This window comes from Oncorhynchus clarkii, chromosome 8 (genome assembly GCF_045791955.1).
Source record: "Oncorhynchus clarkii lewisi isolate Uvic-CL-2024 chromosome 8, UVic_Ocla_1.0, whole genome shotgun sequence".
In the NCBI taxonomy this organism is placed as follows: Eukaryota; Metazoa; Chordata; class Actinopteri; order Salmoniformes; family Salmonidae; genus Oncorhynchus; species Oncorhynchus clarkii.
The window spans coordinates 40,421,778-40,998,493 of NC_092154.1; the positions used below are offsets into that span (position 1 = coordinate 40,421,778).

General features: G+C 43.1%; 3 protein-coding genes across 8 annotated transcripts in view; 2 read left to right on the plus strand and 1 right to left on the minus strand.

Moving 5' to 3' along the window:
* Nucleotides 1-42,134: 42,134 nt before the first annotated feature.
* Nucleotides 42,135-367,204, plus strand: LOC139415384 (SAM and SH3 domain-containing protein 1-like). Of its 6 annotated transcripts, XM_071163498.1 has the most exons (21): nt 228,854-228,972; nt 259,347-259,403; nt 294,852-294,980; nt 312,897-312,947; nt 313,196-313,245; nt 321,570-321,604; nt 322,959-323,048; nt 323,230-323,342; nt 325,584-325,685; nt 337,176-337,311; nt 337,473-337,891; nt 340,325-340,399; nt 340,556-340,699; nt 341,637-341,769; nt 346,900-347,069; nt 347,172-347,381; nt 350,186-350,336; nt 350,552-350,680; nt 358,560-359,662; nt 364,004-364,135; nt 364,332-367,204. In XM_071163498.1, the coding sequence occupies exons 3-21, from the start codon at nt 294,936-294,938 to the stop codon at nt 364,590-364,592; spliced, it is 3,549 nt and encodes a 1,182-aa protein (XP_071019599.1). In that variant the 5' UTR covers nt 228,854-228,972; nt 259,347-259,403; nt 294,852-294,935; the 3' UTR covers nt 364,593-367,204. The 6 variants fall into 6 exon arrangements, with proteins under 6 accessions (XP_071019594.1, XP_071019595.1, XP_071019598.1 ...); XM_071163493.1 differs by lacking the exons at nt 228,854-228,972; nt 259,347-259,403 and adding an exon at nt 42,135-42,641; XM_071163497.1 differs by lacking the exon at nt 259,347-259,403 and having other exon boundaries at nt 228,744-228,972.
* Nucleotides 367,205-375,678: 8,474 nt separating this feature from the next.
* LOC139415386 (uronyl 2-sulfotransferase-like) lies at nt 375,679-541,484 on the plus strand. The gene is made up of 8 exons (XM_071163499.1): nt 375,679-376,108; nt 486,988-487,031; nt 511,746-511,901; nt 518,064-518,143; nt 518,452-518,605; nt 525,534-525,631; nt 525,846-526,003; nt 539,866-541,484. Exons 1-8 carry the CDS (start codon nt 375,883-375,885, stop codon nt 540,156-540,158), a joined length of 1,209 nt encoding a protein of 402 aa, XP_071019600.1. The 5' UTR covers nt 375,679-375,882; the 3' UTR covers nt 540,159-541,484.
* A 4,531-nt stretch (nt 541,485-546,015) lies between these two features.
* LOC139415388 (solute carrier family 22 member 16) overlaps nt 546,016-576,716 on the minus strand; it is a 53,573-nt gene continuing 22,872 nt past the window's right edge. Inside the window, exons 3-8 of the mRNA XM_071163500.1 lie at nt 574,499-574,616; nt 572,072-572,630; nt 561,793-561,920; nt 549,755-549,864; nt 549,514-549,613; nt 546,016-549,343 (exon numbers count right to left, since the gene is read on the minus strand). Of these exons, the coding sequence (XP_071019601.1) occupies nt 549,176-549,343; nt 549,514-549,613; nt 549,755-549,864; nt 561,793-561,920; nt 572,072-572,630; nt 574,499-574,616 (1,183 nt within the window). The 3' untranslated portion in view covers nt 546,016-549,175. The remainder of the gene's footprint in view (nt 549,344-549,513; nt 549,614-549,754; nt 549,865-561,792; nt 561,921-572,071; nt 572,631-574,498; nt 574,617-576,716) is intronic.

A 576,716-nucleotide genomic window follows, 5' to 3' on the forward strand; every position in this document is an offset into this window, starting at 1 on the left:
GATATTTTTTTTAAACATAACAACAACAAGGATTTAAGAAGCAAACTTTCAAACGAAAATAAACTTCTTGGCAGGGAAAAAAAATATTGGTTTTGACCCTCTTAGGTGTCATAACGAGCCATAAAATAATGCAACATGTCACAACATGTGTAAATATATGGGTCATAACAGTGGCATGACATGGTTATGACATGGGTATGACCATGTCATAATGTGTTATGACACTGGGTGTAAAGTAAAGTGTTACCATCATGTCTGTGTAAATTGTTCCTGAGTGTCGCTAAAATTGGTGAATCATATTAGGCTAATGTTGTGCAATCATTTGGGACATTTAGCCTATTTGAATCATTATGGAACTCAGACCATGTAGAAGGTTAAACCTGGAGCCTGGTACACGGTTCACAATGACTAGACCATTGTCAAACTGTTCCATGATAAGTGAGAATGAGGGTAGATTCATAGGACTATTTTTCAACCCCTATTGTACACTTTTTTTCCACCTTTTCCAATATTTCATGGATTTTCATAGACAACGTTTAGGATGAATCAAACCATTATATTTTTTATTCATCAATATATTTTGTGCTTTCTCCAAGCCTGTTTTTTTTAAAGAATTGTACATACCGCCGAGCGCCACCCGCCCGGGAAGGGAAACCACCCTCTGTCGGACTCGTGACAATACCTACTACTGAGAAGTGGGTAAAGAAAGGTGTGCGTAAGAAAAGCATGCTTTCATAAATCGGAATATAATTAACTAGAGACAGCATCCAAGATAAAAATGTATTTACTCCTACCTGATGCTTTTCATTAAGGTTTTCCCATTACGTTAATCGAACACCTTCATAGAAAGTATTTGGTAGAAGTAAATTAATGCACGACTAGAATAGGATTTTACACATACACTATATATACAAAAGTATTTGACCACCCTTTAAAATTAGTGCATACGGATACTTCAGCCACACCCATTGCTGACAAGTGTATAAAATCAACCACACAGCCATGCAATCTCCATAGACAAACATTGGCAGTAGAATGGCCTTACTGAAGAGCTCAGTGACTTTCAACGTGGCACCGTCATCGGATGAAACTTTTAGTTTGTCTAGTTTCTTCCCTGCTAGAGCTGCCTCAGTCAACTGTAAGTGTTGTTACTGTGAAGTGGAAAGTATAGGAGCAACAATGGCTCAGCCGTGAAGTGGTAGGCCACACAGGCTCATGGCACATGGAACTGCTGAGTGCTGAAGCACGGAACAATCGTCTGTCCTCGGTTGCAACACTCACTACCAAGTTCCAAACTGCCCCTAGAAGCAACGTCAGCACAAGAACTGTTTTTCGGGTTTGGGTTAGAACAATTAAATGTTTTATTTAACCTTTATTTAACTAGGCAAGTTTATTAAGAAGAAATTCTTATTTACAATGATGGCCTACCCCAGCCAAACCCTAACACGGACGACACAGGGCCAATTGTGCGCCGCCCTATAGGACTCCCAATCACGGCCGGTTGTGATACAGCCTGGAAATGAACCATTGTCTGTAGTGATGCCTCTAGCACTGAGATGAAGTGCTTTAGACCGCTGCGCCACTTGGGAGCTCCAAAAGACTACCCTTAGTTCCTTTGAAGGGAAATCTTAACACGACAGCACAAAATGACATTCTAGACGATTCTGTGCTTCCAACTTTGTGTTGACCGTTTGGGAAAGGTCCTTTCCTGTTTCAGCATGACACTGCCCCCGTGCACAAAGCGAGGTCCATACAAAAGTGGTTTGCCGAGATCGGTGTGGAAGAACTTGACTGGCCTGCTCAGAGCCCTGACCTCAACCCCATCGAACACCTTTGGGATGAATTGGAACGCCGACTGCAAGCCATGGCTAATCGCCCAACATCAGTGCCCGACCTCATTAATGCTCTTGTGGCTGAATGGAAGCAAGACCCCACAGCATCGTTCCAACATCTAGTGGAAAGCCTTCCCAGAAGAGTGGATCCATGTTAATGCCCATGATTTTGGAATGAGATGTTTGACGAGCAGGTGTCCACATACTTTTTGTTGTGTAGTGTATCTGAAATGACCGTGTTTACATGCAATTGATAATATGATCTTGAAAGCCATTCAAAAACAGTGTAGAACATGATCCAGGAAGTATTTCGTAAGACTTTCATATCATATAGAGCAGATGACCATTTTTTGCGTGCATGAGCACCGCTGACCACTCCGCCTGGATATAATTTGTTTAAGACTACCAAGAACACTTTGTGTAACAGTGATGTAGCCCACTGCAGTAAAAGGTTAATCCTCGGTTCATTTCAAACCTTTTGGAGTGTTCTGGTTCAGGGTTCTGACAAAGGCGTTTCTCTGTAGAAGAAATTAACACTTCTGCAGGACACAATGACTGGGCACAGCCAGAGAAGTTAAATTCATTCAGAGCATGAGAGAGAGCTTATAATGGAAAAGACAATGGGATGGAAACCAGTTTCAGTTTTTAATTTAAATGCTAAAATTCCCCCCCTGTATTTAGGTAAAATCTGTATTTTTTTAAAATCCTTTTTCTACCTAACTCTTAGTTTTCAAAATGATTCAACTGTATGCAACCCAGCAGTAGCTCTACATTGTTGTTGTTTTCTCAATAATTTGAGGCCTTTGTGATATCAATGTCTCAAAGTCAAACCTGTTGTCAATGCGAATGATCTCTGGCACACCAGCAACATTTCCTGATATCAGAAATATATATTTTTATGTATACTGAAGACCATTTCGATATTTTTTTATTCAACCTTTATTTAACTCGGTCAGTCAGTTAAGAACAAATTCGTACTTACAATGACAGCCTATCCCGGCAAACCCAGACAACGCTAGGCCAATTGTGCACTGCCCTGTGGGACTCCCAATCACAACCGGATGTCATACAGCTTAGAGTCAAACCAGGGAATGTAGTGATGCGTCTTGCACTGAGATGCAGTGCCTTAGACCTACTTGCTCCCACTTGGGAGCATATACAGTTGAAGTTGGAGTGGTTGGAGTTTTTCAACCACTCCACAAATTTCTTGTTAACAAACTATAGTTGGGCCTCCCGAGTGGCGCACCAGAGACTCTGGGTTTGCGCCCAGGCTCTGTCGTAACCCGCCGCGACCGGGAGGTCTGTGGGGCGACGCACAATTGACCAAGCGTCATCCGGGTTAGGGAGGGCTTTACCGGTAGGGATATCCTTTCCTCATCGCGCACCAGCGACTCCTGTGGCGGGCCGGGCGTAGTGTGCAATAACCAAGGTAGCCAGGTGCACGGTGTTTCCTCCGACACATTGGTGCGGCTGGCTTCCGGGTTGGATGCGCGCTGTGTTAAGAGGCAGTACGGCTTGGTTGGGTTGTGTATCGGAGGACGCATGACTTTCGACCTTCGTCTCTCCCGAGCCAGTATGGGAGTTGTAGCGATGAGACAAGATAGTAGCTACTAACAATTGGATACCCCGAAATTGGGGAGAAAAAGGGGGTAAAATAATAAAATAATAATAATAATAATAATAATAATAATAATAATAATAATAATAATAATAATAATAATAATAATAATAATAAAAAACTATAGTTTTGGCAAGTTGGTTAGGACATCTACTTTGTGTATGACACAAGTCATTTTTCTAACAATTGTTTATTTTATCACAATTCCAGTGGGTCAGAAGTTTACATACACTAAGTAGACTGTGCCTTTAAACAGCTTGGACGATTCCAGAAAATGTCATGGCTTTAAAAGCTTTTGATAGGCTAATTGACATAATTTGAGTTAATTTACGTATTTCAAGGCCTACCTTCAAACTCACAGCCTCTTTGCTTGACATAATGGGAAAATCAAAAGAATTCAGCCAAAAATTATAGACCTCCACAAGTCTGGTTGATCCTTGGGAGCAATTTCCAAACGCCTGAAGGTACCACGTTCATCTGTACAAACAATAGTATGCAAGTATAAACACCATGGGACCACGCAGCCATCATACCGCTCAGGAAGAAGACACGTTCTGTCTCCTAGAGTTGAAAACACTTTGGTGCGAAAGGTGCAAATCAATCCCACAAAACAGCAAAAGACCTTGTGAAGATGCTGGAACAGGTACAAAAGTATCTATATCCACAGTAAAATGAGTCCTATATCGACATAACCTGAAAGGCTGCTCAGCAAGGAAGAAGCCACTGCTCCAAAACCGCCATAAAAAGCCAGACTACGATTTGTAACTGCACATGGGGACAAAGATTGCACTTTTTTGGAGAAATGTCCTCTGGTCTGATGAAACGAAAATTGAACTGTTTGGCCATAATAACCATCATTATGTTTGGAGGAAAAAGGGTGAGGATTGCAAGCCGAAGAACACCATACTAACCATGAAGCACGGGGGTGGCAGCATCATGTTGTGGGGGTGCTTTGCTGCAGGAGGGACTGGTGCACTTCACAAAATAGATGGCATCGTGAGAGGGAAAATTAGGTGGATATATTGAAGCAACATCTCAAGACACCAGTCAGTTAAAGCTTGGTCGTAAATGGGTCGTAAATGGGTCTTCCAACTGGACAATGACCCCAAGCATACTTTCAAAGTTGTGGCAAAATGGCTTAAGAGACAAGGGATAAGGGACAACAAAGTCAAGGTATTGGAGTGGCCATCACAAAGCCCTGACCTCAATCCTATAGAAATTGTTGGCAGAACTGACAAAGCGTGTGTGAGCAAGGAGGCCTACAAACCTGACACAGTTACACCAGCTCTGTCAGGCGGAATGGGCCAAAATTCACCCAACTTATTGTGGGAGTCTTGTGGAAAGCTTCCCAAAACATTTGACCCAAGTTAACTACTTGGTTACAGGGGGGCAGTATTGAGTAGCTTGGATGAATAAGCAAAACAACTTAATGGCAATGCTACCAAATACTAGTTGAGTGTATGTAAACTTCTGACCTACTGGGAATGTGATGAAAGAAATACAAGCTGAAATAAATCATTCTCTCTGCTATTATTCTGACATTTCACACTTAAAATAAAGTGGTGATCCTAACTGACCTAAAACATGGAATATTTTCTAGGATTAAATGTCAGGGATTGTGAAAAACTGAGTTTAAATGTATTTGTATGTAAACGTCAACTGTATTTAAGTAGGCCTACCTTCAACTGGAGTTTCTAGAGTTGATTTTCACCAAGTAATGCTTTTTCTGGTCTAGTGGCTCATTCTTATGTCAAGTGAGTGTGATCCAAATACCCTGTGCTGCTTATTAGTACGAGCCTACCTTCTATCTGGTGCTGCTTTGGCCCTAACCCTGAGACACACTGAAGCAAAACCACCCTGTACTAACCACACCACTAGGGAGGAAGAGGTGTTCAGTGTTTACAGAAGTCATGAAGCTGTGTGCTCAGGAAAATAATGAGAAAGTTGCACAATGACTCAGTCGAAAATTGATTCTGAAATCAATAACTCACAGCAATCTTGTGCACAGTAGGCCTATGATGTAGCTCTCACAACACATGTAAGCTCATCATACCACAGCACTGAAATAGTCTATCCCTGTACAGTGTATTATTGGAAGTAGTGACTGTGTGTGACCAAACATATTGTTTATGTAGTCTTGACATTCTGCTTTAATGAGATGGGTTGCTGTATGTTTTTTTTGACGTTCCTTGTTGTCAACTTTGACCTTGATATTCCATATTATCCAGCCCTCCTATGGAGAACGTTATGGGATCCTCTTCATTAGATGGCCCCTTCAAAGCCTGAACAAGGCTACTGATTCCCTGTGAATGTTGTTGGTCATGGGACACCCTGCAAAGCAAACCTATCACATACACAGATAGAATGTTTGAATGGTTGAATCCCCCACTGTGTTCATCTATGAATAATGCATCAACGATGAGGCTTAATTTGGCTCTCCACCACACCATCTTGGTCATCAGTTGATCACGGTGGCTGACTGCATCTCTGGGGTAGCCATGTTACTGCATATACTTATTTGTGAATAATATATGATTATTTCAATGGTGGTGTATGGTAACTACTGTACCTACGCCAGTGATACTGTATTCGGTTTCCCCTACCTGGGTAATCCTTATCGGAGGCCCTGTGCAACAGGATAAATAGATTATGGAGATAGAGGGGGAATAGCTCCTCTCAGTCAATGTTATCCCCCCCCCCCATATGTCATTTCTGGAAAGAGTCAGACCCCCTCTGGTTTTGTCATGAACACAAACAATTTTACTTTGTGTCAGATTGCTATTCCTGTTAATGTCAAACCACTATTTTTCTTTCTCTAGGTAAGTGCAAACATCACTCCCCTCTCTCCCCATGTTAACCTGCTGTTGTGTGCCATTCTGACCACTGTGAGTGCCTGCTGCTGCTTTGGAGGTACAGTATTTTGTCAAGATCCAGATCTGTGATTTAACAAACATGTGGAATGGGCACCAGCAGCCTGTAATTTCCACTAATAAGGGACAACATGATAAGCTGTAGAATGGCCACAGTCACCAAGGAAATAACAGCCTTTTCAATTGTTATTACTGTTGACGGAGGCAGATCTACGGTTTTGAAAACCGCCCAGATAATGGGGTGTTTATTTTTTCTCATCCAAAATCATAGCGTTTTTTACAAACTGTTGGAAGGCCAAAACAGTATTGGTAGAGCTATTTTGACCTAAAATTGGACAGATATGTAATTTCTTACAGTAGGTTTGAAATCATTTGTAGAATGAGACTGTCAACAGCAACATTTATATTCATTTTTCATAAACCACATAATTCATTCCCTCAAGGTGCTTTCTGTTTCCAACCCTTCTTCCTTCAGTTTGAAGGTGTTGCCATTTAAGCAATAACCATATCTGCCCTTTCAGATGTGCAGCTAAGATCACAATTAAACCAGATGCGAACCGTATCATTTACATGTAAATTCGTTTTCACCAAGTTCAGTATCAAGATAACCCTCAACAGTGAATTCTGATGTATTTTGTCTGTTGATATAAGCCAGTGGTGCTAGGCTGCTAATATATCCTGGCTCTGCCCTGTGCTGCATTTCAATGGGGGTTTGGGAGTTTGTCATTCAATGTGGCTTTGGTGTGCCATTGTTGTGTCACTGTTCTATATTGGCATTGTTCTTAGCTAATCCACTTCTATGTGGCCTTCTGCTTCACCTTAGTGTAACCTATACTATGTCTCTTTTTTTGTGGACAAGTGTTTTTGTGGAAGTCCATGTCTATATCATTCTAAGGGGAAGCAGTTGGAAAGCTCCTCATATGTCTTCATCTTGGACGGCACAGCTGAGGACGTGTGTTTTGACAAGAGACGGTCCATCATTCGATTGAGTTTCCACTGACATTCAGAGAACCGGACACCAATGACATTCAGGCAAATGTTAGTGCATTTGTCAAAATGTGAACTTGGACGAAACGAAACCAGCGGGGGATGTATAATGCATACAAATGCTAAAGGAAATTGAGCCAGGGACAAATGCAGGATGGACTGTTTCCATAGGGCAGAGGAGGTGTGTACACGCACATGTACCTTGTAGGGTGCTGTTCATCCAGACTGAGACATGTTGGCCATACAGGGGAATTGAGATATCATCTGTTCTTGATCCCTGTAAGCATCCCAGTAAACTACGTGGCTGTGATCATAGCCTCTTAATTCTCAGTAATGTACACATGATTTGGTGTTTCAAAGAAAGTGTGTTGTATGCTAAACGAGGTCACACGAGGTTAGACAGCAAAATCAAACCAGATCAAACTGAAAGTACATTTGACATTGGTGCACAAACAGGTAAACTGCTTGACCAGGAAAGACTAGATGTAAATGTTATTTTTTGTGCTGTTTGAATTATAAAGGGACTGTCAGATAATATATAGCATGTTAACAGTAGGGGCAGAGTTTATTGTCCACTCTCTCCTCTAATCTGGCCCTCAGGAGGCAGGGGATTTGCTCCTGTGTGATTGTGCATATTTTACACACCTCCAAATTAAGTTGTAACACTCGTATGAAGCCACACAGATCAGCTGTAAATAACGGTTCCTCTTCAGGGAAGGGCCTTTGTGGACAGGTGACAGAGCTGATAGCGGCAGCTTGAATTAAATGGCCCTCTTTGTTCTCCTCGATTTGCTCACAAGCGGATTCTCCTTCTCTTGACTAGCTGTCCATGTGACAGCTTGAGATAGCACTGGAAAAAAGAAAGGAGAGGAGCTATTGTTAACATTTCAATGTTTCAATTCATTATACAGTTAACCTGTTCTTTCACTGCCGACATATGTACTTGGTTGCATTTAGCCTGAGATCTCTGTACAGTAAATGTCGTTTTGGAGACTTCAAAGCAGTGTTCTGGAGGCGACATGTCATACATAGGCTGTTGAAGTCGTTGACTGTGAAATGTCCGTCCCCACAATAGTACTGCAGTATCATTGGTATTAAAGGTGAAGATTCGAGATTCTAGGTCTTCCTACCTCTCTCCAGTACAGCCCAGCCCAGTGACTGATGTACTTCTAGGCCCTAGGGATCTAGTGCATCTTGACCAGACTTTCTGTGAAGCAGAGATGACACACTCTCTTGCCCACATTCTCCGGCCAACGGCTGACTCATCCGTCTTGCTGTACTCAGTCATGATGCCTATCAATTCTGCTGTGAGTGCCTCATTTTCTACTGGATCCATGCAATAATCAGTTAGTGATAGTTGTTTATATCACTGCAAATCTAGCCGTAAAAGACAAATAAATTCTTTATAAACATTTAGCTCAACATAGCCTTGTAAGAAACGGTGCAGATTTTTCTATCCTGTTTTCCTTAAGAACAGCCAGCCACAGCTGCAAAAGCCATTGAAGTAATCTCTTTAGATAAAAGACGCATTCTTGAAACAGACTAAGGCGATGTGGCGCTCAAGGCAGTATTTTGGAATGAAACCAATAGTTTTATATTTTTCTTTGACGAACAAACAACAACAAAGATAGGCAGAGAAGTATGAAATTGTCTCTTCGAAAACAGGGGAAATTACTTTTTTTAATGTGAAGTACATTGCCTTCTATGAGTGACCTCTTTTGTATACAGAAATTCATCATATTGGGGTTAAATTAAGTGAAAGATCATTACAAATGTCCAAAATATGGCTCATCCTCAAAGACAAATATTCTTCAATACTTATTCAAAGGGTTAGTTAGACAACAAAATGAACAGTGCCATCTGAATGAGATGCCAAACAGTAGAAACTCACTTGTCGTTCAAATCATAAGCCTTCAAATTTTTATGAATGGGACAGCCAGCAGCAAAGCGAATACGGTATTTATGCATTAAATCAGAATATTTGTATAATGTTGGATATGTCGCATTTAAAAAGCCTGATGATCCATCAGTCTGTTAACTGTTCCATTTCCCACTGATGTGTCTGTAATTGGTCAGAGGGTGCTGAATCTTTGTCTCTGATCGGTTAGGGTTCTGGATGTATGTCTGTGATTGGTTAGAGGGTACTGATATGTGTCTGTAATTGGTCAGAGGGTGCTGAATCTTTGTCTCTGATCGGTTAGGGTTCTGGATGTATGTCTGTGATTGGTTAGAGGGTACTGATATGTGTCTGTAATTGGTTAGAGGGTTATGGATGTGTGTCTGATTGATTATATGGTGCTGGGGAATAACAGAGAAGACAAGTGACTACAAGATCCTGGTTGCTGAGGGTGTGTGAAAGGTCCACCAGACTGTTCAAAACCATTTCTTTGCTTAATCATGAAGGATGTTTAAAGGAGCTTAGCTGAGCAGAACATTAGACACCAAAGTCATTAGACTCATACATTATCTATAAGCAAGAGGACTGGGGCTGAGAGCACGGAAGAAAGAGGTGCTCAAATACATTAGGTACTGTAGGAGATGAGGAGATCACACAACAAGCACAGCACTTACACAAATGACTGATGATGGGCTGAGAGAAATTGATGATAAAAATTATTGTGGGGGCTGTCTTGTTAGACTTCATTGCATCTTTTGACATTATTGATCATAGTCTGCTGCTGGGAAAAAACGTATGTATTATTGCTTTACACCCCCATGCTATAATGTGGACAAAGAGTTACTTGTCTAACAGAACACACAGGGTGTTCTTTATTGGAACCCTCACAAACATAATCCAGGTAGAATCAGGAAATGTTATTAGTCAAATGCGCAGAATACAACAGGTGTAGACGTTACTGTGAAATGCTTACTTACAAGCCCTTATCCAACAGTGCAGTTCAAGAAATAGAGTTAAGAAAAATATTTACTAAATAAAATAAAGTAAAAAATAAAAAGTAACACAGCAGAATTCCATAACAATATATACAGGGGGCACCGGTACCGAGTGAATGTGTGGGCCTACAGTTTAGTCGAGGTAATTTGTACATGTAGGTAGGGGAAAAGTGACAATGCATAGATAATAAACAGCGAGTAGCAGAAGCTTAAAAAAAAAAAGGTGGGGGGGTCAATGTAAATAGTCTGGGTGGCCATTTGATTAATTGTTCAACAGTCTTATCACTTGGGGGTAGAAGCTAGTAAGGAGCCTTTTGGACCTAGACTTGGCGGTCCGGTACCGCTTGTTGTGCAGTAGCAGAGAGAACAGTCTATGACTTGGGTGACTGGAGTCTTTCACAATTTTTTGGGCTTTCCTCTCACACCGCCTGGTATATAGATCCTGGATAGCAGGAAGCTTGCCCGCAGTGATGTATTGGGCCGTACGCACTACCCTCTGTAGGTCCTTACGGTCAGATACCGAGCAGTTGCCATACCAGGCGGTGATGCAACCAGTCAGGATGCTCTCGATGGTGCAGCTGTAGAACTTTCTGAGGATCTGGGGACCCATGGCAAATTGTTTCAGTCTCCTGATTGGAAAAGGTGTTGTCGTGCCCTCTTTACGACTGTCTTGGTGTGTTTGGACCATTATAGTTTGATGGTGATGTGGACGAATAAGGAACTTGAAACTCTCAACCCCCTCCACTTCAGCCCTGTCCTTTTCCTATAGTCCACAATCATCTCCTTTGTCTTTTTCACATTGAGGGAGAGGTTGTTGGCCCGGCACCACACTGACAGTTCACACTGACAGACCTCCTCCCTATAGGCTGTCTCATCATTGTCGGTGATCAGGCCTACCACTTTTGTGTCATCAGCAAACTTAATGATGGTGTACGATAGAGGTCGACCGATTAATCGGCATGGACGATTAATTAGGGCCGATTTCAAGTTTTCATAACAATCAGTAATCAGCATTTTTGAACACTGATTATGGCCGATTACATTGCAATCCATGAGGAGTCTGCATGGCAGGCTGACCACCTGTTACGCGAGTGCAGCAAGGATCCAAGGTAATTTGCTAATTAGCATTGACCTTATAAAAAACAATCAATAAAAAACAATCAATAAAAAACAATCAATCTTAACATAATCACTAATTAACTACACATAGTTGATGATATTACTAGTTTAACTAGCTTGTCCTGCGTTGAATATAATCAATGCAGAGCCTGTTTTCATCGAATCACAGCCTACTTCACCAAACTGGTGATGATTTAGCAAAAGTGCATTCGCGAAAAAAGCACTGTCTAACCATAAACATCAATGCCTTTCTTAAAATCATTATACAAGTATATATTTTTAAACCTGCATATTTAGTTCAAAGAAATGTATGTTAGCAGGCAATCTACTAAAATTGTGTCACTTCTCTTGCATTCCGTGCAAGCAGAGTCAGGGTATATGCAGCAGTTTGGGCCGCCTGGCTTGTTGCGAACTGTGTGAAGACCATTTCTTCCTTACAAAGACCGTAATTGATTTGCCAGAATTGTACATAATTCTGACATAACATTGAAGGTTGTGCAATGTAACAGCAATATTTAGACTCAGGGTTGCCACCCGTTCGATAAAATACAGAACGGTTCCATATTTCACTAAAAGAATAAACGTTTTGTTTTCGAAATGATAGTTTCCGGATTTGACCATATTAATGACCTAAGACTCGTATTTCTGTGTGTTTATTACAGTGCCTTGCGAAAGTACTCGGCCCCCTTGAACTTTGCGACCTTTTGCCACATTTCAGGCTTCAAACATAAAGATATAAAACTGTATTTTTTTGTGAAGAATCAACAAAATATGGATATTTCAAACTTTTTTAACAAATCAAAAACTGAAAAATTGGGCGTGCAAAATTATTCAGCCCCTTTACTTTCAGTGCAGCAAACTCTCTCCAGAAGTTCAGTGAGGATCTCTGAATGATCCAATGTTGACCTAAATGACTAATGATGATAAATACAATCCACCTGTGTGTAATCAAGTTTCCGTATAAATGCACCTGCACTGTGATAGTCTCAGAGGTCCGTTAAAAGCGCAGAGAGCATCTTGAAGAACAAGGAACACACCAGACAGGTCCGAGATACTGTTGTGAAGAAGTTTAAAGCCGGATTTGGATACAAAAATATTTCCCAAGCTTTAAACATCCCAAGGAGCACTGTGCAAGCGATAATGTTGAAATGGAAGGAGTATCAGACCACTGCAAATCTACCAAGACCTGACCGTCCCTCTAAACTTTCAGCTCATACAAGGAGAAGACTGATCAGAAATGCAGCCAAGAGGCCCATGATCACTCTGGATGAACTGCAGAGATCTACAGCTGAGGTGGGAGACTCTGTCCATAGGACAACAATCAGTCGTATATTGCACAAATCTGGCCTTTATGGAAGAGTGGCAAGAAGAAAGCCATTTCTTAAAGATATCCATAAAAAGTGACGTTTAAAGTTTGCCACAAGCCACCTGGGAGACACACCAAACATGTGGAAGAAGGTGCTCTGGTCAGATGAAACCAAAATTGAACTTTATGGCAACAATGCAAAACGTTATGTTTGGCGTAAAAGCAACACAGCTCATCACCCTGAACACACCATCCCCACTGTCAAACATGGTTGTGGCAGCATCATGGTTTGGGCCTGCTTTTCTTCAGCAGGGACAGGGAAGATGGTTAAAATTGATGGGAAGATGGATGGAGCCAAATACAGGACCATTCTGGAAGAAAACCTGATGGAGTCTGCAAAAGACCTGAGACTGGGACGGAGATTTGTCTTCCAACAAGACAATGATCCAAAACATAAAGCAAAATCTACAATGGAATGGTTCAAAAATAAACATATCCAGGTGTTAGAATGGCCAAGTCAAAGTCCAGACCTGAATCAAATCGAGAATCTGTGGAAAGAACTGAAAACTGCTGTTCACAAATGCTCTCCATCCAACCTCACTGAGCTCGAGCTGTTTTGCAAGGAGAAATGGGAAGAAATGTCAGTCTCTCGATGTGCAAAACTGATAGAGACATAACCCAAGCGACTTACAACTGTAATCGCAGAAAAAGGTGGCGCTACAAAGTATTAACTTAAGGGGGCTGAATAATTTAGCACGCCCAATTTTTCAGTTTTTGATTTGTTAAAAAAATTTGAAATATCCAATAAATGTCGTTCCACTTCATGATTGTGTCCCACTTGTTGTTGATTCTTCACAAAAAAATACAGTTTTATATCTTTATGTTTGAAGCCTGAAATGTGGCAAAAGGTCGCAAAGTTCAAGGGGGCCGAATACTTTCGCAAGGCACTGTATATTATAATTATGTATATGATTTGATATTTGATTTTAGTGCCTATAAGAACATCCAATAGTCAAAGGTATATGAAATACAAATGGTATAGAGAGAAATAGTCCTATAATTCCTATAATAACTACAACCTAAAACTTCATAACTGGGAATATTGAAGACTCATGTTAAAAGGAACCACCAGCTTTCATATGTTCTCATGTTCTGAGCAAGGAACTTAAACGTTAGGTTTTTTATATGGCACATATTGCACTTTTACTTTCTTCTCCAACACTGTGTTTTTGCATTATTTAAACCAAATTGAACATGTTTCATTATTTATTTGAGACTAAATTGATTGTATTTATGTATTATATTAAGTTAAAATAAAAGTGTTCATTCAGTATTGTTGTAATTGTCAGTATTTAAAAATATATATATAAAAATCTGCATCGGCTTTTTGTGTCCCTCCGATAATCGGTATTGGTATCGGCGTTGAAAAATCATAATCGGCCGACCTCTAGTGTAAGAGTTATGCTTGGCCACGCAATCGTGGGTGAACAGGGAGTACAGGAGGGGACTAAACACGCACCCCTGAGGGGAAATGGTGTTGAGGATCAGCGTGGCAGATGTGTTGATACCTACCATTACCAACTGGGGGTGGCACGTCAGGAAGTCCAGGATTCAGTTGCAAAGGGTGTTTAGTCTCAGGGTCCTTAGCTTAGTGATGAGTTTAATGGGCACTATGGTATTGAATGCTGAGCTGTAGTCAATGAACAGCATTCTCACAAAAGTGTTCATTTTGTCCATGTTGGAAAGGAAAGTATGGAGTGTGATTGAGATTAAGATTGTGTCACCTGTGGATCTGTTTGGGCGGTATGCGAATTGGAGTGGGTCTAGGGTTTCCAGGATGACGGTGTTGATGTGAGCCATGACCATCCTTTCAAAGCACTTCATGGCTACCGATGTGAGTGCTATGGGGCGGTAATCATTTAGGCAGGTTACCTCCGCATTCTTGGGCACAGGGACTATGATGGTCTGCTTGAAACATGTGTAGACACTTGCCAGTTGGTCCGTGCATGCTCTGAGTACACATCCTGGTAATCCAGAACAGCTGGTGCTCTCATGCATGTTTCAGTGTTGCTTGCCTTGAAGCGAGCATAAAAGGCATTTAGCTCGTCTGGTAGGCTCATGTCACTGGGCAGCTCGTAGCTGGGTTTCCCTTTGTAGTCTGTAATAGTTTGCATACCCTGCCACATCCGACGAACGTCAGAGCCGGTGTAGTAGAATTCAATCTTAGTCCTGTATTGATGCTTTGCCTGTTTGATGGTTCGTCTGAGGGCATAGAGGGATTTCTTATAAACGTCCAGATTAGTGGCAGCTCGGGAATGTATAATGTGGAAATTTAGCAAGTTCAGGTGACTAAACTGCTTGAAGTAACCCTGGATTGTGAACTGTCATGGTCAAAACATATTGATGCAAAAGTAGCTTAGATAGGGAGAAGTCTGTCCATAATAAAGCACTGCTCTGCCTTCTTAACAACACTATCAACAAGGCAAGTCCTTAAGGCCTTAGTTTTGTCACACCTAGACTACTGGTCAGTTGTGTGGTCAGGTGCCACAAAGAGGGACTTGGGAAAATTGCAGTTGGCTCAGAACCGGGCCGCACGGCTGGCCCTTAAAAGTACACGGAGAGCTAACATTAATGACATGCATGTCAATCTCTCATGGCTCAAAGTGGAAGAGAGATTGACTTCATCACTACTTATTTTTTGTAAGAGGTGTTGGCAAGCTGAATGTACCGAGCTGTCTGCATACCCCACAAGACATGCCACCAGAGGTCTCTTCAGAGTCCCCAAGTCCAGAACAGACTATGGGAGGCGCACAGTACTACATAGAGCCATGACTACATGGAACTCTATTCCACATCAGGTAAAAATACACCTTATGGAACAACAGGGACTGTGAAGAGACACACGCATACGCATACATTGTGATATTGTTGTATGGTGGTATTAAACATTTTGTGTTGTAGTTACTGTATGCAGTGGTGTAATAATGTTATACGATGTACTCTTTTATCTTTGGTTTTATATGTAATGTAAGTGCTTTAATATGTTTGGACCCCAGGAAGAGCAGCAGCAGCTAATGTGGATCCCTAATAAATACAACTACAAATACACACAGACATATGAGCCTATGTTATTAAGAGTTGGCGAGGAGCTGCATGTGTTACGAAGTGCTAAAACAGGAAGCAATCTATGAGAGTATAATTTATGTATCTGCCCATGATTAGAATACCACTTGGTAACCTATTCAAAGACACACTGGCTTGTGTTTGTGATATTTAATTTATTTCAGTTAATTATGTTAAATAAAAATCAAAGTCAAATCAAATCTTGAATTATTGGATTATTTTGCAAGGGAGAGTGGGGTAAATTGAGTCAAAGGGTTAGTTGAGCCATCAAATTCTTCTGGGAAACCATACATAAAATGTATAATGTGATCAAATATTTAGGAAGAGGTCATCATTTCAGGGAGGCAGTGAAGGAGGAAACCACATGGAAAAAGTGGAAGGAGTGTTGTATGTCATGGAAGCTCGTCTGGAGGTTTGTTAACACAGTGTCCAAAGAAAGGCCAGAAGTATACAGAATGGTGTCATTGCGTTAAGTAAAATGTATGTATTGGGTTATAGGTTTTATGATGCTTGTATCTACACTATTGGTCAAATGTTTTAGAATACCTACTCATTAAAAGATTTTTCTTAATTTTTACTATTTTCTACAATGTAGAATAATAGGGAAGACATCAAAACTATGAAATAACACATATGGAATCATGTACCTGGAATGCATTTCAATTAACAGGTGTGCCCTCTTAAAAGTTTGTTTGTGGAAATTCTTTCCTTCTTATATTGCATTTGAGCCAATCAGTTGTGTTGTGACAAGGTGGGGTATACAGAAGATAGCCATATTTGGTAAAAGACCAAGTCCATATTATGGCAAGAACAGCTCAAATAAGCAAAGAGAAATGACAATCCGTCATTACTTTAAGATATGAAGGTCAGTAAATTTGGAAAATGTCAAGAACTTTGAAAGTTTCTTCAAGTATAGTCGCAAAAACCATCAAGCGCAATGATGAAACTGGCTCTCATGAGGACCGCCACAGGAAAGGAAGATCCAGAGTTACTTCTGTTGCAGAGTATAAATTCATTAGAGTTACCAGCCTCTGAAACTGCAGTCCAAATAAATGCTTCAGAGTTCAATTAACAGACACATCTCAAAATCAATTGTTCAGAGGAGGCTGTGTGAATTAGGCCTTCATGGTCGAATTTCTGCAAAGAAACCACTACTAAAGGCCACCATTAAGAAGAAGAGACTTGCTTGGGCCAAGAAACACGAGCAATGGACATTCGATTTTTTAAAATGTGTCCTTTGGTCTGGAGACCAAATTGGAGATTGCTAGTTCCAACCTCCATGTCTTTGTGAGACGCAGTGGACGTGAACAGATGATCTCTGCATGTCTATTTCCCAACATAGAGTTTGGAGGTGGAGGTGTCATGGTGTGGGGGTGTATTGCTGGTGGCACTGTCTGTGATTTATTTAGAATTCAAGGCACACTTAACCAGCATGGCTACCACAGCATTCTGCAGCGATACGCCATCCCATCTGGTTTGGGCTTAGTGGGACTATCATTTGTTTTTCAACAGGACAATGACCCAACACACCTCCAGGCTGTGTAAGGGCTATTTTACCAAGAAGGAGAGTGATGGAGTGCTGCATCACATGACCTGGCCTCCACAATCACCCGAGCTCAACCAAATTGAGATGGTTTGATATGAATCGGACCGCAGAGTGAAGGAAAAGCAGCCAACAAGTGCTCAGCATATGTGGGAACTCATTCAAGACTGTTGGAAAAGCATTCCAGGTTAAGCTTGTTGAAGAATGTCAAGATTGTGCAATGCAGTCATCAAGGCAAAGGGTGGCTATTTGAAGAATCTCAAATATAACAAATATTTTGATTTGTTTTACACTTTTGTTGGTTACTACATGATTCCATATGTGTTATTTCATAGTTTTGATGTATTCACTATTATTCAACAATGTAGAAAATAGTAAAAATAAAGAAAAACCGTTGAATGAGTACGTGTGTCCAAACTTTTGACTGGTACTCTATACACTTGTAGGTGGGGATTAGGAGAAATTGACTGGTAACAGGAATCATCATAATAATAATAATAAAATAGTTAACAGTAATAGATGGATAAACATAAAAACAGGACTGAAAAGTGACTGGTGGCAGGAATATATAAATACTATGGTAATATACTAATGGTAATATATACAGTACTTGTAAACAGGAGTAATAGTGACCAGTAGCAGGAAAGAATAGATAGGTACTAATGGTAGTAATTAATCTAATCAATAATAATTTTAGCAGCAGCGTAGGTGTGAGGTGGAACAGCAGTTGTTAGCCAATTAAGTCTTATGGCCAGGGGATAGAAGCTGATTAGGATTCTGTTGGTCTGGGCCCCTGATACACCGGTACAGCCTGCCAGACGGGAGCATGGGTGCATGTCTCGGGTGGCTGGAGTCTTTGGCAATTTTTTTGGAGCTATCTCAGACACTGCCTAGCATGTAAGTCCTGGATGACTGGGAGCTCACCCTCTTTAGGGCCTTCCGGTCGAGGGCGGTGCAGTTGCCATACCAAATAGTGATAAAACCAGCCAGAATGCTCTCGATGGAGCAGCTGTAAAAGTTTCTAAGGATCTGAGGGTGTTGAGGGTCAGCGTAGCCGAGGTGTTGTTGCCTACTATTAGCACCTGGGGTTGTCCAGTCAGGAAGTCCATGACTCAGTTGCAGAGGGACGGTGTTCAGTCCCAGGGTCCCGAGCTTGATGATGAGCTTGAATGCTGTTCAGTGTTCACTCCATCCCCATGCAGATTTTTCATTAAATATCTACATAGGCGTACAGAGGCCCATTATCGGCAACCATTACTCCTGTGTTCCAATGGAACGTTGTGTTAGTTAATCCAAGTTTATCATTTTAAAAGGCTAATTGATCCTTAGAAAACCCTTTTGCAATTATGTTAGCACCACTGGAAACTGTTATGCAGATTAAAGAAGCAATACAACTGGCCTTCTTTAGACTAGTTTAGCATCTGGATCACCAACATTTGTGGGTTCAATTAGTCTCAAAATGGTCAGAAACAAAGAACTTTCTTCTGAAACTCATCAGTCTATTCTTGTTTTGAGAAATGAAGGCTATTCCATGCGAGAAATTGCCAAGAAACTGAAAATCTCTTACAGCGCTGTGTACTACTACAGCGCAAACCGGCTCTAACCAGAATAGAAAGAGGAGTGGGAGGCCCCGGTGCACAACTGAGCAAGAGGACAAGTACATTAGTGTCTAGTTTGAGAAACAGACGCCTCACAAGTCCTCAACTGGCAGCTTCATTAAATAGTACCCGCAAAACACCAGTCTCTTAGTCAACAGTGAAGAGGCGACTCTGGGAGTTCCTCTGTCCAGTGTCTGTGTTCTTTTGCCCACCTTAATATTTTGCTTTCATTGGCTAGTCTGAGATATGGCTTTTTCTTTGCAAAAAATTGCTTTTCTTTCAAAAACAAGGACATTTCTAAGTGACGCCAAACATTTGAACGGTAGTGTATATTGAACGCCACACATTGGCTGCTACTGTAGGCTGAATGATAGAACAGCTATTTCCATGTTAAAATGTTATGGGATGCATTTTCTCAATTGTTTTTAATGGTAGGCCACTCTGGTGGGCCTACATTATGATCGAATAGGCACAGTAGCCCACATGGCCAATGATAAAACTGTAAATTAAAGCGGGTACAGCCTCAGTTTTCACAGTAAACACGAGTTGGAAGTTGCACAGAATTTTCACAACGTTCAAGTTTGCGCTCAGCAGACCTGAAATTTGCTCAGTGCCGAAAATATCTTGAGGGAATATTTGCCAAATATACACTGGAGTTGCTTACCAAGATGACATTGAATGTTCCTGAGTGGCCTAATTACCGTTCTGACTTGAATCGTCTTGAAAATATATGGAAAGACTTAACAAAGGCAGACTAGCAGTGATCAACAACCAACTTGACAGAGTTTGAAGAATTTTGTACAATATTGTACAATCCAGGTGTGTAAAGCTCTTAGAGACTTACCCAGAAAGACTCACAGCTGTAATCTCTGACAAAGGCGATTCTAACATGTATTGACTAACATGAGATATTTCTGCGTTCAATTTTTTATAAATATGCAATCACTTGTAAAAACATATTTTCACGTTGTCTTATAAGGTATTTTGAATTCAGGCTATAACACAACAGAATGTGGAATAAGTCGAAGGGTATGAATACTTTCTGAAGGCACAGTAGATCAAGTCTTTTTTCACTGCCAGGTGTTTTCACTGAGAAGTCTTGCAGGAAACAAATGCTCCTGTGTTGTACTCTACCTCTGTGTGGGCCAGGAGAGGCGCTAATTGGCTCCCTTTACTCGGGAAAGGGATATGTTGGCTTCTTCAACACAGGGGCACGGATCCATGAGCTGTGTGGGAGAGTCTAGTCTACGGAGACCTTCTCATTGGGAGAGATAGAGGGGAAAAAGGAGAGAAAGGAAGAGAATGGTGGGGGTTGTTTCAATACAACGTGGGTGAACCCTGAGCTGAGGGACCATCAAGCATTCATCTCCGTATTCTCATTTCTCATTCATATAACAGTGGGGGCTTTTCTTCTCATATCGGTACAGCTTTTAAGTCCTCTCTTTTAATTAAAAAAAAAAAAAAAGTCCTCGCTTTTAATATATCTCTCTTTCTCTCTGTCTCACTCTCTTTCTCTCTCTCCCTGCCTACCTTCCATTCCTCCCCTCTACCATACATACAGTGCATTCGGAAAGTTTTTCCACATTTTGTTTACGTTACAGCCTTATTCTTAAATCGATTTTTTTATGTCTTCATCAATCTACAAACAATACCCCATAATGACAAAACAAAAACATTTTTTTGTTGTATTTTTGCAACAAAAAAATAGATTATTTACATAAGTATTCAGACCCTTGCTATGAGACTCGAAATTGAGCTCAGGTGCATCCTGTTTAAATTGATCTTGCTTGAGATGTTTCTACAACTTCATTGGAGTCCACATGAGGTAAATTCAATGGATTGGACATGATTTGGAAATGCACACAACTGTCTATATAAGGTCCCACAGTGCATGTCAGAGCAAAAACCAAGCCATGAGGTCAAAGACACAGATCTGGGGAAGGGTAGCAAAACATCTCTGCAGAAGAACACAGGGGCCTCCATCATTCTTAAATGGAAGAAGTTTGGAACCACCAAGACTCTTCCTAACTGAGCAATCGGGGGAGAAGGGCCTTGGCCAGGGAGGAGACCAAGAACCCGATGGTCACTCGGACAGAGCTCCAGAGTTCCTCTGTGGAGATGGGAGAACCTTCCAGAAGGACAACCATCTCTGCAGCACCAACAATCAAGCCTTTATGGTAGAATTGCCAGACGGATGCCACTCCTCAGTAAAAGGCACATGACAGCCCGCTTGGAGTTTGCCAAAAGAACTTAAAGGACTCTCAGACCATTAGAAACAAGATTTTGTGATCTGATGGAAAAAAACTGTTTTACTTTGTCGTTATGGGGTATTGTGTGTAGATTTATGAGGGAAATGTTTTTTTTAAATCCATTTCAGAATAAGGCTGTAGCGTAGCAACATTTGTAAAAAGTCAAGGGGTCTGAATACTTTCCCGAACGCACTGTATAATCAACTAATCTCTGATAGATTTGTCATTTTCCTGTTGTAGGGAAATGGTCCTTGCTTTGTTAGAATCCCTACACTGTTAGAAAAAAAGGTACTATCTGGAACCCAAATGGGTTCTTCGGCTGTCCCCATAGGAGAATCCTTCAAATAACTATTTTTGGTTCCAAGTAGAACCCTTTTGGGGTTGATATAGAACCCTTTCCACAGATGGTTCTACATGGACCCTGGTTCGATTCCAGGCTTTATCACAACCGGCCCTGATTGGGAGTCCCACAGGGCGGTGCACAATTGGCCCAGCATTGTTAGGGTTTGGCCGGGGTAGGCCTTCATTGTAAATAAAATGTGTTCTTAACTGACCAGTCTAGTTAAATAAAAAAAAGAATATAACTGTTATATCCATTCCATCTGTTATACTGTAACTGTCAGACAGTAGAGATTCATAGCTGTTCGCCTGAAAATCCATTTTACAGTCCATCATCTCTTATTATCTGGAATCTTGTGTTTTGTCAATAGATACTGTAGTTATGGATGTCTGATCGTTCATTATTACGATATGTATATCTTGAAAAACCTAGGGATTTCTTTCCCTCCAGGTCAGTAGTTGTATTGCGAAGAAACTCTTGTATGAGGCCCTTTGTCCACTAAGAGCTAAGAATTAATAAATCAAGCAAGTCAAGGGACACTGGTGTGGTTGGTTCTATATGCTCTGTAGTCTTCCAGTCCTCTGGAGGAGGTGGGGCTGTGCTTGTGAGGGAGTTTTTTTCATTCAGCAATGGCTAAATAAGGAATCCTGCCTCTTCACTCTTCACAAGGATGGTTCTCTAACAATGGTGGCCTATTTAACACAATCCATCCAGTCCCTACCTCATTCCCATTAATTTGGTGTTAAGCAAGTATTTAATGTTTGCAAGTAGATTTTTTTGTTGGAATTGTTTTCTCTCGCTGAAGAGGAGTGTTTTGTCTTCACTTTCCAGGCGAAATATTGGTCATTCTGGTATTGCTTCCGCTGTGTGATGTTTTTTTCTCTCTCTTCAATCATCTTGTCTTAATTATTAAGGAGAATGAAGTCCGTAGAAAGAGAGCTAATCTAAATACATTTGAATTTCTGTGCCATTGGGTCGCTCTGGGGATTGGTATAAAACATTCTCTGAAGCCACATGACAACACATTTTACATCAATAAGCCTGGAACACACACACACACACACACACACCACTAAGCAATTTGTTCACACTACAGGCATGATGTTTCCTTCGCGGTAGCAGGTCTTAACATTTTCCATATCAACATGCCTGAATTGACATAATGAGTTTCTAACGTAACAGTGTACAACACTGTACAATGGGTAGACAGGCAGGAAAATGGGCATCATACATTTGTTACAATAATTATAATTTATCTTGTCATTGTCCACTAAAATAAAATACCCCCTTTAGCCCCAAAGAAAAAATGTAAACGACAACACTGTGTACACCCAGCAAACCAAAATTGGTTAACATTTGTTAGGTTGCAACAAATGCTCTCATAAGACCAAAACTGTCCAGTTGTCCTGATGATTATACAATGTTTGTATAAAACATTCGCCTGCCATTGCAAGAACATTCCCAGAACACATTTAGTCTGTTATTTTAAAGGTTCCCAGAATGTTTCATTAGGTTTTGGGAAAAGTCTGGTGGGAACATTGTTGGTGTCACGTTTATTATAAGGATCGGACCAAGGCGCAGAGTGGTATGCGACAACATTCTTATTTTTTTTAAAGAATGAACACTAAACAAACAAACAAAATAACAAAACATGAAGCTATACAAACAAGTGCTGACATAGACAAGATCCCACAAACAACAACGGGAAATGGCTACCTAAATATGATCCCCAATCAGAGACAACGATAAACAGCTGTCTCTGATTGGGAACCATATCAGGCCAACATAGAATTACAAAAACCCTACAAAACCCTAGACATACAAAAACCCTAGACGATACGAAAACCCTAGACAATACAAAACTAGCGAACCCACCCTAGTCACACCCTGACCTAACCTAAATATAAAGAAAACAGAGATATCTCAGGTCAGTGCGTGACAGTTGGGACATCACAAAAAACTATGCTCCAAAAATACAATCTTCATATAATAATGTTACATTGCACATCAACACTAGCAGAACATTGCAGCAATGTGTTCTACTTCCATTATCGTTGAAGTATGTTTTTTTAGAACAATATGGGATCATGGCAGTTGTAAATGAGAACTTGTTCTCAACAGGCCTACGTAGTTAAATAAAGGTGAAATAAAAAAATACAAATCATGACCTTACTGAAAAAGTTCCACAGGACGGTTTTTGTTTGTTGTTATAGCTGTTAGTAGTAATATCTACCAAAATAGTAGTAATGGAATGTTGTTTTAGAACAACTTCGATTGCTCCCACATTTTGTTGCGGCAGTATGTTCTAAGAACACTACCAGAACATTATGTTATTAGATTTCCTGGCAACCTAAAAATGTAGTCATCAAAAACATTCTTTGAATATTTGTGGGACGTTATCATCCTAATATTGGCTCAAACCTGAACTATAGCCAAATTGTAATGTTAGCTAATGTTCTGGGAATGATCCCGGTTTGCTGGGATGTTTGTTGTTATCAATACCCATCATTGGTTGTTATGCCTATAGGATCTTAATTTGACCACCCTGTTGGCAGAATACATTTTCCTGCGCTGCAGGAAATGAAAACTTGTTGTGTATTCAAGGTTTAAAAATGCTTCTGAAGTTTGTAATTTAGACTTTAATTTGTCTGTCTTGATTGTTATTTATTTTTATTTGAACCTCTATTTAACTAGGCAAGTCAGTTAAGAACAAATTACTATTCACAATGACGTCCTAGGAACAGTGGATTAACTGCCTAGTTCAGGGGTCGTTCTGATTTTCACCTCGTCAGCTCAGGGATTCAATCTAGCAACCTTTCAGTTACTGGCCCAGCGCTCTAACCACTAGGCTACCTTTCGCCCCTAACGGAAAGTTTATCAAACCATACAAACATTTTAATTAATTATAATCCATATAGTAATTCACATTTCTTGTTGCTGCAGGATGATTTTTCTGCTGTGAGAAACTGGTCAAGTTAAGATCCTATACCTGTGTAGGTGTCTCGGATGACATCCCTATTAATGTTAGAGGAACGTTCCAGTAACGTTTTCTCAAAACCAATTCAATTGAATCCAGACATGACTGCTGAAGAATATTTAAGGAACGTTATTGGAACAATCATGTGATAATGTCACACTATAACTTTTTGAGAGAATTGTGGGAATATTCCCTGCTTGTTGTTTTGGATATTTTAATAATCTCCATCAACATTAGCAGAACGTTCACGTGATGTTTCCCAGAACAAGTTCTATTGCTCTCACATTTTGTTGCAGAAGTATATGCTAAAACCATTACTGGTACATTGTGTTATTACATTACTTGGAAACCTAATTGAAACATTTGGGGAATGATCTGTCGTGGTTGTAACATGTTTTGCAGAACATTTTTGTGAACAATTGTGGGACATTTCAAGGATATTACATCTTTTGAAAAATTCTGAAAAAAATGCTATCAAAACATTCTTTGGAATGTTCTCATCTTAATGTTAGATAGACCCCTAACAAGAAATGAATGGGAATCTTAGTTAATGTTCTCGGAATGTTCCCGGTTTGCTGAGCAGTTTCTACAGGAAGTTCAACTTGAAAGATGGCTAGAACTAGAGCCGATTCCTATTGTCATGACTTGCCCTTTTGGGTTAGGATCATAGGTGCCAGACCCCCCCCCCCCCCTCTCTCTCTCTCTCCACAGTTTTTTGACGGTCATAAATTCCTGGCAGAAACTTTCTCTTCATGGCCATGGAGTACTGAGGGAGAGAACATATGGGGAACAAAGACATTCTTCCTGCCAAAACTCCATCATTCAGAAGTGGGGAATGAAACAATATTTCTGTAATCCAAACAGTTGTAATGGTTTGTGAGTACTTAAAGAACAATTACATCAGATCAGGTGTGTTTTGGGATCTCATGGAGGACAGTATAACAACATAACTGTATCTCTGAATGTATATATTTCCCAGTTGTCAGGGGTCACACCCAAATGTTGGGGAACTTAAATGATTAAATATAAAACTTTGTGAGAAGATGTAATGTGATTTTAGCCTTCTAAACGAGATAACAGTTTTTCATATGAAGTCTTAACCAGTGACCACACCCACATGAGCACAGACATTACGACAAAAGGAGGGAACGCCCCTTTTTCCCCGAGTGCTTAAATAGGACTCATGACAAAATCTACATTAGGCCAGCGAGACTGACAGCGTGAACTGAAAGGTACGTAATGTCTAGAAACTCTGAAACTTTCTAGAGTGAAGAAGATGAAGGTTACACAGGAACATTCAGTCTGCAGCTGTCAAAGTACTTTTGTCTGGTAAATGCAACCAGGAAGCACCAGGTGGTACTTTGAAGGATCCATTCAAAAAAACATTCTCATATCAAATGGCCATTGGTACGTCTGATGTATCTATATTAACAGAGCTACAACTATGAAAGACTTTGATCTCTGGTGGATAAACCAGAGACTTTCTGTCGAATTACTCCCCAGACGGATCAAGTGTTTTCAACGGAGACAAAGCAAAGACATACACACATAAATATGTACATTGCAATTCTTTCGAATGAGCGGCCATTCATGTGCAAAGTATTGCATTTCCATAAGCATAGTTCTCAGCTGTATGTAGTGGGTCCATTCTGTCTTTCCCGCTCTTTATCTGTCCCCACCTCTCTCCATTGTCTACCAAGCCTGTTATAGTCCACTAGAGACTTTTCATTGCATTATGTAGTAATCAGTTTGTAAACTATTCTGTTTATGTGTTTATGTAATTCTGTGTGATTATTTAGTTAGTTTGTAAATAAATAATTAAGCCATTTTGAATATCGCTGATTCATCATTTATGCTAGGGTTCATGCAGATATCCAAGGATTTTGCGACATTCAGAATGAGACTGAAAGAAGGTAAATAATAATTAATGAATTGACTGTTACTGATGTAAGAGATATTTATATCTTTAGAGTTTAGGCGGGACATAGTAACTCGTTAAATAACTTTTTCCATGGTGCCCCAGATTACTACTTAATTAATTGTTACATGAGTAATTTAATTGCGTAATAATTTAACGTGGTATGTAATTGTTTTATAAAATAACAGTCAATCACATTAATGATAGTCAAGACATTACACTATTGATCCTTATAGTGTTGGGTTTCTCTCTCATCTCTCAGTGTGTCATTAGGCTGGCAGGGCAGGGCAAACAGGACAGTATACCTCCGGGTGCTATTATGTTTACGACTGCGAATAGATCACCAGGTGATGTACCAGTTGTCTGTCTTTCAATTGCTTTACTCCGATATCCCAGAGTCAGCGATTTCAAGATCCTCTCGTAGCACACATAAAACACTCACAAACACACACTCACAGCTCATCGGCCCCACCAGCCTGTGGCCCAACCCTTGTCCTCTGGATTATCCATCTGTCAATGATCTCAGGCAAAGGTGTGCATGGGTGAAGGTAAAAGGAATCCGCACACTGCTCTTGATAGTATCACTGATCTTTAATAAGCTTATATATCGGCCTCACGGCCTTCGTCAGAGCTTTTGTGAGTTAAAAAATGTTTTTCACCCTTATGTAGACCTAGCCCCACCCACATCCGTTCCATGCATTGAAAGGGGTTGGAGGCGAAGGAAAAACAAATAAGTAGTATATGCAGTTCATAAATATTTGAATAAAGTGTGTAAATGAGACGTATTAAACATGTGTATAAAACCACAATGTCTTCCGCATTTGACCCAACACATCTAAATCAGAGAGGTGCAGGGGGCTGACTTAATCAACGTCATCGGTACTCAGGGAGCAGTTGTTGTTGGGTGTTAACTGCATTGCTCCAGGGTAGAACAGCAGATTTTTCCACCTTGCCGGCTTAGGGATTCAAACCAGCAACCTTTTGATTACTGGCCCAACACTCTTAACTGCTAAGCTACCAGCTGCCCGTTTGTGTGTTGTGTGTGCCTGAGTGTGTGCCTGTGTGTTTGTGTACGTGGGTGCTTGCGCGTGCTTGCACGTGCATATGTGTCCGTGCATGTCTCTGTGTTGTATGCTTTTACTTGTATGCTACTACTGTACTACCTGATGTAGAGTGTGTTTATTTGTGCATGCTGTCCATAATTACTGTAGATATGAGTTGACAGTGATCGGACGTTGACAGGGTTGACTGTGAGTTGAGTGTGAGAATACACATATTCTCTGAATCTCTCAAAACCCCTTCTCCACTGCTGGAGACACAGGTCACAGGTAAGACTGATGCTATTACACAACTAACTGCCAGCTGCCACAACACAATCCCTGTCTGTCACTTCTTCCTCACTGGATGTCTGTTGCAAGATAAGTTTAAGACCTCAAAGCAATATGATTGTTTGACTCAGAGTTCAACTCTCTGATGCATTGAAGAAAAGAGTGCAATTAGATGGCAAAACTTGAGTGTAGGACATTTTCTCGACAGAGACAGGGCTGTTGTTCTCTGCTGCTGTGTGATAGTTAGGAGTGTGTCATTTAGCAATCACTGGGTAATTAGAACTTCTGTCTGAGTGAAGGTCCTGGTAAGATCACCACACAGCTCTCTGATTGGATAAGAGTACAGTTCAATAGAGTACAGGCTTAACGGAAGGAACAACAAAGACGGAATGCAATATTTATTTATTTCACCTTTATTTAACCAGGTAGGCAAGTTGAGAACAAGTTCTCATGTACAATTGCGACCTGTTCAAGATAAAGCAAAGCAGTTCGACACATACAGCAACACAGAGTTACACATGGAGTAAAACAAACATACAGTCAATAATACAGTAGAAAAATAAGTCTATATACAATGTGAGCAAGTGAGGTGAGATAAGGGAGATAAAGGCAAAAAAGGCCATGGTGGCAAAGTAAATACAATATAGCAAGTTAAAACACTGTAATGGTTGATTTGCAGTGGAAGAATGTGCAAAGTAGAGATAGAAATAATGGGGTGCGGGGAGCACGTGATGCCGCGGAGCTGAGCAGATGTTGACAAACTGAGCTCTTCAAAGTTATTCTATTTTTACCTAAATAACAACGTTGAAACAATATTCTAACATCGGCTGATAAATTGTCAAGTACTTACCTTCCCAAAGAGCCATGGACCTCCGACCGAGAGGCAAGAAGAATGACCAAAACGTTGTTGATTCCCAAGATAACGATAACGCTACAGCTAGCAAGATTAGCATTAGCCCTCATGACTCAGACGACAGTTCCAGACTGTTGCTCTCAGCAGTCTCTTGCGAGCCTGCCGACATGCTGGCTACTCTCCTCCGGGAAATTCAGGATGGTAACAGAGGTCTTTCTCTAAAAAATGTATAAGAAATCGGCTGAACTCCATTCTTCCATTGGCGACCTGAAATCCTCCATGAATGATCTCCTTTTGAGAACGACTGAGGCAGAGTTGCGCATTAGCACAGTTGAAGATACCATCGCTAGACATGACCAGGTCTTGATACAACTGCAAAAGGACAATGCCTACCTCAAAAACAAGGTAGATCAGATGGAGAACCAGAGTAGACGTAGTAATATCCGTGTGGTGGGATTGAAAGAGGACAGCGAAGGCCGTGACCCGGTCCGTTTCTTCACTCAATGGATCCCGGAGGTCCTAGGCATAATCAACTTCACCAAGCTGCTGGAAATCGAACGCGCCCACAGAACATCAGCGCCGAAACCCCGGCCAGATGAGCCCCCACGAGCCGTCCTGATCAGGATCCTCCGTTTCCAAGACAGAGAGAAGATACTGCAACTCGCAAGAGCCAAAGGGGACATCACCATCGATGGAAAGAGAGTCAGCCTTTTTCCAGATGTGAGCGCGGATCTCGCCAGACATCGCAAGCAGTTCAGACCTGCCGCCAAAGCACTGAATGAGAAGAACATCACCGGCTACCTCATCCACCCTGCGCGGATGAAAGTTCAGTACAAAGGCCGAAGCCATCTCTTCAACACACCGGGAGAAGTGCACACTTTTCTCAAAGAACTGAGCAACGTCTGAGCCAGGACGGTCTCTCTGGGGGATAAAATGCAGTTAGTTTGTTTTCTCTTTTCCGGATTGAACTGCTGGTATCTCCCGGTCACTATAATTGATTTGTACATTTTCAACTAACCGTATCTTTCCGGGGTGAGTTCTATTACATTTACAGGAGAGTATATTTTGGTTTAGTCCATATCCACTGGGCGAAGCAATAAGTGGGCTTAGGCCCACTGCTTTCCCCCTCATTTATGTTAATCTTTCGAAAAGACACTCAAGCATCCCTTACCGTGGGCAGTAAATATTCAGCCATAAATATCTATTCACAACTTTTGTTTTCAATTTAGAGAGCTCGCAGGTTTTAGTTTACGCCAAGGTTTAGCTAGTAAGAGCAAGATGGAAAGCGAGCAGCAACGTATCTCTGCAAGTGTACGCAGGTGACCAGCGAGCTGAGATAAGGGGGGACTTTACCTAAAGACTGGTCTTCCATGGAAGATCCTCAGAGAGAGAGAGATGTTTTTATTTTAAATAGAAACTTGATTTAACTAGGCAAGTCAGTTAAGAACAAATTATCTTTTACAATGACTGCCTACACAGGCCAAAACTTGGACGACGCTGGGCCAATTGTGTGATTCCCCAATCACCGCGAGTTGTGATACAGCCTGGATTTAAACCAGGGTGTCTGTAGTGATGCCTCTAGCACTGAGACACAGTGCCTTAGACCACTGCGCCACTCGGGAGCCCAGATGAGGTGATGGCAGGTAGCCCTCTGTGGGGCCGCTGGCATCTAAACTCCCCCGCTGGGGGAAAGGAGTTCCTATGATGGGCTACAATAATGCATGGAAGACAACTTTCTGATGTAGAATAGGAATGACTATGCCCACAGACGTTAGGAAACATGTTGTCTTGATTATTATACCATGAAAGACGCCCCTGTGTTATATGGCGTTCAATATATTCTTATATAACCCCAAAGGTCGATGTCCGCGCCCCAGCGGAAATCTAATTAACATAATAAAAAAATCCCCATAAAAATCTGTCAGTTTAAGCTAGAGATATCTGTTTTTGCATTGGATGTGCCTAAATGCTACGGCATTTGCCTATGTCACTCTTCCGCATCTGCAGTGAAAGGTAACAGATATGAGACATCCCAAAAATTGGTCTTTTCACAAATCGTCTCTAGCAATTATGACCCGTCTATTGAAAGAGGAGACTCTCACGAACACGATGGTGTTGTCCGTTTTGCTCTGTGATGAAAAGGATACTCTGTAGTCTGGGATCAGAGTTTTTAAATATGACTGGATAGCCGCCAGCACCGGGTCATTGGTAGCTGAGGCAAAACGGCCCCGGGTGGAGACGATGGAGGTAGCCGCAGGTTGGAGGAACTTCTTCCAGCCTAATCGGAAACAGCCATAGGCTTCAGTGGTGGTCGGTGCCATTTAAGATGAGGGAGGACAATTTTCTTTATGAGCATGGCCTTATTTCTATTACAGCAAATTGGATGACTGCCATTCATATTCCATTCACCCAGTTCAATGTAACATAAATAGGTTTAGTCTAATACATGATACTCAAATTTTCCCCATACTCATCATGAGCTTGCTACAACCTAGCTTATAAAATACATTTTACAATGTAGGTGTCATCGATTGGGTGCAGAGATGTAGCGGAATCAGGCGCAGGACACAGTTTTGAGCAACACAACTGAGTTTACTCACAGAAATTCAAGCAATATTCCAAATAGGAAAATGCATGCAAACTAACAGCTACAACAACCACTAAGGCACCAACAATCACGGACAGAACAGAAATGTATGCCAGAGGGTTAAATAAGGAACATGATATGGGAATTGAAACTAGGTGTGTGTAATACAGACAAAACAAAACGAAAATGAAACATGGATCGGTGGTGACTAGAAAGCTGGTGACGTCGATCGCCCAACACCACCCGAACAAGGAGAGGGACTGACTTCGGCGGGAGTCGTGACAGTACCCCCCCTTGAGGAGCAGTTCCAGCAGTGCGCCGACACCGGCCTTGGGGACGACCCGGAGGACGGGACGCAGGGCGATCCGGGTGGAGACGGTGAAACTCCTGTAGCAATGAAGGATCTAGGATGCCTCCACCGGTACCCAGCAGCTCTCCTCCGGGCCGTACCCCTCCCACTCCACGAGGTACTGAAGGCGAGGGGCCTTCAGTACTGACGCCTGACGCCTTGAGTCCATGATGGCTTTTTTGATGAATTTTTGATTGGAGGTCGGCACTCGCCTACGGTATACGCCGGGACCCCCTCGATGTCAAGAGGGGGCGGAGGAACCTCCCGCACCTCAGACTGCTGGAGCGGACTAGCCACCACCGGCCTGAGGAGAGACACATGGAACGAGGGGTTAATACGATAATCAGTTGAAACCTATAACAAACCTTGTTCAGTCTCCTCAGGATTTTAAATGGCCCCACAAACCACGGACCCAGCTTCCGGCAGGGTAGGTGAAGGGGCAGGTGAAGGGTCGAGAGCCCGATCAGAAACTATATCCTCAGGCACCCCGTAGTGCCTGAATACGTGGGTGAACAGGGCCTCCACAGTTTGTAGAGCCGTAGGGAGACCGGGCAAAGGAAGGAGACGGCAGGACTTAGAAAACCGATCCACAACGACCAGGATCGTGGTGTTACCCCGCGACAGTGGAAGATCTGTCACGAAATCCACCGACAGGTGTGACCACGGTCGTTGTGGAACGGGAAGGGGTTGTAATTTCCCTCTGGGCAGATGTCTAGGTGCCTTGCACTGTGCGCATACCGAACAGGAGGAAACATAAACCCTCACGTCCTTAACTAAAGTGGGCCACTAGTACTTCCCAGCAAGGCAGCGCACCGTCCGACCAATACCAGGATGACCAGAGGAGGTTGACGTGTGAGCCCTACAGATCAAACGATCGCGGACATCAAACGTAACGTACAGATGCCCAGCTGGACACTCAGGGGGAGTGGGCTCGGACTGTTGTAAGAACAGACATTTCTCCGCCTTAACGTATAGGTCATGTTCCAACAGTCGACCAAGCACCCTGCGCACAAGGGACACGTGCTCGGCGCGGGTAGTGGAGTATTTTAGAATGTCATCTATATACACCACTACACCCTGTCCATGCAGGTCCCTGAAAATATCATCCACAAAGGATTGGAAGACTGATGGAGCATTCATTAACCCATTCGGCATGACAAGGTACTCATAGTGCTCAGAAGTGGTACTAAATGACGTCTTCCACTCATCCCTCCCCCCGGATACGCACCAGGTTGTAAGTGCTCCTGAGGTCCAATTTTGTGAAGAAGCGAGCCCCGTGGAATGACTCTGTCATACTGGCGATGAGAGGTAGCGAGCGGGTAACTGTATTTTACCGTAATCTGATTTAAACCTTGATAGTCAATACACAGGCGTAAACCTCCATCTTTCTTCTTCACAAAAAATAAACTCGAGAAGACAGGAGAAGTGGAAGGCCGAATGTATCCCTGTTCCCAGAGATTCGGCGACGTATGTTTCCATAGCCGCCGTCTCCTCCTGTGACAGAGGATGCACATGACTCCTGGGAAGTGCAACGCCTACCAGGAGATTTAGCGCACAATCCCCCTGTCGATGGGGTGGTAATTGAGTCGCCCTCTTTTTACAGAAGGCGAGTGCCAAATCGGCATATTTGGGGGGAATGTGCATGGTGGAAACCTGGTTTGGACTTTCCACCGTAGTGGCTCCTAAGGAAACACCTACACACCTCCCTGAACACTGACAGGACCATCCCTTGAGAGCCTTCTGTTGCCACGAAATAATAGGATCATGAGAGGCCAACGAGGGAAGGCCCAACACAACAGGAAACGCAGGAGAGTCGATCAGGAAGAGACTAATTCTGAGTTGGAGGATTCTAGGTTGGAGGATGTCCTCCGGAAGTTGTCATAATTGCTATGTAAGTCCATGGAGGGGGATGAGAACCATGAGCCTCCTAGGTTTTGTGTTGAAGTCAATGTACCCAGAGGAGGATGGGGCTTATATGCCCCCTTTATTTATCCTGCGGTCCGGACTTGGTGTACAGGGAGAATACTGTAAGAACATTCCATGTTCTGATTTCTGCCGCTGTACATTTCAAAAGTTCTGAACAAATAGTTATATTGACTACGGTCATCCTAGCTCGCTCATTAATGTCTCTTATCCGCTCGTCCTCCCTCTTATGCCATAGTTCATGCATCTCAATTGTCAGTAGAAACCATTTTTTCTTAAGTCAGAAATATCTGTTATGTTTTTTTAAAGGCAGTAAATGAGGCTGAATGAACTGTTTTGCTGCCAGACTAGGCTCCGCTGATAGCCAGGTATAGCAGTGGTAAGGATTCACTCCCTGGTGCTGAAAAGAAAGCGCTGATGTTGGGACAGCTACATGTGGGCCCTAACAGTTTGTGGGCACCATTTGTCACCGTTATAGTGCAATTAATGTATTGTTTAGTGTTGTGTTTTGTTGTGTTGTGTAGTGGCTTTGCTGGCATGCATCTACAAATATTTTGGGGAGTTTGCCCCACCAATCACCACTGAATACATTCCAAGATTTACACTCATTGGTTGAGAGAGAGGAAGGTTAAACAGTAAGCATCAGGAATGTGAATTATTGTGCCTTGCTTATAGGCTATTATTTAAATAGGTGAATGGCATTCTTCACGTGGCTAATAGGAAAGAGGAGAAGAAACAATACTCTACGCTGATGATGATACGTTTGTATTCATTCCCACTATATCCGTGTAATAGGAAACAAAGTGAATTACGTTATGCTTACTGAATTAAATTAAACAAGCATCCCGAGCAGCCTTCCTGATTGAACTTGAGCTGCAGGGAAATTACAAACATTCCCAAATACGATGCCAAAATTTAAAATCGTTCTCTCTTTTGGTCTAATCACTTCCATTGTGATAGTGGAGGTGGAAACAAAGACAGGAAATTGGCTCCCGCAGGTTGTGACTCTGATGGATTCTGTCGGAATGATTGACAGCAGCTTATGGCCCCTTGTGCATAGGCATGTGGCTCACTGCATTAACCATACTCTGCCCTGAGGGTGGTGAGTGCTCTCTTACTCCTTTCTATGCACAGAATACATTTGACCTTTTATAAACACATTTCATGCAATTTTACTACACTTTATATAACTGGACACATGAACAGAATATTTTTTAATGCAACAAAAATGAATGGGTAGCCTACTCTACTGACACTGACAAAAAGATCAATAAAAGCAACACTGTCAAGTGGGGACAAATACAGTATGATTTCCATCTAACCGGGAGGAGGAAATTATTGTCCAAAAACAAACTTTCAAGTGGCACTGACCCAACAAAGATAAAGAGTAAATATGCACACTCAATGGCGATATGGCCGATGCTGTCCACTGGTGCCAATAAGACACGTTATACTGTTCACTTAATTATGTTGGGAATTTTGATAACTAAAAGACAGATTAGAGTCTTCTCTTTACAGCAATAGCCATTTGCTTTCCAAACTACCGTATGTTTTCCCACGATTGTATTTAGAAATATTGCGATAAGCCTGTCTGGTCCTCTACTTTTCATTGACAGTCAACTCGTTTTGCGGGCGTTTCCGACTGTAGGCAAAGCGATTCAAAACAATTGACAGCTTAATTTATCATAGAAGCTAATGATCGTCTGTGGCCAAGTCATGCTTTCTGGTTTAGTAGCCTATTTTGAATGATTGTATTTATTTCTGTATAGACAGGAGTAGGCTAATTAGGCTACATAATAATGGACATTTAATTCAGTTTACTGTAAAGGAAGCTTAGCTTTACTCCTAGCCTTATGGACGCGCCCTTCTGCCAGTTGGTCTCTGGGGATTAGAACCCACCCAGCTGTGTGTAATTAAAAGAGCACAAAGACAGATCAAGTCCTTTCCTCAACTCCCAGTTCCAGTTCAATGTGCTGGGAGGCTGATAGAGAATCCACTGGGTGCCTTGTCTGTCCATGACGCAGAATGGGAAAATATAATTTTGTTTTGATAGTTTATCTGAATGGAGGGTAGCTAGCTGTCTCAGGCCCTGCTGTTTTACCCTGTGTGTTCCTTTACCCGTAGGCTATTTTAATTATGCAGTCAGTGAAGGGTTATATATTTAGCAAACCTATTATTCAATTTTACTCTGAGGACTCTTAACCCCCAGCCAGACCTCTCAGCAAATTAATTAGCTCACATTTTTAGAATTGAGTGGCTGCAGACTATTTTAAGACATTTTTCAACCTTTATTAACCCACTCAAAAAGACAGCCAGAAGTTTGTCGAATTCCCAATGTGTTATCACCATGTTTTCAACAATCTATAAGCACAACCAGATTCCAATGGGAAAAAATGGTCATCTAAATTGGGAATGGGAATATAACTTCAGATATATTGTATTTACAGTATACAACAACTTAATGTGTTATCATTGTGCTTCATCTAATAGCACAACCAAATGACCTGGATTGCAGTTAAGATTACACTAAACGTACATATTGCAAGTGATCAATGCTGTTCAAGATATTGCGCAGATTATTACAGCAATTGTGAAGATCCCCACAGACCTGTGACCTTTGTATGCTATCTTGAACATGCACGCTTTCAATGATTGCTTTCAAAGTTATAGTAAACTAACCTCAAAATGTGGCCGTTGAGGTGTTACTCATTTTAAAGATGCACTATGCAGAAATCGCTCCGCCATTTCCTGGTTGGTACAAATTCTAAAAGTTCATCTTATTTCAGTTTATGTGACAAAACAAGCAAGTATAGTGTAGAGAATCATTGTACCATCTAAACTGCTGTGAAATATATTTTCCATAACCAAAATTGTTGTATTTTTAGCTGTTTGAAGCTGATGTACAAAACCTAAAGTAAAATATGCAAAAATGAATAGGAAGCATAGAAATAGCGCACATAGAACATTTCTACCACTTCTTAGACTTGCTTTCAATGAGAATGACAGATATATAACAAACATTTCTATGTGATTTGGTCGAGTCGCCCAAAAAAAGTTATACATTGCAGCTTTAAGGTTGAATAAATAGGTCTACTGTTACATTAGGTTGTAAGAAAACCTTAACTTAGTAAATATCCCAATGTTAGCAAAAGATTGTGGAATTGTGTTCGGTTGACAACGCATGATAGTTTCATCGGAGTCACTGGCTTAATCCTATTCTTGAACTTTTTTTGATTTAGTTGGAGACGTGAATCCAACATATCTTTTGTTCACTTTTCAATGGGCTATTTACTGTATTGCAAAAGCGATATTGAATTGTGTTTGGTTGTCAACAAATTCAAGTTTGTCTACAAATAAAAAATGTAAAAAATGTATTTCAACCAAGAATCAAAGTTAAAGAATAGGATCACTACCTCAAAACACAACCCTATGGATAGCTTTTCAGAATTCAGAGATAAATTGGTCAACGTGGAAAACTAAAAGCATAGTAATCAGAAATTACTTTGTAACAGGAAATACATTTATTTCCATGACAAAATTAAAAAGCAATTTCGGACATACCAATGTAGGTATTTTCAAATACATGGAACTTAAAAGTTACATATCACAAAATTGTAATTTGAAATCTTTTGGACATCGGAGCAACCTTGAGGGAATTTTCTTTGAGTCAGAAAGGGATGTTCATATGATAGGTAAGATATATAAAACCTTGCAGAGAACATATCCAACTGACAATCTCTTTGAAAAAAATATAAACTATTGGAACCAAGAAAAAAACAACTGATGTTGGCACAAGAGAATGTATGCTTAGTCCAGTATAAACTAAACTAAAATTCACAAATGCTACAGTACAACGGTAGAGTCATGTCCTAAGTGTAAAACTAACAATGACTGAATAACGTATGCTTTTTGGCAATTCTCCAAAAGTTATTGGTGGTGCTAGAAAGTTGGCTGTCAGAAGTATTGCAATTATTAAATCTGTCTGTCTTCATATTTAAAGACATGGTATAAGGAGAGCTCTCCAGTAGTTACTAAAACACTCAAAGGCCCTTTTCTCAAAAGTGAGTTTACTAGTGTATCAACTTTCAAAGCAGAATTACTTTCCCATTGTTCCTCAAAAATGCAGTGTATGATATAACATTTTGTAACTCTGAGTCTCTCTACCTTTTACCAATGGAAAAACCCCAATTTCAAATGTTGCTATATAAGACTGAACCCAGGTGGTGAGTCACAGAGATACCCAATGGGCTGGAAGATTCTCTTCTCATCGCTCATCTTGAAAGAAATGTATACTAAAAACCTGGAAATCAATTAAAGCGCCATCATTAACACAATGGAAAAATCGAACAATTTATGATTGAAATATTGAAGTAGCATGTGTCATGTGGCAAACAATAATGTAGGAACTAGGGATGGGGTTGTGAGCATGTGGGTGGGGACAGATGAGATGTAGCAGTTGTTTGTGTGCGTCTTTAAGTTGTTTGTATGTGTATGTTTGTATCTGGTGTGAGAAAAAAAATATATATATATATAAATAGAATATGATTTTTTTTTAAAGACAAAAGAAACGTTGCCACAGTGTGTAAATGACAAGTAGGAAACATGAAGGGAGGGGGAAGATGAGCAACAGCTACTTACAAAATCTATGTAGAGATTCCTGCACATGCACAGAAGCTTCGGGACCTTTAGACCTTTTGGGGGGAAACTATTTCCATTTCTCATTGAGATGCTACTGTGCATAAGCTTAGTAGAATATGCATGCTTTTTTAGAAGAGGACAGTCTTTTGGGGAACTCGTATCATATTAGCTGTGGACGATCATTTTTAACCAAACGTCAGTCCTGTATGTAGAAATGGAGCAGAGTCTAACCGAACTGAGGCAGCAATCACAGGCAATAATCAGCTCTGGGAGCCTCTACTCTGACCTGGGCAGCCCCTGGAGACGCTACCGTGGGAGCAATCATCGGCAATAATCAGTGATTTGATATCTTCTCCCACAAATGACAGCTTGGATACAGCAGGGAACCACAGAGCATAGCAGCATGCCGTGTGGCAGGGAATAAGGAAGACCTAATCCACATGCACCTGTGTGGGAGGAGGTTAAGGACGTCTCAGATGATAACACACCTCTCTTCTGACATCTCTCTCTAACACTCCACTATCCACTCCGAGTCAGATTGCCTTCTCCCAGCTCTGCCAGAGTAACGTCTATCCTTCACCTATATGGATGATAGAGACCCACTAGTGAAAACCAAGAGAACTGCCCAGCAACATGCACAACATGATTCATGGTCTTCTGGGTAGAGGTGATTCTTGGGGTTTCAAAGGGTTTCAGAGTGAGGTCATTCAGGGAATTCATGGAGGGTTTCACCAATGTATCGGTAGCCAAGGAGACCCCAATCCTCTCCACCCCTATCATCAAAATGAAAAGGCACAGACAGTACTATTAGCGTGGTAAAAGCCTGGACTCTGCTTGTCTCCAGTCCCAGGCAGCTCCTCTCCTCTACCCTCAGGCTGCGTCTAATAGATCTGGCTGCTGTTAACCTGTCTGACCCACTCTCTCTTCTGTCTCTCTTCATTATTACGACCCCCTCCTTAAATCACCATCCCCACCACCTCTCCACCACATCCATATTTACCAGGCCGTATGCTAATATGGGTCCCCTCATTCTGAGGTGGTTAGGTGAAGGTTAGATAAGCGTTTGCTGATGTGACAGAAGGTTTCTCTCCTCCAGGGCAATGGCAATACGCATCTGCAGTTCTGGAGGAATGTGGCGAATGCATAGAACATTCCTTTTACAGTAGCCTACTGTATATGGACTAGAAGACAATAATAGCAACACTGTTGTAGTGGTGTTATTTACTCAAATCATATCAGAGCTGTGATTCAATGTATGATTCTCTGTACCCTGATTTGAATATATTGTGCAGATATCAAGGAAACTAGTCGAGGCATCATGTAAAGATAGATAACCTGTCCTATGGAGCTCAGTTGGTAGAGCATGGTGCTTGTAACGCCAAGGTCATGGGTTCAAGTCCCAGAACCACCCGTATGTAAAGTGTATGCATACATGACTGTAAGTTGCTTTGGATAAAAGGGTCTGCTAAATGGTACTAACTATAAGTTTATTACAGAACTGAACATCCAAATTAATTATTTACAGTATAGATACAGAGCGATGAAGAGTGAGGCACTGTATGTATTGTGCAATAGCCCATGCAGTCTGCTCCTACATCCTTCCACTGTGCTCCACCTGGGTAGCTGGGTAGCGGTATGGAAACATGGTATTCCTGGCACTACCAGCATTGACAGCCCTGCGTCCTGTGTCCTGCGCTCTGAGTCCACCCAGCGTGGCATGCTCCATGTCCCGTGTCCCATCTGTCACCACGTGTCCTATAATCCTGTGTCTGTAACTGATCTAATGATACTCCAATGTCACTCAGCTCCTATGACAGAGGACTGAGGACAGGAAGGGGAAGAGTAAGTAAAGCAAAGCCCTGTGGATGAGTTGTAATCCTCGCTGTCAAGAAATAACAAGCTTTTTTAATTGGACATGATTGATATTTACTGTAGGTTGATGTAAAGGAGGGAGTCAGACATACAGTGAACACACCCAAACAAACTCTATTGTGTAAGCACAGATGTTCCTCCCTCTTCTTTACTAAGACTCCTTAAGCAGATGTCAATATTATTGAGTATCTTCGTACCAGCTCTTGGCCGTGTTCTGTGTTCTGTCTCCTGAAAATCCTGCTTCCATTACGACTCTCCCTAATATCCTCCCATGTATGTCTGGCATGTTTCTGACATTCCTCTCCAAGACGAGGTCCAAGACGCTCCAAGACGAGGAAATGCATCTCTTCTCCCCTGACTTGTGTGTTGCGTTTATACTACGCAAACTGCATGTCATAGAGCGAAGCACAGCTCAAATCACTCCCAGGCAGCAGCATAGTCGTGGTGATTGTATCAAACTAAACTCTAACAAGCTGTCAGCTCTGGTTTGATAAAGCATGCATCACTGCTGATGGGCTGGGCTGGCCTCCACATGGACAGACAGGTCTCAGTCATAACTTGTCAACCAGCTGTTTCCTCTCTCTCTCTCTCTCTCTCTATCCCTTTCTGTTTGGTTTTAGCAGTTTTTCCTTACGCACCAATATTGTGTCTCAGGTTGATGCTCTCCTGTGATGCAGCAAAGGCATGCAAATAGATAGGGAGGGAAGAGCATTGCACATTGGATTGGAGATATGGAGTCATGGAGAGAGTGGGGGAATGAGAGAAACACAGTCAGTAGTGTCATACTGGCAGTCGTCCATGTATGGGAAGGGTGTGTCTTCCTCTGTCTGTCTGCAGGGGGTAGTGGACTGATCCTATGGGCCAGGGTCAACAAAAAGGTAAAATAGGAGCAAACAGTCGATATGGCCCTAAAGTGTTTAATTCCCTGATTTGGTATGGAGAGAGAGAGAGGCAATGTAGTGGTCAGCATCTGAAAGCCTTTTGTGAGGCAGAAACCTGCTCTCTCTTTTTCTCCCTCCCTTGCAATAGCAACATGAAAACAAAGAGCATAAATAATTATGTAGTCACCATTTTCAATGTAATACCAGTAGCAGGTAATAATATAGAATACTGTGGGCCTATAACCAGTATTTCAGTACCTCAGCTGTTAGACAGGGAGTGCTAGTGCTTGATAAGAAACGAGACCATGGAAATACTGAATGAGAGAGAGAGAGAGAAAGAGAGAGAGAGAGAGAGATCAGACAGTAAGGGGAGAGACGTGAATCAAACTAGCAACGAGACTGCTCGTTTAAACTGTATGAAAGGCAGATGAAATGAGCTCCCGGGAGCATCTTTCTCTGCCTCTCGTGGTAAATTTAGGACTCCGTGTGGGGGGGATTCGTTGACGGTGACAGGTTGTAAAATAAGGAATTCCATCACTATTTTTAAAGTCACACGCGGATCTGGGGGCGTGGAAGGCTGAGCACACAGACCATTTGGCTCGTGGAACACCACATTGAAAGTGGTTTAGCCTATGTGGATTGTTGTACCCGCTCTAGCTGCTTGTAGTGCTCCAGCATACCCCAAACCATTTGGACACAACACGGTTCGTGCGGTCGTGCTCATTGGTACGGTATTACTTTGTTTTCAAATTATATTTTCTGTCAATTTCCCATCCGTGGAAAAGCCTACGGCAATACTTTCTAATCCGACTGTATGGAACAATTTTTTTTTTTTTTAAACAAATCATGTTCTCTGCCTAAAGCTATTGTTTATGGTGACCACTTGTGAGCCAGGCATGTCAATATGGACGAGTAACATCGATGGCGAAATGACACCGGGGATTTAATAGCTGTCACCGCAGCCACTGAAATCATATCCTGCAAATATTGGCAGGTGACAAATTCACCTGGATGCCAGCCTACTTCTTTTCACTGACCCTTTTCAACAGACGGGGTTATTCTATATAGCACAGGGACCGCACATCTTCCATGTTCCCTAAAGGAAATAATACGATTTTGAACTGCATACTGTTTATTGGGATTGAGTCATGGATTACAACATTTGCATTGTCCATTCTTCGCGTGTTCTCGATGCGTAGACCGCATTATTTGCGATCAGATTTTGTGATTTTCATTTGCATTTAACAATGAGATTTCAAATCCGTTTGGGAAAGTAGTTATAGGTGAAGTGTTCTGTTCTGCATTCTCTACATTACTTACAACACCCAAACATGACAAGCACCGGACCCATTATCGTGTTTGAGTGGCTGAAGACCCTCCAGCTCTCTATGTATGTGGAGTCCTTCGTAGATAACGGCTACGATGATCTGGAAGTTTGCAAACAAATTGGGGACCCCGACCTGGATGCTATCGGTGTATACATACCGCACCATCGGCAACGGATCCATGACGCGGTGCAAAGGCTGAAAGACGAGGATAAGGAAACTGCGGCTGGGCTGTATTTTACGCTTGAGCCGATGCCCCCCGCTTCTGAAATGTACACCAGGCATCTGGTGGACCAGTACGATTCCAAACTGCGGGCGTCCAAGTCTTGGACCGAATCGAACAGTGACCGGGTGGGGGGAAAAGGGGGCGCGTATCTGGGCGCACAGAGCAACCTGACGCTTGGCAAGCGGAGGGAGTTGGTGATTTACCCCAAATTGAAGCTGAAGATCATGATTAGAGATAAACTAATCAAAGATGGAGTCAACCTCGCCAGGCCGCCATACTCAAACAAGGTAAGATCACCATCAAGGCTACCTCTTTCTGGAAAGCTTTATAGCCAATGCATAACAACCCTATACCCAATCTCATGCCATGCAAAGGATCATCCATCAACCAAAGCATTTTGAATCAGAGCAAGATACTACTCATGAAATACATGTCGGGTTGGGTATCATATATATGGGCAGTTTCACTGTAACGGAATTGCGCAGAGACTCAGATTTTGTACTGGTGTGCCAAACAAAAACAAATTGTTCCTTCCAATGTTCCCTCATATTTTTTTCGGCACTAAGCAAATTTCAGGTCTGCTAAGAGCAAACTTGAACGTTGTGAAAATTATGTGCAACTTCAAGCGCGTTTACTGTGAACAGTGAGGCTGTACCTGCTTGAAATTACAGTTTTAACAGTGTCCATGTAGGCTACTGTGGCTACTTGATCATAATGTAGGCCTACCAGAGTGGCCTGCCATCAAAAACAATGGAGAAAATGCATCCCATAACATTTTAACATTGAAATAGCTGTTCTATCATTCAGCCTACAGTTGCACCTAATGTGTGGTGTTCAATGTAGGCCTACATTCCTTGAGACATTAACCTGTTTATTTACTTGTCCTTCAGACAAGGACTGACTGAAAATGTTGTTGTGTTGTTTGATGCAACATACCACTTTGCAAAATAAAATGTATTATTATTCCCATACCATTATTACAGAGAATCAGACAAATGAGGCTACCCTCTGCCTTGTGGCTACTTAGCTTATTCAAGTCTCTCAAAATGCAATACTGACCCTTAAAGACAAAAAAAAGCTCTTTATCTGACTTGCTTTTCAAAGATGTCAAGAAATGTACATGTTTTGTGCTCTTGTAGGAAGCAATCACTCCCTATTACTGACTACAAATTATCTATAACTGGGCTAATAAATCACTAACTAGCAAAGGATATGAACAAAATGTGCACACGTGGCTACAAGCATCTCTCTCTTTGTTCTCAAAATAAGCACATCTACTCACTAACGCTCATGTTGTAAACACAGTCCAGTTCAAAGTAAATGGCACAGATCCATATATGGCAATGGTCTATTTTCATATAGGCCTACTGCAGCTCTGATTGTTTATTTGGCACCAGTGCGTGTCAATGCAATAGAATCCTACTCCGATGCGTTCTGCCTACAACAAAATATATTGCATAGTTCGTTTTGTTTCAGTGCGTTGCATTGAAAGTGGTGAATATTGCTTTGATTCGATCACAATTGCCACAGTAAAGGGAATCATTGATAGTGTTAACAGGGAACATTCTAGAACAGTGGTCACCAACCTTTTCTGAGACAAGATCACTGAGTCAAAATGCAAGATGAGATCTACCGCTCAGATTTTTTTAACATGATAAAAAAAAACATATGCTTATGCCAAATGAACCAATTAAAACATGCAGTAAGCTATAGTCCCAATACATTGTCAATGCATATTGGCTTCGCTTGAATTGTCCTGCCAATGCATTGTAGTTCGGGACATTTTAAAAAATAAATCTAAATTTGAGGTAGACTATATGATCACACTCAGTGGCGTTCCTTCATTCAGACCAGGTGGGGCAGAGCCACCCCCCAAAAAATTCATGTTATTTTGGCATTAATACTTGTCACATATCAGTTTGCAAACAATGTAAAAACTCCAAAATGCAAATGTTTCAGCTTAACTCAGTGCTTTCTGTGGTGGTGGGCCAGCCAGTGGAAAATACAAAGCGTAGGGGTTGGTAATGTTCTTGCGCCGTGATTGGCTCAGTGTTCTGTCACTCATTGGGACACTTACGTCACAGCAGTGTCCCAATGTAGCGCTGAGGGAAAATAGGAAGAACGTGCATTTTATGGATTCTAAAAGTGTTGGATACAAAGTGTTGATGTTCATGTTTAAGTAAGAACTTAAACATGAACTTACTCATAAAAACAGCATGTCTGTATTCGTTGTTTTCGTTGACAGTCTCTCTCTAGTCATGGTTTTAAACATGTTGAAATATCATAGTATCTACTCTGCTGTAGCTTTCTTTTATGCCTGCTACGTTACTGCAGACACGGTCATCTGAGCCATCCGATTGGCCAGCAGTAGGCCCATAGTGCACATGATTTGTTCTCTGGGCCCGCCGGGAAGGCACAGTTTGTACCCTTCAGACATATGAAGGTAACAACAGCCTGAGACCAAAAAAATAAAAAATAGGAACATAAAGGCTTTACTGTTGGGTTTTTTCCAGAAATGTTTGGAGATCAACTAAGTCCCTGGGAGCTGTGCAGTAGTCTCGGCTGCTGTGCGTGCACGCAGCTTAGAGGGAACATTGGCTATGACATGACACCCTTGACTTAGGTCATTTTTTAAACTATCTTTTGGTTATTGAACTACAGTAAATGAAGTGGATTTACACCAGGTAACAGAATTGAGGCAGCATCATTTCTTTACGAGTCCCTGATCTGTACTACACAGAAATGCATACTTATGGAAGGAATGTCATTCTCTTCATGGTGATGTATCCTATAAAGCTACACAAAGGTAGAAATATGCAATATCCTACTTTGTATATTTGGGTATTATTCTACACACTGGCTATTATTTTAATGAGCTCAGCCACCAAACAAGACCAAATTTGGTTGGTCCAGAACCAATCATAGACCGCTATGTTTCACAGGTTTGGACATCAAAGTACAGCTCAGTACAGCACAGTAGAGTAGAGTTCAGTACAGTAGAGTAAAGTAGAGCATAGTTCAGGACACTACAGTAGAGTACAGTACAATACTGTACATCATAGCGTACTCAACTCTAGTGTGCTAGACTATACTCAACTGAACGTTCACTGTACTGTACTGTTCACTGTACGGTACTGTGCTCTCCAAACTTACAAAACACAGGCTTCCATTGGTCTATTGAAGCAATCATTGATCTATTTTTGGACCTAATCAAGGCCGGTCCAGACCGTACCAAAAAAACAATGTCTGTGGAAGTTGAGTTCAAGGCCCGGGCAGACTGACCAAATTTCAACGACTTTTCAACGTCCATGAACATCCGGTGTCATCAGTGCTCACTGGGTAAGGATGCTGGTTACAGTAAATGGAAAGAGAGGGGGCTCACGGTGTCACAAAGAGAGGTGACATTCACTGAAGAGAGAGAGAGAGAAGAGGGAGCTGCAGAGAAAGGGAGGGGTTTGTCCAGACTGTTTCCACATTTGCTTTGACCACCAGGCGAAAGAGAAAGAAGATCGTTATTAGGTGAACATAACAGTAGGCAGGTGGAAGGGAGAACTGTAGCAGGTGACCCAACTGTGGTTTATGACTACTATCATATCCCATTTGGTAACAGAATTTCGAGTTTGAATCGCTTAATAATTCATAAACCAAATAGATGTTAGTAAAAACACTGTAACTAATTGGTAGGTCTACTTTTAGTTGTTACTTCTGTGAATTTTCATTATCCTCTCCCCTCATGAGGGAGAGAAATTGGAAAATATGTTTGTTACACACTTCAAAACCAAATATAAGTGTTGATATTAGTTGGCAGGGGTCTTAACTTAAACATTATTGTGTTTTGATGTATTTCTAATACATTTGAAGACTTTTTGTGGTAGTTGTTTTTAAGAACCATTTCCATCTGTTTGAGCAGAAATCAAAGCTAATTTGCTTATTTCTAGTATTTAGGAAATAACATGTTGAAACATGTATATATGCCTTAATAAAAAAAATAGACTTATCTTTCATATGACACCAGGTTTGACATGCTCCTATGAATTTCACGTTGGTGCTCATGAGTCCTTTTACATGGAAATGCCCATATGCATCTCAGATTAAGTAGTTATTGATCAGAGGCTGAGCCATTACTGTATGCCAGGACTCAGGAGAGCCCTGTCTGGCCCTATTTTCCCCTGGGGTTGTGTGAGTTAGTGAGTGCTGCCTTGGTAATGGCTGGCTGCTGTGGATCAATGATCAGGAAGAGGAAGAGCCTTCATTCACTCTCTGATTTCCTGTATACACAGAGAGAGGGACAGACTTGTACATGGTTGATTGATTCACACTTACCTGTCTAGGGTTTCTCACCTAGACACAGTGTACACTCTCCAGCCCTTAGACCTCTTTGAGGAATTGGCGGATCAACCTGCGACTTGCCCATAATGGCCAAGGCCATTTGAGTTGATTAATATGTGTCGTCAATGATTAGCAGCACTTTTAAACCGAGGGTGTCCAGCTGCTGGTTTTCTGCTGGAACTCATGTGAGGAAGCAGATTGAGAGCGTCTTTATATCAGACCACTGGCTCTACAGCAGATGCTCAGCCTGCTGAGGGCTTACTCAATGAGTAAGCTTTTGTCAACATAGCGTGCATTTCATGTCGATAATTAGATATGAAATGTCAACCATTCCTGAAGAGATCAGTGTTTTACTCTAGAGCATTTCAGAGGATTATCCGATGCACATGTTATTTGGAGGTTTTCCATTTGAATTTATTTGGGATTTATCCGGGATCAAATTTCAATGAGTCTAGAGACGGTTCATTTAGGTGTTTTGTCAGCACTGCTTCTGCTTCGTTGTATTCCTACCATTATCCTTTTCTCATAAATGGGAATCCCACAGAGATTTGGGATTTTTTATGGGATTATGGGTTTACATCACGCTGAAACAAAGTGTTGGCTCCAGAGGGTTAAACTATCCCTCCCTTTGAAGGCTATATTTATTTAGAGTTAAAGCTTTGACATTGAAGCTTTGGAGTAGAATGAAAGGTTCAAGGAGTTTGTGTGCGTGTGTGCGCGCGTGTGTGTGTGTGTGTGTGTGTGTGTGTGTGTGTGTGTGTGTGTGTACAGTATTTGTGTGTGAAACCCTGCAGTAGAATGTGATCCAGACCAGTGCTTTTCTCCTCAGGATCGAGTTAAGTGTGAGGAGCCCTCAGTGATGGAACTGACCAGCTGGCCTCTGATTGGTCAGTGAAGGGTTCTCCTATCTCTGCCCTTGAGACGAGACGTCTACTCCACTGGAGATGGAGATGGTATTGGGGGGAAATAGAACAGAGCTACTGACAGTTGACAAGATAGCTGTCTCAACGAGGCTTACACAGTATATCAGCATAGATAAGCCAATATAGGTTGTGTAGAAGGTTCAGTATCTGGTGTTCAGCTGTTTACAATGTTTCCCTGTTTGTTTGTGTGCTAATGTATAGACACAGTACTTCCGCCAGCATAGCTCAGTGATGATCCTCTGAAGTGTCGTTGACTGCCACGTTCTTGTGAGGCTATAGGACCATAAGCCAACGCAAGTACTCTACTGGGAGACATAAATACCCATGATCCTTATCTAGACCACAGGGAGCCCTTGTCTAGGAGAGAGACACGGGTTATCATTGCTCCTGAATGTAAACACATCTCCTATGATTGCACTGTTCTAGATCTCTCATTGGGGAACAATACTAGCAGTAAAGATGGTGTTTGGCGTGTAATTGATGTGTGCAGTGCAGCCATATGACTTGCTAATAGCTACTTAGATAATACACTTATACTAGTCCTTTCGAATTCGTCTTTGCATTTTCCTAACTGAGAAGAGACTTTGACACCATGAACGACAAAAGCTTTTAAAAAAGAGGAAAACCAATAAACTGAAATTATATTTTCTTCCCTTACCGGTGCATGAGGTTAGGGAGGCCTACAATTAGAGGTTTGTTGCTTTTCTCTGGGAGAGCTGCAGCAGTAATCAGTGATTTGGAGCGCCATGGCTCGTCCCCTCGCTGTGTTGCGGTGACATTGTTGCCATTCCAGAGCACGGAGGCTGAGGAGACAGAAGGGGGGGGGGGGGGGGGTAGCACAGTCTCTGTATCCAGTCTATGCTATCTACAAGATGCTATATCTAACCATATTGAACCACATACCCTGTGTAATTCTGCCCCTAAAACACAAAGAGATTTGTGGTCAAGTCATGGCATTTCTGCAAATGAAAGTGGAGCTGTTGAATTAAGTTCAATGGAACAATTTGAACGATTGTTCTGTCTTCATGCGCCAAAAAGGGATGCAAAAACAGAAGCAGTCTACAGGATAGTGCTCTAGCCTATATTTCCTCTTAAACACATGAGGTGGAATGGATGGGAAGGATAGCTGGTTAAATGTTATGGCTTTACTATGCGGATTTGAGTCTCTCCCTTTTTAGCTACAGTAGCGTCCACAATTTGACAGTCAATGAATGTCCGTGTTGTAGGGTTTTAGATATAGCAGCCCCTGTCCTATCTTCCACCACAATAGTCTCGCTCCTCTATACGCCCTGTGTCTGTGTGGTTAGGAAGTGGAAGCAAAACACATGGAGATGCCCCCATTGTTTGGCTGCAGGCTGATGGAGCCACATCACTTCACTAGTGCTGTGTTTTGGATTTCCAATTTCCGCCCATTGAATACCACTGGAAGGCAAGTGTCCAGCATTGTCCTGGTAGGATGGTGATAAAACCATTGGGTGTCATGCAGTGAGGATGATTGTAAATAGATAACACATTGTTTTTGCTGCTCAAACAGAAACAGGGCTGGAATCAGTGAGTGGAAAGAGGATTGGGCTGCTGAACTGATCTTAGGTCAGTTTAATGGTTAACGGTTAGAATTTAAGAAGGGTAAGCTGTTCCTAGATCAGGGCAACTTTACACCATTTGTTCAAACCTGAGAGCAGTTGATTCAGCATGCAGGGAGTTCATGTGAGGCTTGTGGCTTAAATGCGCCTTGCCAATGTGAGATCGTCACCTTACATGCTTCACTCTCACCTCGCTTCCTTTCTTAGTTCTCTAACTATAATGAATATCCCAGCTTCCTCACCTTTCAGGAAATTAGCTTTCTGTTAGAGATGGCCTCTTGTTAGCCTAATGAGAACCTGACCACGGTCCACCTCAGTACCCCTGCATTGTGGCTATAGAAACCAAGTACTGCCAAGCCTTAGTGTGAAAAACCGGGCTTGTTTATAGGGGCTTAACTTCCAGAATGTTTCAGATATTAGTATGGTGGTCATACCAATGTGATACTAATGTGTTATTGTATAGTACTACCTAAAATAATAGACATTTCTATATTACAATTTTATAGCATACATCATCCATATCGTTCTTCCCCACTGAATATAGCCCCAGATAAACAACATCTCTTAACCATCTCTCTGCTTTCTCACAAAGACGAGACGTTAGGCTCAGTTTTTACATAATAAAGAGCTTTTTCATTATTGATACTGCAGGCAGCAGAGTAATTTGGTAAAGAATTTTAATTTAGCCTATATTTCTGCCAGCATTTTGTGTTCTCCATGTTGCACTGCACCGTACTGGCTGGCTTGCTGCCACGAGATGGGAAGAGGAGGCCCATCAGAACAAAACGGCTCTGGTGTTTGCCATGGTTTCGACTTTACCCTTTAAAGGTGTAATAAACAACTGGCTCATAAAAAGGAAGTCATAAAATGTCAAGGACGGCCCTTACGGTCTTGAGTCAGGGAGAGAAAGTAAATTAGTGAGGTGAAGTGCAGTCATTGTTTATGTAAAGGATAGAGGAGGGGGAAGGAGAGGATGTAGGGTCATAGAGGGATGGACCACACTCATTCCTTTCAGATAAAACACCCTCAAATTGTTTTACTCATAGTCTCCTTTAAACTACCACTTAAAGGCTGTTTAATATATCCCAGATCTGTTAGTGCTATCAGGCCAACTCCTACGGTCATTGTATTTTCATCTTCTATAGGAGTTTGTGATACAGCACAAACAGACTTGTTACCAGGCTTGGTACCATGTGTAATTAACACCAGCACTTGAGAACCTGAATAACATCTGGGTGTGTTGTGGCTCGGTCGCTAGCTAGCTCCCTGATCTTTGACCGCTAGTGGGTTTGACCTGCTTGTCAAACACTAGCTGAGCTGGGGTGATCCTGATCAGAGTTGACAAGAGGAAACAGACCGTACAGTAGTACAGCCCCTCTGGGTCTCAATATGGTTCTAGCTCCTGTACACTACCAGAATGTAACTACCATTTTGGCTAATGTGGCCTCAGGACTGTGAACTCAGTGCTGTACAGAATGTGAAGCTCTTCCCCAGCTGCCATAGGAACTGGTGAAATACTCAAAAAATCTGATATATATGCACCTTCAGTCTTGTCAATTCATTGACATTTTCTGGCAATTGAAGGAGTAGCCTGCTACGTATTTTCTCCTTTGAGAATGGTGTGTCTGATTGTTTTATCAGAGCACCACAGGACATTTTAATGGCTGGCTTTCTGTCCAGGCGGCCCACAGACAGACAGTGATGACCACCCTTCTCCAGAGAACAAGTGAAAATGTGGGAAAAGCAGTGTAACACTGTATGCAGCTGGCCTTCTCATTTCACTGGGATGTTCTCCCACTGTGCTCTTTTTTTCTCACATGATCGAGTGGCTTTTAAGCAGCTATTATCATACTTGAATACTTGGTAATGTGAAGTTGTGGACGTAAATAGACTGTTTGAAATACCCAGAAACACAGTGCAAAGGCATTAAATAATTGAGGTACAAAAATGCAATTGTTTCAAAATATATCACCGCATATTTGCTGTGAAGTTGAAGCCACAGTACACACTCTGCTGTCTAATTCCATACTGGCAAGATATACAGTGCCTTCGGAAAGTATTCAGACCCCTTTTTTCCTCATCAATCTACACACGATAACCCATAATGACAAAGTAAAAACTGTTTTTTAGACATTTTTGCTAATTTATTAAAACTATGAAACGGAAATATTACATTTACATAAGTATTCAGACCCTTTACTCAGTACGTTGTTGAAGCACCTTTGGCAGCGATTACATCACCGAGTCTTATTTGGAGTGATATTACAAGCTTGGCACACCTGTATTTGGGGAGTTTCTCCCATTCTCTGCAGATCCTCTCAAGCTCTATCAGGTTGGATGGGGAGCGTTGCTGCACAACTATTTTCACGTCTCTCCAGAGATGTTGGATCGGGTTCAAGTCCAGGCTCTGGCTGGGCCACTCAAGGACATTCAGAGAATTGTCCTGAAGCCACTCCTGTGTTGTCTTGGCTGTGTGCTTAGGGTCATTGTCCTGTTGGAAGGTGAACCTTACCCACAGTCTGAGGTCCTGAGCGCTCTGTAGCAGGTTTTCATCAAGGATCTCTCTTGTACGTTGCTCCGTTCATCTTTGACGCTTAAATACATCCACATAGCATGATGCTGCCACCACCGTGCTTCACCGTAGGGATGGTGCCAGGTTTCCTCCAGACGTGACGCTTGGCATTCATGCCAAAGAGTTCAATCTTGGTTTCATCAGACCAGAGAATCTTGTTTCTCATGGTCTGAGAGTCTTTAAGTGCCTTTTGGCAAACTCCAAGTGGGCTGTCATGTGCCTTTTTAATGAGGAGTGGCTTCCGTCTGACCACTCTACCATAAAGGCCTGATTGGTGGATTGCTGCAGAGATGGCTGTCCTTCTGGAAGGTTCTCCCATCTCCACAGAGGAACTCTAACGCTCTGTCAGAGTGATCATCAAGTTTTTCGTCACCTCTCTGACCAAGGTCCTTCTCCCCCGAATGCTCAGTTTGACCGGGCGGCCAGCTTAGTAAGAGTCTTTCTTGGTGGTTCCAAACTTCTTCCATTTATGAATGATGGAGGCCACTGTGTTCATGGGGACCTTCAATGCTGCATAAAGGTTTTGGTACCCTTCCCCAGATCTGTGCCCCGACACAATCCTGTCTCGGAGCTCTACGGACTTTCCAAATCATGTCCAATCAATTGAATGTACCACAGATGGAATCAAGGTGTTCACACATCTCAAGGATGATCAATGGAAACAGGATGCACCTGTCTCATAGCAAAGGGTCTGAATACTTATGTAAAGAAGGTTTTTCTAAAAACCTGTTTTCGCTTTGTCATTATGGGGTATTGTTTGTAGATTGCAAAAAAAAAAATACAAATTCATCCATTCTAGAGTAAGGCTGTAATGTAACAAAATGTGGTCAAGGGGGCTCAATACTTTCCGAAGGCACTGTAGGTCCATCACATGGCACATCCATATCACTTACAGAGATGGCAACACCTTTAAATAAAGTGGCCAGGCTATGTTGTTGCTGGCCACTGCAGTCTTTTCTTTTTCCACTGTGTTCTGCATAAGAGTTCCTGATGAGTCATGAATGACAGATACAGTGCCTTGCGAAAGTATTCGGCCCCCTTGAACTTTGCGACCTTTTGCCACATTTCAGGCTTCAAACATAAAGATATAAAACTGTATTTTTTTGTGAAGAATCAACAACAAGTGGGATTTATTGGATATTTCAAACTTTTTTAACAAATCAAAAACTGAAAAATTGGGCGTGCTAAATTATTCAGCCCCCTTAAATTAATACTTTGTAGCACCACCTTTTGCTGCGATTACAGCTGTAAGTCGCTTGGGGTATGTCTCTATCAGTTTTGCACATCGAGAGACTGAAATTTTTTCCCATTCCTCCTTGCAAAACAGTTCGAGCTCAGTGAGGTTGGATGGAGAGCATTTGTGAACAGCAGTTTTCAGTTCTTTCCACATATTCTCGATTGGATTCAGGTCTGGACTTTGACTTGGCCATTCTAACACCTGGATATGTTTATTTTTGAACCATTCCATTGTAGATTTTGCTTTATGTTTTGGATCATTGTCTTGTTGGAAGACAAATCTCCGTCCCAGTCTCAGGTCTTTTGCAGACTCCATCAGGTTTTCTTCCAGAATGGTCCTGTATTTGGCTCCATCCATCTTCCCATCAATTTTAACCATCTTCCCTGTCCCTGCTGAAGAAAAGCAGGCCCAAACCATGATGCTGCCACCACCATGTTTGACAGTGGGGATGGTGTGTTCAGCTGTGTTGCTTTTACGCCAAACATAACGTTTTGCATTGTTGCCAAAAAGTTAAATTTTGGTTTCATCTGACCAGAGCACCTTCTTCCACATGTTTGGTGTGTCTCCCAGGTGGCTTGTGGCAAACTTTAAACGACACTTTTTATGTGATCTTTAAGAAATGGCTTTCTTCTTGCCACTCTTCAATAAAGGCCAGATTTGTGCAATATACGACTGATTGTTGTCCTATGGACAGAGTCTCCCACCTCAGCTGTAGATCTCTGCAGTTCATCCAGAGTGATCATGGGCCTCTTGGCTGCATCTCTGATCAGTCTTCTCCTTGTATGAGCTGAAAGTTTAGAGGGACGGCCAGGTCTTGGTAGATTTGCAGTGGTCTGATACTCCTTCCATTTCAATATTATCGCTTGCACAGTGCTCCTTGGGATGTTTAAAGCTTGGGAAATCTTTTTGTATCCAAATCCGGCTTTAAACGTCTTCACAACAGTATCTCGGACCATCCTGGTGTGTTCCTTGTTCTTCATGATGCTCTCTGCGCTTTTAACGGACCTCTGAGACTATCACAGTGCAGGTGCATTTATACGGAGACTTGATTACACACAGGTGGATTGTATTTATCATCATTAGTCATTTAGGTCAACATTGGATCATTCAGAGATCCTCACTGAACTTCTGGAGAGAGTTTGCTGCACTGAAAGTAAAGGGGCTGAATAATTTTGCACGCCCAATTTTACAGTTTTTGATTTGTTAAAAAAGTTTGAAATATCCAATAAATGTCGTTCCACTTCATGATTGTGTCCCACTTGTTGTTGATTCTTCACAAAAAATACAGTTTTATATCTTTATGTTTGAAGCCTGAAATGTGGCAAAAGGTCGCAAAGTTCAAGGGGGCCGAATACTTTCGCAAGGCACTGTATATTATCAGATACGTTATCAGACCTATTCTGGTAATACTGGGATGGCTTCAGCAGCCTTTAGACTGGCTGTTTGCGTGAACATACTGCATCATGGTCTGTGATGAGAAAGCTATGTTCATGATCAATATCAGAGCAAGGATTCCCAAACTGTTTTGCTTCGTGGTGTCTTTTGAGTCGAGACCCACCATAAGGGTTGAGCGGTGAAAAAACTTAGACAGACCAAAGAATAAGTAAAAAATATAATCTTGGCAGCGGAGAGAAAAAGTTGTAGTTTGTAAGCTAATTTCATGCAATTCTACACATTTTGCAATGGAGCTTAAATAATATGTTGCAGTTTTAAAGCAACATTTTCTGCCATTCTATGAATTTTGCCATGGAGTTTAAATAAAATGTTTCAGTTTGACATGGCTAATGCTGTGTTCTTAAGCTTAAATATTATACCAAAATCAATTCCTAACTATCTCATGGTATCACAAATGAGTTGAAATTACATTCATCTGTACATTCACGCTAAAAATGTACTGTATTTATACACTCAGTACTGAATTTGTGAATTTCTTTATGCGTATTTACTCTTTCTACAGCGTCTGAATAAAATAGGCCTACGGTGAAAGGTCAGGAGGTCATGGAGCTGTTTAGATACAGTGTTATAATCCATGATTTCCATAACAGTGGTTATTGTGCTTTTTCAGGAAGCGGGTGGCAAATGCCTGAAAAGGGATTAACAGATTGGAATGACAGGCAGGATAATCCATGCATACCCTTCACTGTGAGGTGAAGGCTCTACTTTCCCCAGCTGTATCTATTAGAGCCTGGAGAGAGAGAGAGAGAGAGAGAGAGAGGCTTTGCTCACAGGCAGCCGTAAACATATATTTATAGTGACTCTGCTCCAGTGTCTAAACCAATAAATATTCAGCTAGGTTCATGGCCAGAGGTCGGATAGCAGTTCAGTTAACATTGCTGAATATGAATCATAAGTGGCCTTGATATATACAGTACTACAGCTTCGACATCATAAGGAATCAATCCCGTTCTGCAACGTGGATGGGAAAGCAAATGAAGCAATCATGAATCAAGTGCCCCTGAAGGATAGAGATTGACAAGAGAGCAGGCTCCAGCATCTGTCTGTGTCAGGAACCAGATTGCACACATCCCGATCGCCTGTCGCTCACAGTCGGGTTGATTACAGAGGAGATCGTTATACAAATCTATTCTGTTGCCAACGATTGTAGCTCACAGAAAATCACTTAGTGTACAATCAAAACACACAATCATTGTGGTTATCGTACATAGTCAGGGGACCTTGGCACGGCACAATTGTCCATGGAGGTAAAGATTACTTACCGTGCTTGTCTTGCTACATGTAGCCTGGGATTGTGCCATATTAGTGGCAGAGTGCAGGTTGAGATTATTGCATAATTCTGGCAAAGATGCATAATATTGCGCACCGTACTGAGTTGTAGCCTAGTATAATGTTGTAGCCTAGTATAATGTGTGATAATGTGTTCTTTCAGAAGGCCTATTCTTTGAAAATTGCAATATAGTTCTCAAATTGAGTCCAATCTTTAGGGTCAAATGTCTTAAGAGGTCAATCCTATATTAATAATGGTTTTCTATGAAGGTTAGTGGTGCGTGTGCTATACGCCTGTGTGCATGTTTTCACTGCATACTCATGAACTATTGCCCCATAGTCTTATCAAATTTGACAGAGCACATTCTCCAGCGTGTTTTCCCAGCCCTGGCCCCTGTCTCCCCAGTCCCAGCAGTCTCTGTGTCAAATGGATGGTGTGATCCGTTCCCTATGAAGACAGTGTTAAGCAGAGGGGGTGAGGGATGATGGTGCTCCATCCAGAGCACTGGCCCAGCCTTCAGCATCATACATCAGCAGCAGTAAAGCAACATGGACAGGATATGATGTTTGGAGGACCTTTCACGTGTCCCTGGAAGGATGCCATGGGTGTTCAGGTAGTTAGCACCACCAGCAGTCTGACTGACACGGTGACACTAATACCCTTCCCTCTTTAAGACACATCTAAGACAGCATGAGACATCTGAGTCATTTAATAGACTGATGAGAAGGCTAGGCTTAACCCGCATACCTACCAACTGCCCCGCAAAAAAAAAAAAAGTCATTTATTTTGACCTACTCAACGTCAGAATGGTTCCATGGGCCACAGGGTGAGAGTGAGTAATTGTGTGTGTGTGTGTGTGAGCGATAGTGAGAGAGGGAGAGGAATAGAGAGAGGGGACCATGATTAGCCTGTCCGAAGATAATATAAGGGCAGGGGTAAGGAAGGCAAGGAACGAGCACAAGCCATTGAATCCACACCCCTCTCCCACCCCTCCTCTCTCCTCTCGAGTCCATTTCCAATGCATCGGGGCAGGGCTGTGCTGTGCTGAGAGGCTTTGATCATGGGGACCACACAGGTGTTGATGTGCCTCTGTACCTGACTGAGTGGCTTTGTAGTGGCTGTGCCTGGCAGGAATTAACCAGTAATAAACCACACTGTGTCTGTCTGTGGCCGAGGGCATGTCCCTCAGGCTCTACATACCTGGCTGGGATCCAAACCTTCATTAGCCTAAACAACCAGTTAGTACATTCCTCTGACACGCTCACACACAGACATGAGTATATCGCGCACATTAAGTTTTTATATAAATATACCACAAGCATTTCATGTGTTTTGTGGTTCGCCACCTCTTATACTATAAGCATTTATCAAACATGTATGGGTTTGTCTAGAAGAGTAAATGCTGGTGTGTGTGTGTGTGTGTGTGTGTGTGTGTGTGTGTGTGTGTGTGTGTGTGTGTGTGTGTGTGTGTGTGTGTGTGTGTGTGTGTGTGTGTGTGTGTGTGTGTGTGTGTGTGTGTGTGTGTGTGTGTGTGTGTGTGTGTGTGTGTGTGTGTGTGTGTGTGTGTGTGTGTGTGTGTGTGTGTGTGTGTGTGTGTGTGTGTGTGTGTGTGTGTGTGTGTGTGTGCGTGCGTGCGTGCGCGTAGCACCCTGCACAGCGTGCTATGCCACAGAGCTGATGCTAATTATCGCAGGTGCATAACAGGTGGCAGTTTAAGGCATGCTGCGAAGACATTTTCCTCAGAGGCTCCCTGATAGTAATAGCCAATTAGGCTTGTATCAGAGCTGATAGATCCTATACCCTAGTTAATTGATGTAATATGCATCCCTTTTGATTAGCCTTTAAAAAAAAAACATATTTGTCAAATAGATTGTGCCATTGGGGATGGAGCAAGAGATGGAGAGCGTAGAATGCAGATGTATATGTTATGATGGTGAGCTCATCAGGCTTATGTTGTGGCTGTGATTGGAGAGTCTAGGGTTTAACCAATCAGGTGCTATCGTTAGCAGTGCCAGTGAGGGCATGCTCGGTATGAAACGTGAGCGTCCACTGGAGTAATTGTTTCTGTGTGCCCTCTCTAAATGTCACGGTTAATTGTTCAATTCATGAAGTAGACCTACAAATTGCTCACTACTGTGCTTTATGGGAAGGGGAGGCAGAAAAGGCTCAACTAAGTTTGCACGGTTTATTTAGTGGCCTGGAGCCAGGAAATCATATTTTAGTCTTTTAAATCCATGGAATCTTCTGTCCAAACGGCTGACCAACTGTTACTCTTTGGCAGTAGACAGGCCATTATTATGCTACGTCAATGCTAAATGGTTGACATGCTAGAGCAAAGTCCTTGAGTAACCCCAACAGCACACATTTTTGTTTTAGCCCCCGGACAAACGCACCTGATTCAACTCATTGAGTCCTTGATGAGTAGTTGACCATTTGAATCAAGTGTGATTGACCGGGGCTACAACAATAATGTGTACTGTAGGTACCGTAGGACTGGAGTTGGGCATCACTGTGTTAGAGGGTTGAAGGATTCTCATGTGGCTATTTGAGGTCACTGGGCGTTAATGGTGGAGATTGAGACGTGGACTGTGGAGTTTGGTGCCGTCTGATCTACCAGCATTGAACCACAAAACCACCATTTTGTGTCAGCAGATCTTTGTTGCAGGACAGTGCCAGACCAACCCCAGTGCCAAACCAACCCCTTGAGAGGAATTCTCTGAGGATTCATGTGGACGTGTGTAGAAGGCTCCTACTTTTCTTCTCCTCTGATTCCAAGGCTCTTTTCTGACATGCTGGTTTGGGCCTCCAGGGGTTGGCCCTGTCTGTCTCTGTACTCTCTCAGTTAAGGCCTTCCCACACTGTACGTCGGATTCAGTCTTTTATGATTATTACATGTCACACTGTGCAACGTGACCAAATTTAAATCTTGATACAACTCCTCAGCTCCTCTGTTTTGTTGACGTTGAGGGAGAAGTTATTTTCCTGGCACCACTCCGCCAGGGCCCTCATCTCCTCCCTGTAGGCTGTTTCGTCATTGTTGGTAATCAGGCCTACTACTGTTGTGTCGTCTGCAACTTGGTGATTGAGTTGGAGGCGTGGGTGAACAGGGAGTACAGGAAGGGGCTGAGCACACCCTTGTGCGGCCCCTCTGTTGAGGATCAGCGAAGTGGAGGTGTTGTTTCCTACCTTCACCACCTGGGGGCAGCCCGTCAGGAAGTCCAGGACAGGAAGTCAGGAAGTCCAGGACCCCTCATGGGGTGGGGTTCAGACCTAGGGCCCGAGCTTAATGATGAGCTTGGAGGGCACTATGGTGTTGAAGGCTGAGCTTTATTCAATGAACAGCATTCTTACGTAGGTATTCCTCTTGTCCAGATGGGATAGGGCAGTGTGCAGTGCAACGACGATTGCGTCGTCTGTGGATCTATTGGGGCGGTAAGCAAATTGAAGTGGGTCTAGGGTGTCAGGTAAGGTAGATGTGATATAATCGTTAAATAGCCTCTCAAAGCACTTTATGATGACAGAAGTGAGTGCTAGTCATTTAGTTCAGTTGTCTTTGCTTTCTTGGGTACAGGAACAATGGTGGACATCTTGAAGCAAGTGGGGACAGCAGACTGGGATAGGGAGAGATTGAATATGTTTGTAAACACTCCAGCCAGCTGGTCTGCGCATGCTCATTTATGTTATTTGTAACAAGACAGCCCATTACTGGCACCAAGTTTTCATTTTACGATGTGTCAATTCTAGTCGAATTTTCAATAAATAAATGCATGGCTTCATTGTTCCTAATCTGCCCACGACGTGACCATTTTGTCTGGGACGTCAAATCGTGGCATAAGATGGCTAAAACCGCCGCAGTGTAATTATTATTTGTTTTTTTGATGCAGGGGTTTTCAACAAAAAATGCCGCTTTTTTCCCATGTATCTTTTAGATTTGTTCCCCTTGACTGCTTTACAAGACTGGGACAGTTGAGAGAAACAGCTGAGTCTGTTGTTGTTGTTTGTTTGTGTTGAGGGCGGGGTCTGCTGCCAAAATGGATAAACTAATCATCTTTAGGTAACGTGTGGTGGTCAGTCTGGTCACAGCTTTGTGGTGACATCCAGGAAACTGATCTCTAATCCTGTAAATCACTGGTGAATATCCCTTCAAACAGATTAGACCTGATGTCATCCACCTCTGACACACACACACACACACAAACACTGAACAATGAGCTGGCTGGGAGAATGACAGCTCCATGGACGGACTTGTCAGGAATTCTCCCTTCACTCTGCTTCACCAAACAATTGACTGGATCCAGTTATACCTCATCACTCTGTGTAGACAGAAAGACAGACAGACAGTCCCAACACTTGTCAGACTGGCTGGCTATTTCACTGGAGGAGAATACATGCTCCTATCGTATCTTTGCCATGCATACCCCTGTTATATTTATGACAGTCTGTTTTAATGTGTCTGCCTCTTCAAGGTTGTGTTTGTGTGCCTTAAATGTGAACAATGTATTAAATTACATTGGCAATCAATATATGCTTTATAGCTCTAGACAATGAATAATGATTTGATGTGTATTATCTCATGGAAGACATTATGAAGCATAGATAGGATTGAGAGGGCATTTAAAAACAATATAATGTTGCCATGTGGCTACTCCCAAAAATATGGATGGCTTGAAGAACGAGTGTCGCCATTATATAGTTTCTACTGACAAAACAGAATGTTTCCTCACATTCGAACACCTTTTTATTTGAAAAGAGAGACAGGAATAAAAGCCTTTTATCGTGTCACTTTCTCAAAAACAGGGAACAGAACAATATTAAAAGCTTATCCGGTCCCTTTCTCTTTCATTGATGGGTTTAAATCACTCTATGCACTAATATATCGGGCCAATATGAAATGAAATGCCTCTCATTGGGCCTTTCCCTGCTGCACAGTGCTGTAAATATGATCCTTTGTCACACTGGGGAGGCTTAAGGAAGTATCCTCCCTCCTGTCCTGTACGGTAAAGTCACACTCAGACTCCGAGGCCGGATGAAAACGGTCTGTCACTCCCAGAACAATAGACTGTTAGGCTGCTCCTCCCAAATCCCCCACAGTTCCACTCTCGGTCCACTCCATTTATAGAACATTTGCATGCGAGAGAGGGGCCACAACCCCCCCCCTTACACCCCTAAACACCCAACCTGCCTCACGCCTCACGCCTCCCCACTCCACCCTCTCCCAGTGGCCAACGCCAAAGTCTACGGGCCAGCTCAGCACAGGGAACACCAGCTGGCGTCCGTACTGAGTCTGAGGAGGGCTATAAAAGAGAGAAAGGGAGGCAGGCAGAGAGCGTGGGAGAGAGAATCCAAGCAGACAGCTGTAACGGGCTGTGTTTGGGAAATACAGTATGATGTAGCTGGGAGCATGTTAAAGGGCTTGGGTGATTATGCATGAAGACAAGTTTCATTGTCATGCAGGAATCCCTGCTCAGCTTATGTCTATTATTATGCAAAGCATGCATTCCTATTATTTACTCTCTACTCCGAATGGAGATTCCACTTCTGGCTTTGTGTGAATGGGCTCTGTAGCAGGAGAGAGGAGCACATGACTGTAAACACATTGACGCTACTTCCTCCCTTGTCCTGCTTATCACTAGACTGTTTTGGCACACACACACACACACACACACACACACACACACACACACACACACACACACACACACACACACACACACACACACACACACACAAACAGGCATTAACATGGGCACAAACACACACATACTCTAACCAAACAACAAACAATACATTATACCACTTCCAATTGTTAAGGACGTTCCGACACCTTTCCTAAGATTGTTTATTCAAATCATTATTCAAAATGGAACTGCAGCCGTGTGTGTCACATGGCTTGTTCTCCAGTCATGCATGTATGATCATACATCTTGGCAAAACTACAATACAGAACAGCACACATGTGTAGCTGAAGGGCCCTCATTGTTGATTACCACAAGGCTGCTGCTGCCTCCAGTCCCAATCAGAGTATTGATGATCAACCCTCTTCACCAGGAAATATTTGCATCCCAAATGGCACCCTATCCGGTATGTAGTACACTACTTTTGACCAAAACGTTATGGGCCTTGGTCAAAAGTAGTGCACTGCATAGAGAAATAGGGCGGTGCCATTTGGACATATCCATTCTGTAGAGAGAGAGAGGGCTTTAGTTACCCACAGTAACACTCAACTTTGTGATTCCATTGTGAGTATGTTAGAATATGATTGTCCTCGTATTCTTATTCTAATCAACAGTTCCTGCTTTTTCATCCCTCACTCTTTCAGTCTCTAACACAGTGGTATTCACACTTTTCAGCGGGACCCATTTTTAGAATGTCTCGTGACCCCACCACTAATCTAATGGCACAACCTTCAATCAGTAAATTTGTATTTTTACACCAACAAATAACCTTAAATGCATTGTGTAAAGCATTTTTCCAATAAATACATTTATTCGATTGTATTTTTTCAAATCATCTTTCTTAATTTAAAAAAATATATTTTCCTGTACATTAATCCACATTTTTGTTCCTGAAATATAAATACAAAAACAATCATCATTTTGGCGACCCCAACTTTGAACACCACTGCTTTTATAACAGCTTTTGTTATCTCAAAATGTCCCCGTTTCCTCCTGGATACAGTGGAGCCCGGTGTTTTCAGTGAAGGCCCCTAAGTGTGTCAGTCTCACCATGTTCCATGTTGTGCCAGGTCTGAGGAGTCTGGAGTGGGCTTTAGGCTACATGATGCACATCAAATGCTAATGCTGCATGAGAACACAGGTGTGGAGCTTACCCCCACATTACCTTATGCAATCCACTTATAGTCCTCTGTATCCTGCTATAAGAGTGTCTTTCTGGAAGTTGGTCCTGGGCCACCCTTTTGCATAATACAGCTTTTCGTTCCAACTTTTTAAACTTTTCTGTCATATCAATTACCTGATCAACAAATCATACTGGATGTAAAACCTGCATACAAAATGGGGGACTCAGAAGGACTGACTTTTGACAACCTCTGTTCTACAGTTGTCTTTGTCTCTGTGTGTCCCTTTAAGGAAGTCAGTAGAGAAATGACTGTGCTTTAGTCAGTCTGTCATGGTTGATTAGGTTATTGGTCCAGATGCTGATTGGGAGACCACAGAGAAACCATGTGGGTTCCTGCTAGGGCTGGGTGTTAAACCGTATTTTTCTATAACCCGGTATTGATGCACTGACTAGTTTGGATTTTTACTTTACCTTACATACCGGTATTTCAGTGTTTGGTTTTTTAAATGGAATATAAATGGAATAACTGAGTGATGGGACTCGAAAAATGATGGCAATCGTCCGTTCTTACAGTTGAGAACTGCTAATTTGATAGCAAGAGTGTCGGGTGCACACATATGCCTGTGAGGCAGCATCACTGAGGTATAATAAGAACCGGAGACTGTGTCCAAGATGTCCGACCGTTGTTTTCAAGGTAATCTACTCCCGTTCGCGTACGCCGATTCATGGACCGTCTATACTGGTTTATACGGCTCAACATCACATGCACATAAGCACTCACTGCATGCAGGGAGCTGCGCGCAGGGAGCAGCATGAGCAACGACGACGTCATCACATCATCCAAAAACATGGCAGACATTGAATTTTTTATTTGATTTTATTTCACCTTTATTTAACCAGGTAGGCTAGTTGAGAACAAGTTCTCATTTGCAACTCCGACCTGGCCAAGATATAGCAAAGCAGTGTGACACAGACAACAACACAGACTTACACATGGAGTAAACAATAAACAAGCCAATAACACAATAAACAAGTCAATGACATATATATATATATATATACAGTGTGTGCAAAAGGCATGGGGAGGTAGGCAATAAATAGGCCACAGGAGCGAATAAATACAATTTAGCAGATTAACACTGGAGTGATAAATGAGCAGATGATGATGTGCAAGTAGAGATACTGGTGTGCAAAAGAGCAGAAAAGTAAATAAAATAAAAACAGTATGGGGATGAGGTCGGTAGATTGGGTGGGCAATTTACAGATGGACTATGTACAGCTGCAGCGATCGGTTAGCTGCTCAGATAGTTGATGTTTAAAGTTGGTGAGGGGAATAAAAGTTTCCAACTTCAGCAATTTTTGCTATACGTTCCAGTCACTGGCAGCAGAGAACTGGAAGGAAAGACAGCCAAATGAGGTGTTGGCTTTTGGGATGATCAGTGAGATACACCTGCTGGAACGTGTGCTACGGGTGAGTGTTGTTATCGTGACCAGTGAACTGAGATAAGGCGGAGCTTTTACCTAGCATATACTTATAGATTACCTTGAGTCAGTGGGTCTGGCGACGAATATGCAGCGAGGGCCAGCCGACTAGAGCATATAGGTCGCAGTGGTGGGTGGTATAAGGTGATTTGCTAACAAAACGGATGGCACTGTGATAGACTGCATCCAGTTTGCTGAGTAGAGTGTTAGAAGCTATTTTGTAGATGACATCGCCGAAGTCGAGGATCGGTAGGATAGTCAGTTTTACTAGGGTAATTCTGGCGGCGTGAGTGAAGGAGGCTTTGTTGCGAAATAGAAAGCCGATTCTAGATTTTATTTTGAATTTGAGATGTTTAATATGAGTCTGGAAGGAGAGTTTACAGTCTAGCCAGACACCTACAGTGGGGAGAACAAGTATTTGATACACTGCCGATTTTGCAGGTTTTGCATGTAGAGGTCTGTAATTTTTATCATAGGTACACTTCAACTGTGAGAGACCGAATCTAAAACAAAAATCCAGAAAATCACATTGTATGATTTTTAAGTAATCAATTTGCATTGATGTGTGTGTGTAGAGGGAATACATGGATGGGCTGGATTGTTTTTAGAGGATGGTGTCAGGATAGACTTTTGATAGGACAGCTGTAACATGTCACCCATGGTGCAAGGACAAACAGCAGCTGAGTTCCAAATCAGACCCCTAGCACCTTCTCCCTAGACACAAGTCTTATATCTACACATCGTATAATACAGGTGGACATCCCCACAGTATCACATAGACTTCTCACATATGGTTCTCATAGGAGAGGTTGGTTGAGGTTATTCCTTTGTGTAATGAAGACGTACGGCCATCTTGAATGAGAAGTGGACTTTTTGAGAGAGGTGCATGACTCGAAAAGTAGCTTCAGTTTATTGTCTTCCTGTTTTGAACACAGATCATCCCGTCTTCAATTTGATCAAATCAAATCAAATGTATTTATATAGCCCTTTATACATCAGCTGATATCTCAAAGTGCTGTACAGAAACCCAGCCTAAAACCCCAACCAGCAAGCAATGCAGGTGTTGAAGCACATTGGCTTGGAAAAACTCCCTAGAAAGGCCAAAACCTAGGAAGAAACCGTGAGAGGAACCAGGCTATGAGGGGTGGCCAATCCTCTTCTGGCTGTGCCGGGTGGAGATTATAATAATAACATGGCCAAGATGTTCAAATGTTCATAAATGACCAGCATGGTCAAATAATAATAATCACAGTAGTTGTCAAGGGTGCAGCAAGTCAGCACCTCAGGAGTAAATGTCAGTTGGCTTTTCATAGCCGATCATTAAAAGTATCTCTACTACTCCTGCTGTCTCTAGAGAGTTGAAAACAGCAGGTCTGGGACAGGTAGCATGTCCGGTGAACAGGTCAGGATTCCATAGCCGCAGGCAGAACAGTTGAAACTGGAGCAGCACCACGGCCAGGTGGACTGGGGACAGCAAGGAGTCATTATGCCAGGTAGTCCTGAGGCATGGTCCTAGGGCTCAGGTCCTCCGAAAGAGAGAATTAGAGAGAGCATACTTAAATTCACACAGGACACCGGATAAGACAGGAGAAGTACTCCAGATATAACAAACTGACCCCCCCGACACATAAACTACTGCAGCATAAATACTGGAGGCTGAGACAGGAGGGGTCAGGAGACACTGTGGCCCCATCCGATGATACCCCCGGACAGGGCCAAACAGGATGGATATAACCCCACCCACTTTGCCAAAGCACAGTCCCCACACCACTAGAGGGATATCTTCAATCACCAACTTACCATCCTGAGACAAGGCCGAGTATAGCCCACAAAGATCTTCGCCACGGCACAAACCAATGGGGGGCGCCAACCGAGATCAATTATTAATGTTTAAAAATAAAAAACTTTTGTGTTACAAAAGTAGTTTGAAATGTTTTGGCAAAGTTTTTGTTAACTTTTGAGATATTTTGTAGTGATGTTGGAAGCGTGTTTGTCTGGATCAAACGCGCCAAATAAATGGACATTTTGGATATATATCGACGTAATTAATCGAACAAAAGGACCATTTGTGATGTTTTTGGGACATATTGGAGTGCCAACAAAAGGTAAGGCATGATTTATATTTTATTTCTGCGTTTTGTGTCGCGCCTCAGGGTTGAAATATGCTACTCTCTCTTTGTTTACTGTTGTGCTATCATCAGATAATATTATCTTATGCTTTCGCCGAAAAGCCTTTTTGAAATCTGACATGTTGGCTGGATTCACAACGAGTGTAGCTTTAATTTGGTATCTTACATGTGTGATTTAATGAAAGTTAGATTTTTATAGTATTTTTTTTTTTCGTTTTCCCTGGCTATTGGCCAAGTGGGACTCTACCGTCCCGCCTATCCCAGTAAGGTTTTAACAAAAACACAGAGCAAACTAGAATGCTATTTGGCCCTAAAAAGAGAGTACACAGTGGCAGAATACCTGACCACTGTGACTGACCCAAACTTAAGGAAAGCTTTGACTATGTACAGACTCAGTGAGCATAGCTTTGCTGTTGAGAAAGGCCGCCGTAGGCAGACCTGGCTCTCAAGAGAAGACAGGCTATGTGCACACTGCCCACAAAATGAGGTGGAAACTGAGCTACACTTCCTAACCTCCTGCCAAATGTATGACCATAGAACATAGAGACACATATTTCCCTCAGATTATACAGATCCACAAAGAATTCGAAAACATAACCGATTTTGATAAACTCCCATATCTACTGAGTGAAATACCACAGTGTGCTATCACAGCAGCAAGATTTGTGACCTGTTGCCACAAGAAAAGGTCAACCAGTGAAGAACAAACACCATTGTAAATACAATCCATTTTTATGCTTATTTATTTTCCCTTTTGTACTTTAACCATTTGTACATCGTTACAACATTGTATGTATACATAATATGACATTTGTAATGTCTTTATTCTTTTGGAACTTCTGTGAATGTAATGTTTACTGTTCATTTTTATTGCTTAATTAACTTTGGGATATTTTCTACTTCATTTTCTTTGGCAATGTTAACATATGTTTCCCATGCCAATAAAGCTCCTTGAATTGAAATGAATTGAATTGAGAGAAAGACAGAGAGAGAGAGCATGAGAGTGAGAGAAAGAGAGAGAGAGAGGTCATAAAACGAGGCAGCTTTTGGCGACCGTAAAGCCTTTTTCCAATTTGGCTTCCTGAGAGGCGCCTAGTGTGCCTGATGACAATGACATTTGCTCTATTGCATTAGCTTCCCAGTTGAAAAGGAACATCTAACCCTGGGTTTTCTATTGATAGTCTCCCAGCCATCAATACTCTTCCCCTCTTCATCTCCCCACCCCTTTCAAAGCAGTTCCTTATGGGGTGTCGTCAGTCAAACCTTTTTTCCTGCTACCGACAGTGTGTTGTGACCATCATAGGTTGCCATGCACGGCAACGTCACTAACAGTTGTGGAGCATTTTTTGTCGGCGTATTGCATATGGCCGTCCGGACAAGAAGGCAGTGAATGACAGTTGGCACTAACACATAGGGAGGAGTAATCACAGTTACATGATGAATGGGATTTCGTCACTCACTGAGACCTGGCGTCTGTGACCATAGAGATCCTATTAAATCTAGTATTATGATTCCTAATTCTGTGTGTGTGACTGTGTGCAGTGACATGGTTGCCTCAGGCCTGGTCCTGGCTGGGCCATCCCTGCAAGTGTGAACTACACCAGCGTCCTGCCACTAATGGGCAGCAGGCTCTGTCTCAGACCTCTAAGATAGGGAAGAGGGCAATGGTTGGTAGAGACAGCAGGAGCTATACGCTCCAGCCTCACCCACTCACATGGGGAATGTAAAGACCTCGGAGGTATGCATTACTATAGTTGAGGACCCCAGTCATCCAATCCATCCTGGGGGCGATCTCAGGCATGCACCATAGGGGGATTGGAGTGGGGGGTCTCAGGCATAATGTTCCCAATGGAAATAACACTGACTGGGTCAATCCCTGCATGCCTGAGGCTCAGCTGCTAATGTGCTCCTAAGTGTGTGTCACTCTTGGTCAGAGGTCAGGTGGCTCTGTCATTAGAGCCCTGTGCTGTCAGAAGAGAGGAGGAGAAGATGGGGCGACAAATGTGGACACATCCAGGACAATAGTAGGCCACCAAAAGTGCTGTCGCACAAAGGTCAGGGTCCGACGGGCGCCCGGGTGGCAGGCCAGCCTGGAGGAGTGGGCCCACTCCAGGACCGCGGACGGCCAGTGTCGGGAACAAACATCTGGTTATCGGAGCCCCCCGGGTTTTGGCTGGGAACACTGTGCCTCACGGATCTGCTTTCCTATTCCCCAGCTGAGTGCTGTCACCAGGCATGAGGTGGGAAGGATGGTCTCGGGTTCCAGGGTAGTAGTCGTGAGTCAATAGTGGCAGGACAGTGCATCCGGCTTGACATTCTTGGATCCCGGCCGGTACGAGAGGGAGAAGTTGAACCGTGGGAATGGAGAGGGGCTGAGTGGGAATGTTCAGCTCGGACGCCTGGATAGTGTCCAAAAAACTATTGTCGGCCCCAGAGTCAATGAGAACCCTGAGAGATTTGGACTGGTCTCCACACTGCATTATAGCATGAAAAGGGGTGCGAGCAGAGGAAGCAGGAACGTTCTCCATATGGCCCACCAGAGTCCTTACTCCTACCGGTGAGCCTGACTTCTTTAGACAACACAAAATGACCAAGAGTCCCGCAATACAGACAACTCTTAGTGTTGATCCTGTATTGCCGTTCCGCTGGCGACATCCCAACTCTGCCTAGTGGCATAGGCTCAGGAAGCGGTGACTCGGCCGTCTTCAGCAGCCCTCGGGGCAGGTCGGGAAGCCTCGGGTCCTTTCGGGCATCGACACCGTCGGGAGCTTCCGGGTGGACTCGGAGGCAAGGCAGGATCCCTGGGCGTGCGAGCGAAATCAAATTTTCTCTCCCTCCGTCGTTCCCGTAGTCACCCAGCAATTCGGATGGTCAAAGTGATGATGGAATCGAGATCCGTAGGTAACTCCCGAGCAGCAAGCTCATCCTTGACCTCCCCCGAGACACTGTGCAGGAACATATCAAACAGTACTTCCTGGTTCCAAGCACTCTCCGCTGCCAACGTGCGGAAATAAACCGCATAGTCCGCCACACTGCAGGAGCCCTGACGAAGCTGGATTAGCCTTATAGATGCATCTAAATTGGTTTCGGTCAAAGCCAAAATATGATTATTATTTATGTTGACCAATTTAAAAACCTAATATATTTTGTTAGGAAGGCCACATACATTAAGCTGAGCTATATGCAACCTTGTCAAGTGGAGATCAATAGAGCATGTATTCATTATAGTTGAAGAAGTCATGATACACTTCAACACAAAAACTCAGATTTTAACATTGGATTGAAATAGCCAGGGAGTTACTCTAGTCCCGATACAGTTGCCCGTTGATGTAAAGTTTATCCATCACCATGGAGACTCGTTGATTCTTTCCTTAGATCATCAATCTGACATTGGCTGAATTCTAGACTGGCACATAATGCATTGATGTCCTCTCGTAATGTATCCAAGATATCAAGTTTGGCAAGCCTATCATTGATGGATTTCAACATCCATATCAGTAAACCTCTCCCCACTCTCCATCTCGCTTGGGGATGGTTTGGTGCCATCGTTGATAACGCTTCGCCAACTTGGCTTTGATTTTTTTTTTGGGATTGGGTTTGTTGTCCTAAACAGTGCTTGAATCCTCTGGAACCAGCGACATCTTTCTTTTAGCTCGTAAGTATCTCTCGTCAATTAATCGTTCAAGCTCTTCAATGGATTCTGAATCATCCAGCATGTTTTCAAGCAGAGTAAAACAAAAATGGCTTCCATTTGGCCACTCTTTCATAAAGGCCTGATTTGTGGAGTGCTACAGAGATTGTTGTCCTTCTGGAAGGTTCTCCCATCTCCACAGAGGATCTCTATAGCTCTGTCAGAGTGACCATCAGATTCTTGGTCACCTCCCTGACCAAGGCCCATCTCCCCCTATTGCTCAGTTTGGGCGGGCGGCCAGGTCTAGGAAGAGTCTTGGTGGTTTCAAACTTCTTCCATTTAAGAATGATGGAGGGCACTGTGTTCTTGGGGACCAATGCTCAATGGGATCAATGCTGCAGAAATGTTTTGGTACCCTTCCCCAGATCCGTGCCTCGACGCAATCCTGTCTCGGAGCTGTACGGACAATTCCTTTGACCTCATGTCTTGGTTTTTGCTCTGACATGCACTGTCAACTGTGGGACCTTATATAGACAGGTGTGTGCCTTTTCAAATCATGTCCAATCAATTGAATTTACCACAGGTGGACTCCAATCAAGTTGTAGAAACATCTCAAGGATGATCAATGTAAACATTATGCACCTGAGCTCCATGTGTAGTCTCATAGCAAAGGGTCTGAATACTTATGTAAGTACGTTTTTCGCTTTGTCATTATAGGGTATTGTGTGTAGATTGTTGATTTTCTTTATATACATTTTTGAATAAGGCCGTAACGTAACAAGGGGTCTGTATTTGTTTGGGAAGGGAGCAGGGCGCCTACACACAAAGCACTGGACAGTAAGGGAACACATTGAGTAGAATTTGAAATCTGCTGTTTGCAGAACAGACAGGAACATGTTTTCAAAGCCACTGTACTCATCAGAAAGTGACACTGTAACAAAATACTATGGACATAGATAAAACCAAGTGCAAATGCTATGCACAGGTAAATATTTGATATAAAGTACATGATGCATATGTTTATTTTGTCATGTATTCAGTTTGCTAATCTTCCGTATCTCTCTCTTTTCCTCTTTTCGGGGCTGACCCACCATGATGGACACGTGCTTTGCTAAATAAAAGGTAAGAGCCTTAAACATTCTGTTATGTTTTCTGGTTATCTGTCCTTTATTCCTGTTACGGTATGTACCATTTGGAAGTGTGACAGTCCTTACTGGAGTCTCTCCATGTCAATCACCTACCACTGTGGGCCACGGGGTGCACCAGTGTAACCAGCACACCGCACTCTGACCTAGATTTTTGGCAGGGGATGCCAGCTCTGATTCTACCAACCCTCCTTCTCCTCTACTCCGCATACAGTATGAACAACACCCATAGCCTTAGGGTGGATGAGTTGAGCTGGAGCTGCCGACTACAATATGGGTCATAGTGACACAGAGAGAGATTAACTAAAGCTAGCACCGACACGTACGTTTGGCAGGAACGTTGTCGTAAACCTTAACGTAACCTTTCCTGCTTGACCCGATTGCTTAGTGCATATCTAATGTCTGTCATCTTAATGTCCGGGATGGATTGATCCCTTAAATGATGCAATCTAGCAATGTCATTTACAGTGCGATCTTTGTGTTCTCTGCCAGCGATGCACATTCACCATCAATAATACACAGCTCTGTCTTTTGTCTCTGAGTTTAATTCAGCCATTCAGCCATCATATAAAGGATACCCTTTTTATTTTAATTATGGTAGAACAGAGCTGGGCACAGTTTATTATATATTATATCTTATATTATTTCTACTGGCAGAGGTAGGGGTCTCTCTCTCTCTCTCTCTCTCTCTCTCTCTCTCTCTCTCTCTCTCTCTCTCTCTCTCTCTCTCTCTCTCTCTCTCTCTCTCTCTCTCTCTCTCTCTCTCTCTCTCTCTCTCTCTCTCTCTCTCTCTCTCTCTCTCTTTCTATATATATATATATATATATATATATATATATATATATATATACACATACACACACACACAGTGGGGCAAAAAAGTATTTAGTCAGCCACCAATTGTGCAAGTTCTCCCACTTAAAAAGATGAGAGAGGCCTGTCATTTTTATCATAGGTACACTTCAACTATGACAGACAAAATTTGGGGAAAAAATCCAGAAAATCACATTGTAGAATTTATTTGCAAATTATGGTGGAAAATAAGTATTTGGTCAATAACAAAAGTTTATCTCATTACTTTGTTATATACCCTTTGTTGGCAATGACAGAGGTCAAACGTTTTCTGTAAGTCTTCACAAGGTTTTCACGCACTGTTGCTGGTATTTTGGCCCATTCCTCCATGCAGATCTCCTCTAGAGCAGTGATGTTTTGGGGCTGTTGCTGGGCAACACAGACTTTCAACTCCCTCCAAAGACTTTCTATAGGGTTGAGATCTGGAGACTGGCTAGGCCACTCCAGGACCTTGAAATGCTTCTTACGAAGCCACTCCTTCATTTCCCGGGCGGTGTGTGTCATGCTGAAAGACCCAGCCACGTTTCATCTTCAATGCCCTTGCTGATGGAAGGAGGGTTTCACTCAAAATATCACGATACATGGCCCCATTCATTCTTTCCTTTACACGGATCAGTCGTCCTGGTCCCTTTGCAGAAAAACAGCCCCAAAGCATGATGTTTCCACCCCCATGTTTCATAGTAGGTATGGCGTTCTTTGGATGCAACTCAGCATTCTTTGTCCTCCAAACACGACGAGTTGAGTTTTTACCAAAAAGTTATATTTTGGTTACATCTGACCATATGGCATTCTCCCAATCTTCTTCTGGATCATCCAAATGCTCTCTAGCAAACTTCAGACGGGCCTGGACATGTACTGGCTTAAGCAGGGGACACGCCTGGCACTGCAGGATTTGAGTCCCTGGTGGCGTAATGTGTTACTGATGGTAGGCTTTGTTACTTTGGTCCCAGCTCTCTGCAGGTCATTCACTAGGTCCCCCCGTGTGGTTCTGGGATTTTTGCTCACCGTCCTTGTGATCATTTTGACCCCACGGGGTGAGATCTTGCGCGGAGCCCCAGATCGAGGGAGATTATCAGTGGTCTTGTATGTCTTCAGTTTACCAATAATTGCTCCCACAGTTGATTTCTTCAAACCAAGCTGCTTACCTATTGCAGATTCAGTCTTCCCAGCCTGGTGCAGGTCTACAATTTTGTTTCTGGTGTCCTTTGACAGCTCTTTGGTCTTGGCCATAGTGGAGTTTGTAGTGTGACTGTTTGAGGTTGTGGACAGGTGTCTTTTATACTGATAACAAGTTAAAACAGGTGCCATTAAGAGGCTCCTCTGTCCTCCACTCGTTACCTGTATTAACCTTTTGTGACTAGGGGGCAGTATTTTAATTTTTGGAAAAATAACGTTCCCGTAGTAAATGGATATTTTGTCAGGACAAGATGCTAGAATATGCATATAATTGACAGCTTAGGATAGAAAACACTCTAAAAGCGTCCAATGCGTCCCTATTGAGCAGTGAATGGGCTATCAACCAGATTACTTTTTCTCCTTATTCCCCAAGTTGTCTACAGCATTGTGACGTAGTTTTACGCATTTATGTTGAAGAATACCCGTAAGCGGCTACATTGCGCAACTGGTCACCTGATGGCTCCCAGAGTGTTCTCGTGTAAAATACAGAGGTAGCCATTATTCCAATCGGTCCTACTGAAAAACTAATTGTCCCGGTGGATATATTATCGAATAGATATTTGAAAAACACCTTGAGGATTGATTATAAACAACGTTTGCCATGTTTCTGTCGATATTATGGAGCTAATTTGGAATATTTTTCGGCGTTTTCGTGACTGCAATTTCCGGGCGAATTCTCAGCCAAACGTGAAGAACAAATGGAGCTATTTCGCCTACAAAAATAATATTTTTGGAAAAAAGGAAAAGTCCGTTGCGTTATGCTAATTAGTGTCAGTCGATGATTCCGCTCCCTCATGCGGGATGGAGCCTCTTACAGCTCCCCCCCTACTTTGTGCAATTTCTGCCTAAAGACATACCCAAATCTAACAGCCTGTAGCTCTGGCACAGAATCAAGGATATGCATATTCTTGGTACCACTTGAAAGGAAACACTCTGAAGTTTGTGTACATGTGAATTGAATGTAGGAGAATATAACACAATAGATCTGGTTTAGATAAAACAATGAAAATAAAAATATTTTTTATTTATTTTTGTATCATCATCTTTAAAATGAACAAGATAAAACAAACATTCAGATAGGATGATGGGGACAATTTCAGTGAAAAATATAAGAGGGCAACAGTACTTGTGCAAAGTTTCAAAATGATAACTTCCAAAATGAGTGTGCTTACATGACATTTATCATGAAGTCACCCAGGTGTCCCACACAAGTAGCCCAAATGTACCCAAGTGGCCAAATTGGTGAAGGTATACATTTTGAAACAAATAACTATATACAAAATACCAAAATGGTATTCTAACACACCCCCCCCCAAAAAAAAAAATGGTGAAAAAAATAATTATTGATTAAATTATTAGTATATTTGGATAGAAAACACTCTGAAGTTTATAAAACTGTTTGAATGATGTCTGTGAGTATAACAGAACTCATATGGCAGGCAAAAACCTGAGAAAAAATCTAACCAGGATGTGGGAAATCTGAGGTTTGTAGGTTTTCAACTCATTGCCTATCAAAATACAGTGGGATATTGGTCATGTTGCACTTCCTAGGCTTCCACTAGATGTCAACAGTCTTTAGAACCTTGTTTGATGCTTCTACTGTGAGGTGGGGTGAATGAGAGGGGAATGAGTCAGAGGTCTGCCAGAGAGCCAGGAGCTGGCCACCCTCGTTCACGTGAGAGCGAGCTCTGTTCCATTGCATTTATACAGACAATGGAATTCTCCGGTTGGAACATTATTGAAGATTTATGTTAAAAACAGCCTAAAGATTGACATGACATTATTGACATGTTTCTATGGACTGTAACGGAACTTTTTGACTTTTGGTCTGCTCCTAGTTATCGCGCGTCATGAATTTGGATTTGTGAACTGAATGAGTTAACTAAAGGAGGTACTTGGACATAAATTATGGACATTATCTAACAAAACAATCATTTATTGTGGAACTGGGATTCCTGGGAGTGCATTCTGATGAAGATCATCAAAGGTAAGTGAATATTTATAATGCTATTTCTGACTTTGTTGACTACACAACATGGCAGATATCTGTTTGGGTTGTTTTGGTCTCTAAGCGCCGTACTCAGATTATAGCATGGTGTGCTTTTTCCGTAACGTTTTTTTGAAATCTGACACAGCGGTTGCATTAAGGAGAAGTGTATCTATAATTCCGTGCATAATAGTTGTGTCTTTTATCAATGTTTATTATGAGTATTTCTGTAAATTGATGTGGATCTCTGCAAAATCACTGGATGTTTTAGAACTACTGAATGTAACGCGCCAATGTAAACTGAGATTTTTTGATATAAATATGAACTTTATCGGACAAAACATACATGTATTGTGTAACATGAAGTCCTATGAGTGTCATCTGATGATGATCATCAAAGGTTAGTGATTAATTTTATCTCTATTTCCGCTTTTTGTGACTCCTCTCTTTGGCTGGAAAAATGGCTGTGTTTTTCTGTGACTTGGCTCTGACCTAACATAATTGTTTGGTTTGCTTTCGCTGTAAAGCCTTTTTGAATTCGGACACTGTGGTGGGATTAACAAGAAGTGTATCTTTATCATGGCTTCAGGTCATTGCTCTCCTTCACTTTTTATATAATGTCAAATATGTGACTAATAATTCTTAATTTAGGAGAAAACAGTACCAGGTCTGTGTGATTTTTTACAAAGAATGTATCCCTTTACCCTGAATTTGGCGGAATGCGTGTAGACAGTAGTGCCTTATGCTAACATGGCAGGCTATCTTCCCATTGCTATAGTATCATGCAGTAGGTACAAGTATCTTGTCAGTGTGGGCAGCAGAAGTTATCACTGTATTAAACCAATATGTTTTCTTTCTGGCACTTGCATGCACATTAATGCATGAAGCAGAAAATGATTCCATAAGTCTCGTGTTGTTTAAACTACAGTAGGATTTTAGCACCTAATATGACATCAGACACAGTAAAAGACTGAACTACTCAAATGGGAGTGGGTGTCTTAGAAAATGTTGGGCTACCATTAAATACAATCTTTCCGTTGTCCTGCTCTCAGACAGAGAGCACTATTCATCTGTGTTTTAGCGTCCCATATTTCTTAAGGCCCATCATCCTGGTTAGGCACTACTTTATGGGCTTGCTGACATTTGATCATGGCAGAAAGAGAGGGAGGGGGAGAGAGAGGAGGGAGGAGATACACAGAGGAAGAGCCCGAGAGAAAGAAAGAAAGAGAGAGTGAAAGTGAGAGTGAGGAAAGCGTGAGAGCGAGACAGAGAGAGAGGGGACGGAGAGAACGAAAGAGAATTATAGAGAGAGATGCCTGAACTGTCTCTGTTTTACCACTCCCTGGTTAAGAGGCTGCAGTTTTTTCTTTTGTGTTCTGACTGTGTTTAACCTGTTGCGACGACCAAACCCGGATCCGGGATTCTATTTATAGACCTAAGCTCATTACCATAACGCAACGTTAACTATTCATGAAAATCGCAAATGAAATGAAATAAATATGCTAGCTCTCAAGCTTAGCCTTTTGTTAACAACACTGTCATCTCAGATTTTCAAAATATGCTTTTCAACCATAGGAAAACAATCATTTGTGTAACAGTAGCTAGCTAGCGTAGCATTTAGCGTTAGCATTAGCGTTAGCATTAGCGTTAGCATTTAGCAGGCAACTATCACAAAAACAAGTAAAGCCTTCAAATAAAATAACTTACCTTTGAAGAACTTCTGATGTTTTCAATGAGGAGACTCTCAGTTAGATAGCAGATGCTCCGTTTTTCCAAAAAGATTCTTTGTGTATTAGAAATAGCTCCGTTTTGTACATCACATTTGGCTACCAAAAAAAAAAAAAAAAAACGAAAAAAAAAAACGAAAATTCAGCCCTCAAAACGCGAACTTTTTTCCAAATTAACTCCATAATATCGACTGAAACATGGCAAACGTGGTTTAGAATCAATCCTCAAGGTGTTTTTCCACATATCTCTTCAATGATATATCCTTCGTGGAAGCCTGGTTTCTCCTTGCTCTCAAATGGAAAAATAATTGCACCTGGCTTTACGCTCCAATTTCGACGCAGGGACACCAGGCGGACACTTGGAAAATGTAGTCTCTTATGGTCAATCTTCCAATGATATGCCTACAAATACGTCACAATGCTGCTAACACTTTGGGGGAACGACAGAAAGTGTAGGCTCATTCCTTGCGCAATCACAGCCATATAAGGAGACAATGGAAAACAGAGCTTCAGAAATTCTGCTCATTTCCTGGTTGATGCATCATCTTGGTTTCGCCTGTAGAATGAGTTCTGGGGCACTTACAGACAATATCTTTGCAGATTCTGAAACTTCAGAGTGTTTTCTTTCAAAAACTGTCATATGCATAGTCGAGCATCTTTTCGTGACAAAATATCGCGCTTAAAACGGGAACGTTTTTTATCCAAAAATGAAATAGCGCCCCTAGAGATCAAAGAGGTTAAGCACTTTTTGTCTGCCGTCTAGATATTGGGCTCTGGAGGCCTAGCCTACATATTGTTAATCAATTAAAGTAGACAAAATTCAGTCTTCAACCAGCAGCAGTACATATTGTGTTGGTACGGTAGATAGGTCACACATTTTCTAGAAGTGGTGGTGCTCTGTCAGTGTTAAAGAATAGGAACAGCTTCACTCCTGCTCTGACCAGAAACAACTTCAGCAGTTTGGCCCAACTCAAGGCCTTGTTCTGTATCACTAACCCCACACTCAACTGGCCAGGGGGAGCAATCTACACCAAAATAATAATGTTCTCCTTCTCTGCTGGCTTATCAAGGACATCTCTGGAGATAAACTGAAGAGAGAATGAGAAAGAGAAAGACAAAGGTGAGAGAGCGTGATCGAGAGAGAAAGGAAGAGAGAGATGGAGAGAGAAATAGAGTGAGAGAGAGACAGACAGGCTGAGAGAGAGGTGGGGGTGAAAGAGAGAGAGAGAGACGGAGGGTGAGAGAGATGGGGGAAGAGAGAGAGCGAGACGGAGGGTGAGAGAGATGGGGGGAAGAGAGAGAGAGAGACGGAGGGTGAGAGATGGGGGGAAGAGAGAGAGCGAGACGGAGGGTGAGAGAGATGGGGGAAAGAGAGAGAGCGAGACGGAGGGTGAGAGAGATGGGGGAAAGAGAGAGAGCGAGACAGAGGGTGAGAGAGAGCAGAAGCAGAATCACATGTTTTCTATTAGGCCCAGCTTCACTCTTCTTTATTTCCCTAACATGACATTTAAATGCCTCACTCTTGATACTCTGCATATCCTGTAATGAGATATGGTAGTTTAGTATTTGTTTTTCAGAGTTGTGTTTGCTTCGCTGGTGCTCAGCAGTATGCTCAGTCTAATCTCCCACAACCTCGCCCCCCCCCCTCTCTCTCTGTCATCTTTTTCACCTCCTGATGCAACATGACACTTCTAATCTCATTGGGCCTGGAGGGAATCCATCTTGCACAGCTGCAGGTCACTGTAAACAAGACTCAGACACTGATCACCACAAAACAGCCCAGCACACAGCAGCCCTATCAGGGACATGACATGACTATTTATGTTGTATCAGTCACAGAGGAATTCTGATGAGTGCAATCCCTTTCTAGCCTGGACATGTATGCCGAATCATGAAACAGAGCTGAATTCAGTCTGGATTTCCAGGCTAATACGTTTCCAATACGTGCTCTAATCTTTCTGGTTGTGCCGAGTAGAATTGGAAAGATACCGTGCAGCTGCAGTCTTGTTACAGTCGAGAAGAACTACTGAATATAAGATCAGCGTCAACTCACCATCAGTACGACCAAGAATATGTTTTTCGCGACGCGGACCCTGTGTTCTGCCTTACAAACAGGACAACGGAGTGGATCCTATGCAGCGACCCAAAAAAACGACTCCGAAAGAGAGGGAAACGAGGCGGTCTTCTGGTCAGACTCCGGAGACGGGCACAGCGCGCACCACTCCCTAGCATTCTTCTTGCCAATGTCCAGTCTCTTGACAACAAGGTTGATGAAATCCGAGCAAGGGTAGCATTCCAGAGGGACATCAGAGACTGTAACGTCCTTTGCTTCACTGAAACATGGCTCACTGGAGAGACTATCCGAAGCGGTGCAGCCAACGGGTTTCTCCACGCATCGCGCTGACAGAAACAAACATCTTTCTGGTAAGAAGAGGGGCGGAGGCGTATGCCTCATGGCCAACGTGACATGGTGTGATGAAAGAAACATACAGGAACTCAAATCCTTCTGTTCACCTGATTTAGAATTCCTCACAATCAAATGTAGACCGCATTATCTACCAAGAGAATTCTCTTCGATTATAATCACAGCCGTATATATCCCCCCCCAAGCAGACACATCGATGGCTCTGAACGAACTTTATTTAACTCTCTGCAAACTGGAAACGATTTATCCGGAGGCTGCATTCATTGTAGCTGGGGATTTTAACAAGGCTAATCTGAAAACAAGACTCCCCAAATTTTATCAGCATATCGATTGCGCAACCAGGGGAGGAAAGACCTTGGATCATTGTTACTCTAACTTCCGCGACGCATATAAGGCCCTGCCCCGCCCCCCTTTCGGAAAAGCTGACCACGACTCCATTTTGTTGATCCCTGCCTACAGACAGAAACTAAAACAAGAGGCTCCCACGCTGAGGTCTGTCCAACGCTGGTCCGACCAAGCTGACTCCACACTCCAAGACTGCTTCCATCACGTGGACTGGGAGATGTTTCGTATTGCGTCAGATAACAACATTGACGAATACGCTGATTCGGTGTGCGAGTTCATTAGAACGTGCGTTGAAGATGTCGTTCCCATAGCAACGATTAAAACATTCCCTAACCAGAAACCGTGGATTGATGGCAGCATTCGTGTGAAACTGAAAGCGCGAACCACTGCTTTTAATCAGGGCAAGGTGTCTGGTAACATGACCGAATACAAACAGTGCAGCTATTCCCTCCGCAAGGCTATCAAACAAGCTAAGCGCCAGTACAGAGACAAAGTAGAATCTCAATTCAACGGCTCAGACACAAGAGGCATGTGGCAGGGTCTACAGTCAATCACGGACTACAGGAAGAAATCCAGCCCAGTCACGGACCAGGATGTCTTGCTCCCAGGCAGACTAAATAACTTTTTTGCCCGCTTTGAGGACAATACAGTGCCACTGACACGGCCTGCAACAAAAACATGCGGTCTCTCCTTCACTGCAGCCGAGGTGAGTAAGACATTTAAACGTGTTAACCCTCGCAAGGCTGCAGGCCCAGACGGCATCCCCAGCCGCGCCCTCAGAGCATGCGCAGACCAGCTGGCCGGTGTGTTTACGGACATATTCAATCAATCCCTATACCAGTCTGCTGTTCCCACATGCTTCAAGAGGGCCACCATTGTTCCTGTTCCCAAGAAAGCTAAGGTAACTGAGCTAAACGACTACCGCCCCGTAGCACTCACATCCGTCATCATGAAGTGCTTTGAGAGACTAGTCAAGGACCATATCACCTCCACCCTACCTGACACCCTAGACCCACTCCAATTTGCTTACCGCCCAAATAGGTCCACAGACGATGCAATCTCAACCACACTGCACACTGCCCTAACCCATCTGGACAAGAGGAATACCTATGTGAGAATGCTGTTCATCGATTACAGCTCGGCATTCAACACCATAGTACCCTCCAAGCTCGTCATCAAGCTCGAGACCCTGGGTCTCGACCCCGCCCTGTGCAACTGGGTACTGGACTTCCTGACGGGCCGCCCCCAGGTGGTGAGGGTAGGCAACAACATCTCCTCCCCGCTGATCCTCAACACTGGGGCCCCACAAGGGTGCGTTCTGAGCCCTCTCCTGTACTCCTTGTTCACCCACGACTGCGTGGCCACGCACGCCTCCAACTCAATCATCAAGTTTGCGGACGACACAACAGTGGTAGGCTTGATTACCAACAACGACGAGACGGCCTACAGGGAGGAGGTGAGGGCCCTCGGAGTGTGGTGTCAGGAAAATAACCTCACACTCAACGTCAACAAAACTAAGGAGATGATTGTGGACTTCAGGAAACAGCAGAGGGAACACCCCCCTATCCACATCGATGGAACAGTAGTGGAGAGGGTAGCAAGTTTTAAGTTCCTCGGCATACACATCACAGACAAACTGAATTGGTCCACTCACACAGACAGCATCGTGAAGAAGGCGCAGCAGCGCCTCTTCAACCTCAGGAGGCTGAAGAAATTCGGCTTGTCACCAAAAGCACTCACAAACTTCTACAGATGCACAATCGAGAGCATCCTGGCGGGCTGTATCACCGCCTGGTATGGCAACTGCACGGCCCTCAACCGTAAGGCTCTCCAGAGGGTAGTGAGGTCTGCACAACGCATCACCGGGGGCAAACTACCTGCCCTCCAGGACACCTACACCACCCGATGTCACAGGAAGGCCATAAAGATCATCAAGGACATCAACCACCCGAGCCACTGCCTGCTCACCCCGCTATCATCCAGAAGGCGAGGTCAGTACAGGTGCATCAAAGCTGGGACCGAGAGACTGAAAAACAGCTTCTATCTCAAGGCCATCAGACTGTTAAACAGCCACCACTAACACTGAGTGGCTGCTGCCAACACACTGACACTGACTCAACTCCAGCCACTTTAATAATGGGAATTGATGGGAAATGATGTAAATATATCACTAGCCACTTTAAACAATGCTACCTTATATAATGTTACTTACCCTACATTATTCATCTCATATGCATACGTATATACTGTACTCTATATCATCGACCGTATCCTTATGTAATACATGTATCACTAGCCACTTTAAACTATGCCACTTTGTTTACATACTCATGTCATTTGTACATACTGTACTCGATACCATCTACTGTATCTTGCCTATGCTGCTCTGTACCATCACTCATTCATATATCCTTATGTACATATTCTTTATCCCCTTACACTGTGTACAAGACAGTAGTTTTGGAATTGTTAGTTAGATTACTTGTTATTACTGCATTGTCGGAACTAGAAGCACAAGCATTTCGCTACACTCACATTAACATCTGCTAACCATGTGTATGTGACAAATAAAATTTGATTTGATTTGTTGTAAGGCATTGCACACTTCAGTGTTGGTTGACAGTGGTGACCAGAGGTATGGTCTGTGTGGTAATAATGCAAATGCATGCAGAGAGCATCTGTTAGCAGCAGTCTCCATCCTGGAGTCTGACAACAGAAGAGTCAAACACACAGTGAGATCAGGAGAGGGCAGAGAGGACTGCACAGCTGTCTGACTCAACCTGTCCATCACAGAAAAAGAAAGGGAGGGAGGGAGGGACACAGAATAAATACATCTAGAATGCAACAGGGAGTTACTGATTGAAACAGCATTATCGCAGATATTCAGTATTCTCTGTAAATAATATGTTAGTAGTACTGTGCATGATGACCTGAAATATAATTTTATCTGTGGCTATTTCCTCTGTATACCCTCTAGGGCAGGTATTTCCAAACTGGGTAAGAGCAATGTCATCTGTGAGTTTTTTTTCTTACCTGAGTAGCCTTGTTTCACTGCCAAAAAAACAATTAAACCATCTAGTGTTCAGCGAAATAACAACCAAATGTCAAATACAGAATTTGGGGTGGCAGGTAGCCTAGTGGTTAGAGTATTGGCCCAGTAACTGAAAGGTTGCTAGATCAAATCCCTAAGCTGACAAGGTACAAATCTGTCGTTCTGCCCCTGAACAAGGCAGTTAACCCACTGTTCCTAGGCCATCATTGTAAATAAGAATTAGTTCTTAATTAAGTGACTTGCCTAGTTAAATAAAGGTTACATAAAAATATATATTTTTTTTTTAAATACAGGAAGCCAAGTAAAATAATGAACATCCAATCACATTAACCGTTAATCTCTCATGAGAAACCTTCACTCTTTCACAGACATTTAAAAAGAAACATGACAATTTGAAATATAAGCCACAGGAGACTTTTGAGCGATAATAAAGATGACTTTCGAGTAGTAAGACATGTATAAAAGCAACAGATACCATTAATAAGAAGGGGCTAGACACGTCTTATATATATGGTGAGCTACCGAGTGGCTAGGACAGGCAAGCCCCATACTAATGTGGAGGACTTAATTCTTCCTGGTGCCTCGGATATGGCTGCGACAATGCTGGGGGACAAGGACCAAAAAAAACTATACAGACAATGCCTTCATCAAACAACACTGTTTCTTGATGCATCAGTGACATGGCCGGAGATATTTTGAAACCATTACTGCTTCACATATAAACTAGTGAATTATATGCGTTACTGCTGGATGAGTCAACAGACGTGGCGGGCCTGGCACAGCTCCTGGTATATGTCCGTTACATTTATAGGGGGGTCAATTAAGGAAGACATCTTCTTCTGCAAACCACTGGAAACCAGGACAACATGAGAGGATATTTTTAAAGAACTGTACAGCTTTGTGACGTCAAATGGACTTTGGTGGTCGAGGTTAAAGTTTTCTTTAATGACCATCATTTTTACTTGTCTGACCGCTTGCGTGATGATGAGTTTCTCACATGACTGACCTATCTGGGAGATGTTTTTTCTCACCTGAATGATCTGAATCTAGGATTACAAGGTCTCTCCACAAATATATTCTATTTGCGGGACAATTAAGAAGTTGGAGCTCTTTTCTGTCTGCATTAACAAGGACAACACACAGGTCTTTCCATCATTGTATGATTTTTTGTGTGCAAATGAACTCAAGCTTACGGACAATGTCAAATGTGATATAGCGAAGCACCTGAGTGAGCTGAGTGCGCAATTACGCAGGTACTTTCCCGAAACGGACGACACAAACAACTGGATTCATTATTCCTTTCATGCCCTGCCTCCAGTCCACTTACCGATATCTGAACAAGAGAGCCTCATCGAAATTGGTTCTGTGAAAATTGAATTTAATCAGAAGCCACTGCCAGATTTCTGGATTGGGCTGCACTCGGAGTATCCTGCCTTGGCAAATCGCGCTGTTAAGACACTGATGCCCTTTGCAACCACGTACCAATATGAGAGTGGATTCTCAGCCCTCACTAGCATGAAAGCTAAATACAGGCACAGACTGTGTGGGAAATGATTTAGTACAACCCAACATTGCAGAGTATCCAATACAAACCAACATTGCAGAGTTATGTGCATCCATTCAAGCACACCCTTCTCATTATCCTGTAGTGAGTTATTCACAAATGTTGATGAATAAATAAGGTTTTATATGTAAGATGGCTAAATAAATAGCAAAATTATTGATTATGTGCCCAGGTCCTAAAAGAGCTCTTTGTCACTTTCCACTACCCGGGTTGTGACAAAAACTCACACTCATTCTTATGTTTAATAAATGTATTGCGTAGTGTGTGTGTGTGGCAGGCAAAAAACAGAGTGAGAGTGCGCTGACCCTGTTGCTAGAGGGGGTGCGCAGCTGGAGGTTGAATGTTTGAAGGGGTACGGGACTACACAAAGTTTGTGAACCGCTGCTCTAGGGAATGAGAACCAGAGTCAGAGAATGCACAGACACACACAGAGGACTCTGGGGATTGGGATGGGCGCTGTGCGTCTGTGCTTTCTCTGGATCCCAAATTCAATAGAGATGTGTCCTGTGGTCAAATTGAGTTGCTGTGGCCTGGTTTATGTATTTCTGACTGCCTGGGTCTATTAGGCTGCAGAGACCATTGTCTTGAACTGTCACAGGCTTCCTGTTGTGTGGGAAATGCTCCTTCTACTGGACCTGCTAAATACCACACACACAAACACATATTCATTCTGAATCTATTTACATCCAAGCTCCTCTGCAAAGGGACGTTATAATTCCTTGAGAAATTCGGTTGGTATTATCAAGTTGTTTTCTGCCCAGGAACCTCAGATGGAAATTGGCAATGTAGCTAAGTCTGTTACTGCTACAGTAGTACAGATGCCATGCACAGTCCCATATAAACCAATATATAACTTGAAGTTCCATATATCACGAAGTCCCTCATGTTGTGTTTATCTAGTCCTTGGGTTAGTAAATGTGATAAATACATGGCAGACTAGTGTATCAATCTAAATACCACACACTCTCCCAGCTGTAGAGTTCCTCCACATAAGCAGATAGGGCCCCCCCTCCCTTAAAACAGCACAAAAAAGGGGTTTTAATTATTGGTAATTGAAGATCCTGCTGGGCACAAATGAGACTTAATCTGACAGCATTGCCATTTGCTCTCTCTGGCTATACAAATGCCCTCCAGCACCGCCCGCCACCCTGTGACACACACACACACACACACACACACACACACACACACACACACACACACACACACACACACACGGTTCACGTCTGCCTCCTTCCTGCTCTCCCTAACACTTCCTGGTCCTAAAAAGCAGACAGACATCCCTAATCGGAAACTCAGAGTGGGGGTCTCTAAATGCCACTTTCATGTCTGCACAAGACACTACTAAAATGCTGGGGTTAATGACTAGTTTCGCTAAGTTGTTGATTGCCGAGCATCTAGACTGAAGGCTTTTAGAACTACGCTCTTAGCTAAGTAAGGTATAGTAGACCATGGTGGGGTTGTGGAGTAAATAATGTGAAATAATGTGAGCCATTCTATTTGTTCTCTTCAGTCATGATTGTTATGTCATAATGTCAGTGATTTTGAAAATCAGCATTTGCAATTGTCTTGGTTTGGTTTGCTCAAACCAATATGCATTACAATATTCGGCAAGGCAAAAATCTATATTCATAGGAGGATGTGGCAAGGTTTCAACAGGACCAGTTTCACACAGACCTAATGAAGAGTAGGAGACTGAACTCATGGGCTTTCCTTTTTTTTGTTAGCCATGTGATTGATATTGACGACACAGCTCCTATTTAAATGTAATGACATCCAACAACGGCACTAGAATACCATCATCATTATCAGGTTCATATGGGCAGTGCTTTCTACTGTCTCAGATCACTTCATTAGCCATTAACCCTCATCTCCTCTCCAGGAATAGCAGCTAGCAAATGTCCCCTTAGTGACAGCATTAGACATACACACATACACGTACTACCTAATAGGCATGTGATTTATATCACAGACAGTCTATTTCTGTCTGACCAGAGATCAGGATAGAGAGAGGCCATCATTTCAGTAGATTGCTAAACGCTGCGTCTGATATGGCAACTTATGGGCTCTGGTCAAAATTAGAGCACTATATAGGAAATAGGGTGCCATTTCAGACACAAATATAGTGATATATGGGCATCAGGACGTCGGGCAGATGCTGCAGAGTACAGAGGAAGGTCTTATCAGATCCACAGTGTTGGTGAATCAGCTTTTCCCATTAATACATGTCATTTCTTTCCTAGAGTGATGAGCCTACAGTGGTTCCTCCGTTAAAAGTTGTCACACTGCAGCACAGCTTGCGGTGTGCGGCGGAATGGTGTGGCATGTTGGAGTGCTATTTTACTGTCAGCCATTGTTGCCATTAATGCTAGTTCGACCACCAGAAGGCGTGTTTGAGAAGCTAAGTTATTGAATCAAATCAAATCAAATGTATTTATATGGCCCTTCTTACATCAGCTGATATCTCAAAGTGCTGCACAGAAACCCAGTCTAAAACCCCAAACAGCAAGCAATGCAGGTGTAGAAGCACGGTGGCTAGGAAAAACTCCCTAGAAAGGCCAAAACCTAGGAAGAAACCTAGAGAGGAACCAGGCTATGAGGGGTGGCCAGTCCTCTTCTGGCTGTCCCGGGTGGAGATTATAACAGAACATAGCCAAGATGTTCATAAATGACCAGCATGGTCAAATAATAATAATCACAGTAGTTATCGAGGGTGCAGCAAGTCAGCACCTCAGGAGTAAATGTCAGTTGGCTTTTCATAGCCGATCATTAAGAGTATCTCTACCGCTTCTGCGGTCTCTAGAGAGTTGAAAACAGCAGGTCTGGGACAGGTAGCATGTCCGGTGAACAGGTCAGGGTTCCATAGCCGCAGGCAGAACAGTTGAAACTGGAGCAGCAGCACGGCCAGGTGGACTGGGGACAGCAAGGAGTCATCATGCCAGGTAGTCCTGAGTCATGGTCCTAGGGCTCAGGTCCTCCGAGAGAGAGAAAGAAAGAGAGAATTAGAGAGAGCATGCTAACTGACTCTAGCCCCCCGACACATAAACTACTGCAGCATAAATACTGGAGGCTGAAACAGAAGGGGTCAGGAGGCACTGTGGCCCCATCCAATGATACCCCCGGACAGGGCCAAACAGGACGGATATAACCCCACACCCACTTTGCCAAAGCACAGCCCCCACACCACTAGAGGGATATCTTCAACCACCAACTTACCATCCTGAGACAAGGCCGAGTATAGCCCACAAAGATCTCCGCCACGGCACAACCTAAGGGGGGGCGCCAACCCAGACAGGAAGATCACCTCAGTGACTCAACCCACAAGTGACGCACCCCTCCTAGGGACAGCATGAAAGAGCACCAGTAAGCCAGTGACTCAGCCCCTGTAAAAGGGTTAGAGGCAGAGAATTCCAATGGAGAGAGGGGAACCGGCCAGGCAGAGACAGCAAGAGCGATTAGTTGCTCCAGAGCCTTTCCGTTCACCTTCACACTCCTGGGCCAGACTACACTCAATCATATGAAGACTCACTGAAGAGATGAGTCTTCAGTAAAGACTTAAAGGTTGAGATCGAGTCTGCGTTTCTCACATGGGTAGGCACACCATTCCATAAAAATGGAGCTCTATAGGAGAAACCCCTGCCTCCAGCTGTTTGCTTAGAAATTCTAGGGACAATTAGGAGGCCTGCGTCTTGTGACCGCAGCGTACGTGTAGGTACGGCAGGACCAAATCGGAAAGATAGGTAGGAGCAAGCCCATGTAATGCTTTGTAGGTTAGCAGTAAACCTTGAAATCAGCCCTTGCCTAAACAGGAAGCCAGTGTAGGGAGGCTAGCACTGGAGTAATATGATCACATTTTTTGGTTCTAATCAGGATCCTAGCATCCGTATTTAGCACTAACTGAAGTTTATTTAGTGCTTTATCCGGGTAGCCGGAAAGTGGAGCATTGCAGTAGTCTAACCTAGAAGTAACAAAAGCATGGATTCATTTTTCTGCATCATTTTTGGACAGAAATTTTCTGATTTTTGCAATGTTACGTAGATGGAAAAAAGCTGTCCTTGAAACAGTCTTGATATGTTCGTCAAAAGAGAGATCAGGGTCCAGAGTAACGCCGAGGTCCTTCACAGTTTTAATTGAGACGACTGTACAACCATCAAGATTAATTGTCAGATTCAACAGAAGATCTCTTTGTTTCTAGGGACCTAGAACAAGCATCTCCGTTTTGTCCAAGTTTAAAAGCAGAACATTTGCAGCCATCCACTTCCTTATGTATGAAACACAGGCTTCTAGCGAGGGCAATTTTGGGGCGTCACCATGTTTCATTGAAATGTTCAGCGGGAGCAATTTTGGGGCTTCATCATGTTTCATTGAAATGTACAATTCTTTCTTTGGACGCCTCTCCTTCCAGTTCTCTGCTGCCAATGACTGGAACAAACTACAAAAATCTCTGAAGCTGGAAACACTTATCTCCCTCACTAGCTTTAAGCACCAGCTGTCAGAGCAGCTCACAGATTACTGCACCTGTACATAGCCCACCTATAATTTAGCCCAAACAACTACCTCTTTCCCTACTGTATTTATTTTATTTTATTTATTTATTTTGCTCCTTTGCACCCCATTATTTTTATTTCTACTTTGCACATTCTTCCACTGCAAATCTACCATTCCAGTGTTTTACTTGCTATATTGTATTTACTTTTCCACCATGGCCTTTTTTTGCCTTTACCTCCCTTATCTCACCTCATTTGCTCACATCGTATATAGACTTGTTTCTACTGTATTATTGACTGTATGTTTGTTTTACTCCATGTGTCACTCTGTGTCGTTGTATGTGTCGAACTGCTCTGCTTTATCTTGGCCAGGTCGCAATTGTAAATGAGAACTTGTTCTCAACTTGCCTACCTGGTTAAATAAAGGTGAAATTAAAAATAAATTTAAAATTATTCAGTTATTTCAAATGAAATTGTAATACATGTTGTCACTCCCGTTCAACAACTCCAAAATTATTTTGCATGTGCTCCAAAGGGATAACTTGAAATAACATGATATAGTCTAACTAAATAATCAAAAGGAAAAATGTGATTATCGATTAGCCTAGTGGATATAAGTATTTTAGGCATATCATGTGAATTAGGCCTCATGTAAAATCATTGTCAAAGCGCAAGATATACTGTTGCATGACAAACAGGTGCTGTTAAATTCCATTGTAATCTATCTGCCAGTTTGGAACTGTGTAAACACTTTCTAATTGTAAACCCTTTAATACAGCATAGCAAAGTTTAAAACAGACGGATTTGTGAAATTGCTTCATTCAACAATTTGTGGTGGCATGAGGCTTGGGGATCACAGCTAATTGCGTTCAAACTATTATGAATGAATATTTTTGTAGGGGTTGATGCATTTTTCGTTAGGCCAAATCTGGTCTGTGATACTGAGTTAGAAATGTATAACTTTAGGGTACTTAAGCATCGAATATATTGCAGGTTTGCCCTATTTTGACCATTAGGCTACACTTTACAATAGGAATCAACTCTGACTGATCTATTGGTAGTCTAAACTGTGGCACAAATGGGGGAATTTTCACAACTAGCCGAGCTATTAGACGATCCTTTTATAAATTAATGGAGGTGTGAATGTTTCAGTCAGTCTGTCTCCTGTCGCACTAGAGTCCTGCATCAGGCAAAGGAAATCAGCTGGCTGATGTTTTTGAAGTTATTGTATTAGTATACGTATATGTATTTGTTGTCTAATATTAGAAGGCTATTTAAAGAGATTTTAGTTGACAATGTGCCGCATTGCATTAATTCTGTTCTTAATTCATGGCATGTTTTTTTTTGCCAAATGTTGAATAGACATGCAGAAAAATTAATTAATGCAAGAATATAGGAATAATAGCCTACTGTCTGTAGTAATACAAACAATTAGGCTAAATAAATGTGTACTATTTTGTTGGGTAACGGATCGGCTCTCAGAACTCATTAAGAGGCATCTTCTATCTTCAATATAATCATTCATTCAGAAGGTTAAAGGTCTACAGTAAATTAAATTAGATTACAAGGTTCATTTTCCATCAGGTTATAATAATCCATGCCTTCTGGGAATGTTATAAAGTCCCAAGGTTATGGGTGAAGTTAGAAATTTGGCTGTCAGAAGTATTACAATGGAAATGAACTTTTAATCCGCCTGTCTGCATATTTCAAGACATGATATATATTAATGTGCAATGAGATACCCTTTGGGTTGAACGATACTTTTCTCATCAATCATCATGAAAAAAACGTATACTTAAAACTGAAAATCAACCAATGCAATCCTTTAAATGTTTTATTGTCCAAATGTTGATAGTGCGTGTGGGCGACATAGTTGTCGTTTGTATGTGTTTGTCTTGTATTGTCTAAAAATATCAAATCAAATCGTACAAAAAATGTATAAGGAAAAATGAAAAGCTTGCAGCACGCATCTGATTATTAATTGATTATTAATTATTAAGGATTTATTGGATTTATTTCGTTTACATTCTTCATTGTAACCACAATGTTACAAATAATTGATCACACACAACATGAGGAGATTAACTTGGCCCAAAAAATATCTATCAGAAGAAATGTTTGTCCAAAGTCACGAATGAGTCACTCAGCTTTATGCTGACAAACAACGCTTTATGCTACGAAATAGCCTACAAGCTGAAACGAATATATTAAATTGCCTAAATAAAGTAGTACATTTCATAAATAAATGAAGTAGCTCAGGTCTTGAAAATATGGGCAAACTTTTTCCCCTCCCTATCCTCGCTGGACACTTTCATTCAGTTTCTCCTTCACATCAACAAATAAGGACTGTGTTTCAAAAACTCACTTCATATAGAGGGGCTATTACTCTTTCACACTGTGGTAAATAAAGACAGTTATTTAGAATGATTTATTTCTGTTTTTAGAGGGAGAGAAACCAAAAGGCCACAAGAGGCCACATTTTCGAAAATCGTCGGTCCACATATCAAGCGTAATTGCGCCATTGTATTTACCCAAGTTCTCTCTCAACGGCGGGACGACCCGCCAGCCTGATGCAGGCCTCTAGTGTCAGAGAAGAGAGATTCTTGGACTGAAACATTCACACCTCCATTCATTTATGAAAAGATAATCCATTTCTGCCTTAGACTACCGATAGATCAGTTTAGACACCGATAGATCAACTCCTCCTTGTGCTAGTGTGGTAAAGTGACAGAATGACGCAATTTACCACAGTCTGCCACCATCTACCACAAACAGTCACGACATAAGCTCTAAACTTTTAATAGAGGAACCACTGGATTAGAGTGACAGCTCCAACAGGCTGGCCCTAAACAGGGAGCATACAGATTTCCTGCCACTGAGCACTGAGCCACTGAGCACACAGCCTCAGTGAAATGTGTAATAATTCCAAGATAAAAATGTGTGCCCTAGGAGATGTCATCCATGTGGTCAATTCAGGCCAGCATTTTTCATGGATGAAAGTAAATATGAATATGGTTGTTATTTCTTTAATAAATAGTTTTATGATGGGAGTATCCATAAATATGTACTTTTATTGAAAAAGAGGAAACGGATGACTTTTTCTTTTCAAGCCTATTTGTGAGTTCCTATGTCATGTGGTAACAAGCATCTTAATTAGCATTGGGCGTGGTTGGGGATGTTTGTCACATTGATGTTGGGGTTGCTTGTCACAATCTGACAGCAATCCCCATTGTAGCAATGTATCCAGTAAGGTAAATTACATAGAAAAGACACCTATAAGATTTATTTTCCAGATGTTGAAAAGACATGTTTCACAAGTTCGGACAGCACAGTCCAGCACAGCACATTAGAGTCAGTAGAGTTTAATTTAGCAGAGAACAGTACAGTAGAGTACAGTATATTAGAGTACAGTGCAGTACAGTTGAGTTCAATATAGTGCAGTACAGTACAGCAAAGTAGAATACAGTTGAGTTTAATTCAGTAGATTACAGTACATTAGAGTGCTGTACAGTACAATTGAGTTTAATTCTGTAGAGTACAGTATACTGTACTTTACCCTACTGTACTGTACCCTACTGTTCTGAACTATACTCAATTTTACTACTTTACTGTACCCTACTGTGCTCTAGTGTACTGTACTGAGCTATGATCTGCTTTTTCTACTATACTGAAAACACTCTAGTTTTCTTTACTGTACTGTTCTCCTCTGTGCTCTACTGTATACTGTGCTGTCCAAACTTGTGAAACATAAACGTCTATGATTGGTTCAGATTTGGTCCTGTCCGGACCTGCTTGTCAAACCTGTGAGTCAGCGACTCCGACTGAGAGTCAGCCACACACACGCACACACACGCGCACACACACACACACACACACACACACACACACACACACACACACACACACACACACACACACACACCTGTGTTCTTATTTGAAAAAGCATGCCTTGTTTTCAACAAAACAATTAGTTAACACAAATGTATACAGCTTCACTTTTTTCACTTTTTCAAAATATTTAATTTCCATTCAAATATAGTTACAGTTTGTTTTATTAAGCAATGATGTGACGATTTGAGTGCGGAAAGAACTACAATGTCAAAGCAAATATTCAACTAAGTTTTTTGGAAGTACATAGAAATACTGTTCAATAAATAAAGGATTTGCAATAAATAAATTACTCTTTCTAAAACTTTGTAAATGTTGAAATTGTTGCTGGGAAAAAAATGGCAAACACTGTGACAACCAACCCCGTACTGTGTGACAACCCACCCCAGGGTGGGGCTCCCTGTCACAAGTGGACAGAGTGTGTTTAATGTCTTATATCTCCATGTTGGAACAAGATATGAGGATAAAAATGGTCTCCATTTCAATCCAAGACCTTGGTCTTTCTCTTAATATTGAAAATAGTATTGTAAGATATAATGGTGCTGAGAAAAACACTAGTAAAAAGTGTGACAATCAATCCTGATCTCCCCCACAATTGGCTCCTAGCCTCAGGAGCTGATGCTTTCACTTTGTGTTAGAATAGCTGTTTGGAACTGAACATTTTCAATCTGCTCCCTCTTTTGTCTCTTTGGAGTGTGAGAAAAAGATGGAAGGGAGGAGAGAAGAGAGGGCTGTTGATGAGTCATATTTTCCACTATCAGAGATTAGATCATGTGACCAGGTAAAGGTGGGCGGGCGGCACGTGTGCAGGAACACAGGTGGGAGCTGCAGGTGGGAGTCCCTCCCATCTCGGGGGCAACCACAGATGACAGACTGTTCTAACTGTGTGTGACGCAATACCACCAAGGACACACAGTAACCACCTGCCTGAGGTCCCCCGTGGTTTACAAGGTCACAGACTGACCTTCACCCAAACACCCATAACCCCACACTCTCTGTGCATGGAGCCCTGTGCCAAGCATTGCCAATGACACAGCCAACCGGTATTCGATAGCCAGTAATTGAGTATTGATTGCCATTAATCAGCTGAAGGAGAGGTTGCTGAGTGGCCCTGTGTGTGGCCCATAACTCTCAATTGGCAAGCACCAGGGAGCTCTCAGACATGATTCCCTGTCTGTGTAAGGAATGGGGTTTAAGTGAGTCCTCGCTGATTAGGCCAGGGGAGTCTATGTTCCTGTGATTTAGGTCTACTCAGGCCAGGCCCATGCGTCACTACTATGGGACTGGGCACAGTTGAGCAGACAAACACCATGGCCATGCCCTATTACCACACAAAGAGAAGGGTTTAGTGAATAGCGGTGGGCCCTGTCGAGTGAGTCACCCTGGCCGGTTGAATCAGTGAACCAGTGAACACCGTGTGTTCAGTGTTGGCTGTGCTGCAAGGGTTAACATGGCTGGGGTGAACTACTGGGGCGGGAGCTGTGGCACGGCTAGAAAGAGAGGCTTATTAAGACAGATAATAGAATATCTGCTTTGTAAATGTACTCAGTTCAGTTCTTCATAGACTGGTCAGAGAGTTCAGACTTTTTTGGCATTGCAAGCAGATAACATTGCAAGCGGACATAATGAGATTTGACGTTTCACCGACCTCCAGAATCTAGATGGATACAAACAGGGTAATGAAGAGAGAGAGAGGGAAGGCAGTGGGAATCCATGACACTTTAGCAGTCAGAGAGAGAGAGAAATGGCTTTGTCAACTCATTAATCAAGAAAATTCCTGCAACAAATTCATAGCCAACCATTAACTGCATTCAGTGAAATTGTAGTGATGACAAATTTGAGCAATTGAATGCAAACATGCGTTGTGAAAGTTGGCATGACCCATGGAAATAAGTGATTCCTGCCTGTACTCCTGCTCCGGGCTACTACTTTGTCTGTGGTCAGCCTGCTCTGCTAGGACTGTCTCCTTCATAATAATAGCAAGCTGTTATCAAAGAGCAACAATGCAATGTGAAAAGTCCTACTGTTTGTACAAAAATGCAAGAATAGTTGTTGGTCTTGCTGTGAAGTGTTTCTGCTTGCCTGGACATTCCTCAGGCTTCCCAGCCTCTTATTATTAGAGGTGTGTGTGTGTGTGCGTGTGTGTGTGTGTCTGTGTGTGGTAAATAAAACATGTGTAGCATGTGGGGGGGTGACCCCTCCTCCCAGGCATTATCTACAGTCTAGATAGAGCCACTGTCTTTCAGCTCCCATTATATGATGAGCATAGGTGTTTACTCACCTTGTTTATTTTGCGTGAGTGTTTACCCACCCTTTGCGGAAAAATACATTGAACGTTTAGGGAGCGTTAACTTTGCTTGCCTCATTTACCAATCTATTTTCTTTACCCCCTGCTGAATCAAAGTCAGGCCTTCTAGGAGAATACAGCTAGTCACGTGGTGTAGCTGCTAAGAAAGTCAGATGAAGAACTGTCCAGAAAATGTCCGTCTATTGCAACATGTTTCCTTTTGCCTGACTTCATGGTGTGAAATGCTATGGTAGTAAAGGATCCTACTAGTGACTGAGGCGACTCTCACAGTAAGAGAGATTAATCATACATTTGCATTGTCAAGTTCTCAGACACCGGGGAAAAGGGAAACCAATATCCTTTAATCCTGCCATCGCATTACGTTCAGTCCCATTGTCCTGAGGTATTTGGTCAGCAGCAGCACCTCTCTCTGCTCCACTCTGGCAGCGTCTGAAATGGCATCCTATTCCCTACACAGTGCACTTTTGACCAGAGGCGCCCCTGATGCAGCCATGGTCAATAGTTGTGCACTATACAAGGAACTACACAGTTCCTCAGTGCTAGGCACACACATCTGAAATTGGTACTTGTACCCATGTGCCAGGATAACCCCTGGTTTAAAAGGGATTCTTGAGCGTTCCATTTCTAATGGTAGCTCAAACACAGAGAACAGCATGAGAACAGGACTTTGGTCCAGGAGAGAGAACGTGCTCAGCTGTCTCAGACGCTACATTGGTTCCATAATCACCACATTCCAACCTAGTAGTAAATACAGTCATGTGATATGTGCTATTAGGGCACTGACACCACCCCATCGTTTAAGCCTCCACTGAACGTTCACACTGGAAGGTCTTTCTGACTGTGGGGGTCGTCAGAATGGAGCGGGCGTGTTAAATTTGCTTCAATGTAACTGTACTTTCCATTAATGTTGATTTTTAACCCCTACATTATGAAATATACTCCTGGTTCTTTATTCTGTATATTTTATTTGGATCCTCGTTAGTTTACGCCTTAGCGATCACTATTCTTCCTATTTACTAAACAATTTCAAATGTTAATTTTATTCTGCTGTTGTCACGGCCGTCGTAAGAAGTGGACCAAGGTTCAGCGTTGTTAGCGTACATTTTCCTTTTTTATTTAAAATGTCGCCAACAAAACAACAAACGAAAGAAAGACACAACCGTGCCGCTTACAGGGCTATAGTGCCACAAACAAAGTTAACCACCACACTGAAGGAGGGGAAAAAGGGCTACCTAAGTATGATTCCCAATCAGAGACAACGATAGACAGCTGTCCCTGATTGAGAACCATACCCTGGCCAAAACATAGAAATAAAGAAACATAGAAAACAAAACATAGAATGCCCACCCCACATCACACCCTGACCTAACCAAATAGAGAAATAAAACGGCTCTCTAAGGTCAGGGCGTGACAGCTGTTTTAACATTATTGAGCTATAAGGCATCTGTAGTGGACTGTGCAGTCATTGTGTCCCTGTTTATAGTAGCTTCATAAACATGTTTGCCACGACAGGGTGAAACTCAGTAACACACTAACTCAGTGAAATGATTAATGGATCTACCTACTGGTGAAGGTGTCCAGCACCTCCTTCTCCTCTTCTGCCTCCACCCTCGACTTACACACAGAGGACCATTGTCTAGCCTGGAGGCCTCACTTGAGGGGAAATGTTTGCTTAAAATAAATAAATAAAATTAAAATTAAAAATACTACAAGGTGTGAGGCAGTTGTACTTTTGAATGTCAATTATTTACTGTACAATAATGAACTGCAAACAGCCCATGGATAACATGCAAATATTTGTAATTTAAATAAAAATGCTTAGTATTTAACTGAAAAGGTCATGGTTAGTTTATCATTCACCAAGCAGCCCTGCAACTTAATGCTAACTAGCTAGATAGACAGAGAGAGACAGAGAGACAGAGAGAGACAGAAAGAGAGAGAAATCTTAATTTCCCAATTAGTTGTTGGTGTGAGGGAGTCAGACTCCAGGAGAACGTGTGATGAATCACTAAGCAGTCTGTAATTATTTCTAAATCAATATTGTGACAGGAAGGCTCTCTCCAAATCCCAGCCTGTTGGATTGGGGCAGAATGGTCCCTGTGGAGTGGTCGCCACACTAGAGCTCTGGTGTGGCGACCATGATTGATGAAAGACAGACAGACAGACAGACAGACAGACAGACAGACAGACAGACAGACAGACAGACAGACAGACAGACAGACAGACAGACAGACAGACAGACAGACAGACAGACAGACAGACAGACAGACAGACAGACAGACAGACAGACAGACAGACAGACAGACAGACAGACAGACAGACAGACAGACAGACAGACAGACAGACAGACAGGCCTCTCTGCCTTGCTAACATGGAGATGCCTACACTCATATGCACATTCACAGGCACACACACAACTGTTAACTAATCTGGCCAATCAATTAGTCCCAACCTCCCCCTATTTATTTAAGTCTTGTCCAGTAAGCAACTCTCACAGCATACTGGGGTAGATGGTGTCAGACCGAGATGTGTTCTCAGCCTCTGGCTCTGACACCACCCTCCTGAGCAGTGACTTTTATGACCTCTGGGTTGTGCTGTGGTCAGTTCGCCTTGTCTCATCTAGCGCTGTGGTTATCCGCTATGGAGCCACTTCCCCTCGCACGGGGGTGGGGGATGCAGACAGATGTTCAGCTGTGATGGTCAGGGGAGCCATCAGTGGTAGCGCGCTACGAGAGAAAAATATATTTTATATGAAATATGTCACACATAAATAAATAGATTTATGGGGTCCCTGCAGATATAACCATGTAGGCAAAGGTTCCTTTCTCTATTTGTTGGAGCAGCCTGTACACATATTTAAAATATACTCTGCTTTAATGTTTGAATACAAAATGTGCTATAAAAGACCTGCTGAACAAGTCCGATTTGTTAACTCAGAGAGAGATGGAGCGGAGGATTTAATGATTTCTCACTTCACAAGTTCCACCTGCCTTCGCTCTGTAATATCACACACAGGTTCATTTCACTGGCGAAATGAATCTCTCGCAAGTAGGAAATGTATCCCTTAGCATAATGCTACAGAAAAGCCCCCACTTGGTCTCTCTCGCTCGTTTTCTCACTTCCTCCTTACCTCCCATTCTCCGTCTTTCTCTTACTCTGTCCCCCTCTTTCTCCCTCTCTCTCTCTCTCTCTCTCTCTCTCTCTCTCTCTCACTCTCCCTTCCTCTCTCCATCCTCCGGGCGCTGCGAGCCACCTGCCCTGGCTTCAACCAGAGTGGAGAGACCATGGCCTCAGCCCAACACCCCCTGACAAACATCATCAAGCAATGTTGAGCACACATTTGTCCTCTTTGTCTTTTCTATATACAACTCTTATTTTGCATTTAATTACATTTTATTGAACGTAATATCTTGTGTTGTTCTTGTCTATTACTGTTCTGTACTTTTATGTGGACCCCAGGAAGAGTAGCTGCTGCGTTTGCAGTAGCTGGTGGGGATCCTAATAAACGAAACAAACAGCAGGACTGGTGGCTGCTCTGCCCCTCTGACATGACACTGTATTAAAGGAGACTTCATCGAAACCAGACATAAAGTGACTCAGATCAGCAACATAAAACTGTCGCCTAACTGTCACAACGGAGCCCGTTTGAAATGCTGCTGTAGAAGAACAGGGGAGTTCAAGAGCAAAAATTGTGGCATGCCATTTTTCACGCAACATTAGAGAAACCCGGATTTTCGAGGAATGTTATCAAATATGTCAATACAATGTAACATAGTCTGTTAGGTTGACTTGACTCTATGTGAATGTTCAGGATGAGACTATTGAAAAGTGTAGGCAATGTAAGAGAATACAAAAGGAACTACTTTCAGATGGTTTGCCTTGGCACTGTTTGAGGGATGAAACACCGTCTGAAACCTTGTCTTGACGTTGTGGGAAGGGTGAATCGCAGTCAGAAACGTTGTCTTGACGTTATTTGACTAATGAAACAGTCTGAAACCTTGTCTTGACGTTGTGGGAAGGGTGAATCGCAGTCAGAAACGTTGTCTTGACGTTATTTGACTAATGAAACAGTCTGAAACGTTGTCTTGACGTTGGGTGAGGGGTGAATCGCAGTCAGAAACGTTGTCTTGACGTTATTTGACTAATGAAACAGTCTGAAACCTTGTCTTGACGTTGGGTGAGGGGTGAATCGCAGTCAGAAACGTTGTCTTGACGTTATGTGAGCAATGAAACACAGTCAGAAATGTTGTCTTGACATTATGTGAGCAATGAAACACTGTCAGAAACGTTGTCTTGACGTTGTGTGAGTGTTCCTCCAGAAGAAGGATACCGTGTCTGTCTGTTTTATGGCAGGATTTAGGTTCCCTGCTTCAGAGGATTGGTTGATTGCTGCAGCGTCGGAGAACAGCTGCTACCAAGCCGAGCGTAAAAAACAAAACAAATTGAGCCTGGGGTTTACGTCTAAACAGCATGCGTACGTACGCGTGTTAAGATCTCCTTCCTTTCCGCAAATTGCATTGGATCAGGGAGAGAGAAATAACGATGCATGACTGTGTCTTCTTTAAATCACTCTTTTTAATAAGCAGGCCTGAGTTGCAAGATGCTCAGAGCTGAAGAGACTACAGTATTTATGTTTCATGAGGAAAGGTTTCAAACATTGGGATGTATCATCCCTGATAACTGTGGACCTCTGAACAAACCTGCTGCAAAGTTGATCCATTACAGTTAAGTGGATGGGGCAAAATTGTGACTTAATTCTAATCTGGGGGTCTGTGCATTAGATGAAGCTAATCCATTGAAGGGTCACGGCACAGTTTCTAAATAGCTGAGAGACTCCAGAGAGGGAGAGATGAGAGGGGGAGAGGGGGAGAAACGGAGTGTAGAAGCTAGCAGGAGAGGAAGCTTCAGATTAGCTGAGAGACGAGGGAGTGAGAGGGGGAGTTTAGACTGTCTGAATGCTGCAGGGAGACAGTAGGAAAGGGAGAAAAGGGGGAGAAGGTGAGAGAAGACACACACAGACAAACTAACATTCTCCAATCTGTAGTCTATCAGCAGTCTCCCATTGATTACAGCTTCAGTCAAAACCCCCTGTCTCCATCCCCATTCTCTCCTGTGCAGTATATGAATACCTAATAGCGTGTGGTCTGCTGTCTGTATAGATTGTGTATTCCAGTTGTGCCATGTCTGCTTCTTTGGTATGCAGAGCACAGAGCTCAGAGCTCAGGTAGTAATTCCTCTCTGAAGGGAAGAGATCTGCTGCTAGCGTATGTCTGTCTGTCTGACTGTCTCTGTCGGTCCGTCTGTTTGTCTGTGATGACAGAGAACGAGATGCCTGGACTGATTGAAATGTTCTGCTTTCTTTGTCTCTAGTAATTGCTCTCTCTCTCTCTCACTTCCTCTCTGTCTCTCTTTCTCTCTCTCTCTCTCTCTTTCTCTCTCTCTGTGTTCCTTCTCTCTTTCTCCTCTGTGGCACCTGTGAGATTGGGATGGAGGGTAACTGCGACTCATGCATTATGGTTATGTACATGCCATGTCGATGTTATGTAGATGTCAGTGACACCGCTGCAGCTCATGCATGCAGTGCTTCCTATTTGAGATTCCAGATGAGGTGCGATGTTCAGTATGACTGAGACTACTGCTGTGCCTCTGTGAACAGACCTAGCTTAATGTAAGAGTCACTTTGTCTGACACAATAAGAGCAAATACTGTACATTTGTTTTGCCCACAGCAGACGTAGTAAGTAGTATGCATAGTACTATTCCTTACATTGTGACATGTGCAAATGAACATTATTATACAATGAATATGCAATGTTGACATCTCCTTAGTACAGCAGATTGCTACCGGCCATGATACTGTGAATCAGTATGCTACTGCCATGGCTCTTTCTTGGGTCTGGAGATGTCCCAGAAGCTTTCCCTTCCAGCTCTGATTGGCGGATTGTTGCCTGGCTACCCAAACTCCTTGCTCCGGCCAAACGCTATGCCACAGATATTAGTTTCTTCGAGGCAATGAGTCTGGATCTGAGTACATCCCTGATTATTTCTAGAATGCAAACACATGCTTACCGTTCTGATTGGTTCCACAAACCAGTTGGTTGGGCCAGAGCCAGAACAGGGTTGGCTAAAGCAGCATTTTGAAAATTCGGCATTGGCCTTGATACTCTGATTGGTTAGAGATGATCCAGTCGCTGATGACTTTGTTTTGTACAACACCCCTCATTTTGCCTTCACCACAAACGACTTCGATGGTATGCAGTATGGCGCGAACCTAAAGCAGAGGAAGAATTCAGTTTGAGTTGTTAGGCAAGGCGGATTGAGGATCTCATCTCAGTTCAGCCAACGTTCCTCTATATCGTCTTTCTTCCCCCTGGCAGTGTGTTAGGGAGGTGATAGAAAGTTCATTTTAGGATTAGCCGCAGGGCCGGAGGCAGAGCTGCTTGCTAACAAAGAGAGAGTTATGAACGTGAATCCCAGTGAAACCAGCCAGGGAGAAACTGATGATCACTGTAACTGATTTACCACCCTGCTAATCAGCTGAGGAGACAAGGAAAGGCTGCTCTGTATCTCTGGGCATGTGAGGTGGACTGAGTCAGGGCTGCCTTCACTCTCAGATAGACACAAAGAAAGTGTGTGGGCATGTGTTCGCCTGTGTGTGTGCATGCTCGTGTGTGTGTGTTAGAGGTATGCCAAGTAGTCGGACAAAAAGAGTATCGTAACGGAAATGGGCAATTTTCTGGTTCCAATTATGATCAGAGTATTTTTTTTTTGTAGTTACCCGTGACTGGGAAAAACCCTGCATCTTTCTCATGTCAAGTGAGGTACTACGTGGTCTAAATAACTAAACTGGTTAGTTAGCCTGTCTGTAAAGAGAAAGGCGGGCTGTACGTTGATCCTGCTGCTCTGATTAGATAGAGTGAAGCTGTATTTCTCTGTCCACTCGCTTCATAATTTCACAGATCACTTTCACTTCTCTGTTTCGGTCTGATCATTTGTCTGCCCGCTGCAAGTTGAGGACATACAGGCACAGGTCATACACACACACACCACTCTGTGACTCTTAATCTTTAGCTTGTTTGGTATATAAACATGCCGGGAGGTATTTTGCCAACATCTGCTTAGGCATATTAAAACAATTATGTGTTTTCCTATCACGAGTATCATCCGATCCGACTATCAACTTTCAATTTACGGATACAATTACGACTATGAGTATGGCCAAGTCGGCACACGCCTACTGTGTATGCGTGCGTATGAATGCGTTTGTGTCCGACGTTGAGAAAGATGGCGAGAATTCTTTGCAAAGAACTATAGTTTGCCATTTAAACTGTGAATTCGACATCAATAAGAACAGGAAGAAAATACAACACATTTGGTGGGCCTAATCTTTTTTCTAACACCAGATTATGTCGCAGTGAGCGTGATCAATACAATGTCAACTAGAGGGGACACATTTGTACTATACAATGACATTAGTATGTTCATGAGGTGTGATATGCTTCATCTGGAGAACATGTGAGGGACTGATCACTGGTCTGGAGCTGAACTGATAGCACTACAAATCTCCATCCTACTCCCACTGGAGACCACATGATGGGTAGGTATTTGTATTTGTATTTATTATGGATCCCCATTAGCTTCTGCCAAGGCATGTGGCTGTACCTTTGTGTGTGTCTCTTCACAGTCCCCATTGTTCTGTTCTAGACTTGGGGATTGTGAAGAGACCTCTGGTGGCATGTCTTGTGGGGTATGCATTGGTGTCTGAGCTGTGTGCAAGTATTTTAAACAGACAGCTTGGTACATTCAACTTGTCAACAACAAAACAAGTATTGATGAAGTCAATCTCTGTTCCACTTTGAGCCATGAGAGATTGACATGCATGTAATTAATGTTAAGTCCTTCTTTGTGGCACCTGACCACACTACTGACCAGGAGCATAGGTGTGACAAAACTAGAGCCTGTAGGACCTGCCTTGTTGATAGTGCTGTTACGAAGGCAGCACATCGCTTTATTATGGACAGACTTCTCCCCATTTTAGCTACTGTTGTATCAATATGTTTTGACAATAACAGTTTACAATCCAGTGTTACTCCAAGCAGTTTAGTTACCTTAACTTGCTCAATGTCCACATGATTCATTACGAGATGTAGTTGAGGGTTTAGTGAATGATTTGTCCCAAACACAATGCTTTTAGTTTTGGAAATATTTAGGACTAGCTTATTCCTTGCTATCCATTCTGAAACTAACTGCAGCTCTTAGTTTAAGGGTTGCAGTCATTTCAGTTGCTGTAGTAGCTGACGTGTATAGTGTTGAAAGTAAGGGGCCTAAACATCTATGTTCGAGAGGCTTCCATGTGTTCTGTTAGACAAATAACTCTTTATCCACATTATAGCAGGGGGTGTGAAGCCATAACACATATGTTTTTCCAGCAGCAGACTATGATCTATAATGTCAAAAGCTGCACTGAAGTCTAACAAGACAGCCCTCACAATAATGTTATTGTCAATTTCTCTCAACCAATCATCAGTCATTTGTAGAAGTGCTGTGCTTGTTGTGTGCCCTTCCCTATAAGGGTGCTGAAAGTCTGTTGTCAATTTGTTTACTGTGAAATAGCATTGTATCTGGTCAAACACAATTTTTTCCAGAAGTTTACTAAGGATTGATAACAGGCTGATCAGTCGGCTATTTGAGCCAGCAAAGGGGGCTTTACTATTCTTGGGTTGCGGAATGACTTTAACTTCCCTCCAGTCCTGAGGGCACACACTTTCTAGTAGACTTAAATTTAAGATTTGGCAAATGGGAGTGTCAATATCGTCCGCTCTTAGATAAGGTAGACAGGTGTGTGTATGTGTGTGTGCGTGCGCTGGCTTGGCACCATGTGCTGGTGTAGTGACTATATCCCTCCTATCTCTCCAGCCAGGATCATTAGTAAGGTCATTAGTGGTAGATCAGTTCTGAGCTTTAGACTACAGCAGCATTACCATCCTGGTGTAGAAATAGGGAGAGAGGGATATAGCTCTGTGGGCAATATAGCCAAACTACAGGCTTTTCAAAGGTTTTCCTCCCCAAATCCTGACAGAAATAGTCATTATCCGTCACTTTTTTTGTGTGTGTGTTAGTGCTGTCTTTTTCTTATTGTGCATCTTAGCTGTCTTAACGCACCAGGATTACAGTAATGCTAAATTGACTACACTACACCAAACTACAGTAGGTCATCTACCAGATGGTCCAACCATCCACTAGTCTATCTATCTCTGTGTCTGGGGGACAGACACGGAGAGACAGACACACACACACAAACTCACAGACACAGGGAAAAAAATCCAGTTGTTTTTACTGTAATCTCCTGCCAAAGTTTCCATAAAAGTTACCTTTTTGCCCGTACCTTACAGGGAACTGTCTGCCAGTACACACATACACTGTATAAGGGGATGTACTCAGATCCAGACTCATTGCCTCGAAGAAACTAATATCTGTGGCATAGCGTTTGGCCGGAGCAAGGAGTTTGGGTAGCCAGGCAACAATCCACCAATCAGAGCTGGAACCTACAGTGTTTTCTTTCTCTCTGAGCATCTCAGTGAAAGTTGCCACTACTAGACTTATATACTGTTCTCTATGGCACTATAGAACTCGGCTCTTTTTCCATCCTTGTTTATGGTGTCAGATCCATCACTGTCTGGTAACACACCATGACCTCTGACCTTCCTCTCCTGAGTCGTAACCTTGTCCTGTCTGGTCACCACCTGGCTCAGAAGGGGGGGGGGGGCTCCATAGCACCAACAGCCATCTCTTAACCATGCCTGATGAAGATTAATGGCATGGCTAATGCTCATTATTATTATTGTTCTCAACGTAACAGCAGACTGATGTGGCTCTAGGCCAAGCCAGTGCCCTAGCCCCTGAATTCATGGGTGTAATTATTGTGGTATTTATTGCCCAGCAACAGTTTTGTTTCATCCATTTACCATCAGACTCCTACCAGTCAATCTCCTCCCAGTACATGGTCCACTGGTCTGTGTGTGTTCAGCTCCAGTACAGTGGTCAGAAGAAGCAGTCAGTCATCAGAGCCCCTCCCTCTGTTATCTTACCTAATAGCTTGTAGATGAGATGCAATGTACCCGATTTAAAGGGGTAGTGGTGGTGGTTGGGTGTTATTAGAGTAACAGGTAAGTCAGGGATGGAGGGTGTCTGCCGGCTGCCTGTCCCCATAGGAACATCTGCTTTGAGGCTGTGACAGATGCAGAAGCACCGAGGAGGAGGAGGAGGAGGAGGAGGAGGAGGATAATGTCCAAAGGTCCAAGTAGGGCTGTGGCGGTCATGAAATTTCATCAGCCGGTGATTGTCAAACAAATAACTGTCAGTCTCATGGTAATTGACCGTTAATTAACAAACACATTTAGCACCTCCTGGCTTCCACTGATGCAGACTTTTGGAACATCTACATTTTAAAAAGTCTAATTAATCCATGTAATATCGCCTACACCTTCACAATAAATCCATTATTTATTTTAGACAGGTCTAAATAAACTTGATATGCAGAAAATGTGGTCTATTTCAGAAGAACAGAATAGCATACTCTGATTTGTCCTTATGTTAGGTCCTGATCTGTCAATGCCAAATGGCTGTGGGCCACACACACACACACACACACACACAGACACACACAGACACACACACACACTCCGAGACAGACGTCTATACTTTACACCCCTGGCTGTGTCTCTAAGACTTCTGTCTGGCACACAAACACACATGCTCTCTAACCTATCAGACTGAAGCCATCATCCCTACTGTTAAATCTCAAAAAGTAAATTCCTGTCATCACGTATGAGATCCATCCAATTAGCTGCTAGTGCTGCTAGGTCTGATGGGTATTAGACTGTGGTTCTGTAATGACTGGCTCGATCTGCCTGGTAGATCTGTTCTGATTGGACAGTTTTAATCAAGGATGTGTAATAGGATTTTATTATCTGTGTAGGTTGTTTGTCAAATTGTGGATAGGCTTTCACTGTCAATCATGTACTTCCTCTACATTAGGCTATAACTTATTTTTTTTAACCTTTTTCCTCCCCAACGCAACCAAATTAGGACATCAGAAGAGTAAAGGACCTTTTGAAGTTTGTTTTTATCCTACTTTATGAAAGAAAGGGATGTACAATGCATTCGGAGAGTATTCAGACCCCTTGACTTTTTCCACATTTTGTTACGTTACAACCTTATTCTAAAATTGATTAAATATAATAATAATAATTCCTCATCAATCTACACACACTAAATCAAATCAAATCAAATCAAATGTATTTATATAGCCCTTCGTACATCAGCTGATATCTCAAAGTGCTGTACAGAAACCCAGCCTAAAACCCCAAACAGCAAGCAATGCAGGTGTAGAAGCACGGTGGCTAGGAAAAACTCCCTAGAAAGGCCAAAACCTAGGAAGAAACCTAGAGGAACCAGGCTATGTGGGGTGGCCAGTCCTCTTCTGGCTGTGCCGGGTGGAGATTATAACAGAACATGGCTAAGATGTTCAAATGTTCATAGATGACCAGCATGGTCGAATAATAATAAGGCAGAACAGTTGAAACTGGAGCAGCAGCACGGTCAGGTGGACTGGGGACAGCAAGGACTCATCATGTCAGGTAGTCCTGGGGCATGGTCCTAGGGCTCAGGTCCTCAGAGAGAGAGAAAGAAAGAGAGAAGGAGAGAATTAGAGAACGCACACTTAGATTCACACAGGACACCTCCAGATATAACAAACTGACCCTAGCCCCCCGACACATAAACTACTGCAGCATAAATGGAGGCTGAGACAGGAGGGGTCAGGAGACACTGTGGCCCCATCCGAGGACACCCCCGGACAGGGCCAAACAGGAAGGATATAACCCCACCCACTTTGCCAAAGCACAGCCCCCACACCACTAGAGGGATATCTTCAACCACCAACTTACCATCCTGAGACAAGGCAGAGTATAGCCCACAAAGATCTCCACCACGGCACAACTCAAGGGGGGGGCGCCAACCCAGACAGGATGACCACATCAGTGAATCAACCCACTCAGGTGACGCACCCCCTCCAGGGACGGCATGAGAGAGCCCCAGTAAGCCAGTGACTCAGCCCCTGTAATAGGGTTAGAGGCAAAGAATCCCAGTGGAAAGAGGGGAACCGGCCAGGCAGAGACAGCAAGGGTGGTTCGTTGCTCCAGAGCCTTTCCATTCACCTTCCCACTCCTGGGCCAGACTACACTCAATCATATGACCCACTGAAGAGATGAGTCTTCAGTAAAGACTTAAAGGTTGAGACCGAGTTTGCGTCTCTGACATGGGTAGGCAGACCGTTCCATAAAAATGGAGCTCTATAGGAGAAATCCCTGCCTCCAGCTGTTTGCTTAGAAATTCTAGGGACAATTAGGAGGCCTGCGTCTTGTGACCGTAGCGTACGTGTAGGTATGTACGGCAGGACCAAATCAGAGAGATAGGTAGGAGCAAGCCCATGTAATGCTTTGTAGGTTAGCAGTAAAACCTTGAAATCAGCCCTTGCTTTGACAGGAAGCCAGTGTAGAGAGGCTAGCACTGGAGTAATATGATCAAATTTTGGGGTTCTAGTCAGGATTCTAGCAGCCGTATTTAGCACTAACTGAAGTTTATTTAGTGCTTTATCCGGGTAGCCGGAAAGTAGAGCATTGCAGTAGTCTAACCTAGAAGTGACAAAAGCATGGATACATTTTTCTGCATCATTTTTGGATAGAAAGTTTCTGATAATGACAAAGCGAAAACAAGTTTTTTGATTTTTTTGCAAACGTAGAAAAATAATAAAAATAAAAATACCTTAATTGCATAAGTATTCAGACCCTTTGCTATGATACTCGAAATTGAGCTCAGGTGCGTCCTGTTTACATTGATCATCCTTGAGATGTTTCCGCAACTTGATTGGAGTCCACTGTGGTAAATTGATTGGACATGACCTGCTAAGGCAAACACCTGTCTATATAAGGTCCCACAGTTTGCAGTGCATGTTAGAGCAAAAAACCAAGCCGTTAGGTCGAAGGAATTGTCCGTAGAGCTCAGAGACAGGACTGTGTATAGTCACAGATCTGGGTAAGGGTACCCAACAATTTCTGCAGCATTGAAAAACACAGTGGCTTCCATCATTTTTAAATCAAAGAAGTTTGGAGCCACCAAGACTCTTCATAGTCTTTTGACACGTACCAACAAATGGGTGTGATCATTCCACAGTGGTCCCTGCAGCGTACGCTCCAACCGGTGTGATTAGAATGCTTATCGAGAACGTTCGGTTTTGATTGACGCAACAGCCAGTATTTGAACTAGCCACACTGTTCTTTTCACAGAAACACTTTTCAAAAAACCGTCCTTACAAAAAGTTATGTCCTGAATGTGACCAGTTTATTTTTGGATGCATTTTTCAGACATTCACAGAAGTAGCGACAGCTTAAACAATCATCCAAACCAGAAAATGTAGGCTACATTAGTCCTAGTGCTAACTGAGGAAAGATTGACATAACACAAGCAGTCAAACGTAGAGAACTCTCGGCTGACAGAAACCACAGTATGAATTAGCTCAACATTGATCTAAATAATTTAATTATACACTTTCTAGAAATCCGACGACGGGTAGTTTGTTCGCGCTGCCATGGTTGTTTTTTGGCGTCAACCAAAGATAATAAGAGAGACTAGATGAGTTTGGTCTGTGTGCAGTATGCATGTTGAAGGGGGTTAGTTGTCTATGATCATTCACTTCCCTTCATTCACTTCCTGAAATTTACTTGAAAGATAAGTGAACCATTCCTTCACCTCATTATAACATCTTTGAGCTGACAGACATTTACGTGACACCCAGAATGCATTGTATAATGTCAACCAACAGGCACCACACATAGCTGGAAAATAGCTTAACATTAGCTCATTATAATCAGTACAACAAAATACCCCAAAAGTATTTTACAAACAACATAGGTGTCCATTACAATCTACGCAATAATCAATGCATTATTTGTCACCAGTACTTGAAAACATGTGAATAAAACTGTAAATACATGATGCTCTATACATACAGTTGAAGTCGGAAGTTTACATAAACCTAAGCCAAATACAGTTAAACTCAGTTTTTCACAATCCCTGACATTTAATCCTAGTAAAAATTCCCTGTCTTAGGTCAGTTAGGATCACCACTTTATTTTAAGAATGTGAAATGAATGAATTGTATCACATTCCCAGTGAGTCAAAAGTTTACATACACTCAATTAGTATTTGGTAGCATTGCCTTTAAATTGTTTAACCTCTCTGGGATATGTGGGACGGTAGCGTCCCACCTCGCCAACAGCCAGTGAAAGTGCAGAGCACCAAATTCAAAACAACAAAAATCTCATAATTAAAATTCCTCAAGCATACAAGTATTTTGCACAATTTTAAAGATAAAATCCTCGTTAATCCAGCCACAGTGTCTGATTTCAAAAATGCTTTACAGCAAAAGCACCACAAACGATTATGTTCGGTCACCACCAACTCACAGAAAAACACAGCCATTTTTCAAGCCAACGAGAGGAGTCACAAAAAAGCAGAAATAGAGTTCAAATGAATCACTAACCTTTGATGATCTTCATCAGATGACACTCATAGGACTTCATGTTACACAATACATGTATGTTTTGTTCGATAAAGTGCATATTTATATCAAAAAAATCTAATTTTACATTGGTGCGCTACGTTCAGTAGTTCTAAAACATGCGGTGATTGTGCAGAGAGCCACATAAATTCACAGAAATACTCATCATAAATGTTGATGAAATGACAAGTGTTAGACATGGAATTAGAGATATACTTCCCCTTAATGCAACCGCTGTGTCAGATTTAAAAAAAACCTTATGATAAAAGCAAACCATACAATAATCTGAGTACAGCGTTCAGACAACAAAGCAGCCAAAAAGATATCCGCCATATTGTGTCGTCAACATTAGTCAGAAATAACATTGTAAATATTCACTTACCTTTGATGATCTTCATCCGAATGCACTCCCAGGAATCCCAGTTCCACAATAAATGTTTGATTTGTTCAATAATGTTTTATATATAATAATCATTTATGTCCAAATAGTTTCTTTTGTTAGCGCGTTTGGTAAACAAATCCAAATGCGCTTTCAGGTCCAGCCGAACGTCGGACGAAAAGTTCAAAAAGTTATATTACAGCCCATAGAAACTTGTCAAACTAAGTATAGAATCAATCTTTAGGATGTTTTTATCATAAATGTTCAATAATGTTCCAACCGGAGAATTAATATCTCTGTAGAAAAGCAATGGAACGAGAGCTAACTCTCTCGTGGCCGCGCCTCAGAGCCTGTGGCACTCTGCCAGACTCCTGGCTCAATCAGCTCTCATTCGCCCCCCACCTCACAGTAGAAGCCTGAAACAACGTTCTAAAGACTGTTGACATCTAGTGGAAGCCTTAGGAAGTGCAATATCACCCCATAGACACTGTATATTAGAAAGGCAATGAGTTCTGGTTTTCGCCTGCGATATGAGTTCTGTTATAATCACAGACATCATTCAAACAGTTTTAGAAACTTCAGTGTTTTCTATCCAATACTACTAATAATATGCATATATTAGCATCTGGGACAGAGTAGCAGGCAGTTTACTCTGGGCACCTTATTCATCCAAGCCACTCAATACTGCCCCCCTGTAACCAAGTAGTTAACTTGGGTCAAACGTTTCGGGTAGCCTTCCACAAGCTTCCCACAATAAGTTGAATGAATGTTGGCCCATTCTTCCTAACAGAGCTTGTGTAATTAAGTCAGATTTGTAGGCCTCCTTGCTTTCACAAGCTTTTTCAGTTCTGCCCACACATTTTCTATGGGATTGAGGTCAGGGCTTTATGGTGACCACTCTAATACCTTGACTTTGTTGTCCTTAAGCCATTTTGCCACAACTTTGGAAGTATGCTTGGAGTCATTGTCCATTTAGAAGACCCATTTACGACCAAGCTGATGTCTTGAGATGTTGCTTCAGTATATCCACGTAATTTTCCACCTCTCTGTCCTTTTGTTCACCCGACCTAGAATAACTCATAATCAAATGCTGACCGAAATATTTTTGGTTATAGTCACAGGCGTGTATATTCCCCCTCAAGCCGATTCCATGACGGCCCTCAAAGAACTACACTGGACTTCATTTAAAATGGAAAACACATATCCTGAGGCCACATTTATTGTAGCTGGGTATTTTTAACAAAGCAAATTTGAGGAAACACTACCCAAGTTCTACCAACACATTGAATGGAGTACTCGCACTGGTAAAACATTGGACCACAGCAACTCAACTTTTCAAAATGCCTTCAAGTCCTTCCCCCGCCCTCCCTTCGGCAAATTCAATCACGACTCCATTTTGCTCCTCCCTTCCTATAGACAGAAACTCAAACAGGAAGTACCCATGCTAAGGTCTAGTCAACGCCTGTCTGACCAAACAGAATCCATGCTTCAATATTGTTTCATGATGCGGACTGGGATATGTTCCGGGTAGCCTCTGAGAATAACATTGACGAATACACGAATACGGTGACTGAGTTCATCAGGATGTGTATAGGAGATGTTGTGACTATTAAAACCTACCCAAACCAGAGACCGTGGATAGATGGCAGCATTCGCGCAAAACTGAAAGCGGAAACCACAGCATTTAACCATGGCAAGGTACTCGGAATATGCTTGAAAACAAACAGTGTAGTTATTCCCTCCGTAAGGCAATCAAACAGGAAAAATGTCAGTACAGAGACAAAGTGGAGTCGCAATTCAACGGCTCAGACACGAGATGTATGTGGCAGGGTTTACAGACATTCACGGACTACAAAGGGAAAACCAGCCACGTCATGGACACCGACATCTAGTTTAAGGACAAGCTGTTTAGCTTAACCTTCTTCGCCTGCTTTGAGGATAACATAGTGCCGCTGACACGGCCCGCAACCAAGGACTGTGGGCTCTCCTTCTCCATGGCCGACATGAGTATGACAATTAAGCATGATAACCCTCGCAAGGCTGTCGGCCCAGACGGCATCCCTAGCCGTGTCCAGACCAGCTGGCTGGAGTGTTTACAGACATATTCAATCTCTCTCTATCCCAATCTGCTGTCCGTACTTGCTTCAAGATGGCCACCATTGCTTCTGTATCCAAGAAAGCAAAGGTAACTGAACTAAATGACTATCGACCCGTAGCACTCACTTCTGTCATGATGAAGTGCTTTGAGAGGCTAGTTAAGGATCATATCACCTTTACCTTACTTGACACTCTAGACCCACTTCAATTTGCTTACTGCCACAATAGATCCACAGATGATGCAATCACCATTGCACTGCAGACTACCCTATCCCATCTGGACAAGAGGAATACCTAAGAATGCTGTTCATTGACTATAGCTCAGCCTTCAACACCATAGTACCCTCCGAGCTCATCATTAAGCTTGGGGCCCTGGGTCTGAACCCTGACCTGTGCAACTGGATCCTGGACTTCCTGATAGGCTGCCCCCAGGTGGTGAGGGTAGGGAACACCTCCACTTCGCTGAACCTCAACACAGGGGCACCACAAGGGTATGTGCTCAGCCCCCTCCTGTACTCCTTGTTCACCCATGACTGTGTGGCCACACACGCCAACAACTCAATCATCAAGTTTGCAGACGACACAACAGTAGTAGGCCTGATTACCAACAATGACGAGACAGCCTACATGGAAGAGGTATGAGGGCCCTGGGAGAGTGGTGCCAAGAAAATAACCTTTCACTCAACGTCAACAAAACGAAGTAGCTGATCGTGAACTCCAGGAAACAGCAGAGGGAGCATGCTCCTATCCACATCGACGGGACCGCAGTGGAGAAGGTAGAAAGCTTCTAGTTCCTTGGTGTACACATCGCTGCCGATCTGAAATGGTCCACCCACGTTGCAATTGGAAGATGCATTTTATATATATTCTATAATGATAGGCTACTCTATAGGCTATTCATCAGTACAAACATTTAGTGAGGAAATGATTACATAATTTTAAAATAAAAATGAGCTCCCTCACCTAAGAATTTAGCACTACACCACTGGCCAATACCCAGCCATATCATAAAACTCAAGCTTAGAGCCTATTGCGTCTTTAAAACGATAAACTGTGCTACAATCTAAACTGGAATCTGTCTTTTGCGAACAACCTAGATATACTCCCATAAGGATGTGTGAGGCTTATCTGTAGTAGCTTTGGAGCGGCAGACAGACAGGCAGGCTTTCAGTAAGTAGTGCTTCTTATCACCCAGCACCTGTGCCCCTGGACTAGGCTTAATCTGTTATTTACAGAGGGGGAAATGAAGAAAAACTACACCAGCGCTCTACTCTAGGGATGGACAGGATATCATAGATAGACTTATCTCACATCTTATACTGCCAGGACAAGACTATAGAGCTGCGATGGAGAAGAGTTGGACACACAGCATAATTAATATTTGACTGTTAAGTTTTATGGGAGAAAGAGAGATGTAGTACCGTCTTGTTCTTCGTGCATCATCATCTTCACACAGTGAATAATCTTCAACTTTAATATTTCCTTTTAATATGCCCTTTACAATAAAGACCTAGAGGGTTCACCAAAACAACAAATTGTTGATCTTCTCATGTTACATCATATTGTTCGTCATACAAAAAGGTAATTGCATTAACCTATGTATTTTAAAGTGTTTTCATGCACCTTCCAACAGAAGCCCTCTCTATGTTGTTGTTCCTAGTTTACTGTCTCTCACCTCCCTACGGCCTGTCACATGACGACCAGAAATGTTATTACATGAGAGGTTACACATGTCATCTGTATGATTCAGACGTAGGAAATGGATGCCTCTCCTACGCATGCCTTTCCCCTCACATTTCTCAGTATTTGGTATTCAGACTTACCTTATTCAGTCGCATAATGCTCTCTGCAGGTGTGGCTGCCTTGCGCGCTCTGAATACATTTCATTCAACCACTGAAACCCCCCAACTTGCTGGTCAACAGATTTTATTGTGGAGTTTTCATTCAATAGGGTTTTCAGTACATTTATCTTAAGCCATCACTTTAAATACAGTGTACCTTTTAGTTAGAATTGTGTTGACAGACTCACTAGAATATATAGAGAGAATGGATTCGGAATGTTAGGGATCAATGAAATATAAACTAAACAAAAATACAAACGCAATTATGTAACAATTTCAACTATTTTACTGATTTAAAGTTCATATGAGGAAATCAGTCAATTAAAATAAGGTTAAATGAAATTTTAATAAAAAAACAAATGAGGCCCTGATCTATGGATTTCACATGACTGGGAATGCAGATATGCATCTGTTGGTCACATACCATTAAAAAAAGGTAGGAGTGTGGATCAGAAAACCAGTCCGTGTCTGGTGTGACCACCATTTGCCTCATGCAGCGTGACACATCTCCTTTGCATAGAGTTGTTCAGGCTGTTGATTGTGGCCTGTGGAATGTTGTCCCACTCCTCTTCAATGGCTGTGTGACGTTCCTGGATATTGGCGGGAACTGGAACAGGCTGGCATACACATTGATTCAGAGCATCCCAAACATGCTCAATGGGTTATATGGCTGGTGAGTATGCAGGCCATGATCCTTATGACATTGGGCCGTGCATTATCATGCTGAAACATTAGGTGATGGCGGCGGATGAATGTCACGACAATGGGCCTCAGGATCTCGTTACGGTATCTCTGTGCATTCAAATTGCCATCGATAAAATTCAATTGTGCTCGTTGTCTGTAGCTTATGCCTGCCCATACCATAACCCCACCGCCACCATGGGGCACTCTGTTCACAATGATGACATCAACAAACCACCTCTCCCACACAACGCCATACAGTTAAAACCGGGATTCATCCGTGAAGAGCACACTTCTCTAGTGTGCCAGTGGCTATCGAAGGAGAGCATTTGCCCACTTAAGTCGGTTACGCCGCCGAACTGCAGTCAGGTGGTCAAGACCCTGGTGAGGACAACGAGCACGCAGATGAGCTTCCCTGAGACAGTTTCTGACAGTTTGTGCAGAAATTCTTGTGGAAAGACACAGTTTCATCAGCTGTCCGGGTGGCTGGTCTCAGACAATCCTGCAAGTGATGATGCCGGTTACACGTGGTCTGCGGTTGTGAGGCTAGTTGGATGTATTGCCAAATTCTCTAAAATGACTTTGGAGGCAGTTTATGGTAGAGAAATGAACATTAAATTCTCTGGCAACAGCTCTGCTGGACATTCCTGCAGTCAGCATACCAATTGCACACTCAAAACTTGAAACATCTGTGGCATTGTGCTGTGTGACAAAACTACACATTTTAGAGTTGCCTTTTGTTGTCCCCAGCACAAAGTGCACCTGTGTAATTATCATGCTTTTTAATTAGCTTCTTGATAGGCCATACCTGTCAGGTGGACGGATTTTCTTGGCAACGGAGAAATCCTCACAAACATGGATATTTTTTGCACAACATTTGAGAGACATAAGCTTTTTGTGCATATGGAACATTTCAGGGATATTTTATTTCAGCTCATGAAACATGGGGACCAACACTAGTTTAGTTCAGTGTATATGCATATTTGTCTCCATTACAGCACCAATTGTGATTAAAAAATACTCTGATCTTGTAAATTATTTCGCTTTAGGAAAGTATTTATGATCATAAAAATCTGGATTGGAGAGCCTTTACGCACAAAAGAAAGAAAACGGTGGTTTGAGTCATTCAGAAAATTGCCACATTCAGTTTTTCAGCCCATGGTAATGTTGGAAGATTAGTGTACATAGAATTATAATAGGGGATAGTGTACAATAGAAGGCAATTCTATTGAACAAACTATGGAACTGTGTGATGACACTGCCAATTCTCATGCTTAAATTCAAGGTCAGAATACACTTAGAGAGAAAAGTGCATAAAAAGGGAATTACATTCCATTTACGCACGCTTAAGTCACCCCCCAAAATGAAGAAGAAAGCCAAAATTGCCCCCGAGATAAAATAAGCGTCTTGTGAAGGCTATGCATCATTGCGCGCTGTTGCATGCTACAGCCTTAGCCTTCCATCTCATGCATTAGGCCTGGGAAAACTGGTAATGTTTTTATCCTTTATACTATCCTACGCATTCACAATCACACTATGGTGCTCCTCTAACCGTGAACAGGGACAGAAAGGTATGAATACATAGAGACACATTGAATAACACATTCATAAATGACAAAAAAGACACACAAAAAGACATCTTAAGCAATCAGGTTTTGAAGTCCTTAGGATTTCGAAAAATAAATACGTTTGGACACATATTTAATCCCTTATTTTTGTTGGCACAAAATGACCTTCATTCTTCCTTTCATTTGTATAGGTTACATTCACCATTGTGTTTGTGGTCCTATTAGTTTGTAGGCCAAACCGTTCAGACGCTACAGATGTTTTAATGACAAGACCGATTTTTGGGATTACTCATGGTCTTCCACAGCAAATGCGGAAGGCTGACATAGGTGGATGTGGTGGATTGCCCATGCAGAAACCCCAGATATCTCTAGTTTTAACTGATGGATTTTGATGGGGAATATTGATTATTGATTGTTTTACTTACATTGGCGCAATTGCTCTTTAAACTACTACTAGTTTGATTCTTGTGCCTATCTATTGTCCCATTAACAATCACCCATATAAGCAAACATACAGTACCAGTCAAAAGTTTGGAATCGTGTAGTAACAAATCAAAATATGTTTAATCTTTTAGATTCTTTGCACACTCTTGGCATTCTCTCAACCAGCTTCCAGTCCCTCTGTAACACATTACCTTTTTCTGGAGAAGGATGGAGGGATGTAGGGATAAAGGGAGGGAGGATTGTGACATTTCTTTATGAAGTGTCGCAGTCCGCCTGAGGGGGTATTGTATGTAGCCTATTTATATGCGCAGGTAATGTTTTTTTATGGGTCAAAAAGTCAGAGGTCATGTTTAACAGTATGGCTGTTGATTGGCTACTGTATAAGACCTCCCAGGGAACATGTGTACTATAGGGTTGATCCTGCGTAGTGACAGTGACATACTGTATGGGTTGACTCAGCAGCCAAAGGTCTCAGTATGAGAATAAGCCATCATTAAAAGGATTGCTACACCTCATCCACTCAGTGTATAGATTCTATATTGATAGGTTTATAGGTTTGGCTATGAGGTCAGGTGCTGTTTATGGATGTTCAGTTACAATCACCAGGGTCTGTGTGTCTTTAGACAATTATTAATGTGTTTACTGCCCTGCAATAGGGTGGTTTTATGGCTTGTTATGCCTGTTTATTGTTACTTATGTGGGATAATGTCCTTGTTTAAACAGAGCTGCGGCTGGGATGTAGTATGAACAAGATGCCTATTGGGTTAGAGTAGAGGCCCAATTGAATCAAAAATGAGGTACCAGTGTCACGCCCTGGCCTTAGTTATCTTTGTTTTCTTTATTATTTTGGTTAGGTCAGGGTGTGACATGGGGGAATTATGTGTTTTGTCTGGTCTAGGGTTTTTTGTATGTTTATGGGGCTGTTTCATTTCTAGGTAGGTTGTAGGTCTATGGTTGCCTAGATTGGTTCTCAATTAGAGGCAGCTGTCTATCGTTGTCTCTGATTGGGAACCATATTTAGGCAGCCATATTCTGTGGGTACTTTGTGGGTACTTTGTGGGTGGTTGTCTTGTCTTTGTGTCTATGCACCTGATAGGACTGGGTTCACAGTTGTTGTTTTGTATTTTGTAAGTGTTCTCGTTTATCGTCTATATTAAACATGTTGAACACTAACCACGCTGAATTTTGGTCCTCCTCTCCTTCAACGGAAGAAAACCGTTACAACCAGGACTGCAGGAATAGTCAAAACCGCATTCTTCCTGAATAATACCTGTTTGTTTGAAGTCAACATTATTTTGGTTACACACTTTAAATGTTGCTTTGCTGAGTTGTTTGACTCCAAACGAGCTGCATTCTTTCAGCACAAAAAAAAGAGGATGTTTTGAGCTATCCCCTCGTCCCACCGGATGCAGAGTTTGATTAAGGGCCCTGTCCGTCCAATCCGTGGCTCGAACCCTGCAGTAAGAACATCACATACAGGCCCACAGAGACAATAGAGTGCTGATCTGCCGACCTCAGCACCCACAAAATACAGACTGAGACAGAGGACGAGCGGGGTTGATGTGGCCACAGCACTTTCACTGTGAAGAGAGATAAGATCAGGCACAATTCAAATGGCTGGTTTGTTATTGGCACCACCGGTCAGGTGTTTTTATTGTGGGGGCAGTATCTGGTCAGATTAGCTCCTCTCTTATCCAGACAGAGGTAGAAGTATTCAAGTCGGACTTGATCTCCTATGGTGTTTTCAATGGCTTATTAAGATTTAAGTATGAATTGAGTAGGCTAATCAATGAAAAGAAAGCAGTCTGATGGGATAGATGTAGATATACCATGATGGTGGTGGGCTAAGTGTGATTCACTGTGCATTGCTGCAGTGTGTTAGGGAATGTGTTTGTGTGCATGCGTGTTAGGCAGTGTGCGCACGTGTGTGTGTCGTCAGTGTGCATTCGCAGGGTGTGGGGGAGTCATTAATACCCATTTCAGTCCCACTCCAGTGCCTTCTCTGTGAGGAGGAGTAGCCACCATGATAAATCCAGGCTTATCAACCCTCAAAAAACATAAACCTCTCATCACCACATCCCACTGTCTCTGACAAGGGCTTTACAGAGGAGGATAAAGAGAGAGAGCGGGAGCCTGAGTAAACTCCTCACACAAATAATGTGTCGCTGGAGGGGAGAGGCTGTCAGATGCACTCTATCAGAGAGGCCAGGGAGAGGGAGACGAGGAGGTATAGGGATGGCGGAGGCCTCATACTCTGGTGTCCTCTAATTCCTCTGTTTGAACGCAAAGCTGTCATTTATCTGATTGCTGGCGCAACACTACAACAGGGAAGGGAGATTCCCAACGCTCTCAGGCTTGTCAGAGAGCAGAGCTGGAACATGAGCCTTTGCATTCGGGCAGCCACACACACACTCAGTCTCTATCACAAGCACAGGGTCAGATAGGCACACGCACCTCTCTTCCATATGATATAGCGGAGCAGGGCCGAGGGGTTAGGGCATTGGGTCGCAATTCGTGCACCTAATTCGCAAAGACAGGACAAACAGTCCAGCCAACCTCATGTGGTCTGAAAGGAGAGGATTACTCAAACCCAAATATATAGGCCTACATGTTGCCAGGGATGTTGTCTTCATAAACAACATTCAAACAAATGGTAGAGAGTAAGAATTCCACATTTCCATGATGTTATCACTGTGACCAGCACTCTGTCATCACCACTGTGCACTCTACTGGTTAAAGCTGTTGTCACTTTGATCATTGTCCTGTTACTCAATTCATTTGTATTTGCTTGAGATCAACTATTACTTTCTAAGACAGCTCATCACTCTCCTAACCCTCCCATCTATATCGAGTCAGTCCATCCATCGTGCCAGACCCTTAGCCCTGCCCCAGTCAGGCTGTATGGTGGTGACAGACCCCGTCAGAGAGCCCTGATCAGTGAGTAGATGGGGTGGTGGAGGGGGAGATGCTGAGGCAGCAGACGCCTAGAGGGCCAGATCAGTGGTCCTGCTGTCTCAGTCTCTCGTTAACCTCCCCTCCTCCCTCTACCCAAGCCACCATTCAGTCCCCGGACCTTTCCCTCCTCTACCTCGCCTCTGCTCTCCCCTCTCCTCCACCAGCTCATTGCCCTCCTAATCATGGCCTCACTCTAACTGCCCTGAAGGGAAGGCACATGAAGATGGAGGTATCAGCAGTTCCACTATAACATCAGCTGCATTGTATTTTGCTTACATCTTTCAATAATCTAAGTGGAAAATCAGGGTATAGTGAACAATAGTTTTTCCTCAGGATGAAACATAAGAACTTTTGGTGCACTGTAATATAGTGTGCACTTTAAGGGGGATGCTGGGATACATCCTGATACAGTCCTGAGGGCCTATTGGATGTTCTGAGGCTGTGAGGGGAATGGCTCTGGAGTGTTATTGACAGCAAATTGATTTTGAGCTTGCTCTTTTGTGAGATGATAGATGTGTTTTGGTGATGTTTAGTCTTGCCAACTCCCTTCCAGCTATGTGAGATCTCTTCAAGGCCATGAAGGCTCCTGAGACCTGTGTGTGGAGAAGTGGACCGGTGGTGGACAGAGGAAGAGTGTTAGAAGATGCCTTAGGAGATTACACTTCTGAACAAAACCAAAATAGAGTAGGCTCTGTGAATTTACCACATCAAAGTAACTAGTTTGAACAAGTTTCCATATGGCTCACCCACCCACATGATTGACTGTGATGGGTGTGACCACTGGAACAAACAGACTGAACAGACAACAACAGTGTGTGTGCGTGGATGGTGTTCTTTGGCCTCTCCAGCCTCCGGAGTCCATGTTCCTCTATGGCTAGTGGATAGTGTCTAGCATTAGCAAGCCTGGTTCTGTCAGAGAGCCCTATTAGCCCTGTCTTGATCTGAATGTCAAACTCCTCTTTTAGTATTTTTCTCTCCTCTGTCCTGCTCTCTCTGACCATCCCTGTCTGTGTCTCTGCTCTCTTAGCACATTTACATAACTCCTGAACCCTGCAGGGGTCTCACTCCCAGTCAGCCCAAGTTCCAGATTATTCTCACATTACTCTAAATGTACTGTATTAACCTCAGCATGGCATGGCCGCATGGCCACATGGGAACTGGAAAGCATCAGGGGATTATAATTCCCTGGACCTCTGCTCCACTCGCTCCGCTGGGCCAAGCCGCACGTTAGATGATTGGCTAAATCCAAGGACACAGTACTGGCGTGCTCTAGCTGCACTGCAGGACATGTAGGTCAGACAAAATAAATAGCTTTTTCTGCTTCCGGAGACCACTGCTCCGCTCGCACACTCACTGGCATGTCAACAAGCAGAATGAATGATGATGATCTCCAGCGTTCAAAATGTCTTCCCAGACAATGGCAGAGACCATGTTTATTCTCTGACAATTCTGCTACATACTGAATATGTTTGGGTTGTGCAATCTGTGCATGGACAGATGAACATGCATTTTAATGACACTGCTCCTCTATTCCTGGCTATTTGAGCAGTTGAGATGAGGAACTCTCTGGATGACAAAGTACCCCTGCTGTCTTTTAATGTTTCTAATGACCTTTCAGTGTGATTTATCTGAAGGCCAATTTCAACATTTTATGGACAACCAAGTTTTCTATTCTCTCTGAGATCTGGAGGCTGTCTGTGGTCTGTATGATCAGCAGCATAGAGCCAGTACATTAGGCCCAGTGTCATGGATGGACAGTGGTTGTAGGGCTAGGGCTGGGCACTGACGCTAGCAGCAGGAGCAGTCACACAGGCGACTGGCCTGACAGGGGAGAGACGCTGGCATGCGGACGAGGACGGGGGGACGAGAGGGGGATGAGGCGGTGGATTAATGAGGGGTCTCCGCCTAACTGATGGGACAACACAGGGAGAGGGCCATTTCAATTTCAGCCCCCCTCCCATACACACACAGAAAATACATTTTGACATTTAGGGGCTTTTATTTTAACAAACCTAAAGCAATGTTTTTTATTAATTTTTTATTTAACCTTTATTTAACTAGGCAAGTCAGTTAAGAACAAATTCTGATTTACAATGATGGCCTAGAACATTATGGGTACATTTTTGTGCTCGTGTTAGCGTTATAGGTCTGGGGCTGTGTCATAGATAGTTTTGCTATTTTCACTGCAGGAATTATGAGCTCAATAACTGGCGGTGGCGTGAAAGGTCTGGGTTTTGATAAATAAATAAATTATAGGTGTGATGCGTTTCATGGTTAAATACTGCATGCCATTGTCTCTGTAGGTTATTGACAGTCTTTGCGTTGTCATCAACGACAATTTGCCTGGATGCATGGAATATTATCTTCCTAGTCCATTGTGGATTGATCCAGTTTATTAAATGGCATATTCTACAGTAACAAGTAATAGCAACAGTAAAAAATCAAACATCCAGAGTTTGCTGAATATGTTTGGAGTTTTGTCAGTCAACATTATTGTAATTGGCTTCCTTTACGCATCGCACTAACCCCTCAAATAAAACAAATGTAATTGTATGTGTGAGGCACATTCTCAATAAGCAAGATACAGCCTAGGTCTACCGTTGATATGGTGTTATAGGACTGAATCATTCGAATATGTTTGGAGGAGCGAGTCATTGGTAACCAGACAAGAGGCACTTTTTGGAATAGGGATGGTTGCAAGACGAATGAAGTAGCCTATGCACTGCAGGTAGGCCTATGTGAATTGTGAATAATGCAAAAGCATGACAACAAAAGCCTGACGATGAGACCATTAAAAATATTTTATGGTTAGGCTAGGCTAATGCATGGCCACGATAATAAAGACACCAGACGCATTGCTGTTGAGCCAACTTTTGTTATAGTAGGTTAAAGGTAGCCTATATGGCCTGCTTTTGAATCAAACAAAATGGAAAACAAGCAATTGTTACAGGAAAATAACTAAAATTTTTCTAAATACGAGTGTCACATGATAATCTCATCTCTCGTTGATGGGCATGGAGGGGTTTTTATTAGAGGTTAATCGGCATGGTCGATTAATTAGGGCCGATTTCAAGTTTTCAAAGCAATCGTTAATCGGACTTTTTGGATGCCGATTATGGACGATTACATTACAATCCACGAGGAAGCTGCGTGCCAGGCTGTTACGTGAGTGCTGCGTCAAAAGGACCTTGTGGCTGCAAGGAGTCAAGTTGCTAGCTAGCAATAAACGTATCTTATAAAAAACAAACCAATCTTCACATAATCACTAGTTAACTACAATGCGGTGCCTGTTAATTTATCATCGAATCACTGCCTACTTTAACTTCGCCAAACGGGTGATGATTTAACAAAAGCATATTCGCGAGAAAAGCACAATCGTAAGTAACCATAAACATCAATGCCTTAATCAATACACAGAAGTATATTTTTTTAAACCTGCATATTTAGTTAAAATAAATTCATGATAGCAGGCAATATTAACTAGGGAAATTGTGTCACTTCTCTTGCGTTCAGTGCAGGGCAGAGTCAAATAACATTTTATTTGTCACATACACATGGTTAGCAGATGTTAATGCGATTGTAGCGAAATGCTTATGCTTCTAGTTCCGACCATGCAGTAATATCTAACAATTAATCTAACCTAACAATTTCACAACAACTACCTTATATACACAAGTGTAAAGGAATGAATAAGTATGTGTACATAAAAATATATGAATGAGTGATGGCCGAACGGCATAGGCAAGATGCAGTAGATGGTATAGAGTACAGCATATACATATATCATGAGGAGTAGAATTATGTGGATATATTAAGCAACATCTCAAGACGTCAGTCAGGAAGTTAAAGCTTGGTTGCAAATGGGTCTTCCAAATGGACAATGACTCCAAGCATACTTCCAAATTTGTGGCAAAATGGCTTAAGGACAACAAAGTCAAGGTATTGGAGTGGCCATCACAAAGCCCTGACCTCAATCCTATAGAAAATATGTGGACAGAAATGAAAAAGCGTGTGCGAGCAAGGAGGCCTACAAACCTGACTCAGTTACACCAGCTCTGTCAGGAGGAATCTGCCAAAATTCACCCAACTTATTGTGGGAAGTTTGTGGAACGCTACCCGTAACATTTGACCCAAGTTAAACAATGCTACCAAATACTAGTTGAGTGTATGTAAACTTCTGACCCACTGGGAATGTGATGAAAGAAATAAAAGCTCAAATAAATCATTCTCTCTACTATTATTCTGACATTTCACATTCTTAAAATAAAGTGTTGATCCTAATTGACCTAAAACAGGGAACTTTTACTAGGATTAAATGTCAGGAATTGTGAAAAACTGAGTTTACATGTATTTGGCTAAGGTGTATGTAAACTTCCGACTTCAACTGTGTATATATATATATATATATATATATATATATATATATATATATATATATATATATATATATATATATATATATATAAAAATTGGCCGATTAATCGGTATTGTTTTTTTTTGGTCCTCCAGTAATCTGTATCGGTATCGGCTTTGAAAAATCATAATCTGTCGACCACTAGTTTTTATGCACATCCAAAATAATAGGAGCTGGCTAATATAATACAAATAAGGGAGGAGAGGGGAGAAGATGCTTTAAAGAATCATAACAATAGCCTACATAGATTTTTTTTTTTTAAATAGATGTCTTCATTGAGAGTAGGTGAGGTTATTCTTGGTTTTTAATCAAATTAAACGAAAGGGTAAACATGTTAGCACTGTGCGTTATGGCTGGATAGGCTGTACTTCCACTGTCAAAATCCACTAATCGTGTTACCACTAAAACCAGATGTTTTAATGGTGGGGATGTTTTTCTTAAATATCCCCACCAGCCCTGCCTGAAATTGTCATTTGGCACACGTTTTTAAGGACGCACAGATATCGCCACCCCTCCCACCTCAGCGCAAGCGAGCTCAGATAAAACAGATAAGTAATCGATCCTGGCGTGAGGGTTTGAAAATAGAAAATTGCTGCCTTTAACAGGTCAAAATTGCAAACGAGCATGTGGCACCTGAAAATAATATTCCTTCCTGCAATTCTACACATTTTGCCATGATTTATGTTATGTTAACATGATATCTGAGTAAGAGTGACTAACACAATCTTTTGGGGCCCCCTGGAAGTCAGGGCCCCTTGGCACTTGGCCTGCTTGCCCGGTCGGTAATTTGTCCATGATTACAACAAGTTTAGATATCTGGCTAGACTAATTTACTAATCAAATGTTTGTTAGCTGACATGGGCTAATTGAGTGACTCTCAGTGACTGACATAACAATTGAAAAACTGCTTATGCACAACCAAATTTCTAAGTTGCACCTTACAGTATGCCAGCCCCTTCTCCATACTAGTCATCATCATGCAGAGAGAAAGAGAAAGAGGGAAACTTAGAGCTCTTCCTTTCCTTACCCCTGTCTCCTCTGTCACCGCTGTCTATTCAATGTATAGTCGTGGCCAAAAGTATTGGGAATGACACAAATACTGAAGTATAATTACAAGCATTTCATAAGTGTCGAAGGCTTTTATTGACAATTACATGAAGTTGATGCAAAGAGTCAATGTTTGCAGTGTTGACCCTTCTTTTTCAAGATATCTGCAATCCGCCCTGGCATGCTGTCAATTAACTTCTGGGCCACATCCTGACTGATGGCAGCCTATTTTTGCATAACCAATGCTTGGAGTTTGTCAGAATTTGTGGGTTTTTGTTTGTCCACCCACCTCTTGAGGATTGACCACAAATTCTCAATGGGATTAAGGTCTGGGGAGTTTCCTGGCCATGGACCCAAAATATCGATGTTTTGTTCCCCGAGCCACTTAGTTATCACTTTTGACTTATGGCAAGGTGCTCCATCATGCTGGAAAATGCACTGTTTGTCACCAAACTGTTCCTGGATGGTTGGGAGAAGTTGCTCTCGGAGGATGTGTTAGTACCATTCTTATTCATGGCTGTGTTCTTAGGCAAAATTGTGAGTGAGCCCACTCCCTTGGCTGAGAGGCAACCCCACACATGAATGGTCTCAGGATGCTTTACTGTTGGCATGACACAGGACTGATGGTAGCGCTCACCTTGTCTTCTCCGGACAAGCTTTTTTCCGGATGCCCCAAACAATCAGAAAGGGGATTCATCAGAGAAAATGACTTTACGCCAGTCCTCAGCAGTCCAATCCCTGTACCATTTGCAGAATATCAGTCTGTCCCTGGTGTTTTTCCTGGAGAGAAGTGGCTTCTTTTCTGCCCTTCTTGACACCAGGCCATCCTCCAAAAGTCATCGCCTCACTGTGCGTGCAGATGCACTCCTGAGCAAGCTCTGTACTGGTGGTGCCCCAATCCCGCAGCTGAATCAACTTTAGGAGACGGTCCTGGTGCTTGCTGGACTTTCTTGGACGCCCTGAAACTTTCTTCACTACAATTGAACCACTCTCCTTGAAGTTCTTGATGATCTGATAAATGGTTGATTTAGATGCAATCTTACTGGCAGCAATATCCCTGCCTGTGAAGCCCTTTTTGATCAAAGAAATGATGATGGCACGTGTTTCCTTGCAGGTAACCATGATTGCCTTAGGAAGAACACTCACACCTGTGTTAACGAGAGAATCACTGATATGATGTCAGCTGGTCCTTTTGTGGCAGGGCTGAAATGCAGTGGACATGTTTTTTGGGGATTCAGTTCATTTGCATGGCAAAGAGGGACTTTTCAATTAATTGCAATTCATCTGATCACTCTTCACAACATTCTGGAGTATATGTAAATTGTCATCATACAAACTGAGGCTGCAGACTTTGTGAAAATGTATATTTGTGTCTCAAAACTTTTGGCCACGACTGCAGTTAAAGGATCATCTCATGGCTTTTTTTTAGATGTTTCATGATTACACATGCCACATATTCTTATCTAAACTTTGCTTTTGTTTTGTTTAACTCTTAAGTGGCTGTGAGTTAGACAGGGGCCTTTTCACTGCTGTCGAAGTGAAGTGTACATAAGACACCAGGAACTTCCACTCCCCAATCAAGCACAGGGCTTTAAATCCTGCCTCCCCTCTGCCCTCGAAGCCCCCCAGCCGCCACAGGGCCTATTATAACCAGTTAGCTCTCCTCTCTCTCTTAGTCTTTCTGCCCCCCTGCTGCTTTCTATAGAGGACAGGAGAGAGGGATGAGATACGAGTGAGGATAGGAGAGGAGATGAGAGGGGGAGAAACATTAGAGTCCCATTTACTATTTATGGACCTACTCCCTGGGCTAATGGGAATGACATGTGTTTAAATGATTGAATTTCTAACTGTCTGTCTTTACTACACACTCGCATGGGGACTCGCTGTGTGTAGCATTTTTTCTATTGTTGTTTTTCATGTACGGTCATTTGGATGGGTTAGGTTAGCTCCAGTCATCCAAATGCTACTATTTAAATTAGAGGTTGACCGATTAATCGGAATGGCCGATTAACTAGGGCCGATTTCAAGTATTCATAACAATCATAACAATTTTTTTTTTTTTCTACACCTTTATTTTACTAGGCAAGTCAGTTAAGAACACATTCTTATTTCCAATGACTGCCTAGGAACAGTGGGTTAACTTCCTTGTTCAGGGGCAGAACGAGAGATTTTTACCATGTCAGCTTTGGGATCCAATCATGCAACCTTACAGTTAACTAGTCCAACGCTCGAACCACCTGCCTCTCATTGCACTCCACTAGGAGCCTGCCTGTTACGCGAATGCAGTAGAAGCCAAGGTAAGTTGCTAGCTAGCATTAAACTTATTTTATAAAAAACAATCAATCATAATCACTAGTTAACTACACATGGTTGATGATATTACAAGTTTATCTAGTGTGTCCTGCTTTGCATATAATCGATGCAACGCTGGGGGATGATTTAACAAAAGCGCATTTGTGAAAAAAGCACAATCGTTGCACGACTGTACCTAACCATAAACACCAATGCCTTTCTTAAAATCAATACACACGGGGGATGGTAGGGGACGCCATGTGTGACTGACGTGTTTTCCGTTTGCTCCCGTGGTATTCTTAAAGTTTATGTGAATTCTGCAGCAGAACCGTATTTATTTTCAAATATTAATTTGGTGATCCCTTTCCGTAAAAACCAAGACTACTTTGCTTCCGAATGTCAGCATGTCGACCAAACATAAGGCCAAGAGCATGACTTTGAGAAAACCCGGCCTACAAGACCCGCTCTCATCACCGCCCTCTCCTGAGTCTGAGGGCCCGGGGACGCACACTTTACCCGGGGGCGCGGCTTGGCCTGGCTGCGCTGAAATGAACATTCTCGAGGCCATCAAACTACTACGCTCTGAGATAGTTGAAATGAAAACACAGGTGGTTGCTACAATTGAGGCCAGAATACAGGAGGTTTCTGATACTTTAAAAGCAGATTTAACCATCCTGCGTAACGAGACTGTTCCGGCAATTACATTACTCAAAACAACAACTGCGTCACACACTACAACGATTACAGCACTGGAGGCCTCCGCTACTAATGTCTCCGATTTAACTACATCCCTGGAGACTGAAGTTAAACGCCTAGCTGCAGATTTGAAAAAGGTGAGGGAGAGCTGTGTGAGTTTAGAGGGATTCTCTCGCCGTAATAATCTGAGACTTGTATCAGTCCCAGAGTCCGCGGAAATGCATCGCGCCACGGATTTCGTTTCAGGGCTGCTGAAGGATGTTCTTGCCTTAGATGAAAAGCCCCTGATTGATCGAGCCCACCGGTCGCTGCGCCCAAAGCCCCGGGATGGGGAGAGGCCCCGTGACATAATTCTCCGAGTGCACTTTTTTCATGAGAAGATGGAGATCCTCCGAAGAGCCCGCAATACCACTCTGAGCTTTCAAGGACAGAGCTTTTCCATTTACCAGGACTACTCCCCCACTGTTTCCAGGCAGCGCGCAGCTTTCGGACAGGCCAAACGAGTACTTCGCGACCATCCAAGTGTGAAGTATGGACTGCGATTCCCGGCCCGTTTATGGATATCTCATGAGGGTAAAGACCACACATTTGAATCTCCGGATGAGGCTATGGCTCACATTTAACGTCACATCAAGAAGTCTTGAATATGCTCACAGTGTGGATTGTAAGTACCCCACTTGTGGTACAATTATGTTTAGATATAACAGGCTAGTCTTGTATAGTTGGTGAAACTATTCAGGCTTATTTGATGTGATCTAATGTTTTGATTATCTAGTGTGCGTGCCTTATCTCGCTCACCTATTTAGTTTGTTTACACATTGACTCAGCGACTCAAAATAGTTTTGGTTATTTGTTTACTGCATCCGTTTGCATTGACCCAGTAAACAGTAAATGTCTCCCGAGGCTACACGGTTTCTGGGGCCTCACTTTAATTTTAAAAGTTTTGAGCGTCATTTATGCCCAGCAAACGTTCAACGTTGCGCACACGTAGTTTTTTGGTATTGGTTGTAAGCTGTCTCAGCTTCAACTAGACTACTATTATAATTACTATTATTTTTGATTGTCTAACTACGATTTCCTTACTTCAAATTAGATTTTTGGCTGAGAGCCTTTATACATTTTATTTATTTTCTCTCTCAATGCCTGTTATAAGACGGGGAATACAATTATATACATCTACAAGTGGTGCTTTTGTCATTCCGTTTGCACACGGGATTCGCCTTTTTTTTTTTTTTGTTGTTGTTTTTTTTTGGAAAAAAATACATACAAATCTTTCTTTTTGCTGCTTGATCCACTAACAAAACGCGACTTTAAAGAGCGGGACTGTGGATTTAGGTTTAAGACCGCACTCTCACAGACATACTGTGCGAAGAGAACATGTTCTATTTAGGCTTGTACCTCATTTGGGGAGGTATTGTCTGGGATGGGGGGAGGGGGGGGGGGGGCAGGTTGAATTGTTCAGTTCTAATGTTGTCATTCTGTCTTTTTAGTTTTTTTTCTGTTTTTTTTTCTGTACTTTTTCCAAACATTTACCACCGTACATTATTACTCTGAGACAAGTTATTCTGGGGGTTTTGGGCGCTCATTGCTTTTCCATTCTATGCTCTAATGACAGGGTTGAATAACGGGAATGCCCAGAGGGGCCGAAATAATACGATCAAGTACATTTCTTGGAATACCAAAGGGGTTAACAACCCGGTGAAGCGTAAGAGGGTGTTGACACACTTAAAGGGTTTGAATGCAAATATTGCATTTCTACAAGAGACTCACTTGAGGACTGGTGAGCATTTTAGGATGCGTAAGGACTGGGTTGGTCAAGTGTTCCACTCAAACTTTCATAGTAAATCAAGAGGTGCTGCTATTCTGGTTGATAAAGCTACTCCCTTTGTAGCTTCTGAGGTTATTGCTGATCCTAAGGGACGATACGTCATAGTAACTGGTGAACTGTTTTCTACCCCTCTTGTTTTGGCTAGTGTTTATGCTCCCAATTGGGATGACACAAGTTTCATTTCTTCCTTTCTGTCTGCTATTCCCAATTTAGATTCTCATTTGTTGATTTTAGGGGGGGATTTCAACTGTAAAATGTCCCCAGTTCTGGACAAGTCCTCACAAACAAATACAGGCCCATCTAAATGTGCCCTACTTATTCAATCCTTTCTTCAGAAATATGCTATGTTTGAGGCCTGGCGTTTCCTACATCCTACAGATAGACAGTATTCCTTTTATTCTCATGTTCATCAAACATACTCCCGGATTGATTACTTATTTTTGGACAAAAAACTTCTCCCTAACCTTCGGCAGTGTACTTACGAGAGTATTGTTATCTCTGACCATTCACCATTAGTGCTTGAACTAGAGTTTCCCCAGCGACCTCCTAGGTGTTATCAATGGCGTCTCAACCCCATTTTACTCTCAGATAAGGAGTTTGTCAATTTCATTTCTTCTGAAATTGCCTTATTCCTAGAAACGAATTCAACACCAGGTATGTCCTGCTCTACCATATGGGAGTCTCTCAAAGCATACCTACGTGGCCAAATTATTTCTTATACAGCCAACCAAAACAGAGTTCGCTCCCAGCGACTTCGGGACCTGAGCGAGTCCATAGCCACATTGGATGAGAAGTATGCTACGGATCCTTCCTCTGATCTGCATAAAGAGCGCCAACTACTCCAATCTGAATTTGATGAGCTTTCTACCAGGCAAGCTGAACAGTTATTCTTGCGAGCTCGATACAAAGTCTATGAACAAGGCGACAAGGCCAGTAAACTCCTTGCACATCAGATCCGTAAATCTGAGGCCTCACGGCTAATCCCACAAATAAGGACCCCGTCTGGTGCCACCACAGTTATACATAAAGAGATCAATGATCAATTTAAACAATTTTACTCTGCACTATACACCTCTGAATCCCCTCAAGACCCTTTGCTGATTGACTCCTTCTTTAATGGCTTGAATATGCCTTCAATTGATACAGACTCCCATGACTGTCTAGAAGAAGAATTTACGCTTGAGGAGATTGCAACAGCAGTGTCCGTAATGAAAAGTGGTAAATCACAGAGTCCGGACGGTTTTCCAACTGAATTTTACAGGACGTTTTCTGGTCTGCTTTGCCCATTCTTGTCCCGACTATTTGCAGAGTGCCTCAATACTTCAAAGCTGCCGCCTAGTCTTTATCAGGCTTCAATTTCATTACTACTAAAGAAAAACAAAGACCCCCTGGATTGTGGATCCTATCGCCCAATCTCGCTTTTAAACTGTGATTACAAAATCCTAGCTAAGCTTTTAGCCATCCGTATGGAAGGCTCGCTACACCAAGTAATACACTCTGACCAGACTGGCTTTGTGAGAAATAGGCATTTATTTTTCAATATTAGGCGCCTTATGAATATACTGTACTCCCCAGCGTCGGGGGACCCGGAGGTGGTGGTCTCACTTGATGCCGAAAAAGCGTTTGACCGCGTTGAGTGGGATTACCTAACAGCTGCCCTTTATAGATTTGGCTTTGGCCCCAAATTCATTGCGTGGATAAAGATTCTTTATTTTTCCCCCATGGCTTCGGTACGGACTAATAACTTGTCCTCTGACTATTTTCCCTTGCACCGCGGATCCAGACAGGGTTGCCCACTCTCCCCCTTGTTGTTTGCTTTGGCAATCGAGCCTCTCGCCATTGCACTACGCTCTGATGATGCCATTCAAGGCATACCTCATTGCCACGTGCCCTATCTGTTCTTAAAAAGTTTGGATCAATCTCAGGGTACAAGCTGAATCTAGGCAAGAGTGAGCTTTTTCCGGTAAACAAGGCTGCTTTAAAGTGCTCTTTCACAAGTTCTCAGTTTAGGATAGTCCAGGATCAATTCACTTACTTGGGAGTAAAAGTGACAAGGAAATATTCAAATTTGTTTCAGGAAAACTTTGTTGCTCTAGCAGACAGATTGAAACAATCTTTTACTTTTTGGAATTCGCTACCCCTTTCTCTTATCGGAAGGATTAATGTCATTAAAATGAATGTGTTGCCCAAATTTTTATATTTATTTCAATGTTTACCCATTTTTATTCCAAAATCTTTTTTTATTTCACTGGATCAAACATTCATGCATTTTATTTGGGATGGCAAGGTACCACGGATTGGTAGAAAACATCTACAGAAGCCTAGGTCATTGGGGGGGTTTAGCTCTACCAAATTTTCAGACATACTACTGGGCTGCAAATTTTAGAGCCGTTCTGTACTGGCTGCAGACTGATCCTACTGGCCCTAGACCACTCTGGGTCCAGATGGAGTCTGAATCGTGTAAACCTGCAGCACTTTCCTCTGTGTTGTGCTCGTCTCTCCCAGTGTCCCTAGGCAAAAGGTGTCCCAACCCAATTGTAAAGCAGTCTCTTAAAATTTGGAATCAGTTCTGTTTAGCCTTTAGCCTCCGAGGCTTTTCTCTATCAGGCCCAATCAATCAGAATATTTTATTTCCTCCATCTTTGAATGATGGGGCTTTTGGCATTTGGCACTCACTAGGCCTTTCCTCGCTAGCCCAATTATTCTTTGATGGTACATTTGCCTCTTTTTCTCAGCTGCAGGAAAAGTTCAATCTCCCCCAATCCCACTTTTTCCGCTATCTCCAGACTAGAAACTTTGTCAGGGCTAACACACCTGGATTTCCCAATAGGCCTGCGAATACAGCTATAGAGAGCATCTTGGAGCTGAACAAGCTTCCTAGGGGCGCAATTTCAGATGTATATGCAATCATTCATGACTTACAGAACCCTTCTTTGGTGCCTTTAAAGACTCGATGGGAAAAGGATTTGGGGGAGGAACTTGGGGAAGACGTCTGGGAATCTGTACTGCACAGGGTGCACTCGTCCTCTTTTAGCACTAGACACAGCCTCATTCAATTCAAGGTGGTTCACCGTATCCACTGGTCGGGGGCCAAACTTGGAAGAATATTCTCTGATTTTGATCCTACCTGTGTCAGATGTAAGGTGGAACCAGCCACACTGTTGCATATGTTTTGGGGCTGTCATAAACTGTCAGGTTTCTGGGAATTAATATTTAAATGTTTCTCTGATATATATGACACTGTTATAGAGCCGTCTCCCCTTACAGCCCTTTTTGGAGTACTGCCCATGGGTACCCCCCTATCAAGAATCCAGTCGGACACTGTTGCTTATACAACTCTTTTAGCTAGACGGCTAATACTACAGAACTGGAAGATGGCAGCTCCCCCATCTTATAAATATTGGGTGAGGGATGTGTTGTGCTCTCTGAAACTAGAAAAAATTAAATTCAATTCACGTGGGAACCCCAAACTGTTTGATGAGGCTTGGGCTCCATTCCGGTCTTACTTTAAACAGTCCATCCTCTGATGGCATTCCAATTAATACTAAAATAAGTCTGTGACTTAAGGGTTGGAGTTTCTCTCTGTGTTTTTTGCTGGGGGGGGCATTAAGATCCATGTGCTTATTGATTGTGGTCCGCAGATGCCTTGTTCATCTTGCCCAGGCAGAGACTGAAGTGTGAGCTTGTTTTTCCCAGTTATTTTTACATTTTGTTCACGCCTACATGAATAATCATTTTTTATTTTAAAGCATTGTAACCTTTTTTTTTGTCCAGTGGATGGTCGGTCTGTGGCCATGACTCTCTGTGAGTGGTTGCATTTCTCCACCCTTATCCCTTGAACAATGGTGAGATGTTTTCCCTGTCCCTGTACTATAGATTGCCCCTTTAACCTCTGTAGCCTTCTGCCCGGTGTGTTTAACTTGTCTAAAGTATGGTATCTTTAAAGCTATTTTTTTTCTTTGTATTTTTTATTTTATTTTAATTATTTTTTCTAGTTGAGTATATTATTTATATTGCTTTGTCTTGTCTGTGTGTGTGTATGTTCAAAACTTAATAAACGGAGTTAAAAAAAAAAATAATAATCAATACACAGAAGTATATATTTTTAAACCTGCATATTTAGCTAAAAGAGATCCAGGTTAGCAGGCAATATTAACCAGGTGAAATTGTGTCACTTCTCTTGCGTTCATTGCACACAGAGTCAGGGTATATGCAACAGTTTGGGCAGCCTGGCTCATTGCAAACTAATTTGCCAGAACTTTACGTAATTATGACATAACATTGAATGATGCACAATGTAACAGGAATATTTAGACTTAGGGATGCCACCCGTTAGATAAAATACAGAACGGTTCCGTATTTCACTGAAATAATAAACGTTTTGTTTTCGAAATTATAGTTTCTGGATTTGACCATATTAATGACCAAAGGCTCATATTTCTGTGTGTTATTGTGTTATAATTAAGTCTATGATTTGATGTTTGATAGAGCAGTCTGACTGAGCGATGGTAGGCTCGTAAGCATTAATTCAAACAGCACTTTTGTGCGTTTTGCCAGCAGCTCAGCGCTGTTTATGACTTCAAGCCTATCAGCCTAATGGCTGGTGTAACCGATGTGAAATGGCTAGCTAGTTAGCTGGGTGTGCGCTAATAGCGTTTCAAATGTCACTCGCTCTGAGACTTGGAGTAGTTATTCCCCTTGCCCTGCAAGGGCCGCGGCTTTTGTGGAGCGATGGGTAACGCTGCTTCGAGTGTGGCTGTTGTCGATGTGTTCCTGGTTCGAGCACAGGAGGGGCGAGGAGAGTGATGGAAGCTATACTGTTATATTGGCAATACTAAAGTGCCTATATGAACATCCAAAAGTCAAAGGTTAATGAAATACAAATGGTATACAGGGAAATAGTCCTATAAATACTATATTAACTACAACCTAAAACCTCTGCAGGGCAGACCCCCTCATTCTCTCATTCAGTACAGTGATGAATACCTCACTGAGCAATGGAATTAATGCTTAACTAGTTAGTACCTACAGATGTAGGATCTTAATTTGAGCCAGTTTGCTACAGCAGGAAATGTGAATTATTATGTGGACTGTAATTAACATTTTTTGTAGGGGTTGATACATTTTTCATCAAGGCAAATCAAGTCTGGCATTTTAAAGTGTAAATGACTAACTTTAGAATCCTTTTAAACTTTCAATACGCTGCACGTTTGCATTTCCTGCTTGGCAGGAAAATAATCTGCAACAAAATCGTGATCAAATTAACATCCTACATCTGTATACATCCTCCATTTTATCTTACAAATTAGTTACACGGACTAATACTGTCCCCTAACTGTCATATTGCTAAGTTAAATGGTACATGCCTCTATGATGTTAGGGTGCTCCATACTTGTACCGATCCTCCGTCCTTGTCGACAAAGAGGAATGCACTACTACTGCTGCGGCTGCTGCACTTAACGATTAACCCCTTCTCTGCCAGCTGTACTGTAGTCCGACTTATTGTAACTGTGTGTAACAGATTATGCTGTAAAAGCCTGAGGCATCTCAATTGTGTGAACACCCTAGGTACACAAAAAGACTACTGCTCATTCTCTCTCCATCGCCACACCACCCATGTGGGTTCCCCAGTTAGAGCTGCATCAGCTCAGTGTTTCAACCATCCTCTTTCTCTCAATGACCTGTCATTCTCACCATCCTTTGTCTTTCTTTGTCTTCTTTTTTAGTAGTTTTTTTAGTCCTCTAAGAGGGTCCTATTGTAGGAGGGGCCCAGACAGGCTCAATAGGTGCAGGGAGGGATGAGGGCCACTATCAGTTACAGCTTAGCTGCCTCATAGCATCTATGATCTAGTCTCTACAGACGGACATTTATCACACACCATTGTGAGGGCCATAGTCAATATCTGAAGTAATAGTGCCTAATCACAATGCAATAGACATATATGTTTTATGCAGCACTGAACTTTTAGGCATCCCATATAATGCCTGCAGGTCTGCTTGCCTACAGTATGGCTATGTCTGGCATCCTATTCCCTATATGGCACCCTATTCCCTATGTAGTGCACATTACATTTGAGGACCAATAGTGCATTCTCTCAGAGGGATTTATTTTTCTCTCTCTCTCTCTCTCTCTCTCTCTCTCTCTCTCTCTCTCTCTCTCTCTCTCTCTCTCTCTCTCTCAGCTGATTAGAGTCTGGCCCCCTGATTAATGGGCCCTATTAAACTCTGTCTGGAGGACGACTGGGGAGGGGAGGAGGGAGGGGAAGGGAGGGTGGAGAGGGAGGGGAGGGGTGATGGATGGCCTGAGGAATGGTCCTTACCGCACGTCGTACAGCATTGGGAGATGTATTGATGTGTTATCGTGAAGGCTTCCACACCATTCAGCATTTACCACTAGAGAAGAGCAGAGGCAGGGGGATAAAGGACTGGGGACGATGGAAGATGTTAGATGGCTACACTCAGGGAATAAGGATGAGTGGGTGAATGTGTCAAGAAAGGGAAAGAAGAGAAGAGATGCTTCGTTTAGAGTAGAGAGTGAGACTGAAAATAGAGAAGGATCAGACGGGAATTACCAAGACAAAAAAAAGGACAGCATTTCAATTATCCTGAGCGAGGGAACAAGAGAGAGAAACACTTGAGAAAGAGAGAGAGAGATGAACAGTAAAAAGTGATCAGGTGTTGAGGGGTTTGGAATGAGGTGTGGAGGTTCAGTCAGTCATACCCCAGGTGTTATGGTGTTATCTCATAAATCGGTGTTAAAGCTCATTAGCGCATCATGTCCTAGTGTTAATTATTGATCAGCCCTGCTCTCTCTCTCTCTCTTCCTCTCCTCTAGTTCACTCTCTCTCTCTCTCTCAAAGACATCAGATTACAACACGCAACTGTTAAACAATGTTTTTTCACATCTCATGTGTCTCATGTAGTGCATTTAACCTCAACTACACACATCAGTACTTTATGCACTACATAGTGCACTACTCTGAAAGTGCTACTGCACTTAGTGAACATACAGTACAGTACTACTCCATTGAAATGGCATCATTTATCAGTAGGCTAATTGCTGTAGCTAAACATCAGGTTTTTAATCAAGAGCAGCTATTAAGCGGTGTCAGTAACTGCTCCACAGCCTGTGTTGGAGTGGGTGGATTAAGTAGAAATGGAAAGCTCAACTGAATGGAAAAGGGAAATTTCGCTCCCTTTGAACTTGTCCCATAGCCCATATTTCACCCAGCTAACAATAGTCACCATTTTCCAATGGCTGTGATTTGTGCGCTGCCCCCATGTACCTGTATCTTTGTGAATCCTTTTTGTAATTTAGTGAACGCATGATGCAATAGGCTGCAAAATGCTCATTTGATATTGAGTTTGATATGGCGATATTTTTTTGTTTGGCATTCTAGTTTCTGTGTCCTTACATTAGTGACAGAATATTACTTTCTGTACCTGTCAACCTTTGGTGGTCCATGGTGTGTGTGTGTGTGTGTGTGTGTGTGTGTGTGTGTGTGTGTGTGTGTGTGTGTGTGTGTGTGTGTGTGTGTGTGTGCAAATGGGTTGACCGTGGAAGGTCATTACCTCCCCATTCCTCATGTGATATCCAGAATACAGGATGGAGATAGATGGCTGCTATGGGAGGTCAGATAGCCCACTATACAGACTCTTTGTTCTCTGTCTTTGATTCCTCCATGTCTGAGTGTAAATGCTCTGATTATTATTACATTATGACATATTGTGGCCATTTAACACCACTAATATCAAATAGGATCGCGTGAACAGGCTCAAGGGCATTATTTCCCCATCTCCAGCTTATCCTTGTCATGTTTTATAGTACTATAGAACAAAGGCATATTCACACATGATTGATACACTACATCTTGGACAAACATGTAAAAGCTTTGATCTATAGTGTGGTTAGTGTGATGAATGAGACTTCCCACTGGGCCCGAACTGGTTGAATCAACGTTGTTTCCACGTCATTTCGACCAAAACTGTCATGTGATCAAATCATATCAAATCAAATTGTATTGGTCACATACAGATGTTATTGCGAGTGTAGCTAAATGCTTGTGTGCCTATCTCCAACAGTGCAGTAGTATCTAACATTGAGTCAACGTGGGAAACTGATTGGATTTGGAAAAAGTAATCAACATAAAGGGAATTTCATAAATCTTTAACCTAAATCCAATGATACGGTGACATGTTTTGTTGATTTCACATTGAATTCACGTTAATTGACAGCTCAACCAAATGTAGAACAAAACTAGACGTTGAACTGACGTCTGTGCCCAGTGGGTTGATTGGTATTTCTGTACTGAAACCTTTAGCACATATGTCTCTCAGAGCACAGGCAGAGACCACACAGAATATCCCTGAAGTGCCTAGTTCTGTGTGTCGAGGTGTAGCGTTGTGTGTTGTCGACTACTGCGATAGAGCAGGAAGGAAAACAAAGAAGCGGTGAGTGGGGATATAATTGAGTGTCCTGGTCATTGATTTTCTTGTCTCTCCTCTCTTCCAGGTAAGTGAATGTATGTTGCTGTTGGGCTTGGGACCTGGGAGGAAGCGGTGGCTTGGTAAGTGTGGAAGCACGGGCTCATTTTTCAACACAAGCAACTGGGTCCACCCCTCTCACTAGACATACTGACTAGCTAAGGGAAGGAAAGATTGTTTTCATTTTGCCTGGTCACACCTTTTAGCCCTGGTTTCCCACCTAGTATGTGTCTGACTGTGGGAGTGCACTATCCATCTATAGGAGGAAAGGTGACACAATTGAATACGCATAATTTACTGTCCTTTACACTTGAAGTCAATACAATATGCAGTTATTGGATAGTGTGTGTCAATGCTCACATCTCTGTCAGTTTGCCAATGATCTCCTACTAATGAAGGAGAAGATTACCCAATCAGCATGTTGGAGGGCATCCTAGGACTATGAGGTAACATTATTTATTCATTTAGCTTCTCAGTATGGTTAAACAAATCTGAAAGCTTTAACCAGGCTCAGTATGAGTATAGGACCACCAGCGCCCAGGATATTTGCATGGCAGAATTAACGCACAGTATATTTGCACAGTAGAATTCAGTGGCTACAGTTCATTCTTACATGTTCTATGTTTGAGCTGCTTTTGAAAGTGAAAGTCGAATTGAGAACATTCTTGGCATTGTTGAATTCGATTTTCATAATGGCAAACTAGGACTGATGGTTCGGTTAGCTAAAGTAGTAAGTCTGTTTGTCTGGTTACCACGGCAATGGCTGTCACTATCTACTATACTTGCTAGCTACTTCAGTGTATGTTGAACACGTTTCTCCCAGCAAGTGGACACATTTCTAGCGGGAAATGTGTTAAATTATAGCCACGGTACAAAAGGGTTATATAATCAACTCGGGGCTCTATGCGTTCTTTGAAAAATAATGCCACTCCATAGAAGGCCAGTTCCCCTCCGCTAGCGCATCGTGGAATACATCTTCCACGTGGTTCATTCTTTTCCATAGAATGCATAGCCACTCGCTGATGATCCTTTACATAATCCAAGATGACTCTTCTATGCAGAGTTGGCAGATGATGCAGCCCCATTGGTCATGGGCGTACTTCCAGAACACTGTGACGCCAGAGATGTTGATACTCTTCCATAGGAACAGCTGATTGTTCTAGGGCTCCATATGGTGACCCCATGCCCCAACCCTAGGCCCTGTGCTGCTGTAAAATGTGGAAGACGCGCGTGTGTGTAGCGGGGTGCTGAAGATGGCGGCGAGTGCAGACGAGATTTTAGATGGCTCCGAGTAGCCTTAACTTTTATCCCTCTCAAATGTACTTCAATGTAACGGAACTTGGCTTATAGTAAACACAATAGAGAACAACGCTTAGTTGACCGCTAATTTGATCTGAAACTTTGAGAAATGGGAGAAAAAAAGTGCGCGAAAGAGCAAAGGGAGGAGGATGCAGTTGCTAGCTGAGCACTCACACATTGGAGAAAAAACGCCACCTGACTCCTCGGGAGAAGAAGAAATAGAGGATTCTGGACATTCGGTTGATGCTGAAAATCCATGCAATAGTCCTGCATCCAAAAGACACAGAAATAATTGTCTTTGCGCGAACTACAGGTCATCATTGTCGATGCTGAAAATGATACGCGAAAACAAATAAAAAATAGTTGACCTCGAGACCTCTCTGAATCATGCAAACACTGCTACTTCTGAGAAATGCACTGCACAGGAAAAGACCATCGCAGATATGCAAGAGCGCTTATCGGAAGCAGAGCAATACCGGAGAAGGTGGGGGCTACGGCTTTACGGTGTCCCCGAGGACCAGGATGAGAATGTGATGCGCTTCTTAAGAGACATCTGTAACCGTGTGGCACCGGACTTCCCCAATGTCGCTCATTGTATTGGGAAGAAGCAAGATGCCATCGTAAGCCGCTCGATCATCATCCAGTTTGCTTTTCGCCCAGCGAGAGTTGCAGTTTGGAAGAAAGCAAAGGAAAGCTCCTTTCTGAAAGAGAGAACATTTAGATTCGGTGAGGACTTGACTGCAGCAGACAAGACAACAAAGGCAAAATTGTGGCGTCTTGTACAACAGGCCTGAAATCAAGGAAAGGGTGGATACTACAGAAGTCTTTTTCGCCGATGGAAAATAAATACGACCAGGGTGATTTGGTCTGTCAGTAGGTTTACAAGGGAGCTCCTTCACCACTGCACACTGAGCGTTCTAGTTTTGAATTATGTTGTTACTGTTTACAAGTTAAGACTTCTGTTAATACATATAGGAAGCAACTTTTTATAGAGACGGTAGAGTTCAGATTGCATAGGATTTTTCTTTCTATTCTGTAGATATGGACTTGAAGTTTATGTCAATCAATGCCAGGGGGATACGAAAACTGTTGAAGAGAAAACGTTTTTATTTTTTTGTAAGCAGCTCTTGTATTCGTTCAAGAAACATATTCATGCAAAGAGGACTATAATTATTGGAAAAATCAGTGAGCCAGTGAAATGTGTTTGGCCCACGTGACTAATCATTCAGCTGGGGTCACAATTTTAGCACACAGTTTTAATGGGACATTTTTGTTTACTCAAATGGACTCCAATAGTCATTGGCTAGTAGCGGTCATCAACCACATGGACAGATTATTTGTGTTGTGTAATGTATATGGATACTGTTCTAGTCCTCCAAATAACCTACTTCAAGGGGAAATGTAAGAAATTCTTAAAAGTCTTCTGATATCAATCCAGACAGATTATAGTTGGTGGAGATTTTAATATGGGTTATTTTAATGAGACTGATAGATTTCCCCATAGGCCTAACATTGGTGTGAACAAGTTGGTGAATTTCTGCAAGCCCTTAACCAACCGTGCAGTTTTATGAAAAAGAAGTGTTAAGAAAGTATATACTAAAATAAACTGAAAATAATACAAAAATAAGAAAATGTAAAAATAACAAATAATTAAGCAGCAACAATAAAATAACAGTAGCGAGGCTATATACAGTAGGTACCGGTACAGAGTCAATGTACGGGGGCAGAGGTTAGTCAAGGTAATTAAGGGAATATGTACATGTAGGTAGAGGTAAAGTGACTATGCATAGATAATAAACAGAGAGAAGCAGCAGCGTAATGGGGGTGGGGGGACAATGTGAATAGTAGCCATTTGATTAGCTTTTCACAAGTCTTATGGCTTGGGGTTAGAAGCTGTTAAGAAGCCTTTTGGACCTAGACTTGACGCTCCGGTACCACTTGACAAGCGGTAGCAGAGAGAACAGTCTATGGCTAGGGTGGCTGGAGTCTGGCGATTTTTAGGGCCTTCCTCTGACACCACCTGGTATATTGTTGTTTCATATTGTTCTGTATCATAATCAAAAGCTTTTCTGTCTCTCCAGGATAAAGAGCTGTTGCTTTGTTCTTTTGAAAGGACTTCTTTGATGAAAATAACTATTCTGTTCCAGTGTTATTCCAATGTAATGTCTAATTGCCATTTTGTGATAGTCACATCGCCCTCATATCCTGAAAAACAAACAATTAACCTTCATGTAAACTGATTTGCGTATTTTCATCTGGTCTATAGATTGAAAAGTAGATCATTCGTCATGGGATGGAATTCAATTAGCCTCCTTACCAATGTTTTTGTCACCCGCCTACTATATAAGGGTTTAGTAACATCCTTTTTCAAAGTGAGAATAATACGTTCACACCTCAACTTCTAAATAAAGACGATGCAAATTGAGTCTACAAGTGTTATTCACGTCACATTATCTGATTTACTTTATTGTGTTTTCTTGTCTAGAGGTTTTCATGCTTAAACAGAATTAAAAGTAAAATCTTTCTCTCAGAGAAAAGCTACAGGCCACCTAAAGTTTAGATCAATCTATGGCAGGGAGCTGTAATGTTCTGTTTCTCTTCTCCAAAACCTCCAGCAGAAATAGCACATCATAAACATGATCTTATCCTTGTAAAATACCTCAGTGTTGCACTGTTTTGGTTCACAAAAAAAGACTAAATCCAAGGTCTTAATCACTTGTCAGTGATTCACTCTCAGTAATCTAGTTTAACATAGCACACACACACACATACATACACACATACAGAGACGCACGCACGCAACACGCACGCACGCACGCACACACACACACACACACACACACATACCCAGATTATTCCTCCTCTCCCATTGGATTGGGAGTCGGTATAAGGCCAGTAAAAGGAACAGAAACGTTTTACTGAGAGGCCATGTGTCCTGAATTAGGCCTATAACGTGTCACTGACATTCAATCACAAACGCAGAACAAGACCTCTCAAACATGTTGTGTACTGTAGCAAATATCCTTACATGCTACTACACTCTTAGGAAAAAAAGTGCTATCTAGAACATAAAACGGTTATTCGACTGTTCACATAGGAGAAACCTTTGAAGAACACAGGTGGAACCCTGGGTTCTACCTGGAACCAAAAAGGGTTCTGCTATGGGGACAGCCGAAGAACCTTTAGGAAACCTTTTTTCTAAGATTGAACAATGATAACTTTATTTCACTCTATACGTCACTGCGGTGGTTATTTGCAGAGAGAGAGAGAGAGAGAGAGAGAGAGAGAGAGAGAGAGAGAGAGAGAGAGAGAGAGAGAGAGAGAGAGAGAGAGAGAGAGAGAGAGAGAGAGAGAGAGAGAGAGAGAGAGAGAGAGAGAGAGAGAGAGAGAGAGAGAGAGAGAGAGAGAGAGAGAGAGAGAGAGAGAGAGAGAGAGAGAGAGAGTCGTTTAATGGTCTAAATATTTGGAGCGTTTGAGAGCAGTGCTGATAGGGAAGGGAAAACCCAGTCAGTTGCTGAATGCATTCAACCAAAATGGTGTCATCTGCATTTAACCCGACCCCTCTGATTCAGAGAGGTGAGCTATCTTAATTGACGTAATGGGCACAGTTGTTATTGGGGGTTAACTGCCTTGCTCAAGGGCAGAATGGCAGATTTTTACTCCTTGTTGGTTCAGGGATTCAAAATAGCGACCTTTTGGTTACTGGCCCATCACGCTTAACCGCTAGGCTACCTACCTACTGTAAGCAGATTCCTACATAGCCCTCACCAACTTTGGGTTCCTGTGACTATTGTCCACAAACAAATAGATCCTCCTCTTTCAGTTCTATTTTCATCAAGTTTTTCATGGGTCCAAATGCTATGTTGAATGTCGAATTACTGAAGCAGGTTATTGGAAAGCGAAACGTAATCAGGCTTTATGAAAAGCTGCATGTATGTACAACAACAAATTCCTGAAATCCTGACCCTAGCCATGAGGAGTGTGTCTTTTAGCGTGGCCTGAGGTGCTGACATGATGACCCTGTAAGCCTCTTTAGTCTACCCTGCCTTCCCAAAATCCCTGATCAGTCACCGCTGTCTCTGGCTTTCTGGCAGGCAGATCCTCCACCCCATCCACCACTGCCACATAGACCAACTCTAAACCCCTCTTCTCCAAATGTCTGTCTATGTTTTAATATACTTACCATCCGATTGCAATAATGACAGATTCAAGAAATTCACAGGAGGTCAATCAAATCAAATCAAATTTTATTTGTCACATACACATGGTTAGCAGATGTTAATGCGAGTGTAGCGAAATGCTTGTGCTTCTAGTTCCGACAATGCAGTAATAACAAGTAATCTAACTAACAATTCCAAAACTACTGTCTTGTACACAGTGTAAGGGGATAAAGAATATGTACATAAGGATATATGAATGAGTGATGGTACAGAGCAGCATAGGCAAGATACAGTAGATGGTATCGAGTACAGTATGTACAAATGAGATGAGTATGTAAACAAAGTGGCATAGTTTAAAGTGGCTAGTGATACATGTATTACATAAGGATACGGTCGATGATATAGAGTACAGTATATACGTATGCATATGAGATGAATAATGTAGGGTAAGTAACATTATATAAGGTAGCATTGTTTAAAGTGGCTAGTGATATATTTACATCATTTCCCATCAATTCCCATTATTAAAGTGGCTGGAGTTGAGTCAGTGTCAGTGTGTTGGCAGCAGCCACTCAGTGTTAGTGGTGGCTGTTTAACAGTCTGATGGCCTTGAGATAGAAGCTGTTTTTCAGTCTCTCGGTCCCAGCTTTGATGCACCTGTACTGACCTCGCCTTCTGGATGATAGCGGGGTGAACAGGCAGTGGCTCGGGTGGTTGATGTCCTTGATGATCTTTATGGCCTTCCTGTGACATCGGGTGGTGTAGGTGTCCTGGAGGGCAGGTAGTTTGCCCCCGGTGATGCGTTGTGCAGACCTCACTACCCTCTGGAGAGCCTTACGGTTGAGGGCGGTGCAGTTGCCATACCAGGCGGTGATACAGCCCGCCAGGATGCTCTCGATTGTGCATTTGTAGAAGTTTGTGAGTGCTTTTGGTGACAAGCCGAATTTCTTCAGCCTCCTGAGGTTGAAGAGGCGCTGCTGCGCCTTCTTCACGATGCTGTCTGTGTGAGTGGACCAATTCAGTTTGTCTGTGATGTGTATGCCGAGGAACTTAAAACTTGCTACCCTCTCCACTACTGTTCCATCGATGTGGATAGGGGGGTGTTCCCTCTGCTGTTTCCTGAAGTCCACAATCATCTCCTTAGTTTTGTTGACGTTGAGTGTGAGGTTATTTTCCTGACACCACACTCCGAGGGCCCTCGCCTCCTCCCTGTAGGCCGTCTCGTCGTTGTTGGTAATCAAGCCTACCACTGTTGTGTCGTCCGCAAACTTGATGATTGAGTTGGAGGCGTGCGTGGCCACGCAGTCGTGGGTGAACAGGGAGTACAGGAGAGGGCTCAGAACGCACCCTTGTGGGGCCCCAGTGTTGAGGATCAGCGGGGAGGAGATGTTGTTGCCTACCCTCACCACCTGGGGGCGGCCCGTCAGGAAGTCCAGTACCCAGTTGCACAGGGCGGGGTCGAGACCCAGGGTCTCGAGCTTGATGACGAGCTTGGAGGGTACTATGGTGTTGAATGCCGAGCTGTAGTCGATGAACAGCATTCTCACATAGGTATTCCTCTTGTCCAGATGGGTTAGGGCAGTGTGCAGTGTGGTTGAGATTGCATCGTCTGTGGACCTATTTGGGCGGTAAGCAAATTGGAGTGGGTCTAGGGTGTCGGGTAGGGTGGAGGTGATATGGTCCTTGACTAGTCTCTCAAAGCACTTCATGATGACGGATGTGAGTGCTACGGGGCGGTAGTCGTTTAGCTCAGTTACCTTAGCTTTCTTGGGAACAGGAACAATGGTGGCCCTCTTGAAGCATGTGGGAACAGCAGACTGGTATAGGGATTGATTGAATATGTCCGTAAACACACCGGCCAGCTGGTCTGCGCATGCTCTGAGGGCGCGGCTGGGGATGCCGTCTGGGCCTGCAGCCTTGCGAGGGTTAACACGTTTAAATGTCTTACTCACCTCGGCTGCAGTGAAGGAGAGACCGCATGTTTTCGTTGCAGGCCGTGTCAGTGGCACTGTATTGTCCTCAAAGCGGGCAAAAAAGTTATTTAGTCTGCCTGGGAGCAAGACATCCTGGTCCGTGACTGGGCTGGATTTCTTCCTGTAGTCCGTGATTGACTGTAGACCCTGCCACATGCCTCTTGTGTCTGAGCCGTTGAATTGAGATTCTACTTTGTCTCTGTACTGGCGCTTAGCTTGTTTGATAGCCTTGCGGAGGGAATAGCTGCACTGTTTGTATTCGGTCATGTTACCAGACACCTTGCCCTGATTAAAAGCAGTGGTTCGCGCTTTCAGTTTCACACGAATGCTGCCATCAATCCACGGTTTCTGGTTAGGGAATGTTTTAATCGTTGCTATGGGAACGACATCTTCAACGCACGTTCTAATGAACTCGCACACCGAATCAGCGTATTCGTCAATGTTGTTATCTGACGCAATACGAAACATCTCCCAGTCCACGTGATGGAAGCAGTCTTGGAGTGTGGAGTCAGCTTGGTCGGACCAGCGTTGGACAGACCTCAGCGTGGAAGCCTCTTGTTTTAGTTTCTGTCTGTAGGCAGGGATCAACAAAATGGAGTCGTGGTCAGCTTTTCCGAAAGGGGGGCGGGGCAGGGCCTTATATGCGTCGCGGAAGTTAGAGTAACAATGATCCAAGGTCTTTCCACCCCTGGTTGCGCAATCGATATGCTGATAAAATTTAGGGAGTCTTGTTTTCAGATTAGCCTTGTTAAAATCCCCATCTACAATGAATGCAGCCTCCGGATAAATCGTTTCCAGTTTGCAGAGAGTTAAATAAAGTTCGTTCAGAGCCATCGATGTGTCTGCTTGGGGGGGGATATATACGGCTGTGATTATAATCGAAGATAATTCTCTTGGTAGATAATGCGGTCTACATTTGATTGTGAGGAATTCTAAATCAGGTGAACAGAAGGATTTGAGTTCCTGTATGTTTCTTTCATCACACCATGTCACGTTGGCCATGAGGCATACGCCCCCGCCCCTCTTCTTACCAGAATGATGTTTGTTTCTGTCAGCGCGATGCGTGGAGAAACCCGTTGGCTGCACCGCTTCGGATAGAGTCTCTCCAGTGAGCCATGTTTCAGTGAAGCAAAGGACGTTACAGTATCTGATGTTCCTTTTGGAATGCTACCCTTGCTCGGATTTCATCAACCTTGTTGTCAAGAGACTGGACATTGGCAAGAAGAATGCTAGGGAGTGGTGCACGGTGTGCCCGTCTCCGGAGTCTGACCAGAAGACCGCCTCGTTTCCCTCTCTTTCGGAGTCGTTTTTTTGGGTCGCTGCATAGGATCCACTCCGTTGTCCTGTTTGTAAGGCAGAACACAGGGTCCGCGTCGCGAAAAACATATTCTTGGTCGTACTGATGGTGAGTTGACGCTGATCTTATATTCAGTAGTTCTTCTCGACTGTATGTAATGAAACCTAAGATGACCTGGGGTACTAATGTAAGAAATAACACGTAAAAAAACAAAAAACTGCATAGTTTCCTAGGAACGCGAAGCGAGGCGGCCATCTCTGTCGGCGCCGGAAATTCATCTCTGTCGGCGCCGGAAATTATTTCTGAAGACGGCGGTGTGCTTTCAACGCATCGGAGAGGTGCTTTACATTCTAATGAGTGTGCTGGTATTAAGAGCGAATCACACAGGAAATGACAGGTAGAGTAAGAAGAAAAAACACCAGAGGGGACTTGAATGGAAAATATGATTGAGAGAGAGAGAGAGAGAGAGAGAGAGAGATAAATAAATTAACTTAAACATATAGCATACAGTGTACAGTACTGGGGTAGGTGTGAAAGGGAGACATGCGTACAGTACGAGCTTGACAGGGTCGATCTGTGTGAAACAGACATCAAAGGACCCCATGATGTACCATGAAAAAGAGGTGATGAGAGAGAAGGGGAGCTAGAAAGAGAAAACGGTATAGTGTGAGAGAGAGATGGAGAGAGAGAAGAGGCATGATGAGAGAGATGAGCTGGAAAGGGTGGGGGTGAGAGAGAGAGAGATGCTGAGTAGCTAGGCCCTGGTTCCTGGAGCAGTAGGTAATGTAATGTTACCGTGGCAATCTGGTTGCCGGAGAGACCCCTGAGCTCCTCAGGCTTTGATGTGAGAGATTGTGGTTGTCCGAAGTCTTTCTATCACCCTATCACAGCAGATGTGCCTCAACTAGCTCCACCTTCTGTCCTCCTAATCACAGGGAATATTTATTAGCTCTCATTACACAGACATTATCCATGAGGTGTGATATCTCTACTGGATGCTTCATCTGGAGAACATGTGGGGGACTGATCACTGGTCTGGAGCTGAACTGATAGCACTACAAATCTCCATCCTACTCCCACTGGAGACCACATGATGGGTAGGTAGACAAGTGTTTGTGTGTGTGTGTGTGTGTGTGTGTGTGTGTGCGTGTGTGCGTGCGTGCGTGCGTGCGCGCAAGCTTTTTTTTCTGTGGCTGTGTTCCGGTCTCTGTCTTGATCTGTGTGTGTCTGTTGCCAACATGTTATTTTCTGGCTATTTGTTGTTGACACAGCTGCATTGGGTTTGCCTCTGGAGCACAGAACACTGTGTGTGCAGTGTTGGGTAAAAGTGGGGCACGAGTAGAAGCTCCTGAGAGACAGACAGAGGCAGAGAGACATAGCAATCATCGGCTGTGTGATTAGTCCTGTTTTCCCCATCATGGTTTGGCACCATGGTTTGGTCTTAATGGTAAAGTAGTAGGTAGCGCTGCTGTGTGGTTGACTTGGCACCACAGCAGCTCTGTGTAGAACCACAGTCATTCATTAATTCAGTGTACCACGGTGTGTTAGCCATGTTGTAACACACAGATGTGTCCAGCAGGTGAGTTGTTCTTCTCTGTTCATAAACTCCGTGCCACCCGGCCTCTTAACTGCTCTACCTCCTAAAAAATACTGAGGCCAAACACCATTTATGACAGAGCCGGTTGATAGGAATACTGGTATACACTGGGCGAAAAGGGTCCATATCCGGGGATATTTTTATATGGCACGTTTTGATATTCTAGAGCGGTGGTTCACAAACTTTTCATAGTCCCGTACCCCTTCAAACATTCAACCTCCAGCTGCGTACCCCCTCTAGCACCAGGGTCAGCGCACTCAGAATTGTTTTGTTGTTGCCATCATTGTAAGCCTGCCACACACACACTATACAACACATTTATTAAACATAAGAATGAGTGTGAGATTTGGACACAGCCTGGCTCGTGGCAAGTGACAAAGAGCTCTTATAGGACCAGGGCACAAATAATACTAAAATAATAATCAAAAATGTTGCTCTTTATTTTGCCATTTTACATATAAAACCTTATTTGTTCATCAAACATTGTGAATAATTCACCACAGGTTAATGAGAAGGGCGTGCTTGAAAGGATACACATAACTCTGCAATGTTGGGTTTTATTGGAGAGAGTCTCAGTCTTAAATCCTTTTCCACATACAGTCTGTGCCTGTACTTAGTTTTCATGCTAGTGAGAGCCGAGAATCCACTTTCACATAGGTACAGTACATACAGTAAGTATTCAGACCCTTTACTCAGTACTTTATTGAAGCCCCCTTGGCAGAGATTACAGCCTTAGTCTTCTTGGGTATGACGCTAAAAGCTTGGCACACGTGTATTTGGGGAGTTTCTGCCATTCTTCTCTACAGATCCTCTCAAGTTCTGTCAGGTTGGATGGGGAGCGTTGCTGCACAGCTATTTTCAGGATTCTCCAGAGATGTTCGATCAGGCACAAGTCCAGGCTCTGTCTGGGCCACTCAAGGTCATTCAGAGACTTGTCCCCAAGCCACTGCTGCGTTGTCTTGGCTGTGTGCTAATGGTTGTTGTCCTGTTGGAAGGTGTACCTTCACCCCAGTCTGAGGTCCTGAGTGCTCAGGAGCAGGTTTTCATCATGGATCTCTCTGTACTTTGCTCCGTTCATCCTTCACTCAATCCTGACTAATCTCACAGTCCTTGCGCTGAAAAACATCCCCACAGCATGATGCTGCCACCACCATGCTTCACTGTAGGGATGGTGCCAGGTTTCCTCCAGACGCTTGACATTCAGGGCAAATTGTTAAATCGTGGTTTCATCAGATCACAGAATCTTGTTTCTCATGGTCTGAGAGTCCTTTAGGTGCCTTTTGGCAAACTGAGTGGCTTCCGTCTGGCCACTCTACCATAAAGGCCTGATTGGTGGAGTGCTGCAGAGATGGTTGTCCTTGTGGAAGGTCCTCCCATCTACACAGAGGAACTCTGGAGCTCTGTCAGAGTGACCATCGGGTTCTTGGTCACCTCCCTGATCAATACCCATGTCCTCCGATAGCTCAGTTTGGCCGGAGGTCCAGCTCTAGAAGGAGTCTTGTTGATTACAAACGTATTCCATTTAAGTATGATAGAGGCCACTGTGTTCTTAGGGACCGTCAATGCTGCAGAAATGTTTTGGTACCCTTCCCCAGAGCTGTGCCTCGCCACAATCCTGTCTCTGAGCTCTAAGATCAATTCCTTCGACCTCATGGCTTGGTTTTTGCTCTGACATTCACTGTCAACTGTGGGACCTTATATAGACAGGTGTGTGCCTTTCCAGATCATGTCCAATCAATTTAATTTACCACATTGGACTCCAATCAAGTTGTAGAAACATCTCACAGATGACCAATTCGAAACATGATGCACCTGAGCTCAATTTTGAGTCTCATAGCAAAGGGTTTGTATACTTCTGTAAATAAGGTATTTCCGTTTTAAATGTTTTTATAAATTTGCCTACATTTCAAAAAAACTGTTTCCGCTTTGTCATTACGGGATATTGTGTGTAGATTCATGAGGGAAGAAATTCATTTAATTGACTTTAGAATGAGGCGGTAAGGTAACAAAATGTGGTAAAAGGGAAGGGGTCTGACTGTAACTACCAATTAGATATCACTACAAGGGGTAATAAAAAACATGAATATGAATGAATGAAGCAGGTAGAGTAGCTAGTTACCTTGCGGTATAGTTATGCGAAATATCAGTATTTTCTTGCAATAGCGACACAATTTTGATTCATGATCTATGCATTGACAGTTTGGAGTGGATCACAAACCAACACTACCACCACGTTGGGTCTGTGAGGGACCTCCACCGGCACCACTGACGACCCTTTCTGTATCCATCGTCCATAACAAACAGGGCAGGAAGGGGGTATTGAGGGTGTGCAACTTTTATTTTCTGTAAAAAATAAAAAATAATGTTTTAGCAAAGATTGCCCTACGTTTGCAACTTTACAGAGAACATGTGTTGTGATTGGAGCTCTGGATTTGCTATTCTGCATTTCAACAGATATAACAGAGATGTGCTTTGGATTAAATATGACAATGTTTGCCTTTCCATGCCTTGTAGCCTTCTACTGAATATGATGCAAATGTATGCTAAGTTATGTCACTTTCATGTGAAGCACAATGATCATGAGCGGCAGGGTAGCCTAGTGGTTAGAGGGTTGGACTAGTAACCGGAAAGTTGCTGACAAGGTACTAATCTGTGGTTCTGCCCCTGAACAGGCAGTTAATCCACTGTTCCTAGGCCATCATTGAAAATAAGAATTTGTTCTTAACTGACTTGCCTGGCAAAATATTTTTTTTCTCAGATTTAGCCTGTTTTCAATCAGACATATGACGGAGAATATTACATAAGGATATCTATTGAAATGATGGTCTATATTTTTTTAATATTCCTCCGCAAATGATCAGGTATGATACATTTCTGAAAGTATGTGAATTCGTTCATGCCTAGGTATAAAGTCTTAGATATGTCAGCATGTTCACACATGCCCTTTCCGAAGTTAAAATATTATATAAATAGAATATTAGGAGATTTCTGAGGTCTGGATTGGATACATGAAGAAACTGTCCCATCATGGAGAATATCTTACCTCCATATATGGAAATAAGGACATGCATATCTGGAGCATGTCTACTCCTTATATCTAAGGAGTGTCAGATATCATGATATATATATATATATATATATATATATATATATATATATATATATATATATATATATATATATATATATATATATATATATATATATATATATATATATATATATACAGTGGGAATTTATTTGCAAATTAACACACTGTTGCTGGTATTTTGGCCCATTCCTCCATGCAGATCTCCTCTAGAGCACTGATGTTTTGGGGCTGTTGCTGGGCAACACAGACTTTCAACTCCCTCCAAAGATTTTCTATGGGGTAGAGATCTGGAGACTGGCTAGGCCACTCCAGGACCTTGAAATGCTTCTTACGAAGCCACTCCTTCGTTGCCCGGGCGGTGTGTTTGGGATCATTGTCATGCTGAAAGACTCAGCCACGTTTCATCTTCAATGCCCTTGCTGATGGAAGGAGGTTTTCACTCAAAATCTCACGAAACATAGCCCCATTCATTCTTTCCTTTACACGGATCAGTCGTCCTGGTCCCTTTGCAGAAAAACAGCCCCAAAGCATGATGTTTCCTCCCCCATTCTTCACAGTAGGTATGGTGTTCTTTGGATGCAACTCAGCATTCTTTGTCCTCCAAACACGACGAGTTGAGTTTTTACCAAAAAGTTCTATTTTGGTTTCATCTGACCATATGACATTCTCCCAATCTTCTTCTGGATCATCCAAATGCTCTCTAGCAAACTTCAGACGGGCCTGGACATGTACAGGCTTAAGCAGGGGGACACGTCTGGCACTGCAGGATTTGAGTCCCTGGCGGCGTAGTGTGTTACTGATGGTAGGCTTTGTTACTTTGGTCCCAGCTCTCTGCAGGTCATTCACTAGGTCCCCCCGTGTGGTTCTGGGATTTTTGCTCACCGTTCTTGTGATCATTTTGACCCCACGGGGTGAGATCTTGCGTGGAGCCCCAGATCGAGGGAGATTATCAGTGGTCTTGTATGTCTTCCATTTCCTAATAATTGCTCCCACAGTTGATTTCTTCAAACCAAGCTGCTTACCTATTGCAGATTCAGTCTTCCCAGCCTGGTGCAGGTCTACAATTTTGTTTCTGGTGTCCTTTGACAGCTCTTTGGTCTTGGCCATAGTGGAGTTTGGAGTGTGACTGTTTGAGGTTGTGGACAGGTGTCTTTTATACTGTTAACAAGTTCAAACAGGTGCCGTTAATACAGGTAACGAGTGGAGGATAGAGGAGCCTCTTAAAGAAGAAGTTACAGGTCTGTGAGAGCCAGAAATCTTGCTTGTTTGTAGGTGACCAAATACTTATTTTCCACCATAATTTGCAAATAAATTCATTACAAATCCTACAGTGTGATTTTCTAGATTTCCCTGATATTGACCCTTTTCACCTAGTCATATAAATGTTTTTAGTAGTTGGCGTATGAATGAATGTGGAATCAAGTATCTCAAGTAAGCAAGCCAAGCTGTCCTTAGTGGCTTCACAGAACTGCATTACCTTAGTTGACCTTTTCCTTTCATATCTGTCAAGCTGTCTAAAATCAAATGTTTTTCAACTAGCATAGTGAAATGTAAATATTAACACCCAGAAGATCTTACGCCCCTTTTTTTCAGATGGCGGATGGATGGAGAGGTTTTTGTAATGCGATTGAAATCCTGTGTGATAAACACACTTTGTTATGGTAATCAGGGCGTACGGTGGATGACAGCCCATTGGCTCTGCCACAGCGCCATCCTGCCATCTGCCATCCTCCTCAGGATCCAGTGCTTTTGTTATCTCCGCTTGGCAGCTGGAGATGGAGCTCTGAAGAAATGGAGGGAGGCGTACTGTAGGCACAGGCCCCCAAACAGATTCCATAGTCTGAATAGAAAGAGAAATGTGTTTGTCTGGTTTTTAAAGCTGCAGAATTTCCTGTGGAGAAATGTGATGTGTTATTAGTGCTTTTTGGGCAACTGTAGGCAGGGGATCCAACTATGTGAATGCTATTTATGGACTTATCCTGGATTTTGTGGGTTTAATCTTGTATTTTAACTGTTTATTGTGCCTTGTGTGGAGTGTTGTGTAATGGTTTATGTATAGATGCCTGGTTCCATGCAATGTCAGGGTTAATCTGTAGGGGAATTGGCTGTTTTATCACTGCCTCCTTTCATTTGTCAAATGGAGGTGTCTATAATGTAACAAAGTAACTCCTGTCCTGTGTGTGTTTATCTACTTATTCTTCACAACTAATGACAATATCACCTCTGTGCAGCTGCTACACTGCTGTATTCAAGGACGCTGGGTTGACTTACAATCTAGGGTAGACTACTGGCTACACAACGATTAAAAAGGATGTACGTACCTTGTATGTGCTCTGTGTTAGCCCCCACCAATGTGGCTTTGAGCTGCAGGCCCCTTCTCTTCGTCGTTCAGCTGGCCTAAACGTTCCACTTTTCATTATCTTCCTCTTCCCACCTCTCCGGAGAGGTAGCTGTGTGTTTCTGTCTGTCTGTGTGTGCGTGTGTGTGTGTGCGCGCGCGCGAGCATGTGTCTCCGTCCTGACACAGTGGGAGTCCAGCCACAGCTGTGCTAATCACTTCTAGAAAAACAGTATCCCTGGCAATCACCACAGAGCTGTGATGGATAGGCTGAATGATTGGAAAGAAGTGGCAGAGGGACCCGGCTGCTATCCAACCCAGTCTGATAGCTGCTGTTGAACCCCTTCCTACATGCTGTAGTCGACCAGTCCCTGTAGAACCACACTTAGTTCACTGTGGTCTGTCTCTGTCTGCTCCTTCCATCCATTCACCACTGATAGGTCCTTAGGATAGACCCAGGATCGGGATCCTTTACATTCGGTAGTTGCTTTCATGAATGTTTCGGCTAGCTTTCCCCTCACCAAGCATTCAAAATCAATGAAAATCACAGTTGGACTTCAGTAAGAAGGGCCGATTATTTGTTGAAGCATCAGACTTGCTCACAGTTTTAAAACCTGTATTCTCAAGTCTGGATGACCAATATTGAGTGATGCACGAACTTAGTGGACCTATCTGCGGCTGCTATGTCCTTAGCATAGACATGTGTAATGTATGTCTTTTTAGCTAAGTTGTCCCTGCATATTGGTGTTCGGGAAGTGTTCAGACCCTCCAAACTATAGAATAGAAGGATTGATAGTCATCGGAAATGCTTCCATGAGAAGAAAAAAAACCCACATCACTATAAACTCTTAATGCACATAACGAGGCCTTTCATGCCGACCATGCCGTTCTTAACTTCTGTTAACATAATCCCAGTATCCCAGGCAGAATCGTCCAGTTGGGACAGCAGTTGAAAGTTGCTCTTTGTCAGAAAGGTCCAGCAATTGGCTTTTGTGCTCTATACCTCAAGGCGTACGAAAGGGTCAACTCATAGGTGTTGCAGTTTGATCATAAAGAATCCGTCATTTTTCCCTCAATATATTTCAGACGGTACCTTTTCGTCCCCTTGATGTTGAGCTACTATACTGCATGTCCGTTTCTTTTTAAGACCCCCTACTTAGCCGTCGGTGAATAAACAAAGAGACAGTTAGTGACAGCGCTGCCAAACTCTCCCAGGGTATTTCACTCAAATCTGATTCCATTTTCTGTCATCTCCCAGGAGTGAAGACTGGGCAGTGAATACGAATGAGGTTACCTTTTCTTGGCAGCCGGAATTTTGTTTGATTAGCTCGCTCTAGCATAAAACATTCTAATGAAATGATAACACTTGACACAGCCTCCGGTTAGTTCCTCTTTTGCTCAACGGAAAATCTTACCCTTTTATGTTGAAGTAGTTTTCATTTTTGCCCAGAAACCAAAACACAGAATTCTAAATATAACCTAATAGTATACAGATTGAATTGAAAAGTACACACACTAAATATACTGTATACACTATATCAAATAAAGATTAAAGCCGAATGTTAAATCCCTCAAAAGTTGAGCTCCGTTGATGGAAGCATCCCCAGGGGGAAGCAGAGGAATCGATAGGCATCATTGATACTGGCTGCTTTGATGTCATGTTTCTCCCAGCTCGATCCCCTGTCCCTCAGATACCTGCTGGCTGTCCCCAGCGTCCAGACCTGTCTCTCTCTATCTTTGTGATTGTCACTCACTCTCTGTCTGTCTCTGTTTCTGAGAAATATAGTGAATAGTGAGTGGCCATGTCTAGTGAATGTGGGATTCAAATCAAACCAAACTTTATTTGTCACATACGCCGAATACAACAAGTGTAGACCTTACAGTGAAATGCTTACTTACAAGCCCTTAACCAACAATGCAGTTCAAGAAGAGTTAGGAAAATATTTTCCAAGTAGACTAAAGTAAAAAATAATAATAAAAAGTAACACAATAAGAACAACAATAACGAGGCTACATACAAGTACTGAGTCAGTGTACAGAGGTACAGGTTAGTTGAGGTATTTGTACATGTAGGTAGGGGTGAAGTGACTATGCATAGATAATAAACAGCGAGTAGCAGCAGTGTACAAAAGGTGGGGGTCAATGGTAATTGTTTGGCTTTGGGGTAGAAGCTGTTGGGGAGCCTTTTAGTCCTAGACTTGGCGCTCTGGTACCGCTTGCCGTGCGGTAGCAGAGAAAACAGTCTACAACTTGGGTGACTGAAGTCTCTGACAATTTTATGGGCTTTCCTCTGACACCGCCTACTATATAGGTCCTGGATGGCTTGGCCCCAGTGATGTACTGAGCCGTTCGCACTACCCTGTTTAGCGCCTTACAGTCAGATGCCAAGCAGTTGCCATACCAGGCGGTGATGCAGCCGGTCAGGATGCTCTCGATGGTGCAGCTGCAGAACCTTTTGAGGATTTGGGGACCCATACCAAATATTTTTCTCCCGAGAGGGAAAAGGTTTTGTCGTGCCCTCTTCTTGACTGTCTTGGTATGTCTGTGTGTTGTTGTTGCCTACTCTTACCACCTGGAGGCGGACAGTCAGGAAGTCCAGGATCCAGTTGCAGAGGGAGGTGTTTAGTCCCAGAGTCCTTAGATTAGTGATGAGCTTCGTGCGCACTATGGTGTTGAACGCTGAGCTGTAGTCAACACATAGGTGTTTTGTTTTGTCCAGGTGAGAAAGGGCAGTGCGATTGAGATTGCATCATCTGTGGATCTGTTGGGGCGGAATGCGAATTGGAGTGGGTTATGACCAGCATTTCAAAGCACTTCATGGCTACCGATGTGAGTGCCATGGGGCGGTAATCATTTAGGCAGGTTACCTTCGCTCCCTTGGGCACAGGGACTATGGTGGTCTGCTTGAAACATGTAGGTATTACAGACTCGGTCACGGAGAGGTTGAAAATGTCAATGCTGACACTTGACAGTTGGTCCGCGCATGCTTTGAGTACACTTCCTGGTAATCCATCTGGCCCAGTGGCTTTGTGAATGTTGACCTGTTAAAAGATTTTGCTCACATTGGCTACCGTGAGCATTATCACACACTCATCCAGAACAGCTGGTGCTCTCGTGCATGCTTCAGTGTTGCTTGCCTTGAAGTGAGCATAAAAGGCATTTAGCTCGTCTGGTAGGCTCACGTCACTGGGCAGCTCGCGTCTGTGTTTCCCTTTGTAGTCTGTAATAGTTTTCAAGCCCTGCCACATCCGACAGGCTTCAGAGCCGGTGTATTAGGATTCAATCTTAATCCTGTATTGACGCTTAGCTTGTTTGATGGTTTGTCTGAGGGCATAGCGGGATTTCTTATAAGAGTTCGGATTAGTCTCCAGCTCCTTGATAGCGGCAACTCTAGCCTTTAACTCGATGCTGATGTTGCATGTAATCCATGGCTTCTGGTTGGGATATGTATGTACAGTCACTGTAGGGACGATGTCGCCAATGCACTTATTGATGAAGCCGATGACTGTGGTGGTGTACTCCTCAATGCCATTGGATGAATCCCGGGACATATTTCTGTCTGTGCTAGCAAAACAGTCCTGTAGTGTAGCATTCGCGTCATCTGACCACTTCCGTATTGAGCGAGTCACTGGTACTTCCTGCTTAGTTTTTGCAGGAACCAGGAGGATAGAATTATGATCAGATTTGCCAAATGGATGGCGGGGGACAGCTTTGTATGCATCTCTGTGTGTAGAGTAAAGGTGGTCTATAATTTTTTTCTCCTGGTTGCACATGTTACATGCTGGTAAAAAGTTGGTAAAACTGATTTAAATTTGCAATGCATTAAAGTCCCCGGGCACTAGGAGCGCCGCTTCAGGATGAGCATTTTCTTCTATGCTTATGGCCTTATAGTGTTGGTTGAATGCGGTCTTAGTGCCAGCTTCGTCTGTGGTGGTAAATACACAGCTACGAATAATAGAGATGAGAAATCTCTTGGTAGATATTGTGGTCTACAGCTTATCATAAGGTATTCTACCTCAGGCGAGCAATACCTCAAGACTTATTTAATATTAGACATTGCGCATCAGCTGTTATTGGCAAATAAACACACACCCCCAACAGAGGAAGCGTCTCTGTTCTGCCGGTACATGGAAAATCCCGCTAGCTCTATATTGTCCGTATCGTCGTTCAGCCACATCTCGGTGAAACATAAGATATTACAGTTTTTAATGTCCAGTTGGTAGGATAATCTTAATTGTAGGTAATCAATTTAATTTTCCAATGATTGCACGTTAGCAAGAAGAACGGATGGCATTGGGAGTTTACTAGCTCACCTACGGATTCTCAGAATGCTGCCTAATCTGCGGCCCCTTTTCCTGCATCTGTTCTTCACGCAAAAGGCGTGGATCTGGGCCTTTTCCAGTGAAAGCAGTATATCCTTCTCATTCTTCCAGTCCGCGGTGAGAAATCGCTGTTCTGATGTCCAGAAGTTATTTTCTTGTAATGAGAGACGGTAGCAGCAACATTATGTACACAATAAGTTAAAAAAAAATAAGTTACACAAAACGGAAAAAAAACGAACAAAATAGCTAACAAAATAGCACGATTGGTTGGGAGAATGTAAAACGTCAGTCGTGTTCTACGGCGCCATCTTAAATTCAGTTACTTTATCACTGTATTACCTTTGTTTGTATCAACGTGGTCTCTTCTCATTAGGAGAGGAGTAATATAGTAGGTGTGTGAGAAGATATAGGGGTTTGTAACCTGCATCGATTGGGTAGGGGACAAAAGGTGGAGTGCGACATATTGATACACACAACAAGAACTTGATATTCTTTGTGGTTCCACCCAGTAATGTGTCCCAGATGTGCTGCAAAGAGTCTTGGGAGAGAGAGTTTTACCAGTGAGATCATCCTCGTGGTCCAGACATGCACGGGCATCCTTCTGCCTCTGGGAGCCTCTGACTGCTGACTGTGACACTCTATAATTATGTGGTTCTTTTCAGAACTACTTTGAGACATTTGTAGCAGAAGAGAGATTCAATTTACTGAGGTGTGGAAATCGGTAGACTTTTCCAACCAAATATCCTGATAGCCATCACTGTTGGCCAGGAGAGGCGAAACAAGCCACAATGAGACAATTTATGTAATCTATGGTCAATTTTCTTGGAAGCGAGGGAGTTTTTTTTCAGAAACCATTATTTCCCCCTATCACTATGTGCTGACAGAGCAGTTATCAGAGCCGACCAATAATGTGAGTCGCTTCCCTTTCCACCGGAGGACACAGGACTACAGGCAGCCGTGTGAAATCCATTCACGGCACAACAAAATACCGCTAATGGAAAATTAATGATTTTGATTGTGTTTCACTTTACGGGTAGAACATTATAAGCATCCCGCCAACATAGTAAAGACATACCAGCCGGTGGGGACACTGATGTACAGAAGGTGGCCTGCTCTAAGGAGACAGACGTAAGTCTTTCTCATACCAATATTTTACACAGTACTTCAGATCAATAGTTTTGCTTCATCTGAAAATATCAGTTAGCAGTGGGTCAGGTTGAACCAATGGCTCAAAGTTATGAAGTAGTAGGCCTATCATTGGACTTTTCCACAGTGCAGTTTCCCAAGAGGAAGTCCTTATAGGGTATCAGCTACGAACAAATGCTGAGCCAGCATGCAGAGACAGTACAGGTAGAAAGTAGTGAGTGCATCAAACTATACTCTGTTAGCTTCTGCTGTTCGTTGCATTCTCTCTGGCTGTCTGCTGACCGTGAATCTCTCATTAGAGAAAGATCTGTGGAGGGCTGTCAGTCTGCCCTGGCTACCAAGGGAAGATGTTGAACCCCTTTGAAAAGGATTGGTCTACAAACTTACAGTATACTTTTATCCCCTGGGATGGTGTGTGCGTGTCTGGGTGATTGTGGGTGAATGTGTGTGTGATTTATGTGTTAGTGAGTGTGTGTTAAGGGGATCTAGTATCTATAGAAAATAACAAGTGTGTGTATTTCTCCTAAACTGCTGGACTGGAGTATTGTGGTCACACTGAGTATTGTGATCACCCTGAGTATTGTGAGCACACTGAGATAGCCTATCAGTCTACATGTACCTCTCTGAATGATACTAAACATGGAAACAGACTTTACATTCATATACATGACTCAATCCATTCTGCAACAGATAGATAAATGACCAGTGAGCACAGTAGACTTTTAGAGCCCTGAGGCTCCCAATAAGAGGCCATAGCTCTGTATATACACAGCTGATCCCCTGGTTTGACCTATCACATACATATTTATTCTACTCTTGTCTGCTTACAGAAATATTGATCCACCCAAAGATCATTGGAGCGAAAAGACAGAAGGGGAGAAAGGGAGTGAGAGAGAGGGGGAGAGTGAGAGAAAGGGAAAGAAAGAAGAATACACACTCTATAAATTAAAAAAGTATGTGGACACCCCTCCAAATTAGTGGATTTGGCTATTTCAGCCACACACGTTGCTGACAGGTGTATAAAATCGAGCACACAGCCACGCAATCTCCATACACAAAAATTGGCAGTAGAATGGCCTTACTGAAGAGCACAGTGACTTTCATCGTGGCGTCGTCATAGGATGCCACCTTTCCAACAAGTAATTTTGTCAAATTTCTGCCCTGCTGCAGTAGAGCTCCCCCGGTTTGGGGAAGGCCCTTTCCTGTTTCAGCATGGCAATCCCCCCCGTGCACAAAGCGAGGTCCATCCAGAAATAGTTTGTCAAGATGTGGAAGAACTTGACTGGCCTGCACAGAGCCCTGACCTCAACCCCATCGAACACCTTTTAGATGAATTTGAACAGTGACTGCGAGCCAGGCCTAGTCACCCAACATCAGTGCCCGACCTCAGTAATGCTAGCTGAATGGAAGCAAGTCTTCCCAGACGAGTGGAGGCTGTTATAGCAGCAAAGGAGGGACCATCTCCATATTAATGCCCATGATTTCGGAATGAGATGTTCGACGAGCAGATGTCCACATACTTTTGGCCATGTCATGTGTGAAAGAGAGAAACTTTTAGCCCAGTCAGTCAGTCAATCAGTCAGTCAGTCACAACACCCAGCTCATTCAAAACATACAGTTTGAGCGGTACAACAATAATACTGAACGCTGCCACTTCCATCCACAGCATGGGCCCCATTAGGCTATATCTGGTGCTCACACAGGATCTGGACTGGCAATCACCACAGAGTTGTGATGGATAGGCTGATTGATTGGAAAGAAGTGACAGAGGGACCAGGCTGCTATCCAACCCAGTCTGATAGCTGAAACCTCTTACTTTTCCACACCTTAACCTAACCCAAACAAATTCATGTCTTGAGAGAGACATCCACACTGGACACAGGCTGCTCTTCTCTAAGCTTCTCTTTAAGCTCTGCAGTCTTAGTCTAAATGCATAAGCTCTCTCATAGTTCAGCTGCAATGTTATGCTATTTGTCAACAATAAAAACAAATGTATATTGTGGATTTTATTCACCCTGCGCAGCATGCTGTCGCTCAGTTAGGTCGACATTGGAGGACGTTTTCAGTTTTTCAGGTACAGTCGAACTAAGGACTCCATTGTTTGATGTCTTGTGCCCTGCAAACCTATCCATCTAGCAGGGACAAAAGTCCAGGACCTAGATACTCTACCGGCCCAAAGTTGTAGAACACCTACTCATTCAAGAGTTTTTATTTATTTGTACTATTTTCTACATTGTAGAATAATAGTGAAGACATCAAAACGATGAAATAACACACATGCTGGGTCATTGTCCTGTTGAAAAACAAATGATAGTCCCACTAAGCCCAAACCAGATGGGATGGCGTATCACTGCAGAATGCTGTAGTTGCCATGCTGGTTAATTATGCCTTGAATTCTCAATAAATCACAGACAGTATCACCAGCGACCACACCATAACACCTCTTCCATACTTTACGGTGGGAAATACACATGAGGAGATCATCCGTTCACCCACACCGCGTCTCACAAAGACACGGCGGTTGGAACCATAAAATAACAAATTTGGACTCATCAGACCAAAGGATACATTTCCACCGGTCTAATGTCCATTGCTCATGTTTCTTGGCCCAAGAGGGTCTATTTTTCTTCATGGTGTCCTTTAGTTTCTTTGCAGCAATTCGACCATGAAGGCCTGATTCACGCAGCAGTTCATGTGGACCAAACTCTAGTTCGTTTTTCATTGCTTGAACACAGTTTTCAAAACTCTACACACTTATCCCATGACTTTAACCACAACCTTCACAACACTGTGGATTTACAGCACTTTGTTCAAATGCTAACACACTGCTGTCAAAACTGTGAACCACACATTCAAAACGGAATAGATTTCAGCCTTGTGCCTTTCAAACACTGCTGATTGCAATTTCAGCTGAAAGGCTAAGCAGGTGTCTTGTTTTAGACTTGTTGGTGAACACACACATATTACAGTATATATAGGTAGAGCTCAGAAAGACTCATTTTGGAAATGGAACAAGGAAGATGGGTTCGTGGAGGGAGAAGGGTGGCAGGGAGAGGGCGGATGCGTGGAGGAAGACAAAGAAGACAAAGAGCTGTTATTTCAGATGAAATAAGGGCTACACTTATAGACCATGTCGTGAACCATGGTCTCTCATTGAGAGAGGCAGGGTTGAGGGTGCAACCCAATCTGCAAAGATCCACAGTGGCATCTGTAATGCAAATTTTCCATCGTGCAAACAGATGAGAGTTACATCCTTACAGTAAATGAAAACATTACAGGAATCTATTTTGTATTGCAATTATAGAATATTTACACAGATATATATTACAGTAAGTTTGAATGTAAAATATATTTTTACAACAGGACCCAAAGGCTGCCCCCAACAGGGGGAAGAGGAAAAATATTTTCAGATGCGCAGGAAAATGCTATTGTTGACATGGTTGTTGTCAACAATGCAATAAAACTGCGGGAGATTCAAGATAGAGTGCTGGCTGATAATGATATATTTGAAAATGCTAATTCTGTCAGCACAACAACTATTGCTCGAGTCCTAAAGAAACACCAAGTTACAATGAAACAGTTATCCACTGTACCGTTCGAGAGAAACAGTGAACGGGTAAAAGAGCAAAGATACCAATATGTACACAGCTATACAAAATATTTACAGTAAAAAGAAACACTAGCATTTCTACAGTAAAACTGTGCACTTACTGTTTTTCAGAGAGTAATGGAGGTGGAAGCACTGGAAAGACCACATTCATTTGTATTTATCGATGAAGCTGGATTTAACCTTGCCAAAACACAGTGCAGAGGAAGGAATGTTATAGGTCAAAGGGCCACTGTGGAGGTTCCAGGCCTAAGGGGGGGAAATATCACCATGTGTGCTGCAATGGCCAATGATGGTTTGCTTCTCAACACACCACTCATTGGCCCATACAACACAGAAAGGCTTATAGCTTTCCTAGAACAGCTCTATGCTCAGCTAGTGCCAGCAGAACAGGGGGAGCCAGTAAGAAACCCCCAAGTTTTTGTCATAGTTTGCGATAACGTTGCTTTTCACCACTCTGCAGCTGTCACAGATTGGTTTGCAGCACATCACAGATTTATGGTTTTGTACCTGCCTGCATATTCACCCTTCCTCAACCCAATAGAGGAGTTTTTCTCTGCCTGTAGGTGGAAAGTGTTTGGTCACCACCCACATGACCAAATGTCTCTTTTGGAAGCCATGCGTGCCGGATGTGAGGACACGAGTCCAGAGGACTGCCAGGGATGGATAAGGCCCTCCAGAAGGTTCTTCCCCAGGTGCATGGCAAGAGAAAACATTAGATGTGATGTTGAAGAAAACCTGAGGCCTGATGCTAGAGAGAGGCAGGATTAGCCCCTCAATTATTTGTTCAAATTACAGTATGTACTTTTAGTTTCTACCTTTCTTTTCTCATTACTGTAATTTCCGTAAATTACTACAGACTATTGAAGCAAACTGCTAATTTTCATTTACTTTAAAGAATTGTTATGTTCTAAAAATTTTAATAAATCATGTGAAAGAATGTCACTCTTTTCTTTGAAGAAAATATTACTTTGAATGAAGTCACTGAAATTGTTCAAACTGTAAAGATGAAAAGTTTGTATTTTCTGTATTGGTGTTTGATGCTAGTGTTTTTACTCTCAGTGTGTTCTGAGTGACAGTGTGTGTTATCTCAGTGAGGGTTGTGCCTAGTGTTTGGCTGCACTGAGTGTGTTTTGAGCCATGTGTTAAGAGTTGTGTTGCTTGGAATGAGTTTTGCAGGTGATGTGAACTGTTTAGCTCAGGTGACTGTTGGTAGTGCAGACTGTAGTTAGAGTTTTGCACATGTGACTCCAGTTGTGCCCACAGTTGTTTAGCAATTGAAAAAAACTGTATTCTACAATGTAGAAAATATTAAACATAAAGAAACACCCTTGAATGAGTAGGTGTTCTAAAACATTTTACCGGTTGTGTATGTAACTCTTAGACCTCCAATCTCTCACCTCTACTAAACAGTAGCAGTGCCAGAAGCTGCATAGTGCTTGCACAATGAGAGCTGTGTGTGTGTGTGTGTGTGTGTGTGTGTGTGTGTGTGTGTGTGTGTGTGTGTGTGTGTGTGTGTGTGTGTGTGTGTGTGTGTGTGTGTGTGTGTGTGTGTGTGTGTGTGTGTGTGTGTGTGTGTGACTGAGCTGTGTGCTGTCTGTGGACTCTGGGGGCTCTGCTTTAACAAACCTAACACATTGGTAAGTCTAAGAGCTGGCTGGTTTGGGAGTGTGTAAAATATTTGAGTTATTTCCACAATTATCGGCGCTGCTGCTGGCGTTGGCATGAAAAGGCTGGGTTTTGATGAATAATCAAGTTATGGGTGTGTCGAGGCTTGGCCCCTCACTGGCCACGTGCTCCGTGGCTAAATATGTGGTTGCTTCAAGTTGTGTATTTACAGTCTTTTATGCATGGCCTTGGAATCAATTCCAATTCCAATGTTTGTCCAGTATCGTTTGTTCAACAGCTTCTAGAAACAAAATAACAAGATGTAGACCTATCCCATCTTTGCTAAATATGTTAACTTGAACCTGCTTGCAGTCCACATTGTTTCTAAGCAATTGCATAGCTTCAATGTGGAAAAAATTTACATAGCATTCACATTGATATAGGGGCCTACTGTAAAATGCATTATGGCTGAGCATGAACATGCCACACTTAGTCAATAAGCAATATTAAATACATTATTGATAAGGCCTAAGAAGCGAATCATTCAAATCAAATTCTAAACTAAATGAAACAACAACTTGTGTTAAATAGGCTATGTCGAAATACAGTTACAGGCGCCATAATTGCTTCCATGGGCATATACAGTAATATTAAAACAACGCAGACTCTGGAGAGTTATTACGCACATCCAAACTTTTCACAGTAGCTGGACAAAGATTAAAGTGAACAGGAGAATGTCCACTCATCTTTCTACTCAGCCCAAAATATAATGTTTTGTATTATCTTATTGGAACCATTTTTACAGATCGCGTTCACACTTCTCTAGAAGTTGCCTTGAATGTGCACCATGGACGTACTCACCATGAAACCAGGACAGTGAATCATTCTAATAAGTTCGCTTGTTTTTTGTTTAATTTTATTCAAACCAATCAGTTTTTTTTAACAACAACGTAAAATGTAATGATGTCATAAAATCGTCAGCATAAAAAGCACAGACTTGCATTGCTGTTGAACCAGACTTCGTTATAATAGGCCTAGGGTAGGGGTAGCCTATGTAGGGCTTGGGTTTAAAAAACATGAAAAGGAAAAAAAAAACAATTGTTACAGGAAAATAACTTCTAAATTCCAGGTTTGCCAGTTCTCATCTCTCATTTCATGACGGACATGGACACAGCCTAGATCATGGAGGGGGTTTCACGTACAGTTGAAGTCGGAAGTTGACATACACCTAGGTCGGAGTCATTAGATCTCCACAAGTCTGGTTCATCCTTGGGAGCAATTTCCAAACGCCTGTAGGTACCATGTTCATCGGTACAAACAATAGTACGCAAGTTTAAACACCATGGAACCACACATCTGTTATACCGCTCAGGAAGGAGATGCGTTCTGTCTCCTAAAGATGAACGTACTTTGGTGAGAAAAGTGCAAATCAATCCCAGAACAGCAAAGGACCTTGTGAAGATGCTGGAGGAAACAGGTACAAAAAAATCTATATCCGCAGTATAACGAGTCCTATATCGACATAACCTGAAAGACCGCTCAGCAAGGAGTAAGCCACTGCTCCAAAACCGCCGTAAAAAAGCCAGACTATGGTTTGCAACTGCACATAGGGACAAAGATTGTTCTTTTTGGAGAAATGTCCTCTGGTCTGATGAAACAAAAATAGAACTGTTTGGCCATAATGACCATCGTTATGTTAGGAGTAAAAGTCTCTCCTGTGAGTTTCGATTCTTTAGAGGAATGCAAGCACATACAGGCTGGCTTCACATGGCACCTGCAAGCAGCAATTTTGTATCGCTGCATGACTAAACCAGGCAGGGTCTGTACCACTGGAGCCCAGACACAGTGACAGCCAGTCAGAGCCATGCCTGAGACATGAGCTCTCAGCAGTGTCTCACTCGCCTGGTCCCAGATCTGTTTGTGCTGTCTTACTAACTCCTGTGGCCATTGTCATGCATGTTAGCACAAACAGATATGGGACGAGGGCAGGCTCGTGTCTCTAGTTTCTCCTCAATGGCAACAACAACCACTTCGCTTCCAAGTTCCAGGCCAAGTCTGCAATGAGCAAATTGCAGTGGTCTGATGGGCTTTTTTTATTTCTATGGAAGGAACAGCTCTTTTCCTTGCTTGTTCTGACTGCTTCTTCAACAACACAATCATCTTAATTGAAGTTGATGAAATTCTTTGTTGGAGCTCAGCAGGAGTCTGAGGCCTTATACTGTAGCTAGAGGGGGGGGGGGGGGAATCAGGCCAAGCTCTCTGACGTTGGCTTAACATTCTGATTCAGACTCTCTTCTGTACAGCTTCTTCAACTTTGTGAACTTTTATTTGAACAATTATTGCCCACGTCAGAACCAGACAGTTTTATTTAGTGACAATTTATATCAGGGGATAATAATGGGATGTCTGTTCTCCTTTGTTGTTTTGTCTTTTTGATTTGAACCTCGCCCTGAGTTGCTATTCAGTCGGACGTCCTTTTCAGGTTGAGTTTGAAACCTTTAGGAAAATGTGAAATCACGCATTAGGTTTTTAATGAGTTTAGCAGCCATCCATGGCGCGTGCACCAGTCTTAATCCAGCAGACCTGCTCTCTGATTCCGTACACTCCTGATACAAGGCCTTCTACAGTATATCGGGAGAAAGCACCACCAGTATTAATGAATTCTCACTCTTAATTTGAGCCAGCTTTCTACAGCAGGAAAATGATCCTGCAGCAACAGAAAACGTTAATTGTTACGTGGATTTGTAATCAATGGACATTTATGTAGGATTTTATCAGGGAAAATCAAGTCTGAAATTTCAAGGTGGATACTACAAACTTCAGAAGCCTTTTTAAAACCTCACTACAAGTGTTACATTTCCTACATTGCAGGAAAGTCATCCTGCAACGGGGTGATCGAATTAAGATCCTACATCTGTACGCACAATAGGCTACATGTAAAGTGGAATACTTTAATTTTCCCCATCCTCTAAGCTTCTCCCACTCAATTGGAAATAGTTTTGTGTGTCTCTATGGCTCGGCAGCCATAGCTGTGTCTCTATCTTTATAGGCCATTTTAACCAACTGTAAAACTGTCTTCTCATAGATCTCAATACACCTTGCACTGCAGCCTTGATAAACTGCCATTTGCCACGAGGGACAACCTTGTCCTTGTATCTCAACCACTTACTGCCACGGACACATTGTTATAGGAGCACAGATGTTAGCAGACACTTCTGGAGTGGGGGGGGGGGGACGATGGATGAAACATAATAAAATGAAAATACTTTTCCCCGCCGCCACGGCCACCGTGGCTGCCGCTGCCTGGATGGAGAATTAGGAGAATAACATTACAATGTTAGCTCCAGGTAAGGGAATAGATTTATGTCTAGGGATGCCTGAGTGAATACTACAGCAGGAGAGGTTACATTCCGTCTGACCTCTCTCTTCATACATGTTGCATCTGAATGAGACAAGGCATTAAGAAACATGCATTGTTACAACCCATTGAGAAAGAAATACATTTGCAAGTGGGGTGAAGTGTGGGACCTATACAGTGCCAGGCTTACCAACTGGAATTTATATTCCCTCTTTAAGTTAAATAAATATTCATAGGAAAGCATCCTCTATCATTTGAAATACATGGATAGCCTCTAACATATGAATCTGCTGTTAGGATTCAGAGCAATGAATAAAACTAGCGGTAATCAGGCATTTGAAATGTCCAGCACTCCCTCATTCCATGTCCGTAGGTAAGTGCAGCTGGGGTAGGGGAGCTAGTGGAGGCAGATGGTGCTGTCACCTGTAATGCACGTCCACTGATAGATGGCCACCTGGGCCAATTTAGCCCCACAAAGCTATTGTAACTGCTGTGTTGTGTTGTATTTACGACACATCAAATCAGAGAGGCACACAAACTGGATAATGTTCAGCTCTCGGTTAACTAGGCGTGTTCTCCACCTCCAGTACAACTTTGGCCCTGCTAATCCTACACCCTTAACCTGAAATGTTTATTCTATCCCCATGGGACAACGTTTGACGAAATCGGTCCTCGGGACCCCTAGGTGTGCACGTTTTGGTTTTTGCCCAAAGCTTGATGATTAGTTTGATGATTAGCTTGACGATTAGTTGGTTATTTGAATCAGCTGTGTAGTGCTAGGGCAGAAACCAAAACGTGCCCTCCTAGGGGTCGTGAGGACTACGTTTGGGAAACCCTGCCGTAGGATAACCCTTTTAGTAGCCCTTTTTGGTCCAGGTATAATCACCATTTTGGTTCCTGGTAGAAATAACCCTTTTGGGTTCTATTAAGAACCCTTTCTACAGAGGAATCTACATGGAACCCAAAAAGGTTCTGCGGGAAACCAAAAAGGGTTATACCTGGAACCAAAAAGGGTTTTCCTACGGGTACAGCCGAAAGAAGCGCTTTTGGAACCCTTTTTTCTAAAAGTGTATTTGTGTTAATGGTATCATATTGGGAGTAAAATCAACCTCAAAATATTCAATTTGTGTTATTGGTTTTAGATCAAGATAGTCCACTCATCAGAAACAGGCCTGTCCATGAGATGACAGAAAGAGACATTTATAGGTTACTAATCTGAGTTCCAAAGCACCATGATCTTCATACAAAAATGTTTCAGACGCACCAGATCTCGAAGGAAACTTTGGGATCTGTATTCCTATTAAATGAAGTACTAACCATGGGACATGATGTGGTGCTTATCCTTTTCCATTCTTTGTGGGCACATACACATTAAACCAGGCAACATTTTCGGTAATCTGCGGTCCGGAGTCGCGACCACACTTAGGGAGAGAGAAAATATTCCCTCGTACTGTAGCAGCGCTCCTGGAAAAATACACTTTTCTTATAAAGATCCAGCCAAGCCCAGACATCATTAGATATGTCAGAGCACGCATAGGACCTAAACACCACTTTAAATACTTGTAGAAGCTCTTTCTAAATTAGGAGGCGGGGGGGGGGGGGGACTCTGCAAATTATAGGATAATAGTTTTCTCTCATTAATGTGATATGCAGAGAGATTCTCCTCTGACATGTGCTTGGTTTGTTCTGCTTCGCTGAAATGCCAGACATTTTATAGACCGTTGGCAGCTGAAGAAATCTAATAAAATGCTTTAGTCCCCTACAATTAGCTTTAGATGTTATTTCCCACTGTAGGGAAAAGTGTTGGTTTGCTAGGAATATACTGCTGGCATGATTGGAAGCGACTGGAATATACAATTCCATCTCAAGACAAGATGGCTTATGTTTTGCATGTACAGTACTGTTCTTTACTCTGACAGATAGCTGTTTTCTCCACATCGGTTGTTGATTAGAACATATTTTATGTTATTTTATGTTATTTTATGTTATATTTTATATAACATATCTATTTTTATGTTGAAGAGAGATTAATGAAATGTTGTACTGCATGCTATTCTGTTAAAAGACATAAGTGCCGAGCATGTTACCCAGATCATTATTTGATTCCGCAACTGTGTGAGTATGTGTGTGGGTACATGCGTGAGTGTGTGTGAACCCGAACAAAATCTTAATCTCTCATGCGGTGTTCTGTGATGACTACAGTACCAGTCAAAAGTGTGGACAAACCTACTCATTCAAGGGTTTCAAATTCTTAATTACAATGATGGCCTAGGAACAGTGGGTTAACTGCCTTGTTCAGGGGCAGAACGACAGATTTTTACCTTGTCAGCTCGGGGATTCGATCTTGCAACCTTTCAGCTAGTCCAACGCTATAACCACTTGGCTACCTACCTTCCCTACCTTGTCCCAACACAACTGATTGGCTCAAACGCATTAAGAAGGAAAGAAATTCCACAAATTAACTTTTAACAAACACCTGTTAATTGAAATGCATTCCATGTGAAGAGTGTGCAAAGCTGTCATCAAGGCAAAAAAAAAACGGTTTTGGTTACTTCATGATTCAATATGTGTTATTTCATAGTTTGACGTCTTCACTATTATTCCACAATGTAGAAAATACAAAAAAATAAGGAAAACCCTTGAATGAGTATGTGTGTCCACACCTTTGACTAGTATTTATTGAGGAGTAGGCTCCTACGTCACAGGTTTCTTTCCCAGTAGAAGTGCTCCCTCTGCCTCTGGAGTGTCCTGCACCTCTAAGAACTTGGCAGAGAGAATTGCAATTTGCCACCCGTTATCTCCATCTTTCACCCTGGCCCATAGAGAACACAGTAGGCCTGGGTTGTAGACCTCATCACTGTCCTCTCATTCCCCTCCAAGCCCCCCAGGGCAGCTAGGGCCTCCCTCTCTGTGGGGAGATGGAGCATATTATCTCCTTCACCTTATCTCCCCCATTACCTCCCTCTCCCCAACCAGTTGTTTGACCACCGAGATCTCTTCTTTGGAAGACTCATGCTATCCTATGTCTCTATTATCACAGGTGTAAGTCTGACACTAGCTCTAGCGTATTGCAGTAGCTTTTGTTTGCTCTAGCAGACAGCTGGGTGGCTTGTGTTTGTGTTGCAGTATGCGTCCGTGTGGAGTGAAGTGAATGGACCCCAGCACTGTGTTGAAATCTAGGTTAGGAGAGTTGCATCACATTGGATGTTCTTCTTGTTGTGCCTGTAATGGATCCTTCCATTACTGGCTGTGTATCTTTGCTCTCACCGGGTTGTTCCTTTGTTCTGCTAAGTTTGAATCACGTCTAGAGAGGCTTCATTCTGTTTTGCCTCACAAAACAACCTGTTTTCAAAGACCGACTCATCTCCCTGGAATGTGTATCTTGGTGATTACAACAACTATTGCCGTAATTACTTCACAGGCTAAGTCAATGTTCCAGAGAAAACTCCTTCAGGAGAAAAATGAAGAGAATGACGCTCCTGGGAGTGGCAGAGAGGCTGGATGCGGAGAGTGGAGAGGAATGCAGGATTCATCCTCAGAATACCTCTGGAATGTGGCCCGTTGGTCACGATCCAGTTTAGGACCAAAACCGTATTGCCTGTAAAAAAAAAAAAAAAACATGTTTGTCCCTGCAGTGTTTGATATGATGAATCTGTTTATGGACATGATGATACCCAGCCTTTTATGTTCCTACAATTGATACTGTGTGACACTGTGTGTAACCTATATGGGAAGCACTGGTGCATCAGCCTCATGGTCTTATGGGCCTGTGTTCTTAAACAACTAATAAAGACATCCTACATGTACAATGTAATTACCCTATAGACTGTGCTCTAATGCTATAAATATATATGTGGGAGAAGATGATAGGGTGGTGTTGGGAAATAAATGCATTTGCTTTGATTAGGATATTCAGTGTATACGAGGTTTCCTATAAAATAGTCAATTCCAGTGAGGTGATTCTGTACATTAGCAACCAAGTCTCATGCACCAGTTAACACGCTGGTGTAACATGTGCTAATAAAATAACCAGATAACCCAATACTATGCCAGGGACAACAGGCTACGAATCGCACAACACTCATTAACATGTACAAAACGGTCCCCCAAGTATTCAATCTTGAAGCACAATATTTCTAACCGTTATAAAATATTATTTTGTGTTTGGAACATTTTATTTGTATTTATTTTTAATGCTTTATAATCATGCATTCTCTTTGCACAGCATTTTGGTATGTTTTACCGCCCTCTTTAGGATCTACCCCAAAAGTGTTTTAGTCAGAACGTTGAACTAAAATAAAAAATGTTCTCCAGACAATCCCCCCCCCCCCCCCCCCCCCCCCCCCCCTGATGATTAAGATGTAGACTAAATATGAATCAAGAACGCCACGATTTGTGTATGAATTTACATATCAGAATGAATACTTCAAACAGCTGGATGATTTACATGTGTTTTTCGAGTGAGGTACAGAATAGTTCATGTGCAGCACCATGTTATCTGCAGATGAAAAAAGGGAACAGAAGTAGAAGAAATGTCCCGTTGAACATGAGTTTGGATGATCCTCTTATTGTTGTATGACGACGGGTTCTTTGTTGTGTGCGTGCCTGCGGTAGCTGTGGTTAGGCTTTGGGAAAGCGTTGATATGCTTTGAGCAGAGGGGTTTTTAGCTTAGCGAAGACTGTAGGTGTAGAGAAGGAGCTTTGTTAAATGTGAATGTTATATGGGTCTGTGTGTTGGTGCTGGACCACATTCGTTATTTCTACGAACCTCACTCAGAATGCACACTTTGAACTCTGAAAGGGAGAGTCAAACTGGCAGAGAAATTGCTCTGATTACATTCTAGAGAGAGAGGGAGAAAGTACGAATTCCATCCCTTCTAGACAAATTCCCGGACAAAAGGTTTCACTGTAATAGTGAAGGAATAAACTTGCCGGTATATTTTACCTCTCAGCTTCACTATCAAATAAAAAAAATTCAAGCAGACAACCTAAGAAAATTAATAACAATAACAAATGGTTTGATGAAGAATGCAAAATCCTAAGAAAGAAATTGAAAGACATATCCAACCAAAAACGTAGATGCCCAGAAAACCTGAGCCTACGCATTCACTAAAACAATATAGAAATACACTGCGGAAAAAGAAGGGACAGCACGTCAGAAATCGTCTCAGTGTAATTGAAGAATCCATAGACTCTAACCACTTCTGGGAAAATTGGATGACACTAAACAAAGAACAACACAAAGAGTTATCTATCCAAAACGGAGATGTATGGATAAACCACTTCTCCAATCTTTTTGGCTCTATAACAAAGAACAAACAGCAAAAACATATACATGATCAAATGCAAATCTTAGAATCAACTATTAAAGACTACCAGAACCCACTGCATTATCCAATTACATTGAATGAACTACAAGACAAAATACAAACTATCCAACCAAAAAGGCCTGTTGGAAGATGGTATACTAAATTAAATGAGAAAATATACAGACCACAAATTCCAATGGGCTATACCCCAATAATTACCGGAAGATATGCGTCAACAGCGACCTTGGGAAAATTCTCTGCATTATCATTAACACTTGCAGACTCGTGCACAGACTCGTACTCAGCTAAAACAATGTACTTAGCAAATGTCAAATTGGCTTTTATATATATATATATATATATATATATAAATTGGCCAGGGCACTAGATCAGTCTGCAGCACGCAGGCTCACCCTGCTAGAATCTGTTATAGAACCCATTCCTTTTGATGGCCATCTATACCATCAAAAGGAACACTAAATTCTACAAATCTGGAAAAAAATACTTGAATCAGTTATATAACCCATTGCTCTTTATGGTTGTGAGGTCTGGGGTCCACTCACCAACCAATAATTCACTAAAAGGGACAAACACCAAATTGAGACTGCATGCAGAATTCTGCAAAAAATATCCTCTGTGTACAATGTAAAACACCAAATAATGTGCAGAGCAGAATTAGGCCGCTACCCGCTAATTATCAAAATCCTTAAAAGAGCCATTCAATTCTACAACCACCAAAGGAATCGATTTCTAAACCTTCCATAACAAAGCCATCACCTACAGAGAGATGAACCTGGAGAAGACCTGCCTCTCAAGAGAAGACAGGCCATGTGCACACTGCCCAAAAAAATCAATGGAAACTGAGCTGCACTTCCTAACCTCCTGCCAAATGAATGACTATATTATTTCCCTCAGATCATACACACCCACAAAGAATTCGCAGCAAATCCAGTTTTGATAAACTCCCATATATTTTGGGTGAAATACCACAGTGTGCCATCACAGCAGCAAGATGTGTGACCTGTTGCCACAAGAAAAAGGCAACCAGTGAAGAACAAAGACCATTGTAAATGCAACCTATCTTTATGTGTATTTATTTTCCATTTTGTACTTTAACTATTTGCACATCATTACAACACTGTATATAGACATAATACGACACTTGGAAGGTCTATTATTTTGGAACTTTTGTGAGTGTAATGTTTACTGGACATTTTTATTGTTTATTTCACTTTTGTTTATTATCTATTTCACTTTTATTTTCTTCGGCAATGTTAACATATGTTTCCCATGCCAATAAAGCCCTTTAAATTGAATTGAGAGAGGCGCTGCTTCACAGCAGGAGGCTGTTTTGGCTCTTTCTTTTTGGAGCGCAGTCTCTTCGTCTGTCTTCCATCGTCACCCCTCATTCAGTTAGATAGCGGCACCCCTTGGTCCGACAATGCACTGGTGTCCTGCTGGGTCTGACACAGGGCCTCGGTAATAACCATGGAGCTGTGTGTAAACATGCAATAGCCAATCACAATATGCCCAGGCCCTAAGGTGGTAGACTGATGTCACCGCCAGTAATATCAGCTCTTATTAAATATACTTGAGCTTTATTGGCACAGCTGTTACTCTCTTTCTCTCTCTCTCTCTCTGACTAAAAAAATGAGTGCCCCCCCCTGATATCACTCGACTGCTTCAACCACATGTAGGAACATAAAAGGCTGAGGATCATAATGTCCATAAACAGATGAATCGCATCAAAGACATCCATGGTCATATACAGTAACATAAAAATCATTTATTTTTTAAATAGTTCTAATCCCAAGCAATTTAATATCAGTGTTGAACAACAGCATAGTCCTATAGCACAGGTAACACCTATTCATTAGACACAATTGAGTCGGTCCAATGCCACAAACACAACATTGATTATTCTGTTCTAGGGCTGGCCCTAGACTTTCGAGGGCCCTAAGCAACATTTCGAAATTGCCTCTTGTGTATTCTACTATTCTAACTATCAACAGCGAGTTGAGACCTAGTAAGTTGAGTCCCCCACCCCCAAAAAAAATGTGGGGTCGGTGCCCCCTGGAGGCCGCGGGGCTCTAAGCAGTCGCTTATGTCACTTTTATTTTTGGGGTCGGCTCTGTGTGTGTGTGTTTTCTTTTTTGGGGGGAGGGGATTGTGCGTGGCAGCACCACCATTCAACTGTAAATGTCTTTGTGTAGTTATCCTTCAATTGGAAAGGAACTTTGTTGATTTCTGTATTAACTGAGTGGATGACACATTTTAAACACAGCCAGACAGCATCTTAATGATCGCCCTCACAAACACCCACTTAGTACACTAATATATTTGATGTACAGTGCATCTAAAGTGCAATCTGAAGAACAAAGGAGTATTGAACTACCACAGATGCCTACCACATATGTGCCACCTTTGTCATAGTTTTGGATCGTGCTAAAACCATGGATGAGATCAAGACTCGAAAGGTACTGCAAGGAGAAATGTTTGGTCGAATATCTACTGTTTCACCAAAACAACTCCTCACTCACTATCTTTCAATTCCGTCGCTGTTGTTCCTCATTTGTGTGTTAAATCAAGTTAGACTGAAGGGAACCTGAGGCTGTTGTGTCTGCGTGCGTTCTCAGAATAGGAGTTGTCTCCAAGCTTAAACATGGAACATGGGATGCTTGAACAGACTCCCTGAAGTCTCCGCTACACCTCATACTCTACCTAAACCCACTATCTGAAAGATTGATGAATCCCTTCCCAAATCTAATTAAATATGTATTTATTTTTGCGTCAAATTGTCATCTGAAGGTGTTATTACTATGCCTTCAAGGTTTTGATCTGATGTGATTGTTCACAGTGTGATATTATAACAGATTGTGACAGAATGTTGTCATTCTCACGCGAGTTCAGAGTAGGCTGACTAACTGGTACTCCCTGCGGCGGTAAGTAGGTATCATTGATAATCTCTTTGGAAGTGTGACTGAAGTGTTTCCAGTGTGTGTGTGTGTGTGTGTGTGTGTGTGTGTGTGTGTGTGTGTGTGTGTGTGTGTGTGTGTGTGTGTGTGTGTGTGTGTGTGTGTGTGTGTGTGTGTGTGTGTGTGTGTGTGTGTGTGCGTGTGTGTGTGCGTGTGTGTGTGTGTGTGTGTGTGATTGAGTGAGTCAGGCAGTGACCGCAGGCGTGTAGCACGAAGAGGCTGTCTGTCTCAGTCTGTGTCAGCTGTCTAATATGTTATCATTAGACCTCCTCAGCTGCCAAGTTGAGATGCTTTGTCTCTGATTCATCAACATACTCCGGTGTCTTTGGAAAAACACGATCCTCTTAGAAGAAAAGGTGCTATCTAGAACCATTCGGCGGTCCCCATAGTAGAACCATTTGATGAACCCTTTTTGGTTTCAGGTAGAATCCTTTTTGGGTTCTAAAGATACCTTCCCACAGAGGGTTCTACATGGAACCCAAAAGGGTTCTACCTGAAAGCGAAAGGGGTTGTCCCATGGGGACAAACCTTTCTTCTAAGAGTGTAGCCTTCTACACTCATCTATAGTTCTAAGATAATTGGCTTGAGACTATATTAAATCAACTCATACTTGAGATGTCTGTTGCTGCAGTAGTCACTTGACATTCAATATCAACAGGGATGATCTTAGCGATATGTCTCTCGAGCAATGTCTGGGAACGTTCAACTGAACTTGATTTCGTGTGCAGCTGTGCACGCTTCAGATTCAAACTTAGAACTGTCTGTAGTGCAAGTCTAATGAACGTTTTTTGCTGAGGATAGTTTAAAAATAGTTTGTTTTTTCCACACGATGGCAGATGAGAACTCTTCTGATCAAAGCCGTGTTGATAGAGGCTGATGCCTTGGTAGGATCCCTAAACACAACCAGTGTGTGTGAACGTGCATCTGTGCTCCGATGTTTGTGTGTGTGCGTGCGCGCGTGTGTGTGCGTTCTTGCATGTGTATGTATGTGTATGTACAGCCAGCGCAGTGTGTTTGTCAGCCTAATGTAAGGTGGCTGGGCAGCAGCTCTCTGTGAAGATAGTGTCTGACAGCTAGGGCCTGATATTTGGGACTGCGTCTGCTCTTTGATGTGTCTACAGACGGAACATGATGGTCCCTGTCTTCCCTCAGAGCATCTCATCCCACAACTCTTTATCACACAGCCCCATGCAGGGAATACAGCTCTGCATGTTCTTCATTATTTTTTAGACCAGGCAGTAGGACAAAGAGATAGATAGTTTGACTGATTGGTTTGTTCTCTGGACTTAGGATTTGGAACTGTAGAGTCGGGCTAATTTTGTGTGATTGTTTTTGTGAGGTGCTTTCGTACGGTTAGTCATATGAAACCTTCACGAGTCCCTTCTGATCAGTCAATACACTTGAAAACAGAGATGTAACCTCAAGACAAGTGTTATATCTGTAGGTCGTTGAGGGCATTTTCCCTTCCAAACCAAATGGAGCGGGGGACAATGTAGAGAACTTGAATGAAGCACAGAGCAGGGAGGATGCGATTAAAAACTTAATAGGATGACACACATGGCAAACGTTCCTTTTCATTCACTCTGATTAACACACACATACTCTCTCTCTCTCTCTCTCTCCCCCACACACACACACACACACACACACACACACACACACACACACACACACATACACATCTCTGTGTGTGTATTGTTTCAGCACAGGGTGTACTCTGACATTTAGGCTAAAGGTTGTGAATATATTTGAATTAGATGTTAGATGTGTAAATCATCTTAAACACAATGAATAATAGCTCAATGTAATAAATGTCAGTTTATGCACTGCTTGGAGGTGGTATGTCCAGCCTAGAAAGATTGATAGCTACAATGTGTGAATATCAGCATGAGGCTGATGCATGTTTCAGTGTAGTGTGGCAGCACCAGTGGCAATGGATAGAGACTCATTGGTTAGAAGTGTTTTTTCCAACTGTGAATAAAACCAAAATGGCGGGCAACAGTTCAAAGAATGATTAAGAGGGATATAGTTATTTTCCGTATTTCATTCCTTTCTGAAAGTACAGTAATATGTCTCCCTGATGTGTGTAGTACTGAGGTGTGAAGGTCACGCTGGCTGTTCCATCTCCTTCCCTCTGTTCCATCTCCTTCCCTCTGCTCCCCCCCCCCCCCCACCACCACCACCACCCTCCTGGCAGCCCTGCCCACTCCATCACTGCCACAGGGCTCAGGCTGGCACTGCCCTCACCCCCTCTATCCTCTCTCTTTCTCTCCCTCTCCCTCTCCCTCTCTCTCTCTCTCCATCTCCCTGTCAGCGCTGCCATATGTTCACCGATGTCTCTGTCACACCCAGGGGTCAGAGTTGAAAGATACCCAGCAGTGTCTCTGTGGCAGAGTGCCTCCACCCCTTCCCCTTCCCTTCAGGGGCTTGGGCTGGGCAGAGCTGGGACACATTTCCTCCTGGTGTTCTGTGGTTTTTGGTTTGTGGGGAATATCAGAGGCAGTGGAAACACAGTTTCACAGTAGCAAGATAATTCCATAACTCCTGCCCTCTCTATCAGACTCACAGGGCACAGAGAGAGAGATATATACCTTTTTTTCCCCCATTCCCTTTCTTTAATCAACCAGGGGATTTGCTCCTGTGTGATTGTGCATATTTTACCCTTCTCGACATGAAGCCACACAGATCAACTGTAAATAACGGTTCCTCTTCAGGGAAGGGCCTTTGTGGACAGATGACAGAGCTGATAGTGGCAGCTTGAATTAAATGTCTGCTTTTTCTTCATAATCTTCACTCTGCCTCTTGACTGGCTGTGCAATATGATGAGATAGTACTGCATGGGAAAAAACAGAGAGACACTGAATGAGGAATACCACCACATTTTCACTTGGTGACAATCAATTTTGTGGTTGTAGGGAGGGAGGGATATCTGGGGATGGAGCTTCCCACTGAACTGACCTTCCTTCTTGGTTCCTGACTGGAACCTGTGGAAAAGGAGACCAGCAGCACGGGACCTCACGACATAGTACTACTACAGTAATACACTATCACTGCTATAACCTGTGGAGAAGGAGACCAAAATACCTCAGAGCACAGCAGGCCTGTTACTGTACAGTCTAGTGGGTCACCAGGCTACAGAATGGAACACACAGTCTGCGCCACACAATTGAACCCACCCAACCACTCTGCCGTATCATGTCAATGTTTCAAACAGACATGGAGATGAATAATGCGTGAGTGCATGGAGATACACCACTCCCTTGTCGTTGGGTGGGTTTGGCTGATCTCATGGATTTCCTGCTCTCCTTAATATAAGTTTGTTCTCCCACAGTGTATGAGTATTTTATTTTTACTGCCAGGTTAGAGGTTATGCTAGTGACATTAGGCCCATGGTATTATGGTAAGTGGCGAAAGTCAGATGTGGAAGTGTAAATGGTTAGTGGATATGGAGTAAGGGGATGTATAGACGAGAGCTAGAGGAGAGAGGCTCATATAGTATTGGGCTCACCCCTCTTCCTCATTCTCCTCCCTAGCCCAGCCTAGCTCATCCCATAGTCTCAACAGCCCAACAGAGCTGTCAACAGTGGTACACATGTGGCCCTTAAATACACCAACTGCTACAATGGTATGGACAAGCACAACTTATGAGCTGTTTGGGGATTTTAATCAGTACACCCGTTGTCAAGGAGAGAGTTTGGATTCGCCAAGAAAAAGTTCCCTGTTAAATATGGATGTTGTTCGGCATCACAGTTTGTTTCTCCTCCCTTCTTCAGCAGTCAAGCCAGACACAGCTGTAAACGCCGTTGAAGAAATCCCCTCAGATACAGTAGAAGGCTTGAACTTGAAACTCAGTTGGCTGCGTTGCGCTCAGGGCAGCGTTTCAGCTCTGGATCCAGACCAATACATCCAACAATACAGAAACAGAACACGTTTTTGTGAAATTGATATATATTCATATCATATCATACCTATAGGGAAATTGAAATCCACGACGATTGCTGCCAATCGAGACTTTGCAGGCTGGCTTTTGGAAGAAGGCCTATTTTTCCACATAAAGGGGTTATCCTTATGAAGAATGTCCATAGCATATTGAAATTGGCTGGTCTTCAAAGAGGATGTTTCCACTTCTCTGCAGGCTTTGTTAGCAGAGCAGCCTTTGAAATGATTTCCGACTGCACAGACAGGCAGCCCAGCACATCTATTTACAGATGTGCACTAAATCAAAACCCCTCACAGCAGTGACATTGGGACCCGTGCTGAATTTATGCAGGGAAAAAACGGTCTAAATAGGAATCCCACTCCACACAAGAGGCCTGCAACAGCAAAGTAGCAGTGAGTTCATGCATTTAAATAGTGATATTATTATAATGACGGATGGATGGTGTGCTTTACACAGGGTGTTCTCTGGCTCCCTGTTGTATCGGGGGCATGGGGGTAAAGTCCTTTTGGGGGCGTGGGGTTAAAGTCGAAATATAGCTCAGTGGCTGGGCTGAAAGGTCTGAGGACCCTCGTTGGATAAATATTTGAAATAGTTGACCCAGCACTTGATCCTGTATGTTAATGCTGCTGAATTTGTTCTCTGTTATCTGGTTGCAAGGGCCTCCATGGCCCCCATACAAGAGGAGGATTTATAGGAGCCTCCATACGATGACGACACCAGAATGGCCCCTTCTGTTTCCCTCATCTTTTATTTTCTCCTCTGTAGCTGTGAGAGAGATCTGTTGTGGAGTTGTACACGTAGACAGAGAGTGTGTGTCATACGTAGTGTGTGTGTGTCAGACTGAGTGGCCATCCATGTTTAATTTCCTCCAAAATGCCCACTTTGTCAACAGAGGTCCCTCTCAGATTCCTACAAGGCATTTTAGTAGGCCAGTCCAAGGTAAAGTATTTAACAGTCTTGTTCTCTCTCTGACCTATTTCTCAGATCAACGGACTGCTGTCCAACCAACCAATGTGTTAATAGCTTACAGTGATAAACAGAACACAAATTAACACTAGAACCGCCTGGCCTTTCAGCCTATACAGCAAGTACCCACTAGAGAAGATTGCCAGGCGTCCCTTTAGCATCAACCCGCAAGGTGCAGCAAAACATAAGCACCAACGCAAGATAAATAGTGCAGAAACTGTTTGGCTTGGTTGGGTTGTGTTTCGGAGGACGCATGGCTTTCGACCTTCGCGTCTCCGATTCCGAACGGGAGTAGATTGCACCTAAATCAACCATTTATCGGCTCATCAAGAACTTCAAGGAGAGCGGTCCAAATGTTGTGATCCCATAGGTTTTAAGAATTCTTTGAAATAAATAAGTATTCAGACCCTTTGCTATGAGACTCGAAATTAACCTCAAATGTTCCCATTGATCATCCTTGAGTTGTTTCTACAACTTGATTGGAGTCCAACTGTGGTAAATTCAATTGATTGGACATGATTTGGAAAGGCACACACCTGTCTATATAAGGTCCCACAGGGTACCAAAAGATGTATGCAGCATTGAATGTCCCCAAGAACACAGTGGCCTCCATCATTTTTAAATTGAAGAAGTGTGAAACCACCAAGACTCTTCCTAGCGCTGGCCTCCTGGCCAAACTGAGCAATCGGGGAGAAGGGCCTTGGTCAGAGAAGTGACCAAGAACCTGATGGTCACTCTGACAGAGCTATAGAGTTCCTCTGTGGAGATGGGAGAACCTTCCAGAAGGACAACCATCTATGCAGCAATCCACCAATCAAGCCTTTATGGTAGAGTGGCCAGACGGAAGCCACACCTCAGTAAAATACACATGACAGCCATCTTAGAGTTTGCCAAAAGGCATCTAAAGACTCTCAGACCATGAGTAACAAGATTCTGTGGTCTGATGAAACCAAGATTCATCTGGCCTGAATGCCAAGTGTCACATCTGGAGGAAACCTGGCATTATTCCTACGGTGAAGCATGGTGGTAGCAGCATCATGCTGTGGGGATGTTTAGTCAGGATTGAGGAAAAGATGAACGGAGCAAATTACAGAGAGATCCATGATGAAACCTGCTCCATAGCGCTCAGGACCTCCGAGTGTGGTGAAGGTACACCTTCCAACAGGACAATGACACTAAACACACAGCCAAGACAAGGCAGGAGTGGCTTCGGGAAAAGTCTGAGAATGTCATTGAGTGGTCCAGCCAGAGCCGGGACTTGAACCCGATCGAACATCTCTGGAGAGACCTGAAAATAGTTGTGCAGCAACGCTCCCCATTCAACCATACAGAGCTCCCCAAATTCCAAAGTGCCAAGTAGAGGTCGACCGATTATGATTTTTCAATGGCGGTACCGATACCGATTATTGCAGGACCAACAAAAAAGCAGATACCGATTAATCACACCATTTTTATTTATTTATTTGTTATAATGACAATTACAACAATACTGAATTAATACTTTTATTTTAACTTAATATAATACATCAATAAAATCAATTTAGCCTTAAATAAATAATGAAACATGTTCATTTTGGTTTAAATCATGCAAAAAGACAGTGTTAGAGAAGAAAGTAAAAGTGCAATATGCGCCATGTAAAAATGCTAATGTTTAAGTTCCTTGCTCAGAACATATGAAAGCTGGTGTTTCCTTTTAACATGAGTCTTCAATATTCCCAGGTAAGAAGTTTTAGGTTGTTGTTATTATAGGAATTATAGGACTATTTCTCTCTATGCAATTTGTATTTCATATACCTTTGACTATTGGATGTTCTTAAAGGCACTATAGTATTTCCAGTGTAACAGTATAGCTTCCGTCTCTCTCCTTGAACCTACCTGGGCTCGAACCAGGAACACATCGACAACAGCCACCCTCGAAGCATCGTTACCCATCGGTCCACAAAAGCCGCGGCCCTTGCAGAGCAAGGGGAACAGCTACTTCAAGGTCTCAGAGCAAGTGACTTCACCGATTGAAACGCTATTAGCGCGCACCCCGCTATCTAGCTAGCCATTTCACATCGGTTACACCAGCCTAATCTCGGGAGTTGATAGGCTTGAATTCATAAACAGCTCAATGCTTGAGGCACGAAACTGCTGTTTGAATGAATGCTTACGAGACTGCTGCTGCCTACCACCGCTCAGTCAGACTGCTCTAACAAATATCAAAACATAGACTTAATTATAACATAATAACACACAGAAATACAAGCCTTAGGTCATTAATATGGTAAAATCCGTAAACTATAATTTAGAAAACAAAACATTTATTATTTCAGTGAAATACGGAACCGTTCTGTATTTTATCTAACGGGTGGCATCCCTAAGTCTAAATATTGCTGTTACATTAGGTACAATTCTGGCAAATTAATTACGGTCTTTGTTAGGAATAAATGGTCTTCACACAGTTCGCAACGAGCCAGGCGGCCCAAACTGCTGCATATACCCTGACTCTGCTTGCACGGAATGCAGGAGAAGTGACACAATTTCCCTAGTTAAAAAATATTCATGTTAGCAGGCAATATTAACTAAATATGCAGGTTTAAAAATATATACTTGTGTATTGATTTTAAAGCAAGACGTTGATGTTTATGGTTAGGTACACATTGGTGCAACGACAGTGTTTTTTTCGCGAATGCGCTTGTTAAGTCATCACCCGTTTGGCGAAGTAGGCTGTGATTTGATGAGAAATTAATAGGCACCGCAATGATTATATGTAACGCAGGACAAGCTAGATAAACTAGTAATATCATCAACCATGTGTAGTTAGCTAGTGATTTATGTTAAGATTGATTGTTTTTTATATGATACGTTTAATGCTAGCTAGCAACTTACCTTGGCTTCTTGCTGCACTCACGTAACAGGTAGCCAGCCTGCCATGCAGTCTCCTCGTGGAGTGCAATGTAATCGGCCACAATCGTTGTCTATAAATGCAGATTACCGATTGTTCTGAAAACTTGAAATCGGCCCTAATTAATCGGCCATTCCGATTAATCGGTCGACCTCTAGTGCCAAGCTTGTTGTGTCAGAAGACTCAAGGATGTAATTGCTGCGAAAGGTATTTCAACAAAATACTTATGTTATTGTCAGTTTTTTTTTATTTTTTTCCAGTTTTTTTGTAATATACATTTGCAAAAATGTTTTTGCTTTGTCATCATGCGGTATTGTGTGTAGATTGATGAGAAAAAATATATATAATACATTTTAGAATAAGTCTGTAACCTAAGAAAAGTCAAGGTGTCTGAATGCTTTCCCGAAGTCAGAGCATCTGCTCAAGTGTAATTTGTTTAGCTAGAGTCAAGGTTGTGTTTTGTATGATTCTGCAAAGTCCATGAAAAAAAACGTACCTATATCCTATTTTCGTTTCCCTTACAATAGAAACATGACAGTGTAATCCATTTGATCAACTTTATTCTTAGAGTCGATTAGTAATAGAGTTATAGTATATATATATACAATTTCCAGCCTTTCATAATAAAGTAATTTATCATCATTAAACTATTGTTCTAAATTCAATCACGCTCTTCACCCTCATCATTCAGATCAATCAAATTCAATCACCCTCTTCACCCTCATCATTCAGATCAATCAAATGCAATCACCCTCTTCACCCTCATCATTCAGATCAATCAAATTCAATCACCCCCTTCACCTTCCTCATCATTCAGATCAATCAAATTCAATCACCCTCTTCACCTTCCTCATCATTCAGATCAATCAAATTCAATCACCCTCTTCACCCTCATCATTCAGATCAATCAAATTCAATCACCCTCTTCATCCTCATCATTCAGATCAATCAAATTCAATCACCCTCTTCACCCTCATCATTCAGATCAATCAAATTCAATCACCCTCTTCACCCTCATCATTCAGATCAATCAAATTCAATCACCCTCTTCACCTTCCTCATCATTCAGATCAATCAAATTCAATCACCCCCTTCACCTTCCTCATCATTCAGTTCATTGAAGTCACATGCACCGTTATCAGTTTCTATCTAGTTTCTATCGAACATTCATCCACTGATGACAGAATAGCATATTTTAATTTGAAGTTTATTATGTTACTAGTTTTTACTTAGTAGCGAGAGCAATGCTGCCGTGGGAGTGGTCATGTGTTGAGTGCATGGACAGCACTGATATTCTTGGAAAAAGAGTTATTTGACAAAGGTAAGTGTCATTGAAACGGCAGAATATGGTATTTCTGATACTATATAGAAATCAACATGTTTTACCTGCAGTGCGACTCTGAAGAAGGATTTGATAAAGTGATGCTGCTTTTCCTGCATCGGTAGATTACAAGATGTGCCCATCTCTTCATGTACACTTTGACAATTGATAGGCCTAATATTGTCGCTCATCGGAGTATTGTCAATTTAATTGTCTGGAGGATCATTCATTTTGTGTGAAGTTTGGATGGGCCGGCTGTGCAGGCTGACTGGCATCGTTTGTTTCCCGCTCATCAACTTGGATAGACCAAGGATATGTTTGGGATTATTCTAAAAGCCTACTGCAACACATAGCATGTTTTTGTTCGCCTTACAATACAGTTGATTAGTAATACAGTTACAGTAAGTAAAACAGTCCTGTAACAGCTTGTTTCTTCAAAGTAAAACATAAAAGAGAATGGTATCAAATCAAATCAAAGTTTATTTGTCACGGGCGCCGAATACAACATGTGTAGAACCTTACAGTGAAATGCTTACTTACAGGCTCTAACCAATAGTGCAAAAAAAGGTGTTAGGTGAACAATAGGTAGGTAAAGAAGTAAAACAACAGTAAAAAGGCAGGCTATATACAGTAGCGAGGCTATAAAAGTAGCGAGGCTACATACAGACACCGGTTAGTCAGGCTGATTGAGGTAGTATGCACATGTAGATATGGTTAAAGTGACTATGCATATATAATAAACAGAGAGTAGGAGCAGCGTAAAAAGAGGGGTTGGGAGGGGCACACGATGCAAATAGTCAACCCGCAACATGAGCGCCATTATACTATTTTTGTTCTACATTAAATCAACCTCTTCACCCTCATCATTCAGTTAGGCCTAATTTGAATTCGATTGTGAAGTAACTTGCACAATTATCGCCCATTCCATCCATATGTCACTCATTCAGTGTGCTAGCATTGTTTGCTTTGCCTGATAGAGTCAAGGATATGTTTCACATAATTCTAAAGGCCTTTTCATTTCATTTCCCTTACAATACATTATATTAGTAATGGAGTTAAAGTAAATCAAACAGTCCCATAACAGCTTATTTTTTTCCGAAGTAACACATTAAACCACCGAGGCACGCGGTCAAATGATCTGCTGCTGATAAATAGGCATAACACAAACTCATCATTACGCTGTTGCCTTTCTAAATTAAATCAACCTCTTCACCCTGTTTATCATTCAGTTAGGCCTAATTGAAATGTAATTGTGAAGTAAGGCGCACAATTATTGCCTATTCATCCATTTGTCATTCATTCAGCGAGTAGAGAGAGACACATTTAGCGCCTGGCTGGGCACCAACGTCCTAGGGCACATTGTCTTGGCGGGTTAAATTGGGATTAGGTGTAGTAAAAAGGGCTCTAAATACTTTTCTGTTTGTGATTTCCAAATTCTGTCCAATGAGTAGTGTAAAATACAAGCATTTAGGAAAAGTCAGGGAAGGAGCAGGACATTTTTTTGGCCAATTTTTTTATTTATTTCCATAATCAAATGTCAGTGACCGTTGGCCAATGGCGGGTTCTCGTGTTAAAAATATGAAATGCGAACAATATCCTGGTTGATTTCAGATGTACAGTACACATGGTGACATTTTTGGTCACATGTTTGTTTATAGTCACACATTTACAGCACAACTGATCTCTTGGACACACACACACACACACTGCTCTTCTTTAATTGGCTTATTGACACGCCTTACATCGGAGTAATTACTGTAATTAACTTAAATAAATGAGCAATCACAGGAAGCATTAGCTGGTTATACTCTGAAGTGAGCATCAGGGATCAGTCCAAACACTGCCTTCATTGTGCACTTGAATGATAATGATTTCATGATTTGATAATTGTCTTAATGGGAATGTGAGTTGGTAAATGATTACAAAGATGGTCAATTCAGTGCCATTCGTATTGAATACATTACCTAACCGTTTTCTCTCTCTCTCTCTCTCTCTCTCTCTCTCTCTCTCTCTCTGCATTGTCCATGGATCCTGCCTGTGTGTATTCTCCCTTTCCTCCATCCTGCCATCCTCAGGTAAGAGCCTTCAATCGACTTCTATTTTCTTTCCTCGCCATCTTTGTTGACCTGGTTGGGTTCGGTACCATTGTGAGTTATCTATCTGTCTGGTATCTGCTTAAACACACACTCCTGTTAATAAAGACATTGATATGAATCAATAAGACAGATTGAGAAAGAGAGGAGGAATGAAAGAGGGAGTCAAGACAGTGAGAGACCTGCAGATGTTCTAAAAGAAGCTGTGCGAAAACAAGGTCACCAAGACCTCATCTCTGCCCTGAGTAGCTCTTGAGAGACGGGACGGGACGGGGGGGGGGGGGAAGAGGTGCGAGGACTAGATTACACATGAGAATGGCATTGGGTAATTGAGATATCAATCAAGAAGGTTATTTCTGGGTAATTGCGGTGCCATTCAGTGTGGCTCTATTGAATGTGGAGAAAGGCTGGATAGCCCTCCGAAGCAGCTATTCATACCTCGACAATAGACCATGTATTCAGCCCCTCTCCATGCCTTATCTCTAAGGCCCAAATATTTTGTATGGTAAATGCTGCTTCCTATCTGTGACATACAGCAACGCAGTTATGCTTGTTTTTTTTTATGTTAGTCAAGATTTATGATTATGGACTGAATCAGTGTACATGAATGTAGTGACTCAAATGTACATGTATGCTATGACAATAATATGGGTTGAATATTAGTGTAATAAATGCTAAATGCTGGTTCTTATTCATGTATTAGAATAATGTTGTGTTTTTAGGTTCATTAATATAACTCACTGAGCTTCAGTCTGTTTAGTTGTGTCTTGCATTGTATTAAGGGTAACGCAGAGCATCATTCACATTCAATCCCACATGAAATGACAGCAATAACACAGACCAATTCCCAGCTAAAACAGGCACGCACAACAACACGCGCACTGCCTCTCTCCCAAGGCAGATGATTTTTGCATGAGCATAATGATTTCACTTTTAATCTTCCATTTTCTGCTCAAGTGAATTCTCTTTAGCTTTGCAACGCTGCATGGATGAGGAAGGGAACAGGTTTAAATTGCAATGGTGAGGATGCGGCTGATATCGTCCTATAGGAAAAGTGCTGGATCAGTGACCTCAGCTCACGTCTGTAGTTCTGATGAACACATACCCATCTCTCCCGTTGTTCATATACCCAATAAATGAGAGAAATTCTAAAGGAGAGAAAGATGGCAATAGCATTTATAGCGACATTAGATACAGGAGCATTTGCTTGTCCGTGCACTGTGATGTCCATGCACTGTGCATGGAAACATATGAAATTAAACATAACCCTCTTTGTCACAATGTACGCATCCTCTGCGGGGTTTGTACATAAAATTGGCCTGTGACGTGACTACCGCTTTTGGACGTTAACAAGGCGACACTCCATCTTAACTCCTCCTCCACATTTACTGGATTGGTTCAGCAGTGTTCTTCCCCTCATCAGGACCAGAAAGTAACACCTGCTTACGTTAGGGTAAAATGCACGTGGCTGTATGAAAGGTGACCAGAGAGCAGAGCAGACAGACTCGTAGCCTGGTTATATAGTCTGATTTATCTAAGCCAAAGAATGTCCGGTAGCACTAATTATGATCGACCTTAGATTACTCCATAGCATACGCTTTATGTTAGTGACCCCTGGGTCTACTCTCTGGGTTGTGAGACAAAGCTTTGTCTTTATACCTACTACTCAGTCTCGGGCTAGAAGGATAAGCCTTGTGTACTTTAGCTCGGCTGAAATACACTGCTAAAAAATTTCTTATTAAATACTTTTTTCTTTACATAGTTGAATGTGCTGACAACATAATCACACAAAAATGATCAATGGAAATCAAATTTATCAACCCATGGAGGTCTGGATTTGGAGTCACTCAAAATTAAAGTGGAAAACCACACTACAGGCTGATCCAACCTTGATGTAATGTCCTTAAAACAAGTCAAAATGAGGCTCAGTAGTGTCCACGTTCCTGTATGACCTCACTACAACGCCTGGGCATGCTCCTGATGAGGACACTGTTGTGCAACGTGGCGTTGGTGGATGGAGCGAGACATGATGTCCCAGATGTGCTCAATTGGATTCAGGTCTGGGGAACGGGCGGGCCAATCCATAGCATCAATGCCTTCCTCTTGCAGGAACTGCTGACACACTCCAGCCACGTGAGGTCTAGCATTGTCTTGCATTATGAGGAACCCAGGGCCAACCGCATCAGTATATGGTCTCACAAGGGGTCTGAGGATCTCATCTCGGTACCTAATGGCAGCCAGGCTACCTCTGGCGAGCACATGGAGGGCTGTGCGGCCCCCCAAAGAAATGCCACCCCACACCATGACTGACCCACCGCCAAACCGGTCATGCTGGAGGATGTTGCAGGCAGCAGAACGTTCTCCACAGCGTCTCCAGACTGTCACGTCTGTCACGTGCTCGGTGTGAACCTGCGTTCATCTGTGAAGAACACAGGGCGCCAGTGGCGAATTTGCCAATCTTGGTGTTCTCTGGCAAATGCCAAACGTTCTGCATGGTGTTGGGCTGTAAGCACAACCCCCACCTGTGGACGTCGGGCCCTCATACCACCCTCATGGAGTCTGTTTCTGACCGTTTGAGCAGACACATGCACATTTGTGGCCTGCTGGAGCTCATTTTTCAGGGCTCTGGCAGTGCTCCTCCTGCTCCTCCTTGCACAAAGGCGGAGGTAGCGGTCCTGCTGCTGGGTTGTTGCCCTCCTACGGCCTCCTCCACGTCTCCTGCCTATAATTTCCACCTGTTGTCTATTCCATTTGCACAACAGCATGTGAAATTTATTGTCAATCAGTGTTGCTTACTAAGTGGACAGTTTGATTTCACAGAAGTGTGATTGACTTGGAGTTACATTGTGTTGTTTAAGTGTTCCCTTTATTTTTTTGAGCAGTGTACTATCCACTGAACGGTCTTCATTCCAGAGCTTTGATACAGAGGTATCAGCCGTCATTTATTCTACTAGCCTCTGACAGCAGAGGGTTGTTACCCTAGCTAGCGCCAGCCCTCGGGGAGGTGCCATGACATTACATGACTTGTCTGGAAGGGCATGGCTGTCAGATTTATGGAAGGTGGGATAAAATTATATATTTTTAAATATGAGCCATGGGCGAAGACAGGCTTTCCTCATCCCTCACCCTTCCACTCATCCCACCTCCTCCCCTTTTCTCCCTCCCCCTCCTCCTCTGTGTCTCCTCTAGTCAGTTCCCTGTCTGTCTGCAGAGTTTAGTTATACCAGACGACGGCATTGACATTTCACATTTCCATCCCAGGCCTCATACAGACATGGGCCTTCAATATCAATGGAACTGTCTGTGTGGCCTAACTGACACTTACCACTCAACTGTGACTGACTGACTAAGTGAATAACATATCAACCAACCAATAATTTGCTACCACCCAAGACAATTATTGCCATTATTCAGCCAGTCATCAGCTAGGGTTGGGTATAAATCATTGGTCAGCCAGCCATGAAGCCAACATGATCGACACATTAGGAGGCTATGCAGTGACTGGTGATAGGGAGATGTGTTAGGATGTATGAGCATGTCATCGTCAGGGCAGAGATGATTCCAAATTGACATGACAAATGATTACAGCATGGTACCATAGCATGAGCATCAGTCTGATCTCTTTATTACTGCTTATACTGGTGGTATCTGGTGTGTGCACTTGCGATGAAGTGTGTGCACTTGCCTGTGTGTGTGTGTGTGTGTGTGTGTGTGTGTGTGTGTGTGTGTGTGTGTGTGTGTGTGTGTGTGTGTGTGTGTGTGTGCGTGCGTGCGTGCGTGCGGGCGTGATTGCATGCGTGCGTGCATGCGTGCGTGTGTGTGTGTATGTGTGTGCATGCATGTGTGTGTCTGCGTGCCTATATATGTGACTGTGCGTGTGTGTGTGTGTGTGTGTCTGTGTGCCTATAAATGTGTGTGTGTGTGTTTGCGTGTGTATGTCTGTGTGCCTATATATGCGTATGTGTGTGTGTGTATGTGTCTACATTTAAACTCAGTTTTTCACAATTCCTGAAATTTAATCCCATTAAAAATTCCCTGTTTTAGGTCAGTAGGATCACCACTTTATTTTAAGAAAGTGAAAAGTCAGAATATTTGTAGAGAGCAGCATTCATTTCATATTTTATTTATTTCATCACATTAGTATTTGGTAGCATTTAGTATTTGGTAGCATTTGCCTATACATTGTTTAACTTGGGTCAAACGTTTCAGGTAGCCCTTTCACAAGCTTCCCACAATAAGTTGGGTGAATTTTGGCCCATTCCTACTGACACAGCTGGTGTAACTGAGTCAGGTTTGTAGGCCTCCTTGCTCACACACGCTTTTTCAGTTCTGCCCACAAATGTTCTTTGGGATTGAGGTCAGGGCTTTGTGATGGCCACTCCAACACCTTGACTTTGTTGTCCTTAAGCCATTTTGACACAACTTTGGAAGTATGCTTGGGGTCATTGTCCATTTGGAAGACCCATTTGAGACCAAGCTTTCGCTTCCTGACTGATGTCTTGAGATGTTGCTTCAATATATACACATAATTGTCCTCCTCATGATGCCATCTATTTTGTGAAGTGCACAAATCCCTCCTGTAGCAAAGCACCGCCACAACATGATGCTGCCACCCCTGTGCTATATGGTTGGGATGGTGTTCTTCGGCTTGCAAGCCTCCTCCTTTTTCCTCCAAACATAACGACGGTCATTATGGCCAAACAGTTCTATTTTTGTTTCATCAGACCAGAGGACATTTCTCCAAAAGTATGATCTTTGTCCCCATGTGCAGTTGCAACCCGTAGTCTGGCTTTTCTATGGCGGTTTTGGAGCAGTGGCTTCTTCCTTGCTGAGTGACCTTTCAGGTTATGTCGATATAGGACTCGTTTTTACTGGGGATATAGATACTTTTGCACCTGTTTCCCCCAGCATCTTCACAAGGTCCTTTGCTGTTGTTCTGTGATTGATTTGCACTTTTTGCACCAAAGTACGTTCATCTCTAGGAGACAGAACGCATCTCCTTCCTGAGCGGTATGATGGCTGCGTGGTCCCATGGTGTTTGTACTTGCGTACTATTGTTTGTACAGATGAACATGGTACCTTCAGGCATTTGGAATTTGCTCCCTAGGATGAACCAGACTTGTGGAGGTCAACAATTTTTTTTCTGAGGTCTTGGCTGATTTCTTTTGATTTTCCCATGATGTCAAGCAAAGAGGCACTGAGTTTGAAGGTAGGCCTTGAAATACATCCACAGGTACACCTCCATTTGTGGAGTGGTTGAAAAATGAGTTGTAATGACTCCAACCTAAGTGTATGTAAACTTCTGACTTCAACTGTGTGTGTGTGTGTGTGTGTGTGTGTGTGTGTGTGTGTGTGTGTGTGTGTGTGTGTGTGTGTGTGTGTGTGTGTGTGTGTGTGTGTGTGTGTGCGTGCGTGCGTTCTGAGCCAGCATCAGTAATTATGAGTTATGTTGTTGTCAGTACTGTAAGCAGCTGCTCTTGCTGGTTCCATCAGTAGCCTCCCTCTGTGGTCCCTCAGAGCCAAGGCAGAGCTAGCTACAGTATAGGACAGCTCATTAGGACTGGAGGCCTACTGGACCACCATGCAGCACCTGGGAGGGAGAACACTGGCTCTATTGCTGGTTTATACATGGATTAGGAATGGTTCTATCTACTCTCCTACTGTTTTTACTCTTCATTATCTTCTTACTCTCCTGGGAACCCTGACACACAGGCAGAGTGTGTGTCGGTGGCGGTTGGGAGGTGTCAAGAGACTAACTAGCTTTATTAAAATTCATTTGCAGCTTTGAGTAGACTTTCTGTATGTGCCCACACATACTGGCAAGATATATGTGATCGTATACAAATGTAAGAAAGGTTTGAAATGATTATGTTTTAGTCAAATGTTATATCTTTTTGGGCTTCTTGCGGACACATTTTCTGTCTACAAAGTATTTGTAATTACGCTCTGGCCACCTGGCCATCAGCTCTAGAATTTTCTAAACCAACCCGCGGCTGAATCTAGTTGATGATCCCTGTTCTACAGTATATGGTGAAAGAGAAGATGATGGCAACACATGCACACCTACAAACTACACACGTAGTGATCATCATCCCAGCTGTAGTCCGGATCAATACTGCGTGACAGCATGGCTGATGTGTCACTATCGCTCCACTGGGATTCATTACAGCCCAGACACATACAATCAGCCAGTTTGCTACTGTTTTGGCACACACGCATACACACACGCACACAAACACGCACACGCACACAAACACACGCACACAAACATACGCACACGCACACAAACACACGCACACACACACACACACACACACACAAACACACACATACACGCCTACACACACATGCATACACACACACACACACATGCACGCATACACACTTATTGCATACACACACACAAATACGTGCAAACACGCACATACATTGTACGCACGCACACACTGCCAAAGTAGTTTGTTTGTTATTGTAATTCCACCTTTGGGATGTTTTAGAATTCGGCTGGCTATTTTAGATGACAAAATATACATTCAATACGCTCCCTTTCAAGTTCTCAAAGGTGAACCATGCTTGAAAGCGGGAAATACATATTGCATGTTATGTTGTCCTTTATTGTTGTTGCTTAGATAAGGTGTTTTCCCTCGTACGCTGCAGACAGAAATCATATCATTCCTCTTTTCATACATGTCTGTATCTGTCATCCACATCCAGCTCCTCACGTTCTCTCATCCCCATTAATGAACTCTAAACGAGGTCATAATATTTACAGTCATAATGAGTTTCTATTCTTGAATAATTCAAAGCAGTTGCTGGGTCTCTTTTTGGAAATTCAAAATGGGAATTAGGTCTCTGTCCAATCCACCATTCCTCAAGTGAACAGCATGTCTTTTAGTATGTTCATGCCGTCAACCCTAGGTTTTTCCTCCATTGATGTTAGGGGAATCATCTTCATCTCTTTTTGCAGCTTTTCTAGATGACTAATTGATTAAGCTTTTGAATTCTCTCATCTCTGTGATTTACATGAGCAGCTGAGTTCAGACAGGCGGCCAAAGGCCATTGAAAAGGAAACGATGATGTGTCCTCTGAGAACACGGTTTGTTTCTCCATTGCCAATCAAGCAGATACTCATCATCTCATGTATTGCAACAGAGCCTTTCGTTTTCAGTTTCAACATCTGAAAGACGACAAGAGGACCCCTGTAGGCCACTCTGAGTGTTTAGAATGGATTTAGCCGATCTCTCCAAGGGTTAGTTAGCACCGTTTGCTCGGCTCTCACAGTCCAACACATCCAGCCATTATTCCACAGATGTTCTCCCATGACTGCACAGATCACGTCCTCTTTCCCAACAGTACCAGGGGTAGGAAGGGAGGGGGAGAGACGGCCAGAGAAGCCCCATGGAGGAGAGGACAGGAGAGGGGGGAATCCATCTGTTTTTGATATATTATATTGGGTGGGGTTTTGATGCTTTATGCTTGCTCGTCTGGTTTGAGGATGATAAAATATGTCATTCAGGAATACAAAGGACATTGCGTGGATTTCGACCAAGTGTGTAAGTGTCTGCTTACCTGTGTGCCCATATTGGAATGCTATAGATAACTAAGGTTTGATATTGGCTCCTCCTAAGTTGTTTTACACACAAGGATTTTTGTTTGAATGATTCTTTATACTATTTTTATTTTTGATCTATAGGGGCCTTTTCTCCAACAAAGAAAACGATAGGTATAGACACAGACACTCACACATCGCCATGGCAACCAGCCTAGAGCGTAAAGACAGAGTGAATTGAAGAGAGATGTGTCTCTGTTTGATCCCTCCACACTGGAGTGTGGATGGCAGTGCTGTGCTAGGCTTAGGCTGGACTGTATCTCCTAGTGTCTGGTCTGGACACACATCTAGGATCAGTGGGGATCAGCAGTGTGAGAGCAAAGAGTGGTAACCTTGCACATGCTTTTGGGTGTGACACATATTGACAGATCACAGATCAGTGGGGAGCTACAAAGTACTAACCTGAACAATTACAGTACAGAGCCCTTCAGGCCTGCAGTGACCCATGTCCTAGACAACACTTAAAAACCTCTAACACTTATTTGTCAATAGCTGTGTGTGCACGTGTGTGCGTTTGTGTCTCCTTGAATTGTGTCTCAGAGCACCAGTCTGCCCAGACGACATTCGTATCCTTGGGTAACCTGCTCCAGTTGCATCTATGCTCCACTGGAGACTAGCCCTCCAACTGAAACTGTGGCACAAATAGAGAATTAAAAGAAAAAGCATGGTTGCCTCCTCTACTACATGTTCATGTCATGAAATGAACTGTAAATGAACTGTGAATATTATGTCTTAAATAGATGGGAATATGGTGGTAATATGCAGTGTGGGAGGTAGTAGCATTGTAATTGCCTGTTGTGTTCTATGGTGACTTCCATATGGGGTCAATTTCACGCCATATGTATTGAATTCAAAAGAAAATAAATTGTAAACATGAAAAATAAAGTTGAGAATGGAAACACTATATTTTCGAGGACGGGTGAAATAATGGATGTTGAAATCAAAAACCCCAAAATTGAAAGCAAAATGTATAGAATTGTAAACAAAAATAAGACATAAAGAAAAATAATAATAATAATAATTTTAAAGCTAGAGCAAAACTCAATGACAAACTATTAAAACAAATGCAAAAAAGCGTTTTCGGTTCAACTTTCCCAGCAACCAAACCTATTGAATAGATTTTGCCGACGCTCTTTCCTGTATGTACTACCTTTTGGTTACGCTACTCGTATCTTTGCTTTCGATGTCTGTTTCTTTGCTTTCACTGCCAGTCTTTTCGACTGCGAGTTTTTTTGGCATTATTTTTCCGTGGAGGGCGGGGTTTAGAGGGAGGCATAGACAATGAGTCTCCGTTGGTCCGCTAGTTTTGGAGTGACTGTTCGTCTTAACCCAATCAAGGAACATGATAGACAGGCTTTTTCCCCACTATTGCCTACTTAAGTAGACGGTCTGACATCACCTCGTTTTAGGGTTTTAGCTAACGTACTTCAAAATTGTCAGTCACGGCTCAATAATGTACAGATATTGGAAGCATGTCTATCTAATACGTTTAATGACAAACCATTTCACTACTTAGGTAATGTTATATAAATATTCATACACATAGCTCATATAAACAAAGACATTCCGTCGTAAGAACACATACACCCAGCCAGAAGACTGACCCCCTCTTCCTTATATAAACACACATCTCATCTCCCTCTAACTGGCCGGTCCCAAGAGCAAAGAACTTTTGCTGTGCACCAATGGGGCCCGCTCTGGCTAGAGCAAGGCCCGCCTCCAACCCTCCGACCAGTCAAGAAGACCGAAACGACAAGACTCCACCTACTTTATTCTATGTATAAAAATGTATGTAACCATTGTATAGGTCTCTTTTTCACCTGGCTCCTTGCCGAGTCATGTGAACTAGGTCCGTGCACGTAAAACTGCGGGACAAGATATCTCTGACTCATTAAAACTGTCTTTTGTTACAACTGAAATCCACTCTGTCCAGCGTCCGTGATTTGGTCTCAACTCTCCAGTATTTGAACACTAACAGAATTGGTAGCAGAGTTTGGTTGTTCTTGAATTCGATCTATTATAAGTTAGTGTGAGAGGACGAGACTGATCACGGCTAAAAAATCAGACGGAAGAGTGACTTCCCCAGCCATTCATCTTGCCTCAGGAAATCTGATCGGAGCGCTCTATATAAAGGTGAGCAGAGCCCGTTATATCGAAATCTGCATATTGTATTATAGCCTAAACCAAATTTTGATCAGAAAGTACTGGGCGTGAGTATGAATCGGTGCCCAAATTTTTTTACATAAGAACCTAAGACATTGATTAAAGATATCTTGTTTTGTAAAAAAATATATATATATATTCTTATTAATGGGCCTATACTCAGTTATTTTAATAGGAATGTGTGAATTGTGATTGACCAATGTGTTAAATTCCTCCAGGGACCCTATTTGTTCTGAAATCTGCATAGAAAACTGTCCTAATTATATATGTATTGGGTTGTGTATAGAGGTGACGTTAAATAGTGGCTGTGTTTTAACACGTAATGGACACAATTATGGATGTTGGAAATTCAATGAGAATTTCATACGAATGAATGAATTATAGATGAACCGAATCTGCAAGTAAGGTCTTGTGGAGGTGTGGTTATAGATGAACCGAATCTGCAAGTAAGGTCTTGTGGAGGTGTGGTTATAGTTTAATGATAGATGAACCGAATCTGCAAGTAAAAATTTCCTATTTTGATACGTTCTGTACTATCGAATAAGGTCTTGTGGAGGTGTGGTTATAGTTGAATGATAGATGAACCGGATCTGCAAGTAAAATCTCCTGTTGATACATATAACATCGAATAGGTCTTGTGGAGGTGTGGTTGGATTGAATGAATCTGCATGAAAAATGCCCTATTAAAAAAGCTGTGTATTATTTAATAGGTTTTGTAAGAGGTGTAGTCGAGTAGATACAGGATATGTAAGTTTGGCCTTCCACTAGACAGAGATCGGGAATGATGTGGCTATTGCACATCAAACAATAAACATAAGATGAACCAGAGTTGACATTCCATGATTTGGAGATGGGGGAAATTAAATTGAAAGAAACGTTTGTCGCGGAGTAGGTTGGGATACGTAACTGGGCTATTAGGCACACGTGCTGAAAGACAAAGCCACCTTAGTATCGAATGGCCGTGCAACTTTGACAGCAGCCGGGCTGGAATACTGATTTTCGTTTTTTTTCATTCCTGTTGATATTGCCTAAAGTTTAAAATTATTCTGACAATTGCTATAGAATCGCTGGAATTTACTGATATAAGTTCATAAAGGAACTTACTGAATTGTTTCTAGAAAGTATTTAAATAAGCCGCCGAGCTTAGTACAGACTTTGTTTTACAGACGCTAAAAGCTACACACTGATTTTGGGGTTTTTCTATTCTATCCATATTTCCTAAATATATAGAATTATTCTGACAATTGCTATAGAATCGCTCGAATTTACTGATATAAGTTCATAAAGGAATTTACTGAATTGTTTACAGAAAGTATTTAAATAATTCACTGAACAACTCTTAGTTGTCTAGAAATTCTATCTATATTTCCTAAAGAGCTAGAATTACTCTGAAAATTGTTATAGAACCGCATATATTCACTGATATATTGTTCCAAAAGGAAATCGCAGAATCATTTATAGAAAATACCTAAACGAATCGCTGAACAAATTCAAATAAAATACCGGTGAAATACACACGTGGCGGGCGTCACATACTGATAACCCCCTTTGTCTCGACCAGGGACAGGCTAAGCATACAACGATAGAAATAAACACCACATAGTAAGGATTGAATATACCTAAATAACGCATTATACACATTATCAGACGAACTAGATAAAATGTCTGCAGCTACCACGCCCAAACTAAAATTCAATGATTATTTAGATCAGAGTATGATTGATAGAGCGGGAGGTAAAAAACAGTATGGGAAAGTGGAGAAAGTGTGGAAAGGATTACGGATAAGATGGACACAAGCAGGTTATTTTAGCGGAGGACCACCTACAGGGGGGTAACTCCAAGATATGCAGACAGAATTAGAGGACGCAGTAGAGCATGCAAAAGCGAGTGAGGCGGAGAGAAACAACATACACAGGTTCAAAAAAGTAGGTACGAGAGAGAGCAGAGGGGGAGCTCAAGATAGGTACATGGGCCATACAGGAGAGTAGGAGGGTGCTGCCCAAAAACACACCAGACATGATGGGCGTGGCTATTGTGGCGTCGGGGGATGTTAAAGCTCCGCCTGAGAACTTGCCCACGGCTCCCCCTGTGGCCGTTTCTCCCTCACTATATCCACAATTGACAATGGAGGCAGTTCAGCCCCCGCCATACTCAAAGGGACAAAATCACCGGAGCCCGTCACACAACCCATTCCTGCCCAGGGCACCTCCCACAATACAGGCTCCAGTTCTGAGAATAGACCAAGGGGAGTTAAAAGGGGAAATTACCCTGGGGATAACGGCTGGCCATATGGTATGTGAACAGTTCGAAACTGGGATTCCAGGAGCAGGAGACCTCCCCCAGGAACGGAGGCCGCAATGCTCCTCTGTGAACTCTCTCACCTCTGAAACCAGAGGACACTTACAAACAAGATTAGATTCAAACCACTTCTATCAGACGGATAGGGAGGACTGTCATCAGAACATGGATATCGAAAACGAAGAAGAAATTGACATGGTGCTCACCCCAGCTCCGATGGGAGCTCCAAACGTGACTAAGATGCAGGAGCTGCTGAAATCATCAATAGCTCGAGCTAAGGAACTCAGGGAGCTAATAGCTAACCAAGATAACAACAGAGAGGGAGCCTACCGTGTGGAAGGCATAATGAGAGGAACAGTAACCAAAGTTACCGAATCAATGGGGTCCGAAACACTCCGTCGGTCCTCCAGAATTGCTGATAGAAGAGAGCGAGAGCAGGAGATGGCAGGACAGTACCCCCTGCGACCGACACCAGGTGATGCACACACTGTGGAGTACCAGCCCTGGAAAATGACTGATTTAACAACACTGATGGGACAGATGCCTAGCCTACATGGAGGAGCTTCAGCGTGGCTACTTCAACTGCAGACACTTACGTCAGGCCTGCAACTCTGCCTAGGAGACATGAAAGCACTTCTAGCAAGAGCCACCGACCACGGAACCATGGAGGCCCTCATGACAGCAGCTGACCTTGGATGGCGGGCCCCAACACTGCCCATAGACCACTTCCGTACCAGATTATGGGAAGTTCTACGGAGAGCATACCCTACAGAAAGAAACCATGCCACCTTATCCTCCTTTACAATCAACCCAGGTGAGCAACCTGCAGCATACCTGGACAGGGCTAAGACCACATGGAGATCGGTCCACGAAGAACCATTCGATCACACTGATACCACACTCAGCATGTGGAAGGAAATGGTGGTCAACGGGTGTCCTGGAGATGTTAAAACCAAACTCAGAGGAACGGTAGGGTTGATTGCACTTCCTCTGACCCAATTCAATACGCATGTGCACCACCATGTGACCCAGCACAACAAGGAAAGAGGGGGTGCTGAGAGCCAGGTGCAGTCCCTCCAGGTACAACTCCTGAAACTCCAATTGAAGGAAGCACAACAAGGAGAAAAACCTAAGAAACAGATGGTGGCGGAAGAAACGAAGGAGCCGGGAACCAAAACAGACATCTCCCAAATCGTGGCACAGACTGTCTCTCAGATGATCCAACAGCAGGCAGCCCCACCACCCCAATACCCTCCCCCACAGCAGTATATCCTGCAACAACAACACCCAGTATGGGCTCGACGGGGTCCCTACACTGGACAACACAGAGGGGGAAACTACCAGTGTTTTAACTGCGGAATTACCGGTCATTTTGCCAGAGATTGCATGAAACCACTCTCCCCGCAGCAACAGCAATGGAGAGCAAGAGGAAGTGGGGGAAACCCACCTCTGCAACATCAGCAACCAGGACCCACACCCATGCATCAGCAACAGCCAGCATACAACCACCCAGAATCTAGCCACATGCAGCAGGAGCAGCAAGATTACAACCAACCCTCCCACTTCAACACCTGATCACCCAGTAAGAATGATGAGGATGCCACTCCTGCCGATGACCACACTGTCTGAAGCCCAAGAAGTGTACTGGCTAAAATGCCTACCCACAGGGCCTGCCACCCCTCACATCCAGTTTAAGTTCAACCAACTGAAAGCTCAAATCTACACTCTGCACCCATATAAGACTCCCCAAGCTGAGATCCATTGCACACTCAATGCAACAGAAACTGATGACTGCCTCTACACTGCAGACTGGGACGAAGACATGATGCACCTGACCCCACCTATCAGGTGTTGTACCATTGGGTGTGGCCCAGAGGGGGGCAGCACCGGTCATCCTACGATCAAGGAACCTCCATGCACCCCTGGCCTGGACGGCTGAAGCATCAACAGCCATAGCATTCCTGAAAACAGATCTATCAGCGGCAGCAGCTCTGACTGCACCTGACTACAAGAACAAGTTCCATTTGGATGTTTCTGAAAGGGAAGGATTCACCTCATCCGTCCTATTCCAGAAACAAGAGGGGGAGAGAAGGGTCTTGATGTACTACTCTTCAAACTTGACCACATTGAGGTAGGACAGTCAACATGCTCCAGATACGTTGCTGCAGTAGCAAAAGCTATTGAAAAAACAGCTCACCTCGTGATGGCACCCTTCAATCAGCCATCATCCCTCAACCAGCATCGGCCAAATTAGCTGAAATCATCGGATTGACGCAGGTCCTCATCAGAGGAAAAGGAAAGACTGGATATCTATACAGACTCAGCCCATGCCCATGAAGCAGGCCACACTGATGGACCCAGAACTTTTATGAGAAACACATGGCCCCACACACGAAGGCAAACTAAAGACCCTCCAAAAAGGCCTCGCACATCTGGTGGCACCCTCACATAAAAAATATGACTGACTTATTTTATGACGATTATTTATTTTGTGACGAATGCAATGGTTGTGACAGACACAACCCAAAGAAACCATATCAAACACCAATGGGCTCATACGTAATACCTAATGCATGTTTTCAGGATATTAGGATAGACTACACCGACATGGGCCCCGAAAATTTATCTAAAGGCAAACTCTATCTCCTAGTCATAGTAGATAGGTTCTCCAAATGGGTAGAGGCAATACTAACAAAAGGGGAGGATGCTAGGTCAGTCTTTTAAGTGGCTACAAACCAAACTAATACCCAGGTATGGCATCCCAAGACAAATCAAATTTGACAAATGGCTCACATTTAACAAACACCTGAGACAGGTGGAAGAAAGATTTGGCATAACCCACAGATTTGGATCTGTGTACAGGCCCCAATCCCAAAATCTGGTGGAACGTCAAACCAAAAGCAAAAGCTAAGATAGCTAAAGTATGTGCCTCATGGGATAATGACTGGTAGAGTCATGCATGGTCCACCAAGGGAGGGAGGTCATATGCCCGCCCTTGATGTACAACAAATTGTAATGTCTAATTATGTGAAAAAACTGACGGTTCTCTCTGCAGCACTCTCTACCCAGGTTCACAAGGTCCAGGAGGGGGAGCTGCCGGGGGACACGCCACTACTGAAGGTAAAGGTTGGTGACGGGGTGAGGGTTACAGTCCACAAGAGAAAGTGGCTGGAACCCAGGTGGACTGGACCGTACGAAGTGAAGGAGGTTACTTCACACTCAGTCCAGGTCAAAGGTAAATCAGGCACACCTTGACACCGCCTTACACATTGCACCCCAGCCCCAATTCCTTCTAGAACACTGACTAAAGTCAGAGCTGATTTGAGCGGCCTAAATTCGATTCCAAATGAAGACACTCCTTCCTCAGGTGATGCGGCATCAAACTCCGCCTCCCCTGAGAAGGGAACCTCGCCCAGTTAGAGGGAAATTTCTCCCTCTCTGGGTGAGGCTGGGGATATCTGGTCCCTTATTTGTGATATTCATACTGATATTTGGAGTAACCCTAGGACTCTCACATGGTTAATTGAACAACTATTTCACCCTGCCACATCACATACACCAACCCCTACACATGTCCCTAACTCCTTTCCTGATATCACTCCCTCCAATCACTCCCGTCCCAAACGTAGCACTACACCTACAGACCCACCATGCAAATCAGACAAGGTTAGGAGCACCACCTTATGTATACCCACGATTGCAACCGCCACCTTTCTGCTATAGTTTTCACGTCTAATAGACGTGAAGAGGGGGATTTGTTATATAAATATTCATACACATAGCTCATATAAACAAAGACATTCCGTCGTAAGAACACATACACCCAGCCAGAAGACTGACCCCCTCTTCCTTATATAAACACACATCTCATCTCCCTCTAACTGGCCGGTCCCAAGAGCAAAGAACTTTTGCTGTGCACCAATGGGGCCCGCTCTGGCTAGAGCAAGGCCCGCCTCCAACCCTCCGACCAGTCAAGAAGACCGAAACGACAAGACTCCACCTACTTTATTCTATGTATAAAAATGTATGTAACCATTGTATAGGTCTCTTTTTCACCTGGCTCCTTGCCGAGTCATGTGAACTAGGTCCGTGCACGTAAAACTGCGGGACAAGATATCTCTGACTCATTAAAACTGTCTTTTGTTACAACTGAAATCCACTCTGTCCAGCGTCCGTGATTTGGTCTCAACTCTCCAGTATTTGAACACTAACAGTAAACATATGAATTACCTGTTGCACAATGTTCTGCGCAGGTGTTGGTAACTGGTTTGCCATACACCTGCGCTGAACATTGTGCAACAGGTAATTCATATTGTTATGAACCCGCGCTTATAAACCCAGGGTCGTGACAATACTCCCTCCTTTCAAAGAGCGCGTCCTTGCGCTAGCTTGCGACTCAACGTCTTATAGGAACGCGCTCACCGGCCAAGCACATGCGATCCGATCCCACGACTGACACCAATTTAATGAAACAGGCAGGGAGCAAAATCATGCTCAAGCGGCAGAGACGATTTCCGCACTTAAGTAGTTATATGGTTTGTCATTAAATGTATTAGGTAGACATGCTTCTAATATCCAGTGAAAGCAAAGAAACAGACATCGAAAGCAAAGATACTAGTAGCGTAACCAAAAGGTAGTACATACAGGAAAGAGCGTCGGCAAAATGTATTCAATAGGATTGGTTGCTGGGAAAGTTGAACCCGAAAACTATTTTTGCATTAGTTAAAAAAATTGTTTTTTTATAGTTTGTCATAGAGTTTTGCTCTTGCTTTAAAATTATTTGCTTATAAGTTTTGGGGTTTTGCTTTTGATGTCTTATTTTTGTTTACAATTCTAGACATTTTGCTTTCAATTGTTTGGTTTATGATTTCAACATCCATTATTTCACCCATCCTCGAAAATATAGTGTTTACATTCTCAACTTAATTTTTCATGTTACGGTTGATTTTATTTTGAATTCAATACATATAGCGTGAAATTGACCCCATACTTCCATGCCTATCAGGTGAGGTGTTTAAGACAGCAGGTGAATGTTCCTGTTCTGTTTCAATAAATTGTGCATAAACAGATTAACACATCAAACTGTAATCCCTCCGAGGATACTGACAGTGTAACTAAAGCTGCTCTCTCATAGTAGCCTGGGCATCTTTCTCTCTCCCGCTCTCTCTCTGTGTGTCTCGTTCTCTCACATCACCCCCCCCCCTCCTCTTTCTCTCTCTCCTATTCATTGTAATATAAATCTAATCTGTAGAGCAGACTATTAACTGGCTCTGCATTCTGTCTACAAAATTGTGTGTGTGTGTGTGTGTGTCTGTACATGTGTGTGTGTGGAGGAGAGACGCCCGTGAGGGAAGAGCTTCTTTGAGCATGATTGCACAGCAGGACTCAGTCCCAATGGAGAAAGGCATAGCACAGCGGGGAAACACACACGTACACACACACACAAAGACAGTACACAGTGCTTAGTTTGCCCACTCATGTAGCCAAGAGCAGTGTCTCAGTGAGAGTATTCTCCGAGTTCGATTCCCAAACCCTCCCAGTATGCAGAACCAATCCAAATGGTTTCCCATTGGCATTCAATTGTTTTAGCCCACCCTTTCACCTATGGAGTGGAGGAGAGCTTTTCTATCAGAATTCCTGGCGATGTTTTCTGATACATGCCCGCCAATTTTGTATCTTCTACTTTTAATTAAGAAGGAGAATGAGGTCTTTATTAATTTCTGGGCCACTGGGTTGATGGGGGGGCTCGTATAATACATGCACATTCACCCAGAGCCACCAGATGATCCATTTCTCCTCAATTAGCCCTGAAACCTTTTGAAAGCCTGAAAACCTCGGGAAACGGCACCTGTGAAATATGAGGGTTGTCACCATAATAGTATTGTTACGTTTCTGCCTGACATGTCAGTCTGTGGAAAGGCTTTTTCAGAGTGAATAGGGCCGGCTGCATTGCGCCAGGAATGGGAGCGATGGAGGTGGCAGAGGGCTATATGTGTGAAAGGCCTTCAGCATGTCTGTATGTCAGCTCATAGGCTCAGATGTTAAAGGAGGCCCCCAGGGTCCCATCTAGCTCTGCGACCGGCCCATCAATCACCTCTCAGAGCCAAGGGGACACGCCGCCCGAGCCAACTGAGCAGCGAGACGCTCCCCCCCCCCTCTCTCTCACGGCATTCCAGGTGGGTGTTTCCCAAGCTCTCCGACACATGGCGTTCTGGGCGTTCCGACTCCCACTCCCTGCCGGTCTCGAACCCGGACCCCGGCTGCTCCCTCTGGATTATCCCTCCATCTGTAATTAAATCCAGCCAAGGGGAACTGCTCTTCTGCTTCAGACTGGAGTTAAGAGATGGGATAGCATCACACAGACACACACACACACATCCATATTTCATCAGAACTGACTTCTGATGGACCTGTCACCCTGCTGTCACTGGTCTCACACTTACTATAGATGAGGGTGTGTGTGTTTCTGTGTGGAAGGGTTGCGTGTGTATGTGTCTGTATACTATCAGCTTGCGGGACTATTAGCTTGCGTGTGTGTTGTTGTATGAGTATGTGATTCTGTGTGTGGTAGCCAAGGTGTGTGTGGGTGTGTCTTCAAATCATGAAATATATATATTTGTGAGCTTCCTCACGCTAAGGCCATGCTACCACTCACCCTCAGCACGCTTTACTGCATGTTATAAATCTCACATCTCTTCACCATCCTCTCTCTCACTGCATCTCAGAGATGACCATTTAGATTCCTGTGTTTTGTGAGCCTAAACCCTGCCAGGGCTGTGTCTGTGAGTCCTCTCTGGCTGGAATTGGACAGGATTGGAGCCTGTCGCCATAATGGGGTCTGTGACCTGACGTGGCTATCATAGCAGCAGAGAGAGATATGTGTGTGTGTGTGAATTTTGTTCTGTGATTTTTCAAACATACTCTGCCACACTCCCTCAAGGGCAGCGCTCAGCCTCCAGTAATGTATAGGGGTTTGGTTATCAGCATATACAGTGCATTCGGAAAGTATTCAGACCCCTTCAATTTTTCCACATTTTGTTACGTTACAGTCTTATTCTAAAACGGATTAAATTTAAAAAAATCCTCATCAATCTACACATACTAACTACCCCATACTGACGAATCGAAAACAGCTTTTTTGAAATTATTGCAAATGTTTAAAATAATACAACATTACCTTATTTGCATACCCTTTGCAATGAGGCTCAAAATTGAACTCTTAGAAGCTTCTAATAGGCTAATTGACATCATTTGAGTTAATTGGAGGTGTACCTGTGGATGTATTTCAAGGCCTACCTTCAAACCCACTGCCTCTTTGCTTGACATAATGGGAAGCTCCAAATAAATCAGCCAAGACCTCAGAAAAAAAATTGTAGACCTCCACAAGTCTGGTTGATCCTTGGGAGCAAACACCTGGAGGCACCACGTTCATCTGTACAAACAATAGTACTCAAGTATAAACACCATGGGACCACACAGCCATCATACCGCTCAGGAAGGAGACGCGTTCTGTCTCCTAGAGATGAACGTACTTTGGTGCAAAAAGTGCAAATCAATACCAGAACAACAGCAGAGGACCTTGTGAAGATCAAATCAAATCAAATCAAATCAAATTTTATTTGTCACATACACATGGTTAGCAGATGTTAATGCGAGTGTAGCGAAATGCTTGTGCTTCTAGTTCCGACAATGCAGTAATAACAAGTAATCTAACTAACAATTCCAAAACTACTGTCTTGTACACAGTGTAAGGGGATAAAGAATATGTACATAAGGATATATGAATGAGTGATGGTACAGAGCAGCATAGGCAAGATACAGTAGATGGTATCGGGTACAGTATGTACAAATGAGATGAGTATGTAAACAAAGTGGCATAGTATAGTATAAAGTGGCTAGTGATACATGTATTACATAAGGATACCGTCGATGATATAGAGTACAGTATATACGTATGCGTATGAGATGAATAATGTAGGGTAAGTAACATTTATATAAGGTAGCATTGTTTAAAGTGGCTAGTGATATATTTACATCATTTCCCATCAATTCCCATTATTAAAGTGGCTGGAGTTGAGTCAGTGTCAGTGTGTTGGCAGCAGCCACTCAGTGTTAGTGGTGGCTGTTTAACAGTCTGATGGCCTTGAGATAGAAGCTGTTTTTCAGTCTCTCGGTCCCAGCTTTGATGCACCTGTACTGACCTCGCCTTCTGGATGATAGCGGGGTGAACAGGCAGTGGCTCGGGTGGTTGTTGTCCTTGATGATCTTTATGGCCTTCCTGTGACATCGGGTGGTGTAGGTGTCCTGGAGGGGAGGTAGTTTGCCCCCGGTGATGCGTTGTGCAGACTTCACTACCCTCTGGAGAGCCTTATGGTTGTGGGTGGAGCAGTTGCCGTACCAGGCGGTGATACAGCCCGACAGGATGCTCTCGATTGTGCATCTGTAGAAGTTTGTGAGTGCTTTTGGTGACAAGCCAAATTTCTTCAGCCTCCTGAGGTTGAAGAGGCGCTGCTGCGCCTTCTTCACGATGCTGTCTGTGTGAGTGGACCAATTCAGTTTGTCTGTGATGTGTATGCCGAGGAACTTAAAACTTGCTACCCTCTCCACTACTGTTCCATCGATGTGGATAGGGGGGTGTTCCCTCTGCTGTTTCCTGAAGTCCACAATCATCTCCTTAGTTTTGTTGACGTTGAGTGTGAGGTTGTTTTCCTGACACCACACTCCGAGGGCCCTCACCTCCTCCCTGTAGGCCGTCTCATCGTTGTTGGTAATCAAGCCTACCACTGTTGTGTCGTCCGCAAACTTGATGATTGAGTTGGAGGCGTGCGTGGCCACGCAGTCGTGGGTGAACAGGGAGTACAGGAGAGGGCTCAGAACGCAACCTTGTGGGGCCCCAGTGTTGAGGATCAGCGGGGAGGAGATGTTGTTGCCTACCCTCACCACCTGGGGGCGGCCCGTCAGGAAGTCCAGTACCCAGTTGCACAGGGCGGGGTCGAGACCCAGGGTCTCGAGCTTGATGACGAGCTTGGAGGGTACTATGGTGTTGAATGCCGAGCTGTAGTCGATGAACAGCATTCTCACATAGGTATTCCTCTTGTCCAGATGGGTTAGGGCAGTGTGCAGTGTGGTTGAGATTGCATCGTCTGTGGACCTATTTGGGCGGTAAGCAAATTGGAGTGGGTCTAGGGTGTCAGGTAGGGTGGAGGTGATATGGTCCTTGACTAGTCTCTCAAAGCACTTCATGATGACGGATGTGAGTGCTACGGGGCGGTAGTCATTTAGCTCAGTTACCTTAGCTTTCTTGGGAACAGGAACAATGGTGGCCCTCTTGAAGCATGTGGGAACAGCAGACTGGTATAGGGATTGATTGAATATGTCCGTAAACACACCGGCCAGCTGGTCTGCGCATGCTCTGAGGGCGCGGCTGGGGATGCCATCTGGGCCTGCAGCCTTGCGAGGGTTAACACGTTTAAATGTCTTACTCACCTCGGCTGCAGTGAAGGAGAGACCGCATGTTTTCGTTGCAGGCCGTGTCAGTGGCACTGTATTGTCCTCAAAGCGGGCAAAAAAGTTATTTAGTCTGCCTGGGAGCAAGACATCCTGGTCCATGACTGGGCTGGGTTTCTTCCTGTAGTCCGTGATTGACTGTAGACCCTGCCACATGCCTCTTGTGTCTGAGCCGTTGAATTGAGATTCTACTTTGTCTCTGTACTGGCGCTTAGCTTGTTTGATAGCCTTGCGGAGGGAATAGCTGCACTGTTTGTATTCGGTCATGTTACCAGACACCTTGCCCTGATTAAAAGCAGTGGTTCGCGCTTTCAGTTTCACACGAATGCTGCCATCAATCCACGGTTTCTGGTTAGGGAATGTTTTAATCGTTGCTATGGGAACGACATCTTCAACGCACGTTCTAATGAACTCGCACACCGAATCAGCGTATTCGTCAATGTTGTTATCTGACGCAATACGAAACATCTCCCAGTCCACGTGATGGAAGCAGTCTTGGAGTGTGGAGTCAGCTTGGTCGGACCAGCGTTGGACAGACCTCAGCGTGGGAGCCTCTTGTTTTAGTTTCTGTCTGTAGGCAGGGATCAACAAAATGGAGTCGTGGTCAGCTTTTCCGAAAGGGGGGCGGGGCAGGGCCTTATATGCGTCGCGGAAGTTAGAGTAACAATGGTCCAAGGTCTTTCCTCCCCTGGTTGCGCAATCGATATGCTGATAAAATTTGGGGAGTCTTGTTTTCAGATTAGCCTTGTTAAAATCCCCAGCTACAATGAATGCAGCCTCCGGATAAATTGTTTCCAGTTTGCAGAGAGTTAAATAAAGTTCGTTCAGAGCCATCGATGTGTCTGCTTGGGGGGGGATATATACGGCTGTGATGCTGGAGGAAACAGGTACAAAAGTATCAATATCCACAGTAAAACGAGTCCTATATCGACATAACTTGAAAGGCCACTCAGCAGCGAAGAAGCCACTGCTTCAAAACTGCCATAAAAAAGCCAGACTACGGTTTGCAACTGCACATGGGGACAAATATCATATTGTTTTGAGAAATGTCCTCTGGTCTGATGAAACAAAAATATAACTGTTTGGCCATAATGACCATCGTTATGTTTGGAGGAAAAAGGAGAACGCTCGCAAGCCGAAGAACACCATCCCAACCGTGAAGCACAGGGGTGGCAGCATTATGTTGTGGATGTGCTTTCCTGCAGGAGGGTCTGGTGCACTTCACAAAATAGATGGCATGATGAGGAAGGGAAATTATGTGGATATATTGAGGCAACATCTCAAGACATCAGTCAGGAAGTTAAAGCTTGGTCTCAAATGGGTCTTCCAAATGGACAATGACCCCATGCATACTTCCAAAGTTGTGGCAAAATGGCTCAAGGACAACAAAATCAAGGTATTGGAGTGGCCATCACAAAGCCCTGACCTCAATCCTAAATAATAAATAATAATACATGTTCCGTATTGACTGACCTTCATGTTTTAAAGTGATGATGGACTGTCTTTTCTCTTTGCTTATATGAGCTGTTGTTGCCGTAATATGGGCTTGGTCGTTTACCAAATAGGGCTAGCTTCTGTATACCACCCCTACCTTTTCACAACACAACTGATCGGCTCAAACGCATTAAAAAGGAAAGAAATTCCACAAATTAACTTTTAACAAGGCACACCTGTTAATTGAAATGTCATGAAGCTGGTTGAGAGAATGCCAAGAGTGTGCAAAGCTGTCATCAAGGCAAAGGGTGGCTACTTTGAAGAATCTCAAATATAACATATATTTTGATTTGTTTAACACTTTTTTGGTTACTACATGATTCCATATGTGTTATTTCATAGTTTTGATGTCTTCACGATTATTCTACAATGTAGAAAAAAAAATTAAATAAAGAAAAAACATTGAATGAATAGATCTGACCAAACTTTTGGCAGGTTCTGTAATACACTGTATTTTCCCCTAACCCCCTGGTTAGCTGGGTATTTCTGTGTGGTACAGTTATGGAGATTACATCTTTAAATTATACAGCTAGCAATATTTCCTTGTTATGTTAAAGAGAAAATACACTCAAAAACTATATTTGGTATTTTTTTCATTAGTCCAGTGTTAATAAAGTCCCAACATGTTTTGCATGTCAGCAGTCAAGTTTTCAAGATATTGGACGTTCAAGAAGCAACGTGTCGCTTGCTACATCATCTTGATGATATATTTTGCAAAGTGGACTAATGACGAAAATACCTAATACATAAATCACAGTGAAAAGACAGTTATGACGCAGTATGACACTCCAAGTTTGTATACAACCTATCCATCAATTAGTTGCCAGTGTAGCCTTCAATAGAAGACTAGTCATAGTAAATGTTTCTAACATATAGCAGACAATAGTTGATGCTGAGTTGATGTTAATAGTAAGTATTGAGCCAGTAAAATCCAGTAGTAAGACATTGGTATGCGGTTATGATAGCAGGATAGGGAAAACTAGGATAGTGAAAAAACACTTGATGCTTTCTTGAGTTCCTGGTAGTTTCTCCCCAGTCATCATGTCACAGTCTGTTGACAGAGAACATGGTAGTCACAGCAGCAGCAGAAACACACACACACACACCGTTTGTCTCCATGGCCCACTGCAGTTCCAACCACGGTTCTCTCCTCTCCGGCCTCAAGGCTAGGGGAATAGTGGGTTTATGCAAAACGCACAACCCACTGTGAACTGTGATGAGCTCTTCTTATTCAATACGGCCCCTTTTCCCTTGGATGGTAAATATCCTACTCACTGTGTGTGGATGCCTTGGGGCAGGGGGACTAGTTCAAATAGGTTACTGTATAGAGCAGACGCAGGGATGAAGGTGTGCATGCTGTTTGCTCTGTCAGTGTTCTGCGGTATGTGAACTGAATTTCACCTCAGCAATGTGTCCGCTCAGACTCTCTCTCCAGTTATGGAGTCTTAGAACTGAAGTAAGTGTGGATATACCTGAAGTACTGTCGGTGGGCCCAGGATAATCAGATTTGGGATGAAAGTGTAGAAAGACTGAGGACGTGAGAATTGGATTTCCGATCGCACTTTATTCAGCTGATGCAAATACACAACAAATAATATTAAACCAGCTTACATTGCCCTCCACCAGCCCGAGAGATAGACAGAGAGACAGAGAGGGAGAGGGGTATAAGGGCTTGAATCTGCAGATTTTTACTGAAGGCAGCACCAAAATAAGGCACAGAAACGTATTCCTGGACAACCGTAGAATTGAGGCATCTCTTCCTCCTACCTCATGGACAGACAGGGCACCCAGTGGATTCTCTATCAGCCTCCCAGCACATTGAACTGGGAGTTGAGGAAAGGACTTGATCTGTCTTTGTGCTCTTTTAATTACACACAGCTGGGTGGGTTCTAATCCCCAGAGACCAACTGGTAATTCACACACGTCAGGTTCACAGCACTAGTCTCGCCTGCCTGGCAGCTCAATATTACCCTACCTAAACAGCCCTGAGAGAGACAGGGGGAGGCTGAAGGGAGGAGAGAAGAGAGAGAGAGAAAAATAGAGAAGCGAGAGAGAGAGACGTCTCACCTCCCTCAGGGCTGCGTAGGGTTAATGCAGGGAGTGCATGCCTACGCACAGGAGGCCAGAGGCTGCTGTCAATCATTCATCAACAGCGTTGCTCACTGTATTTTATATCAATCCAGAGAGAAGGCGGAGGAGAATCAGGAAGTGCCACACAGTGGCTGGTCTGATCCCCCTTTCTGGCTCTAACTCTATAGTGCGTCCCATGGGTGTGGCTAGGATGTACAGCTAGGGCTCAGAGTTGATCCTGGCCAGGCCACAAACTCCCGACCCTACTGATCGGATTTGAATATTACTACCTTTATGGTTTCCCCAGAAGAGTGAGGTCGGATAACAGTACACAGTCCATGTCTCATGACTTGAGTTGGTTGCAGAAGAGTGTAGCTCTCTCACAGTCAGCTGATTTAGGTTCATTGATGATAAGCAGTGTGAACATGCTGAATGATTAGTCTCTCTTGCCAACTGAGTGATGAGGTATTGCCTTACCTACTACTGCTGGACAATGTACCATGTACAGTATCAGAAAGAAAACAAAGTGTCACAGCTTCAAAGGTCTGTCTCTCACTAGTGCAATAGTTAAGTATGTGGTTTTGTCTGGTCCTGGCGCCTGGGGACGATGTGTCTGCGTGTGGCTGGGACCCAGTCGGCCTGTCAGTACTGCTGACGCCATGCAGCCAGCCTCTCACTAATAGGATTTGGATATTGCCCAGTCATGCACACACTCAAGCACAGACACACATGCTTGCTCTGTTCTTGAGAAGGGAATGTTTCAGCTGGTACAGTTACTGTTACAATCCAGGGAATTCTGTCTGTCTGTCTGTCTGTCTGTCTGTCTGTCTGTCTGTCTGTCTGTCTGTCTGTCTGTCTGTCTGTCTGTCTGTCTATCTATCTATCTATCTATCTATCTATCTATCTATCTATCTATCTATCTATCTATCTATCTATCTATCTATCTATCTATCTATCTATCTATCTATCTATCTATCTATCTATCTATCTATCTATCTATCTATCTATCTATCTCCCTCTTTATCTTCCTCTTTCCCTCTGTCCCTTTTTCCCTCTCTGTCTCCCTCTTTCCCTCTTTCCCTCTCTATCTTCCTCTTTATCTTCCTCTTTCCCTCTCTATCCTCTCGCTCTCTCTCCCTCTTTATCTTCCTCTTTCCCTCTCTATCCTCTCTCGCTCTCTCTCCCTCTTTATCTCTCTCTCTCTCGCTCTCGCTCTCTCTCTCCCTCAACACCTCTCCCTCTCCACCTCTCTCTCCCCCCCTGCTCTCTCTCTGTCTCTCTGTCCCCATCTTTCTCTTTGTCTCTCACTTCAATTCAATTCAAAGGGCTTTATTGGCATGGGAAACATATGTTTACATTGCCAAAGCAAGTTGGAACTATTTCTAGCAGAGAGACTTACCTCAGATGGGTATTTCAGTGCAATCTCTTGGTTTAGTGTGAAATGGCAATGTCAAGGTGAACTAGTCTAAATGTGTGCTTTCCCTCCTCAATACGTGCTACTGTCCTTCTCCACACTAAATGAATAGAGCCTCGGAGGGCTCCAGAAGGGCTGGCCAGACGATCCCTGAGAAATGGAGCTGAGTCTGACAGAACAGAGGCAGTAACCACAGGCAATCATCCACTCTGGGAGCCACCACTCTCGCCACATGCAGATACATCGCTCCCAGGCACCAGCACCAGCCAAAACCAGTTTTCTACTGAACATTACTGACTGGGGTTGTGTGTATCAGAAAACATGGATACCCACCACACTGCACTCTGACTCTACACTGTGCTTTGAGTCCACCCAGCACTGTGGCATGCACCAGGTCATCCTTTGTCCCGTCTGTCACTGCGTGTCCCTGTTTCTGTAACCGTTCTAATGTCAAGTCCCGCCTCTGTGACAGAGGTCTGAGGTCAGGGAGAGGAGGGTAACTATATGTAAGGCCTCTTATTTGAATCCACATAGAAGGATCGTCCAATGATGCCCACAGGGAAAGACTTAGGCCTATACAGTGACGGGGTCAGACACTCGAACCCCAACAAGCACCATCATGTGTCAGCACTGATATCTCTGGTGCTGAGTATGTGTTCAGTAAAACACGTGGGCGTTTTCAGGACATTTCTCTGTGTTTAAATCGGGAGGATCCTGCATGTCTGGGCCAGGCAGCGTAGACAAGAGCTCTGTCCAGACTGACACACAACAGCGTGTTGCAGAGATTCGTTTCCCTCTCTAAGTAAGCCTGCCGGACTGAGCCTCACCAGTGATGTTCTCACACACCATGTTTGTCGAGGCAGCCATGACATAAGGAGGGAGAGTCTTGCAGCAGTACTGGGGAGCGTATGTCGGCCATGTATTGTAGAAGCTCTATTGGAGCTCATTGAAGCCACGGGGATCTTCCTCACCTTATCCCAAAAAAACAAACGCTTTAGGCTTATATTTTCTCCTTTTTGAATTACTGTGGTATTGCATTTATTGGCGAAGCATGCTTATTCATTTCCCAAATAGCTTTTCTTTGACGGAGTTTCTCTGTGTGGTTTTGAACTATCTCACAATGTAAACCAAATGCATATGAAAAACCCTGTTGACATGTAAATATATACTGTGCATCTTTAGGTTGCTCTGTGGTTTTGGATGTCCGTTTTTCTCTGTGGTATGTGTTCTCCCTGTCACAATGATTACAATCCCTCCCAGGCACAGTCATTAGTCCTATAGGACTTTGTGTGTGTAGGAAATCAGTGCTCTGCTGCCATCTAGTGCTGGCCTGCATCGGCCCTTAGTGGGATGACCTCACCTGAGTGTGTATGGGTGTCGTGTTTGTGTGTGTGCGCGTGTGTGTCATATGTGTCGTGTGCATGTGCATGTGCGTGTGATGTAGCTCATTACTGAGAGTCAATAGTAGTGAAGGAGGTCAACGAGCGGGCTCTAATTCTTCTCCAATTCCCTTGTGCTCTGCCACCTGTCACAAGTTTGAATATAAATTGCTTTAAATATGATGTTTCTGGTAAATTCATGAACGCGTTTGATTTTTTTTTGTCATGGTCGAGCTGTCAAGATATCCTTTGATGCTCTGAATAATTTGGCAGGTGTGTGTCTGTGTATGTCTGTATCTTTGTGTCTGTGTGTGTCCTCGCTTCCATTTGTCCAAGCATGCATGGGCTCCCGAGTGGCGCAGCGATCTAAGGCACTGCATCTCAGTGTAAGAGCTGTCACTATAGTACCTGGTATCACATCCAGCCGTGATTGGGACTTCCATAAGGCGTTGCGCAATTTGCCCAGTGTTGTCTGGGTTTGGCTGGGGAAGGCTGTCATTGTAAATAAATATTTGTTCTTAACTAACTTGCCTAGTTAAATCAAGGATTACTTTATTTGCATGGGATGTGTGTTTCTCTTCCATCAGCCCTCAGTCCCTCCCATCCTCAAAGCCTCAATGCACACCACGGTCTCTCTCGCTCTCTCCCTCCATCTCACACTCTCTATATACAGTGCCTTGCGAATGTATTCGGCCCCCTTGAACTTTGCGACCTTTTGCCACATTTCAGGCTTCAAACATAAAGATATAAAACTGTATTTTTGTGAAGAATCAACAACAAGTGGGACACAATCATGAAGTGGAACGACATTTATTGGATATTTCAAACTTTTTTAACAAATCAAAAACTGAAAAATTGGGCGTGCAAAATTATTCAGCCCCCTTAAGTTAATACTTTGTAGCGCCACCTTTTGCTGCGATTACAGCTGTAAGTCGCTTGGGGTATGTCTCTATCAGTTTTGCACATTGAGAGACTGAAATTTTTTCCCATTCCTCCTTGCAAAACAGCTCGAGCTCAGTGAGGTTGGATGGAGAGCATTTGTGAACAGCAGTTTTCAGTTCTTTCCACAGATTCTCGATTGGATTCAGGTCTGGACTTTGACTTGGCCATTCTAACACCTGGATATGTTTATTTTTGAACCATTCCATTGTAGATTTAGCTTTATGTTTTGGATCATTGTCTTGTTGGAAGACAAATCTCCGTCCCAGTCTCAGGTCTTTTGCAGACTCCATCAGGTTTTCTTCCAGAATGGTTCTGTATTTGGCTCCATCCATCTTCCCATCAATTTTAACCATCTTCACTGTCCCTGCTGAAGAAAAGCATGCCCAAACCATGATTCTGCCACCACCATGTTTGACAGTGGGGATGGTGTGTTCAGGGTGATGAGCTGTGTTGCTTTTACGCCAAACATAACGTTTTGCATTGTTGCCAAAAAGTTCAATTTTGGTTTCATCTGACCAGAGCACCTTCTTCCACATGTTTGGTGTGTCTCCCAGGTGGCTTGTGGCAAACTTTAAACAACACTTTTTATGGATATCTTTAAGAAATGACTTTCTTCTTGCCACTCTTCCATAAAGGCCAGATTTGTGCAATATAAGACTGATTGTTGTCCTATGGACAGAGTCTCCCACCTCAGCTGTAGATCTCTGCAGTTCATCCAGCGTGATCATGGGCCTCTTGGCTGCATCTCTGATCAGTCTTCTCCTTGTATGAGCTGAAAGTTTAGAGGGACGGCCAGGTCTTGGTAGATTTGCAGTGGTCTGATACTCCTTCCATTTCAATATTATCGCTTGCACAGTGCTCCTTGGGATGTTTAAAGCTTGGGAAATCTTTTTATATCCAAATCCGGCTTTAAACTTCTTCACAACAGTATCTCGGACCTGCCTGGTGTGTTCCTTGTTCTTCATGATGCTCTCTGCGCTTTTAACGGACCTCTGAGACTATCACAGTGCAGGTGCATTTATACGGAGACTTGATTACACACAGGTGGATTGTATTTATCATCATTAGTCATTTAGGTCAACATTAGATCATTCAGAGATCCTCACTGAACTTCTGGAGAGAGTTTGCTGCACTGAAAGTAAAGGGGCTGAATAATTTTGCACGCCCAATTTTTCAGTTTTTGATTTGTTAAAAAAGTTTGAAATATCCAATAAATGTCGTTCCACTTCATGATTGTGTCCCACTTGTTGTTGATTCTTCACAAAAAAATACAGTTTTATATCTTTATGTTTGAAGCCTGAAATGTGGCAAAAGTTCGCAAAGTTCAAGGGGGCCGAATACTTTCGCAAGGCACTGTATATATCTCTCACTCTCTCTCTTTATATATATATATATATCACTCCCTCTCTATATATATATATATATATCCCTCCATCTCACTCTCTCTCTTTCTCTCTCTATATATATATCCCTCCATCTCACTCTATATATATATATCTCACTATCTCTCTCTCTCTCTCTCTCTCTCTCTATATATATATATATATATATATCTCTATATATACATTTATATATTTATATATCCCTCCATCTCACTCTCTCTCTATATATATATATATATATATATATACTGTATATCCCTCCATTTCACTCTCCCACTCACCTCCATCTCATTCTCTCTATATATATATATATATCCCTCCATCTCACTCTCTCTATATATATATATCCCTCCATCTCACTCTCTCTATATATATATACAGTGGGGCAAAAAAGTATTTAGTCAGCCACCAATTGTGCAAGATGAGAGAGGCCTGTAATTTTCATCATAGGTACACTTCAACTATGACAGACAAAATGAGAAAAAAAAATCCAGAAAATCACATTATAGGATTTTTAATGAATTTATTTGCAAATTATGGCGGAAAATAAGTATTTGGTCACATACAAACAAGCATGATTTCTGGCTCTCACAGACCTGTAACTTCTTCTTTAAGAGGCTCCTCTGTCCTCCACTTGTTACCTGTATTAATGGCACCTGTTTGAACTTGTTATCAGTATAAAAGACTGTCCACAACCTCAAACAGTCACACTCCAAACTCCACTATGGCCAAGACCAAAGAGCTGTCAAAGGACACCAGAAACAAAATTGTAGACCTGCACCAGGCTGGGAAGACTGAATCTGCAATAAGCAAGCAGCTTGGTTTGAAGAAATCAACTGTGGGAGCAATTAATAGGAAATGGAAGACATACAATATCACTGATAATCTCTCTCGATCTGGGGCTCCACGCAAGATTCCACCCCGTGGGGTCAAAATGATCACAAGAACGGTGAGCAAAAATCCCAGAACCACACAGGGGGACCTAGTGAATGACCTGCAGAGAGCTGGGACCAAAGTAACAAAGCCTACCATCAGTAACACACTACGCCGCCAGGGACTCAAATCCTGCAGTGCCAGACGTGTCCCCCTGCTTAAGCCAGTACATGTCCAGGCCCGTCTAAAGTTTGCTAGAGAGCATTTGGATGATCCAGAAGAAGATTGGGAGAATGTCATATGGTCAGATCAAACCAAATTATAACTTTTTGGTAAAAACTCAACTTGTCGTGTTTGGAGGACAAAGAATGCTGAGTTGCATCCAAAGAACACCATACCTACGATGAAGCATGGGTGTGGAAACATCATGCTTTGGGGCTGTTTTTCCGCAACAGTGGAATATATATATACAGTATATATATATATCCCTCCATCTCACTCTTTCTATATATATATATATATATATATATATCCCTCCATCTCACTCTCTCTCTCTCTCGCTCTCTCTCTATCTGTGAAATCAAACTGTCCACTTAGGAAGCAACACTGATTGACAATAAATTTCACATGCTGTTGTGCAAATGGAATAGACAACAAGTGGAAATTATAGGCAATTAGCAAGACACCCCCAATAAAGGAGTGGTTCTGCAGGTGGTGACCACAGACCACTTCTCAGTTCCTATGCTTCCTGGCTGATGTTTTGGTCACTTTTGAATGCTTTCACTCTAGTGGTAGCATGAGACGGAGTCTACAACCCACACAAGTGGCTCAGGTAGTGCAGCTCATCCAGGATGGCACATCAATGCGAGCTGTGGCAAGAAGGTTTGCTATGTCTGTCAGCGTAGTGTCCAGAGCATGGAGGCGCTACCAGGAGACAGGACAGTACATCAGGAGACGTGGAGGAGGCCGTAGGAGGGCAACAACCCTGCAGCAGGACTGCTACCTCCGCCTTTGTGCAAGGAGTAGCAGGAGGAGCACTGCCAGAGCACTGCAAAATGACCTCCAGCAAGCCACAAATGTGCATGTGTCTGCTCAAACGGTCAGAAACAGACTCCATGAGGGTGGTGTGAGGGCCCGACGTCCACAGGTGGGGGTTGTGCTTACAGCCCAACACCGTGCAGGACGTTTTTCATTTGCCAGAGAACACCAAGATTGGCAAATTCGGCACTGGCGCCCTGTGCTCTTCACAGATGAAAGCAGGTTCACACTGAGCGCATGTGACAGACGTGACAGTCTGGAGACGCCGTGGAGAACGTTCTGCTGCCTGCAACATCCTCCAGCATGACCGGTTTGGCAGAGGGTCAGTTATGGTGTGGGGTGGCATTTCTTTGGGGGGCCGCACAGCCCTCCATGTGCTCGCCAGAGGTAGCCTGACTGCCATCAGGTACCGAGATGAGATCCTCAGACCCCTTGTGAGACCATATGCTGGTGCGGTTGGTCCTGGGTTCCTCCTAATGCAAGACAATGCTAGACCTCATGTGGCTGGAGTGTGTCAGCAGTTCCTGCAAGAGGAAGGCATTGATGCTATGGACTGGCCCGCCCGTTCCCCAGACCTGAATCAAATTGAGCACATCTGGGACATCATGTCTCGCTCCATCCACCAACACCACGTTGCACCACAGACTGTCCAGGAGTTGGCGGATGCTTTAGTCCATGTTTGGGAGGAGATCCCTCAGGAGACCATCCGTCACCTCATCAGGAGCATGCCCAGGCGTTGTAGGGAGTTCATACAGGCACGTGGAGGCCACACACACTACTGAGCCTCATTTTGACTTGTTTTAAGGACATTACATCAAAGTTGGATCAGCCTGTAGTGTGGTTTTCCACTTTAATTTTGATTGTGACTCCAAATCCAGACCTCCATGGGTTGATCATTTTTGTGTGATTTTGTTGTCAGCACATTCAACTATGTAAAGAAAAAAGTATTTAATAAGAATATTTCATTCATTCAGATCTTGGATGTGTTATTTTAGTGTTTATTTTTTTGAGCAGTGTATATATATCCCTCCATCTCACTCTCTCTTTCTATATATATCCCTCCATCTTACTCTCTCTCTATATATACATATATCACTCTCTCTCTATATATATATATCCCTCCATCTCACTCTCTCTCTCTATATATATATATATATCTTACTCTCTCTATATATATATATCTTACTCTCTCTGCTCATTTCCCAGTCCTAGTTAACAGGTGGCGGAGGGAGCCCTGTTTCTGTCTCACCTTGTCTGTGTGTGTGTGCGTTGGTCAGACTCAAGTGGTAATGATCAGTATTCAGTACCAGTCTCTGGTCATTGTCCAGTCTGGACAGCATGTTGGCCCTATAGACCCCGGAAGGATCTTCCAACCAGCAACCACTGCATGCCTGACTCCCTGTCTGCTAGCTGGGTTGCAGTGTCCTAATGTGAAATGCCTATTCACTCAATGAGGGTAATGAAACACACACTAAAACACACACACACACGAACACACACACACACACACACACACACACACTCCTTTGTCCGTTGCGGTCTCTCCATAGATGGATAGAGAGAGGTTAGTTTATGAAACATGTACTTGTGTTCAAATCAAATCAAATGTATTTATAAAGCCCGTCTTACATCAGCTGATGTCACAAAGTGCTGTACAGAAACCCAGCCTTAAACACCAAACAGCAAGCAATGCAGGTGTAGAAGCACGGTGGCTAGGAAACTCCCTAGAAAGGCCAGAACTTAGGAAGAAACCTAGAGAGGATCCAGGCTCTGAGGGGTGGCCAGTCTTCTTCTGGCTGTGCCGGGTGGAGATTATAAACCTAGAGAGGATCCAGGCTATGAGGGGTGGCCAGTCCTCCTCTGGCTGTTCCGGGTGGAGATTATATCAGAACATAGCCAAGATGTTGAAATGTTGTTTGTTTTTATTTGTCTGCACTGGCTGATTGTTCGTCTCAGGATGAACGTCTGGTTCTCTGTGCTAAAAATAATCAAGTGTCATTTTACAATCTGTTGAATGGCTGGATGGAGTGAGTACCTGATGAGTTTGTGACACAGTAGTGTCTATAGCAGCCTCTGGGCAAAGCAAATTCTAAAATTCCACTATTACTGAGGAGAGAGATATGCCGCTAGGTGTCTTTTCACAGTCCCCAGGTCCAGAACAAATTCAAGGTAATGTACAGTATTATACAGAGCAATGATTGCATAGAACTCCCTTCCATTTCATATAGCGGAAGTGAGCAGCAAGCCTGGTTTAAAAAAAGTAAAACAACACGTGACCTACTTTTTGTGTGTATGTACTGACATGTATGTGTAACTGATAGATGCACACACACACACACACACACACACACACACACACACACACACACACACACACACACTACATGTTAATGTTTAGAAATGTCTGTCAATTGTAAAGTCTCTTATCTATTATCTCTTTTTCGTTATGTGTCGGACCCCAGTAAGACTAGCTATCACCATTGGCGTCGGCTAATGGGGATCCTGATAAAAATGTAAAAGAGACAGCGATGATAGAGGATGAAGGACTTTTGGAGGATTGATCCTTTTACCTAATAGTGGATCTGGAATTTGACTTAGAGAATCATATTTCTTTCATGGATTACGCTGTCTCTCTTTATGCAAAAGTATGCTGCCTGGCAGAGAGAGTGTTGTCTCGCAATCTGGCACCAAAATGAAAGGCGATTTTACATGTACACTGTATTTCCCAGCGCTCCAGTAATTTGGGGCTCATTTAAAACAGGCAGGGCGTGAACAGCTTGGAACTACATGCTCTAAATGCCTCAGAGCAGTCAGTTATGGTAGCCAATGTTCCCTCGAAGCTGCACAGCTCCTTCAGGACTGCCATGCAGAAATATCAGCCCACAGAGAGATTGAACTTCACTCAACTTTCTAGATTAGTGGTCACAAACCGGTCGATCGGGATCACTTTGTATTCAGCACTTTTACAAGCCTTAGAATGGCCTTTTTCCTATTTCAACTCAGCGCGACGAGAAGCACTGCAGCAGTAATGAATGAGTAGGAAGGTGTACCTATCGGCTTTGCGTTATTATTAGCGGCTTGGGTCTTTTTTTTAATATTAAGGAATATTTTACTTTCTCTGTTCATAGGAGTGACAACATGAATTTCTGCATGAGGCAGAAATAATGCGGTGCGACTCAAGTTTCGCCACCATCTGGAAGACGGTGTCCCTTTTTGGTCAGTGTCAGTGGAGGAAAAAGGAGAGCTGAGGGCTGTTGAGAGATGGACCCTCAGTCTGCTGCTCTCTCCCTCCGCTGAGACTGACCATCAGATGGAGGCACCATCAGCCCAGTAAAATAAAAATAAAAAGCTAAATAGTTAAATGTATCCTCACTCAGCTGTGATTCACAAGTAATACAACAGCGTGATCTACATAAAATTTTGAAATATATATATTTTTAAATGGCCTGAACAACAATGCATTGGCAGGGCAATTCAAGCAAAGCCAATGTGGGGTGATAATGTATTAGGCCTATAGCTTACTGCACAAACATCATTGCTACAGTACTGTTTTTAATTATACTTTTTTTAAAGTCATGTTAAAAAAAACAATATGAGCTGTAAATCTCAGCTTGCATTTTGACTCAAAGTGATCTTGACTCAGAAAAGGTTGGTGACCACTGTTCTAGAGTTTTCCCTGTTAACACTATCAACGTTTCCCTTTACTGTGACAAAATTGATCGAATCAATGCAATAGTAGCTACTGTCAATGCAACGTACCGAAACATCATGAACAATGCAAGAGATTTTGTTTTATGCAGAACGCATCGGAGTAGGAATCTATTGCATTGACATGCACGACTCAGCCCGTACTCTACACAGACCGGTGCTGCATAAACTATCAGAGCTGCAATAGGCCAATATGCAAATAGACAGTTGCCATAGATGGATCTGTGCCATTTACTTTGAACTGGACTGTGTTTACATACAGCATGACGGGTCGAGTGTAGCTGCGCTTGTTGTGAGATCAAAGCGAGAGCTGCATGTAGCCACATGTGCACATTTTGTTCATATCCTTTGCTAGTTAGTGAGTTATAGATTATAGATCATTTGTAGTCAGCATTAGGGGAGTGATTGCTTCCTACAAGTGCACAAAACATATATATTTCTAGACATCTTTGAAAAGCGAGTCAGGTAAATAGCTTTTTTTTTTAGACAGGCTTGAATAAGCTAAGTAGCTAAAAGGCAGAGGGTAGCCTCATTTGTCTGATTATCTGGAATAATAATGCATTTTATTTTGTAAAGTGGTTTCTTGCATCAAACAACACAATATTATCAGTCACTTCCCTGTCTGACTAACAAGTGGATGAACAGGTTAATGTCAAGCCCTGCATGTTTATTTCAAAAGTCTCATGGAATGCAGGCCTAAATGAAACACAACACATTGTCTGCTACTGTAGGCTGAATGATAGAACAGCTATTTCCATGTTAAAATGTTATGGGATGCATGTTCTCCATTGTTTTTGATGGTAGTCCACTCTGGTATGCCTACATTATGATCAAATAGCCACAGTAGCCTACATGGTCACTGTTAAAAGTGGAACTTAAAGTGAGCACAGCCTAAGTGTTCACAGTAAACACATGCTGGATATGAAACAGAATTTTCACAATTTTGAAGTTTGCACTCAGCAGACCTGAAATGTGCTCAGTGCCAAAATGTTTATTGAGGGAACTTTGGTTGTAGCTACAGTCAATGTTTTCTCTCTGCTATACATGGGCATTTCAGTGCTTTGCCCTGTCAACATATTAATTCATCCATGTCTCTAACCTCTGACCTATTTATTCAAGCCAGCAGACCAAGTCTAGCAAGAGTATTTATCTGGTGCGTCTCTGTTCTTTTGAAGTCTCAGGCTAATTTTTTGAATCATCACAGGAAGCTTTTAAAATAGCAGCGGGTTATAGTGAAATGTTTTTATGTGTCTGGCTGTGTGGGGATCATCCAAGTCCAGACTGTGTATAATTATTTTGTTCAGGAGTCAGTGTGTTTGACCTTGCGTCCATCTGAATTTATATCCTTTTCCTGGATTAGAATATGAATGATAGAGTCTGGATACACAGGCTTTCATTATGTATGGTAAAGGTTTGTGTGAATTGGTTTGTGTGACAACCCATGCTATGATTATTCCTAATTCATGTGAGGGGGTGGTTGGGTGCAGTGGTGGAAAAAGTACCCAATTGTCATACTTGAGTAAAAGTAAAGATACCTTAATAGAAAATTCCTTAAATCAAAGTGAAAGTCACCCAGTAAAATACTACTTGAGTAAAAGTCTAAAAGTATTTGGTTTTAAATATACTTAAGTATCAAAAGTAAATGTATTTGCTAAAATATACTTTGCTTAATATTCTATTAAGCAAACCAGACAGCACAATTTTCTTGTTTCAATTATTTACGGATAGCCAGGGTCACACTCCAACACTCAGACATCATTTAAAAACAAAGCATTTGCGTTTAGTGAGTCCGCCAGATCAGAGGCAGTAGGGATGACCAGGGATGTTCTCTTGATAAGTGTGCAAATTGGACCGTTTTCTAACCTGCTAAGCATTCAAAATGTACTTTTGGGTGTCAGGGAAAATGTATGGAGTAAAAAGTACTGAATTTTCTTTAGGAATGTAGGAAAGTAAAAGTAAAAGTTGTAAAAAAATATATAAATAGTAAAGTACAGATACTGTACCCCCAAAAAGTACTTACGTAGTAATTTGAAGTATTTTTGCTTAAGTACTTTACACCACTGGACCTTTACATACACACAGGGTATGCTGTTTTCCAACCACTTAAATGTGTTACCCACAGTCGTGCATTTGTGAGTTGCTTTTTTAAATGTTTGCCATTAGACAGCTTATTGACTGTGTGTAAATGTTGTTTAAAGCTGGTCTAGCTGGTCTAATCAGGATGCAGCATAGTTGGGTCATTACCATTCAAAACATTGCATTCTAAAATGAATCACACGCACGCCAGGTACGCACGCCTTTGGTGTTTAGGCTTAGTTTAGGCTTTAACTGTCCCATATCACTGCAACAGTTCTAGTCTCCACAACCATACAATTAGGAATTAGAATACTAATTGAATTAGACATTTGATAGGATCTCTACAGTATGTCCACAAGTGTGCAATATGACATCACTGCTGTATATGACATTACTGCTCTATATGACACCACTGCTGAATATGACATTACTGCTGTATATGATATTACTCCTGTATATGACATTACTGCTATGTATGACATTACTGCTGAATATAACATCACTGCTGTATATGACATTACTGCTGTATATGACTTTACTGCTGTATATGACATTACTGCTGTATATGACATCACTGCTGTATATGACATCACTGATGCATATGAAATTACTGATGGAAATGACATCACTGCTGTATATGAAATTACTGATTAATATGACATTACTGATGTATATGACATTACTGCTGATTTTGACATCACTGCTGTATATGACATTACTGCTACAGTGCCTTGCGAAAGTATTCGGCCCCCTTGAACTTTGCAACCTTTTGCCACATTTCAGGCTTCAAACATAAAGATATAACACTGTATTTTTTTGTGAAGAATCAACAACAAGTGGGACACAATCATGAAGTGGAACGACATTTATTGGATATTTCAAACTTTTTTAACAAATCAAAAACTGAAAAATTGGGCGTGCAAAATTATTCAGCCCCCTTAAGTTAATACTTTGTAGCGCCACCTTTTGCTGCGATTACAGCTGTAAGTCGCTTGGGGTATGTCTCTATCAGTTTTGCACATCGAGAGACTGACATTTTTTTCCCATTCCTCCTTGCAAAACAGCTCGAGCTCAGTGAGGTTGGATGGAGAGCATTTGTGAACAGCAGTTTTCAGTTCTTTCCACAGATTCTCGATTGGATTCAGGTCTGGACTTTGACTTGGCCATTCTAACACCTGGATATGTTTATTTTTTAACCATTCCATTGTAGATTTAGCTTTATGTTTTGGATCATTGTCTTGTTGGAAGACAAATCTCCGTCCCAGTCTCAGGTCTTTTGCAGACTCCATCAGGTTTTCTTCCAGAATGGTCCTGTATTTGGCTCCATCCATCTTCCCATCAATTTTAACCATCTTCCCTGTCCCTGCTGAAGAAAAGCAGGCCCAAACCATGATGCTGCCACCACCATGTTTGACAGTGGGGATGGTGTGTTCAGGGTGATGCGCTGTGTTGCTTTTACACCAAACATAACGTTTTGAATTGTTGCCAAAAAGTTCCATTTTGGTTTCATCTGACCAGAGCACCTTCTTCCACATGTTTGGTGTGTCTCCCAGGTGGCTTGTGGCAAACTTTAAATGACACTTTTTATGGATATCTTTAAGAAATGGCTTTCTTCTTGCCACTCTTCCATAAAGGCCAGATTTGTGCAATATACGACTGATTGTTGTCCTATGGACAGAGTCTCCCACCTCAGCTGTAGATCTCTGCAGTTCATCCAGAGTGATCATGGGCCTCTTGGCTGCATCTCTGATCAGTCTTCTCCTTGTATGAGCTGAAAGTTTAGAGGGACGGCCAGGTCTTGGTAGATTTGCAGTGGTCTGATACTCCTTCCATTTCAATATCATCGCTTGCACAGTGCTCCTTTGGATGTTTAAAGCTTGGGAAATATTTTTGTATCCAAATCCGGCTTTAAACTTCTTCACAACAGTATCTCGGACCTGCCTGGTGTGTTCCTTGTTCTTCATGATGCTCTCTACGCTTTTAACGGACCTCTGAGACTATCACAGTGCAGGTGCATTTATACGGAGACTTGATTACACACAGGTGGATTGTATTTATCATCATTAGTCATTTAGGTCAACATTGGATCATTCAGAGATCCTCACTGTACTTCTGGAGAGAGTTTGCTGCACTGAAAGTAAAGGGGCTGAATAATTTTGCACGCCCAATTTTTCAGTTTTTGATTTGTTAAAAAACTTTGAAATATCCAATAAATGTCGTTCCACTTCATGATTGTGTCCCACTTGTTGTTGATTCTTCACAAAAAAATACAGTTTTATATCTTTATGTTTGAAGCCTGAAATGTGGCAAAAGGTCGCAAAGTTCAAGGGGGCCGAATACTTTCGCAAGGCACTGTATATATGACATCACTGCTGTATATGAAATAACTGATGTATATGACATTACTGCTGATTTTGACATCACTGCTGTATATGACATTACTGCTATATATGGCATTACTGCTATATATGACATCACTGCTGTATATGAAATGACTGATGTATATGACATTACTGCTGTATATGAAATTACTGCTGTATATGACATCACTTCTGCAGTTCTTGTCTCCACAACCATAGAAATCAAAAGATTTTCATCATATTTCCATGCCCACAACTGTCCCATGTGACCTCACTGCTGTGGTGGATTGTGGGTGCTTATGCCTGTCAGCAAGTCTGTTTGACTCTGTAAGCCCCATCCCTCCCTTGGGGTTCATGAGAAGAACAGGGAGGGCTTGTTGGTCATCTTCCCACTCCCTGTCTTTCGCTCATTTCCTCCCTCCCACGGCTCTAGGGTGTTGTCAGGCCCTCTATCGTTGCAAAGCAGAATGATGTTTTATTTTTTCTTCTCCTCCCGATTTAACGTTGAAAAACCCCAACCTCACTGAGTGACTCATTTAAATAATAGTTGCTTTTCAGCTGAATCAAGATACTTTTTCCCTCTCTTCTCCCCCTCTTCTTCTTCCGTTCACTGTATGAAGGCCATTTTTAAATGAGGGCCTTTCTCAGAGGAGAGAGGGAGTAAGGGAGAGAGAAAGCAAGAGGAGAGTAAGAAGGAGGGAAAGAGAGGGAACTTGAGAGAGAGAGAGTTGAAGAGTTGGAAGAAAGAATTTGAAGAGCCCTGTAATTTGGTCTTGATCTTCACGACCATGACAGACAAATGACTCAATATGAGTTTGCGGCAGGCACGCAGGCAGCCCGTCAGCTCCTAGCACACAGCAGCCAGCTGGGCTGGTCGTGGGGGCTGGCCCGGGATCAGTTTTGAGTTTTTAGGTGGGGCTCCTCTTTCTATGTTACAACAGGAATACGCCAGTCATTCTTACCAAACCGGTCCCACTCTGGGCTTGCAGCTGTGAGAGAAAGAGGGAGGAAGAGCGAGAAAGAGAGAGCGCGAGAGCGACAGAGCGAGGTGGGGAGATATACAGTGTGGGTAAAGACACAGAGAAAGGGAGCCCCCTCCCACCCCTTGAGTAGATCAGATCTGTGCTTCATGACTGGACCTCTGTTACTCTGCTGCTCTGTTCTGCTGCTCCGCCAAGCCATGCATTGTCCCCTAGCCTACTGCACTCTACTTGTTGCTCCCGCTCTGAGAGAGGCGAACACGGCAAGCAGTGCAGTTACGGACCATTTCCTCTGAAACACTTGGACTGTCCGTGGCTCTACTATCGCGGTGAGTACTTGTACCCTGTTTGTGAGGTTCCTTCATTTCATTTCTCAAGGAAGATTTTCTCTGTTCTTTTATTTATTTGTATTTGTCAACGATTTCAATGTTTTGGAAGAGTTGTGAACCAAGTGAAAGAGAAGTCACCAGAGTTGACTCGTCTTGAAACAGACTTAGAAATTGTAGCTTTAGACAGGGGTTTCATGGAGAGTGTAACCGATTTCAGAGTGGGTTGGCTTGGGAGAGCTGGTGTGTTAACTGAAACTCTGTGAGGCATGCCTCTGCATTCTGACTGGCTGATGCTGCTGAGTCACGATGCTAGCTGATCCTCACTGCACGGCCTCATGCTGGGTGCGTGTGTGCCTCCTGGTGCTTGCCTGTCTGTGTGTGAATGTGTGTGTGTGTGTTTGTGTTTGTGTTTATATGTGTTTGTGTTTTGCTCCACTAGCCACAATTAGCCCTTTGCTCCTTGGTGCTCCAGTACATGACAGTGTGAGCGGTGCCTCAGATCTCTTCTCTGGAGCCAAACAGGCAGAGAGAGGGATGAAGAGAGAGAGAGAGGGATGAATGAATCAGGCTTTATTACTATTTATCGTCGGCCTCTCAAGCCTCTATTGATTTCCTTTTCCTGGGCCATTGACCGAGAACAAAAGCCTCACACCAAGCCAAATAAAGAACCCTGCTAAATCTCAATGCATTCAGCCTCACGGCTGTTTATTGATCTCTTCTTCCCCCGGACAAGCACACACACAGACAACACAGAAACAAGCACGCACTTACACGGCCAGTCCTTGTTCAGTGTGTGTTTAGAGGCGAGGGGCTTTGACAAAGATCTATGTTGCTGAGGGAGTGTAGAGCTCTATCTTTTATTTCCCTCTCTCCCTCTCTTCCTGTCCGGGCCTCTGGGGTCAACATCTGGAGCAGCAGCCAGCTAACAAGAAACAAGGGAACAGAGGGAGTGAGGAGAATGAGTGATAGAGGAGGGGAAGGAGGTATGGAGCCAAGGGCCTCCCAGGGCACCTCCCTTAGAAGGCCTGCTGTTTTGTTTTGTATTGTTCATGCTTGGACTTTCTTAGGACATGGATGAAGCTATCTGCGGGCGGGGGGTGGTCAGTTGAGTTTCTATAGCTCAAGGCCAAAAATGTACAGAAAAAAGTTGACTAAAATCATTCCTGGCGGCTGCCATCCTGCACATCTTTCTCTCACTTTAAGAAAGCAGAGAGTAGAGACAGTGCCAGACAGTTTGCTTTGCCAGTCGGACGTTTATTGCTTTGAATTTGATGTCGGCATTGTTCTATGCACCGGTTACTTCCACGTTGATGTCGGCATCCAATAGGCTCTTCCCCTAAAGTAAATTGAATAAAATGTGCCAAAATCTGCTATATAATTACTTGTGCCTATACACAAATCCATACAATTGTTGTGGATATTCTTACACAGGGACACTCGAAGTCAATCTCAATGTGAATAATTGTTTATTGTCAACGCACTGGAGAGGTTCCAACCAACTCAATGCACCATAGTACACATGTCAATCAGGCGCTCTGCTTGGGGCAGTCCCGGCAGTTCTCTTATATATGGCTATACACAGACATCATATAATTGCATGATTTAGCAGAGTTCATTCATCATTAACGTTTTGTTTCATTCATGTGACCTTGAAACTGAGATATCTTTCGTTCTCAAAACAAGGTCTGGGCGTACTGCCAAATTACAGATACTGATAGTGAGGATTGGTTCAGTCAGTCACTTGCATGAACACAGAAATTGGCTTATAGAACAGCACATGAATAGAACACAGAGATGAGTTATAAGAAAAGCACTAACATTAAAATTCCCACCACACGGTCATTCATAATAGTACACCAGGGAGCACGATTTGGCCACAGAAGATCATTAGCTTCTTTGAAAAAATGAACTCTGGATTGTTTTAAGCATGAAATGTAGGGCAGCGCACACGGCAAGTAGCCTACCAAATAGCTGATTGTTGAGTTGAAAAGCAGTTAGGCCATGTGTACTGAACAAAAATATAAATACAACAAGCAACAATTTCAAAGATTTTGCTGAGTTACAGTTCATTTAAGGAAATCAGTCAATGGAAAACTAAACTCATTAGTCCCTAATCTACGGATTTCACCACATGACTGGGCAAGGGTGCAGCCATGGCCCACCCATTTGGCAACCAGGCCCACCCACTGCGGAGCCAGAATGAATTTTTCCCCACAAATGGGCTTTATTGCAGACAGACATTTGTGCGTATTGAACATTTCTGGGCTTTTTTTTCAGCTCATGAAACGTGGTACGAACACTTTATATGTTGCATTTACATTTTTGTTGAGTATATTACATTGAGTTCATTTCAACACAATTTTTTCACGTGAGGAGAATAACATGTTTTCACCCCACATGTGAAAATCTCACTTTCACTTGTGAAATTCCAAGTTCGCGTGTGAAAATCTAACTCTCACGAGGGACCGCATTAAAACACTCAAACGTGAAAATCGAATGTGCAGTTTTGCTACTTTTATATGTGAAAATCTAACTAACATGTGGATTTGCAAGTTTTACACGTGGGCCTGAAATAGTGTCATCCTCACATTTGAAAAGGTGATGTTATTAACATGTTGCATCAGCAATGTGGAATTGAAAACTCTGTATTTCCATTCTGTAAAAAGGTAACTTAGCCTACCTGAGTATAATAATTCAAGTGCGTTATAAATAATAATGTCTTATTTCTGAGTCATCCATTGCCGTCCTCCACGGTGTTGCATTGATATACATGTGTACTTAGCACTACCACTAGGGAGAGGCATTCGGAGTGTTCCTGCTGCAGGCCAGCGCCTCACTTCTTCGTACGTTTGTCCGTGATCGTTGGAAGAAGGCCAGTGAAAAGAACAGAGAAGCTAGCTCTCCTTGTCTCCTCTGTTTACTGCTTTGTACGCATGGTTACATTTTCAAAATCTAGAAATAACATGTTTAACTAAACTGTGTTGAAGTTCTGGTAATTGTGATGTATAATATAATTGTTTTGACTGAGTGAAAAGCAAGGGATATTTTCCCATTTAGTACATTAGCGTAGCCAACTTTTGTATGCAAGTTAATGAGAACAAGATGGTGTTTCAGGTTGTTTTTTATTATAAATGTTGGTGCTCTGAAATTGTTTTCTTTCTACAAATGAGGGTTTATATGTGTGTTTCCATGTGTACATATGAACCACGCTAATGATATGTATTTTCAAAGTTTACTTTTGCTGAAATTTGTATCTAATGGTCGCATGTTAATTGCTAACATGGCCAAAACTATGTGGACACCCGGTCAAATTAGTGGATTTGGCTATTTCAGTCACAACAGCTGCTGACAGATGTATAAAATTGAGCACACAGCCATGCAATCGCCATAGACAAACATTGACAGTAGAATGGCCGTACTGAAGAGCTCAGTGACTTTCAACATGGCACGTCATTGGATGCCACCTTTCCAACAAGTCAGTTCGTCAAATTTCTGCCCTGCTAGAGCTGCCCCGGTCAACTGTAAGTGCTGTTATTGTGAAGGGGAAACGTCTAGGAACAACAACGGCTCAGCAGTAAGGTGCTAGGCCACACAAGCTCACAGAAAGGGACCACCAAATGCTGAAGCGCGTAGCGCGTAAAAATTGTCTGTCCTCGGTTGCAACACTCACTACCGAGTTCCAAACTGCCTCTGGAAGCAACGTCAGCACAAGATCTGTTCGTCGGGAGCTACATGAAAATGGGTTTCCATGGTCGAGCAGCCCCACACAAGCCTAAGATCACCATACGCAATGCCAAGCGTAGGCTGTAGTGTTGTAAAGCTTGCCGCCATTGGACTATGGAGCAGGAAACACGTTGTCTGGAGTGATGAGTCACACTTCACCATCTGGCAGTCCAACAGATGAATCTGGGTTTGGCGGATGCCAAGAGAATACTACAGTACCTTCCCCAATGCATAGTGTGAACTGTAAAGTTTGGTGGAGGAGGAATAAGGGTCTGGGACTGTTTTTCATGGTTCTGGCTAGGCCCTTTAGTTCCAGTGAAGGGAAATCTTAACGCTACAGCATACAATGACATTCTAGATGGTAATATGCTTTCAACTTTGTGGCAACAGTTTGGGGAAGGCCCTTCTCTGTTTCAGCATGACAATACGCCCATGCACAAAGCGAGGTCAATACAGAAATGTTTTGTCGAGAACTTGACTGGCCTGCACAAAGCCCTGACCTCAACTCCATGGGAGAATTGTAACGCCGACTGCGAGCCAGACCTAATCCTACAACATCTGTGCACGACCTCAGTAATGCTCTTGTGCCTGAATGGAAGCAAATCCCTGTGGCAATGTTACAACATCTAGTGGAAAGCCTTTGCAGAAGAGTGGAGGCTGTTATAGCAGCAAAGGGGGGGACCAACTACATATTAATGCCCATGATTTTGGAATGAGATTTTCAAAGAGCAGGTGTCCACATACTTTTGGTCATTTAGAGTATGTCAAGTGTTCATAACAGAGGAGATGTTTTTGTTTCTGTTTCCGTGGTTATGCCAGTCTGACCGTACAGCTCCACTTTTGGCCATGTAGTGTACTTTTCTACAAAGAGATAGTTTTGAATTAGGGCTCTGTCAGAGTTAATCAATTAACTCGAGTTAACTATTTGCAATTTTAAGTGCACAATAATGTGTTGTTGTTATGATGAATTGCATTGTTTGAAAGCGTTCACTAGATACATCCAACATGCATAATCTTTACAGAGAGAAATGTATAATACATATACTACACATTGGAAGAGAAACCCAGTGTCGGCGTGCTTGGTCTAATGGTCAGGACATTAGTTTCTCCCATGGGAGACCTGGGTTGTATAATCGCACTGGTTACAAAAGAAAGCACACGTGAAAGTTTCAATATCACATGTGAAATGTCGGGAAACCAAATCTGAGTCGTGAAAAATCCATGTAAGACATCAAACGTGTCTGAAAACCCAGTCTGACTTGTGAAAATGTAATGTGTTTTTGTCACGTGAAAAATGAACATGCTAAACGTCACACGTGTCTGAAAACCACATCTGACTCGTGAAAAATGTATACAAATTCCGCATTGTTCACACGTGTGTTCATAAGTGTTTTTTTACGTCACTTTTCCCCCCAAAAAAATGTTTTTCAAACAGAATGGAATCTATTAATGAATAGATAGGGATTCCAGTGTAGAGCCTGGGTGCTGTATTCAAAGCTTCGTCTCTCTAATACTGTGCTCTGTGCCAGGCAGCCCAGCTCTGTTTAACCAGTGGTATAAAGTACTTAATTAATACTTAAGTCATTTTTTGGGGGTATCTGTACTTTACTTTCCTATTTATATTTTTGACAACTTTTACTTTTACTTCACTACATTCCTAAAGAAAAGTATGTACTTTTTACTCCAAACATTTTCCCTGACACCCAAAAGTACTCGATACATTTTGAATGCTTAGCAGGACATAAAAAGTGTCAAATTCACACACTTATCAAGTGAACATCCCTGGTTATGCCTACTGCCTCTGATCTGGCGGACTCACTTAACACATGTGCTTCGTTTGTAAATTATATCTGAGTGTTGGAGTGTTCCCTGGCTATCCATGAATAAAAAATATATAAATAAATAAAATGGCTATATAATGGCTTAGACTTTTACTTTTGATACTTAAGAATATATTAAACAAAATCTTTTAGACTTTTACTCAAGTAGTATTTTACTGGGTGACTTTCAGTTTTACTTGTAATTTTCTATTAAGATATCTTAACTTTTACTAAAGTATGACAATTGGGTACTTTTTCCACCACTGTGTATAACTATATACCCGCTGGTCTGTGCCAGGCCAGGGCACATCCCCACCGCACCACACTACCAACAGGGGGGGGATGGATGACATCACCAGCTGTCACGTTTGGCGTGTCCTGCCTGGACATCCAGATTTACAGAGGAAGTGAGAAAACCTTCATGACATCTGCTGCAGCCTTACTGCTCCACAACACCACTAATCATGTCACTACACATCTGATCCCCCGGTCCTGTCTGTGGAGGAGGATGAGAGGGAGGAAGGGGCGGGAGGGGTTGAGACACTGAACACCATCCCTCATTACCTTGACACCCACACTGCGGTTGTCTAATAATGTATCTAACAGGGCGTTGGGCCACCAAGAGCCGCCAGAACAGCTTCAATGTGCCTTGGCATTAGATTCTGCAAGTGTCTGGAACTCTATTGGAAGGATGCGACACCATTCTTCCATGAGAAATGTCATAATTTGGTGTTTTGTTGATGGTGGTGGAAAACAATGTCTCAGGTGCCGCTCCAGAATGTCCCATAACTGTTAAATTGGGTAGAGGTCTGGTGACTGAGACACACACACACACACACTCAGACATACACACGCCTTTTACACCTCCTATGCTCCTTAGATATCTTTCAAAGTAACTGAGATCTCTTCTTCTAGCCATGGAAGCCAAAATAATGGGCAACTGTGTATTTTTATACATGACCCTAAGCATGATGGGATGTTAATTAATTAACTCATCTGTTTTCAATATACTGTATCCCTCATTTACTCAAGTGTTTCTTTTATTTTGGCAATTAACTTTACATACCGCTTCTTCTCTCGATCGTTCTGCTTCCGCTTTGAGAGAGATATTGAAATTGAATTGATATCTCACACTCCCTCTCTCTCTCTTTCTCTCTTTGAAGTGCAGCTGGTGGACCTCTCGCTCAGCCCAATGTGTGTGTGTGTGTGTGTGTGTGTGTGTGTGTGTGTGTGTGTGTGTGTGTGTGTGTGTTTGTGTTTGTGTATATGTGTAGTGCTTTGAGGTCAATATTTTTCTCAGGCACAGTTTTAGGCAGATGTGAAGTCAGAATGTAGATTGTGCTGTCATATGGAATAACATTTTCCTGCAATTCTCTGATGCTGTTTTTGCTGATCTCAACTCAGTTTTTCTCTTGGTTTACCATGTCAACTCTTATATGCAGGTCTAACTGTTACTAGGTCAGTGTGGCTCTCAAGTATTGGAACATTTCTGTGTCTGTTACTGAGATGTGTGTCAGTGTTTTAGTATGACTCTTCAGTACTCTAACTACTGCTCTGAGGTCAGTATGACTGTCATTGTCATGTATAGAGGTTGTTTAGGTCAGCAGTCACTCTGTCCATAGCGACACCCTGGCATTATACAGTATAATGTCATGGATGAAGTTACTGATCTAAGGTCAGTTCTCTATTAATTGGTTAAGGATTTGGGGAGGGTAAGCTGGTAAGCAGTTCTTCAGGGTAACTTCTACCCAGATCATTGTTCCTCTTGGCCACTGCAAGAAGTGGCAGCGAGCAGATTGCAGTGTGTTGGTGTAGAGTTAGCTTGATTGCCAGTCTGTTTCTAGTCTCTTGCCAACTTCTTATGGAATTGTCATGCCATGTTTGGCCTGACAAGGCTGTTGTACAGTGTCTCTGGGGAATAAGGCTCTCTTTTGTTGTTGCTAGGGCAATAAAAGCTATTCAGTAATGAGCTCAGACCCAAAAATCCCATAATGACAGCTATGGAACTGGCAACACTGTGCCATGGCCACGGCAATGGTTAGAACACAAAACACAACCCGATAGAGAACACACATGTAGCTTTCAGTTTCTTTCTTTTCTCCCCAATTGCATGGTGTCCAATTGGTAGTTACAGTCTTGTCTCACCGCTGCAACTCGGGAGAGGCTAAGGTCGAGAGCCATGCGTCCTCCAAAACACAGCCCAACCAAGCCACACTGCTTCTTGACACAATGCCGGCTCAACCCAGAAGCCAACCACACCAATGTGTCAGAGGAAACACTGTACACCTGAAGACCGTGTCAGCGTGCATGCGCCCGGCTCCTCACAGGAGTCGCTAGAGTGCGATGGGACAAGGACATCCCGGCCGGCCAAACCCTCCCCTCCCCTACATGCATATGGCCAACTTTATACTAGTATTGTAAACATAAATACAGTCCACATCATTTAATTTTCAATATTAAATGCTACATCTCTCAAGGGCATTTTTCGAAAATAAAGCCATATTTAGTGCATCTATAAACGTTACTGACAATATACAAAAAGGATGAGTGAGTGATCATAAACCTATGGCAAACGTTTGTTTTTCCAATAGAAAACCCTTTATTCTCCTTAGGAGAGCAAAGGAACAGACAGGACTCCATCCATTCTCCTCTCTATCCATCCCTTCTTATTACAGGCCAGACACGTTTTCAGCACGGTGTCTAAAACCTGTGCTGATGTTTTTATCTCTGACCTGTGTTTTTTCCCTTGGCTCTCTTATCTGAGCACACACCACCTCACACATACACACAGACACACACCTCTGAGCAGTCAGACATCCATCACTGTCATACCGTTATTGTGCACATGCTTCAAGACAGATTACTGGAGAACCAGCAGACATGTGCGCAAACACACACACACACTCACACTCTTTCTTTTTGTGTCTTAACAAACGTTCCACAGGTGCATGTTTGTAATGTCTCTCGTCGGAAGGCATGGACCAAAGTGCAGCGTGGTAGGTGTTCATGATAATTTATTCCTCAAAAACACTCGAACAAAATAACAAAGACAAAAACCGAAATAGTTCTGTCAGGTGCAGTACCCCCCCCCCCCCCCCCCCCACCCAAAGTGTGGACTCCGGCCGCAAAACCTGACTCTAAAGGGGAGGGTCAGGGTTGGCATCTCTTACGGCGGCGGCTCCTGTGCTGTAGACCCCCCTCCGCTCGCAGATCCCTCCGCTTTGGTGGCGGCCCTGATGCATGGACCTTCACTGGAGGAACCGGGCCGCAGATCATCGCCAGAGGAACCAGACCACCGATCATCGCCGGAGGCTCCGGACTGGGAACCGTCGCTGCAGGCTCTGGACTGGGGACCGTCGCTGCAGGCTCCGGACTGGGGAACATCGTTGCAGGCTCCGGACTGGGGACCGTCGCTGGAGGCTCCGTGCCATGTATGGTCACTGGAGGCTTCGTGCCATGGATCGTCACTGGAGGCTTCTTGCCATGGATCATCACTGGAGGCTTTGTGCCATGGATCATCACTAGAGGCTTCGTGCCATGAATCATCACTGGAGGCTTCGTGCCATGGATCATCACTGGAGACTTCATGCCATGGATCATCACTGGAGGCTTTGTACGTGGAGCCGCAACAGGTCTCACCAGACTGAGGAGACGTACTGGAAGCCTGGTACGTGGAGCTGCCACAACGCATCCTGGCTGGATACCCACTTTAGCTCGGTGAGTGTGGAGAGCTGGAACAGGACGCACTGGGCTATGACGGCGCACTGGAGGCATAGTGCGTAGAGCCAGCGCAGGACACACTGGACCGTGGAGGCGCACCGGAGGACTGGAGAGCAGAGCTGGCATAACTCGTCCTGGCTGGATACCCCCCTTAGCCCAGCAACTGCAGGTAGCTGGATCAGGCCGCACTGGGCTTTGCTGGCGAACCCGGGACACCGTGCGTAGAGCTGGCACAGGATAACCTGGGCAGAAGAGACCAGGAACGCTGAGCTGGCACAATCCGTCCTGGCTGAAGGCCCACTCTAGCATGGCCACTGCAGGGAGCTGTGGATGCGCACTGAAGGCATGGTGCGCAGAACCGGATAGCATGGCTCACCACTGTAAGCACAAGGAGTTGGCTCAGGTCTGAACCCTGACTCGGCCACTCTCCCCGTGTGCTCCCCCCAAAAAAATATTGCCTCTCGTGCTTGCCTCGTTGCCGTGACTCCTGGTGTCGTCGCCGTTCATCCCTTGCTGTTTCCGCCTGTTCCATGGCAGGGTCTTGTCCCCTGCCATAACCTCCTCCTATGTCCATGAGGTCCTCCAAATCAAATCAAAATCAAATCAAATTTATTTATATAGCCCTTCGTACATCAGCTGATATCTCAAAGTGCTGTACAGAAACCCAGCCTAAAACCCCAAACAGCAAGCAATGCAGGTGTAGAAGCACGGTGGCTAGGAAAAACTCCCTAGAAAGGCCAAAACCTAGGAAGAAACCTAGAGAGGAACCAGGCTATGTGGGGTGGCCAGTCCTCTTCTGGCTGTGCCGGGTAGAGATTATAACAAAACATGGTCAAAATGTTAAAATGTTCATAAATGACCAGCATGGTCAAATAATAATAAGGCAGAACAGTTGAAACTGGAGCAGCAGCACAGTCAGGTGGACTGGGGACAGCAAGGAGTCATCATGTCAGGTATTCCTGGGGCATGGTCCTAGGGCGAGTCCTCCGAGAGAGAGAAAGAAAGAGAGAATTAGAGAGAGCATATGTGGGATGGCCAGTCCTCTTCTGGCTGTGCCGGGTGGAGATTATAACAGAACATGGCCAAGATGTTCAAATGTTCATAAATGACCAGCATGGTCAAATAATATTAAGGCAGAACAGTTGAAACTGGAGCAGCAGCACAGCCAGGTGGACTGGGGACAGCAAGGAGTCATCATGTCAGGTAGTCCTGGGGCATGGTCCTAGGGCTCAGGTCCTCCGAGAGAGAGAAAGAGAGAAGGAGAGAATTAGAGAACGCACACCTAGATTCACACAGGACACCGAATAGGACAGGAGAAGTACTCCAGATATAACAAACTGACCCTAGCCCCCCGACACATAAACTACTACTGCAGCATAAATACTGGAGGCTGAGACAGGAGGGGTCAGGAGACACTGTGGCCCATTCCGAGGACACCCCCGGACAGGGCCAAACAGGAAGGATATAACCCCACCCACTTTGTCAAAGCACAGCCCCCACACCACTAGAGGGATATCTTCAACCACCAACTTACCATCCTGAGACAGGGCTGAGTATAGCCCACAAAGACCTCCGCCACGGCACAACCCAAGGGGGGGGGGGGCAACCCATACAGGATGACCACATCAGTGACTCAACCCACTCAGGTGACGCACCCCCTCCAGGGACGGCATGAGAGAGCCCCAGTAAGCCAGTGACTCAGCCCCTGTAATGGGGTTAGAGGCAGAGAATCCCAGTGGAAAGAGGGGAACCGGCCAGGCAGAGACAGCAAGGGCGGTTCGTTGCTCCAGAGCCTTTCCGTTCACCCTCCCACTCCTGGGCCAGACTACACTCAATCATATGACCCACTGAAGAGATGAGTCTTCAGTAAAGACTTAAAGGTTGAGACCGAGTTTGCGTCTCTGACATGGGTAGGCAGACCGTTCCAGAAAAATGGAGCTCTATAGGAGAAAGCCCTGCCTCCAGCTGTTTGCTTAGAAATTCTAGGGACAATTAGGAGGCCTGCGTCTTGTGACCGTAGCGTACGTGTAGGTATGTACGGCAGGACCAAATCAGAGAGATAGGTAGGAGCAAGCCCATGTAATGCTTTGTAGGTTAGCAGTAAAACCTTGAAATCAGCCCTTGCTTTGACAGGAAGCCAGTGTAGAGAGGCTAGCACTGGAGTAATATGATCAAATGTTTTGGTTCTAGTCAGGATTCTAGCAGCCGTATTTAGCACTAACTGAAGTTTATTTAGTGCTTTATCCGGGTAGCCGGAAAGTAGAGCATTGCAGTAGTCTAACCTAGAAGTGACAAAAGCATGGATTAATTTTTCTGCATCATTTTTGGACAGAAAGTTTCTCCACTCACTCTTCTCCCGGGCCCAGGATCCCTGCTCCTCCTGGCCACGCTGCTTGGTCCTTTGGTGGTGAGTATTTCTGTAGCGTCTCTCGTCGGAAGGTATGGACGAAAGCGCAGTGTGGTAACTGTCATGATAATTTATTCCTCAAAAACACTCAAACAAAATAACAAAGAGAGAGAAAAAAAACTGTTCTGTCAGGTGCAGACACTAAACAGAAACTAACTACCCACAAACACAGACGGGAAAAAGGCTGCCTAAGTATGATTCCCAATCAAAGACAACGATAGACAGCTGCCGCTGATTGGGAACCACACTCGGCCAAAAACAAAGAAATAGAAAACATAGAAATAACGAAACTAGAATGCCCACCCTAGTTACACCATGGCCTAACCAAAATAGAGAATAAAAGCATCTCTATGGCCAGGGCGTGACAATGTTCATTAATTGTTTATGGTTCATGGAAAACCGTGTTTAAACCCTTTACAATGAAGACCTGTGTAGTTCTTTTCATTTTTACAAATAATCTTTGAAAGACAGGGTCCTGAAAAAGGGACGTTTCTTTTTTTGCTGAGTTTCTATATAAAATAGCAAACATTTTTACAAACATGTTTTTGCTTTGTCATTATGGGGTATTGTGTGTAGATTTATGAGAGAAAAAAACAATTTCATACATTTTAGATTAAGGCTGTAACCTAACAAAACGTGGAAAAAGTCAAGGAGTCTGAATACTTTCCAAAGGCACTGTACATGCTCTTTTGTGAAAGATGCAGTAGAGTTGATATGAAGTAGAATAGGGAATTGCCCAATATGTAACAGAGCAGCAGGCCGAAAATCATTTCCCTCTAGTTTATTTTGGATTGTGCAAGCATACTACAATTTAATTGGCTTCCATGATTTCTTTGTTATTGTAAATGTGTCTGCAGTAACAACCCATCCTGTCTGCGTCCGGCCTGCGTGTGCCTTTGTTAGGACTATCACGTTGCCGCAACATCTTCCTTCACACTCTACCCAGTCATAGAGATTTAATGGTCAGATTTAATTCTCATTTCACAATTTAAACACCCATTACACTGCTTATACAAACCAAACCCATCCTGACTAGACCAATCAGTCTGTTTTCCTGTAGAACATTTTCCATCATTTATTTCACCCTTCGTTCCGATCAGGGATGAAAGTGAGTAGGAAATGGCTGTAGTGGGTGCCCTGTGCGCATGTTTTTGTGTGTGGTACCTGTGGCTCTTCATTTTGATAACAGCTCTGAAACTTTTTTTTTTTGTTTTTTGCTGGATGCATGCGGCTTGTGTGGAGGTTGATATTAAATGCTCATTTACATCTAGTTATATCCATTTCAGAGGGCAGATAGGCCTACAGTAGAAAGCTGCGGTGGAATTCATCTGTGTTATTCTAGCAGGTCAGATATCACACGTCATATTGAGATGAGACAATTAGCTATGTTACCTGGGCAGCAGCAATAATACTCACAGATTAAATGATAATGGCGACGACAGATTGTACTGGTGTGTGTACACACGCTTTTCCTGTTTGTATCAGCGATGATGTCATGCAGGGATATACGACTGGTGTGAGTGAGGGGGGGGTGGTGACCTCAGCACCAGGGGGGTATCGGGAGGCGGGTATCAGCGAGAGCCAGCTCCCAGTATCAGGACATTCTGGCAATCAGTATATGATCTGGGGCTCCCTATCTGGGCTAAAGCTCTGGAGCTGAATCTCACCACCTTCATGGTGATCACAAATCTCCAACACAGCATGAAAAAAACCTTTCGATTTGACGGAAGGTCAGGCACAAAGCAGGAGCGCTTTGATTTTAAGTGGGGTGCAGTATTTATTTAGGCAGCCTAACTATTCTCAAGCGGACAGCATTCTCCCTGTAAACATTGACAATTTAAGTGTTCAATGATGTATGATTTGGTATACAGGTTTTATAGAGTTTACAGTGAATTTATGGTTTGAAAATGAAGGGATACTATCTCTACTGGCAGATGGGTGTCGCTATTGTCCTGGGCTGTCCTGTGCTGTCCTGTGCTGGTCAGCACAGAAACAGACACAGACACAAGGTTTGACACTAGAGACTACTAGCTGTGTCCGTCCATCTTAGAGAGCAGGGGTGAGAAGGATGATGTTAGAGGGGGGGTTGAGAAGGCGGGTGTTAGAGAGGGGGGGTGAGAAGGCTGATTTTAGAGAAAGTGGGGGTTGAGAAGGCTGATGTTAGAGAGAGTGGGGGTTGAGAAGGCTGATTTTAGTGGGGGTTGAGAAGGCTGATTTTAGAGAGGGGGGTGAGAAGGCTGATGTTAGAGAGGGGTTTTAAAAGGTGGATCTTAGAGAGAGAGGGGTTGAGAAGGCTGATCTTAGAGATAGGGGGGTTGAGAAGGCTGATCTTAGAGATAGGGGGGTTGAGAAGGCTGATCTTAGAGATAGGGGGGTTGAGAAGGCTGATCTTAGAGAGAGGGGGGTTGATAAGTCTGTTGTTAGAGGGTGGGAGTTGAGAAGGCTGTTGTTAGAGAGAGTGGGTTGAGAAGGCTCTTGTTATAGAGGGGGGGTTGAGAAAGCTTATGTTAGAGAGAGCATGGGTTGAGAAGGCTGATGTTAGAGAGAGTATGGGTTGAGAAGGCTGATGTTAGAGAGAGGGGGGTCGAGAAAGCTGATGTTATAAAAGGGGGGTTGAGAAGGTTGATGAAATAGAGAGGGGGGTTGAGAAGGCTGATGTTAGAGGGGGGTGAGAAGGCTGTTGCTATAGGGGGGTGGTTGAGAAGGCTGATGTTAGAGAGAGAGGGGGTTGAGAAGGCTGATGTTAGAGAGAGGGGGGTTGAGAAGGCTGATGTTAGAGAGTGGGTTGAGAAGGCTGTTGTTATAAAAGGGGGGGGGGGGTGTTGAAAAGGCTGATGTTAGAGAGAGGGGCTGTTGAGAAGGCTGTTGTTAGAGAGGGGGGCATTGAGAAAGCTGATGTTAGAGAGAGGGAGTGTTAAGAAGGCTGATGTTAGAGAGTGGGTTGAGAAGGCTGTTGTTATAAAAGGGGGGGGGGGGTGTTGAAAAGGCTGATGTCAGAGAGAGAGGGGGTTGAGAAGGCTGATGTTAGAGAGAGGGGGTTGAGAAGGCTGATGTTTGAGAGCGGGTGGGTTGAGGAGGCTGTTGTTAGGGGGTGTGGGATTGAGGAGGCTGGTGTTAGAGATGGGGGGTTTAGAAAGCTGATGTTAGAGGGAGGGGGTTGAGATGGATAATTTTAGAGAGAGGGGGTTGAGAATGCTGATGCCAGAGAGAAGGGAGTTTGAGAAGGCGGATGTTAGAGAGAGGGGGTGGCTAAGGAGGCTGATGTTAGAGAGAGGATGGGTTGAGAAGGCTGATGGTAGAGAGAGAGGGTTGAGAAGGCTGATGTTAGAGAGAAGTGGGTCTGAGAAGGCTGATGTTAGAGAGAGGGGGTTGAGAAGGCTGATTTTAGAGAGGGGGGTGAGAAGGCTAATGATAGAAAGGGGGTTTAAAAGGTGGATCTTAGAGAGAGGGGGGTTGAGAAGGCTGATCTTAGAGATAGGGGGGTTGAGAAGGCTGATCTTAGAGAGAGGGGGTTGATAAGGCTGTTGTTAGAGGGTGGGGGTTGAGAAGGCTGTTGTTATAGAGGGGCGGGGTTGAAAAGGCTGATGTTAGAGAGAGTGGGGGTTGAGAAGGCTGTTGATATAGAGGGGGGGTTGAGAAGGCTGTTGTTATTGAGAGGGGGTTGAGGAGGCTTATTTTAGATAGGGGGGGTTGAGAATGCTGTTGTTAGAGAGGGGCGGTTGAGAAGGCTCTTGTTATAGAGGGGGGGTTGAGAAAGCTGATGTTAGAGAGAGTATGGGTTGAGAAGGCTGATGTTAGAGAGAGAGGGGGTTGAGAAATCTGTTGTTGGAGGGGGAGGTTGAGAAGGCTGTTGTTAGAGAGGAAGGTTGAGGTAGCTGATGTTAGAGAGAGGGGGAGTTGAAAAGGCTGATTTTAGAGAGAGTGGGTTGAGAAGGCTGATGTTCGAGAGAGGGGCTGTTGAGAAAGCTCTTGTTATAGAGGGGGGGTTGAGAAAGCTGATGTTAGAGAGAGTATGGGTTGAGAAGGCTGATGTTAGAGAGAGAGGGGGTTGAAAAGGCTGATGTTAGAGAGAGTGGGGGTTGAGAATGCTGTTGTTAGAGAGGGGCGGTTGAGAAGGCTCTTGTTATAGAGGGGGGGTTGAGAAAGCTGATGTTAGAGAGAGTATGGGTTGAGAAGGCTGATGTTAGAGAGAGAGGGGGTTGAAAAGGCTGATGTTAGAGAGAGGGGGGGTTGAGAAGGCTGATGTTAGAGAGAGGTGTGGTTGAGAAGCCTGATGTAAGAGAAAGGGGGGTTGAGAAGGCTGATGTTCAAGAGAGGGGGGGTTGAGAAGGCTGATGTTAGCGAGAGGGGGTTGAGAAGGCTGATGTTAGATAGAAGGGGGTCTGAGAAGGCTGATGTTAGAGAGAGGGGGGTCGAGAAAGCTGATGTTATAAAAGGGGGGTGAGAAGGCTGGTGATATAGAGATGGGGGGTTGAGAAGGTTGATGTTAGAGGGGGGTGAGAAGGCTGTTGTTATAGGGGGGTGGTTGAGAAGGCTGATGTTAGAGAGATAGGGGGTTGAGAAGGCTGTTGTTATAAAAGGGGGGTGTTGAAAAGGCTGATGTCAGAGAGAGGTGTGGTTGAGAAGGCTGATGTTAGAGAGAGAGGGGGTTGAAAAGGCTGATGTTAGAGAGAGGGGGGGTTGAGAAGGCTGATGTTAGCGAGAGGGGGTTGAGAAGGCTGATGTTAGAGAGAAGGGGGTCTGAGAAGGCTGATGTTAGAGAGAGGGGGGTCGAGAAAGCTGATGTTATAAAAGGGGGGTGAGAAGGCTGGTGATATAGAGAGGGGGGGTTGAGAAGGTTGATGTTAGAGGGGGGTGAGAAGGCTGTTGTTATAGGGGGGTGGTTGAGAAGGCTGATGTTAGAGAGAGGGGGTTGAGAAGGCTGATGTTAGAGAGAGGGGGTTGAGAAGGCTGATGTCAGAGAGAGGGGGTTGAGAAGGCTGATGTTAGAGAGATAGGGGGTTGAGAAGGCTGATGTTAGAGAGAGTGGGGGTTGAGAAGGCTGTTGATATAGAGGGGGGTTGAGAAGGCTGTTGTTATTGAGAGGGGGTTGAGGAGGCTGATTTTAGATAGGGGGGGTTGAGAATGCTGTTGTTAGAGAGGGCGGTTGAGAAGGCTCTTGTTATAGAGGGGGGGTTGAGAAAGCTGATGTTAGAGAGAGTATGGGTTGAGAAGGCTGATGTTAGAGAGAGAGGGGGTTGAGAAATCTGTTGTTGGAGGGGGAGGTTGAGAAGGCTGTTGTTAGAGAGGAAGGTTGAGGTAGCTGATGTTAGAGAGAGGGGGAGTTGAAAAGGCTGATTTTAGAGAGAGTGGGTTGAGAAGGCTGATGTTCGAGAGAGGGGCTGTTGAGAAAGCTCTTGTTATAGAGGGGGGGTTGAGAAAGCTGATGTTAGAGAGAGTATGGGTTGAGAAGGCTGATGTTAGAGAGAGAGGGGGTTGAAAAGGCTGATGTTAGAGAGAGTGGGGGTTGAGAATGCTGTTGTTAGAGAGGGGCGGTTGAGAAGGCTCTTGTTATAGAGGGGGGGGTTGAGAAAGCTGATGTTAGAGAGAGTATGGGTTGAGAAGGCTGATGTTAGAGAGAGAGGGGGTTGAAAAGGCTGATGTTATAGAGAGGGGGGGTTGAGAAGGCTGATGTTAGAGAGAGGTGTGGTTGAGAAGCCTGATGTTAGAGAAAGGGGGGTTGAGAAGGCTGATGTTCAAGAGAGGGGGGGTTGAGAAGGCTGATGTTAGCGAGAGGGGGTTGAGAAGGCTGATGTTAGATAGAAGGGGGTCTGAGAAGGCTGATGTTAGAGAGAGGGGGGTCGAGAAAGCTGATGTTATAAAAGGGGGGTGAGAAGGCTGGTGATATAGAGATGGGGGGTTGAGAAGGTTGATGTTAGAGGGGGGTGAGAAGGCTGTTGTTATAGGGGGGTGGTTGAGAAGGCTGATGTTAGAGAGATAGGGGGTTGAGAAGGCTGTTGTTATAAAAGGGGGGTGTTGAAAAGGCTGATGTCAGAGAGAGGTGTGGTTGAGAAGGCTGATGTTAGAGAGAGAGGGGGTTGAAAAGGCTGATGTTAGAGAGAGGGGGGGTTGAGAAGGCTGATGTTCAAGAGAGGGGGGGTTGAGAAGGCTGATGTTAGCGAGAGGGGGTTGAGAAGGCTGATGTTAGATAGAAGGGGGTCTGAGAAGGCTGATGTTAGAGAGAGGGGGGTCGAGAAAGCTGATGTTATAAAAGGGGGGTGAGAAGGCTGGTGATATAGAGATGGGGGGTTGAGAAGGTTGATGTTAGAGGGGGGTGAGAAGGCTGTTGTTATAGGGGGGTGGTTGAGAAGGCTGATGTTAGAGAGATAGGGGGTTGAGAAGGCTGTTGTTATAAAAGGGGGGTGTTGAAAAGGCTGATGTCAGAGAGAGGTGTGGTTGAGAAGGCTGATGTTAGAGAGAGAGGGGGTTGAAAAGGCTGATGTTAGAGAGAGGGGGGGTTGAGAAGGCTGATGTTAGCGAGAGGGGGTTGAGAAGGCTGATGTTAGAGAGAAGGGGGTCTGAGAAGGCTGATGTTAGAGAGAGGGGGGTCGAGAAAGCTGATGTTATAAAAGGGGGGTGAGAAGGCTGGTGATAGAGAGGGGGGGTTGAGAAGGTTGATGTTAGAGGGGGGTGAGAAGGCTGTTGTTATAGGGGGGTGGTTGAGAAGGCTGATGTTAGAGAGAGGGGGTTGAGAAGGCTGATGTTAGAGAGAGGGGGTTGAGAAGGCTGATGTCAGAGAGAGGGGGTTGAGAAGGCTGATGTTAGAGAGATAGGGGGTTGAGAAGGCTGATGTTAGAGAGATAGGGGGTTGAGAAGGCTGATGTTAGAGAGAGGGGGGGTTGAGAAAGCTGATGTTAGAGAGAGGGGGGTTGCGAAGGCTGTTGTTATAAAAGGGGGGTGTTGAAAAGGCTGATGTCAGAGAGAGAGGGGGTTGAGAAGGCTGATGTTAGAGGGGGGTGAGAAGGCTGTTGTTATAGGGGGTGGTTGAGAAGGTTGATGTTAGAGAGAGGGGGTTGAGAACGCTGATGTCAGAGAGAGGGGGGGTTGAGAAGGCTGATGTTAGAGATAGTGGGGGTTGAGAATGTTGTTGTTATAGGGGGGTGGTTGAGAAGGCTGATGTCAGCGAGAGAGGGGGTTGAGAAGGCTGATGTTTGAGAGCGGGTGGGTTGAGGAGGCTGTTGTTAGGGGGGGTGGGATTGAGGAGGCTGGTGTTAGAGAGGGGTGGTTTAGAAAGCTGATGTTAGAGGGGGGGTTGAGATGGATGATTTTAGAGAGAGGGGGTTGAGAATGCTGATGCTAGAGAGAAGGGAGTTTGAGAAGGCTGATGTTAGAGAGAGGGGGTGGCTAAGGAGGCTGATGTTAGAGAGAGGATGGGTTGAGAAGGCTGATGGTAGAGAGAGGGGTTTGAGAAGGCTGATGTTAGAGAGAAGTGGGTCTGAGAAGGCTGATGTTAGAGAGAGGGGGTTGAGAAGACTGATGTTAGAGAGAGGGGGTGGTTGAGAAGGCTGATGTTAGAGAGAGGTGGTTGAGAAGACTGATGTTAGAGAGAGGGGGTGGTTGATAAGGCTGATGTTAGGAGAGAGGGGGTTGAGAAGCTGATGGTTAAGAGAAGGGGGTTTGAGAAGGCTAGTGTTAGAGAGAGGGTGGGAGTTGAGAAGGCTATAGTTACGGTGCCAGGGCCCTGCTCTGCCCTGGCGTGTGACCACAGCTCCTCTCATTTGGTCCATACCGCCTCCATGGAGCTCTGCTCTGCCAGGGAGCAGGGTACAGCCAGCCTACCCTCAGCCATAAGCCCCAGCCACAGACAGCTGTGCTGCTAACTTTTTAAACATTAATGGAGAGAACACATCATTTTTTATAGCAGGAATGTTATCCTTGAACATGTTGAACTGCAGAATGTGTGTGGGTGTGTATATATGTGGGGCTCAAGGGGCCACAATTAATCATTCACCAAATTATAATTATTTTATAGATTCTTTAGTGAACGTCTCATTTGGGCTGTGGTGGTTAATGGCCATTGTAAAACTATCAGTCTCTAAATACATAAAAGCGCTGAAGTATTAAGTGTGTGTGTGTGTGTGTGTGTGTGCGTGCGTGCGTGTGTGTGAATGACTGACCCTCAAACCTATATATCCATAATCTGAACATCAGTACTCTGCTTCTCTCCTGTTCTCCATTCCACTCCATACTTGTGTGACTGGTTCTTGTACTTCCTATCCCCAGCCCCAGAGTGTGCTGTTGCTCCAGCACGGCCCCTTCCCACCCCATCCTACCCTCTACTGATTTATGATCCTCCATCCATGAAAGCTCCTCTTGTACTCCACACGCACACCTCCCCTCCCTCCCTCTCTTCCTCCCTCTCTTTCTCCCTCTTTCCGTTTTGCCCAGGCCTCAGAGAGCAGCACTAACACATGATGCCGTCAAATGTTCTCTCTCCCTATGGCTGTTAGTGAGCCATGTGTTTAAAAGAAGAGCGGGGTAACTTTACTGATAAATGTCTACATATCATGCAGACGTATTACTACAATATAAACAGTACGCAGTTGAGCAATCCCTGTCATCAGTCTTAGATACAGTAAACCATGAGACCGGTGAGTCAGGTTAGTCCTCCCACTAGTGGTTTACCCCATTGACTTAGAATAACAAACTCCAGCCTCAAGCTTTTTACTGGAAGATCGACACAATATTTCCCCCCCAAGCTGTTGGTCAGATGGTTGTTGCGTAAACTACTGAAGTGAGGAGATTGGACCTGCCCCAAATGGGTTGTCACAGTCTTCTTCAGAAGAGCTTCAGCTGAACAGGAAATGAGGAATGGTGGAGTGGGTAAGGAGAGCGAGAACAGTGTTCTGGCTTTAGACGTGGGGGCTGGGGGACGCTCTTTCTCTCTTTCACTCTCTCTCTCTCTCTCTCTTTCTCTCTCTATCCCTCTCTCTTCCATACCATTCAATCTGCCATAAAGATCTGGGTGCTTCTGGGCTGCGCTGGAACCTGGATGGATTTATGCTCGGCTTCATTGGTCTGAGACGATTTGATTGCCAGTTAAGAGAGGCTGGTTTGTGCAGTTGTACTGCAAGCCGCATCACTGGGCATTGATATTCAGATCAGGCATCGTGCGCAGGCAGAAAGTCGGGGATAAGTGCAAGCGTAGTCTGGCCCATTTACGAAAATACAAACTCGTATTTATATTCTTTGTTTTTATATACGATTCATCAGATTGTGCCACGTAACATTGTATTTTATCAGGTCAAGTGACATTAGAATGATCTGTTGAGATGAAGATTTTTTTCCACCCATGATAAAGATACGCTGTATATTCAAAGGTATGTGGACACCCTTGACAGGTGTATAAAATCGAGCACACAGCCGTGCAATTTTCATAGACAAGCATTGGCAGTAGAATGGCCTTACTGAAGAGCTCAGTGACTTTCAACAGGGCATCGTCAAAGAACAAGTTCCAACAAGTTCCAACAAGTCAGTTCGTCAGATTTCTGCCTTGCTAGAGCTGCCCCGGTCAACTGTAAGTGCTGTTATTGTGAAATGGCTAGGAGCAACAACGGCTCCGCAGCGAAGTGGTAGACCACACAAGAAAACAGAACGGGATCGCCGATTGCTGAAGCATGTAGCGCATAAAAATTGTATGTCCTCAGTTGCAACACTCACTACCGAGTTCCAAACTGCCTCTGGAAGCAACGGCAGCACCAAGCGCAATGCCAAGTGTCTGCTGGAGTGGTGTAAAGCTCGTTGCCATTGAACTCTGGAGCAGTGGAAACACGTTCTCTGGAGTGATGAATCACGCTTCACCATCTGGCAGTCCAACGGATAAATCTGGGTTTGGCGGATGCCAGGAGAACGCTACCTGCCCCAATGCATAATGCCAAGTGTAAAGTTTGGTGGATGAGGAATAGTGATTTGGACTAGGCCCCTTATTTCCAGTGAAGATTAATCTTAACTCTACAGCTAACAGTGACATTCTAGACGATTATGCGCTTCCAACTTTGTGTGAACAGTTTGTGGAAGGACTTTTCCTGTTTCAGCATGACAATAGCCCCGTGCACAAAGCGAGGTCCATACAGAAATGGTTTGTCAAGATCGGAGTGGAAGAACTTAACTGACCTGCATAGAGTCCTGACCTCAACCCCATCTAGCACCCCTGGGATGAATTGGAACGCCGAGAGTGGAGGCTGTTATAGCAGCAAAGGGGTGACCAACTCCACATTAATGCCCATGATTTTAGAATGAGACGTTCAACGAGTAGGTGTCCACATACTTTTGGTCATTTAGAGTATGTCAAGTGTTCATAACGGAGGAGATGTTATTGTTTCTGTTTCCGTGGTTACGCCAGTCCGACCGTACAGCTCCACATCCCCCATCAGCCTTTGGGCTCAGTGCCAGAGAGGGGGCCTCCCATCCAACCTAAACACACACAAACACACTCCACATTTCCTCTATCCCTGAATCTCTCTCCTCCTTCAATTCCAAGCTGTGAGCACTCCAAATACAGACACTGGCCCTGCTCCTAACATCCCTCTCTAATCTCCTTATCTCCTATCCATAGAGATAACACAAGTGTTTCTTGGAAACAGCTGCTTCTATAGCTCCTACAGACTTGACTATTTGGCTGCATACTTTTCTAAGGCTTATGTCTCAGCTCCTCATCTCAGGCTCAACGATATTGGAAAGGATGAGGCAGATTGAGACCATGGTCCAGCAAGGTCAAGTCCCTCTCAGTCTAGTCACTAGAGTCTACTGTGTCAATGGTATGCCCCTAAGTTCAATACCTCATATACAGTAGTAAAGTACAAAACATACTGTACCATCTCAAAATGAAAGACTGGAGAGATGGAGAGAGTAGAAAGAGAGGGACAGTGGAAAAGGGGAGGGGAGTTAAAGTGGAGTGTGGGAGGGAAACGGGAAGAGAGAGAGAGGGATGTTGTATGTAGTTGGGACAGATTCCAGCTGATCCTAGACTCCTCTGTGTGTGTGTGTGTGTGTGTGTGTGTGTGTGTGTGTGTGTGTGTGTGTGTGTGTGTGTGTGTGTGTGTGTTTTGCCAAAGGCCAACACAGAACCCCCCCAGGGATTCCTCCCTCATACACAATCCCTCACTTTACAGAACTTCTCCCAACCTCTCATTCATTCCTCCTTTACATCCCTCTAGCCGTTCATCTCAGCCTCCCTCTCTCCCTGTATTTGGCAGGCAGTCACCTTGATGTGACACACAGGAGGGGACAGGTGGAGACAGGGTTTCTTGCCTGGTTGCCTGGTTCATATGTTTTCAAGCCCCCAGAAAATATCAAAAATACAAAACAAATAGACATCAACATCAAATCAAATTGAATTGCTAAAGAGCATCAATGAATAACATTTAATTAATTTGATATTCACTCAATCAAGTACACAGTATATTGGACTGAGAATCTGATGGACTGAGAATTTGGCCCTAGTCATTATCGCAGGGCTCCAGAGAACCAAAGGGTTATAGGGGGGCAGCTGCCCGGCTGTAAGGGGGAGAGGAGGCTCCTTACCTGGGTCTTGGTCGGCCATAGCCCCTGGTCCTGTGGTCTCCTCTCTCGTTAATCCCAAAACACTAATCACAACTGACCGCGCTGCTTTGCTTGCCTCCTTAACAAAATTAACCTAGTCAGTGAGTGCAGGCATGTGTTTGCTGCAGTGTTTGTTGAGCCAAAAACACTGGGCTGGTGAAAGGGGCAGGTGCTGAGGTAGAGAGAGCAAAAGAGACAAGAGGAAATACAGGCAGAGGGAGAGAGATATTTGTAGACCGTAGCAGGGTTGAGCTGAGAGCTGAAAGCTGTGTTTTAATTGGGCTGCTGTGATCCTTACATGCTGATCACACCGATCGCGTCACGTGCACGAGCGTTGCAAAATAAAAGTACACGTACATGTTATTCAATCATTGCACCCACACTGATCGGCACGTTAACGGTTCTACTTGGTTCTATTTGTGATGCTTGACATGCTGCAAGTCCCGCCTCTCCCATCTCCTCATTGGGTTTTAGGAGCATATACCCATGTGGGTGATTGAAAGATGAACTGAGGTCCACACTTCAGTCCAGTTGGTAATGCACCTTAAAGTTGGTTTCCAAGCGCCATATAAAGTCCAGAGAAGAAGAAGAATCCTGAAGGAGGAGTGATTACTAGAATCAAACTCGGTTTCTGTGGATTATAATCTGTGGATTATTGTCGGAGTAGAGGACCATGTGCATTTCAGGTAAAATAACAACCTAATGTTTATATCCCAGGACAAATTAGCTAGCAACAGCAAGCTAACTAGATACATTTCCATAAATGTTTAATGCTTTTCGACCTCAAATTAATATAGTTGGTTCAGAGTTCGTTTTGATATTTCAACCTGTGTGTCCTGATCGCGTCTGGTGTGGTTGGACAAAATCAAAATCAGACAAGGCCCATAATGAGCCCTGTTCAGTCAGGGGCAACCATTGTCATGGGAGATTCTAAGCATCATGGCATTGCCACAGTGACCTTTGCCCTCACCCACTCCCACTCGTCATAGGCTCTGATTGAGCCAATTAGAGGAGAAGAGATGTATCATGACCGAGGCAGACTTAACCATTGTGACATGGAACTGTTGATCATCGGAGCAAGAGTGCAAATAACCAAGCACTCTCTATAACCTTGGAGATAGGTAGATAGACCACACTGTTTGATATGACTGACAAAGGACTTTGCTCAAACACAGACAGACTGGCAGACTCCCAGCCTGGCCTAAGTCTTATTTGTCTCCATGCAAAACTGTAAACGTCATTATGGACTATTACCACAGTATTTTCTTTTGTTTCTAGTTAGTTTTTCTGCTGAGATACTGCCTGCCACTGCTGGGCTCAGATTGTGACTCTGTAAGCAGGGTCCATTGGTCTTGTGATGGGGAGAAAATCCTGTGAAAGTGGTGAAAGCAATCAGTGGTGGTTCAGCTGAGTGTGCACAATGTTTGTGTGTTGTGTGGTCGAGTTTGGGTTTTCGTGCAGACAGACACTTAGATGGAGACGCCTCCTTTCCTCCTCCTCTGGCACGGCATGTGTGAGTCTGTCACTAGGACGGGTACTGCACACACACACACACACACACACACACACACACACGCACACACACACACACACACACACACACACACACACACACACACAGAGAAACACACTAACTATAGAACCAGAGTGTTTCTCTGTTTGTATGGAAGGACGAGAGATGGAGAGCTCGAAGCATTTGGTTGGCTAGGCGTGATCGCAGGGGCGGGGTCTTCTTGTCAGCGCTGTGAGAATGAGATACAGTGCATTTGGAAAGTGTTCGAACCCCTTGACTTTTTCCACATTTTGTTATTTTACAGCCTTATTCTAAAATTGATGACATTTTTTTAAATCAATCTACACACAATACACACAAAGTTTTTAGAAACTTTTGAAAATGTATTAAAAATGAAAAACAGAAATAACTTATTTACATAAGTATTCAGACCCTTTGCTATGAGCTCAGGTGCATCCTGTTAACCATTGATCATTCCTTAAGATGTTTCTGCAACTATGTTGGAGTCCACCTGTGGTAAATTAAATTCATTGGACATGATTTGGAAAGGTACACGCCTGTCTATATAAGGTCCTACAGTTGACAGTGCATGTCAGAGCAAAAACCAAGTCATGAGGTCGAATGAATTTTCTGTAGAGCTCGGAGACAGGATTATGTCGAGGCACAGATCTGGCGAAGAGTACCAAAACATGTCTGCACCAAGACTCTTCTTAGAGCTGGACGCCTGACCAAATTGAACAATCTGTGAAAAGGGCCTTGGTAAGGGAGGTCTCCAAGAATCCGATGGTCACTCTGACATTGCTCCAGGGTTCCTCTGTGGAGATGGGAGAACCTTCCAGAAGGACAACCATCTCTGCAGCACTCCACCAATCAGGCCTTTATAGTAGAGTGGCCAGACGGAAGCCACTCCTGATTGCCAAGTGCCACGTCTGGAGGAAACCTGGCACATCCCGACGGTGTGAAGCGTGGTGGTGGCAGCATCATGCTGTGTGGATATTTTTCAGCAGCAGGGACTGGGAGACTAGTCACAGTCGAGGGAAAATTTAAAACAGAGCAAAGTACAGAGAGATCCTTGATGAAAACTCCAGAACTTGCTCAGGACCTCACACTTGGGCAAAGGTTCCCCTTCCATCAGGACAACAAGCCTAAGCACACAGCATAGACAACGCAGGAGTGTCCTTGAGTGGCCCAGCCAGAGCCGGACTTGAACCCGTCTGAACATCTCTGGAGAGATCTGAAAATAGCTGTGCAGCAACGCTCCCCATTCAACCTGACAGAGCTTGAGAGGATCTGCAGAGAAGAATGGGAGAAACTCCTCAAGTACAGGTGTGCCGAGCTTGTAGTGTCATACTCAAGAAGACGTGTCTGTAAATGTGGTATTTCAGTTTAAATTTTTTATAAATTTGGAAAAAATTCTAAAAACCTATTTTTGCTTTGTCATTATGGGGTATTGTGTATAGATTGATGAGGAGAAAAAAAACGATTGAATTAATTTTAGAATAAGGCTGTAATATAACAAAATATGGAAAAAGTCAAGGGGGCTGAATACTTTCCGAATGCACTGTGTAACCAAACATTAACCATGTTGGCAGTCTGTTGCTGCTGCTGTTTCTAGGAGAATACATCTACATAGGACCTGTCACACACAGGCAGACTGGAACAGTAAACGTTTATGAGTGCTGGTGATTGTGTGAAACCCATTTCATATAGAGTAAAATTCTTAACAATGATTTGTAATGCTATTTATTGACAGAATTGCTGTGTGTGTGTGTGTGTGTGTGTGTGTGTGTGTGTGTGTGTGTGTGTGTGTGTGTGTGTGTGTGTGTGTGTGTGTGTGTGTGTGTGTGTGTGTGTGTGTGTGTGTGTGTGTGTGTGTGTGTGTGTGTGTGTGTGTACTTTCTTGCATTTGCTTGCTTGCATACGTGCATCTACACACAGTGTGTGTGTCTGTAAAGCTCTAGAGATGAGCGTACAGGACATCCCTTCCCAGTCTGTCTAAGCCCAGGCCTATCGGCTCCTCACCACAGTCATTGTTTCCAGGTTGCATTCCACTTTAGTCTTGCTCTCTCCACTTCACATGGGAACACAAGTCAGTCAGCCTGTCAAAGTTTCCTCTGGGAAGGATTAGAGAGTGCACAGGCCCTGAGAGATAGAGGCTCTGGTATAGGTAAAACTTGGAGTTTCTCTTCACCCAAGACACCTGAAATGAAATATTATAAACTAATGAACAATAGTACTTTTATACAGACATTTGACTGAGCTGTTGACTTACAGGATGAATTGCTTTAAAATTAAAATGATACTGTGTGATTTACAATAAAGAACATTTTTAAGTTTCCCTTTCAGTGAGAGCTATCCTGGAAAGTGTTGTGTAGGCTAGTCATCAGGAGACCAGGTGAGAGTAGTTGCTAGGGTGACACAGACCAGAGAAAGACCTATAAAAAAAAGATTTACCATGCCCCACTGGCTTCTGTCTGGCCAACCCCCCTAACTGTACGGTACAGCAACCCATTAAAGCACACAGGATAAACACACACGTACACATACACACACACACACACAGACATACAGACACACACATACACACGTGTATGTTTGAGAATTGTGAGTCCCGTAAAACAGGCCCAGGTACAGTAAAACTCACCTTGGATGAAACTGCAGGCGATAATTATACACATTAATGTAGTGGTATGTGGCACACATTACCATTAACCCTAGGAGGTAACCTGCCTTTATCCAAACAGAGGATCTTGGTTGAGGTACATACAGCAGGATACAGTACAGGTATGTGCAGGGAGGAGATAGGGATAGAGCTGTAGTTTGTGCCCGGTGGCATATAAAGGGCCAACAGCAGGGGGTGCTACTTAGCCCTGCTACCCTAATGAGAGAGGAAAGGCATAAAGAGAGGAAGAAGGTCAGACAGACAGGAGGGGACTTGGGAGGGAGACATTACTTGATGTCCCAATAGGAAACAAACAGATAACACATGTTTTGGCTCAAATGCTACCAACATTTTTGTCATTTTGAGATGACAAAAACACACTTCCTTTCTCTCCTAGTCAATACCATAGGCTTCACATAGTATGTTTCTCTAACCTCAGTTAGAGCAGTCTGTGGTATAAGTCAGTATGGGTCATGTGCAGTGTAGTGTGTTGTAGAACAGGTCAGTGAGTAGAGTGCCAGTCTTCCCTGGGGTAATGCCACCACCACCGTGGACACCTGCTCTATGGTGCTTTGTGTCACTGCTGCTGGCTGACTCTGACTAGAGCCTCTGTCACAGACAGCTCTGGTTTCATAGCGCTAAACTCTGATCAACTCTGTGGGGGAAAGGGGAATACCTAGTCAGTTGTCCAACAGAATCAGAGAGGTGCGAGGGATGCCTTAATCGACATCCACGTCTTCGGCGCCCAGGGAACAGTGGGTTAACTGCCTTGTTCAGGGGCAGAACGACATATTTTTTACCTTGTCAGCTTTGGAATTTGATCCATCAACCTTTCAGTTACTGGCACAAACGCTCTAACCACGAGGCTACCTGCAGCCCCAAAAGAGTGTTTGTGTGTGTGTGTGTGTGTGTGTTTGTGTGTGTGTGTGTGTGTGTGTGCACGCGCACGTGTGCGTGCATGCATATGTGTGCATAATATAATGCATACGTGTGTGCGTGCATACGTCTACAAATGTGTGCATGAGAGAGAGGTGATTGATGTACACAGTGTAGTCTGTACTGGCTTGAGGAACCAGAGTATTCTGGTTCACACAGGTCTACGGTGGAAAGACTAACTGGTCATTCTAATTAACAATTGCACGCTGGGCCTTAACTGTCTGTCCCATACCCCCTGGTTGTGCCTGGCACTGCTAAAGTCATGCCAACGCAGCTGCCAACTTCCTCACTTGCCCAGACACTGTGTGATCCACTCTCAGCAATGTGCATGTGGGTTCTCCTCTCTCTCACGCTCTTGCTCTTTTTCTCTCTCTTTCTCTAACTATCCCCCTCTCTCTCAAACACAAACACAGCCTTCGTAAGGCCTTTTCACACAGTGCAGTCTGTACATTTGGGAGCTCGCTTTAGTCTGAAACATAATCTCCCCCGTCGGTCTCACCTTATAAAACAGACTGGAATCCCAGCATTTCCAGTAACATATACAGTGGGGGGAACAGGTATTTGATACACTGCTGATTTTGAAGGTTTTCCTACTTACAAAGCATGTAGAGGTCTGTAATTTTTTATCATAGGTACACTTCAACTGTGAAAGAATCCAGAAAATCACATTGTATGGTTTTTAAGTAATTAATTAGCATTTTATTGCATGAAATAAGTATTTGATACATCAGAAAAGTATAACTTAGTATTTGGTACAGAAACCTTTGTTTGCAATTACAGAGATCATACGTTTCCTGTAGTTCTTGACCAGGTTTGCATACACTGCAGCAGGGATTTTGGCCCACTCCTCCATACAGACCTTCTCCAGATCCTTCAGGTTTCGGGTCTGTCGCTGGGCAATACGGACTTTCAGCTCCCTCCAAAGATTTTCTATTGGGTTCAGGTCTGGAGACTGGCTAGGCCACTCCAGGACCTTGAGATACTTCTTACGGAGCCACTCCTTAGTTGCCCTGGCTGTGTGTTTTGGGTCGTTGTCATGCTGGAAGACCCAGCCATGACCCATCTTCAATGCTCTTACTGAGGGAAGGAGGTTGTTGGCCAAGATCTCACGATACATGGCCCCATCCATCCTCCCCTCAATACTGTGCAGTCGTTCTGTCCCCTTTGCAGAAAAGCATTCCCAAAGAATGATGTTTCCACCGCCATGCTTCACGGTTGGGATGGTGTTCTTGGAGTTGTAATCATCCTTCTTGTTCCTCCAAACACGGCGAGTGGAGTTTAGACCAAAAAGCTCTATTTTTGTCTCATCAGACCACATGACCTTCTCCCATTCCTCCTCTGTATTATCCAGATGGTAATTGGCAAACTTCAGACGGGCCTGGACATGCGCTGGCTTGAGCAGGGGGACCTTGCGTGCGCTGCAGGATTTTAATCCATGACGGCGTAGTGTGTTACTAATGGTTTTCTTTGAGACTGTGGTCCCAGCTCTCTTCAGGTCATTGACCAGGTCCTGCCGTGTAGTTCTGGGCTGATCCCTCACCTTCCTTATGATCATTGATGCCCCACGAGGTGAGATCTTGCATGGAGCCCCAGACCGAGGGTGATTGACCGTCATCTTGAACTTCTTCCATTTTCTAATAATTGCACCAGCAGTTGTTGCCTTCTCACCAAGCTGCTTGCCTATTGTCCTGTAGCCCATTCCAGCCTTGTGCAGGTCTACAATTGTATCCCTGATGTCCTTACACCCTCTCTGGTCTTGGCCACTGTGGAGAGGTTGGAGTCTGTTTGATTGAGTATGTGGACAGGTGTCTTTTATACAGGTAACGAGTTCAAACAGTTGCAGTTAATACAGGTAATGAGTGGGGAACAGGAGGGCTTCTTAAAGAACTAACAGGTCTGTGAGAGCTGGAATTCTTACTGGTTGGTTGGTGATCAAATACTTATGTCATGCAATAAAATGCTCATGAATTACTTAAAAATCATACAATGTGATTTTCTGGATTTTTGTTTTAGATTCCGTCCCTCACAGTTGAAGTGTACCTGTATAAATTACAGACCTCTACATGCTTTGTAAGTAGGAAAACCTGCAAAATTGGCAGTGTATCAAATACTTGTTCTCCCCACTGTATATATATATATATATATATATATATATATATGTGTATATATATATATATATATATATATATATATATATATATATATATATACACACACATAACACATGACACTGGGGACTCAAATTGCATGGAGAATCTGGGAGGCTTAGCAGAAATATGATTTGGTTCTGTATTACTGGTTTAGAAGAGACAAAACGTGAATGGCTTGAAATCCCCCTTACGTCCGTGATTGCATGGATGACTAATTGTGATATGCAAGTCAGAAGTGTATGTTGGAGCATGGATTTATGCTCATGCACACTCTCTCCTACACACACATTCGATCATAGTGCAGACAAAGGATACACAACGTAAAGCTTCTCTCCTCAGTTAACAATAGTACCAGTTTTCAACAGTCTGAGCAAAGAATGCAATTGGGTTATCATCCAAAAATGTCTCTATCCAACTGTAGCATTCTGAAACCATTTTAGTGTGTGTAAGTTATCATATTGCATTCCTATCCAGATTTGAGCAGCTCTAACCGACCATCTATAACCATTCCCTGTTCAGATGATGTATGTTGACATACCATATGCTGTGTGCGGTGTTTAGTGTTTTCATACTGATCGCTGTTTGTTGTGCCGCTTATCACACATTTTTTCTCTCTCTCTCTATCTCTCTCAATTACAATTACAATTTAAGAGGCTTTATTGGCATGGGAAACATATGTTTACGTTGCCAAAGCAAGTGAAATAGATAATAAACAAAAGTGAAATAAACAATAAAAATGAACCGTAAACATTAGACTCCAAAAGAATAAAGACATTTCAAATGTCATATTATGTCTACAGTATATACAGGGTGTCACGTGTGCTCCCTCTCCGGACTCTAGGTCACCAGGCTGCTCATTATGGCCCACTCCTGTCACCATCGGACTCACCTGGACTCCATCACTTCCCTGATTACCTTCCCTATATACGTCTCTCCCTTTGGTTCCTTCCCCAGGCGTTATTGTTTCTGTTTCATGTCTGTGCGTTGTTCGAGGTTCTTGTTTTGTTTTAAGTTCCGTTTATTAACTGGCTTCCCGACTCTCCTTTACACAGGGGAAATAAATTAACATAAATATAGGTTGTATTTACAATGGTGTTTGTTCTTCACTGGTTGGCCTTTTCTTGTGGCAACAGGTCACAAATCTTGCTGCTGTGATTGCACACTGTGGTATTTCACCCAGTAGATATGTCACGTTCTGACCTTAGTTCCTTTGTTTTTGTCTTTGTTTTAGTATGGTCAGGGCGTGAGTTGGGGTGGGCAGTCTATGTTTGTTTTTCTATGTTGGTTTTTGTGTTCGGCCTAGTATGGTTCTCAATCAGAGGTAGGGATCGTTAGTTGTCTCTGATTGAGAATCATACTTAGGTAACCTGGGTTTCACTTTTGGTTTGTGGGTGTTTGTTTCCGTGTGAGTGTTTGGGCCACACGGTACTGTTTCGGTTTTGTAAATTCACGTTGTAATTTATTGTTTAGTGTTCTGAGTTTTAATTAAACATCATCGTGAACACTTACCACGCTGCGCTTTGGTCCTCCTCTCTTTCTCCCGACGACATCCGTTACAATATGGGAGTTTATCAAAATTAGATTTGTTTTTGAATTCTTTGTGGGTCTGTGTAATCTGAGGGAAATACTATTGTCATACATTTGGCAGGAGGTTAGGAAGGGCAGCTCAGTTTCCACCTCATTTTGTGGACAGTGTGCACATAGTCTGTCCTATCTTGAGAACCAGGTCTGCCTTCAGTGGCCTTTCTCAATAGCAAGGCTATGCTCACTGAGTCTGTACCTAGTCAAAGATTTCCTTCATTTTGGGCCAGTCACAGTGGTCAGGTATTCTGCCACTGTGTACTCTCTGTTTAGGGCCAAATAGCATTCTAGTTTGCTCTGCTTTTTTGTAAATTCTTTCCAATGTTTTCTCATGATTTGGTTGGATATAATTGTGTTGCTGTCCTGGGGCTCTGTGGCGTCTGTTTGTGTTTGTGAACAGAGCCCCAGGACATGCTTGCTTAGGGGGCTCTTTGCCAGGTTTATTTCTCTGTAGGTGATGGCTTTGTTATGGAAGGTTTGAGAATCGCTTTCTTTTAGGTCATTGTAGAATTGAATGGCTCTTTTCTGGATTTTTATAATTAGCAGGTAGCGGCCTAATTCTGCTCTGCATGGATTATTTTGTGTTTTACGTTTTTTAATTTTTTTTGCAGAATTCTGCCTGCAGAGTCTCAATTTGGTGTTTGTCCCATTTAGTGAATTCTTGGTTGGTGAGTGGACCCCAGACCTCACAACCATAAAGGGCAGTGGGTTATATAACTGATTCAAGTATTTTTTGCTAGATCCTAATTGGTATGTTGAATTTTACGTTCCTTTTGATAGCATAGATGACCCTTCTTGCCTTGTCTCTCAGATCGTTCACAGCTTTGATGAAGTTACCTGTGGCGCTGATGTTTAGGCCGAGGTATGTATAGTTTTTTGTGTGCTCTATGGCAACAGTGTCTTGATGGAATTTGTATTCGTAGTCCTGTCAACTGGACCATATTAATTTCCGGAGAACCCCGAGTTGATTATCCCTTTTATACCATGGTTATAATTGAACATATTTGCCGCTAAAAATGTGTTCATTTGCAGGTAAAAATGTGTTCAACATCCACTGAAGTAGCTAGCAAGTTCACTAGATAGCTACAGTAGTTGCCTTATGTACCAAACAAACAAACTTGCTAGTTTAACTAAACAAACCATCAGTCGAAGCTTGCTATTATGAAAATCGAATTCAACAATGCCAAAAATGTTTTCAATTCGACTTTTGCTTTCAAAAGCAGCTCAAACGTAGAACATGTAAGAATGAACTGTAGCCATTGAAATCTACCGTGCTGATATACTGTGCGTTACAGGAAAATAAAGTACGCTCTAGAATGCCCTTCAAGACGATCAGAAACTAGTATTTGTGGTATAATGACAGAGAACCCAACCTGGACTCATAGTAACATAGTAAACATAAATCCGGGACACTCCGATCCGTATGATATGTTACTTTTAGTATGGTATGTATTCATTTGTGGATATCCATCATCCATTTCATATGATATGTTACAAATGACAATTTATATGATATGCTACGAATTGCAATTTGTACAATATGTTACAAATTTGCAAAAAAGGTATGATATGTTACAAATTCCAATTTGTTGTAGCTAACGTTAGCTAAGTGGCTAACGCTAACATTAGCTAGAATTGGGGTCAGAGATTAGGGGTAACAGATTAAGGTTAGAGTTAAGGTTAGGAGTTATCAAATCAAATCAAATCAAATTTTATTTGTCACATACACATGGTTAGCAGATGTTAATGTGAGTGTAGCGAAATGCTTGTGCTTCTAGTTCCGACAATGCAGTAATAACCAACAAGTAATCTAGCTAACAATTCCAAAACTACTACCTTGTAGACACAAGTGTAAGGGGATAAAGAATATGTACATAAAGATATATGAATGAGTGATGGTACAGAGCGGCATGGGCAAGATACAGTAGATGGTATTGAGTGCAGTATATACATATGAGATGAGTATGTAAACAAAGTGGCATAGTTAAAGTGGCTAGTGATACATGTATTACATAAAGATGCAGTAGATGATATAGAGTACAGTATATACATATGCGATGAATAATGTAGGGTATGTAAACATTATATTAGGTAGCATTGTTTAAAGTGGCTAGTGATATATTTTACATCATTTCCCATCAATTCCCATTATTAAAGTGGCTGGAGTTGAGTCAGTGTGTTGGCAGCAGCCACTCAATGTTAGTGGTGGCTGTTTAACAGTCTGATGGCCTTGAGATAGAAGCTGTTTTTCAGTCTCTCGGTCCCAGCTTTGATGCACCTGTACTGACCTCGCCTTCTGGATGATAGCGGGGTGAACAGGCAGTGGCTCGGGTGGTTGTTGTCCTTGATGATCTTTATGGCCTTCCTGTGACATCGGGTGGTGTAGGTGTCCTGGAGGGGAGGTAGTTTGCCCCCGGTGATGCGTTGTGCAGACTTCACTACCCTCTGGAGAGCCTTATGGTTGTGGGCGGAGCAGTTGCCGTACCAGGCGGTGATACAGCCCGACAGGATGCTCTCGATTGTGCATCTGTAGAAGTTTGTGAGTGCTTTTGGTGACAAGCCAAATTTCTTCAGCCTCCTGAGGTTGAAGAGGCGCTGCTGCGCCTTCTTCGCGATGTTGTCTGTGTGGGTGGACCAATTCAGTTTGTCTGTGATGTGTACGCCGAGGAACTTAAAACTTACTACCCTCTCCACTACTGTTCCATCGATGCGGATAGGGGGTGTTCCCTCTGCTGTTTCCTGAAGTCCACAATCATCTCCTTAGTTTTGTTGACGTTGAGCGTGAGGTTATTTTCCTGACACCACACTCCGAGGGCCCTCACCTCCTCCCTGTAGGCCGTCTCGTCGTTGTTGGTAATCAAGCCTACCACTGTTGTGTCGTCCGCAAACTTGATGATTGAGTTGGAGGCGTGCGTGGCCACGCAGTCGTGGGTGAACAGGGAGTACAGGAGAGGGCTCAGAACGCACCCTTGTGGGGCCCCAGTGTTGAGGATCAGCGTGGTGGAGATGTTGTTGCCTACCCTCACCACCTGGGGGCGGCCTGTCAGGAAGTTCAGTACCCAGTTGCACAGGGCGGGGTCGAGGGTCAGGGTCTCGAGCTTGATGACGAGCTTGGAGGGCACTATGGTGTTAAATGTCGAGCTGTAGTCGATGAACAGCATTCTCACATAGGTATTCCTCTTGTCCAGATGGGTTAGGGCAGTGTGCAGTGTGGTTGAGATTGCATCGTCTGTGGACCTATTTGGGCGGTAAGCAAATTGGAGTGGGTCTAGGGTGTCAGGTAGGGTGGAGGTGATATGGTCCTTGACTAGTCTCTCAAAGCACTTCATGATGACGGAAGTGAGTGCTACGGGGCGGTAGTCGTTTAGCTCAGTTACCTTAGCTTTCTTGGGAACAGGAACAATGGTGGCCCTCTTGAAGCATGTGGGAACAACAGACTGGGATAGGGATTGATTGAATATGTCCGTAAACACACCAGCCAGCTGGTCTGCGCATGCTCTGAGGGCGTGGCTGGGGATGCCGTCTGGGCCTGCAGCCTTGCGAGGGTTGACACGTTTAAATGTTTTCCTCACGTCGGCTGCAGTGAAGGAGAGTCCGCATGTTTTAGTTGCGGGCCGTGTCAGTGGCACTGTATTGTCCTCAAAGCGGGCAAAAAAGTTATTTAGTCTGCCTGGGAGCAAGACATCCTGGTCCGTGACGGGGCCGGTTCTCTTTTTGTAATTCGTGATTGACTGTAGACCCTGCCACATACCTCTTGTGTCTGAGCCGTTGAATTGAGATTCTACTTTGTCTCTATACTGACGCTTAGCTTGTTTGATTGCCTTGCGGAGGGAATAGTTACACTGTTTGTATTCGGTCATGTTTCCGGTCACCTTGCCCTGATTAAAAGCAGTGGTTTGCGCTTTCAGTTTCACACGAATGCTGCCATCAATCCACGGTTTCTGGTTTGGGAATGTTTTAATCGTTGCTATGGGAACGACATCTTCAACACACATTCTAATGAACTCGCTCACCGAATCAGCGTATTCGTCAATGTTGTTGTCTGACGCAATACGAAACATATCCCAGTCCACGTGATGGAAGCAGTTTTGGAGTGTGGAGTCAGATTGGTCGGACCAGCGTTGAACAGACCTCAGCACGGGAGCTTCTTGTTTTAGTTTCTGTCTGTAGGCAGGGATCAACAAAATGCAGTTGTGGTCAGCATTTCCGAAATGAGGGCGGGGCAGGGCCTTATTTGCGTCGCGGAAGTTAGAATAGCAGTGATCCAAGGTTTTTCCAGCCCTGGTTGTGCAATCGATATGCTGATAAAATTTAGGGAGCCTTGTTTTCAGATTAGCCTTGTTAAAATCCCCAGCTACAATGAATGCAGCCTCCGGATAAATGGATTCCAGTTTGCACAGAGTCAAATAAAGTTCGTTCAGAGCCATCGATGTGTCTGCTTGGGTGGGAATATATACGACTGTGATTATAATCGAAGAGAATTCCCTTGGTAGATAATGCGGTCGACATTTGATTGTGAGGAATTCTAAATCAGGTGAACAGAAGGACTTGAGTACCTGTATGTTGTTATGATCACACCACGTCACGTTAACCATGAAGCATACGCCCCCGCCCCTCTTCTTACCAGAAAGATGTTTGTTTCTGTCTGTGCGATGCGTGGAGAAACCAGCTGGCTGCACCGACTCCGAAAGCATCTCTCCAGTGAGCCATGTTTCCGTGAAGCAAAGAACGTTACAGTCTCTGATGTCCCTCTGGAATGCTACCCTTGCTCGGATTTCATCAACCTTGTTGTCAAGAGACTGGACATTGGCGAGAAGAATGCTAGGGAGTGGTGCACGATGTGCCCGTCTCCGGAGTCTGACCAGAAGACCGCTCCGTTTCCCCCTTTTACGAAGTCGTTTTTTTGGGTCGCCGGCTGGGATCCATTCCGTTGTCCTGGGTGAAAGGCAGAACACAGGATCCGCTTCGCGAAAGTCATATTCTTGGTCGTACTGATGGTGAGTTGACGCTGCTCTTATGTTCAGTAGTTCTTCTCGACTTTATGTAATGAAACCCACGATGACCTGGGGTACCAATGTAAGAAATAACACGTAAAAAAACAAAAAACTGCATAGTTTCCTAGGAACGCGAAGCGAGGCGGCCATCTCTGTCGGCGCCGGAAGTAGTGAGGTTAGGTTAAAGGCTTAAGGGAATGGTTAGTTAACATGCTAAGTAATTGCAAAGTAGCTAAAAAGTAGTAAGTAGTTGAAAGGTTGCTGAAATATTAAAGTTGTCTGTGATGAGATTCAAACACACAACCTTAAGGTTGCTAGAAATTTGTTTTCATACACCAACCCCTCTACCCCAACCACCACCCTAATTTTGTTTTGTCTTAAGAAACCTTCTGTCTAATGTAACCATACCAAACGTAACATACCATTCTAATATGATTCAGACGGGTTGGGTTATATGCTGAAGACACATTTCAGTTGAATGCATTCAGTTTTGCAACCTACTAAGTATCCCCCTTCCCTTTCCCTTTAAAATTGAGTGTCCCGTATTTACATTTAATAGGTCACATATGTATGAGACCAGGCTGGAGAACCATGGTCCCCAATTATCATGTGAAAGAATTAGGAAATGAGAAACACAGGGCTTAATTAGAATAGCTACAACACAGGGATGACTGGGAGAAAGACTGCCCTTAAAATACAAATCAAATGTATATTTTGATTTATCTAACCAGGAAACCAGAGACATATGAAGAAATATTATTTTAACAAACTTACTTTTTGTTGCATATCACCCTGGTGCCACATTGATTGTCTTTGCAATGAAACATAAAAAGTAATGAAATTAAAATATATATTTTCACTTAACACATTTTAAATATACTATGCCACAGATATTTTGTTGTTACACGGTAGTAGTTCCCATAGCATAGAAGTACATAACTAGTAGCAGTCCCTATATGGTACTACCATGGTACTACCATTTCTCTCTGTGGTCCTAGCATCCTGTGGTGCAGTAATAAAACAGAGGTCTTCCTGTGTGTCTGGTTGGGTCTGTCCCTCCACCAGATTGTTTATCTGTCCTGCCCGACAGGGTCATGACCCCTGGGGGCTATTTTCAGGCCAGGGGCCACTGACCGCCATGGGTCACTTTCACTAACTGGGGAGGTCCAGCACTCCTCTGCCTCACTTTATCTTCCTCCACTCCCTCTTTGTCCTCTTATGTACCATATCTCCTCTCTGCTCCCCCTTAGGACTGTTGTCTTTATCACAGAGCTGATGACTAGAGGAGTGACATAGATGATATGTTATTATACGTTGCCTAAAAGACCCATACATGTTAGTGAGAGGGTTGGTTGTGAGTTGTGTGTGGATGTGGGTCTTCATGTCATGTGTAATATCTGTAAGTCTGTCAGGGCCACGGGGCTCTAATGTTATCCAGGGACACACTTCTCTTCCCTGCTCCTCTTCATCCTCACTCTGAAGTGGGGCAGACTACGAGCTAGGCTTGTCTTTTATGTACCCAAATCCATACCCACTCATGCAATCAGAGCCGGCCCTAGCCTTTTGGGCGCCCAAACCAAAATGTTGTTGGTCTCCCCCTCTGTTTTAAAGTGAATTTCCTGCAATTCTACTAATTTTGCCAACATGTTGCAAGTTTGCTACAATTCTACACATTTGCTGTTTTTAATATATCAGAGTGAGAGTAACAAACAAAATCAATGGGGGCCCACCGGTCGGTAATTCAACCTTGATTACTACAAGTGTATATAGCTGTCCGCTAGACTAATTTACCAATCTACAAAATGTTTGCTACATGGGCTAATTGAGTGCCCGTCAGTGACTGAGAAACAGCTGATGCACACAACCAAATTTCGAAATTGCACCTTGTGTATTCTACTATTCTAACCCTCAACTAAAGTTGACAGTTGCCTATCCCTGCTGGATACATTCAATGGAGATCGGCCTTGGTGAAGGAAGCAGTAAGTGCAGTATTGACTGCCTCAACAGAGGGTTTTATCTGGCAACATGACACCTACTATCTGGAGGTGATGGAAAAGGAACGAGATTACACAGCCAGGTACACACACACACGCGCGCGCACGCACTTTTATGCATTAACAGAGGCTGTGTTTAATGTGTGCTCTGAGTCAACAGACTGTCTCTTTTCCCCTCATTAGCAAGCTGACCCCTCTGTTAGAGCCATTACAGGTGGGGCACAGTGAGGGGCGTATCCTGTGACCTGTCCTAACCTATCCTGTAGTGGGGGAAGGGTAGGATGGAACAAGGAAGTGAGAGGGGTTGCCAGTAGGGACACAACGCCTCAGCAGTTGAAGGCTGGTGGTGGTGCTTCTAGAGACATAATCATGGTTCCTCCAACATTACCTGATGTTGTAGGAAAATAATGTGAGGGAAATAAGCACACACGTCACGTGCACATATGCATGTGCACACACACATACTCACCATCCCAAACCCTCCCACTCCCACCATTTCAGAGCCCCCTCCGGCAGGCTGGCCCAGGGCCAGTGCCCAGCCCCGGGGGGGTGGGGGGGGGGGGGGGGGTGTAAGGGCTGGGTCAGTGGTGAATGACCCTGAGGGGAGGTCGAACAAAGCTGAGGTTGTGCAGCCTGTGTTTTATGTGTTTAGACTGTTAGCAGGACACTGTTGAGAAGCTGCTGCTAGTCACAGGCCTGTGGAAGACATTCTCCGTCCATAGCCTAGCCTCTGTGTTTTGTGCAGATTAGGCCAATTAGTGTGTGTGGTGGAGAGAACAGGGGAATGGAGGAGCGACCGTCACCTACAGGAATATAACACACCGCCCCTGTAATCCTCAAAGAGCCTCTGATCACGTTTCACGACATAAAGTTTGGAGTTAAGTAGCCCAGGGGCAGATCGAATGTGTCATTGTCCATTCCACATTATGGAGAAGTTAGTGTTTGACACAATGGTAGGCCAGGGTTTTAGGTTGTATTGTCCTCTCTCTCTCTCTCTCTCTCTCTCTCTCTCTCTCTCTCTCTCTCTCTCTCTCTCTCTATTCTGGAATCTGTCACAAGACCAGGCAGCTGTTGCTGTTCACCAGACACGCTGCTCTCTCAGAGACGCGTGCTTCTGGCAGCACAGAGACACACTGAGACACAGTCAAGACTTATTCAGTGAGCCTGGCTACAGTAGTTGCCCGGTAAGAGCAACACAAACACCTAATCATCCATTCAACACAATGTAGAATCCAGAGATGTATGCCAGGTGCAAAATTATTGTAGAATTGAGAATTGTATGCAGCATAATTTGGTTTTATTTATAACTCTATGACGTCTGGTAGTTTTTACCCATAGGGATAACTACTGTAAATAAGTGGATAAACGTTCTACAGATTTTCTTGTCATCGTTACACTAATTACACTAACCTATATGAAGCAGTGGACCAATTCAGTGTCCTTGTGGTTAAAGCATTCGCCCTGAGATTGGAAGGTTGTGAGTTGGTCGAGTCATACCAAAGACTGTAAAAATGGGACCTGATGCATCTCCACTTGGCAATCAGCGTTAAGGAGGTAAGGCCTGGCGATAGACTAGCGTCTTTTCCAGTTGGTGTACGTGTACATCAAGCTGCCTCATGCTACAAAACGGGAGATAGGCTCCTACCCTGTAAGCCGTTCCGGCTCGCACAAGTGTTTTATAATGACATGTAGTTACATAAATATTATAATGTAGTGGACAGGTTTGTAGTTTTTCCACTGTTACTGCTGTGGTACAGTGGGACCCATACATTATACACATATTCAGAAATTCAATGTGTAGTCTATTCCATTTTATATACTTTTTTCTGGGCTCTGTGAAGTTTTCCTTATTTGCTAATAGGGCATGGTGTACATCACCCGTCCTAAAAATATTTAGTTTTGATAAAATTGTGTGGAGAATGGTTGAAAAGCAACACGACAAGCGCTCAGTAGCCTAATAAAGGGTTTATAAACTGAGTGTACAAAAAATTAGGAACACCTTCCTAAAATTGAGTTGCACCCCCTTTTGCATCCAGAACAGGCTAAATTCATCGTGCATGGACTCTGCAAGGTGGCTTGTGGATCTGCATACCGGTATCCATATTTCCTGAAAATGAACACATTTTGTCTTTGTGCAGAGATAATATTATGTCATTTTATAACTAATTGAATGCAATATTACAAATTTTCTCCGCAGGCAGAGAGAAAAGAAATGCCGTTTTATTTTCTTGCAATTCTACTCATTTTTCCATAGGGTGGAGGCAAATGTTTGCTCTTTTTAAAATGATAACTGTTGATTAATGGGCCCCAATTCGACCATTCGCTACACATTTACATATCTAAAAATGTTTTGCTGCCAGTTCTAATTAAGTGACTGCTGATGTACAAACACATTTCGAACATTGCACCTCGGTAGTTTTTAGTTGTGTATTTTTGTTAAAATTACTCTGCGGGCCTAATTTGGCCCGTCCTTGGTCTATGTGGTGGAAAAGAGCAGGTGTTCCTAATGTTTTGTACACTCCAGTAGTGTACGTCCATCTGGCAACGTCCCACCACCTTTACTGGCTTTGAGAAGTTTGCGAAATATACTACATCGATTGAAGATTTCCTTTGGTTAGAGCAGAGGAGACTGACACCAGAGGACTTTTCTGTTGTCGAAGTGTTTTTGCTGGGAGGAGTGAGCTGCTACAGCAGTCGGGTGAACTAGAGCGAACTGTTGCTGGAGATCACTGTTGGAGGAGGGAGCGTGGATAATTACGGACAAGGAAAAAGGTCTTCGGGCGTTTTCTCTTACTTTGCTGTTAAATGGAAATATTTCTCTAAATTCGCGATTGAGTTTTTTTATTCGTTTTGACTTCGTTCTCTCCGGACATAGTGGAAGAAGATAACTAGGTGGATATTTTCAGTGCAAGGGCACGGTGCTGCGGGGAGCTCAACCAAGTGAACTTTTCATATGGAATCCATGCAATTGGAACCAGGCTTCTGCTGTGTTGACTGAGCTGTATAAGTGTTATTGCAATATGTAGTGCATGTATTCGCGTAAAGGGCACATATTCAACTTGCCCCGGAGTTTTAGGGCACTTGTTTCACTTCACAAGCAGGTCTGAGGGTATTTGGAGAGCGTTCAAACCTGCAGTCATTTTTTCTCCCAAGGAATGAATACTGAATGAGACAGGGACAAGGCTGAGACAGGGACAACTTTCTCAAGCAGAGGTGTCTGTCACCCACCACGGGTCGCCACCGTTTTTGTAGCCAACCAATTGTGTATGGTCACGGATTAAATGTGCGCTAAAGGCAATACTTCATAACCATAGACATTATGGAGGGCCAAGGCGACCAGGCAGCCGCTTTCGTAGAACCCGAGGCGGGCGGCGCGGTGTCTGACAGTTTTTCCAAACTCTGGACAGACGTGATGGGGATGCTGGTAAGTTTGGGGGCAGTTTGGTTTGGGGGAGGGGAGACAGGAAGGTAACAACCAACTGATAAAAGCTTTTCAACTGTGGTCCTCAAAGGGGGACAGTCTTTGCTCATTCAGTGGTTGATGCTAGTAGGGTTAAATCACGTCCCAAAACAACAACGCAAGGGAAGCAGTTATATTTCTCAAAGCGCCAAGCTCAACGTTTACTTTCCATCCTCCATGCCCAACGTGTGGGTTTCGGATTCGGGCATTTCCCTTCTTCAACCTGTTCACGGGGAGCTCTTCTGTATTTGAGGTGATCGGATTTGAATGAAACTTGGAATCCTATGAAAATGGTATGTTGCTCTTGAGGTGAAAAAGTAACTGTTTGTGTGCTATCATTCAATTCCGCTTGAGCTGCGAAGATGTCCGTGGTTACACCTTTGCAGATCAAGATTCGTTACAATTCGTTGATTTAACTGCGCTGTCGCATTGTTACACCATTGTAACAGTTCCCTTATAAAAAAATATTGCTGTTTTGAAACTGCAGTAAAAGTGCAGTAACTGCAGTGGACTGTAGTATTTTGGACGCAATATTTGCAGCATACAGCAGTTATACTGCACCCTAATTAAGCAATAAGGCCAGAGGAGAAGTGGATGTGTGGTATATGGCCAATATATGAAGGCGCAACGCGGAGCCTGGACACATCCCTTAGCAGTGGTATATTGGCCATGTATCACAAACCCCCGAGGAGCCTTATTGCTATTATAAGCTGGTTACCAATGTAATTAGAGCAGTAAAAGTAAATGTTTTGTCATACCCGTGGTATACGGTCTCATATACCACGGCTTTTAGCCAATCCGAATGGGCTCAAACCACCCAGTTTATAACTGCAGTTGTACTGCACTCTAACTGCAGTCTTTTTTCGTAAGAGTTCATTAAGTTTTAGATGAGTTGAGCACGGCTGTGAAATAATCATAATGCCCGAAACACTTGTTGCTGTGCTACTGTAATGGGAATGTTACTTTGGGAAGGTTATGATGAGAAACATTGTTGCAAATTGCATTTCTCAAATCAGATTGTCACATTTCAGGACTGAAAATATTTAATTGTAAGTTTCTCTTGTTAGTCCGTTATCAGTGCGGACCTTCAAGCGCGTTGGAATAATAATTGGCACTGTTTTGACTACAATATCACTTTGATGTCTAGCAATCGTAGTCCACATAGGCCTATACCAATCCACATCTACCTAAAGTGCATGGCAAATCCTGCAATTAAGATATGGAAAAGGTCACGCTCATCTACATAGTCACCTTTCCCTCATGTTTTTTGTTAGGGGCCAGGGTGACACAGCCATCTTGACGTGTGTTGGTCATTGGATCTGATTGATCAGTAGAGCAAATGTGTTTTGATCTTTTCCCAGTGTGAATGGTGTGTCGTTTGAAAATCAACGTGTTAATTTGGTATTGTTAATTTGGTCTCGTCTGGCTCAGTATATGTGAATGGAGTGTGAAAGGGCCTAGCACTGAAGATAGAGACAGAGGTGTGTGTGTGTTTCTTTGTGTGGGGTGTGTGTAATTGATGAAAGTGTCTTCTGGCCTCTGACTCGGGGTGGGAGACCTGGGACTCCAGCCAGGCGATTTTACCAGATGTAGTACTTTGGAGGCAAATGTCTAGCAGTGCTCTTTGATGTCTTTCTCCTGCCTGCAGATGGAACACACACACACACACACACACAGAGAAACACTAGTGTGACACCTCCTCCATAGGTGACTGCAAGCCACAGCCGTTCACACATCCTCCCTTAGAATACCTGAGACTGGGGCATGTGGTCTTTTAATGGATGTTTTAGCACCAATAATGTCATTATGATTAGGGCTGCACGATATATCGGTGAACATATCGGAATCGGCCAATATTAGCTAAAAATGCCAACATCGGTATCGGCCGATGTCTTATGCCTGATGTGCAAAACCGATGTCAAAGCTACCGTGCATACCTATATGACGCCACGTAAAATGTTGCGCTACACGTGCAACACAGCATTCCTAACCTAGCCCACAATGTCTGCTGTGTGGATCGAGCAGTCAACAAGTCGAGCAGTCATTTGAAAGAGTAACAACATTTCAGTGAGACCAAAGGCGAAATCCATTAAAGCCAAGATAATGGAATTCATTGCCCTTGACAATCAACGGTTCTCGGTCGTGGGTGATGTTGGCTTTTGCCGACTGGTCGAGCACCGGTTAACACTACCAAGTGCGCTATTTTTCCGATGTTGCCCTACCGGAGTTACACGGTAGTTGAGTCACTGCTATTAGCTTCACGACATACATACTATGGAACTCTGTGTGGGTCTTTGCATGTCAAAAAAGATACAGTTGCACTGTCAAAGCTGTGCAAAAAAGTCAGCAAACGAGCAAACACCGGCCACGAACGATGTGTTTACAATACCGCGTTGGTAATAAAGCATCATTTGTTCGACTGCAACTTCTGGTGTAGCTAGCTTTAGCTTGGTACCTAGCTAGCACCAATACAACCAGCCTGAAAACAATGACCAGTAAAAACTGCAGTCATTTTCATTATTCTTAGAAATGATTGAGGGAATCCTTGTGAGTAAGTATTAGCTAGGTTGCCACTTGTTGTTCGCCTATTGAAATTGAACTTCAGTTCATGAAAATAAATATCTAGCCAGCAACTTAACCCTGTTGCCCAAAGCTAACGTTGTAAGCAGCTAGCTAGCTTCATCTGACTAATGAGGCTCGACCGTACCGGGCTATGTGTTGTGAAGCTAGCCGCAATAAGGATTAGGCACAATAGTGGAATTTGCGGTTTGCCTTCAAAATAAAAGTATGTCATTGACAGTGATGCAAATGAATACAAATAGTAGAATTATGCAATACTTTTATTTTGAAGGCTAACCGCAAAGTCCACTATTGTGGCTAATCCTTATTGTGGCTAGCTTCACATAGATGGGTCTGACCACCATTAATCAAATAAGAACTGTCTTATAAATGAGGGTTATTTTAGATGATGACACCTAGCTATATAGTTAGCTAGCTAACTATTGCTACTGAAACAGATTATGTCGTTTTGCTATGTTGTTGGGGAAGAACATTGTTTTGTTATGTGACGTGCAGTCATGTTCAAGTCCTGATTGGTCAACAAGCTTATTTGACACGTCAAATAGTGTTAAATAGAATATTTTTTGACACGCAAAGATCCAAACGGTGCTCCAGAGAAATCCTGTTTGAGAATGAGACTACTGAACAAATGAACAACGAAACAGCACAAAAGTAAGTGAAAGAAATAGGTTTTGATTATGTTTTACAGGTAATGGGGACATACGTAATTGCCAACCAAATAACTTTTTGGTCAGTGTGGGGTGTGTGTGTGTGTGTGTAACCTCCATTTAACTAGACAAGACAGTTAAGAACAAATTCTTATTTACAATGACGGCCTACCCCCCCCAAACCCGGACGACGCTGGGCCAATTGCGCGGCGCTCTATGGGACTCCCAATCATGGACTGTAGTGACGCCTCTTGCACTGAGATGCAGTGCCTTAGACCGCTGCGTCCATGTGTGTGTGTTAACTATTTAACTGTAGTAGAATGCTTAAAAGGCCGCTAAAATGTTTAATATCGATTATCGGTATCGGGTTGTTGTTTTTGTTGGCAAGGAAAGTTTCGGATATCGGTATCGGCCAAAAATGTCATATCGGTGCATCTCTAATTATGATGTCACAGAACAGAGACACATCTGATTGATGTTTTTCACACTGGTCACTATTAGGGCTGTGACGGTCATTGAATTTTGGATGACTGTAGTTGGCCAGTCAATAACCGTTAGAATATAAAAAATATATATGCAGTACCAGTCAAAAGTTTGGACACACCTACTCATTCAAGGTTTTTTCTTTATTTTTTTACTATTTTCTACATTGTAGAATAATAGTGAAGACATCAAAACTATGAAAAAACACATATGGAATTTAGTAACCAAAAAAGTGTTAAACACGTGTTACTTCAACTCTGTGAAGCATTTATTTGGGCTGCATTCTGAGGTGCAGTTAACTCTAATGAACTTATCCTCTGCAGTAGAGGTAACTCTGGGACTTCCTTTTCTGTGGCGGTCCTCATGAGAGCTAGTTTCATCATAGCGCTTGATGGTTTTTGCAACTGCACTTGAAGAAACTTTCAAAGTTCTTGACATTTTGCGGATAGACTGACCTTCATGTTTGAAAGTAATGATGGACTGTCGTTTCTCTTTTCTTATTTAAGCTGTTCTTGCCAATATATGGACTTGGTATTTTACCAAATTGGTCTATCTTCTGCATACCACGCCTACCTTGTCACAACACAACTGATTGGCTCAAACGCATTAAGAAGGAAAGAAATTCCACAAATGTACTTTTAACAAGGCACACCTGTTACTTGAAATGCGTTCCAGGTGATTACCTTATGAAGCTGGTTGAGAGAATGCCAAGAGTGTGCAAAGCTGTCATCAAGGCAAAGGGTGGCTACTTTGAATATACACTGCTCAAAAAAATAAAGGGAACACTTAAACAACATAATGTAACTCCAAGTCATCACACTTCTGTGAAATCAAACTGTACACTTAAGAAGCAACACTGATTGACAATAAATTTCACATGCTGTTGTGCAAATGGAATAGACAACAGGTGGAAATTATAGGCAATTAGCAAGACACCCCCAATAAAGGAGTGGCTCTGCAGGTGGTGACCACAGACCACTTCTCAGTTCCTATGCTTCCTGGCTGCTGTTTTTGTCACTTTTGAATGCTGGCGGTGACAGGCCAGTACAGGAGACAGGCCAGTACATCAGGAGACGTGGAGGAGGCCGTAGGAGGGCAACAACCCAGCAGCAGAACCGCTACCTCCACCTTTGTGCAAGGAGGAGCAGGAGGAGCACTGCCAGAGCCCTGCAAAATTACCTCCAGCAGGCCACAAATGTGCATGTGTCTGCTCAAACGGTCATGACTCCATGAGGGTGGTATGAGGGCCCGACGTCCACAGGTAGGGGTTGTGCTTACAGCCCAACACCGTGCAGGATGTTTGGCATTTGCCAGAGAACACCAAGATTGCCAAATTCACCACTGGCGCCCTGTGCTCTTCACAGATGGAAGCAGGTTCACACTGAGCACATGTGACAGACGTGACAGATTCTGGAGACGCCGTGGAAAACATTCTGCTGCCTGCAACATCCTCCAGCATGACCGGTTTGGCGGTGGGTCAGTCATGGTGTGGGGTGGCATTTCTTTGGGGCCGCACAGCCCTCCATGAGCTCACCAGAGGTAGCCTGACTGCCATTAGGTACCGAGATGAGATCCTCAGACAACTTGTGAGACTATATGCTGGTGCGGTTGGCCCTGGGTTCCTCCTAATGCAAGACAATGCTAGACCTCATGTGGCTGGAGTGTGTCAGCAGTTCCTGCAAGAGGAAGGCATTGATGCTATGGACTGGCCCGCCCGTTCCCCAGACCTGAATCCAATTGAGCACATCTTGGACATCATGTCTCGCTCCATCCACCAACGCCACGTTGCATCACAGACTGTCCAGGAGTTGGCGGATGCTTTAGTCCAGGTCTGGGAGGAGATCCCTCAGGATCAGGAGCATGCCCAGGCGTTGTAGGGAGGTCATGCAGGCACGTGGAGGCCACACACACTACTGAGCCTCATTTGGACTTGTTTTAAGGACATTACATCATAGTTGGATCAGCCTGTAGTGTGGTTTTCCACATAAATTTTAAGTGTGACTCCAAATCCAGACCTCCATGGGTTGATAAATTTGATTTCCATTGATAATTTTTGTGTGATTTTGTTGTCGGCACATTCAACTATTTAAAGAAAAAAGAATTTAATAAGAATATTTCATTCATTCAGATCTAGGATGTGTTATTTTAGTGTTCCCTTTATTTTTTTGAGCAGTGTATATTTTTGTTGATTTCAAAATAAATGTAACTTTTATTTAACTAGGCAAGTCAACCTTTATGGTTACTGGCCCAACACCCTAACCACTAGGCTACCTGCCAAGCAGTGCAGACACACTGCACTGACACACTGCATTGATTTTGGTTGTGGCATTTTTTGGGGCCGGTTTTGTTTGATTGCTTTGGCATCTTTCAACACTCCTCATTATCACCTATATACATGCAACCACTCAATTACACTACTGATGACTGAATACACACACCATTGTTAATTGTATCTAGGTTACCTCAGTTAATAAATATATTTTTGTTATTCCTTATCTCCACGTTATCTCCATGTTTGTTACGGGATTTGAGCCGGTTCGTGACAGACTTCTAAGACGGAAACTCTGTCATCTTTCTAGAGCTCCGACTTTCCGACCTAAAGGTCACTGACGTCATGACTTGACCTAGTTTTTTTCACCGAGTTCCCAGTTGTCTTGAAAGCAGCATGACCCATCAGATGAAGGTACTGTCAGTCTAGGAAAACATAAAAGCAAATTATTTGCAAATGAGTTCAGTTTATGCTCAGCTGTTCTTCGCAAGTGCTACACCAACTGATCTATTTTGTTATCAAAACTCAACTTTTTAAATATAATTTGGTCTGAGAATAACAATATTGGCAGGCCAGACAATATGCTGTGATAATGTATTAGGCTTACTGCACAAACCTCATTCCTACAGAACTGTTTTTATTAGGTTAATGTAACCTTTTATAAGTCATGCTTAAAAATATATATCTCGGCTTTCCCTTAGACTGCGAAAGTGATCTTGATTCAGAAAAGGTTGGTGACCAATGCTCTAGAAAAACAGGCTGTAACTGACTGGAAACACGTCATCTGAAATCTAGAAAAACAGGCTGTAACTGACTGGAAACACGCCATCTGAAATCTGTGGTGTTTCACTCAGTTTTTCTCTGAAAGTTATTACAGGGCCAACAATATATTCAATCCCCAATCTTTACGAAACATGTACAGTTCAATGGGCCTCAACACAATTGATTCCCCCATCATTTTGGCAGCAAAATGGCCATGCTATATTTAGTTTGTTTTTAGTATGTAAGGCTTTTCTATGGCCTTTGTCTCTGGGGCCCTACATAAGAATGCCCTTTTGAGTTAGCTGGTGCCTGGGCCTATTAAAACATCTGCTGTTACAGATTAGTATGTACAGCAGCTGGTTGGAGTTGACACAATGTAAAGTATGTAAAGTATGCACCCCCCCCTGATATTAATCTAATCTAGCTAATTTGGTCATATAACATGTCCACCACTGCAGTTTATTTGTCACTCTGTGCAGTTTTAACTGCAATAGAGAGGCTCGGATACAGTAGGCTAATGACCAGGAAGTGAATTGAATTGAATAAATAAATTACATTATAATTGATCCTAAACCTATCAATGACTGCGTAATGAAATAAGAATTTGTTCTTAACGGACTTGCCTAGTTAAATAAAGGTTAAATATATATTTTTTTAAAATGACAAGGTGATTCATTCATCAAAGTTAACTAAAGCTCAGAGGGATATGGTCCTGTGTGTCATGCTGCCTTTGGTGTTATTGCCTGGAGCCCCTCTGGCTGAGGTTAAACCACTTTTAGGAACGTTTTTCATGAGAATACCTCAGTGAGCCAGTCATTTGTTTGTGGTTGCAACCGGGTACACACAGCCCTAATTCAATTAACAGTCTGGGGCTGTTATGGGGTATATAGCTTTTGCATTATGGGTACATTGGCAATACTGCTGCTTTGAACAGGGTTAGTGGTCTGGAACCGATCCAATTGGGTCTCCTCAAATCGGATCTTAAAATGTTTTGTATGATGGGTGTTGTAAGTCTTGTGTAGCTTTCCAAAATAGTGTAAAAGGCCATGTATAAAATTTCCACAATGTGACTCTGTATGGACGCAGGTGTGTATGTAACGGCTCTCGTGGGTTGAAGAAGGAGACCAAGGTGAAGCGTGGTGGGCGTTCATGATTTTTAATTAACTGAACACCGCAACAAAATAACAAAGTAGAAAAAACAAAAGTGCACAGTTCTGTCAGGCAACAAAACAGCTAAACAGAAAATAACTCGCCACAAAACCAAAACGGAAAATACCAACTTATATATGATCCCCAATCAGAGACAACGTTAGACAGCTGCCTCTGATTGGGAACCACACATGGCAAAAAACAACAAAGAAATAGAAAACATAGAAACAGAAAACCTAGAATGCCCACCCTAATCACACCCTGACCTAACCAAACATAGAGAAATAAAAGTCTCTCTAAGGTCAGGGCGTAACAGTGTATGGGTGGATATGTGGAAGTACCACTTCTCAACAGCACATCGTACACAATTTAGTACACCTTTAATACCTCCCACTGCAAATGGTGTCTGAGTTCATACCATGTTGTTTTAGCTGGCATAGCAGTTAGTTCAAACAGTGATTTTGCTGTATTCTGCGTCAGCCTCTAATTTGATCACATATCTGGACAGCTGACAGTCCTCCCAGGCAGCCAGTCTCAAAGAGCTCTTTCATCCCAATCTGCATGGATGTTTGACTCAAAGTTAAGCATCAAGAACACATTTTATTAGTTGAGAAAGGAGTATCTGTTAGGAGTGTAAAGTTGTTCAGATCTCAATACAGTATGAGTGTGTTTTGTCTCCATCTCAAGGGCTAGTTCACACTTCACATATGCTGAATGCCCTTTTCCTGTTACTCATTCTTTGATGTGTTTTATTAGAGTGAGCCCCTTCAGCCCACATCTATTTTAGAACTCTCGACTGTATCTGTATCAACATATGGTCAACTTAACAGAAACCTCCATTTGTTCAAAGAGCTTTTCCTCCTCCCATGTTGCATTGTGTAGGCTGCGTCAGCCTCAGCCCCCCCCCCCGTCTGTCGTAGCCCAGCCTAGTATAGCCACATCCAACCTAGGTTAGCCACATTTGAGCCTAGAATGGCCAGATCAGCTCAGATCTACCCCTCCCAGTCCAGGCTCTTATTGTTGGCGTCAGGGGCCAGGCAGTGCTGGCAGATTTTTCTCTCAGAGCTGTGGGAGGATATCCTCAGGAAACAACTCTGGAGAGGGTGGGGCTCGCCTCCCCTTGGCCCCTGTCTTTCCTCCAGCCTGGACTGGGCTGCTGGTTGAGGTGTAGGGGTTAGTGATGTGCGGGTTGACTCATAACTTCAGTCCCTGCAGTTATATCTGCGGGGTGGGTGGGTTTAGAGTCATCAAATATTGTGTGGATGAAGGGCGGGTGGGTGGCGGGCAGATTGAATAAAGAGAAAACAATACCTTAAAAATCCATAAATGTATACATTTTGTGCAATTTAAATCTATAGGCTACATTGATGTGTTTCTTTCATTATCTTAAGCTATCTGGCATTAGTGCATCAGCCTGAGCTTCAAGGCCTAACTGTCCTAACTGTACAGTGGCTTGCGAAAGTATTCACCAACCATAGCATTTTTCCTATTTTGTTGCCTTGTGACCTGGAATTAAAATGGATTTGTGGGGGGATTTGAATAATTTGATTTACACAACATGCCTACCACTTTGAAGATGCAAAATCTTTTTTTTATTGTGAAACAAACAAGAAATAAGACAAACAAACTGAAAACTTGAGCGTGCATAACTATTCACCCCCCCCCACCCCCCCCAAAGTCAATACTTTTGCAGCAGTTACAGCTGCAAGTCTCTTGGGGTATGTCTCTATAAGCTTGGCACATCTAGCCACTGGGAATTTTGCCCATTCTTTATTAAGGCAAAACTGCTCCAGCTTGGATGGGTTCCGCTGGTGTACATTAATTTTTAAGTCATACAACAAATTCTCAATTGGATTGAGGTCTGGGCTTTGACTAGGCCATTCCAAGACATGTAAATGTTTCCCCTTAAACCACTCGAGTGTTGCTTTAGCAGTATGCTTAGGGTCATTGTCCTGCTGGAAGGTGAACCTCCGTCCCAGGCTCAAATCTCTGGAAAAAACTGAAACAGGTTTCCCTCAAGAATTTCCCTGTATTTAGCTCCATCTGTCATTCCTTCAATTCCGACCAGTTTCCCAGTCCCTGCTGGTGAAAAACATCTCCACAGCATGATGTTCTCGGGGTAATGAGAGGTGTTGGGTTTGCGCTAGACATAGTGTTTTCCTTGATGGCAGAAAAGCTAAATTTTAGTCTCATCTGACCAGAGTACCTTATTCCATATGTTTGGGGAGTCTCCCACATGCCTTTTGGCGAACACCAAATATTTTTGCTTATTACTTTCTTTAAGCAATGGCTTTTTTTCTGGCCACTCTTCCGTAAAGCCCAGCTCTGTGGAGTGTATGGCATAAAGTGGTCCTATGGACAGATACTCCAATCTCCGCTGTGGAGCTTTGCAGCTCCTTCAGAGTTATCTTTGGTCTCTTTGCTGCCTCTCTGATTAATGCTCTCCTTGCCTGGTCCGTGAGTTTTGGTGGGCTCTCTTGGCAGGTTTGTTGTGATAGCATATTCTTTCCATTTTATAATAATGGATTTAATGGTGCTCCGTTAGATGTTCAAAGTTTTGGATATTTTTTTATAACCCAACCCTGATCAGTACTAATATAACCCAACCCCCTCCACAACTTTGTCCCTGACCTGTTTGGAGAGCTCCTTGGTCTTTATAGTGCCGCTTGCTTGGTGGTGCCACTTAGTGGTGTTGCAGACTCTGGGGGCTTTCAGAACAGGTGTATATATACTGAGGTCATGTGACAGATCATGTGACACAGATTGCACACAGGTGGACTTTATTTAACTGATTATGTGACCTCTGAGGGTAATTGGTTGCACCAGATCTTATTTAAGGGCTTCATAGCAAAGGGGGTGAATACATATGCACACACCACTTTTCCGTTTTTTTTTATTATAATTTTTTGAAACAAGTAATTTTTTTCATTTCACTTCACCAATTTGGACTATTTTATGTATGTCCATTACATAAAATCTAAGTAAAAATAATGTAATGCAACAAAATAGGAACAAACGCAAAGGGGGAGTGAATACTTTTGCAAGGCACTGTACGTGCACCAAATGGTTTTGGGATTGGACTGAAAAGGTTCATGTCGATCCACAGAAGCAAAAAGGCCAATGTCGGAGTTTGATTCAGTACGAGAAAATCGGATAAATGGAGAATTTAGAATGAAGAGAAGAGAGGGCCAGAATAGTAATGGTTGGGAAAGATTTGGTGAAGGGGTAAAATAGAATGATAGCAGTGCTGCCAGATTTGTTATGTGTGATGTTTGTGAGGTGATATACAAATTTGTCACAAGACGGGGACTTCAAACAGGCCTATGGCACTTCAAGGGAACTGTAGCCTACTGTTCAGATGGGTTAAATGGAAACAGAAATCTGGACTCTGACTGTAGGTCTATAACCTCTCACATAGCCTTACTATTAACTCATGTAGAATTTCTTGCACTAAAATTATGCAACAAATGTAGGCAAAATTTTGCCTTGGGAACAGGAGTGGAGAGATGATTGGTTTTTTTCAGCATGTTGGGTCGATTTCACAGCTTTCTATTTTCTTACAACCAGTCAAACCGATGTCACTTGGAAATGTTGCACAAACAATCTTTCCCATTTTTTTGTTGTTAAGTTATTGCATTTTGTCCCTTGGTCCCAAAACGTATTTTCTCCACGAAAGAATCAGAGATCACGGGGAACTTTACCGATGTTAACTAGATTGAAGCATCCATTCTATCCATTTTTGGCATTATTCTGGTGAGCAAGAGTTTATTTAGTCTTCTAGGGTAACATACGTATAATGACAGAAAAAAAGCTGAATGTATCTAATTATAGGCAAGTTGAATAACAAATAGCCTACCAAAATGTTGGGAATTATAAGCAGAAACTTATCTAAGTCAGGCAAAAAAAATCCTGCATGACCTGTCAAAAAATATTTCTGCCACATAAAAATATTTTCTTGAACATATAGTCTGGCGGTTATAGATGGTTTACTAGCAATTGCAGGTGGGTGCCAGTGAACAAACAGTTGACCCGCGCACTACTAGTAGGGGTGTATGGGTGGGACAGGTGCATTAGCACGGGCGGAGGCCATTGTCCCCCTCTACTAAAGCCTGGAGGGAGGAGTGGAGCGAGAGATCGTTTACCCTCCATTGTAGGGAGAAGTTGTGTGGGCACCGCCAGCCTGGCCAGTCTCTTGGGGCTGGGGTTGGGGACGGTGTGTTCCACGAGGAGGAAACGGGAGCCAGTTGCTAATTCACTCACTCCCATTTGAAATGAATCATGAAAAGGATTCAAGTGAGTGAGAGGGTTTCTTTAACCTCCGCCCTATAGTGTTCTGAACAGGTAACAAATGTAACTGATGGTACCATTGTCGTTCTATCGTTACGTCAGATACGCAATGGCCATTTTCATTTGTCACTATGCGCTCCCCTACAGCAGTGGTTCCCAACTCCAGTCCTTGAGTACCCACAACAGCACACATTTTTTGTTGTAGCCCCAGAAATATAAACACCTGATTCAACTCATTGAGGGCTTGATGATTAGTTGACAAGTTGAATCAGGTGTGCTTGTCCAGGGCTACAATACAAATGTGTACTGTCGGGTGTACTCAACGACTGGAGTTGGGAACCACTGTCCTAGAAGATGTCTATCTAGTCTCAAGGCTAGTCCTGACACTGACAAAAGTGTTGTCCACAGCGCGAACAGAACAACATACAACCAGTATGACAAACAGTGCTGTCAGGAATGTGTTCCTAAAGCTAGGATCCGAACAAAGACTTTATCTGAAGTTAATGGTTTAGAGACCTCTGGAACCTTCTGCTGCCATGACAAATAACAAACACTTTATCTGAAGTTAATGGTTTAGAGACATCTGGAACCTTCTGCTGCCATGACAAATAACAAACACTTTAGCTGAAGTTAATGGTTTAGAGACCTCTGGAACCTTCTGCTGCCATGACAAATAACAAACACTTTATCTGAAGTTAATGGTTTAGAGACCTCTGGAACCTTCTGCTGCCATGACAAATAACAAACACTTTAGCTGAAGTTAATGGTTTAGAGACATCTGGAACCTTCTGCTGCCATGACAAATAACAAACACTTTATCTGAAGTTAATGGTTTAGAGACATCTGGAACCTTCTGCTGCCATGACAAATAACAAACACTTTATCTGAAGTTAATGGTTTAGAGACCTCTGGAACGTTCTGCTGCCATGACAAATAACAAACACTTTATCGGAAGTTAATGGTTTAGAGACATCTGGAACCTTCTGCTGCCATGACAAATAACAAACACTTTATCGGAAGTTAATGGTTTAGAGACCTCTGGAACCTTCTGCTGCCATGACAAATAACAAACACTTTATCTGAAGTTAATGGTTTAGAGACATCTGGAACCTTCTGCTGCCATGACAAATAACAAACACTTTATCTGAAGTTAATGGTTTAGAGACCTCTGGAACCTTCTGCTGCCATGACAAATAACAAACACTTTATCTGAAGTTAATGGTTTAGAGACCTCTGGAACCTTCTGCTGCCATGACAAATAACAAACACTTTAGCTGAAGTTAATGGTTTAGAGACATCTGGAACCTTCTGCTGCCATGACAAATAACAAACACTTTATCTGAAGTTAATGGTTTAGAGACATCTGGAACCTTCTGCTGCCATGACAAATAACAAACACTTTATCTGAAGTTAATGGTTTAGAGACCTCTGGAACGTTCTGCTGCCATGACAAATAACAAACACTTTATCGGAAGTTAATGGTTTAGAGACCTCTGGAACCTTCTGCTGCCATGACAAATAACAAACACTTTATCTGAAGTTAATGGTTTAGAGACCTCTGGAACCTTCTGCTGCCATGACAAATAACAAACACTTTAGCTGAAGTTAATGGTTTAGAGACATCTGGAACCTTCTGCTGCCATGACAAATAACAAACACTTTATCTGAAGTTAATGGTTTAGAGACCTCTGGAACCTTCTGCTGCCATGACAAATAACAAACACTTTAGCTGAAGTTAATGGTTTAGAGACCTCTGGAACCTTCTGCTGCCATGACAAATAACAAACACTTTATCGGAAGTTAATGGTTTAGAGACCTCTGGAACGTTCTGCTGCCATGACAAATAACAAACACTTTATCGGAAGTTAATGGTTTAGAGACCTCTGGAACCTTCTGCTGCCATGACAAATAACAAACACTTTATCTGAAGTTAATGGTTTAGAGACATCTGGAACCTTCTGCTGCCATGACAAATAACAAACACTTTATCGGAAGTTAATGGTTTAGAGACCTCTGGAACCTTCTGCTGCCATGACAAATAACAAACACTTTATCTGAAGTTAATGGTTTAGAGACCTCTGGAACCTTCTGCTGCCATGACAAATAACAAACACTTTATCTGAAGTTAATGGTTTAGAGACCTCTGGAACCTTCTGCTGCCATGACAAATAACAAACACTTTATCTGAAGTTAATGGTTTACAGACATCTGGAACCTTCTGCTGCCATGACAAATAACAAGCACTGCTTTGAGAGAAGGACAGAGAGATAACTCTAAAGTAAGAGATTAGTACTGTAGCTAATTTGGCAGTTCGTTTAGCATGCAAGAGGACCAAAGAGGTCAGTCAGCAAACTGAGTTTAGCCCTGCATGCTGGTTATGGAATTCTTCAATAACTTTGACAGAAATGGCTTGGTGTGCTATTTACAACGGGGGTTATTTCAGCTGTGGAGTACACATTATTGCTGCTTTTGTTGGGGGGGTTTCTCAAAAAATGCTGGCTTGCTGGCTCATGAGGTATTTGTCCTCATAGACTAATAACATTGACTGCTCAGGGAAATCAGGACCTTGAATGCATCCAGGAGAGGGGTTGAATAGCAACACCCAAATTTCCTTCCAAAGAACAGGCCTTATCAGTAAAGGGTTGCAGCTCTGGCACAATGAGAGCCTCGAGTAAATGTTTCATCACGGTGGTTTAGGTTGGATTGAAGGGCACCGATTGAGATACTGAGTTATGAAAAAATGAAAACAAACATACTCAGCAAAAAAAGAAACGTCCCTTTTTCAGGACCCTGTCGTTCAAAGATAATTCGTAAAAATCTAAAGAATTTCACAGATCTTCATTGTAAAGGGTTTAAACACCATTTCCCATGCTTGTTCAATGAACCATAAACAATAAATGAACATGCACCTTTGGAACGGTCGGTAAGACACTAACAGCTTACAGACGGTAGGCAATTCATGTCACAGTTATGAAAACTTATGACACTAAAGAGGCCTTTCTACTGACTCTGGAAAACATCAAAAGAAAGATGCCCAGGGGGACCCTGAACGTGCCTTAGGCATGCTGCAAAGAGGCATGAGGACTGCAGATGTGGCCAGGGCAATAAATTGCAATGTCCGTACTGTGAGACGCCTAAGACAGCGCTACAGGGAGACAGGATGGACAGCCGATCGTCCTCGCAGTGGCAGACCACGTGTAACAACACCTGGATCGGTACATCCGAGCATCACACCTGCGGGACAGGTACAGGATGGCCCTAACAACTGCCTGAGTTACACGAGGAACGCACAATCCCTACATCAGTACTCAGACTGTCCGCAATAGGCTGAGAGAGGCTGAACTGAGTGCTTGTAGGCCTGTTGTAAGGCAGGTCCTCACCAGACATCACCAGCAACAACGTCGCCTATGGGCACAAACCCAAAATGGCTCTTCACTGACATGTCACAGTTTTGTCTCACCCAGCGGTGATGGTCGGACTTGCGTTTATCGTCGAAGGAATGAGCGATACACTGAGGCCTGTACTCTGGAGCGGGATTGATTTGGAGGTGGAACATCATGGTCTGTGGTGGTGTGTCACAGCATCATCGGACTGAGCTTGTTGTCATTGCAGGCAATCTCAACGCTGTGTGTTACAGGGAAGACATCCGCCTCCCTCATGTGGTACCCTTCCTGCAGGCTCATCCTGACATGATCCTCCAACATGACAATGCCACCAGCCATACTGCTCGTTCTGTGTGTGATTTCCTGCAAGACAGGAATGTCAGTGTTCTGCCATGGCTAGCGAAGAGCCCGGATCTCAATCCCATTGAGCATGTCTGGGACCTGTTGGATCGGAGGGTGAGGGCTAGGGCCATTCCCCCCAGAAATGTCTGGGAACTTGCAGGTGTCTTGGTGGAAGAGTGTGGTATCATCTCACAGCAAGAACTGGCACATCTGGTGCAGTCCATGAGGAGGAGATGCACTGCAGTACTTAGTGCAGCTGGTGGCCACACCAGATACTGACTGTTACTTTTGATTTTGACCCCCCCCCCCACCCTTTGTTCATTGACACGTTATTCCATTTCTGCTAGTCACATATCTGTGGAACTTGTTCAGTTTATGTCTCAGTTGTTGAATCTTGTTATGTTCATACAAATATTTTCACATGTTAAGTTTGCTGAAAATAAACGCAGTTGACAGTGAGAGGACATTTCTTTTTTTTGTCGTTTTTGAGTTTATATTCTGTTCTTTTGGTTGCATTTGAGCAGATTTTTTTTATCTGTGCATACATAGTCAATTGGCTGTTAAGTTGCAGAGTGAAGTTGATGAGTACTTTCGATGTGTGCGTGAGTGTAATTGGCGTTTGGCTCAGAGTGGATGATTACATGGCCACGTGGCTGCCTACAGCTGCCTGATTCAGAAAGTGTTTCTTGGTCACCAAGGGCATGCTTTTGTGACAGATGAGGCATTTGGAGTGTATGCTATGCCTGTGATCTGTAGAGAGCTGCCATCCACTACTACTGCTCAGCAGTGACCCTTGGATGCCTCTCCAGATCCCATGAATAATACTGTTGCAGCACCACCCACCACCTTCCCAGGGTGGTCACATTGAGAATGACAGGAATGCTATGGCTAATTAATTTGATGAGTAGGGGTCAGAAGGTCCCAATGTCACATCCATCCCCAACATCTCATCATCTCCTCACCCATGCACTCACATGGCCTGGGACGGGATATAGCCTAAGCGTGTATGTTACCCACCAATAGGCCTAGATTTCCTCAGAACACTCTGTCCTATACATCTCTCTGTTAAGGGGAAAAGGTGGCATATTCTAATGTGGAATCCTTGTCTGAAACCTCTCTCCCTGTGGCTGTTAGTGAGCCATGTGTTTAAAAGAAGAGCGGGGTAACTTTACTGATAAATGTCTACATATCATGCAGACGTATTACTACAATATAAACAGTACGCAGTTGAGCAATCCCTGTCATCAGTCTTAGATACAGTAAACCATGAGACTGGTGAGTCAGGTTAGTCCTCCCACTAGTGGTTTACCCCATTGACTTAGAATAACAAACTCCAGCCTCAAGTTTTTTACTGGAAGAGCGACACAATATTTCCTCCCAAGCTGTTGGTCAGATGGTTGTTGCGTAAACTACTGAAGTGAGGAGATTGGACCTGCCCCAAATGGGTTGTCACAGTCTTCTTCTGAAGAGGTTCAGCTGAACAGGACATTTGGGAATGGTTGGTAAGGAGAGTGAGAACAGTGTTCTGGCTTGAAACGTGGGGCCTGAGGAACTCTCTCTCTCTCGCTCTCTCTGTAATTGTCTGGGTTAATGGTCTGGGTGTTGTCTTTAATAGCCTGTTCTTACTGTTAGCATGACTATTGAACTTGACTCAAGACAGGGTGGTGCACTCTTGTATGCACGAGTGGGAGCCATTATAAAAGCAAAAACATTTGGTTTGGTCTACTGCATTATGGCTTCTGTTCAACTCCATCAACCGTCATTGTTGTCATTCCTTCCATTTTCTCTGAATTCAATACACACACATTGACAGAATTTTACAGACCCAGTTTTGTTGTTGGTCAGATAACACTGAGAGAAAAATGCCTTCTCCAAAGGCTCTGTGTTAGAAAAAGGCCGTCTTGATTTTCTCAGCTTCCAGATGTTTCATCCCCTCCAATCCCCCACCATCGACAGTCAATACCCCACAAATCACCCCCTGTCCACTGGCCCCATACCCCCCCCCCCCCCCCCCCCCCCCAGGACCCTCCTCACACTGCCATATCAATTATTCTTATCACATTTCCTCACACACACACACACACACATACACACACACACACACACACACACACATAAACTTCCATTGTTATAAACGCATGGTTGTATTTATTGTTATCTCGTCAAATCATGCCATTGAGCGTGATGTGGATATTGATCCATACTGCTCTCAGCTGCATGATGGGCTGTATGAGCTCATGTCCCAGAGGAATCCCAGCTGTGCTAAAACACACTGGCCTCCCTCAGAGGAACACTGCAGTAAGGAAAGACCTAGCACACTGTAACAACACTTTAACATGGCCAGTGTGTTTAGTAGGCCCAGAAAGGTCATGAACTTTTACTGATGATCTGGGTGAGTTGTAATCAGGTGTTCTACATGAACAGACACAGTGAATGCAACTGTATTGGCTGGGTCTGTCTGTCTCGGTCTCCCTCGTGGACATGGTAGGCTTAACTCTGGATCGATTGTGGCATGTTTGTGGTGATTAGGCAGTACTGTAGCTAGTCTCTAATAAGAGTGTGAGGAATGTGAGGGAAAGCATGTGCCTGCCCGGGGCCCGGCGAGGGAGGGAGGGCTCCATAGGGAATATCAGCCATCTCTAACCATATGTCACAGCCTGGACGTAGCTGGAGGTTCTAAGGAATATATTCTAGTCAGGGAGGCAGAGTGAGGAGAGAAAAATAGAGCAGAACAATCTGGCCTTTTGACTCAGGGCGTCTGTCTGCGACTCATTTAAATACACTGTTGTTAATGCATTACCGATGGGCGATGGTTAAAATTCACTTCCGGTTTGTGTTTTTCCACAGTGTGGCTCAGACTCGTTTGTTTTTAATCGTCTATTGTTTTCAATAGCCCTCTCAGAAGAAGCCCCTCTCTGCATCCCTCAGGGTGTGTGTGTGCCTGCCCGTTGTGTGTGTGGCACACTGCCTCCACAGTACCCCATTCATACCAGGCTGGCATGGAGATACTGGGTCCCGTTCAGACGACCATAGAGAGACAGACAGAGAGACTGTTCACTCCTCACAGAGTGACTCCATACATGCTGACCACTCACCAAACCAGGCACTGACTAGATCAACATGGATGAATATTGAACGATTGGCCATCACTGCTATGGCTGAGATGTCTATCATGTCAACAGAGGATAGAGTTATGGACTCATAATTAACTATGAGGGCTGGGTGATATGACCTAAAAAGCATATCAACATTTTTTCAAACTAATGGGCGATTTGTGATATACCAGTGCCTTCAGAAAGTATTCATACCCCTTGACAAATTCCACATTTTACAGCCTGAGTTTATAATGGATTAAATATTTTTCATCACCCATCTACACACCATACCCCATAATGACAAAGTGAAAACGTGTTTTTAGAAATGTTTGCAAATTTGTCGAAAATTAAATACAGAAATGTCTAATTTACATAAGCATTCACATCCCTTGCTATGACACCACAAATTGAGCTCAGGTGCATCAAATTTCCTTTGATCGTCCTTTAGATGTCACTACAACTTGATTGGAGTCCACTTGTAGCCAATTCAATTGTTTGGACATGATTTAGAAAGAAAGACACATGTCTATATAATGACCAAACTGAGCAACCAGGCAAGAAGGACCTTGGTCAGGCTGTTGACCAAGAACCCAATGACCACTCTGACTGAACTTCATACAGTAGTTTCTTGGCTGTGATGGGAGAACGTACCAGAAGGACAACAGTCTCTACATCACTTCACCAATCTGGGCTTTATGGGAGAGTGGCCAGACAGAAGCCACTCCAGAGAAAAAGACACATGACAGAACGCCTGGAGTTTTCACAAAGGCACGTGAAAGACTCTGAGAGCACAAGGCAACATATTCTGTGGTCTGATGAGACAAAAATGAAACTCTTTGGCCTGAATGAAAAGCGCAATGTCTGGACAAAACCAGGCACAGCTCATTACCCATCTAATAGCATCCCTACTGTGAAGCATGGTGGTGGCAGCATCATGATATGGGATGATTTTCAGTGGCGGGGACTGGGAGACTGGTAAAGATAGAGGGAACAGTGAATGGAGCCAAATACAGGCAAATCTTTGATGAGAACCTGCTTCAGAGTGCAAACAACCTTAGACATACACATACATTTCAATTCATCAAATTCATTCAATATATTACCCAGCCCTACTAAGTAGTTATGAGTCCAAACGCTTCTGAGAGAGGCTGTACAAGACCAATGAGTTAGTTGATTCTCTCCCTCTTGTTTCCTGGTAAAGAAATACACTAGGCACCAGCAGGTTCTGCATCTTTATTGTTATTTTACAGTTCCTTGAAGGCTCATCTCCAACAAGGCCGTTGGGGCTTGTGTATTCTGTTGAATAAGGTCTTTCTTGTTTATGTATGAGGAACCACACCACACTTCCACACAAAGACAGGAACCCAGCAGAGAGCTGAAAGCCCCCTGTCCGGAAGAGGGTGTTTGGGTATGGGGTTTAAAGGGCATGTTAGGTCTGTATGTTAGCATACCAAACCCAGGAAACACTTATGGTTGGCCGTATCTATTATTTGGACTTTCAATCTGAATGAATGCCTAAAATACACATAGCGAAGACTTTAGTGAGGTGTATTTTTAAACTGGGAGTTGTATTTAATGTGTCTAAACTAGAGGTCGACCGATTAATCGGAATGGCCGATTAATTAGGGCCGATTTTAAGTTTTCATAACAATCGGAAATCTGTATTTTTGGACACCAATTTGGCTGATTTTTTTATATATTATTATTTTTTTTTTACACCTTTATTTAATCTTTATTTAACTAGGCAAGTCAGTTAAGAACACATTCTTATTTTCAATGATGGCCTAGGAACGGTGGGTTAACTGCCTCGTTCAGGGGCAGAACGACAGATTTTTACCTTGTCAGCTCAGGGATTCAATCTTGCAACCTTACAGTTAACTAGTCCAACGCTCTAACCACCTGATTACATTGCACTCCACGAGGAGCCTGCCTGTTATGCGAATGCAGTAAGCCAAGGTAAGTTGCTAGCTAGCATTAAACTTATCTTATAAAAACAATCAATCAATCAATCATAATCACTAGTTAACTACACTGCGTTGCATATAATCGATGCGGTGGGTATCGTCGCTCCAATGTGTACCTAACCATAAACATGAATGCCTTTCTTAAAATCAATACACAGAAGTCAGGCAATATTAACCAGGTGAAATTGTGTCACTTCTCTTGCGTTCATTGCACGCAGAGTCAGTGTATATACAACAGTTTGGGCCGCCTAATTTGCCAGAACTTTACGCAATTATGACATAACATTGAAGGTTGTGCAATGAAACAGAAGTATTTAGACTTATGGATGCCACCCGTTAGATAAAATACAGAACGATTCCGTATTTCACTGAAAGATTAAACGTCTTGTTTTCGAGATGATCGTTTCCGGATTCGACCATATTAATGACCTAAGGCTCGTATTTCTGTGTGTTATTATGTCATAACTAAGTCTATGATTTGATAGAGAGGTCTCACTGCGCGGTGGTAGGCAGCAGCAGGCTCGTAAGCATTCATTCAAACAGCACTATCGTGCATTTTGCCAGCAGCTCTTCGTTGTGCTTCAAGCATTGCGCTGTTTATGACTTCAAGCCTATCAACTCCCGAGATTAGACTGGTGTAACCGATGAGAAATGGCTAGCTAGTTAGCGCTAATAGCGTTTCAAACGTCACTCGCTCTGAGACTGGAGTAGTTGTTCCCCTTGCTCTGCATGGGTAACGCTGCTTCAAGGGTGGCTGTTGCCGATGTGTTCCTGGTTCGAGCTCAGGTAGGAGAGAGGAGAGGGACGGAAGCTATACTGTTACACTGACAATACTAAAGTGCCTATAAGAACATCCAATAGTCAAAGGTTAATGAAATACAAATGGTATAGAGAGAAATAGTCCTATAATTCCTATAATAACTACAACCTAAAACTTCTTACCTGGGAATATTGACGACTCATGCTAAAAGGAACCACCAACTTTCATATGTTCTCATATTCTGAGCAAGGAACTGAAACGTTAGCTTTCTTACATGGCACATATTGCACTTTTACTTTCTTCTCCAACACTTTGTTTTTGCAAATTGAACATGTTTCATTATTTATTTGAGGCTAAATTGATTTTATTTATGTATTATATTAAGTTAAAATAAGTGTTAATTCAGTATTGTTGTAATTGTCATTATTACAAATACATTTAAAAAATTGTCCGATTAATCAGCATCTACTTTTTTTGGTCCTCCAATAATCGGTATCGGTATCGGCATTGAAATATCATAACCGGTCGACCTCTAGGGTAAACAGATGTGTATGAAAGGCAGGGTTGTGCTGCACTCCCTCTCCAGACACAGTGGGTGGCTGCCACCTCTCGGGTGTGTGTGTGTGTGTGTGTGTGTGTGTGTGTGTGTGTGTGTGTGTGTGTGTGTGTGTGTGTGTGTGTGTGTGTGTGTGTGGTGGAGCTGGAGGCCTTAGGCTTAATGGACCGTGGAGGCTATGGGCTAGTAGAGAAACACACTGGCATGTACACACAGCACACATACGCCACATGCACATCACGCCGGCCTCTAACAGAGAAACAAACAAACGGAAACACACTGACCCAGACACTCTTCATCTCTATAGGAATTTGTTTCAAGGTCTTTGTCTTCCACAAATCATACTGATTTACTTTCCTTCTCCTTTCCTTTCTCCTTCCTATTCTCCTACGCAACAGGTCATAGCTAGTATAGCCCACATAGCTAATTGGTAAATGTGCTGGAAGCTCTAACCTGATCCATCTCTAACAGACTTGCCCTCCCTCAGTAGCACCACTGCGTTAGCTAATAATCTCACCCTAGAGTGGCAGCCAGAGGAAGAAGTGGCGTGCGAGTAATTCGATTTGTGTTCTCTTTCAACACCGCCCGCCACACTGCACCGCCGTGCCCGGCCATGCTAGCTGAACTAATTACAAGCGTATGTGACAGGGGTTTTATTAAGCTGTGCTTCACCCAGAGTGAGAGACAGATGGGGAGCTGAGGTTGTTAGTCAGTCCCCTTTCCCTCGCCCGGACTACTGTACTGTGGAGGTGGAAGCATTGGGGGGAGGGTGGAGCTTACTGAAGGGATTGGCTCAGCTTGAGTCTTATACACTGTATACAGTAGTGAAACCAATGTTATTCATCCAGACAAAGGCTTTGGTGCCATTTTGGGCCCTCAAATTGAGTAATCAGTGTGAATCTGCAAGTGTCTCCCCAACTTACAATTTCTTTCTTCCATTCCAGTGCAAACATATGGCCTTCTTTTATTCTCTCCCTCTGAATCCTATGTTTTCTTACTCTTGTCTGTCCTTCTGAATGACTAACCACTCTCTCTCTTTGTGTGTATGTGTGTGTTGTGTAGGATGGTTCTCTGGGGAACATTGATGACCTGGCCCAGGAGTACTCAGAGTACTACAACACCTCATTCAGTGACGTAAGCGACCGCATGGAGGAGCTGCGCAAGAGACGTGTGTCCCAGGACCTCGACATGGTACGTCCCCACGAACACACTCATCAGATCACGTCACATACTAAGTACCCACAAACACCGATCATACTGTTACATACTGTTACATGCCCTACAAGCTCAAGTCCACAAACCCTACTGGAATACAAGAGAACTGAGTTCCCACCAACCATAATTTACTACTGCAGTAGAGTATACCTGAGTCCCATCAAAACAGGAAACCCACCATATAGACCTGCAGCAACTAGGCTAGGCTTACACAGTCTAGAAATGAGAAGTGAGAGCCAAGATTCTGAGGAAATGTTTCATTTTCTCAGATCTCCTTTTATAATTCATAATATCCTCAAACACCCCATTCTTGGATCGGCTTGGTATCTTTACAGTGTGATTGTCCAGTGTGCTGCCAACAGCCTGGAAGTCAGTCAGGAAGTAGGGGGAGTTTAGTTTGGAAAGTGAGCAAGTGTTTTGTGTTTGTGACTCTTTTCTAAAGCAGTTAGTTTGCCCTCCCGCCTCCCCAGTGCCTGAAAGCGCTTAGTTGTGTTCTAGGGGTTCACGTTCACAGGGATGTAGGGTAGTGGGGCATGGCACTCCTGCGTTGCCTCGTTACTGATGGAGGTATTGAAGAATGCAGTTGGTTCTGGCAGCGAACACCGCTCTGCCCCTGTGCTGCTCGGAGCACCCCTGGGGGTCTATACTCCACACACACACACACACGCAACACTCAGAGAGAGAGAGCGAGGGGGGGGTTGTGTTCATACACTAGCTTTATAAATGTGCTATGATGACACTATTCAAAGTGATTTGTATCTGTTTAGACCTCTTGAAAACAGATGGCATCATTTCAGTTATAAAGTTTAATTTCCAGAACCAATAGCAGGAAACTGGGTACATCTAGCCTAGACTGACCTCAGTACAGTCTACTCATCCTGAACCTAAAAGGAGGGGGCCGACTTAAACATATCAATCATTTTTCACGTGCATCGTAAACAAGAGGTGTAGACTAACAGTGAAATATTTTCTTACGGGCCCTTGCCAAAAATGCAGAGGGATAGGAAATAGAGAAATCATTTTTACAAGTAATAATCAATACACAATGAGTAACGATAACTTGGCTATATACATGGGATACCAGTACCGAGTCGATGTGCAGGGGTACCAGATAGTTGAGGTAGATATGTACATATAACTAGGAATAAAGTGACTAGGCACCAGGATAGATAATAAAAAGTAGCCAGTCAAACATATTTGTGCAAAAAGGGCCAATGCAGATTGACCATGTAGCTATTTGGTTAAGTATTGAACTAACTATTTAGCAGTCTTATGGGTTGGGAGTAGAAGCTTTTCAGGGTCATGTTGGTTCCAGACTTGGTTCATTGATACCGCTTGCTGTGCTCTAGCAGAGAGAACATTCTGACTTGGGTAGCTGGAGACACAGGTATAGAGGTCCTAGATGGCAGTGAGCTCGGCCCAAGTGATGTACTGGACTGTACACACTACCCCCTGTAGAGCCTTGCGGTCGGACGCCAAGCAGTTCCCAAACCAAGCGGTGATGTAGCCAGTCAAGATGCTCTCAATGGTGCAGCTGTCTAACTTTTTGAGGACCTGAGGGCCCATGCCAAATCATTTCAGACTCCTGAGGGGGGAGGGGTTGTCGTGCCCTCTACACAACTGTTTTGGTGTTTGTGAGTGTCAGAAGGGTGAAAGGAGAAAAGTATTTGAGTGTCATCCGCATAGCAACGGTAGGAGAGACCATGCGAGAATATGATGGAGCTGAGTGACTTGGTGTATAGAGAGAAGAGGAGAAGGCCTAGAACGGAGTCCTGGGGGACACCATTAGTGACATTACATGGTGCAGACACCCAGCCCTGAGAGGGTGGAGAGGAGGATCTGATGGTTCACGTTGTTGAAGGCAGCAGATAAATCAAGGAAGATGAGAACAGAGAAGAGAGAGTCAGCTTTGGCAGTGTGGAGAGCGTCCGTGACACAGAGAAGAGCGGTCTCGGTTGAGTGACCCGTCTTGAAGCCTGACCGGTTAGGGTCAAGATCGTTCTGAGAGAGATAACGAGAGAGTTGATCAGAGACAGCATGTCCAAGTGTTTTGGAAAGAAAGAAGAGATACAGGTCTAGTTTTAGTTTTTGACGTCAGATGAGTCGAGTGTTGGTTTCTTGAGGAAGGGGGAGCGACTCCGACCATTTTGAAGTCAGAGGGGATGCAGCCAGTGGTCAGGGATGAGTTGATGAGGGAAGTGAGGAATGGGAGAAGCTCTCCAGAGATGGTCTGGAAAAGGGAGGAGGGAATGAGGTAGAGTGGGCAGGTTGGCAGGTGGCCAGACCTCACTAGTTGCAAGATTTAATCTGGAGAGCGAGAGGGGAGAAAGAGGTCAAGGCGTAGGGTAGTTCTAATGAAGCAGGTGGCTGATATGGTGAACCCGGAACATATTCCAGTTTGTGCTAGCGAAACAGTCCTGTGGCTTACCATCCGCTTCATCGGAACACTTCCGTATTGAGCGTGTCACTGGTACTTCCTGTTTGAGCTTTTGCTTGTAATTAGGAATAAGGAGGATAGTGTTATGATCAGATATTCTAAATGAAGGACGAGGGAGAGCTTTGTATTAGAGGTCAATCGATTATGATTTATCAATGCCAATAGCGATTATTGGAGGACCAAAAAAAGCCGATGCTGATTAATCGGACGATTTTTATATATATATTTGTAATAATGACAATTATAAAAATACTGAATGAGCACTTTTTTTTAACTAATACATCAATAAAATCTATATAGTCTTAAATACATAATAAAATATGTTCAATTTGGTTTAAATAATGCAAAAACAAAGTGTTGGAGAAGATAGTAAAAGTGCAATATTTGCCAGAAAAAGAAAAAGTAAAAAAGCTAACGTTGAAGTTCCTTCCTCAGAACATGAGAACATATGAAAGCTGGTGGTTCCTTTTAACAGGAGTCTTTAATATTCCCAGGTAAGAAGTTTTAGGTTGTAGTTATTATAGGAATTATAGGACTATTTCTCTCTATACCATTTGTATTTCATATACCTGACTATTGGATGTTCTTATAGGCACTATAGTATTGCCAGCCTAATCTCGGGAGTTGATAGGCTTGAAGTCATAAACAGCACACCAAAAGAGCTGCTGGCAAACACAGGAAAGTGCTGGCAAATTAATTACGGTTTTTGTTAGGAAGAAATGGTCTTCACACAGTTCGCAACGAGCCAGGTGGCCGAAACTGCTGCACATACCCTGACTCTGCTTGCACAGAACGCAAGAGAAGTGACACAATTTCCCTAATTAAAAGAAATTCATGTTAGCAGGCAATATTAACTAAATATGCAGGTTTAAAAATATATACTTGTGTATTGATTTTAAAGAAAGGCATTGATGTTTATGGTTAGGTACACATTGGTGCAACGACAGTGCTTTTTTCGTGAATGCGCTTGTTAAATCCTCACCCGTTTGGGGAAGTAGGCTGTGATCAATGATAAATTAACAGGCACCACATCGATTATATGCAACGCAGGACAAGCTAGATAAACTAGTAATACCATCAACCATGTGTAGTTAGCTAGTGATTATGTTAAGATTGATTGTTTTTTATAAGATAAGTTTAATGCTAGCTAGCAACTTACCTTGGCTTCTTGCTGCACTCGTGTAACAGGTAGCCAGCCTGCCATGCAGTCTCCTCGTGGAGTGCAATGTAACTGGCCATAATCGGTGTCCAAAAATGCAGATTACCGATTGTTATGAAAACTTGAAATCAGCCCTAATTAATCGACCATTCCGATTAATTGGTTGACCTCTAATTTGTATGCATTTCTGCTTGTGGGGTAAAGGGTGATCTAGAGTTTTTTTCTCCTCTAGTTTTCTCCTCCTATGCTGGTCGAAATGAGGTAAAACGGATTTCAGTTTCCTTGAATGAAAATCACCAACCACTAGGAGCGTCTACATCGAGATGAGCATTTTTTATTTTTGCTTGTGTCCCCACACAACTCGTTAAATGCGGTGTTAGTGCCAGCATCGGTTTGTGGTGGTACATAGACAGCTACTGATGAAAACTCTCTTCGTAAATAGTATTTAGTAAGCTATAGTGTGCAGCTTATGACAAGGTATTCTAACTTCCTTAATATTACAGATCGCACACCAGCTGTTGTTGACAAAGAGACCCCCCCCCCCCCCCACACACACACCTTACCCGACACTGCCATACAGTCTTGACAATGCATAGAAAAACCAGCTAGATGTATATTATCCATGTCCTTGTTGCCCAGTAACGACTCAGAGAAACAGGATTTTACAGTTCTTCAGGTCCCATTGAGAGGATAGTCTAGAACGGAGCTGGTCCAGTGTGTTCCCCAGTGATTGTACGTTCACCAATAGAACAGAGGGTAGAAGCAGATGATTTATTCACCAACATAGTTTCGTCAGGGTGCCCGCAAATCAGCCTCTCTTACGCCGTCTTTTCCGAGTCTCAGGGAATAGGGTCTGGTCCGAGGTGAGCAAGGATGTCCATACTGCCGACTCATTCAAATATAAATCTTCATTAAAACCGAGGTTAGTGAGCGCTACCCAGAAGCTATTTTTGGGTCATAGGAAACGATGGCAGAAACATTATGTACAAACGCTGAAGAACACACGCACATCCAGGTACTTTCCTCAAGTGCTGGAATTGAAGGCGAACTCATGGACAACAGAAAGGAAAACGCTGCACACCGCTGCTCATGCTCCTAGGTGATTTTTATTTCACGTTTTGACCCTTAGGTCTTAGTCAGGCATCCATATCCCAGGTGGGGGTGGAAGGTCCTATATACAGTGTATTTATATATATATATATATATATATATATATATATATATATAGTTCTCAGTGACATTACTTCCTGCAGTTGGAGAGAAGTGTAGAGAGGATATCTGAAAGGGAGAGCTAGAAGAGGAGGAAAAGGAGAAGGAGGAGGATGTGAGAGCCTGCAGCTGTCTGTCCCCCCTACACAACTTGGCAAGAAAGAGGAAAGGAAAGAGAGGAGGAGGAACAGAGAGAACATAGGAGATATGGGCTCTACAGGCTATATAAATGACTATATAATTAGCTACATTATAGCTATAGAGATTAGAAAACAAAAAAATCCAGTACTCAGAATTATACTGTTATTTCTCTTCGTTTTATTCCTGTAACCAGGGGTGGGAAAAGTACCCAATTGTCATATTTGAGTAAAAGTAAAGATACCTAAATAGAAAATGACTCAAGTAAAAGTGAAAGTCACCCAGTAAAATACTACTTGAGTAAAAGTCTTAAAGTTTTTGGTTTAAAATATACAGTGGCTTGCGAAAGTATTTTGATACAAACAATAAATAAGACAAAAAAAATGGAAAACTTGAGCGTGCAGAACTATTCACCCCCCAAAGTCAATACTTTGTAGATCCACCTTTTGCAGAAATTACAGCTGCAAGTCTCTTGGGGTTTTTCTCTACAAGGCAAAACTGCTCCAGCTCCTTCAAGTTGGATGGGTTCCGCTGGTGTACAGCAATCTTTAAGTCATACCACAGATTCTCAATTGGATTGAGGTCCAAGACATTTAAATGTTTCCCCATAAACCACTCGAGTGTTGCTTTAGCAGTATGCGTAGGGTCATTGTCCTGCTGGAAGGTGAACTTCCGTCCCAGTCTCAAATCTCTGGAAGACTGAAACAGGTGCTTCAACAAAGTACTGAGTAAAGGGTCTGAATACTTATGTAAATGTTATATTTCAGTTTTTTAAATTTTTATAAATGTGCACACAACAGTTTTTGTTTTGTCATTATGGGGTATTGTGTGTAGATTGATGAGGGAAAAAACAATCTAATAAATGTAAAAATAGGGCTGTAATGTAATATGTTGTGGAAAAAGTCAAGGGGTCGGAATACTTTCCAAATGTACAAATGTGTTTTGAGGCATGTCTTACCTTGCTGCAATGTAGCGTAGCCAAAATCAGACCATATTCATGGAGGCAATTATTATTATTATTCAAAAAATTATTTTACCTCTTTTCTCCCCAATTTTCATGTTATGCAATTGGTAGTTACAGTCTTGTCTCATCGCTGCAACTCCCGTACGGACTCGGGAGAGGCGAAGGTCCAGAGCCGAAACACGACACAACCAAGCCAAACTGCTTCTTGACACAATGCCGGCTTAACCCGGACGCCAGTCGCACCAACGTGTCGGAGGAAACACCGTACACCTGGCAACCGTGTCAGCGTGCTTGCGCCTGGCCCACCACGGGAGTCGCTAGAGCGCGATGGGCGCCGTGCAATGCGTCTCCCTTTCGCGGTCGGCTGCGACAGAGCCTGGACTTACACCAGGACCTCTAGTGGCACAGCTAGCACTGCAATGCTGTGCCTTAGACGACTGCGCCACTCAGGAGGCCCCCGGGAAACAATTATTTCATATCAACTTTATTTTATTGTCCAGTAGCCAAAGGCACAATCCTAGTCATATTATTAAAATATCCCTGTTGTTGCATCTCCCTTCTTTCTAAATTTCTAACGGATATTTTCATCGCTGTCACAGGAAACCGTTTTAAGGTTTCACAGAAAACCATTTTAAGATAAATGTTCTGATCTGTTGCTTCAGACGCATTGCTTTAAAAAAAGATATATATGTAACCTAGACCTACTAGTTGTATGAATTTGGCATCTATTGTCCCACAACTGTCCCTGAGTCTGTTTGGAATAGCTATTTCTTTCTCGACAAGCTGACCAATAGAATAGGTCAACTTTTCTACTATGGGGGATAGTAGATTGACATAGGAGCGTGATTTTGCTGTTCATTACTTATCCTGTTTGCTGGGGAAAAGCAAATGTGGACAGTTCTTCTAGCATCTTCAAACTGCGCAAATTGTTGCATCCTCGACTTGCATGTTCTGTTTTTTTTACCACCATCTCAATGTTGTCTCTGTCATTCTGAGCACTGTGGGTGGACGCTCTAAGAAGGCTACGCACCCACTGCATATGGTACACTTCTCAAATGTCTGTTCAATTAAAATGCTGCAGGTCAAAAGTCCGGTGCCACATTTTCCTAATGGAAAACCTGGTGTGTGTGTGTTTTGTGTATGCATGTGTGTATTTACAAGTGTGTGAGAAGATGAGTGAAGCGGGTCACGTATTGGGAAGGTTGGGAAGGTTCCATCCTGGGTTGGGACAGGACTGGGCACTGGGGGCCCGGGGCAGCCTGGAGTTGGTCAGGGAAGTGTTGTGAGCATCTCTTAAAGGGAAAGCTGGAAGAGGAGGGAAAGGAGAAGAAGGAGGATAAGAGAGCCTGCAGCTGTCTGTCCCCCCTGCACAACTTGGCAAGAAAGAGGAAAGGAAAAAGGGGGAGGAACAGAGAGAACATAGAAGATATGGTGTTAGAACTAGGCTTGGGAGGTATACCGTACATACCGTTTACTGGGGTATTTAGAAAAAGCCACTGGATGATTTTTCAATACAAGTCAAAACTATTTTTTTTTTAACGTTTTTCAATCGGTTTGAATATTTGCAGCGGCCTTTTAAGTTAACACTTACAGTCAACGTGTGCAATACGTTAGGAGATAAAGCAGGTTGCTTCCTTCATTTCACCGGTCACATTTTACATGATGAAGCTCACGTAGTTCCCCAGAACAGTTGAGCCAGTCACGTGTTCGTTTGTCAATAGCACAACGGGCTGAAGCTGTAGCTGGTGAGTCCATATCTACGGGTGAGTCTCTGATGTGCGGCGCACATCAGGTGATGACTTCAAATTGTATGCTATTCTCTACTACATTTTTGCCATCAGATATCTTATAATGGCTTTCTGCCAGAAGTCAAGTAGCTCTGGGTGACTTATCTGTACAGTTGCCATTTTCCCCCCCTGTGCTTCCTACTAGCGTTTTCTTCTCCTCTGTTCGTCTCCTGTCCGCTCTGTGTACACCTGCTGCTCTTTCTCCAGAAAAGCACGCATCACAACTTTGCTCATTTACAACAATTTATCTTGTTTACTTTTGCGTGTAAATGTACCCACTCACCAAAAATGACATTCGGTAGCTACTGGCTATGCTTGTATAACTTTATGAGCTGGATTTGCCTGTCTTTGCAATTAGTTTGTTCGTTTTCGCTTGTTAGCATTTAGCTAACATGGTCTATATGATTCCGCTATTAGTTTGGGTTAATTGTTAGCAGTGTTGGTAATAGAGGCCAAATGGGCTTTTCTTGCGTTTTTAGCACCCACTTGTGTGCTATACAGGTAATATTGTAAATCCTGGGATGAGAGAAGGACGGATAGTATGACAATGTGAACATCTGGATACAATGCCTCCCGAGTGGGGCAGTGGCCTAAGGTACTGCATTGTGGTGTGTGAAGCGTCAGTACAGACCCGGGTTTGATCCCAGGCTGTGTCGCAGCCGGCCATAACCGGAAGACCCATGAGGAAGACCCGGCCGGGATGTCCTTGTCCCACTGCGCTCTAGCGACTCCTTGCGGCAGGCCAGGCGCACGCATGCTGATTTGCCCCCAGTCTTGAAACAGAAGCACATAGCAAACATTCTACAGTCAGTATTGAGTGTTTTCAGGACAGTTTTCTTGCCAGCTGCCGTTGCTCCACTCTCTCCCTAGCTGGTGTTATGTGTCTAGACTGGACCTTCACAGACGGTCTCAATGTCCTTGGCACAATAGCTATTGAAAACTGGAACGAGGGAAGGAGAAGGGGCAGAGAGAGAGAGAGAACAGAGAGAACAGAGAGAACAGAGTAGTGTGTGAGAGAGAACAGAGTAGTGTGTGAGTGAGAGAGAGAGAGAGAGACGGAGCAAAAATATTAAGAAATAAAGAGAGCGTGAGAGAGAGAGGGAGAAGGGGTAGAAGGGGTAGAGCTAAAGAGGGAGACAGGGCAGTGGAAGATAGAGAGAAAGGACTATTGTGTCATATAAAGTGTGGCTGCCAGCCAGCCCTATCTAGGATCTCCCCGAGGAGCAATAGGAGTGAGTTAGATAAGGTCATTATGTTAAAATGGCGGATACGGACATTAAATGGGCTGGCATTTAGACGTCCACGCTGGGACATGGCCTTTCAGGGAGGGGTTGTCTGTCACAGCTGAAGGGTACGAGCATGGTGGTTCTCAGAGGACTTCCACCCCGCTGCTTCTCTCCTGGCCTTTTCTCTCTACTGGCACTCATTGGGATCTCTCCTCTTTCTTTGCTTCTTCTTCTTCTTATGTTGCATCCTCTCCCTTCTTCACCCTCCTGCTGCAACACACAAAGATCCTCCCTGTCCGGTCTGGACTAGCCTCTGGTCACTGTAGCTGTAACGTTCCCTGAACCTAACAGTCTGACTAGAAAAGTAAGTTGAGGTCAAGCAAACATGACAGTGGACATTGGAAGACTGTTTCTCTGTAGTGAGAAAGGCCATAGGGCAATGTTCTTTAATTCTGGTCCTGGAGACCCACAAGGCATGCATGCTTTTGTTCCAGCCCAGTACCAACACACCTGACCAGATTCGACTAATCAATGTCTTTAATGTACCGTGGGTCTTCATGACCAGGATTAAGGACCACTTCCCTAGGTGAGTCTGAGAAGTTTTTGGACCACTGCAGGCTGTAGTGGTCTGTAGACTACTGATTGAGACCACAGAGCTGAAGTTGCCCCTGGAAAAACCCTTTGGAATCCGCTTATGGCTGTGGTTAAGTATTTGTCGTTAGAGCAAAACCATAGCCGCTTCGTGTTTCTCTTTTTGTTCCCTTCAACTCACTTTCTGTTAGCCTCATAATGAGTTCACCATGTCTCAATATCACATACTTGATAAAGATCCAGTTTGCTTTATTTTTTCTCTCTCCCTCACTTCTCCTCCAGACGTCTTGCAACAAAATCAAACTTTTCGGGGGGGGGGGAGTGTTGCACAAACCAAACAAAACGGCTAGTTAATTTGATTTGTGAAACACTTACCCCAACCCCAGGGGCTTGTCCTGTGCCCTGATGACAGCAGTGGGATCTTGGCTGTGTTTCATAAGTGGGGCTCTTGAACACAGCCCCATAAGCTCTTGATGCAGGCTCTCTCTGTGATGACTATCAGTGTACCCTCTTCCTGTCTGACCGTTGCTCGGCTAGTCCCCCGTCTTCATGTTAGCTTTATGAGCAGCCAGAACACAATAGGTTAAGCAAACACCCCTCTTGGAGAATGAGGGCTATGGATTAACTCCATCACACACAGTCGCCTAGCTGCCTTAGAGACCCACTGACTGTGCGTCTTTCTCTTCCTGCTTGATTCAAATTGAGTGGTTTGGCCAAGAACAGTTAAGCTCCACTGGTGATTCTAATAGGTGCCATTCTAACAAGAGTGAGCATTAAACAGTGGTATCTTCTTGTTGTCATTATATAGAAAAGCCACTTTGTCGAAGGCTTTGAAACCTAGTTCTGTCCCAGTCTGACTCTTGTCTCTCTATTGTCCTGTCTGTTGCCCGGATGTGGCAGGGCTTGAAAACTAGTACGAACTACAAAGGGAAACCAAGCCACGAGCTGCCCAGTGACGCGAGCCTACCAGACGAGCTAAATGCCTTTTATGCTGTCTTCGATCCAAGCAACACAGCACCAGCTGTTCTGGGCGACTTGACCTTTAAAGAGGTCAACATTCACAAAGCCGTAGGGCCAGATGGATTACCAGGATGTGTACTCAAAGCATGCGTGGACCAAATGGCAAGTGTCTTCACTGACATTTTCAACCTCTCCCTGACCGAGTCTGTAATACCTACATTTTTCAAGCAGACCACTATAGTCCCTGTGCCCAAGGAAGCGAAAGTAGCCTGCCTAATTGATTACCACCCCGTAGCACTCACGTCGATAGCCATGAAGTGCTTTTAAAGGCTGGCCATGGCTCACATCAACACCATTATCCCAGAAACCCTAGACCCACTCCAATTTGCATACTGCCCCAACAGATCCACAGAGGACACAATCACACTCCACACTGCCCTTTCCCACCGGGACAAAAGGAACACCTATGTGAGAATTCTGTTAATTGACAACACCATAGTGCCCACAAAGCTCATTACTAAGCTAAGGACCCTGGGACTAAACACCTCCCTCTGCAACTGGATCCTGGACTTCCTGACGGGCCGCCTCCAGGTGGTAAGGGCAGGCAACAACATGTCCGCTACGCCGATCCTCAGTACTTGTTTCCCTTCAGGGGTGTGTGCTTAGTCCCCTCCTGTACTCCCTGTTCATCCACGACTGCATGGCCAGGCACGACTCCAACACCATCATTAAGTTTGCTGACGACACAACAGTGGTAGGTCTGATCATCACCACAGTGTGGTGCCAGGACAACAAACCCCCCCCCCCCCCCCTCAATGTGAGCAAGACAAAAGAGCTGATCGTGGACTACAGGAAAAGGCGGGCCAAACAGACCCCTATTAACAACGACGGGGCTGTAGGGAAACTGGTCGAGAGTTTCAAGTTTCTTGGTGTCCACATCACCAACAAACTATCATGGTCCAAACACACCAAGACAGTCGTGAAGAGGGCACGACAACACCTTTTACCCCTCGGGAGACTGAAAAGATTTGGCACGGTCCTCAGATCCTCAAAAAGTTCTATAGCTGCACCATCGAGAGTACTGGTTGCATCACCGCCTAGTGTGGTAATTGCGCGACATATGACCTTAAGGCGCTATAGAGGGTAGTATGTACGGCCCAAAACATCACTGGGGCCATGCTTCCTGCCACCCAGGCTCTATATACTAGGAAGTGTCAGAAGAAAGCCCCAAAAATTTTCAGAAACTCCAGTCACCCAAGTCATAGGCTGTTTTCTCTGCTACCGCATGGCAAACGGTACCGGAGCGCCAAGTCTATGACTAAAAGGCTCCTTAGCAGCTTCTACCCCCAAGCCATAAGACTGCTGAACAATTAATCAAATGGCTACCGGATTATTTACATTGACCCCCCCTCCCCTCCATTTGTACACTGCTGCTACTCACTGTTTATTATCTATGCATCGTCACTCTACCCCCACCTACATGTACAAATTACCTTAACTAACCTGTACCCCACACTCTGACTCAGTACCGTTACCCCCTGTATATAAACCTCATTATTGTTATTCTTATTGTGTTACTTTTTTATTATTTTTTACTTTAGTTTATTTGGTAAATATTTTCTTAACTCTTTATTTAATGGCATTGTAAGTTAGCTTTTCACGGTAAGGTCTACACATGTTGTATTCGGCGCACGTGACAGATAAAGTTTGATTTGATTTGATTCTCAGTACATCAACTCTAGCCCTGTAATCAGTGTTGGATGTGTGTGTCTATGGTATCATCTTAGATCCACTTAGTGCTGGATGGCCGCAGAGGTATTTTATGCTGACGTATCCACAGAAAGACACCGTGGAAAGGGTTGGTCGATACTGGAGATAGGAACCTTGTAGGGCAGGGGTGGGCAAACGTTTTTGACTCCAGGGCCACATCAGGATTTCAAAAATGTTTTGGGACCGATTTGTTTGTCTAAATAAATTAGCGGGCCAGAAAAAGGGCAGTTATTTGAAAGCGTATAGGACCATTATAATTTGTATATACTTTCGATCTGGTTTTGGACGTTCAAGAGTGGCCTGGAGTGTTTTTAACCCAAAGTAACCTGGGTGAAAAGAATGGGCGAAGAGAACTCGGCTCATTCCTCTAAAAGTGGGTCAACAATGTTATGACAATGTTAGGAGATGACCTGACTGGGTTTGTTCTCGCTTTCCTACTTTCTAAAAGTTCTTTATTACGTAAGCCTATTATCTTTCAGGCACAATAAGCACCCGGCGGGAAAGTCAACGCGTCAATGTTTTGTACGTCGTTTGAACAAAAAAAAGGGGTTGGCATTGTCGCTGCACTATCATATCAGGAGAGCTTTGTCTGTAGATGTTTGGTGTGGCTGTATTGTTTCACTCACCCTTGGCTTAGCTGCTCAGCAGCTGGGATATTTATAGACTGATAGTGTGTATTTGTATGAACTTTATTAGTGAATGCTGGTTTACGACGCTGGCTGGTCATTTCTAGTAACCATTTTTTTCTCTCTGAGAATACCAACATAGTGACAATACACACACACAAATACACACTTAAGCCAAAGGGAAGCTTAAGGGAAGCGGATAGAGGCTCACAATGGTCATAATATAGTCTGTGTGTTTGAGGTTGTGGACCGTTTTCCTGTAGATGGACTGTGGCATGCTGCGGTTCAGCATGCTTGCCATAGACCTGTATTTCCTTTGTGTGCGTGTCTTTCCGCACTATCTGCAATTGAGTGTCCGTGTGTGTGTGTCCATGACCACACAACCATGTGTTTATCAGTGATGTTTTCAGGATCAACTGGTTAAGCCGGCCTGTCTATCCCCAGTCTTATTAACCAACGGTCTCTCTCGGTTGGTGCTGGTGCCAGGCTCCCCAGCTGGCCCCGGTGCTCCCACGTCTTCCTCCAGGAAATGCCACGTTTCTCACCTGGTCTGACCTGGGCCTCCTGGTCTGGACCTCTTGGTCTAACTACCCACATAGCAGGCATCAATGTTCTTCCAAAGCAGGCTGTGGTGGCTCCTACATATGGTCTGCCGTGTACTGGGGCTTTTCATAGTTAGTTTGCATGCTCTCGTTTGTATGGACGTATGCTCTTGTGTCTCATTCTCACCACTTCCCTTTGAGAAGTGTCTTTTTTTTGCGCTGTCTTTGAAGGCTGCTGGCCATGGTTTAGAAGTGTGTGTGTTCCAGGTTTAGTCTTGTCAGATAATCAGGCTTCTGTTTTCAGGGTAGACATCATGATCCTCATTAGCTACAGTCCCCTGTGCTCTCTCTCTCTCTCTCTCTCTTTCTTTATCTCTCTCTCTTGCTCCCTCTCTCTCCCCTCTCTTTCTCTTTTATTCAATACAGTCACGTATAAACAATCAGGGACACACACAGCTGATGCTGACAGTTATCAGAGGTTCAAATAAAGGAGAATTCTCCCCCTCCGGGAGTGTGTGTAAGTGAGATCTACACGTCAGAGTCCACAATTCATCTTGCTAACTCCATCCTGTCGCTTCACAATAAAACACATTTGAAACACAAACTTCGGAGTCCAACACAAACACACAGGCACAGTTCTATTTGTTTGATATCCTTTCTCTGAAACATAGCACGTCAACTTCTCTGGCTCTTATTCCCCGCTGAACCCTCGATATTCTTGCTACTCAAAATCTATGTCACCGCTCCACTATTTGACATGCACAAGGCAGGAAAACAGTTGTTGGCTTATGTGCCTTTTCTAGGAGTTTGTTTCGCATTTCTGGAGCGGCTGGAATTAACGCCACAGCTCATTGTTGAAAGTGAGAGGGGATGTGGGTTTGTTTGTTTGTTTTTGATTGAATCCCCCTCCCTCCTTCTCTCTCTCCCTCCTTCTCTCTCTCTCTCTCCCTGTCTGTGCCTGCATCTTGGAGAAGGAGGAGTAGGAACTGAGGGTTGCTTTGTGCTCCTGTCTCTGTGGGGCTCTATCTGTTTTTTTGGAGGAGAGCTGGAAGCGGAGGTCGGCGGGCACATGTTTGCGTGTGTTTATTTGTGTGTTTGTGCTAATGCGTGTGTGTGTGTGCGTGCCAGGCTGGCGCTGAGATGATGCAGAGCTATACGTCTGTGTAGTCAGCGGGCACAGTGCCCATACACCAATGCGGCTGAGACGGGCATATCACCTGACACCCGTCACAGTGGAGTGGGCATCAAAGACAATCAGATAGCAAGAAAATACCAAACCCTGCCGAGTGTGTGTCTGAGTCTGTGACGACAGACGGCCAGGTTCTGCTTGCCTCGCAGATATATTCCTCTCTATTCAAAGCGACTCATCTCAAACAGCACAGGCACTGTATGAATAGGACTGTGTAGTACCACAGGAACAAAATAGAGTTTTATGTCCTTGGCTTGGTGCTCCCTGCTCCCTGGTTTATGTGAATCCCCTTATTCTCTTGGATGAACATTCTGTTCACTCTGTTGACCAGCTCTTACCAACTCCTTGATTTACAGAGGGAGAAACTTCTGGACACCTACCACAACTTCCCTGAAGCGCAATACCAGAGAGGCTAGGGGACAGACAGAAACTCTACTAGAAGAAAGCCAGGCTGGCTGGCCCCTGGTGTAACCATAGTGATATACAGTAAGTGTAGGGTCCGAAGGCTAAGCCGTTTACTCTCGTAGCACTTCAGTTGTACTTACACTGCCCTCGGGCTAGGAAGGTTTATAGCTGGCTTATATCACCTCTGAATAACTTTCTCTAAAAAGCACACTCACTTTACACGGAGTGTACAAAACATTAGGAATACCTTCCTAATATTGAGTTGCAACCATTCTTGCCCGCAGAACAGCCTCAATTAATCTGGGCATGGACTCTACAAGATGTCAAAAGCGTTCCACAGGGATGTTGGCCCATATTGACTGCAATGCTTCCCACAGTTGTGTCAAGTTGGCTGGATGTCCTTTGGGCGGTGGACCATTCTTGATATACATGGGAAACTGTTGAGCGTGAAAAACCCAGCAGCATTGCAGTTCTTCACACACTCAAACTGGTGCGCCTGGCGCCTGGCACCAATCGTTTGTCTTGCTCATTCATGAATGGCACACATACACAATCCATGTCTCAATTGTCTCAAGGCTTTAAAAAGCCTTATTTAAACTGTCTCCCCCCCTTTCATCTACACTGATTGAAGTGGATTTAACAGGTGGCATCAATAAGGGATCATAGCTTCCACCTGGATTCATCCGGTCAAGTCGAATGTTTTGTACACTCAATGTAAATGTATTTAGGAAATAAGGGAAAGTACTGACAGGGACAAAAAGAAAGACAGTTCTCTCTGTCACACTTCCTCCAATTGTAATCTCTCCATGTGTTTTCAGCAGAGGAAAAGGACATTGAGAAACAGCCAATCCTCCCGATGTAATTTCCTCCTCCCGGATGACTTCTGGGAAATGATGTAGTCCTGGGACCGATCTAGGAACAGTTTCACTCATCCCCTGTCCAAGGCCTGTGTGGTGTTACGACTGACCAGGAAGCTTACGCAGAATACCCCTCTATTTCCTGTCAGTCTGTCAGAAAGTCCAGGACCCAGTTGAACAGTGAAGAGTTCAGACCCAGGGACCTGAGTTTAGTGATGAGCTTGGAGCTTGGGTTCTATGGTGTTGAATGCTGAGCTGTAGTCGATTAACAGCATTCTTAGATCATTTAGGGCTGTGTACAGTGCAATGGCGATTGCGTCAACTGTAGATCTGTTCAGGCAGTTTGCAAATTGTAGTGGGTCTAGGTTGTCAGGTAAGGTGGAGGTGATATGGTCCTTACCTGGCCTCTCAAAGCACTTTATGATGGCAGAAGTGAGTGCTACAGGGCGATAGTCATCTAGTTCAGTTACCTTTGCTTTCTTGGGTACCGGAACAATGGTGGACCTCTTGGGGACAACAAATGGGGACAACAAACTGGAATATGGAGAGATTGAATATGTCCGTAAACACTCCAGCCAGCTGGTTTGCACATGCTCGGAGGAAGCGGCTTGTGATGCCGTGCCATGCATTGTTTGCTCATGCAGCCCAACTGTAATGCGGCATTCCTCTGCAGAGGGGACTGAAGGGTCACTGTTGTGATTCCAAGAACTGTAATATAAAAGGTATTCATCTGAAAAAGTCACCAAAGCTACAGAACACTGAGTCTGTAATAAGCAGAAAAATGACTCGCTACAGGTTACAAGCAGACAGCATTCAGCTCTACTCCAAGCTTCTTAGAAACCACTGCTGGGAAATTCCCAACTTCCAAGTGTTTCATCTTTGTTTGATTAGAAATTATAAGGAGTCCTGGTAATAGTGTTCTATTTAAGAAAAATAAAAACTAAGAAGCCCTCAGCTTCTGATGTCTGGGTTGTACTGTTTGTGTATATCACATTTATGTATAAATCCCTTCTTACATCGGCTGATGTAAGAAGTGACAAAGTGCTGTACAGAAACCCAGTCTTGCACAGTGATCTCTCTCTCTCTCTCTCTCTCTATCTCTCTCTCTCTCTCTCTCTCTCTCTCTCCCTCGCTTTCTCGCTCTGGATAGGACTTAACAACAACAGATGCTGTAGCCAACACACACACCCACACGCTCACATACACACAAACGCAGCAGAGCAGCTCACAACATTTATGGGTCCAGAGAGGTGACACAGATCTGTCTGGGTCCCCCCCCCCCCCACTGTTTTCACTGAACTTTGGAATGGGCCATTGATCCATCTTCATGCTCACACTCCTCTCTCTCCCGTGCGTCTCAATAACTAGAATTAGTTTCAATCTCACCCTTTCTCCCGTTGCTACGGCGACGCATAAGGCTGAATGCTTTAGTCCGTGATGGCCATACATACGCCTCTGAATACACCTTCAAAGACGGGTTCATGAACTCGAGGTGTTCCCTGAGTGACGTACGTCATCACGTATCGTACGAGGGTGGAGTTAGGGTGTTGTTATACAGTATGTCGCCATTCTGCTGTTTGTAGTCCGGTCAGTAATTCCAGTCGCCTGTTGTGTATTTGGATAGGTAGGATTCCTATAGCACCTCACTCGAACAACTCTAGTCATGTTCTGGACCTCGACTCGAGTCTGGCAGGTTTATGCGGCTTTGTTTTCACGTGCCAATAATAGCGCGTGCATGGGATGGGCCGGTGCATGTATGCAGGTGTGGCGATATACATGTAAACACTGCTCGTGTTCTCTCCTCCTTTCTCTCTCTCTCTCCCCTGTCGGGGCGGAGTCTGCGTGAGTTCAATCTCACAGTCGACGCCTGTGACTGTGGTTGCACCCTCCTGGATGTGATACGGCATTTTCTTTTCTCTACGTGAGCGACAGAACGTTCATATGGTTTTATTTGTTACGCCGCCCTGTCCCTTCACTGGACAATAATGATAACCTTGCACTAACTTATCTCTTCGTTTGCTTTCTCTTACAGGAGAACGTTGACACAAGCTCCACCTCCCCGCAGCTTCGCTCAGAGATCCAAGTAAGCCCAGAATCCTCTTGCCTTGGGTCACACCACATTTATACGCGTATCGTGACATCGGCATCACATGATATATATTTATAGCCTAGTATGTGAGTTAGCTAGCTTACGTCGGAGTTACATGCTTTGTTACATCAATGTTATTTAATCCATATTGATTAAGACCTTGGATTATGGTTGTCTTGAGTGGTACATCTATGTTACATGGCTGAGTACCATGCTAAGTGCAGTACCTCCTCTGTCCACAGGAGTCCCTTGGCTTCAGCAGTGAGGTGTCCACTCCAGAGACAGAGAGAAAGTAAGGCTACAGGTCAAGCCCACTTCCCTTTACATGTGTGACGGGTAATGTGCAATGCAGTGAATCTGCGTTAGACTGTCAACACACGCATGCACACACACATGTACAGTCGGGCAAAAAAGTATTTAGTCAGCCACCAATTGTGCAAGTTCTCCCACTTAAAAAGATGAGAGAAAGTGTATATAACAAAGTATTGAGATACACTTTTGTTATTGACCAAATACTTATTTTCCACCATAATTTGCAAATAAATTCATTAAAAATCCTACAATGTGATTTTCTGGATTTTTTTTCCCTCATTTTGTCAGTCATAGTTGAAGTGTACCTATGATGAAAATTACAGGCCTCTCTCATCTTTTTAAGTGGGAGAACTTGCACAATTGGTGGCTGACTAAATACTTTTTTGCCCCACTGTATGTGGGTCATGAATCGTGTTTATCCTTGCAGCATGTCCAGAGCTATGGTGTGAGGGGATAAGCGTCTCCAGATAGCAGCTCGTGACAACATCTGACTGTACACCCGCTGAGGGCCAGAGACCTTGCCCATGGGGACTGACTGGGCTCTTAGACAGGAGTTATGCAAAGGAGTTAGGGACAGTGGAGGAGACATTACAGTCAGCCTATGGCCCAGTCACTGCCCTGTGTCTCTTGTGACTGACACATAACCAAAAAAAACACACACTTTCTCCATGGTTTGAGTCACGCAGAGTGACTCAAGTCTAACTCCCTCCTCTCTGTCACGGCCTCCTTTGGCTGAAGGAAGGCCAGCCCAGCTCGGCCTCGCTTTTCCTCAGTCCTCAGGCCCCATTCTATGGCCCTCCAGGCTTCCTTCCTCCCATTGTGTCAGCTGGAGGGTAGGGAGACAGGGGGAGAGATAAGGGGAGATGGGCCGATTACAACAGGCCAGCGAGTAGGACGGGATGGGGGTATGGGTGGGGTACTGTTCATAGGTTCCTGTCCCCCTCCCCCTGAATTCCTTGAGTATGTGTGCGTGTGTTACTCACTGGGACCTGCCACCTCCCAGGTCTTCATGAGCCAGTCATCAAACACTCAACCAAGTCCTGTGTTGTTCATCACTATGACAGTTGTATTTCCTGTGACAGTCCTTAAAAGACGTCTCTCTGTCCCAGGGACCAGTGACGTAACAGCATTGTTTGCGTTGGGGGGGGGGGGGGGGGGAGTGATTTAGTCGTGAAGGTGGGACAGAGGAATGGCTATAGGGACTGTGAGGGAAGTTCAGTTGAGAGTCCCCACTCCCCATACAGTCCTATGGTAAAATTCAATGGAGTTGGTCTGTTCACGTGACGCCCACGCGCAACCGGGGAACCACATACCAGACGTAGTATGTCTGCTCCCATCTCCCTGTGTGTTGTACTGTAGGAATTTAAGCTGGGACTGGGACTGATAGGAACCAGATGAATGACATTCTCTCCAGAGGGAGGGAGGGAGGCCCCTTGGTGTATATTTTCCCTCTCTCCTCTTAGGTTCTCACCCCCCACCATATTCTCTCTACCCTAAAGCCCCTCTTTGGAGCTCATTTTACCCTAGAGCTTTCTACCTAACCCCTTCCCCTTTCCCTCGCCATACCCCCTAAAAGCTTCATCATTGAAAGGGAATCTTGGTTTCCTCCCTGGCATGTTCTTCCCCCCCACCCCTACCCATTTCAAGTATCAGTGACCCCTTGCTTGCCATTTCCTCTCAGAGGAAAAAGTATCACCCTGTCTCCCCTCTATCCTACCCATTGACTTGTGCTATTGCTGACAGCTAGACAGATAGACAGATAGACAGCTATTGCTGACAGCTAGACAGATAGACAGGACTTTCTCCTCGCTCCCTCCATTGCTTTCCCCAACCTGGACTAGACTTAACATAGTAAACGGGAGACTCAAATTAGTATGATATGTTACGTTTGGTATGGTATGTATTCATTTGTGGATGTCCATCATATATTTTGTGATATGTTACGAATTACAATTTGTATGATAAGTTGTGAATTACAATCTGCATGATACTTACTGTATGTTACGAATTTGCATTCTTACAATATCTTATGATTTGCAATACATATGCTATTTTACGAATGACTATTTCTTGCGGCTAACATTAGCTAGGCTAGGGGTTAAGGTTAGGGTTAATGTTAAGAATCAGGTTAAAGGGTTACGTTTAGGGGAATGGTTAGCTAACATGCTAAGCAGTTGTTAAAGTAGCTAAACTGTAATAAGTAGATGCAAAGTTGCTAATTAGCTCAAATGCTAAATTAGTCCATGATGAGATTCGAAGGCAAACCTTGGGCTGCTATAGACGTTCACGTTATCCACCCCGACCAACCACCCTACTTTTGTTTTTACCTTAAGTTGTCTTATGAAACCATATCAAACGTAACATATAGTAAATTGAGTATCCCCGATTTTTGTTTACTATGTTACGTTACGTTACGTCTATGAGACCAGGCTGTTTTCTCCCTCGCTTTAAAGTATTCCTGTCCTGCTCTGGTCCCATCATCACCGTCTCCCTCGGGACAATGGCCCACAGGAGATTACCCAGACTTCCTCTGGGCATATCACCCTGCCTGCCTGTTTCAACTCTACATTGGCAGGAAGTCGGCACAACTCCCACAATGCACGGCATGAGTCTCAGAGTGAGGTGATGACATAGGGTGCTCAGGACACAAACGAACGCCAACGTTTTGAGGGACCAAATAGAGAACTTCCCCTTTGGATTGATTGATCGCCACACAATGTTGGCTGTGGAGAGAGACAGGCTTATTGTTAGGAAAGGGCAGCAAAGGTTACAAGTTTTTGATGGACATCCAGGGATAATGCTTGGTTGGCCAGCAGAGCGGTCAATTACTTTGATATGGTTTCAAAGGGCCAGAGTGGAAGTACACTGAACAAAAATATTAACTCAACATGGAAAGTGTTGGTATCATGTTTCATGAGCTGAAATAGAAGATCCCATGAATGTTCCATATGCACAAAAAGCATCACTGTTAGTGAGCATTTCTCCTTTGCCAAGATAATCCATCCACCTGACAGGTGTGGCACATTTTAGAAGCTGATTAAACAGCAGGATCATTACACAGGTGCACCTTGTGTTGGGGACAATAAAAGACCACTCTAAAATGTGCAATTTTGTCACACAACATAATGCCACAGATGTCTCAAGTTTTAATGGTGGACATTCCTGACAGTGGGAATGTGCACTAGAGCTGTTGCCAGAGAATTGAATGTTAATTTCTCGACCATAAGCCGCCTCCACTATTGTTTTAGAAAATTTGGCAGTACATCCAACCGGCCTCACAGCCGCAGAAAACGTGTACCAACGCCAGCCCAGGATCTCCCCATCCGTCTCCTTCACCTGCGGGATCGTCTGAGACCAGCCACCTGGACAGCTGATGAAACTGTGGGTGTCAAATGAACAATTTCTGCACAAACTGTCAGAAACCGTCTCAGGGAAGCTCATCCACGTGCTCGTTGTCCTCACCAGGCACTTGACCTGACTGAAGTTCGGCGTCGTAACCGACTTCAGTGGGAAAATGCTCACCTTCGATGGCCACTGGCATGCTGGAGAAGTGTGCTTTTCATGGGATGAATCCCAATTTCAGCTGTGCCGGGCAGATGGCAGACAGTGTGTACGGCGTCGTGTGGGCAAGTGGTTTGCTAATGTCAACGTTGAACAGTGTCCCCTGGAGGCAGTGGGTTTATGGAATGGGCAGGCATAAGCTACAGACAATGAACACAATTGCGTTTTATCAATAGCAATTTGAATGCACAGAGATTACGTGACGAGATCCTGAGGCCCATTGTCGTGCCGTTCATCCCCCACCATCACCTCATGACGCAAGGATCTGTTCACAATTCCTGGAAGCTGAACATTTTCCAGTTTTCCCATGGCCTGCATACTCACCAGACATGTCACCCAATTGAGCATGTTTGGGATGCTCTGGATCGACATGTACGACAGCGTGTTCCAGTTCCCGCCACAATATCCAGCAACTTCGCACAGCCATTGAAGACGAGTGGAACAACATTCAATAGGCTACAATCAACAGCCTGATCAACTCTATGCGAAGGAGATGTATCGCGCTGCATGAGGCAAATGGTGGTCACACCAGATACGGACGGGTTTTCTGATCCACACCCCTAAATCTGTGACCACAGATGCATACTGTGTCTGTATTCCCAGTCATGTGACATACATAATGCATTTATTTCAATTGACTGATTTCCTTATATGAACTGTAACACTGTAAAATCTTTGACATTTGAAATGTATATTTTGGTTCAGTGTAGTTTGCTCTTTAGGTGAGTGCTGTACCTTTGTTGGAGGGTTTAAAGGTGTCCTCCCTTCTCTTTAAGATCAAGAGATTATTTCTTTAAGATCAGCGATTTGCATGCAAGACTATCCCATACAATGTGAATGTCTTGTTTGGGCAACTGTGCAATGTTTGAGCATGTGTTATCAGCATAATCTATCACACGAGGCGCAATGTTGTGCCCCGCATGGAACTTGAACATACTGTTTGTCAGAGAACACGGCACTTTGACAACTAGTGTGCGTGCATGCTGTGTGTCCTGTCATATGACTGTCCTGCAGCGCTCTCATAGAGGATATCCCTGTGACCTCTGACCTTTACCTCTAGAGGGGTCACCCTACCGGTCTTCTTGTGGGTTGTGTCTCCACTTCTTTAGGGTTAGCTGTTCTCATTGTCCCTCCCTGATCACTGGAAACCCCTCGCACACACACACACACACACACACACACACACACACACACACACACACACACACACAGACACACACACACACACACACACACAGCCGGATGCCAGGGGCTCTGTGGTCTAGCTATGTCTTTTTTCCACAGGATGAGGGCAGCTGTTGACAGTTCAATATATAATACACAAGCCAAATCATGTCACATGACACAGGGAGTTCTATAATTATTTGGTCATCTTTTCTCTTAGAGAGCTGCTGGGTCGCACCATCCAGTCTCTCGTTGACATTCTCGGGTCAGTGATTTACCGCACTGTTGGCTCATCGTAGGGACTCCCGTTGTTAAAGTGGACACCATGCTGTGTTTGTGCTTGCGTGCATGCATATTTCTCCCTGGCTGCCGTACTCCTCTCAGAGGGTTGTTTGTGTGTTTGTGGACATAGAGAAGCTTAGTACTGGCATAGCACTGTACAATTTGTCCTCATTTAATCTCCACATAGAACTCTGAAAATATCAACTAAAATTCCAGCTTTCAGTCCTAGTAATCTCAGTCTAATTTCCCCAGGCTATTTCCTCACTGCAGTGGTGAGGCATAGGACCAATGTTCCCTCTAAGCTGCGCACGGGCACTGGCACACATCTCTCCGGGACTGCTGTGCAGAAGAAATATCAGCCTGCGCAGAGAAGCACGAGATTGAACTTCACTCAATAGTTTTCCCCTTTAGTTAACACTATTAATGTTTCCCTTTACTGTGGGATTTGTGATCGAGTCAACGCAATACTGGGCACTTTCAATGCTACACACCGAAACAAAAAGAATTAGGCAAGACTTAGTATGCAAAACGAAATATGCAGAACGCATCGGAGTAGGATTCTACACAGACCGGTGAGGCATAACCAATCAGAACTGCAGTAGGCCTATATGCAAATAGACCATTGCCAAATACGGATCTTTGCCATTCACTTTGAACTGGACTGTGTTTACAGCATGAGCAGACGTGAGCCAATGCGCCTGTTGTGAGATCAAAGTGAGAGCTGCATGTAGCCACGTGGGCACATTTGTTCATATCAATAAGTTGTATTCAGCAATGGGGGAGTGATTGATTCCTACAAGATCACAGAATTTATACATTTCTCGACATCTTTGAAAAGCAGGTCAGTTAAAGAGATTTTATTTTGTCCTAATGGGTCAGTATTGTATTTTGAGAGACTTGAATAAGCTAATCAGCCAATAGGCAGAGGGTAGCCTCATTTGTCTGATTCTCTGTAATAATGGTATGGGAATGACAATGCATTTTATTTTGTAAAGTGGTTTCTTGCATCAAACAACACAATATTCTCAGTCACTTCCCTGTCTGACTAACAAGTGGATGAACAGGTTAATGTCAAGCCCTGCATGTTTATTTCAAAAGTCTCATGGAATGTAGGCCTAAATGAAACCCCACACATTGTCTGCTACTGTAGGCTGAATGATAGAAAAGCTATTTCCATGTTAAAAATGTTATGGGATCCATGTTCTCCATTGTTTTTGATGGTAGTCCACTCTGGTATGCCTACATTATGATCAAATAGCCACAGTAGCCTACATGGTCACTGTTAAAAGTGGAACTTAAAGTGAGCACAGCCTAAGTGTTCACAGTAAACGCATGCTGGAAGTTGCACAGAATTTTTCGCTCAGCCGACCTGAAATGTGCTCAGTGCCACATTTTCTGGTGGAGAGAACATTGCATGGGATACACACCCAGCACAGTGCAGGAAGGTTACACCAGATTCAAGGCGATATTCAACATTTGTTCATCAAAAGGGGCCCATCTCGCTCTCCCAGAAGCCGGGCTTGTGCGTAAAACCCCCGAATTCAGACAAACAAAAGGAGTGATGGGTCCACACAGGAAGATGTCCACATAAAGCTCACTTCATGCTCTTATTAATTTCACTGCATCGGGGATAGCGTACACATTCCTTTCGTTTTTTGCAGTCTTCTTCAGTGTCTAGGTAGAGGTCTCTACCTAGGTCTCTACCTCTCTGCACGCATCAGCGAGTGTGTTTGTGTGTGTGTATGTGTTCGTGCGTGCGTGCGTGCATGCGCTTGATGTGTTTAACAGGTGCCTGTTTATCGATAATTGGAAGAAGATAACATGAATTCATCAAGTGCAGCGTCTGGATGCTCCTCATTAGTCACATCAGACCAACAAATATTTTTACCATCCTCCACTATTTTAGTCCCAGCTGTTGGAACTTTGGCTTTAGTGGATATCGCCACTATATTGTGATCACTGCATCCAATGGGTACAGCTTCAGAACAAAGTGCTACAGCGTTAGTAAAAATGTGAATCGATACATGTGGATGATCTTGTTCCTGTAGTGTTTGTAAACACCCTAGTAGTTGAGTTAATAACCTGAACCAGATTACAGACACTGGTTACAGTGAGAAGCGTCAGGAGGGGTATGTGTGGGCCCGATGAAGACAGACGTAACCTCTACTACTGGACAAGCTCTTGTCGTTGACTCCCCCCTGCATGATTCATGTCTCTAACCAACTCAGACAGAGCAGGGAGAACTGACAGATAACCTACTCTCACAGACTGCGTCAGCAACTCTTTGACTTGCCAGTGTGACACCAATTCTTTCTTGATCGCTTGTGTACCAGTGAAACAAATGTATCTGGTCACATTGGTTTTTGGTTCACAATTATTTCGGATTTAGTTTATTATCAAGATTTATTCAAAAAGTATCATTCTGAGGCACCTTACCCCTATACATATCTATCTCTATCGATCCATATCTACCTCTATCGATCCCTGCACATTGTAAATGTGGTACTGGAACTGACCCTGTATACAGTGTGCTTAGTTACTTTATCGTGTTCTTCTTATGTCTTATTGTTATGTCTCGTGTGCAGTGACTATCGAGTTGTCAAAAATTGAGACTCTCTCGTTCTTACTCCTCCTCATTCCAGTAACTTTCCACGCTGTCTTCTTCACTCTCTTCCCACCTCTCTCTCTCTCTTTCTCTCAGTCTCTCTCTCTCTCTCTCTCTCTCTCTCTCTCCCTCTCTCTCCCTCTCCCTCTCGTGACTATCCAGAGGAGGGAAGTGGAAACACAAACAGGCTTAGTCTGCCCAATTGTTTTCTCTCTCTGTCTGCTCTTCTCCTTCTCTCTTCCCTTCTTCATTCACTCTTTTCTCATCTTCCTGTCATCCATTTCCTCCTACTCCTCTCATCCACTCCTCTCCTTTTAACCCCACTCCTCTGTTCCTCTCATCGCCTCGCTCCCCACTCATTCCCATCTATTCAACGCCTCCCCTCTGTGGATATCTCGGCCCTGTGCTCCTCAGGTGCCAGCCTGTGTGTGTGTGTGTCTATAGAGCCCCACCACTGTCCTCTAGTGGTGAAGACACAGAGCAGCAGCCAGAGTAAAAACCTCAGCAGCATCACGTCAACACAGCGGCATATGTTCTTTTTTAGAGGGACGGGGGAAGGCCGGGATTGACTGGAAGTCCCCAGTGCTAGAGAAGTGATGGTGTGTGATGCTAAGAGGAGAGGAGGGTCTATCTGCCAGACGTTAACTCTCTCTCTTCTCTTCTCTTCTCTCTGTCTGCTCTGTTCTTTCCAGGATGTCTCTGCAGAAGTCCAGCTCTGAAGACGGAGGTTAGTAGCAGTTAAACTTTTACAAAAAAATACTCCTGTTTTCTCTTACTGTTTCCAGCTTCCTAGCAGGGTTGGAGTCTATTATATTTCAGTGAGTGAATAAATAAACTAAAATTGTATTTATACTTTGACCATACCCCGTTATGTTCTGATGTGATATTTCAATCATTATAGATTGGCTCTAACCCTGCAAGCTACATCAGTTATTTGCCATTATGTGTGTGAATTGAAACTGCCTTCATGTGTGTGTTGGCATTTTCTCAGGGGCTAACCCTCAGCCTTGTGAGAGGGAGAGGGGGGAGGGAACCAATTAGTGTGAGAGAGAGGGAGAACAGAGTAGTGAGAGAGAGAGAACAGAGTAGTGTGCGAGAGAGAACAGAGTAGTGAGAGAGAGAACAGAGTAGTGAGAGAGAGAGAACAGTGTAGTGAGAGAGAGAGAGAGAGAGAGAGAGAGAGAGAGAGAGAGAGAGAGAGAGAGAGAGAGAGAGAGAGAGAGAGAGAGAGAGAGAGAGAGAGAGAGAACAGAGAAGTAAGAGATAGATAGAACAGAGTAGTGTGTGAGAGAGAACAGAGTAGTGAGAGAGGGAGAGTGAGAGAGAACAAAGTAGTGTGAGAGAGAGTAAGAGAGAACAGAGTCGTGAGAGAGAGAGAGAGAACAGAGTAGTGAGAGCGAGAGAGAATAGAGTAGTGAGAGAGAGAGAACAGCGTAGTGAGAGAGAGAGAACCGAGTAGTGAGAGAGAGAGAGAGAGAGAGAGAGAGAGAGAGAGAACAGAGTAGTGAGAGAGAGAGAACAGAGTAGTGAGAGAGAGAGAACAGAGTAGTGAGAGAGAGAGAGAGAGAGAACAGAGTAGTGAGAGCGAGAGAAAAAGGGGTGGGAATCAAAGAACCAGGGAGAGAATAACAGTGGGGTTAAACACTCATGAGATATTGTCATGCTGACCTTCAGCTTGTTGTGGCTGTAGTTTTTTTATTCCAGCTAGACAGACAGGGCTGCGTGTGATCTTAAGACTTTAGGGAGAAACAGCTCTCCTCAGCCCTTACATACAAATGTCACCTGGCGGAGCCGTCAGCTGCCCGCTTTCTGAGCCTATCCCCAGACAGGTGACTCAGGGGATAGAGAAGTCATGCACACACGTGTAGACACACACACACACTCCTTTACACGGTTTATAATGATGGGAAAATGGTATGTCCCATTGTGTTTGTCTTTATCGGAGAATCATTCAAAAACATTGAGCTTATTTTCCATTACCCGGCAACACTGGGTCCGTCTTAAGGAAGTGTGTGTGCCTTTTGAGTGTGTGTTCTAGCGTTGTCTGACTGAAGCTCTCTCGCTCTCCCTGTTCCTCGTAGGCAAATGGGACAATAAGAAGAAGAACAAGTCCTTCTGGCAGAACTTTCGCAAGACATCACAGAAGGGAGTCATGCGGCAGACTTCGAAAGGTACGGCAGGATTACTCTTTTTGGTACAGCGTGTTATTTTCCTAGAAATTACACAGTGAAATTTTAATAGCAAACTCATTATCTAATAATGACTAATTTTGTCCCGTTTTGAATGTGTTTCCATACTACTTTATGTCATGCCCCAGCTGTTTTAGTGACCCCTCATTCTCTGACCGTCTAGGAGAGGACATAGGCTACGTGGCCAGTGAGATCACCATGAGTGACGAAGAGCGCATCCAGCTGATGATGATGGTGAAGGAGAAGATGATCACTGTTGAAGAGGCTTTAGCTCGGGTAGGAACCCCCTCATCCACCCTCTTCTCTGTACCCCTTACACCCATTCCCCACTCTCCTCTCCAGGCTCCTCCTGGCGCAGACAGGCAGGGCCTGGAGGGGACCTCCACCCCACCCACCGCCTGACCCCAGCCCCAGCTCCTCCACTGCAACGTGGTCTCGACCGGCTCCAAGCCTACCAACTCGCCCGCCTCATCCCGCAAGCTCCATATCCAGCTCTCACTAAAATGACTTACTCTTATTAACTATTCACCGAGCTTTCATTATAACCCTGCACGGCTCTTTATCTTTGACAAAACACGCCCACGCCACCCCAATCCCCTGTCCAAGAAGGGTGCCTGGGGGTCACTCGCAGTGTTTATGTGTGGTCCTGTTCACTCTGTTGGGGGTAGCTGGACATGTTAGCTCTGTAGCCCTGTAGTCCTGTAGAACTAGGTCTCTCTTCAAGGCAGACGTTGATTTTCCTCCACCTCTTCCTGTATCGCTGGTGTATCATTGGGTGCTGGCCTGACCTCCACCCTCCTCCACTGCGGTTGACACTTAAACAAACCAATCCGGTTCTGGAATCGATGAACAGCCTCCGTGGTTAGGGATGGGCACGATTATTTTGAATATTTAGAGTTTTCCCGAATGGACGTTAGTATTCGATTAATTGCAAAAGTATTCGTTTTAGAAAGAAAAAAATACAGGCCTATTAATTAAAAGGCTTTGTCTAAAATCAAATGTAATTATCTGTAACATTGCTACGTATAAGGACGGACAGACCATGACATTAGACCGTTTTAGTTCCCACCGTAGAAAAGTAATATGGGTAACCTACACACTTTTCACAAGTTTAGCTTGTTATTGTCGGTCAATCAAAGCAGCACTACTGTCAGAGGCTCCTCCATCGTGTAGCAAGTGACGCGTGAGATTTCGAATCAATTCCAAATGGAATTGCAATTAGGGAATTAAGTTGGCTAAATGAGAAGGAGTAGGCTACAATGTTCAACCAACAGGTAGGCGGTTTAATATGAATGGAGTTGTTGTAGAGAAGGATGGGGAGCGCAGCCTTAATTAGCCTTGCTATGCAAGCTAGCTGGCTAACTAACTTAGCTGACTGCTGTATCTAGCTAGCTTCTTTACATCGATGTAATGCAGTCAAGATAGACACTACCAGATGAGATGATACTGTTGTAGATAACCTGTCGGAGCCACAAGTTTGTCTCGTTGGTTTGGCTACTTTCTCTCTCCCTCCGTGTCAGACCTGACCGGCCCCTGCTCCTCTCACGCCCCTGCCCCTGCTCCTCTCACACCCCTCCCCCTGCTCCTCTCACGCCCCTCCCCCTGCTCCTCTCACGCCCCTCCCCCTGCTCCTCTCACGCCCCTCCCCCTGCTCCTCTCACGCCCCTCCCCCTGCTCCTCTCACGCCCCTCCCCCTGCTCCTCTCACGCCCCTCCCCTGCTCCTCTCACGCCTCTCCCCCTGCTCCTCTCACTCCCCTCCCCCTGCTCCTCTCACTCCCCTCACCCTGCTCCTCTCACTCCCCTCCCCCTGCTCCTCTCACTTCCCTCACCCTGCTCCTCTCACTCCCCTCACCCTGCTCCTCTCACTCCCCTCCCCTGCTCCTCTCACGCCCCCCCTGCTCCTCTCACGCCCCTCCCCCTGTGCTCCTCTCACGCCCCTCCCCCTGCTCCTCTCACGCCCCTCCTCCTGCTCCTCTCACGCCCCTCCCCCTGCACCTCTCACGCCCCTCCCCTCTCACGCCCCTCCCCCTGCACCTCTCACGCCCCTCCCCCTGCTCCTCTCACGCCTCTCCCCCTGCTCCTCTCACGCCCCTCCCCCGCCCTTCTGTTCTGAAACAACAAGCAGTGCGCTGCCTCTCCTGAATCGTTAGAGCAAGTCCCCATTGACGTTGAAAAAAATATATATGAGTTTTCTTTAAAACACATGTATTTCGCCTATCCAGAGTTCCAAAAATGTTTTTAGGATATTATTCGGATAGTGAAATCATTTCAAATGCCCATCCCTGCTCTGTGGACAGTTGTTTAGTCTTGTGACCGTGTATGTTTGTGGAGACGGACTTGTGGCCTTTGTGTGCGTGTGTGTGTGAGCGTGAGCGTGAGCGTGTGTGTGTGTGTGTCATCCTACGTTTGTGTATTGGTGTTCGTTTGTGTGTGTGTGGAGGGGTAGCTGTTTCTATAGTGAGAGTGGGCCATCGTCCCCTGCCCTCCCTTCTCGCTAAACTCTTCTTCTCCTATAGCTGAAGGAGTATGAGAGCCACAGCAGACAGTCCAGCAGTACTGACACTGCAGAGTGGACTGACGGATCCAGTCCCAATCTAAACCAGTCCTCTAACTGCAACGTAAGTACCTCTCTGAACTCTGACCTTTTGACCGACCTTTCACCTCTCACCCCCGTGACCCTCAGGATCAAAGCCCCACAAAGGAGCAGCCATCTTTGTGTGCTTGTCACCTAGGAGTATTTGTGTGTGTGAGAATGCGTGTATAAGATCATTGGCAGTCACGTCCCTTCTCTAACTAACCTAGATATTATGACATAACCCCAGACATACCGCATCCCGCTTGTGTTGACACCCCATTCGGTGTGTACACTGTAAAAGGGTTGCCGTAAATTTGACAGTAACTTACAGGCAGCTAAATGGCAACTAAAATTCTGTATTTCATATTACCGTACACCTACTGTAATATAAATACGGTATCAATGCATGTACCTTATAATGCCATACAGTACAATACAGTAAAATTTACTGTATTATACTGTAAAAAAAAAAAAAAAAAAAAAAAAAAAAAAGTTAATGCTACTGTAATCAAATGAATGAAATCCGTTGAGGGGAGGGGTTTATATTTCAGTGTGTCCCTGTAATTACAAGGGATTGGTCAAGCAGGTCGGCTGCGTGGCGAAGTTACAGTATATTAATGAATGATTTGTGTTTTATATCACTTGCACTTCCAAAGGCTTCCAAACAGTGACTACAGGGCAAAGCAGAACGAAAGGACATGGCAAAATGCTGAACCGTTTAAGGTTTTAAGACTTTCTGCCTCTTCAGTCTGTCCCTTATACACATCGATGGTGCACTATAACCGCATAAGCCTTAAGTTGGTACAGCATTCTCACTCACGGGTGAAACACATATAGGCAAACTTCAGAATGTGTTAATGAGACAGAGACAATTCCATGCACCCACTAGTGGTCAAAAGGTTTATGGCATTCCAAAGATACGGCACGGTACTGTATTCTGTGGGGTGGAATTACAGCACCATTTGAAATGCAGCAATTATTTCCCAGCTCACAACGTTTTCCCACAATGCACCATAATTTGCAGCACGCTGCAGTAAAACATTTCAGAGTATTTTACTGTTGATGATACCCCAAATGACTGTATGAATGACAGTTTTCCGTTACAGTGTAGTGAAGACAGTAAGCCTGTATGACTGGGATCAGGCAGTCAGTGTGGCCTTTACGGTGTGGATTAGTGTGTGACTCAAAGTGCCAAGGCACCTGTCACACTCAAGCCAGCCAATGTTACTTAGATCGGGGCAGGCGTCATCAGAGGTCACCCACATTGGACAGGGCTTGGCTGAATACTGTTTGCAGGGTGATTACTGATTACGTTACTCCACAATGACTGGTTTTAGTTGTGTTAAATCTCTCCTGTGTAAAATCCCCTGAGCTTCCCACCCCTACCCTCCCCTTGCTCTTTTATCCGGCAGCAGACTATATGGTATGCCCGCCCATGCATAAAAAAAATGTATCTAAAAAAAACCTTGTATTTAATTAGGCAAGTCAGTTAAGTACAAATTCTTATTTACAATGACAGCCCACACCGGCCAAACCCGGACGACACTGGGACAGTAATGCACCGCCCTATGGGACTCCCGGTCACGGCCGGTTGTGATACAGCCTGGATTTGAACCAGTGTGTCTGTAGTGATGCCTCTAGCACTGAGATGCAGTGCCTTAGACCCCTGCACCACTCGGGAGCCCGAACCTGCCTCCCTCCCTCCTGGGTCATAGTAATCATGTAAGGTGTGATCAGGATAGGATCAGTGTCCTGGTTGTCAGGGGCCCACAGGGCATGCTCATACCCAGGCTGAGGCACTCTTTCCGGGTTAGGAGAGGTGGCCATGTGTGGGGTCCCTGTTTGGGCTAGACGGATGTATTGTCACTCACAAGGATGGAACGGCGCTGCCTTCTACTGTGGAGAATAATGCATGTGTTGTATATTGGCTTCCGCACTGAAGAGCAAATAGTGAGCTGACTTGGGCCATGAGGTTTGCATCATCAGCATAATGCATGTCATAGTAAGCTTTACTGTAGTCCTAAAGATGAACTCTGAACAGAGAACTGATTTCCATCCAACCCCGGCCCTCATTTCATAGTGAACCTTTCCAGAAGTTCACACTGTGACTTTTCCCCCTTCTTTAATTGTAAGTCAGTGCTGGAAGTAAATGTAAATGTGTCCAGCTGTGGTCAGTAAAGGCCAGGCCCTGGACCTCTCAGTCCTTTTGAAGTGTCCCTCCAAGCCATGGGATTTAGTTTGTCCTTAGTGACAGGTCAGAGAACACGGCCTCACCCGTAGGATACTGCTTGTTTTTGGAGTGGATCCTCAAGGCGGATGTGAGGGGTTGGTTTGGATGGAGACTAGTTGTACTCACTGATGATCGTTCAAATCCAATGCTTCTTTCTTGCTGGGCCAAGTCAAGCTCTGTTTTCCTCTTGGGTTTAGCCTCGCGGCCCACTAGATTGGTGGCTCTGTGTCTGTGTGTGTGTGTGTGTGTGTGTGGGGGGGGGGGGGGGAGACATCACAGGGGATAGACACATTGGCTGGCAGGCTAAATGGAGGACTGTGTGTGTACACATTGGGCTTTCAGATGTACTGGAGATCAATAGCTCTGAAGCAGAACCGGGTCCAGATGGGACCTTTTGCCTCACAAGCACCCCCACACACACGAACCAAGACACACATATGTTTTTGTACTTCTATCCTCGTGGGGATCCAACATTATTTAAAAATCAAATTTTCCTTAACTCTTACCATAACCCTAACCTTTACCCAAACCTTAAACCTAACTTCTAACCCTAAACCTTACCCTAACCCTAATTCTAACCCTAACCCTGAACCTAACCCCTAAGCTTAAAACAGCCTTTGTGCTCATGGGGATGTGGGAAATGTCTCCACGAGGGAGAATTTTTCTTGTTTTACTATCCTTGTAGGGACTTTTGGGGATTTCAGGTCCCCACAAGGATAGAAGAACCGACCCAGTCTCTCTCTCTCTCACACACACACACACACACACACACACACACACACACACACACACACACACACACACACACACACAGAGACAGAGACAGAGACAGAAACACACTCACAGAGCCACGTCTTCCTGTGAAGATGGTCATGGATACACATCACAAAAGCACCATCTGGATACCCAAATATTTATATGCACATATGTGTTGCCGTGGAAACCCAGCTGCTAACAGCTGGAGCTCAACATTCCCTTCCTTCTGAATGATCAGCAGTCTTAACATCTGCCCTCGACTGCCTAGAATTGTTTGCCCTCTCGCATGCTATCGCGTGTATGCTACATTTCCCTTTCCATATTAATTAGCCAATTGCGTCCTTCCGCTCTGAAGACGTCTGTTCTAGCATGGTGCACCCACAGCCTTGACACCAAGCTGCCTTCAGTCCTGCTCTGGGCTCTGTGGATATTCTAGACAAGACCCTGTCATGCTTTCAAACAGCTTTCACACGCAAGTAAAGTAAATGAGAAAGTCCTGTTGTAAAGGACTTGTGCAGAGAGCCGCCTCCAAGCCTGGTCTGTGGTACAGTGGGGCTCTGCCTGGCATTTGATGTGGCGCTGCAGGCAGGGCCCTAGCAAGCTGTTAATCCTCTCCATGCTCTCGGCTGCCACAGGCCTGCTTCCTGTCCCATTGGACTGATGGATGGGGTGTCCGGTAGACGGAGGGAGAGAGGATGGGAGGATGACTGAAGGTGTATTGTTCGGGGGAACACTTGGCCTGTCTTCAGGGCCGTTAGCACGCATCGCCGGAGGGAGGGAGGAAGAGAGGAAGTGATGGATGGAGGACAAAGAGCTCTCACTCCCCTCAGGCCCCGAAACACAGCAGCAGTAGGAGGAGGGAGACTCTGCTTGATTAAGTACCAGTTTAAAATGGACCCGTTGAGGAAATATCTTTCCCCTCTTGGGCCTGAGGGTGTGTGTCAGGGGCAATGTCCCCCGCTTAAAAATGTAATTATGTCATCCCCCAGCTTCCAAATGGTTAATGGGTGTGTGTGTCGGTGGGGAGCTCTGTGGTCGCTCTGTCCAAAGATCCGTCCTCCTCTTAGCCTGGTCTCTCTCTCTACGTCTCTCTCATCTCCTCGGTCTGGCCAATAGAGATGTGGGGGCCAAGGCAGGGTCAGAGGGGCTCAAACGCTGTGATTGTTCTCCTCTCTCCACCAGGCACAACGCGCCTTTTCTCTGCTGCTACTCACTTCCGTCACTTTCATTCGGCAGAGCTGCCTTCGACCAAAAGGCTGCAGATACTTTGTGAGAGTGTATGCGTCAATGCTGTGTGTTGTGTGACTGTGCGTGCCTCACTCTGGATATGCTGTGTGCCTGTGTGTTGTGTGACTGTGCGTGCAGCGTGACTAACCTGGGAGTAGCTAGGACAGGTTCAGCCTCATGCATCGTGATGCCTGCTTCTTTATGCTGACCTGGGAATGGGATGAGCACGAGTCTGCTGTCCTAAATGCCTAAAGCTGTGAGTAACAAGTCACACTCAACTGCTTAGCATGCTTCATTCAATGTCAGTGTTTTTTCTGAGGTAGGGAACCGCTTGTGTGTTTACAGACACAGTGAGATTCCGTCTAGGTTTGCATCCATTTGTAAGGGTTTTACTAGGTTTGCATCCATTTGCAAGGGTTTTACTGGCTATTCTAAATCTAGTTTTGCTTGTAATATGCACCATGCATGCTCGACCGCACAATGATATTTGCAGCAAGACCCAAAGCCGTTAATGACTGTGTGTGTGTGTGTGTGTGTGTGTGTGTGTGTGTGTGTGTGTGTGTGTGTGTGTGTGTGTGTGTGTGTGTGTGTGTGTGTGTGTGTGTGTGTGTGTGTGTGTGTGTGTGTGTGTGTGTGTGTGTGTGAGGGGTCATGACTGTGTGGCATTGTTCCACTGCGGGGTTGCTAACTGCAGCAGCTTTTCACCACTGATTGATTTCCAGATGTTGGTGTCCCTCACGGCTGCATCTCGGGACTATGTCATTGTCACCTCCTCCTCTTCCCCCAGGCTGTTATGTATTGGCAAGGGGACAGAAGTGTATTTCTTTGTCTTCTTTTCTCTCCTATTGCATTCCTCTTAATGGCCCTGATTTACAGTACAAGAGATTATGCTTATGAAAACAGCACAACAGAATGCATTTAATTTAAATGTGTTAATTGAGCACTCATTGAAGCAAAGCTTTCTCTCCTGTATATAAAAGCCATACTGCCTCGCCTTCACCCCCGGCTGTCCCCCGGGACTGTCTTGCACATGAGTGGCTCACTCTGCAAAAGCAACACACATACACACGATGCACACAACACCAACACCCACAGGATTAATGAACCACTCTGCATAATAATATACACCATTAAGCAGGTTTATTGTCATGAATCTTGCCCTGGATGCAGCTCTGCAGAGGGGTCACTAGCGGGCACAGCCACAAAGTCATAAAATGAGATTTTAGACCTAACCCTTACCCTAACATGAACCCTACCCTTAACCACACTGCTAACAATAATGCTTACCCCTGACCTTAAATGATGACCCAAAAGGACATGTTTGTTTTCATTAATTCTTGCGTACAATATAGCCAATTTTGACTGCAGCTGGCCCAGCTAGCGGAAACCGCTCAGTTCGGCCCCAGGGCAAGATTCCTGACAATTAACATCAACCTGCCTCCAGTAATGTCCCTTATGTACAGTACCTCAGTAATAAGCATTAGTCAGGTCTGGTTCCAGACTGTAGCGGGCTGGCTCACTCTTCTCTGTCTCTGTCTCTCTCCTGTCTCCTCTCATGCACACGCGCGCACACAGACCTGTTATTATACAGCACGGTCTCTGAAAACCTTACTCTGTAATGTTTTCTGTAGCGGTGGAAACTAGCAGAATAGAATTCCAGACAGATGTGTGTGGTTAGTGAAGAGGGAGGACAGTGGGGTTAAGAGGAGCAGGGATGAGGAGGGGGGGGGGGGGGGGGGGGGGGGGGGGGAGTCATTCTGCGGTTTAGAAGCTGGGAGGTTGTCAAAAAAACGAAGGGGGAGGGTTCAACCCTGGCCTCATGGTCTGATTCTGCTGTTGACAGAGGAATGGAGTATGGAGCATGCACCACTGAGACTAGCGGTGGAAAGAGGGGGCTGGGGGGACACCAGAGGGATTTATGGGTAACGCGCAGGTCACAGAGCTCCTATGTCATTCTGACTGAGAATTCCGAACTGGCTGGAGTAGTCCAAGGGAATGTGGAGGCCAGAGGTCCTTGTGTCACCAAGGGTGCCTTTAGAAAGTATTCACACCCATTGACTTTGTCATTGTTTGGATGTGTTACCACGTGAGATTAAAATAGATAGTCTTTTTTCGGTCAACGATCTACCCAAAATACCAAATAAATAAATAAATGAAAACTAAAACTGGGATTCATGTTAAGTATTCAGCCCCTTGAGTCAATACTTGTTAGAATCACCTTTGGTATCGATTACAGCTTTGAGTTTTTCAAGGTAAGTTTCTAAGAGCTTTCCACACCTGGATTGTACAGTATTTGCACATTATCATTAAAAACAATCTTCAAGCTCTGTCAAGTTGGTTGTTGATTATTGCTAGACATCCATTCTCAAGTCTTGCCATATATTTTCAAGCCGATTTAAGTCAAAATCGCGAAACTTGTGTGTAGAAAAAATCTAAATTGTATCCTTTTCAAATTCAGGCTGGAAAATGGAAAAAGCCAAGGGGTGTGAATACTTTCTGAAGGCCTTGTAGGTGCCAGTATGCCCTCATGGCACAGAGCCATCCGTTTTGTCACCAAATCCCCATATACTACCCACCACTGCGACCTGTATGCTCTCGTTGGCTGGCCCTCGCTTCATATCCGTCACCAAACCCACTGGCTCCAGGTCATCTATAAGTCATTGCTAGGTAAAGCCACGCCTTATCTCAACTCACTGGTCACCATAGCAACACCCACCCATAGCACGCGCTCCAACAGGTATATTTCACTGGTCACTCCCAAAGCCAATTCCTCCTTCGGCCGCCTTTCCTTCCAGTTCTCTGCTGCCAATGACTGGAAATTACTGCAAAAATCACTGAAGCTGGAGACTCATATCTCCCTCACTAGTTTTAAGCACCAGCTGTCAGAGCAGCTCACAGATCACTGCACCTGTACATAGCCCATCCGTAAATAGCCCATCCAACTACCTCATCACCATATTGTTATTTGTTTTATTTATTTTGCTCATTTGCACTCCAGTACCGCTACTTGCACACTCATCTTCTGCACATCTATCACGCCAGTGTTTAATTTGCCATACTGTAATAATTTCACCACTATGCTCTATTTATTGCCTCACCCCCCTTATCCTACCTCATTTGCACACACTGTATATAGATTTGTTTCTATTGTATTATTGACTGTATGTTTGTTTTACTCCATGTGTAACTCTGTGTTGTTATATGTGTCAAACTGCTTTGCTTTATCTTGGCCTGGTCGCAGTTGTAAATGAGAACTTGTTCTCAACTTGCCTACCTGGTTAAATAAAGGTGAAATAAAATTTAAAAATAAATAAATAAAGTGTTAGGTGTTAAAGACATCCCTCCCTCAGCTGTTATCCTCAGGCCTGATGCATGTGTATCAGTAACACCAGTGGTTGAACCAAGCAGCTCTCATCTTGTTAGGTTACAGATGTAATACAATTCTAGTGTTTCCCATGTATTTTTTTATTGAACCTTTATTTAACTAGGCAATTCAGTTAAGAACAAATTCTTATGTACAATGGCAGTCTAGGAACACTAGATTTTTACCTTGTCAGATCGGGGGTTAGATCTTGCAACTTTTTGGTTACTGGCCCAACACTCTAACCACTAGGCTACCTGCCACCCCACATGGGTAGGCTGGAGAAGCTAAGGGGAGTTGAAAGCCTCTCCTCCAGGCCTACAGTACACAGCCCAGTCGGACTTGCCTTAGTACTAACTCAAGCACTCTAACACACTGGGTGTGTGTGCATTTGTTGCCTGCGGTTCAATCAGCGCTGTTTTGTTTTTGTTTATTTATTTTCGTCAATTTTTTATTTAAAAAAAATATACACAATTACATAGATTTTTTTTGTACTTTTTACCTTTTTTTCTCCCCAATTTCATGGTATCCAATTGGTGACTTCCTTGTTCCCTCTGTTTATGCTTTGCTGTAGAGATTTGTAATACCGTCGTGACGTCCAACTGAATTACAGTACCATCCTCGCTCCAAAGTCCACACACACACATACAGACCAGTGTTTCCCCTATATTAATTTAGCAGTGGCGGGCCGCCGCTGCTAAATTGAGTCCGCCGCTCCCAAAAATATAATGTGAAAAAAATAGTTTTTGTTATATCATTTTCGGTATGGTAAAACATTTTCAGTGTAAACTTAAATGACTAAAACCAGATAAAACTATGTAGAAAAGATAATGGAGCTATATACACTACCGTTCAAAAGCATCTTTTGTCCATTAAAATAACATCAAATTGATCCGAAATACAGTGTAGACATTGTTAATGTTGTAAATTGTATTGTAGCTGGAAACTAATGTAGCTGGAAACGGCAGATTTTTCATGGAATATCAAATCAAATCAAATTTTATTTGTCACATACACATGGTTAGCAGATGTTAATGCAAGTGTAGCGAAATGCTTGTGCTTCTAGTTCCGACCATGCAGTAATATCCAACAAGTAATCTAACAAATTCACAACAACTACCTTATACACACAAGTGTAAAGGAATGAATAAGAATATGTACATAACAATATATATAGATGAGCGATGGCTGAATGGCATAGGCAAGATGCAGTAGATGGTATAGAGTACAGTATAAACATATGAGATGAGGTGAGTAATGTAGGGTATGTAAACATTATATAAAGTGGCATTGTTTAAAGTGACTAGTGATACATTTATTACGTTACATGTTTTATTATTAAAGTGGCTAGAGATTTGAGTCAGTATGTTGGCAGAAGCCACTCAATGTTAGTGATGGCTGCTTAACAATCCGATGGCCTTGAGATAGAAGCTGTTTTTCAGTCTCTCGGTCCCAGCTTTGATGCACCTGTACTGACCTCGCCTTCTGGATGATAGCGGGGTGAACAGGCAGTGGCTTCGGGGGTTGTTGACCTTGATGATTTTTTTGGCCTTCCTGTGACATCGGTGGTGTAGGTGTCCTGGCGAGCAGGTAGTTTGCTCCCGGTGATGCGTTGTGCAGACCTCACTACCCTCTGGAGAGCCTTACGGTTGTGGGCGGAGCAGTTGCTGTACCAGGCGGTGATACAGCCCGACAGGATGCTCTCAATTGTGCACCTGTAAAAGTTTGTGAGTGTTTTTGGTGACAAGCCAAATTTCTTCAGCCTCCTGAGGTTGAAGAGGCGCTGATGCGCCTTCTTCACCACGCTGTCTGTGTGGGTGGACCAATTCAGTTTGTCCGTTATGTGTATGCCGAGGAACTTAAAACTTTCCACCTTATCCACTACTCTCCCGTCGATGTCGATAGGGGGGTGCTCTCTCTGCTGGCCTTCTTTAGACTAGTTGAGTATCTGGAGCATCAACATTTGTGGGTTTGATTACAGGCTCAAAATGGCGAGAAACAAAGGACTTTCTTCTAAAACTCATCAGTATATTCTTGTTCTGAGAAATGAAGGCTATTCCATGGTAGAAATTGCCAAGAAACTGAAGATCTCATACAACGCTGTGTACTACTCCCTTCACAGAACAGCGCAAACTGTCTCTAACCAGAATAGAAAGAGGAGTGGGAGGCCCCAGTGCACAACTGAGCAAGAGGACAAGTACATTAGAGTGTCTAGTTTGCGAAACAGACGCCTCACAAGTCCTCAACTGGCAGCTTCATTGAACAGTACCTGCAAAACACCAGTCTCAATGTCAACAGTGAAGAGGAAACTCCAGGATGCTGGACTTCTAGGCAGAGTTTCTCTGTCCAGTGTCTGTGTTCTTTTGCCCATCTTAATCTTTTCTTTTTATTTGCCAGTCATTTTTGGCATTTTTTTTGCTACTCTGCCTAGAAGGCAGGAGTTGCCTCTTCAATGTTGAAAAATGTGATTTTCTTTCAAAAACAAAGACATTTCTAAGTGACCCCAAACTTTTGAACAGTAGTGTATATATATTTTTTACCCCAATTTCATGGTATCCAATTGGTAGTTGCAATCTTGTTTCATCGCTGCAACTCCCGTACAGACTCTGGAGAGGCAAAGGTCAAGAGCCATGCATCCTCTGAAACACAACTGCTTCTTGACACAATGCCTGCTCAACCCGGCTTAACCTGTTGGACGAAACACCGTACACCTGGTGACCGTGTAAGTCTGCAATGCCCACCACAGGAGTTGCTAGAATGCGATGGGACAAGGACATCCCTGCTGGCCAAACCCTCCCATAACCCAGATGACGCTGGGCCAATTGTTCACCGCCCCATGGGTGGTGGACAAAAAACAGGATCTCTAGTGGCACAGCTTTAACTGTGAGGCAGTGCCTTCAGACCACTTTGCCACTCGGGAGGCCCTAGCTATATCTTTTTTAATAAGGTCATCTTTGCGAACTAACAACCACGATAATAAAATGAAATTGGGCCCCCATTGATTTTGTTATTATATTTGAGTCACTCAGATGGAATAAGAACACTGCATGAGCCATGGCTAAATGTGTACAACTGCAGGAAATGTGCTTTAAATCAGCATATCTTCTGTCAGCCCCATTGGAAAACATGTAAAAATTCAGGAAATTTACTTCAATACCACTTTTTTCTCTCTCTCTCTCTCTCTCTCTCAGGCCCATGACAAAATGTGTAGAATTGCAGGAAACTAGCTTCAAAACTGTGCAAATGTATCTCTGCCCAAATGTGGTCTGTGGGGCCAAGAGGACGGCCTCTAAAATGACCACACCATTGGCCTCGCCAACTACCAAGCCACTGCTGAAATAAATCCTTTGGGGGAAACACGGTACGCACATAAACATTCCCTCACAATGGAGCTCTGTGTGCCTCAGCACAATGCTGTGGATCACTCCATTTAGTGGCTATTGGGTAGTAAACAGCTCGAGGCTCATTCCAACAGGCAGCACACAGACTAGAGTCTGATGCAGAGACGCACCACAAATGCCAAGTTCACTGAATATCTGTGGTGAATATCTGTGGCATCTCCGCATTGCCCTCTCCCGTTCAGTGTTTTTCTTGTTTTGGCCTCATTAATGTGACCGGAATATGTTTTTCTTATGAGTGTCTTACATAATGTTCTACAATGCAATATAAATGCCCTCCAACCCCCCAACCCTCCCTCCATGCTCTCATATCACTAACTATGTCCACCCTAAAACACGCACCGTAACTGTCACCAACCCCCGACACCTGTGTGTTTTCATGGTGTGGTCAGTCTCCCCAAGACGTAAGTGAATGACCTGCAGTACGATGTTGTTTCATAAAGGTTTTGATATGGGTCACTGTGTTATGCCTATGTTTATGAGGGTACCTGTACACTACAGACAGACAGTCTCTCTCCTGTGTCTCGGAACCCCATGTGACGTCCCCTCTCTCCCTCTCAGTCTCGGGAGCAGTCTGATGATGAGCAGTCAGAGGACTCTGTGAAGTTCAAACGGCTCCACAAGCTGGTCAACTCTACCCGCCGTGTCAGGAAGAAACTCATCAAGGTGGAAGAGGGGAAGAGACCAACCCCCGAAGGTACAGCACATGTCCGTACTAACCCAAACAGTGTTCTGTATACTGTGTATTTAGAATGACGTTACACTGTTACTATGTGAATGGGTTACTACTGGTTTTGCTCTATTGGACATTGCTCTCTCTAATGGATAATTGGTTTGATGTTTTTCTCCTCCCTGCAGATTCTTTGAGACTGGAGGTGTCTTCGACCTGTGAGGACAACACAGCCCTGTACACAGGGGTCCTGAAGAAGTCCAGCCTGCCCCAGGATGCCTCCCTGTCCTCCCTGACCCAGGACCAGCTCTCTCTGGACGGGGACACAGACAGCCTGACCACCTCCCCTTCCTCCAGCAGCCTGGACACCACCTGGTCCGGACACAAGCTGGTCAAGACCTTTTCTAAGTCCAGCAGCACCCACGGCCTCATCCGACCCCCCAGGAAAGTCCCTGCTGGGTCTGGGCGTCTGGGAGCCGTCGGGGTGGAAGATAGTGGTTCCTCCTTCTCGGAGCTGGACGGCTGTGGAGCCGAGGAAGAAGAGAAGGTGTCGTGCTCCATGACGGAGGGCGAGATGAGGAAAGCCATGACCTCTCTCTCCCACGGGGTAAGTAACGACACAATCTATGGCTTCTACGGCCTCACCCGGCCACGCCCCAAACCACACCCCCAGCCCCGCCTCATTGTTGCCCTTGACAACGTCTCCCAGAGTAGCCCCAAACCCACCCGTCACCATGCCAACTGGCTCAGGAAGCCCGACCCCAATTACGCCTACTCCACCAAACACCTGCTCTACCAGCGCTCCCGGAACTATGCCAAACCACCTGGGGCTCCCCCCTCCTGTTCCTCCCCCTCGCCTCCTGCCCGCTGTGACCTGGCCAAGGCTAAGAGTGGTACGCTGGGTGGAGGGGGGTGTGGGGGCTGGGTGTTTCCCCCTCGCAGGCTCCGCGGCCGGGCGGCAGTGAGCGAGCTGAACATCACATACGTGGTAGAGCGCAGCCTCTACGGCCACCTCAACTGGGCCCAGCTGGTCCGACCTGTCACCCTCAGCCGCGCAGAGCACCGCTGCCTATTGGAGGAGGACAGGGAGGCGGACAGGAAGTGGGCGGCCAGCGTTGACCGCTGCACCAAGCGCGTGCTCTTACGCATCCAGCAGAAGTCTGTGAGTTCTACCGTACAGTGGGGCAGGGATGGGCTACAAGCCACCCCCACCTGGCCAGGGGGACCAAGGCTAGCTTCAAGGCTGCACAATAACCCTCAGGTTTAGATACAGACACAGGGCTGATAATGTTCCTGTCTTTTCTACTTTAATCCACATGGAGCTTGAATATTTAGAAAGGCTAGTTTAACAGACCTCCATAGAGAACCAGAACATTCCACAACCTTTAGATATGAAAGCCCTTGAAATAAAAGTTCATTTTCATGTGATAAGAAATAGTAATAGGATGTGCCTGTTCTGACTCAGGATGTGGGTACCAGTGTAACAGTAGAGGTAACATTTCGAAATGTCACCCAGCCCAAACCCTAGAGGGAGTCTCCTGAGTCAGAGTGGAACAGGCAGACACAGCTTTGATAGGTCACTGCTCAGGAGCTGACAGACACGCACACACATTCTCTTTCCTCTCTTCTTTTTTAACTTTCTCCCCTCCCTTGTTTCTCTTCCTTTATATCTCTGTACTCAGTGGAAGGGGAACAAAGTATCTCTTTTCCAGCTCAGTGAGAAATAAAAGGAGAAAGAGAAATCTGGGACAGTGACAGTGGCCATAAGCCCCGCTAAATGATCAGGGGTGGCAAGGCCAAGCACGCCTCCACACATCATTGAGAGAGATGGTATGATAAGGTGTAGTCAGTGTGTGAAAGTTCAATCACAAGTCAATAACAAAACGAGCGTGAACGTTTCTGTGTTGATGGTAGGAATCCTACTGAAAGAGTACTCAGACCGACACAGGGAAGCTAAACAGAGATATTCTGCAGCCTTGAAGAAGCCCGATTCCTTGCCTGTTTACTTGTCAGTCATTGGACGTGGTTCTTCATCCATAGATGCATGGCCATTCCATTCAATATATCCAACAACATCACTCCATCTCCAGTCTTCTTTTTTTGGACGCCGTCTCAGTCGCTCCTCTTCACAAAACTATGGATTCCTGTGAAGTCCAGAGAGTGGAACTGCGGACATGGACACGATAGAAAGCAATGGTCTCAAAGCTAATTCAATGATAAGATGGCCAATCTCTTTCTTCAACAGTAACTCCCTGCTACCCTCATGACTGGTCCTATTGAGAAACTCTCCCTATCGAATGGAGAGATATGATAGACAGGCAAACCCCCCTACATATCCCTCAGTCGGATACACCATACTCTCTGTGAGAACTTACTTCCCTCAACCTCCCCTCTCTACAACCTAATCCAGTGTAAAAGTATTCATAGCTCTCTATACAATGTGTGTGTTTCCAGAGACTTAATCCGGTAGCCGTACTTTCGTAATTAAACACAAGGGTAAGGTTGAGTCGGGCCATAGTATATGTGCTCTATATGACATTCATAAAGCACCGTGTGATAATTCAGCGTGGCCACATCTATCCAAATGATTGCATTTAATTTCACTCTATGCTTGCTCCCCATGGCTTTAGGTTTAAAGTAACATACCCTTGCAGAATAACAGTGACTCCAAAATCCCCATGTGGATGATCTAACACAGATGGCCACCCAATTAACTAACATATATAATAAAGATAAATGTATAGGAGTTTCACGTCTGTTGCCTGTCCCATATGAGGTCATACCATGACATACGTATCTAGATGGCTGGAAATGCTCACTCTGCCAGACCATATATAACATACAGCCATGAATCAACCTGCTGCCATTGTGACTCCGCCAAGCATGAATCATTTTGATTTGACTCTTACTGGGCACGAATGGGAGTTGATGTCATTTGAATAGATTCTAATTGATTCTAACTCCCCCTCGCTCCACACTCGCTCTAATTATTTACTCCCCTCTCTCTCTCTCTCTCTCTCTCTCTCTCTCTCTCTCACAGAGGACGTGTAGTTTCGGAGGGTTTGACCTGTCCAACCGGTCACTCCATGTGGTCAGTGCAGGCTCGGAGCCCAATGTAAGTGCTAACAGATTACTGATGACTCAGGGCTGAGGGGGCGCAATGCTTAGAGAAGGGAACTCAAACACTGAATGAACTATTTTGTTATTTCTCTCTCCTCTTTTTTGTTCTGTCTCTGTGTTTTCGCTCTCCCTTCCTCCCTCTATCTCTCAGAGTAAGTATCCAGAGGCTGTATACCGGGAGGTAGTCAAGTCTCCCACGACGTCTCGTATCTCTCTGGGGAAGAAGGTCAAGTCTGTAAAAGAAACCATGAGGAAACGGATGTCCAAGAAGTACAGTAGCTCACTGTCTGAACAGGTACACCCACACACACTAAGATCCCACATTTCATAGTTGAATAAAGAGTCTTGATCCGAGATCCTGTTATTCATAAGCATTCTGGGCTTTACATATGTGTGTGGGTGGACGTGTTTGTGTTGGTTACAAACTAAATAGCCAGCTCTCTCACACACAAACAGACACACACACAGACACAGCTGTGACTATCTTGGAGCTGTCCACATTCTGGTCTCAGCTCTCTCAGGCCCAGGACAGGTCTCGGGGTGTAGGGTGGGGTGTGTATGGAAGTGGCTGAGCTCATCCAGTGAGGCAAGCCTCCCGCATGCCAGGCCAGTGCTCTGAGACAAGGGGCCTTTGGCTCTGGGGCTGTGTGTGTGTGTGCATGTGTATGTGTGTGTGGCTCATTCATATCATATGAGCATTCACATTCAAACGATTGACAACTACAGTATTGGTTTTGGCCTGGTATCTAGGCTGTCAGAGGGTACAGTACTGTCAAAGCCTAGGGAGTGCCACAACCTTAAGACCGCGCACTGCAAACCAGCTCCCTCAGAGATGAATAGCAGAGATAGTCGGAACATCCATGCAGTGACCCAGAAAAAGGTCAAATTAGTTATGAATATGTTGCTTGGAAAGAGAAGGCAGGAGACTAAATGACCTCCAACTTCACTCAAAAGATTATTTTACATGCCACGCTGCCACCTGGTGGCTGTGATGAATTACCCTTCAGTATAGCTGCTGTCATGTGTATGATACTGTGATCGTTACTTATCACTGATACTGGCATCTGTGTCTCTGTCTCTATATCTCTCCATCTCTTTCTCAATCTTTCCCTCTCCCCACTCCTCTTCGCTTCTACCTTTCTGCCCCAACCTCCCCATTCCATACCTCTCCTACCCCCTGCCTTCATCTGTACCCTTCCTCCCCCTCTCTTCCCCTTCCTTCCTCCCTCCAGTCGAGCCCAGATGGGGCACCCAGCTCCCCCCAGTCCCCCCAGCCAGAGACAGATTCCCTGGAGAAACCCAAACTGAAGGCTGGAGGATCAGTGGAGAGCCTCCGGAGCTCCCTCAGCGGACAGAGCTCCATGAGTAAGCAGTGTGTGTGTGTGTGTGTGTGTGTGTGTGTGCACGTGCGTGAGTTAAAAAGACTCTAAGTGCACAAACCTCGACACAATGGGGCACTGTCATCACATCTCCCGGGCAACATTCACTACATCTTCTATCTACACAGATAATCCTGAAGTGATTTAATCCATAAATACCCCTTATCAAGCCTGCCATGTCAATACATGACATCATCATTGTTATGAGCTCGTCTCCTATCATTCCAGCTCTCTCACGGTCTCACCCATCCCCATTGGAGGGTTTAGAGATGCCATGTGAGATCATCTGGTCCTATCTGGTGAGAGTTTCTTCTCTCGTAGTGACTGATCATGATCTGAGCATGGCATGTGCTCAGACAGAGCACCAGCAACTCTTCTATCTGTCTCTCATGTGTTGATGTTAGAGTTAGACTGAGGCCTGTGAAGGCTGGGTTGATGTTTGTTAAACATATATCCATAGCAGTCAAAAGTTTAGACACACCTACTTATTCAAGTTTTTTTTCTTTATTTTTACTGTTTTCTACATTGTAGAGTAATAGTGAAGACATCAACACTATGAAATAACACATATGGAATCATGTAGTAAACAAAAAAGTGTTAAACAAATCCAAATATAATGTATATTTTAGATTCTTCAAAATAGCCACCCTTTGCCTTGTTGACAGCTTGGCACACTCTTGGCATTCTCTCAACCAGCTTCATGTGGTAGTCACCTGGAATTTCAATTAACAGGTGTGCCTTCTTAAAAGTGAATTTGTGGAATTTCTTTCCTTAATGCGTTTGAGACAATCAGTTGAGTTGTGAAAAGGTGGTGGTGGGATACAGAAGATAGCCCTATTTGGTAAAAGACCAAGTCCATATTATGGCAAGAACAGCTCAAATAAGCAAAGAGAAATGACAGTCCATCATTACTTTAAGACATGAAGGTCAGTCAATCCTCAAAATGTCAAGAACTTTGAACGTTCTTCAAGTGCAGTTGCAATAACCATCAAGCGCTATGATGAAACTGGCTTTCATGAGGACCGCCACAGGAAAAGAAGACCCGGAGTTAACTCTGCTGCAGAGGATAATTTCATTAGAGTTACCAGCCTCAGAAATTGCAGCCCAAATAAATGCTTCACAGAGTTCAAGTAACAGGCACATCTCAACATCAACTGTTCAGAGGAGACTGTGTGAATCAGGACTTCCTGGCCGAATTGCTGCAAAGAAACCACTACTAAAGGACACCAATAAGAAGAAGAGACTTGCTTGGGCCAAGAAACACGAACAATGGTTATTAGACCAGTGGAAATCTGTATTTTGGTCTGATGAGTCTAAATTTGAGATTTTTTGTTCCAACAGCCATGTCTTTGTGAGACGCAGTGTAGGTGAACGGATGATCTCCGCATGTGTGGTTCCCACCCTGAAGCATGGAGGAGAAGGTGTGCTGGTGTGGGGGTGCTTTGCTGGTGACACTGTCAGTGATTTACAGTTGAAGTCGGAAGTTTACTTACACATAGGTTGGAGTCATTAAAACTCGTTTTTCAACCACTCCACAAATGTATTGTATCACAATTCCAGTGGGTCAGAAGTTTACATACATTAACTAAGTTGACTGTGCCTTTAAACAGCTTGGAATATTCCACAAAATGATGTCATGGCTTTAGAAGCTTCTGACATAATTTGAGTCAATTGGAGGTGTACCTGTGGCTGTATTTCAAGGCCTACCTTCAAACTCAGTGCCTCCTTGCTTTACGTCATGGGAAAATCAAAAGAAATCAGCCAAGACCTCAGAAAAAAAATTGTAGACCTCCACAATTCTGCTCCATCCTTGGGAGCAATTTCCAAACGGCTGAAGGTACCACGTTCATCTGTACAAACAGTAGTACGCAAGTATAAACACCATGGGACCACGCAGCCGTCATACCGCTCAGGAAGGAGACCCGTCTGGCTCCTAGAGATGAACGTACTTTGGTGCGAAAGATGTAAATCAATCCCAGAACAACAGCAAAGGACCTTGTGAAGATGCTGGAGGAAACGGGTACAAAACTATCTATATACACAGTAAAATGAGTCCTATATCAACATAACCCGAAAGACACTCAGCAAGGAAGAAGCCACTGCTCCAAAACTGCCATAGAAAGCCAGACTACGGTTTGCAACTGCACATGGGACAAATATCGTACTTTTTGCAGAAATATCCTCTGGTCTGATGAAACAAAAATATAACTGTTTGGCCATAATGACCATCATTATGCTAGGAGGAAAAAGGGAAAGGCTTGCATGCCAAAGAACATCATCCCAACTGTGAACACAGGGGTGGCAGCATCATGTTGCGAGGGTGCTTTGCTGCAGGAGGGACTGGTGCACTTCATAAAATAGATGGCATCACGAGGGAGGAAAATGATGTGGATATATTGAAGCAATATCTCAAGACATCAGTCAGGAAGTTAAAGCCTGGTCGCAAATGGGTCTTCCAAATGGACAATGACCCCAAGCATACTTCCAAAGTTGGGGCAAAATGGTTTAAGGACAACAAAGTCAAGGTATTGGAGTGGCCATCACAAAGCCCTGACCTAAATCCCATAGAAAATATGTGGGCAGAACTGAAAAAGCGTTTTCGAGCAAGGAGGCCTACAATCCTGACTCAGTTACACCAGCTGTCAGGAGGAATGGGCCAAAATTCACCCAAATTATTGTGGGAAGCTTGTGGAAGGCTACCCAAAACGTTTGACCCAAGTTAAACAATTTAAAGGCAATGCTACCAAATACTAATTGAGTGTATGTCAACTTCTAACCCACTGGGAATGTGATGAAAGAAATAAAAGCTGAAATAAATCATTCTTTCTACTATTATTCTGACATTTCACATTCTTAAAATAAAGTGGTGATCCTAACTGACCTAAGACAGGGAATGTTTACCAGGATTAAATGTCAGGAATTGTGAAAAACAGAGTTTAAATGTATTTTGCTAAGGTGTATGTAAACTTCCGACTTCAACTGTGTTTAGAATTCAAGGCACACTTAACCAGCATGGCTACCACAGCATTCTGAGGCTATACGCCATCCCATCTGGTTTGCGCTTTTAATTATTTATTTTTTTTACCTTTATTTAACCAGGTAAACCAGTTGAGAACAATTTCTCAATTACATCTGCTACCTGTCCAAGATAAAGCAAAGCAATGCTACAAAAACAACAAGACGGAGTTACACATAAACAAACGTACAGTCAATAACACAATAGAAAAGAAAAATAGAATAATCTATGTACAGTGTGTGCAAATGTAGAAGAGTAGGGAGGTAAGGCAATAAATAGGCCATAGAGGTGAAATAATTACAATGTAGCATTAATACTGGAGTGATAGATGTGCAGATTATGATGTGCAAGTAGAGATACTGGGGTGCAAAAGAGCAAGAGGGTAAGTCATAATATGGGGATGAGGAAGTTGGGTGTGCTGTTTACAGATTGGCTGTGTACAGTGATCAGTATGCTGCTCTAACAGCTGATGCTTAACGTTAGAGAGGGAGATATAAGACTCCAGCTTCAGCGATTTTTGCAATTCCTTCAAGTCATTGGCAGCAGAGAACTGGAAGGAAAGGAAGGAAGGAAAGGCGGCCAAATTAAGTGTTGGCTTTGGGGATGACCAGTGCAATATACCTACTGGAGTGCGTGTTATGGTGGGTGTTGCTATGGTGACCAGTGAGCTTAGATGAGGCAGCGCTTTACCTAGCAAAGACTTATAGATGACCTGGAGCCAGTGGGTATGGTGACAGAAATGTAGTGAGGGCCAGCCAACAAGAGCATACAGGCCGCAGTGTTGGGGAGTATATGGGGCTTTGGTGACAAAACGGATGGCACTGTGATAGACTACATCCAGTTTGCTGAGTAGAGTGTCGGCTATTTTGTAAATGACATCGCCGAAGTCAAGGATAGTCAGCTTTACGACTGTAAAACCTATATGAAATACATACAAAGAAAAAAAGTGTATATACTAGGGATGGGACAAGACAATCAAAACAGACATCTCACTGCTACGCCATCTTGGAATCTTGGATAGCTTAGCGGGGCTATCCTTTGTTTTTCAACAGGACAATGACCCAAAACACACCTCCAGGTTGTTTAAGGGATATTTGACCAAGAAGGAGAGTGATGGAGTGCTGCATCTGATGACCTGGCCTCCACAATCACCCTACCTCAACCCAATGGAGATGGTTTGGGATGAGTTGGACCGTAGAGTGAAGGAAAAGCAGCCAACAAATGCTCAGCATATGTTGAAACTACATCAAGACTGTTGTAAAAGCATTCCTTGTGAAGCTGGTTGAGAGAATGCCAAGAGTATGCAAAGCTTCAACAAGGCACATAGTGGCTACTTTGAAGAATCTAAAATATATTTTGACACTTTTTTATATTTGTTTTAAAACTTTTTTGGTTACTACATGATTCCATATGTGTTGTTTCATAGTGTTGATGTCTTCACCATTATTCCTCAATGTAGAAAATAGTAAAAATAAAGAAAAACCCTTGAATGACTAGGTGTGTCCAAACTTTTGACTGGAACTGTATATATGTTTTATTGTCACATAAACCAGATAGGTGCAGTGAAATTTGTTGTACGGCGCCCCTAGAGCAAATTAGGGTTAAGTGCCTTATTCAAGGACATCGATATATTTTTCACCAGCGATCTTTTGGTTACTGTCCCAACTCTCTAACCGCTAGGCTACCTGCCACCCTCTTGTAAGTTTGATAGTGAGAGAGAGTCTGTCCCTTGTTGAATGGTATTGGCCTGGGCCCATAGGGTCAGAGGGTCTACAACACATGCTAGTGATTAGATAGGAAGGCCTTGCTCTCTGGTTCCCACACTTACCATCACAAGTCAGATACACACAAAGATGTCTATGGGGAGACAGCATCACGCTATATACACACTGGTTTCGAGTGATGAGTTTTGTCTGTTAATTTTCAATTATAAAGCTGTTATTAATCAGTATTCACACACTCACTCAGGCTTTGTACGAATCGAAGTACATTTTATCCAATAAATAGAAGCTTAGTTAGTTGCAATACACTCAAATCACATGAGTACTGAATCGCTCTACAGTATTTGGAGGACATGATATGTATATCTGTGTGTTCCAGGTGGTCAGACGGTCAGCACCACAGACTCGTCAGCCAGTAACAGAGAGAGTGTCAAGTCTGAGGATGGAGATGACGAGGAGCCTCCCTACAGAGGGCCCTTCTGTGGCAGAGCACGAGTACACACTGACTTCACCCCTAGCCCCTACGATTCAGATTCCCTCAAACTAAAGGTAAGTCACACACACACACAGTCTTACATGCAAAATGATTTGTCTAGATTGTGTGTGGCTTTAGATTTGTACTAAAGATATCCTGTATATGTTGTGTTCCAGAGAGGGGATGTGATTGACATCATCAGTAAGCCCCCCATGGGGACATGGATGGGTCTGCTCAACAACAAGGTGGGCACCTTTAAGTTCATCTATGTGGACGTGCTGAGTAAGGAGGAGGAGAAGCCCAAGAGACCCGTCAGAAGGAAGAGGAAGGGCAGACCTCCCAAACCCACCTCTGTAGAGGAGCTGCTCGAACGCATCAACCTCAAGGTATGCACACTGGACACACACATCTTTGCACATGCCAAGCGAGCACACACACTCTCAACTCTCCCTCGCACACACACAACTCCACACACATCTCACACACCAATGCTAGGAATTTCTGGACAAGGTAACAGTAGTCCTACAACTTCCCTCCGTCAGTCCCGTTCATATCCCAGCCATCTAGAAACCAGCCAGCCTAGCTCAGCCTCCTCGGGGAGAGAGCACTGTAGGTGAGCTGTTTCTGGGTAAGCCCAGCCTGATGGAGCGCTGACATAACAGATTACAGACCAGACTATGTCCAAGGGCTCTCTACTCAAGGACATAAGTAACATGATGGTACATTATCATTGCCTGGGCAGAGCGAAGCTATATTACAGGCTTCGAGACCTCCCATACGTGCTACTATTCTACTATACAGTACATGTGCATCAAGGTACGCATACATACGTAGTTGTGACTTAGGGAGAGGGAGAGCAGACTTAACAAACGTTCCCCTAACCCCGCCATTAAATGTAAAGACATTATACTGTGACTGTGTTCCACCTTGTTCTGGGTCTTTTTCAAGTCAATCTCAGGATAAATTATTGTTTTTTTTGTCAAGGATTTATTTGAAAGAAGTACTAGGGCTTATTCTGGGTTTCTCAGTCCAGATCTGGTTAGCATTAGGGAGTTCAGTTAGGATATTACCTCCATAGGTTCTACATAAGATAGACCTCATTGTTCTCAGGGCGTTCCTAAAAACACAATGACAAAGTGGAGTTTGCTTCGAAGCAGCCACCTACTCCATCTCTTTCTACTCTCTATCTTTTGAATCTTACATCTCGATTGTAGGGGTATCTCGGAGCAAACGTGTTTTGGCCCCCCAAAATATATTAGGTCACATACATGACTAAGATCATATGAGAAGGTTCTTGTGGATGTGTAGAGTAGTGGTATTTGGTTTGGTCTCATCCTTATTTCTACTTCTCCTAGCAGAAATAGAGCTAAACTTCACTGTTATGCTAAGGATAGAAGTCTCCATGGTTGCAGTGGTGACATGCAGTCTGTGTGTATTGTGCCCTTTAGATGCGTGGGCTGGACAAAACTTTAGACTGAACCAGTTTCCACGAACTCCGTGTTGAAAGTGGAAACCAATTATGACGGGTTGACATGTTAATGTTAGCTGTGCCTATTCCGAAACAAACAGAGGGTGTACTGTGATATTTTGAGACTCTGATTCCTGGTGTCCTCCCACTAAGAGATAGCACCACAGGGTGTAATGGCTAGCGTTGTGTTCTTGTTAAATTGTGTGCGTGTTCTCCTTGTCGCCTGTGGTGGAAAGGTGTGGTAGATCATCTCCTTCACCTCATCACTCAATGTTCCACCCTTCCCAACTCTTCCCTCATTGATACATTTTTTAGCTCATAGCTTGTTTTTGCAAGAGGAAAAATGCCCTTTGTGTCTTTAACTATTGGTCCTAGGCCAGTTTAGCTGATTAACTTATTATTGTAATTTTTGTTTAACCAGGTAGGCTAGTTGAGAGCAAGTTCTCATTCACAACTGCGACCTGGCCAAGATAAAGCAAAGCAGTTTGACACATACAACAACACAGAGTTTCACATGGAATAAACAAAATATACAGTCAATAATACAGTGGAAAAAAATGAAAACAAAAAGTCAGTATACAGTGTGTGCAAATGAGGTAAGTTAAGGCAATAAATAGGCCATGGTGGTGAAGTAATTACAATATAGCAATTAAACACTGGAATGGTAGATGTGCAGAAGATGAATGTGCAAGTAAATCAAATCAAATGTATTTATATAGCCCTTCATACATCAGCTGATATGTCAAAGTGCTGTACAGAAACCCAGCCTAAAACCCCAAACAGCAAGCAATGCAGGTGTAGAAGCACGGTGGCTAGGAAACACTCCCTAGAAAGGCCAAAACCTAGGAAGAAACCTAGAGAGGAACCAGGCTATGTGGGGTGGCCAGTCCTCTTCTGGCTGTGCCGGGTGGAGATTATAACAGAACATGGCCAAGATGTTCAAATGTTCATAAATGACCAGCATGGTCAAATAATAATAATCACAGGCAGAACAGTTGAAGCAGCAGCACGGCCAGGTGGACTGGGGACAGCAAGGAGTCATCATGTCAGGTAGTCCTGAGGCATGGTCCTAGGGCTCAGGTCCTCCGAGAGAGAGAAAGAAAGAGAGAAGGGAGAATTAGAGAGAGCATACTTAAATTCACACAGGACAACAGATAGGACAGGAGAAGTACTCCAGATATAACAAACTGACCCTAGCCCCCCGACACATAAACTACTGCAGCATAAATACTGGAGGCTGAGACAGGAGGGGTAAGGAGACACTGTGGCCCCATCCGAGGACACCCAGGAAAGAACAGGAAGGATATAACCCCACCCACTTTGCCAAAGCACAGCCCCCACACCACTAGAGGGATATCTTCAACCACCAACTTACCATCCTGAGACAAGGCCACGGCACAACCCAAGGGGGGGCGCCAACCCAGACAGTAGTAGAGCTACTGGGGTGCAAAGGAGCAAGATAAATAAATAAATACAGTATGGGGATGAGGTAGTTGGGTGGGCTATTTACAGATGGGCTATGTACAGGTGCAGTGATCTGCGAGCTGCTCTGACAGCTGGTGCTTAAAGCTAGTGAGGGAGATATGAGTCTCCAGCTTCAGTGATTTTTGCAGTTCATTCCCGTCATTGGCAGCAGAGAACTGGAAGGAAAGGCGGCCAGTCACGCTCACACATGTTGTAGGAAGATCTGATCTGCAATCTGTTCTCTCTTCTCTTCTCCAGGAGCACATGCCTACCTTCTTATTTAACGGCTATGAGGACTTGGACACCTTCAAGCTGTTGGAGGAGGAGGATCTAGATGAGCTCAACATCAGAGACCCTCAACACAGAGCTGTGTTGCTCACCGCCGTGGAGCTACTGCAGGAGTATGACAGTGAGTTCACACACACACAACCTCACGTGTGCACACACACACACACACACAACCTCACGTGTGCACACACACACAACCTCACGTGTGCACACACACACACACACACACACACACACACACACACACACACACACACACACACACACACACACTACATAATTCTGGATGTTTCTGGATGTCTCACTATATTGTCTCTGTGTTGTGTGTGTCTATAGGCAGCAGTGAACCGGAGCGTAGCGGCCTGTCAGGCTCTCAGGAGAAGCTGCTGTCAGAGGGCCACGGCCTGGTGGGCGACTCGCCACGTGACTCTGGCTGCTATGAAAGCAATGAGAACCTGGAGAATGGTAATGAGTAGCCTAGCCTCTCGCTACAGTGACTGTGATTCCTCCTCCACTCTGGGCAAACTCCTCTTCCTCCTCCTCTGCCATGCTTCAGCATTCTAACCTGAACCGCCCGTCATCGCACTCCATTGGACCAAGGCCAGCCAATCAAACCTCTCCGCTCTCTGTCCCGTTATGTCTGTCTCCTAGCGCCACCCACACCCCCACCCCACTTACCTCCGCCCCGCCTAGCTGCGTAGTGTCATAGTAAGGGGAGAGATGCACCCCCCCCCCTCCTCTCTTTCTTTCTCTCTCTTTTTCACTTTGTCACGCCACTCTTTCCACTGCCCTCTCCATCTTCAGGTTCTCTCTGCCTTCTCTGCAGAAGCCCTATCCTAAGGGACAAGGACCTAACCCCCAAGCCCAGATTGCTAGTTTACCCTACAATGGGGCCCTATGCATAAAGAGAACAACACCCCACATCTCAAATGCACAGAACTGTTCTGTCCAATTTGAGCCTCGTGCCCATGTTGGTCTAATCTCACAATGGACAGCGAACCCCTCCTTCTCCTCTTACTCCTCCTCTTTCGCCTCAGGAGGTTGAGTGGTTGCTGGGAGACCAAACCAATCATGACGCCACGAGGGAGTATTTCTTTTGAGAGGTATTACTGTAGAAACTGAGACCTTGTTAACTAACTAACCTTGTAAAGTCACTGCCCAATTATTTGCTGTGTTTTGGCTCTGTATCCATTCTCCCAATCCCAGCTCATTCTCTCTTCTCCGTGCCATTTCAAGTCACTTGAAAACATTTCTGTAACTTTATCTTGTGCTTTGTTTCATAGTGACAATGTAGCACAAAGATCGTACGTGCCTAAACAACCCCCAAAAAATATTAGATGGAAATATTTTTTAATGATAGTGGATATATAAAAAAGCAGATACATTATTATCTGATTATGGAAGTGTATTTCAGATTTATATTTGTGAGAACATTTTGTGTATAGTTAAGACTACTCAAACTCCCCTTTAAAAAGACTGTGTGCACACTCCATCGCAGTGCTTGAGGCGTCACTACAGCCCCAGATTTGATCTTTGTTTGATCCAGCCGACCGTGACTGAGAAACCCATGAGGCGGCGCACATTTGGCCCAGCGTTGTCAGGGTTAGGGGAGGGTTTGGCCTGCCGGGATTTCCTTGTCCCGTCGCGCTCTAGCGACTTCTTGTGGCGGGCCGGGCACCTGCAAGCTGGCTTGTCAACCACCAGTGTCAAGAAGCAGTGCGGCTTGGCAGGGTCGTGTTTCAGAGGATGCATGGCTCTCGGGCTTCGCCTCTCCCGAGTCCGTACGGGAGTTGCAGCGTCAGGACAAGACTGTAACTACCAATTGGATGTCACGAAATTGGGAAGAATAAAAGTAAAAAAAATCAAATATGACTGTGCTTTGCTTTCCCACTACTGTTGAGTTCTGTGTTTTAGCTTCAATCATAGGTTAAATAATTGATGTCCCACTGGGCACAGACTTCATTTCTACATGTAGTTTGAAATGTTCTACATGTAAAGTGAATTCAACGCGAAATCAACAAAAAATGTCACCATGTCATTGGATGTAGGTTAAGAGTTAGGTAAAAAAAAAACTCCCTCACGTTGATTACTTTTTGCAAATCCAATCAGTTTTCCACATTCATTCAAGTCATTACATTGAATTTCTTTGTTGAAATAATTTGGAAACAACTTTGATTCAACCAGTTTTTGCCCAGTGGGTTCTCTCTCTATGATTGCTCTCTGTTCTGTTCTATGTGTGTGTGTGTCGTAACGGATCTGAAAGATGTGCAATCTGCCACAGTAGAGATTTGAGTTGTGGAATAAACCACTTCTGTGATGGAAGTTACTCCGACCTGCTTGCTTTATTTCATGTCTCTTCCTTCTTTCTTTGTGTCTCACATTTCTCCATCTCAGTCGTTAACACTCGCCATTTGCTGCATAACATCCAGTGTACATTCTGCATTTTAATAAATGTATTTTACTTTGTCTCTATACGGTCACCCTGCCAAACCAATCTGCACTATTCTGCTTCATACATTCTCTACTACAGCCATAACTCTCAACCATCCTCCTACGTACAGTACCAGTCAAGTGTTTGGACACACTTACTCATTTCAGGGTTTTTCTTTATTTTTACTGTTTTCTGCATTGTAGAACAAGAGTGAAGACATCAAAACTATGAAATAACACATATGGAATCATGCAGTAACCAAAAAAAAGTGTTAAACAAATCAAAATATATTTTATATTTGAGATTCTTCAAAGCAACAACCCTTTGCCTTGTTGACAGCTTTGCACCCTCTTGGCATTCTCTCAACCAGCTTCATGAGGTAGTCACCTGGAATGTATTTCAATTAACAAGTGTGCCTTGTTAAAAGTTCATTTGTGGAATTTCTTTCCTTCTTAATGTGTTTGAGCAAATCAGTTGTGTTGTGAAAAGGTAGGGGGGCCCTATTTGGTAAAATACTAAGTCCATATTATGGCAAGAACAGCTCAAATAAGCAAAGAGAAACGACAGTCCATCATTACTTTAAGACATGACCATAACATTGTGGCAATAACAAGGAAATTCAAAGTGCCAAAAGTTGGACCTAAAGGAATTTCACACAAAATGTTTTGTTGAAGATGTAAAAAATCTGTTGGTCTGAAACAGGGGTGGGTGGGCAATTCCAGTCCTTGAAGGGCCTGATTGGTGTCACAGTTTTGCGCCAGCCAACACACCTGCCTCCAATATTCACATAATCATTTACAGTGCCTTGCGAAAGTATTCGGCCCCCTTGAACTTTGCAACCTTTTGCCACATTTCAGGCTTCAAACATAAAGATAGAAAACTGTATTTTTTTGTGAAGAATCAACAACAAGTGGGACACAATCATGAAGTGGAACGACATTTATTGGATATTTCAAACTTTTTTAACAAATCAAAAACGGAAAAATTGGGCGTGCAAAATGATTCAGCCCCCTTAAGTTAATACTATGTAGCGCCACCTTTTGCTGCGATTACAGCTGTAAGTCGCTTGGGGTATGTCTCTATCAGTTTTGCACATCGAGAGACTGAAATTTTTTCCCATTCCTCCTTGCAAAACAGCTCGAGCTCAGTGAGGTTGGATGGAGAGCATTTGTGAACAGCAGTTTTCAGTTCTTTCCACAGATTCTCGATTGGATTCAGGTCTGGACTTTGACTTGGCCATTCTAACACCTGGATATGTTTATTTTTGAACCATTCCATTGTAGATTTTGCTTTATGTTTTGGATCATTGTCTTGTTGGAAGACAAATCTCCGTCCCAGTCTCAGGTCTTTTGCAGACTCCATCAGGTTTTCTTCCAGAATGGTCCTGTATTTGGCTCCATCCATCTTCCCATCAATTTTAACCATCTTCCCTGTACCTGCTGAAGAAAAGCAGGCCCAAACCATGATGCTGCCACCACCATGTTTGACAGTGGGGATGGTGTGTTCAGAGTGATGAGCTGTGTTGCTTTTACGCCAAACATAACGTTTTGCCACTCTTCCATAAAAGCCAGATTTGTGCAATATACGACTGATTGTTGTCCTATGGACAGAGTCTCCCACCTCAGCTGTAGATCTCTGCAGTTCATCCAGAGTGATCATGGGCCTCTTGGCTGCATCTCTGATCAGTCTACTCCTTGTATGAGCTGAAAGTTTAGAGGGACGGCCAGGTCTTGGTAGATTTGCAGTGGTCTGATACTCCTTCCATTTCAATATTATCGCTTGCACAGTGCTCCTTGGGATGTTTAAAGCTTGGGAAATCTTTTTGTATCCAAATCCGGCTTTAAACTTCTTCACAACAGTATCTAGGACCTGCCTGGTGTGTTCCTTGTTCTTCATGATGCTCTCTGCGCTTTTAACGGACCTCTGAGACTATCACAGTGCAGGTGCATTTATACGGAGACTTGATTACACACAGGTGGATTGTATTTATCATCATTAGTCATTTAGGTCAACATTGGATCATTCAGAGATCCTCACTGAACTTCTGGAGAGAGTTTGCTGAACTGAAAGTAAAGGGGCTGAATAATTATGCACGCCCAATTTTTCAGTTTTTGATTTGTTAAAAAAGTTTGAAATATCCAATAAATGTCGTTCCACTTCATGATTGTGTCCCACTTGTTGTTGATTCTTCACAAAAAAATACAGTTTTATATCTTTATGTTTGAAGCCTGAAATGTGGCAAAAGGTCGCAAAGTTCAAGGGGGCCGAATACTTTCGCAAGGCACTGTATAACCATATCATTTATAACCTTTCTATATTGCCAATCATTTCAAGTGGACAAACTCAGAAGAGAAATGACAACCTTTATTTAACTAGGCAAGTCAGTTAAGAACAAATTCTTATTTACAATGACGGCCAAACCCAGACAATACTGGGCCAATTGTGCGCCGCCCTATGCTACTCCCATACAGCCTGGATTTGAACCAGGGTGTCTGTAGTGACGCCTTAGGTACTGCGATGCAGTGCCTTAGAAGGCTGCGCCACTCAGGAGCCCAAGTTTGGGAGATGTGAAAAAACTATATCCATCAATAATGATAAGCCACCAGGAAAAGACAACCTTGATGGGTAACTATTGAGAATGGTAGCAGACTGTATTGCCACCCCTATTTGGTATATCTTTAACCAAAGCCTAAAGGAGTTTGTGTGTCCACAGGCATGGAAGGAAGCAATTCCACTGCATAAAAATAGTAAAGTATCCTTTGCTGGCTCTAACAGCCACCCAATCAGTTTTCTGCCAGTTCTGAGTAAACTGATGGAGATAATTATGTTTGACCAAATACAATGCTATTTTTCAGAGAACACGACTTTCAACATGTGTATAGAAAAGGGCACTCAACTTGTACTGCACTTACTCAGATGACTGATGATAGTTGGAGCTGTATTGTTAGATTTCAGTGCAGCATTTGATGTTATTGATTATAAATTGTTATTGAAGAAATTCACTTGATATGGCTTTTCATCACCTGCCATCACATGGTTGGGGAGTTATTTCTCCAATAGAACTCATAATTTAACTAGGCAAGTCAGTTAAGAACAAATTTACAATGACAGCCTACCGGGGAACAGTGGGTTAACTGACTTGTTCAGGGGCAGAACGACAGATGTTTTACCTTGTCAGCTCGGGGACTCAATCCAGCAACCTTTCGGTTACTATCCCAATGCTCTAACCACTAGGCTACCTGCAACCCTGTTCTTCAATGGAAGCTTCTCTAACATCAGATATGTACAGTGTGGTGTCCCTCAGGGCAGTTGCCTTGGGCCGTTACCCTTCTCTATTTTTTTACACAAAGCTAGAATGATAATGTATGCGGATGATTCCACACCAGAGGAAGCTGGTGAGGGGAGGACGGCTCATGATAATGAATGGAATGGTGTGAATGGAATGGTATCAAACACATAGAAAACTAGGTGTTTGATGTGTTTGAGACCATTCAGTTTATTCCCCATTTTAAGTACCACCAACAACCACGGTTCCATACTCTACATGTCAGCACTCAAAGCCAGTGAGCTCACTGAAATTCTAAATAAGGTGTTACAGTCAGTATCAGAATAGGTGATTAATAACACACTGGTATTAAATACACCTAAAACTAACAGCATTGTATCTCTAAGACCTAAACCTCAACTGGAGTTGTGCATAAAGGGTGTGGCCATTGAGCAAGTTGAGGAAATTAAACTCATAGGTATAACATTGGATGGTCAATTATCATGGTCACGTCATATTGACAAAGTTGTTGTGAAGCTGGAGAGGGGTATGTCTGTTATAAAAAATGCACTGTGTGTCTGACACAAAAAACAACTACTAGTTGTTCAGGCTCTGGTCTTGTCCCATCTTAATTAGTGACCGGTAATATGATCAAGTGCAACAATCATTCTATCTATTGCATTGTACATTGCTGTACATTCTGCTTATAGCACTTGGGCAAGATTCACGATTATGAACATAGATACACACTGAGTATACAAAACATTAGGAACACCTGCTCTTTCCATGACAAAGACTGACCAAGTGAATTTAGGTGAAAGCTATGATCCCTTAATGATGTCACTTTTAAATCCACTTCAATCAGTGCAGATGAAAGGGAGGAGACTGGTTGATAAGGATTTTTAAGCCTTGAGACAATTGAGACATGGATTGTGTATATGTACCATTTAGATGGTGAATGGGCAAGACAAAAGATGTAAGTGCCTTTGAACGGGGTATGGTTGTAGGTGCCAGGTGCACAAGTTTGAGTGTGTCAAGAACTACAACGCTGTTGGGGTTTTTCATGCTCAACCGTTTCCCGTGTGTGTTGACAACCCAAAGGACATCCAGCCAACTTAACAGAACTGTGGGAAGCATTGGAGTCAACATGGGCCAGCACCCCTGTGGAATGATTTTGGCATGTTGTAGAGTCCATGCCCCTACGAATTAAGGCTTTTCTGAGGGCAAAAGGGGGTGTTCCTAATGTTTGGTACACTCAGTGTATGTTGTGTTGGACATGGTCTTCAGAGCATAACTGTGATTCACTTTGCATCCTCATCAATCAGTCAATCAATCAATCAAATGTATTTTATAAATCCTTTTTGCATCACAAAGTACTTATACAGATACCCCAAAGAGCAAGCAAGCAATGCAAATGTAGAAGCACAGTTGCTAGGAAAACTCTCAAGAAAGGCAGGAACCTAGGAAGAAACCTAGGAAGGAACCAGGCTCGGTGGGGTGGCCAGTCCTGTTCTGGCTATGCCGGGTGGAGATTTTAAGAGTGCATGGCCATTAAGGCCAGATCATTCTTAAAGATTAATCATTCTTCACAACTGATGTACCACCATCACAAAGAATCAGCAACATTTAGATTGATTACTGAGTGTCTGTTTTTTAAGAAAAGTTGTGTGTATTGGAGTGTTTGAGCATTCATTTATTTTGAAAAGCAGACATCTGACTCTGGGGTCAATACTTTTGTCTTATGCCCTGATAGGAAATCCAAAATATCTTTATTAAACAAATGATTGGAAGCTAGCCTGGGATGGTGGTTAGCTGGGCCAGATATCAAACATCTTTTGGAGGGAAAATTGGCAATAACAAGCACATTGAAACAGCACATCAACTTTAAAAACATCAGACTGACTTCAATCTGCACAAATCTTTCGCTGCTCTCCAAATGAACAGAGATACAGATTAATGATCTGTGTGTGATATGTTTGATAAAAATGTGTGTGTCATGCAATATTATATGAGACTTGAAATATGTCATTTAGTGCTATTTTAGACACGTCTTCATGTTGCTCTAATAAGCCATGAATGGCAGGTTGGCCCTTAGCCTTCTGTTACTGTAATGTGTTTTCTGAGATGCACTATACTGATGTCCTGCATCTGAAATTGTATTGCGAGTGCAGCGTTGCATTTATAAGGCTATCGTCACAAAAAAAAAAATGCATTTTTGTGTTGTCATGCACGTTACTCTGGCTAGTTGAACATTACACAGGCAAGTTGTGTACTGACAGATAACACAACGTCACTGTGTCCAGCTATGCTCTTAAATCAGATCAACCTTTTGATCTAAGGCCATAAATAGTGGGAGAGAGACTGAACCACTTCAGTGTCACTGCTGTAAAGCTCTGTGTGAACAGGCTGTTTCAGATTCACATGTCCTCTTCACATTCCAAACTGATAGTGATGATCAAAACGCAATGCAAACAGCACAGCACCCATAGTGATATTAAATCCATTATCCAATACATACAGTGAAGCTCAGTATCAGGTTTCAGTTAGTGCTCTGTCGCTATCTGTTTTAAGTCAAAGTCTCGAGATCTGTTTATGCAACCTGTCCCAGCTCCAGATTGAAGAGGGATATGTTGTTCACTGTGTTTCAGGCAAGAGCAGAAATACATCTCGCTCCAACCGCTCCTCTGTGGGCCTCCAGTCCCCAGACTACCCCACCCTGCCCATGACCCAGTCCACTGAGGCCCTGCAGCAGAGCAAGATGGAGCGCACAGTCAACTTCACCAAGCACTTCTTCCTCAAGCCCACCTTGAGGGGCTTGAGCATGCTGGGGCTGAGGAAGGGCCCCCGCCGGACCCCCATGCCAGCCAGTCTCAGCTGTGAGGACCTGGACGGGCCACTGGAGGCCACCAGCCCCCAGGCCTGGAAGAGATCCCACTCCCTGGGGGACCTCCACTGGGAACAGGCCTTCCACCAGAAGAAGGACCACAGCCTGGAACCCAAGCCCGCTAATGGTGGCTCCAAGTTGGGCACCACCAGCCCAGTGAAGGGCCTCCAGGCTCATGGAGATAGGGGTTCACCACCGGCTCAGAATGGGGGGATTGCTGTGAGCCCTAAAGGACGTTCTGACCTCCCCCCTGTGCCCTCCCAGCTGCCCCTCAGACCACCCTGTTCCATTGCCTTGCTTCCCCAGCCCCAGAAAAGCCTGCCCAACCTGATCTCCAGCCCTCCCGAAACCCAGCTGGGGGAGAGAAGCATCTGGACTCACCCCAAAAAGCCCCCGGTGCCCCCTCCTGTCCCAATCAAGAAGTCCAAGGAGTGCCTAGCCAATGGGATGTGCCACCCCTCTCTTGTCCTCTCCTCCCCAACTCATTCCTATTCCTCCACCAACTCTCATCCCCCCAGCCCTGTCATCAGCAGCCCCAGTTCCATGGCTCCAGCCCTCCCCAGTAAGGTCTCTAGTACCCATATCTCCCCCTCTCCAACCAGCCCTACTCCAGCCTTCCCTGCCTCCACCACGACCCCCTCTCTAGAACCAGAGGAACCAGGCACACCCCCGGCCGTGCCCCCTCCTTGGCTGTCTGACCTGCCCGAGTCGGCCTGCCCTCAGGCTCAGATCCAGGGGGGTAGTGGCAAGATGACGGTGGCCAGGAAGGTGTCCCATGTTAAGATGGCCGTCGATCTCCACACCGTGCTTGAGCAGAGACTGGAGGCCGAGGGCATTGACCTCACAGAGGAACCCTACTCAGACAAGGTCAGTTACCCCCACAACCTGCTACTATTGTTGTGTACCTGCTGTTACTGTGTAGAATACACACACATACCCATCCACCACATCCTAAATCTCACTCCCACAAGTCCAGTTTGTCACAGCTGGGGGTTATACAGCTCACACATGGATGTGAACATGCTTCATTTTATGTTCATTATAGTATATTTTGTTCTCTAGAGTGCATCAAATAACTCTGTGACAATTTCAAAATATGTATTTTGGACGGTGTCCGTATTGATCGTGTCCCTGCTTACAAATATCTGGGCATGAGATATTTGTCAATCAGAAGAGAGAAAAATCTGAGTTATCTGTTGGGGCATCTTGATAGATGAAAAGCTGTCTTTTAAAAAGCATACTGAGGACTTAGTTAAGAAGCTGTGTGCTTCTTAAAAAAAATTGCTTATTCTATAGAGATAGATCATGTCTCTCGCTAAATAGTAGAAAGCAGATTATTCCGTTGACGTTCCTATCAGTCCTAGACTATGGCGAACACAGCTGCCACTTCATTAAGGCCGTTAGATGCAGTTTATCATAGCACACTGCACTATATTTTGGGTAGCAGTTTTAGTAGTCATCACTGCATCCTTCTACCAGGAAGTTGGTTGGCCCTCTTTGATGTCATGTACGTTAATACATTGCTATATTTATAAGTGTATAAAGCCCTTTTACAAATAGTCCCGCTGTGCATAACATGATTACTCAACTTTAGACTTGTGAGTTACCACACCCAGTCTCAAGGATGGCTAACTCTGGAAAATTCCCTTTGTCTCTACTAAGTTAGGCAAATCAGCTTTTAGTTTTCTTGCACCTTAGATTTGATGTTTTGGTGCTTCTAGGGAAATTCATAAAGCTGAATGAGGACGTCATTGTTGATGAATGTGTTTGTGTTTTACGACCGGGTTTTTCTTCCTGCTTGCATCTTGTACCTATATTTTGATGTGTGTATATTCTGTCGTTTATGTAATTCAGGGCTCATCTGTAGAAGAGACGTTGTTCTCAGTATGACTCCCTGATAATTTTTTTTTTAACTAGGCAAGTCAGTTAAGAACAAATTCTTATTTACAATGAAGGCCTAGGAACAGTGGCTTAACTGCCTTGTTCATGGGCAGAACAACAGATTCTTACCTTGTCAGCTCAGGGATTCGATCTAGCACCCTAAATAAATAAAATGTATATAATCTTACACCCGTACAAATGAACCAAAACACTTTAGTAAACGGTCCAGATTGGGCCACAAGTGATGAGGACTTGCCGACTCATTCTGTGTGTGAAAGTACATTATGTCTGTATAGGAGTCCAGTAAACGAGGTCAATAAATGCATTATTGGAAGCGTTATATTGTGTTTTGGTCTCCTGGCTGTCAAGGCCTTTGACTAGGCTACTGGACTCATACATAACCAGCCTGGAGAGGGAGAGAGAGAGAGAGAGAGAGAAGGAGAGCTAGACTAACAGCTAGACTATGAGAGGGGAAAATAGTGATAGTGATACAGTCTGTTAAGTTTAAGGGGCTGAAACTCAGTGAAGGCAAGTGGGTTGAGATTATAAAACAAACATCCCGAGTTGAACACACACACAAACACACATACATCATGTCAGAGCCCGAGTTGAACACACACACACACACACATACATCATGTCAGAGCCCGAGTTGAACACACACACACACACACACCATGCCATGCCAGAGCCCGAGTTGAACACACACACACACATACACCATGCCAGAACCCGAGTTGAGCACACACACACACACATTACACCATGCCAGAGCCCGAGTTGAACACACACACACACACACAAACACACACACACACCATGCCAGAGCCCGAGTAGAAGACACACACACACAAACACACCATGCCAGAGCCAGAGTAGATCATACCCACCCACACACGCACAAACACACATACACCATGCCAGAGCCCGAGTTGAACACACACACACACAAACACACATACACCATGCCAGAGCCCAAGTTGAACACACACACACACGATGCCAGAGACCAGCTCTTTAACATGGTGCTCCATCTCTGCCAGGTTAACCACAGACAGGCTCTGAGGCTGTGCTGGGGTAGAGGTGAGAAATACACTACATGACCAAAAGTATGTGGACACCTGCTCGTCGAACAGGCCTGGCTCGCATTCGGCAAATGTTTTCAATCCGGAAAATGTCAAGAACTTTGACATTTTCTTCAAGTGCAGTCGCAAAAACCATCAAGCGATGTGATGATACTTGCTCTCATGAGGACCACCACAGGAAAGGAAGAACCAGAGTTACCTCTTCTGCAGAGTATAAATTCATTAGAGTTAGAAGCCTCAGATTGCAGCGCAAATAAATGCTTAACAGTTAAAGTAACAGACTAATCTCAACATGAACTGTTCAAAGGAGACTGCATGAATCAGGCCTTCATGGTCGAATTGCTGCAAAGAAGCCACTACTAAAGGACACCAATAATAAGAAGAGACTTGCTTGGTCCAAGAAACACGAGCAATGGACATTAGACCGGTGGAAATCTGTCCGTTGGTCTGATGAGTCCATATTTGAGATTTGTGTTTCCGTGTCTTTGTGAGATGCAGAGTAGGTGAACGGGTGATCTCCGCATGTGTGGTTCCCACCGTGAAGCATGGAGGAGGAGGTGTGATGGTGTGGGGGTACTTTGCTGGTGACACCATCTGTGATTTATTTAGAATTCAAGGCACACTTAACCAGCCTTGTTACCACAGCATTCTGTAGCTATACGCCATACCATCTGGTTTGCGCTTAGTGGGACTCTCACTTGTTTTTCAACAGGACATTGACCCAACACACCACCAGGCTGTGTAAGGGCTATTTGTCCAAGAAGGAGAGTGATGGAGTGCTGCATCAGGTGACCTGGCCTCCACAATCACCATACCTCAACCCAATGGAGATGGTTTGGGATGAGTTGGACTGCAGAGTAAAGGAAAAGCAGCCAATAAGGTCTCAGCATATGTGGGAACTCCTTCAAGACTGTTGGAAAAGCATACCAGGTGAAGCTGGTTGAGAGAATATCAAGAGTGTGCAAAGCTGTCATCAATGCAAAGGGTGGCTACTTCGAATAATTGTTAAGGTTCCTACAGTATATTAATTATATTTGTGTTTTGTCATAGTTTTGATGTCTTCACTATTATTCTACAATGTAGAAAATAGTTTTAAAAAATAAAGAAAACCCCTTGAATGAGTAGGTGTGTCCAAACTTTTGACTGGTACTGTACTTTTGTATGTGTGGTGTATCTCAGAAGGACGCACAACACAGCACTGCAAGCACTTCTTGTTTACCTGCATCTCTCTATTCCTTTACTCTGAGTGGCCTCCGATCCAGTTTGGCTGGGTTGTCCTGGACTGGCTGGAGACTGACGATGACTCCAGGGGTCTGGAGTGTTTTGAGAAAGTGAGAGAGAGATGTTTTCAAACATTTTCCCCACATAATTCCCTTGGGTTCTCTCTTCATGCATAGCAATCAACCTTTGGCTAGTCTAATCTACTTATGACATGTTATGGGATCACCCGCATCATTTGTGTTTCTCTGTCTCTCTCTCTCTTTTGAGACGGTTTTAATAAAACGGTACCCTCCCTCAGCAGTCTATCCTTTAAATATGAGCCGATAGGCTTGTCAGTTCGACTCATTATTTCACATTACTCGTCTGCTTCCTTCTCTCTTAAACAGACAGAAACCGGGCCTCACCAGACTCATAATGTTCAAATTAGCAAATAAAGTGAGAGAGCTAGCTCCTACTTCAGCCCTAGTCTCTGAGCTGTTCTAAAAACATGTGGTTCTTATAGAGGTTTCGATTGACAAACACAGTGACTGTAGCCAATAAATGTGCAGAGGGTTTTGGTCTCACTGCATCTTGTGTTTTGGTCTATGAACTCATGGTCTTGACAGAGGCTAACAGATGTTTTTATTGAAAAAGAGAGAGAGAACAAAGTCACTATGGTTTATGATTGACTTGTCTTTTCTAGGCCTATAGTTTGAGGGAGGGATTCCAGTTTCTTTCAAAAATGAATTTGACGTTTCCTTGTGTAGCAACTAAGATTTACTCCAGACTTACTCCAGGTCATGGTTACTTAGGGTTTTCATGGTTTGGGGTTTTAGTAGAAAAATGTGAGTTGTGCTCCCAAGTAGAGGGTATCTCTTTCTCCATCAGTATGGTAGCAAAGAAACCAGATCTCCCAATGTGCATGAGTTCCCACGCCAATATGTTTCAAGTGCGCTTGCATGTGTGCACGTTTGTGTGTCACTCTTCTCACTCATCCCCAGTTTCTCTACATCTGTTTGTCTCCATTCCTCCCTCCATCCAGCATGGTCGGTGTGGTATCCCCCAGCCCCTGGTGCAGCGCTACAGCGAAGACCTGGAGCAGCCAGTGAAAGATGTTGCCCCCGCCATAGACCAGGTCCGCCTCAAGCTGCTCCGCAAGCAGCACCGCATGGCTGTGAGTACTGTACTGCACCACTACCTGTCTGTCTGCTAGCCTTTATGGGACAGATTCAATAAGCGTTTAGCTACATGGTCACCAGGGCAAAGTTGGAGCCTGTTATTTTCCGATGACACATTTAAGGTGTCATTGCTATGTTTTATGTGTTATTATTTACACAAAATTCCTGAATGTTTTCACCGGTATTCCCCAGATCCCGTTTGGAGGTTTAACAGAGATGTGCAGGAAGCCTCTCTCCCCGGGTCACTTGAGCACCGTCTCTAATTGGTTGGTGTCCATCGGCCTACCCATGTACACCACGTACCTGGAAGCAGCAGGATATGACACGTTGGGGCACGTGTCATCTCTCACGGAGAGCGGAGTGTGGGAGGCGGGGGTGAGGGACGAGAGACACGCCCGTAGACTGGTCAGCGAGGCCCGTTTGGTCAGCGCACACAGAGATGCACAGTCATAACTGTGACAGTGGAACCAATGCAAGTGAAACTCGGAAAGTTGAACGGCTATGTCATGGCTGACATAGTTGAGACTGAAACACAGTTGCAAATAAATGCAGAACTGAATAACTGTGCAAGTGACCACAGCACAGCTTTCAACATTTATTGAGGCTTTTGACTGGACTGCGGATGGCTCGCTGTTGCAGCCCAGCCCACACCTGAAACTTAAGAGCAGAAAAGCTGTTCTTATTCCCCCATGTCTTTATCAATCTATATCTGTCTTGTTTACGGTGAAATTGTTCCCGACTGCCGAGAACAGTTATCAGATGCCTTTAAATCTCTCTCTCTCTCTCTCTCTCTCTCTCTCTCCCTCCCTCCCTCCCTCCCTCCCTCCCTCCCCAGTCTTATAACTCAAGACTGAGAAGTACTGCCTTGAAGGAAAAATAGCACAGTCTCTCTTTTTTTTTGTACATTTTTTAGGTTTGACTTTATATAAAGGTATTAAAGACTCTTTATTAGTGTTTTCCCTGTGTTTAATAAGTGCTTAATTTTCTGCTCTTGTGTGAGACAAAAGCACAGGAGAGTAATAAGAATATGTAGCTTGGCCAAAGCAATTTCTTTTAAATCAAACCAAATCAAACTCTATTTGTCACATGCGCCGAATACAACAAGTGTATATTTTAACGTGGAATGCTTACTTAAACAGTGCAGTTCAAGAAGAGTTAAGAAAATATTTACCAAGTAGACTCAAATAAAAAGTAATAATAAAAAGTAACACAATAAGAATAACAATAATGAGGCTATGTACAGGGGGCACCGGTATTTCAATGTACATTTTTACTTTTGTTGTTAATCCCATTGCCAAATGCTATAGCAAGACTGGACAATGGGTTTTCTTGCAGTTAATCAACTAAAACATTACACAAAACATGAAATAGGCAAACAATGCTGTTGTATTGGGATTTCAAATCCTAATTTTCTATCATGCTATAGTGTTTTTGTAATATACTGTACCATATATTCTAATTTCAAGGTGTTTTTACAGTATGTGTGTTCAATAGTATTTGTTTGTCTGCTTTGTGGAATGTCAATGTCTGAAATGTCTTCAGACCATCTCAGTTAATGTAAGTAGACAGTCAGACAGATATCGATATGATTATATTGCAGATTTCAAAACATATCTTAATTGCATTTAATCCTCCAATATGTAGGTCCTTACAGTAAGGCTGTCTACACAGTACCGCTCTAATCATCTTTTCCTTTGCAGACTCCATATGTCTAAATGAGCTCATTTTAAGTTGCCTTACCATTATGTAAAGAAAACAGTTAGATAAATATATATTCATGTACTCAGCATTATAAATAGGCATTTCAACCCCCATCCACATTCCCTTTGACTAAGGCTTGTTTTTTTCACAGCCTCACCAGGCCTATATGTTTTGAATGTGCAAAGGCTTGTAACGACGGTGATTGTTAGTTGCACACACACACACACACACATACACACATACACACGATTAGCTGCCTGCAGATGTATGGGATCAAAGTACACACATTAGCAGCCACATAGCTCAACTGGTGGTTTCCTTGTTAAGCACAGATGTTAATCCACAGGAAGTCTGATTTAAACATAGTGTCCCCATATTCAACAGCCGGCCACAGCACCACTCAGTACTACAGTCTTAGAGAGAGACACAGTCAGGGAGGACAGATGAGATTGGGAGATGGTCACCTCACCTCTGTAGGGACGTACTGAATCCCCATTCACTGAAACAGCAGGCCAGACCTGTGAGTCCCAGCTTGGTCCAAGCTTGGTGTGAGTGGATCCACCCACGTAATGTCATTCTACTTGTGTGAGGTACTTCATATTGCAAACAATTATCCCTAGCTCTCGGGTTTCAAGATAAAAGTTTGACAGAGTGGTGTAACATCGGGGAGGCTTTTGCAGTGGACACTCGAAAGAAGTTTGATGCCTTTTCTCTTCAATCATAGTGGTGCTCCAGGTTAGTAGTGGTAGGGGGAGTTTTTCAAGAAACAAAAATACCTAACATTGAAGATTTTTTTGTAAAGAAAAAATATTGTCACTGTAAAATGCACTTTAGAAAGTAAATTAGAAAATTCACGCAAAATTTTCTTTAAGTCCATAAGCGGACATTTCTTTTCAGGTAAGGTAAAGGGTTTGAATGGGTTATACTGGGATTTAGTTATCTTAGTATTGAGTTCCCAATGCCAAGTCAATGTACAAATGTAATTAATAATCATTCATGAATTAACCTGTTCCAATGACTTAACTTCCAATTTGTTTTTGCAATCGTACAAAAAAACAGAATTACATAAATGAAATGATTAACAAGAGTTGCACATTCTGTATATGTTATTTGGTATTTAAATAACTTATTTTGGGGCTTTTCATATCAACTGTAATTATTAGCTGTACTATACACATAGCAATACCTTCCTGCATATTGCTTTAGCTAGTGAAAAGCTACAGTGTGTAATGTAAAGTATAAGTGTACAAATGATTTTCTTTGGTTTCAACTATCTAATGATTGTCTATAAAGATTTGCTTGTGTATTGAAATGATGTCTATAACTATGTAATTCTGAAATATAATAAAAACCATTTCTTGCCACCCTGTGTTTGTATACACTCACAGGAATGACACAGTGCCCGTCTCTCCGGATAACCCATAGAATAGTATGAGATTCTAGATCTGTGTTTGTACTTGTAGAAATATAATGAGATTCTAGATCTGTGTTTATACCCATAGAAATAGAATGAGATTCTAGATCTGTGTTTATACCCATAGAAATGGAATGAGATTCTAGATGTGTTTATACATATAGAAATATAATGAGATTCTAGATCTGTGTTTATACCCATAGAAATAGAACAATATTCTAGATCTGTGTTTATACCCATAGAAATAGAATGAGATTCTAGATCTGTGATTATACCTATAGAAATATAATGAGATTCTAGATCTGTGATTATACCCATAGAAATAGAATGTGATTCTAGATTTGTGTTTATACCTATAGAAATAGAATGAGATTCTAGATCTGTGTTTATACCCATAGAAATAGAACGATATTCTAGATCTGTGATTATACCCATAGAAATAGAATGAGATTCTAGATCTGTGATTATACCCATAGAAATATAATGTGATTCTAGATCTGTGTTTATACCCATGGCTTTGGTTAGAATGTTTCACATAGAGACCATGACTACAATACAGCTGCTATCACTAAAAGTGAGTTAGAGGACCATTATACAGTATGTGTCTAAGTCTGTCACGAGACTGTAGCTGTTACACAATTTGCCATACAGCTGATCATTTTTTGTGTGCAATTTTATAACTAATTTCATGCAATTCTACTTGTTTTGCCATGGGGCGGAGAGAAAAATGTGCAGTTGTACAGTTCATTTCCTGCAATTCTACACATTTTGACATGACTTATGCCATGTTAATATGATATCTGAGTGAGAATGACAAACTAAATCAATGCAGGCCCCCTGGAGCTCAGGGCCCCTGGGCAAGTGCTCCTTGTGCCCGATCGGTAATTCGACCATGATTACTACAAGTTTGGACAGCTGGGTAGACTAATATACCATCACTGCAAATTCCAGTTTACCTTCAATATTTTTGCACATGACATATTATAATATAAAATTCATGACATTATCATACACATATCCCAACATTGCAATACATTGGCTCTTCAATAACTCACACATTTGTGTAAGCCTCATTAAAGTTTAAAAAGTGTCAGTGTACAGCCTTACCATGAGCTAACAATACAACATAGCAGATTAACCGGAATGACATTTACTTTCACGGGTGGCCTAAGCCACGCCTCCAGCCTCCTGGGTACTCACGGACATTGTAACAATAATCTACACCACCATGGGGAACAAAGGGCACATATATACAAATACAATCCGTGGGAATAGGGGCCAGGTGTGCGCAATGAAAGTTCCAGAGGGATCCGTGACATTTATTTTATTTCACAGTTTATTTCCACTTCTCTCCAGGAAAAACATCAGCGACAGACTGATATTCTGCTACTGAGGACTGGGGTAAAGTAATTTTCTCTGATGAATCCCCTTTCCGATTGTTTGGGGCATCTGGAAAAAAGTTTGTCCGGAGAAGACAAGGTGAGCACTACCATCAGTCCTGTGTCAAGCCAACAGTAAAGCATCCTGAGACCATTCATGTGTGGGGTTGCCTCTCAGCCAAGGGAGTGGGCTCACTCACAATTTTGCCTAAGAACACAGCCATGAATAAAGAATGGTACCAAAACATCCTCGGAGAGCAACTTCTCCCAACCATCCAGGAACAGTTTGGTGACGAACAATGCCTTTTCCAGCATGATGGAGCACCTTGCCATGAGGCAAAAGTGATAACTAAGTGGCTCGGGGAACAAAACATCGATATTTTGGGTCCATGGCCAGGAATCTCCCCAGACCTTAATCCCATTGAGAACTTGTGGTCAATCCTCAAGAGGCGGGTGGACAAACAAAAAAAAACACAAATTCTGACAAAATACAAGCATTGAATATGCAAGAATTGGCTGCCCAGCAGTTTATTGACAGCATGCCAGTATTCCATAGTAACATCTGACAAAAATATCTAAAGACACTGAAGCAGCAAACTTTGTGGAAATTAATATTTGTGTCGTTCTCAAAACCTTTGGCCATGACTGTACTACTATAACATTCAACAATAGTACGTCAAATCAAATTTTATTTGTCACATACACATGATTAGCAGATGTTAATACGAGTGTAGTGAAATGTTTGTGCTTCTAGTTCTGACAATGCAGTAATATCCAACGAGTAATTTAACCTAACAATTTCACATCAATTACCTTATACACACATTGTAAAGGAATGAATAGGAATATGTACATAAAAAAATATATGAATGAGTGATGGTATAGAACGGCATAGGCAAGATGCAGTGGATGGTATAGAGTACAGTATATACATATGAGATGAGTAATGTAGGGTATGTAAACATTATATGAAGTGGCTAGTGATACATTTATTACAGCAATTTTTCCAGTGGCTGTAGTGGAGTCGGTATGTTGGCAGCAGCCACTCAATGTTAGTGATGGACTGTTTAACAGTCTGATGGCCTTGAGATAGAAGCTGTTTTTCAGTCTCTTGGTCCCTGCTTTGATGCACCTGTACTGACCTCGCCTTCTGGATGATAGCGGGGTGAACAGGCAGTGGCTCGGATGGATGTTGTCCTTGATGATTTTTTTGGCCTTCCTGTTAGATCAGGTGGTGTCCTGGAAGGCAGGTAGTTTGCCCCCCGGTGAGGCGTTGTGCAGACCTCACTACCCTCTGGAGTTGCCGTACCAGGCGGTGATGCAGCCCGACAGGATTCTCTCAATTGTACATCTGTAAAAGTTTTTGAGTGTTTTTGGTGACAAGCCAAATTTCTTAAGCCTCCTGAGGTTGAAGAGGCGCTGCTGAACCTTCTTCACCACGCTGTCTGTGTGGTTGGACCATTTCAGTTTGTCCGTGATGTGTACGCCGAGGAACTTAAAACTTTCTACCCTCTCCACTACTGTGAGTCCTGGTGGCTACTGTCTCAGCGTACTGTCTCAATCTGGGTCCAGCAGGAGTTGTTGTATCTGGTCACGTGATCAAGAGAAAGCTGTGGTCAGTTAGAGGGAGAGATGCTGTGGCTATATCTTCCTCCTGTCGCCTTACTGCAGGCCTGAGGGGGTAGAGGGAGTAGCGTTTCCCAAACTACGGGTCACGACCCCATGTGGGGTCACTTAATTTGAAAATGGGGTCGCGAGAAAAACTGTGAAATAAAATAAATGTCACGGATCCCTCTGGAACTTTCATTGCGTACACCTGGCCCCTATTCCCACGGATTGTATTTGTATATATGTGCCCTTTGTTCACCATGGTGGTGTCGATTATTGTTACAATGTCCGTTGGTGCGCGTGAGTACCTGTGCTGTGTGTTTTGGGCTTTCATGCCCTTGTGGATTGCGCAGATGATTACGGGTCTCGTCCCATGTGTTAATCATTGTGCGCAACTGTATTTATGAGGTACTCCTCGCTCTTTTGTTTGGGTTTCAACCCTGTGTTTTGTGTACGTGTTTGTTTGGTATTTATCCCCGTGCCTTTACACGGCACGCCGTAATTTGGGCTGAATCAAAAAATCCTGCGCCTGTCTCCCGAATCTCTTCATACCAGCATGACAATAAACTAAATTGTGTTTGGTTCATAGAACTGGGGTTACACCAGTAACCTCTGGTAGCTGCTAGATGTGGTTGTAATGAACACCTGTTTATGTTGTCTTCCTACAAATGTTTCTCTATCTTTTAAACCGTTTAAGCTACGAAATATTATGACCACATCACTGAAATATAAGACTCTGTTTCCCTCTACAATGGCCACAAGCCGCGCAGGACTCATTAGTAAAGAATGGACATCACCAGGCACTAAATCAGACTGGCTTCAATGATTGTTATTTTCTACACAGAAGATCATAAAAAACGAAAGCCTGATTATCTTCTGAACTTCCCAATACTTTTCTGATGCATTTCAGTCACTTCTAACCATACTTCGTTCAGAATTAAATACTGTCAAAAGTACTTTCAGAATGATTTGTAATACACTGAAATAGCTCCAATGAAAAAGTAAACATTGCCTGTTGATTACATAACTTATTTTACATGGTGTGGTCGCAGACGTTTTCTTATTTCAAAATGGGGTCAAATTAAGTTTGGGAACCACTGGAGTAGAGATACTGGACACACACACCTACTGTACAATTAAGTGGGATGGGTGAAGTTTGGAGTTCCACTCACTCTCTAGTCCTTTTGACTAAGTGGACTTGCATCCCCTCAGGTAATTTGCATGTAGGCCTAATAAGCACCTTGCACTCCTTTATTTACTGTACCTTACCACCTGACTATCCACGACTGAGCATGTCTGAGGTAGGCCTATCAGTCACCATCTGCAGGATACCTGGACTGCACCAAAATGTAGGCAAATAAATGTGCCCATTTGGGGATATGATAGTATTTTTGATTGGCTTAACACACCACAACTAATAAGCTGTGGAGCTTCTCAAAGTAATGTTTTCACCTCAAACAGCAAGCCAACAAAGTCTGTTTTTTACATCCATTTGGGAATGACAATGGTTCCTCAATGCATCTGGAAAATCTTTCCAACTCCCTTTCGATAACCACTCAGTGTGAAAGTGAAAAATGTCTTGCTCTGATCCAGCAGAAACACCATAAAATAGGCCTACCTGATTACTTCTTATCCATTGTGCAAATAGCCTACATCTGTGTTTGCTGAGCTCGCTGGTGCCGAAACTCTGAGGGCCCATAATGTTATACTGTAGGCCTGGTGCGTGGTGCCGGCACTGGTGGTACTGGGCCAAGTGCAGGGCGAGTGCGGGGAGGAGGAACAGGGAGTACTGGGCTCTGGACACGCACAGGAAGCCTGGTGCAGGGGGCAGCCACCGGAGGGCTGGTGCGTGGAGATGTCACCGGATAGACCTGCCCGAGAAGGCGTACTGGAGATCTGGAGCATCGAGCCTGCCCAACCTTACCTGGTTGAATGCTCCCTGTAGCCCGCCCAGTGCGTAAAGGTGGAATAGCCCGCACTGGGCTGTGCAGGCAAACCGGGGACACCATGCGTAAGGCTAGTGCCATGTATGCCGGCCCAAGGAGACGCATTGGAGACCAGATGCGTAGAGCCGGCTTCATGGCACCTGGCTCGATGCTCAACCTAGCCCGGCCGATACGAGGAGCTGGAATGTACCGCACCGAGCTAAGCACGCGTACTGGGGACACTGTGCGCTCCACCGCATAACACGGTGCCTGACCAGTAGACGCCCTCTCACTCCGGTACGCACGGGAAGCTGGCGCAGGACTCCTACCTGCCTTGGCCACACTCCCCGTGTGCCACTCCCCGTGTGCCCCCTCCACATTTTTGGGGGGGCTGCCTCTCGGGCTTCCTTGCCAGCCGTGTTCCCTCATATCGCCGGCTCCTCTCTCCGTATGCCTCTGCTCTCCTAGCTGCCTCCACCTGTTCCCATGGGAGGCGATCCTTTCCCGCCAGGATCTCCTCCCATGTGTAGCAACCCTTGCCGTCCAAAACGTCCTTCCATGTCCATTCCTCCCTATTTCGCTGCTCCTGCTGCCGCTGCCTGTTACCACGCTGCTTGGTCCGTTGGTGGTGGGTGATTCTGTCACGGCTGTCGTCTGGAGATAGAGAGGAGGACCAAGATGCGGCGTGGTAAGTTTTCGTCATTTTAATGGAAAAACGGAACACTACAAAACAACAAAGTGACAACCGTGAAGCTAATGAATAATCGTGCTGACACAAACACTACACATAGACATAGATAATCACCCACAAAGTAGCCACAGAATATGGCTGCCTAAATATGGTTTCCAATTAGAGACAACGATAGACAGCTGCCTCTAATTGAGAACCAATCTAGGCAACCATAGACATTCAATTGACCTAGAAAGGAAACAGCCCCATAAACATACAAAACCCCTAGACAAGACAAAAAACACGTCACCCATGTCACACCCTGACCTACCCAAAATAACAAGGAAAACAAAGAATACTAAGGTCAGGGTGTGACACTTATTTAATCAAACAGTGGTTTCAAAGCATCAGACAAGCTCAATGAATATAGTTGGTTTTATGAAAACACATAGGGTGTGTCTATATGAAAAAATACACTATTAAAATTTAGACCAATCGGTTGACCAATCTTTTTTTTAGTCGGGGACAGCCCTAAACTAATTGCTAGTGACTTTTGAGAAAATGATACAGACAAATCTTAACCTACAAATGGGCACATTTACTAGGCTAAGGGGGGTCTTGCAGAGGGACACTTACTCTGGTACAGTCCAATCTGTCTTTGGTCCATGGCCATTCATACTGTACTGAATACCAGTGTGACAGTTAATGTCAATATATTCAATCAAACAACCAATTTGTACTCTTTCTCTGCTACTGTATGATGAACTCCCTAGTATTTTTCTCACTTCCTCTGTCAGATTGTTACTGCTGATGATCTACATATTGCATGGTTTGAAACTTAACGTAATATTTTTAAAATATAATACTATACTGTAATAATAACCACCAACATACACAGTAAAATCTTCTTTTTTTTTAAAGGTCAAACTGAAATTAATATCTCCACAATTACCAAAAACAAAATATCATCATGGTTGCCTCTCTCCTGCATTTGAATCCACATGCAATACACCCTCTAGACTTAAGCTGCAATCATTCCATCAGAGATAATGAAATGATAACTCAGATTGATTCACACTATGACAGAACATCAGTCTATGAACTCCATGAGCTTGAAGAGGCACTATCTTTCCTGTTGGTTTGTGGCCTCTCTCTCTCCTCCTGCTCGGCCTGTCTGTCTGTCTGTTTGTCTGTGAGTATCATCATGGCTACCTCTCTCCTGCATTAAGTTAAGGCTGCAATATGTAACTTTTTGGATGACCCAACCAAATTCATATAGAAATTTGAGTGATAGATCTGTCATTCTCATTGAAAGCAAGTCTAAGAAGCGGTAATTCTGTTCTGTGTGCTATTTCTATACTTCCCGTTCTTAAGTTTAGTGTTTGTGTCTTTTACTTTCGGTTTTGTGCACCAGCTTCAAACAGCAGAAAATACAACATTTCTGGTTATTGAAAATATATTTCACAGCGGTTTAGATGGTACAATGATTGTACAATGATTATTGTTTTGTTAATTAAACTGAAATTAGGCGAACTATTGAAAGTTTAGCTATCAGGAAATGATGGAGCGATTTCTGCGTATTGCATACATGCAATGCACACTTTGGACTTAAGATGTTATCCTTTCAGCAAAGAGCATATACAGTATGATCATTCAGATTGATTCACACTATGACATATCATCAGTCTATGGGCTTGGAGAGGCAATTCTCACTTTGAAATTTGACGTTTGAGAAACATGAATGTCTAATTTTGACGTGAGAATGTGAGAGCTTGTTGATCTTAGCTTTTGGTTTGTGCCCTCTCTCCCTCCCTCTCTCTCTCTCTCTCTCTCTATGTCTGTTCATTGGCTGTCACTCTGCTGCCATGATCATGATAGCACCAAACAAAGTCTCAACACATATAACTCACCTTCATGACCCATAATCACTGTGATGAAGTTGAAAAGCACTCAAACATCTAAGCTGAAAGCACTCAAATTTGCAAGCTAGTTTGCCATTGGCGGTATGCGGCAGTTGCCAAGGACCTTAAGTGAAAAGTCAGTTACACTCCTGTGAAAAAAACTCTTATGTCCTATTTTTTTCTCTTCTTGACTGGTGGCACATCCATTGCTAACTTGCTGACCCTATGATGGAGACAAGGACAGGTAATGTGCAATTCATTCTATAGCTAGCCAGTATTCTTGCCCTCAAAACATTCACCATAAGTTTTCCACACAACCAGAACTACCCAGAATTAACTAGTTAAATAAAACCTGACACAGCTAAAAATGATACAACTGTAAATGTAACCCTAACTAGCTACTAGCCAGGAGAAAGCGTATAGTTGCTCACATTTGTTCTAACACGTCAACGTATATTCACATGCATATACTTTTTACTTAAACATGCTTTGCTGTTGCCAAAAACAACTTTACCCAGAGTAATGAGTGAGTAATGATGGTGATGCTGCACACTGTGCTTTTTCTCTCACTCCCACTGTGCTTTTTCTCTCACTCCCCCACTGCTTCTAACAACACAGAGTGAGAACGAAGCAGTCAATAGCGTTCTGGTGAAGTTGCTTTTTATTGGGGGGTGGGGGCTGATTCTAACGTTGGGGGGACATGGGCATGGGGACATGTCCCCCCAGCTCCTTCACCCTTGCTGTAAAATGAAAGCGGGTCATAACAGAATGAGAACACACCGAATGTGATCTGTTGCTGTACACACAGTGACGCTGTTTTGCACCTAAACTCACTGCAAATAAACCTTATGTGCTGAACATTTTTTCCACGTTCAGTAATCTGACACCGCTGCTGGCCAGAAAAGTCTCAGCCGAAGGATGGACTCGCAACTTTCCTTTGCAGTAATAGTCCGGCGAGAACAGACGAGAGGGACCGAACCGGAGGCGAAAACCGTGCGCGAAAAAAAAATAACCCGTGGTGGCACCGGGTGCCTGAAGTTTCTGAATTAGGTGTCCGTTTGAAATGATATCAAAGCAAGAAGTTTCACGTTGCACAGGTGGATGGGTGACTACCAGCCTCGGCGGCGCTTTGTGAGGAGGAGATTATGAAGAATTTCAGCAACAGTCCCCTTCACAACAACCAGACTACAAACCACGTTAGAGATCGGAAAAACAAAAAAATCGGCTTTCTCTCAGCGGTTCCGTTGCGTGTTCCCCTGAGAGGTTATGGTTTCTGTATGGCTACTCTTTTTCTCTTCTGTTTTGGGTCTCTGTTTTACCAGTTGAATGGAGGACCCCCCGAAATTCTGCTGGACATCCGACAGTATCTCGGTAAGAATTTACGCAGTTTCCATTTGGTTTCGAATCACTCTTCTGGTGGTGCTGAGGTTATTGAGTAGCCTAGTGTTTTGCAACGTTACCAACGTGTACAAGTATACCATTCCAGTCGTTTCGGCTCTTTAGCAGGCTACACCACTCTTTGAGGACGTGTTACAGCAAGTTTACTGTTGCATACATACTGTTAGCACTCCTCACCTCTGGCTATGCATAATCTTTTAATTTAAAACAATATATATTAGCCCGATTCGAGGCCAATGGGTCCACTTAGATTAATGACCCAGAGACAGAGGAAATGTAAATGTGTTTGTTGTCGTTCATTTCTAATTTTAAATTCGTGAGATAGTTTCTTAGTATAAAGCCGATTGCATTATGCCTGAGCGACAATGTCACATTGATTCCAATTGGTGAATGAAGAAACACCTAATTTGTGGGCGCACACAAAGTATTGTAATTTGTAGCTAATGGCAATGATTCTTTGGTTGAGCAGTTGAGGGACATGTTATGGTAACCTAACCCAGTAAAGATGAATAAATACTGTGTTACCTTGGTGTTTCTGTAAACGGTCTGATGCGCACTCTGGCATGTCACGTAGCAGTTCTGAAGTGACGCTTTGGCGAGTGACAAAACGGAGACAGGAAGAACCAGATGAAGCGCTGTAATTCACATGCAACTTCTCGAAACCCGTCAATCAGTCACTCGTGATCTGCTTCGGATTTATCATTAGTATTCAACCATCGTTCATTTCTTTCCAATGAAATTCGGCGTCAAAAGACCAGGGTGAAACGTTTTGAAATCCTGTATGTAGGCTACCCATAGTCCGTGTGTGTTGGGCTCAGTGTTAGATGAATGTTCAGATTCTCATGGTCAAATTTGAGGCATATTTATTCAATTTTTTCTACATTTACATTTGAGTAATTTAGCAGATGCTATTATCCAGCATATTTAGTGAATTCATCTTAAGATAGCTAGGTGAGACAACCACATATCTCAGTCATAGTGAGAACATTTATCCTCAATAATGTACCTATCAGCAAAGTAAGTGCTGGGGGGTTGCTGTGGGAATATTTAAGATACACTTGGTAGGGTTTCAGATGTTTTCAGAAGATGGACAGGGACACTGCGGCCCTACCTTCAGGGGGAAGCTGGTTCCACCATTGAGGTGCCAGGTCAGAGAAGGCCTTTGACCGGGATGTGCGGGAGCTGCCTTCTCGTATTGGTGGGAGGGCAAGAGACCAGAGGTAACAGAACAGAGTACTTGGGTTGGTATGTATTTTTTTTTAGCACAGCCTGAAGGTAGGGAGGGGAAGTTCCTCTTGCTGTTTTGTAGGCAAGTGCCATGGTTTTGTAGTGGATGCGAGTTTTGACTGGAAGCCAGTGGAGTGTGCGTAGGAGCAGGGTGACATGGGTGAACTTGGGAAGACGGAACACCAGGTGGGCTGCAGCGTTCTGGATAAATTGCAGGGGTTCAATAGCACAAGCGGGGAGCCCAGCCGACAACGAGTTGCAGTAGTCCAGACGGGAGATAGTTGCAGTTGTCCAGACAAGAGCCTGGATTAGGACCTGCTCCGCTTCCTGTGTTAGGTAGGGTCGTACTCTACGGATGTTGTAGAGCATGAACCTGCAGGATCGAGTCACTGCTTTGATGTTTGCAGAGAACAACAGGGTGTTGTCCAGAGTTAAGCCAAGGTTCTTTACACTCAGGGAGGGGGACACGTTGGAATTGTCAACTGTGATGGAGTGGGAAGGCCTTCCCCGGGAGGAATAGCAGCTCCGTTTGTCGAGGTTGAGCCGAGATCCAAGCTGAGAGATCTGCCAGGGACGCAGAGATGCGTGTTGCCACCTGAGTTTCAGAAGGGGGAAGGAGAAAATGTGTTGAGTGTCATCCGCATAGCAATGATAGGAGAGACCATGTGTGGCTATGACAGCACCGAGTCACTTGATGTATGAGAAGAGGAGAGGGCCTTGAACCAAGCCCAGGGGGACACCAGTAGTGAGAGTATGTGGACACATATCCTTTCCACGTCACCTGGTACAACCACCCTGCCAGGTAGGATACAATCCAAGAGTGTGCAGAGCCCGAGACACCCAGCCCTGAGATGGTGGAGATCTGATGGTTCACGGTGTCGAAGGCAGCGGATAGATCTCGGAAATAAATAGTACCAGATAGGGGTTCTTTGGATTGTAACCGTAGCAGAACCCTTTTTGGTGCCATAGGCTATAGAACACTTTTTTGAAGGTTAAACAAAGAACCATGCTGATAAGGTTCTAAATGGAACCTGTATGGTGCTATAAATAACCTTTCCATAAGGTTCTATAAAGAACCATAATGTTTTTCTTCCATATAGCACAAAAAAAGGTTTAGCTATGGTTTCAACCATTTTTGGGGCTATATAGAACCATTTTTTATGATTCTTCATGGAACCTTTATGGAGAATGGTTCTATACAGGGTTTTCTATTCTGGTCAGCCATATTATATTGTTCAAATTCCATAGGTGTTATTGTGTTCATTGACAAGTTGAATCAAGTGAGCTAACTCTGGAACAGCTTGGGGTCCCAGATGAGAGAATTGAGAACCACTGACTGATTTAGTCAACTGTTCTCAATTGTCACGAGGCCATACGCAAGACTTTCACAAGACACAGTATAGTCATACAGTATATAATGGCATAACACAACACATTAGATAAGCTGGAATGAAACTCTCACTCAAGGTTGCACAAAAAGAGCTGTGTGCAAACCACGCCATAAAATATTCTAATGAGCCACCTGTCCTAGATTTGAATGATCACTAAAAGAACAAAGAACCGTTTTGTGAACTGCAAATAACCATTGAAGAACTCATAGGGTTCTTTGAGTCATTATGGTTCCACATAAAATACATCACCCTTCCAAATGAACCCTCATTTTTTGTGTGTGTACAACACCAGCTTCAAGTCCTGAGGGGACTTCATATCAGCAGGTCACACACAGCACAGTTGTGTGTATGTGTGTGTGTGTGTGTGTGTGTGTGTGTGTGTGCTGCATTCATATGTGTATGGATTTGTTCTGTACTACACTTGTGTTCTGTTCTATTGGTTTGGATGAACTGATACACATCTGGAACAGAACCAGAGTCACTCACCACACAGGCACTAATCCCTCTGGGTCAGATTGATTTTCCTTCACACGCACAAACACACTGACTTCAACACACTCAAAAACAGATGGCCACACGAAAACAGTTATACAAGGACAGTCTTCCCTTGCATCCCGATAATCTCCAGACACACAAAAGTGTGGAAATGAAAGGTAACCTAGCTAGAAAGATGAATGAAGTCATGGTCCAGAGCATTTTCCTACTGAAGAGAGCCCAGGCATCTGTGTAGTCAGTCCTATCTCTGGGCCTGTCAAACAATGGGCTACTATAAGGGGCTTCCAGGGGTTGGGGGAACATTATGTAATGGTTACATAACTACACCGCTGATGCATTGGGGTAATGATTAATCACTTACTGGGGAATCTGGGAATCTATCATTTGTTCTAGGTCATTTCCATGTAAAAGGACCCATGAGCACCAACATGTGAAGTTCATAAGAGAATGTCAAATGAAAGCTAAGCTATATTTTTGAGAAATTAAGGCATATATAACTATTTCAACCATTTTCCATTCAACAAATTTGGAATAAGCAAATGCTTTGATTTCTTGTCAAAACAGATGAAAAAGAGGTCTTGGAAGACTTTTTCTTGTAGATGTTTTCTAAGAAATACATCTTCATGTTGAAGTAAAAGACCCCTGCCAACTGATATCAACACATACATATCATTTAGGATAATTTTTTCTTCCTTCTGTAAGTTTAATACACATTTCCTTGTGCCTTGAAACCCACATATCTTTAAGATATTGTCCATTTTTTTTCTCTATTGGGGGAGGATAATGAAAGTAAAGGTATATCTATCAATTTAGTTAGTGTTTTTACTGATATCAATTTTGTTCATAAATTATTAAGTGATTAAATCACAAAATTCTGTTGCCAAATCAGTAACAGAATTTCCAAAAACAATCGGTAACAACATTTCTTAAATTGAATTGAATTGGCTACAATGGAAATCATAGTAGTCACAAACCACAGTTGGGTCGAGTAGTGTACAGTACATTAAATAAAGTAGAGTATAGTTCAGTACAGTACACAGTAGACCACACTTTAGTTCAGTACACTATAATGTACTGTACTGTGCTGTACTTTGATGTCCAAACTTGTGAAACATATACATCTATGAGTGGTTCAGATTTGGTCCGTTCCCAACCAACCAAATTTGGTCTTGTTTGGTGGCTGAGCTCATTAAAATAATAGCCAGTGTGTAGAAAAATACCCAAATCTGCAAAGGAGGATATTGCATATTTATGCCTTTGTGTACCTATTTACATTCATATCCGTAATTATGTATTTCTGCGTAGTACAGATCAGGGACCCATGATGAAATTCCGTTACCGCAATTCTGTCATTGGGTGTAAATCCAATTCACTTATTGTAAATCAATAACTAAAAGACATGGAATTGCCATCTACATATATTACACTTTGGGGGGAGCAAGAGCAGAGACATGTGGAGAAAGTGCTTCCACAAGTAGATTGTTCATGGAGCACTTTTGGCTGTTGCTGTAAGAGCTTCTTCTAGTGTTCTTTAAGGTCACTCAACACAAGGGATGGCAGCATCTCAAAGTCTCAGTTTGCCATTTTGTCTTGCTCTCTGTCCCTTTTTTTGTCTCCTTCTCCCTCATTTTCTTTCCTCTTCTCTCCTATTACTTCTCTCTCTCACTCTCTCTCTCCTGCTCCCTCTTTCTCACCCCTCCCTCCTCCCCTCCCTCCCCCTGTGGGTTTGTGACAGATGTGATTAACTGAGCCAGGTGAGGGGAGGGAAAATAATAAAGCTGGAATAAATGGTAGAAATGGGAATTCTGTGGGAATAATGCATTATTGTGTGTTTGTCCCTCAGTGTCATGGAGTGATTTGTCTTCCAGTGCAGACCAGCAGGCTTTAATGGGAGTCGGGCGATCCGGCTGATTTATTTACCTTCAGCTGCCCGTGTTACTTTTGGCTGCGCTGTGCCGAGGAGTGTGTGAGAATTCCTGGCGGGGTCCTGAGTGTGTGTGTGTGTTTGGTATGTTTGTGTGTGTTTCTCTTTGAGTCATACCGAGGTAGGATTGTGTGTGTGTTTGAGAGTGAGCTAGTGTGTGTGTGTGTATGTATGTGTGTGTGGGGGTGCGTGACTCGCTCACTCACTTAGAGGTACTGTAGGAGGAACAGGCCCTGTTTTGTTTGGGCCAGTGGGGAGGTTGGTGTTTGAGGTTGTGACTCTATTTATCGCCGTGGTAACCTACCTCCACTCCTCTCCATTCTCTCTCATTAACACACACACACACACACACACAAACTGACCGGGCCCCAAAATCTCTCTCTAATTCAATTATTTCTGTGGAACGTGCCAAGCAGCCACCACAGATCTGCCATTCAAAGGTGTGTGCGTGCGTGTATGTCGGGGGTCATTTGGAGCAGAAAATGAGGTGCTATTTAGATTGAGATGTCATTTTTATGGAAGATAGTTTGGGCAATTTGCTGAAGTACTGTACAGTTCACTCAGTGGAAGAGAAATGTCAAACAATGTGGGTTCTGAAAGTGAAGCATCAGAGGAATCAGAAGCCTCGTATCTGGGCCAGTGTTTGAAAGTAAGAGCAAGTGTTTAAACATTCGGCTACTCTCCATCCATCCACCACTCATATATCACACAAGTGCATATTAACTGACCTTTAATCATACTGTATCATACTGTCAAATCATAGTGTAAAAAAAAGAAGTAACATGTAAACTTATAGTCAAATCAAATGTTATTTGTCACATGCGCCAAATACAACAGGTGTATATTTTAACGTGGAATGCTTACTTAAACAGTGCAGTTCAAGAAGAGTTACAAGCCCTTAACCAACAATGCAGTTTTAAGGGGGAAAAAATTAATAAAAGTAACAAATAATTAAAGAGCAGCAGTAAAATAACAATAGCGAGGCTATATAGTCTCACTATAGGTCAGACGGTGTTGGTGTGTGTGAGAATGGTGCGCGTGCAAGCGTGCATGTGCGTGTCTGAGTGTATTACTGTGTGAGTGCGTCTGTTTGCGTGTGTGTTTGTGTGCGCTTGCCTAGGGCTTGTGCGTGCATACATGTCTGAATGTATTTCCCAGAGTGGCGTCTCATTGATATGTTAGTTAGGAATTGTGCACCAATATTGCATTTTAAAAGCCTGTTATATTAAATGAAGGACCCTTTAATATAGACCACATGAAGAATTGAATAAATTAAATTAATGAATCAAGATTTGATAAAGTGCCAAATTTCAGCATTTTGACATGTCCCTCTGTGCACCCTCTATCAAATCAAATGTATTTATAAAGCCCTTCTTACATCAGCTCATCAAAGTGTTGTACAGAAACCCAGCCTAAAACCCCAAACAGCAAGCAATGCAGGTGTAGAAGCACGGTGGCTAGGAAAAACTCCCTAGGAAGAAACCTAGAGAGGAACCAGGCTAAGAGGGGTGGCCAGTCCTCTTCTGCCTGTGCTGGGTGGAGATTATAACAGAACTTGGCCAAGATGTTCAAATGTTCATAGATGACCAGCAGGGTCAAATAATAATAATCAAAGTGGTTGTCGAGGGTGCAACAGGAGTAAATGTCAGGTGGCTTTTCATAGCCGATCATTCAGAGTATCTCTACCCCTCCTGCTGTCTCTAGAGAGTTGAAAATAGCAGGTCTGGGACAGCTAGCACGTCCGGTGAACAGGTCAGGGTTCCATAGCCGCAGGTTCTCATTTGCAGCAACGACCTGGGGAATAGTTACAGGGGAGAGGAGGGGGATTAATGAGCCAATTGTAAACTGTAAACATAATACAAAACAAGAAACAATAACAGCACACAGACATGAAACAGAAACAATAATGCCTGGGGAAGGAACCAAAGGGAGAGACATATAGGGAAGGTAATCAGGGAGGTGATGGATTCCAGGTGAGTCTGATAAGCTTATTCCTCTCATTTTGAGCACAAATTTGTTTACATCCCTGTTAGTGAACATTTCTCATTTGCCAAAACAGTCCATCCACCTGACAGGTATGGAATACCAAAATGCTGATTAAACAGCATGATTATTACACAGGTGCACCTTGTGCTGGGGACAATAAAAGGCCACTCTAAAATATGCAGTTTTGTCACACAACACATTAACTGTAACTCAGTAAAATCGTTGAAATTGTTGCATGTTGCGTTTATATATTTTTTCTGTGTAATATTGTGAAACTATTCTGTTAACAAATACAGTGCCTTCGGAAAGTATGCAGACCCCTTGACTTTGTCCACATTTTTATGTTACAGCTTTATGCTGAGATTTTATTTAATCAATTTTAGAAATCTACAATCTATACCCCATAATGACAAAGCGAAAACAGGTTTTCTGAAGTTTTGCAAATATAAAACATACAGAAATACCTTATTTACATTAGTATTCAGACCCTTTGCTGTTAGACTTGAAATTGAGGTCAGGTGTATCTTGTTTCCATTGATCATCCTTGAGATGTTTCTACAACTTGTTTGGAGTCCACCTGGGGCAAAGCTTTGAAGGACACCAAGAACACAGTGGCCTCCATCATTCTTAAATGGAAGAAGTTTGGAACCACGAAGACTCTTCCTAGAGCTGGCCGCCCGGCCAAACTGAGCAATCGGGGGAGAAAGGCCTAGGTCAGGAGGGTGACCAAGAACCCGATGGTCACTCTGACAGAGCTCTAGAGTTCCTCTGTGGAGATGGGAGAACTTTCCAGAATGACAGTCAGGCCTTTATGGTAGAGTGGCCAAACGGAAGCCTCTCTTCAGTAAATGGCACATGCCAGCCTTTTTATTCATATGTTGATGATGTAAAGAATATTTGCTGGTCTGTGGTGAGGAGCAAGCAGACGCTGCACTGGACACATTTATGAAACGACTTATTCCAGTTACTAATAAACACGCACCCATTAAGAAAATGACTGTAAAAACTGTTAAATCCCCTTGGATTGATGATGAATTGAAAAATAGTATGTTTGAGAGGGATGAGGCAAAAGGTATGGCAATTAAGTCTGGCAGCCCAACTGATTGGCAAACATACTGCAAATTAAAAAATCCTGTGACTAAACTAAAAAACTGTACTATGAAACAAAGATAAATTATTATAAAAAGCTTTGGGACATCTTAAATGAAATTCTGTAAATTCCTTCATTTATTGAATCAGATGGCTCATTCATCAAAGCCCACTGATATGGCAAACTACTTTAATAACTTTTTCATTGGCAAGATAAGCAAAATTAGGGATGACATGCCATCAACAAACGCTGACACTACACATCCAAGTATATCGGACCAAATAATGAAAGACAAGAATTGTACTTTTGAATTCTGTAAAGTTAGTGTCTATCAACAATGACAAGCCACCAGGGTCTGACAATCCTAGATGGAAAATGACTGAGGATAATAGCAGATGATATTGCCACTCCTATTTGCCACAACTTCAATTTAAGCCTACTAGAGAGCGGGTTCCCTCAGGCCTGAAGGGAAGCTAAAGTCATTCCGCTACCCAAGAATAGTAAAGCCCCCTTTATTGGCTGAAATAGTTGACCAATCAGTCTCTGTTTACCAACCCTTAGTAAACTTCTGGAAAAAAATTAGATACAATACTATTTTACAGTAAACAAATTGACAACAGAATTTCAGCATGCTTATAGGGAAGGGCACTCAACAAGCACAGCACTTACACAAATGACTGATGATTGGTTGAGAGATTGATGAAAAAACGATTGTGGGGGCTGTCTTGTTAGACTTCAGTGCAGCTTTTGACATTATTGATCATAGTCTGCTGCTGGAAAAACATATGTGTTATGGCTGTACACCCCCTGCTATAATGTGGATAAAGAGTTCCTTGTCTAACAGAACACAGAGGGTGTTCTTTAATGGAAGCCTATCAAATATAATCCAGTTAGAATAAGGAATTCCCCAGGGTAGCTGTTTAGGCCCCTTGCTTTTTAATTTTTTTACTAACAACATGCCACTGACTTTGAGTAAAGCCAGAGTTTCTATGTATCCGGATGACTCAACACTATACATGTCAGGCTACTACAGCGACTGAAATGACTGCAACACTCAACAAAGAGCTGCAGTTAGTTTCAGAGTGGGTGGCAAGGAATAAGTTAGCCCTAAATATTTCTGAAACTTAAAGCATTGCATTTGGAACAAAACACTCACTAAACCCTAAACCTCAACTAAATATTGTAAAAAATAATGTGGATATTGAGCAAGTTGAGATGAGTAACACTAGATTGTAAACTGTCATGGTCAAAACATATTGATGCAGTAGTAGCTAAGATGGGGAGAAGTCTGTCTATAATAAAGCGATGCTCTGCCTTCTTAACAACATTATTAACAAGGCAGGTCCTACAGGCCCTAGTTTTGTCACACCTTGACTGCTGTTCAGTCGTGTGGTCAGATGCCACAAAAAAGGACTTAAGAAAATTGCAGTTGGCTCAGAACAGTCTGGCCCTTGGATGTATACAGGGAGCTAATATTAATAATATGCATGTCAATCTCACCTGGCTGAAAGTGGAGGAGAGATTGACTTCATCACTACTTTTATTTATGAGAGGTATTGGCATGTTGAATGCATCGAGCTGTCTGTCTAAACTACTGGCACACAGCTTGGACACCAACGCATACCCCACAAGACATGCCACAAGAGGTCTCTTCATAGTTCCCTTTTCACAGTCCACAGGTCAGAAATTTACATACACTCAATTAGTATTTGGTAGCATTGCCTTTAAATTGTTTAACTTGGGTCAAACATTTCGGGTAGCCTTCCACAAGCCTCCCACAATAAGTTGGGTGCATTTTGGCCCATTCCTCCTGACTGATGTCTTGTGATGTTGCTTCAATATATCGACATACTTTTCCATCCTCATGAGGCCATCTATTTTGTGAAGTGCACCAGTCCCTCTTGCAGCAAAGCACCCCCACAACATGATGCTGCCACCTCCGTGCTTCACGGGTGGGATGGTGTTCTTCGGCTTGCAAGCCATCCCTTTTTCCTCCGAATATAATGATAATCATTATGGCCAAACAGTTACATTTTTGTTTCATCAGACCAGAGGACATTTCTCCAAAAATAACGATCTTTGTCCTCATGTGCAGTCGCAAACCGTAGTCTGTCCTTTTTATGGCGGTTTTGGAGCAGTGGCTTCTTCCCTGCTGAGCGGCCTTTCAGGTTATGTCGATAAAGGCCTCTTTTTACTGTGTATAGATACTTTTGTACCCGTTTCCTCCAGCACTCTCACAACGTCCTTTGCTGTTGTTCTGCAATGGATTTGCACTTTTCGCACCAAAAGTTTAAAGTCACAGTCAACTTAGTGTATGTAACCTTCTGACCCACTGGAATTTGGATACAGTGAATTAGAAGTGAAATAATCTGTCTGTAAACAATTGTTGGAAAAATGACTTGTGTCATGCACAAAGTAGATGTCCTAACCGACTTGCCAAAACTATAGTTTATTAACAATACATTTGTGGAGTGGTTGAAAAATGAGTTTTAATGACTCCAACTTAAGTGTATGTAAACTGACTTCAACTGTATATTTTTGACATTGAACATCTAATAGTCAAATCATAGTGTAAAAGCAGGTGATCGATCTGGTTCTACACTCTTTGGCAATTTTTTTTTTTTTTGTGGTGGAAAACTTAGAGGATCGAGCATAACACTTCAACCCTGTTACCCATAGATAGACAGGCTAGAAATGTTTCAACAAAATTGTGAGGCTTGCATCCAATTGCCACTCCATGTTGCAAACAGCATTGCTTCTATTCCCCCTGTCACAAGGGGATTTATGGCTGATTTGGGGTGCATTCATAAATTCACTCTAGAGTGTCAGAGTATGCTCAGAGTGTGCTCTGGACGTTCGTAAATTCAGAAGGTTGTCAGATTGTCAATTCGTAATTCAGAGAGTTTCACTCTCGGAGCGTTCAGAGCTCACGCTTCACGCTCTTGTATTTGGTATTTTATTAGGATCCCCATTAGCTGTTGTGAAAGCAGTAACTACACTTCCTGGGGTCCACACAAAACATGAAATATGACATAATATTATGACATTACATTAATAGACAAGAACAGCTCAAGGACAGAACTACATCAATTTAGAAAAGGCACACGTGGCCTACATATCAATACATACACACAAACTATCTAGGTCAAATAGGGGAGAGGCTTTGTTTTTTAATTTTTTAAATAAAACTTTTTTTAATAATGACCAAAGGCTTGTATTTCTGTGTGTTTATTATAATTAAGTATATGATTTGATAGAGCATTCGGACTTAGGGGGGGTAGGTAGCAGCAGACTCGTAAGCATTAATTCTAACAGCAGCTCTTAGCAATGCTGAGATGACTTCAATGATTATCAACTCCCGAGATTAGGCTGGCAAAACTAAAGTGTCTATAAGAACATCCAATAGTCAAAGGTATATGAAATACAAATGGTATAGAGAGAAATAGTCCTATAATTCCTATAATAACTACAACCTAAAACGTCTTAACTGGGACTATAAGACTCATGTTAAAAGCAACCACCAGCTTTCATATGTTCTCATGTTCTGAGCAAGGAACTTAAATATCAGCTTTTTTACATGGCCATATTGCACTTTAACTTTCTTCTCCAACACTGTCTTTTTGCATTATTTAAACCAAATCTAACATGTTTCATTATTTATTTGAGACTAAATTGATTTTATTTATGTATTATATTAAGTTCAAATAAAAGTGTTCATTGTTCATTCAGTATTGTTGTAATTGTAATTTATTAAAAATATATATTAAAAAAAATGCCCAATTAATTGTCATTTATTACAAATATATATATATATAAAATCGTCCGATTAATCGGTATCTGCTTTTTTTTGTTCCTCCAATAATCGGTATCGGCGTTGAAAAATCATAAATCGGTCGGCCTCTATTTCGAGACCATTACGAAATAGCCTAGCTCGACCCCCACCCCCTTCTATACTCCACCCATGGAGAAACATCCAGAATGAAAAGGTTTAAATTGTCATCAAAACGGGCATCAGTGACTTGGCTATGATGAATGCTTTGACATGAGCCAAGTGTTTGATGACAGGCCTAGGCTTTGTGGCATTCTATGGAGAGGATACAGCAGCTCAACATGTTGTGGGCATTTCATGGCCATAAACAGAGGAATGTGGAGCATTTAAACACCAGCCAAAGTCAACAAACCAAACTTCCCAAATAGGTTCAGTTAGTTCTTCACAAGGGCTTTGGGAAGCAGAGTGATCATTAATATGATAATGGGATTTATCTAAAAGACAAAATAACTTGTTTATGTAAAATAGTCAATACATTGAATGTTCAAAGATCATGTCAACAAGCAGGCTTTTCTAGAAAGCCAGTCAAAGCCTTTCAGTAAAGCAGCAGACCCCTGGCTGTTTCCCAAAGGCTATGACTGATGATGGCACAGCCAGCCAGGTCCCACCCTTTAACCGCAGGCCTGTTGTCACCCACCCTCTAATCCACTACCACTGCCATTAAAGCCACCACAACCAGCCGTCGTCAGTGCCCTGGCAACCCTAGACAACAGCACACAGTCTGGGGGCAAAACTCTACCCAGTACCCACACCTCCATATGGGCCTCAACACAGACTGTCTACAAAGAGTTAGTATTAAGAAAATAAGAAAAAAAACATACTATAAAACAGGCTACATATTTGATGATTTTGCAGACAAGTGAAACCCACCTAATTTTTTACTTCATAAAACATTTGTTTTATATACTGCTGTTCAGTTCTTTCCAGAATGAAGGAGGTCCAAAGCCTAAATGATGTGGTAAAAAGACTTGAGGGTGCTGTAGGGGAGTTTTCAAATTGCAACACTCTCAATAAATCAGCATTTTCTTGGGGTTAATGCTGATTGTTGACTTGGACAAAATATTTGCCTGCTTCTTCATGTGTTGAGGAAGCAGAGTTTTTTCTGGTGGCCTGTTTTGGACAGTTGGAAAGGGTTGTGCTGAGAGTTTTCAATCTGGCAGTCGTGAAATACCACACCTAATACTCTCATCACCCCAAAGAAAACTTTGCCGGCATTCCTTGGCTGAAGAGAGCCACTCTAAACCCGAAGAGTCGAGCTCTCCTTTTCAACTATGGGGAATACACTGCTGAAATGACTTCACATTTTCTAACTTTCAACAATTATGGTAATGTATGTATTCATTCACTGTCAAGTTTGAAAACAGTAGGTTATTTAGAAGAGGCTATGGCTAGGCTATTTAGTCCGTCACACAATTCCACACAGAGTTTTATGAGTTCTGTCCGTCATCGTTCATCAAAACTTAAACAGCAATAACAGTTAACAGCCTGAAGCTTTCCCTTCCTAACACTGAAAGGATAATGCAGTAATGGATCATAATGACCCAGTGTGTTATTACAGCGTTATTACAATGTTATTGCATTGGTCCATGCCATACCCAGCAAGAGCATTAGTAATCTCCAGAGAACTAGTAACATTAGTAACCTCCATTATTCATTGGGTGTTCTAATTATGCCAATTATTGAATCATGAGGTTGAGTCTCAGCTCCACATGCAGCATAAAACAATGCACTCTGATGATTATGAACAAGGAAAGCAGGCATATACAGCAGTACACAGAAGAAAAACTGAACTTTCTGCAGTCACAGTGAGCTCAGGCTCCTGGTGAAAGAAGTGAAAGATCACCATTGTGAACCATTGAATCACTGTCATAGTCACTCCAGATGTACGTTATCATTGTCTTCGCTTCTCTTCCTCGTAAAAATTGCCCTTAAGCACAGACCTAGGATCAGCTTACACTCCTCAAACCCCTCTAACCTGCCTTAACAATTTTGTGAGAAAAAAACTAAAAACAGACAACAACAAAAAATCCATCCTACTCCGTTATTAAGCAGATAAAGTAGTGACGCAGGTCTTCTATGCCAAAAGACTCCATCATTGAAACCAGATCCTAGTCACTGTTTTGCCTAGGGTTGGGTTTTCGAGACAAAGGCTCCCTTGCAAAAGAGTCCTTGATCTCAGTGGGACTCCCTGTTAAAGTAAAGGTAAAATATTGCACATACACTTGGGGTGTGTCTCAACAGTTTAGACACACAGCTTGGCTTCGTTTATTCTGCCAGGTTAATAAATAAGAAAGAAAGAAAGAAAGAAAGAAAGAAAGAAAGAAAGAAAGAAAGAAAGAAAGAAAGAAAGAAAGAAAGAAAGAAAGAAAGAAAGAAAGAAAGAAAGAAAGAAAGAAAGGTACAAGAAGCAAAATATTGACACACAATATTAAGTTAAGTCAGTCTAATATGTAATGCCATTGTCAATATGTAATGCCATTCCTCTGGACTGTACACAAGAGGAGCCAAATCCCTATTCTACAGGTCAGGATAAGGTTGCTAAGGCTGCTGCTGAAACACAAGAATAAATGGCCGATGCCAAAAGGCACTGCCTCCTGGAGCTCCGTCGGGCCTCTTGAAAATTGGATTTTCCATCAATCTCATTACTTGGCAATCCTCACACAGAATCCAAACTGGTCGACAACTGGCAACCCTACTGGGCATCCCGGGGTCCTGAATGACAACTGAACCGATCAATGACCAGGCCAATCCATTTCTACAGAAACCTAAAACCTGTGACACCTAGGTCTGGTCCAATGGGATGGCACCCTGTAGTTAACCTGTTGGATCTCTGGGGGCGCTATTTCATTTTTGGATAAAAAACGTTCCCGTTTTAAGCGCGATATTTTGTCACGAAAAGATGCTCGACTATGCATATTCTTGACCGTTTTGGAAAGAAAACACTCTGAAGTTTCAGAATCTGCAAAGATTTTGTCTGTAAGTACCCCAGAACTCATTCTACAGGCGAAACCAAGATGATGCATCACCCAGGAATTAGCAGAATTTCTGAAGCTCTGTTTTCCATTGTCTCCTTATATGGCTGTGATTGCGCAAGGAATGAGCCTACACTTTCTGTCGTTCGCCCAAGGTCTTAGCAGCATTGTGACGTATTTGTAGGCATATCATTGGAAGATTGACCATAAGAGACTACATTTTCCAAGTGTCCGCCTGGTGTCCTGCGTCGAATTCGGTGCGCAATTGCCAGCTGCTTCCACTTTACCATTTGATTCAGGGGAGAAAGCATGTGTCCAAGAACGATGTATCAATGAAGAGATATGTGAAAAACACCTTGATGATTGATTCTAAACAGCGTTTGCCATGTTTTCAGTCGATATTATGGAGTTAATTTGGAAAAAAGTTCGCGTTTTGAGGACTGAATTTTCGGGTTTTTTTTGGTAGCCAAATGTGATGTATAAAACGGAGCTATTTCTAATACACAAAGAATCTTTTTGGAAAAACTGAGCATCTGCTATCCAACTGAGAGTATCCTCATTGAAAACATCAGAAGTTCTTCAAAGGTAAATGATTTTATTTGAAGGCTTTTATGTTTTTGTTGAAATGTTGCGTGCTGGATGCTAACGCTAATGCTAACGCTAAATCCTTTGTTTGCTAGCTACTGTTACACAAATTATTGTTTTCCTATGGTTGAGAAGCATATTTTGAAAATCTGAGATGACAGTTTTGTTTACAAAAGGCTAAGCTTGCGAGATGGCATATTTATTTCATTTCATTTGCGATTTTCATGAATAGTTAACGTTGCGTTATGGTAATGAGCTTGAGTCTGTATTCCTGATACCGGATCCGGTATGGGGAGTTCCAAGAGGTTAAAGAGGCTCCAACACATAAATCTGTCAGTATGGGGGAATCAAATATGAATGAGTATAATCAGCATGTTGTTTTTAATATCCTTAGACATGAAGTGTGGAATGGGCCTGCTGGTGTGTGGAGTAGTGGAACGGAGAAGGCCAAGTCAGTGCCAAAAATCACACTTACGTGACCGGCTGGCTCAACAAGGCTTTGCTTGTGTCTATCCACTGCAGCGTTTTCCAAACTAGGGGTCCTGATTTGAAAATGGGGTCGCGAGAGAAACTCTGAAATAAATAAATTGAGCTTGGTTCATAGACCTCCGGTAGTCGCTAGATGCGATTGTATATACAGAGCAGTTTCTGTTGTCTTCCTACAAATGTGTCTTCCTACAAATGTGTCTCTATCATTTGAATGGTTTAAGCTACAAAATATTAGGACCCCATCACTGAAAGATAAGACTCTTGTTTCCCTCTACAATGGCCACAAGCCGCATAGGACTCATCAGAAAAGAGTGGACAAGACCAGGCACTAAATCAGACTGGCTTTCAATAATGATGTTCAATGATGATCATAAAGAATGATTGCCTGATTTTTATTTTATCTTTATTTAATTAGGCAAGTCAGTTAAGAACAAATTCTTATTTTCAATGACGGCCTAGGAACAGTGGATTAACTGCCTTGTTCAGGGGCAGAACGACAGATTTGTACCTTGTCAGCTGGGGGGTTTGAACTTGCAACCTTCCGGTTACTAGTCCAACGCTCTACCCTGCCAACCTGATGTTCTTCCAAACTTCCCAATAACATTCTGATGCATTTCAATTACTTCAAACAATACTGTCTTCAGATCAAAATAATGTCAAAAGTACTGTCAGACTGATTTGTAATAGACTGTCATAGCCCCAATAAAAAAGTTAACATTGGCAGTTAACTACAGTGCCTTGCAAAAATATTCATCCCCTTGGTGTTATTCATATTTTGTTGCATTACAACCTGCAATTTAAATGGATTTTATTTGGATTAACTTTGTAGGGATAGGGGGCAACATTTTCACTTTGGATGAATTGCGTGCCCATAGTGAACCGCCTGTCCTAGATGCTAATATATGCATATTATTATTACTATTGGATAGAAAACACTCTGAAGTTTCTAAAACTGTTTGAATTATGTCTGTGAGTATAACAGAACTCATATGGCAGGCAGACTTCCAAACAGGAAGTGGAAATTCTGGGGCTGGTTGATTTTCAACTCATCGCCTATTCACATCCCAGTAAGATATGGATCTGTTCGCACTTCCTACGCCTTCCACTAGATGTCAACAGTCAGTAGAACGTGGAATGAAGCCTCTAGTGTGATGTGGGGCCGGATGACAGCTATATGAGTCAGTGGTCTGTCAGAATGCCAGTTCCTGGTCAGGCGCATTTCTCATGATATCGCCATGCGTTCCATTACTCTGTAGACAAAAACGAATGCTCCGGTTGGAACATTATTGGATATATATGATAACAACATCCTAAAGATTGATTCTCTACTTAATTTGACCAGTTTATTCGACCTGGAATATAACTTTTTGAAGTTTTCGTCTGAGTTCGCCTGGACTGGCGCCAGCATTTGGACATGTGAACTAAATGTGCTAGCAAAAGTAGCTAATTGGACACTAGTAATGGACATTATCGAGCAAAACAACGATTTATTGCGGAACTAGGATTCCTGGCACTGCATTCTGATGAAAGATCATCAAAGGTATGGGAATATTTATGATGTAATGTCGTATTTCTGTTGACTCCAACATGGCGGAGAAATGTTGTGTACTTTTGAGCGCCATCTCAGATTATTGCATGGTATGCTTTTTCCGTAAAGTTTAAAAAAAATCTGACACAGCAGTTGCAAGTGTATCTTTAATCATATGTAAAACATGTATCTTTCATCAAAGTTTATATGTTATATGACGTGGCTCTGTAATTACTCCGGATATTTTGGAGGCATTTCTGAACGTGGCGCCAATGTAAACCGAGATTTGTGGCAATAAATATGCACATTATCGACCAAAACATAAATGTATTGTGTAACATGATGTCCTATGAGTGTCATCTGATGAAGATTATCAAAGGTTAGTGATTCATTTTATCTCTATTTCTGCTTTTGTGAGTATCTTTGGCTGGGAAAAATGGCTGTGTTTTTTTGGATTTGGAGGTGATCTAACGTAAATATATTGTTACGGATACCATTATCCTGTGTGTGTGTATCCTGTGTGTGTTTATTTTCTCTCTGTCTCCCCTCACAGGTGAACATCATCACTCCCCAATCAGTCAACAATCAATCATCAATCAGAAGACACACCTCCTCCTGTTTCCTACCCTATCACAGTTCCTTCCCCATGGTTTAAAAACCCCCATCATTTGTTTGCTCTACAGCTCAATCTCTTTGTAAATGCCATGTTTGTAGATCTCTGTTCTTCATAGATTTCAGTAGCTCAATCTCTTAATAAATGCCATGTATGTAGATCTCTGTGTTTCACTCTCTCGTTGTGTCTTAAACCTCTCTTTTGTTTGAGCACCTCCAAATCACTTTGTCATCTCTTGTGAGTATTGTTTTTGCTTATGGTGTTTGCTGGTGGGAAAAGGGGAAACCAAGACAAGTCGCCCATGGGCATACACTACCCGTAGGTAAACTTTGTTAAAAACACTAGTTAGAACTGGGCGGACCACCCACTGTATTTTTGGTTAGTTAGTTAGCTGTTGTTAAAGTAGGCTAGTCTAGCTTAGGGGTGTTTTTGCATATTTGTTTCTTTCCTTGGGTCCAGCTCAGCCCCTTTTCCTGCTCCCCCCCATTACCGTGTGTTTATCAAATAAAACTTGAGTTTGACGGTAGTTTTCAGTTGTCCTGGTTATTACGTTCACACTTTTACTTTGTCACAATTATATTTTACATGAGTTATGTTACGGGTCTCATTACCATCCCCCCTAGACTGTCGGGCCAAAAGGGATTCGTAACATAAGTGGGGGCTCATCCGGGATACGTCTTTACTGACACCCATGCCGCTCATGTAGATTGTTGATAGTGGTATAGTTCAGTGTTGAGCGTCATAGCTGAAGTAGCATTAGTGTTTGCTATTTTCGTTGGCTCTTGTGAAGTAGTGTAAGATGGCTACTTTTGATTTGAAGTCCTTTTTGGATAACCCTTCGTGGGAGGTTTTTGACAAATGTCGTAGAGTTGATTTAGTGACCTTGGCTGACCATTATTCAGTATCGATTCCACAGAATGTAGTTAAGTCGGAGGTTAAAAAGCTGGTGTTAAATGTATTGTTGGAAGAGCAGGTGCTTGTGTTACCGCTGCCTGAGTCTACTAACCCTGTAGGGGATGTTGCTGCTCCTGTAAGCCCATTGGTGTCTGATAATAAGGGGCGAGGCTAAAACACCAGCCACATTGTCCCATTTTGATCCACTCTCCCCACTGTCAAACGGTGATGCCAGGAGGGATGTCCGTATAGTACAGTTACAACTAGAGGTGGAAGAGAGAGCCCAAATTAGGCGAGAGACTCTCCAGTTGGAGATGTGTAAAATTGAGGCAGAAAAAGAACGAGAACGAGAACAGAGGCAGATGACGTTTAAAATGCGCCAGATGGAACTGGAGGCAGAGACAGCGAGGCTAGCCTTCGTTCCTGCTGTCACTGTTAGTGAGTCGTCCTCACCAGCTGTGTCCTCAAACACGTTTGACATTAGTAGGCAGATTGCCTTAGTACCTTTGTTCAGAGAGTCGGAGGTTGACTCCTATTTTTGTGTATTTGAGCGTATAGCCGTAGCATTGAAGTGACCTGAAGAGGTATGGTGCCTATTACTTCAGTGTAAATTAACTGGTAAAGCCCAAGAGGTTTTGTCAGCGCTACCTCTGGAGGACAGTTTGAATTATGAAGTGGTCAAAGCTACTGTTCTTCGTGCCTATGAGCTTGTGCCTGAGGCATACCGACAGAGATTTAGGTCTCATAGAAAGTCTTCTAGTAAGACTTATGTGGAATTTGCTAGAGACAAGGGAAATCTGTTTGATAAATGGCATGCTGCTAGTAAGGTAACTGATTTCAACTCTCTCCGGGAGTTAATCTTGTTGGAAGAGTTTAAAAATTGCTTACCCGAACGCATTGTAGTTTACCTAAACGAACAGAAAGTATCCTCCCTGGCAGAAGCGTCTGTGTTGGCAGACGAGTTTGTGTTGACGCACAAGAGTGTGTTTTCGGCTCAAACTGAGAGTAGAACCACTGAGTTTCCTACCTTTAGCCCTAGTCGACCAGCAGTAGTATATCAAGCACGCCAGAAGACTGAGCGTTCCTGTTTCTATTGTCATAAAGTGGGACATATGATTAATGATTGCTTCCTGCTTAAACGCAAACAAGGGATGCCTCTTGGTGCCAAGCCACCAACAGGTGTTGCTCTAATTCGTACGGTTGTGAGGTCTGCAACAAAACAGGTGCCTCAGGGTAACTGCAGTTTGAAAGTCTCAGTCCCCGACCGCAGTTATGAACCATTCATTTCCGAGGGGTTTGTGTCCCTAACGAATGACGAAGCGTCTCAGCGTCCGGTTAAAATCCTTAGAGATACTGGTGCGGCGCAGTCGTTTATATTGTCTGATGTGTTGCCCTTATCTGACGATACATACTGTGGTTCCAGTGTGTTAGTGCACGTTCCTAATTGTAGTGCATACCTTGATGACCTAGTGATTTATTCGTCTGAGTGGTCAGATCATGTTGACTCGCTAAGGGTAGTATGTGAACGGTTGGCAGCTGCTTCTCTAACCCTGAACTTAGCAAAGTGCGAGTTTGGGAAGGCTACTGTTACCTATCTCGGTAAAGAGTTTGGCCATGGACAGGTGCGCCCTGTTGATGCCAAGGTCTTGGCTATAACTGCATTCCCTGCACCTACCACTAGACGAGAGCTACGCCGCTTTTTAGGGATGGTTGGCTACTACCGTAGCTTCTGTAAAAATTTCTCTGCGGTAGTTGCTCCATTGACCGATTTGCTTAGTCCGGCTAGACAATTTGTGTGGTCCCCTGAATGTAAGAGCGCTTTTGAATCTGCGAAAGCACTCTTATGTAGTACCCCTGTACTTGCTGCTCCGGATTTTGAACAACCGTTCAAGCTTGAGGTAGATGCTAGTGCCAGAGGTGCTGGTGCTGTTCTACTGCAGCAGGACCAGAGTGGAGTAGATCATCCTGTTTGTTATTTTTCCCGTAAATTTAATAAATGTCAAACTATGCGACAATAGAACAAGAAGCTCTTGCTTTGTTGTTGGCTCTGCAATACTTTGAAGTATACATTGGTTCCAGTGCCCTACCAGTGATTGTGTATACTGACCATAACCCCTTAGTTTTTCTCCACCGAATGTACAACCAGAACCAGCGCCTTATGCGTTGGGCGCTGATTGTACAAAATTATAATTTGGAGATCCGCCACAAAAAGGGTTCAGATAATGTGTTGGCAGATGCTTTGTCTCGTGTGTAAATGATGATTTTTGTATGTTTTGCAAGGTTGACTTTGTTGTTATTGTGAGTATTCATTGGAATACTGTGATCGCAATCCCCCCTAGGGTTGCTCTTTTAAGGGTGGGAGTGTTACGGATACCATTATCCTGTGTGTGTGTATCCTGTGTGTTTCTTTTCTCTCTGTCTCCCCTCACAGGTGAACATCATCACTCCCCAATCAGTCAACAATCAATCATCAATCAGAAGACACACCTCCTCCTGTTTCCTACCCTATCACAGTTCCTTCCCCATGGCTTAAAAACCCCCATCATTTGTTTGCTCTACAGCTCAATCTCTTTGTAAATGCCATGTTTGTAGATCTCTGTTCTTCATAGATTTCAGTAGCTCAATCTCTTAGTAAATGCCATGAATGTAGATCTCTGTGTTTCACTCTCTCGTTGTGTCTTAAACCTCTCTTTTGTTTGAGCACCTCCAAATCACTTTGTCATCTCCTGTGAGTATTGTTTTTGCTTATGGTGTTTGCTGGTGGGAAAAGGGGAAACCAAGACAAGTCGCCCATGGGCATACACTACCCGTAGGTAAACTTTGTTAAAAACACTAGTTAGAACTGGGCGGACCACCCACTGTATTTTTGGTTAGTTAGTTAGCTGTTGTTAAAGTAGGCTAGTCTAGCTTAGGGGTGTTTTTGCATATTTGTTTCTTTCCTTGGGTCCAGCTCAGCCCCTTTTCCTGCTCCCCCCCATTACCGTGTGTTTATCAAATAAACCTTTAGTTTGACGGTAGTTTTCAGTTGTCCTGGTTATTACGTTCACACTTTTACTTTGTCACAATTATAATTTACATGAGTTATGTTACGGGTCTCATTACCATCCCCCCTAGACTGTCGGGCCAAAAGGGATTCGTAACATATATGTTGTGTTTTCGGTGTAAAACATTTTATAAAATTGGACACGATGGGTAGATTAACAAGATGTTTATCTTTCATTTGCTGTATTGGACTTGTTAATGTGTGAAAGTTAAAATATTTTTGAATTTCCCGCGCTGCCTTTTCAGCAGAATGTTGGGGGGGGTCCTAGACAGGTTAAATTAATGGACATACAAAAAATAGTCCAAATTGATGAAGTGAAATCAAAAAATAACTTGTTTAAAAAATAAAATAAAAATGTAAACGTAAAAGTGGTGCATATGTATTCACCCACTTTGCTATGAAGTCACTAAATAAGATCTAGTGCAACCAATTACCTTCAGAGGTCACATAATTAGTTAAATAAAGTACACCTGTGTGCAATCTAAGTGTTACATGATCTGTCACATGACCTCAGTTTTTATATACACCTGTTCTGAAAGACCCCAGAGTCTGCAACACTACTAAGCAAGGGGCACCATCAAGCAAGCAGAAACATGAAGACCAAGGAGCTCTCCAAACAGGTCAGGGACAAAGTTGTGGAAAAGTACAGATCAGGGTTGGCTTATAAAAAAACATCAGAAACTGTGAACATCCCACAGAGCACCATTAAATGCATTATTAAAAAATGGAAAGAATATGGCACCACAACAAACCTGCCAAGAGAGGGCCACCCACCAAAACTCATCGACCAGGCAAGGAGGGCATTAATCAGAGGCAACAAAGAGACCAAAGATAACCCTGAAGGAGCTGCAAAGCTCCACAGAGGAGATTGGAGTATCTGTCCATAGGACCACTTTAAGCTGTACACTCCACAGAGCTGGGCTTTACGGAAGAGTGGCCAGAAAAAAAGCCATTGCTTATAGAAAGAAACAAGCAAACACATTTGGTGTTTGCCAAAAGGCATGTGGGAGACTGCACCAACATATGGAAGAAAGTACTCAGTTCAGATGAGACTAAAATGTAGCTTATTGGCAATCAAGGAAAACGCTATGTCTTGCGCAAACCTAACACTTTCTCATCACCCCGAGAACACCATCCCCACAGTGAAGCATGGTGGTGGCAGCATCATGCTGGGGGATGTTTTTCATCGGCAGGGACTGGGAAACGGTCAGAATTGAAGAAATGATGGATGGCTAAGGGAAATTCTTGAGAGAAACCAGAGATTTGAGACTGGGACGGAGGTTCACCTTCCAGCAGGACAATGACCCTAAGCATACTGCTAAAGCAACACTCCAGTGGTTTAAGGGGAAACATGTAAATATCTTGGAATAGTCAAAGCGAAGACCTCAATCCAATCAATCCAAGTGAAGACCATACCACCAGAAGAACCCATCCAATTTGAAGGAGCTGGAGCAGTTTTGCATTGTAAATGGGCAAAAATCCCATTGGCTAGATGCGCCAAGCTTATATAGACATACCTCAAGAGACTTATAGCTGTAATTGCTGCAAAAGGTGGCTGGTTATGCACGCTCAAGTTTTGATTTTTTTTGTGTTATTTCTTGTTTGTTTCACAAGAAAAATTATTTTGCGTCTTCAAAGTAGTAGGCATGTTGTGTAAATCAAATGATACAAACCCCCCAAAAACTCTATTTTAATTCCAGGTTGTAAGGCAACAAAATAGGAAAAATACCAAGGGGGATGAATACTTTTGCAAGCCACTGTCTTTTACACGGTGGGGTCACATTTTTCCATATCAAAATCGGGCCACGGGCCAAAATTAGTTCGAGAACTCCTGGTCTACTGTGTGCTTGTGTATGTAGCTGTCCCTGACAGTGAGAATGTGTCTGTGCCCCCATTGCTGAGAGTGGGCATGTAACGATTGTGCTAATGTGTGTGAGTGCGTATATGTGTGTTGGTCAAGCTTATTGTCAACGTCAGAATCAGTTGGGTGTAGCCTACAACATACAAAATGTGTAAGTGTGTGTGCGTTCAAAACAGATTACGTCAGTCTAATCAGCAAACGGTCATGTGTGTGTGTGTGTGTTGATACTCAGCCCTGTGTGACGGTCATGCGGGGTCTACTCTAGTGTGTCATGTTTTTATTAACTGTGTTCAATTAGACGTGTTCGTGTGTTAGTGTGTGTCCTCGGTCACAGTGGGAATCCTCACACACTCTTCTTCTTACTCTTTTTTTCTCTCCCTTCTTTCTCTTTTTACTGGTGTTCCCGTCACAGTTGAGTGGCATTGCTGCTATTTTACTGGGTGTTTATCCTAAATGGTTGGCAGCCAAACTAAAGACTACTGATTTGACATGAAATTGACTAAGTGAGAGAGAGCAAAAGTAGGCAATTTGGATAAAGAGTGAGTGAATTCCAAACCAAAATGTTCTCATTCTCCTCGGCCATTGCTGACTTGTTCTAGTGGCTCGGAGAGGCCTGGGTCAGGAAGAAGGAGAAAGAGACCCCTCTGTATGTTCCTATAAACAACAGTCTATTTAATCACGAACATCGCCTATACAGTACGTCTGGACCATACTGAACAGGAGGTGTTAGGGTGTGTGTGTTTGTGTGTGTGTATATATATATATATATGTGTGTGTGTGTGTGTATTGGGTTAAGAGCACTGCTCAGAGACAGCTTGTGAGACTGAGACAGTGTAAGCTCACCCAACTCTTATGATTAAGGCATTTCAAAATATAACATACACACCCTCCGCTGGCCTCTGGGGTAGGGTCCACACACACACACACACACACACACACACACTCGGGTCAAAGTGTAACTTGGTCAAAAAAAGCTTTTGCTTTCACCTAATTTTAACATTCTGTCATGAATATCACATGTTCAACTTCGTAAAAATACAATTCCCATCTCAAGATGTTAACTTAAAAAAATACTAGAGTAACTGCCTATAAAGTGCCAAATAAAGTAACAGGGTTGAACATTTCATCTTAATTGTTTGTTCGTGATTTCGGAGCACTCTGGTTTGAGAGTGCCAGAGCACAGAATAGTTGAGGAACTTACAAATGCCCTAAACTCGGTTGTTATGACAGGTGTAAGTAATTGTTACCAGTAATTGTTGCCAGTAACACAGTTAAAGTTACTTGATTACCTGCTAGGGTGAGAAAAATTTTCAGAAAGAGGTGTTCTCTCATTTGTGACTCAAAGTAGCTAGCAAGCTGGGGGCACTCAACATGTACTGCACTGACACAAATGACTGATGATTGGTTGAAATAAATTGATAATAAGAAGATTGTGGGAGCTATACTGTTAGATTTCAGTGCAGCCTTTGACATTATTGACCATAAACCTGTTATCTATATAATATAACTCAAAAGGTTTTCTTTAATGGAAGATTATCTAATGTCAAACATGTAAAGTCTGCTGTACTGCAGGGAAGCTCTCTAGGCCCTCTACTCTTTTCTATTTTTACCAATGACCTGCCACTGGCATTAAAAAAAACATATGTGTTCATGTATGCTGATGATTCAAACATATACATATCAGCAACCACAGATAAGGAAGTCACTGAAATCCTTAACAAAGAGTTGCAGTCTGTTTTGGAATGGATGGCCAGTGAAAAAACTAATAGCATTGTATTTGGTACAAATCCTTCCCTAAATTCTACAACTCAGCTAAATCTGGTAATAAACGGTGTGGCTATTGAAAGTTGAGGAGTTGAGGAGACTACATTTTGTGGTGTTACGTTAACTTCACTAGGGTACGGGGCACTATTTTCACTTCCGGATTAAATGCGTGCCCAAAGTAAACTGCCTGCTACTCAAGCCCAGAAGCTAGGATATGCATATAATTGGTAGATTTGGAAGGAAAACACTCTAAAATAATGTCTGTGAGTATAACATAACTTATTTGGCACTCGAAACCCCGAGGACAAACAATCCAGGTTATTATTTTTAGTTCACTGTGTTTTCAATTGATTTTCTATGGGAACCTAGATTTCTGTGGCACTTGGTTGAAGTTCCTATTGCTTCCACTATATGTCAACAGTCTTTAGAAATTGGTTGATGTTTTTCTTTAGAGAAATTAAGAAGTATGGCTATTCAGAACGAGGGTCCAGCCTAGCGTACTCCTTTGTTTGGGGCACGTGACCTGAGGCTCGCTCCACTTTAATTTTATCAGCTATTGAACACGGTATAGTCCGTCTTAAATTGTATAGATTATTTAAGTTTTAAAATACCTAAAGATGGATTAGGAAAGTTGTTTGAAATGTTTTGACCAAGATTACAGGTAATTTATTAGATAAATGGAATTCATATTGGGCGAATTGGAACCGTTTTTTACTGAATTAAACATGCCAAATAAATTGACATTTTGGAGATATAACAACGGAATTTATCGAACAAAAGGACCATTTGTGATGTTTATGAGACATTTTGGAGTGCCAACAGAAGATCTTCAAAGGTAAGGCATGAATTATATAGTTATTTCTGAGTTTTGTTTCGCGCCTTGCGGGTTGAATTATGATTGTCATGTGTTTGTTTGATGGGGTGCTGTCCTCAGATAATAGCGTGGTTTTCTTTCGCCGTAAAGCCTTTTCGAAATCTGACATGGTGACTGGATTAACAAGAAGTCAAGCTTTAATTTGGTGTATTGCACTTGTGATTGTATGAAAATGTAAAAAAACATTTAAAAAAAACATTGAATTTCGTGCTCTGCAATTTCACAGGATTTTGTCGAAACGTTCCACTAGCGGAACCCCCAGCCGTAACGGGATAACCTCTTGGTGTTAGGGGGCAGTATTTTCATTTTTGAAAAAAAAAACGTTCCTGTTTTAAACGGGATATTTTGTCAGGAAAAGATGCTAGAATATGCATTTAATTGATGGCTTTGGATAGAAAACACTCTAATGTTTCCAAAACTGTAAAGATATTGTCTGTGAGTATAACAGAACTGATGTTGCAGGCGAATGCCTGAGAAAAATCCAATCCGGAAGTGCCCCAGGTTTTGAAAGCGCTGCGTTCCAATGACTCCCCATTCAGCTGTGAATGTACCATCAACGAGCTTACGCTTTCTACGTATTCCCCAAGGTGTCTACAGCATTGTGACGTAGTTTTACGCATTTCTGTTGAAGAATAGCCATAGGCGGCCACATTGCGTAAGTGGTCACATGGTGGCTCCGAGAGAGATTCTCGCGTAAAATACAGAGGTAGCCATTATTCCAATCGGTCCTAGTGAAAAACGAATTGTCCCAACGGATATATTATCGAATAGATATTAGAAAAACACCTTGAGGATGGATTCTAAACAACGTTTGCCATGTTTCTGTCGATATTATGGAGCTAATTTGGAATATTATTCGGCATTGTGGTGACCGCAATTTCGGGCGATTTCTCAGCCAAACGTGAAGAACAAACGGAGCTATTTCGCCTACAAAAATAATATTTTGCGAAAAAATGAACTTTGGCTGTCTACCTGGGAGTCTCGTGAGTGAAAACATCCGAAGTTCATTAAAGGTAAACGATTTAATTTGATTGCTTTTCTGATTTCCGTGACAAGGTTGCCTGCTGCTAGCAAGGCATAATGCTATGCTAGGCTATGATAAACTTACACACATGCTTGTCTAGCGTTGGCTGTAAAGCATATTTTGAAAATCTGAGATGACAGGGTGATTAACAAAAGGCTAAGCTGTGTTCCAATATATTTCACTTGTGATTTTCATGAATATGAATATTTTCTAGGAAGATTTATGTCTGTTGCGTTATGCTAATTAGTGTCAGATGATGACAACGGTCCCGTTCACTGGTTTTAATATGGTCAAATCTGGAAACTATCATTTCGAAAACAAAACGTTTTTTCTGTCAGTGAAATACGGAACTGATCCGTATTTTATCGAATGGGTGGCAAACCGAAGTCTAAATATTAAGTCATTGTTTTACAAGTCACAAGTAAGTCTCAAGTCTTAGCACCTAAGTCCCAAGTCAAGACAGGCAAGTCTGAGTCAAGTCTCAAGTCAAGACAGTCAAGTCTCAAGTCCTAAACTTTGAGTTTCGAGTCCTAAACAAGTCATAATGTGCTCTTCACCAAATGTAATACCATTTCATATTTTTAACAAGAGTAATAGTATATTACATTTACGCAAATCATGAATGCTCTAAAAATATCTATATATATTTATTACTTTCCAAATAAACTTTATATTTCCATGGAAATACATTGGTAGCCATGAGAAAGACACCCCCCCAATAGTGATCGACTACCAAGGATCGCTATGGGGAGCAATCGGGCGATGTAGGCTTGTACACAATCGCCCAACCTTACACACACACACAAACACACACACACACACTCTCTCTGTGTGGTTACAGTAGGCTAACGTATGTCAATGGTTTTAGGAACAGCAGTAACATCAGGCAGGATTTTGGCTACCAACTGCCTAGCCAGTTGTAGCTCAATCTTGGGTGCAATGATCACGTTCCCGCTCTGACTGACTGTGTGGAGGCTCATTTATTTAACGTTGCCTTAGCCAACATGATACACCAGTAAAGTAATAAAATATATAGCTGTCGGCTATATTAGCCATGACTTACCGTTCTTTGTGCAGCTTAAAATGTCGAACAAATTTGGAAATTGTTGCGCCTCCGTCTATAATTTTCTTCCCGCATGTTTTGCAAGTTGCAATCCGTTTTTTGTTGATACAGCGTCGTCTTTATATCCAAAAATAATACATTTGGGTATCATCTTTCCAAGGGCTCCATCTGAATTCACCTGCCGACGTTCCTCTGCACTGCCTGACACAACTTTTTCTCAGCTGGCACAATTTGATTGGCTGCTGTCCGATTCAAACTGTAATCCGTTTAAATGAAGAGTTGATGTGCTGCACACTTTTTTAATAGCATCATTTTTAATATTTGGGCTTGGGGAGTGTGTCAAGTCAGGTCAGAGTCGTAAGGCTCAAGTCCAAGTCAAGTCATGAGTCATTGGTGTTAAAGTCAAAGTCGAGTTGCAAGTCATCATATTTGTGACTAGAGTCTGATTCGAGTCCAGGTCATGTGACTCGAGTCCACACCTCTGAATATTACTGTTACATTGCACAACCTTCAATATTATGTCATAATTATATACAATTCTGGCAAATTAATTTGTTAGGAATAAATGGCCTTTCAACGAGCCAGGCGGCCCAAACTGCTGCATATACCCTGACTCTGCTTGCACTGAACGCAAGCGACACAATTTCCCTAGTTAATATTGCCTGCTAACATTCATTTCTTTTAACTACATATATGCAGGTTTAAAAAATATACTTGTGTATGGATGTTTATGGTTAGGTACATTATTGCAACGATTGTGCCTTTTTAACGAATGTGCTTTTGTTAAATCAAGTTGAAGTAGGCTGTGATTTGACGATAAATTAACAGGCACCACATTGATTATATGCAATGCAGAACAAGCTAGTTAATCTAGTAATAACATCAAACGTGTAGTTACCTAGTGATTATGTGAAGATTGATTGTTTTTTATAAGATAAGTTTAATGCTAGCTAGCAAGTTACCTTGGCTCCTTGCAGCAACACGGTCCTTTTGATTCTGCACTCACGTAAACAGGTGGTCAGCCTGCCACGCAGTCTCCTCGTGGATTACAATGTAGTCGGCCATAATCGGCGTCCAAAAAGGTTAATTACGGATTGTTATGAAAAATTGAAATCGTCCCTAATTGATCGGCCATGCCGATTAATCGGTCGACCTCTAGTCTCTAGTCCTCAGAAGCATTGGTAACTTAAAATTGCAATATGTAACTTTTTGGGAGACCTGACAACATGTATATAGAAATGTGAGTTATTGGTCTGTCATTCTCATCGAAAGCAAGTCTAAGATGTGGTAGATCTGTTCTATGGGCGCTATTTCTATGCTTATCATTCTTAAGTTTCGTTTTTGTGTCTTTTATTTTTGGTTTTTGTACACCAGCTTCAAAACAGCTGAAAATACAATATTTGGGGTTATGGAAAATATATTTTACAGTGGTTTAGATGGTACAATGATTCTCCACACTATATTTGCTTGTTTTGTCTGAAATTAGGTTAACTATTAGAATTTTAGCAACCAGGAAATGGCGGAGCGATTTCTGCATCGTGCGTCTTTAATAAGTGATTGGTAGTTAATAAATGTTGTGTTAAGTGAGAACATCACCGCTGTACCTTGTTATAGGTTCTCTGCCTATCTTTTTGCCATGGCACGGTAACCACAAGCCTGTCTGCTACACTAATTTAATGCCCATGAAAAAAATATAGAGGTCTAAAATAGCAACCTTAAATATACAGTAGGGCAGATAGAATAACGATGCCCAGCCCATGTTGTTAAACCGCTAGTTGCTAGTTTGGGGAAATGTAACACTGGGCACTTTTAAGTTTTATTTAGCTTACCCAATCCCCTCTCTGGTTCTCTTTGTGAGAGGAGAGCCAACCAAGTTGTTTTCCAGTATTCTATGGACATCAGCTGGGAGACTTGTCTTGTCCAAATATTTATATTCATTCATTTGTCACAGAGGTTTTTTGTGAATGAAGAAAACTGAAATGATACTGTTGCCTACATAGTATGGCCAGTTCTGAGGAATGTGGTAATACCCTAACATGTGTGAAATCTTATTTGTGCTTGACATCAAGGCTTTATCATTACATTGCCAGTTGTCGTGACTTTGAAAGCATTGAGGGTATTTTAAAGAAAGTCTTTAAGGCTTCTCTCCTCTGTTGGTGTTCCAAGTGTTTGAAGATGAAACTCAGGACCATTGCGCATTTGGTGTGTGTGTGTGTATGCGCTTGTGCCCCTTCAGGAATAATCACTCCCTAATGAAGCGTGACTGCTGAGATTAAGGAAATGTTTTTACATGAACTCAGGAATGTTAAGAAAATTGAAAAAGTCTGGACAGTTTACCATTTCCCCATCCCCCCCTCTCTCTAAAGTAATACACTGCTCTACTGAAACAGCCACCTGTTCGCCAGTTCAGATGGACTTGACCATTCCATTTCCCCATCCCTCTCTCTCTCTAAAGTAATACACTGCTCTACTGAAACAGCCACCTGTTCACCAGTTCAGATGGACTTGACCATTCCATTTCCCCATCCCTCTCTCTCTCTAAAGTAATACACTGCTCTACTGAAACAGCCACCTGTTCAGATGGACTTGACCATTCCATTTCCCCATCCCCCTCTCTCTCTAAAGTAATACACTGCTCTACTGAAACAGCCACCTGTTCACCAGTTCAGATGGACTTCACCATTCCATTTACCCATCCCTCTCTCTCTCTAAAGTAATACACTGCTCTACTGAAACAGCCACCTGTTCACCAGTTCAGATGGACTTGGCTATTCTTTTCAGGCTCTGTGTTATTCTGTGTAAATGGTGTACAGGTATTACTTGGTTGCAGGCTACACTAGTATCATTGTCTCTGTAGATGCTCAAGCTCAGCATTTCAGTGTGTTGTAGCGTTCTAGCTCAAAGGGTGCTTGCTGAGCTTCTGGTTGCTAAGGTTCTGGTTGTATTCTGTGTTACAGCAGCAGACCCGTTTTGTGGCCACTGGCTTTGCCCTGTGTTTAGTCTGAGTGATGTTCACTGTGTGTGTACGTGTACCAATGGAGTGACGCTTGGTGGTGTGGAGGCGACTGCTTGTCCACTTGCTTTTCTCTCTCTCTTTCTGTCTCTCACTCGCACACTCTCTTTCTTTCTCTCTGTACTGTCTTACCACTGTGTGATGAACATGCCCCTCTTGCTCCACTGGGCTGTTGGTATGACACCTTCTCTAGGCTGCTAGCAGACAAATACACCAGGTTCTCACTCTCTGTTCTTTCCGTTTCCCTGCAGACCTTACCCAGTCTCTATTGTCAAATCAAGCAATGACATTTGATATAACATGATTTTTAATGACTACATCTCTAAACAGTTCTGCGTTACTGTCCAAACACACACACTATGACCCAGCCCACCTTATTTATCCTACGGCAGAGGAGATTTTTATTTAAAAAATGAAACACTGCAAGGTTTTTTTGTTGTAGAGTAGCTCAAGTCAGACTGCTGCCTGCCAGCCTAAATAACGAGGAATGTAGAGACACAACTGCCCTTTAGTTAAATCAAATCAAATCATCAAATCAAAATCAAATCAAATTTTATTTGTCACATACACATGGTTAGCAGATGTTAATGTGAGTGTAGCGAAATGCTTGTGCTTCTAGTTCCGACAATGCAGTAATAACCAACAAGTAATCTAACTAACAATTCCAAAACTACTGTCTTATACACAGTGTAAGGGGATAAAGAATATGTACATAAGGATATATGAATAAGTGATGGTACAGAGCAGCATAGGCAGGATACAGTAGATGGTATCGAGTACAGTATATACATGAGGTGAGTATGTAAACAAAGTGGCATAGTTAAAGTGGCTAGTGATACATGTATTACATAAGGATGCAGTCGATGATATAGAGTACAGTATATACGTATGCATATGAGATGAATAATGTAGGGTAAGTAACATTATATAAGGTAGCATTGTTTAAAGTGGCTAGTGATATATTTACATCATTTCCCATCAATTCCCATTATTAAAGTGGCTGGAGTTGAGTCAGTGTCAGTGTCAGTGTGTTGGCAGCAGCCACTCAATGTTAGTGGTGGCTGTTTAACAGTCTGATGGCCTTGAGATAGAAGCTGTTTTTCAGTCTCTCGGTCCCAGCTTTGATGCACCTGTACTGACCTCGCCTTCTGGATGATAGCGGGGTGAACAGGCAGTGGCTCGGGTGGTTGATGTCCTTGATGATCTTTATGGCCTTCCTGTAACATCGGGTGGTGTAGGTGTCCTGGAGGGGAGGTAGTTTGCCCCCGGTGATGCGTTGTGCAGACCTCACTACCCTCTGGAGAGCCTTACGGTTGTGGGCGGAGCAGTTGCCGTACCAGGCGGTGATACAGCCCGCCAGGATGCTCTCGATTGTGCATCTGTAGAAGTTTGTGAGTGCTTTTGGTGACAAACCGAATTTCTTCAGCCTCCTGAGATTGAAGAGGCGCTGCTGCGCCTTCTTCACGATGCTGTCTGTGTGAGTGGACCAATTCAGTTTGTCTGTGATGTGTATGCCAAGGAACTTAAAACTTGCTACCCTCTCCACTACTGTTCCATCAATGTGGATAGGGGGGTGTTCCCTCTGCTGTTTCCTGAAGTCCACAATCATCTCCTTAGTTTTGTTGACGTTGAGTGTGAGGTTATTTTCCTGACACCACACTCCGAGGGCCCTCACCTCCTCCCTGTAGGCCGTCTCGTCGTTGTTGGTAATCAAGCCTACCACTGTTGTGTCGTCCGCAAACTTGATGATTGAGTTGGAGGCGTGCGTGGCCACGCAGTCGTGGGTGAACAGGGAGTACAGGAGAGGGCTCAGAACGCACCCTTGTGGGGCCCCAGTGTTGAGGATCAGCGGGGTGGAGATGTTGTTGCCTACCCTCACCACCTGGGGGCGGCCCGTCAGGAAGTCCAGTACCCAGTTGCACAGGGCGGGGTCGAGACCCAGGGTCTCGAGCTTGATGACGAGCTTGGAGGGTACTGTGGTGTTGAATGCCGAGCTGTAGTCGATGAACAGCATTCTCACATAGGTATTCCTCTTTTCCAGATGGGTTAGGGCAGTGTGCAGTGTGGTTGAGATTGCATCGTCTGTGGACCTATTTGGGCGGTAAGCAAATTGGAGTGGGTCTAGGGTGTCGGGTAGGGTGGAGGTGATATGGTCCTTGACTAGTCTCTCAAAGCACATGATGACGGAAGTGAGTGCTACGGGGCGGTAGTCGTTTAGCTCAGTTACCTTAGCTTTCTTGGGAACAGGAACAATGGTGGCCCTCTTGAAGCATGTGGGAACAGCAGACTGGTATAGGGATTGATTGAATATGTCCGTAAACACACCGGCCAGCTGGTCTGCGCATGCTCTGAGGGCGCGGCTGGGGATGCCGTCTGGGCCTGCAGCCTTGCGAGGGTTAACACGTTTAAATGTCTTACTCACCTCGGCTGCAGTGAAGGAGAGTCCGCATGTTTTCGTTGCAGGCCGTGTCAGTGGCACTGTATTGTCCTCAAAGCGGGCAAAAAAAGTTATTTAGTCTGCCTGGGAGCAGGACATCCTGGTCCGTGACTGGGCTGGATTTCTTCTTGTAGTCCGTGATTGACTGTAGACCCTGCCACATGCCTCTTGTGTCTGAGCCGTTGAATTGAGATTCTACTTTGTCTCTGTACTGACGCTTAGCTTGTTTGATAGCCTTGCGGAGGGAATAGCTGCACTGTTTGTATTCGGTCATGTTACCAGTCACCTTGCCCTGATTAAAAGCAGTGGTTCGCGCTTTCAGTTTCACGCGAATGCTGCCATCAATCCACGGTTTCTGGTTAGGGAATGTTTTAATCGTTGCTATGGGAACGACATCTTCAACGCACGTTCTAATGAACTCGCACACCGAATCAGCGTATTCATCAATATTCTTATCTGACGTAATACGAAACATGTCCCAGTCCACGTGATGGAAGCAGTCTTGGAGTGTGGAGTCAGCTTGGTCGGACCAACGTTGGACAGACCTCAGCGTTGGAGCCTCTTGTTTTAGTTTCTGTCTGTAGGCAGGGATCAACAAAATGGAGTCGTGGTCAGCTTTTCCGAAAGGAGGGCGGGGCAGGGCCTTATATGCGTCGCGGAAGATAGAGTAACAATGATCCAAGGTTTTTCCACCCCTGGTTGCGCAATCGAAATGCTAATAAAATTTTGGGAGTCTTGTTTTCAGATTAGCCTTAAAATCCACAGCAACAATGAATGCAGCCTCCGGATAAATGGATTCCAGTTTGCAAAGAGTCAAATAAAGTTCGTTCAGAGCCATCGATGTGTCTGCTTGGGGGGGATATATACGGCTGTGATTATAATCGAAGAGAATTCTCTTGGTAGATAATGCGGTCTACATTTGATTTTGAGGAATTCTAAATCAGGTGAACAGAAGGATTTGAGTTCCTGTATGTTTCTTTCATCACACCATGTCTCGTTAGTCATAAGGCATACGCCCCCGCCCCTCTTCTTACCAGAAAGATGTTTGTTTCTGTCGGCGCGATGCGTGGAGAAACCCGCTGGCTGCACCGCCCCCGATAGCGTCTCTCCAGTGAGCCATGTTTCCGTGAAGCAAAGAACGTTACAGTCTCTGATGTCCCTCTGGAATGCTACCCTTGCTCGGATTTCATCAACCTTGTTGTCAAGAGACTGGACATTGGCGAGAAGGATGCTAGGGAGTGGTGTACGATGTGCCCGTCTCCGGAGTCTGACCAGAAGACCGCCTCGTTTCCCTCTTTTTCGGAGTCGTTTTTTTGGGTCGCTGCATGGGATCCATTCCGTTGTCCTGGGTGAAAGGCAGAACACAGGATCCGCGTCGCGAAAAACATATTCTTGGTCGTACTGATGGTGAGTTGACGCTGATCTTATATTCAGTAGTTCTTCTCAACTGTATGTAATGAAACCTAAGATGACCTGGGGTACTAATGTAAGAAATAACACGTAAAAAAACAAAACACTGCATAGTTTCCTAGGAACGCGAAGCGAGGCGGCCATCTCTGTCGGCGCCGGAAGTAGCCACTTTAATTCTGCCTGTCAATCATGTAAAAAACTTGATTATTTTACGTCTGTCACCTCAACTCTGATCTTCATATGAGGAGACTAAATAAAATTGAGGCTTACCACCATAGTAACACAAATGCTACGTTGACATACTGTTGCGAACTAATGATCAAACTGCCTTGCCGTAGTGTAGCAGAATTGTAACCAATTACTACGGAAAAACAATTTAAATTACAGTAGCAGATTGACAGTAACTGCGGTAGGTTCTCAGGAGGGGGAAAACTCTGAGGTAGTTCTGTTGAAATGTGGTCCTTCTCTGTGGAAAGCAAACTTCATCATCCGAAACTCTCACCTCAGTCTGAAAATGTGCTCACGGCACAGGTGAGGTTGTTAACACTGGCGCACAAATCAAGTCAAGTCAAATTGTATTTGTCACATGCACCGAATGCAACGGGTGTAGACCTTACTTCGAAATGCTTACTTACAAGCCCTTAACCAACAATGCAGTTTTAAGAAATATACGTTTTAAGTTTTTTAAAAAAATGGATAAGTAAAAAATTATAAATAAAAGTAACAAATAATTAAAGAGCAGCAGTAAAATAACAATAGCGAGGCGATATACAGAGGGTACCGGTACAGAGTCAATGTGCGGGGGCACCGGTTAGTTGAGGTAATTGAGGTAATATACAGGGCAATTCCACGATAATAGAATGATACAGAGACTCAGATTGTTCTATGTAAATGTATGCCAAACAAAAATCATTGATTATAAAAGTTAAACTATACAACTCCATGCACTACTACTTTTAACAATTTCCCCATAACATTTTACAAAAATACATTTCGCATCATGTGTTTCTGATCTGTACTATACAGAAATGCATAATTCTGAATCTCATTCTCTTTGTGGTGGTGTATCCTGAATCCTGAATCCTGAAGGTACTCAAAGGTAGACAAATGGTACATCCTCCTTTTGCATTTTTGGGTATTATTCTACACACTGTCTATTATTCTAATAAGCTACGCCCCCAGACAAGGCCAAATGTGGTTAGTCCGGACCAAATCTGTACCAATCATATACAACTATATTTCACAACTTTGGACAGCACAGTACAGCACCATAGAGTACAATAGAGTATAGTTCAGTACAGTAAATTATACTGCACTCTATTCTAGCATGCTCAACTGTACTGCTCGCTTCAAGGCAAGCAACACTGAAGTGTGCATGAGAGCACCAGCTGTTCCAGACGACTGTGTAATCACGCTCTCCGTATCCGATGTGAGCAAGAACTATAAACAGGTGGTTCACATTCACAATGCCGCAGGGCCAGACGGGTTACCAGAACGTGTACTCCGAGCATACGAGGACCAACAGGCAAGTGTCTTCACTGACATTATCAACCTCTCCCTTACTGAGTCTGTAATACCTACATTTTTCAATCAGACCACCATAGTCCCTGTGCCCAAAAAAGCAAATGTAACCTGCCTAAATGACTACCACCCCGTAGCACTCACGTCAGTGACTCACATCAACAACATCATCCCGGAAACCCTAGACCCACTCCAATTCGCATACCACCCCAACAGATCTACAGATGTCTCAATCTCAATCACACTCCACACTGCCCTTTCCCACCTGCACGAAAGGAACACCTATGTGAGAATGCTGTTCATTAACTATAGCTCAGCGTTAGTGCCCACAAAGCTCATTACTAAGCTAAGGACCTTGGGACTAAACACCTCCCACTGCAACAGAATCCTGGACTTCCTGTCGGGCCACCCCTAGGTGGTAAGGATCGGCAACAACACACCTGCCACGCTGATCTTCAACAACAGGATCCCTCAGGGGTGTGTGCCTAGTCCCCTCCTGTAGTCCCTGTTCACCTCAACTGCATGGCCAAGCACGACTCCAATACCATCATTAAGTTTGCTGACGACACAAGTACTGATCACTGACAACAATGAGACAGCCTATAGGGGGAGGTCAGAGACCTGGCAGTGTGGGGCCAGGAAAACCACTTTCCCCTCAATGTGAGCAAGACAAAGGAGCTGATCGTGGACTACAGGAAAAGGAAGGCCGAACAGGCCCCCATTAACATTGACGGGGCTGTAGTGGAGTGGATCGAGAGTTTCAAGAACAAACTATCATGGTCCAAACACCAAGACAGTCGTAAAGAGGACACGACAACAATGGGTCCACAGATCATCAAAAAGTTATATAGCTGCACCATCAAGAGCATCCTGATCGGTTGCATCACATCCTGGTATGGCAACTGCTCGGCACCCGACCATAAGGCGCTACAGAGGGTAGTGCGTAAGTCCTATTAAGTCACTGGGGCTAAGCTTCCTACCATCCAGGACCTCTATACTAGGCTGTGTCAGAGGAAGACTGTACATTGACTCGGTACCCCCTCATTATTCTTATTTTACTGTTGCTTTTTATATATTTTTTACTTTAGTTTATTTAGTAAATATTTTCTTAACCAACAATGCAGTTCAATAAATAAAGATAAGGGCTTGTAAGTAAGCATTTCACGGTAAGGTCTACCTACACCTGTTGTATTCGACATGTGACAAATATAATTTTATTTGATTTTTCTACTGTACAGTACTTACTTGGGCTGCAAATTACTCATGAAATGTATGAGCTCTATCCCTATATGGCTGACCGGGCCAGGGTGCAAACAGTAATCAAATGCTAGCATGCCAACCACTGGAGGAGGAGGACAGTGAGAGCAGCAGAATGATGGAATTTGGCACACAATTGCAGTAGGAGATCCTTCCTCAGCTGAGATGCTTAAGGTATTAAAATATTGATACATTCATGATCCATTCGCAACACTCATTGGAGAAAAATGTTAGGGGGAGGGACCTTGTACAGTTGAAGTCGGACGATTACATACCCTTAGGTTGGAGTCTTTAAAACTCGTTTTTCAACCACTCCACAAATTTCTTGTTAACAAACTATAGTTTTGGCAAATCGGTTAGGACATCTACTTCATGCATGACAAGTAATTTTTCCAACAATTGTTTACAGACAGACTATTTCACTTATAATTCACTGTATCACAATTCCAGTGGGTCATACGTTTACATACACTAAGAGACTGTGCCTTTAAACAGCTTGGAAAATTCCAGAAAATGATGTCATGGCTTTAGAAGCTTCTGATTGGCTAATTTACATAATTTGAATCAATTGGAGGTGTACCTGTGGATGTATTTCAAGGCCTACCTTCAAACTCAGTGCCTCTTTGCTTGACATCATGGGAAAATCAAAAGAAATCAGGCAAGACCTCAGCAAGCAAAAAAATTGTAGACCTCCACAAGTCTGGTTCATCCTTGGGAGCAATTTCCAAACACCTGAAGGTACCACGTTCATCTGTACAAACAATGTTACGCAAGTATAAACACCATTGGACCACAGCCATCATACCGCTCAGGAAGGAGCGGTGTGTGTGTGTGTGTGTGTGTGTGTGTGTGTGTGTGTGTGTGTGTGTGTGTGTATATGTATATTATATGTATATTAAATGTATGTATATGTTTTTTATATAAAAAAAATATACAAAATATACCCATCCACCACACACCTTTTCGTTTTTTACATACACATTTTGCATAAACATTTGACATACAGTGGGGCAAAAAAGTATTTAGTCAGCCACCAATTGTGCAAGTTCTCCCACTTAAAAATATGAGAGAGGCCTGTAATTTTCATCATCGGTACACTTCAACTATGACAGACACAATTAGAAAAGAAAATCCAGAAAATCACATTGTAGGATTTTTAATAAATGTATTTGCAAATTATGGTGGAAAATAAGTATTTGGTCAATAACAAAAGTTTATCTCAATACTTTGTTATATACCCTTTGTTGGCAATGACAAGAGGTCAAAAGTCTTCACAAGGTATTCACACACTGTTGCTGGTATTTTGGCCCATTCCTCCATGCAGATCTCCTCTAGAGCAGTGATGTTTTGGGGCTGTTGCTGGGCAACACAGACTTTCAACTACCTCCAAAGATTTTCTATGGGGTTGAGATCTGGAGACTGGCTAGGCCACTAGCCATGCTGAAACTAGTCACTAGTCATGCTGAAAGACAGCCAGGTTTTATCTTCAATGCCCTTGCTGATGGAAGGAGGTTTTCACTCAAAATCTCACGATACATGGCCCCATTCATTCTTTCCTTTACACGGATCAGTCGTCCTGATCCCTTTGCAGAAAAACAGCCCCAAAGCACGATGTTTCCACCCCCATGCTTCACAGTAGGTATGGTGTTCTTTGGATGCAACTCAGCATTCTTTGTCCTCCAAACACGAAAAGTTGAGTTTTTACCAAAAAGTTATATTTTGGTTTCATCTGACCATATGACATTCTCCCAATCTTCTTCTGGATCATCCAAATGCTCTCTAGCAAACTTCAGACGGGACTGGACAAGTACTGGCTTAAGCAGGGGGACACGTCTGGCACTGCAGGATTTGAGTCCTGGCGGCGTAGTGTGTTACTGATGGTAGGATTTGTTACTTTGGTCACAGCTCTCTGCAGGTCATTCACTAGGTCCCCCCGTGTGGTTCTGGGATTTTTGCTCACCGGTTCTTTTATATGGCCTGGGTATCCTGGAAGGATATTGAATTCATCCTGTCAGTAGAGGATGCCTGTTTTTTTTATGCCTCCCTCACCATCTTAAATAAGCATGCCCCATTCAAGAAATTTAGATCCAGGAACAGATATAGCCCTTGGTTCTCTCCAGACCTGCCTGCCCTTAACCAACACAAAAACATCCTATGGTGTTCTGCATTCGCATCAAACAGCCCCCGTGATATGCAACTTTTCAGGGAAGTTAGAAACCAATAGGCAGTTAGAAAAGCCAAGGCTAGCTTTTTCAAGCAGAAATTTGCTTCCTGCAACACAAACTCAAAAAAGTTCTGGGACACTGTAAAGTCCATGGAGAATAAGAACACCTCCTCCCAGCTGCCCACTGCACTGAGGATAGGAAACTCTGTCACCACCGATAAATCCCCTATAATCTACGGCTGGCCATGCTTTCCACCTGGCTACCCCTACCCCGGTCAACAGCACTGCACCCCCCACAGCAACTCGCCCAAGCCTTCCCCATTTCTCTTTCTCCCGAATCCAGTCAGCTGATGTTCTGAAAGAGCTGCAAAATCTGGACCCCTACAAATCAGCCGGTCTAGACAACCTTTCTTTCTAAAATGATCTGCCTAAATTGTTGCAACCCCTATTACTAGCCTGTTCAACCTCTCTTTTGTGTTGTCTGAGATTCCCAAAGATTGGAAAGCAGCTGCGGTCATCCCCCTCTTCAAAGGGGGGGGACCCTCTTGACCCAAACTGCTAAAGACCTATAGCTAGCCTACCCTGCCTTTCTAAGGTCTTCGAAAACCAAGTCAACAAACAGATTACCGACCATTTTGAATCCCACCGCACCTTCTCCACTATGCAATCTGGTTTCAGAGCTGGTCATGGGTGCACCTCAGCCACGCTCAAGGTCCTAAACGATATCTTAACCGCCATTGATAAGAAACAATACTGTGCAGCCGTATTCATTGACCTGGTCAAGGCATTCGACTCTGTCAATCACCACATCCGCATCGGCAGACTCGATAGCCTTGGTTTCTCAAATGATTGCCTCGCTAGGTTCACCAACTACTTCTCTGTTAGAGTTCAGTGTGTCAAATCGGAGGGCCTGTTGTCCGGGCCTCTGGCAGTCTCTATGGGGGTGCCACAGGGTTCAATTCTTGGGCTGACTCTCTTCTCTGTATACATCAATGATGTCGCTCTTGCTGCTGTTGAGTCTCTGATCCACCCCTACACAGACGACACCATTCGGTATACTTATGGCCCTTCTTTGGACACTGTGTTATCAACCCTCCCGACGAGCTTCAATGCCATACAACTCTCCTTCCATGGCCTCCAACTGCTCTTAAATACAAGTAAAACAAAATGCATGCTCTTCAACCAATCGCTGCCTGTACCTGCCCGCCCGTCCAGCATCCCTACTCTGGACAGTTCTGACTTAGAATATGTGGACAACTACAAATACCTAGGTGTCTGGTTAGGCTGTAAACTCTCCTTCCGGTCTTACATCAAACATCTACAATCCAAAGTTAAATCTAGAATTGGCTTCCTATTTCACAACAAAGCATCCTTCACTTATGCTGCCAAACATACCCTCGTAAAACTGACCAGCCTACCGATCCTCGACTTCAGCGATGTCATTTACAAAATAGCCTCCAATACCCTACTCATTAAATTGGATGCAGTCTATCACAGTGCCATCCGTTTTGTCACCAAAGCCCCATATACTACCCACCACTGTGACCTGTACGCTCTCGTTGGCTGGCCCTCGCTTCATACTCGTCTCCAAACCCACTGGCTCCAGGTCATCTACAAGACCTTGCTCGGTAAAGTCCCCCCTTATCTCAGCTCGCTGGTCACCATAGCAGCACCCACCTGTAGCACGTGCCACAGCAGGTATATCTCTCTGGTCACCCCCAAAACCAATTCTTCCTTTGGCCGCCTCTCCTTCCAGTTCTATCAATGACTGGAACGAACTACAAAAATCTCTGAAACTGGAAACACTTATCTCCCTCACTAGCTTTAAGCACCAGCTGTCAGAGCAGCTCACATATTACTGCACCTGTACATAGCCCATCTATAATTTAGCCCAAACAACTACCTCTTCCCCTACTGTATTTATTTATTTATTTATTTTGCTCCTTTGCTCCTTTGCTCCATTATTTCTACTTTGCACTTTCTTCCACTGCAAATCTACCATTCCAGTGTTTTACTTGCTATATTGTATTTACTTCGCCACCATGGCCTTTTTTTTGCCTTTACCTCCCTTATCTCACCTCATTTGCTCACATTGTATAAAGACTTATTTTTCTACTGTATTATTGACTGTATGTTTGTTTTACTCTGTGTTGTATGTGTCGAACTGCTTTGCTTTATCTTCGCCAGGTCGCAATTGTAAATGAGAACTTGTTCTCAACTAGCCTACCTGGTTAAATAAAGGTGAAATAAAAATAAAGAAATAAATATAAAGAAATCACATAACAATAATACCAAACACAACATTACCAAACATAAACTCTTTAATCCTAACCCTCAGTCACTCTCAGCCCTTCCCACCTATCACCATAGACCACCATTGTTTGGTTTCCATGTGCCATATATTCTTCAATTGTGCTGTGATGTTTTACCATTATTTTGAACTTTTCTAATCGTATAGTATCCACAGATTGTGAGCTAAAGATGATGAATCAGGAGCAGGAGAGCAAGGAATTCCCAGTGGCAAAATAGTTTAACGAGCAGTCCAAAACACAATACAACATGGGACTGAAACACAGCCAAACGAGGCTGCCACACACACAGGGACATAAAGCGCTACACACAGAGGAGAAACCTCTACCCCTAAACTCAATACCTAAAGGGCACAACTGCCGTGAGAAAAGAAACCCTGTGGTGCAGACATGCTCCCCTAAATAACGTCACCACAGACAAACAATCCCGCACAAAGACTAGCAGGCAGCAGAGGTAAATATACCCACTGAAAATCAACTAAATCAGACACCGGTGTAAACAATACAGACCGACACAAATGAAAAGGAAAAACGGATCGGTGGCAGCTAGTAGGCCGGCGACGACGACCGCCGAGCACCACCCGAACAGGGAGAGGAGCCACCTTCGGTGGATGTCGTGACAAAACCTTTACTATGAGTATTATTATATTGTTTATTGACTGACTATGACTTTCCAAGTCACCCAACACTGCTATTTGTAAGGTTCATTTTAAGTGCATGTTGTGATATTTTTTTAACCATTCCTGAAGCTCTGACCAGAAATAAGCTACATAGTGGCAATACCAGAATAAATTATCTATGGATTATGTCTCTTCGCAGATAAATCTACAGAGCTGAGATTGTTGTATACACTACTGCTCAAAAGTTTGGGGTCACTTAGAAATGTCCTTGTTTTTGAAAGAAAAGCAAAACAAAATGTATTTAAAAAACATCATATTTATCAGAAATACAGTGTAGACATTGTTAATGTTGTAAATGACTATTGTAGCTTGAAACGGCTGATTTAAAAAAAAAAATGAATATGTACATACAGTGCCTTGCGAAAGTATTCGGCCCCCTTGAACTTTGCGACCTTTTGCCACATTTCAGGCTTCAAACATAAAGATATAAAACTGTATTTTTTTGTGAAGAATCAACAACAAGTGAGACACAATCATGAAGTGGAACGACATTTATTGGATATTTCAAACTTTTTTAACAAATCAAAAACTGAAAAATTGGGCATGCAAAATTATTCAGCCCCTTTACTTTCAGTGCAGCAAACTCTCTCCAGAAGTTCAGTGAGGATCTCTGAATGATCCAATGTTGACCTAAATGACTAATGATGATAAATACAATCCACCTGTGTGTAATCAAGTCTCCGTATAAATGCACCTGCGCTGTGATAGTCTCAGAGGTCCGTTAAAAGCGCAGAGAGCATCATGAAGAACAAGGAACACACCAGGCAGGTCCGAGATACTGTTGTGAATAAGTTTAAAGCCGGATTTGGATACAAAAAGATTTCCCAAGCTTTAAACATCCCAAGGAGCACTGTGCAAGCGATAATATTGAAATGGAAGGAGTATCAGACCACTGCAAATCTACCAAGACCTGGCCGTCCCTCTAAACTTTCAGCTCATACAAGGAGAAGACTGATCAGAGATGCAGCCAAGAGGCCCATGATCACTCTGGATGAACTGCAGAGATCTACAGCTGAGGTGGGAGACTCTGTCCATAGGACAACAATCAGTCGTATATTGCACAAATCTGGCCTTTATGGAAGAGTGGCAAGAAGAAAGCCATTTCTTAAAGATATTCATAAAAAGTGTTGTTTAAAGTTTGCCACAAGCCACCACAAGGCACACCAAACATGTGGAAGAAGGTGCTCTGGTCAGATGAAACCAAAATTGAACTTTTTGGCAACAATGCAAGACGTTATGTTTGGCATAAAAGCAACACAGCTCATCACCCTGAACACAACATCCCCACTGTCAAACATGGTGGTGGCAGCATCATGGTTTGGGCCTGCTTTTCTTCAGCAGGGACAGGGAAGATGGTTAAAATTGATGGGAAGATGGATGGAGCCAAATACAGGACCATTCTGGAAGAAAACCTGATGGAGTCTGCAAAAGACCTGAGACTGGGACGTAGATTTGTCTTCCAACAAGACAATGATCCAAAACATAAAGCAAAATCTACAATGGAATGGTTCAAAAATAAACATATCCAGGTGTTAGAATGGCCAAGTCAAAGTCCAGACCTGAATCTAATCGAGAATCTGTGGAAAGAACTGAAAACTGCTGTTCACAAATGCTCTCCATCCAACCACACTGAGCTCGAGCTGTTTTGCAAGGAGGAATGGGAAAAAAATTCAGTCTCTCGATGTGAAAAACTGATAGAGACATACCCCAAGCGACTTACAGCTGTAATCGCAGCAAAAGGTGGCGCTACAAAGTATTAACTTAAGGGGGCTGAATAATTTTGCACGGCCAATTTTTCAGTTTTTGATTTGTTAAAAAAGTTTGAAATATCCAATAAATGTCGTTCCACTTCATGATTGTGTCCCACTTGTTGTTGATTCTTCACAAAAAAATACAGTTTTAAGTTCAAGGGGGCCGAATACTTTCGCAAGGCACTGTAGGTGTACAGAGGTCCATTATCAAAAACCATCACTCTTGTGTTCCAATGGCACGTTGTGTTAGCTAATCCAAGATCATCATTTTAGAAGGCTAATTGATCATTTGAAAATAATTTTGCAATTATGTTAGGACAGCTGAAAACTGTTGTTCTGATTAAAGAAGCAATAAAACTGTCCTTCTTTAGACTAGTTGAGTATCTTGAGCATCAGCATTTGTGGGTTTGATTACAGGCTCAAAATGGCCAGAAACAAAGGTCTTTCTTCTGAAACTCGTCAGTCTATTCTTGTTGAATGAAATTAAGGCTATTCCATGCGAGAAATTGCCAAGAAAAAGAAGATCTCGTACAACGCTGTGTACTACTCCCGTCACAAAACAGAGCAAACTGACTCTAACCAGAATAGAGGAGTGGGAGGCCCTGGTGCTCAACTGAGCAAGAGGACAAGTACATTAGAGTGTCTAGTTTGAGAATCGGATGCCTCACAAGTCCTCAACTGGCAGCTTTATTAAATAGTACCCGCAAAACACCAGTCTCGACGTCAACAGTGAAGTAGCGACTCCGGGATGCTGGCCTTCTAGGCAGAGTTTCCCCTGTCCAATGTCTGTGGTCTTTTGCCCATTTTTAATATTTTATTTATATTGTCCAGTCTGATATTGCTGTTTCTTTGTTACTCTGCCTAGAAGGCCATGAAATATATGCGTCTGTACCATGAAATATTTTTTGCTCACACTGAGTCATCTGGAGTAGGCAGCACCATTAGTAAGTGAACAGATTTTTGGTTCCAACCGCCGTGTCTTTGTGAGACGCAGAGTAGGTGAACGGATGATCTCCGCATGTGTGGTTCCCACCATGAAGCATATATTTTGATTTCTTTAACACTTTTTTGGTTATTACATGGTTTCATATGTGTTATTTCATAGTGCTGATGTCTTCACTATTTTTCTACAATGTAGAAAAACACTGGAATGAGTAGGTGTGTCCAAACTTTTGACCAGTACTGCATATTTGAGGAAAGAATCACCTTGTACTTGCTTGTATATAAAATAGGCTGCATCATTTACACATTGAACTGGTGTGATGTGATCACATTGGCAGGTGGTAAAAAGGCATTAAAGGGGAAAACTCTGTTCTCCCCGCGCCCAATGTTTATTTTTACAATAAAATCTATTAGGCCAATGTTAGAATGCCCAATGTTAAGAATGTTTCCAATCAAATATATGTGTTACGCTTTCCTGTCAGTCTAATGTGCATAAACATTGTGATTTGATAACAGCTGTTATGGTTATCGAATCACGGTCAAATCCTCTGTTCTCCTCAAGCTCATTGATGATAGAATTTCTCTTTGGAAAATGACAGGAGTGGCTAGTGGAATGTAATAGCTGAACAGAGGCTGCAACCAGGCTAGATCCAATTCTCTGACATGTTTTGGGTCGGATCGTCCACCTCGGATTAGGTAGTAGACAATTTAGTTGCAGTCCTTCTGTCATAAATTATGGGGCAATTCTGTTACCGATTTGTTAACAGAATGACGCGTTTTAATCACTTAATAAATCATAAACACTATAGGTAATTGATAGGTCTACCTTTACTTGTTACTTCTAAGAACTTTAATTATCCTTCCTCTTCATTAAAAAATAACATTTTAAAATATCTTAAAGAAATGTGGGTCTTTGGTAACAGAATGACAAGACACTTGACAATATTTCATAAAAGGCAAATAATTTCTCCTCCCGGGTGGCGCAGTGGTTAAGGGCGCTGTACTGCAGCGCCAGCTGTGCCATCAGAGTCCTGGGTTCGCGCCCAGGCTCTGTCGTAACCGGCCGCGACCGGGAGGTCCGTGGGGCGACGCACAATTGGCCTAGCGTCGCCCGGGTTAGGGAGGGCTTGGTCGGTAGGGGTGTCCTTGTCTCATCGCGCACCAGCTGGGCGCAGTGGCGGGCTGGGCGCAGTGTACGCTAGCCAAGGTGGCCAGGTGCACAGTGTTTCCTCCGGCGCATTGGTGCGGCTGGCTTCCGGGTTGGATGTGCGCTGTGTTAAAGAAGCAGCGGCTTGGTTGGTTGTGTATCGGAGGACGCATGACTTTCAACCTTCGTCTCTCCCGAGCCCGTACGGGAGTTGTAGCGATGAGACAAGATAGTAGCTACTACAACAATTGGATACTACGAAATTGGGGAGAAAAAGGGTTTCAAAAAAAAAAATAAAAAAAAAATAAAAAAGGCAAATCATTTCTGCAGAACTAAATATAAATGTTGATATTAGTTGGCAGCGGTCTTTTCTTCAACATGATTGTGTTTTGATATACTGTATTTCTAATACCTTTTCTAATACCTTCTAATACCTTTTACCTTTTCTATGTACCCCTTTTCTATCCGTTCGACCAGAGATCAAAGCCTTTGCTTATTTCACATTTTTAACATTTTTATTTATTTACATATGCCTTTATTTCTTAAAAATAGCTTTAATTTGACACCATATTTTATTTGCTCCTATGAACCTCACATGTTAGTGCTCATGGAGCTTTTTATATGGAAATGCGCCCCACACACATACATGAGCACACACAAACACACACACACACACACACACACACACACTGAAAATGTACACACATAAAGCATACAGCGCACACACACACGCATACATATTATCACCTGGGTCTGGAAATGTGCTGCTATCCTCTTAAGACTCAGCTGGTCTCTCATTTCAGGTGGGTGATGTCATTTACTTAAAGCCTGGCCTCCTTTGACAGACAGAGAGACTTGCCTCCTCCAATCATCTCTCAATAAGAGCTCAAAACATAGAACTGCCAATTTAACGTTACAATACAATTAACGAATTTACCTTCTAAGTATTATCCACTCTGTTCACTAACCTCTGAACAAAAGAACCACAGAATCCCAGTTTAAACCTCCTTCCATAGTGTGGTACATCCAAGCCCTCGTTTTATGCTGAATAAAGCCACTTTTTTATCCAGATGTTTTAACAAGACATCTTGAGTGCTGCAGAACTTTAGTCCAAAGTTAACAACACTTCCTCTAAAGACACACAAACTCCCCTACTTCCAAGAAGCCATACTCTATGATTGTAAGACAAGAGGGTCATGTCCCTAACCTCACCCAATTGGTCCAGAGAGACCAGTGGTGAGAGAAAGTGGGCGCTGTCTGTCTCTGACCTGTAGACCTAAAGCCCCTCCCTCTTCAGTCAGAAATGCTGAACGTAGAAGTGGCTCTTAACCACAGATCTAAGATCAGCTTAGCCTACTCCCTATAATATCCATAACTACTATGAAGACAATTCTGAACCTGTGTCAGTGTTTGAGGACAACTCATACCCTACTCTGTCAGAAACATCCCACTGCAATTGCATTAGCTAAGATTACATTGAATGTAGGAATGTAAGCTGATTTTCAGTTGAATTGGGCCAACTTCCCACCATAGATGCATAATGAGAGGTCAAAGGTAATCTCAGAGCTCAGTATAAACTCTGGGTGAAGTGAACTGGTTGACTCTACCACTCTGAAGAAGTAGACATATTTTCCTCCTGTCAATACTGATCTGTAACACTCAAGCATGTACCCACACACACACTCGTGCGCGCACACACACACACACACACACACAATCCACCACTATTGCCGCGACCCCTGAAAAGACATCAAGATTTCTCTGGCCTGGTTTACTGGCCCTGATCCAGGTTGTGTAGCGTTTCCACTGGCCTGGTCCAGAACCACTACAGTCAGTCCACATCAGTACACAACAGTCCTTCATGCGTGGGCTGGATCAGGGACAAGCACTGGCTCTGTCTGGTGCCAGCTGGACAGCTCTCCCCTGTAAATACATTTATCACTCGAGAGCAAATTGTACAAATTCTTCACGCAAATTCTCACCCCTTGATTTGGTCAAGCCTAAGTAGTGTCTATTGTCTCTCACTGTTTCTTACCGTGTCTCTATTTAGTTCTCTGTCTCAATTTTTCTATATATCTTTCCTCCTCAGTGAACCTCTCTCTCTTCCACTCTTTTTATCTCTTTCTCTTGTTTCCTCTGTCGGCAGTGTGTGTTAATCTCTTCCTTGTGAAGTATTTCCTGGACAAGACAGTGCAGTAGCCTCTGGAGCAGATGTGACGTCTGTACAGGACTCTGGTCCCACACCAGTCACCCAGAGTACACTGACCACGCTGGCATTTGTTACTCACTCACTCACTCACTCACTCACTCACTCACTCACTCACCCATCCACCCAATCACATGCACCTATTCAACAGCACAGCATTCCATTTCACTTACGTACACTATAATTTGTACAGTGAAGGTCATTGTCAGTCACGCAGAGACACAGGCACACACACACACACACACACACACACACACTGGTTGACTTGGCTGTGTTTACGGCCAGCTGGAGAGCAGCGACTGTCTCTAATCACTACATGCAGTTAGTTCCATTACACGCCCATCCAGAGGATTACAGAACCATTGCCTGGAACTGCTGCACTGAATCCTTAGCATCCTTTCGCTCTCTCTCTCTCTCTGTGCGTGTGCGCGTGCGTGCGTGCTTGCATATGTAGGGTTTCATAACTGAACGAGTATGTGTAGTTTTTATTTGATTTGTGTGTCTATTCGATGTGTAAGGAATCTTGGCTAGACCTCACGCCCCACATCCCACACTAACCTGTGGCTGCATAGGCTTGCTAATTACAGTACGAGCTGACTATGAGTTCTCATCATTTGTCAAAATGACAGTATGAAGCAGTTATGAGCTGTTAGTTTTATGATGGTCTGTCTGTGTGAATGGTGGAGGTCTTATCAACTGGAGGAAGGAAGGAGAACATGTTAAAGCTTTGAATGTGTATATCCACTATAAGGGACTACACTCTGGGAAGTAGAAACAAACACAACATTGCTGAGGGATGACTCCTCTCCTAAACAACAGAGATCTAGGCCGGGATTCCATTAAGCAACGGGTTATAGGCTTTTAAAGGCAATATCGAATTGAGCCGACATATGCAGCGTTTACTGTGAATGGGATCTCCTTGAAAGATAGTTGTCTTTAAAAGACTCAATGATTATAACCCGCGATTGGATGGAATCCCAACCCTACTCCATGTTGGTGCTACTGCTCTGCCTGGGAGAGACCAACCACAGTTCATTGTTGTTACATATGATACCAGACACCAAATGGACAGTAGGAGGTGATTAGAGAGAGAGCTCACTGTGTAGATACAGTTTTTAATCATTCTCTACTTTATTTAGTCCATAGAGACAGAGAGTGAGAATTGACTGGAATAAAGCTGTACTATAGTACTGTGTGTATTGTACAAATAGCCTCCTGAAACGTGGACAGTAAAAAAGCATTGTAGTATGTATAGAACTGTAGCAATACAACACTAGTGCCGGTCTGTAATTTGCAGCTCGAGGCTGGCTCTGTTGTAATTAGAGGTCGACCGATTATGATTTTTCAGCGCCGATACCGATTATTGGAGGACCAAAAAAGCCAATACCGATGTAATCGGTCAATTTTTTTATTTATTTATTTGTGATAATGACAATTACAACAATACTGAATTAACAATTATTTTAACTTAATATAATACATCAATAAAATCAATTTAGCCTCAAATAAATAATGAAACATGTTCAATTTGGTGTAAATAATGCAAAAACATAGTGTTGGAGAAGAAAGTAAAAGTGCAATATGTGCCATGTAAGAAAGCTAACGTTTAAGTTCCTTGCTCAGACCATGAGAACATATGAAAGCTGGTGGTTCCTTTTAACATGAGTCTTCAATATTCCCAGGTAAGGAGTTTTAGGTTGTAGTTATTATAGGAATTATAGGACTATTTCCCTCTATGCCATTTGTATTTCATTAACCTTTGACTATTGGATGTTCTTATAGGAACTTTAGTAATGCCAGCGTCACAGTATAGCTTCCGTTCCTCTCCTCACTCCTCCCTGGGCTCGAACCAGGAACACAACGACAACAGCCACCCTCGAAGCCGCGTTACCCATGCAGAGCAAGGGAAACAACCACAGGCTCAGAGTGAGTGACGTTTGAAACGCTATTAGCGCGCGCTAACTAGCTAGCATTTTCACTTTGTTTACACCAGCCTCATCTGTTGATAGGCTTGAAGTCATAAACAGCGCAATGCTTGATGCACAATGAAGAGTTGCTGGCAAAACGCACGAAAGTGCTGTTTGAATGACTGTTTATGAGCCTGCTTCTGCCTACCACCACTCAGTCATATACTTAGATACTTGTATGCTTGTATGCTCAGTCAGATTATATGCAACGCAGGACACGCTAAATAATATCTAGTCAACCATGTGTAGTTAACTAGTGATTATGATTGATTGTTTTTTATAAGATAAGTCTAGCTAGCAACTTACCTTGGCTTACTGCATTCGCGTAACAGGCAGTCAGTCTCCTTGTGGAGTGCAACGAGAGAGAGGCAGGTCATTATTGAGTTGGACTAGTTAACTGTGAGTTTACAAGATTGGATCCCCCAAGCTGACAAAGTGAAAATCTGTCGTTCTGCCCCTGAACGAGGCAGTTAACCCACCATTCCTAGGCCGTCATTGAAAATAAGAATGTGTTCTTAACTGACTTGCCTAGTTAAATAAAGATTAAATAAAGTTGTAAAAAAATATATTAAAAAAAATAGGCAAAATCGGTGTCTAAAAATACAGATTTCCGATTGTTATGAAAACTTGAAATCAGCCCTAATTAATCGGCCATTCCGATTAATCGGTCGACCTCTAGTTGTAATGAGGTGTTTCAGTAAGATTGAAGCTAACCACTGCTAGCTCAGCTAGTTCCAGCTAGGCCAACAGAGCTGAATTCGAGAGAGGATTGTTATTCAAGTCCACATTGAGCTGAAGCCAGCACTCACAAACATAGTGTTTAGCATAGTATGCACACAGTGTGCACAAACACACACACTTACACATAGACAAACATGCAAACATACACACACACACACACACACAACACAGCCATTGTGAGAGGGCGTGTGTTGCTGCCGGTCTATTTATATGTGTAAAAGATCCCAGTCTGCTAAATTAAGGGGTTGGAAGAGCAGGAAAAACGTGTGTGTGGGTTCCTCTTCCCAAGCAATTCCTGACATTCCCGGCTGCAATGCTCCGTGCATTCAGAAAGCCATAAGGCATTCACCCCGAAATGGTGACGTGGGTGTGTCTGTGTGTGTTTGTTGGGGGTTTGTGTGAGAGAGAGAGGGGGAGATGATCCCCTGTCCCCAAAAACAGGCGGCAATCCATCAGAGGCCTGTCATATTCCACTCATGAATATGAATCTGCATGTCACCAACTGCATTATGTTGGTTCTTAGATCTTAGGATTGTTTACCCTCTCCACTTCAAATTTCCTCTCTTCTCCTTATCCTCTCTATCTTTCTTTCTTTCTCTTTCCCTCTCCTCCCTCTCTATTCTCTCTTGCTCTCTCTCTCTCTCGCCCCACATTCTCTCTTTCCTCCTCCTCCCTCACCTGCTCTCTTTTCCTTCTCCTCCCTCTGTATTGTCTATCACTCTCATTATCTCTCTCTTTTCAGTTTTTGATTCATTCAATCACCCTCCCTCTCTCCTCTCACTAACACTGTAATTAAGCAGATCAGCGAGTTTGACCTCCCTCTAACAGTAGAGTGGACAAACAGATTCCTGCCTTTGTATTTTAAGACAAGACTAAAAGCATTTCACCCAGCCTGAAGGCCAGACAGCCTCATGGATGCCTCACTAACACACACGGCACACTGTTTACAGAGTAGCACAGGCTGTCCGCAAATGACCGTAGCCCATTGGCCACAAACCTTTGCTGTTGACTTTCAATGAGTACAGTTGACCGTGAATGAGGGCCTTTGAACGTTGATGAAAACCGTTGATCCTGAAAGAATGTTGTTGACCGTAGTTGACCGTGAATGACCACAATTGACCTCATCAACCACTATAATTGATAGTAAATGAATGGTTTTGACCGTGATCATGGCGATATCATATTAACAGTGTAGACTGAAGCGAAAGCCATTGCCATATTTCCATAAGGGAGTTAAGGGTTAGGCATAGGGAGTTTTCCTCACTCTGACCACTGTGGCACCTCCTATTAGCATGAATAAACAGTGGTGGCATGTGTGCGCTGTGTGTTTGTTAGTACCCTGTGTGTGTGTGTGTGTGTGTGTGTGTGTGTGTGTGTGTGTGTGTGTGTGTGTGTGTGTGTCAGTGGAGGCTGCTGAGGGGAGGATGGCTAATAATAATGGCTGCAACGAAACAAATGGAATGGCATCAAACACATAGAAACCATGTGTTTGATACCATTCCACTGATTCCACTCCAGCCATTACTACGAGTCCGTCCTCCCCAATTAAGGTGCCATCAACCTCCTGTGATCTGTTTGTACTGTATCAGTGTGTGTAAGGCTCGTGGTGGTGAGAGCCCATAGTGGGGGGTTGTCAGACTACTCTTAAGCCCCATTCGCACGGGACTATATTACTAGAGAACGTTGGTATGTATTTTTTACCGCAGAATGTCTGTTATTCCAGAGGAAGATTTGGATGGGATTGTTTTTTTACAGACTGCCCCCTGTAATTCTTTTTATTTTCAACAAATTGACAGGCATTTTAACAAGTCTGGGCGATAACAGGCTACACTGACAACTCGAGCTTGGTTCCCAAGTATCGAAACCATTTTTGGAATAGCGTCGCCATAATAGTTGAATTGAGGAAGTGTGATCATAATCATTAGGATATTTTAGCGAGCCGCAGTAGTAAAATACGTCCCAAACTCGCACAACACGTATCAACAAAGCATTCACTGTGAAGGTTAATAGAGGGCTTGCAGATGACCTGGAACGCCTCCTGGCGGCCATGTTGGAAGACCACCGCATTCGTTCTTTTGAACACAACAGCCGTGGCTACCCCAAACTGCATGATAACAGTACCTAAAACTAGTTGATTCATCACCACGGTCATTTTCTGTGGAGTATTTGGCTACTCTTAACAAAGCAGGAAAGACAACGGGGGGGAGATGTTTACAGATTCCCCGCAATCATGGAACACCGTTGGTGACACCAATGAGATAAGAACTGTGAGAAAAGCGAAGAAACCTGTCTGCACGTCAAGACGAGACAGCTGTCAGTCCAGGGTTTACTAGGCTCATTTCATCACTGGTAAGTCAAGTGGGATCATTTTCGAGTTTAGTTTCGCTGTTATGCTAACCAGGTGTTAACAACAACACTAAGTTACTGTGGATCAAATTAGCTAGCTCGATATCTTGGGGTCTATTAGCATGTGTCGTGTGAGTTTCAAGTTTTGGGGAAGCTATTTTTTTTCTCCATAAAAATGCCCCTATATAACAAAGGTTTGCATGCCTCTGTCGTCGCATTTGCCTACTACATAAGCCTACTATTCCTAATGTGATGAGTAGATTGGACAGTGGTAATTTCGGCTATTAATGAGCACGTAGAGGTATAGGCTATATCGGAGACTTTGTATCCCTTGTGGCCCTTTCTACTACACTTTATTTGACTGAAGACATTAGCAGAGTCTTTTGTAATAGGATGGTAGGCTAGGCCTACTCAACTAACACTGACAACAGATCAGTAAGAACAACCTCTTCTTGAAAGTATCCGTATAATCTAATCGGAAAAGGGGTCATAAAAGAGATCCAGATTTGGTCAAATTAACATTAAAAAATATATATTGTCGCATTTTAGCTAACCCAAACTTTTTTCTTAACCTAATTATCCTAACCTGCTGGAGTAAATTCTCCTAATCCACTATGAAATGTCAAATATGTTAATTTTACACAATCTGGAACCGTTCTAGCCATGACCATAAAAAGGGGAGACGCAAATTGTATAATATGACGTCCAAATAGCCTGGAGGACATTATTGTCCCAACAAACTCCAGTGGTTATCATATATATATACATACATACATACATACATACATACATACATACAGTGGCAAGAAAAAGTATGTGAAACCTTTAGAAATACCTGGATTTCTGCATTAATTGGTTATAAATTTTGATCTGATCTTCATCTAGGTCACAACAATAGACAAACACAGTCTGCTAAAACTAATAACACACAAACAATTATAAGTTTTCATGTCTTTATTGAACACAGCGTGTAAACATTCACAGTGCAGGGTGGGAAAAGTATGTGAATCCTTGGATTTAATAACTGGTCGACCCTACTTTGGCAGCAATAACCTCAACCAAACATTTTCTGTAGTTGCGGATCAGACCTGCACAATGGTCAGAAGGAATTGTGGACCATTCCTCTTTACAAATCTGTTTCAGTTCAGCAATATTCTTGGGATGTCTGGTGTGAACTGCTCTCTTGAGGTCATGCCACAGCATCTCAAACGGCTTGAGGTCAGGACTCCAGAAGGCGTATTTTGTTCTGTTGAAGCCATTTGTTGTTGATTTACTTATGTGTTTTGTGTCGATGTCCTGTTGCATCACGCAACATCTGTTGAGCTTCACTTGGCAGACAGATAGCCTAACATTCTCCTGCAAAATGTCTTGATATACTTGGGAATTCATTTTTCCGTCGATGATAGCAAGCTGTCCAGGCTCTGAGGCAGCAAAGCAGCCCCAAACTATGATGCTCCCTCCACCATACTTTACAGTTGGGATGAGGTTTTGATATCCACAGAATATTGGAACTGGTGCACTTTTGCAAACTTCAGTCATGCAGCAATGTTCTTTTTGGACAGCAGTGGCTTATTCTGTGATGTCCTCCCATGAACACCATTCTTGTTTAGTGTTTTACGTATTGTAGACTTGTCAACAGAGATGTTAGCATGTTCCATAGATTTCTGTAAGTCTTTAGCTGACACTCTAGGATTCTTCTTAACCTCATTGAGCATTCTGCTCTGTGCTCTTGCAGTCATCTATGCAGGACGACCACTCCTAGGGAGAGCAGCAACAGTGCTGAACTTTCTCCATTTATAGACAATTTGTCTTACCATGGACTTTTGAACATCAAGGCTTTTAGACATACTTTTGTAACCCTTTCCAGCTTTATGCAAGTCAACAGTTCTTCATCTTAGGTCTTCTGAGATCTCTTTTGTTCGAGGCATCAGGCAATGCTTCTTGTGAATAGTAAACTCAAATTTGGTGTGTTTTTTATATGGCAAGGCAGCTCTAACCAACATCTCCAAGATAGATAGCTAGCTAACTAGCTAATATGATGTTAGCAAGCTGGTGATATTTAATTCACTCAGCTAGCTAGTGTATACAGTGTGTAAGGTTAGATAACTTCGGTAGCGAACATTACGTTAGCAGCTCATTTGAGTTTCTGTAGCAAGCTAACTAATAACACATAATTAAAATAAAAAAAATAAAAATGTATTTACTTACTTGAATATGTTATCCCATTGCCTCAGACTTCTGGGTCATTAGAAAAAATAAATAATGGGCAATCTTCCCAAAGTTTCCGGTGTTAGCAGAAGATATCCAGCCGTGTTGACTAATTGGAGGCATCCAACAGACTGACTCTGGTCTTCCAACATGGCGGTTGGCAGTGTCTCAGTCTTGTGTCAGATACATTTGTTTACGGTCTTGACTCGGTCTCGGACAGTTTGAACTTGTAATTTATTCCCGAGACCAGTTGAGTAAAATACCAATAATTATCAGGGCAAATATATAGACTCCTTTCTTGAAACATGAATTGCTTAACAGCCTTTTTTTAAACCTTTATTTAACTAGGCAAGTCCAACGCTCTAACCACTAGGCTACCCTGCCATCCCCATTATATACACTACCGTTCAAAAGTTTGGTCACTTAGAAATGTATTTGGTTTTTTAAAAGAAAAGCTCATTGTTTTGTCCATTAAAATGACATCAAATTGATCAGGAATTCAGTGTAGACATGGTTAATGTTGTAAATGACTATTGTAGCTGGAAACGGCAGATTTTTTTATGGAATATCTGGCCACATAGGTGTACAGAGGCCCATTATCAGCAACCATCAGTCCTGTGTTCCAATGGCACGTTGTGTTAGCTAATCCAAGTTTATAATTTTAAAAGGCTACATGATCATTAGAAAACCCTTTTTGCAATTATGTTTGCACAGCTGAAAAACTGTTGTTCTGTGTACTACTCCCTTCACAAAAGAGCGCAAACTGGCTGTAACCAGAATAGAAAGAGGAGTGAGAGGCCCCGGTGCACAACTGAGCAAAAGGACAAGTACATTAGAGTGTCTAGTTTGAGAAACAGATGCCTCGCAAGTCCTCAATTGGCAGCTTCATTAAATAGTACCCGCAAAACACCAATCTCAAAGTCAACAGTGAAGAGGCGACTCCGGGATGCTGGCCTTCTAGGCAGAGTTCTTCTGTCCGGTTTCCATGGTCTTTTGCCCATCTTAGTCTTTTATTTTTATTGGCCAGTCTGAGATATGTTTTTTTTCTTTGCAACTCTGCCAAGAGTCTGCCTGGAAGGCCAGCATCCTGAAGTCGCTTCTTCACTGTTGACGTTTTGAGGCGCCAGCAAAGAAAAATTCTGATTGGATATTTTTTTCCTCTACATTGTTAACCCTTTCCTTTCCAACAAAACCTGAAGTGATTCAATCAGGACATCGTTGAAAATATTATTATTATTATTATTATTTATTTTTTTGATATTAATATAATAATTATTTTATAAATCCATAGCCCTTCTCTGCATCGCAGTGCTTGAGGCATCACTACAGACCCGGGTTCGATCCCAGGCTGTGTCGCAGCCGGCCGTGCCCGGATACCCATGAGGCATAGCACAATTGGCCCAGCGTCGTCCGGGTTAGGGGAGGATTTGGCCGGCCGGGATGTCCTTGTCCCATCACGCTCTAGCAACTCCTTGTGGGGGGCCAGGCGCATGCACGCTGACACGGTCGCCAGGTGTACGGTGTTTCCTCCGACACATTGGTGCGGCTGGCTTCCGAGTTAAGCGAGCAGTGTATCAAGGAGCAGTGTGGCTTGGCAGGGTCATGTTTTGGAGGACACATGGCTCTCGACCTTCACCTCTCCCAAGTCCATACGGCAGTTGCAGCGATGGGACAAGACTGTAACTACTGTATCAATTTGATATCATGGAAGTAAATAAATTAAAGAAGGCCCATTGTTCCCCACTCTCTTTGGGTTAGTAATAGAGAGGCTCTACTAATTCGTAGAGTGGCTTGATTTTGCCTTAGCATGTTTTTTTTTTTTACTATTCTGAATGTCTAAAGAATCCACATGTTGTTCTGAAATATGAACACAGAAATACTGGACATTTTCAAATCTTATTATGGTGGGGATTTGACAAAATTACAATCCAGGTCTTGGTCTTGACTCGGACTCGATTTGTTCCAGTCTTGGACTTGAATCAGTCTCCCTTTAGGTGGTCTCGAACACAACACTGGCACCAGGTGCGGTTGCTAGGTGATTTGTGACGCAACTGCAAGGCCCTTCATATATAGGCTACGCAGCACTTTATTACATTTTTTAAATGAGTTATTGTTTTCTTGCTCAAACTGTGAGCAACACCTCCAAACACAGGGATGATTAGCACAGGACTAGTATTATCAGAGGACTTTGGAGTTTGCCAAAAAGCTGTTGGTTATTCTGTCTGAAATTGTTACTTTCCTGCCATGTAAAAATTACTGACATGGCAGATTTGGACGGGACTAACATGACAGATGTGGTGTTTTGTGCTCGTGCACATAATTACATTTCACGACCTACCCCAGTAAAACTAATCAAATCCTAATAGGGCTTTAGTAAAGAGAGCCAGTGTGTTTCCCTAATGCCAGTCTTCTCTAAAGAGTGTTTTATAACCCTGGCCCGAAAGGACGGAGAGAGACAGATTCAGCATCCCTTTCCCTCTCCCTCCTTCTATCCATTATCCCTCACCCCTTCTAGCCCTCCCTCTCTCCATCCCTCATTCCCTTCCTCCTTCGCTCTGTCCCAGCTGACAGAGAAGGGGAATAAATAAGCTTGGCAGTACAGTACAGGCTCCAAGCCCTACTGAGCTGGTACTGTAAGGATCCCCTGTTGTGTGGAGAGCTATGGCTAATGATTCATAATCGCTGGGTTTTCACCCTTATTTTAGAACTTGTTTGTGTGTGTGTCTCTGTGTGTGTGTGTGTGTGTGTGTGTGACTGTGTGCGTCTGTGTTAGGGCTGTGGCGGTCATAGAATTTTGGATGACGGTAATTGTTCAGCCAAATGACCAAAGTCTCCATAATAACCGACCGAATAGCAAAAAAATATATAGTATATATACAGTGCCTTGCGAAAGTATTCGGCCCCCTTGAACTTTGCAACCTTTTGCCACATTTCAGGCTTCAAACATAAAGATATAAAACTGTATTTTTTTGTGAAGAATCAACAACAAGTGGGACACAATCATGAAGTGGAACGACATTTATTGGATATTTCAAACTTTTTTAACAAATCAAAAACTGAAAAATTGGGCGTGCAAAATTATTCAGTCCCCTTAAGTTAATACTTTGTAGCGCCACCTTTTGCTGCGATTACAGCTGTAAGTCGCTTGGGGTATGTCTCTATCAGTTTTGCACATCGAGACACTGAAATGTTTTCCCATTCCTCCTTGCAAAACAGCTCGAGCTCAGTGAGGTTGGATGGAGAGCATTTGTGAACAGCAGTTTTCAGTTCTTTCCACAGATTCTCGATTGGATTCAGGTCTGGACTTTGACTTGGCCATTCTAACACCTGGATATGTTTATTTTTGAACCATTCCATTGTAGATTTTGCTTTATGTTTTGGATCATTGTCTTGTTGGAAGACAAATCTCCGTCCCAGTCTCAGGTCTTTTGCAGACTCCACCAGGTTTTCTTCCAGAATGGTCCTGTATTTGGCTCCATCCATCTTCCCATCAATTTGAACCATCTTCCCTGTCCCTGCTGAAGAAAAGCAGGCCCAAACCATGATGCTGCCACCACCATGTTTGACAGTGGGGATGGTGTGTTTAGGGTGATGAGCTGTGTTGCTTTTACGCCAAACATAACGTTTTGCATTGTTGCCAAAAAGTTCAATTTTGGTTTCATCTGACCAGAGCACTTTCTTCCACATGTTTGGTGTGTCTCCCAGGTGGCTTGTGGCAAACTTTAAACTACACTTTTTATGGATATCTTTAAGAAATGGCTTTCTTCTTGCCACTCTTCCATAAAGGCCAGATTTGTGCAATATACGACTGATTGTTGTCCTATGGACAGAGTCTCCCACCTCAGCTGTAGATCTCTGCAGTTCATCCAGAGTGATCATGGGCCTCTTGGCTGCATCTCATCAGTCTTCTCCTTGTATGTAGGAAATCTTTTTGTATCCAAATCCGGCTTTAAACTTCTTCACAACAGTATGTCGGACCTGCCTGGTGTGTTCCTTGTTCTTCATGATGCTCTCTGCGCTTTTGACGGACTTCTGAGACTATCACAGTGCAGGTGCATTTATACGGAGACTTGATTACACACAGGTGGATTGTATTTATCATCATTAGTCATTTAGGTCAACATTGGATCATTCAGAGATCCTCACTGAACTTCTGGAGAGAGTTTGCTGCACTGAAAGTAAAGGGGCTGAATAATTTTGCACGCCCAATTTTTCAGTTTTTGATTTGTTAAAAAAGTTTGAAATATCCAATAAATGTCGTTCCACTTCATGATTGTGTCCCACTTGTTGTTGATTCTTCACAAAAAAATACAGTTTTATATCTTTATGTTTGAAGCCTGAAATGTGGCAAAAGGTCGCAAAGTTCAAGGGGGCAGAATACTTTCGCAAGTGTACTGTATATGCACACACACTATATATATACAAAAGTATGTGGGCACCCCTTCAAATTAGTGGATATGGGCTATTTCAGCCACACCTGTTGCTGACGTGTATAAAATCGAGCACACAATCATCCAATCTCCATAGACAAACATTGAATGACCTTACTGAAAAGCTCAGTGACTTTCAAACTGATATCGTCATAGGATGCCACCTTTCCAACGAGTCAGTTTGTCAAATTTCTTCCCTTCTAGATCTGCCCCGGTCAACTGTAAGTGCTGTTATTGTGAAGTGGAAACGTCCAGGAGCAACAGCGGCTCAGTCACGAAGTGGTAGGCCACACAAGCTCACAGAATGGGACCACCAAATGCTGAAGCACGTAGAGGATAAAAAATTGTCTGTCCCCGGTTGCAACACTCACTACCAAGTTCCAAACCGCCTCTGGAAGCAACATCAGCAAAATAAATGTTTGCCGGGAGCTTCATGAAATGGGTTTCCATGGCAGAGCAGCCGCACACAAGCCTAAGATCACCATGCGCAATGCCAAGCGTCAGCTGGGGAGGTGTAATGGTGGGCACCATTGGACTAAGGAGCAGTGGATGCTTCTCAAAGATGCCCTCTTGTGGCAAACTTTAAACTACACTTTTTATGGATATCTTTAAGAAATGGCTTTCTTCTTGCCACTCTTCCATAAAGGCCAGATTTGTGCAATATACGACTGATTGTTGTCCTATGGACAGAGTCTCCCACCTCAGCTGTAGATCTCTGCAGTTCATCCAGAGTGATCATGGGCCTCTTGGCTGCATCTCATCAGTCTTCTCCTTGTATGTAGGAAATCTTTTTGTATCCAAATCCGGCTTTAAACTTCTTCACAACAGTATGTCGGACCTGCCTGGTGTGTTCCTTGTTCTTCATGATGCTCTCTGCGCTTTTGACGGACTTCTGAGACTATCACAGTGCAGGTGCATTTATACGGAGACTTGATTACACACAGGTGGATTGTATTTATCATCATTAGTCATTTAGGTCAACATTGGATCATTCAGAGATCCTCACTGAACTTCTGGAGAGAGTTTGCTGCACTGAAAGTAAAGGGGCTGAATAATTTTGCACGCCCAATTTTTCAGTTTTTGATTTGTTAAAAAAGTTTGAAATATCCAATAAATGTCGTTCCACTTCATGATTGTGTCCCACTTGTTGTTGATTCTTCACAAAAAAATACAGTTTTATATCTTTATGTTTGAAGCCTGAAATGTGGCAAAAGGTCGCAAAGTTCAAGGGGGCAGAATACTTTCGCAAGTGTACTGTATATGCACACACACTATATATATACAAAAGTATGTGGGCACCCCTTCAAATTAGTGGATATGGGCTATTTCAGCCACACCTGTTGCTGACGTGTATAAAATCGAGCACACAATCATCCAATCTCCATAGACAAACATTGAATGACCTTACTGAAAAGCTCAGTGACTTTCAAACTGATATCGTCATAGGATGCCACCTTTCCAACGAGTCAGTTTGTCAAATTTCTTCCCTTCTAGATCTGCCCCGGTCAACTGTAAGTGCTGTTATTGTGAAGTGGAAACGTCCAGGAGCAACAGCGGCTCAGTCACGAAGTGGTAGGCCACACAAGCTCACAGAATGGGACCACCAAATGCTGAAGCACGTAGAGGATAAAAAATTGTCTGTCCCCGGTTGCAACACTCACTACCAAGTTCCAAACCGCCTCTGGAAGCAACATCAGCAAAATAAATGTTTGCCGGGAGCTTCATGAAATGGGTTTCCATGGCAGAGCAGCCGCACACAAGCCTAAGATCACCATGCGCAATGCCAAGCGTCAGCTGGGGAGGTGTAATGGTGGGCACCATTGGACTAAGGAGCAGTGGATGCTTCTCAAAGATGCCCTCTGGTGGTCAAACTAGCAATAACAGAAAAAAATGGCTGACAAATAGATAACGTGCCACAGAATGCTGCAGCAGCCCGCAAGGTGACCCAACTTTTATAGGACGAACCACATTAAGTGTATATTTCTTTCAGGTGGTAGAAGGTAGTCAAATGAGTTAAATCAAGTCAAATGGTATTTGTCACATGCGCAGAATACAACAGAATAAAACAGACCTTACAGTGAAATGCTTACTTAAAAGCCCCTAACCAACAATGCAGTTTTAACCTGTTGCTACGACCAAACCCGGATCCGGGATTCTATTTATAGACCTAAGCTCATTACCATAACGCAACGTTAACTATTCATGAAAATCGCAAATGAAATGAAATAAATATGCTATCTCTCAAGCTTAGTCTTTTGTTAACAACACTGTCATCTCAGATTTTCAAAATATGCTTTTCAACCATAGGAAAACAATCATTTGTGTAACAATAGCTAGCTAGCGTAGCATTTAGCGTTAGCATTAGCGTTAGCATTTAGCAGGCAACTATCACAAAAACAAGTAAAGCCTTTGAAGAACTTCTGATGTTTTCAATGAGGAGACTCTCAGTTAGATAGCAGATGCTCAGTTTTTCCAAAAAGATTATTTGTGTATTAGAAATAGCTCCGTTTTGTACATCACATTTGGCTACAAAAAAAAAAAAAAAAAAAAAAAAAAACGAAAATTCAGCCCTCAAAACGCGAACTTTTTTCCAAATTAACTCCATAATATCGACTGAAACATGGCAAACGTGGTTTAGAATCAATCCTCAAGGTGTTTTTCCACATATCTCTTCGATGATATATCGTTCGTGGAAGCCTGGTTTCTCCTTGCTCTCAAATGGAAAAATAATTGCACCTGGCTTTGCGCTCCAATTTCGACGCAGGGACACCAGGCGGACACTTGGAAAATGTAGTCTCTTATGATCAATCTTCCAATGATATGCCTACAAATACGTCACACTTCTGCAAACACCTTGGGGAAACGACAGAAAGTGTAGGCTCATTCCTTGCGCAATCACAGCCATATAAGGAGACAATGGAAAACAGAGCTTCAGAGATTCTGCTCATTTCCTGGTTGACGTATCATCTTGGTTTCGCCTGTAGAATGAGTTCTGGGGCACTTACAGACAATATCTTTGCAGATTCTGAAACTTCAGAGTGTTTTCTTTCCAAAGCGGTCAATAATATGCATAGTCGAGCATCTTTTCGTGACAAAATATTGCGCTTAAAACGGGAACGTTTTTTATCCAAAAATGAAATAGCGCCCCTAGAGATCCAAGAGGTTAAGAAAATACAAAAAAAAGTTAAGAGATAAGAACAACAAATAATTAAAGATGCAAATAGTCTGGGTAGCCATTTTATTAGCTGTTCAGGAGTCTTATGGCTTGGGGGTAGAAGCTGTTTTAGAAGCTTCTTGGACCTAGACTTGGCCCTCCGGTACCGTTTTCCGTGGGGTAGCAGAGAGAACAGTCTATGACTAGGGTGGCTGGAGTCTTTGACAATTTTTAGGGCCTTCCTCTGACACCGCCTGGTATAGAGGTCCTGGATGGCAGGAAGCTTGGCCCCGGTGATGTACTGGGCCGTTCGCACTACCCTCTGTAGTGCCTTGCGGTCGGAGGCTGAGCAGTTGCCAAATCACTATCAAATCACAGTTATGCCAAGATAGCAAGAACCAGGGTCTGGAATGTGTTTCATAAGACACTCATTCTACAACACCTTGCTAAGAAAGTAGCTTGGAACTTAGTTGCCCCGTGTTCTTCAGTCAGTTCAGCTGTCCTACAACACAATATTATAACTGGCTAGTTTTGTTTTGTTTTGTCTCTCCTTATGTCCGCTGTTATATCTTTTCCAGGGGACAAATCCCAGAACCACTAATATCCCTACAGGCGTAGGCTAAATGTAGACATTGCACAAACTTCTCCCAGCTTGAATGTAGATACATTTAGCAACAAAATATCGATGTGTGTGTTCATGTTGCAAAGACAAAACATTTTCTGCTGTACATATCATATTGATGTGCTTATAAAGACAGTATGCCTAGACTTACCTAGCAAAAACTACACTGAACAAAAATATAAACACAATATGTAACAATTTCAAAGATTTTTCTGAGTTACAGTTCTTATAAGGAAATCAGTCAATTGAAATAAATTCATTAGGCTGTAATAGATGGATTTCACATGACTGGGAATACAGATTTGCATCTGTTGGTCACAGATACCTTAAAAAAAGGTAGGGGTGTGGATGAGAAAACCAGTCAGTATCTGGTGTGACTACCATTTGCCTCATGCAGCATCTCCATTGCATAGAGTTGATCAGGCTGTTGATTGTGGCCTGTGGAATGTTGTCCCTCTCCTCTTCAAAGGCTTTGTGATGTTGCTGGATATTAGCAGGAACTGGAACAAACTCTCGTACACGTCGATCCAGAGCATTCCAACAGGATTAGTGGGTGACATGTCTGGTGAGTATGCAGGCCATGGAAAAATAGGGGCATTTTCATCTTCCAGGAACAATTGTTTTCGTTGTCTGTAGCTTATGCCTGCCCATACCATAACCCCACCATACCCCCACTAATCCCAACATTGACAAACCGCTCACCCACACAACGCCGTATATCTGCCCGGTACTGTTGAAACCGGGATTAATCCATGAAGAGCACACTTTTCCAGCGTGCCAGTGGTAAACGAAAGTGAGACAGGTCAAGACCCTGGTGAGGACAATGAACACAAAGATGAGCTTCCCTGAGACGGTTTCAGTCTGGGTGGATGGTCTCAGATGATCCCTCAGGTGAAGAAGCCGGATATGTAGGTCCTCGGCTGGCATGGTTACACATGGTCTGCGGTTATGAGGCCGGTTGGATGTATTGTCAAATTCTCTAAAATGGCTTAAATCAAATGATCTTTCAACAGCTCTGGTGGACATTCCTGCAGTCAACATGGCAATTGCATGCTTCCTTAAAGCTTGAGACATCTGTGGCATTCTGTTGTGTGACAAAACTGCACGTGTGTCTTTTTATTCTCCCCAGAACAAGATGCACCTGTGTAATGATCATACTGTTTAATCAGCTTCCTGATATGCCACACCTGCCAGGTGGCCGGATTATCTTGGAAATGGAGAAATGCTCAAAATTGAGATAAATAAGCTTTTTGTGTATGGAAAATTTAATGTCAGCTCATGAAACGTGGGACATTACATGTTGCGTTTTAAATTTTGTTCAGTATAAGCTGTGTGTAGAGTACAACTTCAACTGTTTAACCAGAACAAGAATGGCATTCTATTTGTTTATCTGGCCAAATCTAAGGATTTGGCTGTCTAACCACACATTGACATGCACAGCTCTCTGGGTAAAATTCAGTGGGTGATGAAGTCGCTTCCATATACTGTATATAGTATTACAGGTTATGAACAGGTTCAGTCAGGTGTCCGGAGGGGTGAAGTGCATGACACTCCATACTGGATATGAAATAGTTTTCCTCAACCCATGTTGTCCTGCAGAGAGAGTTCAATAACTACAGGAGGATGCAGGATGGCACTCTTTTTATACCACTCTGTAGGCTACTGACCAATTCAAAGCTTCCTCCAGAAGTTAGAGCAGCATGAGAAGAGTGCAAATTGCTGAACTTATGTAGATATTCTAAACAAAGTGTTTGTAACTTTCAAGTACAACAGTTCCATGCAGAATACACCTTACTTCACATAATACTGTAGAAGTAATGTGCATGTATTACACTTATAAGGGCACAAGGCGAGACCCAGATGCAAGACACACCTCGCTCCAGAGGAGGTAAGCGGGGTTCTCGGGGAGGTACAGAATGGCACACATGCTTGAGGTCAGGGCAGGCAGGCGGGAATGGAGGACTAGTAGGAGAGAATAGAAAAGCAGGGGCATGGGAAAAAACACGCTGGTTGACTTGAACATACAAGACGAACTGACACAGAGAGACAGGAAACACAGGGATAAATACACCAGGGAAATAAGCGACACCTGGAAGGGGTGGAGACAATCACAAGTGATACAGATCAGGGTGGGACAGCACTTGTCTTTCATCTTCTATTGTCATTCACAGCCGGTAGAGATACAGTACCTATCAGCATTTTGTAGAGCGCTGCTGGGGCTACCTTGCCAAACATGTCAGTCATCATAGCTTCCTGTATGGTGTCCCGTATAAGACAGGAGTTCCCTGACATGTTTGAAGAATACACAGGGTCCCCCACCCCCTATTGATAGTACCATTCAATAACAACAAAAGATTATCAAAAGTAATAATGTGTCTTATATAATTTGAATGCTGAGTTCCAAGGTCTCTCCCAATTCAGATAACCGTATAAACCTGTCTTTCAGTCAGAGGACTCTATGACAAAAGCATCTCTTCTGAAAAACAAGTAAGGGTAGGGTGAAATTACTAAACCGTTGTGATGTACTGTCTTATTAGTAATCACCTGTCTTATTAGTAATCGTCTTTTTTATTGTGTTACTTTTTGTATTCATTTTTTACTTTAGTTTATTTAGTAAATATTTTCTTAACTAAATTTTCTTCAAATTGAATTGTTTGTTAAGGGCTTGTAAAGCATTTCACGGTAAGGTCTACTACACCTGTTGCATTCGGCGTATGTGACAAATACAATTTTATTTTATTTGACAACATGTCCACATGTCAAGGGGTGGACCACACCATGTTTCCGCTGGGCAATTGGGCATCATTGGCAAAAAATTGCCACGTAAGTAACCCAACCCTCAGGAATATTTCTGACCTACTCTTAATTAATGACATATATCCTTTTGTCCTTTCATTTTGCAAATCTATGCTATTTACACTTTCTATTCAATCCTGCCACTAGAATAGATGTTTCTGAAGAATATCAATGCCACATAGGCTGTTTTCAAAAGGATAGGTTTTTTTTTTTTACGGGTGGTTGCTCTTTAACCTTACACCATATGAGAGGAAATGTATGTTTCCATAGTAAAGCTTCTCATCACATTCTTCTTTTATCATCAGTGATAAAAAAAACTCCTTTCCTTCAGCTTCTACACATGACTATAGACAGATGTTGAAAGCTTGGATTCTGTTCTCTTATAATAACTGGAGCCCCACTGGGCACACACTGGTCGAATCAACGTCGTTTCCGCATCATTTCAATGAAATTACGTTGAATCAACATGGATAGACGTTGAATTGACGTCTGTGCACAGTGTGGTGTCTCAACTTGATTCTACTCACCCTGTCTCTAGGTCCTGTACCTGTCATTACCTCCCGAATTTGCAGTTTTTTTTCTTCTCAAACTGGTTTCGTATTGCAGTACTCATAAGCAGATTTCTTTCTCAGCCTGTTACAAAGTGATTGCCATAGAAGTGGTCCCTCAAAAGCCCTATTCCCACTGTGAGATATGAAGGTGAGTCTGACGAGCAGGGTGGCTAAAGAGAATTCAACTTTCCAACTCACATTACATCCTTGCCTTACCTTTCGTTGGGACTAGCAAATGTGACATTTTTGGCCGGTAGCTCAAATTGACAGTAAATATCACAGTAGCCACTAGCCAGTAAGCACAAACTGTGAATATTCTAGAATCCACATAAAGAAAAGATGTGCATTTCCCAACTGTGGTGTGTATCCACTAAATGGAATTGTTGTGTGATGATGTGGTGCACACAAAATGTACTTTTTCGCTTACGTTTTCATGTACCGAATAAAAATCAAAAGTTGAATGTGTTTCCATTGCATTTTCAACTCGACTGATAATTCTGTCACAAAATTGGTTGCGATCAAATAGCAAATGTGCCCACTCTGGTCTTGGCACGTGTGATCTAGCCAACAGCTGGCAGATACAGTGTGGGTAGGCTATTCCACATGATGACATTATTAACGAGCAAGATTTTTTGTTGTTGTCAAATGGCAGTCAAGCATCGGTCATCATGTCACCAGAATTAGACCCTCGGTATTATCAGTGGTGTAAAGTACTTAAGGAAAAAGACTTAAGTCGTTTTTTGGGGGTATCTGTACTCTACTTTACTTTTTTATATTTTTGACAACTTTTACTTTTACTCCACTACATTCCTAAAGAAAATAATGTACTTTTTACTCAATACATTTTCCCTGACTCCCAAAAGTACTCATTACATTATGAATGCTTAGCAGGACAGGAAAATTGTCTAATTCACACACTTATCAAGAGAACATCCCTACTGCCTCTGATCTGGTGGACTCACTAAACACAAATGCTTCCTTTTGTAAATTATGTCTGAGTGTTGAACTGTGAACCTGGCTATCCGTAAATAAAAAGAACAAGAGAATTGTGTTGTCTGGTTTGCTTAATATAAGACATTTTAAATGATTTCTACTTTTACTTTTGATACTTAAGCACATTTAAAACCAAATACTTTTAGACTTTTACTCAAGTATTATTTTACTGGGTGACTTTTCATTTTACTTGAGTCATGTTTTTTAATGACGGTGTCTTTACTTTTACTCAAGTATGAAAATTGGGTACTTTTTCCACCACTGGGTATTATTGGAAGGAGCATTTCATTATTTTATCTGTAGTCTAATAAACTGCATGATTTCCCGAGTCGTAGTGGGAGGACCACACACCATATCCTCGCGTAACTCCACGCGTACTTTGATATGATGGTTATTATAGCAATATTTGTGCATAAAGGTGTTTCCGCCTCCATTTCTCGCATTATACATTTTACTGACACAAAAAACACGTCGAACGAACAAATGATCTGTCAGCATTTATAAAATTGTAGTAAAACGTCCTTCCTATTTCCATCACAGTTTTCGTGGTGTTTTTTTATTTTATTTAAATTGTAAAGATATGACTTTACACTCATAACAACTATGGATGGAAACGTGGTTAGTGACAAACTTTTCTTCTAAAACATATTACACTATTGAATAATGAAACGATTCTCAAGAATGTACTGTATGTACAGACAATTAAAGGGCATCTGTAGGCTACACTCATTACATTTTAGATTCAAGACGGCGTGTCTTCATGAAGTAACGTTAGCCTATCAAAAATGTACGATTATCCCTCTCACACGAATATTGAAGTACAGTAGGCCTACCTTACAACATTACAACAAACCATGCTTCATTTCTATCAATTTCATGCTAAGCATTACGTGTGGTAAAAGCAAATTACGCTTGAAAATTTGGGTATGGGTGAATTAACCGCGACAAACTGTTTGGTATGAAAGCCCATACCCGCCACCACATTTTAAAATAAAATGCCTCAGGATTTGTCAACGTGAACAATTAGTCTGTGCTTCAGTCTAATCAACTGTAGCCAACGTATAACAACGACAGCTGCAGGTGTCCTATAGAAAAGCCTATGCGCTCTCACACCATCTGGACGTGGCCAAGGGGAAACGTAACGTCATGTTTTTATAGCCTAAGGTATGTATTTATAGCCTAAAATAGGCCCATTTTATTTGTGTTCTGAGAACATGTGAATTTGATTCAATTCGGTTTATAATCACACTACAGGTGGCTAGACTACCTAGGCCTTTTGAATTCAAAATGATTGACTGGAATTAATCAACACAATAGTAATGACATACTGTATGAGTATCTTTCTTTTTTTTCTTTTTTTTTTACAGATGCAAAGGCCTACGCTATGCAACCCTGCATACATTGCGCTCAGCCCCGTTAGTTATTTTGTTCGTAACTGTCCAGTCGCAGTTGTTGTCTCGTTGTCTTTGTAAAGGGTTTTATTATTTTCATCATCCCTAGGGCCAGGAGTTTTTCCAGAATTATTTTTCTAACCATATGATCTGATGAGAAAAAGAATATGGTTCCATCATAGCACATATCATAACCCATATAACCCCCTTTTTTTTAAACAGCTGATTTATTACTATGTCATATGCTTCAACTAGTGTCCGGAGTTGGTTAGGTTAGCCTACTACCAGATCTGGAAAAAATCTGGGCCCCAGGAAAACATTTCTTGTGGTGCCACCTCTGAAATCACCACACAATGTTACAAATGGAAAAAAACATCTCCTATTTCTATAATCTACATTCTACATGTTTTTGGTGGTGGGAATGGGCTTCCATCATTTTAAGTGGAATTTAACAGAATTGAACAGGCTGTTACTGCAATTTAAGGCAAAAACTCACTAAAACAAGTCTAAAATATTAGGGAAATCAAAAACATTGCTCGGCTCAACAAGACAATTCTGTTTGCACTGCCCTGCTTTAAGGGGGGCAACTGTCGGGCAAGTGTCGTGCTCTAATTCCAGAGGTAGCGGTCGAGACATGACAAGTATGCAAGTTTACATATGAGTAATATGTGAGGCCAACAGTATTTTTACAAAAAGTGTAGTAAGTGTGAAGAGGCTCATAGTGACATCATTTCCTGTGTGTGTGTGTGCTGTGGTACAGTTGTGCAAGCTAGGGATGTCTGCTGGTTGCTGTGGAGATAAGAGGGCATCGTGGGCCAGAAGGGGCTCCCGAGTGGCGCAGCCATCCAAGGCACTGCATCTCAGGGCTAGAGGTGTCACTACAGACCCTGGTTTGATTCCAGGCTGTATCACAACTGGCCATGATCAGGAATCCCATAGGGAGGCGCACAATTGGCCCAGCGCCGCCCGGGTTAGGGTTTGGCCGGTGTAGGCCATCATTGTAAATAATAATTTGTTATTAACTGACTTGTCTAGTTAAATAAAGGTTAAATTACCCCCTCTCATTCTATGGCAGGCTCTGTGAACTGGGTTCATCACACACACACACACACACACACACACACACACACACACACACACACACACACACACACACACACACACACACACACACACACACAGACTACAGCCCATGCTAGTGAATGGATCTGAATGTACTCCTTCTCCTTGTGGTATGCCCTCCTCTGACTGGATGGAAATGTTCACGCCGTGTGTGTGTGTGTGTGTGTGTGTGCAGCGTCATCTCTCCAAAAGGTTTCTACAGTATGATGGATGATGTGAAAATGCTCTGTCTGTTGTCACAGAAAACTCTGTAGTTGGGGTAACTGCCTGTAACATGTCTATTGTCTCTGACAGATATACAGTACATATGTTTTATTATACTAGTTCTATACATCCCTTGCGTTCAGTACCCCACCACATAATCTGCTTTCTTCATTGCGTCAGTAAGCTCATTGTGAGGCAATGAGGTGTTGAGGAGCTCAACAGATGTGGCTAGTACGCCCAGGCTAGGCAAGGCTATACTAGGCTAAGCTAGCACAGATCCCCTGACACCAGTGAATACGGCTAGGAGAGTGAAGCCAAGCTAGATAATCTATACCTACAGATAGCGAACCAGTTCAATAGATAAACAATCATTCAAGAGCGATCATCCCTTGTTGACATGAAATACATTCTACACCTACACATTGTATTCATTCTAGAAATTAATTGTGAAGGGGTCATTCTACATAGATTCTCATCGGTTATCCCACAAATAACCCCATGTCCAGGCTGAGGAGCCTCATATTCAACTAATTAGACAATCAATTTTTCTAGACCTACACATGACTAGAAAGCTATAATTTAGCATCCCATAGAGATGATCAATGACTTCGCACATTTGTGAAGAGTTTGTGCACACGCATATTACATGTGTATTACATATATTACATGTGTTTCCACTTGATATTTTATAGTAGAATACACCAAAGTTGTCTTCTTTATTGTGAGCAGCAAAAAAAAAAGACACAAAAACATGTGCTGCACATACTTTATTTGGAACCATGGTGTATGTGTTTGTGCGTGTGTGTGTGTGTGTGTGCATACGTTTTTAAGGGGGCAGCAGTCATCATATGAAGTCTCAGGAGGCTTTGTGATGTCATAGGGTTGGGTACCTGGTGGTCTACTTCAATGTGCACATCCTGTGGCTTCCGGTATGGGGCACTGTAAGGAACCATACCTCCCTAAAAAAAAAAAAGCAGTGACCACCAAATGTGGGAGTGCCTTATGGTACAATCCGGGTTTAACATGGCACTGACCGTCTGTCCAGACCAGAGCGATGGTAACCCTGACAGCTGCTTCCGTAAGACCACTATTTATGTAAGACATGATGCATGCTGGGTAGCCAAGTCTCTGCTCTGCCTAGATCCACTGTGTAATTAGGAAGAGGTTTGGGGTTTCTGACTCAAACAACACGCTCACACCCACGTACGCTACGCACATGCATGCACACATGTACACACACACGCACGCACACACAACATGTTGGCATCATCATTTCATCTAGGATTAGGACAGCAATGTGGTTTCAATGGAGGACATTACTGGAAGTTGAGGGGTCTGATTGTGAGCTTACTCATGACAGTTTTATGGTAATAAGAAGGAATAGTACCTTGGGAGAAGTATGGGGGGTGCACAAAAACGGTAGTTTACAGTAAAGTGGAGTATCATAACTGATGAATAGATACTATAGATGAGATGGCATCAGAATGACACCTCACTATGTCAGAGAGTACCACAAACTCAAAGACGATAATAATTGTCTCATTCATGCATGGGCCCAGGAGATAGCTATAGCACTCTCCAAATGCCTAGTCACACGTTGAGTATCTCCCTCACTCTTTGTCTTGTGTATTTGATCTTTCATGATCCCTCCCTAACTTTGTTTTTCTTTCTTTCTCTCTTTTCACTACTAGCACATGCTCTCGATCTCCTCTCCTTAACCCTCTCTATCTAGCTCCCCTCTCTCCCCTCTCTCTCTCTCTCTCTCTCTCCCTCGCTCCAGTGTAAGACTCAGCTCTAGCCTCGACACAGGCTCTCTTTATGTGTGTATGTTTGTTCTGCTCAGGAAGGTGCACTGACCCTGCTGTGTCAGCCTGGCGTTTAGGTCAAGGGGTTTGCCGTGTGTGTGCTTGTGTGTGTGGGAAACGCTATATCCCCTCACTGAATGATCTCCCTCTTTTTAGTGTGGAAAGCGGAATTCTGATTCTGGCTATATGTAGTTCTATGTGTATGCATTGTGTGTGTTCTAGAGACAGGTGTTCCACTTCATCCTAGGTGTAGCATCCTGTTTCCTTACGGGGAGGGGAATAATAAGGACCCACCCCTATCAGGTGGACTCACACACACACTGTACATAAAAACACATTTATTCAAACACACACACACACACACACGTGCATACACACACACACACACACACACACGTGCATGCACGCACACACACATACACACACACACACACACACACACAGACCATTGAATTTGACTGTCCTGAGCATAACCTCCTCTAATGGTACCGGATTGCTTTTATCTGTTCTAAACTGATCCAGGAGCTGTGAATTTCCATACAGCCGGCTGAGTGTGAGCCAATGCTCTCTGTCTGTCAGGAAATTGTAAAAGCTATAGAAACCACCATAAAAACCACATTTTTAAAATCCTTAAGAGTCTAAGCCCATTATATCTGCGAAAACCAAACGCTGCATTTCACAGTTAGACCCTCATCCCAACGGTCAAGCATGGGTGTGGTAGTGTGATGGTTTGGGGATGCTTTGCTGCCTCAGGACCTGGAGAATGTCAGGCCATCCGTCTGGTAACTGAAGCTGAAGCGCAGCTGGGTCATGCAGCAAGACAATTATCCAAAACACACAATCAAGTCTGTATGAAAATGGTTAAAAAAACAACACATTTGAAGTTGTTGAATGGCCTAGTCAAAGTCCAGACCTAATCCCAATTGAGATGTTGTGGCAGGACTTGAAACTAAACTGATGCTTGAAAATCCACAAATGTCGCTGAGTTAAAGCAGTTCTGCATGCAAGAGTGGGCCTTAATTCCTCCACAGCGATGTGAGAGACTGTTCAACAACTATAGAAAGCATTTGTTTGCAGTAATTACAGCTAAGCACATTCTTGAGCATGCAATATGGCTTTCCTTAGTACAACATCCTCATCGACCCAATGTGCTGTCAGTCTCAGTATGCTCATGGGGCTGACATTGCTGGCACAAATGTCAGTCGTGAAGCTAATAGCAGTGACGCCCATAGCAAGTAGCTCAAATATGTGCGTTTCAACAGTACTGTGTAACTCCGGTAGGGCAACATCTGAAAAATAGTGCCTAATTGGTAGTGTTCCCGGGGCTCGAGGTGCTTGACCAGTCGGCAAAAGCAAACATCATCCACGACAGAGAACGGTTGATTGTCAAGGGCAATGAATTCCATTATGTTAGCGTTAATAGATTTCGCCTTTGTAGTTATCTCGCTGAAATGTTTTCACTTTCAAATGACTGCTTGACTTTAACTTGTTTAGTTGTTGGAAGTATGCGCTTAGTATTTTTCTGCTTTTGTTTTGTGTAGCGCTGTATTTTTCGTGGTGTCATTACCTCATCTACCTACGTTATATGGGTGCGCACGTCAGCTTTGACATCAGTTTTGCACATCGGCGGTAAACTAGACATCGGGCCGATGCCGATGTTGGCATTTTTAGCTAATATAGCGGTATATCGTGCATTCCTAGTTGCTATACATTACCTTTACCCATTTTATATCAGAATCACCGAAATTGAAAAATGGTCTCATGGTCTTACAAACACTGCTCTAGCTCTGACAACTTTTACCGCCGATTCGAGAAGGGCGACATTGGCGGATGCTGTGGATTGAGATGCTTAAACAGCTTAAACAGAGGATTTTGATAGGGAATTTGTATTTGAATTTGAATTTCGATTTCCATGGGGGGCGTGGACATTGACTCTATTACATTGTGTATATCATCACGTTGCAGTATTTTATAGTGCTTTTAACTGCGTTACTCAACTCCAAACTCTAAGCACTCTATGGAGTTTTACATTGAATAAACTTGAGGTGAGAAAGCATACATGCATAATGTTTGTGATGTAAGTGTACAATTTCACATTAGTATTATCATAGTATCATGGTATTATCATAGTATCATGGTATTCGTATCATAGTATCATGGTATTATCACTTATTAACTATTCATAAAGGACACTGTAAAAGGCTTTTGTCCTTGGTTGGTCCAGGTCACGGAAAGGTGAGGTGTACTGTTGGAGTTGTATGTATTTATTTGCGCACATTTGTATGTCTATGTGCCTGAACGTGTGCAAATGTTTGAGTTTTTGGGAGAACACTTTTGGTGGAACACATCTACAGACTATAAATTACATTTCGATTAACTATCTACTAATCCTAACGCTAGCTCTAAACTTAACCCTTACCCTAATATTAACCCTCACCCTAAACCTTATTCTAAACCTAACCCGAACCCTAACCTTAGCAAACAGATGCTTATCAACAGATAGTATGAAAATCCGGATTATCCAAATAAAGTGTGACCTGTTTTTGTGTCTACCATAACAGCGTCAGGCAAACATGTCACTCCAGCTCCAACATTCCTGATGAGCACTTACTCAGCTAAACACATCCAGGCACCTCTTAATTAGCGTGTGTGTGTGTATGTGTGCGCACATGTGAGTGTGCGCATGTGAGTGTGTGCATGTGCGTGTGTATAAAAACTATAATAGTTATAATAGTTTTGGGTCACTTAGCAAGCTATCAACGTCCACATTTGCACTGCATGATATCCTATTGCAAGTAACATGCCAGTAACAATCTGATCCTCACTCCTTTTCAATTCTCTATTGCCGCTTTCTCTCTCTCTCTCTCTTTCAGAATCAGAATAACTTTTTTTTCGGCAAGTACTGTATATTTACACTACCATTCAAAAGTTCAGACCACTTAGAAATGTCCTTGTTTTTTAAAGAAAATCTAATTTTTTGTCCGTTAACCTGTTGCGACGACCAAACCCGGATCCGGGATTCTATTTATAGACCTAAGCTCATTACCATAACGCAACGTTAACTATTCATGAAAATCGCAAATGAAATGAAATAAATATGCTATCTCTCAAGCTTAGCCTTTTGTTAACAACACTGTCATCTCAGATTTTCAAAATATGCTTTTCAACCATAGAAAAACAATCATTTGTGTAACAGTAGCTAGCTAGCGTAGCATTTAGCGTTAGCATTAGCGTTAGCATTTAGCATGCAACTATCACAAAAACAAGTAAAGCCTTCAAATAAAATAACTTACCTTTGAAGAACTTCTGATGTTTTCAATGAGGAGACTCTCAGTTAGATAGCAGATGCTCAGTTTTTCCAAAAATATTCTTTGTGTGTTAGAAATAGCTCCGTTTTGTACATCACATTTGGCTACCAAAAAAAAAAAAAAAAAAAAAACGAAAATTCAGCCCTCAAAACGCGAACTTTTTTCCAAATTAACTCCATAATATCGACTGAAATATGGCAAACGTGGTTTAGAATCAATCCTCAAGGTGTTTTTCCACATATCTCTTCAATGATATATCCTTCCTGGAAGCCTGGTTTCTCCTTGCTCTCAAATGGAAAAATAAATGCACCTGGCTTTACGCTCCAATTTCGACGCAGGGACACCAGGCGGACACTTGGAAAATGTAGTCTCTTATGGTCAATCTTCCAATGATATGCCTACAAATACGTCACAATGCTGCTAACGCCTTGGGAGAACGACAGAAAGTGTAGGCTCATTCCTTGCGCAATCACAGCCATATAAGGAGACAATGGAAAACAGAGCTTCAGAAATCTGCTCATTTCCTGGTTGACGCATCATCTTGGTTTCGCCTGTAGAATGAGTTCTGGGGCACTTACAGACAATATCTTTGCAGATTCTGAAACTTCAGAGTGTTTTCTTTCAAAAACTGTCAAGAATATGCATAGTCGAGCATCTTTTCGTGACAAAATATCGCGCTTAAAACGGGAACGTTTTTTATCCAAAAATGAAATAGCGCCCCTAGAGATCAAAGAGTTTAAAAGAACATCAAATTGATCAGAAATATATTGTAGACATTGTTAATGTTGTAAATTACTTTTTGAATGGAATATCTACATAGGTGTACTGAGGCCCATTTATCAGCAACCATCACTCCTGTGTTCCAATGGCATGTGTTAGCTAATCCAAGTTTATCATTTTAAAAGGCTAATTGATCATTAGAAATCCTTTTTACAATTATGTTAGCACGGCTGAAAACTATTGTTCTGATTAAGGAAGCAAGAAAACGTGTCTTTCTTCTGAAACTCATCAGTCTGTTCTTGTTCTGAGAAATCAAGGCTATTCCATGCGAGAAATTGCCAAGAAACTGAAGATTTCATACAATGCTGTGTACTACTCCCTTCACAGAACAGCGCAAACTGACTAACCAGAATAGAAAGAGTGGGAGGCCCCGGTGCACAACTGAGCAAGACGACAAGTACATTAGAGTGTCTAGTTTGAGAAACAGACAGGCAGCTTCATTAAATGGTACCCGCAAAACCCCAGTCTCAACGTCAACAGTGACGTTAAAAAGAAAAGATTATTGGCCAGTCTGAGATATGGCATTTTCTTTGCAACTCTGCCTAGAAGGCAAGCATCCCGGAGTCGCCTCTTCACTGCTGATGTTGAGACTGGGGTATAGGCAGTAAACGTAATGCAGACAGAATATATCCACAAATAATTTTCTAATCCACATACACTATAAATAGCAAAAAACTGATTAATGAGGCTATGCATGGTACGGATGTATAAACAATTTACAATAGATTATGTGCACTGGAGCGTAACTATATATATATATATATATAAAACACCTTGACCTGGCCGTCCCTCTAAACTTTCAGCTCATACAAGGAGAAGACTGATCAGAGATGCAGCCAAGAGGCCCATGATCACTCTGGATGAACTGCAGAGATCTACAGCTGAGGTGGGAGACTCTGTCCATAGGACAACAATCAGTCGTATATTGCACAAATCTGGCCTTTATGGAAGAGTGGCAAGAAGAAAGCCATTTCTTAAAGATATTCATAAAAAGTGTTGTTTAAAGTTTGCCACAAGCCACCTGGGAGGCACACCAAACATGTGGAAGAAGGTGCTCTGGTCAGATGAAACCAAAATTGAACTTTTTGGCAACAATGCAAAACGTTATGTTTGGCGTAAATTGCAACACAGCTGAACACACCATCCCCACTGTCAAACATGGTGGTGGCAGCATCATGGTTTGGGCCTGCTTTTCTTCAGCAGGGACAGGGAAGATGGTTCAAATTGATGGGAAGATGGATGGAGCCAAATACAGGACCATTCTGGAAGAAAACCTGGTGGAGTCTGCAAAAGACCTGAGACTGGGACGGAGATTTGTCTTCCAACAAGACAATGATCCAAAACATAAAGCAAAATCTACAATGGAATGGTTCAAAAATAAACATATCCAGGTGTTAGAATGGCCAAGTCAAAGTCCAGCCCTGAATCCAATCGAGAATCTGTGGAAAGAACTGAAAACTGCTGTTCACAAATGCTCTCCATCCAACCTCACTGAGCTCGAGCTGTTTTGCAAGGAGGAATGGGAAAAAATGTCAGTCTCTCGATGTGCAAAACTGATAGAGACATACCCCAAGCGACTTACAACTGTAATCGCAGCAAAAGGTGGCGCTACAAAGTATTAACTTAAGGGGGCTGAATAATTTTGCACGCCCAATTTTTCAGTTTTTGATTTGTTAAAAAAGTTTGAAATATCCAATAAATGTCGTTCCACTTCATGATTGTGTCCCACTTGTTGTTGATTCTTCACAAAAAAAATACAGTTTTATATCTTTATGTTTGAAGCCTGAAATGTGGCAAAAGGTCGCAAAGTTCAAGGGGGCCGAATACTTTCACAACGAACTGTATATATATATATATATATATATATATGCAGTCAGTTGGTAAAGGACACAGTTGTGTACACTTATTACTATGAAATTATTAACGGGACACCACTTGCTATAAGCAAGAAACTATAAAATAGTTACAATTATAACTACAGTTATAATTCTGAATTCAATTAAGTTCTTAAAATGACAAGGTAATGTGTTCTTGTAGACCGTAGATATTTTACAAAAACAAATAATATTTATTTTAAAATTATAAGGGCACAGGGCGAGACCCAGATGCAGACACGGGAGACAGATGATTTGAGTCTCTGATATTTATTAGTATCCAAGGAGCAGGCAAGAGAATGGTCGTGGACAGGCAAGAAAGTCATAACAAGGTCAGAGTCCAGGAGGTACAGAGTAGCAGGCAGGCTCGAGGTCAAGGCAGGTATTATGGTCAGGCAGGCGGGTTCTGAGTCAAGGCAGGCAAGGGTCAAAACCGGGAGGACTAGCAAAAACAGAGAAAAGGAAAAAGCAGGAGCACGGAGTAACACGCTGGTTGACTTGACAAAACAAGACAAACTGGCAAAGACAGGAAACACAGGTATAAGTCCCCAGGGGATAATGGGGGAAGATGAGCGACACCTGGAGGGGGTGGAGACAAGCACAAGGACAGGTGAAACAGATCAGGGTGTGACAGAAATAACCAGGGTGAAGTAATGAAAGTACAGGATGAATGAATAATGGCGATTGTCATAGCAAAACTATGTAATAATATGATAAGCTACGTCATCAGTCACAAACAGGATTAGAGGGCCTAAAATCAAACAAGCAGTTTTTCTTGATATTTCAAATCCTTGGCTTTGTTTTAGTCATCGTCACTCTTCATCATAACCATGTTGTGTCCATGTCTCCGGCAGGCCGTCTGAGCACCATTTGGTTAAACTGGTTGCCCTGGAGCTGATACAGTAGGAGGAGCTTTGACTAGAGGTGTGAGATGAGCAAAGGGGAAGGATGACTCCTGCTTTGGAGATTGCTGTGAGTGTCCCCCCCCCCCCCCCTCTTCCCTGGTTCTCTGGCCAGTGAAGAGAGGTCCTTGTGTATTCTCATTGTGGTTGATGTCTGGCGTGGCACTCCTCTACACAGTGCAGGGTGTAAAAAGGCAGGTGCATATTTGCAAGAATGTGCAGAGGTACTGTAATGAGCATTTTAATTTCCTATTTTAATTTCCCCCCCAGTTCTGAATGTAGAGCAGCTGTTTTTCCTGACTATGTGTTTGTGTCACATGATCACATGACTCCAAAAGGTTTATGGGAGCTCTGTGGTTATTCAGTAGTCCTCTCTGATTCAGCCTGTATTTGGGACTCTTTTCCCTCTCTCCATCCCTCCCTTCATCTCCGTGTTCCCCTTATTTTCCTTCAATAGGTTATCCATAGGGCTAGGGGGTCCCATGGGGTAAGGAGTAAGGGGAGTGGGTTGAGAAGAGGGCTGGTGATGCGCATAACACGCCACAGAAATGTTGTGCGTGTGAGCAACTTTGCTTGGCTCCTCCTCTTCCCCCTCTTCGCTCTGTGTTTTGGTCCCACAGTCCCATGCAAATCAGACTGAAAGGAATAGATATTGTAGGTAAACAGATATTTAGGATTCACTCATAGACCTTTATCGACATCTCTCTATGGCCTCATTCTCATTCAGCAGATGATGCGGAGGGGTTGAGTGTATGTGTCCGTCTGCGAGTGTGTTGTGTGTGGGTGCATATGTATCGAACGCTGTTTGGGTCAGTACTCGTTTCATTATCTGACCCGTCAAATAACACTATTTGAAGCGTCAAATAAGACTAAGTGACAGATCAAATAAGCTTATTGATCAATCAGGACTTGAATGTGGCTGCACGTAACTTAATTTATTATTGTTTTTTAAAGTTAAAAAAAAAATTCTCCCCAATTTCATGGTATCCAATTGTTAGTAGTTACTATCTTGTCTCATTGCTACCTACAACTCCCGTACGGGCTCGGGAGAGACAAAGGTCGAAAGCCATGCGTCCTCAGAAACACAACCCAACCAAGCCGCACTGCTTCTTAACTCAGCGCACATCCAACCCGGAAGCCAGCCGCACCAATGTGTCGGAGGAAACAGCGTGCACCTGCTGACCTGGTTAGCGTGCACTGCGCCCGGCCCGCCACGGGAGTCGCTGGTGGGCTTTACGTGCTCATCGCGCTCTAGCAACTCCTTGTGGCAGTCATCAGTTGAACGGTGTTTTCTCCGACACATTGGTGCAGCTGGCTTCTGGGTTGTGGGTGGGTGTTAAGGAGGGTGGTTTGGCGGGTCATATTTTGGATGTCTCATGACTCGACCTTTGAATCTCCCAAGCCCGTTAGGGAGTTGCAGCGATGAGATAAGATCGTAATTGAAATTGGGAGAAAAAGTTAGTAAAATACTAAATATATACAATTGAAGTCGGAAGTTTACATACACCTTAGCAAAATACATTTAAACTCCGTTTTTCACAATTCCTGACATTTAATCCAAGTAAAACTTCCCTGTTTTAGGTCAGTTAGGATCAGCACTTTATTTTAAGAATGTGAAATGTCAGAATAATAGTAGAGAGAATGATTGATTTATTTCAGCTTTTATTTATTTCATCACATTCCCAGTGGGTCAGAAGTTTACATACACTCAATTAGTATTTGGTAGCATTGTCTTTAAATTGTTCAACTCGGGTCAAACGTTTTGGGCTGCCTTCCACAAGCTTCCCACAATAAGTTGGGTGAATTTTGGCCCATTCCTCCTGACAGAGCTGGTGTAACTGAGTCAGGTTTGTAGGCCTCGTTGCTCGCACACGCTTTTTCAGTTCTGTCCACAAATCTTCTATGGGATTGAGGTCAGGGCTTTGTGATGGCCATTCCAACACCTTGACTTTGTTGTCCTCAAGCCATTTTGCCACAACTTTGGAAGTATGTTTGGGGTCATTGTCCATTTGGAAGACCCATTTGCGACCAAGCTTTAACTTCCTGACTGATATCTTGACATGTTGCTTCAATATATCCACATAATTTTCCTTCTCATGAAGCCATCTATTTTGTGAAGTGCACCAGTCCCTCCTGCAGCAAAGCACCCCCACAACATGATGCTGCCAGCCCAGTGCTTCATGGTTGGGATGGTGTTTGTCGGCTTGCAAGCCTCCCCCTTTTTCCTCCAAACATAACAATGGTCATTATGGCCAAACAGTTCTATTTTTGTTTCATCAGACCAGAGGACATTTCTCAGAAAACTACAATCTTTGTCCCCATGTGCAGTTGCAAACAGTGGTTTTTTTCTGAGCAGTGGCTTCTTCTTTGCTGAGCGGCCTTTCGGGTTATGTCGATATAGGACTAATTTTACAGTAGATATAGATACTTTTGTACCTGTTTCCTCCAGCATCTTCACAAGGTTATTTGCTGTTTTTCTGGGACGTACCAAAGTACGTTCATCTCTAGGAGACAGAACGTGTCTCCTTCCTGAGCGGTATGACGGCTGTGTGGTCCCATGGTGTTTATACTTGCGTAATATTGTTTGTACAGATGAACGTGGTACCTTCAGGTGTTTGAAAATTGCTCTCAAGGATGAACCAGAGTTGTGGAGATCTACAATTTTTTTCTATGGTCTTGGCTGATTTCTTTTGATTTTCACATGATGTCAAGCAAAGATGCACTGAGTTTGAAGGTAGGCCTTGAAATACATCCACAGGTACACCTCCAATTGACTCAAAATGTCAATTAGCCTATCAGAAGCTTCCAAAGCCATGACATCATTTTCTGGAATTTTCCAAGCTGTTTAAAGGCACAGTCAACTTAGTGTATGTAAACTTCTGACCCACTGGAATTGTGATACAGTGAATTATAAGTGAAATATTCTGTCTGTAAACAATTGTTGAAAAACTTATTTGTGTCATGCACAAAGTAGATGTCCTAACCGACTTGCCAAATCTATGGTTTGTTAAGAAGAACTTTGTGTGTTTGAAAAACGGGTTTTCATGACTCCAACCTAAGTGTATGTCAACTTCCGACTTCCACTGTATATAAATAAAGCATTCAGACCCCTTGACTTTGTCCATATTTTGTTAGGCTACAACCTTATTGTAAAAATTCCCTGATCAATGTACACACACAATACCCCATAATGACAAAGCAAAAACAGGTTTGCTAATGTATTGCCAGGCGTGTGCGTACTTGTACTGAAGTAAAGTGCAGCAGAGCAGAGAATCGTGTACAGGCGCACACTTTATTTCGGCAGGAGAGACATACAGACGGACGCTACTGCGTCCAAAAATCCTCGAGCCAACAAGGCAAAGTGTATAATGCGCAAAACAGTCACAACACATCAAATGTATACAAAACAGGCTTTGTGAAATATCACGGGAAAACAAGCCTAGTGCATTCAAAAACACGTAACACACCAACAATCTTCCACAAAGACATGAGGGGGAACAGAGGAGTAAATAAATGTAGTGTAATTGGGAAATGAAAACCGGGTGTGCAAGGAACAAGATAAAACAAATGGATACATGAAAAAGGGAGCGGCGATGTCTAAAATGCCGGTGACGTCGACCGCCGAACGCCGCCCGAACAAGGAGAGGAGCCGACTTCGGCGGAAGTCGTGACTTTTATAAAATAAAAAAAATTGAAATATCACATTTACATAAGTATTCTGACCCTTTACTCAGTACTTTGTTGAAGCACCTTTGCCATTGATTACAGCCTCAAGTCTTCTTGGGTAGGACGCTTACATTCTTTGGGAGTTTCTCCAATTCTTCTCTGCAGATCCTCTCAAGCTTTGTGAGGTTGGATGGGGAGCGTTGCTGCACAGCTATTTTCAGTTCTCTCCAGAGATGTTTGACCGGGTTCAAGTCCGGGCTCTGGCTGGGCCACTCATGGACATTCAGAGACTTGTCTCGAAGCCACTCCTGCGTTGTCTTGACTATGTGCTTATGATCGTTGTCCTGTTGGAAGGAGAAATGGGGAGGCTTGGGCGAGTTGCTGTGGGGGGTGCCGGGCAGTTTACCGGGGTAGGGGTAGCCAGGTGGAAAGCATGGCCAGCCATAGAACATTTTGGATCTACAAAATGCTTTTCTGTCTGAACATTTTGTAAATGTCCATTGTCCTGAATGTACATTTCTCCAGGTGTGCATAATAAAATCAAACCAATTAACCAATTATTTTTGTGACGCTCAACTACTGTAGGACTCTTTCAACATGCCACTGAAAAGGGTGAAAGCTGCAATTAAGAATAAGATCCCTTAAAATATTGCAGAGTAATTCAAAGCCATTTGTCAACATTGCAAACAGCAGGTTGGATGCTTAGCAAAAACAACTTGGAACCTCTTTGTCGATCTGAGCGTGTGTTCTTGTTTCAAACACACACTATACCATCTTTAAACGGATAGTTTACTCAGAATACTATACAAACTAACCTTGCCTGTAGTTGATTCAAGAAGGCATATTTTGTTACTGTTAGAATTCTCAGTAACTCTTAACATTAAACTGTTCTTGTGTCGGTGTAATACAAATGTAATTACGCTTGGAGCAACATTATTAGAATATTGTTACATAATACTTTGGTAATTACATTTAAATTGCATAGCAATGAGCTGAAAGGTTTTGTAACTACTGTGCACAAGAAGAATAGTGAATGTTCCTTATTACATTAATGTAATAACTCCATTACTATGCAATTATAAAGTCATTTCAAAGTCCTATGTAAAAACAATGTTGCTATTGTAATACTCAAAGTTACTACACATGCATATGAACTTTATGTCAAGTGTTACTATATTACCTTAACTCTCACTCATTATGAAAATATATGTGTTAGTCATTTTGTTGCTGCAAAAGTGGTCTACTCTAATGTTGAGGTGATCCCTCATGTATTTAATTCATGGCTATAGGCTATATTAAGATTCATATCTAAGAGCCCTCCAAACCATGTGCTTATGATCATACAGTATATTTAGACTAATTCAACTAGCTGTTCTTTATCAAATATTTGTCAGCCATAAAATAAATATATTTTTTGTTTTCAATAATTTACATATATTCAATACCTTAAAATTTGATTTGGTTTTCTGAGAGGTATTCAAAATACTTTGAATATCAAAGAAAATAGTTATATTCAAACTATATTTCACTACCGTGAGTATTTAAATAGTTTGTATTTTCAAATAAAGAACAAAACACAACTATTTTCTGCCCAGGTCTGCACTATCCACTATTTTGTGTGTACACGTATGTGCATGCGTGTCTGCATAGGCTTGTGTGTGTATGTCCAAAGCAGAGTCACTCAGACTGAGCTCTGAGGCCAAATAAAAAGGTGAATGAATGAAGCAGAAAATGTATCTATAATAACAAACAGTTACTCCCTAAAAAAGAGAGACCCTGCCCTCTACCACTGGACCATGTGGGGGGAACCAGACCAGTACAGAGTGGGTGGAGACTCTAACCCTTACCCTAACTCCCCCCTTGTAATTACAGAGATGGATTGAGCCACAGGTCTTAATGGAGGGCCACTCCCACACACCAAATCAAATGGCTGGGTGACCACACACAGACACACACCCACACAGACACTAGTCTTGGATATCTCCGACCTTGGAGCTACGTAAACCTATAGGCAACGGCACAAGATCTGGGGAGAATGTCAGCACAGAGTTTCTAAAGGCTTCTGGGGACACTTGCAAAACACACCAAGCAGACAAGGCTGGGGTTTAAGGTTTGAGGAGTCAAACAATTATTGAAAAATTATTCTTTAGTTAGATTTCCTTGAAATCTAAAGGCACAACCTAGATTCGAGCCAATGTCTTAAGTAGTTGAACATGTTATTACTCCAACCTTGTAAAAGTACCAAACTGACACGTTTTAATGTTCGTTGAAAACAACTTTATATATCGTGCCTTTGATGCCTTTGATTTGACGGCCTGCACATGCGCAGTTTGGAGCGAGACGACCGTTAGACCCGATGACATATTTCTACGCATGAGCTTAGCCAAGCGTGATCAGGGATTTCTATTGGAGAAGCAGTTTCTGCCTATCTTCCTACTGTATTGTCTTTGATGTAATCTTTTACCTAACATTTCGAATGGGGGAAACAAATGTATTCAAAAACAAGGACATTTCTAAGTGACCCCAAACTTTTGAACGGTAGTGTACATTTTGTAAATGTTAGAACAACCCTTCTATACTAAAATGAAGGACATATTAGACAACTGCAACCTGTAAAACGTTACTATCTGGTATCTAGCAACGTATGATAGCTAGCTACCTAGCATTGTTTAGCCCATTGCAAAGTACATGCTGATCACACCACTCGCGGCACGTGCACGTCGCGTTGCAAAATAAATGTACACATACATGTTATTCAATCATTGCACCCACACTGCTCGCGCGCCTCAGCGAGCGTCTGCGTGGCCAGGCGCTAAAATAGAACTTGGTTCTAAAATATAACTTGGTTCTATTTGTGATGCCCAATGCGCTGCAAGTCAGGCCTCTCCCATCTCCAACCTGGTTTTTAGGAGAATATACCCACGTGTGTGATTGAAAGATGAACTGATGTCCACACTCCAGTCTTTGCAGTAGTGCACCGTAAAGTTGGTTTTCAACCACCATATAAAGTCCAAAGAAGTAAAAAAGAAGCCTGAGGAAAAAGGAGAGGTGACGAGAAAGGAATTCGGTTTACCCTTTTATCTGTGGATGAATTGATAGAGTAGAGGACCTTGTGCATTTCAGGTAAAAGAACAACCCAATGTTTACATCCCAGGACAAATTAGCTAGCAACAGCAAGCTAGATACAGTGCCTTGCAAAATAATTTATCCTCCTTTGTTTTTCACCCTATTTTGTTGCATTACAACCTATAATTTAAATATATTTTTATTTGGATTGGACATACTCAAAATATTCAAAATTGGTGAATATTTTTTTTTTAACTTGTTTAAAAAATATAAAAAAATATGAAAAGTGGTGCGTGCATATGTACTCACACCCTTTGCCCCTAAATAAGATCTGGTGCAACCAATTACCTTCAGAAGTCACATAATTAATTAAATATGATCCACCTGTGTGCAATCTAAGTGTCACATGATCTCAGCATGTTCTGAAAGCCCCCAGAGTCTGCAACACCACTAAGCAAGGGGCACCACCAAGCAAGCGGCAACATGAAGACCAAGGAGTTCTCCAAACAGGTCAGGGACAAAATTGTGAGGAAGTATAGATCAGGGTTGGGTTATAAAAAAATATCAGAAACTTTGAACATCCCACGGAGCACCATTAAATCCATAGAATATGGCACCACAACAAACCTGCAAAGAGAGGGCCGCCCACCAAAACTCACAGACCAGGCAAGCAGGGCATTAATCAGAGAGGCAACAAAGAGACCAAAGACAACCCTGAAGGAGCTGCAAAGCTCCACAGCGGAGATTGGAGTATCTGTCCATAGGACACCTTTAAGCCGTACACTCCACAGAGCTGGGCTTTATGGAAGAGTGGCCAGAAAAAAGCCATTGCTTAAAGACAAAAATAAGCAAACATGTTTGGTGTTCGCCAAAAGGCATGTGGGAGACTCCCCAAACATATGGAAGAAGGTACTCTGGTCAGATGAGACTGAAATTTAGCTTTTTTGCTATGTCTGGCTCAAACCCAACATCTCTCATCACCCCAAGAATAACATCCCCACAGTGAAGCATGGTGGTGGCAGCATCATCAGATGTTTTTCATCGGCAGGGACTGGGAAACTGTTCAGAATTGAAGGAATGGTGGATGGTGCTAAATACAGGGAAATTCTTTAAGGAAACCTGTTTCATTCTTCCAGAGATTTGAGACTGGGACGGAGGTTCTTCCAGCAGGACATTGACACTAAGCATACTGCTAAAGCAACACTCAAGTGGTTTAAGGGGAAACATTTAAATGTCTTAGAATGGCCTAGCCAAAGCCCAGACCTCAATCCAAAAGATTGCGGAACCCATCCAATTTGAAGGAGCTGGAGCAGTTTTGCCTTGAAGAATGGGCAAAAATCCCATTGGCTAGATGTGCCAAGCTTATAGATACATACCCCAAGAGACTTTCAGCTGTAATTGATGCAAAAGGTAGATCTACAAAGTATTGCCTTTGGGGGGGTGAATAGTTATGCACGCTCAAGTTTTCAGTTGTTTTGTCTAATTTCTTTTTTGTTTCACAAGAAAAAATATTTTCAAAGTGGTAGGAATGTTGTGTAAATCAAATGCTCACTACCCTTTCGTAATCAGCTAGCTATGTATGTTTTGGTTATCAATTAGCTAGTTAGCTAACTCTACTAGAGTATAATACTTTCCCTTACGTTCAACTGTTCAACAAGTTATTGTTTCTTCTTGGATGCCCTCTGTTTATATAAACCAATGTCAATCACCCTTACATTCTACTGTAGCTAGGTACAGTACTACATATGCTCAGTTGCAAGTTTCTTTCCTGCCCCCTAATTTTGACAAGGCTTGAAGTAGACATTGATTAGTTAGGAACTCTCACCTCTCCCGAACAGTGAAAATCATGTATTTCGTCAAATTGGATGATATTTTCGATGAAACCAGTTCAAAGTAGGGTGGACAAGTATGAAAAATGACTGTAGCTGAAACATAAATAAAGTTTGATCATAAAGTTACTGGTGTCAAACACTTGGATTCGGGAGGCAGACATTACCAATAATTTACTTCCAGCTTTATGCAACGTTACATAAAGCCGAAAATGTAATACGCCAATGGTAGCAATGGCTGCCCAGTGTTAGAGGCCTGACAAGGAGGACGCCATAGCTGGATATGTCTCCCGCTTCAATCTTGGGGTGACTGAAGCCAAGTTGGTACCCTTCCCCAGATCTGTGCTTCGACACAATCCTGTCTTGGAGCTCTTCGACAATTCCTTTGACCTCATGGCTTGGTTTTTGCTTTGACATGCACTGTCAACTGTGGGACCTTATATAGACAGGTGTGTGCCTTTCCAAATCATGTCCAATCAGTTGAATTTACTACAAGTGGACTCCAAGTTGCCAACATTCTAAAAAGCTGTTTTCTCTTTGTCATTATGGGGTGTTGTGTGTAGATTGATGAGGATGTGTTATTTTTTAAATCCATTTTAGAATAAGACTAACTTATCAAAATGTGAAGGGGCCTGAATACTTTTCGAATCCACTGTATGTGTCTCCACACCTTGGCCTATGCTATTGATGGATTCAAGGTCGCTTTTATTGATCTCAGATTTTCCGTTTTTCAGTGTCCAAGTAGCCTGTCATTTCGATCGTTTGTGCGTATTATAAAATAATCCAAAGCGATCAGTCATGTAAAATTATGTAGAATTACATGAAATGCGTTTATAAATGGCCACATTTTTCCTGGACCCTAGGCTACTAAAATGTTCCCCATGTGTGCAAATTCTGTTAGTGCCTTGTTACGGTTTTCTTGCGGTGAAGGAGAGTCGGACCAAAATGCAGCGTGGTATTCTTGAAACATGTTTAATAATGATGAACCACGAACAATACAAAAACAACAAACGTAACGAAAACCTATACAGCCTATCTGGTGACAACAAACACAGAGACAGGAACAATCACCCACCAAACACTCAAAGAATATGGCTGCCTAAATATGGTTCCCAATCAGAGACAAGGATAAACACCTGCCTCTGATTGAGAACCACTCCAGACAGCCATAGACTTTGCTAGAGAACCCCACTAAACCACAATCCCAATACCTACGAAAACCCCAAGACAAAACACACCACATAAATAAACCCATGTCACACCCTGGCCTGACCAAAATAATACAATAATAAAGAAAACACAAAATATTAAGACCAGGGCGTGACATGCCTGTACTCTACGGCTCTATGCCACTATGCAAATGTGATGACATGCATGCAATTATTTATAATAAATACGTTTTTTTTATTTATTGGTTCCCGTACCTCAGAGCTCCAGGTGAACCCCCTCTTGCACTCACTTTTAGTTCCGGCACCTCCCGATTTACAAATTAAGAAATTGTTATGCGGCCAGTTTGACGTACATGTACTGCCAAATTCTCAAAAATGACGTTGGAGGCAGCTTATGGTAGAGAAATAAACATTCAATTCTCTGGCAACAGCTCTGGTGGACATTTCTGAAGTCAGCATGCCAAGTGCACTGTGGTGTGTGACAAAACTGCACATTTTAGTGGCCTTTTATTGACCCCAGCACCTGTGTAATAATCATGCTGTTTAATCAGCTTCTTGATATGCTACACCTGGCAGGTGGATGGATTATCTTGGAAAAAGAGAAATACTATACCAGGGATTAAACAAAAATTGCTGCACAAAATTTCGAGAGAAATACGATTTTTGTAATTATGGAAAATTTATGGGAGAGTTTATTTCAGCTCATGAAACATGGGACCAACACTTTACATGTTGCATTTATATTTTTATTCAGTGTATTATGCTAATGCAGAGGCACCAATAAATTGTCCAATACACTTATTTTATGCTGTTTTCATGCACATTCCCTTGTGTCTAAGCTTCTAAAGTGACTCCAGCTTTACTAATCATTGTGAAGAAGTGTATCAGTGAACTGTATTCTGTAATTATTTACGAAAAAATTGAAACGCAATTGTGTATTGATGCTCTTTGTCTGATATCCAACAGTTCAAGATCAGCTCTGTTGACCATGAGAACATTTTGCAGAGAAAATGTTTGGAGTCATACTGTTTAGGCTCGGAATGACATGTGGCCCATTGTTTACCGTGTTACCTGGCAACGACCACAATGGTGTTTCAAACAACTGTCAGTCAAGACACGCTCATGAATATAAGCTCCCCGCCTACTCAGCCTGTTCTGTCAAGCTTCCTGATAGTTATCGATGAGAGAAAATGTAACATTTCTTCAATGCTGAGCATTTGTGAAATAAGAAGACGGTGCGGGAAGTTTGATTGGATTCAAATTGAAAAGAAATAGCCTAAAACAGCAGACACATGGCCCTCCAGGAATTGAGTTTGACATCCATGATCAAATACACCAGAGAGCATGTACAAAAATCACGTTCTTGTACAGGATGATATAATGGTGCATGGAGCAAACATGGCATGTGAAATTGAGTGAAGATGTCTCTTTTTTATCCTTCTCAGTCCCCTGGTGCAGTGGAACAATTATTGTAGCATGATTCTGGATAGCTGGCATTCTGTAAACAGTGAAAGGACATGTAGATGTCTATGGGACAGTTTTCAGACTGGATCTGACATTTTGAAAGATCTTTATTATTAAAACCTGCATTTGCATAATATAACACCTCCACAACATCCATCCTCATATTCAGCATAACACTCTGATCCACAGCCAGTCTGGGTAGCATACATACAGATGTTATAACATGACATAATCAGGTAACCAGAACAGCAGGTACAGGCTCATACTGTCCCCAAACCCTCAGCAAGTCTGAGGATTATAAATATACAAATTACAACAAACCCACAGCCAGTCTGGGAAACATGCATACACACATACAGTACATACAGAGGTTATAACATGGCATAGCCAGTCATTACTGAAACCCTAGCCACTTGCAAAATGCAGGTATTAAAAACAACCTTTGTGATGTCTATCTTGCTAGCTACTCAAATCAAATCAAATCAAATGTATTTATATAGCCCTTCGTACATCAGCTGATATCTCAAAGTGCTGTACAGAGCTACTAGTTCCTCTCTTTGTCCGGGGGGTGTTTAAGCTAGGGCAATAAGCGGAAAGCCAGTGATGCCAGAATTCTATACACGCTTCCCATTTTCGACTCCTACTCCGGAACTTGTACGTGAGTTAAATCAGTGTATTTGAGTGTGTGTATCTGTGTGTCCATGTGTAAGTCTCTCGAGCGAGACGGCTTACTTTCGCAATTTTTGAACGCTTCAGTTTAAGACAGCTGGCTCGAGAGACTAACACATGCACACACTCATACACATATACATACTCAAATACACTGATTTAACACCACCCACACAAATGAACGCTAATTAACACACTCCTACACACACACACACACACACACACACTACAAACCCCCACCAACCAATATTTTGGATGTCGCGCAACCAAATAACCTTGCAATATAAAACGTCAAGAAAACATATACTAGCCACACATGTTCACTGAGGGTTATAAAATGTAAGCATAGGTATGTGTGTTTAACTGGATGTGTTTTATACTGCTAGAGCTGACTGCAGTGATTCAGTGATCTAACATGCCCTAGAAGCCTATATACAGTTTATATAGGATCCGCACTGATGCTTTACATTGGGGCCGTGTGTGTGTGTGTGTGTGTGTGTGTGTGTGTGTGTGTGTGTGTGTGTGTGTGTGTGTGTGTGTGAGACAGAGAGTTAATTAAATGACAGGTACAGCCTCCTGTCAACCATCGCTGACACACACACACACACACAGCCATAGATCTTGGTTGCAGCATTGCAGGAATCTTGGAGACAGTGCAGTGCAGCATGCTTCTGGAATGTGCCATGGCTGCAGAGTTCAGGAATGTTCTCCTATGTGGCACTCCAGACAGTGACTGCAGATTGGATCCTAAAGTAAAGATTGTTAACCTCAGTTTTGTGTCTGTTCTCTAGCTAGCCATTCCATTCCTGTATGGTTTCGTCTCCCACTTTGGTCTATTTCAGGATGCCTTCCTTCCTGCACCATACTTAGCTAAGTCCCCAATTTCACAAAGCAAATAAACTGGTGTATGCCGTTAAGTACATGTTTATGAAATTCCCAAACTCACTCCAGTATTCCTGACTGGGGCCAGGAACCCCAAAGAGAAAATTCCAGCACCTAGAGGGATTGTTTGGGTTTGCATCAGGGAATGATTGTCCTCTCTCCTGAATACACTCTCCTTGACATAAACTTTTGATGCATGGTATTTGTCAGGTTCTGATTAAGCCAGCTTACGTCGATGTTGAGCATTGCTGAATGCATTAACAAACTGGCACCTGGGAAGTAACTATGTTTCTGTGTTGTTTTATTCAGGTTGTCCAAGCTTGTGAATTTTAGAGTGAGCAAGTGACAGAAGCCCCAATCCAGGCTCTTTTGGTGTATGTGTTAGAGGTCGGCCGATTTATGATTTTTTTCAACGCCGATACCGATTATTGGAGGACCAAAAAAGCCACTACCGATTAATCGGCCAAATAAAAAAATTAAAAAATGTATTTTTAATAATGACAATTACAACAATACTGAATTAACACTTATTTTAACTTAATATAATACATCAATAAAATCAATTTAGCCTCAAGTAGATAATGAAACATGTTCAATTTGGTTTAAATAATGCAAAAACAAAGTGTTGGAGGAGAACGTAAAAGTGCAATATGTGCTATGTAAGAAAGCTAACGTTTCAGTTCCTTGCTCAGAACATGAGAACATATGAAAGTTGGTGGTTCCTTTTAACATGAGTCTTCAATATTCCCAGGTAAGAAGTTTTAGGTTGTAGTTATTATAGGACTATTTCCCTCTATACCATTTGTATTTCATTAACCTTTGACTATTGGATGTTCTTATAGGCACTTTAGTATTTCCAGTCCCTCTCCTCGCTCCTCCCTGGGCTCGAACCAGCAACACAACGACAACAGCCACCACATCGAAGCAGCGTTACCCATGCAGAGCAAGGGGAACAACCACTCCAAGGCTCACAGCGAGTGAAGTTTGAAATGATATTAGCACGCGCTAACTAGCCAGCCATTTCACTTCGGTCACACCAGCCTCATCTCGGGAGTTGATAGGTTTGAAGTCATAAACAGCGCAATGCTTGATGCACAATGAAGAGCTGCTGGCAAAACGCACTAAAGTGCTGTTTGAATGAATGTTTACGCGCCTGCTTCTGCCTACCACCGCTCAATCAGATACTTAGATACTTGTATGCTTGTATGCTCAGTCAGATTATATGCAACACAGGACACGCTAGATAATATCTAGTAATATCATCAACCGTGTGTAGTTAACTAGTGATTATGATTGATTGTTTTTTATAAGATACGTTTAATGCTAGCTAGCAACTTACCTTGACTTACTGCATTTGCGTAACAGGCAGTCTCCTTGTGGAGTGCAACAAGAGAGAGGCAGGTCGTTATTGCGTTGGACTAGTTAACTGTAAAGTTGCAAGATTGGATCCCCCGAGCTGACAAGGTGAAAATCTGTCTTTCTGCCCCTGGACGAGGCAGTTAACCCACCGTTCCTAGAACGTCATTGAAAATAAGAATGTGTTCTTAACTGACTTGCCTAGTTAAATAAAGATTAAATAAAGGTGTAAAAAAAAAGAAGGAAAAAAAATAATAAATAAAAATCAGATTTCCGATTGTTATGAACTTGAAATCAGCCCTAATTAATTGGCTATTCCGATTAATCGGTCGACCTCTAGTATGTGTGTCTGTGTGTTGTTTAATGCTGTATTCATGACTTGCGATCAAAGGCTTTCGGAGAAATCAAATACACTATACAGTATGAATGCCCATGATTTGTTGATGTTCGACAAGCAGGTGTCCAAGTACAAATACTGTGTAGTATCATGTAAACTCAGCGATAAAAGAAACGCCCTCTCACTGTCAACTGTGTATATTTTCAACACATTTAACAGACACAAGAGGTATGTGGCAGGTTCTACAGTCTATCACGGATTACAAAAAGAAAACCAGCCCCGTTGCGGACCAAGATGTCTTTCTCCCAGACAGACTAAACAACTTCTTTGCTCGCTTTGAGGACAATACAGTGCCACTGACACAGCCCGCTACCAAAACCTGCGGATTCTCCTTCACTGCAGCCGACGTGAGTAAAACATTTAAACTTGTTAACCCTCGCAAGGCTGCAGGCTCAGACGGCATCTCCAGCCCCGTCCTCAGAGCATGCGCAGACCAGCTGGCTGGTGTGTTTACGGACATATTCAATCAATCCTTATCCCAGTCTGCTGTTCCCACATGCTTCAAGAGGGCCACCATTGTTCCTGTTCCAAAGAAAGCTAAGGTAACTGAGCTAAACGACTACCGCCCCGTAGCACTCACTTCCGTCATCATGAAGTGCTTTGAGAGACTAGTCAAAGATCATATCACCTCCACCCTACCTGACACCCTAGACCCACTCCAATTTGCTTACCGCCCCAATCTCAACCACACTGCACACGGCCCTAACCCATCTGGACAAGAGGAATACCGATGTGAGAATGCTGTTCATCGACTACAGCTCAGCATTTAACACCATAGCACCCTCCAAACTCGTCATCAAGCTCAATACCCTGGGTCTCGACCCCGCCCTGTGCAACTGGGTACTAGACTTCCTGACGGGCCGCCCCCAGGTGGTGAGGGTAGGTAACAACATCTCCACCCCGCTGATCCTCAACACTGGGCTCCCACAAGGGTGCGTTCTGAGCCCTCTCCTGTACTCCCTGTTCACCCACGACTGCGTGGCCATGCACGCCTCCAACTCAATCATCAAGCTTGCAGACGACACTACAGTGGTAGACAGCTGGCTACCAGCAGAGGAAACAGCAGAGGGAGCACCCCCCTATCCATATCGACGGGACAGTAGTGGAGAGGGTAGAAAGTTTTAAGTTCCTCGGCGTACACATCACGGACAAACTGAATTGATCCACCCACACAGACAGTGGTGAAGAAGGCGCAGTAGCGCCTCTTCAATCTCAGGAGACTGAAGAAATTTGGCTTGTCACCAAAAGCACTCACAAACTTTTACAGATGCGCAATTGAGAGCATCCTGTCGGGCTGTATCACCTGGTACGGCAACTGCTCCGCCCACAACCGTAAGGGTTGAGGGTAGTGAGGTCTGCACAACGCATCACCGGGGGCAAACTACCTGCCCTCCAGGACACCGACACCACGCGATGTCATAGGAAGGCCATAAAGATCATCAAGGACAACAACCACCTGAGCCACTGCCTGTTCACCCCGCTATCATCCAGAAGGCGAGGTACGTACAGGTGCATCAATCCAGGGACCGAGAGACTGAAAAACAGTTTATATCTTAAGGCCTTAGACTGTTAAACAGCCACCACCAACATTGAGTGGCTGCTGCCTTACATGTAAAAAATGTATCACTAGCCACTTTAAACAATGCCACATAATATAATGTTTACATACCCTACATTACTCATCTCATATGTATATACTGTACTCGATACCATATATCTTTATGTACATATTCTTCATCCCTTTACACTTGTGTGTATAAGGTAGCTGTTGTGAAATTGTTAGGTTAGATTACTCGTTGGTTATTACGACATTGTCCGAACTAGAAGCACAAGCATTTCGCTACACTCGCAATAACATCTGCTAACCATGTATATGTGACGAATAAAATGTGATTTGATTTAGATATTTGTATGAACATATTAAGATTCAACAACTGAGACATAAACTGAACAAGTTCCACAGACATGTGACTAACAGAAATGGAATAATGTGTCCCTGAACAAAGGCAGGGTCAAAATCAAAAGTAATGGTCAGTATCTGGTGTGGCCACCAGCTGCATTAAGTACTACAGTTTATCTCCTCCTCATGGACTGCACCAGATTTGCCAGTTCTTGCTTTTGAGATGTTACCCCACTCTTCCACCAAGGCACCTGCAAGTTCCCGGACATTTCTGGGGGAAATGGCCCTAGCACTCACCCTCTGATCCAACAGGTCCCAGACGTGCTCAATGGGATTGAGATCCGGGCTCTGCGCTGGACATGCCAGAACACTGACATTCCTATATTGCAGGAAATCACGCACAGAACGAGCAGTATGGCTGGTGGCATTGTCATGCTGGAGGGTCATGTCAGGATGAGCCTGCAGGAAGGGTACCACATGGGGGAGGAGGATGTCTTCCCTGTAAAGCACAGTGTTGAGGTTGCCTGCAATGACAACAAGCTCAGTCCGATGATGCTGTAACACATCGCCCCACACCATGACGGACCCTCCACCTCCAACTCGATCCCGCTCCAGAGTACAGGCCTCGGTGTAACGCTCATTCCTTCAGCGATAAATACGCACACCATGTGACTCGCCAGTGAAGAGCACTTTTTGCCAGTCAGGTCCAGCGACGGTGGGATTGTGCCCATAGGCAACGTTGTTGCCGGTGATGTCTGTTGAGGATCTACCTTACAACAGGCCTACAAGCCCTCAGTCCAGCCTCTCTCAGCCTATTGCGGACAGTCTGAGCACGGATGGAGGGATTGTGAATTCCTGGTGTAACTCGGGCAGTTGTTGTTTTCATCCTGTACCTGTCCCGCAGGTGTGATGTTCGGCTGCCACTGCGAGGACGATCGGCTGTCTGTCCTGTCTCCCTGTAGCCCTGTCTTACGCGTCTCACAATACGGACATTGCAATTTATTGCCCTGGCCACATCTGCAGTCCTCATGCCTCCTTGCAGCATGTCTAAGGCACGTTCACGCAGATGAGCAGGGACCCTGGACATCTTTCTTTTGGTGTTTTTCAGAGTCCTTAGAAAGGCCTCTTTAGTGTCCTAAGTTTTCATAACTGTGACCTTAATTGCCTACCGTCTGTAAGCTGTTAGTGTCTTATCGACCGCTCCACAGGTACATGTTCATTGATTGTTTATGGTTCATTGAACAAGCATGGGAAACAGAGTTTAAACCCTTTACAATGAAGATATGTGAAGTTATTTGGATTTTTACGAATTATCTTTGAAAGACAAGGTCCTGAAAAAGGGACGTTTCTTTTTTTCCCGAGTTTAGTATCTCACCATGTAGTATCTCTCTCAATCCCCCTCTCTCTTCTCTTCCCTTTCCCTCTCTTTTTCCCTCTATTTGTATATTTTTGACCATGTTAACCATCCACAGCCCAGACTGGATCCCATTACCCCAGAGTCTCTCTCTCTCAGCAAACATACCAGTGCTACATGTTGAATTCTGCTCCTGTGTCGCTTGGGTTGTTGCTGGCTGGGGAAGGATCGGCTGGGCACTGGGCCTTGTGGATCCATGCTGGGTCACCTTGACGTCTGCGTCTTGGTATGGATGGATGTTTAACTTTAGTAGACCATGATGCACATTGTTTGGATAGCTTTCAATACCCTGCATTGGCAAAGCTTTTTATTTTATTTACATAAAAAATATTTTTCACCTTTTATTTAACCAGGTAGGCCACTTGAGAACAAGTTCTCATTTACAACTGCGACCTGCGACCTATAAAGCAAAGCAGTGCGACAAAATCAACAACACAGAGTTACACATAAACAAATGTACAGTCAATAACACAAAATAAAAGATTCATAGAAAAATATATGTACAGTGTGTCCAAATGTAGAAGAGTAGGGAGGTAGGCAATAAATAGGCCCTAGAGGCAAAAATAATTACAATTTAGCAATAATACTGGAGTGATAAAGTGAAGTCAGAAGTTCACATACACCTTAGCCAAATAGATTTAATCGCAGTTTTGCAAAACTCCTGTCGTAGGTCAGTTAGGATCACTACTTTATTCAGCTAGCCGGGAGATGGACCTAGTTCGAGGCTAGCTCCAGGCTAACTAGTAGCTAGTTAGCTGGCTAGCTTCAGAAGGGGGTGCCAGTTAAAAAGTGTAAATATAGCAGATCCATACCACATTGGGTAAGGCGGGTTGCAGGAGAGTATGTTCAGTCCGTAGATGGAAAATTAGATTAAAAAAATAATACAAACATATACTAAATATATAAGAAGAAAAAACTATATATACAAGGGACGGGACAAGACAATCAAAACAGACTTCCCCACTGCTACGCCATCTTGGATATATAGAAAAGCTATTGGGAATTTGGGAATGTTTGTAGCTAAGACTGAGATTTGGTGCGTGAGTTTTCCATAGTTTGTGTAGATGTTTCGTATCAGGGTCTTTGTTTTCTTTTACAAAATGGAATGCTCTATTTCAATCTATTTATTGTATTTATACACCCACATTAATTAATCTAGCTTGATATTTTCTGATGAGTAAACATATAAACTACATATGTGTAGCTAATGAGAAAAATAACAGTTAGGTTTGATGGCACCTCCTACCGTGCTGCAACCTTCATCTGTATCTCAGCCAGTAGCACTACCATGTGTCCCATGACACATGAATCCTATTAACCCATTGGCCACACAAACACACAGAAAGAGAGAGACAGCTACACTCACCTCCCTGTAACCCCTGGCTGTGAGTCAGTTGAAGGTGTTATCTGAGGGTCAAGGAACATCAACCTCTCTTCCTGTGTGAACCCAAGCCCTTCTCCCCCATCTCTCCCTTCCTCCCCCATGCCTCATGTTCACCCCCATCTCTGCCTTCTCTACCTTCCTTCTTCATCTCTCCCTTCTTCCCCATCTCCCTCTTCCTTCCCATCTCCCTCTTCCTACCCCATCTCGCCCTTCTTCCCCATCTCCTGTTCTCTCCCATCTCTCCAATCTTTACCTTTCTCCCCCTTCCTCCCCCATCTCTCCCACCTCCTGTTTCTCTCCATCTCTCCCATCTCGCCTTTCCTCCCCCATCTCTCCCATCTCTACCTTCCTCCCCCATCTCCCCCTTCCTCCCCCATATCTCCCTCCCTTCCTCCTCCATCTAATCTCTCCCCTTCTTTAATCACTGTTATCCATGACCTCTGTAAATTGGCCTCAATTATTGAGTATCATATAAGAAAGAGGGCTGGCTGTTCATCAAAGACCATCATGGCTCCAGTGTGAGAGGATGTATACCATAGATGTTTCTACTCCAAACAGCCATAGAACTTATATCCATATCATGAAACCAAAGAATCCAACCCTAGTTTAAGTCTGTGTTGGCTGTGTTCAGTTGTGAATGCAGCCAAAATGGCTCTGATTTAGGTGACAATGAACATGGGACTAAAGAAGAACACATAACTCCATGGAGGCCCAGTAGATTCCACCGCTCCTGTCGTTGTGGGTGGTGTGGGTGGATGGCAGCTGTCTGTTTTTACGAGCATGTGCCCTGGAAGAAATTAGTTCCAATCCCGATGCACAGAGCAAATGAAAAACACACAAAGGGGGTCGGCCCTGAAGATGAACGACAGGGAGGATCTATCTCTCGTTTACCCGCCCTGGAATGACTTCAGATACCTCTGCACGACAAGCCTCCCACAGCATTCCTCAGCAAGAATGCATGTGTGTGTGTGTGCAGCAGACACACCTGAGGGTGTGTGCACAGTGCAGCTGTCTCCATACAGTGCCTTGCGAAAGTATTCGGCCCCCTTGAACTTTGCGACCTTTTGCCACATTTCAGGCTTCAAACATAAAGATATAAAACTGTATTTTTTTGTGAAGAATCAACAACAAGTGGGACACAATCATGAAGTGGAACGACATTTATTGGATATTTCAAACTTTTTTAACAAATCAAAAACTGAAAAATTGGGCGTGCAAAATGATTCAGCCCCTTTACTTTCAGTGCCGCAAACTCTCTCCAGAAGTTCAGTGAGGATCTCTGAATGATCCAATGTTGACCTAAATGACTAATGATGATAAATACAATCCACCTGTGTGTAATCAAGTCTCCGTATAAATGCACCTGAACTGTGATAGTCTCAGAGGTCCGTTAAAAGCGCAGAGAGCATCATGAAGAACAAGGAACACACCAGGCAGGTCCGAGAAACTGTTGTGAAGAAGTTTAAAGCCGGATTTGGATACAAAAACATTTCCCAAGCTTTAAACATCCCAAGGAGCACTGTGCAAGCGATAATATTGAAATGGAAGGAGTATCAGACCACTGCAAATCTACCAAGACCTGGCCGTCCCTCTAAACTTTCAGCTCATACAAGGAGAAGACTGATCAGAGATGCAGCCAAGAGGCCCATGATGCAGCCAAGAGGCCCAGGATGAACTGCAGAGATCTACAGCTGAGGTGGGAGACTCTGTCCATAGGACAACAATCAGTCGTATATTGCACAAATCTGGCCTTTATGGAAGAGTGGCAAGATTCGTAAAGATATCCATAAAAAGTGTCGTTTAAAGTTTGCCACAAGCCACCTGGGAGCCACACCAAACATGTGGAAGAAGGTGCTCTGGTCAGATGAAACCAAAATTGACCTTTTTGGCAACAATGCAAAACGCTATGTTTGGCGTAAAAGCAACACAGCTGAACACACCATCCCCACTGTCAAACATGGTGGTGGCAGCATCATGGTTTGGGCCTGCTTTTCTTCAGCAGGGACAGGGAAGATGGTTAAAATTGATGGGAAGATGGATGGAGCCAAATACAGGACCATTCTGGAAGAAAACCTGATGGAGTCTGCAAAAGACCTGAGACTGGGACGGAGATTTGTCTTCCAACAAGACAATGATCCAAAACATAAAGCAAAATCTACAATGGAATGGTTCAAAAATAAACATATCCAGGTGTTAGAATGGCCAAGTCAAAGTCCAGACCTGAATCCAATCGAGAATCTGTGTAAAGAACTGAAAACTGCTGTTCACAAATGCTCTCCATCCAACCTCACTGAGCTCGAGCTGTTTTGCAAGGAGGAATGGGAAAAAATGTCAGTCTCTCGATGTGCAAAACTGATAGAGACATACCCCAAGCGACTTACAGCTGTAATCGCAGCAAAAGGTGGAGCTACAAAGTATTAACTTAAGGGGGCTGAATAATTTTGCACGCCCAATTTTTCAGTTTTTGATTTGTTAAAATGTTTTGAAATATCCAATAAATGTCGTTCCACTTCATGATTGTGTCCCACTTGTTGTTGATTCTTCACAAAAAATACAGTTTTATATCTTTATGTTTGAAGCCTGAAATGTGGCAAAAGGTCGCAAAGTTCAAGGGGGCCGATTACTTTCGCAAGGCACTGTATTAATATACTGTAGCAGCTGATAAACTCATGTACTAAAGAAGTGCTGTAGGAAGTCACGCTGACACTATATAACTCAGAGGCCTGCAAGGATCTTGCTGGTGTGTGTGTGTGTGTGTGTGTGTGTGTGTGTGTGTGTGTGTGTGTGTGTGTGTGTGTGTGTGTGTGTGTGTGTGTGATTCTGACACCAGGCCACTCTTTAGAGAACTAATTGCCCAGAGTCCAAACACCACCATCAGAAAGTGTAAACAGTCCTTACAAGTCATGCAATGTACTTCCTATACAAGCCTAGAACTAATGAGCCCAAGCCAAGAGAGAAGGCTTTGGTCGACACAGCTCAGACCAATGAATAATGAGTCTGTTCCTGTATGCATTAGAAGTGGTTTCAACGGTTGCACTCACTCTCCTAGGTGTCATCAAAGCATTATTGCCAGCAAGACTCAAGTAGAGGTCCTCCCTTGTCTTTATGTTTAAGAACAACCCAAGCACCCCCCCCCCCCCCCCCCTCTCAATTAAATTTCAGAAGTTTACATACACTAAATGGACTGTGCCTTTAAACAGCTTGAAAAATTCCAGAATTGGTTTTAGACGCTTCTGATAGGCAAATTGACATACTTTGAGTCAATTGGAGGTGTACCTGTGGATTTATTTCAAGGCCTACCTTCAAAATCATTTATGATTGCTTGACATCATGGGAAAATCAAAATAAAGCATTCAAGACCTCATCAAACCTCAGAAAAAAATGGTTGACCTCCACAAGTCTGATCCATCCTTGGGAGCAATTTCCAAACACCTGAAGGTACCACGTTCATCTGTACAAACAATAGTACACAAGTATAAACACCATGGTTCCACGCAAACATCATAATGCTCAGGAAGGAGAAGCGTTCTGTCTCCTAGAGATGAGCGTATTTTGTGCAAATCAATCCGAGAACAACAGCAAAGTACCTTGTGAAGATGCTGGAGGAAACAGGTACAAAAGTATCTATTATCCACTGTAAAACAAGTCCTATATCGACCGCTCAGCAAGGAAGAAGACACTGCTCCAAAACCGCCATAAAAAAAAGCCAGACTACGGTTTGCAACTGCACATGGGGACAAAGATCATGTTTTTTGGAGAAATGTCCTCTGGTCTGATAAAACAAAAATGGCCATAATGGCCATTTAGACCATCGTTATGTTTGGAGGAAAAAGGGGGATGCTTGCAAGCCGAAGAACACCATCCCAACCGTGAAGAACTGAGGTGGCAATATCATGTTGTGGGGGTGCTTTGCTGAGGGAGGGACTGGTGCACTTCACAAAATAGATGGCATCATGAGGTAGGACAATTATGTGGATATATTGAAGCAACATCTCAAGACATCAGTCAGGAAGATGAAGCTTGGTCGCAAGTGAGTCTTCCATATGGACAATGACCCCAAACATACTTCCAAAGTTGTGGCAAAATGGCTTAAGGACAACAAAGTCAAGGTATTGGAGTTCCCATCACAAAGCCCTGACCTCAATCCTATAGAAAATGTGTGGGCAGAACTGAAAAAGCGTGTGCGAGCAAGGAGGCCTACAAACCTGACTCAGTTACACCAGCTCTGTCAGGAGGAATGGGCCAACATTTTCCAAACTTATTGTGGGAAGCTTGTCGAAAGCTACCCGAAACGTTAGACCCAAGTTAAACAATTATAAAGGCAATACTAATTGAGTATATGTAAACTTCTGACCCACTGGGAATGTGATGATAGAAATTAAAGCTGAAATAAATAATTCTCTCTACTATTATTCTGACATTTCACATTCTTAAAATAAAGGGGTGATCCTAACTGACCTAAGACATGGAATTTTTACTAGGATTAAATGTCAGGAATTGTGAAACACTGAGTTTAAATGCATTTTGCTAAGGTGTATGTAAACTTCCGACTTCAACTACACATACAGTGCCTTGCGAAAGTATTCGGCCCCCTTGAACTTTGCAACCTTTTGCCACATTTCAGGCTTCAAACATAAAGATATAAAACTGTATTTTTTTGTGAAGAATCAACAAGTGGGACACAATCATGAAGTGGAACGACATTTATTGGATATTTCAAACTTTTTTAACAAATCAAAAACTGAAAAAGTGGGCGTGCAAAATTATTCAGCCCCCTTAAGTTAATACTTTGTAGCGCCACCTTTTGCTGCGATTACAGCTGTAAGTCGCTTGGGGTATGTCTCTATCAGTTTTGCACATCGAGAGACTGACATTTTTTCCCATTCCTCCTTGCAAAACAGCTCGAGCTCAGTGAGGTTGGATGGAGAGCATTTGTGAACAGCAGTTTTCAGTTCTTTCCACAGATTCTCGATTGGATTCAGGGCTGGACTTTGACTTGGCCATTCTAACACATGGATATGTTTATTTTTGAACCATTCCATTGTAGATTTTGCTTTATGTTTTGGGTCATTGTCTTGTTGGAAGACAAATCTCCGTCCCAGTCTCAGGTCTTTTGCAGACTCCATCAGGTTTTCTTCCAGAATGGTCCTGTATTTGGCTCCATCCATCTTCCCATCAATTTTAACCATCTTCCCTGTCCCTGCTGAAGAAAAGCAGGCCCAAACCATGATGCTGCCACCACCATGTTTGACAGTGGGGATGGTGTGTTCAGCTGTGTTGCTTTTACGCCAAACATAACGTTTTGCATTGTTGCCAAAAAGTTCAATTTTGATTTCATCTGACCAGAGCACCTTCTTCCACATGTTTGGTGTGCCTCCCAGGTGGCTTGTGGCAAACTTTAAAGTACACTTTTTATGGATATCTTTAAGAAATGGCTTTCTTCTTGCCACTCTTCCATAAAGGCCAGATTTGTGCAATATACGACTGATTGTTGTCCTATGGACAGAGTCTCCCACCTCAGCTGTAGATCTCTGCAGTTCATCCAGAGTGATCATGGGCCTCTTGGCTGCATCTCTGATCAGTCTTCTCCTTGTATGAGCTGAAAGTTTAGAGGGACGGCCAGGTCTTGGTAGATTTGCAGTGGTCTGATACTCCTTCCATTTCAATATTATCGCTTGCACAGTGCTCCTTGGGATGTTTAAAGCTTGGGAAATGTTTTTGTATCCAAATCCGGCTTTAAACTTCTTCACAACAGTTTCTCGGACCTGCCTGGTGTGTTCCTTGTTCTTCATGATGCTCTCTGCGCTTTTAACGGACCTCTGAGACTATCACAGTGCAGGTGCATTTATACGGAGACTTGATTACACACAGGTGGATTGTATTTATCATCATTAGTCATTTAGGTCAACATTGGATCATTCAGAGATCCTCACTGAACTTCTGGAGAGAGTTTGCTGCACTGAAAGTAAAGGGGCTGAATAATTTTGCACGCCCAATTTTTCAGTTTTTGATTTGTTAAAAAAGTTTGAAATATCCAATAAATGTCGTTCCACTTTATGATTGTGTCCCACTTGTTGTTGATTCTTCACAAAAAAATACAGTTTTATATCTTTATGTTTGAAGCTTGAAATGTGGCAAAAGGTCGCAAAGTTCAAGGGGGCCGAATACTTTCGCAAGGCACTGTACATACAGTATATACACACCGGACTCAACGTCAACAGTGAAGTGGCAACTCCGGGATGCTGGCCTTCTAGGCAGAGTTCCAACAAAAATGCCATATCTTAGACTGGCCAATAAAAAGAAAAGATTAAGATTGGGAAAATAACACAGACACTGGACATAGGAACTCTGCCTAGAAGGCCAGCATCCCGGAGTCGCAACTTCACTGTTGATGTTGAGACTGGTGTTTTGCGGGTGCTATTTAATGAAGCTGCCAGTTGAGGACTTGTGAAGCGTATGTTTCTCAAAGTAGACACTCCAGTCGACGTGTCCTCTTGCTCAGTTGTGCACCGGGGTCTCCCACTCTTCTTTCTATTCTGGTTAGAGCCAGTTTGAGCTGTTCTGTGAAGGGAGTAGTACACAGCGTTATATGAGATCTTTGTCCAAGATTAAATAGCTCCGCACTGGCAGATACTATATAAATGGGCTGTATAGTGGTTCCTCCTTTAAAAGTTGCGAGCTTGCACCACTGGACTTAGAGGTACCCAGCGTCACAGCTTCATTGCTCCAGACCACCACAAGGGGGAGTTAGAGCACTCATTATGCATTTGGGTGCCAAGGTTTTTATGTAACCAATCATATCGAGTGGTTCCAATGATGAATTTTGACGCGAGCCACCCTTGCCTTTGTGACGTTCTTCAACAAAGATGACTAACAAAACATTATGGTGGAACCAGACGTAGGTTGTTATAACGTCATAACGAGTCAAGCCAAAAATGTACAATTGAGAGGAATATATTAGTTAATGTAGAGACAAACATTTGTGCATATTTTTTGGTCATAATGTTCATTTACGAAAATTGCTATTTAGCAAGTTATCTGGCTAGCTAACAATAGCCAGCTAGCTAATGTAAACTCACCCCATTCCGTACAAATGTGCGCCACCGCAACATTCAAACGAGGCTACAAAGAAAACTAATGGGACTGTAGCGACTATGTTGACTTCAAAATTGGGGGTGTGAACTAGGTTTCTATTCAAGCGTTGATTGACATGGTAATGGCTCTATAGTATTGGAGAAAAGTTGAAAAAACTGACCCTCCGTTACATCGTGACGTGTCATGTCGTAACGTACAGCACGCATAAAGCAACTATTTATGTTTTACAATCTCTCACCACCAGGTGTAGCACTTCTCTCATCGTTTAAAAACAAGAAATGGACAGTAACGGGGGTAAGGGGGGGATACCTAGTCATTTTTTGCGTCATCATTGCATGCGATCATCATTCTCAAAGCCGCTGTTTACTTCTAAGATCACTTTAGCACCACCCTAAAAAACAGATTCAAATTTGACACAAACCTTCTAATAGGTATGTAATGACACATTATATAAACTCTTCATAGTGTTTTATTTACATTTTAGAGGCGATAAGGTGATAAGTTGGACAGATCGAGTGAAAAAAAGCAATTTTTCCACACACATCTCTCCTTCTCACTATCACGCATTAGTTTCGCTTCCCCACCCGCCATTTTTAAAAAGACCCGACGGGGCTCATTGCCCGCTTGAATTATGCAGAAACGGGCAGCATTTAGGTCATGTAATTAATAATGTTGGAAAGGGGAGAAATTGCGCTTTACAATGGTATTGACATTACAGTTGATCTGTAAGGATTACGTTTTTGGGGGGCTAAAATAAGGGCAATTGTACGGACCAGGGTGATGTACGAGTTTACATGAGTTTACGTTAGTGTTAGGAGAATGAATTTGTAATTCGTATTGTTTAATGTTTTAGGGACTCCTGAGAAAACCAGCAAACCAGGCTGTTGTCTTGTGAAACAGTAGATGTAAAGAATCTAACTAGCTAAAGCATTTACTGCAAATTGAATGTACATTTGTGTAAGCTTGCCTTGAAATACAGCTGAAGTAACATAGCTAGCTAACTATTTAACTGTATGCCTATGGATGTGTAGCTAGCTACAGAATGTAGCCGATCTATGTATGGACCCTAAAACGTTAGGTTCTGAACTAATATTCATACCAATCTATGAACCTCGGCTATCATAGTTGTTGTATCAACTTCAAGTCTGAATGGCATTAATGAAGCCTATGGATAGAGTAGAATATAATAACTTTATTGTGCCAAGGATGCAAGTCCTATATACAGTAGTTATTACCATGCATGAGATTCCCACATTGTAGCTTGTACATGTACTCTTCCTTAGCAACTAAAGGTGCGGTTCAGGTGTGAATCTCTGAGACATTATTTTTCAGTCATATCAAACTCCATTATTTGAATGATGCTGTGTCTGCATGTATGTATTGCAATTATACACTTCAACAGTGTTTACCACTCCTGTTCCTGGGACATCAATGATTACACATTGTGACTATATTGTGACTAGACTAGAAACATGATTGATTTGTAATTCATATATATAAAAAAAAACTATGCATATCTAACTCCCTTCATCTGCATTAATCTGAGGACACAGGATAGTATTTCAATGAGATAATTTCAACCAGTGGAGAATGTGAACACTTTATTGAAAGAAGTTCATTATCCAGGTGTTATAAATACATAAATGCATTATAATTATGATAATTGTAATATTATAAATACAAGTTCAAACTGTACTTAAATGCACATATGGTGTGCATTATAAAACGAGGAAGAAAGACAAGGTGGGGAGAGAGGTGTTGAAGACAGAAAGAGGTAAGAACAGCGGTAGACAGCATATGATTCATGAATTACAGTGCTACCCTAATATTCTCTCAGTTCATCACAATTGCGGGGACTCCTAACCAGCCTTGGGCCCCCAGTTGGATCGAAAGTTATCTTAAGAGCGGGTGAGGTGGCGATGACGGGACTGGCTTCCTCTCTCACATGAAAACATACCTGCAGACGAGAGACCGATGGATAGAGAGAGAGCATGATTAAGCCTTGTTTTTTTCATTCTAACACGGTCAGTCATCATAATCATCAGGAGGTTAAATGCAAAACTGACCTTGGCTCATTAACTCTGGGACTATTACATCGCTGTCTGTATTTCAATGTTTAATAATACTTCCTGTTGACCCGACCAAGTGGCATCTCACCTATGATCATGCTGTGCCCTCTGTGTCAGCCAGTTCAGATGCGGGAGGATTTAGGATTTTAAAATAACCTAGAGGATTTAGGGAGAAAGGGGAGAGGGATTAAATGAAGAAGAGAGTGTTTGTGTGTGTGTGTGGTCTCATCTGGTGTCCACACTAAGTGGCTACAGAATACTTTATGCTGAAAAACAGACACGAGGACAAACAATAGAAGATAATGTCAATAGAAGAGACTGTATGTGACACAGACACCTATCGGAGTGTACCTGAAACATTTAAATATAGAGGGCTATGTGTCTCACCACTTGGTTATTGCAAGGCTAACCCCCAGGGAAATCATGACGTTACCTTCTATTTCTACCTTACACGTTATGTTGGCTGACAATTTGTTAGCTACGCTGTCCTTACAAACCACATAGCATATCATTACAGCAGTATGTACCGGTATGTTAGCTAGCTACCTAACGTTAGTAGTTATACATCAAACTTGCCAGTATATTAACTATAGGCTAACTATCCAACGTTTAATGACTTGATTATTCCCGTCATTCTTAGCTTAGCTAAATGGTCGTTGTGCTTTCTCAATGGACATTCGGGTGCTTTCGTAAATTCGCTCTGGATATCTATATGCTGGACAATAGAACGAGTCAAAATTCACCCAAGGCTGAAAAACGGCTTAAGAACGTTGGCTAAACTGGAACACTAGCACGAGCCCATAGCAAATTAATGGAATCGAACGTTCGCAGAGTCTGTTTTGACTGGAGTGATGCTTAGAATTCTATAAAAATGTATCCCTTTTTATTTTACCACTACAATATGTTTGTCGGACGAAACTGGAAAAAAACAACTTGTGTAGAAAGTTAACATCCGCACCTCGATGGTGTCAACTGTGCTTATGTCTACGTAATAAAAAAAGTAGGGAAAAAATAAAACCTTGGTCTTGCGATCAATTACAATGGTGCCTGTGTAACAGTTTTGCTTCCGTCCCTCTCCTCGCCCCTACCTGGACCAGGGACCCTCTGCACACATAGACAACAGCCACCGTCGAAGCACCGTTAGCTTGGGTGCTTGGGTGCTTGACTGCCGTCGTAAGGCCAGAATGCTCAAATCAACCCTACTCCTTGGTCCGAATGTCCAGTGTGCGCTCAGACTGACAATTTTTCTCTGAATGGAAACACCATAATATTAATCAAATGAAATAAGCCATATACTATTACAAAAAAGGTTTTAAATTATCTGGTAATGCCAATACGGAATACTATCAAATGCTTCTCAAAGATGAACTCTGCTGGTCAAACTAACAATAACTTGCAGTAACAGAAATGGCTGAGAATTAATTGACGTGCCACAGAATGCTGCAGCAGCACGCAGGGTGTGCCGCAGTATGACACAACTTTTAAAGGAGGAACCACTGTAACTCGCTCATGACGACATTCCCACACTTTATGTGGATGTGAAGGCTGCTCTGTTTTTCTTAGAGGGATCGTGACGGACCGTTTTTTTTTCTAGTTGGCTCTTGAAGATTGTTGTGGCTGGATATATATTTTATTACACCTGTGGTCTGCCTGTCTGTCTGACATTTATTAAGTACTTTGGTCACTCTTGACTTGAGTTCACTAGCCTGTGAATCTGTGCTGCCAGTGGATTTGCCATAATATGACTGTTGGACTGTAGTCCCTCTGAATATTATCACATTCTACATATCTATACCTGTTTCTTCACAGGAGAGTCCACGTATCTCGATGACCACGGACCCCCAGCTCCCAGGGTAAGACCCTTAATACAGCAGTCCCTCTTTACTTTTCATCACTCCATCTTTCTATACCTCACACTTCATCTTATCCATGCTCTCCACCCTCTTTCTCTTCCCCCTCTCCTTGTTTCTTTCCTCCTTCTCTCTCTGATGTGCTGCCCTGTGTGTGTGTGCCAGTCCAGTCCAGGCAGGATAAGGGTGAGGTCTATGTCTGGAGGAGCTGTGTGTGAACTCACTCTAAATACCAAATACTGACAGACACACAGACATACACACTGGGGCCTTGTGTCTGGCCAGCTGCATCAGTCTGCCTCTATCTCACTTCTATTTCTTCTCACCCTTTCTATTTCTATCTTTTCTTTTTCAACATTTACCCACAGTTTCTTTCATCCACTAGTTTCACCATTCTACCTACCACCTGTCTATATCATTCTCTCTTTGATCCACCTCTCTTTCATTCTCTTTTTCCTGTCTCACATTCCCCCTTCTCTCTTTCTGTGCGGTGACAGATTTATCAATCCAACTCACAAATTGGATAATTACAGTGTCGTGTTTGTTGGTGGGAGACACATTTCTGTGTTCGTGAACGTGTCTAGGCTAGCTATATTTGGCGATGTGTTCAGAGTTTATTTGGTGTGTGCTTGTGTGTGAGGAGAGGTCTGGCTACGTGTCTGTTTGGAGCTGACCTAAAGGTCTGGCTGTTTTGATTAATCCTGGCAACATCTGGCCCAAGTTTATATGTTATTATGTTGACTTGGAGAGGTATGTTGTAGTGTTGGCCACTAACCCAGGCTAACTTTGAGAAAATACCATGGCTTGTACTTTACCTATCTGAGCAGGGGCTGGTGTGAACTGTGGCGTAACTGTCTGGTTTGTGGTGATGAGAAGCGCTGAGATGGGCCAGTAGTTTTTCCTGACCACTTGACCAAGATAAACTCTGAGTTACATGGTCACATGGACAGGAATAACTGTGGATGAGAGAACTTGTGGCTGGCTCATATCAACTGCTAGGATTTAACGGAGAGGCTGTTGGCCATCTGGAAAGGCTGACTGGTCAGAGTCAGGATAAGCCAAAGGCAGCCAGGAACAGCTTGTCTAAGTCATAATGATGAATCCAAACTATTTGTTTACCATAGAACATGGACACAGTAGCACTGCAATCTGTTAAATCACTGACCAGTGGGATTATAATGGAGAGAAAGGACTGATAGACTACTACTGTAAAGCCCTGTGCTCTTGTGTGGGTTATACTGGCTGGTACTGTATTACTAATTATACTTGTGGTTAACCCCCACTTTTTCTTCCCTCCTTTCAGCTCAAAGTGTATCAGCTAGCTACCATTAGCAACCACACCAGATGGTTTATACTGGGGTGGCTAAGCCCCTAGTTTTCCCTACCCTCTGTGACAGTAACATTGCTATTAGTCTGTCATTATGTCATCCTCTCAGACAGTGATGGTAATGCTATGTTAGTGGCATCCTCTAATTTGCCCCTTAAACTGCAGTTGTTTGGCTATTTCTGACAGAGGCTTAGTTAAGTATACCTTAACTGGTTATTGCAAAGCATGTTCTTAATGCAGGGAATTTCTGTTTTGAAGGTTTTTGAAAAGTGTAAAAAGGGTTAAACTTAAATAAAAGCAAAAGCCCTCAAACTATAAGGTTTAGTTAGTTACATGTAAGGAAACACGCAACATATGCAAGTCTCTCGTGTTCGTGTTTGTGACACATTTCCCTGAAATTGGCTGTTTGGATTCATGGCATGCACACGTATGAACTTAGCCCTGTATCTTTGGGCCTGACCAAGACGAAAAACCCAAAATAACAAGTAGCGACTGTTTTCATGTTTCTTAACATATTTTATTCCCCATTGGACAGTATTGCAGTAGTATGCTTGTGCTCTATTTTATTGTCTCAAATGTTCTCTGATGTCCCATTAACCGTGTAGCTCAGTGAATCCGCTCCACTCTGGGTAGGAAGGGAGAGAAGAGAGATAATCAGGCAGACAGCACGTTAACAACAGGAAGTACTCCAGCATGTCCTGCCTGAGACATCGACATGCAGAGCAGCCAGGGATGAGAATCTCTGTGCCAGCAGTGATGTAAACGCAGCACAGCCACGCTAACTCAAAACAGAAGTACTGTACACTGTACTGTACACTATTCCCATGGTAGGCTGAGTTACAGGCCTGGCACTGTTTGTTTCTAGGAACTACAGTAAGTGTGTGTCAGGAAGTAGTGTGTGTGTGTGTGTACAGTATGTGCTTAGTCACAGTCTGCTTGCTATTAATCTTCATTTATAGATTGTTTCTCAGCCATAAATGCAATAACAGTTCTACCCCAGGGAGTCCAGACAGCTCTGTTCAACATGAGAATGTTCAAAAACAATGACAAAATGCATTCTTACATACGTCGTTGTCAATAAAACATCACAATAAGGTGCAGAGCGTTAGATTTGCCTGCTGAGAGGCAAGGAGAACCCCAGCGCCGCTAAAACCATTGACAACTGCGTGCCGTTTAAGGGATTGTTAAAGAGCATAGTCAGAACAACAAATATCCAATTATTCCATGCAAAACAATTGCACAAATCATCAGGAGGTATACAGCATGCTTTTTATGATCAGTTAACTTTGATCAATTGATCATGTCATTTCAGACGCGTGAGGGTAGCAATCTATCAATATTGGCCACCATTAATTGGATATTTGAGTGATATAAAAGCAAACTATACCTGACAAGTATGAATTATTTATTTCAATTTCCCATCCTTTGTGGGCTCTGCCTGTAAAGCAGCAGAAGGACACATTTGCCGTTGTACTGTTAGGGTTTCCTTTGCAAGTTACCGGTATAAACTTTGTACAGTTGGTAAACAGTGGTAAGTAGCCCTAATGTACTTACAGATGACCTGGAGCCAGTGGGTTTGGCGACGAATATGCAGCGAGGGCCAGCCAACGAGAGCATCAGTGAAAAAATGGATGGCACTGCGATAGACTGCATCTGGTTTGCTGAGTAGCTTGTTGGAGGCTATTTGTAAATGACATCGCCGAAGTCAAGGATTGGTAGGATAGTCAGTTTTACAAGGGTATGTTTGGCAGCATGAGTGAAGGAGGCTTTGCTGCGAAATAGGTAGCCGATTCTATATTTAATTTTGGATTGTAGATGCTTAATGTGAGTCTGGACGGAGAGTTTATGGTCTAACCAGACACCTAGGTATTTGTAGTTGTCCACATATTCTAAGTCAGAACCGTCCAGAGTAGTGATACTTTTCTGGAAGGTGGGTAGCAAATCGGTTGAAGAGCATGCATTTAGTTTTACTAGCATTTAAAAGCAGTTGGAGGCCACGGAAGGAGTGTTATATGGCATTGAAGCTCGTTTGGAGGTTTATTAACACAGTGACAAAAGAAGGGCCAGAAGTATACAGAATGGTGTCGTCTGTGTAGAGGTGGATCAAAAAATATCACCAATAGCAGGAGCGACATCATTGATATATACAGAGAAAAGAGTCGGCCTGAGAATTGAACCCTGTGGCACCCCCATAAAGACTGCCAGAGGTCCGGACACCAGGCCCTCCGATTTGACACACTGAACTCTATCAGAGAAGTAGTTGGTGAACCAGGCGAGGCAGTCATTTGAGAAACCAAGGCTAATGAGTCTGCCGGTAAGAATGCGGTGATTGACAGAGTTGAAAGCCTTGGCCAGGTCGATGAATACAGCTGCACTGAATTGTCTCTTATTGATGGCGGTTATGATGTCGTTTAGGACCTTGAGCGTGGTTGAAGTGTACCCATGACCAGCTTGGGAACCAAATTGCATTGTGGAGAAGGTATGGTGGGATTCGAAATGGTCGGTGATCTGTTTGTTAACTTGGCTTTCGAAGATTTTAGAAAGGCAAGGTAGGATGGATATAGGTCTCTATAACAGTTTGGGTCTAGAGTGTCTCCCCTTTGAAGAGCGGGATGACTGCGGCAGCTTTCAAATCTTTGAGGGATCTCAGGCGATACGAAAGAGGGGAGAACAGACTAGTAATAGGGGTTGCAAAAGAATTTGGCGGATAATTCTAGAAAGAAGGGTCCAGGTTGTATACCTCAGCTATCTGGATTTGGGTGAAGGAGAAGCGGAGGGGGGCTTGGGCAAGTTGCAGCATTGGGTGCAGAGCTGTTGGCCGCGGTAGGGGTAGCCAGGTGGAAAGCATGGCCAGCCATAGAAAAATGCTTATTGAAATGATCGTAGATTTATTGGCGGTGACAGTATTTCCTATCCTCAGTGCAGTGGGCAGCTGGGAGGAGGTGCTGTTATTCTCCATGGACTTTACAGTGTCCAAAAACTTTTTCGAATTAGTGCTACAGGATGCAAATTTCTGTTTGAAAAAGCTAGACTTAGCTTTCCTAACTGACTGTGTATATTGGTTCTTGACCTCCCTGAAAAGTTGCATATCGCGGGGGCTATTCGATGCTGATGCAGAACGCCATGGGATGTTTTTGTGCTGGTCAAGGGCAGTCAAGTCTGGGGTGAACCAAGGGCTATATCTGTTCTTAGTTCTACATTTTATTAATGGGGCATGCTTATTTAAGATGGTGAGGAAAGCACTTTTAAAGAGCAACCAGGCATCCTCTACTGACGAGATGAGGTGTTTTAGGGAACACTGAAGTGTTTTAGGGAGCGTTTGACAGTGATGAGGGGTGGTCGCATTACGGACGCAGGCAATGATTCTGGTTGAAGACAACAGAGGTGTATTTAGAGGGCAAGTTGGTCAGGATGATATCAAAGAGGGTGCCCATGGTTACAGATTTAGGGTTTTACCTGGTAGGTTCCTTGATGATTTGTGTGAGATTGAGGGGGGGGGGGTGTCTATTACAAGCGGCAACTGTGAAAGACTTGTTTCTGGAAAGGTGGATTTATAAAAGTAGAAGCTCAAATTGTTTGGGCACAGACCTGGATAGTATGACAGAACTCTGCCCAAATGCCCCATTTGGCAGTTCCATCTTGTCGGAAAATGTTGTATTTGGGGATTGAAGTGTAGGACATCCGGGTTGGTGGAGTGTGCTTAAGCAGTGAATAATACAAACTTAGGGAGGAGGCTTCTAATATTAATATGTATGAAACCAAGGGTTTTACAGTTACTGAAGTCAACAAATGAGAGTGCCTGGTAAATGGGAATGATGCTGGGGGCTGCAGGGCCTGGGTTAACCTCTACATCACAAGAGGAACAGAGGAGGAGTAGGATAAGGGTACTGCTAAAGGCTATCAGAACTGGTAATCTAGTGTGTTCAGAACAGAGTGTAAAGGAGGAAGAATAGATTCAAGGCATAATGTACAGACAAGGGTATGGTAGGATGTGAGTACAGTGGAGGTAAACCTAGGCATTGAGTGACAATGAGAGGTGTTGTGCCTAGAGGCACCAGTTAAGCCAGGTGAGGTCACTGCATGTGTCAGGGAGTGCAACAAAAAGGGCTAAGGCATATTGGCTCTACAGTGAAATAAGACAATAATCGCTAACCAAAACATCAATAGCCAGGCATATTGACATTAGGGAGAGGCATGTGTAGCCGAGTGATCATAGGGTCCAATGAGTAGCAATAGATGAGTCAGGGAGCCGATTCAGTAGTCGCTACTACAGTAGGCGAGCTGGAGACACAGCGATTCAGACAGCTAGCGGGCCGGGGCTAGCAGATGGGCCTCCGGCGACGTCGCAATGGATGAGCCTGTTGAAACCACCTTGGACGATTATGTCGGCAGACCAGTCGTGATGGATTGTCGAGGCTCCGTGTCGGCAGTAAATGGTCCAGGCCAAGTGGCAAAAGTATTGTAGCCCAAGAATTGGCTGGTGGACCTCTTTGTCTAGCCGGGAGATGGGCTTAGCTCGAGGCTAGCTCAAGGCTAACTGGTGCTTGCATCGGGACAGAGACATTAGCTGGGAGTAGCCACTCGGATTGCAGCTAGCTAGCTGCGATTTTCCGGTATATAGGTTCAGAGCTTGCAGTGGGAATCCGAAGATGTGGTAGAGAAAAAGCAGTCCGATATCGCTCTGTGCAGACTGGCAGGTATTGACCAAGCTGAGGCTTGCTGGTGTCCGAGTTAACGGTGAATACCGCTAGCAGTGGCTAACTGACTACTAGCTAGTAGCTAGTTAGCTGGCTAGCTCCTGATGGGGTTTCCGGTTCTAAAGTATAAAAATAGCAGAACCGTACCACATTGGGTGAGGTGAGTTGCAGGAGAGTATATTCAGTCCGTAGATGGTAAAAGAAACGATATGGGACAGGACAAGACAAAACACACGTCAGACTGCTTCACCATCTTGGAACATATGTGGCTACATTGATTGATGGACTATGTCAAAATTGGCTAGCTAGATAATAACATCTACATCTAACCTACCACCTCGATTCGGTCTTGTGTAGCAAAATTTGAAATTGTGTTTTTTACACTGGGTAAAAAGTAGAGACTCAAAGAAAATAATATATCATACACTACAGTTGAGGAACAATCGGGAAGTAATTCTGCTTTGAATGTTGATAAACTTGTAACCTCACTTTTGAGAAAATGGCCCTTGAATCTTTTGGTAAACCTACTAGAGAGCTCTTCTTTGTCTACACCAATTCAGCATCGTTCACACTCTCTTAAGAGGTTAAGATGGCACCGAAGAGGATGGCTGATGTTTTACATGCTCCTAAACAACTGTGCTATTTTGTTAGTTTTTTTGCGTTGTTTGTAACTTATTTTGTACATAATGTTGCGGCTACCGTCTTTTATGACTGAAAAGAGCTTCTGGACATTAGAACAGCGATTACTCAGCTTTTTCCTTTAACGAGTCCGACGAGAAGGATATACTGCTCTCCCAGGAACAGGCCCAATCCCCGTCATTTGCGTGAAGAAAAGACAGAGAAAAGGAGGACGCAGATCGGGCTGCCTTCTGAGAATCCGAAGGCAAGCGAGTAAACTCCCACTGCCATCCATTCAACTTGTTAACATGCAATCATTGGAAAATAAAATGGATGACCTACGATTACCCTACCAATGGGACATTAAGAACTGTAATATCTTACGTTTCACAGAGTCGTGGCTGAACGACGAAACAGATAGAGTTGGCGGGATTTTCCGTGCACCGGCAGAACAGAAGCTGCGTCTGGTAAGACGAGGGGTGGGGGTGTAGGTATTTTTGTCAATAACATCTGGTGCACGATGTCTAATATTAAAGAAGTATCAAGGTATTGCTCGCCTGAGGTAAAGTACCTCAGACAAGGTACTTTAGTGTAGACCACACTATCTACCAAGAGAGATCTCATCTATATTATTCGTAGCCTTCTATTTACCACCACAAACCGATGCTGGCACTAAGGCCACACTCACCCAACTCTATAAGGCCATAAGCAAATAAGAAAATGCTCATCCAGAAGCGGCGCTCCTGGTGGCCGGGGACATTAATGCAGGCAAACTTAAATCAGTTTTACCAGCATGTCACATGTGCAACCAGAGGCGAAAAAAACACAAGACCACCTTTACTCCACACACAGAGATGCATACAAAGCTCTCCCCCACCCTCCATTTGGCAAATCTGACCATAATTCTAAACTCCTGATTCCTGTTTACAAGCAAAAACTAAAGCAGGCAGTACCAGTGACTCGCTCAACACGGAAGTGGTCAGATGATGCGGATGCTACAGGACTGTTTTGCTAGCACAGACTTGAATATGTCCGGAACACTTTCTTACCCGTATACATGGAGGGACGCTTCTCCCTCTGTCACAGATGCCATGGTTGCCCTTAGTTTGAAGATGTAATCTGGACAGAGGTGTTTTATATAACAGCCTTCTTCTGTGTGTAATCTTTGACTCTCTCTGCATATTTGCAATATTTTGCAATATTTGCAAAACCTGACATTTCTCCTTAGCTATCATATTCTAATTCCACTGATTTCAAAACTCAGATGATCTTATTTTTTTTACGCGTTAGAAAGTATTACCTACACATACTGACCAGCTCATGTTGTAGACAGAAGCGTGCTACATGGCAGACCAATCCAAACTCATCTCTCGGCATGTCCAGCCAAGCCATGATCTCAGTCAATCATGGCTAGCAGGAACGTTCCTGTCTTTTTCTCTGTGGCTAAACCAACTAGGCTCGTAATTTTAACACTTTTATTCTTATTTACAAGTTTGTTAGGGCACATGAAAGTTCACGTTCTAGAAGACATTTCTGCCAAAAAACGTGTGTGTAGTTCTGACTATGCTCAAGAGGGGGTTATTAAAACCAAATAGTTAATATTTATTTAATAATCCCTTGAACACGGCACCTACACTAGATGGCCAGAATTATGTGGACACCACTTCAAATTAGTTCGATTTGGCTATTTCAGCCAAACCCGTTGCTGACAGGTTTAGACAAACATTGGCAGTAGAATGAACTGAAGAGCTCAGTGACTTTCCATGTGACACTGTCATAGGCTGCCACCTTTCCAACAAGTCATTTCACCAAATTTCTGCCCTGCTAGAGCTGACCCGGTCAACTGTAAGTGCTTTTATTGTGAAGTGGAAACATCTTGGAGCAACCATGGTTCAGCCAAGAAGTGGTAGGCCACCCCAGCACTCGGAGGTCCCGTTCTGTGAGCTTAAGCTAACACTTCTGGCGCCGACAGAGATGGCCGCCTCGCTTCGCGTTCCTAGGAAACTATGCAGTTTTTTGTTTTTTTACGTGTTATTTCTTACATTAGTACCCCAGGTCATCTTAGGTTTCATTACATACAGTCGAAAATAACTACTGAATATAAGATCAGCGTCAACTCACCATCAGTACGTCCAAGAATATGTTTTTCATGACGCGGATCCTGTGTTCTGCCTTACAAACAGGACAACGGAGTGGATCCCATGCAGCGACCCAAAAAAACGACTCCGAAAAAGAGGGAAATGAGGCGGTCTTCTGGTCAGACTCCGAAGACGGGCACATCGTGCACCACTCCCTAGCATTCTTCTTGCCAATGTCCAGTCTCTTGACAACAAGGTTGATGAAATCCGAGCAAGGGTAGCATTCCAGAGGGACATCAGAGACTGTAACGTTCTTTGCTTCACGGAAACGTGGCTCACTGGAGAGACGCTATCCGAGGCGGTGCAGCCAACGGGTTTCTCCACGCATCGCGCAGACAGAAACAAACATCTTTCTGGTAAGAAGAGGGGCGGGGGCGTATGCCTTATGGCTAACGTGACATGGTGTGATGAAAGAAACATACAGGAACTCAAATCCTTCTGTTCACCTGATTTAGAATTCCTCACAATCAAATGTAGACCGCATTATCTACCAAAGAGAATTCTCTTCGATTATAATCACAGCCGTATATATCCCCCCCCAAGCAGACACATCGATGGCTCTGAATGAACTTTATTTGACTCTTTGCAAACAATTTATCCGGAGGCTGCATTCATTGTAGCTGGGGATTCTAACAAGGCTAATCTGAAAACAAGACTCCCTAAATTTTATCAGCATATCGATTGCGCAACCAGGGGTGGAAAGACCTTGGATCATTGTTACTCTAACTTCCGCGACGCATATAAGGCCCTGCCCCGCCCCCCTTTCGGAAAAGCTGACCACGACTCCATTTTGTTGACCCCTGCCTACAGACAGAAACTAAAACAAGAGGCTCCCGTGCTGAGGTCTGTCCAACGCTGGTCCGACCAAGCTGACTCCACACTCCAAGACTGCTTCCATCACGTGGACTGGGACATGTTTCGTATTGCGTCAGACAACAACATTGACGAATACGCTGATTCGGTGTGCGAGTTCATTAGAACGTGCGTTGAAGATGTTGTTCCCATAGCAAAGATTAAAACATTCCCTAACCAGAAACCGTGGATTGATGGCAACATTCGCGTGAAACTGAAAGCGCGAACCACTGCTTTTAATCAGGGCAAGGTGTCTGGTAACATGACCGAATACAAACAGTGCAGCTATTCCCTCCGCAAGGCTATCAAACAAGCTAAGCGTCAGTACAGAGACAAAGTAGAATCTCAATTCAACGGCTCAGACACAAGAGGCATGTGGCAGGGTCTACAGTCAATCACGGACTACAGGAAGAAATCCAGCCCAGTCACGGACCAGGATGTCCTGCTCCCAGGCAGACTAAATAACTTTTTTGCCCGCTTTGAGGACAATACAGTGCCACTGACACGGCCTGCAACGAAAACATGCGGTCTCTCCTTCACTGCAGCCGAGGTGAGTAAGATATTTAAACGTGTTAACCCTCACAAGGCTGCAGGCCCAGACGGCATCCCCAGCCGCGCCCTCAGAGCATGCGCAGACCAGCTGGCCGGTGTGTTTACGGACATATTCAATCAATCCCTATACCAGTCTGCTGTTCCCACATGCTTCAAGAGGGCCACCATTGTTCCTGTTCCCAAGAAAGCTAAGGTAACTGAGCTAAACGACTACCGCCCCGTAGCACTCACTTCCGTCATCATGAAGTGCTTTGAGAGACTAGTCAAGGACCATATCACCTCCACCCTACCTGACACCCTAGACCCACTCCAATTTGCTTACCGCCCAAATAGGTCCACAGACGATGCAATCTCAACCACACTGCACACTGCCCTAACCCATCTGGACAAGAGGAATACCTATGTGAGAATGCTGTTCATTGACTACAGCTCGGCATTCAACACCATAGTACCCTCCAAGCTCGTCATCAAGCTCGAGACCCTGGGTCTCGACCCCGCCCTGTGCAACTGGGTACTGGACTTCCTGACGGGCCGCCCCCAGGTGGTGAGGGTAGGCAACAACATCTCCTCCCCGCTGATCCTCAACACTGGGGCCCCACAAGGGTGCGTTCTGAGCCCTCTCCTGTACTCTCTGTTCACCCACGACTGCGTGGCCACGCACGCCTCCATCTCAATCATCAAGTTTGCGGACGACACAACAGTGGTAGGCTTGATTACCAACAACGATGAGACGGCCTACAGGGAGGAGGTGAGGGCCCTCTGAGTGTGGTGTCAGGAAAATAACCTCACACTCAACGTCAACAAAACTAAGGAGATGATTGTGGACTTCAGGAAACAGCAGAGGGAACACCCCCCTATCCACATCGATGGAACAGTAGTGGAGAGGGTAGCAAGTTTTAAGTTCCTCGGCATACACATCACAGACAAACTGAATTGGTCCACTCACACAGACAGCATTGTGAAGAAGGCGCAGCAGCGCCTCTTCAACCTCAGGAGGCTGAAGAATTTTGGCTTGTCACCAAAAACACTCACAAACTTCTACAGATGCACAATCGAGAGCATCCTGGCGGGCTGTATCACCGCCTGGTACGGCAACTGCTCCGCCCTCAACCGTAAGGCTCTCCAGAGGGTAGTGAGGTCTGCACAACGCAAACTACCTGCCCTCCAGGACACCTACACCACCCGATGTCACAGGAAGGCCATAAAGATCATCAAGGACATCAACCACCCGAGCCACTGCCTGTTCACCCCGCTATCATCCAGAAGGCGAGGTCAGTACAGGTGCATCAAAGCTGGGACCGAGAGACTGAAAAACAGCTTCTATCTCAAGGCCATCAGACTGTTAACCTGTTGCGTCGACCAAACCCAGATCCGGGATTCTATTTACAGACCTAAGCTCATTACCATAACGCAACGTTAACTATTCATGAAAATCGCAAATGAAATGAAATAAATATGCCATCTCTCAAGCTTAGCCTTTTGTAAACAACACTGTCATCTCAGATTTTCAAAATATGCTTCTCAACCATAGGAAAACAATAATTTGTGTAAAAGTGGCTAGCTAGTGTAGCATTTAGCGTTAGCATTAGCGTTAGCATCCAGCACGCAAGATTTCAACAAAAACATAAAAGCCTTCAAATAAAATCATTTACCTTTGAAGAACTTCAGATGTTTTCAATGAGGATAGCAGTTAGATAGCAGATGCTCAGTTTTTCCAAAAAAGATTCTTTGTGTATTAGAAATAGCTCTGTTTTGTACATCACATTTGGCTACCAAAAAAAAACGAAAATTCAGTCCTCAAAACGCAAACTTTTTTCCAAATTAACTCCATAATATCGACTGAAAACATGGCAAACGTTGTTTAGAATCAATCCTCAAGGTGTTTTTCACATATCTCTTCAATGATATATCGTTCGTGGAAGCATGGTTTCTCCCCTCAATCAAATGGAAAAGTACAAGCAGCTGGCGTTTGCGCACCGAATTCCACGCAGGACACCAGGCGGACACTTGGAAAATGTAGTCTCTTATGGTCAATCTTCCAATGATATGCCTACAAATACGTCACAATGCTGTAAACACCTTGGGGAAACGACAGAAAGTGTAGGCTCATTCCTTGCGCAATCACAGCCATATTAGGAGACAATGGAAAACAGAGCTTCAGAGATTCTGCTCATTTCCTGCTTGACGCATCATCTTGGTTTCGCCTGTAGAATGAGTTCTGGGGCACTTACAGACAATATCTTTGCAGATTCTGAAACTTCAGAGTGTTTTCTTTCAAAAACTGTCAAGAATATGCATAGTCGAGCATCTTTTCGTGACAAAATATTGCGCTTAAAACGGGAACGTTTTTTATCCAAAAATGAAATAGCGCCCCTAGAGATCCAACAGGTTAAACAGCCACCACTAACATTGAGTGGCTGCTGCCAACACACTGACACTGACTCAACTCCAGCCACTTTAATAATGGGAATTGATGGGAAATGATGTAAATATATCACTAGCCACTTTAAACAATGCTACCTTATATAATGTTACTTACCCTAAATTATTCATCCCATATGCATACGTATATACTGTACTCTATATCATCGACTGTATCTTTATGTAATACATGTATCACTAGCCACTTTAACTATGCCACTTTGTTTACATACTCATCTCATATGTATATACTGTACTCGATACCATCTACTGTATCTTGCCTATGCTGCTCTGTACCATCACTCATTCATATATCCTTATGTACATATTCTTTATCCCCTTACACTGTGTACAAGACAGTAGTTTTGGAATTGTTAGTTAGATTACTTGTTGGTTATTACTGCATTGTCGGAACTAGAAGCACAAGCATTTCGCTACACTCGCATTAACATCTGCTAACCATGTGTATGTGACAAATAAAATTTGATTTGATTTAAGTGCGTAGAGTGTAATTTTTTTTGTCTGTCCTCAGTTGCAATACTCACTACCAAGTTACAAACTGCCTCTGGAAGCAATGTCAGCTAAATAACACTCACCCAACTCTATAAGGCCATAAGCAAATAAGAAAATGCTCATCCAGAAGCGGCGCTCCTGGTGGCCGGGGACATTAATGCAGGCAAACTTAAATCAGTTTTACCAGCATGTCACATGTGCAACCAGAGGGGAAAAAAACACAAGACCACCTTTACTCCACACACAGAGATGCATACAAAGCTCTCCCCCACCCTCCATTTGGCAAATCTGACCATAATTCTAAACTCCTGATTCCTGTTTACAAACAAAAACTAAAGCAGGCAGTACCAGTGACTCGCTCAACACGGAAGTGGTCAGATGATGCGGATGCTACAGGACTGTTTTGCTAGCACAGACTTGAATATGTCCGGAACACTTTCTTACCCGTATACATGGAGGGACGCTTCTCCCTCTGTCACAGATGCCATGGTTGCCCTTAGTTTGAAGATGTAATCTGGACAGAGGTGTTTTATATAACAGCCTTCTTCTGTGTGTAATCTTTGACTCTCTCTGCATATTTGCAATATTTTGCAATATTTGCAAAACCTGACATTTCTCCTTAGCTATCATATTCTAATTCCACTGATTTCAAAACTCAGATGATCTTATTTTTTTTACGCGTTAGAAAGTATTACCTACACATACTGACCAGCTCATGTTGTAGACAGAAGCGTGCTACATGGCAGACCAATCCAAACTCATCTCTCGGCATGTCCAGCCAAGCCATGATCTCAGTCAATCATGGCTAGCAGGAACGTTCCTGTCTTTTTCTCTGTGGCTAAACCAACTAGGCTCGTAATTTTAACACTTTTATTCTTATTTACAAGTTTGTTAGGGCACATGAAAGTTCACGTTCTAGAAGACATTTCTGCCAAAAAACGTGTGTGTAGTTCTGACTATGCTCAAGAGGGGGTTATTAAAACCAAATAGTTAATATTTATTTAATAATCCCTTGAACACGGCACCTACACTAGATGGCCAGAATTATGTGGACACCACTTCAAATTAGTTCGATTTGGCTATTTCAGCCAAACCCGTTGCTGACAGGTTTAGACAAACATTGGCAGTAGAATGAACTGAAGAGCTCAGTGACTTTCCATGTGACACTGTCATAGGCTGCCACCTTTCCAACAAGTCATTTCACCAAATTTCTGCCCTGCTAGAGCTGACCCGGTCAACTGTAAGTGCTTTTATTGTGAAGTGGAAACATCTTGGAGCAACCATGGTTCAGCCAAGAAGTGGTAGGCCACCCCAGCACTCGGAGGTCCCGTTCTGTGAGCTTAAGCTAACACTTCCGGCGCCGACAGAGATGGGCGCCGACAGAGATGGCCGCCTCGCTTCGCGTTCCTAGGAAACTATGCAGTTTTTTGTTTTTTTACGTGTTATTTCTTACATTAGTACCCCAGGTCATCTTAGGTTTCATTACATACAGTCGAAAAGAACTACTGAATATAAGATCAGCGTCAACTCACCATCAGTACGACCAAGAATATGTTTTTCATGACGCGGATCCTGTGTTCTGCCTTACAAACAGGACAACGGAGTGGATCCCATGCAGCGACCCAAAAAAACGACTCCGAAAAAGAGGGAAATGAGGCGGTCTTCTGGTCAGACTCCGAAGACGGGCACATCGTGCACCACTCCCTAGCATTCTTCTTGCCAATGTCCAGTCTCTTGACAACAAGGTTGATGAAATCCGAGCAAGGGTAGCATTCCAGAGGGACATCAGAGACTGTAACGTTCTTTGCTTCACGGAAACGTGGCTCACTGGAGAGACGCTATCCGAGGCGGTGCAGCCAACGGGTTTCTCCACGCATCGCGCAGACAGAAACAAACATCTTTCTGGTAAGAAGAGGGGCGGGGGCGTATGCCTTATGGCTAACGTGACATGGTGTGATGAAAGAAACATACAGGAACTCAAATCCTTCTGTTCACCTGATTTAGAATTCCTCACAATCAAATGTAGACCGCATTATCTACCAAAGAGAATTCTCTTCGATTATAATCACAGCCGTATATATCCCCCCCCAAGCAGACACATCGATGGCTCTGAATGAACTTTATTTGACTCTTTGCAAACAATTTATCCGGAGGCTGCATTCATTGTAGCTGGGGATTCTAACAAGGCTAATCTGAAAACAAGACTCCCTAAATTTTATCAGCATTGTGAAGAAGGCGCAGCAGCGCCTCTTCAACCTCAGGAGGCTGAAGAATTTAGGCTTGTCACCAAAAACACTCACAAACTTCTACAGATGCACAATCGAGAGCATCCTGGCGGGCTGTATCACCGCCTGGTACGGCAACTGCTCCGCCCTCAACCGTAAGGCTCTCCAGAGGGTAGTGAGGTCTGCACAACGCAAACTACCTGCCCTCCAGGACACCTACACCACCCGATGTCACAGGAAGGCCATAAAGATCATCAAGGACATCAACCACCCGAGCCACTGCCTGTTCACCCCGCTATCATCCAGAAGGCGAGGTCAGTACAGGTGCATCAAAGCTGGGACCGAGAGACTGAAAAACAGCTTCTATCTCAAGGCCATCAGACTGTTAACCTGTTGCGTCGACCAAACCCAGATCCGGGATTCTATTTACAGACCTAAGCTCATTACCATAACGCAACGTTAACTATTCATGAAAATCGCAAATGAAATGAAATAAATATGCCATCTCTCAAGCTTAGCCTTTTGTAAACAACACTGTCATCTCAGATTTTCAAAATATGCTTCTCAACCATAGGAAAACAATAATTTGTGTAAAAGTGGCTAGCTAGTGTAGCATTTAGCGTTAGCATTAGCGTTAGCATCCAGCACGCAAGATTTCAACAAAAACATAAAAGCCTTCAAATAAAATCATTTACCTTTGAAGAACTTCAGATGTTTTCAATGAGGATAGCAGTTAGATAGCAGATGCTCAGTTTTTCCAAAAAAGATTCTTTGTGTATTAGAAATAGCTCTGTTTTGTACATCACATTTGGCTACCAAAAAAAAACGAAAATTCAGTCCTCAAAACGCAAACTTTTTTCCAAATTAACTCCATAATATCGACTGAAAACATGGCAAACGTTGTTTAGAATCAATCCTCAAGGTGTTTTTCACATATCTCTTCAATGATATATCGTTCGTGGAAGCATGGTTTCTCCCCTCAATCAAATGGAAAAGTACAAGCAGCTGGCGTTTGCGCACCGAATTCCACGCAGGACACCAGGCGGACACTTGGAAAATGTAGTCTCTTATGGTCAATCTTCCAATGATATGCCTACAAATACGTCACAATGCTGTAAACACCTTGGGGAAACGACAGAAAGTGTAGGCTCATTCCTTGCGCAATCACAGCCATATAAGGAGACAATGGAAAACAGAGCTTCAGAGATTCTGCTCATTTCCTGCTTGACGCATCATCTTGGTTTCGCCTGTAGAATGAGTTCTGGGGCACTTACAGACAATATCTTTGCAGATTCTGAAACTTCAGAGTGTTTTCTTTCAAAAACTGTCAAGAATATGCATAGTCGAGCATCTTTTCGTGACAAAATATTGCGCTTAAAACGGGAACGTTTTTTATCCAAAAATGAAATAGCGCCCCTAGAGATCCAACAGGTTAAACAGCCACCACTAACATTGAGTGGCTGCTGCCAACACACTGACACTGACTCAACTCCAGCCACTTTAATAATGGGAATTGATGGGAAATGATGTAAATATATCACTAGCCACTTTAAACAATGCTACCTTATATAATGTTACTTACCCTAAATTATTCATCCCATATGCATACGTATATACTGTACTCTATATCATCGACTGTATCCTTATGTAATACATGTATCACTAGCCACTTTAACTATGCCACTTTGTTTACATACTCATCTCATATGTATATACTGTACTCGATACCATCTACTGTATCTTGCCTATGCTGCTCTGTACCATCACTCATTCATATATCCTTATGTACATATTCTTTATCCCCTTACACTGTGTACAAGACAGTAGTTTTGGAATTGTTAGTTAGATTACTTGTTGGTTATTACTGCATTGTCGGAACTAGAAGCACAAGCATTTCGCTACACTCGCATTAACATCTGCTAACCATGTGTATGTGACAAATACAATTTGATTTGATTTAAGTGCGTAGAGTGTAATTTTTTTTGTCTGTCCTCAGTTGCAATACTCACTACCAAGTTACAAACTGCCTCTGGAAGCAATGTCAGCTAAATAACATAACTACCTTATTTACATACTGTAAGTATTCAGACCTTTTGCTATGAGACTCAAAATTGAGCTCAGGTGCATCCTGTTTCAGAGTTCCTCTGTGGAGATGGGAGAACCTCGCAGAAGGACAACATCTCCGCAGCACTCCACCAAGCAGACCAGGCCTTAATTGTAGAGTGGCCAGACGGAAGCCACATGACAGCCCGCTTGGGGTTTGACAAAAGGCACATAAAGGACTATTAGACCATGAGAAACAAGATTATCTGGTCTGATAAAACCAAGATTGAACTCTTTGGCCTGAATGCCAAGAGTAATGTCTGGAGGAAACCAGGCACCTCTCATCACCCGGCCAACACCATCCCTACTGTGAAGCATGGTGGTGGCAGCATTATGCTGTGTGGATGTTTTTCAGTGGCAAGGATTTGGAGACTAGTCAGAATCAAGGAAATGATGAATGGAGCAAAGTACAGAGAGATCCTTGATGAAAACTTGCTCCAGAGTGCTCAAGACCTCAGACTGGGGTGAAGGTTTACCTTCCAACAGGACAACGACCCTAAGCACACAGACAAGACAAAGCAGGAGTGGCTTTGGGACAAGTTTCTTGAATGTCTTTGAGTGGCCCAGCCAGAGCCAGGACTTGAACATTACTGGAGAGACCTGAAAATAGCTGTGCAGCAACACTCCCCATCCGACCTGACAGAGCTTGACAGGGTGTGCAGGGAAGAATGGGAGAAACTCCCCAAATACCAGTGTGCCAAGCTTGTAGTGTCACACCCAAGAAGACTTGAGGCTGTAATCGCTGCCGAAGGTGCTTCAACAAAGTACTGAGTAAAGGGTCTGAATATTTTTGTATAAATTTTCCCAAAATTCTAAAAACCTGTTTTCGCTTTGTCAATATGCAGTATTGTGTGTAGATTAATGAGGGAGGAAAACAATTTTAGAATAAGGCTGTAACGTAACAAAATGTGTGAAAGTGAAGTCTAAATCATTTCCGAATTCACTGTACTTCCATACATTTTTTCAACTTGTTCCGGGGTAACTTCAGACGAGTCTTGTGGAGTGTCCTTGAGCAAAACAGAAAACACCTTTGTGTTCGTGATAGTCTCATCTTTCCATAGAGGAGTCATAATATTTTAGGCCAAATCGCTCAGAAGCTACAGGCAATTTTGTAAGATTTTCGGGATGTGTCATGGTCTGACAAACATCGCTCTAGCTGTCACCTTTCACCACAGATGCGGTGGATGCGACGTATCCAATGCAAAATAACAGATGGCTCTAGCTTAAACTGACAGGTTTAATGGAGATTTTTTGTATTATGCTAATTATATATCTGCGGAGTGCGGTGTTCAACCTTATGGGGAGCAACTTAAGATTAGTGCAGTCATCTTAAACCTCTTACAGCCACTGAGACGCCAGCGTCTCACCTAGAAAACAGGAAATGGAAGTGCGCAACTCCAAATGCTAATAGTACTCGATAAAACTCAAACTTTCATTAAAACACATATGCAGGGTACTGAATTAAAGCTACACTCATTGTGAATCTAGCCAACATGTCAGATTTGTTAAATGCTTTTCGGCGAAAGCATGAGAAGCTATTATCTGATAGCATGCAACACCCCGAAATACCTGAAGGGGACGTAAACAAAATAATCCTATATGTCCCATAAACATCACAATTGTCTTTTTTCCGATTAAATCCGTCCATGTATACCCAAAATGTCCATTTATATAGCCCGTCTGATCCAGGAAAACACAGCTTTCCAAAACGCAACGTAATTTTTTTAAATTAAAAAAGTTGCGTATAAACTTTGACAAAACACTTCAAACTACTTTTGTAACCCAACTTTAGGTATTTGTAAACGTTAATAATCGATCAAATTGATCACGGGGCGATCTGTATTCAATAGCAGCTACTCTTGAAATCATCGTCCATTGTCTCTCTCCCATAAGCCTCTTCCTGTTTACTGGATGACAGGAAGGGCCTATTTCTCATTCCACCAAGGATTAAATCCAATGAAATTGACAGTACTGGCGACATCGTGTGGAAGCTGTAGGAACTGTCGCTATCTATTTTCTCTTGCCATAGACATTTCAGAGACTGGCGGATGAATAGTTTTTTTTTTTTTTTGTGACCAGTTTTTTCTTGGGAAAAACATGACAGACATGATTTAACCAGTTTTAGAAACTTCAGAGTGTTTTCTATCCACACATACTAATCATATGCATATACTATATTCCTGGCATGAGTAGCAGGACGTTGAAATGTTGCACGATTTTTAACAAAATGTTGAAAAAATTCAAGAGAGCTCTAAGAGGTGTTAAGATAGCTAGGTGAGACAAGATATCACAATCTTATCAAGTACATTTTCTCTCAAAGTATTTATCAGCAGTTAAGATACTCTTAAAAGAGGTAGAGGGCCTCCTGAGTGGCGCAGTGGTCTAAGACATTGCATTGCTGTTGCCAGCTGTGCCACTAGAGATCCTGGTTTGAGTCCAGGCCATGAGACCCATGGGGTGCTGCACAATTGGATACCAAGAAATTGGGGAGAAAAATGGGGTAAAAGTGTGTTTTAAATTCGGAAGATGGGAGGGACTGTCCTGACTTGTTCCACCATTGGGGTGCCAGGTGAGCTTGTTCCACCATTGGGGTGCCAAGTGAGCTTGTTCCACCATTGGGGTGCCAGGTGAGCTTGTTCCACCATTGGGGTGCCAGGTGAGCTTGTTCCACCATTGGGGTGCCAGGTGAGCTTGTTCCACCATTGGGGTGCCAGGACACTAGTGCTTTGACTGGAATGAGCAGGAGCTGCCCTCCCATAGGAGGGGGGGCAAGAGACTAGAAGTGGCGGAATGGAATGCTCGGGTTGGCATGTAGGGTTTGAGCATAAGCCTGAAGGTAAAGAGGTGCGGTTCCCCATGTTGCTTCGTAGGCAAGCACCAGGGTCTTGAAGATGATGCGAGCTAAGACTGAAAGCCAGTGGAGTGTGCAAAGGAGCTGGGTGACATGGGAGAATTTATGAAGGTTGAACACCAGGAGGGCTGCTGCGTTCTGAATAAATTGCAGGGATTTTCAGTAGTCTAAACGGGAGATGACAAGTGCCTGTATTAGACATGCTAGGGTGTTGTAGAGCATGAACCTGCAGTCACTGCTTTAATGTTTGCAGGGTTTTGTTCAGGGTCACTCCAAGGTTGTTTGCACTCTGGGAGGGGGACACCGTGGAGTTGTCAACCGTGATGCAGTGGTCTTGGAGCAGGCAGGCCTTCCCTGGCAGGAAAGGGGCGGCAGGGTAGCCTAGTGGTTAGAGTGTTGGACTAGTAACCGGAAGGTTGCAAGTTCAAACCCCCGAGCTGACAAGGTACAAATCTGTCGTTCTGCCCCTGAACAGGCAGTTAACCCACTGTCCCTAGGCCGTCATTGAAAATAAGAATTTGTTCTTAACTGACTTGCCTAGTTAAATAAAGGTACAAAATTATTATTATTTTTTTTTAAAAAGCAGCACCCTTCTCTCAAGGTTGAGCTTGAGGTGGTAGGCCGGCATCCAAGTTGAGATGTCTGCCAGGCGCGCAGAGATGCGTGTCGCAATCTAGGTGTTAGAAGGGGGGAAGGAGAAGAGTAGTTGAGTGCCATCCACATAGCAATGATAGAGACCATGTGAGGATGTGACGGAGCCGAGTGACTGTGTAAAGAGAAACGGGCCTAGAACCGAGCCCTGGGGGACACCAGTAGTGAGAGCATATGGTACAGACACAGATCCTCTCCACACCACATGGTTGGAGTGATCTGCCAGATAGGTTCCAATCCAGGAGTGTGCAGAGCCTGAGATGCCCATCCCTGAGAGGGTGGAGAGGAGGATCTGATGGTTCACGTTGTTTTAAGGCAGCGGATAGGTTTAGGAGGATTAGAACAGAGGAGAGTGTCGGCTTTGGCAGAGTTGAGAGCCTCTGTGACAGAGGAGAGCGCTCTCAGTTAAGTGAGCCGGCCTTGAAGCCTGACTGGTTAGGGTCAAGAAGATCTTTCGAAGAGAGATAACAAGAGTTGGTCAGAGACGGCACACTCAAATTCTTTGGAAAGAAAAGAAAGGGATATCGGTCTGTAGTTTGACATTCTTGAGGAGGGAGCTTCTCTGTCCAACTTGACAGATGCAGCCAGTGGTCAGGGATGAGTTGGATACAGAGGAAGAAAAGTAGAGAGAGGGAGTGGAAGAATGATAGGTCCTTCGGACATTTCCGTTCAGCTGCCTACAGCGAGTCACTCAGCCACAGAGCGTGAGAGGAAGGTCAAGCCGGCCAGGAGGAAAGGGGACAGAGAGAGTCAAATGATGCGGAAATGGAGGAGAGTAGGGTTGAAGAGGCAGAGTTAGGAGACAGGTTGGAAAAGGATTTATCAGAGAGAGGCTTGAAGAGTAGAGAGTAGTAGGAGAGAGGGTGAAAATTGCAACTTATGGGTAGGGCTGAGTGGTGATCCGTTGAGATTAGTAGGGGAACAACCTCTAGTGAAGATGAGGTCAAGGGTATTGCCTGCCTTGTGCGTGGGAGGTGACTGGGAAAGGGTGAGGTGAAAATAAGAAAGGTGGAAAGAGCTTATTAAAGCATTGGGAGGTTGAAGTACAATGAGCCATCGTCAAGAAATTTGATTATTAAGGTGTCAAGCTCATTGAGTAACATTAAAGGCACCTGGTGGGCGATAGATGACAATGTTAAACTTGAGTGGACAGGTGACAGAGACAGCATGGAATTCAAATGAGATAAAAAAAATATCCTTAATTCTATCTACACTTAGGAGAAATGAGTAGCCCTGTGCCTCCACCGTGACGACCAGATGCTCTCGGACTATGAGAGAACACGTTGTCAGATGAAGAAAAAGCAGCTGGAGTAGCGGTGTTCTCTGGGGTGATCCATGTCTCCATCAAGGCCAAAAAGTCTGGGGACTGAAGGGCAGCATAGGCTGAGATGACCTTGGCGTTCTTGACAGGATGGGTTGTGCGCGCAGGGTACACAAAATTAGAAGGACTGCAACTAAGGGGTGTGGAGCGTCTGTAAAGCCTACAGGAAGAGAAGCAAACAGGTATAGAAAACACACATAGTTGATGAAGTTATAGAAGAGCTAAATGAGATCTGAAATAACTAGGGAATATACTCAAGTGAGAGAGTGGTGTGGAGCCTTCCTCTCCTATCTCCGCAGAACCATTTCATTTTTTTGCCAAGTGACTAGTGCTGACACGACCGCCACGGAAATGGCCACTGCTAAAAAGAACAGGAGAGACTGAAGTACTAACACTAATTGCTAATTGCCTAGAAGAGGGGAAGAGCACACCTCACGGTTCCTATTGCTGGTTGCCTAGGAGAGGTGAAACCATTCGCCCTCCAATAAAGCCACCAGTCATACATTACCCTGCCCGTTAATCCTTGTTGAAGTCCAACAATCAGCTGCAAATTACGTCAGCAATTCACACACCAGGTAGGCCACTGGGAAGACAGACAGCACTTATATTAAATTGCCCTAGCTAGCAAAAAGACAGTACTAGACAACAACAGATTAAGAGAAAAATTATACCCATCAGGAGTCCTCTAGTTATTGATTAAAGAGATGTTATTCAACTACAAGCTTTATCTTTCCTTTCGGGAAACAGGGTGCACATTGCTCCCTCTCTCCCTCTTTAGGGTGGGTAATCTCAGTAGGTTTGACCTCATTCTTCAGGGGCCCCTGCGCAAACGTTACGATGGCCCTCAGGAGTCTGGGGTGAGTCAAATGAGTGTACACTGCAAAACTTGTCGTCCTCACATATGTGTACACGCACAGAATTCTGTTTCCTCTTTCTTTGTGTTTTTTTCTCAGAGATGCTGAAGATTTAGTGAACCTTCTGCTATCAGACGGAATCAAGTGAGAATTGCTTGTGTCAGCTGTGTCTATATGTTTGAGTGTATGTGTTAAAGCATTGCATGTGGAGTCCACACTACATGACCAAAAGTATGTGCTTGTCGAACATCTTATTCCAAAATCATGGACATTGATATGGAGTTGGTCAACCCTTTGCTACTATAACAGCCTGGAGCTCTTCTGGGAAGGCTTTCCACTAGACGTTGGAACATTGCTGCGTGGACTTTATTCCATTCAGCCACAAGAGCATTAGTGAGGTTGGGCAATGATTTTCGGCTATTAGGTCTGGATCGCAGTTAGCATTCCAATTCATCCCAAATGTGTTCGATGGGGTTGAGTTCAGGGCTCTGTGCAGGCCGGTCAAGTTGTTCCACATCGATCTCGACAAACCATTTCTGTATGGACCTCGCTTTGTGCACGGGGGCATTGTCATGATAAAACAGGAAAGGTCCTTCCCAAAACTGTTTCCACAAATTTGGAAGCGCAGAATCGTCTATAATGCCATTGTATGCTGTAGAGTTAAGATTTCCCTTCACTGGAACTAAGGGGCCTAACCTGAACCATTATTCCTACTCCACCAAGCTTTACAGTTGGCACTATACATCCGCCGAACCCATATTCGTCCGTTGGACTGCCAGATGGTGAAGCGTGATTCATCACTCCAGAGAACATGTTTCCACTGCTCCAGAGTCCATTGGCCGCAAGCTTTACACCCCTCCAGCCGACGCTTGGCATTGCGCATGGTGATCTTAGGCTTGTGTGCGGTTGCCATGGAAATCTAATTATTGAAGCTCTCAGGCGAACAGTTCTGGTGCTGAGCGAGTGTCGCAGCCGAGGACAGACGATTTTTACACGCTATGCGCTTCAGCACTCAGCGGTCATGTTCTGTGAGTTTGTGTGGCCTACCTAGACATTTCCACTTCACAATAACCGCACTTACCGATGACCGGGGCATAAATTTGATGAACTGACTTGTTGGAAAGGTGGCATCCTATGACGTGCCATGTTGAAAGTCACTGAGCTCTTCAGGAAGGCCATTCCACTGCCAATGTTTGTCTATGGAGATTGCATGGATGTGTGCTAAATTTTATACACCTGTCAGCAATGGGTGTGGCTGAAATAGCCAAATCCACTAATTTGAAGGGGTGTCCACATACTGTTGTTTATATATATAGTGTATCTGCAGAATTGCAGGGCATCGGGGGTTGAGTGAGAACAGCCCATGGGAAGTCAGAGAGGAAGAACAGAGTGACAGTTGAGGGAAATGAGGGGTCCAATCCCATTGTCAGTGTATTTCCATTTTCTTACCTGGTGTCATGTTTAAGCTGCACCTAACATTATTCTTAACCTTATCTTTACAATCAGTGGTATAGATGAACTAATTGTTCTTTGATTATAAAGTTGTTTAATCTCCTCACTCAGCAGTGTGTGTTTTCTTGTGTTCCCCTTGCAGGTCCTGCCGTTCCCCAGTCAGGTGGTGTATAACCGCGTGGGGAAGTGTGGCAGCAGGACAGTGGTCATCCTACTGAGGTTGCTGGCAGAGAGACATCAGTTCAACCTTGTCTCCTCAGACATCCACAACAAGACACGCCTCACCAAACATGAACAGGTAAGACGGGGGTGGGGAGAGAGATATGGGTGGAGGGGGTGTACGTTAGTGATGCGCGGGTCAGGTGTTTGTAGCAACCGCCCAACTATATGTGATAAAGTGAAAATCTGAGGCCCGCACCCTAACCCACAAATCTAGAATATGCGCTGTACAGTTCCCTTTTTTTCTTCAACATTTATTGAACAACACAGAGAAGTGGGGAGGGTTGCCTTGTTGTTTGATGACTAGAAGGAGCCACAATACCTTTGTGCCTTTATTGAGTGATGTTCTAATGCTACCACTTTAAGCTGTTGTACAGCAGGCTACTGTATTGTCCAGCCGTTTTTAAATGAATGGCTAAAGGGATGGGGATGTCTTTTCATGATTTCTGAGAGCATCTTAAGGACATCAGCACAGCATTTATAGAGGTAGAAGTGCTGCGTGTGTTTAAAGCCACATCCCTCAGAGACATGTTGAAATGCCAGGCTGTGCCACTGGAAATACCAACACAAATGCCAACATCAATGAAAACATTACTGAATGGCAGAATTTCTGAAGGATTAAAAAACTGCCATTCTCTCAGAGGGGAGGGATCCCTGGCTTTCTCATCCAATGGGTTTTGAGAAGTATGGGAGGGGAGGATGTGAGGATTATGCAATTGAGATTCTCCCTACATCTCTCTCTCTCTCTTGTTGTTAATCTTCCTTTATTCTAGTGGTATTTTGGGGAAATTAGAAAGCTAATTAGGCACACCTGTCTTGTGGTAGGACCCCTCTTGGGTGTCCTCCATCAGTGCCAGACCGATAAAATATGCCTTTCTATAAATTACACTTCCTGCCGTCTAACACCAACGTAAGCAGGCATGGCTTGTTAGAGGCCCAGTGCAGTCAAAATTATGTGTATGTGTTTTGTATCATACTGTACAATAATTGATAAAACCAACACTGTAAAATAGTTTTTATCAGTGTTATTTCCTGATAGTTGCTGGTTGAAAATAGCAGGTTTGGTTTGGCGGGTGTTTCGGCTTGCCTGGTGACATTGCCAGGCTGTAATTTGGTTAATCTTAAATCTACCCCTTCCTTTTTCGAACATTCTGTTAAAAATTGCGCAACTTTTCAGCGTCCTGCTACTCATGCCAGGAATATAGTATATGCATATGATTAGTATGTGTAGATAGAAAACACTCTGAAGTTTCTAAAACTGGTTAAATCACGGCTGTGACTATAACAGATTGTGTGTTTCATCGAAAAGCGCAAGAAAAACTGCTCTCTGAAAGCTAAAAATTATTTCCATGCATCACTTTCATGGGTTGTTAAAAGGGCACAAAATTAATTATCGACCTGCGTGCAATTCCTACAGATTCCACACGATGTCGCCATTGTCGTCATTTTCCAGGGACTTTTTTCTTGGTAAATCCAACTAACTGGATTCAATTTCTTCCGGTCTCCACCAGGATGTTTTGAATGTGCACATTGGCAGCCATTGATTTGAAAATGAGGAGCTATTGAATATACATCGCCCTGTAATCATTTTGATAGATTATAAACGTTTACTAATACCTAAAGTTGGATTACAAAAGTATTTCGAAGTGTTTTGTGAAAGTTTATCGTCGACTTTTTTTATTTAAAAAAATGACGCAGCGTTTAAAAACAATGTTTTTTTCTGAATGACACAGCTTCCATAGAAAGCTATTTTGGGTATATATGGACCGATTTTAACGAAAAAAAGACCCAATAGTGATGTTTATGGGGCATATAGGAGTGTAGCTTTAATTCAATACCCTGCATGTGAATTTTGATGAACGTTTGAGTTTTAACGAGTACATTTAGCATTTAGCGTAGCGCATTTGCATTTCCAGGTGTCTACTTGAGACATCTGCGTCTCAAGTAGGAGCAAGAAGTTAAAAGACCAATAACAAAGAGTTAACAGCTTTCAGTTTTCTCCTCCCCACTCAGACCACTCCCAGACAGTACTAGCTAAATTCTTGTTGAGAAATATTTTTTTGCTATAACTATTACAGTAAGAAACTTGTAATTGTTACTGATAAATGATTTGATATTTTTTAAAATGCTGCATTGACAGACTTTCTCAGACTCCTGAGAGAGGAGGAGAATGATGATGAATATTTGTGCTATTCTCTATGTGGTCTTGTTTCATATCCTCATAGGATTTTTCCATCAGTGTTTACGACTAGGGGGCAGTATTTTAATTTTTGGATAAAAAAACGTTCCCGTTTTAAACAAGATATTTTGTCACGACAAGATGCTCGACTATGCATATAATTGACAGCTTTGGATAGAAACTCTGACGTTTCCAAAACTGCAAAGATATTGTCTGTGAGTGCAACATAACTGATGTTACAGGCGAAACCCAGATAAAAATCCAATCAGGAAGTGCCTCATTTTTTGAAACCGCCTCATGCCAATGACTCCTTATATGGCTGTGAATGAGCTACGAATGAGCTTACGTTTTCTACGTATTCCCCAAGGTGTCCACAGCATTGTGACGTCTTTTCACGCCTTTCTGTTGAAGAATAGCCGTAAGGGACCACATTTAGCAAGTGGTCACATGATGTCTCCCTCAGAAAATCTTGTGGAAAATACTGAGGTAGCCATTTTTCCAATCGCTTCTTATGAGAAACCAATTGTCTCGACGGATATATTATCGAATAGATATGTTAAAAAGACCTTGAGGATTGATTCTAAACAACGTTTGCCATGTTTCTGTTGATATTATGGAGCTAATTTGGAAAAAAGTTTGGTGTTGTAGTGACAGCATTTTCCGGTCGATTTCTCAGCCAAGCGTGATGAACAAACGGGAGCTATTTCGCCTACAAAAATAATATTTTTGGAAAAAAGGAACATTTGCTATCTAACTGGGAGTCTCCTGAGTGAAAACATCCGAAGTTCTTCAAAGGTAAATTATTTAATTTGATTGCTTTTCTTATTTTCGTGAAAATGTTGCCTAGCATAGCATGATAAACTTACACAAATGCTTGTCTAGCGTTGGCTGTAAAGCATATTTTGAAAATCTGAGATGACAGTGTGATTAACAATATATTTTATTTGTGATTTTCATAAATAGGAAGATTTTGTAGGAAGATTTATGTCCGCTGCGTTATGCTATTTAGTTTGAGGCGATGATTACGCTCCCGGATCCGGGATGGGTAGATCAGAGAGGTTAAAGTGTACTGGAGAAATATGTTTCTCATTATTTCAATCAGTTTTGAATGTTTGAATGGTCAGTAAATGCTAAATATTTATAAACATCACTGACCCATTTACATTTGAAGCCCATATTTATTTAAAGCTAATATTTAATAAACTGTTAGTTGTTTACTCATTCATCAAGCCTGAACGCGTAGCAGTACACATTGTCAGAACACCGCAAGAATCATGAAGCCTCTGGAAAAGAGAGCCCTAAAACACTTCTGTTAAAACTTCTTAGGGCTGCAATCCCGTTAACGGGATGATATGACAACAGCCAGTGAAAGTGCGGGGCGCCAAATTCAAAACAACAGAAATCTCAGAATTAAAATTCCTCAAACATACATGTATCTTATACCGTTTTAACGGTAATCTTGTTGTTAATCCCACCACAGTGTATGATTTCAAATAGGCTTTACAGTGAAAGCACCACAAATGATTATGTTAGGTGACCACCAACCCAAAATTCAGCCATTTTTCCAGCCAAAGAGAGGAGTCACAAAAAGCACAAATAGAGATAAACTTAATCACTAACCTTTGATGATCTGGGGCGGTAGGGTAGCCTAGTGGTTAGAGCGTTGGACTAGTAACCGGAAGGTTGCGAGTTCAAACCCCCGAGCTGACAAGGTACAAATCTGTCGTTCTGCCCCTGAACAGGCAGTTAACCCACTGTTCCCAGGCCGTCATTGAAAATAAGAATTTGTTCTTAACTGACTTGCCTGGCTAAATAAAGGTAAAATAAAAATAAAAATAAAAAATCTTCATCAAATGACACTCATAGGACTTCATGTTACACAATACATGTATGTTTTGTTTGATAAAGTTCATATTTATATAAATCTCAGTATACATTGGTGCGTTACGTTCACTAGTTCCAAAAACATCCGGTGATATTGCAGAGAGCCACATCATTTTACAGAAATACTCATTATATATGTCGATAAATGCCAGGGCGACAGGGCAGCCTAGTGGTTAGAGTGTTGGGCTAGTAACCGGAAGGTTGCAAGTTCAAATCCCCAAGGTACAAACAAGTCTGTCGTTCTGCCCCTGAACAGGCAGTTAACCCACTGTTCCTAGGCCGTCATTGAAAATAAGAATTTGTTCTTAACTGACTTGCCTAGTTAAATAAAGGTAAAATAAAAAATATAAAAAAATACATGGAAATATAAATATACCTCTCCTTAATGCAACCGCTGTGTCAGATTTCGGAAAAAGCAAACCATGCAATAATCTGAGACTGGTCTCCTTAGCTTCAGTCTGGCTGGGGACTGGAGTGTTACACCAGCCTTTGGCAAGCCTGCTAATGCATTTACCCAGAACCAATGCTCTCAGCCTGGGTAGCCGAGGTCCCCTAGACTCTGGAGCCTACTTACCTCACCACATCCTGTGTCTCTCAGGACCTGAGAGGGTTTATTTCAGCGTGGTCAATAATAGCAACACAGCTTTTCTCTGTGTTGCTGTGTGATGTGTTCTCTCTTGTCGCCAAAGATGTTACACAGCAGGCGCAGACTCTGCCATGGAAGGTCCTGCCGGCCCTGGCTTGGAGTAGCAGACTTTTTCAATAATTTCCTATGTAATTTCCTACTGTTTTGCTGCGCTGATATTTTAATCAACATTGCATAAGAGTCGCTGGCAAAATCAATGCCATAAACAATTGCGTTTATTTTGGTCAGTTTTATATATCCCTAGTTGCGCTCACTGAAATTGGCATATTTGCGCACGTTTTTAAGGGCACACCCTCCCATCTCAGCGCAAGTGAGCGGATGTTAGACAGGCAAATTCCTGAACCAGTCGTAAGGGCTGGAAAATGCTAGTGCACCACTTTTTAAATGACGAAATGGCTAACTTCCGCCAGCCGAAAATGGAGCCATTTAGTGTTCATTTGCAGCTAAACCAAAAAAACAGCCTATGTTGCATCGATATTAGTCGGAAACATTGATTCTATTTCAACTTTTGTTTCTTATGCTGGGCATCATTCACAAGTGATACAATATAATTCACAAGTGATAGGCTAATATTGTCACCCATCGGAATATTCTCGATTTAATTGTGTCTTTTACATATGCTAAATAATATATGTGTAACATTTGTTTTGAAGTAGAATGGACCATTATCATGCATCTGTATCGAAACAGGGGCAGCGGGAACAAATAAATGTCATCTATGCACTTAAATAACGAATGAAGGACACTTTTCCCCGTGGTTTATGTTCATGCCAGCCAGGTAGGCCAAGCGACACTGTGAATGATTAAAATCTGTATTCAATATAGACAAGAAAAATACTGTAATTTGTGTGTTATTAGTTTAAGCACACTATGTGTGTCTATTGTTGTGGCTTTGATGAAGATCAGATCAAAGTTGATGACCAATTTATGCAGAAATCCAGGTAATTCCAAAGAATTCACATACCTGTTACATATGGGCTTTATCAACAGGAAGCCCCATCGAGGGCTAACAACACGTGATGTTATTTAGCTGCTCTCAATAGTGGGAGATGAGGGGATCAGGGATCTCGTTCCAGCTTGTATGACGTCCATTTCTGGCGCAGTCTAAAGGGGGTCTCGAAAACACCATTATGTCGATGTTAGGCACAGTGAGGTGGAACCTTCTAATTGATTTCTCTGCTGAAACCAACATGTGAAATGAATATGTAATACATTACATATACTAAATGATATATGTGTGACATTTGTTTTGATGTAGAATGGACCTGTATTGTGCTTCTACACCTGCATTGTTCGGGGTTTTAGGTTTCTGTACAGCACTTTGAGATATCAGCTGATGTAAGAAGGGCTATATAAATAAATTGTTTTTGATTACAACTATTCCATCATCGCCGATTAAAGCACACAAAGGTTTAGAAAATATGGGTCTAAATGTACTCTGTGTTTGGTTCTGGTTCCATCCTGGAGAGAATTACTGTTTTTGATTCAAGTATAGACTAGTACAGTCATTTCTCTTAATGTGTGTCTTTCAGGTGGATCTTATGAGGAACATCAGCAACATCCCTCAGCCCTTCCTGTACACCAGACATGTCCACTTCCTCAACTTCACCAGGTAACTGCAGCAGAGCACACCACGTATGACAACTGAAGCAGTTGATGCCAGGATCTCAATGGCACACAGAATCACCTAAAACAGTGGAATGTACTATTCTTACTATGCCTGGACAAAGTTTATTTTAAACTGCTCCTATAGTTTACATTTTCACAAAAGCCTTGACTAATGGATATTTGGAGAGGGAATGTCATTTTATGCGTGTCTCCTTGTCAACTAGGGCCCAATACTGCCCCGCTGTGGAAAACCTTATACTGTGTGTACACTGTATAAATGTGCGTCCATCCATCTGTCCCTCTGTCTGTCAGGTTCAGGATAGAGCAGCCCGTCTACATCAACATCATACGGGACCCCATTAACCGTTTCCTCTCCAACTACTTCTTCCGACGTTTCGGGGACTGGAGGGGAGAGCAGAACCACCTCATCCGAACACCAGGGATGAAGGATGACGAGAGATACCTGGTGAGATTCTTCCTTTATTGATAGAACTGTATCAACTTCTCTCCCTGCCTGTTTCCATCTGTCATGTCGGGGCCAAGAGCCTAGGCCTTTGCTCTCCTCGCCTTCTTTCCATATGCAGCATCAGTATGAAGGCTAATGGTCCAGAATATGAATTAAGTCCAGTGTCATTCTGACTTCAACAGTAACTGTATGACTGAGTTATTGGCTTGTACACAGTCATTCCATGTCTCCATCTGTTTCATCGTTAGTCAGGCAGGGGCGAGTCTAGGATTTTTTTAGTGGGGTGGCAAAGAGGGGGGGGGGGGGGGGGGTCAAGAACCAGTCATGGGTGGCCATGGGAAATCACAAATCTCATTGAACATGTGCTAAAACTTAAATGCCTTGTGTTGAATAATTGTTTTAACTGTTCATTTGTATATGTCCTAATTTATTCAATAAATCAATTTGAAAATGAACATTCACTTTAGAAACATCATCAGTGAATATCTCCCCCTCCAAGGATTAATTTCCCTCCAAGGACTTTCTAGAAAGCTTATTTTGGTCTACTGCATTTCTACACCATTTAAAAGTTCTAAAATGCTATTTAGAGTACAGAAAAAAACAAGCAAAAATGAACCACTGTTTTTCTACTCACCATAATGGCATAATTGATAACTAATCAGGTGCGGCAAAGCATACTGTACTGTATTAGTTACAGCTTTGTGGTATTGGATTTAGGGATCCCTGAAAGAGTTCCTTGTAGCAGTTCTACAATAAATAAAAAAACGTATGTATAGTACTTGAAGTTAAAGGGTACATGGCATGGGAAGGAAGGGTAACCAATTGTTTTCCCCTTGTGGGCTGTTGCCATCCCTCCCTCTCTACCATTCTTCTATCGTTCCTTGCTCTCAACCCAGAACTGCTCAGAACTCAATTACAGACTTGACTGAGTTAGACCACATCTGACGGTTAGTTAGAGACCTGAACTCTCTCTCTCTCTCTCTCTCTCTCTCTCTCTGTCTGTGTCGTTTTCCCCCGCAGTAGGCAACTCATTACTCTGTGGTGGGATTTGACGTCTCATGCTTTTCTAATGACATTTACTGCTTTCATTTAATCCTCAAACTGTTGTTTATATGTGATTTGTGTGCATTTTTTTTTTGTTGAGTGGATGTCCTATTTAAGTAAGGTTCAAAAGGTAAGACGTGCAGTGTCATTAAGGGTGGGCTTGATTGGTATAATCTGTGTAGAGATGGAGTCTGTCAGCTGATATACAGTAGGAATTCCCCGTACTGCTCCTCCAATCACTCATGTTTGTGGGTAGACACACACACCAGTGTGTTGTCAAAGGCCCTCACAACAACCATAGCCAGCAACATTACCAAGCACAAATAGTGAAGTGAATGTCATCGTGGCTGGAGTGAGTCTGAGTCTAATTAAGTTCGGCTCAGCGTCCCAGGAGTACCGGAGCATGTGAGTTGAGTTATTAAAGTATGCAGCGCAAGAGGCCCCCTCCTACAGTAAAGGGGGACTGCCGCTGTGCTACCCTGGCAGGCTCACCTGAATGTGTGCGTGTGTGTGTGTGTCCTGTTAGCACCCTGGCCTATACGTCCCAGTGCGTGTGTGTGCTGAGTTGCTACTGTGTCAACACCCTTAGCCAATCCAGTCTGAGCCATAGAATTCAGCAGGGTCTTTCCCCTCTCTTCCCCCTGTAGAGCAGCAGCAGAACAGCAGGCCAGCCTGACGTACATTAGTCCAGCAGAGCCCTGCTCTGTGACTACAGGAAGTGTCAATGAAAGAACACTGTCAGTTTCCTCAACCAGGCCTTGGCTCTACTAATGCACTGTCTTATTGAAACATTCCTGTGGTAGACTTCTTACCTTTTCCATCGGCCCCACTCTCTCTTTACACACTAACACACACGCACGCACGCATATACACACACACACACATACTTATACACACCGTCATGTGAACACACGCGCATTCTCTCTCTCATAAATACAGTCACGTGAACACGCACGCACAAGCTTTTGTAGTGAGTTGTTTGGCTATGAATCATGTGTACCCCCCCCCCCCCCCCCCACACACACACACACACACACACACAAGCTTCAGAGAGGATGCCCTGGCAGACACCCAGCATTGTTCATGTCAAGGCATGCCATGCCTACGCATTAGATAGTGAAAGAGAAACTTGCTCCCACTGTAACCAGTTGAGACCCTAGCATGGCTTCCTGTGTGTGGGGGGACCAGCCAACGTTGCACGTGTAATTTCCTGTACGTACTCTTCCTCTGCCCTCACCTCTCCCTCTCCTTCACAGAAACGTTTTTGTCTTGTCCACAGTCTGTGATTACGGAGGGAAGGAGATGAGGCCCAGAAGGGCTTTAAGAATTGGGACACAGTTGTCATGGAAATTCACAGGGACACTCAAAGTCAATCTTAAATTAATAATTGTTTATTGTCAGTGCACTGGAGAGTTTCCAACCAACTCATTGCACAGTAGTACAAATGTCAATCAGGAGCTCTGACTTGGCAGACCCAGCAGTTGTCTGTGTATAGCCATATATAAAGACAAGTTATATTTGCATGATTTAGCATAATTCATTAATCATGACTGTTTTTTTTTTCATTCATGTGACAGACCAACACCTCACAAGGCTTCTTTCTCTCTATGCTGAGACCTTGAAACTGAGATATCTTTAGTTCGTTTCCAAAACAAGATCTGGGCGTACTGCCAAATTGCAGCTACTGATAGTGAGGATTTGTACAGTCGGCCACTTGCATAAACACAAGTGTACCTATGATAAAAATTACAGACCTCTACGTGCTTTGTAAGTAGGAAAACCTGCAAAATTGGCAGTGTATCAAATACTTGTTCTCCCCAATGTAGGTTTTAGGGATGCACAATATATCGGTGAACATATCGGAATCGGCCGATATTAGCTAAAAATGGCAACATCGGTATCGGCCCGATGTCTCGTTTAACGCCGATGTTAAAAACCGATGTCAAAGCTGACGTGCATACCTGACGCTGCATACCTGAAGCTGACGTAATGACGCCACGCAAAATGTTGCTCTACACATGCAACACAGCATTCCTAACCTAGCCCACAATGTCTGCTGTGTGGATTAAGCAGTCAACAAGTCAAGCAGTCATTTGAAAGAGTAAGAACATTTCAGCGAGACAACTCAGGTGAAATCCATTAACGCCAAGATAATGGAGTTCATTGACCTTGACAATCAACCGTTCTCTGTCGTGGGTGATGTTGGCTTTCGCGGACTGGTCGAGCACCGTTACACACTACCAAGTGCGGTATTTTTCAGATGTTGTCCTACTGGAGTTACACAGTAATAGTTTCACTGCTATTAGTTTCACGACATAGATACTATGGAATGTGGTTATTTTAGATGACTCCTAGATTATGTTGTTTTACTATGTTTTTGGGGAAGAACATTGTTTGCATCCATGGGCTTTTTTTAATGACCAGCACTGTAGGTGCGGGAGACAACTTTACCAACATCATAGCATTCGTATCGATGAATCGTTGTGACATATGAAATACGAGTGATAGTGTAATCATTGTGTAATAACTACGTAAAAAATGTATGAACGCATTAAAATATGTGACATGCAGTCATATTCAGGTCCTGATTGGTCAACAAGCTTATTCGACACGTCAAATAGTGTTATTTGACATGTATCTTTTTTTGACACGCAAAGACCCAAATGGCGTTCCATAGAAATCCTGAGAATATTGCTTCCTGTGTTAACAGGTCAGTCAGTCAGAGAGGCTTATGGCCCACTGGTGGGATACTGAAGAAATTAAATACTCTAAAACTATCATCGACAAAGACAGGAATAGACGGGTGACCCTTTCTCTCATATTGCGTTGACTGCAGGGTTTGCGGGTATTATGTTTTTTTGGTGGGAGGAATAGAGAGTTTGAGAAATTGAAGAGGGGGGGGGGGGGGGGAGCGCAAGAACGAGCTTGGTCTGGTCTCAAAGCCCCAGTACATCTAGGTTTTATAGCGCTTTCGTTAATGTTACATCATCGTGGCTTGGCCCCAGTCTGTCCCTGTGTGAATACAGGTGTCCACTCAAAGCTAATGAATCATTAATGAAGCTGATATGTCATGTTTCCTGCAAGGTCTGTGTCTTGGGTTTTGACCTGACTGTACACCAGGTGTCCCAGTATCATTAACACCACAGAACCCCACACAGGACCAGAGCTGGGTGAGAGGTTGTAGTGTTTAACCCATTACTTCCTGCAACCCCCCCGCCTGTTCTGGGCCCCGAGAACACAAGGCCTGGTTCTCATTCTCTCTCTAAGGGTGTTTCTGGCTAAGCTTACCCTCTGTGGTGAGGCGCCTAGGCTCCCGTTGTTAACTTGACAAATTGCAGTTTTCCAAAAAAAGCGGAGGACATTCTCACCTATCAGCATGTAGGCCACAGTGAAATAAACCAACAGAACACTCACACACAAGACCTCCTGCTTTTTTAAATTATCAACACCCTTTAACCTGTATAGACTGGTACCTGTTTCAACTGAGAAGCATTTTTGAAGTGTTTTTATATACAGTGCCTTGCGAAAGTATTCGGCCCCCTTGAACTTTGCGACCTTTTGCCACATTTCAGGCTTCAAACATAAAGATATAAAACTGTATTTTTTTGTGAAGAATCAACAACAAGTGGGACACAATCATGAAGTGGAACGACATTTATTGGATATTTAAAACTTTTTTAACAAATCAAAAACTGAAAAATTGGGCGTGCAAAATTATTCAGCCCCTTTACTTTCAGTGCAGCAAACTCTCTCCAGAAGTTCAGTGAGGATCTCTGAATGATCCAATGTTGACCTAAATGACTAATGATGATAAATACAATCCACCTGTGTGTAATCAAGTCTCCGTATAAATGCACCTGCACTGTGATAGTCTCAGAGGTCCGTTAAAAGCGCAGAGAGCATCATGAAGAACAAGGAACACACCAGGCAGGTCCGAGATACTGTTGTGAAGAAGTTTAAAGCCGGATTTGGATACAAAAACATTTCCCAAGCTTTAAACATCCCAAGGAGCACTGTGCAAGCAATAATATTGAAATGGAAGGAGTATCAGACCACTGCAAATCTACCAAGACCTGGCCGTCCCTCTAAACTTTCAGCTCATACAAGGAGAAGACTGATCAGAGATGCAGCCAAGAGGCCCATGATCACTCTGGATGAACTGCAGAGATCTATAGCTGAGGTGGGAGACTCTGTCCATAGGACAACAATCAGTCGTATATTGCACAAATCTGGCCTTTATGGAAGAGTGGCAAGAAGAAAGCCATTTCTTAAAGATATCCATCAAAAGTGTTGTTTAAAGTTTGGCACAAGCCACCTGGGAGACACACCAAACATGTGGAAGAAGGTGCTCTGGTCAGATGAAACCAAAATTGAACTTTTTGGCAACAATGCAAAACGTTATGTTTGGCGTAAAAGCAACACAGCTGAACACACCATCCCCACTGTCAAACATGGTGGTGGCAGCATCATGGTTTGGGCCTGCTTTTCTTCAGCAGGGACAGGGAAGATGGTTAAAATTGATGGGAAGATGGATGGAGCCAAATACAGGACCATTCTGGAAGAAAACCTGATGGAGTCTGCAAAAGACCTGAGACTGGGACGGAGATTTGTCTTCCAACAAGACAATGATCCAAAACATAAAGCAAAATCTACAATGGAATGGTTCAAAAATAAACATATCCAGGTGTTAGAATGGCCAAGTCAAAGTCCTGACCTGAATCCAATCGAGAATCTGTGGAAAGAACTGAAAAGTGCTGTTCACAAATGCTCTCCATCCAACCTCACTGAGCTCGAGCTGTTTTGCAAGGAGGAATGGGAAAAAATGTCAGTCTCTCGATGTGCAAAACTGATAGAGACATACCCCAAGCGACTTACAGCTGTAATCGCAGCAAAAGGTGGAGCTACAAAGTATTAACTTAAGGGGGCTGAATAATTTTGCACGCCCAATTTTTCAGTTTTTGATTTGTTAAAAAGGTTTGAAATATCCAATACATGTCGTTCCACTTCATGATTGTGTCCCACTTGTTGATTCTTCACAAAAAAATACAGTTTTATATCTTTATGTTTGAAGCCTGAAATGTGGCAAAAGGTCGCAAAGTTCAAGGGGGCCGAATACTTTCGCAAGGCACTGTATGTGTGTGTGTGTGTGTGTGTGTGTGTGTGTGTGTGTGTGTGTGTGTGTGTGTGTGTGTGTGTGTGTGTGTGTGTGTGTGTGTGTGTGTGTGTGTGTGTGTGTGTGTGTGTGTGACATGGGTTTAACTCTTGTGTTTGTAGCAGAAATGTGTTTTTAATCTTTCTCTTTCTTTTTTAAATTTGGTCTCAGTGGGCCTCCCTCGTTCAGTCCACTGGTTAAACAGAGAAGTGGTTTAGTGTTTCACTGCTACACTCCAGTGGCTCCTATTTTTTTCACTGAGGCGATGGGTTATTTGACATGAGATAGAGAGGATGGTGGAATTGAATTGGGATGTTAGCAGCATGGCCAACATAATGTGGCTAGCTGAGGAGACCAAAGGTTGCCATCGTTTCTGTTTGATTCGTCTGCATTACTAGTCAGTTAACTGTCATCATTTTGGACATATAATAATAATAGCATCAACCTCTAACTACATTTTACTCTTGAGATAACCTAAGATCTGAATTGTAACCTTGTGGATATGAAGCTGCATGTCTTATTTTTAGGCTGTTAGAAAGTGGTTTGGGACCAGAGTGTCTTTTCCAATGATAACCAGGAGAAAAGCAGTAAGAGTTCCTAAGGGAGAAAAATACTTGGTGAAGGGTTCCCCCTAGTGAGAGTAATGTAGTATTACAGTAAAGCTGACGATGATTGTCTGACTTTCTGATTGTGTTTCTGATTGGCTGTCTCTTCTGTCTCCCTCCTGTCCAGGATATCAATGTCTGCATCCTGGAGAATTACCCAGAATGTTCAAACCCCAGACTCTTCTACATCATCCCTTATTTCTGTGGACAGCACCCACAGTGCAGGTAAGAAGATCTGTATTGCATCATAGAATCAGGCTCCAAATTTGGAGTAAAGAAATGTTATAATAGTCACACATTGTCCTGGCTGGTATTCATATTTTTGCGACTGGTAATGTTTAGTACATTATTAGTGGTATTAGAATTATCATTGGTTATACTTTCCTTTGGGTTGACAGATATTTTCTTCTGACTGTGTCTGTTGTTCTGTGTGTTTCAGAGAGCCTGGAGTATGGGCTCTGGAAAGGGCCAAACAGAACGTTCTAGAAAACTTTCTTATCGTGGGGATCCTAGAGGAGCTGGAAGATGTCCTGCTCCTTCTCGAGAGACTGTTGCCTCACTACTTTACTGACGTACTCAACATTTACAAGAGCCCAGGTACACGCGCAAGCACACCCTGGCCTGTAAACACCACGTTACACTGCGTTTAAATGATTCACATTTAAATTAGTTAACTCCAAAATCAACGTTTGTCAGAAGTTTATTTTCATACCTCAAAAACGGTCTACAGTAAGACAGCATTAGAAGAAAGGATAATTAGCTAAATACTACATCTTCAAACATAAGGAACTGGAACACAAAAGTACTGCATCAACACGGTTGATAAAACACAGAAGATCAAACACAGAGGACATAGAAGGCGCAGTATGTATGACTGTGTTGTGATGAAAGTTGGGGTGTGTGTGTGTGTTTTTGTGTTTGGAAAAGTGTGAGTGAAAAAGGATAGGGGTTGCAAATCTCAGAGCCCATGCGTGTTTGTGAGCAGGGGTTGTGAGAGAGAGGGCTTTCAATTTTGTGCAGATATGGGATATACATTTTAAAATAAATTATTCATATTTATTTACTGTCCTATCATGATGGAACAGTCCCCAACTCTATACCCCAGACACTAAGGAGAAGTCCTTATTTGTTTTATGGTTCTACTGCAAGTAGCCGATATGCAGCAAAATCAGAAGATGAATGTGGTCAGAAGCAGCACCGCCCTCTCAAGATTCATTTTCTAATAATTGCGCTAACAGTTGTTGCCTTCTCACCAAACTGCTTGCCTATTGTCCTGTAGCCCATCCCAGCCTTGTGCAGGTCTACAATTTTACCCCTGATGTCCTTACACATCTCTCTGGTCTTGGACATTGTGGAGAGGTTGGAGTCTGTTTGAGTGTGTAGACAGGTGTCTTTTATACAGGTAACAAGTTCAAACAGGTGCAGTTAATACAGGTAATGAGTGGAGAACAGGAGGGCTTCTTAAAGAAAAACTAACAGGTCTGTGAGAGCTGGAATTCTTAGTGATCAAATACTTATGTCATGCAATAAAATGCAAATGTAACGGCTTTCTTCGGTAGAAGGAGAGTCGGACCAAAATGCGGCGTGTAGATTGTGATCCATGTTTATTAAACTGAAGCAACATGAATCTAAATACAAACACTACAAAACAATAAACGTAACGAAAACCGAAACAGCCTAATACTCGTGCACATGAACACAGAATACGGACACTAAGGACAATCACCCACGAAACACCCAAAGAATATGGCTGCCTAAATATGGTTCCCAATCAGAGACAATGATAAACACCTGCCTCTGATTGAGAACCACTTCAGACAGCCATAGACTTCACTAGAACACCCCACTAAGCTACAATCCCAACACACCACATACAAAAACCCATGCCACACCCTGGCCTGACCAAAATAAATGAAGATAAACACAAAATACTTTGACCAGGGCGTGACAGAACCCCCCCCCCCCCAAGGTGCGGACTCCCGGACGCACATCAAAACAATAGGGAGGGTCCGGGTGGGCGTCTGTCCATGGTGGCGGCTCCGGCGCGGGACGTGGACCCCACTCTATCAAAGTCTTAGTCCCTCCTCCTCGCGTCCCTGGATAGTCCACCCTCGCCGCCGACCATGGCCTAGTAGTCCTCACCCAGAACCCCACTGGACTGAGGGCCAGCTCGGGACTGAGGCAGCTCGGGACTGAGGGGTAGCTCGGGACTGAGGGGTAGCTCGGGACTGAAGGGTAGCTCGGGACTGAAGGGTAGCTCGGGACTGAAGGGTAGCTCGGGACTGAAGGGTAGCTCGGGACTGAGGGGTAGCTCAGCACTGAGGGGTAGCTCAGGCAGGTAGTTGGATCCGGCAGATCCTGGCTGGCTGGTGGATCTGGAAGAGTCTGGTTGACTGGCGGATCTGGAAGAGTCTGGTTGACTGGCGGATCTGGAAGAGTCTGGTTGACTGGCGGATCTGGAAGAGTCTGGTTGACTGGCGGATCTGGAAGAGTCTGGTTGACTGGCGGATCTGGAAGAGTCTGGTTGACTGGCGGATCTGGAAGAGTCTGGTTGACTGGCGGATCTGGAAGAGTCTGGTTGACTGGCGGATCTGGAAGAGTCTGGTTGACTGGCGGATCTGGAAGAGTCTGGTTGACTGGCGGATCTGGAAGAGTCTGGTTGACTGGCGGATCTGGAAGAGTCTGGTTGACTGGCGGATCTGGAAGAGTCTGGTTGACTGGCGGATCTGGAAGAGTCTGGTTGACTGGCGGATCTGGAAGAGTCTGGTTGACTGGCAGATCTGGAAGAGTCTGGTTGACTGGCAGATCTGGAAGAGTCTGGTTGACTGGCAGATCTGGAAGAGTCTGGTTGACTGGCAGATCTGGAAGAGTCTGGTTGACTGGCAGATCTGGAAGAGTCTGGTTGACTGGCAGATCTGGAAGAGTCTGGTTGACTGGCAGATCTGGAAGAGTCTGGTTGCCCGGCAGATCTGGAAGAGTCTGTCTGACTGGCAGATCTGGAAGAGTCTGTCTGACTGGCAGATCTGGAAGAGTCTGTCTGACTGGCAGATCTGGAAGAGTCTGTCTGACTGGCAGATCTGGAAGAGTCTGTCTGACTGGCAGATCTGGAAGAGTCTGTCTGACTGGCAGATCTGGAAGAGTCTGTCTGACTGGCAGATCTGGAAGAGTCTGTCTGACTGGTAGATCTGGAAGAGTCTGTCTGACTGGTAGATCTGGAAGAGTCTGTCTGACTGGCAGATCTGGAAGAGTCTGTCTGACTGGCAGATCTGGAAGAGTCTGTCTGACTGGCAGATCTGGAAGAGTCTGTCTGACTGGCAGATCTGGAAGAGTCTGTCTGACTGGCAGATCTGGAAGAGTCTGTCTGACTGGCAGTTCTGGAAGAGTCTGTCTGACTGGCAGTTCTGGAAGAGTCTGGCTGACTGGCAGTTCTGGAAGAGTCTGGCTGACTGGCAGTTCTGGAAGAGTCTGGCTGACTGGCAGTTCTGGAAGAGTCTGGCAACTCTGGCTGCTCCATGCTGACTGGCTGCTCCATGCTGACTGGCGGCTCTGGCTGCTCCATGCTGACTGGCGGCCCCTTGCAGACTGGCAGCTTTGGCGGCATCCTGCAGACTGGCGGCTCCTTGCAGACTGGCAGCTCCTTGCAGACTGGCAGCTCCTTGCAGACTGGCAGCTCCTTGCAGACTGGCAGCTCCTTGCAGACTGGCAGCTCCTTGCAGACTGGCAGTTCTGAACAGGCGGGAGACTCCGGCAGCGCTGTAGAAGCCGAAGGCTCTGGCAGCGCTAAACAGGCGGGAGACTCTGGCAGCGCTGAAGAGGAGGAAGGCTCTGGCAGCACTGGACAGGCGAGGCGCACTGTAGGCCTGATGCGTGGTGCTGGCACTGGTGGTACTGGGCCGAGGACACACACAGGAAGCCTGATGCGGGGAGCTGCTACCGGAGGACTGGGGTGTGGAGGTGGTACTGGGTAGACCGGACCGTGCAGGCGCACTGGAGCTCTTGAGCACCGAGCCTGCCCAACCTTACCCGGTTGAATGGTCCCGGTCGCCCTGCCAGTACGGCGAGGTGGAATAGCCCGCACTGGGCTATGCAGGCGAACCGGAGACACCGTGCGCAAGGCTGGTGCCATGTAAGCCGGCCCAAGGAGACGCACTGGGGACCAGATGCGTAGAGCCGGCTTCATGGCACTTGGCTCGACGCTCACTCTAGCCCAGCCGATACGCGGAGCTGGAATATACCGCACCGGGCTATGCACCCGCACTGGAGACACCATGCGCACCACAGCATAACACGGTGCCTGCCCGGTCTCTCTAGCCCCCCGGTAAGCACAGGGAGTTTGCGCAGGTCTCCTACCTGGCGTAGCCATACTCCCTGTTAGCCCCCCCCCCCAATACATTTTTGGTGCTGACTCTCGAGCTTCCATCCACGTCGCCGTGCTGCCTCCTCATGCCAGCGCCTCTCTGCTTTCGCCGCCTCCAGTTCTTCTTTGGGGCGGCGATATTCTCCTGGCTGAGCCCAGGGTCCTCCTCCGTCAAGGATCTCCTCCCAAGTCCAGAATTCCTTATTTTGTATCTCCTGCTGCCGCTGTTGCTTCTCCTGCTGCTCCTGCCTGTTGGCACGCCGCTTGGTCCTGTTGTGGTGGGTGATTATGTAACGGCTTTCTTCGGTAGAAGGAGAGTCGGACCAAAATGCGGCGTGTAGATTGCGATCCATGTTTATTAAACTGAAGCAACATGAATCTAAATACAAACACTACAAAACAATAAACGTAACGAAAACCGAAACAGCCTAATACTCGTGCACATGAATACGGACACTAAGGTCAATCACCCACGAAACACCCAAAGAATATGGCTGCCTAAATATGGTTCCCAATCAGAGACAACGATAAACACCTGCCTCTGATTGAGAACCACTTCAGACAGCCATAGACTTCACTAGAACACCCCACTAAGCTACAATCCCAACACACCACATACAAAAATCCATGCCACACCCTGGCCTGACCAAAATAAATGAAGATAAACACAAAATACTTTGACCAGGGCGTGACAGCAAATTAATTACTTATATATATGAATTGCTATATCTCATACAAATTGAGATGAGGGAGATGGAAATGCTTTTGGCTAGATGGGTCCCGGTCTCTCGGAGGACGGGGCTGGTCTGCCAGTCACTGGGATGACAACCCAACTTGGGATGGGGAGGGATTTTAGCAGGTGGAATAGTAGGGAACAATTGGAGGAGCAATTTACTTAGAGGCGATGCAAATATCAAGGTATAGTTACATGGGCACTGAATCAAACATATACAAACATATATTATGATAAATAGATTTAGAACTGGTATTTCATTATGGTAAATGGTGAAATAAGTATAGTCAGTTATAATTGTAATGGCTTAGCAGATAATAAGAAAAGACGGTCAGTATTTGCCTGGCTAAAAGATAGGGAATATAATATATATTGTTTACAGGAAACGCATTCAACTATTTTAGATGAAGTTGTGTGGAGAAGGACAGTGGGGGGTTGAATGTATTTCTCTCATGGGCAAAGAAATTAAAAAGGGGTGATGATATGAATTAACAGTTACTTCGATCCAAATGTGCAAATTGTCCAAACAAATCCTCAAGGTAGAGTAGATGGATGATTTTAAATATGTTATTGGACCATAAACAGATATGGCTCATTAACCTATATGGTCCAAATAACGACGATCCACTCATCTTTGAAAATATATAGATCAACCCCACAAGCAATACAAGACTATTATTGTGGTGGGAGATTATAATACGGTTTTAAATTTCTCTATGGACCGTAAAGGAAATCACACTACAAATTATCACCCTCATGGATTAATGGATACAGTTGAAGTTGGAACTTTACATACACCTTAGCTAAATACATTTAAACTCAGTTTTTCACAATTCCTGGCATTTAATACTAGTAAAAATTCCCTGTTTTAGGACAGTTAGGATCACCACTTTATTTTTAAGAATGTGATATGTCAGAATAATAGTAGAGAGAATGATTTATTTCATCACCATGCCCAGTGGGTCATTAGTTTACATTGACTCAATTAGTGTTTGGTAGCATTGCCTTTAAATTGTTTAACTCGGGTCAAACGTTTCGGGTAGCCTTCCACAAGCTTCCCACAATAAATTGGGTAAATTTTGGGCCATTCCTCCTGACAGAGCTGGTGTAACTGAGTCAAGTTTGTAGGCCTCGTTGCTCGAAAACGCTTTTTCAGTTCTGCACACGAATTTTCTATAGGATTGAGGTCAGGGCTTTGTGATGGCCACTCCAATACCTTGACTTTGTTGTCCTTAAACCATTTTGCCCCAACTTTGGAAGTATGCTTTGGGTCATTGTCCATTTGGAAGATCCATTTGCGACCAAGCTTCAACTTCCTGACTGATGTCTTGAGATGTTGCTTCAATATATCCACATAATTTTCCCTACCTCATGATGCCATCTATTTTATGAAGTGCACCAGTCCCTCCTGCAGCAAAGCACCCCCACAACATGATGCTGCCACCCCCGTGCTTCACGGTTGGGATGGTGTTCTTCGGGTTGCAAGCCTCTCCCTTTTCCCTCCAAACATAACAATGGTCATTATGGCCAAACAGTTCTATTTTCGTTTCATCAGACCAGAGGACATTTCTCCAAAAAAGTACAATCTTTGTCCCCATGTGCAGTTGCAAACCGTAGTGTGGCTTTTTTATGGCGGTTTTGGAGAAGTGGCTTCTTGCTTGCTGAGCGGCCTTTCAGGTTATATCGATATAGGACTCATTTTACTGTGGATATAGATACTTTTGTACGTGTTTCCCCCAGAATCTTCACAAAGTCCTTTGCTGTTGTTCTGGGATTGATTTGCACTTTTCGCATCAAAGTACGTTCATCTCTAGGAGACAGAACGCTTCTGCTTCCTGAGCGGTATGACGGCTGCGTGTTCCCGTGGTGTTTATACTTGCGTACTATTGTTTGTACAGATGAACGTGGTACCTTCAGGCGTTTGGAAATTGCTCCCAAGGATCGACCAGACTTGTGGAAGTACACAAAAAAAATTGAGGTCTTGGTAGATTTCTTTTGATTTTCCCATGATGTCAAGCAAAGAGGCACTGAGTTTGAAGGTAGGCCTTGAAATATCCTGACCTCGTGAGATATACATGGTGGAGGCTCCATCAAGCTAGTCGTCATGATTATGCCATTCTCTCTGGCACCAAAAGTTTAAAACGTTTTGATAGGGGACAGAATGCGGTCAGACCATCACATAATTCGCGCATACATACATACATTCTTACAGAATTTCCACGTGGCTGAGGATATTGTAAATTTTATCAAAGCCTATTGAATAATAACTTAATAAGAAGAATTTATAACAGACTATTTCCTGACATAACATAGATCCCCTTATTGTATGGGACACTTTTAAATGTGCCTTTAGAGGCCATGCAATTCAGTACTCATCTCTAAAACAAAAGCATTTTAGGTTGAGTCCATATTAACAAAGGAAATGTAAGGAATAATTGTACAGTTAGATAGCAATAACAACTGTAACATAGAGGCTCAGAATAAGTTATGGCAAAAAAAAAAAGAAATGGAGGAACTTATTCAAGAAAGATCTAGCGTAATATATTATAAAAATAAAGCAAACTGGATGTTATATGGGGAAAAATGCACCGAATTGTTTTTTTTTAATCTTCAACATAGAAATTGCTACCAAAACAAATTTACTGAACCCTTTTACAAATGATGGTTACCCATGATTCACCAAATGATATTTTGAAAGAGGCAGTATAGTACTTTAAGCATATATTTTCGTTTCACTCTCCTCCAACTCCACTAAGCGAAGCTATTTGTATGGATTTTTTCCCTATTGATAACGTAAAATTAACAGCTGTACAGAAAGATTACAAAGGAGGAACTTCTTGATATAATTAAAGCCTTTAAGTCCAGGAAAACTCCAGGGCTGGATGGCATACCAGTGGAGGTGTACCAAACCTTTTTTGATAAACTCAGTGGACCGTTAATAGTATGTTTGTGCCACTCTTATATAAATGGTAGATTATCGGACACTCAACAAGAAGGTCTGATATCATTATTACTGAAACAGGATCCAAGTGGTAAATATAAAGATCCAGTCAATTAAAAAAATTGTGGGCCTCTTACACTTCAGTGTTGTGATGGAAAAATTCTAGCAAAATGCTTAGCACATAGAATTTTAAAGGTTTTGTCGGATATTATTAATTCTAATAAGACAGGTTTTTTACATGGATGATACATTGGAGGCAATATAAGACTGAAACAACAGAACACTATGAAATATCTGGGAAGCCAGGCCTGGTATTCATAGCTGACTTTGAAAAGGCATTTAATAAAGTACGACTGGAGTTTATATATAAATGCCTAGAATATTTCAATTTTGGAGAATCGCTTATAAAATAGGTTCAAGTTATGTATAGTAATCCTAGGTGTAAAATAGTAAATAATGGCAACACCTCAAAGTTTTCAACTGTCAAGAGGAGTAAAACAAGGTTGTCCACTATCGGCACATCTCTTTATTATTTCCATTGAAATGTTAGCTGTTAAAATCAGATCCAACAATAATATTAAGGGATTAGAAATCCAGGGCTTAAAAACAAAGGTGTCATTGTACGCTGATGATTCATGTTTTCTTTTAAATCCACAAAAATTGAAACCCTCCACAGCCTCAGAGGATCTAGATACTTTTTCTAACCTCTCTAGATTAAAACCAAATGATGATAAGTGATGATACTATATTACATATTGGATCACTAAAAAGTACAACTTTTACATTACCGTGTAGTTTACCAATAAAATGATCGGACAGTGATGTGGACAGACTCGGTATACGTATCCCGAAATAAATAAATTATCTCACTGCAATACATTTGAATAGAAAGTTATCAAAATAGATAAGATCTTGCTACCATGGAAAGGAAAAGACATGTCTATTTGTGGGGGGAAAATCACCCTGATTAACTATTCAAACATATCACTATTTGCTTATGGTTTCGCCTACACCAAGCGACCTGTTTTTTTTAAATATTCCATTTTATTTGGAATGGCAAGACAGACAAAATTAAAAGGGCCTATTTATATAATGAATATGATTTCAGAGGGCAAAAATGATTACATATTAAAGCATTAGACCTCTCACTAAAGGTGTCAGTCATACATAATTTATACTTAAATCCAAACTGGTTCTCTAGCAAATTAGTAAGAATGTCTCACCCTGTCACTGGTGTAGAGAGGAGTAGGCAGGAGCAGGTTTAGAACTACTGAATTGATTTAAATGTAATTATATATATATATTTTTAAATGTAACCTTTATTTAACTAGGCAAGTCAGTTAGGAGGGAACAGTGGGTTAACTGCCTTGTTCAGGGGCAGAACGACATATTTTTACCTTGTCAGCTTGGGGATTCGATCTAGCAACCTTTCGGTTACTGGCCCAATGCTCTAACCACTAGGCTACCTGCCATCCCCCCGTTAAGCACCATAGATCAAAGCGGGACAGAACCGAAATGCTGATGTGCTCAAAATATATCTTCATGAATAAAAAGGCACAGGGCGAACCCAAAGTGCAAAATTTAAAGTACTCAGGAAATAGTAGGATAGATTCCACTCAGGAAAACAAGTAACATTTACAGTGACCGACAAAGACAAATGCCAGAGGGAGTATATATACAGTGATAGAGTGGGGATTGGAACCAGGTGTGTGTAATGATGACGAGACAAGTCCAGGGTTGATGAGTGAAGGGCGTTTGCCAGCAGTAGGTTCGGCAGCAGCTAGAAGGCCGGCGACGCCGAACGCCTGAGCTGGACAGGAGGGGAAGCCAAAGCGAAGGCTGCTGTGACACACCCCATGTTCAAGAATGGGCTTTTTCCCTTTATTCAGATTACAGCCGCTCACTTTCGGTTATTTGAACATGAAATCATCTCAAATATCGTTCTTTTTTAAACAAGCCATAGAAAGTTAATTGCAATTTCAGTTTAATCCACCACAAAAAAAACTGAACAAATAATTCAACAAATATTGTGGTTAAACTCAAATATAGTAATTGATCAAATATTTTTTATTTTCGCTAAAATAAAATAAAAAGGTATAATCTTTGTCAATTATATCATAAATAGGGCTGGTTGAGTTATGTCACACGTGCAGCTAACAACTATATGGAAATGTATGCTCTACCAAAAATACAACCAACTGATTGCAGCATTACCGCAAAAAAATGGAAGAGGCAAGTGAAAGGGGGAAAAGTAAGGAACTTGCATTAAAGACCAAAATTGGTTAAGAAAATGGTGAGAAAAAAATATATATATACCACTTTCAATTAAAGACCAAAATGACAGCTGTGCCATATAGATTGCAAAATAGTTGGGAAGAGATTTTCTATGTACCGATTCCATGGCACACTGTTCATGAATTGACACGTAAAACGATGCCAGATTCAGAACTATTTAAATTATTATACACAATTCTTGCAACCAATAGAATGTTATATACAGTGCCTTGCGAAAGTATTCGGCCCCCTTGAACTTTGTGACCTTTTGCCACATTTCAGGCTTCAAACATAAAGATATAAAACTGTATTTTTTTGTGAAGAATCAACAACAAGTGGGACACAATCATGAAGTGGAACGACATTTATTGGATATTTCAAACTTTTTTAACAAATCAAAAACTGAAAAATTGGGCGTGCAAAATTATTCAGCCCCCTTAAGTTAATACTTTGTAGCGCCACCTTTTGCTGCGATTACAGCTGTAAGTCGCTTGGGGTATGTCTCTATCAGTTTTGCACATCGAGAGACTGAAATTTTTTCCCATTCCTCCTTGCAAAACAGCTCGAGCTCAGTGAGGTTGGATGGAGAGCATTTGTGAACAGCAGTTTTCAGTTCTTTCCACAGATTCTCGATTGGATTCAGGTCTGGACTTTGACTTGGCCATTCTATCACCTGGATATGTTTATTTTTGAACCATTCCATTGTAGATTTTGCTTTATGTTTTGGATCATGGTCAAGCCTGAAATGTGGCAAAAGGTCGCAAAGTTCAAGGGGGCCGAATACTTTCGCAAGGCACTGTATATTGGGATACAAACTTCCCAGCTCTGCAAATTTTTTTGCAAGGAGGCAGAGTCATTAGATCATTTATTTTGGTACTGTCCATATGCAGCTCGTTTTTGGTCACAGGTCCAGGAATGGTTGAAGAATTGCAACATTTACCTGGAGAAAACGCTGCAGATAGCAATACTGGGTGATTTGAAAAGTCATAGTCAATCGATCAATAATATAATACTTTTAGCAAAAATGTTTATCTTTAACTTATAATCTGTAGAGACTGAGAATAGAAAGGTTCAGAACTTTTTTGAATAGCACAGTTGAAAAATATATGGCAGATAGAAATCTGAGATAGGTGAGAGGGGTTGAATGGAGCTGAAGGGTGGGACTAATAACAACAAGATAACAAACGTAAAATATACTGTGTCTGTAAAATGTATATAGGCTCAGAACTTTTGTGAAATAGCACAGTTAAAAATGTATGGCAAATAGAAATCAAACTGGATGTACATCAGAAATAGAGGAAGGACTAATAACAAACAAAATATAACTATTGTAAAATAGATTGTGTCCGTAAAATGTATATAGTATGTATAAACTAGAAGTAGAAGCCTCCGGTACCAGTCAAAAGTTTGGACACACCTACTCATTCAACGGTTTTTCTTTATTTATACTATTTTCTACATTGTAGAATAATAGTGAAGACATCAAAACTATGAAATAACACATATGGAATCATGTAGTAAACAAAAAAGTATTAAACAAATCCAAATATATTTTAGATTCATCCAGGTTATAAGGTGGCTGTGTTGAAGAATCTAAAATATATTTTGATTTGTTTAATACTTTTTTGGTTACTACATGATTCCATATGTGTTATTTCATAGTTTTGATGTCTTTACACACTCTTTGCATTCTCTCAACCTGCTTCACCTGGAATGCTTTTCCAGCAGTCTTGAAAGAGTTCCCACATATGCTGAATACTTGTTGGCTGCTTTTCCTTCACTCTCCGGTCCAACTTATCCCAAACCATCTCAATTGCGTTGAGGTTGGGAATGTGGAGGCCAGGTCATCTGATGTAGCACTCCATCACTCTCCTTCTTGGTGAAATAGCCCCTACACAGCCTGGAGGTGTGTTGGGTCATTGTCCTGTTGAAAAACAAACGATTGTCCCACTAAGCGCAAAACAGATGGGATGGCGTATCGCTGCAGAATGCTGTGGAAGCCATGCTAGTTAAGTGTGCCTTGAATTGTAAATAAATCACAGACATTGTCACAGATTTCCACCTGTCTAAATATCCATTACTTGTGTTTTTTGGCCTAAGCAAGTCACTTCTTATTGGTGTCCTTTAGTAGTGGTTTCTTTGCAGCAATTCGACCATGAAGGCCTGATTCACACATTCTCCTCTGAACAGTTGATGTTGAGATGTGTCTGTTGCTTGAACTCTGAAGCATTTATTTGGGCAGCATTTTCTGAGGCTGGTAACGCTAATGGACTTATTCTCTGCAGCAGAGGTAACTCTAGGTCTTCTTTTCCTGTGGCGGTCCTCACGAGAGCCAGTTTCATCATAGCGCTTGATGGTTTTTACAACTGCACTTGAAGAAACTTGGCAGATGGGATGGCGTAACGTAATGATGGACTGTTGTTTCTCTTTGCTTATTTGAGCTGTTCTTGACATAATATGGATTTGTTTTTTTTTACCAAATAGGGCTATCTTCTGTATACCACCCCTACCTTAACTTTTAACAAGGCACACCTGTTAATCGAAATGCATTCCAGGTGAGCACCTTATGAAGCTGGTTAAGAGAATGCCAAAGAGTGTGCAAAGCTGTCATCAAGGCAAAGTGTGGCTACTTTGAAGAATCTTGAAGAATTTGTTTAACCCTTTTTTGATTACTACTGATTCCATATATGTTATTTTATAGTTTTGATGTCTTCACTATTATTCTACAATGCAGAAAATAGTAAAAATAAAGACAAATCCTGCAGTGAGTAGGTGTGTCCAAACTTTTGACTGGTACGGTAAGTGTTGTTTATTAGTTTACTCCAATTAGGTGAGGGGTGCTAGGGTTTGCAGGAAATAATACAATTAAATATATATTTTAAAAAGATGTGTGTTCCTAATATATAATATACACACACAGTGCCTTGCAGAACTATTTATCCCCCTTGGTGTTTTTCCAATTTTGTTTGTCTTCAAGAGATTTGAGACTGGGACAGAGGTTCACCTTCCAGCAGGACAATGACCCTAAGCATACTGCTAAAGCAACACTTGAGTGGTTTAATGGGAAACATTTAAATGTCTTGGAATGGCCTATTCAAAGCCCAGACCTCAATCCAATTGAGAATCTGTGGTATGACTTAAAGATTGCTGTACACCAGCGGAACCCATTCAACTTGAAGAAGCTGGAGCAGTTTTGCCTTGAAGAATGTGCAAAAATCCCATTGGCTAGATGTGCCAAGCTTATATAGACATACCTCAAGAGACTTGTAGCTGTAATTGCTGCAAAAGGTGGCTCTACAACGTTTTGACTTTGGGGGGTTGATAGTTATGCACGCTCAAGTATTCAGAATTTTATTTGTCTTATTTCTTGTTTGTTTCATAATAAATAATATTTTGCATCTTCAAAGTGGTAGGCATGTTCTGCAAATCAAATGATACAAACCCCCAAAATGTTTAATTCCAGGTTGTAGGGCAACAAAATGCCCAGGGGGGTGAATTCTTTCGCAACCACTATATGTGATATATATTTATATTTAAGCAATAAGGCCCAAGGAGGTGTGGTATATGGCCAATGTACCACAGCTAAGGGCTGTTCTTATGTATGACACAGCCCTTAGACGTGGTATATTGTCCATATAACACAAACCCCCCAAATTGCCATTATAAACGGGTTACCAAGTCAGTTAAGACCAAACTCTTATTTACAATGATGGCCTACACCGGCCAAACCCGGACGGTGCTGGGCCAATTGTGTGCCGCCCTATGGGACTCCCAATCATGACTGGATGTGATACAGCCTGGATTCGAACCAGGGACTGTAGTGACACCTCTTGCACTGAGATGCAGTGCCTTAGACCGCTGCACCACTCGGGATATAACACAGCTGTCAGCCAATTAGCATTCTGGGCTCGAACCACCCAGTTTATAAATATAAATATATTTTTACCCCAAAAAATACATGGGGGATTGGAAGTAATGCAGACAATTACATTGATAGAAGCTACAATCTATCCACAATATTAAAGCTGATCTAGCCACACACACAAAAAAAAAAAATCTTCACTTTGATGGCTGACAATATGTCTCCTCTTCGCATTTCAACCATACATCAGTAACTTCCTGTTATGTTTCTTTGTCTCCTCCCCTTCCGGCAGACTACATGAAGATGGGGAACATGACTGGCACGGTGCGTAAACACACACCCACTCTGGAAGCTCTTCAGGTGTTATACCACCGTATGCGCTACGAGTACGACTTCTACAACTTCATCCGAGAGCAGTTCCACCTGATGAAGAAGAAGATTGGCCTCAAGTCGGTCTCCCGACCCACTGCCCACCAGGCCTCCTTCCTAAGAGAGCTGGCCGTCCGAACCCCAGAGCCCCTTGACGAAGATGAGGAGTTGGAGACCGACCTCGAGGACGCCAACAGCTGGTTCGTCCAGCCCTGACAGGTCCCGTGGCGACTGAAGACTTTACCAGCAGCTGGTTGGCTGGAGGTGGCATGAGAAGGGGGCGGGGAATACGCCCTGTCTGTCAGCATTCCCAGGAGGACGATTGGTTGGGGGTGTGTGGATCCTGATGCCCGTGTTTTTACGGGCTCCATTTTCCGTTTGGCTCGGACTCTCTGCTCATGGCTGAGGACCTTGGGAGTGGGCGGATGGATGGATGGATGGATGGGCGGATGGATGGATGGATGGATGGATGGACTAACTGCCATATTTAAAGATTGAAGATTGAAGATTAATGGAATCTTTAAAAATGTAACTTTGGTTGTTTTAAGGTTTGATTTGACTTGGTTTAGCTCAAATGTGACAGTGTCTATGGATAACAGAATCAGTTTGAAATGATATAAGACGGTCAAATGGCAAGAAGAGCACCCAACTATGAATTCAGAGAATTCCAAACGTGTGCCTATGATTGGATTAGACATTTATCCAACAATATATGAAGATGGGTTGAATATTTTGGGACATAACTAGGGAAATATTGAGGAAATATTATGTTCATTGGTGAAAATGTATGTTTGTCCTCAATTGTCGATGTTTTCATAAGACAGAGCATTAATGTTTTACATCCTACAACAACAATAAACACTCAAAGAAAAATATTTTATTAAAAAGATAGAGCTGAAGGATGAAACATTTTAATCCAAAGCTTTACCTGAACTCACCAAATGATATTACCATTTGTTAAGTCTTAACTCACTGCACTTAATCTTATTTTGATATTGTTCAACTTCAGATGTCTACTTTGTTTTCTCTGTTTCCAAACTCTCTCCTGACTCTCAGTTCTACAGTATTTCATAGTGCAGCCATGGGTGTTACACTTTGGTCATTTTAGGTAACTCAACATCCAGAAAATAAATGGCCACCACCAAGCGATTACCTAGCATTAGTACCTACAGTATGCCGTACAACATGCCAATCTAATATACAGATTGTGGTAAGGCCTATGTAGCCATTGTCATTGTCTTCCGTGTGGATTTTGTTATTGACAGTTTAATTTATTATTATTATTATTATTATTATTATGTATTCATTTGCATTCCAGATAAGATTCTCAGGAAAAAAAAAAGGTTTCTTACAAAGTTGAAATCATTTGTACTTTTAGGATTCTTACAACTATCGAGTTATTCATACTATCTAAAGATGAGTCAAAGGTCCAAAATAAAATATGATCAGCTTAAAGAAATGGCGAAACTGTTTTACAATGAATGGAATCCATGAATTTCAATATCCTCAGAGAGTTTTCAAAATAAAAACCTAACAATTGCAGTTGTCTGTGCTTTCCCTCTCATTCTTAATTATACAAAGGAGTGCTAGCCTATTGTTTTCCAATTCGAGAGGATACATTTCATGTACATTTACCCACCTATCTCTGGATCCATGAAAGAAATGCAGCCTCTGTTATGTGCTAACAACATGATCAACCAGAAGTACTAGGTTATTCCGGTGTAAGTGCTGTTCCAGTTCCCCTTGATTAAGAAGAAAATTGGCCTCAAGTCGGTTTCCCGACCCCCTGCCCAACAGCCCCCCTTCCTGAGAGTAAAGGCCCAGTCTTCAACACCCCAGAGACCCTGAAGAAGGACGACCAAGACCCCAACAGCTGGTTGGTTACCACAGAAAAAGATGACTCAACCATTGAGCAATGATCAAATCTGGAAAGAAAAGTTTACGTCAGAACACTGCCAGTTTCCATTGACATTAACTGATAACCGCCATTGTTGCTATTTTGGAGTCGGAAGCTTAGTCCTCCATCAGACGTCCCTGTGAATCTCTTGGGTGCCCTGAGAACCGCTAATATGGACAGTGGATGAGATTGGCTGGACATGGTGTGATGAGGGGGCGTTTGCATTACAATCACAGAAGTAAGATTAGCCAATGCTGATCCCGACTTCAGGGGAAAATTAGAGACATGGATAGAGGGTTTGTGGGAGGTTGAAGGGATGAAGGAATTGGTGTGTTGAGAAGAAGACCAGGAGATGGGAGGGAATGTGGCGGGGTTGTTGGGGTCTACAGACTGTCTACAGCTGTTGAGCCATTTAGGGAGTTGGCCCACAGAGAAATCAGCTCGCTTCTATGTATTTGATTGTAGCTCCCACATTGACCAGCAGATGGCGGCATCTCCAATTCAGCTTGACTGACAGGTCAACCAAGACTTCAACTCTAGGTCACCTCTGGTGAACTCTGAAGACATTGTCTATATGGAAAATTAATATGAAGTAGCTAGTCCACTATATCAAAACTCCACAAACAATGTCCATATGAAAAATATAGTGAATATGGGTTTTAATGTGTCGCCTTCTTGTTTATGGGCCCTTTATTTCCACAGAACAGTGGTCACATTAAGCGGGCATATGGAGGTCAATGACATGAGATTGTTTTGGGATCAGTGCCACTACCTAAAATACCAATGTAATTGACAGGTATCCTAGTTTGTTCTAGTTTTCTTGGAATAATGACTTAATGAGGCTCTCTGCACATCCACACTGCCTGTCAGACACTGCATAATGGTACCAAACTATTCCTGTTATTGGGATATGTGTACATGTCACCATGGGTTTGTGCGTGCCTGCGTTTGTTCATGGGTGTGTGTGGGTGCGTCTGTGCATGCTTGTGTCAGTATGCTAGTCTAAGAGGGGTATCCTACGAAGCGAGCTTGATCTACTTAGGGTTTTCTAAAGCTAGTCAGCTTCAGTTAGCTTCACATTCCTATACGGCTTCATCTGTACTATGATGGTGGATATTGCTTGTCCACCTGCCACTAACTCTAGCAGGCGTATAACTGCGCGTGCATGTCACACATGGCTAGTCAAACGCCAAACTCTTCATTGAGACAATCCTGAAACATCAATCTATGATTCTGTGCCAAAATCAAATTGAAATAATAGTTATCTTGCATATTCAACGGGCTATGTTGTGAAATAGCATTTTAGAAGTGCTTTACATGTTAATGCCACTTTGGTGTGCTTATCAATGCACAAATACTGTTTTCCCATTCCTATTGATCATAGAAAAGTTTTACATTGCTTGAAGTTTAAAATGCATTCTGTAAGTGTAATGTGATATATTTTAACATTACTGTTTTTTTCAACAACAACAAAAAAGTGTTTGATTAACCAAATATTTAATCAGTCATCTTCCTCAAATTAAGGGGATGCTGATGCAATCTTTGCAAGAGGGAGGGAATCTGATTTCATTGGTCCTCAACTCGTTGCTCAGTCATTTAATTCAGGGTAAGTGGAGTTAGCCTGCCCCTGAGCAGGTTCATTCTGAAGGATTCTTTGCCATAGAAATTTACCAGGCTAAAAGGTGAGCTTTCGTATGACCGGTTATCCCAAGTAGACCAAAGTGACTTTGCTAACTCCTCAAACCTGCTTCGTAGGATACCCATAAGGTCAGTATGCCGTAGATCAAATGAGCCTGACTTAGGTATTTATGTTGCTGCTATTTCTGTTACATAGAGAAATGAGCTGGTGGAAGAAAGCGAGAGGGAGAGGAGTGTGAGCTGCTCCTCACACACACACTCCTCTCCCTCTCGCTTTCTTCCACCAGGGCCCATGCACCAGCTCGTTTCTCTTTCTCAGAGTCCAGCAAGCGCTGGTTTCCTTCTCTTTCTTTCCCACCCTCTTTTCATTACCCTTCGCTCTGTCACAAGCCTCACTGCATAGGGTCTAATGGTGACCAAGCTCTGTATAGGTCACCACTACAAAGCCTACCACTGATAGCATAAAATGTGTGTGTACAAGTGAAGTCTGTATCAGTCAGTGTGTCTGGTAGAGACACATACACCAGATACTCTGGATGCTAATACTTGAGCAAAACAGATCCAGATGACAGATGACTACTGTGCTTGAGGTAGTGTGTTTGTGGCTGTGGTGTAGAAGATGGAGCTGGCAGTGAAGACCCCCTCCTCCTCCCCTCTCCAGCAGCGAATGGAAAGCTGTGTGTGTCGATGGACTGGCCCTGGGCTCACTCCACACACACAGAAACTCTGTATACACACTCTGTCCTCCACACACATAATAAAAAATTAAAGGCATGAGCTGGCTCACACCAGTGGCGCTCAATGTCGATTTTTTAAATGTGTATGGCCTCATTTCTATTACAGCATATTGGACCTTTCATATTTCTTTCACCCAGCTCAATGTAACATCGATGGGGTTAGACTACTACATGATACTCACATTTTCCCTATACCTTTCATGAGGTTGCTACAACCTAGCCTACAAATGAAAGTGTGAATGTAGGGGCACAGGCCGAGATAAATTAGCGTAATCAAGGTGACAGACAGTGACACATTCAACACCGCTTGCCTGCAATCTAGCTGATGTAGGGTGTAATCATTAGTCCAACAGTTGCAAATGTGAGTTTCTACATTTGAGAAATGTTTTTGTGCTGGGGAAGAGAAGCTTTCTCTTTTGGAGCTGTGAGATTACATAGAATACAGTATAAAGGCTTTATGAACACATTTGATTTAACTAGGCAAGTCAGTTAAGAACAAATTCTTATTTACAATGACAGCCTACCAGGGAACAGTGGGTTAACTGCCTTGTTCAGGGGCAGAATGACATGTTTTTACCTTGTCAACTCAGGGTATTGACCCAACAACCTTTCTGTTACTGGCCCAACACTCTAAGAACTAGGCTACCTGCCACCCCAAGGACATTAAGAACTCTAGAACCCTAGCTACCTGAATGAACCAGGAGAAAGGCCACAATATTTGTTAGACATCTCCTTTTAATTTCCCTTCAAATGAAAAAATTAAATAACATGAAACCTATCAGTACAAAAATACACATTAACAATCAATTCAATGATTGTTAGACTGTTAAAACAAACAAAAAATGACAATTGCATCAGTTGCTTTTTTTGATGAGGATGTTTTATAGATTTCCAATGTCAGGAAACCAAATATCAGAGCTGTGTGTGTTCGTTTACATAGTATATTGCCTGATTATGTTTTAGAATGATTTCAAAGCAGATCATAGTGTTCATCGTCACATCTTTGGTCAGAAACATCATGGTTTAAAGAGTATTCAGAACTTTTCGAAACATGAACAAAACCCATTCTTTCTTTTTTTAAATACAGCAATGTCTTTTTTCTATCTTTTCATCCAGCAACTATGCTCCTGTAACAGGGTTATATTGGTGATTCCCCTTGCCACTTTATTGTTAAGCCAATGGGTTTTTGGTTTGAGTTTGTTTTGCCTTCACCTACTCAACATGGCATCTTATTGGCTGGTTTGCGTAGCTTGCTTACAAGGGGGGATGTTCCAGTTAGAATCGTCCCAGTGAACAAGCACCAAACCAGCGGTAAGTTGTTGGTTGCAAAGCACTGTACATCAAAAGTAATTTTTATACTCTCAAGTGATGATTTAAACGTACAATTTATATCAAATTGTTTGTAAATGTTATTCGAACATCACACATAAGATGCAGCGGTTTTTGGAGAATATTTGTGGTGCATTTTGTTGTAGAGAATTCCCAGCAGTATTAGCTAGCAACTTACTGTGTCTGGTGGGGGGGTTCATATATTTTGTACAGTGCGTGAGTGCAGAGTTGGATGGTGAGACGTGCATTGCATGACGTGCAATTTTGTGTCGTTCTTATCAGGTACATTGTTAAATATATTATATTGTATATTGTAATTGTATTATTTTGGTAACTAGCCCAGTGAACAAGCACCAAACCAGCGTGCGTGAGTGCAGAGTTGGATGGTGTGACGTGCAATTTTGTGTCGTTCTTATCAGGTACATTGTTAAATATATTATATTGTATATTGTAATTGTATTATTTTGGTAACTACCCCAGTGAACAAGCACCAAACCAGCGTGCGTGAGTGCAGAGTTGGAAGGTGAGACGTGCATTGCATGACGTGCAATTTTGTGTTGTTCTTATCAGAATAAAGCTACATGACTGGTGCTACATGTTGGAGTTCCGTGTCGATGACTGATTGTACACAACGCAAAATGAGTACTGTTACACTCCCAACACAGAGAAAGAAGTCTACTTGATCCATTTCTGGATGGGAGACTAGAATGTAGCTTACTTCATTTATATTCATGCACACCCACACACACTCACTTCTTTAAGGTAGTCCATCGCATCAGAACACGCAAAAACAAACACAGGCGCAAGCGCGCATGTGCACGTCGGGACATCGGGCGATGACATGGAAACCGTCCACTAGGGGCAACAGTGAGCGCTGTTACCTTCAAGTTGGTTTCAGATGGAGATGGTGGCTGGGAGTACACATCTGCCTCTGGTGCATAAGGTTGCGTGTTTGAATCTAGCAATAGAAAGTCGTTCTTGAGATTTTTGTTTTAAGCCTATCCCAAACCTTAACGCTTACCTTAACCATTAGGAGTTAATACCTAACCTTAAGATTTCTGAGTTAATGCCTAAACTTAACCCTAACCTTAAAAATGTGGAGTTAATGACTAAACCTAACCTTTAGCACTTAGAAATGTAAAGTTTGGAACAACCTCAAAATTTGACATTTGAGGAACATGGATAAAAGTATAATTCTGATGTGAGACTGTGAGAGCTAGTTGGCATACACAGAGTAAGTGAAGGGTATTATCAAAGGCATCGTAAATTACATGGATTTTTAAAAAACATCACAGAGATCGAGAGAGAAAAAACTACAGCTACAGTGCATTTGGGAAGTACTCAGACCCCTTGACTATTTACACATTTTGTTACATTACAGCCTTATTCTAAAAATGGATTAAATTGTTATTTTCCCTTATCTACACACAATACCCCATAATGACAAAGCAAAAGCAGTTTTTTAGAAATGTTTGCGAATGTATTACGAATAAAAACTGCAATTTCACATTTACATAAGTATTCAGACCCTCTACACAGTACTTTGTTGAAGCACTGTTGGCAGCAATTACAGCATCAAATCTTGTTGGGAATGAAGCTACAAGCGTGGCACACCTGTATTTGTGGAGTTTCTCCCATTCTTCTCTGCAGATACTCTCAAGCTCTGTCAGGTTGGATGGTGAGCGTCAGCTACTTTCAGGTCTCTCCAGAGATGTTCAATCAGGTTGTCCTGTTGGAAGGTGAACTTTCCCCCCAGTCTGAGGTAGTGAGCGCTCTGGAGCAGGATGTTTCATCAAGGATGTCTATGTAATTTGCTCTGTTAATCTTTGACTCAATCCTGACTAGACTCCCAGTCCCTGCAGCTGAAAACAGCCCCACAGCATGATGCTGCCACCACCATGTTTCATGGTGCCAGGTTTCCTCCAGACGTGACGGTTAGCATTCAGGCCAAAGAGTTCAATCTTGGTTTCATCAAACCAGAGAATCCTGTTTCTCATAGTCTGTGAGTCCTTTATGTGTATTTTTGCAAACTCCAAGCAGGCTGTCATGTGCCTTTAACTGAGGAGTGGCTTGCGTCTAGCCACTCTACTATAAAGGCCTGATTGGTGGAGTACTGCAGAGATGGTTGTCCTTCTGGAAGGTTCTCACATCTCCACATAGTAAGTCTGGAGCTCTGTCAGATTGACCATTGGGTTCTTGGTCACCTCCCTCCCTAACCACCTCCCAATTGCTCAGTTTGGCCGGGAGGCCAGCTCTAGAAGAGTCTTGGTAGTTCCAAACTTCTTCCATTTAAGAATGAAAGAGGCCACTGTGTTCTTGAGAACCTTCAATGATGCAGACATTTTTTGGTACCCTTCCCCAGATCTGTGCCTCAACACAATCCTGTCTTGGAGCTCTACGGACAATTCCTTTGACCTCATGGCTGTGGGACCATATAGATACAGGTGTGTGCCTTTCCAAATCATGTCCAATCAATTTAATTTACCACAGGTGGACTCCAATCAAGCTGTAGAAACATCTCAAGAATGATCAATGGAAACAGGATGCACCTGAACTCAATTTCGAGTCTCATAACGAAGGGTCTGAATACTTATGTAAATAAGGTTCCTTTTTTTTGCCCAAAAAAATCTGAAAACCTGTTTTGTCATTATGGAGTATTGTGTGTAGATTGATAAGGATTTTTATTTTATTTAATCCATTTTAGAATAAGGCTGTAACGTCACAAAATGTGGAAAAGGAGAAGGAGACTAGTTTCCAAATACACTGTATATTATCACAGTGATATCTGAGATAGATTCAGTATAAAGTACTTATAGAAAACACAAACACTATGCACTTTTCTGTGTGTGTGTGTGTGTGTGTGTGTGTGTGTGTGTGTGTGTGTGTGTGTGTGTGTGTGTGTGTGTGTGTGCGTGCGTGCGTGCGTGCGTGCGTGTGTCGGTGGACTTCAGATAAACAAAGTACACTTTAAATGACATAACAATAGCATTGTTAGTAACACATAGCCAAAATCAGCTGCACTAGATGATCATCGGGCTGAATAGAGGTAACTAAATCACAGTCTCAGTCAGTGAAACGTCAAATTTCATACGCACACACACGGGCATGCACGCACACATGCATGCACACACACTTCCTTCATAGAATCTGCACACTCTTTCTTTCTCACTCTCAATCTCTCGCACACACATTCATTAGTGGCTGTGATTGGAAGGCACACGTGACGTGAATATCGAACATGAGGCTCAGTTTCATGTGGCTCTCATCAGGAGACTGAGATGTGGTGAATAAAGGGCCTTCACTTCGCTTCCCTCTGTCTCTGTCTGAACAGCTGCAGCCAAGGAACTCAGAGGTTGGCTGCGGTTGGTTGGCTCAACCAGAGCATACCAGCTCTGAAATTGGCCACTTTGCAGAACAAATGTAAAAAAAACACTTTATTACAAAAAGTTCTACTAAGGTTCCAAATTCGATGTTGTTTGTTTTGTTGGTTTCTTGGCATCGCTTCCAGTAGTCTCTCTCCTTCTCTCTCTCCTCCACTTCCTACCCCCTCTCTATCCCTGGCCACCTCCTTCTCTCTGGTTGGTGGTGAGGTGTATCCCTCAGGGCTTGTCGTCCAACTAGTTGCTCTGGATCTAGTTCATCTCCACCCCCTCCTCAGGGTCTTTCTTTCCCTGATCAGGGCTACTCTTCCTGCCTAGAGCCTCAGCCTCCTCCATGGTGCTGGTCAAGGGCTCACCCAGGGTCTCTGGTAACAACAGGGTCAGAACACCTATTATAAACGCCAGGATCCCCACAATCAGCTATGGGAGAGGAAAGGAAAGCAAAGAGAGGAGAAAAGGAAAGTGTTTGTTGAAGAACTAAAATGTGTCATCATAATCACAATACATGCTCTATCTACAGTGTCTGTCTGTCTGTCTGTCTGTCTGTCTGTCTGTCTGTCTGTCTGTCTGTCTGTCTGTCTGTCATTTACCTGTGGTAGGTATTGCCAGATGTCAGCTAGGTAGACACAGAAAGGAGCCACGATGCTGCCCACACGACACATCATACTGCCACTGCCCACCGCCAGGGACCTGAGGGGAGAACACACACACACACACACACAGACACACACACACACACACACACACACACACACACACACACACACCAAGTTCTATAATTGATAGCATCTGTTAGGATACATGAAGCATGTGGGATACATAAAGCTGTACCTGATGATAGTTGGGTAGAGCTCACAGGTGTAGAGGTAGATGAGACCAAAGGCTATGGCAATGGCAAACTTCCCTGTCATACTGAGGATGATGACTAACACCTCAATGTCCTGCAGCACAGAGGGAGAGGGGTGGGACAGAGTAGAGAAATAAATAGGAGAGAGAGAAATACATTGAAGATAAATAAATAGAAGAAAGAGAGAGCAATCAACAACAGTGCAACTCTAAACACTAACAAACATCTGTTGCCTGATTACGCAGGTCCCAGCCAATCACATCACAGCATCAGTCAACAATCAGTTATTCGAGCTGGAACACACCATTTCAACATGAGGAAATAAGCTACAATGTCTGATCTTTAAACTGAGATATATATTAGTAACTCTGTGATTGAAAAAAAACGGTTTGACTTTGAGGTTTGCTTTGCTTTAAGCCCAGTGAAGGAGAGAAGTACAGCACCACCCCTTCCACTCTTTCTGTCTCTCCTTCTCCTCCTCACTTCTCTCTGTCTCTGGTATCCTTCCCTGGCTGAGCTATCTGCTCATGTAATTGGAGCTGTGTGGTATGTGACCTACTCAGCCAAAGTTGCCTCCCACTCCACAGCAAGCACCCAACACAGTGTGTGTGTGTAATGATTTTCTTCTTCCTCTTCCTATGAAATATCGGACCAATGCGCAGCGTCGTAAGTGTCCATAATGTATTTATTAAACTGAACACAGAATACAAAAGAACAAGAGAAATAAAGGAAAACCGAAACAGTTGAGTATGGTATAACACAGACACAGAAAACAACTACCCACAACCCATAGTGGGAAAACAGGCTGCCTAAGTATGGTTCTCAATCAGAGACAATGATCGACAGCTGCCTCTGATTGGGAACCATACCAGGCCAAATACAGAAATACAAAACCTAGAATACAAAACATAGAATGCCCACCCCAACTCACGCCCTGACCAAACTAAAACAGAGACATAAAAAAGGAACTAAGGTCAGGACGTGACAGTTGCAGTGGTACTCCACTCCAGCTCAACCAATCTGACCCAGTGCACCTGCAGGACTATAATTCAGGCTGTTGCCATGCTGCAACAGATCCACAGTAAACTATACTGTAACAGGCCTCTCTCTCTCTGTTGGCCAGGAGCTCTGGCCTGCAGCTGCTATGGACCTTTACCAACAGATATGGAGATCCCGCCCTGCTGATGATGGAAAACAAGTGGCTACTGCTAGAGCAAACCTGTTAAAGCAGAATCCCACACAAGCACACAAAAACATATTGGACTTTATCACATGTAGCCAATAGGGCAGGGATCATCAACTAGATTCAGCTGCAGGCCAATTTTTTTCCTGAGCGGTTGGTCAGTGAGACGGGAACATAGTTTTCAAATAATTTGTAGACTGAGCCCAAACAGTAAGCAAGGTTAGAAATAATTATGTTTCAGTCAGATATTTGTGATGGTATACAATAATATCTCTCTATTATGCGTGAGAATACTTTAGAAGGGATTTCCGAAAAAATAAAATCACTTGGAGCCGACTTGTTGGCCGGGTCTGGTTAAGGTCAATTAAATGGGTGCGTTCGAGTGGATCACTTTTGTCAAGTTGATGGTCACCGACTTCATGCTGCAGCCATCACCTGTATTATGGGAGGCTCTATTGTGAATCAATGATTAAGATGTTTTTGTTTGACCCACGCAAACATGACGTGACTGAAACAACTTTGTAGAAATTCATGTATACAGTGGATCTGTACAAATTAATGTGATATTTGAGGCATTCCCTCTCAACAATTGAGTGTACAATGTGTATATATTTTAAGTTTGTGAGTGTGTGATATGGAGGTTGAAGACCAGTCTAGCTAACACAAACCTCTCTAAGTCCTTGGATCGCGCGTCAGCTAGGCTAGGCTAGTTGGAGACATGTTTATTTTCGACAAGATTTTAAAAAAAAAAAACATTTCTAAACAATGGCAACACTGCCATGTTGCACTGAGCCTTGCTGTTTTAAAACCACATTAGTGTCCGACTGTCACAGATAAACCTCCCCCGACTTCTCTCCTCGACTTTCATCTACAGTCAGCTGCTTTCACTTTACCACTCAAACCAGACACTTTTTGGACCCTTTCAAAAATGGGGGTATTAAAATATTTGACATTTGTACCACAAATCATTGTAAGGAGATAAAAAAAATGATGTTGAAATGTTACAAAAATGATAACATTCCTTTAAAAAGTATTGTTGTGACCAAATGATGGATTGGATTATATCGTTTTTCTTTTGTCATGGTGAAGGACCATAAAACCTAATTGAATGGATATGCTATGGGAGCAGAGTTCAGAGTTCAGAATTCAAAGTTTGGATGTAATTGGGCGGTAAGGTACAGGGACATGGGGCGCTGAAACTGATTTTTTTGAGAGGGACAATGCGGTCTGTGATAAGCAAGAAGGTAGAATGGGTCAGGTAAGGGTTAAAGTTAGGGCTAGGGTTAAGTCCAAGGATATTGTTAAGGCTAGGGTAAGGCCGGGTGAAGCAGTGATACCCAAATCCACACCTGCTGACATTACTGGAAATTCACTACAATGATACTCAGCTCAGTTACTGTATGTAAACCGTAGTCTGACTTTTTTATGGCGGTCTTGGAGCAGTGGCTTCTTCCTTGCTGAGTGGCCTTTCAGGTTATGTCAATACAGGACTAATTTTACTGTGGATAGAGATACTTTTGTACCGGTTTCCTCCAGCATCTTCACAAGGTCCTATGCTTTTGTTTTGGGATTGATTTGCACTTTTTGCACCAAAGTACGTTCATCTCTAGGAGACAGAGGGCGTCTCCTTCCTGAGCGGTAATGACAGCTGTGTGGTCCCATGGTGTTTATACTTGCGTACTATTGTTTGCACAGATGAACGTGGTACCTTCAGGCATTTGGAAATTGCTACCAAGGATGAACCAGAGTTGTGGAGGTCTACAATTTTTTTCTGAGGTCTTGGCTGATTTCTTTTGATTTTCCCATGATGTCAAGCAAAGAGGTACTGAGTTTGAAGGTAGGTCTTGAAATACATCCACAGGTCCACCTCCAATTGACTCAACTGTCAATTAGCTATTCAGAAGCTTCTAAAGCCTTGACATCATTTTCTGGAATTTTCCAAGCCGTTTAAAGGCACAATCAACTTAGTATATGTAAACTTCTGACCCACTGGAATTGTGATACAGTGAATGATAACTGAAATAATTTGTCTGTAAACAATTGTTGGAAAAATTACTTGTGTCATGCACAAAGTAGATGTCCAAACCGACTTGCCAATCTATGGTTTGTTAACAAGAAATTTGTGGAGTGTTTGAAAAACTAGTTTTAATGACTCCAACCGAAGTGTAAATACACTGCCCATAAAAATAACAAAAAACAGATAAATTGGCCAAATAGGTATTTTTTTTAAATGTATTAATACATTTGAATACATTCCAACATGTATTACGGAATGTATTTACAATGTATATCACAATATACGTTAAAAGCATTGTAAAGTGTATTTAATGCATGGAAAAAAATGCATTAAAGAGTATTTTATAATATATTTTCACATGTACCTATCAAAATATTTGGTAAATATATTTTTAAATGTACTTGGAAATGTTTTGTAAAATATATTCCAACATGCAATTAAACGTATTTGTAAGAAAAACCTATGGAAAATTTAATAAATTGTCCAAATCAAATTGTAACGAAATTACAGTCTTAATTGTTACATTTTAGTAGGCATCACATGTACTTGGTCTCACATGTACTTATATCAATCTCATTAAGACTGTAGAACTGGCAGTGTACACACTTAACCTTTAATTACAGAATAGAAGATAACACATTAAATGGCATGACAATCTGGCAAAGCGTTAGAGACAAAGCCACGCCCCCAACAAGCCACGCCTCCAAGTCTTCTAACAAGTGGCTGCCGCTACAATATATTTTGTCAAAATGCATTTTTACTTTACTTGACACATACAGTACCAGTCAAAAGTTTGGACACGCCTACTCATTCCAGAGTTTTTTTTTATTTTACTATTTTCTACATTGTAGAATAATAGTGAAGACATCAAAACTATGAAATAACATATATGGAATCATGTAGTAACCAAAGAAGTTACAGGTGTGGCATTTAAGAATCTGATTAAACAGCATGATCATTACCACGGTGCACCTTGTACTGGGGAAAATAAAAGGCCACTCTAAAATGTAAAGTTTTGTCACACAACACAATGTCACAGATCTCTCAAGTTTAGAGGGAGAGTGCAATTGGCATGCTGACTGCACAAATGTCCACCAGAGGTGTTGCCAGAGAATTTAAGGTTCATTTCTCTACGATAAGCTGCCTCCAATGTCGTTTTAGAGAATTTGGCAGTACGTCCAACCGGCCTCACAACCGCAGACCACATGTAACCACGCCAGCTCAGGACCTCCACATCTGGCATCTTTACCTGCGGGATTGTCTGAGACCAGCCACCCGAACAGCTGATGAACCTGAGGAGAATTTCTGTCTGTAATAAAGCCCTTTTGTGGGGAAAAACTCATTCTGATTGGCTGGGCTGGCTCCCCAGTGGGTGGGCCGGTTCCCACGTGTGTGGGCCTATGCCCTCCCAGGCTCATCCATGGCTATGCCCCTGCCCAGTCATGTGAAATCCATAGATTTATAGAATCCATAGAATTTATTTCAATTTACTTACATGAACTGTAACTCAGTAAAATCATTGAAATTGTTGCATGTTGCATTTATATTTTGTTCAGTATAGTTTGTTGTCATTAGTTCCAGTACAGTACAACATTAATAACATTTTTGTTGATCGGAAACAACAGTTCTATCATTCATTTCTGTTTTATTCATCTGCAAGAAAGCATGTTCCTTTAAGAGTGACTGATGACGTCACAGCTAGCGCGAGCTTGCAGTGTTAATTAACCTAACTCCCAAATTCAGCTATCACAGCAGATATCACAGATCAACAGAATAATTTTCAAATGAGAGAAAAATCATCATTCCTACCAGTCTCAGAAGATCCATGCTGGACACATGGAGATGGAAAAGTGCAAACAGAGAGCATGGGACATTTTGTTTTGGCACGGATTGTGCAAACAAATAGAGGACATTGTTGGTAAATGCCCCACCTGTCTTGACCTACACCCCTCAAATGCCAAAGAGCCAATGTTACATCACCAGATCTGCAGCTGAAAGCAGCTTTTGCCAGGCATGGCATCGTAGAGACTATAATATCTGACAGTCAAAGGAGTTTGAATCCTTCATAAAAGCATGGGATTTCACACGTCACCACAAGTCCGCATTACCTTCAAAGTAATGGCCTTGCTGACCTGAGCTTCAACCTGAGGTCGTCAGCTACAAGGAAATCCATGCGAAGCGTGCACAGAGACAACACTAAAAGCGATACTACGATAGGTCAGCTAGACCACTGCCACCACTGAACGACAGAGAGTCAGTTAGGATCCAGGAGCATGGCTACCAGCAGTGATCATCCAGCCAGCTGACACTGAAGTTCATATCATGTCTGCACCGCAGAAGGAGCGGTGTACCGCTGCAATCGGCCTCACCTACTGAACACAAAAGAACAACACACTGACCATATGCACTGTTTCTCTGAAAGAGAACGTGATGGACTAAACACACACACAGCACAACATACACCATACTTACCTGCAACACCACAAGAAATGTTGACTGACACAGAAGCGTGCTCAGCTTCATACCACACATGGTCAGGAAGAGAGGTCATGCTGTATAGCTGTCCTAGACCTGTAAAATGTCAAAGGGTGTAGGCGGGTCGCTGCCCTAAAAGAGTTACAGCCTATAAACTTGCTATTGAAAAGTTAACTTGAAATGCTTTGGTATTGTATTTGCTTGAAATGTTGAGATGTCATTGCTACAGTGAACAGCTGAGTTGCTGAGAAATCTTGGCTCTAAAAGTAACAGTATGTTGAATCATTGTTTCAGAGTCCCCTTTATGTTTCCAAAATGGCGTAGCAGTCGGACGTGTGTTTTGTCTTGTCCCGTGTAAATATAGTTTTTTCCCCTTGTTTTTTCGTATATACCGTGTATATATTTTAATATCAATTTCCATCTACGCACTGAACATACTCTCCTGCAACCCGTCTCACCCAACGTGGTACGGATCCGCTATTTTTTATACTTAAAAACTGGAACCCCCATCAAAAGCTAGCCAGCTAACTGGCTACTAGCTAGTAGTCAGTTAGCCATTGCTAAGCCCATCTACTAGGCCCATCTCCCGGCTAGCTGAAGAGGCCCATCAGCCACTCCTTGGGCCGACCCATCACGACTGGACTACCAACGTGAATTGCCCGAGGGGGTCTCTCAACTGGCTCCTCCATTGCGACGTCCCCTGAATGCCCATCCGCTAGCCTGCTAGCCGCGACCCGCTAGCTGTCTAGAGCACATCGGACTGTTAGCTTAAGAGACCCATCGGACAAATTCTTTGGCCACTATACATACACACGGAGCCCTGCTGATCTGTTTGCCAACTTAACTACACGAGGGGGCCACAACAGACTTTCTTCCATCGCGACACTCCTCAAAGGCCCTTATGCTAGCTTGCTATCCCCGACCAGCTAGCTGCGTGAAGCCACTCACTGGACTCCTATGATCACTCGGCTATTCATGCCTCTACCTAACGTTAATATGCCTTGTCCATTGCTGTTATGGATAGTAATTATTGCCTTATTTCACAGTTGAGCCTCTAGCCCTGCTCAATACGCCTTAGTTAAAACTTTAGTTCCACCTCCCACACATGCGGTGACATCACCTGGTTTAAATTATATTATACTAGAGACAATATCTCTTTCATCGTCACTCTATGCACAGGTTTACCCCCACTGTATTCACATCCTACCATACCCTTGTCTGTATATTATGCCTTGAATCTATTCCACTGTGCCCAGAAATCTGCTCCTTTTACTCTCTGTTCTGAACGAACTAGACGTCCAGTTCTTTTAGCCTTTAGCTGTACCCTTATCCTACTCCTCCTCTGTTCCTCTGGTGATGTGGAGGTTAATCCAGGCCCTGCAGTGCCTAGCTCTACTCCCATTCCCCATGCACTCTCATTTGTTGACTTCTGAAACCGTAAAAGCCTTGGTTTCATGCATGTTAACATTAGAAGCCTCCTCCCTAAGTTTGTTTTATTCACTGCCCTAGCATACTCCACCAACCTTGATGTCCTTGTCGTGTCTGAATCCTTGAAATTTCCATACGCAACTACAACATTTTCCATCAAGATAGAAATGCCAAAGGGGAAGGAGTTGCAATCTACTGCAGAGATAGCTTGCAAAGTTCTGTCAAACTTTCCAGGTCTATGCCCAAACCGTTCGAGTTTCTAATTTTAAGAATTAATCTCTCCAGAAATAAGTCTCTCACCACTGCTGCCTGTTATAGACTCCCCTCAGCTTCCAGCTGTGCCCTGGACACCATATGTGAATTGATTGCCCCCCATCTATCTTCAGAGTTCGTTCTGTTAGGTGACCTAAACTGGGATATGCTTAACACCCCAGCAGTCCTACAATCTAAGCTAGATGCCCTCAATCTCACATAAATGATCAAGGGAACCACCAGGTACAACCCTAAATCCGTAAACATGGGCACTGACCAACTTGCCCTCCAAATACACCTCTGCTGTTTTCAATCAGGATCTCAGCGATCACTGCCTCATTGCCTGCATCCGCTATGGGTCTGCGGTCAAACGACCACCCCTCATCACTGTCAAACGCTCCCTAAAACACTTTTGCGAGCAGGCCTTTCTAATCGACCTGGCCCAGGTATCCTGGAAGGATATTGACCTCATCCTGTCAGTCGAGGATGCCTGGTCGTTCTTTAAAAGTAATTTCTTCACCATCGTAAATAAGCATGCTCCATTTAAAAAAAATGTAGAACTAAGAACAGATATAGCCCTTGGTTCACTCCAGACCTGACTGCCCTTGACCAGCACAAAAACATCCTGTGGCGGACTGTGCAATAGCATTGAATAGTCCTTGCGATATGCATGCGATATGCAACTGTTCAGGGAAGTCAGGAAACTAAAGGCTAGCTTTTTCAAACAGAAATGTGCATCCTGTAGCTGTAACTCCAAAATGTTTTGGGACACTGTAAAGTCCATGGAGAACAAGAGACCCTCCTCCCAGCTGTCCACTGCACTGAGGCTAGGCGACACGGTCACCACCGATAAGCATGTCTCTACGATCGGCCATGCTTTCCTCCTGGCTACCCCAACCCTGGCCAACAGCTCCGGACCCCTCGCAGCTACTTGCCCGAGCCTCCCCAGCTTCTCCTTCACCCAAATCCAGATTGCAGATGTTCTGAAAGAGCTGCAAAACCTGGGCCCGTACAAATCAGATGGGCTAGACAATCTGGACCCTCTCTTTCTACAATTATCTGCTGCCATGCAACCCCTATTAACAGTCTCTTCAACCTCTCATTTCGTCCGAGATCCCTGAAGATTGGAAAGCTGCCGCGGTCATCCCCCTCTTCAAAGGGGGTGACACTCTAGACCCAAACTGTTACAGACCTATATCCATCATGCCCTGCCTTTCTAAAGTATTTGAAAGCTAAGTTAATAAACAGACCACTGACCATTTCGATTCCCAGTTTTCAGTTATTTCCACAGATTCTCGATTGGATTCAGGTCTGGACTTTGACTTGGCCATTCTAACACCTGGATATGTTTATTTTTGAACCATTCCATTGTAGATTTTGCTTTATGTTTTGGATCATTGTCTTGTTGGAAGACAAATCTCCGTCCCAGTCTCAGGTCTTTTGCAGACTCCATCAGGTTTTCTTCCAGAATGGTCCTGTATTTGGCTCCATCCATCTTCCCATCAATTTTAACCATCTTCCCTGTCCCTGCTGAAGAAAAGCAAGCCCAAACCATGATGCTGCCACCACCATGTTTGACAGTGGGGATGGTGTGTTCAGGGTGATGAGCTGTGTTGCTTTTACGCCAAACATAACGTTTTGCATTGTTGCCAAAAAATTCAATTTTGGTTTCATCTGACCAGAGCACCTTCTTCCACACGTTTGGTGTGTCTCCCAGGTGGCTTGTGGCAAACTTTAAACGACACTTTTTATGGATATCTTTAAGAAATGGCTTTCTTCTTGCCACTCTTCCATAAAGGCCAGATTTGTGCAATATACGACTGATTGTTGTCCTATGGACAGAGTCTCCCACCTCAGCTGTAGATCTCTGCAGTTCATCCAGAGTGATCATGGGCCTCTTGGCTGCATCTCTGATCAGTCTTCTCCTTGTATGAGCTGAAAGTTTAGAGGGACGGCCAGGTCTTGGTAGATTTGCAGTGGTCTGATACTCCTTCCATTTCAATATTATCGGACCTGCCTGGTGTGTTCCTTGTTCTTCATGATGCTCTCTGCGCTTTTGACGGACCTCTGAGACTATCACAGTGCAGGTGCATTTATACGGAGACTTGATTACACACAGGTGGATTGTATTTATCATCATTAGTCATTTAGGTCAACATTGGATCATTCAATCCTCACTGAACTTCTGGAGAGAGTTTGCTGCACTGAAAGTAAAGGGGCTGAATAATTTTGCACGCCCAATTTTTCAGTTTTTGATTTGTTAAAAAAGTTTGAAATATCCAATAAATGTCCTTCCACTTCATGATTGTGTCCCACTTGTTGTTGATTCTTCACAAAAATTACAGTTTTATATCTTTATGTTTGAAGCCTGAAATGTGGCAAAAGGTCGCAAATTTCAAGGGGGCCGAATACTTTCGCAAGGCACTGTAGCATTCGTCTGTTAGAGCAGGGTGTTTCAGTAGGCTAAACCAGCTAGCTGCATTTGCTAGCTAAGAAAGTTAAACTGAAAAAATGACACTCTCTATTTCTCCTGCGTCTCCATTTTGGAAGACATTAATTTGTTCAAAACTGTTAAAATATTGTCTTTCTCTCTCTTTGAGTCAACAACTCACCACATGCTATACACTGCAATGATAGCTAGCTGTAGCTTATGCTTTCAGTTCTAGATTTATTCTCTGATCCTTTGATTGGGTGGACAACATGTCAGTTCATGCTGCAGGAGCTCTGATAGGCTGGAGGACGTCCTCCGGAAGTTGTCATAATTGCTGTGTAAGTCTATAGAAGGGGGTGAGAACCATGAGCCTCCTAGGTTTTGTATTGAAGTCAATGTACCCAGAAGAGTACGGAAGCCAGCTGTCCTCCGGCTACACCATGGTGCTACCCTATAGAGTGCTGTTGAGGCTACTGTAGACCTAAAGCTTAAGCGGTTGTGAACGATGCTGAATGGGTGTAGACAAAGAAGAGCTCTCCAGTAGGTGCACCAAAACATTCAAACGCCATTTTCTCAAAGGTGAGGTTCCAAGTTAATCAACTTTCAAAGCAGAATTACTTTCCCATTGTTCCGCAACATTTTCTATCTCTGAGTCTCTACTTTTATCCAATCTAAAAAACACAATTTCAAATGTTGCTACATAAGACCGAATCGAGCTGGTCGGTCACATATGGGTATACGGGGACATCTTGTACTCACTGGGGTTTTCATTGTCGGTCACACAAGCTATCATAAATGTGCCCCCTTCACCTTTTCTATGCAAAAAAAACACACCTAGAGATTTTTTTGCAAAAACATACAAAGCAATGAGATATATTTGATGCAGGTATTTTCTTTGCAACACATATTGTCATGGACTATAAAAAAATATAATTATATGAGCTATGCATCTGTGTACCAGTGTTTTGTAACCCTTTGTTAGCTAGCTAGACGGGGCAGTCCAGTCCCAAAGATGCAGTCCATTCTGCATGCCTTCTTGTCTTTGATACAATGTGTTGTCATGCATTTGTGTATGCACACTGGTAACTGTCATAGCTAACTTAGCTAGATCATCAACCAGTATTTTCTTTGCTATTCCTACACGGCACTTATTAAAGGCTTGAATCTCATAGGGACCTCACTTTCACCAATGGTCATCTAGCTAGCGACGTAGCCAGCAAGGTTGCATCGGTTCCCATTGGACTGCAGCTAGCTAGGTGGGCTAGCTAATGCTAGCTAGCTAACGTGAGCAGATTATCTTGTAGCAGCCTATGCTGACTAGTTGCTAGCATGCTAACATTAGCTAGCTAAATTTGATACGCCATATTCGTGAGTCTGCAAAAATCAAGCAAATGGTACTGAACTCATGACAAAATCATGTTTCAATATTGTAGTGGCTATTTTTTTGGTTGTTTCTTTCTTGCTCAGTGACATTGGAATATATCATATTTTGGCATTTAACTACAGGTATGTATCTAAAAAGATTTTGACATGTGAAGTCACAAATTCCCTGTGAGATACTTAGAGAATCTACGCAGTCATGGGTACGGAGCATCAGAAATAAAATATCCAGTACATATTAGAAGCCAGAGAAACTTAAATGTTTCTCATATGTCACATGCAGTTATCTAAGTAATTTTACAGACTTTATCATTGGTAATATGCATAACAAAAAGATTGTGATTCCACACAACAGAACATTTTAACTGGAACAACACTCTCAGTAATGGTTGAACAAATATAATTTTGTGAACTTTGAACTACAAGGTTCTATCTGAAAAAATATTATTCAGATATTTGGCTTTAAAGTTCCGAACTCTCAATGGTTTGAATGATGTCAGCAATTTATATTGTAATCTTTTTTAGCTTAACAACATGAATGGGTGTATATGCAAACCACGGCTCAAAATATTGTAATGAGCCTCTGCCTCTACATTATGAAGTAGCTGGGCTTAGTGTGGGTTAGCCTGTGCAGGGCTTGGTGTGGCCTGGCCCATTTTGGGCTGGTGTCAGCTAGCCTATGTTGGACTGGTGTAGGCTACCCTGTGTTTGGCTGCTGTGGGCTTAGTGTAGGCTTTGTGTTGGCTATCCCCTGTACATCTTGCCCACATTGGGCCAATGGGATCATGTTTTCTGGGTGGATCATGTCCTTTGATTTCGTTCTAGCTCACACACAAACATACGGGACTGTACATACATTTGGCACCACAATGATGAGCATGCAGGCCGTTCCAGCCAGCAGCAGAGCTGGGGCACATGTCCTCTTCCTGCCCACCCGGTCCATCGCATAACAGCCAATCAGGTAGGAAGGGAACTCCACTGCACCTAGAAACAGCCAATCACAGAAGATGTCAGGGCAAGGCAGCAGGCATTGCTGGCATGGGGACATTATGTGTGGTGACATCTGGTACTGGGCCAGCTGTGGCTGTTATTTTAAAATTTTTAATCTTTATTTCACCTTTATTTAAACAGGTAGGCTAGTTGAGAACAAGTTCTCATTTGCAACTGTGACCTGGCCAAGATAAAGCATAGCAGTGTGAACAGACAGCAACACAGAGTTACACATGGAGTAAACAATAAACAAGTCAATAACAAAAAATTTTTAAAGAGTCTATATACATTGTGGGCAAAAGGCATGAGGAGGTAGGCAAATAATTACAATTTAGCAGATTAACACTGGAGTGATAAATGATCAGATGGTCATGTGCAGGTAGAGATACTGATGTGCAAAAGAGCAGAAAAGTAAATAAGGAACACTTATGTGACTATTCATCGACTACAGCTCAGCGTTCAACACCATAGTACCCTCAAAGCTCATCACCAAGCTAAGGATCCTGGGACTAAACACCTCCCTCTGCATCTGGATCCTGGACTTCCTGACGAGCCACCCCAGGTGGTGAGGGTAGGTAGCAACACATCTGCCACGCTGATCCTCAACGCTGGAGCTCCACAGGGGTGCATGCTCAGTCCCCTCCTGTACTCCCTGTTCACCCACGACTGCATGGCCAGGCACGACTCCAACACCATCATTAAGTTTGCAGACGACACAACAGTGGTATGCCTGATCACCGACAATGACGAGACAGTCTATGGGGAGGAGGTCAGAGACCTGGCCGGGTGGCGTAACCAAGAATAAGGAGGTGATTGTGGACTACAGGAAAAGGAGGACCGAGCACCCCCCCATTATCATCGACGGGGCTGTAGTGGAGCAGGTTGAGAGCTTCAAATTCCTTGGTGTCCACATCAACAACAAACTAGAATGGTCCAAACACACCAAGACAGTTGTGAAGAGGGCACAACAAAGCCTATTCTCCCTCCGGAAACTAAAAAGATTTGGCATGGGTCCTGAGATCCTCAAAAGGTTCTACAGCTGCAACATCGAGAGCATGTAACGAATGTAAAATCGCTAGCTAGTTAGCGGTGTTCGCGCTAAATAGTGTTTCAATCGGTGACGTCACTTGCTCTGAGACCTTGAAGTAGTAGTTCCCCTTGCTCTGCAAGGGCCGCGGCTTTTGTGGAGCGATGGGTAACGATGCTTCGTGGGTGACTGTTGTTGATGTGTGCAGAGGGTCCCTTGTTCGCGCCCGGGTATGGGCGAGGGGACTAAAGTCTAAAGTTATACTGTTACACAAGGCACTACAGAGGGTAGTGCGTACTGCTCAGTACATCCCTGGGGCCAAGCTTCCTGCCATCCAGGACCTCTGACCTCTGTCAGAGGAAAGCCCTAAAAATGGTCAAAGACTCTAGCCACCCTAGTCAAAGACCGCTCTCACTGCTACCGCACGGCAAGCGGTACCGGAGCGCCAGGTCTAGGTCCAAGAGGCTTCTAAACAGCTTCTAACCCCAAGCCATAAGACTCCTGAACATCTAATCAAATGGCTACCCGGACAATTTGCATTGCACCCCCCCGTCTTTTACGCTGCTCCTACTCTGTTTGTTATCAATTATCAATGTAGAGTCACTTTAATAACTCTACGTACTACCTCAATTACCTCAACTAACCGGTGCCCCTGCACATTGACTCTGTACAGGTACCCCCTGTATCTAGCCTCACTATTGTTATTTTATTGCTGCTCTTTTATTATTTGTTTTATTTGTATTATATTTTTCTCAAAACTGCATTGTTGGTAAGTCGGTCATACCAGAATTTAGGCATCAACACTTTTGAAAAAATGAACCCTTTATCGTTTTCTGTTATGTATTTAAGAAAAACAGGTAATAAACAGGTAATAAACCATCATAAACCATCAAAAATCCATCAAATAAAATGTGACAAATGTACAGGACCACAGGAATGTTGTTTAATAATATTTTATATATCTTTTCGAAGAAAGATCAACAGGATGAGTAGGAATGATAAAAAAATAAACATGTCAACAAGACCACAAGCTGGATCTGATCAAATATTCAATGGACAAACATAAAAAATTGTCATATTACAGTAGTCCGACAACCTGGCATTAAAATGGAAGAGCATATCAAAAATAGTCATGAACTGATCAATATTATAGAAAGCTGACGTTATAATGTTCAGATTTTTAGTGGCTGGCCAGAGTATCCCATTCCTCACTTGCGATGGCCATGTGGGGTCAGGAATGAGGTTCGGCACATCGTCAAAGTGATACCAAAGGAGATCGTTTTTTTCTGGCCATTGAGGGACGGTTCACCCACTCTATGCATACATTTCACCTGGCAGTGGGTCTTTTTCACCTCTTGGTTTGATCCCTGGGTAGATGGTGTGGTCGCACACCAGGGCACACCATATCCCCACTACACTTGTTCTGGTGTGCTGTGTATGGGGTCTTCTGTGTGGTCATCTGTGGGATTAAAGTTGAAGCACTTTGTTTTTTGGCAATCACACTCCAGATTCTCTGTTGCAGAACGCATGCAGCTGACGTCGTGGTAGAGAATTTTCCCAGGTGGAGCCTCATTGTGGATGGTACGGCTGGAAGGTCAGCTAGCATTTCTTTCACTGCATCCTCCATAGCTTGCTCCTGAATGTAAAACAATTTCACCTTTGATTGTCCCTCAATCAGAGCTTGATACAGGGACAATGCCATGGGGATATCAACTCCTTGGCTGACAAGTCGGCCCTCCTCTTCAATGTGCCACCCACCCCCGCTTCAAAATACTTCCAGGTTCCTCTTGTAAACCCCTTCCTGAAAATGTCAGTACAAAAGAGGTAAAAAATTACCATGTTGCTTCTACTGTGTGCAGGGACCGTCGCTAAAAAAATGGATGGTTGTCACATCCGGGCAACTCTCAAAAAAGTATTCCTGTTTTGCTTGTTATTTAGGCATTAATACATGTCACATATCAGTTTGCAAACAATGTAAAACATATATATTTGAGTTAATAAAGCAGCATACAAACATGGTCTCTTTTTCATTTTCTTGAGTAAGGCAGCTCCAAAATGTAGGTGTTACAGCCTAGCTCAATGCTTTCTGTGGTGGTGGGACAGCCAGTGGAAAATACGAAGCGTAGGGGTTGGTAATGTTCCCTAGTTGTGCCGTGATTGGCTCAGTTTTCTGTCGGTTATGGGGACACTACGTCACCTCAAAGTCTTTGGGTAGAGCTCGAAAATTCAATCCCCTTGGGTGCTGCCATAGACTTACATTAGAAGTGCCCGTACATGAAGTCTCAAGGTCATTGGCCAAAATATAAAATGAATGTTATATCATGTTATATCTACCCTAGCTTTGATTGGACTGATCATGTCAACATCATACTTTCAAAATCTTAGCTAGCAATCTAGACAAGCAGTCATCATCACGCATTAAGTCGGTAATTTACTGGCAAACCCTTATCATATGAAGAGAAATTATAGATAAAACGTATCGGTGCTCATCGGCCATTAAACATAAACATTACACAAAAAGTTGGAAATTCAACAATGAGTGCTAAAGCGCCAATGCAGCCCAGGCTTTGATCCCAGGCTGCCATGGGATGGCGTACAATTGGCCCAGCGTCGTCTGAGTTAGGGGAGGGTTTGGCCAGCCGGGATGTCCATGTCTCCTTGTGCTCTAGCGACTCCTTGTGACGGGCTGGTCGATCGACTACGGTCGTCAGTTCGACAGTGTTTCCTCTGACACATTGGTGTGGCTGGCTTCCGGGTTAAGCGAGCAGTGTGTCAAGAAGCAGTGCGGCTTGGCTCTCGACCTTCGCCGAGTCCGTAGGGTAGTTCCAATGATGAAACAAGATCGTAACTACCAATTGGATATTACGCAAATGGGAGTAACGCATTTGAATACATTGGCCCTGCTGTCAATCCAGCATGACTTCTGCCACGTTCAAAACAACTGGAAACTCTGAACTGGGAAATCACAGATGTCAGTGGGTTCAGGGCAACTGGGAACTTGGATAAAACTAACTCCGACTGGTAAATTACGGAAAATCAATTTGAACGGTGATCCAACTCGGAATTCCAAGTCAGGATTTCGGGCCTCTTTCTAGAGCCTACAAGAAGGACCCCCACCAACCTTCCTGTTCAAGTGAGCACAGCACAACAAGGTGAGTCCAAAAATGTATTGTATGCTGCACCGTAAATGATGTAATATGCCAGGGAGATATGTATACTGTAGCTAAGAAAGTAATAATATGTGTATGTTGTGTAGTAAGCTGTTAGTAGCCCATGTACCTCACCCTAATAATTTGTTCCCTTTTCCCATCATAACTTAGCCTACTGTTCTGACTTGGTGGTGCATACAGGTATTTACCCTGTAGCCTGTTTTAGAGAAATGTCATCATCAAATATTGTAAGAGCTTTCCATTGTCTGCTTATAAGCCCCATTTATTTAGCCTATGGTTCTGTATTGTATTGGTGTACTACGTTTAAGCTGTCTATCAATCATTGTTTTTGCAAACAACGGATGCCAGTTAAAAATGCATACTTACAACAGCTGCATAGTGGGGATCCCAGCCTATGGAATACAATTTTGATGGAGTTCCTCCCTTCTAAACTCCTCTGTGGTATTGTGCTCCCTACTGTTAAAAACAAGTTTTAATTTAAGACCACGAGTGGGGCTTTTATTGCTCAATCAAATTTTTCCATAGGCCTAACGGACACATGCTCAAACCCAACACACTTTTGATAGACTTAAACACCCAAGCTATCATATGGGTTAGAAGAAGCCTACATAACCAACCTACAGTGCCTTGCGAAAGTATTCGGCCCCCTTGAAATTTGCGACCTTTTGACACATTTCAGGCTTCAAACATAAAGATATAAAACTGTATTTTTTTGTGAAGAATCAACAACAAGTGGGACACAATCATGAAGTGGAACGACATTTATTGGATATTTCAAACTTTTTGAACAAATCAAAAACTGAAAAATTGGGCGTGCAAAATTATTCAGCCCCTTTACTTTCAGTGCAGCAAACTCTCTCCAGAAGTTCAGTGAGGATCTCTGAATGATCCAATGTTGACCTAAATGACTAATGATGATAAATACAATCCACCTGTGTGTAATCAAGTCTCCGTATAAATGCACCTGCACTGTGATAGTCTCAGAGGTCCGTTAAAAGCGCAGAGAGCATCATGAAGAACAAGGAACACACCAGGCAGGTCCGAGATACTGTTGTGAAGAAGTTTAAAGCCGGATTTGGTTACAAAAAGATTTCCCAAGCCTTAAACATCCCAAGGAGCACTGTGCAAGCGATAATATTGAAATTGAAGGAGTATCAGACCACTGCAAATCTACCAAGACCTGGCCGTCCCTCTAAACTTTCAGCTCACACAAGGAGAAGACTGATCAGAGATGCAGCCAAGAGGCCCATGATGGATGAACTGCAGAGATCTACAGCTGAGGTGGGAGACTCTGTCCATAGGACAACAATCAGTCGTATATTGCACAAATCTGGCCTTTATGGAAGAGTGGCAAGAAGAAAGCCTTTTCTTAAAGATATCCATAAAAAGTGTTGTTTAAAGTTTGGCACAAGCCACCTGGGAGACACACCAAACATGTGGAAGAAGGTGCTCTGGTCAGATGAAACCAAAATTGAACTTTTTGGCAACAATGCAAAACGTTATGTTTGGCGTAAAAGCAACACAGCTGAACACACCATCCCCACTGTCAAACATGGTGGTGGCAGCATCATGGTTTGGGCCTGCTTTTCTTCAGCAGGGACAGGGAAGATGGTTAAAATTGATGGGAAGATGGATGGAGCCAAATACAGGACCATTCTGGAAGAAAACCTGATGGAGTCTGCAAAAGACCTGAGACTGGGACGGAGATTTGTCTTCCAACAAGACAATGATCCAAAACATAAAGCAAAATCTACAATGGAATGGTTCAAAAATAAACATATCCAGGTGTTAGAATGGCCAAGTCAAAGTCCAGACCTGAATCCAATCGAGAATCTGTGGAAAGAACTGAAAACTGCTGTTCACAAATGCTCTCCATCCAACCTCACTGAGCTCGAGCTGTTTTGCAAGGAGGAATGGGAAAAATGTTCAGTCTCTCGATGTGCAAAACTGATAGAGATATACCCCAAGCGACTTACAGCTGTAATCGCAGCAAAAGGTGGCGCTAAAAAGTATTAACTTAAGGGGGCTGAATAATTTTGCACGCCCAATTCTTCAGTTTTTGATTTGTTAAAAAAGTTTGAAATATCCAATAAATGTCGTTCCACTTCATGATTGTGTCCCACTTGTTGTTGATTCTTCACAAAAAAATACAGTTTTATATCTTTATGTTTGAAGCCTGAAATGTGGCAAAAGGTCGCAAAGTTCAAGGGGGCCGAATACTTTCGCAAGGCACTGTATAAAGTAAAATGCATCATCCATTTATGACCAGCTATGTAAACTCCAACATTGATTTAGTCAGCAATAGATGTTGTTCAATTGGTAATATTAATTTTTGTCTTCTTCTAATGCCTCAAGGGAAAAGTAATCTAAAAGTTAAAGAAAGTAATCAGATTACGTTACTGAGTTTTGGTAATCGAAATTACATTACCGACTACAATTTGACAGGTAATACCTTCTTACGGATCATTGGGACACTACCGTCCCACCTCAACAACATCCGGTGAAATTGCAGAGCGCCAAATGCAAATTACAGAAATCGTAATATTAAACATTCCTGAAAATACAATTGTCATACATCATTTAAAAGCTTAACTTCTTGTTAATCCAGCTACATTGTCAAATTTCAAAAAGGCTTTACGGCGAAAGCACACCATGCGATTATCTGAGGACAGCGCCCAGCACACAAAAGCATTACATACATTTTCCAACCAAGCAGATGCATCACGAAAGTCAGAAATAGCGATGAAATAAATCACTTACCTTTGAAGATCTTCATCTGGTTGCAATCACAAGGGTCCCAGCTACATAACAAATGGTCCTTTTGTTTGATAAAGTCCTTCTTTATATTCCAAAATGTAAGTTTGGTGCGCTTGACTCAGTAATCCACCAGTTTCCCTCGTTCAAAATGCATACAAAATGAAAATGAATCCCATAAGTTACCAATAAACTTATTCTAAACAAGTCAAACAACGTTCCTAATCAATCCTCAGGTACCCTATTATGTAAATAAACTATAACAATTAAGACGGAGAATACCGGAGATAAATAACGAAGTACGTGCCCTCTCCGGAACGCGCTATAAACACTACAGCCAAAATGGGAGCCACTTAGAAAAACTACAGCCTGAAACTCTTTCTAAAGACTGTTGACATCTAGTGGAAACTCGAGTATCTGCAATCTGGGCGGTCTTCCTTTTATATTCCCATTCCCAGCCATTGTAATCAGAGGTGAGCTGAAAATAAAAAAGTTCTGGATGGATTGTCCTCGGGTTTTCGCCTGCCATATCAGTTCTGTTATACTCACAGACATTATTTTAACAGTTTTGGAAACGTTAGAGTGTTTTAAATCCAATCTAAAGTTATGCATACCCTAGCTACTGGGCCTGAGTAACAGGCAGTTTATTTGGACACCTCATTCATCCAAACTTCCGAAAATTGCCCCCTAGCCCAAGGAAGGTAACTAGTAACTAAAGAATTACATTTAGAAAGTAACCTTTCAAATCCTGTATACGTCTTCCAAGACATATGATAAATGAGATAATCCAAAAAAGTATTTGAAAAGTAGCTAATATGGTAAAGTTGTCCGTGATGACATTCGAACTCAAAACTTTTGGGGTGCTAGACGTTCCCATTATATGCCAATCCATCTTCCCCGACCAACCACTGTCCTTTTGTTTTGCCTTAGGTTTGGGTAGGTTACTTTCTAAATGTAATCCATTAGTTACTAGTTACCTGTTCAAATTGTAACCAGTAACCTGTAACCCGGGGGATTTGGTTCCACAAGAGCATTAGTGAGATCGGGCACTACTATTGTGCGATAGTCCTGGCTCGCAGTCGGCGTTCCAATTCATTCCAAAGGTGTTTGACGGATGGCAGAAATTATTAAATCATTAGACCTCTCACTAAAGCTGTCTGTAGAAAAGGCCCATGGAGTTGGTGGAATAATCCTTTAATTCATTGCCATTTACTCAGCTGGGCCAGGGGTGCTTTAATTAGGTCAGGTGGAAATGTACGACAGATCTCAACTCCATAAAAGGAGGAAATTGCCATTGCCTGATCTCGCTGCTTTCTCTTCCTTAACTCCATCTGATCCAGAAGTTCTGTGCGTCCATGAATCCACGTAAGTCCACCGACTATGTTACCTTACATCTGAATTATCTGTGGCGATCGGGAGAGTGGGCCATTCAGTTACTGTTAATAGTTATTACCGCGGAGCGCGGCTTGAAGCGCAGCTTCAAACATATTGTGTAATGTGAATTGTCAATGATCACGGCCCTACGGATCCTCATAGGCCAATTATGCAATCGATATGGTTCATATGTATTGAAATTGATTATATGTACACATGAAGACAATTGAAAGAGTGAAATGAGAAACGTCATTGTTTGCTAACTGATTGACTTTGATGGGGATTATAGATTGTATAACCAACCATTCACTGTTTGTATTCTTTCATGATTTATGATAAATAGTTACGAGCCTAAATGACTCGCGGATGATTACTATTGACTTAATGAACTGAACTGTTGACTTCCCTAACTTGTGTTAATAATGAATGATATGATTTGATCTTTGATTATGAATCTGATTGGATACATGTTATTTGTTTCCTTTGTGATGCAGCACAGACTACTCAGTAAATATGCCACTTTATGGTTAAAGGAATTCCTGCCTCAGTCTCATCCATTCCTCTGTCACCTGACACCTGTTCACCTTCACTGTCAGTCATCCTACCTGTCCAGCTACCCACACAGATTCCACTAATCTTTCACCGTCAGTCACATTTAAGGGGCCCCTTGAGTGGCGCAGCGGTCTAAGGCACTGCATTGCAGTGCTTGAGGTGTTACTACAGACCCGGGTTCGATCCTAGGCTGTGTCACACCCGCTCTGACCGGGAGTACCACAAGGTGGTGCACAATTTTCCCAGTGTTGTTTGGTTTGGCCGGGGGGGGGCTTTACTTGGCTTATCGTTCTCTTGTGGTGGGCTGGGTTCCTGCAGGCTGACCTTGGTCGCCAGTTGAATGGTGTTTAGTGCAGCTGGTTTCCGGGTTAAGCGGGCGGGTGTCTCAATGTCAACAGTGAAGAGGTGACTCAGTGATGCTTGGCTCACCTCACTCTAGCGACTCCTTGTGGCGGCCCGGGCGTCTGCAGGCTGACCTTGGTCATCAGTTGAATGGTGTTTCCTCCGATACATTGGTGCAGCTGGCTTCTGTGTTAAAAAGCGCTTTTTGGCAGGTCATGTTTCGGAGGACGTATGACTTCAATTAGGGGAAGTAGGTTAAGGGGGAAAAAATATTACACACACACCCTATAGGGGATTGAAAATTATGCAAACAATCTGCCCTATTAAAGCTACCCCCTCGGTGGGGTTGAGGTTAGGGCTCTGTGCAGGGCAGTCAAGTTCTTCCATCTCAACAAACCATTTCTGTATGGACCTTGCTTTGTGCATGGGGGCATTCTCATTTTGAACCAGGAAAGGGCTTTCCCCAAACTGTACCCACAAAGTTGGAAGCACAGAATCTAGAATGTCATCGTAAAATAAATTCAAATCTAATTTTATTGGTGACGTACACATATTTAGCAGATGTCTGCTGTAGCGTTAAGATTTCCTTTCACTGAAACTGAGGGGCCTAGGCATCCTATGAAGGTGCGACGTTGAAAGTCACTGAGCTCTTCAGTAAGGCCATACTACTGCCAGTGTTTGTCTATGGAGATTGCATGGCGGTGTGCTCGATTTTATACACCTGTCAGCAACGGGTGTGGCTGAAATAGCCAAAACCACTAATTCGAAGGTGTGTCCACATACACTATATACACAAATGTATCATACTAAATGGAGTGTCAGAATAATGCTAAATGCTCTGAGACCAATTTTCTATAATAAGCACACATACCCATAGTAAATACAGTACACATGCACACACAAACCAACCCCCATCCCTCTCTCACCAGCCAGGAAGAGGTTGATGTACTGGTTGCCACCCAGGTTGACGGAGCCCAGGGAGAAGACGTAGTAGCCCAGGCTGCCAATGAACCACACTGCCCACACTGTCACTGTCCTCCAGGTCATCCTCCATGTCCCAAACAAGTCCAGGATGCTCAGCTTTCTCTCGGGCTCCGCTGGCTGGGCTCTTCCCGGTACCACCTCCTTCTCCAGCAGAGCCTCCTTCGGTTCCAGGAGGTCCTCGGCCCTCAGGCGGCCAGGCTCCAGGCCGTTGAAGCGGGCTATGGAATCCAACAGGACCTGGGTCTCCTGGAGCCTCCCCTTAGCCATCAGGTAGAAGGGTGTCTCTGGAAACTTCCAGCAGAAGAAGAGAAAGGGCGAGGTGCAGGTGGAGAGGATGATCTGGTAGATCCACCAGGTACGCACTAGGTAGCCCGTGATCGCCACCATCATGACACCTGCGGCAAAGGCGGCGTGCACGTGCATGGAGGTCCACGTGCGTACCTTGTTGCCGGTGAACTCGGTCACGTACACAAACACCACCACAAGGTAGCCGCTGGACACCTACCGAGAGAGAGGGAGGGAACAATACAATTAGATAAAAAAAACGGGGACACAACGCAAGGCCAGAGCTTCAAATGCTGATCACACACACACACACACACACACACACACACACACACACACACACACACACACACACACACACACACACACACACACACACACACACACACACACCTCGCATTACTGTTGATGCAGAAAGTTAATCTAAGGCCTGAAAACAAGTCTCATATATCTTATCTACTTATCCTGGATTTAGTAAATGGACCGTGAGAGCAGACTGTGGTTAGAATATACTGTAGATCAAACCTTATCTTCAGAGAATTACCCAGATACTAGCCTAGGCTAGCCATATCAACATTCTCTAAGGCTGACCGCTTTGCATCCAGATGGAGAGAGGAAGACACTCATACAGTTCACAGACAGTCACATAGCCAGTCCTCAGTCCTCAGGATTTTTTATTTTGGTTATGATTTTTGTTTTCAAAAAAGGTACTTTAAACCATCTTACTTGTAGCACTTCCATGAGCTATCCTGCCGATGGTCACCTCTTCCTCAGCTATTCTTTAAACATAAGCCACACCCTCTACTGACAGGGCTGGTCCACAGAGAGGCAGTTCACAGGAAGGCTGAAAATATCATTAAGGACATCAACCACCCGCTGCACGGCCTGTTCACCCTGATATCATCCAGAACGCAAGATCAGTACAGGTGCATCAAAGCTGGGACAGAAAGACTGAAATACAGCTTTATCTCAAGGTCAAGGACTTCCAGCGCCGACAGAGATGGACGCCTCGCTTCGCGTTCCTGGGAAACTATGCAGATGGTTAAATAGCCTTCACTAGCCGGCCTCCACCCAGTACCCTGCCCTGAACTTAGTCACTGTCACTAGCCGGCTACCACCCGGTTACTCAACCCTGCACCTTAGAAGCTGCAACCTTATGTAAAGTGCATTTGGAGAATATTCAGAACTCCAAGTGGGCTGTCATGTGTCTTTTACTGAGGAGTGGCTTCCGTCTAGCCACTCTACCATAAAGGCCTGATTGGTGGAGTGCTGCAGAGATGGTTGTCCTTCTGGAAGATTCTACCATCTCCACAGACTAACTCTGGAGCCATGTCAGAGTGACCATTGGATTCTTTGTCACCTCCCTGACCAACGCCCTTCTGCCCTGATTGCTCAGTTTGGCCAGGCGGCCAGCTCTAGGAAGAGTCTTGGTGTTTCCAAACTTCTTCCATTTAAGAATGATGGAGGCCGCTATGTTCTTGGGGACCTTCAATACTGAATACATTTTTTGGCACCCACCTGTTATTGTAATGGTGAGAGTTTGCCAACCATCATTAACCTCATAGTCATTGTTGATTTAAAATCCAAATATTGAAGTTTAGAGCTAAAAGAAGAAAAAATGCTTCACTGTCCCAATACTTACAGAGGGCATTGTACATTTGACCTTAGGAACAACTGTAAGACTTCTGCTCAGGGCAGAGGTGGAAGAGAGAAATTTAAGATGTAAAGAGAGAGAGAGAGAGAGGCACACATAGCCTACTATGGAAGCAGTTTACAGTTTATAGCCTCTAGTATGACCTGGCATTCCTTTTAGGCAAATAATCTAATACTAACAAATACAAATACTGGATGAATACAAACTAATGTATATAACTGCTACCAACTTGAGATATGCATAAATAACCCACAACTTTTGCATACAGCAAAATATTATAGTATTTTGTGGGAGATTATTCCGAAATGTAAAGTAAAGTGCATGTCTCAAGATAGGATTTGCCCTTAAAACGTCATCCTGCATTCCTTACACTCCACTCCATGTGTTGATAATTAGGCTTTTCTTACAACTCTTACACGCGCACACTTACCATGGCGAGCAGGAAGCGGATGACCATAAATAGGTAGTAGTTTCCCATGAATGCCACGCTTACACCAAACACAAACTGGCAGAGGCTGGTGATCATTAGGATCCTCCGTCTGCCAACCCTGAGAGAGAGAGAGAGAGAGAGGGAGAGAGAGATAGAGAATATAGTTGAACTAAAAGGATACTACAGTTTACTATAGAATATTAAAGTACTTAGTATAGAATTCGGTGGTAAACTATAGTATACCGTAGAATACTATACACAGTAGTATCCCTTAATTGTGTAGTAATTGTAATTGTGTAGTATATTGTAGTATACCATAGTAAATACTACAGAATTCTCCACACATAAAACACTAGTAAATACTACAGAAATGTCTGCTAAAACATTAGTCGACAAAAACACTACTTTTTATACTATAGTAAATACGACAGTATTTAATATGCATATACCCTGCCCATTCCCCGCCACCAATAAATGAGAAACCTACATGCCAAGAATAGAGCATATATTGGGTTCTGAACTGGCTGTTCAGAACCCAGTCCTACTTACCTACTACTGGTTATAGGAAAAGCTATATTTTAGTATTTCCAGTATGTTTCCTCAACAAGAAAACCCCCAACTTCGATGTCAAAGATAAAACAATGTCTCTAAAAACACTACAGTAAACACTACAGTATAATGTAATATCATGTCCACAAAAGCACTATGGTAAATACTACAGTACATGAATACATCACACCAAAAGCTTGATTTTTATGGTCATTATGGTAATTTTAAAACAAATTTCCTGAAATTCAACGTAGTACTGATTTATGTCAACTGATTTGATAGCAAGTTGAATCTATGCAAATAAATTATATGACTTGATAGTTCACCTCTCAGTTTTCTTTTATTCTAGAATAGGGTATATTGTAACCATGTGTTAACTTCTTCGATATAGGGGGCGCTCTTTTAATTTTTGGATGAAAAACATTCCCGTTTTAAACAAGATATTTTGTCACGAAAAGATGCTTGACTATGCATATAATTGACAGCTTTGGAAAGAAAACACTCTGACGTTTCCAAAACTGCAAAGATATTGTCTGTGAGTGCCACAGAACTGATGTTACAGAAAAAACCCAGATAAAAATACAATCAGGAAGTGCCGCATTTTTTTAAACCGCCTCATGGCAATGACTCCTTATATGGCTGTGGAGGAGCTAGGAGTCAGCTTACCTTTTCCACGTTTTCCCCAAGGTGTCTGCAGCATTGTGACGTATTTGTAGTATTGGAAGATTGACCATAAGAGACTACATTTACCAGGTGGTCGCTTGGTGTCCTCCGTCGCAATTATTGCGTAATCTCCAGCTGCAGTATTTTTCCGTTTGCCTCTGATGAGAAACCGACTCCCAGGAATGATTTTTCATCGAATATAATTGTGAAAAACACCTTGAGGATTGATTCTAAACAACGTTTGCCATGTTTCTGTCGATATTATGGAGCTAATTTGGAAAAAAGTTTGGCGTTGTAAGTGACTGCATTTTTATTTATTTTTCTTAGCCAAACGTGCTATCTAACTGAGAGTCTCGTCATTGAAAACATCCGAAGTTCTTCAAAGGTAAATTATTTTATTTGAATGCTTTTCTTGTTTTTGTGAAAATGTTGCCTGCTGAATGCTAGGCTTAATGCTATGCTAGGCTATCAATACTCTTACACAAATGCTTGTGTAGCTTTGGTTAAAGCATATTTTGAAAATCTGAGATGACAGTGTTGTTAACAAAAGGCTAAGCTTGTGTTTCAATATATTTATTTCATTTCATTTGCGATTTTCATGAATAGGAAACGTTGCTTTATGGTAATGAGCTTGAGGCTATGATTACGCTCCCGGATACGGGATTGCTCGACGCTAGAGGTTAAAACCTGTTATGGCAAGGCGTTCTTTTTTCCCAGCCAAAGATAGAGTCACAAAAGCAGAATTAGAGATAAAATGAATCACTAACCTTTTGATAATCTTCATCAGATGACAATCATATGACATGTTACACAATACATTTATGTTTTGTTCGTTAATATGCATATTTATATCCACAAATCTCGGTTTACATTGACGCCATGTTCAGAAATGCCTCCAAAATATCCGGAGGAATAACAGAGAGCTTCGCCAGATAACAAAAATACTCATCATAAACTTTGACGAAAGATACCTGTTCTACATATAATTAAATATACACTAGTTCTT

Bases quoted from the DNA above. Each gene is read 5' to 3' on its own strand.
- LOC139415386 (XM_071163499.1), top strand. From the start codon at position 375,883: ATGAAGAATTTCAGCAACAGTCCCCTTCACAACAACCAGACTACAAAC. The intron at 376,109-486,987 runs GTAAGAATTTAC...GTTTCTTCACAG, and splicing joins GGACATCCGACAGTATCTCG to GAGAGTCCACGTATCTCGAT. The intron at 526,004-539,865 runs GTACACGCGCAA...CCCTTCCGGCAG, and splicing joins CAACATTTACAAGAGCCCAG to ACTACATGAAGATGGGGAAC.
- LOC139415384 (XM_071163493.1), top strand. From the start codon at position 42,135: ATGACAAGCACCGGACCCATTATCGTGTTTGAGTGGCTGAAGACCCTC. The intron at 294,981-312,896 runs GTACGTCCCCAC...TTTCTCTTACAG, and splicing joins TGTCCCAGGACCTCGACATG to GAGAACGTTGACACAAGCTC. The intron at 337,892-340,324 runs GTAAGTAACGAC...TCTCTCTCACAG, and splicing joins TGACCTCTCTCTCCCACGGG to AGGACGTGTAGTTTCGGAGG.